Source organism: Nomia melanderi, chromosome 5, assembly GCF_051020985.1.
Source record: "Nomia melanderi isolate GNS246 chromosome 5, iyNomMela1, whole genome shotgun sequence".
NCBI lineage: Eukaryota > Metazoa > Arthropoda > Insecta > Hymenoptera > Halictidae > Nomia > Nomia melanderi.
The window spans coordinates 3,725,739-4,302,454 of NC_135003.1; the positions used below are offsets into that span (position 1 = coordinate 3,725,739).

At 33.9% G+C, this 576,716-nt stretch overlaps 31 protein-coding genes, 1 long non-coding RNA gene and 2 other non-coding genes across 88 annotated transcripts; 17 read left to right on the forward strand and 17 right to left on the reverse strand.

The window, feature by feature from the left end:
- Positions 1 to 37,343: 37,343 nt before the first annotated feature.
- On the forward strand, positions 37,344 to 63,016 carry LOC116424821 (insulin-like growth factor 2 mRNA-binding protein 3-A). The gene is made up of 2 exons (XM_031971741.2): positions 37,344 to 38,667; positions 62,949 to 63,016. The coding sequence occupies exons 1-2, from the start codon at positions 38,493 to 38,495 to the stop codon at positions 63,014 to 63,016; spliced, it is 243 nt and encodes an 80-aa protein (XP_031827601.1). The 5' UTR covers positions 37,344 to 38,492.
- A 20,820-nt stretch (positions 63,017 to 83,836) lies between these two features.
- On the forward strand, positions 83,837 to 160,679 carry LOC116424756 (IGF-II mRNA-binding protein). 8 transcript variants are annotated; one of them, XM_031971560.2, is made up of 8 exons: positions 83,837 to 83,930; positions 86,053 to 86,264; positions 148,952 to 149,125; positions 150,338 to 150,721; positions 151,119 to 151,374; positions 151,623 to 151,979; positions 152,585 to 152,836; positions 153,265 to 160,679. In XM_031971560.2, exons 2-8 carry the CDS (start codon positions 86,182 to 86,184, stop codon positions 153,481 to 153,483), a joined length of 1,725 nt encoding a protein of 574 aa, XP_031827420.1. In that variant the 5' UTR covers positions 83,837 to 83,930; positions 86,053 to 86,181; the 3' UTR covers positions 153,484 to 160,679. The 8 variants fall into 8 exon arrangements, with proteins under 8 accessions (XP_031827420.1, XP_031827423.1, XP_031827421.1 ...); XM_031971563.2 differs by having other exon boundaries at positions 83,882 to 83,930; positions 86,128 to 86,264; XM_031971561.2 differs by having other exon boundaries at positions 83,895 to 83,954.
- Positions 160,680 to 175,793: 15,114 nt separating this feature from the next.
- LOC116431000 (nuclear receptor subfamily 2 group E member 1) lies at positions 175,794 to 199,210 on the reverse strand. 8 transcript variants are annotated; one of them, XM_031985855.2, is made up of 10 exons: positions 198,997 to 199,210; positions 195,674 to 195,835; positions 184,159 to 184,290; positions 183,352 to 183,467; positions 180,573 to 180,764; positions 180,373 to 180,489; positions 180,054 to 180,122; positions 179,802 to 179,965; positions 179,252 to 179,498; positions 175,794 to 178,436 (listed from the first exon to the last, which is right to left on the reverse strand). In XM_031985855.2, exons 3-10 carry the CDS (start codon positions 184,275 to 184,277, stop codon positions 178,207 to 178,209), a joined length of 1,254 nt encoding a protein of 417 aa, XP_031841715.1. In that variant the 5' UTR covers positions 184,278 to 184,290; positions 195,674 to 195,835; positions 198,997 to 199,210; the 3' UTR covers positions 175,794 to 178,206. The 8 variants fall into 8 exon arrangements, with proteins under 8 accessions (XP_031841715.1, XP_031841713.1, XP_031841714.1 ...); XM_031985853.2 differs by having other exon boundaries at positions 183,334 to 183,467; XM_031985854.2 differs by having other exon boundaries at positions 184,150 to 184,290.
- Positions 199,211 to 204,859: 5,649 nt separating this feature from the next.
- On the reverse strand, positions 204,860 to 204,932 carry TRNAV-UAC (transfer RNA valine (anticodon UAC)). Its single transcript has one exon. It is a non-coding gene; the product is annotated as a tRNA-Val (tRNA).
- Positions 204,933 to 205,350: 418 nt separating this feature from the next.
- On the reverse strand, positions 205,351 to 214,575 carry LOC116430990 (uncharacterized). Of its 4 annotated transcripts, none has more exons than XM_031985820.2 (18): positions 214,157 to 214,575; positions 213,216 to 213,422; positions 212,402 to 212,718; positions 211,829 to 212,326; positions 211,215 to 211,722; positions 210,613 to 210,854; positions 210,335 to 210,532; positions 209,576 to 210,043; positions 209,468 to 209,512; positions 208,756 to 209,214; positions 208,483 to 208,644; positions 208,234 to 208,395; positions 207,784 to 208,161; positions 207,437 to 207,706; positions 206,735 to 207,348; positions 206,446 to 206,654; positions 206,178 to 206,362; positions 205,351 to 206,103 (listed from the first exon to the last, which is right to left on the reverse strand). In XM_031985820.2, exons 1-18 carry the CDS (start codon positions 214,293 to 214,295, stop codon positions 205,744 to 205,746), a joined length of 5,421 nt encoding a protein of 1,806 aa, XP_031841680.2. In that variant the 5' UTR covers positions 214,296 to 214,575; the 3' UTR covers positions 205,351 to 205,743. The 4 variants fall into 4 exon arrangements, with proteins under 4 accessions (XP_031841680.2, XP_031841679.2, XP_076223833.1 ...); XM_031985819.2 differs by having other exon boundaries at positions 206,446 to 206,657; XM_076367718.1 differs by having other exon boundaries at positions 206,446 to 206,666.
- A 1,868-nt stretch (positions 214,576 to 216,443) lies between these two features.
- LOC116431030 (putative ATP-dependent RNA helicase DDX10) lies at positions 216,444 to 220,206 on the forward strand. The gene is made up of 12 exons (XM_031985902.2): positions 216,444 to 216,645; positions 216,709 to 216,900; positions 216,987 to 217,259; positions 217,356 to 217,477; positions 217,564 to 217,765; positions 217,833 to 217,995; positions 218,289 to 218,472; positions 218,542 to 218,718; positions 218,820 to 219,040; positions 219,123 to 219,319; positions 219,404 to 219,801; positions 219,913 to 220,206. Exons 1-12 carry the CDS (start codon positions 216,550 to 216,552, stop codon positions 220,043 to 220,045), a joined length of 2,358 nt encoding a protein of 785 aa, XP_031841762.1. The 5' UTR covers positions 216,444 to 216,549; the 3' UTR covers positions 220,046 to 220,206.
- Positions 219,831 to 222,239, reverse strand: Idh3g (Isocitrate dehydrogenase (NAD(+)) 3 non-catalytic subunit gamma). Of its 2 annotated transcripts, none has more exons than XM_031985900.2 (3): positions 222,148 to 222,239; positions 221,802 to 222,030; positions 219,831 to 221,605 (listed from the first exon to the last, which is right to left on the reverse strand). In XM_031985900.2, exons 2-3 carry the CDS (start codon positions 222,015 to 222,017, stop codon positions 220,667 to 220,669), a joined length of 1,155 nt encoding a protein of 384 aa, XP_031841760.1. In that variant the 5' UTR covers positions 222,018 to 222,030; positions 222,148 to 222,239; the 3' UTR covers positions 219,831 to 220,666. The 2 variants fall into 2 exon arrangements, with proteins under 2 accessions (XP_031841760.1, XP_031841759.1); XM_031985899.2 differs by having other exon boundaries at positions 222,117 to 222,218.
- An 837-nt stretch (positions 222,240 to 223,076) lies between these two features.
- On the forward strand, positions 223,077 to 225,035 carry LOC116431036 (chromobox protein homolog 1). 3 transcript variants are annotated; one of them, XM_031985923.1, is made up of 4 exons: positions 223,077 to 223,240; positions 223,627 to 223,738; positions 223,837 to 224,065; positions 224,154 to 225,035. In XM_031985923.1, exons 2-4 carry the CDS (start codon positions 223,643 to 223,645, stop codon positions 224,378 to 224,380), a joined length of 552 nt encoding a protein of 183 aa, XP_031841783.1. In that variant the 5' UTR covers positions 223,077 to 223,240; positions 223,627 to 223,642; the 3' UTR covers positions 224,381 to 225,035. The 3 variants fall into 3 exon arrangements, with proteins under 3 accessions (XP_031841783.1, XP_031841784.1, XP_031841785.1); XM_031985924.2 differs by having other exon boundaries at positions 223,173 to 223,340; XM_031985925.1 differs by lacking the exon at positions 223,077 to 223,240 and adding an exon at positions 223,374 to 223,542.
- Positions 224,451 to 228,597, reverse strand: Noc1 (Nucleolar complex protein 1). Its single transcript, XM_031985897.2, has 5 exons — positions 228,345 to 228,597; positions 227,144 to 228,256; positions 226,459 to 227,071; positions 225,954 to 226,373; positions 224,451 to 225,873 (listed from the first exon to the last, which is right to left on the reverse strand). Exons 2-5 carry the CDS (start codon positions 228,251 to 228,253, stop codon positions 225,347 to 225,349), a joined length of 2,670 nt encoding a protein of 889 aa, XP_031841757.1. The 5' UTR covers positions 228,254 to 228,256; positions 228,345 to 228,597; the 3' UTR covers positions 224,451 to 225,346.
- Positions 228,598 to 228,608: 11 nt separating this feature from the next.
- On the forward strand, positions 228,609 to 230,445 carry LOC116431034 (NADH-cytochrome b5 reductase-like). Of its 2 annotated transcripts, XM_031985914.2 has the most exons (5): positions 228,609 to 228,929; positions 229,186 to 229,409; positions 229,478 to 229,712; positions 229,854 to 230,065; positions 230,236 to 230,445. In XM_031985914.2, coding segments are annotated over exons 1-5 (864 nt in total). In that variant the 5' UTR covers positions 228,609 to 228,927; the 3' UTR covers positions 230,427 to 230,445. The 2 variants fall into 2 exon arrangements, with proteins under 2 accessions (XP_031841774.1, XP_031841773.1); XM_031985913.2 differs by having other exon boundaries at positions 228,610 to 229,409.
- On the reverse strand, positions 229,303 to 233,619 carry Fancl (E3 ubiquitin-protein ligase Fancl). 4 transcript variants are annotated; one of them, XM_076367797.1, is made up of 7 exons: positions 233,537 to 233,619; positions 232,979 to 233,051; positions 231,964 to 232,071; positions 231,589 to 231,836; positions 231,302 to 231,491; positions 230,988 to 231,215; positions 229,303 to 230,542 (listed from the first exon to the last, which is right to left on the reverse strand). In XM_076367797.1, the coding sequence occupies exons 1-7, from the start codon at positions 233,608 to 233,610 to the stop codon at positions 230,447 to 230,449; spliced, it is 1,017 nt and encodes a 338-aa protein (XP_076223912.1). In that variant the 5' UTR covers positions 233,611 to 233,619; the 3' UTR covers positions 229,303 to 230,446. The 4 variants fall into 4 exon arrangements, with proteins under 4 accessions (XP_076223912.1, XP_031841772.1, XP_031841771.1 ...); XM_031985912.2 differs by lacking the exon at positions 233,537 to 233,619 and adding an exon at positions 233,202 to 233,526; XM_031985911.2 differs by lacking the exon at positions 233,537 to 233,619 and adding an exon at positions 233,362 to 233,523.
- Positions 233,620 to 233,822: 203 nt separating this feature from the next.
- LOC143174534 (uncharacterized) lies at positions 233,823 to 235,433 on the reverse strand. 2 transcript variants are annotated; one of them, XR_012998635.1, is made up of 4 exons: positions 235,279 to 235,433; positions 234,914 to 235,002; positions 233,956 to 234,004; positions 233,831 to 233,874 (listed from the first exon to the last, which is right to left on the reverse strand). It is a non-coding gene; the product is annotated as an uncharacterized LOC143174534 (long non-coding RNA). The 2 variants fall into 2 exon arrangements; XR_012998634.1 differs by having other exon boundaries at positions 233,823 to 234,004; positions 235,279 to 235,355.
- MFS16 (major facilitator superfamily transporter 16) lies at positions 235,044 to 239,925 on the forward strand. 3 transcript variants are annotated; one of them, XM_031985903.2, is made up of 11 exons: positions 235,044 to 235,525; positions 235,693 to 235,906; positions 235,980 to 236,955; positions 237,040 to 237,118; positions 237,198 to 237,333; positions 237,411 to 237,779; positions 238,362 to 238,406; positions 238,608 to 238,821; positions 239,166 to 239,314; positions 239,414 to 239,716; positions 239,791 to 239,925. In XM_031985903.2, the coding sequence occupies exons 3-11, from the start codon at positions 236,679 to 236,681 to the stop codon at positions 239,848 to 239,850; spliced, it is 1,632 nt and encodes a 543-aa protein (XP_031841763.1). In that variant the 5' UTR covers positions 235,044 to 235,525; positions 235,693 to 235,906; positions 235,980 to 236,678; the 3' UTR covers positions 239,851 to 239,925. The 3 variants fall into 3 exon arrangements, with proteins under 3 accessions (XP_031841763.1, XP_031841765.1, XP_031841766.1); XM_031985905.2 differs by having other exon boundaries at positions 235,045 to 235,525; positions 235,751 to 235,906; XM_031985906.2 differs by lacking the exon at positions 238,362 to 238,406 and having other exon boundaries at positions 235,046 to 235,525.
- Positions 239,926 to 240,087: 162 nt separating this feature from the next.
- Positions 240,088 to 241,025, reverse strand: pen-2 (presenilin enhancer, gamma-secretase subunit). Its single transcript, XM_031985926.2, has 3 exons — positions 240,724 to 241,025; positions 240,547 to 240,651; positions 240,088 to 240,318 (listed from the first exon to the last, which is right to left on the reverse strand). Exons 1-3 carry the CDS (start codon positions 240,782 to 240,784, stop codon positions 240,179 to 240,181), a joined length of 306 nt encoding a protein of 101 aa, XP_031841786.1. The 5' UTR covers positions 240,785 to 241,025; the 3' UTR covers positions 240,088 to 240,178.
- Positions 241,026 to 241,287: 262 nt separating this feature from the next.
- Positions 241,288 to 244,392, forward strand: LOC116431032 (transcription factor YY2). Of its 2 annotated transcripts, none has more exons than XM_031985907.2 (3): positions 241,288 to 241,822; positions 243,126 to 243,720; positions 243,820 to 244,392. In XM_031985907.2, the coding sequence occupies exons 1-3, from the start codon at positions 241,336 to 241,338 to the stop codon at positions 243,932 to 243,934; spliced, it is 1,197 nt and encodes a 398-aa protein (XP_031841767.1). In that variant the 5' UTR covers positions 241,288 to 241,335; the 3' UTR covers positions 243,935 to 244,392. The 2 variants fall into 2 exon arrangements, with proteins under 2 accessions (XP_031841767.1, XP_031841768.1); XM_031985908.2 differs by having other exon boundaries at positions 241,290 to 241,822; positions 243,165 to 243,720.
- U2af38 (U2 small nuclear riboprotein auxiliary factor 38) lies at positions 244,061 to 248,101 on the reverse strand. Its single transcript, XM_076367798.1, has 5 exons — positions 247,749 to 248,101; positions 247,577 to 247,664; positions 247,342 to 247,408; positions 246,802 to 247,090; positions 244,061 to 246,451 (listed from the first exon to the last, which is right to left on the reverse strand). Exons 1-5 carry the CDS (start codon positions 247,790 to 247,792, stop codon positions 246,214 to 246,216), a joined length of 726 nt encoding a protein of 241 aa, XP_076223913.1. The 5' UTR covers positions 247,793 to 248,101; the 3' UTR covers positions 244,061 to 246,213.
- A 37-nt stretch (positions 248,102 to 248,138) lies between these two features.
- pll (serine/threonine-protein kinase pelle) lies at positions 248,139 to 260,996 on the forward strand. Of its 2 annotated transcripts, XM_031985894.2 has the most exons (5): positions 248,139 to 248,432; positions 248,550 to 249,176; positions 249,250 to 249,689; positions 250,402 to 250,473; positions 260,835 to 260,996. In XM_031985894.2, the coding sequence occupies exons 1-5, from the start codon at positions 248,318 to 248,320 to the stop codon at positions 260,979 to 260,981; spliced, it is 1,401 nt and encodes a 466-aa protein (XP_031841754.1). In that variant the 5' UTR covers positions 248,139 to 248,317; the 3' UTR covers positions 260,982 to 260,996. The 2 variants fall into 2 exon arrangements, with proteins under 2 accessions (XP_031841754.1, XP_031841753.1); XM_031985893.2 differs by lacking the exon at positions 260,835 to 260,996 and having other exon boundaries at positions 250,402 to 251,132.
- Positions 251,479 to 314,220, reverse strand: LOC116431026 (scavenger receptor class B member 1). The gene is made up of 11 exons (XM_076367796.1): positions 313,846 to 314,220; positions 298,798 to 298,896; positions 277,933 to 278,024; positions 276,924 to 277,084; positions 276,405 to 276,549; positions 272,896 to 273,096; positions 265,233 to 265,393; positions 263,398 to 263,684; positions 261,852 to 261,970; positions 259,652 to 259,774; positions 251,479 to 253,472 (listed from the first exon to the last, which is right to left on the reverse strand). The coding sequence occupies exons 2-11, from the start codon at positions 298,829 to 298,831 to the stop codon at positions 253,182 to 253,184; spliced, it is 1,614 nt and encodes a 537-aa protein (XP_076223911.1). The 5' UTR covers positions 298,832 to 298,896; positions 313,846 to 314,220; the 3' UTR covers positions 251,479 to 253,181.
- Positions 269,115 to 272,926, forward strand: LOC143174533 (uncharacterized). Of its 7 annotated transcripts, XM_076367800.1 has the most exons (6): positions 269,115 to 269,647; positions 269,716 to 269,800; positions 270,263 to 270,292; positions 270,387 to 270,545; positions 271,831 to 271,908; positions 271,971 to 272,768. In XM_076367800.1, the coding sequence occupies exons 2-6, from the start codon at positions 269,781 to 269,783 to the stop codon at positions 272,059 to 272,061; spliced, it is 378 nt and encodes a 125-aa protein (XP_076223915.1). In that variant the 5' UTR covers positions 269,115 to 269,647; positions 269,716 to 269,780; the 3' UTR covers positions 272,062 to 272,768. The 7 variants fall into 7 exon arrangements, 3 of the variants coding, with proteins under 3 accessions (XP_076223915.1, XP_076223914.1, XP_076223916.1); XM_076367799.1 differs by having other exon boundaries at positions 269,382 to 269,800; XM_076367801.1 differs by lacking the exon at positions 270,263 to 270,292 and having other exon boundaries at positions 269,383 to 269,800.
- A 12,216-nt stretch (positions 314,221 to 326,436) lies between the features above and the next one.
- Positions 326,437 to 338,689, forward strand: LOC116431024 (HEAT repeat-containing protein 5B). Of its 3 annotated transcripts, XM_031985889.2 has the most exons (35): positions 326,437 to 326,785; positions 327,011 to 327,188; positions 327,507 to 327,718; positions 327,793 to 327,940; positions 328,007 to 328,117; positions 328,183 to 328,366; positions 328,442 to 328,602; positions 328,679 to 328,928; positions 329,007 to 329,150; positions 329,232 to 329,482; positions 329,576 to 329,687; positions 329,778 to 330,030; positions 330,114 to 330,223; positions 330,313 to 330,476; positions 330,688 to 330,720; positions 331,159 to 331,233; positions 331,316 to 331,591; positions 331,670 to 331,951; positions 332,073 to 332,262; positions 332,366 to 332,535; positions 332,620 to 332,941; positions 333,022 to 333,288; positions 333,371 to 333,552; positions 333,637 to 333,882; positions 333,971 to 334,190; positions 334,271 to 334,531; positions 334,621 to 334,783; positions 335,048 to 335,163; positions 335,240 to 335,524; positions 335,614 to 335,850; positions 335,920 to 336,071; positions 336,144 to 336,357; positions 336,486 to 336,500; positions 336,632 to 336,777; positions 336,866 to 338,689. In XM_031985889.2, the coding sequence occupies exons 2-35, from the start codon at positions 327,057 to 327,059 to the stop codon at positions 337,040 to 337,042; spliced, it is 6,261 nt and encodes a 2,086-aa protein (XP_031841749.1). In that variant the 5' UTR covers positions 326,437 to 326,785; positions 327,011 to 327,056; the 3' UTR covers positions 337,043 to 338,689. The 3 variants fall into 3 exon arrangements, with proteins under 3 accessions (XP_031841749.1, XP_031841752.1, XP_031841750.1); XM_031985892.2 differs by lacking the exon at positions 330,688 to 330,720; XM_031985890.2 differs by lacking the exon at positions 336,486 to 336,500 and having other exon boundaries at positions 326,438 to 326,785.
- Positions 338,690 to 341,522: 2,833 nt separating this feature from the next.
- LOC116430989 (prostaglandin reductase 1) lies at positions 341,523 to 345,113 on the forward strand. 3 transcript variants are annotated; one of them, XM_076367732.1, is made up of 4 exons: positions 341,523 to 341,759; positions 342,077 to 342,230; positions 342,640 to 342,934; positions 343,183 to 343,598. In XM_076367732.1, the coding sequence occupies exons 2-4, from the start codon at positions 342,125 to 342,127 to the stop codon at positions 343,478 to 343,480; spliced, it is 699 nt and encodes a 232-aa protein (XP_076223847.1). In that variant the 5' UTR covers positions 341,523 to 341,759; positions 342,077 to 342,124; the 3' UTR covers positions 343,481 to 343,598. The 3 variants fall into 3 exon arrangements, with proteins under 3 accessions (XP_076223847.1, XP_031841677.2, XP_031841678.2); XM_031985817.2 differs by having other exon boundaries at positions 341,523 to 341,749; XM_031985818.2 differs by lacking the exon at positions 341,523 to 341,759 and having other exon boundaries at positions 342,081 to 342,230; positions 343,183 to 343,459; positions 343,500 to 345,113.
- On the reverse strand, positions 344,942 to 392,949 carry Dbx (homeobox protein Dbx). Its single transcript, XM_031985860.2, has 4 exons — positions 391,485 to 392,949; positions 379,956 to 380,165; positions 376,998 to 377,278; positions 344,942 to 348,636 (listed from the first exon to the last, which is right to left on the reverse strand). The coding sequence occupies exons 1-4, from the start codon at positions 392,359 to 392,361 to the stop codon at positions 348,394 to 348,396; spliced, it is 1,611 nt and encodes a 536-aa protein (XP_031841720.1). The 5' UTR covers positions 392,362 to 392,949; the 3' UTR covers positions 344,942 to 348,393.
- A 55,306-nt stretch (positions 392,950 to 448,255) lies between these two features.
- LOC116431050 (U5 spliceosomal RNA) lies at positions 448,256 to 448,380 on the forward strand. The gene has a single exon (XR_004235851.1). It is a non-coding gene; the product is annotated as a U5 spliceosomal RNA (small nuclear RNA).
- A 2,470-nt stretch (positions 448,381 to 450,850) lies between these two features.
- On the reverse strand, positions 450,851 to 454,904 carry LOC116431006 (uncharacterized). 3 transcript variants are annotated; one of them, XM_076367598.1, is made up of 8 exons: positions 454,511 to 454,904; positions 453,997 to 454,417; positions 453,580 to 453,711; positions 452,633 to 452,910; positions 452,180 to 452,537; positions 451,409 to 451,571; positions 451,179 to 451,287; positions 450,851 to 451,074 (listed from the first exon to the last, which is right to left on the reverse strand). In XM_076367598.1, the coding sequence occupies exons 1-8, from the start codon at positions 454,605 to 454,607 to the stop codon at positions 450,998 to 451,000; spliced, it is 1,635 nt and encodes a 544-aa protein (XP_076223713.1). In that variant the 5' UTR covers positions 454,608 to 454,904; the 3' UTR covers positions 450,851 to 450,997. The 3 variants fall into 3 exon arrangements, with proteins under 3 accessions (XP_076223713.1, XP_076223712.1, XP_031841724.1); XM_076367597.1 differs by having other exon boundaries at positions 452,633 to 453,060; XM_031985864.2 differs by having other exon boundaries at positions 452,633 to 453,306.
- A 48-nt stretch (positions 454,905 to 454,952) lies between these two features.
- LOC116430999 (transmembrane protein 115) lies at positions 454,953 to 459,172 on the forward strand. Of its 2 annotated transcripts, XR_004235841.2 has the most exons (5): positions 454,953 to 455,800; positions 455,990 to 456,245; positions 456,320 to 456,496; positions 456,603 to 456,927; positions 457,393 to 459,171. XR_004235841.2 is itself a non-coding variant. In XM_031985850.2 (4 exons), the coding sequence occupies exons 1-4, from the start codon at positions 455,350 to 455,352 to the stop codon at positions 456,805 to 456,807; spliced, it is 1,089 nt and encodes a 362-aa protein (XP_031841710.1). In that variant the 5' UTR covers positions 454,953 to 455,349; the 3' UTR covers positions 456,808 to 459,172. The 2 variants fall into 2 exon arrangements, 1 of the variants encoding a protein (XP_031841710.1); XM_031985850.2 differs by having other exon boundaries at positions 456,603 to 459,172.
- Positions 459,173 to 459,275: 103 nt separating this feature from the next.
- On the reverse strand, positions 459,276 to 461,833 carry Hakai (E3 ubiquitin-protein ligase Hakai). Of its 2 annotated transcripts, none has more exons than XM_031985848.2 (5): positions 461,603 to 461,833; positions 460,979 to 461,082; positions 460,555 to 460,866; positions 460,280 to 460,468; positions 459,276 to 460,206 (listed from the first exon to the last, which is right to left on the reverse strand). In XM_031985848.2, exons 1-5 carry the CDS (start codon positions 461,619 to 461,621, stop codon positions 459,520 to 459,522), a joined length of 1,311 nt encoding a protein of 436 aa, XP_031841708.1. In that variant the 5' UTR covers positions 461,622 to 461,833; the 3' UTR covers positions 459,276 to 459,519. The 2 variants fall into 2 exon arrangements, with proteins under 2 accessions (XP_031841708.1, XP_031841709.1); XM_031985849.2 differs by lacking the exon at positions 461,603 to 461,833 and adding an exon at positions 461,449 to 461,596.
- Ctl1 (choline transporter-like protein 1) lies at positions 461,740 to 468,314 on the forward strand. Of its 2 annotated transcripts, XM_076367594.1 has the most exons (13): positions 461,740 to 461,755; positions 461,881 to 462,112; positions 462,375 to 462,520; positions 462,614 to 463,005; positions 463,077 to 463,166; positions 463,571 to 463,710; positions 463,801 to 463,987; positions 464,069 to 464,200; positions 464,262 to 464,406; positions 464,480 to 464,620; positions 464,689 to 464,848; positions 464,949 to 465,170; positions 465,243 to 468,314. In XM_076367594.1, the coding sequence occupies exons 2-13, from the start codon at positions 461,999 to 462,001 to the stop codon at positions 465,393 to 465,395; spliced, it is 2,022 nt and encodes a 673-aa protein (XP_076223709.1). In that variant the 5' UTR covers positions 461,740 to 461,755; positions 461,881 to 461,998; the 3' UTR covers positions 465,396 to 468,314. The 2 variants fall into 2 exon arrangements, with proteins under 2 accessions (XP_076223709.1, XP_031841707.1); XM_031985847.2 differs by lacking the exon at positions 461,740 to 461,755 and having other exon boundaries at positions 461,870 to 462,112.
- Positions 467,931 to 469,774, reverse strand: LOC116431018 (ribosome biogenesis protein BRX1 homolog). The gene is made up of 4 exons (XM_031985880.2): positions 469,342 to 469,774; positions 468,948 to 469,224; positions 468,386 to 468,738; positions 467,931 to 468,294 (listed from the first exon to the last, which is right to left on the reverse strand). Exons 1-4 carry the CDS (start codon positions 469,453 to 469,455, stop codon positions 468,004 to 468,006), a joined length of 1,035 nt encoding a protein of 344 aa, XP_031841740.2. The 5' UTR covers positions 469,456 to 469,774; the 3' UTR covers positions 467,931 to 468,003.
- A 2,349-nt stretch (positions 469,775 to 472,123) lies between these two features.
- Positions 472,124 to 486,312, forward strand: LOC116431009 (carboxylic ester hydrolase). 2 transcript variants are annotated; one of them, XM_031985866.2, is made up of 9 exons: positions 472,124 to 472,291; positions 473,290 to 473,513; positions 476,833 to 477,128; positions 478,066 to 478,265; positions 479,514 to 479,710; positions 483,145 to 483,310; positions 483,604 to 483,794; positions 484,374 to 484,660; positions 485,062 to 486,312. In XM_031985866.2, the coding sequence occupies exons 2-9, from the start codon at positions 473,307 to 473,309 to the stop codon at positions 485,267 to 485,269; spliced, it is 1,752 nt and encodes a 583-aa protein (XP_031841726.1). In that variant the 5' UTR covers positions 472,124 to 472,291; positions 473,290 to 473,306; the 3' UTR covers positions 485,270 to 486,312. The 2 variants fall into 2 exon arrangements, with proteins under 2 accessions (XP_031841726.1, XP_031841727.1); XM_031985867.2 differs by having other exon boundaries at positions 472,147 to 472,295.
- A 151-nt stretch (positions 486,313 to 486,463) lies between these two features.
- On the reverse strand, positions 486,464 to 488,760 carry LOC143174538 (uncharacterized). Its single transcript, XM_076367833.1, has 4 exons — positions 488,644 to 488,760; positions 487,792 to 487,995; positions 486,894 to 487,134; positions 486,464 to 486,798 (listed from the first exon to the last, which is right to left on the reverse strand). Exons 1-4 carry the CDS (start codon positions 488,686 to 488,688, stop codon positions 486,557 to 486,559), a joined length of 732 nt encoding a protein of 243 aa, XP_076223948.1. The 5' UTR covers positions 488,689 to 488,760; the 3' UTR covers positions 486,464 to 486,556.
- On the forward strand, positions 488,385 to 492,432 carry LOC116431017 (uncharacterized). Of its 4 annotated transcripts, XM_076367989.1 has the most exons (4): positions 488,553 to 488,606; positions 490,058 to 490,270; positions 490,850 to 491,395; positions 491,522 to 492,417. In XM_076367989.1, the coding sequence occupies exons 2-3, from the start codon at positions 490,082 to 490,084 to the stop codon at positions 491,366 to 491,368; spliced, it is 708 nt and encodes a 235-aa protein (XP_076224104.1). In that variant the 5' UTR covers positions 488,553 to 488,606; positions 490,058 to 490,081; the 3' UTR covers positions 491,369 to 491,395; positions 491,522 to 492,417. The 4 variants fall into 4 exon arrangements, with proteins under 4 accessions (XP_076224105.1, XP_076224104.1, XP_076224103.1 ...); XM_076367990.1 differs by lacking the exon at positions 488,553 to 488,606 and adding an exon at positions 488,385 to 488,473 and having other exon boundaries at positions 490,850 to 492,423; XM_076367988.1 differs by having other exon boundaries at positions 490,850 to 492,417.
- Positions 492,433 to 492,445: 13 nt separating this feature from the next.
- On the reverse strand, positions 492,446 to 496,036 carry LOC116430992 (venom acid phosphatase Acph-1). Of its 5 annotated transcripts, XM_031985825.2 has the most exons (9): positions 495,770 to 496,036; positions 495,484 to 495,629; positions 494,803 to 494,855; positions 494,441 to 494,545; positions 494,110 to 494,375; positions 493,796 to 493,952; positions 493,299 to 493,628; positions 492,919 to 493,117; positions 492,446 to 492,824 (listed from the first exon to the last, which is right to left on the reverse strand). In XM_031985825.2, exons 2-8 carry the CDS (start codon positions 495,572 to 495,574, stop codon positions 492,920 to 492,922), a joined length of 1,200 nt encoding a protein of 399 aa, XP_031841685.1. In that variant the 5' UTR covers positions 495,575 to 495,629; positions 495,770 to 496,036; the 3' UTR covers positions 492,446 to 492,824; position 492,919. The 5 variants fall into 5 exon arrangements, with proteins under 5 accessions (XP_031841685.1, XP_031841683.1, XP_031841684.1 ...); XM_031985823.2 differs by having other exon boundaries at positions 492,446 to 493,117; XM_031985824.2 differs by having other exon boundaries at positions 492,446 to 493,117; positions 495,702 to 496,036.
- Positions 496,037 to 497,756: 1,720 nt separating this feature from the next.
- On the forward strand, positions 497,757 to 500,441 carry Cpsf73 (cleavage and polyadenylation specificity factor 73). Its single transcript, XM_031985822.2, has one exon. The coding sequence runs from the start codon at positions 498,246 to 498,248 to the stop codon at positions 500,304 to 500,306; it is 2,061 nt and encodes a 686-aa protein (XP_031841682.1). The 5' UTR covers positions 497,757 to 498,245; the 3' UTR covers positions 500,307 to 500,441.
- A 109-nt stretch (positions 500,442 to 500,550) lies between these two features.
- On the reverse strand, positions 500,551 to 510,358 carry DNApol-theta (DNA polymerase theta). Of its 3 annotated transcripts, none has more exons than XM_076367986.1 (21): positions 508,826 to 510,358; positions 508,506 to 508,736; positions 508,174 to 508,427; positions 507,939 to 508,071; positions 507,664 to 507,865; positions 507,358 to 507,553; positions 507,123 to 507,292; positions 506,782 to 507,049; positions 506,367 to 506,697; positions 505,919 to 506,060; positions 505,597 to 505,840; positions 505,379 to 505,520; positions 503,282 to 505,298; positions 503,013 to 503,221; positions 502,716 to 502,917; positions 502,439 to 502,620; positions 502,241 to 502,360; positions 501,826 to 502,161; positions 501,489 to 501,753; positions 501,151 to 501,377; positions 500,551 to 501,019 (listed from the first exon to the last, which is right to left on the reverse strand). In XM_076367986.1, the coding sequence occupies exons 1-21, from the start codon at positions 509,498 to 509,500 to the stop codon at positions 500,882 to 500,884; spliced, it is 6,684 nt and encodes a 2,227-aa protein (XP_076224101.1). In that variant the 5' UTR covers positions 509,501 to 510,358; the 3' UTR covers positions 500,551 to 500,881. The 3 variants fall into 3 exon arrangements, with proteins under 3 accessions (XP_076224101.1, XP_076224099.1, XP_076224102.1); XM_076367984.1 differs by having other exon boundaries at positions 502,439 to 502,641; XM_076367987.1 differs by lacking the exons at positions 508,506 to 508,736; positions 508,826 to 510,358 and having other exon boundaries at positions 502,439 to 502,641; positions 507,939 to 508,094; positions 508,174 to 508,205.
- Between the last annotated feature and the right edge of the window lie 66,358 nt (positions 510,359 to 576,716).

Here is a 576,716-nt window from a genome sequence, read left to right on the forward strand (position 1 = left end):
AGTAATGGAAATAATACGACTTTTAAGAATTTTACAATTCTATGAATACGAATACTAACACTTGAATCTAACATATATAGAATCTATTTAAAATAAAGATTAGGCTAAATAATATTACAATAATCATGGATTAATATATATATTATGAACAAAATACAATGATATATCTCAAGAACTCTGTCAAAATTTTATAAAATCAGCCTCACGTTGTCTATAAACTGTTGAAAACAATCCCAGTTATCTTATAAAATATTATATTTCTTCCTGCTATTTACAAATTTTCTATGATTATGTAGATATCTACGATTTTAGTAACTGACAGCTTAAAAGCATTATTTTCAAATATGTTTAATTTACATTTTATAAATCGCACCTTTACTTTGCAATTATTATATATCACATATAAATATGTAACATTATATAGTAGGAAATATATACTACACTTTATATAAGAACATCGTAACTTTGAAATAATAAAATATACTTCACATATACTTTCCCATAAAGGTATCTCTATTTGGTAAATATTTTATCTTATTTTGTTTATTTCGATTTGAAAGAACAAAAACCACTTATTTATTTGCAAGATCTAAAATTTCTTTCCTGAAATGATGAATTTACCATCCAACAGAATATATATGAATACTTCGGCTCTTACGTCATCCAAATTCGAGTGATACAATTTTACATATACCTAATTTTGTTAAATTATGAGATATAAGAATGACAATAAAGCAATTGCAATGTAAATGTTCACTTCTCAGTTTCTGCTTCATTGAAAAAAACCATTTCCATTGCCCAATTCTATTTTTACATGATAGATACGTTCCGCTTACAAAATTCGTATAAAAAAAGTATATTATACCTATAGAAAAGTAAGGATTGGCTCCAAATCTAAGAAATAAGTAAAATAATACAATAAATGATAGGAAAGTTCAAATTAGAATTTGGGTGATAGTGTTATATCAAACCAAATTGTATAAAAAGAAAATTAATTGTTTTCTAATTTGTATTACATCAAAGAAATAATCTAAAAACAGTAAAATAATTCATGTTAAATCAATCAAATATTTAGTATAAAGGGAGAAAAATAATTCTTATTAAATTAGACAAATAGTACAAAAAGGGAAACATAATTTGTGTTAAATTAAAATTATTTCTTAACTACGATCGATACAATTACTTTATCATTAATAACTTATTAGCAAAAGACAAAATTTTTATGCTTATACTGTGCCTATGTTTACTCCCAAGGTTAACGATTGATAATAGAAAATTATTACTTAATTCATATTTGAAGAAATTACGTAACGCGTGGTTTTGTCAAATTCAATGTAAAATGTGCGTCACGAGTCTCACAAAATATTGTAGGTCAAGAGGTTAAGCAAAGTTCACTCAATGATATTTGAAAGAAACCACCGTACGAGTAACATTTAGTTTCAGAAAACATTTCTTATGCATCGACTTGATACTATTCCAAGGTCACGTGTATCTACGCCTTCTTCGATTTTTGCGTCATGTTACTTCATTTTTCTTTGTCAGCGTGCGGAGAAAGTATTGTATATACAGTGACTCACGAAAGTATTTGAACACTTACTAAGAAATACTTTATTAATTATAATAAGTATATTATACAACTCTTGCCGAAATATTATAAACATTGTAAGGAGGTATGATTCTCTAGATTATATAAGTAAAGTTTCAAGAAAATCGAAAGATATATACAATAGTTATGAATTATTTCTTATAAACATAAAGATTGCTAAAGCTACAAAAATATTTGAACACATAGAAATGACCTCCAAGAATCAATAAAAGCACAGTTTTCCGGTCACTGAATATAAACATTGAAACGTTAGTCGTTATCGTATATACATTTGTGAGTCACAGTCTAGCATTCATGGTGAAATATTACGATATTGATCAAGTGTCGTAAACATCTGAAATTCCTGAAAGTGAGAGAAAATTAATTGTCAAGTGGCGTAAAGAAGGAAAGATGTATGGTAAAATAAGTAAATTATTAAATATAAATAGATCTACAACACATTATATTATTAAAAAATGGAAATCTAAAGGAACTGTAAAAAATAAATACCTTTCAGGCCGACCAAAGACACTAACGGAAAGAGATGTCAGAGCTTTGATACGTGAAGTAAAATTAAAAAATTTCTACTACAAAACTTGCAACGATAGTTAAACAAAACTTCGAGAAAGGTGTGCATCCAGAATTATGCAGAAGACTGTTACGTGAAAATAATTATCATGTCAAGTTTTCCAGAAAGAAGCCGTACATTAATGATATTAATAAGAAGAAGAGATTAATGTATTCTGGAATAAAATAATATTTTCAGATGAATCGAAATTTAACGGTTTTTAAAAAACTTGTACGCTACTGTCAGACATGTGGGTGGCTTAGTTATGATCTGGGGGTGTATGGCGTCAGACAGCACCGGGAATTTGGTCTTTATGAGAGAATAATGGATAAATACAAATATTTGAACATTTCACAACAAAATTTAAAGGAAAGTGTAAAAAAATTAGATATATACGAAGACTTTGATCCTAAAAATACTACAGGATTCGTTAAGGAATGGATCATATATAATACCTTCCACATGTTGATCACACCACCACAAAACCCAGATATTAACCCAATTGAACGTCTATGGGCAATAATAGGGAAGGAATTACAAAAATTTAATATAACATCCAAGTCAAGTTTAAAAAAAAAAATACTAGAAGTGTGGAATTCTATATCACCAAGTGTTACAGAAAAGTTACTAAACAGTATGCATAATCGACTATAAGATGTTATTCGTGACAAAAGTGGACCTACTAAATATTAAAAATTAAAATAGTACCTGTTCAAATACTTTTATGACTACAGCAATCTTTATGTTTATAAGAAATAATTCGTAACTATTGTATATATCTTTCGATTTTGTTCAAACTTTACCTATATAGTCTAGAGAGTCATACCTCCTTACAATTTTTATAATATTTCGGTAAGAGTTATATAATATACATATTATAGCTAATAAAGCACTTCGTGGTAAGTGTTCAAATACTTTCGTGAGTCACTGTATACTTTCATCAACGGGAGAGGAGTCCTGGTTTTTCTTCGAACCTTTCTCACGAAACGCGCACGTTTCCATCGTAGTGACCCGATCGGTCCTTCTCTTTACCACTTTGAAGTAGGTAGGCGCGGGCGTTTGGGCGTAGGTCTAAATCTTGACGCGTTGCCACTGGCAACCGATAAAGTTGTAGAAGACCTTCTTGATCCCCTTTCGTGGAAACATTGGCCGGAATTTTTGCTGGTCCTCTCAAAACTATTCGTCGAGCTTATTAGGTGAAATCGTGATATTGAAACGGTCGCGAAACCATCTTAAAAGAGTAGAAAAGAAAGGGGAAACAAAATAAGAAAAGATGAAAAAGGAAGAGAAAACAACTGTGTATAACCACTTCTGCGGCTCGAAGTGCCGGCCATAAATCGTCCATGCTTTTCAACTAGAACCACCGACACGAGCGTTGTGGAAAGTTATCGGTTCCTTTATTGCCTGGGTCTGGATTTTCGAAATCCACGGTCGCGAAGAATGGAGAGATCCCTTTCGGTCATCCTAATGGAGTGAACTTGTTGATCTACCGTTGAATTACAGGTCATAATGTTAATGAAATATCTTTTATAGCGTAGTGTTCGCAAGTGATCAGTAGAACGCGAGTTCGAGTGAAATAAAGACCACATTGAACTTTGTTGACCTCTTTACGGACGAATTTTTGTGGTTAAAGAAAAGTGATTACAATTTACGATTAGTTGTAATTTATAGGTTCGAAGTAAGGTTTTTTTCTTTGAGACAGACAGAATAAATGAAAGAGAATAATTATTATAACGAAACTAAGGAATACATTTATTTGAAAAAGAGGCATGTAAACATTTATGAGTATTACTTTTAAAAATAAATTATTTTCAAATTATCTCTTTTTTAATGATGTGTGCGAAATATGCGATTTTAAATAACAATTTGACATAACAACGTGTCGATAACCTTGAACGTGTTACACCCATTATACCGAATTTTAAAAAATCATGGGTACTGTCAATGTATAAAATTCGCAGTGTAATAATGATGTTGGTATAATAACAGTAAAATTAATGACAAGTGACTTGACTTTTATTGAATGACTGCAGATTTTTGGAGCTTGTAGTTAAAATATGAAAACATGCCTGTGAACTGGCATTATTTTGGGTACTTCTTTTATTTCGTTTCATTCGAAATTTCATTATTAAAAATTTAACGGTATTCCAAACTTAAAATCATCTAAAAACAAAAAAATGATTGGAATTCAAGTCACTTTTTAAAGGTAATTAATATGATATTAATAATTTAATAACAGAAGTTTATGATACCAGTTTAAAAAACGCGATGTCCTTGAATTATCTAGAAATATAACGTCAAAAGATAATATTTTTTGTAACAGTATTTTAAAAATACTTTTATAATACAAATAATCCTAAAATTTCGCGAGCTGACATGGAAGTTATTATTCGAATAGTTAATTGTCGAATAGCATTTATCAAGGTGTTATAAAAAGTTTTGTTGTAAATGTATCGTATGATGGTACATAATTCAAAATGTTCTCTATATCAGAATAAAATCTTTAACACAAATTTTTAACTTGTTATTAACAAGTTACTTACTACAAGACTACAAAAATGGTTAAAATTAATTCTAATCGAGATCTCAACGTATTACATTAATTACGAATAAGATGAAATACAAACAAATCATCAACATTTAACCCTTTACACTCGAGAGACCTATCTCGACACTGTAAAGTCTAAAATTTAATATTTAATTTTGTACAAGGTATGAACGTATGACAAGTAGAAATAAAATAGTTCTGTCCTTTAATTTATGCAATTACTATAATTGCAATTAATACTATTATCAAAGATATCTCATTAGAAAATGACGAGTATTTAGAACAAAAAATATTGTTAACTACAAAGGGTTAAAATATAAGTAAACAGATTACTTTTCCATGGGTTATTTATTAAATTTCTTTCGAAGAGCGTTTGTTGTTTGCCTAGCGAAGGGTTGGCACACTTACGGAGGATAATTTATTAATTTATTACGGAATTACCCCATGTTTGTAATCAGAGTACGCATTGTATCGAATTAAAATAAAAATGCAAAAAATGTAAAAGGAATCGGCGATTGTGTACGTAGGAAAGCTTGCTGCAAAACGAGATAAAGAAGGTCACAAACTGCAATGGAAATAAAATCCATTGTTGGAAGCCGCTTTTGAGAGACATGAGCCACGATTTCCGGGAGCGAAAAGGAGGGGGGCCAACGACCCTTTGCATTGGGTCGAGAAAATATAAGCGAGGTCGATATTGAGAACACGAGGAACGAGAAAAGAGGGGAACGACCCCCGAAAAGCCTAATGCGCTCCATGAGTTTTCCAGGAGGCACGACGCCATGAAAATCGAGAACGTCGATACGTTAGACAACGAAAATGTAAGCGACGAGAAATTAAGTTTCTCTTTTCTAGCTTAATTTCCCTGAGCAATATTATCTATTAAATTAAATGTATGAAATCGTTCCCCACTTTCTTTGCTAAATTCATGAGTATCTATATTTCATGCAAAATAATTCTGAAACATTATCATAAAAATAGGTGAACCTTAACAACGTCTAATACTAATGCCTGTATGCTAGCATCGCTTTCAATCATTTTTTTATTTAAACTTACCCTTAGTCACGAGAATCAGAAGACCAAATAATTTAAACCCTTTAAATCCTAAATAAAAACGTTTAGGAAAAATACACTTATTTTCATAATATACGTTGTCTAATTTATCATTTTTAACAAAAATCAGTATTTTTATACAAAATTATATTCTAACTGCTAAAAAAATGTCACTAGGAACTAAAGGGTTAATGAGTATTTGATACTTTCAGTTGTACGTATGTAATAAATATAGACTGATTATATATATATATTTCCTTTTGTTCTTGTAGGGTATAAGGTTGCGCACTGATTAAATATTATAGGAATACTTTTTTCTACAAATAATGAAAAAAAATGTATTATACCTCTTTTCTCTTCCTTAATTTTTATGGATAAATGTATGTATTTCTTTTCCCAATTTAAGTCATTTCTTACAATTTAATTGTTACTATTGCATATTAATTATTTTCCATTATACCATAGAAACAAAAATTTTGTTGCAATATTCGAAAAGTCACACCTTTAAATATTCTTCCACTGTTGTCTTTTAAATATGTATCAGAGAAGTAGAATTGTTTTCAGGGCGATTATGGATGATCATAAATCAAGATAAAATGCATTTTAATGGTTAAAATCCTTTTCCTTTTATTCGTGGTTTAATAAAAGGAAGTTTTAAATGTATAATATTTTCTGTGGCATTTCAGTACTAAGGAATGACCGTAGAATCATTTGTTTTGAAGGTACGTAAATACGTTTTGTGTTATAAAACATGTTGTGGATCATTCTTAATTGCATTTTACTGTAAAACGTATTAATCACAATCTGAATTGTTATAAAACCTGACACACGCCTTACAACAGTGCAAATTATGTTAAAAGTAACTTTGAAATGGTCAATATTGGATTTTGATGATGAAATAATGTTTCACCGAATAATAAGAATAGGTTTATCCAACAGAAAATTACAACTTCTCTAATAGTATCATTTATAGCAAACTCTAAAACAATTTAATTAACCTAGGAATTTTAAGGGTAGTACTTTGAACGTGAAAATCTTTTTAAAATAAACTATCTCAAATATACATAATGCAAACAATTTTCATTAGAAAATCCAAGAGTGCATCTATTGACACCTTGATTGACTTGAAATTCAGTTTGCATATTGCTAAATTAATTTCTTTAATAATTAGTCAGCGAAACATCTGTTATCTTTTTAATAATTGTAAAAGGAAGAAAGCAGGAATGGTTCATTTTGACTCGTCTGATAGTTTTAGCGTTAATACATATTGGGCGCATCATGTTTTACGTTTTATGTGATGTTATTGAATTACGCACAACCCATCCTAATCTATTACCTTCTTTCATTTTGCCAAAATTTCTTCCGGAAATCACGAAAAAAACTTATAGAACAAGCAATATAATATAAATCATCGAAATTCAATAAACCAGATAACACACATCCAATATTTGCGCACATTTCTGGAAGAGCTGTGCGCGGAAAATTTGAAAATTCCGTAATTTCGGTTTCGTAACACACTCGGAGGCTCGTGAATAATTCATGATTCTTCTCCAATGTTCTCACGACGGGAATATCGGTTGACGATCGCCGGCATTCAATATCCTTTCTCACGAATGCGTATCCCAAGAAATTTCGTTGGAAGCCGAAACAAGCTAGTATTGGCGTAGTGAAATGAATTTTCTCATCGATGCCGAATCAAAGCTCCCTTCAAGTGGTGACCCAAATCCGAAAGGGGGTAACGACCCCAACGAGGGAATCGCCCCCTAGTCGAATCTGTTTGTTCACCATTCCGTTCTCTCTCTTTTTTTGTTTTCGATTGCAAATGGCGGGCCGCTCTTTGAATTTCAACTCTCTGTGCGTGTTTATGCGGCCAATGGCGACCAGGCCGTTGTCCTTGCGAACCGGTGTATACACGGACCTCTACCCGATCAACGGAGGCACATGCAACCTTCTCCATTCCATCTTCCTACGTACTTTTTACCTGCGATATGTGTCCCAAGGAGTATATCCAGGGGCGTAAGCTAATTAACCTCTTGCCCTATAATATCGTGTCACACTCATGATGAAAATTTGTTATTTACTTTTTATCACTGTGAGTTAAATGTTACTTTTCTATTATCAATCGTTAACTCCTTGCCCTATGATTTAATTGTCGCATTTGCAATTGTTATAACTATTTATTGTTAATAACGCGCTAGTAAAACAAGAAATTCCATGTCCTTTCTATGTCTAGATTTACTCTAAACCATACAAATTGCTAATAAGAAAAATAATGTTTCATTTGAACTCAGGAGAACTGAATGACATTTATATTTGTTAATTTATATTAGAAATTTTCATTGGAGCAAATGTAAACCTAAGATCAATGTCGAAATCTTTTATTTCCTTAAGAAGTATTAACGATAAAGTACTTTTATCGAGCACAGTTGTAAAAGAAATCGTAAGTTAAGGGATTAACCCCTTGTACTGAAAATTAATTCAGAGATTTAGTAAAGTCGAAACGTTGTTTTTACCTATTTTATACAGTATGTGCACTAATTTTGTTTATTAATAATTCCGTATATATACAATAATATATTTCAAAATAATCTAGTATGTGTAATGCAACAGGACTATCGATGTGTATAAGACATCATTAGCAAATTTGAAATAAAAATATCTCGACATGAGTGGTACGTCTTTCCAGCGAAAGAGATTAAATACAGGTGATCCTCTTCTTTTTCTTCTCGTTGAAATTTATCAACTGTAGAATAAAATTACGTAGAGACTTTTTAATATACAAGGAAATGTGGAAAAACAGATTTAAAATCATAATGCACCGTTACTGAACGTCTTAACCTTCATATTAACAATCCCAAACACGTCCAATGCGTTTGTTCAAGCTTTAGTGTTGTAATATTTTTGAGTAAATTCTTTGTTTTCCAAATACATATCGGCGCAAAAATGTTAAAAAAAATTAAGATCCGACGGGATTTTGTCAAATTTTCGCAAGAACGAAACGAATTGTGTAGGAGAATAATTTAAAAATGGATAGCCAAGTATTTGGTTACGGACGTTATAGTTGATTAATATTTCTGTTGTGTTTTATATATTTTATCAATTTTAATAATGACGTTTAGCTAAAACGGAAGATTTAAAGTATAAGAAAAAAGACTACGTCTTCCAAGTTTCTCTTTGTTTTATCTTTTGTTACATTTGTCTATTGGTGGTCAAAATGTGAAGGAACATGTTTAAAAGCGAAATAATAGGAATCGGCCTTTTATAGGCTACACATTATTCATGTTACGTTTTATGTCTATTATAAATTACGCTAATGCTGACTACTTAAATAGAGGGAAAGTCGGGGTATAAAAAAAAGCAAATGATCCTTGTTTAATGAAATAATATGTTTTATCAGTATACCGCAGGTATCATGAAAAAACATGTTAAATAAAAATTGCTATCCAGTAGAAATAGGCAAGATAATGGTCGGAATAAAGAGATAAAATAAAAAATCTAAATAACAAGCGACTTTATAGAAACTACATTGCTCCGAAAGATAGCACACACTACAAACATTAATTGTAATGAATATGTTATATTATAGAAAATGTTTTAACTGAAAATTGATTGTATTAAATGCGTCAAGGTTGCAACATTTTTCGATATTAACAATCATGTGTTAATTAACAAATTCATACCTGATTTAATATATTTTCGGTAATACGAATGATTACCGAAATACTCAAGTTTTCATACTTTCACGATGAATAAAATTATTTGTTTATTGACAACAGTTTTAGTCTACACGATTGTGAGTAGACTATGGATTTTAGACTCTAAAACATTGAATATAATAAAGTAAACAATTCGACTGAAAGCTAAAATTGTTTTTAAAATTATATATCTATTAAGTACACATCATAAAATAAACATATTCTTGTACATTTCAAATTGTTTTAAATTCGTCGAAAAGAATTCATAATATAATTACGAGGATAAAAAAACTACACAGTTTTGTAATATAATTTACCAAAAAATATTAGTATAGGCTAATCGCACAAAACGTAGACGTAATACAAAAATTAAGAAGTTCTGATAAAATTGAACTATTTCGTAAATTTCTTAATAATAACCTTCATTAATCTCGAAAGAAGATAAACCTGTTTTCATCTCTAAGATATACACTACTTAAAAATAAAGATGAAATCAAAGTAGGGATCTTCTCAGGCTAGAGAGATTGCTTTTCATCCTACAAAGTTTTTAAAAGAAAAATATTCGCGTCAATTATCGATACGCTCCTGGAAGGGCGAAAAAGATGCATGCATTAGAGCGTTTCTATCGTATGAATGGTGGCATACACGTGCAAGTACCTAATGCCTATGAAACGAGAGAAGATCTCGTTAACCATTCAGTTGTGCCACGCACGTACATTCAACCCCCTTACCAATACAACAGGAAAGAAATTCTTCATCGACTATAAAGACTACTTCCGGGTGGAAACTAACTTGTCGAACCATTTCGAGCGATGAATAACTCTTTAACTCTTTCTATGAGTGCGTAACTCGTAGCTGAATCACGGTTATAAATATCGAACGTGTTGGTTAAATTGTTCAGTTTTATTTGAATTTTAATTATTGTCTACTTCGTTGTCACTTCTCGTATATTTAAATCAGAATGTTCACTTATGAAATGAGCAGAAAAGAAATTCCGAATACCATAACGTAGTTATAAGAACACTGTATTAGGCATGATTTAATTATATATGGTTATAGTTTAATAATAAAGTTACTTATTTTACTGTAAACTCTTAAAGTATATAAAAAATAGCTGGAAGAAAAATTATTTCCCGACGAAGAATATAGAACGACACATAATACGAATTAACTTTTTTTTTAATTGATAATTAAAAACGAAAGTTACTGAAAATTGCAAGACACGTGTTACTAAAAGTTACATATGAATGAGGTAATTGTGTCATCCAAACAACGAACAAAGAACAGTGAAACGTATGTATTTTATAATAAATTATTTCATATGTTCTTCGACAACATGGCATACAATTCAAAATAAACTAATTCATATTACAATCGATTGCAATAGATTAATTTGCAAAAAATCAATAAATCTTATTCTTTTGTACGAAAGTTAGTTCCAGAAAACAGAACGACACCCAATGCACGCCATAAAGTAATTAGACACAGTTCATGCATATCAAAAAGTAACAAATAATTGCTTAAGTTAATTTAGATTCTAAATGTACGAACCCCTAAATGAATAAAAAATAAAAAGAACATAAAATATACTGGACTTATTAAAATTCCCAACGATAAGCCGGAAAAAACGTCTAAACCGAGTAGAATATAAATTACATTTGCGAGCCTATCGAACGACAAACAGCTCACTAAACCTCTGCTAAACGTTTCTAAGACCCACCCACGCTAAAAAATTATTTTCGAAGCGATTTTCAATGGTCCGTTCCGAGTGTCCGGACACGATTTACGAGGAAAAGGAGCCTTTCAAGCAGAAACTGCACGTTTCCTGATGGTAGTAGGTAGCGGCTGCAACTTGGAAAATTCTTTGATGGCCAGTCGAAGGTTTAAAAATTCTGTACCAGGCCAACGTATATCTACAACACTACCCTAGAGTGCTGTTAGGTCGGATACGCGTACAGACCCACGAGCGTCTATACACGCCCAACGAGCCCTGAGCATGCCGACTTCTAGGAACCCATGAGCGTAGGATTAGCTCGTCTAGCTCAGCGCTAGTCTATAAAACTCGAAGCGACTAGAAACGGTTAAACTCAAATTGTTGCGTTTTATACGCTGTCAACGACAAAAATATTCAACGAACACTTACAATCGAAGTTAATATCGATGACTGTTATTATATAGATATTATTCACTAGAGTTTTGTATAATTTCATAGAAAATTGTGGTATTTTAGAGTTAGTCACTGGTTGAAAGTAGTTTCCAAATAGAATATCTTTATTCTAAAGAATATTTTATTGTACCGTGTATTTGAATCATTAAATCATATTATCTATTAGATTTTTGTAGAACATACTTTTAGATTTCATAGAAATTGTGAAATACGAAAGCTTTATTCTATAAACTGAGAGTCTAGGAAGTTGAGGATACATTTAAAACTTCGAGAATAAAATGCTTTGAGAATTATAGAGAAGTATATAAATGTTTGTTTTGCGATAACTGTATCAAGGAAATAATAGTAATTGTATTAAAATTGCATCATTATATCTTGGTTTTTTGTTGTATCAGTGAATATGTTTAATTATATAGGTTAACGAACTATAATGGAAAATTCTTTTTGATGTTATTATTAAGGTAGAGATAATGGAACAAATTAATACTCACAGAAATTGATTTAATTTTCCGAAGGTACTATTATAATAATCGTATGATTAATATTTTATTAGGCAGTATTTCAATTTTTGTTTCATTGAGTTTTATTTGTGCACTCAAGTACTTTACGCGTGCATAAAATACACATCGTAATTGCTGCAATATACATTAGAAAAGATGCTTCATTTATGTAAATTATAGTAAAATACTCCTTTATGTCTCCTTTGTGTACTATGAAAGTACATACAGTAGACCCCCCTCTTCGCATTCGAACGTTCTACTGCCAAATAGAGTGTCTCTTAGCAACAGATAATTTGATCAAAAACATTTTATCATCAGAATTTCGTACAAAACTCCACATTATTCTATCAAAAATACTACAAAATATTTGCCAGATTGTTAAATTACAAATTTAGAAAATATATATTATTTATCAACCAAAAGATACACAAAATCCATAATAAAGTTGTCGATCAGCACGATCTTAAATAAATAAAATTTCGTATGAAAAAGGTAATTCCCCTTATGTCTAAAAATTTCAATATTTGAACACTTTTATATCTCCATTAATTCAAGTACCAAATATTCTACTGTACCAAAATTACACGAAAAACCTTTTCTCTTCCATTTACTCATGGATATCCAAAGAAGGCACATGAAAAAAGAAAACATTCGAATCATTAACTCAATTCTCCCATAGAAGATTGTTATCCACAAAGGAACAATTAGTTCACAATTATCCAAGAACGCCGCAAAAATAAACGAGACCCGCGAAACTCTATTTCCAGTGTCTCCAACTGTACAACCGTTCCGTGTTGCTGTCGCGTTTAAAATTCACGGGGCTGCCAATGAGATACGCGCTACAGGAATCGGGATCATCATTTTCCGCCTCGGATTTTCAGTCGCGCAAAAGGAAAGGGAGAAATTGTAAGGGCGCGTTAGGGAAAAATTTTTTTCGTGGCATCAGAATGAGCAAGGGAAGGGAAAAAGGAGATATAAATAAAAGCTTCTCCCCCCGGCGTCAGAACCCTTGCGACAGGGTGGTCAGAAGGGTCACGTTTGCCCGCGCTTTTTCGATACGGGCCAAATCGCGGAATCTAATTGGTCAATCGAGAAACAGCCATCTTTTAAATGGGCGTAGCCGCTCGTTAATACAGGGTGAGTCACCCCTGCCAGCCGAAAAGCCTATGCCTCCCGTCCGAGCGAATCCTCTCTCCCCTAACTTCCCCTTCTTCCTGCCAACCCTGTTTATTCTCTTCTTTCTCTTGATACGAAATGCTTTCCCTCGCCAGCCCCGGTCTATACGGGTTTTCCTTTTTCTTCCCCTTTATCCACTGTCACGTACTTTCTCTATATCTTTCTCCCCCTGTGTTCCGGCGCGCTCCTCTTCTCGCTCGTTGTCAATTTCCCTATCTAGCTTTCTCTTCCCGTCCCGTCTCTCTCTTCCCTGGAGATTCCACTCGAATTTTCCTTCTCCCTCGCGCCGTCCTCAAACCAGGCTTTTCCCACTCTTTCCATCGCCTACGCGTGTATCCACGTCCCTTTCTATTTTTACACCCGATATCTCTCCCCTTCGATGCTTTCCTGACTCACCCTCTTGAAACTCCATGCTGCTGCCATCCTTCCCTCGGCCGATCGGTCGCTAGGTCCTCGAAGGCAGATGATACCCGGAACAACTTTCCTTTTCCAGGTTTACGGCGTACACGGAGACAAAAGTTTTGGCGAAATATCGTCAATCCTCGCGAGCGAAGGAGAAAGAGAGAGACGGAGGGAATTGAGAAAGAAAGTGTGCGAGTAAGAAGAAGAGGGACGAAGAGAGACGCTGGGCAAAGCGACCTCAAAGAAAGGACAAGTAGAATTACTTTCACCATTTTCCTTACCTGCGTTTCTGAAATTGCAGCCGTCCGTTCTCTTCGCGCTTCCCTTCACTTGAATAGGACAAGCACCTTTTCGTGGACAGGCACCGTACATTTCTGAACAAGTATTTTACGCTCGAAATGCTGCCGCAAGTGTATTAACGCGTTCACAGTTTGTCTAGAATGCTGTGTCTTTGATAGTGCTTTACCCGAGAAATTGATCGATAAATACTACTGCGATGTTTGCTTTTAGAACAGTGAATGTGCTCTATTTTTAGAGGTTTTCCTTGTTTACTCCTCGTAGGTTATTTTAATGTTAACGTATATTCGGTAAGCATTTTTGTACTAATTGTGTGAAGGTTAAGTTCATAGAAAGGAAAATCGTATATTCACTGTAAGGCTCAAATGAATTTTCATCATTTGACCGTTGGTGATTGTGAAATGAAGAATTTTCCTTTTCCGGCTGAATGTATGTAAAATTAAAAAACAAAAATTCTAGTTAATTGAAGTATTACTTCTAATATTTATCATTAAAATATATTTTTACATATTTTTTGTTTTCTTGATTTATTTTGAATTGTTTATTAATTATTCATTCTTCGAATCTTTATATTTTACGTTGCTATTACGTTTCTTCTGTAACTATGTCTCTCTTACCTTATTATTAGGCTTCAATATAATCAATAAATACATTAGTATTATTATTACTCTTAATAATAACAGTTTTATTGCATGCACTGCGTCACAAAAAAATAAATTTGAATGAAAACACTATTCTTCTTTTTCTGCTGTTTTAAATCATTAATACACTCTAGTAAGTGTATTAAGAATGTTGTTATTATTAGTATTATTATTAATATAACATGCAACAAACAATACACGTTAATATCGTAGGTATTCCAGATTTACAGAAATACTCATAAATAAACTGCTGATTTCTATACATTTATAAGAAATTTGAATAAATAAAATATTCAAAGTGCAGTGGTTTTTATAATATTTGTTGAAAAATACGATTCTATAAATATGAAAATTTTGTTTCGTTAGAGAATCCATTTTTCCGAATAATAGATAGAATATTTGATCCCTTAGGTTGTATTTATTTCTTTCAATTTTTTAGTAATTAAAGAACGTAACACAATAAATCGTATGTACTAAATAAGAAGATGAAAAATCTGAAAGCATTGAACATTATTGTAAATATGATAAATTGCAAATGAATTTCACTATTCTGTAATTTTAAATTTCCGCAGAATTTTACTTTTGTCCTTGTCGAGTATAACTGAGTTGGTTTTCCCATAGTTATAAAAGTAAAGATGAGGTTCAGAACCTAAGCAAATTATGAATTTGATATATTTATTTATTACATACCATGAAAAGCACCGTGGAAATAAAACTTAATCAAAAAACTCCGACATTAAATTTTGTAAATACATTTACAAACAGTTTTAAGTATTTTTATATGGCTCATAATACTACCGCAAAATTAAATTACATGATGTGTAGAGTTTAGTCAATAAACGTGTCTTTAATAAAGTGTCTCTTACAAGTTGTGTTGTATACATATAATTATTGTAATTTTAACCACAAGATTTTAATCTTGACGTTTAACCATAAATTATATAATTAGAAAGCAAATCTATATTAAACAGCAATAGCAATTGGTAAACAGCTAAATTACAAAGATTAACTTCATTTTGTATAAAAGGAAACGATAGAAGTTTCAAATTAATTCAATCATCAAATCATAGATATTTGGTGACTCACATATTTCAGTTCACCGAAGAAAATTGTTTGCGAGATATATAAATTCTTATTCAATTTCCATTTAGGAAATTCCATTTTGGAAACAGAACAAAATACTCTATCTCTATAATTACGCATTTATTACCACCTAAGAAAAATGTATATTACAATACAGAGATCAACGTAATTTAAGAAAATAATTTTTCTACTGATCTAATCAATTTTACAAATTACCTTATGAAGGTGTGACTTTATATAAGTTAAATACGCATTGCGTCTCATAAAATATTTGTGTACAAGAAAAAAACAAAAAAGATCAGAAACAGTATTTCAGTGCATCACAACAATATTTGTAACATTATTGCAGCGAAAAAATATTTATTTTCGCATTTTTTAAATAGGTATACCAAGTATAATTATCTAAAAAAAGTGTTTCCTTTATTGATAAATTGACCAAATTTAATTAGATTAATCGTTACAAAAATATTTCTCGATTTCGTTTTTATAACAGAGTAACATGCAACATCATACAACTTTATAAACATTATATGTTCTTTAACCACTTGCCTTATATTAACGTATTAGACTGGCGATGAAAATTTCAAACCGAATTCGACAAACATAAGTGTTACTTATTAATTTGTAACATAAATTAAGTATAATGTGTCTATTATTAATCTCTAACCTTTAGAGTAAACGTAGACACAAAATAAGTATAAAATTCGTTTCATTTTCTACTAAATTGTTAACGATAAAGGTGTTTTATCAAGCACAATTGGGAAGTAAATAATAAGGCAAAGGGTTAACAGAATTTTGCTTGCGTGTTCCACAAAACTCCTATTTTCAATAAAGCATAAAACATTTTGTTCAAGCCTGAAAAGTAAAGAGAGCTCTTAGCGTTAACGCGAAAACGGGCAGCGTACCAATGTCCGCTGCAGTTCTCATGCACCGCTGGTAAAATGCATTACCCCTAGCTGAACGCGGCATGTGGTGCCCCACCACAGTGCAGTTCCTCTCCCACACGGCTTCAAGTATGCGATGCACGGTGCAAGACCTCGCGTGCGCCACGCGTAAATGTGCATTGCCATGCCCCACCATAAACCAGTCCACCAATAGAACTCTGCTACGGATCTGTAATGAAGTCCACGGTCAGAGCAGACATTAGCTTCCATGAAGATTTTAATATTTGTTAATACCACATTCGCATCGGGCAATTTTTGCTAAAACTTCCCTATAAAACGGGACATTTTAATGATATTCATTGTGGAACACGATTTTTGTTTTGTAATAGCCTCTGGGTGGTCCTTATAGAGTTTCTTACCCTAAAATATGAACCCGAAAACCAAATTGCTGGGTCACGTCCAGTTTTCGAAAAAAATGGGTTTTGTAAAAACGTTCGAATTTTTCAGAGAAACAAGAGTTACGTGAAAATTAAAAGCAATAGGCAGTTCAGATTTGCCGTAAAAAATAGAGGAGAGTTGCCCAAATATGTAACTATAAAAATTTTGAATATTGCGTATCATTAAATGTTTGTAAATGATGATCAAAGTTTAAGAAAGGGCGGATGCGCGTACTTCGTACGCACTTCTATTACATTTCTACGAAAAGGGGGTTGCCTAGTACGAATTTTCAATGCACCATTGAATTCTGTAGACATTTTTGAAGAGGAACCCTCCGCGGGAAGCGTGAGAACGGTTTTTCTTTCGGACAGGTTAAGAAAATCTCTGTCAAAAACGCGTGCACAAAGCTTTGGCGCCACACGGCCATCATTCGCCGACCACTGCTAGTCAGGGCTGTGATTATGCGCTGTATAGACCTGAACCACGGTCACTTCTTATATGTATATGTAATGTTTAATTGTTTTATAAGCTACATATTTGAGCATCTCTTCTCTATTCTTTACAACAAATTTGAACTGCCTATCGTTTTTTGTTTTCATGTAACACTTGTTTCTTTCAAAAATTCGTCCGTTTTTACAAAAAAACCCATATTTTCCGAAAACTGGACGTGACTCAACAATTTGGTTTTCGAATTCGCATTGAAGGCAAAGAACTTTATAAGGATTACCTAGTGGATATTACAAGACACAAAAAAAGTTCACATTCGTTGCATAGTGTTATTTTTGTAATTAATATATCTTATTGGAATTTTTAGGTGTTGTATATAAGTAGTATTAGTATGGTTTCTTTATTTACCACTGTTATATATAATCCCGTTATCTATACACAAAGAATTTATCAGCAATGTGTACAGTTGTCGCAAAACGAAAACTCTCGTTTCCCGATGCAAATGTGTTAATGTTTATTACTGCATTAGTTTGTTTAAAATTGAGATGATATTACGTTCGAATTTTAACGTACAACTGTAGGACTATCAAGCAGTCAAATTGACTGATATATACTACTCTTGTTTTAAATAGTTACTGAGGAAAGTATTCTTATTTTTCAATAGTCGTACAAGAAAAATATTCGTCTAGTGTTAATTAAGAGACGCACGACTTCAATGAATTATTTGTTATTATATTTCCATGAATCTAGGTTATTTGGAATATTTCAGTATTACTCATTGCATATTAAGTTAAACTGTATCTTCTTTTGTTTATAAGATATAGTATCTGTGAAGAAGTAAAATTGAATTATAATGAAAAGTACACGAGTTTCTGAATCTTTCTATTTATATTTATTCTTGGATGTTTAACAATTCAAGTGTAGCGTGTATAAACACTAACAAACTGCTGCTCAAAGTAAATGTGCCAAAAATTTGTTGAATCTCTACATGGAATAGTTTAATGTCTGAAAACTAAATTGAACAATATGGTATATTAAATGACTAAAGTATCAGTTAGTATGATCATGTGCCATTTAATATTACAAAGAGATAAGAAACTAATAGTTTCGCGCACTCGAAAGACACCTAAAAGACTTCGAATTTTACATGTGTTAAAAAGTTTTAAATACTAAAATTTGCATAAAATATTAGAATGTGCATCTTCATCAATCACTTACAGAACAATCATATGAATAAACGGTATTACCACATCACGAATATGTAAAGAAATATAGATCAGCTACATTTAGTGACGATGAAAATTAAAAAATGCCTGGTGAAAAGTTGTATCTCCTTTTCCCCTTTGTTTATTTCGTACAAAAAGTTATTAATTTAATAAATAACGAAATATTATACTTCAAATTTGATCTCCTTCAAAAAATTACCAATAGACTTATGTTCGTGCATGTTATATTTATTTTATACACTTATAACAAAGTTGTATATGAACGTACAGAAATAGATATAAAGTGGAAAAATATTTATTACTTACTTAATAAATTAAAAGAAACGAGTATACATTTTGTTCAAAAATTTTTCTGGTCATTCCGAAAGAACAATTTCCTTCCATCATTTTGAGAAATTTTTATTTTGCATAAAGATCCACTATGTATCTAAGTACCTATAAAAAATGAATTAGAAGAAACAAGAATATATAAATATATTTATATTCCTCCAAAAATTCCTCCAAATAATAAAATCCATAATAAAATTCCTCTAAAATTTTCTTAGTCACCGCAAGAAGAAAAATTGCAGTGATATTTGGTGCGAAAGATTCGTCGAATGGCGATCCTAGAGCGTGTACCAAAAACGCCGTACAAATGTCGGTCGTAAGCTGCAGTTCCCAAGCGTGCAAAGTGCATTACCCCCCTCTTGCATGCATCGCCCCTCCACGGATGTATCCCCTCCACGAAGGGGGAATCGGCGAAGAGTGGATGTCCCTTGTTGGCTGCGCTCGTGCCGGCACGGTGCGCTGCGAGTTGCATACAATACCGCCGATGCACCGACGCATGCAGCCTCGAATCACGGGGTAAAGAGGGAGATGGCGAACGATAGGGCCATCGCTCCCCGCTTCCGGGGAATCGTCGTGTCGAGAGGGGAACAGAATGGGACAGGGGGATTACGTCCATTTCTTCTGCGGTTTCGACCAATCCCGCGATACGCGACACGCAATAATTTGATAGGCGTTCGGTGTGTGTGAATGCATGCATTGCATGCGACAACATGAAGCCACGCAGTTCGAACTTTGCCGCCATTGATCGTCCTCCGGAAAAATCGTTGCCTTTCGACGAAGGGAACGAAGAACGGTCGACGGATCAACTGTTCTCAGGAAGTTTCCTTGAGCTGGCTCATCATGAAATTTCAAGGAACATTGATGTTTGAACTCGATAGATTTGGTAAATTATAAATGGTAAACGTTTATAATGCAGGATATTTTTGGAATAAAAGTGTACGTGGGACATGACAACGATGATTAACTTTAATTACATGGAGATACAGAGCTTCATTGCATTTTCTTAGGAAATAATTGTTTCGCAAATACATTTTACTGCAAATTCATTTAAATTGTGTCACTTTTTTGTGATAATATTCTTAGCAATTTGCCTTTGATGTTTTATGTGGAACAAAATGTTGAGATTTTAGTTTGTTTCGGGACAATATGAGGTAAAATAGCTTTGCTAGTTAAACTATTTGTGATAGATTTATACAGAGATCTTTTGAATCAGTTTAAATATTTCGAGTTAATTTATATACGACGATGTAATACACTAGAAATTATAGTACAGAATTTACTATATTTTGTAAATTCTTTTATAGTACTCGAAGCATTCGAATTCGTACGATTATGTCGTTTATAAAGTTTGCTGAAATGTTTAATCATAGAAGCGTATTTTCTTTATCTTGGTTCTTGTAAAATCCTTTGTAAAAATTAATCATTGCATAAACATCCAGGATCCCACAATTAATATAAATAATTTTATGTCCCTATTATTAATAATGTTATTATATTGTTAAAATATAAATGTGAACGAACGTAATGTTACTCTAACAACAAACAGTCTCAAAGTATACCTTTTTTCGCCATGAAATTATATTAATTAATCATAAAAATGAAGTTTTTGAATACTTTAACAAAATAACAGCATTTATCGTTAAAATATACAAGTAAGGCAGTACAGATCGAATTAGCTTGCAGCCCTCGAATATGCGGCCATTTGCTTTCCGGGAAATTCGTTGCCCCCAAATGAATGGGAAAGGGACGCCAGGTCAAATTTTCACTAAAAGTTTCGCCACAAAGGAACTCAGGTATCAAAGAACCTGGAATGTCTGCAGAAGCAGTCGAATGTGATTTTAAAAGCATCGATAATATTCTACCGAATAGAATTATTTCTTTTCGTCTTGAGAACAGCAAAAGATAAACGTAAAAGTGTACAATACAAATAAAAAAAAATAAAATTTTGAATACAATTTAAAACGTCAGATTTTCGATGAAACTCCAAAAATGTATTAAAAACAAATTTCTTCATGTTTCACTCGTATTTACTTAATTTATAGTCCAAATTAATAATATTTCATTCCTTATTTGTTATTTTGATATTGAATATAACAATATTTCTATAGATTCTGTAACATAAATCAGAATAAAAGTTATTCTTTCTGAAAATTTAAACTTCGTTTCATTATTTCTTAAATATTTACTGGTGCCAATTTTGTGAACTACGAGTAATAAAGATTAACACATTAAGAAAGTCTTCTAGTTGTTAATTCAATAAAAGCTTGAATAATATTACGACAAAATATCTAGTATACATTATTAAGCACAAAAAAGTAAGTCAAATATGACTAATAAAAATGAGAATTTCAATTACTATTAAAGGCAAAAATTCTCTTTAAAAAACGTAAATCATCCCCGTTGTTCCGCACCAAAAATATTTTAAGTATCACCAAAAAACAATGGAAACGAATCTTATATTACGGTAAACAATAATAAGTACAATAGTATTTACTTAAAATGACTAATAAAATTGTTACCAGAACTTGTTACACAAACTGGACATCTTAACTATACTATACATGTTTGTATCGTTGTTATAGATAGTTAAATAAAATTCCTCAAGTTTTTCCGTTCTAAATGTAACATAATGATAAAGAAATTTCTTATTCATGTTTTACATAAAGAATTCAGCTATTTAATTCACAATAATTAAAATAGTTTGAGATATCGTCAAGCAACGTTCATGGGTTTGCGAATTTTCATCCGCCATTTATACGCTGGGCCCTTTTGCCAAGGCTGGTGGTCGAACTTGCCCCTACAGCTACCATATGTGCATGTATGTATGTACGTGAGTACCTTCATATAGGTACGCGTATGCATGAGTCACACGGTTGGATCTGTATCTTCATGGTGTACGCCATTTTTATCTGGCTCCAATAAATCCGAAAACCAATTCACTACTGCGATATACTCTGTAATGCTAGATATTTAATGTGAATTCAAATATTATCATTATACAATTGTTATATACAATTACATATAGCTTATTTGTTGAAACATTAATGTGCTTTAAATATTCATATTTTTCGAGTTATTCATATAAAAAAATGAATTTGTAGAATCGATAATATTAATTAACTTCTGCTCCAGGTTTACATCCTATTACATCAATCTGGAATTTTAATGCGTCGTTCTTACAAAATGGTCGTTCTAAACGTACAAACTTGTCTTACAGAAATTCATAGTCTCTAAGTTACGCCATTTTTACGGCGGAGAAGAATACAACAGATGAAAGCTTCGTATGTTTAATACATAAATAACTGTTACATCTGCGCTCTACTAAGCTGCACCTGACACACATTGTATCAGAAATTGAAATCAAACTAAGGACGTGTCTTAGCCAACCACCACATTATGTAATATAACAAATTATTAGACATTAGCCTTCTATTTTGGGTGAAATTGAGCCGAAGAATGGCTTTAGGTCAAATAGTTCATAGTCACGAAGACGATCGCTACGACAAATGTTTAGAGCAGCATAATAGGAAAATAATAGAGGGATAGATGCGGTTTAGAACGTTGATCCATCTTCGTCCTTGACTCGTTAGACCGAGGCAAACGTCCTGCAAAAGGGGTAGTTGTCTTTCTATAACTGTCATGATTCTAATTTGGATTCGTCGTTCGAGTCTCCTATTTTGACGCGGTGCGACCGCAAAAGACACTCCTTAGATCATTTCCTATTCTCCATCTGGTGCAAGAAACGCATGCTTAAAAAAAAACAGAAAAAGTTCTGTATTATGACAATAATTACCGTGTTCCCTATCGTCAAAAAAGACCAACGCATTTTGAAGTAAAATCTTTTAGTACTTAAAATCGACAAAAAAGACAACTGGTGACAGTTAAAGCCTTGCGAAATCTTTTTAAGGGAACCAACGCAATATATATGAATTTACTTCTAATGAAATATTGATCTTTTTTATTTTACTTTTTACATGGATGCTCTATTGGTCAAAACTCATTTTTATAGAACGCACAATAATTTGTGTGTGATAGATGAGTTTTATTATTATATAGAACAACAATATGTGGTTTCCAGCTATATTAAAAATTATATTTTTTATTTTTCCATCGTTCTAATATGTTTCTAAATATTCTTTAATGTGCAACCGTAATTTATTTTTTTTTGTAAACTATTTTAAGGCAGACAGTATTAAATAGGTATTATTAGGTGTTAAACTACGTTTAACAAGAATTTATAAAGCGTCATAAGGTATCTTGTATATTATTAACCAGTTAACTGTTTTTGACGAGTATACACGTCATCTTAAAACTCTTAATGGTACTAACTTTTTCAACGATTATTATTTATTTTTTGAGACAAACATGTAATTCTTCTTCGTTTCGCTTTAGTTTTTGGTTAGGATATATTTTAAGTGCATTTGGCCTGCATTTAACAAGTATACACTTCATTATTTGATTTTATAGCGCGCACAAGGAGAGATTTTTCAAACTAAATTTCACACTTAACTGGTTAAATTAAGTTGATTCAGTATAATTTATGATAAGAATGGCTCTTCGCTTTAGTATCTGAGTAGACATAAGATCGTAATGGATTTCAATATCTTCATAATTATTCTTATTCTTTGATACTTTATTTAATTCCGATCTACGTACAAATTGTAGATTACAGTATAACTAACAATAAAGTAGAGTAATTTCCGACTATTTCTGAAACATTTGATCTTAAAGATCCTAAAACTGGCATTTACAAGTCTGTAAATGCGCCTCTCGTTTGTGCTTCAAAATTTAACATTCTTAAATTCCAGGTAACTAATGCTCTTATTTGACATAAATAAACAAACTGTTCGAATAACGTTGTCAAAATCTGACTGATAGAACAACATTTCGACACTAAGGAATATTTTAAGCTTATTGACCAATAGTAAAATCAAATAAGGAAATCTTTATCTCAATGAATGCTTTTCATTACATTTATTAAATTTAAGAAACGTTAAATTAATCACAAAATTGTCTACAATACATAATATAAAGATATACAAACATTAACCATTTTCCTTCGAGTTATTAACGCCTTGAACCATGATTTATTTCTTAACTATGATCAATAAAATTACATTATCGTTAATAATTTATTAGGAAAAGAACATATTTTGATGCTTATATTATGTTTATATTTATTACAAAGGTTAAAGATTGATAATAGAAAACTAATATTTAATTTATGTTTAAAAAAAATAAATAACATTTAGATTTGTCAAATTCAATATAAAATTTTTGTCACAATTCTGACACGATATTGTAAATCAAGGGGTTAATATCAGATACCTCAACAAATTTTTGTTGATTTTTGTTAAACGAAATTTGCAGTTTTGTTATAGTAACCATTCTGCGATTGTGAACGGCAAATAACTTGGCCTACGAAGTACAGTTCCCGAGTCTGTCAATCACTTTTTGAGCCGTGAAGTTAAGTTTATCTTTATGTTTATGTCTGCTTGCAATATGGCTACGCAGAAACAAATTAATGGTTCGTGTTCATTGTACAAGTTCAAATTTGGTTCTAATACGTCAGAGGCATGTCGAAAAATCTATAAGGCATTTGGAGAAGGCACAATAAAGGAACGAACTGCTCGGGCCTGATTTCAAAGATTTTCTTCAAGCAATGAAAATCTCGTGGATCATGCGCCCAGATCTGGAAGATTGTTATCATTAACCTGTTCACTGTGAAATTTGGTTTAAAAAATCTCTCGTTCCGTGCACAATAAAATCAAAAAATGAAATGTGTACTTGCTAAACGCAGCACGAATGCACCTAGAGAATATTTTAATGAAAAGCCAAAGATAAACAAAAAATAAATACACGTTTATCTGAAAAAATAAAGAATTCATCGTTGAAAGAATTAATATCATTTCAAACTTTCAAAGTCCAAAGTTTCACTGCAATTCATTATGTATACATAAAGTATATTGAAGATTATTGATATTGTTTCACTTTCGTATGTAATTACAGAATAATAACAGGTGACATGGCGTGGCTTCTACGCAAAATTGCCAGTTAACAATGTGTTAAGATGACGTGTATACTCGTCAAACGCAGTTAACTAATTAAATAATGCATATTTGAGGACTGCAATTGAAACCAATTCGCAGTTAACTTATGCAAAACTTTCCGTTATTTTTAATAGATCAGGTAGGTTACCGTTCATAGTCGCCGGATAGTTATTACAACAATACCGGAAATTCTGTTTAAGAAAAAACAGCATAAACTTTTCGGGGTACCTGATATTTCCGTGTCGAATAGCACACATCTAAGACGTCGATGGCAAAAGAAGGACAAAGCATTAGAAAAAGAAACTGGACGGATCGTGTCAAGAAAAAAATACTGAGGAAGACGTTCTTCAGAGGACTCATGGCAACCCCTATATATTGTCATCGCGGGATCCACCCGTGAGATCCTTTCCTTCCCTTTGTGAACCACCAACTTTTTTCTTTCGATTTCACGGCGGGATAATGGATTCCTCGATCCTTTGGATGCGCTCGTTACCACGGAATTCGTAACGGCTGCAGCTGCCGCGCTGGATGATACAGTAGGAAATCTTGCCTCCTAGCAGCCCGAGGAAATCGACAGGAAAATAGAAACTACGCAGGTGCTGCAAAGGCGGAAGTTCACCATTGTTCCAGTAGAACTACCATATTTCAATCACTGCCAGTTATAAAACATTGCTGTTTCTGAATGAATTCTATACGATAATTCCGAGGAAAATGGCGATATTTTCTTTGAAACGCATTTAACACTGGAACATCCAAGTATATAACATGATTAATATGTTTTATAAAAATTGTAACAACAGATTTTTTGTTGATTTACTCACACATTGATTATAGTATTAAAGTGAAACTATTTATTTTTCAAATCATCTCGGATGTTTAACGCTTTTAAAATACCAATAATGGCAAAATAAAAAAACTAAAACGAGTCTTTTTGGTGGATTCGGTAGTTCTAATGTTAAATGAAAATTAAAAGAAATAGAACATCTGATTTGATGTCTAAGTAAACTTTAATTACTTTCTGACAAAACAATGAACAAGGATTAAAATTACTAATGGGAAAACGGCAATTGTAATTGCAATTGTATCAATTATTTATGCAAGATAATTAAATAATCTCCTAAGGAATTATCTTATTTATTAACAGTGGAGATAGGTAAATGTTGTCCTACGTTATGTTAAATTCTTCAGGTGAATACCGGTAGTAACGCAGTTCTGCGTTGTTTGTACTTTTTGTAAAAGAATGGTGGTAATATGGTTCTACGATACTTTACATTTTTTAGAAAAATTCCGAACACTTAATCTTACGTTACTTAAAAACCTGTAGCTAAATATTTACAACATAGCTCTATCACATATTTTTTATATTCATACACATTTAAGTAGAAGATTCGTGCGTTATTCAGCTATAGACTTTGGGAAGATATATGCGGTCACAAATGTGTTAAAAAAAGAAATAATTGAAAATGAATGGCCATTAATAAGAGGGTGAGAAAATATTTGAAAGTGAAATTATATTGATTAATTGGTTAACTAAAGAAATGAGACGGTTCACAAAGAAAAAGAAAAAAGGAAAGCGAGAAGTAATCGAGAACCCGCAATAAGATAAAAATATCTTCACACCTGTCTTCTTTTGCTATATAGTCTTTATTGATCTCTAACTGATAAATGTTGTGACAACTACAAAATTTTTTGTACCTACGTGCAGTGTGGAATTTTTCCGCCAGTAATTTTAGTTTCATAGCCGCCCCAGCCTTCAATGCTTCGTCATTTGCAAAGTGCTCAGGTGAAAGGCAGTGTTTTAAGAGAAGAAACAAGTGGTAATCATTTTCAAGGTCAGGGCATAAGGCAGGTGATTGAAAACTTTTCAGTGAAACTTCTCGATTAGTTGGATTTTTTCCAGTTACGAAAGCACGATCTTCGATAACAGAATCCTTCATATTTCGTTTGTAATATGTAACGAGAAACTAAGAAAACAATGACTAAGCTTAATGAATATTTTAACAATCATGTACGAATGCAATTATGTTATAATTAATATTATAAATTATATTATTACATGTTATAATTAATATTAACGATACATAATAAATATATATCGTTTATTGAAATATGGAAATATTTTCGCCGAACGTTAATTATTGACGTCGTAAACGTATCTATTACTTTGGTCAACATAGTTAGATTTGAAATATAATATGAGCTTTCGCATCAAATTCTAACAGTCCTAAGTTAAATGAACGAAAAAGCCTATTCTTCTTTTAAATTAAATGTTAATAGAATCTTTTTTCTTGCTCAAGGTGAGGTTTTGCGACTTAACATTTGTTATAATATAAGTCACTTTAAAGCTATTAATTTCATAACTTGACTTGCACATAAATATTAATAGTGATCTTCTAGTAAGGTATTATAGTTAAACATTTTCATATTATAATCATGAACCAAAAATGAAGTCTTTATATTCCCTCATTTATAGATTTCAAAAACATATTACAACAGTATATCCACTGTAAATAATAATTGTCACAATAATATGTACCTGCAAGATGATCGATAATAATTATTTCTAACAAATCATTTTTCGTCTAATTTTTAACATTTCTTAATTGGATTTTATTTCTTAAATATCGCCAATTCTTTTTATTTAAAAAATATTCTTATATTCCTAATAAAGAAAACATGTAAGGAGAAAATAAAAATATAAACACTGTTGCTTGTCAAAAATGACAAATTCATGTTTGCGGATAATGTAAAAGAAATTTCATTCGAATCCTTTACAAGACGGAAATTTTCACATAGCGCACGCAGTTAATGACTACTGTCATTTTAACTAAGAAAATTTTAAAGACTGCTACATATTCCTATTTGTCTAAAAAATCAAACATAAACAGTACAGTTATAACAATTATATAAAGAATTACATATTCCAATTTTTCACAAGCTTCGGTTATAGGTTACTCATATATCTTACGAAGAAGTAAATACGCTTGGAATTCACAATTTTATAAATCAGCGTATAAAAAGCGAAATTAGATGGATAATACCAATAATTTTCTTCTATTAAAAAGGAAATAAACAATGCTACAAATTCTATTATGAATGTTGCTATCGACTAAGCTTCAAAAAGTCTATATTTCTAACATCAAACATTAAATATCTTTTTACAATAAAGTGTAAAATTATCATCACAAAAGTATCACAACCACTTATAATTACATAACTAAATTTATTACAAAACCTAAGCGAATGGCTTGTAGGAAGAAAAATAGAATCAAGTGAGAACTAGAACGACAAACACCGTAAACCATAAAAGTTTAGAAGAAGAAACAAAGCGGGTGAAACTTCTACGAACGTTTTCATTAGCAACGCCTTTTCAAATTTTCTCTCGACTCGACGGTGCCGATTCCACGAAAGAACACCGGAAAACTCGCGACATTGTTTAAGGTATCCCTACAATCTGCATTATATCATTTACGACGAATTGCGACAGGTCGAGCCTCACCGATTCGTCGCCGCAATAAATTGTCACGTTTCTCGGTGATCAGAGTAGAGAATAATTCGTTTTCTCCGTGGTCCAAAGAAATTTTCAAAAAACGTCGAGCAGAGAAGGGCATAAGGGAGGCCTCAGCGTATTCGTGGCACGAAACGCATATAATGACCGCGCAGAGCTCGTATTTCATTCGATTATTCGTACGCGCAGGGCGATTTATTGCTCGGGGAACAGTTTTCTAGGCCAACAAACTAGAGTCGCTAGAGAAATAGGCAGGGGCACGAGGATCGTTTCGAAAACCGAGGGGGGAAAAGGAAGCGGCAAAGAGGGGCGGGAGGGTGAGCCAGGCCATCCGGAGCAATGCCAGCTGCGCTACCGTAACATAACGAGGCCTAAACGCAGGCGCCTTCGACCAATAGGAGCCAACTGTTCATTAGTCTGTTGGTACAGGCTGTTCCAAATTGTCTACGAAGAAAACTGACAGCGAGGGTGTAGCGATCTACGAGAGATTAGATCTTCAACGGTGCAAAGAAACTTTCGGCGTTCTCTGCGACGTTGTTCCTCGAGTGCGTACGGTGCCACGTGAAAGACAAATAAAAAGAGAAGTTTGCTCAAACAAAAAAAGTAAGGGAAGGATCCTACGAATGAAATGACCGGGAAGATGGGGAGTTGATGAAATAGAATTTAATAGAAATTTTGATTTTTCAAAAATTAGTTAGATATTCTGATACTATAGTTCTCCATCTATATGAAAGCATGTTTCCGGACGCATTTAGTACGATCTTTTAGCTTCATCGATTCGATTGCAGTTTTATTACCTTGAAAACTATTTCAGATTTAAGAATGGTATAAATATGATATTAAATTATTTGTATTTTTTTGCTTTATAGACGATATTATGAAAAATTAGTCAGGATCATAACTGGTTCAGAATAATTGTATGAAATTACTGCATTACTTTCTTATTTTACGATCACACGAATGAATTCTATGAATTCTGTAGAAGTATTAATTGAAAGTGCTTAATAATTCCAACTTCGTTGATTGAAATTATTAGTACAAATAATCATATGTAGGATTTGTAAAACAATTAAAACGACACTGCGATCAAATAAATGTTTAATATAAAATTGAATTACAATTAACACATTGCGTACCGGTAACGAGAAATCTCGTTTTTATATAAAGACACACAGTATTGAAAAAATATAAAATTTAATTTGAATTGATTATCTATTTAAGATATATTACACTACAGTATGATATCTGAGTTTTTCTATGTATAGTGATATAAGTTGACCTCAGTGAAAATTGCCATCCGCACAATTCAGTTTTCTGAAAATTAGCCGGTACGCAATGTGTTAATATGGAACATACCTTTCTATTTTATGAAGTGAAATAGACATAATTGGTATTATTTCCACTTTTAAAGAAACATTTGATAAATATTCATATAAAGATTCGTCAGTGAAGCATATTAAGACGAAAAGTGCATATTTTATTTCATAATTTAAAAACGAATTAAGATTTCACATATTCAGGTAAAATACAAAAGGCAAGAGGACATTGTAAATTCATGATGTGCCAAAAACCCCTCTAGCGACAAGTGTAGGGTAAAATTTTGTTCACTGAAGGCTGCTGTGTTGGCAAGTCAGAGAACTCCTAAATTCTAACTTATCGACTGCTATGACGCGTTGGTAATGTATTTTAATTCAAAAAGAAAACAATATTTATAATAAAAATAGAAAAAATTTCAAATAATTAATTTCTGATACGATCATGTTACAATAGCATCAAATTATTGAATGGATAGAAATTTTAACATGTTTGTATAACGCTCTATTCTAGTTAAATTACTCATAAAACTTCTTACAATACCTTCGAAATGTATTTAATACAGCGATAATTTCGTTATCCATATTCTATTCGAGAGACCTAATTATATAACACCTTTCCGATATTTGTAGCGAATCGGTATTCCATCTAAAAACTGCATTCATTTATTTAAAAAAAAGTGAAAAACATTAAAGCGTCCACAATAATATGTATACATTTTCTATAAATCCTTTATCATCTTTGAAAAGATGTATAATAAACTACGAAAATGTTTAAATAATGTACATTTGTGGTTGTATTTAGATCTATTTTATAGTAATAAAATGTAAATTTAAAAGTAATGACGCAAACATTTAATCTATAAAATATATAAGGCACTCAGTTTAATTACGAGGCACAAAACATTGCTCAGCAATAATAAAAAATTGTGTGCTTTATTTTGTATGCATATACAATGGTTAAATATAATTTCTTTATTGTTAGAATAAGGTTGATTTTAATTTTGACACCCAAATACTTTAACCCGAAGAACCTTTCTTGTTAAACATTTAGCAAATCAAGAAAAACACTTAATACATCGCAAGAAAAAAATAAGTTCATGTATTTTAACTTATAAATACTAAGTTGATTTTGGGGAACCAAAAATTCTAGTATTTCCAAAATTTCATTTATAAAATCCATTCATTGATATCCCAGTGCATCGTGCAGAAAACAGCCGGCAGTTCACAGATGCAGATTGCACTTTCAACTCAGTCAAACCAAAATCACATAATATACTGCACAGCAGCTGCGAACCCTGGAGACTTCGCAGCTTTCCAATTTATTTTCCGCTTCTCGGATTTTCCTTATTTCCTTTTCCTTCATTCACAGAAGATCGATGATATGAAACCTATTGTTCGTTAAAGTAAGGCAAGGTAAACTGCAACTGCGATCAACTGTCGTGAAATAAGATAGCGACTTAATTAATTAATTAATTTTACTTAATTTAAAAGAAATAATAATAATAGCCTTATTGTAATCTGATTTATTATAATTATTATGAATTCAAATTTTCAACATATTCGAGGAGATTAATTAAGGAAATAATCGTTTTTTATACGAGGTTAACAGTAACATTTTTTTCACTTGCTTGTATAGGAGTTAATTTTACTTAATTTTTTTTAGTTTATTATTAATACTGAAAAACTTCGTACAAATTGATTCAATAATGGGCCAATGTCGCTAATAGAAATGGAGTTTGCTTGGAAATCTCTTTCTTTGTCATCATTTCTTAAAAGAAATATTTCTAAATTAATAAATTTGATAATGATCTTTCCTAGAAACTTAATTTATAGAATAAAATTGAACAGAATAAATATTTTCATGTCATATTCACGACAGTATTTAATAAATTGAAACGAAACATACAGTATTATAAGATTTTCCGAGACGTAACTATCGATCCTCGTATTAATACACAGCAAACAAACATTTTTTTTAAGCCGAAGCCGTCTAGTTTTCCGCAATATTAAACAACTTAATCCGTCCCAACATAATACAAGAAACAGTTGAAACAGATAGCCTTGTTAGAAAAGTAAAAAATTTTGAACCATTATCATCAGGATAGGAAAATCCCAGGTCCAGTATAAAAATAACACACATCTCGTCAATACTTCATTTCTCCGTCGCAGTTCTAAACGGCTTCGGACTAAAAAGATGTTTGCTTCCTGTGTATTAATAGGAATGTCAATAGTTACGTCTCGGAAAATCTAAAAATGCTATGTTTCGTTTCAACTCATTACATACTATTGTGAATATAAGTCGAAATAAACTGAAGAAGATATTTTACCTGTTACGTGTATAATAAGGTATAAAATAAAATAAGCAATACCTGCAAGCTGGTATAATTATTGTAAAACATAACCAATGTGTTTCACTGTTTCAAAACAGTAAAATTGATAACAGTAACGTAGCTGTGTTATGTATAGTGTACTTATGATCAGAGGAAGCGTTTTTCCACGTTTGAAAGGAATATTTAAGTCAAGTAGTTAACTGCGCGCCTCAATTTCTACTAACATTTTACTTTATAACCCTATAATAAATAATTTCCGCAAGATTTGACAAACACCAATCGAAAGCGCATGAATGTACTATTAATGCAGCGTTTTTGGTTAAAATTGGGCAATACTTTGTTTAGTAATTGCAATGTCTCTGAATTTTTTCCACCTTGACAAACACGAAAAACGTGAAAATATTATGTGAGCAATAAATAAATTACATACACTTATACACCGTCGGAAAGGTTGAATTTTTTTATGATTTTTTGGTATCAGTCTCGGGTCGATATCGTGCCTTTATTAAAAGTTACAACGCATAATAGATTTCGCAAAATACGTACTTTGACCCCGTCCCCTTAAAGTCCAGGAAAAAGTTTTTGCACGGAATCAATGATAGACCGAAAGGATTACATTTGTATTAAATATTTTAATTCTGTTTTTTATAGTTTTTTAATAGATTAAAAACTAGAATGAGTAAACAATGTTTAATTGTTTTTTTCATGAATAAATAATACAACACTTCCCACACTGTACCTCTCGTAATAATATTAATAAAAATACATTAAGTGACGTATAGCTTTAAATTATGGTTCACATTATAAAATTGTACCATGAAGTTATACAGGTGCCGTAATAGGTTCATTGTATAAGTCGGTAACAATGACATATATACAACAAATCAAATTATGTACAGGTACAAATAAAAACAGAATCTAACAAATTCATATATTCTTCATTAATATTCAAGTCTATTTAAGGTTTCAGTCAATGTTTATATAATGACAATCAAGTTTATGACAGATCTACTAGAAGAACGGAGAAATTTTTAAACAATTACCTAACATGACCGCAATATTAGGGATCCTAATAGTATCTCCTTCGTTTATAAAAAAGAAAATAATACTGTACCACCCATTTTTATTATAATATCGCTTATAAGTTCGAAAAAAAGCAATGCACCATTTGAAGTTAACAAAATAATTTTTGATGTACTAAAATTTGTTGCGACCTAATTTTTTTTAATTATTTCATTTAGTAAAATACCTTAGTGTTGCACTTAGTTAGATAACTTCACTATTAATCACTTATATCAATTAATACAATATATTACATCATGTATGACATAAATAAACAATATTTGTGGAGTTTGCATATTTTTCAAATAAAGTAGCTAAATACAATAACTATTTTATGTTTATGTGCTTACATAAATGGTTATATATAAAATAAAGTGTTAAGGAGATTGACTGTTTTTCTCGAGACAATCTTGTCACCGGAAGACGAGTATATAGTCGAAGCTTAACCCTCCTGGTGAAGAATCATTCTTATTATTGTCTCGGCATTGGTTCCAGCAAGTTATACAATTAGACAGAATATTTATGTATATTTTCATCGATTTCAACCGTCGAAGGTCGTATATGGTATTTTTATATAGAGGGTAAGGCACCTAAGTTGATCACCTCAAATAGTTACTTAACGGTACAGTTTATGAAAACGTTGAAACATGGGATTTAAATGGCATCAAAGCGCACATCTTATAAGGTGCGTGCTTCTTTTGTGGGTGGAGGCGTTTCAGAGATGCCAAAGTCACCTTGATTTTCTTAAATGGAATGACCTCGTAGATGAAAGCACAAAGTAAGAGTACATGACATATTGATAAACATTGTCAGATGAACACTGCCATCTTCGTGAATCACTCGGAGACATTCACTTTACGCGGATCAAACTATTGCTAATATCTCTTTAACTATCAAGTTTAGGACGTATGAAGGTCAACACTTTTATATTCAGAATTTGATACTCTATCGATCTATGAAGAAAGTAGGTCATTCTATTTAAAAAAATCAAAGCGACTTTGAAATCTCTGAAACGCCTCCACCCACAAAAAAAGCACGCACCTTATAAGATGTGCTCTGATGCCATTTAAATCCCATGTTTTAACGTTTTCATAAACTGTACCGTTAAGTACTTATTCGAGGTGATCAAGTTAGGTGTCTCATCCTGTATACCCACTAACAGAAGCAAAAATTTCCGTGATTAATCTTCTGGTAAATTTCACTGCATACTGTAATTAATTTTTTGTACATACTATGTATATTTCGAACATTAAAAAGAAACAAATCTTCCTTCTGTTCTTTAATCCAAATCATATTATTTATTTATACAATTGTTTATTTTCTTTTCATTTAATATTAATTGAAGAATAAACTAAAAAATTAAAGTTAATCAAATAGAATCTTAAAAAACGAGTAACAGCGTGTTAAGTATGATAATGTAATGTGGTAATTAAATAAATGTTCAGTAAATATCTCGTATACTATATTGCAAATAGACACGTTTGAAATGTCCTTTTGAATGTTTGTCTTTGTAAGCGTGTAATAAATAACGATAAAATTGTGCAAAACTGCGGCAAACACTTCGTATATATTTGCTTTTTCTGTGCAAGCTAGGAGACCGTGTATAATATCCTGTGGCTAAATTTCCTTTCCATACGTTTCTAAGGACGCCCCCATTAAACGGTGGACAGGGGTAATCGAATAGTTCTAAGCTACCGGAGGGTCGGAATAGGCGTTCTAAAATTGGGAGGGGTATGTAGGGGAACACGAAAACCGGATGGCACACCGAATTGTAGTCGACTATATTCCAAGTCGGTCCTCTATTTCCAAACGTAATTTTTATTTCACTAGATATTACTTTCCGATATAATTGTAATTAAATCGTTCAGAAAGAAAAAAAGTAGCAAAAATAATAACATACATTCTGCAAACCATAATACTAAACTGTGTCCCATTATACAGTCAACACTTTTGTTTAATTGAAAAGGAAGGAAGCTTGCATTATTAATAAAAAAGAACTGAATTTTCAGTTCAGAAAGCTTGTTTAACTCATGTGTACCATTTGGCACTTCGTAAATATTTCAGTTCATTTTTTTATGGATAAATAATGTTCAATGAAATGGATTTATTAGTATTTTATTCAAATATAAAGATGAGATTCAACGGAACTATTATTATCTTAATAACCACACATGAACGTCCCTGTTCTAAAACTAATCAAGCATCGACTGTAGTGGGGACCACACCTTCAGCTAATTAATCGTCATTTATTAGCCATGTCTTACGCTGCCGCTAAAGTAAGGCAGGTGAATAGAGGCAACATGGACGCAGTTTCTTCCTTTTTCAACCTCTTACCCTGAGCACCCTGACCCTGGGCACATAAGCAGCTGTCTCACTCCACCCCTTTGTGGCTGCAGCTCTGCTCTAACGTAAGGCCGAATTTGTCTATCCCTGCACGGCGCGTGCAGCACTGTCGTAAGCCCGAAAATTCGGCTGCATAAAAACAGCTTAATTTCCGCTAAATACGATCGCGGAATAGAAATTCGTTAATTAACAATTAATAATATATTCCATCATCGCTGTGCGCACATGGAATTCATTTTGGTATCTTTCAAAAAGTGGCAGGATTTATCCTTTAATCTTCTCGACGTGTTCACTCTGTGAAGCAAACGCTAAAACATAACAATGAAAATATTAAAAAGAACCGATCAATGAATCCCACGATAAGGGATTCCATGGAAAAACAGGGGTTTTCGAGTGACGCCAGTAAAAGGAAAAAGAAGCATAGAGATACTCGTGAGTCACCGATCCATTGTATACACAACAAAGTATTTATGCGAACGGTGCGGAACGCTGGCAACATAAATGTTACCACGACGAGCTCATCAATGTTCGGAAATTATGCTTAAGGAATTGCCTTGTCACTATATAAATGCAAATAACGGGGCGAAGATACGCATCTTCGATTCGTTCGTTTGTTGGACACGCACATTCCCAGAGAAAGAGAGCCAAGAACAGGGCTCGCTAAGAGCGAGGCAAAGAAAAGAAAAGGGAAGAAAAGAAGAGGAAAAAAAAGGAGAAGAGAAAAGCGCCCGATAGATTCCTGCAACAACCTCAATATGCATACGAGCGAGCATAGAAGCTAGGGAAGCTCGTTGACCGTGCTACCGTTCGCCGAAAACACCCGGTAGATTTTTGCAGGGACCGACCACGAGCGACGAAGAAGATGGGCCAGCGAACGGCGCATGGAATGGACTGGAGAGAGAAAGAACTATCGCGCTTGGGATCCTGGGCGTCGGTACACACGCGCAGCCTGGTGTCTCGTACGTTTCCTAATCGCGTGCGTACTTACACCTATACGCACACACACGCGTGTGTACACGCGCGCTAGGGCGCGTACATGCACGTAAAAATTGAGCGCGCACGCAGACAAGCGCGTGGCCGGCTGCGAAAACCGGCGTGCGAAAATCGTCCAATCGGGAGCAGAGGCGGGAGTCGGTGGGGCAGCACCACGTGGTACCGGACGGGCCAATCGGCGGGCGACCGCTCGCGAATTTCGAGTCGGTTTCCCGCTAAACGTTCCCCGAGCATCTAGCCCGCTAGAACAGGACGGACGACGCGGGGCTGGCGAAAAAAAGAGGAGCGAGAAGCGCGCACACGAGTGCGGCAAGGAGAGACTGAGAAGGTCGCGTACAACCCGGTGAAAAGGAGCGACGGAGAAGGAGGAGGGAAGAAGGACAGAGAGAGGGAGAGAAAAGCACGTGGAAGAAGAAGAAGAAGAAAGAGAAGAGTGACGAGTTTGCATCGCATTTTGCCGTCCTCCCTTCTCTCCGCTTGCCGCCGCGCAGGGACGGGACACGCGAAATAACGAAGGAGCGAGCGAGAAAGGGTGAACACCGCCCGGTTGGAAAAGAGGGAGAAAGAGATCGCCGAATGAGAGAGGCCCCTTCGGACCTCGCGTCTTTGGTCTAGCCAAAGAGAGAAGAGAGCTGGGCAGGAAGGTGCGTCGTCGTCGTTGTCGTCGCAAAGGACCGAGGTGAAGAAGGAGAGGAGAGGAAGGAAAAAGAAGAAGAAAGACAGAACAGAGTCACTTGAGTACACACGGTGAATCCGTCGAGAGAACGGTCGAACCGCTCGTCCCTTAACGTTAAAAAAGTTCAAGAGTCGTTTCTGGGAAGACACGCACACGGGTCTTCGTCGTGGGCTCTGTTCGATCGGGGCCAGTCACCATCCTTCATTCGGTTTTCGTGTGATCGTCGAGCTGGGCTCGAGGGTACTTGCAAACGTATCGTCGTCGTCATCCACTAACACCGGAAACACCGTTCCGAGAGCCTCCGTGCGATAACCACCCGGTGACGAGTCGACGTGACGGGACAGAGACGGAGGGACTACCGAGGAAGTTGGAGGGAGACAGAGACAGGAGTTCGTCGTCGCGTCTCGAAGCGAGCGGGAAATAGACAGCCGCTGCGAAAAAGGAAAGGAGGAAAGGAAGAAACAAAAGACAGCGGCAGACAGAAACGCTGAGAAGATCGTCCGAGAACGTCGCACAAATACCTCCTTGTGCCTCTTTATACGTTTTGGTGTAACGCGAAAATCACGCCGAGTATCAACGCGCAAAGGACGAATCGTGTTCTACCGAGCGTCATCGTGATCGACAACCGAGTACGTCTGAAGGGAACCAAACAGAAGAAGAGGGAACCCGACGAGAACCACGCACGCCGCGCCGCAGTCCCGTGTTTCGTTACCTCTCGTGCGATATCAAGAACACCGACATAGTTGTCGTCCGCGATACGTGCCACTGATCCACACGGGCGAACAGTTTTCGCGATCCTCGCGGTGTCGAAGCGTGCGAGTGCCACTGCTCTCGTGTCGAAAATTCCTATCGGTGAATCCCACCACCCCCTCCACCCACGCGCGCCTAATCCACGCGTTCGCGTCCCGTTTCGTTCCGGGTGTGGATTGTTCAATCGTTCAATCGTTTTTTTTTCTTATTTTCCCGCCATCCTTAGTTTTTTTTCCTTGTTTTTTCTCTGTTCCTCGCGATACATCGCATTTTCATCGGCGTTCCCACCACTGGGCATCGCCAGGGATCGTTCGAACGCGTGACACACTAAGGTTGCAAATTTCCGAAGCCACGTGACCGAGACGCGCATCTCGTGGAAGAATCACCGGTTACTCGTAGCGTCCAACGAACGCAACAAGACCAAATCAACATGTCCAAGTTGTACGTGGGCAATCTGCCGTCGAACTGCAACGAGAGGGCCCTCAGGCAACTCTTCCAGGATCACAATTTGTCGTGTACCACGATCATGGTGAAACGTGGCGGTTACGCATTCATCGATTGCACCGATCAGTCTGTGGCGGATCGCGCGATCGACAAACTTAACGGTGAGTTTTATTTTTCAATGGAAATAGACACGGTACAGTTTAGTACATGTATATACCGCATATATTGGCTCGATAGATCGTGCTGATCCACTTCGCTATCTGCCTCTTACATAGCTGATACACCCGGCACCATCGAACAATGCTGCTTTTTACTGTGTCCGCTCTGTTGTACATATTTGCCGCATTTACTGCTCGCTGATGTTGCTATTCACAGGGATCTGGTGTTGCTTCGCTGACCGAACCACGGGGAATCCTCAACCAGGGCTGCCGCCATGGATTCAGGAAGCTTGATAATTTAAAAACTGTCGAACGCTTTTGCCGCTTTACATACACACGTTGCTGCGCTGTGCGCGCGGCTTCTTGTCGTTTAGCGTCAGAGGAGACTCGTTTGCTGGTTCCTGTATGCAACGAGTTTCGTCTACGCGAACGGTCGTAATCGCTTCTCATTAGATGCTTTTGGACTACAGTTTATAAGATAATTTTACTTTTTTTCATTTTTTTTCTGCTAGAAAAATATACATATTGTTGCACGCTTGTACATATGCTTTACACATTCTTTTTGTATATAATTATTTATCAACCTGCCTCCTGTATATAAATCCTATCCTGCTCATGTGTTATTATGACTGAATTAAGAATGTACGATGTATGCATTTTATAACCTATACTTCGTTTGACAACGTTTTACTGACATTCGACGTATTAATCGTCAACTGTATTTTTCCATGAAAGGACAATCGCGTGTTATCGTTGGCTGTCCGATTTTCATGGTCGATTACCACGGAAATTTGTACGATACATTTTTTCAATGAAACATCCCGTATGGACGATTGCGTTTAGGAAGAACCGCTGCGCAGTGTCTATTGCTTTGAGAACCCCTGCGCGCGACCTCGAAAAATGCTTCCGCCGAAAAAGCGTCATATTTTCATTCAATACTCCGTGCGAACGCGTAACTGAACGCTGCGACATAAAATTATTTCTACGAACGTAAACTTTTTACAGACTTCTTTATTTATTGCAAGGGGAGCGTTTCTTTAACTAAATTTTGTTAAATTCGTTCCTCGTCCTGCCGAAATATATCGACTCTTCTCTACGAATGCTCGTGTCGTGTGAAAAACTTATCCACGTGGTGAGAGAGGCGCACGCATCGGCAAGATGGCGAAGCCGGTTATACCGGCAAGGTCACGCATGTGGGTTCGCCTTCGAGATAACTTTCTGATAATCGTTCAGTAGACGTGTGTTGTCGTCGATCGATACGATCGCCCGGGATTTTATTTTAGACGACAATAGTAATTCGTGTATTGAATCGTACATTACGATAGAATCTCGAGAACAATTTCATGGCTAAGATTGAGACAAATCTGCAATTATTCTCTTTTATTTAGAAACATGATTTAGACATTGCGATCTTATTTTTTTCTTTATTTTATTATAGTATTAAATGATTTTTTACGTTATAAATTATTAAAAATGAATTTTGTACAATACATATTATTTTCATAAGAAAGGTTGCTTTACACGGAATTACCGCCATTTTTTTCTACAGAATTTACCAGTCAAAATTTAATTATTTAACATATCCGAAAAGGAAATTCTAATGTCGTAACCAGGTTATGATTGTACTCATCAAACGTATAGTAGAGTGTTAGTCTGTGATCGATTAAAATTTCTAGTGACTGCACCAGTCAGTGCAAGTATAATTTTATCTTAATCAATGAATCGTTCGATCAATGCAAATTACGAAATCATCGTCAAGGTACTGAAATGAAAAAAATTCTCTGTGAAATAATGGTTTCACGAATCTTGACCCGGCATACTGAATTCCATCTTCGTCCTGGGAAATTAGATCGACGCTTGACTAGGAACGATTCACGCTCACGCGCGCCGCCGATCCTCTCGTCCAAAAAACGTGGTCAAGGTCGCGTCTGTACGCGTGACGTATAGTTCCCCACTGGCTCCGTGACGAGTTTAAAATTTACATCGTGAAATACCGCCAACCTCATCTCAACGTGCCCGTCGAAATCGGTTAGTCACACTCGTCGTACAGGACGGCCATGCTAATCGAGTAAATTCAGATCGTAAATTTCGTTGACGACTTTGTACGCGGTGCACAGGCGTATCTCGCTAGATTACGCTTCTAAGATTGAACGCTGTTTATTACGTGTTACGTATACTGGTTTCGTGGATGTTCTAAATTCGCTGATGACTTTAGAAATGATTTGCTAATCGTCAACTCTTTGTAGTCATATATTGAAAACTTGGACATTCAATTTTATTCTGATAGCTGCTTGTTTTAACAATTACTAATATTATTCGTAATAGTAGAATACAGTTTGATTGCTTTTAAATGTCGTTAAATAAATTAGTAAAATGAGATAGTAAACTACAGCTGAAAAAATATGAAATGAAATGATGTGAATGATTGCGTTGTATAAAGTGAATGAATGAAAAAACACATTACATTTTTATGTTTCTATGAAAAAGATCAAGTTTAACACTAAAAGTAGCAGACGATTAGTTACTAGAAAATAATTAAATAAACATGTCCACATAACAGTCATACGCAATCTCAATAAATAAATTTTTCTAACTTTTATAAGATATTACAAACAAGTCAATTTTAGAACTCGATATTTTTAGTATTAAGAAAATAATTTAATTAAGAATTGGGGTGCAAAATTACTCAGTAATGTTATTCATTGTTAGCAAGCGCTATTTGTCTTACGTAAATCTCCAATTAATTCAAGTAGTATGAGTTTTCGTATATATTTGAGAAAGTTGATGCGTATGGGCTTTCTGCGGTATTTCCCTGGACACCAAAAGTGTCTTGTCGACACCGGTTAACAAGACCATTTGAGCATGTAATTCCAAAGCAATTGGTTTCGTGCCAAAGTGCCGCAAGAGAAACCGCTGTCACGCTCGTGACAATCCCTGCCGTGCGAGATGCCAATCGCTGGGTAGCGATTACTGTCGTTGTGTTCGGTAACATTTTCCTTTGGTATTACCCTTTATATGAATAGTCTTTCTTCTTTTATTTAAATTTCTAGGTAAAAACAAACAAATCGAACTATTGAACGAAGTGGAATAAAACAGTTGATAGTCGCTAATAACGACTAGTTAGATGACGCGGCAGGCGACAAAATATTAAAAAAGGAAACATTAAGAAAATTCGATCCGCGTGATATTTGATTTCACCAAACAACACGTTGCACGATAAATAATTTGATTCAATTGTATTGTACTTTCGACAAAATATTCAAAATGGTTTCGGTAAGCCTAAGCTGCAGACTGGTATAGGACAGTTGCAAATCTCGCGCAAGTGGATGGCATGTAAAATGTAGCAAAAGAATGCGAGGCGGGAGAGAACGGTCAGTTTGCTTAGAAGCTGTGCTGCAAGAAAGGCACGGTACGGACATTGGAGCGATTCATAGGGAATAGTTTCTCTCCCTCTATTTCGTTAGCAATACAGAAGGCTCAGTCGTTGCTCCTGCAGCAGGGGTACATATGTATGCGGAGCCGATCCTTGGATACAATGCCGTGCGCGGAGAACGTTACCGCTGAGTACAGAACTAGTTTGGTGGGTTGTGTTACGTTTTAGATCTACTAAACTAAGGCTAGTCGCGGTTAGACGACATGAGAGCGGAGCCATCGGTATTAATTCACCGTGGAACGCGGCCTATTTAATGCTAGCTACCATTTTGTGCCCGTCGAGAGTACATCACGTCAACTGTAAAATTATTATCTAACAGATAATTACTCATTTGAAAAAATTCTTTGGACGCGAAACAGTTTTTCAATTCATCTATCGTTGAAATATTATGTTCGACTTTTAGATTTTCCATTAAAAAATAGATTCATTTTATTGAAATACTTTTAGTCCAGGAGACCATACAATATCTAGTCTTTATTAAATGTTTCAAACGTAATATAATTCTTAAATCGATCTATTGTCCAAATAATTACTCATAAACTATAATTACTTGCTGTAAACAGTAATAATTATTAGATTAATATTCTTGGTTGAAAAATAAACTTATTCATCGAAAAATTCTTAGTTCAGGGGACCGAGTAATTTCTAGTCCTTATTTCCGTGCCAGCTCACAGAAGCCATTGAATGTGGAACGGTTGAGGGAGCGTATATTTTTAATCGCGGTTTCGCAGTTGTCCACGGCTCGCTCGGCTTGATTTGTCGCGTGCCTGTTCGGGACCACCTGTCCTCGAAAAAAAGTTACCTGTTAACAGTGCACCGGTAACCGACGATACTGATGGAACTTTACGATTTCAGGCTCTCCTCGAGCAACGCGAGAGAGCCTTCTCACGGTGGCTTGATAAAAATATCGGTTCAAATTAAAGAAAAATAATCCTATGTTAACACGGTTGATCTCGTTACGATTATAAATCGTGTCAAACGTTATTACTACTACTATCTCCATTGAAATCTCGCCTTATCGATTCGCGTGCTGTACAGAAGGATACGTCGCGCACGTAAGAAGCACGCGTTTAATGTTAACGGAAATGGCCACTGGTTAATTATACCCTGTGTTCTCCGTATCCAATCGATAACCGCTCCGGACGAACGATGCAACGAACTTCGTATCACGCTTTATCGGTGTTTGCCTCCATCGAACGCGAGCTTCGAAAACTTTATCACGTCTGTTCCCAATGATGTTACTTCTCGTTCGTTTGTTGTTTTACGAAATAGGTACCTTTCGATTGGGAATCTTAGTTATATTTTACGATATATAAGTATTCCGTTCTCTATTATGTTCTTTTCATAAATATCAAAAGAACCATTCAGTGTGACATTTTTTGTTTAGTTTTCAATGATATGAAACAAAATGATTAAATTCAGCAAATGTATTGTTCGAATTCAGATATTCGAAAATATAAACCAGACTTTGGCTTTCATTCGCGTGAATCCTACAATATTCGTGTTCGGTAAATTCAGTTTCAAATTTTCAGTACCTGATTCAACACCATGAAACAAGGCGTTAAACGATTGGTAATCTTTTTATACAGTTTTTAACAACGAAGAAAAAGATTGTATATTAAGATGTTTTTTATCTTCTTTTTCTTCTGAACTTGAATTACAGTAAGTGAACGACTATTTTCAAGCAGTCAAGCAGGTTCTTTGTTCGACCAAGTGGTCGTTATCACAGCCGTGACGCCGTGTAGCAACAGTTCCTTTAGCTTTTGTTTATGTCCAAGACACGAATCAGCGAGACGAGATTCGGTTAGAGGCAAACGTTACGTTGCGAACAGCGCCGAGAAGAAGTTGGTTTCCCGCCGACATAAATGTACAATTTAAGCGCAAAAAGTGCTTGCGCGAAGGAAGGAAGTGCTATCTTTAGAGCGGCGAAAAGAGAGTGCGCGGTGTCTCTTTCGCCGTGTTCTTTTTCGTTTAGCCATCCGCTTTCATTAACTGAATGCACACTCTTGGGACCAGGAACGAGGAGGCTATTGTGAGCTCCGAACACACTCGATAAGCTACTAAACGAATAAAATGTAACGCTTTTTCGCATCCGTGCTCCCTTATACACGCCACGTGGTCACGTTCGCTTGGATTTGTTTGATTAAATGGTAGTAGTTCAAGGAACAGTGTATTCAACATTTGCTCCACAAATTTTTTACCATTAATTTTGTACTGTAGCATTCTAGTGACTTCATCTTCAAATTTAATATATCTTTTATATTAGCCCCTTAACCCCTTCCCTTATAACAACGCGTCAGACTCGTGGTGGAGATTTTCAGCATGATGTAAAAACATAAATATTATCCGATTCATTCGAATTCAAAGTAAAGATTATTCTTTTGTAATGAATTATTATACTTAAGAGCAAACATGAACATAGAATATGCTTACAATTTTTCTCTTTTTCCGATAAGTTATTAATGACAAAGTAGTTGTGTCGATTAGAGTTAAGAAAGAAACCATAGTACAAGGGGTTAATGCCAATATAAATTTTAGATAAAAGCATCAAAAGGAAACGCTTATTTAATCTTTTTATCTTACTGCATCAATTATTATAAACTTGCATCAAACGCTATTTTTACAATCTACAAAATAAAGTAGAACTTTAGGACTATAAGAAATGTAATATTGTGAACGTGGAGGGTTACTGTAAAGGTACCATTGCATCAATGGTGTGCAGGGAAATTGCATCGAATTGGAAGTATGTAAACGATCAAGCATCGCATTCGCAGGAAATTATCCAAAGAATCTATTTCAAGTGTTTCTATATTGGCTTCGTCGGCGATTCTCTATTTCCTCCCAGGCCTCCCACGCGGCGAGCTTTTTTCTCTGTCGAATCGACATTGTCTTCGTCTTCCGTGGCCTCTATTCACTCGAGGAACCTTTGAAGCCACGTGTTTGTTTTAGATATCCGGCCGTTGACTTGCAAGCAAATAACAGTTACCGCGGCTAAATTTCGATTCAGCCGGGGCTGCTTCGGGCTGCACGGTATCGGAGCGCTTCCTTATCCGCTATCAGCTTCCCAACTACACGGTGAACGCGTCCCTTGTCATGCTTTTTCAATATGGAAGTAGGTAACTCCGTGATCGTTTACAAACGCCGCGTTCTTCAATATGATCTCGGCTCTTCGGTTTTTTCACGAAATTTTTGTTCCTTAACCAGTTGACTGCGTTTTGACGACTATACATGTCATATTAAAACTCGAAATGGTGTTAACTTTCTTAACGATAGATTTATTTTTTTAGACATGTAATTCTTCTTCGTTTTTTTCAGTTTTTTGATAGGATATATTATAAGTGTACTTGGCCTCCATTTAAGTAATTCAAGTGAAATATGTGTTGAGTTTGTTGATAGTGTATCCGAAAGCATTACTTACTATACTTCCGTTAGAAATCGTTTCTTACATCTTTATGTTCACTGACAAGTTCAGCTAACTTAGATAAAAAGTCTTTACTCGACATATTTTCCTGTGTTGTTTCGTTACATAATATCTGGGAATTTATTGCGGCTAAATTTAAAAGGTTACAAAATACTTCTAAAGGCCATCTTCGAGATCCAGCTTTCACGGTATATTTTTTAGCCATTTGATCAGTCATATCTACAGCGAAATTTAATATTATCACAAAGTGCTAAAAACTTTCGTGTACAAAGTGTTACAAATAAACAGAAATTTTATAAGAAATTTTTGAAATTCCTACGAAATCAATATTTTTCCCCTATTTTGTAAGAATATTAAAAATAGCCCAGCTCAGCATATGCAACAGTACTACATGTAAATGTTAATCAGAAGAAAAAAGAGATAAAAAAGAAACACATTCATCAAAACAAATGAGCATCAATCAAAGAAATTAAAAAAAATATGGCAAATAATCATTACACAAAAATATCACTCAAATAATTTTTATCTTTTTTCTAAACCCGGAGTTAAAACCTCACATTGCTTCCACGAAATTTGTCGCTACAAAGTTTTCAACGACACTAATCTCTCAAAACGTCGAATTAAAACCTCTTGTTATTTTATTAATTCTCGACAGGAGCTACAATTATCAACCGCCTCTGATAGACACGTGTCCGTACATTACAAAGAAGCCAAGCTCGATCTCAAAAAAAATTTCGTCCGCGCCGCGAACCGCACCAAGAAACTTTCCGGGAAGCGTGTTGCGTTCAATAAATTACCAACGAAATGATTTTTATCCTTCCTCGTTTCCTCTGGTCTCATTCGAAATCTTTATGACGAGGCGACGTCGAAAAAGAACGAAAAAAAATGAAAAGATAGAACGAGCGCGCGCGCGAGAGAGAGAGAGAGAGAGAGAGAGAGAGAGAGGGAAGCAACACGTCCGCCAGTTGCGGCGGCAGCGAATCTGCCTGGCCGGCCCCACGTGCGCGTAATTGTCAGGTACGAAGAGAGAAACCCGAATCTTTCGACAGGTGTCAATGAACCGGACAACGACGTATCCATCGAAGGATAACCGAGAAAGACGAAACGAGAAGGATGATCACGGTAGATCGGCAGAGCAAAAAGGAGCCACGAAACAGCTCGTTCGCACCTGCCTCTGTCGTATACTAAACGGAGCTCAACGGTGATTTCGCTTTCCGTCAGCGCGATTTTCTCAAATTGACTTTTTTTTCACCGCCAATCTGGAGCAATTCTGCGAGCCGTCAGTAACGACGTTTGCGGGCTTCTGTCTTTAGCCTTATAACAAAGTGTCAGACTCATGGTGAAGATTTTCAACGTGATGTAACAAACATAAATATTACTCGATTCATTCGAATTCAAAGTAAATATTATTCTTCTGTAATGAATTATTATACTTAAGAGCAAACATGGACATTTTTTCTCTTTTTCCGATAAGTTCTTAATGTCAAAGTAGTTGTGTCGATCAGAGCTGAGAAAAAAATCATAACGCAAGGGGTTAAATCCGTACACGCGAAACCTCTTTCAGTTCTGTCTGAAGAGTATCATTGGAATTTTTATAAGAATTTTTGGATCTACGATTTGGTTGAAATGAATCGAATGCTTTGTAAAATATTTGATCGTTGAAAGTGGAAGTTCTAATTCTCTATATCTAAATGTCCGCAGAAAGTTTACGTAATGGGAGTGCTACTTGCACAATAAATATACATTATTGCTACCAAGATAGATTAACGGTTTTAATAAGCGAATGAACGAGAATTCGTACCACGATTATCACGTTGATTTTGATTCATCAAACACTCACAAGACAGAATTCTCAACAAAACGGAAACCGAAAGATGAATATTTTACAGCGATTGCTTTCTTAATTTTCTTGCATCTCGCAAATCGAATAAAATTCAAGTCGTCATTTATATCAGGAAGAAATTTAGTTTTTAAGCCTACACGAAACAATTGTATTATCTAAATTGAAGTGACACGGTAGTCAGAGTTTTCATTGCCAAGTCGAAACCTCCATAGTTGCCATGCTGCTTCAAGCTACCTGGTGATAGTTCCTCTGACGAAACGATATCGAGATTATCTTAGAGCTCGAAATATACGAGCACGATAGCTCGTGTAAACCGACGATAGGACATGATTTTTCGATAGGTATACTCGGCCGACTCGGAGGAGGAACATTGAGAAACGGCGGACGGCGAGGAGCGGGGCTAGCGGCAACTCATCGCAGAAAAATTGCATCGGCATGGCGCCATTAATCTCCGAACGAGCGGATATTATTTTAATTCTCGAGTCTTGGACCGAGTTTGTTCCGAGAAACGGCGTCCTTTGTCCCGGCCGGCTACCCGAAAGAAAAGTGACCGAGTGATTTAATCTACGAACGAACGAGGAGAGCCCCGGACTCTCCGCTGTTCCGCTTGCTGTTTCCTGCGCCTTTTCTTTTCTTCTTTCGATTGGTGCATTTCTTTTTTGCCCCGTCGAAACTGTAGCCGAGATTCTCTGTATCGCGATCATCGCTCATGGAAAATCTGGGACTGGATTCGAGGCCCCTAGATACTTGGGCTTCGATACTGTACGTTTCCCGCAACGATGACGTAACGTAGGAATCATCGTTTTTTTCAGAAATCGTGATAGAATATTTGAGAGTGGTATCAGTTTCTCGAGAATTATAGGTTGTCGGTTTATTCGAGTAACGTCGTTGCGAAATAATCGACGATTTCGGAGAAACGAGGTTGGATATTTCGAGTGGTTATAGTTTCTTTTAAGAACATTGTGCTGAACTGCAACGTTGGTATGATGGAATATTGAAATGGGACAAGAGTATTATAATATCGTCAGAGTTATGAATCTCTAAGGATTCTTCTTTCTATTATATACCAATAATTACACTGATAGATTCATAATATCATATGATTTTTATTATTTGGTTTAGCATAGGTAAATTCGATGAGACGTTAAAGCAGTATTTGAAGAAAGATCCCTTCGTAAAGATTCGTTTAACGAGTGTCCTTACACTTCAAAATACTTTGATCAACATAACATCAATCAATACAATGATCTTAATTTGTACGCGCAACAAAGCCATTTAGATCAACAAACAAATAAACAGTTGAAGAAGAGCTGAATTGTGTAACTGTTACAGCAAACAAGCAATGCAATTCATTTAAAAATCCTGTGTCACGTAACTCGTTTAGTTAAGTCCCCCTATCGAATTCCATGGCGCCTTATCGAAATCCACGTCTCCGCTTACAACATCGAATTTTTAGTACACCGATGCTTCGATCTTCTCATTAGATATCAGGTTATCGACATGCACGTCTAGAAAAAAAGGAGCCTGGTCCGTCTTCAACAGAAATCCCTGACATACCCCACCACTTTGGACAAACGTGAAACTGTGAACTTTGCCCGTGGCCCGATAAAAGAGCGTTATCAGAACTCCCGCGCCACACAATTTCATTCGGCGTACGTAACGTCGCTTCATTCAAAAATTAGAGCAGAAGGTTCGTCTCGGGTTCCCGGCGTACGCACAATTAACCGTCAAACAACTATATAAATCCGAGCGATAAATTTTCAACGGATTCGTTTGTTCAGTTAAAGTCGTTGATTAGCGGCGCGTGAAGCTTAATTTTCACATCAAGCTGTGGATATGTGCTTCACCTATCGCGAGCACCTACACAGTTCATGATTCTTGACTGTTCGTCGTATGCTGCAACCGAGTTTTTGTCTTCATTGACCACCGAAGTTTTAATTGATAACTTGACCTGCCAGCCAATCGTAATATTTCACGTCTCGATAAGATTAGCGGCGTACCGACGTAGTTGTTCATTAAAGCTCCCTACACACGTTGGAACATGTTGCGATGCTTTGACTCCTAGGTTTTATTAGGTGCCGGAAAATGTTCCTACGGGTTCTTAAATTGAAATTTAAACATAGAGAACATTTTTGTAAAATAATTTAATTTTATTTGATACCAATGGCATAAACATAACCTGCTGCTAATAGGAATTTTATTCATTAACATTAAAACTACCAAGCAGTTAAATTGATTTTTTGAAATTTCTCTATAAAAATTTCACTATAGAAATTCCAAGAGTTCATCTGTCGAGACTTTAATTGATTTACAATTCAGTTTGCGTATTGCTAAATTAATTTCTTTAATAATTTCGCAGAGGAACATCTGTTGTATACTTAATAATTGCAAAAGGAAGAAATCAGGAATGGTAGTTTTAGTGTTAAACTAGTGAAATATTGATTGAAATCAGATCTTAATTGATTGCTAACAAGAAAACCTCATGAAATTTGTCCGGTACCTAATATAAAATTTGTATCAACGTCAGTTTACCAAAGCATTACCGATTCATTTCACTTTTTTTTCTATACTGTGATACTGCTGCATACCATTAGGTTATATCAAAAGTTTCTTTCGTTTTATTAATACACATTGTATATCTAATATTTTATGATTTTTATTGTGTTATTGAATTATGGACCATCCATTCTCATCTATTATCCTCAAGTGTCTCTTCGGAAATCGCATAATGCTATATTTTCGAAACTTCCAAAGGAAATGATGAGGCAATGTAAAGGTCGAGATACACTGGCAAGTAATTTAGCTGCTTATACTTCGATGTTATTTTATCTTCTATCGCAAATAAATTGAACTTTTCAATTTCAGTGAAATCTGAAACTGTGAAGTTCCATAGAATGTGTACTTTTCATAGTACTTTTTGTACTACTTTTTGAGAAAAACTATTTTTAATCGTGATTATATTTTTATAATTATGACCTTCAAAATTTGAATTTGCATAGAGATCCGCAGTCTAGCCATGAAAGTTGCTATCAATAAATGAATGTAACAAGTTTCCTGCTAGTGAATCTGCACTTTAACCCTAGGACGACTCAGCCTTGAGCCGTTATGTGAACGACCGGCGGGGGGGGGGGGGGGGGGAGGCTCGCGAAGTCCACCTGAGTTTATTACAGTTGTGATCGAAACATATCGTTTAAATATATTTTTAGGTATATTATATATATCAAGTATGAAACTTCGCATATAGAAAGAGAAATTATGAAAAAAACATTCATATATATTAATTTTTTTTTTATTATAGTTTTATATTTTAGGTTCTTGTTATGTTAAAAATGAATGACATAAAAAAATATGCTTTACACATTTGATGCTATATATTCATTGCATATTACTGTAGTATTCGAATGCTTATTACAGACATGTCTTTTGCATCTAACACAGACTTCGGTTTAAATTTGGTTCCTTTTACATTTTCTATACTTTCGACAACGTGTTTTCGCAATCCTTCTAAATTCGTACATCTATCATCTATATGCATTTCAATTAATTAGCTTCAATTCGAAAAACAGCGGGTAGCACGATAAAATGCTGTATTATGTAATCACGTTCTTTTTCCATTTCTAAGCAAGGAATAAAAAAAAATAAAAATAAACAAATAAGCGAATAATACAAACGATACCGATATATACAAATGAAACGAACAACAATCTTGAAAACGTAATCGATGATAAATAATTTTATAACATTTTTTGATGTGAGAGAATTCATATTTTCCTCAAATTTTCGATGTGGTGGGTTCGAGAAGCCCTCCCCTTGGTTATCCTAGGGTTAATAAATACGTTGCAACGCGTATCATGAAACCTGAGATTCGGTACGTGCATCGCAACATGTTTCAACGTGTGTAGGGAGCTTAACGACCGACTCGCGAGTTTCCACAGCGTTGAAACTCTCTACGATCCTTTTTCTTCCGTTGGCTGTGATGTCCGTGGCCAGGAAGAGGCTTTCGCGATTCATTTATTATGCATTGCCCCACCGGGCAAAATTGTATTGCACGCCGGTTAATCAAGATTTACGAGCCGATTGTTTCACTTTGGACGCAGCCGACCGGCAAGGCGGATCGGCTGATTGATACGCGGTGATAGACATTTTTTTTGTTTTCTTGATTCTGCGCATTGATGAGACGAATTTTACATGAATGGTACGAATTATTAGAGAAATGTCATCAATGTTGATAAGATTTATCGATCTAAATTTTCACCGACTAACTGTATTGTTGCTTGTGCTATTAAATTATACACAGTAGAAAAGTTTTTTTTCTACCCCTCAAAGTAAATTTTAATATACCTTAGTCTTTTATCTTCGCATAGGAAAATTTTTACATTTTTTCTGTAACTAAACGTTTGAGTCGATTGATAATGAGTAAATTCAGATAAGTACTACCGAAATTTCATTTCTAAATATAGCCGGATTACGTAACAGAACACATAAACTGTGTATATATCGCCGTAAATAAATAAAACATTTACACGAATAAATGTATCAAATCTTTCGTTTTATTTCTATTATCGTTTCAAGCACAAAATCTTTGTCTGCAGTAAAGTCATAGCGTTTTCGAAAAATCTTAAGCAGTTAACCGTGGAATTTAGTTTGAAAAATCTCTCATTGTATGCACAATAATATCAAATAATAAAGTGTATAGTCGTCAAACGCAGGGCAAATCCATTTATAATATATTCTAACGAAAAACTACAGCGAAACGAAGAAGATTTACACGTTTATCTAGAAAATTAAAGAACTAATCGTTGAAAAAGTTAATACCATTTTGCGTTTTAAGAGGATGAGTATACTCTTGGAACGCAGTTAACTGGTTAAACGGCATAAAATTCTTTCCTCTCCCTACTAAATCACCAACGACAAAATAATTTTCTGAAACACAGTTGCCAAAAAGATCACAGGACGAGCAACGAAATTGTTTCACGAGTCGATTCCCGGTCAACGAGGATTGCCGGGGCCAGGATTTTGCGTTTCGCGCGCTTTCTACGGATTCTCAGTCAGGACCTATCTTAACGTGCGTGGGCCCATTCGCTTCATTCGCCAAACTAACCTACCCGTCTAAGTAATCCATTGTGCTTCTCGTGCTCTCTTTGTGTGGCCGCTCTCACGCTGAGAGCGCTGCACAAGGGTGTGCGAGAAGGAGCACGAGGAGAAGAGAGAACGGAAAAGAGAAAGAACAAGTGAGAGGGAAAAGGAGGTGGCAAGCAGGAGCGAGCGGGACGAGAACAGAGGGTGGAACGAAGGATGAAAGAGAGGGAGAAGTATGCCACAAGGCCAACCGAGAGTCTGAAGCAATTTTTGTTGTACTCTTTTTTTGCCAGGCCGAAAACGAGCGTGGCTCCAGCCGACTAAATGCTCCAATTTTATTTACCGACGCGTCGAACCCTATCGATACCACCCACCCCTGCGACGTTTCTGACCGGGCACGCGCGACGATTTTCGCTGAATTTAGGAAATTCTTTGTCCTTGCCGATATTCGATGCGCACTGAAGCAAATGGAACATTTTTAAGAAGCATTACCACTTTTTATGGAGCGACGTTTGGACGACGCGTCGTGATATAAAGGGAATTTTTTGAAGTAGATTTTCAGGTACTTTTTGGTATTGAAAACGCGTGGATGATACGAGTGTTGTTAAATGTGAACGTTTTTTTCTGAATATATATTAGCTAGAATATTTCTTGATGAACCCCTTGCTTTGGGGGTTTATTTGCGACTGAGCTAGGTTGAATTATTTTGTCGTTAATATTTCAATTACCATGGTGATTTTATTTGAATTACTGAAACGAGGTGAGTGTCTTCAAATGAAAATTGTTTAATAATGTTAATGGATGTTACGAATTTATTAATATTAATCGACGATTGAATGATAGTTGAACTAATGATGATACTTATAAGAAAGAGAAAAAATTCAAATTGCAATTGACGTGTTAATGCATTAATTATAAAGCTGGAAATTCAGTGATATTATCTCTGTAAACGTATATTTACTCTGAATATTAAATATTTATGAGAAAAATTTAACGTAACGAATATTTTAAACCGAATTTCAGAAATTACAAGTGTTATTTATTTTTTAAAATATAAATTAAATATTACTTTTCTATTATCAATTGTTAGCGTTTGGGATAAACATAGACATAGAATAAGCAGAAAAATTGTTTATTTTTCCAATAAATTATTAACGATAAAGTAGTCGTATCGATTATAGTTAAAAAATAAATTATACAGGCCAGGGGTTAAAATTCAATGCATCTACCTTATAGCAAAAAGCACATCTTAGTTTTACAATAAAATTGTTAAAGAATATATTTGAAAATTAGTTGCAGAATATTTAATTCTCCGTTCAAGGATTAATTTAAAATAAACAACCAACTCAACAATTTCACTAATATCATTTCGCTGATGTTCCAATGACATTTCTCCGCAATAGTATCTTTATCGCCGGCTCATTTACGGACGGTCGCAAATAAATTCCCTGGAATGTGAAATATACGTCTTCCCCGTTTTTTCTCCTCCGAACGGCAGAATCGAGATTTATATCGGCTGACGTACATCGCGCTTAATTACACCACGTTAGAAAGGAATACACGTTACCCGATCGAGCAACTAACGTCTGCCGTCAACGGAACGCGATATTTACTTGGCCGGCGAGTAACACGTGCCGTCCGTCCGTTTGCATTTTCCTGATTCGCATCTCTGGGCCCGGCTCATTGTCCGAGGTTTCGGGCGCACGGAAAGTTTCACCGATACCGTGTATACATACATCACCCGCTCGTTAATTATCAATATATACTGGCGCACACAGCGTTCTACCTTTACACGCGTAGATCGGCGCGTATACGAGCCCTGAAATGATGAATTACCTTTAATCACGCGATCGTGCGGTCGTGCAACCTTATCTCCAAAATAATCGCCGTTTCGGTGAACATTTCGCGGCGACGCGACGCGACGCGACGCGACTCTTCGAGGAGCCATCTCCGCGCTTCCTCGGTCCCGAAATTCCTCGCTGAAGAGGCAATAAAATAATTACAGCGTCGCTGGCCCGCGGAAACACGCGATCCTCTTTCGACGGAAGTTTACCCCGGCCCGCTGACAAAAAGGGTATATCGTTCTCCTCCTCCCTCTGTTTCTCGTTGGGAAACGGCTTGTTACGGAACGCGGACGGCCAGCGAATCCTCCAAGATAATTATTGATAGAAGGACGCGTCGCCTCCGGAACGAACGGATTGAAACGGAACGTTTGAATCGGCGATCGCCTGTTGAATTCGGTCAATTTTGATCCCTGATTCACCGATGCAAAGGATTTCCGTGGGACTGAACCTAGCGAGTTGTAACTCAATAATAATTTATGTACCTAGCCTTGCCAACCGCTGTGTCCGAGGCATCGGTATTCAGCATCGGCCTGGAATGCGCAACAGGAACCTGTTCTCATTCCCATTCCCATTCCCGCTCAGCGCTACCCAAATATTTTATTACTTCCCCGTGGAGCCGGTGCTCTCTCCTTCTCCCGCCTTCTGTCTCTTCCTCTCTGTCTTTCCCCCTTCGTCTATCTCTCCTTATCTCCGCCGTTGGTCCCTCCGTTCCGTTCTCCTTTCCTCTCATGCCGGCACAAGAAACTCTTCGGTGTTATGTCATCCTGTACAGGCCGCGTTATCGTTGTAACAGCGTTTCTAATATCGGCGTTACAACTCCGGCACGGAATCCGGTATTTCGAATCGGTAATGCGGCGAGCGTTCGTTAACGAAAATTTCATCCAGTCGGCGAACGAAGCCTGCCACCGGCTCTGCGTCAAATAACCGTCGCGTATCAGACGTCGCGATACGAAAACCGCTGCGTCGGCTAGCGAGACACGTAAACCGCGGCGCTATCAACCGCAGCGGTGGTTGCGTCAGGTATAACGAACGCGTTCTATTAATAACGCGCGTGGATGTAAATAAACGTCGATCGCCGATAGCTCCTCAGGAAACAGCTCGGTGATCTCCCTCGTTCGCCCAGCTGCCCCTCTTACGCTCGTGAATTTCGTTATCAAACTCGAGCATTGAATAATTAATTACCTCGATCGATGCTATCGGTGAAAATATGTATACTTTAATGGGGTTTATAAATCAGCTCTGGCCAAAGGAGGAGAGAGTCTGCTCGTAACTGCTGTTGAACGTTCGCGGGACTGCTCCGAATTTTCATTCATTCCTGCTTGTCTTCTTGCATAGCTTATGGTTTCCTTGTACCATGTGCCTTTCAGAGTTGCTTTATTATTATTAACTGTTATATTTTGTATTATCATTTATACGGTTTATTGATATCTTTAATCTCTTTATCGTTAATGTTCGAAATAAGAAAAGTCAGGTTTGGTTTTAACCCATTACATTGGGAATGCTAATTATACTGATACGCTCATTGCAATTATTTCAAGAGATACGCAATCATGAACCATTACAAAATGTAAAGATGAGCGACAAAGCTCATTAAAAAAAGTGAATTCCTATATTTCTTAGACAATATTGTCTAATAAATTTAGCAACCCTACATTTGACCTGATAGACAATATCTGTAATTACAGAACAGTTGCAAGCGAATGTAAAAATAGTTAGGGAGGTTAATCCGTCACGCACGTAATAACGTAACGGACATTGGCGGTTCGCGAGGTCTACGGTAGTTGCGCAAGCCAGCCTGAGCGTCTACGGTAGTCAAGGGTTAAGAGCAAGGACGCGGCGGAGCAACGTTGGTCTCGTTGCCTCGCGTTCCGGAGCAGTATTTGACGAGATTTAAGTTAGAAACCACTGGAAACGTTAGCGAAAGAGGGAAGAACGGAGAAGGAGAGCGGTCGTAGAATGAAAAGGTAGGATAAACGCGCGTAGGGCAAGAAAAAGATGGAGAGGGAAGAAAGAATGAATATATATTAGGTGGGTTGCGCGACGACCTCCGGATAGCTCTCCTAAGCTGCTGCCTCTCGCTCTCTCGCTCTGGCTGGTCCTCACCTACCTGGCAGTTTCTCGTTGTAGGCTAAAAGGAGGGAAGATGTGGTGGGACGGCCGGGGAGGGAGTAGTAGGTAGGAGCACTAAGGAGACCTTGAAGGCTTGCTAGCCGGGTGCCGGCTAGTACTGACCCACTATAAAGGCACTTGCCGTCCTGCTCGTTCACCAGGACAATCTAGTATTACCCTCTCCCTTGGGAGAGCCTGCTAACCTACTCTGTTGCCCACATACACTGACTCGATCCGAAAACTCGCTTCTCTAGACCCTGGACTGCGCGCTTAGCTCTCGCCCAGCTTCTTTCTCTTTCCCTCCCCCTATCCGCTCGCCGGTTCTTCTCCCTTTCGTGCGTGTTGCTCCATCCCTTTTGCTTTTCTCTCCCTCTCTTACTCTCCTCTACGTTTGCCCTCTCACTTCATCGCGCTCTCTCTTTCTTTCTCTCTCCCGATCGACTATCCTTCTTTCTTTTACTTCGTCGTCCCTCGTACTCTGCCTTCCCTATCTTGTTTCCACTCCCTCTTTTCCGTTCCGTACCCTTCTCGTTGCCGTTCTAATACCACACCACCACCACCATCAGCATCGCACACCGCTACACACACCCCTCGTGCCGCAGCTCGGTTTCGCTTCCTCTCGCTCACTCTCTTTCTCGTCTTTTTTCTAGTTCGTTCTTTCTACTCCCTCGGGTACCGGGACGGCTATCTGTGTGCGTGCTCGCTTGTGTACGCGTCCCGTTCAAATACACGCCACAAACCCCCCAAAATCCATGGGTATGTGTGACCGGGCTAAAGAAGAAGATTCAAGCGTCGCCTTGACGCGCGCGCGTACACGTTAATGGTAGTGGTGCCGAGTGGCCGGGCGCGGTGCGTGCGCCTCCTCTCTCTCTCTCTTTTTCTCCTGCTTTTCTCTTTCTCTTTCTCTCTTTCTCCTTATATGCATGAATTTCACCGGTGCTTAGAAAGATGGTGGTAGGGCCCCGTAGCGCGCGCAAACCTATGCGTTCCTCGCGTGTGTGTTCGTAGGGAGTACCACCTAGCATAGCAACTGCTGTTTCTGCATTTCTTAGCAGCGCGCCCCATACGAGATGCCGGTATATTTTAAGCGTATAACGGGTGTGCTCTTCTAAAACGGACGCGCACACGTTTTCCGGCAGCCATTCTTTCGCTCGTTGGGAACTCTTCGAAACGATGGAGCACGCAGAATCGAGCGAGTGAAAGTACACTGGTACCTTGATTAACGGGGTCTCTATTTTCCGTTCCAGTCGCCCAAAATCTTGGTTATCCCCGAACCCAATCATTCAGGTTCCTAAATCACTGATTTGAAGAATTTTTCTTCGGTCTGCTTTTATCCGCATTAAACGCCTAATTAAATGGGATAATCAAGATTCTATCGTTGAATGCAACGAGGTGCGAGGAGCAAATTAACCTCACCGAGACGACAGTAAAATCTCTTTTACAGCTTCACTGGAAAAATGAAATAAGAAAATTATTGTATAAGATATAGAAATATTAAAGTGATACACTGTTTATTCTAAAAATGAATCTTTGGTCGATATAAAAATAAACATTCTGCCTAGTAGCTTCGTACGCCGTACGGATGCTTGATTGGAAGGGTTAAGTCTGCAACTGATGCCCACCTACCCTCTTGTCATCCCTTATTCTCGCTCTTATTCTCATTTTCATTTCCCTTTTCTTCTTTTTTCCTCGTCGTTGCACACATTCTTTAGCACCTCGTCAAGATTTGGTTTTGGAACGAAACCTGTTGTACTCAGCCGAGCACTCGTGCATAGAAACACTTACGAATGTTACTAATGGGAGAAGAGATGGGAGTTTCCGAGGGGAGATCAGCATGGGATACACTAAGTAGCTATTTAGGTGCTACTTCACTCCTTTTTTATTTCTATAAGCCTCACAGTTCGCTTCTTTCGAATTTCGAGTGCACGATTACCTAACGGGTGACAACGTGCCATCTTTTTCCGCGCTCTTTCGGTTCGAGTTACGCATACGAATTTTTAATTCAGCTGAATTCCCAAGCCAACCCGCCTGGTAGGTTATACTATATACCTTCATTATATCAAGCACTCTGCTGCATTTAATAGACTCCTCGCAAACAATTCCGCCACTCGCCACACGCCATTATACCTCGCCAAGAGATCTACTTGGTTTTTATGGGCGGGGACTGGCACGTTCGACGAGGAAAAACGAATTTTAAGAAAATGTTGCTGTCGCGAATTTGGCAGAAGATAAGCAATGATTGCTATTGATCTCTTCATGCAAGATACGATCGTTGATAGCCTATATATACATATTTGCAACTTGTGAGAAAATAGTAACTGTATCGTGTGTATTGACTGCATATTTAGAAATTCATTCATGGATGATGGATAGCTGTTTTGATCGATGATAAAATGTTCAATGTATACAGATTTTCGGAAATGTATAAAATTTTAACAAATGAATAAATAACAAAGTATATAAATGTGTGGTAATTCGTGAGTTAAATAATTTTATCTGACTCTAAACTAAAATCTTCAGTCTCATGGAGTTGGTATGTACAGGGTGAAAAGAAATGTTTGGTTGTTATTGTTATAGCGTAATTCTACACCTTCGGTTTAATGGAGATTAAGGTAAAAAAGCTGTTACTAAATTTCCTTTGATTATAAAGAAAGGGTTAAAATTTTGTATTGCACGATCGTATTTTACTTATTGCGGAGACAAATAGTCTCAAAGGAACCATAGGTCAAAAGTGAATAGTTTTCTTGTAAATCTCTGTAGAATTTCGCGTGGGAGAGTAAAGGAACGCGGTATCGATTGTCTTTTCTGGTACACTCCATCCTTTGGGAAAATGCGATAGATATTTTTTATTGATCGGGCCGCTGCCGCGCGGTTGCCCAGCCGAGAACGATGATTCTACTTGCTACCTTGATATATATTCGTGTACCACAATTGGAGTACAATTGTAGTAGGCGTAAAATCTCAATTATATCTTAGTGTATTGGATACACAATTAAGTTTAAATTAAATGTAAGTTACATTTTCGTTTCACATGATTTGAAAGAATTTTTATCGTTAAAATTTTGATTTGATAAATCAATCAACACACTGCCTCTAAAATTAAATGTTAAACACGAAGGTAGCAACATAATTGCATTGTTAACCAAAAGTTTTAATAACAAGAACACTCTAATTAAACAGTGTACGTCACATATTCATTTTACATATTCAGATTCCTCTATATAACGCCACGTTTGTCTACTAATATCTAATATTTTATATAGTAACGGAAAAACACTGTTTAGAACAAAATAAAGATTGAAAGCGGAGAACTATAATCTCAGTCAATATCTAGATTTGATCGTAATAATAATTAATTCATTAATTACCTTAATGATAAATTGAAAACATTGAGGTGTGCGATGAATGTGGGGGAAAGTCTTATTTTCTGTTCCTCATTAGAGCCCAAATCTATTAATTTGTGCATCTCCGTGTATCTGATTCTCCGATATAAAAACTTTATCGCCACTATTTATCGTAATGCTCGTGTATACTTAATAATACTTTGCACTCACTCGTTTCACATCCCCTTGTACAAACTTGCAACAATGTTCATCGTATTCTTCTTCTGTATTCACTTTCCGACACTAATTAAGAGTCTTAAATTAACCAACCGAATTTGTTAAGGATAAATATTTAGATGCAACCCCGGATACGATTTTAAACCCTTGCTCTACGATCTCGAATCATTAATGTAGCGAAGAATTTCAATCTGCGATTAGTAAACACGAATGTTATTCCTCAAGTCGAAAACATTTACACATATTCCCGATTTTTCACCCTTTATGGAGATTTTTAGAACTGTTGGAAGTCTTTTTCATAGAAAACTAAATTCGATATCGATTCCTTCAACATTAGAAAATAACAGAACTACGCGTTGATCTTTTATTGTTTACATACTTGGATTGTTTTATTACAATTTCCGATTCTAGATACGTAAATCTGATGTCACCACTAGTACGACGCTCGTTCTCAAGTGTTAAATATCACAGTTCAAAGTTTCACGTGAGAACATCTAACGGCAGATCTCATAATTGTTAAAAAAAAACAGATTCCTTTGATCTATTCCTTCTCCCGTGAAACCACAACTTCTGTCTTATAGATCTCCAATACGGTTGAAACTCAAAATTTTAAAAAATTCAATTTGTATCGTTACGTTTTAATTACTTAACGTGACGTAAGGATCAACTTAACGTAAGATGAGAAATTAAAAATGGAAAGTAAAGTGAAATAACACTTTTCAGAGCGAAGGAGAAAAGCGAACTGCGCGTGTCTCGGATCAGAGTCGCGACACTGGACCGAATTTTGTTTACATCCTTTCGATGACCTTGGTTCAGCTGAGCACCGAAGGATACTCGTATCGAAGCAAATAAAATACTTGAAAGGGCGCTTGCATATGTCGTGCTAAGCAGTTCCGAGCGTTGAATCACGTTTCCCGGAACGAATTAATGTTTATAACGTGCACTTCTTTTTTTCCAATCGGGGCGCAGGATAGTGCCAGCACATCGCCGCGTGAATCATATTAACTAACCGTAATTTTAAAACGAGACCAAAGGAGGTCTGAAGGAAGTAATAGTGAAAAAATAATGCAAATTTACAGCGAAATAAAAAAATCTTTTACCGTCTTCGAAATTTACTTTGCGATACAAAAGTGTCCTCGGACGATGTTATTAATCTTGGTGGTTTTAATTTTTGAGTTGGTATTGGTACATTCACAGTAATCGTTGACATAGTATGGAATATTTTTTGTACGCATTTGTATTTTAACCCCTTGACCTATAATTTCTTTCCCAATTGTGTTCAATAGCGATATTTTATTGTCCATAATTCATTAGAAATAGAGCAAAATTCTACACTTATTCTATGTCTACGTTTGCTCAGAAGTATTACAATTAATAATAGAAAAATAATATTCATTTCAGACTTGGAAGAATTAAATGATACTTGTATTTGTTAAATGCTATTTGAAATTTTCACCGCGAGTCGCACGATATTGTAGGGAAAATTATAGAAATTACAACAATTACAACAATTATTGGACAATACAAAAAACATAAAAACAGAAAAAAATTTAATTTAGACACACTTGTGTTAATTACATGAAATTATTAATCTTCCCCTTATTACACTTTTTACATTTACGTTTCATAACTTTATGTTTTTAACATTTCAGATAACATTTGTAGAATCTCAAAAATTCCACAAAACTGAAATAACGTACTTCAAAAAACAAAAGCTACAGCTAATTAAATTGAGTTCTCCTGTCATACCACCAGAAAAATAAGTTTCTAATTGTGGACAAAGTAAAGAATATGTCAACTATCGCAGTTGCCACGTCATCCATAGTTTCCCTTTGTTACAAAATCTTTAATTAATCATCAACCGCACCGTCAGCGAAGCAATCAAAGGGTGTAAGAGCGCGACACCTGAAAAACAGAAAAAAATCAATAAACCCGAATTTTTCGTGCGTCCGAGTCCCAATCCCACGAACGGCCCGGGCAAAAAACGTTCGTTTCGTTACGCCGGTATTAATAGCTTTATAGATTTTTTTGCAAAATATATTCACCGGGGAACTGGTTAGGGAAAATTAGATGGGTCCTAACTGGCAGAAGACACCTGGCGCCTAGGAAAGGAAATACCAGTGTGTACGTATACATGCGTAGTAGGCCTCTCGGACCGTGACGAACAAATGCACCGGCATGATACTATGACCGTAAACACGTTCACATAACCTCTTGATCCTGATTAGAATGTGAGTGAAGAGTCGCGCGATAGCATTGGATCACCGCTGCGATCCTAGCGGCGCAGTCTTGCACGGTTGTTCACGTGCAAAACGGAACCCGGAAGCAACTGTCAATTTCTTCTTCTTGTTTCGGGTCTGAAACCGGTGCCAGGCGTATTTTTCCATGGGAAAATCTGCCATCGGGCGATCCGAGGACAGGGTCAGAGTTCAGGCGAACCGCGGATTCAAACAGGTTGTGTCCGTACTGACCCAATGAACTAATTCCTCTTACCCTCGTCGATGCTTGCGACAACGTACTACCGGCACAATTGCTTTTATGTTTATTTTTATACACTTTCTTCTATGGACTATGCTTATGCTACGACAACGAGCGAACTACACAATTCGATACGCTTTGTTACTTTAATAATTATTTCCGTTTCCTACCTTTTTAATGTGCTGTAAATTTAAATTAATTTGTTTGGATGCATTGCTTTAATCATTATTTTTCCACTATTTTTTAATTTATTGTTTTGCATGTAACTAGATTTATGCCATGACAATGCACGTGTGGTATAATTAGTTTATTTACATTGCGTTCATAATTGCTTTTGTATTTGTTTTGAATCTACTGTTTCATTTATTAGGGTCTCATTTATTAATGCTTGAGTTACATTGTTTTAACTATTATTTTTATTTTTTCTTTAATCTGCTGTGACGTTCATTTACGAAATTTATTATTAATCATTGATCGACGCAATTTAAAGTTATTTTTCTGTTCTTGTTTGTTGTAGGATATACATATCTCGGATCAGCCCTTGTCGTCGAGCCATCTGTAGCTAATGGACCGAAGAAATGGTGAGTTTTTCTTCTTCCAATCACACTTTTTTGCACGATAGGACTCCATTTATCTGAAAGTCCGTTATCCGAGCGAATTTTTTCATGTCAACGTTTTTACGCAAAGTTGCACAGAATTTATATAGAATCACTGAATCATGGACAAAACCATTTATAAACCGAGTCGAAATTAATAAAGATAATGCAATTTGAAATTTAATGATGTATAATTGTACAAGTATAATTATACTGATGTGTAATTCTACAAATATCATTATATTGATGTGTAATTATATCGATATAATTATACTGATGTATAATTCTACAGATATAATTATATTGATGTGTAATTATACACATATAATTATATTAATGTCTAATTATACAGATATAATTACACTGATATATTATATTGATATATAATTATACTGATGTATAATTTACCTATACTTGTATCATTCATTACTTTAATACTGCATTAGTTATCAATTGCAAGGGACACAAGCTATACTTAAATCGCGTCAGATTCAAAACATTTATGCTAATATTATGGAATTAAACAGTTTCTATAAACGAACGTTTTATAACATGATATTCATTTTGTGTAAATATTTTCACGTCGATCAGCTTAGTAGACACTCCGAAATGGAATTCAATTTAAATAATCATTCAGTTAAAATTTCCATCTTACTTCATAATTTACTGCATTACTCTATCTCCAATCGGTATCGAATAAGTAATAACGTATCCGAAAAATAAATTACATCGATACATATGTCCAACTGCGTAATATTTGCTAATTTGTTATTTCATTTAATCAATGCATATGCATCAACTCGTATGCATAATATCCCGGCAAACGTCAGCTCTCGTTATTCCAACGAATAAAGAACGGCGTAATAAAGAATTCTCGATCGCCCATTATCCGAAGTACACCCTTATCGGAATGCTCGTGTTCCCCAGTATGTTCAGATAAACTGAGTCCTAACGTACATAGCATGTCCCGTTTACTTCGCGCAATGATTTCGTAATAAATTACGCACCGGTATTATAATTATAACTCCTCGAGACGTTTGTTGTTCTCTTCATCGTCGGCCGATAAGAAGTCATACCTCATGCACGCAGTACATACATACACATTGTTGCGTTACACGGTGCAGGAACAGTTGCTCGTTAAATAAATTAACCGTGAAAGTGTCTTGCCGCGTTCATAATTAGAGCTTGTTTGCCCGGGGAATATTGTTAACCGACCGCTCTTTAAATGATCGTAAATAATCCTCGGAGCGTACAGGAAACGGTCGGCGGGATTACGCTTTCTTACGCGTACATTACAAATTAAATGTTTCAACGAGAACGAAAAGAGGAATGAGGAAAAGGAAGAACAGAGAGGGAAGAAAGTCCTCTGACTCGTGCCTGCTACCGTTTCGGCTTGCGTCGGAAACCGAACTCCTTCTTACGTGCTAACAGTCCATTTGTCTTCTAAAAATTTTATGTAGTCGCTTATACAAACTTCCGAGAGGGGTTATTAACCTGGGCCCGCAGTTTCTCGATCAAAAGAAGAGATCACGCGTAATGCCGGCATAACGAGGTGCATAATTGGCCGCACGCAAGTAAATTGCGCGCTCGCGCGAACGCTCGTGCGCCCGTCGCGTTGTGTGTAGGTACACGCGGCGAAGTTTCGAGCCGATGCCGAACGTGTCCAAGCAAAAATCCTTTGGGATTACCCGCAGTGGAACTCATTCTCGACTGTGGATTTTGAATAGAATGCCGATCCCCATCAAAGGGCCCGCGTTAGGGTCGATTTCCGCGAAGTAAAACTGGCCAATTACTTCGATTGTCGATAGGCTATGCCTACCCCCCGAAAACTCGATTCTCATGCAAATTCGCGGCGAAGTTATCGAGATTATCGAGAAATCTTCGACGACACGGAGAAGTCGTAGTTTCATCTGTAGACTTACATGTTGTTATTTATGTAATTTTCAACATCGTCTACAATTTGCTCACATTTCATTTTTGCGCATGCTATCCCTGGTTGGATTTCTGGTACGTATGCCTTTAAAATTCGTCTATTTTTGTAGCGCTTATCTGTTTCATTCGATTTGTTTTGTTAGGGGTTGCAATTATGTTTCACTGTGCTATTAGAACTGAGTACTAGTTGTTTTCTTTTTTTGCGTTTCGAATTAATTTTATTCGAAGGTTTTAAGTTGTATACTGTCAGTGGTTAAAGCCACTGACCTCTTGTTCGAAACATCTCCACGTTCTTTGCATGTACAGTGGTACAACAAATATATTTTCTTCTACGAAGTTTATATTCTTACAAAATTCCTTTGTATCTCAATATTTAAACACTTTTACAGCGAATAATTTGAAAGTAAAACACATGTGCGAACGTAATTACAGTTTGACCAAACGTTTCAGTAGCTAACATAAGGGTTACTCTTCCCCATGTTTTATGCACATCATTTCATGAAATTGTTCTTTTTGCGGGGTTATTAACTCGGACAAAACGAACGGCTCTAATGAAGAGGAAACGTCGCGCGTTTCGTCGCGTGCTTTTTCCTTCCTCGAGAACTTTCCATGTCCCAGTTCAATTACAGAAACGTTTGGGAGCCTCTGCACACCGAGGCAGCCTCCTCCTCGACAGTGAAGCAGGCGTTCGAAAGAAAAAGAAAAAAAAACGTGGCACCTGCCTTCTCCTTACGAGCGCTGTGCTGAGGCCCAGGCTGCTCGCTCGTGCCACAACTGCAATCTGTTATTTCACCATCCCCCGGACTCTCGCTCGCGTGCGATCCTCTCTCTGTTTCTCTTCGCGTTTACCCTTACCACTTGGCTGCTCTCCTCTTCGCCGCAAGAAGCCTTATCGCCGATACGAACGTACAATCGTATAAACCGAGGATTTGTTGCTGGCCGTAACGATACCCGGCTACAGATAAGAGCAATTAAAGACAACATGCGGAGAACGGACAGTTTAACGAGCTCTGCGGGCTCGGCACTTTTTCATTTCCCATCGGTCGGTCAACTAATAGTTGCAAAACGTTCCTCGCGAGAGAGCAAAATTAAAGTCGCCCGAACGGTGTCGTTAAAAAAAAGTAATGCGCCGTTACGCGGGATCGGTAACGGCGATCGATGTGAATTATGGGCCATCTAATCGTTTAGACCGCGATTGGGGCAGTTTTTACGGTGAAGCGGAGAAGCAGTCGGGATTTAATTTATGGAAATGCACGTATCTACATTTCATCGGTGTTTTAATTCTGTGTTTTGTGTTTTTGTACGTTCTGCGATGCTTCAAAATGCACCTTACCTTTTTCAGTGCGTTCCTATTGAAATCTCAGAAAGGGAAGACAATCTTGTAGTTGTTCTACAAACTCACTGTTTGACCGGTGAAGGCATATGTGCATCCATGAAATTTGCACGTTTAACGTTTTAAATCAATCATGTAAGTGATAAAGTAATGTTGATATAACGGACATTTTGCACTAAAAGTACCAGACGTGTCAACACGACTCATTTCTGATTTCTTCTTTTTACAATTATTAAAAACATAACAGATGTTTCTCTAAGAAATTATTAAGGAAACTGATTTAACAATACCCAAACTGAATGATAAATCAATTAAAGTCCCGATGGATGCACTCTCGGAATTTCTATAGAGAAATTTCGAAAAGTCAATTTAACTGCTCGGTAGTATTTGTCTTAAACTTTATTAGTTTGTAATGATACTGTTGTATTATGTAATTGTATTAACAGTATTATTGGGTTCATTCTAATTTAGTTCCCACATCCTTTACTAGGTTCCAATTTCAAATTTCCATGTAACATCCTTATCTCTCCGTTTATTTATGCATAACATTTCTAGCGTCGAATAAAATAGTAAAACGGGGCCACATTGATGTACTTGCATCGTAAAAATAGCTACTTTCCCACCGATCGAATAATGAAACTTTCAGCGATCGTCGTGCAGGTATTAATGAGCGCGGAGCGGTCTAGATTTGCAACTGTATCAAAATTCATTTTGCAAAACCTGCCGTTCCCCTGACAGCTCATTAAAATCGGTGTGACAAATGTAACCGTTGTCGAGAACTAAGACTCCATCCAGTGATTCCTAGTGAAAAGATTAGACCCGGTGAGATTGTTATTCGACAATAGACGAGCTCGCTGGGAGTTCATAGAGATGCGAGGCGAAGATCGCTTTCGAGAGTCCTCTTCGGGCAGCACAGACTCGCGTGTACTAGGCCTCCGAGCAGCCTATCGTTGTTGGTTCACCGTGTTGCTTCAATGTTTAAGACCAATGCATGGCTAAACATTCATTTCCATATAAGCCGATATGTTTCAAATGTAAAGCATTACTCGTACGGCGGCTATGAGTGACGTGAAAAAAGATGAAAGGGCGAGAGATGAGACGATGAAAGAAAAAGGAAGACAGCCTGGAGAAACGAACTGGTACCGGCCGGAAACTAGTTTCAGAGCTGGGGGATCTTACCCTTCGGAAATCTTCACAATGGTACCATGGGATCCGTCGTGTTTCTGATTCTATCTTCTTTAACTGGCTCTATCGGGCCTTCTTGTGTTAATTCCGTCGTTGTGTAAGGTTACTTCTGCACCCGTGAGTGTGAGAACCGAATGGAAAATTCGTGGCGAATAAACATAATTATAGTGGTGGGCTATGCCAGTTCAGCGACACCTTGTAACGCGTGGAGATCGTCGTTTATATTCATCTGCTACACGCGTGAGAATATTTATTACTTACTCTTACGACTGATCGAATTCATGAGGAAATTTCTTGTTAATTTCAATAGCTGAAAGATTAATTTTAAAAAGTACATCTAATCGAAAATTGGGTTGTGTTTTTAACTTTGAGAGGTCATTGGAGCTTAGAGTTCGTTGGTTTCCTGTTGGATGTTTCGTTGCACGGTTGCATCCTCGAAAATTTGAAAATTGCGCACACGTGAAACGGGATGACCGCAAAGCCTGTCTTGGGCCCGATGAAAAGCGGTTCACTCTGCGGTGCATACGGACAATGCAGGCACGTGCAATAATACGTTATTCTCGTCTTGCGTGCAAGCATGTGTTGCGGTAAACCGGCCCGTGAAGGATGCAATTGTAATCTAATTATCGGGTTAAATTGCGAACAACTTCCGCTTTTCCTTTTTTAATCTTGTTTCATTTTAACATGTTCTAGATTTAACGTTGATCTGCTTTACATTTCGGAACATTGACTTCATTCGTTGACAATTGTTTTTTGTTGTAGTTATCAATTAGTGTAAAGAATATATGCCAAATATATAAATTTAGTTATTATCATACGTTATAATTAATGTTTAATAAATCGTCTGCACTTGTGTCGATATTTTCAAAGAAAATAAATATTGCATAGTTAGTTAGTATAGTCACTTAGTTTTTATTTCCTGTGTAATGTTAACTTTGAAAATCGTAACACTAACATATAAACGTAATTATTTAATTACCAACATATTATTATTTAATTATTTAATTACCAATATATATCGTATTACCAATATAAACTGAATCAATTGTAATATTTCTAAGGAAAAACTACTACAATGATTTTTCTGTTTTTCTCTTTAACTTACATTTGTATCTAAGTTATTCACACTTGCCCACTTCTTAACATGTTTCTAAAACATCACCCATTACATTTTTAGAAATGTATAACAAAAATCCTGCACAATTCTTTCATCGACGTATTTATAACGAACAATCCATAATTAAATTTATCACATTAAAAATATGATACAAATTTGTATTGTCATCTCCAGCATGACAGGACTGCAAAGTGTTAATAGCAGTATGAATAAACAGATAAATCAAAATAATGATCAAGAAAAATTGGTGAAGGCAGTAACAGCCGGCTCCATCAACTTTACACCCCCAGTCGCAACGCTTCCTAGGAAGTGAATGAAACCAGTAATCCTCCTGATACCCGGTGCATCCTAACCCCCGTCGTAAAACTGCACGCGTGCAGTTAGCAGTATTTTCCACTTGCATTTACGAGAGGCTGCACTTTTCTCATTTGCATAACAAGGACGGTGCACCTAGCGGGCCGTATCAGGTCAGTCAGGTTGCATGCCGGGAAGGGCGGTAGGACACGGGGGTAAGACAGACCCCTGCAGTTGGTGGTTAGCCCGGCTGGCTCGATGCACTTTGTTTGCATTTCCTGCACTCGGGAGCATTCGTTTGTCTATATCACTTGTCCCCTTGAATTTATAAACCTCAAACAAGCATTCCTGTCACGGATGCGTGACAGCGGAGGAAGAGAAACAAAAACAAGAACAACAAGAATGAAAAAGGAAGAAAGGTGAAGAGGAAGAATAACAAAAACAAAAACAAAAGAAAGGAAAGCAGTTACAAGAGAAGTCACCGGAGATGCATCTCTTCCAATTCGTTGCGATGCACTCTTCCTTTCTCTTCTGTTCGCCCGTGCCTCCCCCTCTCCCTCTCCTCCTCCACCTCCTCCTCCACCTCCTCCTCCACCTCCTCCTCCACCTCCACCTCCACCTCCTCCTCCTCCTCCTCCTCCTCCTCCTCCTCCTCCTCCTCCTCCTCCTCCTCCTCCTCCACCTCCTCCTCCTCGTCCTCCTCCTCCACCTCCTCCTCCTCCTCCTCCTCCTCCACCTCCTCCTCCTCCTCCCCCCCCCCCCCTCCTCCTCCTCCTCCTCCTGGTCGCTCTTTCCTTTCTTCCTTTCTCTCTCTTTTCTTCGAGTGAATCGTTGCACTCGGCGCGTGCCAACCTCGTGCCCTTCACCGGTGGTGTGTGTCCCCTCCCTCGTCTCTTGCATTTAATTCCGCTTCTGCTCGTCCTCCACCCCTTTTGTCCTCCCCACTTTTGCCAGACTACCCCACCCAACCCCGTTCCCCTTCTTTCACCCCTCCTGTCCCCTGCCACACCCCCCACCCTTTACGATGCCACGGTGCATCCTGTATGCACTTGTTGCGTCAATGCACAGCCGGCTGCCCCGGCACGCAGGCGCGACTCGAATTTCTGAATGTTGTTGATACTTTCGTCTTTCCTTTTTCTTCCCGTTTCCTCATGTTCTTATTCTCGTTCTTGTTGTTCCTCTTCCTCTTCCTCCTACCCCTTTTATCGGAAGTGAGAAGGGAACGATGTGTGCGCTCGACGCGTTTTAAACGCGATAGGATTATTACGGGGGACGTCCACCCAGACTGGCCGGGTCGGGCCGAACAGACGGACGGACGGGTTGTATTCGATACCCCAAACGACGTGATTAACGGGTCATGTAGACTTGTCGCGTAACCGATTTCATACAGATAAATTTCGAATATACAAGGTTCCGCCTTTTTCTTCGGCAGTGACAGTAGACAATTGTTATCTGGAATCCGCATCGGCACGCTCTGGAATATTAAACTTTAAGAATTCTAATTGGCTACGATATTCCATCCGTCCAACCAGTTTTCGTTTAATTTACATCCTCGTGTTGCGGTGTAATATATTTATGAAGGGTTATGTAACGTCGATAAGGATCTTTGGTATTAATTAATAATACTCGATCATTAGGAGGCGCTGTTTTATGAGTGGCAGATTCCTTTACCTCTGTTTTGGGACGTTTGGATGTCGTTGTGTTATATGTCGCACTCTTCGGCGTAATACCTTCGTCTTAAATTTCAACTGACCTGGTTTTTGAAATCTTTTATTCATTTCAATTTAAACGCCTTGCCCATTAGAATTTGTTTTACTAGCAGTCTTTATAGTTACAATATTTGACTAAATGCAAGGGGTTGTCCTTATGAAATTGAAATAAAAGTTAAGGAAAGGTCTTAATGAATGTTAAGATTACTTTGGATTACGATTTCTAATAAAAGTGATTGTAAGTATAAAGTACCTATATTTAATATTTAGTGTTGTTTTTAGTATCTAGTATTTTAAAGTAAAAGTTTCGCTTTTTATTGATACACGTATACGAATATATATTAGATTATGAAAGAAAACAAAGAATTAAAATGGTCCATTTTCGAAGCTCTAATTTCCAATATTTATATGAATGTACAACTACCTCCCTAGGAACAATACAGTAAGCTGTAAAAATTAATTCCCCGTAAATCTAGTACTAATTTAGTCTTCTCCGCGTAAAGTATAAAATGTTGTGACGCCGCTAGCGAATACGAAAAGCTGGCTATTAAAGTGGCGGTGAGTTAATGGCACTCTAGCTTGCACTTGTTGCATCCGCAACGACTGCAACTGTGTGTGACTTCTGCGCAAGCGTACTTACAGAAACTTTCCGGCAGTTTGTCTTCCGTATGGATATGCGTCTCGTGGAAGAACTCCCCGTTTCAACTTATACATTTCGAACAAAGTTTATCGAACATCCCGAAATGAAACGATGTTTTAACCGGTTAACTGCGTTCGACGAGTGTACGCGTCATCTTAAAATCAAAATAATACTAATTATTTCAACGATCATTTATTTATTTTTTCAGTTAAACATGTAATTCTTCCTTGTTTTGTTTTAGTTTTTCGTTAGAACGTATTATAGGTGCATTTGGCCTACATTTGACGAGTATACAACTTCATTATTTCATTTCATTGCGAGCATTATCTGAGATTTCTGAAATTAAATTCCACTGTTAACAAGCTGATATTGGAACTACCACATCGATCAAAATGACACACCCCTGATTTTTTCTTTCACAATTATTGAAAAAATACAAATGCTACTCAAAGAAATTACTAAGTGACTTGATTTAGCAACATGCAAATTGAGATCTGAGTCAGTTGAAATCTCAATAAATAGGCTTATAGTTCTTATAAGCAAATAACAGATAGTCAGTTTGGCTCCCGATGGTTCTAGTGTTAAGAAAAACCGTCGACAGGCAGCTATCGTAGTATAGAGACACTTTTGGAAGCCACCCAAGGAATTTAAGCACATGGTCTCGTTGCAATGTCAATGGACACGCTGTTACACTTCTATTAAAAGTCTGTTTGCTATCTTCTTTCGTTTCTACGCTCCTATCTTCCTGTTAGTCTTTTTTAATTTTTCAAACCATTTGAATTTTTAAATACTGTTTCAAGTACGAGACTTTAACTCGTTTCTCATTGTACCTTGCATTAGTGATTTCTTTGAAATATTTTACATATAAATACTTCTATATATTAGAGGAAATGTAGCAGACTTACTTTTTGAGAATGTTATCAATAATAATTGCTGGTAATTTCACTGGGATTCTGAATTGCTTGCTGTTTTGTTTATTAACAAATTAGAACCATTGCTGTTGTATTGCTGTTGCTGTTGCTATTGTATAAAAAATTTGAATAATCGATAAATTTTTACAAATAACATTTCTAATTTAGTATGTCTACAAAATTTGTACATATGCTATGCATTACATTTAATGGAATTATTAAGTGCACCGATTAATAATACACTACACACTGTCAAATCTACTTTTTATTTTTTAATTCATCTAAAACCAATGCTGCCACAGTAATATTTGTTCAATTTTCCTAATAATTTTCTTTAATTTATTTCCTAATAAATATTGTCAGTTTGTTATAAAAATTGCATGTTACTTACTAGTACATTTAATATAATATTTCATTGTCCTTAATTAAAAGTCTGTAATAAACTTCAGCAAAAAACTTCCGTTTAGTCGTGATTCATAGAACTATTAATTAGGTATTATCAATCCACATCGATGATAGGGCTACCTGAAATTGCATACAATTTCTGAACATTTTTACGATCACACATTTCTTTTGTCTATTTATAATTATTATCGATATCCTTTACGCAGTCATTTTGACTGACACACCGATGAACCTGCGAACGATCGAAGGAAGAATTACTCATCGTGATCTCTAGCTCAACATTTTCCAGTAAATTGACACGTGCAGAGCTACCTAACCTGTTAACTGTGGAATTTAGTTTGAAAAATCTCTCGTTTTACGTGCAATAAAATGAAAAAATGAAATGTGTACATGTCAGATGCAGAATAAATGCACCTAGGGTATATTTGAATGAAAAAGTAAAGAATTCATGTTTGAAAGAATTAGTATAATTTCAAGCTTTAAATCAACGTGTATACTCGTCAATCGTATTTAACTGGTTAAAACCTATGTAGTAAACACAAAACTGGATCGCTGGTCATTACTTTTCACGACCCTTTCTTTTTATTAAGTTGACAGCTACTTAGTTTGAAGCGGAAGTAAAAATGGTTCAGCGGAACTCATCCGGCAAGATAAGTCCTTTCGGTGTTTGCTTAAAGCATTTTCCTGCGGGCCTCAGGGGACGATATCCTAATGAGGAAGAAGCTTGATACTCTGCCTCGTGCAGCTGCGTTCGCACACGAGGCTTGCGATTGTTCCGCGATGTTACTTCCAGTAGAAGGTCCTATTGATGAATAGACACCTGGTTCATCTTTGAGATAGACCACTATCGTCTCTTATTCATTGGTGTTACTCATTTTAATTTCTTTAGTGCATATTAAACGCTGAGGTGAGCTTTGACTCAACCCATTCCTTTTTCCTTGTACAGTTAACACTAACCGTACCGTAAATTGTCAAATAACCAGTTTTAAAATCTGATTAAATATTCTGCGTTTTCTTTCGTTCATTTGACTTTTTATCTATTCTTGTATTGTCCGAATAATCAGTTTTTCTATTTTTTCTTATTTTTTTTCGATTTCTATTTCTATTAAGGAAAATTGATCATGTAATTTGTTTAGCTTTCTTTTATACCGAACTATTTGATTACGATTAGTGTTAACACGTTGTGTGCGGGCCACTTTTTTCATTTCAACTTATTTAAATTATATTCAACTCATTTATTTATTATTGAATATATTTTCGGCAACTTTTATTGTAATCACAAATATTTCCAACCATATTTAAAATGAATTTAATTTTTACGGTTAACAAAAAGTGTTAGTGAAATAAATGTTCACGAAAAACGTGCCAGTACGTCTCTCACACGTAAAGTGTTAAGTTTTATTTTCTTGAGGAACAAAAAAGTAAACACGGTAAAACTGCCAATGTTTTGAAATGATGTAAAAATTATGTAAAGATATCAATCTGAATTTTACTATTTATTTTAATTATGTTTTATTGTCGGAATCTGACAACTATTATAAAAATTATTTCATCATCTTATTTCCTTCAGTCTCTCCTTTGATACAGTTTTACCTTTTATTCTAATTCGTTAAATTTGCAAATATTGTTCATTTGAATAACACTTAATACAACACAACAAAATTTCTGGTAAGTTTTTCTTCGTACTCAGATCAAAAAGCGTTGCATGGTGGTTCAATCGAAATTACCGATCAGATGCTTCAGGCTGCCAGACACGCGAAGTAATTTACACCCTTAAATAACGCGGCAGAAGCGAAAACGTGATTACCAAGCAAACCCCCAAGGAGCATCAACGAAATAAGTTTAAAGCCTCATGAAAGTCTCGGTGCGTAATGATTCTTGTCACGCGCATTTGACGAATCTCATGAACATATTAATTCCATTTCCGTCATTGCCAAATTCAAATTTGCAAATTGCATTTCACTTCATCGTACATCATACAAACTGTTCTTATAAAAATTCATTTTTAAATAACCTTATAAAGTCATTTCCACAACACATTCTGAAATATCTCCGTTAAAAAATTATTCCTTCCAAATTAACCCTTTGCACTTGATTTATTTTCAATATTGTCGGGGATATATTGCTAATTATTTTTCGGGAAATGAATTTACAGCAGTAGAATTCAACGTTTTATATTGATTTTATATATTATTATTATAATGAGATTTAATTTTTATATATTATATTGTCATCTCCAGAATGACATACGAGTGCAAGGGGTTAATTTACATCAAACAAGAAACAAATTCGATAACTTGATATCATACGTTCGAGTGTACATTGTATTATGTACTCCGCGTTGTTCACGAGAAGAGCCCCGGGACGGCACAGGGGTAAGAGTGATCTCTCGCTAGGGATTTTGTTTATAGTTTTGATTGGTTACGTGAAACCGTATTAACGAATAGCAAATTAGTATCGGAAATGAGATGAGTACGTAAAATTAATAAAAAAAATTGCCAAAGGTATTTCATTGTTCCCAGACAACATTTTCGCAGAACCTGCGTGAACCTCATAGCGCCACTCTCGGAACAGCTCGCTCACGAGTAAAACGATGATCCTCGGACTATTAAATCTTATACATTTTCGACTCGCGAGCGTAGTTGCCGGTCATTCCCCCTCGTTAATAGCTATTAATCATTGCGGCAGAAAAGGGGCACGTAAGAACATTAAGCGAGGATGCATGAAATTCCGTCATGACGATAGCTTTTTTCAGCAAAAACTCGAGGGACGGTTGGGGTTTTACCTGTTTTCTCCGTTGTTGTTTCTCTCTCTCTCTCCCGGTTTGTTCCTGCCTTTTTCTCCCCATATCCTTGGCGATCTGTTTTTATCGAGCCGATTCCTTATCACGCGCAGATCCCAGAGATGAGCAGAGATCGTCACGGTAAAAAAGAAAATTACACGGGTATGCGCGTGTACAGACTTCGCACAATCCGCAGGTGTAAAGGGCCTCGCTTAATTATCTCGAAATTGAGGCACGCTGACGTGCAATAATTGTTGTACGCCGCTCCTCCTCCTCTGCGTTCCCCCTCCCGCCCCGTTGTTTTCACTCGGTCTTGCGAGCCGCGTGCTCGGTACGCGTTTTCTTGCTGCCGCTGACGCCGATGGTTCCGCTTTAAACACGACACAACGGCCGATCGTAAAATCTTACACGGTGTTGCGGAAGATGCGATTTTCGTTGGCGAATGCAGCTGCTGTTTGCTGCTGCTGCTGCTGCTGCCGCCGCGAACCGGTCTGACCAAGTTACGCTTGACGCCTTAATATTGAATTGTTCCACTGGAACTGATTCGCTTTTTGCCAGGTCGCAGATCTCATCAGAGGCGTACCCCAAGAATGGAAATTGATTCTCTTAATTGACTTTGGGTCGTTTTTGATCACTCAATCCAGCTCGTGTCTATAAATTCCACTAATCGGAGACACCGGACGCCTTTTCGCTGTTTCCTGTAATGACAACTTTGAATTCTACGATTATAAATCGAACGACGAGAGAATGTTTAGATGACCCTTCTTAGAAAGTAGTGAATTAGTTGAAGATTCGAGTATTTTAGAAATTCAGGTGACAAATATTTCTGAGAAGAAACTGAAAGCAGTAAATAAACAAATAAATATAAATAAATAAAAATAAATATATACACGAATAAAAGTAAATGAACTCAGTTTGACTGTAGGAAATATTGATCTGGCGCTTTTAACCTTTTAGCTACGAAACGCCACTACAGTGGGGTTCCTGTCTATCATCTTTTTAGACGGTACGCCATCATGGTGGCTCAATTCTTTTTTTGTCATCGATAGCTGTGCACATTATGGTACAATCTAACGTAATTGCACAGTGGAAAATTATTCTATCAGTCTCAAATCGCAGTGCTACATTTATGATACGCATACTGTATCAAACCTTGCCGTACATGATATAGCTTTCAAGCTAGTCTCGCCATAGCTAAAAGGTTAACACTTTCGGTGCCACAGTAGTCCTATAGAACCGGAGCATCGAAAGGACTTGAAAACAATTATAATTCATAAGACAATCGACGTCGAATGAAAATGTCCAATAGGGTAAATAATTAGATAACAGTGCAGTGTGAGAATTGTGGTAACAAATAATTAATAAGTGTTCCTTTTCCTCTTTGCTACAAAGGTGATTAGCTAGTGTTCGATATAAATAAGTGATAAATAAAAGGCTGATGTTTTTCGTGACAGCCAGTGTGTTAAATACTAAAAAACAGAACTGCGATTGCACCGTGAGCTCGGACAGTTGACGCTGTATTTGTAACATTTTGTTGTCTCATGATTCATCGCACCGTGATCAAGAACAGAGCTTAACGGCGCGCGTAACACGCGTTTAATGATACACACAGTTTCCCCCCGATTTTATCATGCAGAGAGTGAAAGTGAAATTTCGAGAAAAACCGCGCCGACGCGTTCCGCTCGCTGACAAATTGAAACCTCGCACGGTAGCCCCGGTACGGAGGTAGGATAAAGGTGATTTTAACGGCGATGCTTCTTAATTGGCGTGACCGACGCAAAAGGACGCCGTGAAAAAGAAACCTCCAGAATATGCGCGGATCACGGAAGACGCTGCACCTGGCCGAGACCGACCGGCCGACCGGCCAGATCCGTATCTCAGCGACGCGGTTATTATTAATTCTTCGTTTTTTTTCGTCAGCCGCTACCAGATAAACCGCAATTAATATGCACACCGCGAAGTCGTCCAATTAACCGTGGTACCGAGAAACTTTTTTCTCGCGGCGCGCACGTCGACAGTCCAACTTTCGATCTTCATAGTCCCCGGCCACGGGCGAATCACGATCTTGACGTTCGAATCGCTTTCGCGGAAACCTCGAGGCCTGCGACCCTCGGCATGGATAAGAGAAATTTATTCAGTAATTACTGGGCTGACGTGACACGATCCATTCCGAGAAGAAACCGGAACCTTTTTTCTCGCGCTGCGTTGTATTCCAATGTCACTTGCAATCGAGAATGTTTCTGGGTAAAGGGGTTGTAGATCTAATTGGCTAGTTTTTAGTGAATCTTCGTTAACTTAGACACCGGTGACTTTTGTTTCAATATTGTTAAAAGGGGGAACTATTCTTTGGCTATTCCTCTGGACGGTTATGATGATGTTATGATAAGACATTATTGCAAATGCAATAATGATTGTATTAATGTAGTTTTTGCCGCGATAGCTTTTTAACGTTAACTGTCACACGTCTAAAAATATCAATCTAGAATTTCAGTTTTGTGAGCCACATAATCAACGATTCAAGCATATTAATACTTAAGAGAAACTAAAACTTCTGACGCGATTTACTCATTTAACCATTTGAAATTATAAGTCCTTTCTCAAAAACATCCTCAATTGTTTTCTGACGAGAAAGAAAACGTTTCTTTTTTTCTTGCGTCTTTTTCCAATTATAAACAAACATTGCATGCTTATCCTCAATCGAATTCATCATTTTGGCATCATTCCATCATTCCTTCACCCTCTAGTATCCTCAATTTTCCTTTTCCTTGTTCTAGGGGTAGCGGCGACGCCCTACCAGAATCTTCAGTTGGCCAAGTTGCCGGAGGTTGGAGGTGAGTCATTATTTCCAGCCTTCCTGGTTTCCGTTCACCTTTGACTAACATTCCTTAATCCTGTATATACTTCAAGATGCCGTCGAATCGAACGTACCGTGATTTTGCTACAGGCATTTATATTAGAATCGTTATCCGATATGATATTCGGTCGAGACTTTTTTTACTTGAGCAATCCAATAATTTTCGGATGTAATAAACATTTCCGTTTGCAAGCATCGCTACTATGTCAAGCGTTGTGTTCCCGGTTTGACACACATAAAAAAAACAACCGCTTGGAAGCTCGCCGGTAAGAAGCCTTGCGGCTAGACAATAGCATTACCGGATTACTCGTGTAGTCGTTCACGTATGAACATGGAAGACCGGTGATATCGTGTAACAAATTCACGATATTTGACGTTCCACGGCCGAACTAACGATAAATTCCTCGTCGCTTAATTTAAATAGTTACCTGCCTCTATATATCCACACGATGCTAACAACTTCTCCCGTACTACATTCGCAATTTCATTTCTATCCCTTTACGTCCGCTCCAACTTCTCCACCAATATTAACATTATTTTAATCAGCATTTTGGCACGACTGTTTGTTCACGCGCATAAAGAAAATCGTTCCAACGGGGTTTCCTTTGAAAATAACGCGTTTTTGATCCAATTTTCTTCGCTGTAGGCTAGTATTGGATAGAAACAGGGAAAGCTTCCCCAGCTTGTCCTGAGACATCCGGGCTCCTGGTGCGAAAATTCTTCAAGGGTACGTGGCCACTATTGATTCCAGGGCTCCGCCACCCTTACGCACCCTCGCATTTCTCTTTCCCCCTCCTTCCCCGTCGCCGTCTCGCTCGTTCTTGCTCCCACCCCTATTCCCTTTCACTCTCTAGCCCCCGTACCCTCTTTCCGTCCCCACCCAAAATTCTTCCCTGCGCACCCTGCGCGCCCTTCGTCCTTCGTGCTCCCCTTGGAGGACCCTTTCCTCCTGGCCCGAATTACATCGCTCCTCCTCGCTTTCCTTTCCATCGGTTGGTCCACCCTGGAGGGGTAAAAGCCTCTCTCGTTCGTTCCCTTCGGTCTCGGATCGTTCGTTTCCACGGCCGTCCCAGTTATTAAACTGCCCGTTCCACGATTCCACAGAATCACATGGACAGCATTCGTTATCGGAAATTACGTTTGATAAGAGATACGGCTGTCTAATTATGTTTAAGCGCGGCTACGAGAAGCTCTGTAGCTTTTCCTTTCTTCTTTCCGTTTCTTTCGTTGCGGTTTCGTGAGCATCGATTTTGGGGGTGTCGACACGTGGGATACGAAAATATATTCTGCTCCGTAAAGCACTGCGAACGGTCAACCTTGAGAAGTCCTGACTGAACGGGGATACCTCGGCTTGAAGGTCAACGCGAAATCCATTAATTTTTATGCGCCCGGAAACCATTTGCTGATCCCACGCCACCTTCTGGCCACGCTTCATTGATACCGATATTTACGAGACTCGCGCAACTATTAATTATCTTTAAACACTGAACACCGAACCTACCCCAACCACCGTTACCGGAAAAGAACAAAGAGCCGCGACGCGATTCGAGGTAAAAGTCTGCGTTTTCTGTCTGCCAGTCTGCATCGAAATTCGTCGCTCCTCGGAGGACGGTATTTATCGGGCTCAAGGATCTCGACTCCTCGAAAGTGTCCCGCGACAGTGTCCCATTTTTCTGCAACTTTTGTTCTGTATGATTCCACCCGCTGAATCGCGTTCGTGAAGAAATTTTCCTGGAGAAAATAACCGCAGTCTCAGGGGTGACGATTTTCTGAGCGGCCTAAAGCAAAAATAAGTCAACAACCGTGGAAGACGGTGGTCTAGGAAGCCGATGCGGTGGATTTACGCTTGATGAAGAGGATAATCGATTGATCATTTTAGGGAATTAGTTGATGGGGGCTAAGCTTGTAGAAAAACTGCACGGGCAGATTTCAAACGACACTGCCCTAGACATTGTTCACACGATCCAGGGAGGCCCGGATACATTGTGCCGCACCATGAATTCTTGAGAATCGTGTATCGTGTAGTCTGTTTTTCAGGCGTCTTAGATGCTTCAAGTGTCGAAAAATAGAGTACATTTTTTATCATTTTTGTTTGGTGTGTAACATATGTCGATAATAAGTTATTATTTTTTACATTGTACTAACGCGATATTGTTAATACAATATATTAATACATTAGTAAAACTTATTTTTTTTAAGTTATAAGTGCATTTGCAAAGCTCTTTCGATTTTAGGTAACCCATGGAAAGGATCCGAAATTAAATAATTAAATTTATTTTTATTGATCATGATAATAGCTATTTAATATTCGAGTTCCTTTCCAAAGTTTAAAAAATTTAAGAATGGAGTAGCATATTAAATGAGAGTTATATCCTCTTCGAGATAAAACTCACTTTCATTCATTACAACCAAACATGATGACTTGAATTAAATGAAAGGCTGTGTTGACACGTGCGGAATCTTATTAGGAACCCACGTGTAAAATTTTAAGTCAATTAGCTAAATATACCTCGCGTTCTTCCGCCCACCATAAGAAGAATAATAGTTTTAAACAAAACGGGATCGGAGTTTTGACTGAACCGATAACATACGTGAAACATTTTCTTTAAAATATTATAATTTCATCTTCACCTTCAAATTTCTACATTAGACTTGCTTTATAATATCCTCAGAATATCAATTTACAAAAATATGTAAGAAGAGATTAACTTTTTTCATTTTTAAACGGTTATGCCCACTTAACACTGCGATTTCATGTTTTACACATCAGTATTTAAAAATTAGCATGTAATAGGAGTTGAATGTGCAATATCCTTGCAACTTGTACAGACTGAAATTGAAAAATAATATATTTGGATCTTTATAGGACGTTTATTTTGTTTGTCGGGGGGAGGGAAAGAGTGCTTTATATCGCTCATTAAAATACCTTGCGTAATAAAAATTCACAATTCAACCATGTGGCTATGTACTACATTGAAAATTCACGTTCGGGCGGTCATTGCAACTGGACGACCACTTGTTTAGAGTGGATCAACGTCTTCCCCTCCCCTCGGACCGTGTGTTGCTCTTTTTTTATACTGCAACCCCTTTTGCGTAATTTGGTGATTTGTAATCATCATTTGTTTTCTTCCGGCAGATTATGACACACGCCACACAGGTGTGCCATTTAAGTTGAATCTCGCGGGAACCCAGCTTAACACCTTATCGACGAATCACTCTATACTGCATCGAGTCGACCACTGTCTTATGTTATAAATAACTCATTATCGCACGAAATGAATATCCGCTTAAAATTTTAAATGCACATTTTATTGAAATTTGGAGGAAATTGCATAATGAACCATAAATTATTTTGAACGTTACAATTGAATATAAATGAAACAACCGATTATTCAATAATTGATTTTTTATTATGACGATGCTAACGTTACAATGTTAAATCTCTAGAAATCTGTCGACGATCATCTAAAAACTAACTAAGAATGTTTTTACTTATTTGGTCAAAATGTGTTTCTATTTTGAAAAAGTTCAATGAAATTCAATTTTAGAAGGCGTTCGCACTCGTCACAAATTCACAGTATTGTTCGACCAGGATTTTGTGAATGATAAATCTAGTTCAAGGATAACAGCCTCGTCATTGCCGAAGATAATGACGATCAAACGTGAGCGTAGAAAAGCCACGAATACCCGTGGCCGATCTGCACCCATATACCTGCAGGCATGCACAAAAGAAAGGCGAATCCTTCCTTTCTACCTGGCCGAACAAAGAGTGCTCCGTAACGGAATCAACCCTTTAGCTCTACGGAGAACCAGAAATCCGTATTTTGTCGTTCAGAGATTTCGCTGTTCCTTTTCCTTTTCTTTCTCCTTTTCCGCTTCTTTTTCTTCTTCTTCTTCTTCACTACGTTTCATGAAACTCTACGCGTGGACTTGAAAACCCCTTACAGTTGTCGATTCGAGGACTAATGAATCGTGAATCGAATGTACGTGAACCACCGGCGGTGTCTTTTAGAAAGTACTGGTAGTTGGGCACTTAGAATCTCCCCCTTTCGGGTTACAAGTTGATCAGAGAAGTGCTCTTGATGTCGACGAACCAAGGGGTGAAGCGTTACATTTCTTAGCTATGGTTGACTAGTTCAATTCGTGAATGAGGTACGATCGATATCATAAAAAATATACATATATTTCTTTTTCGAAAATAAATGTTATTTTATTTTATGTACTTTACAATCGGCAATGAAGTATTGCTAATTCTATTTTTTCGCTATTATTTTCGCACAATCTTAGTGATTTTATTTGAAATTGGGATCTCATATAACAATAAAGTTAATTTGAAGATGACGTCTTTAATAAATCACAATACTTTGAAATGAAAAAATGATTTACTATTTCCAAATTAGGGGGCTAAACTAGAGGATTCGTTACCAGGTTTTATCTCACTGGTAGGATTCATAGTTACTTTATTTTGTTGAATGCAACGTATAATCTCTAAGAAGCAAATTTGAGTTAAAAAAAAATTTCGTGAACTACCTAAATTTTACACCATAGAAAGTAAAATTAATTAACTCCTTTTTGTACAAGAAAAAAACTGTTCATCAGTATAAATATGTCGCTAGTAGCAAACGCATTAATGTACAAAAGTTTACTTCAAATCTAAACCTTTACATCATCATATGCAACAGAACGTTGGATATTTCAGATTATCTATTTATTACAAGGTTGAATGTAAATTAGTTCATTTTGTAGTACGAAAATATTACGTTTTCATTGGTAGTTTTAATCTATGCCTCAACTTCAATTCGTAGTACAAAATCGAACCAACAGATTCTAGAAAGTACATAATCTCAACTAAACGCGTTTCTACTTACTGTACCACTTATTCTAAACTTCGAACTAAACAATTTTCGCTCTTACGATCTACTACTAAAAACATCAAGAATATCGACGTGAATCTTTGAAAAATGAAAGAACATACAAGCAAAACTCAAAAGGAAAATTCCTTGTGCGCCGCAACTCGATTTCACCAATTCGATTCACCAACGCTTTCATCATTTCGTATGAAAGTGCTCGGAAAAATAGCCGCGTTAGTGTTTGCCGGCTCCCATCAGATGGCGGCGCTGCTCGCGACCAATGACTCGCGCCTTCTCAGCATGGTATGCCCTAGAGATCCCAGCCCGACCGCGCACCGTGTTCCTTCGAATTCGCTGACGGCATAGAGCGAGAGAGTAACCGCGGGTTTCTCGTTCAATAAATACGAAAAACGAATCTATTCGTCGATGTGTGTGTGATTGAATGCCAGGGTTAGGGGCTACGATTCGCTCGCGCGTAACGATGGGGAACAGCTATCGGTAGGAACACGGGACGGGCCGGGATGGAACGACACATCCACAGGAAGAAAATGTCGTTCCGGTTTTGATATACCCACGCAGGATAGTCAAGAGAGAGCCTTTTCCTATTCACCCTTCTCCAGCATAGGCGCTTTCCGCGCCGGGAACGCCACTACGTCTTTTGCCTGGGCGGTGTGCGGCGCACCGGGAGGGGAGAGTGGAGAAACGGTGGGGCTTCCCGCGGTCGGGGAAGGAGGAACAGTTCTCAGGTGGAGGGGAGGGAACCTGACCGCTGGTGGGGGAAGATTGGGCGCGGCCTAGGACGGCCGCGCGCCGCGTTGTTATAAAAATAATATCAGTATAGCCAGCGCGCTTTCTCGTTAGATATCCGTGGCCAATATAGCCACTGAAAACGTAGGCACTGCTACTCTCTGAAACGTGTGTGTATGTTGTATGCTGTGTGCGTGTGCGTCGTGTGTGTATATGTGTGGTATGTGTATGTGTGTGTGTGGGATGCATGTTGTTTTCTTTTTTCGCTTGTCTCTCGACGCCCGTCTACGACGACAACGATGACGACGCCCGTGCCTAGCCTGTACCACGTTTTCTCAAGCGACTGACAGAGGTGTACATAAACCCCTTCGAGGAGTCCGAGAATATCGGATTTATCGGCGTCCCGTGTTCATGCCCCAATTGATCGTCGCGATCGTAACCGACACTGATCGAAAAACGAGAAAATCGGGAAAAAGGTACCGAGAAATATATTTGCAACGTATAGGTATATATAATATACAAGGTGCACAAGAAACGTAACTGTATAGAGGGGCGGAAAGGGGCGAACGTAGATGAACAGGATAGAATAGGAAGAGATAGGTACATAGGCAGAGAGAGGGAGACTAAGGAACGCGCGCGCGATCTATAAAGAGAGAGAGAAAGCCGAAGAGAGTAACCGGAGAACGAAGAGGGCGCACCCACGTTTACGGGCGGTAAGAGAGAAAAGCCAGTGTCGTTTACGAGCATGTACTCAAACGCCACGGGAACGGTAGGAAGAAGCCAGGTGTCGTAAAGGCGTTTCGCGTGTTCTCTCGTACGGGCTGAGTAAAAACGCGCACATATCGGTACGTTTGCGCCACACGGCCCGGATTGATCCACGTGATCTCGGCTGTTTCGGGAATAACGTGTGTTCCATGCGCGGAGGGGAGCAGACTGGAAACGTAATACAGGATCGGTAGAAAATCGGTATCCACGTTGTCGCCGATGTTTTCTGTACCCCGTTGTGTCATCGCGTAGAAACTGTGTTCCATTAATTCCTCGGAAGAGAGATACACGGAAAGGGCCAGAGTTTGCTAGGAGGGGCACAGGGGGTAGGGAAAAAGAAAAAGAGAGAGTGGGATCTGGCAGTAGCGGGAACCGGATAACGCACGGTCCCGGAATCGTCTCGGGCGACCAATCACGTACGAGTTCTCGGCTGTCTCCTCTATTCAGTTGGTAAAAGTGCTCGCGCGTCTTCGATACGTGGAGGGATTTCTTGGTCGGTCGGAGAAACAGGGACAGAGAATGTTAGCGTTTGGGGGGAAGGACGAGTGAAGTGTCCGGGCGGCTAAAGAGGGAAAGATAGGGGGAGCGCAAAGGGGTGGGGGAGAGGAGGCGCGGCGGTAGTGGAAAGCAGCCGAGGAGCAAGAGGCGAATAGGAAAGCACGATACTGCTCCACCCGCGCGAGAGTTTCCCTTTGACGGTCGCCGGAGAGAGAACGAGACGAACGCGCGGTTCTATAGCTGTCCTAACCTTAGCGACCAGTGCCCGTTTCTAGTAAATTGTTCTCGCCGATATTATTTTTTTCCTGTTCGTTTCTCTTGCACACGTTACAAACGCAAATGCAAACAATTCGTTCGTTCGTTCGTCGATCGTGTAATACCGCTCCAAAGGATCGTCATCGTTGTCGTCGTGGTCGAGTCGTGTGTTTCACACCGTGATCGTGCGTCCTTGTCCAACGCGAAAAGGTTGAAAACACGCAGCGTGTGCGCGTTCGACGAGAGGAGGAGGGGCATAGAGAAGGGACGGGGGTTAGAGAAGTAGAGGAAGGGGGAAAAAGCGATAGAGCTTGGACTTGGGTAAGAGATAGGGAAGGAGAGGGGGACGGAAGAGGGAGGAACACGCGCGAAGGAGTACAAAATTAAGGAAACGGGAGAGGACGCTACTGTACAGACAGTCGGGTGTGCTTGTAACGCCGGTTGTGTCGTGTCTTGGCTCGGTCGTATATATACGGGTCGTCGTCGTGTCCTATTTTCATCCTTTTTCCCTTGCTCGACTGTCGTCCATCCGTGGATCGTTCGACCCGACCGATCGGGGAACAAGCCAGTGTTTAGTGCCAGTGTTTGTCTACCTCAGTCCATTAGCGGCAGCTAACGGCGGAAACTGCATAAAATATTTAGAAGAAAAAGATTTTATATATATATATACATAGATATATATAGAGAGAGATTTATAATATATAGTACAGTATATATATGTATATATATATATACATACATTGAACAGTGGCATACCGCGTGGACAATTTTTTGTTTTAATTTTTAATTAAAACTCTCGTTCTGAAATCGGGGTTTGTGCAAGGATATTTTTCAACGAACTGGAACCAGAGGGATAACCGGTCATTGGCGGTATCCCATGGAGAAGTTCGCCGAGGGCGGCGTGCTCCAAAAGGAAATGGAGCGTTTGGAGATCGAGGAGAAAAATGGCTATGCCAGCAGGTAAATTGGTTATCTTCTATGTACGACGTTTTCCGGTATTCTACGGTGTTTTTCGTATCGTGTTTTTTTATCGGCGATGTTAGACATTTTCCTCGTCACGGTGGCCGTCTTCGATCGTGCTCGTGGTGATGAATCTTCACGGTTTTTTTCTTTACTTTCATCTATCACCAATACAGTTTTATACTTTTACCGACTTATACGATAATTTCCGGTCACATACACTTCCTTATATAGTTACGATATTCGAATTGCCCGAGGCGGTCGAAATTACTTCCGGTTTAAAAATAACCTCTTCGAACCGTGGTAAGATAACGAAATACGTAACATAAACGTATCGCCCGTGAGATTTTTCTCGCCCACGAAATACACGGTGCCGGGAAATAATATTTTCGCGAACGCGTCTCGAGGGCGGATCGGCGACGACAAGGCGTAATTGAATATTAGAGTGATCTTAACGGTTCTCCATGTCAACAGATCGTACACAACACACGATGCACACACAAGCGTTTTTTGAAAGACGGCACGATATTAACGGTTCCGTGTGACCCCGAACGGATTTCTGTCCAGCAACTTCTCGTCTATTCGGTTTAATTACGTAATGCCTGATCTTTTTCCGCGGGCCTTTGATCGTGCACTCTCTATCACGGACATACGAAGAAATTATTTAATCTCCGATTTAGTGATTTTTCCTGCTACTTCTTATTCTATTTCTTAAACGTTTATAATTTAATCAATCAGAGGAATACGAAGCATACATGCGCTCGAATGAAGAAATTATTCTATGGTTTATTCGTTGCCAATTTTTTTTATGTTTCATTTTATGCCTGGTAAACTCGTGATTCTACCGGTAGAACAAATATGGCGGTATACGAACGAGATATGGCGGTTTGTCCTCGTGTATGGCGCGGGACAGGTACGAAGCGATTTTTCCCTTCCGCGTTAACCTGTTGGTCGGCCGCGTAATAGAATTTTATTGTTCGGCTCGCGTCCCCCCGGACAACTGGATTTTTAAACGAAAGAATCCGTTTCAAGTGTGTCGCGCCGCGAGGCTTGTTATCAGCGCCCGTTCTTTCGTAAGAACTGATTCATTGGCTGATACCGCCGAATATTGTATAGTAGACCACGCCGTCAGAAGATGACCGTCCCGTTAAACGACTTGTTTTTCTTGAACGTTTTACGGACGATAAATAATTACTTCCGTAGTCGATTGCCGGGGATAAATTTCCGTCTTGAAAAACAAGATTTCCGGTATCGAGAAAGTCACGAAAAGCGATTTGCTCCACTCGCAATCGAGCTTCAATATTAATTTGAGAGATTAATTTTGTGATTCAATTGAAACGATGTATATGAAAGTGGAAAAGTAGACTTCGAACGTTTCTTGCTTGTTGAAATCGGCAATGGCGTCAAAGACATTCTTCGAGCGTAACGACTCTGGTAAATGATTCTTTTTTTTCCGTTACTTAACAGCTTGGTTGAATAAGTATCGCCGGTTTGTTTTTCTTTTCGCTAACCTGGCCGTGGCCTTGATACGTCGCACGTGGCACAACCTCACTGAGGTTCGCCTCGATTCGCGTCAACAACGACAAATGAAAATCTCACTGCTAAATGCGTATTTAAACTTCGCTGGGTATAACGGCTGTAGCCGTGTTCTAATTAATGCGGTCGACCGTGTACCACACGCGCAGCGTAACGCGGCGAAAAGTTTGGACAGCCGCGATAATGGTTAACGGTTTGCCGCCATGTTGATCGTTAGAAGCATATCGTTTGTGGATTGAACAACCCGAAGAATTTATTTTCTTTCGTATTAAATTGAAATACGAAGTGCTAAAGAAATGAATAAAATAAAATTAATTATAACGAAAAATATTATTTTACTAAAATTCTTATTTTACCAAATTGATAAAAATTCATGATCCAAGTAAAAATAGTTTCTTACTGCACGCAAGCAAAGGATAGATATATAGAGTCTTCAGATAAAGGCTATAATAACATACTTTATCCATTATGGAAGAAATGTTTGTTCATTCGTTTGTTGAATTCGAAATGTAAAATTCGTTACCAACTTTCTAATTATTTTTATTTTACATCTAAGGAAAACTATATATTATTGTCTACATACAAAAATTATTATTACGAGACAAGGGATCAAACGAGTAACCGAAAATAATCGATCAGATCGAAAATTCGAAATCGGAATAACCCGCGAAGGAGGATGATCGGACAGTCAGATAGGGATCTTGCTTATTCATAAATTCGGAGTAAAGAAGAGATTGAATTGCCTGTTTTGAAGGAGGAGGGGATTCGCTCCAACCCGGATCTTTGGCTGCCGGCTGACTGCTTTAGCCAATTAAGCTGTCCAGGCCGTCGACGAATTCTTTTTCCCTAGGCCTCTCGTATGCTATCGAATGAGCACACGCGGGTAAAAGGTCTCAGCTAAACCCGAGCCAGACGCGATAAAGGTCGCTCGAAGAAAATGTCCACGCGGTCGGTCATTCGTGTTGGATAAAACCGCGAGCTCTCATTTTAACTCTATTTCCTATTATTTTCATTTGTACCGCTGAATTCAATGGCTCATATGCATTGTGTTTGTACGCTAAGAAATTCGAAATAATTAATCGCAATCACATTCCAGTATTCGTATATTTCAATTTGAATATACACATAGACATGTATAAAAATAAAATTCAGTTACGTCACTAATGTGTACTTAAATGCTTCGTTAGATGTAATTAATATATTCAGTGAGTTTGTGTTAGCTGTAAAATTATACTTTCGCAATAACAGTAGAATCGAGTTTTCTTTATGGACCGTTTCTCTTGTTTACCCAGAAAAATATGTTTTCAATATATTATTTTATAATTTTGAAATATTAATTCTATGATATGACTTCAGAACAATAATAAAAATTACATTCAATATTTATTAATTAACTTAATGTTACACCGATGCAACAGTAAAATATTAGGTTTTGTCTCTCGAAAGAAAAGCTTTGAAATACTCCGACAGCCGCCATATCTGTTCTTCCCGCTCCAACCGTCCAAACCCATCATTGGTCTAGAATGATTGTGGTGGGGATAGACATTTATTACGTCCTCCACATACGTTTTATTTCAAAAAAACGTAGTATAGCTTCCACGCTTTCGTATTAACCGATAAAAATGACATAGTAAATAAAGAACTCTGAGCACCGAGAACCTCATCTCAATAGTTGACATTGGCAACAGTTGAAATTTGAAGCAATTTATCGTTGTCAACGGAATTTGTAGGGACACACGAGCTTCGTATCGGCGATGCGGAACACGTAAACAGGGATATTGAGTCTCAGTGCTGCCTGGATTCTTTTTTTTCCATTGGGCCGGTATACTACCAAAGACACGTGGAATTCGAATATTCGATTGTAAACTCGCCTAAAACTTTCCACACACGCGGGGAATGAGAGAAAGAGAGAGCGAGGCAGAGGCGGCCGATGATTCTTTGTCTTCGTCATGTTTCCGACACTTTTCGGCTTCGTAACGATTGAACCGATCATCGTGAATGATAGCTTCATAAAAGAGATCATGGTTTATCGTGTGCACCAATCAAAAATCCGCCATGTTTGTCGGTAAATTGAGTTGAACGAAGGAAGAAATAAACTCCGGTAACTTAAATTGAAAAAACACTGGTCAACTCGAGTTTCTTATAATATTTGATTCACTAAAATATTCTTCGTGATAAATAAGTTCAAATAATTCTTGTGGATTCAAGTTTCTTTGAATATTTGATTGAATCAAAGAAATTTTGTATCGCAAGCAAAATTGTCACGTTGTTGATTATCTGATACATAAACGTATGATCATTAGTCAGTCATGTTACACGTGTATATGATTAATTCATTTAATGAGCTGTAAATATAATCAGTTTGAAAATGTACTACTTGCTATATGAGGCAGTGAATATTTCTAGAAACAATTTGAAAGTCTCTAATACAAGGCTTTTAGTTATTAAAGAAGAATTTAGTATCAATTATATTTAATTTAATATTAGCCGTAAAATCTCATTAATTTTCCCACTTGTTCGAAAATAACAGACAAATCTATATTATGTATAACAGAATTGATGTCGACAGTATGGCAGAGGTTCTTTTGCAACTATTTTCAGATGCTGAAGGCGATTGAATGAAAGAATATTGTTTCGTTCAATAAGATTTTTATACATTTATGGTTTAAAAGTATCGTTTTACAAGAATTTTCTGGGATTTTTATTTGATTTACAAATTTTGTTGTCTCACATGATAATCAGTTGAAGCGTAATATAGAATTTTTTACTCGGTTATATTTTGTGAAAATAAAGAGCAGATTTAATTTTCATAAGTCGTTGATTCTGTTCACTCGATCGCCATTAATGCAACCAGTTTAAGCAATATTTAATACACTTTCTGAGAAGATTGAAATAGTAAAAGAAACTCCAAAATTCTGTAACAGATTTTTGGTCACTTATGAAATAACTATAGAAATAATCTAATCGGATAAGATAAAAGTCTGCCGATTGTTGAAACTTTATAGGGACGGTGTTACGGTGTATTATTTGTAATTAGTACTTATCAACATTTTATTTAATCCATATAATTCTACTGTTAAGATGAAAAATGTCTTGTAATTCAATTTCGATAGTCTAACTTTGCTTGTGTTCATACTTCATATTTTCGTTAAAAGCAAAGTATTATTGAGTCCTTCAGTTTACTTCTGTAAAATAATGTAATAGGAAAACATACAACAAAACTTATTTTAATTTCATAGGCGAATGGAAATAGTAAACTACTAATCACGAAATTTTTTATTTCCTATTTTATTATTTTTCTATTTGACTATATATTATAGCCGCCAAGTGATTAGTAAAGTTCCTAAAATTAAATATAAACTCTTGTGTTTTTGTCTCAATATTACTTACGTTTTGATCTCTGTCAAAATCTCACGTTAGAAGTTCACGAATTCGAATCGCACCAAGCCTGTGATTTCTTCAAGTGTCGGTAAAGTTGAGTGTGACACTTTGGGTGATAATATCGTTAGGCTGTCGTCGACGATAGATGGTGTAAGTTGGGATTTACAGTTTTAAAAGCTAACCCAGGATGAGCAGTGTGTCGTAGTCTAAACGCTTTGTCGTCTTTTGTACTAGGGATTTATATACATCGCTCTTCTTAAAGGCCGTAACGTGCCAGATGCGAAACATAAGAAAACACAATAAAATTACAAGGGAAAAGGAAATAAAAATTAAAAAAAAAAAATAAAAAGCAAGTAGAAACAAGAAATAGTCAGCTTGAAAATAGAAAAGAAGACGTTCAACACTGACACGAGTATTAACCAAAAATTAGTAGAACTCGCGTAATAATTGATTCGATATAAATGATGTGAAAGTTATCTTAAAAACTTGACACTAACAGTTGTAGTTTGTATAGAATTTAGACGAACAGAAAATAAACAAGTTTTGTTGTTAGGATGAACTTGAACCAATATAGATGAATAACTTGAGAATAATATTTATAACATTCCATTGAATCGAAAGATAGAATTTACCGAGTTGTCATTTTCAGTTCGACAAATGGTGCACTCTGAAGTGCCACCATGCGAATCGCGCATGTGGGGTTTTTCCAACACCATGACTGTCTTTTTTCAGTGATCGAAGTATGGGCGGCGGGGGTACATTGATTTTGGCCGATCGATGGAATAGTTTCACGCGAAAGAAACGTACCGCGGGAGAAAGGATCGAGAGTGAAACAGCGATGCGCGCGCGAACGCGATCTGTGGCTCTATCTTTTGGTGAAAACGCATGGTACGAGCTTTTTCCACATCGGTAACGTAGGTGTCTGTGCGTATCACGGTAATGGCGGAAAATTCGAATAGAGGAACTTTACCGATCACCGTTCTCGTATTTCCAATTCGTCCCTTGTGTTACAAAATGGAACAGATTATGGAAAAATAGTTTGACAATACAAAACGATGTATTTAAATTATTAATATATTATTTATTTATAATCTTCGTGTGAATATATTCTATAAAATGGTTTTTCCTGTTGATTTAACCCTTTGCAATTTATAGTGTTCTCGGTTTTCCTTCAGTAATGTGATTATGATGCTACGAATAATAAAAAGCTGAAAATTGTAAAATAATTTACTTGAAAACGATTTAACTTACAAATTTTCCGCTGTTCGCTTTGCGTTAGTTCACGGTTTCCATTTGGAGTATTTAAATTGTAGAACATTTTTCATTTTCAAGTGGAGTTTCTTCATTTAATTTATATTTATATCTACAATATACACAGGCACAGAATTTTGATGATTTGTATAAATCTTGGAATCGACCCCTAAGGATTAAGGGTGACAGGCGCATTCGGTCAGTTGGAAACTGCAGGCCTTTTCTGTTTAACGGTAAAATCTCTGTGCAGTTTTGAGGAACATGCTTTTCTATGTTCCGTGGGATTACTGTTTCCGATTCCCTGCGGGCACTAGTTGGTAAGCTAACAATGGTGAAACGTTTGTCGATTTATACGGTCATATTTCCAAGAAGTTTGCCTTTTATCTTGTGCGAGAAAATACCTACCCGGAAAATCTCGAGAAAAGGTTCGAAGTACAGTATCACATTATACCGTCACGGGATCGATGTTATTGTATTTCGAAAGACCCACGATGGTTTCTGAGAAGGCTGGAATTAATAGCTGAAAGACCTTTTTCTACCTGGTTTGTAAGTCCTTGAATATGGGCGAAAACGTCGCGGATATTTCACCTTTTGATCGGGCAGTTGCAACATCCCATCGTTGCGAAACCACGTTTTCCTAGCTTTCACGTCGAACCGACTGCCCGAAACATTCTTTCTTTTCTTTCCTTCTTCCCTCTTCTGGTTTATTGTGCTACAAAATTCACCGAATTCTCCAAGAAAACAAAAATGCGAAATGATTAGTAGGATTACAATAAACGACGCTGTGTTTGAAGTCGATTTTCAAGAGTATGGAAACTATAAATCAACCTGCGACGGTTACTTTTGGTTACCACAATATATTCTTAAATGTTCAACTCAAACATTTGTTCATTTCAAATCCAGTTACCAAAAATATATAAGAAATGTTGTAAGGTAGTTCGTATTAGTAACATTTAGTGGAATTCTAGCTTTATAAATACTTCGCATTTGGTTTGGTTCAGTATAAGAGAAGTTGTTCAAATTCTCATGTTTTATTATAAAATGATTCTTTTTCATTAACAATACATGCAGTAATAATATTCTCAAACTTTGTTGACTTTAATAGCGAATCAAACTCGCTGAGACTAAATTTTTCAAAATTTTGGAACACTAGCAACTTTAAATCAATTTGTAGAAGTATAATTCTACTGGATCTACTGGATGATTCAACATTTATAGAAATAATAATTAATAACATACAAATTCATTTTTAATCATAGTACTTATAAAATTTCTCTTCCATTATACTGGTTAACTTCGTTAGATATATAATGATGATATAATACTTCGTGGATTATTTATTTATTCTTCTTCCTCTGCGCTCAATGAATAATATAGTAGCTTTACATTTGTTAGAATTGAAATTGTATTGAAAATTTATCGTACATTAAACAGTGTTTTATATAAAACCTCGAGGTCGGGGTATCATAGCGTAGAAATGGCTGGCGCCTTCCGTAGAGTAGACGGCCGCCATTTGCAAATCAGCCTTCAGTGCCACGCACGTTCATTAGCATACAAGTTGATACCAGTCGAACCACCATTATATTACGACATCTCTCGTCAGTTAACGTTTATTTTTCCTATTAACGGACTTTAACATCATTTTTACGTCGCTATTCGTTTTCATAGTGCATTGAAATTCGACGCGAGCCACAAACTTATTAGAACTTACTTTACTATACTGAAAACAACTTTCTACTTGTTTTTCATATATTTGCAATAATTTTTCTAAGCTCAGTTGTACACTTTAAAGTGGACGTAACTGTATTTGCTTTATTTTTAAACACGATTTTTCTATTCAATGTACAGTCGGTCACACAAATATTGGAACACCTGTGTAATTTTGACTTCTAAGCATTGTATTTGGAACAAATAAGTAAAATATATTTGTGACAAAATATGACATTTTTAAACAATTTTCTCTATATTAAAATAACCACAAGTAATAAACTAGCCACTTTTTATAAATACATTCTTCATATTGTACTTTAACATAATTCAAGTCATTTTTATATATATAGTTATTTATTTGTCGCAAATACAATGCTTAGAAGTCAACATTATACTGGTGTTCCAGTATTTTTGTGACCGACTGTATATACATAAATTTTCTATTCAATATTTCTATAGAAATTCGTATCTCTAATGTTTTCAGCACTATCTCATGTAAGAGAATTATTTTGAACTATTTAAATTTTCATATTTGTTACACACTTTGTACGAAACAAGCGAAAAGAAAGCAAAAAAGTTATCAGATTGTGTTATATATGATCATACGTGCACTAACAGTGAATTTTTAGTAACAAAATATCAATACCTTTTATTAAACAAAAAACTAATAAAAAATTCTTAAAATTTTATCATTTTACTGTTAACACATTGAATCCTTTGATGAGAAGAAACATTCTCGCATAATAATCTCAGTCCTAATCAATCATTTTCTAAAAATGGTATTCCTAAAAAATCTATAACCTAGCATTTCACACCTTGCAGTTTAATCAGTTATATATGTTTTACGAGTGCATACTTCACATTTTGATTTTAGTGCGCGCAAAACAAGAGATTTCTCTTACTAAATTGCACAGTTAACAGGTTAAAAGTTTACAATTGAAACACGTTTGAAGCTTTTGGAGTAGAATACTCGAGGACTTGCGAAGCAACCCGATAAGAGAACACCAATTTTTTCGCATATTATCGCGAAGTGTCCGAAGTTGATTCCGTGTCTTCGTTCGCGAAACAGCGACCGCTGACTGCAAAGCGGAGCAGGGTGCATGAGCCCCGCGATAATTATGGAATTCTCTCGGATCAGCTCGTTTAGGAGTTCCTTACACCTCCTTTGTCTTCGTCAGGAGTCCGCGCCGTGTTCAACGAAGAAAAAAGAGGAAAAAAGGGACATTCGGTGCTTTCAGTCCCGCGTGGATGTCCGTTCTTCGGCTAGTCTTTCACCTTCCGTCATCGCAGCCGTTCTCGGAATGGCAAACGAATCCGCAAAGAAGTCTCGTGCCAGAGTCAGCGGTTTCTTCCGGTGTTAACGATCCTCTTATCACCACCCGACGAGAATAAATGACTGAAGTTGTGCCTTATTTCCAGTCTCGCGTCTCGCGCTGGAACAATGTCCCCGAGCCTCGCGATAACGGATCGCGTGATCCGTGATCCTGGTGCGATCTTCCGATTCGGATAATCAATCGTGTCTTCAGTTTAATCGTTTTGGTTTTAAAAAATATGAAAGAAGATATGGCTTCGCACTTTACTTTTTAATTTCTTCTCTTTTTGGTTTTAACTCCTTGCCCTACAATATCGTGCCAGACTCGTGGTGAAAACAGAATTTAACAAACATAAATATTATTCAATTTGTTTCAAAGCAAATTGCATATTATTCCTCTGTTATCAATGATTATACCTTAGAGCACACGTTGACATCGAATAAAACTGGAATTTTCTTTTAGTTTCAATAAATCATTAATAACAAAGTAGTTAGATCGATCACAATTCAGAAAGAAATCAGAGAGAAATCAAGGGGTTAACATAGTATGCTAATTGTATATAATTATAATTAATTAATGGAAACGATATAAGATATTAAGGTTTACTACAAAAGTTCCAATTTCCGAGCTCCAGTAATTTACATTTTATATAAAACAAATACCAGTTTTTTATTTTCCCAAGTTATTTCAGAAGTTCATGGATTAGAGGAGTTCCTCCGTTCTGAACCTTTACGAATTCGCGGGTCAAAAGAATTTCATCTTCTCAAAGTCTGTCTAAATTTAAGGATCAAAAGAGTTGCTTCTTTCCAAAATGTATACGAATTCACGGGGAAGAGGCGTTGAATAACTCCTCGTCCGAGCCGTGTTGTGAACGAAGCGGTCGGGGGTGGTAAAAAGAGAGAAAGCCGCGAGGAATGACGCGAACCGCACGAGAGAGAGCCAGGCCCGTACGAAATTTTAATTAAATTTCATAATCTGGAGACGACGCTGTCCCGCGCATTGTCAGCAACGGGACTTAAGCTTTTGTCGCGTGGACGAGCGTCGGGGCTCGTCCTCGCGGAATATGTTGATGCTGCACGCTCCCGCCCTTGCCTGTGTTCGCCGCTACCGGGTAGGCATCGCGAAATGACTGTACCCGCGGGCCGCGGTACATTTAATTAATTCTCGGCCGGTCTACCAACGGCACCGAGACGCCGCCGACGCCGACGCTTTTTTTCCGTCGCAGTAAATAGCTACGTTCCCTAAATTCGATTAAAACTATAATCAGCGTCGTGCCGTAGGATGAATGGTGGCGGTGGAACGGGAGACCAGCGGGGTAGAGGATCGTGAAATTGGAAACGGTTTTCATTTATTTTCCTTCTCGCTTTTTTTTCGACGCTTATTTTGTCATGGATTGCGCGTATTTGTTTCTTTGGTCCTTTTTTTGTGGTGCACGTACAGGGTGACCAAAAATGTTAAACTAGAAGCGGAATTTTTATGTGGCTTCGAGTTCGAGGCTTGGTCTCGAAAGTATTCTCGGTGTTCGTAAAATCGACTGATTTCAGGATTTATGCTTTAGTGATTTGTACGATGTTTTGCAAGACGCAAATAGTTTTGGAAGATATGCTCTTTAGGTACGGAACTTAAGCATTTGACTGTTTAATCGATAGTTGTGTACTTTCGTTTTTTTATAGTGGATGATAAGAAAAATAAGGAAAGTAAAGGAAATAGAGGAAACTTTAGAATATTAATAGTTACTTTTATTAAAACATCCATCCCGCATTTGTGAAATTTTCATACTTACGATTAGATATTAATGTCTTAGAATTTTTAGGGTGCATCATCCCCTTTGTGTAAGCCCAGTATCACTCATTTATCGCTTGTTCTTACCACTTTTAATGGCAATCTAACGTATTAGATTATATTATTTTTTATAACAAAGAAATTTTCCATCTTCTTATTTTGTTAAATAAAATCGATAAGTTAAATATCTCTGCATAATCGGCACTCACAAAGCTGCCTGTCTTTACATTGTCATCATCGAGAATACTAGGCGAGGGAAAAAATATTTATTCTACACGCATCCCCGAATCAGTTGTCAGTTAATTAAATTTTTTTCAAAGCATCTCGCGATTGACAGAACAGACGAGGGGTGGAGCACAGATTGCTCTGCCCAAGATAAATCCGTTTAAACGTCATGCTATTCGTGTGAACCTACCAGACTATAATTATAAACATCTTTAAAAAAAAGATTATTCTAAAATTAAACAAATATATTCAACACAATTACCTGTTATTATTATCACGAATTTATCTATCTTACTGTGTCAGAAAATTAAACAAACTTGATTGTATATGTTAAATGGCAATTATTCCGAATCACAGCTACACCCTCACATGGGCTATAAATTTGTTTAGCAAGCCTTAGAAGTCTTCCAACAATAAAGCAATTACTATTCAACTGGAGCAACTTTTAGAAAACATTTATAATTCTCTGGATTTTCTATCAATATAGACTCAAGTACACAAAAATGTTCCAAATTAGGCTCTGTTACATCGTCAACTTAAATAGGCTCAGAAAGCGTAACCACGGGACAAACACGAATGCTGTAAAACTTAAAACTCTAAAACTCTCGCAGTTTAATGTTTGCATTAGTATCATCAGACGTCTATAATTAACAACAGTCACCTATTAAACAAAAGGAGAAAAACTACGTTTAACCGCAACGCATCAAAGAAACCAAAATCCAGTGTCTGACGGATCATCGTCCTTTTCCCACCTCAAATTTTCCAAACTCACATTTCCCCGAGCACCGGTCCACAGCGCGCAACGGATGTCTGCCCTCCGAAAGGTCGCCGCAGGACTCTTCGTCGGCCAATCGTCCTTGGCCTTTGCAGTGCCTGGACGGATAGTTACGCGTAGAAATTCGCGTGAAACTACTATGACGCCACCGACTTACAGCCGGTGTGTGTGGCTCCGACCCCGCACCTTTCCAAAGTATTGATTACTTTCCGGCCGCGAGAAAGGAAGGGTTGGGACACACGGGGCCTGAGGGGGTGACAGAGAGGAGAAGGAAGAGGAAGCGCGGCGGAGGAGATGGAGAGGAGCCTCGGAGGGAGGTAGGATCCCCCGTGAGGAGAAGGGGTTGACCTTCTTTTTCTCTCTCGCTCACGCGCGGCTCTCTGCTAGCAGTTCACCCTCTGCCATCCCTCTCCGTCGCTCCGCGCGCGGCGTATCTCTCGTTCCCGCGCGGACGGTTTTGCGGATCTTCTCGCTTCTCCGCGCACCTCTCCCTCTCTGTTTCTCTTCTCTCTCCCTGGTCCGTCCTTCTATTTCGCCAGAAGCTACCACCGACACCGACGACGACCATCCACCTCGGACAGAAACGTGGCCCTCGTAACTCGTTAGGAAGGACCAGCCCGGATTCCGGCGATCGGCGCCCGCGAAATCGATCGTTTCGGCCCTCTCCGCGTCCCCGAAATATGTCTCGATCGGGGATGACGGTGTGCGGTCGGTTCCGTTTGAAGACGGAGCGTCGCTCGGAGCTCCGACTTTGTAGCGAATTCTTTTCTTTTTTCTTTTTATTATTTTTATCGGTATTCCTGCTCCTCGTTGGATAGCTTTTGGTGGGGAACCAGTGGGATTTCGGGAAGGGATTGGGGATTTTTTAGGCGTTGGATGCTGGGTTTTTGGAGTGTTATTTTGACACGTTTTTCGAAATAAATTTTTTGTTGTGCCGAGATAATTTTGTTTGGGATAATGTTTATTTTTATTGGAGTTTATAAATTAGTTTAGGATAACATTTATTTGGGTTTTGTAGAACTCTTTAATTGGTTCTATGAAAATTGTTAGAGGGTACGAAAAGTGACTATATAAGATTTTGATTTTAGAAAGAGGACTTAATTAGATTTTAATCTTAGCGACAAAAATAAAAATCTGTTAATAACTTATTTCTTATTAACTGTATTTCGGTTATACAATAAGGCAGTAACTCAAGTATATCCATTCAAATTTCTTTAGCGTTAATAGCAAGCGGGATACACGCAATTTTTATACAACCTAATTGACAGAAGTAGAATAATTGAGATCGTAGAACATCAATGCTGAATTCTTCGGGAATTACTGCATTAATGATTCGTACTTTCAGCACAAAACCTCTTAAGGCATTAAATTTTCATTTAATTTTTTACATGTCCAATGAACGGAATGATTTATCTATGTTACTACAGCAAATCGAGGTAAATGATTCCATTAGCAATCACTTGCTTTTGTTGCTTTATGAAATACGGTGGGTGGAGCTATATATTTTTGATAAAATGTTAAACACTAACTTTTGTATTAAATTCTAATTTATTTCACATATCATTCCGTTATTGAAATATCGATCAGCAAGCATAGCTAATATAAAAGTCTGAAATTATTAATTAACGCGAAGACAGTTAAATCCAAATAGGATGAAATTATCGAATATAAACGGCGTTAGTGAACATGAATCTGAACTAAAAACACATACATAATTCCTCACAGGAGCATTCCAAATATTCCAACAATTTCCTCCAATTCAATTCTTGAACACTGCTTCAGCAGAATTGTCTTCCTTTCAGTAAAAATATTCTTGGCATCTAAAATAAACTTTGATGCGAGGAAAGAAGTTAGCAGTCTTCCCAAGTGTTTCTAAGGTTACGGGATCGTAGCGAAGAAGCAGTATTTCTCGGTTCTACTTTCGGTTCATCTATTATAGCTGATGGGGATCCAATGTTCTCAGTTTCGAATGGGTCCCGGTCCAGGATGTAAGAAGAGTCGATTGGCCCGCCGACCGTCCGACCGACGGGCCAAGGACGTAAATCGGCGTCTCGGGGCCCCGGATCGGCGCTCCTTTTCAAACGGGGCGAAACTCTTTAATTTCGCATCGCCATAAATAATTTGACCGCAGACCCGTGGCTTTCCTGGAACCAGGCCTTGCCCTTCCCAGACGCTGACGCTCTCCGCCTCGACCGTGTAGCTTGACATGTATCATACGTTGTAGCCAGGCAACTGCGCGCTTTTCTTCGTCACGCGAATAGACGACAGATACAAAAGCATTCCTCTTTTTAACACGCCCAAAGTTCGTGTTCGTGAACCGCGGACAACCGTTAATCACAGGGATGAAGAATCTCTTTTGATAGATTCTTCGATGAAAACTTATTGGGAGCTAAACCTGTAGGAGTTTCAATAGACTACGAATATTTCCTTGTTTTAAAGTTTGCTAATTTCGTTTCAAAGATATTTTATTTAAGCTTATTGTTTTACGTTTGTAGCTTATCGTATTTATTTATTATATTTGCGATATGAATTTTTTAATTTCTGCGCGCTACTAAATTTATCTAAATTATGGAATGTACCTATGGGGATTAAAGTGAATATTTGTATGTCAGTGGTACACCGTCTGCTGTACTGATTTTTGAGGAATTAATATGTAGAGCGAAAAGAACTTTTGAACCTAAAAGAAGCACTGCCGAAGAAACACGTGTATCTAAAGCAACATGAAAGAATTGATGCCAAATTTACCACCAAAGTGCTTGATAAAAGTGACTGTCGCAGATGATGAATAATTTAATGGCGAATTATCGAATCAGGATATAAGAAAATTTGACATTTTCCCAGTTAAATGCCACTGAATATTTCACGATTCGAAGACCGTCACGAATCGATTATAGTAACCGTGTTGCGGGATGCTGTTCGTTTATGCAGCTCCTTCGAATTCGCGTGTAATTCCCACTTCAAAAATATCGATAGAAGTCGAATTTACTTGCGCTCTTGTTTTCGACGATCGGTTACTGTTCGGCGACGGTCAGTTCTAATGGGACAGGTCGATCGACGTTCACTTTTGACCTACATTTGGACGGACGAGTTTGCCGTACATGATTAAATTAGACATTCCGTCGTTAATATTCATATTAGACATTCGTGTAAGCGTTTCAGAAACTAATATACGGCCGACGGTCCTTTCTTGATTGTTAATCGCGTTTAATGGCATTTATTCTGCTGGTGTCGGTGCTGATGGTAATTCTTTGTTGGTTGAAACCGGATTATTCTTGTTCTCATGACCTCCTGATAACTGAACTGCGAATGTTTCAGACGAGTTTGTATTTTTGGAGATCGATTTTCAAACTAACAGTAAAACAGATATTGAGATTCGTTCTGTTGAGAATTCTTTTTGGTGCAGATGTAAATTAAGAGGCTGTTCACGTTAAAAACAACATTTTTAACACTAAAACTACCGAGCAATAAGAACAATAAAATTAGAATAATACGTTTCTTGGGATTCGAAAGGTCTCTTAATCTTGTATCTGTACAAATACGATAACTTAATTGAAAATCTTTCGCAAAAACGCCTTCATAATTTAAATACTTGCAAAATAAAAATTCTGAAGTGGGTCAATTTGACCTGTCCGGTAGTTCTAGTGGTAAGATGAAAAACTTTCAGTTAATAGGAATTCAAATACAAATTGTTCGTTTCAGTTACGAATTAATTTAAAACTTCATTAATGTGTCAAATTTGTAATCTGATTGTTATAATGTATATAGATGCGCACAATTTATAAGCAGTATTTCCAGTTCAATTTACGAATATTTAAGTTACTATAATGAAGAGCTTTTTGTGTGGTTATCAGTGGCGGTAGTTTGCGAAAATATAAAATTATTTATTCCAGCAAAGATTAGAAATAAAAAGCTATACATTAGAAATTTATTTCAATTGGTTATTAAAGACTTAAAGGATAGTTACCTATTCATGCGCTCCAGTTCTGATTAAATTCGTCACAGAAGTGGAACGTCTAAATTTTTCACATTTATTTTTTATAGTGGTCCAGATTCATGTTCGGAGGTTAATGTAGTCATTAGAATTGTAGACGAGAAACTCTCTTATTAAATCTGTTAAAACACTCGTACAAAGAATAATATTTTACATACACATTCCTGTTATAGAAAATAATAACTGCGAAATATCCAAAACATTTTCGAAAAGATTTAATTTCAATTAACATCACTTTCATGGCTCTATTATTTTCCCATTTTTCACTACTAAAATACTAGATAAATCTTATTTAATAACAAATAGCGAAACGTGTATTATATTTATGTTTGAAATAAATATCGAAAAAGAACGTTCTGCTTCGTTTTGTCATATTTCGTTTGAAAAATAATCTTTTTATCATATACCTTAAAGGATGCAAATAAAATAAAATAATGCTGATTAATTAAGTAAGTTTGAAGAATAAATTTTTCGTATATTTTCATTACTATAAAATGTATAGATATATAGGTATGTTGCATTCTCAGTTTACAATGAGGAGATATTGAAAGAATAATCTTTGAAAATAGATTTTCTCGAAAAATAAGTGTTACCAAGAACTGCGTAAAAAATATTTTCACCGGGAAAAAAGGAAGAAGCGAAAGCCAGACAGACAACGCGGACTGGCACGAAATGACGAACCCATCTTCGTTATCAGTGTACACGCCGTCAATTTTCGTAGGCGCGAATCGGGCAGCCGTGTAATCACTTTAGGTAGTACCAACTTTCGTAGTCTCGCCGAATCGATCCGCGTTCGCTCGGTTCCGACAAGAACCTGCCGGTAATCCGCATCGTGTGCGCTCTCTCGCGTTCCTTCGACCTTCGATTCCACGGATCTTAACGTATTCATGACAAGCTGTGATCCACTGATGAAATTTTGTCTCATTCGATCTCATCTCATTGCATTTTGTCATGCGTTTGACACCGTCGTAAATCATGAAATCTTTGATAAATTTGATACTCATATTTTAGAATTTTCTGTAGAGAAATATCTATCATTGATTTATTACTCGTTAAAAATAATTATTTATTTATAAACGTTAATGTTTATGTTAGTATTAGCGTTTAATATTTTGCCAAATGTTTAGAAGAATTTAGCGATTCATAACGTGACTTAATTAAAAGTTCATGGTTTCGAAAAATATATGATTGGGAATTTAAAATAATAATGTAATCATTTTATGCAATTATTTAAAATATATTAGATGAGCAGAATAGAACTCTCCAAATCTCGAATAAAGTAAACGGACTGTTATTCGTTACTAATAGAAAGTCAAACTTCCCCTGTGTGTAGAATAACTTCTTTCAATCGAATTCTTTAATTTTTCCTTTGAAACTACAAAATTCAGCAAAGCGAGTATTAAATTCAATTCGGTAGAGAAGAAAGGATATATTTCACTTCCCTGAATCAATTTTTCATTGCAACCAGTTTTGCCAGCGTACTTCATTATGATATACATCCGAAGTCCAATTAAAATGTTTTGGTTGAGTGATTTTTCTTTCCAACTTTTACATGTCTCGAATTTTTATTATTGTACGCAACTACCAGCTTGAAGAATGACTTCAAAACAGTTTTACCACTGGCAGTTAACCAAAATTAAACAATTTTTGTTTTCCAAAACTTACTCCCAAACTTTCATTAAATCAAAAGAAAATGAATAAAGCGTTCATTCAAGATTCCATTTCATTATTTTAACACTAACAAAAATCCAATCTTTCGTAGTCATTAAAACCAATGTGATCAACGAGCGTTTCAAAAGTACCGCGCCACCCTAGCCAAGCTAAATCTCATCGAAAGACCAAAGGGAAACGAATTAACACCGCTTCTTTTCTTTGTTTCAGGTAAGGAATGCCCGAGAGTTCTTTGCCCTTGAATTCTCGCCGAGGAGGCGTCGCGTGACTCGGGTCGATTAACCCATTGACAGATTCGTCGAGCAATTTCAAAATTTCCTCTTTTTTCGGATATGACCCCGCAAATTACACGTTTCCATAACTTTACCGGTTCTCTGCGATCACAGGCAGAATTATCTTCTGTCCTCCGAGAAAGTCGGCCAACTATCTTTTTCTATTTTTCTTATTTCTGCCCGGAACTTGATATCGTCGAACGGCGAGAATATAAAGCCTCGTCTAATATCGGAAATTGCGTTTCGTCGGTGGGTTAAAGGAACCGTGGTCCCGTGGATCCTCGGCATTACACAGAGAACGATACACGAACGTCGGTTTCTAAGCAATAATTTCGAAGGATACGACCCGGTGAGTGATGACCTCGCGTCTCTCTAATTTTTTTCCTCTCCCGGGCCGGCATTCGCTCGAGACCATCGCCGACCGATATTATGGCCGATCGAGGTAAGATTGCCAGCTGTAACGGGATTATTCCGGGAATAGGAACCGAAACGGGCTCGCGATTTTTATTAATCGATCGCGAGATACCGCCGGCGTTTTTCGAAACTGGGCCTATGCGCTATCATCCCCCTTTTCACCCTCGGCACACCGCTTCCCATCTGTCGTGCTTCATTTTTGATAGTTTCTTTCGACCCGGTTTCTCTTCGTCCTTTCGAAGTTTCAACTTCATTCGGTGGATCCTCGATGCCTGTTTATATAAAAGGAGTTGGTATGTAGGTTGCTGTAAAAGTTTCGGGAATTCGCCATTTCTAACGCTGTCAATCAGTTGTTTATTAGTTTCGTAAAGCTTCACATTTTTAACCCCTTGGTCTGCAATATCGTGTCAGACTGGTGGTGAAAATTTCGAATAGAATTTAACAAATATAAATGTCACTTAATTCTTCCAAGTCCGAATTGAATATTATTTTTCTATTATTAATTGTAATACTTCTGAGTAAACGTAGACATACAAGAAGCGTAGAATTTTTCTCTTTCTTTACTGAATTATGAACAATAAAACATTTCTGTTGAACGCAATTGGAAAAGAAATCATAGGGTAAGGGGTTAAACTTAGAAAGTGCTGACACAACATAATGAAAAATATATCAATGTTGAAGGAGAATATTTTAAAAAATAATCGAACCATTAGTTCACACTTATTTGTGACTTTTCTCATAGTTTCCTGAAGCTTCTGCAGCAACCTACGTAAAATTGGGAATGAATGGCTAGAAGAATCGTGAATGGTTGAATAATATTTCAACCGGTTTCATTGTAAATATAGATATAGGCGTGATTTTTGCCGAATGGTGGTTATCAGCAGGTGTCACGGGGACGTGATTTTACTGTTTCTGAACCAGCAATTCGGAATTACTTATTTTCTACCCTGAACCTATAATTTCGAGTTAACATATTCTTTTTTTTTTAATATTCTTGATTGAACATGTTTCCTAATAATGAGGGTTTTGCACTTGAAATAATGATGGTTTTATTAGCTTCTAAGCAACAGATGCATCTGATTTTGTGAATACAAATTTTAGCATGAGCTTGGACGATTTGTAGTATTTTTTTGTTAGCCATCGTTCATATTGAAGGGGTGAAAACAGCCCTCCAAACTGAGGATGAGGAACGTATTTTATCGAATATATGGAAGGTACTGCCGACTACTTGAATATTATCAGAATTTCTGTAACAGCACTTGTAAAAACGATATATTAGCAAGTACATACTAAGTTTTTTTTATATGAATTAGATTTGTTTTAATGTTTAGAATTAGAATTATATGAATGTTAATATATTTACTGAAAATTGAATATTATTACGTTTGATGAAGCTTAGTATAAGTACTTTTTAAATGAAATAAACTGAAATTAATTTACTTTTCTTGGCTATACTCTTCAAAATAACGATGGTGTTTGTTACAATACGTTACTTGTTCCAAATTAAAAACACACTCTGATTGCCAGAGCAATTTGATCTCACAAACGTAAATTTTCGAAACTTTATCTTAACTATGAACAATGATCAGCTTCAAGATTTCCCTGTGAATCCTTTTAATTCGTGCTTCCTGCAAATAAACATAGCTCGGTTGTGGAACGTCGATTGTAATCAGGTTGCTAAATTACAGAGCGGATCGTCTTGTTATTTCGATGTATTGTTGCTGGAGATACGCAAAATCGTTTGTCGGTTTAAGGGCCGCGTGGAAGATAGAATGCCGGTGTTTGCGTGACTGTGACAGAACAAAAATAAAAGCCGGGAGAATCTGAGGGGTGGGTTAGCATCAGCCGTGTCTTTCAAAATGAAGTCCTCTTTTATTATAGCAGAGAGCAAACAAATTCTTTCAATCGTGGCCTCTTCGCTATCGTCTCCCTTTGAGGTTAAATGTAGCCATCCAGTTGAACCCCTCTCGTTCGATTCAGTTTTTTCGAGTATTTAAGTACAGTCCCCGGCGAAACTTTCCGTGATTAATCTCCCTCCGAAATTTTCGGGTGTCCACGCCATAATCAGCATCGAGCACAAACATACATATTTAAATTGATCTTTCATCCTACATCGTTTCACAGTTTCCTTGCTCTGTACAGGCGAGCTTTTTATAAAATTCCAACACTGAGAGTGGTTGTATATTTATATTTATATTCATATTTCGATAACAATATTTAATATTTTTTAATAAATTTGTAGAATCAATCGAATCGATTAAAAATGCAAAAACATCACTGTATCAGTTAAAGAAATAGGAACATGATTTACTGTTGAGTTGAAAAATAAAATTCACGTCATGAAAATAAGTTGTTCCCTTAATGATTATATCGAGCAATAAATTGTTATTACGTTTTCCCGTAACTTTTACTAGACACCCATTCAATTCTTATTCCATAAAACATCTGAAGGAAAACATTTACACATTCAATAAAACCTTTGATCTAGAAACTTTAAAACAAGCTCGCGTGCGCAGGGTAAAAGAACCTTCAAATAATATAGGGTGGCTAAAAGATCGCGCGGGAGATTCGTAAGCAAAGTCAAAGCCCAGAAACTTCACCGCGTAAGCCCTAACGACGTAATATCCGGGAAATAACCGTAATTCCGAGAATCGTTTCTTTCCTTTTCCGAGAAGCGCCTATTGTCAGGCAATTTTCGAAGTTAACCGCTTCATCGTTCCCTTCGCGAACTCTCCGCAGACCTTGTTTATATAAGGACACACGTAAGTTCCTGCGCGTACCATCGAGCAGCGCGCGCGCTCGTGCACTTCCCCGCGGAATCGGGTCTCCGATAATCGCCGTTGCACCGAGCCAATCGATTGACACGCAAGCCCGAGCACAGGCGCTATCAAAGCTCGAACCTGTAAGATTTCCTCGGCCAGACGAAACCGCCTCCACTGCCCTTAAGCGTAATCGGCATTGGCGGCGAACAACCCGGCAAGAGAAAGTGTTGCTTTCCCAGGTTTTCCAGCCTGGCCTTGAAATTTCCCTCTCGATGCGCTGCCTACCCGCCCCTTGTCCCCTTGCCGGAAAATACGCTAGGATGGAGATGAAAAAAAACCAGACAGAGATAGTGAGAGGTGATAGACGAGGCGCGGCGGTGGGGTGGAACGAGAGAAAAAGAAGAAAAAAACGAGAGGAAAGAGTGGAAGAAGGGAGAGAGATTGAGCGAGCGAGAGCAGGGTTAGGGGATAGCAATGGCCAGCTCCCGCTGCCGCGTGCGCGCGCGACCCTGCTCGCGATAAGTTTGCACAGAGAGTGAGAGTGCGTAGAAAGAGAAAGCATCAGAAACGGTCGGTCTCGCCCCGCGAAAGCGAAAGAGAAACGAGCTTTCGATGGTAACGGTCGAAAGGTGAAGAAGAGGCGAGGCGGGAGGGACGGAGCTAGCGGGATGAGGAGGATGGTGTAAGATAGAGCGGAGAGGAAACGGGTGGAAGGGGTGAGCAGGGGTGAATCGCCCGGCGACGTCGACTCCGACGTCGCTTGGAAGGGGTCGGAGGATCCGGGTGGTGGTTGGTGTAGGGGGTGAGCGCTGGTGGTGGTAACGGACGAGAGTAAGAGGGCTGGAATGGAAGTCGCGGAAATCCAGAAATAGGGGATGGAGAAGCGACGAAAGGGGCGCCACGTGCTGTGGGAGAGAGGGTCGTTCATCCCCGGGTCAAGGTTACCTAACCAGACTCCTCGCAGACCTCACCCTCGCCACTGGCAGCCAGCACCGTACCCTCAGCATCCGCGCTCCCAGCTACCGTGGAATCCTTCCTTACATTGCTTTTCCTCCTTCCCGCCGCCTCTGCCGCTGCAGTCGCCATCGCCTTCGGGAAACGCTCTTTTGTGATTGTTTCTCGCGGGTTTCTTGCTCCATCGAAACTTTCCGCCGTTTCCTTCTGACCGCGGGTCCTGTCTAGCGGGGTCAAGGTTGTAATACTTCGGCAGGGGCGGCAACTCGGTGCTATAGAGTCGTGGTAGACTGTAACGTTTCGAAAATTGACGATATTGTCGTGTTTGTTGTTAACATTTAACTGCCGATGTGATCAATTTTAAACTACTCCGAATTTTCTTCTTTGTTTAATAATATATGGGCATCTGTTAAAATCAGGCATTAGAGTCAATTTTGTTGTATTTAATATAATAAGTTTGTTATTTAGCACAAAAAATGTGTTTTTGAGGCTCCAATTCGTCGGTTAAGGGTTAATTCCAAACATCAGAAGGCTTCAATACCAGGGTTATTGACTCGTTCGTTGCCAGAAAAAATTGTCGAATCGATTTAATGATTTGAGGCTGGTCATTATATGAACATATAAGTAGAATGCAGCACGCCAAATGTAAAAATCTACGAGCTGTTGTTCAAGTACTCGTTTCTACCCGCTTTCAATATTCCAGCGTTTCATTGGTTTTTCGATGGTTTTCGTGTACCTGCATCGTTTTCCTTCAATTACATAAGTTTTGAATAGGTTTATAAATTTAGTTTGGTCATTGTTGGACATTTTGTCGCGAGATTTCATTAGTTTTTTGTTGAAGAGTAGCTTGGGAATTTGGCTTAACGAGGCTTGTTGAATTCAGAGTGTCAGTGTGTCAGACTTTTTGCCAGGCAACATTATGACACGCGTGAATACGCTCTGCAATTCATTAATCTGATGGAAAACTACTCGTGATATTCTGTGTGTATTTCTACGGACGCTGGGTGTTTATACAGAGCTGGCCTCGGCTGCAACTCTTTTTATCGCGGCGCCTTTCATTGGACAATCGGGGCTGGGTTAGCTTTGGGTTGGGTCGATCATTAACACGCGTGAAATTTTTCGGTGGTGGTTCGGCGATAATCGATTTCTCCGGTGATTTTAAAATCGTCAATATTACTTTTGTATCTATAAGCGTAAATTATTGTTACTATATTGAGTATTAGTGATTGTAGAAAGATAGAGTATTAAAGTTTTGCAGCTACTCATTAAACAACGTAATGGAAAATTTTCGAATCAGCTGTATGAATTAGTTTCAGAACTTATTGTTAGTAATTACAGTGCTTACAAGAGGACGCATAGAATATATCTTTGTAACATTGAAATCCAATCAACAATTAGATTTACTCTGACCTGTTGCTGCTGATTGATCATTTTTGAGCTCTATAAATAAACAAGTACATCAAAATAAAACATTTCTTAATTTATATGAACTATCAGGCTTTGCAGTAAAATTTAGCAAATGAATTGCAAATATTTTCTACAGATACATATTTTGATAAATGAATTTTTGAAGTCAACAAGAATTTTTGTTCTTTATATTCCTTTTCACTTGAATGTAAACGAATGTTCATTACTCGTTGATAACATGTGCTACACGTTCTGCGTCCAAAATCCACGGTTAATTAACAAGTAAGAAAGAAAAGGAATTCTAAAATTGAAAATCACCAGTGTTCGAAGAGACAGCTTATCATTCGAATATAAAATATGATGAATGCCACTTCCGCCAATGGTCGTAAAGGGTAAAAGCTGGCCAAATAGAGATCAGAAATTAATTTAATCGGAATGGTGGGGTAAAGAGCAGTCGGCGAGGAGTTCCTGTCGCACGATTACTCGCTGGTTATTCGAGACCTCGTCATAACATTTGTACGAGAGACATAAATTCCGCGTCAGGTTGGCAAACCTCCCAGAAACAGCGGAGTAATGCCCGATAAGGCTGTAGCCAGGATGAAATTTCTTGACGGAAACCATAAAACGCCGTTACCCCAAAAATCGCATCACCGCCACCTCTGTTCCATTCCTGGGCAATAAAAGAGGGCATGTTCTGGCAGCGGTGCGTGCCCTCATAAAAAGTTCAGTTTTCCCTCGGTTTCTTGTTTGACGCTGCTCTGGCTTAACTCGTAATTTTCCGCGCTCGAGTTACGTGACTTTTGAAGAAAGAGAAAATTAAGCCGTAATAAAATCTCTGTACCAATTAAAAGATCCGGCCATGCTTTTTTGGGTTAAGGGAATTCTGCGTTGTATAATTATAAATAAACGATAAATTCAATTGATTACTCGATTTATTCGATATATTATATTTTTAATACATGCGGTAATATATTTGAACACTATGAATTTAGATTACTAATTGCATTAATTTAAATTCGAATAGTTACATTCCTAAAAGTGAAAATTATAAGAATTAACTAACCAAATTGATTGTTACTAACAAGCTAAACAATATTTCTGTCAATGAATTTCAAATTTAGTTAATGAATTTCAAATTTAGTTAATAAATTATTATTAAATTCTCGATGTTCATAAGTTCCTAATAAAAAAGTGTTATCAAATAAATTACACCATAACCAAATAGTATTGTAAAATATCTTCAGAAAATTACTTTTCGAAACTCAAATTCCCATAAAAATGATAATACAATACATCAACACCAACATTAATCCGTTAACAATGTTGCAAGAAATCTGAATAGAATCAACTTACAAATTCTCGTCTCATTTCGCTTAATCAGCTCGCACGAGTATTTGATAATCACCGCAGCATGTCGCGAAAAGAACGTGTACTGCGTGTCGCGCAGCGGCGCGTTTTCGTGAAATTCGTCTTGTCCTGTGACGTTTGGGATTCGGCATCGCGATTCTGTCTTCCTTCCGGTATCGTGTCAATTTGAATGCATTCACGTCGGCATGACGCATAATTCGCGGACGGAGGTGGAAGGAAGAACGTCTCCCTGCCGAGTTAGGGTAGCTCTGCCATAAACTTTCATTCTCTCTTATTTATCACCCTTCGCGTGTACCATTCCTTCGCCCATCCGCTCGGCGAACTTAACCATTGTACATACGGCCGGAGGGAAAGGAAGAAAGGGGTGGGCTCGAGTTAAGAATGCATTTCGCGTTCGTCTGGCCGCGCTGCGTTTCTCCTCGTATACACACCGATTAAATGCCAAAGCCAATAGAGACTTATTAAAAGAGCAGGACCACCTTTTCCCCGGCGCATTGAAATTCCGCGCGACGCGTGTCCCGAGTCAGCCTCCGGCCAGTATAATGTATTTTTATACGTTTCAAATGACCAGCGGAATTTAGATTTCGTTTCACCATCCTCCGCATTCTTCTTCCTTTTCTCCTTTTTATTTCTCCTGCCGACCGATTACTCGGAAACGCAAATTGCTGCTTGTTCACAAGAAATTGTTTTGTTTGTACCACACATGAATTTCTGAAATTTAATTGTACAACTCGACTGCGGTCTGATTTCTTCGTTTATTTTTAATTTTGTGTAACTCGATGTTATTCTTGTGTAAATCGAAATGTAGACAGATAAATTGAAAAAGTATCTTCTTTTTGAAAACCTAACTTTCAATTGACTTAAATGAATTATTCAAAGGTTTAATTATTTGATTATGAAAACTAATCATAATTTGAACTTTACTTTATTATAAATATAGAAATATTAACAAATCTACAAGCAAAAATACAGGGATATACTGACTCAAACTTTCCGATAACATCTTATACACACTTATAAATATGATTCCTTTTCCATTAAAATCGTTTCATTTATTACTATGAAAACATTAACAAAGAATACATGTTTCCACCCTCTGTTCGTGCCGTCCAATTCTTCTCCCTGATCAGTGGACGGATCCTCGGCTGCCCGGGACTCGAATAATCCCTCCTGCCCGGAGAGTCTCGCTCTCCGACGAGACCAGCGTTATCGCGCGGAATTTGTTCCGAAACGGCATCCAATTCCGGTCGCGGAGGGTTAGTTCAATATTTAAGAGAGCCTCGCGGGTGAATGTGGCATGAGCACTTCCGAAAAAGAACGAACGGTCCCGTTTCACCCCCCGGAATATATGCACTTCGCATTTGTCTACCCACGCTTGGTGCCCTCCGCGATGTTTATGTGATTCACCGATGTAAAGGTGGAGGAGGCGGCGGCCGGAGGAAGAAGTAACGCGAATAGGGGCTACGGGGTGGGGGGTTCCGAGGGGGAGTGAATCGTCTCCCTTCTGAAATAATGTCGAGTATACCGAATGCAAGAACGTAACCAAGGGAGTGCGCCCGCTTATTGCCTTAAATTGCTAATTGGGCTTAGGACCGACGCTGCCTTTGCACAGCGCGCGCGGTCTCTCTTTCTTTGTACCCCCGAATCCGTCCTCCTTCTCCCTCACACCCCCTTTCGGCGTGTTCGTCTGTCTCGCTTCTGGCTCGACCGTTTCCCCTGTCCTTCTTCCTTCTCTGCACGCGTAGGTTCCCCGACTTCGACTTCCTCGATGCCTATTGTCGGACGTCAGACCCTTCGCCGCCGCCTCCACCTCTCTTTCTCTTTCTCTTTCTGTCTTTCCTTCTTTCTCTCTTTCTTTCTTTCTCTCACTTTGTCTATCCTTCGGACGTGAGGGAAAGAGAAGCAAGGAGGAAAGTGGATGAAGGAAGGAGAGCGGGCGCCGGTTACGGGGAGAGAGATTACCGCACCCTGCTTCTTTTCTTCCCTGTCGAAACAGCATTTACCCCCATTGTTTTCTCATCTCGAAAAGTTTAACAGGATCGACTCGTGATGCCTTTTCAAATCTGCTCGCGGGACTCCTCCCCTGCTCCTTCTCTTCGTTCTCTCTTCTTTTTTCTTCGCCGGTTTCTCCCTTGCTCTCCGCATACCTCTCGCAAGGGTGGCTGGCGAACTTACGACACTTAGTCTCTCCTGAGTTTGCTTCCCTTTCGAACGTCTTTTCGAACGATTGAGGATCCATGGGACTGAACACCGAGCGAGTCTTGTGTTCTTTCTTTCGTATGCTTTTTCAAAGTTTAGTATAGATTGACGGAGATTGTATGTAGACATTGTGCATCAAATTTAAGAGAAATGCAGTCTGATTATATATTAAAACTAGATTAGAATGCTCGATGACAAGGTACTATATGTAATTGTTAATTAGCACTTACCGTAATCACGGTTTTAATTATGGATTAACGACAACTGTGGATCATTGAGGATAATGTATTAATATGTTTGTGAATATTATTTGTTAATATGTTTGTTAACATGGTTGTGAATTGTTAATATGTGTTTGATTATATTGTAATATGCTTGAGATCGACGTTTATAATGGAGTCGTTCACAGGTCAACGTTATTATCTCCTCTTCTTGGAGGTTTTTAGTGCTAGAACAATTAATTAGCTTTTTATGTACGTAATTCTATCAATATTTTTTAGTTTTCTTTATCCGGTGTTAATCACTTAGGTAAATGAATGGCTCAATCGTCTGTCAATCTAGATTATGTTTAAGAAGGAACGCGTGACGATGTTCTCTTACCTCCTTCAGCCAAGTTAGAAGCAGACCGTTGTGGCGTGTAAAGAAAGCAAGAAGAAAGAGAAAAAGAAAAAAGCATTAATCGTGGTTTCGCCAACCGATTCCCCTGACTCACCTGCCGGTCGGATAGCGCGACGGACATACGCACGAACAGTTTATTCTTCATCGTATTATCGTGCGCTCCCTTATATGACCACGAGTAGACTAATCTTGATACCGGTCTCGTGTTGCCAGAGATACCAGTTTATATCAGCCGTAATCGTATTCTCGAACGGAAATTAATATTAATCGTTTAAGAGAATGCTGACGGTCGACTGATTAATGAAACGTAATGCGCAATTTCGGATGAAAAGTTGAAGAATAATGTCAGTGATTTGGGACACACGTTTAATAAGATTAAAGCTGCTATTCTTAGAGTCCTCTTCGATTGAATCAAGTTTTCTGTCAACACTCAAAAACCGAAACATCGAGTGCACTGTAAAAAATAATATTATTAAAAAAGAATACGTATAATTATCTTTCTTCTTACTAAAAGAAGCTTAGTGTGCTACATGTTTCTAAATAGCACCTGGAAAAATTACAAAGTATCAATTAAAAGAAACGAGACAGAAGAAAATCGTTACCAGCGTACCCATTTCTCTTTTAACTTCTGGGGAACCAACCCCTTTCCGAAGCACTGTGAAAATCAACAAATTTCACGTAATATAGATGTTATGTATACACATAAATATTCGAAAAACTTCTGATTCGACTTGAAAAAAAGTCGATTAATAGATCTAAATATTAATAGCGTCCCAGGTGTCTAGATAAATTTAGTCCGCAGCAGAGTTAACCACTTGCGGTGGCAATTTTGCGGTCAATATGAAGGTATAATATGTTCTTGGCAATTTTTGAACAAAAACATCATGACGTGCGTAGCACATCTTTCCAGCTCAAGTAGTTAACCAATTAACTGTGCAATTTAGTTTGAAATATCTCTCGTTTTGCGCGGAATAAAATAAAAAAATGAAGTGTGTATTCGCCAAACACAGTACAAATGCACCTAGGGTGTATTTTAATGAAAAACCAAAGCAAAACGAATAACAATTACATGTTTATCTGAAAAAATAAAGAATTAATATTATTTCAAAATTTAAGATGACGTGTATACTCGTCGAACGTAGTTAACTGGTTAAACGAGTCACAGTCGCAGGTTGAATCGCGAGCCCTGCGCAACCTGCGCCCGATTTCGTTCTTACCGGACGGAATCGTACGCGCGCACACCGTTGCGAGGACGCGCGGGAAACGCGTATTCATTGTAAACAGTAGGAGAAAAAATTTCGAACACGATCCTCGGCAATCATAGGTGTCTGCCAGCCACGTGGCAGCTGCTTCAACAGCTGTTACCACCCCGATGCATCAGAAGATGCGCCAGTTTCTTCTTTTTTCACCTCCTCCCCCTCTGCCTCTTTCTTTCTATCTCTCGCTACCCTCCCTTCCCCGAGCACCGTTTTTTTTGCGCTTGTTTTGCCGTTGATTTTTAATGTCGCGATATCACGCGCGAGGAACGCGGCACGCTGCTGTTCGCCGCCGCCGCCTCGCGTGTGCATGCTCAGCACCCCGGCACAAAAAGGAAACACATCGCCGCCGCTGCTGTGGGCCCCGAGTCCTTCGGACGGGAATTATCTCCTGTTCATCTTCATTCACAGTTCTTGCGCGCCGATTGACAGCCACAAAAGCGTTCGCGCCGACGACGCGCGAGACTCTAACAAGAAACCTCCACGAAATTGTTAATTCCCCGTCTACGGAGACGTCCGTCGTGTTTAATTAATCGAGGCCCGTTGTTCGCCGTGTCTCGTTCGGACGTTTCGTTTCCTTCTTCTTGGATTGTGCGGGGTGCGCGAGACCATACACTGCCTGCGAATTGCTGATCACCTGTGATTGTTCTGCAGAGAATGGATATTGTGCAGCATGATTGTTTTGTTTTCTTGTGAGATAGCGGATCTATACTTTGATCACCTTTCGAGATTATTGCTGGAAGTTGAATAATGAATTTCGATGGACGGTATTCTTTCCGATGTTTTGACATGTTTGTGTTTGGCTCGAAATTTGAAAGATAACAACAGGTGTTGAAGTTTTACCGTTTACTTGACTGAACGCTTTCTTTTATTATGTGGCTTTTCTAATTTCAAATCATTGTAGAATAATGAAGTTTATAACTGAAATGCATTGTGAACTTTGCGTTCATAATACATTGTATTCTATGTAATTGAAGAATTGAATAGCTTTAAAAATTTAATGGCTTTTCCGGTATGAAATACATATAAAATGCTGCATTCATTATTCTGAAATACGAACTTCTGAATTATTAACAATTCCCTTTAAATTGTCAATGACTACCATCTGATACCTCAAGAAAGCTTTTCAATCCAATACTAATTTGTCTCTTATAAAGTCAATAAAATGGATCAAATGCCATAGAACACGTCAAAACTGATTTAACGCATTGATTACGTAAAATATTTATTACATTAAAGCGAACAATAGAGTGGTAAATTGAATGATATTGACCATGCAAAAATATGATGCGTAACATATTTATCTCTGCGTATATCCCATTAGCGGTCGTCGCAGTGTAAACGGTAACCAAATAAGACAAACAAAACAAACAAATAATAAGTAAATATTCATCGACGAAGTTCAAAACGATAAACCATACAGCCGATTACTAAGTCTTAAATTATGCTACTCCATCATCCCGTATTTTGTACAAGTCAGAAAGTTCGTGTCTCTAAAAATTGTTCAACTAAAACGCGTTACAATTCGCGGTGTAAACGATTCGCAGCCAGCGTTTGTCGAGCCGGAGCCCGTACACGCGCGTAACACACAAAGAATTCGATACAATGGGGAAATCACTTGCAGTAGAGGCATATACAAGCCAGGCGGCGGCGGCGGCGGCGACGGCGGCAGGCGCGGGGACCCGCGAGCGGTCGCCGGTTTTTACGCGCAAGCAAAATTACTCGTGCAACGCGTGTTTTCCTGTCCACGTTTTCTCCCCTTTCTTTGCCAGGCAAGCCGTACGCATGGTCGAGCCACCGAGTCCGGGATATTGATCAATTAGGAAAAATTCATGTTGAATGGTACGCCGACTTGCGAAATCAATTTGAACGAGAGGGACAGAGCCAAAGGAAGGGAAAGAGAGAAAAAGGGAACGGCAGGGAAAGGAAATACGTGAATAGAACGTATTCGGATGTTGCTTGTTTTCATCAAATATATTGAAACGACGACCATCTCCCTCGGCTATCTCTGAATTGGCGGTCCCCGCGTGTTCGGTTTGGACATTTTTTGGGCCTTTTTAAACGGTGCATGGGCTGCATACCGCCGCGCAAGTAAACGTAAATTGCTCGAAGCCTCTGTCCAAAGGCGGCGGATCGCGTGGAAAAGGATGGTATCGTGGAATCACGCGATTCCAGCTATTCGACTCATTGTTAATCTGTTAACGATGCTTATTAAAATCGGAAACACGCGACGCTTGTCATTGCCCAATTGGGATTTTCTGCTCCTAGTTTTTCTCGTGGAACCGGTTCGCTCTAATCACTTTGTTCGTAGCTTTTCGAAGCAACAAGTTTTTAAGCTATTCTTAGTCTGGAATTGCTTGATTATTGCGCAAATGATTGGTCATTTCCAGCGATCTTATAATTTATACTTTATTATTCAATTATTAAGTATGTCAATAATCGAATTCAAATACGCGTACGGTTTGTCGTATGAAATTTCATGAAGAATTACAAAATCAAGCTACTTTCGACACGTGTGTGTACCATAAGTACAAAACTATTCAAATGTGCTGTTTAAATTATTAAATGTTGTAGTTTAATATATTTTAATGTAGTTTTAATATTAATTTACGACCAACTCTAAGATCGATGACAATTGTTCTATAATAAATTGATGCGCTAATTATTTAATATTCAAATAATTTCTTCAAATATTGCACCTTTCGTTCATTTAATCAAATTGTTCGCTGACAAAATTTATTTTCCCTCGATTCTGATTTGGTATATTGATACTGCAGCAGTTTTGAGTGTCTTTCAATTGGCCAAAAATTCGTGACCACACGTACCCTTACAAGCGTTCGATAACAATGAACTATAATAGAAAGCAACGGTGAGACCCCTTCATGAGTGGTTCGTTCGCCTTCTTTCCTGCTTGGTTATGCTTGTTTTAAAATCACCATCATTATGTTCTCGAATTCCGCTCTCCCAGAAACACTCATTACACTCCCCTGAGACGAAAAAAAAGAAAGGGATCCTTGAATGACTCTGGGAGCTTTAAATTAACCGCGCGAAACCTCGACATATTTGAGTTTCGATCGAAACGTGACCAAGTCGCTTGTGGAATATAATTTTCAATAAATGGTATTGTTGAAATTGTTTTGCATATATAAAAGATAATTTTTTGTAAATAAGTTTAAAAGACGAATTAAACTGAAATTCGTATGAAACAATAGACAAAATTATTCGTATAGTATAAATGTAGAATCCAGAAGATTACTTTTTACATTATGCGTTACAATTAAATACGAATATGATATATGTTAAATATTCAACTAACCTTACGTTAATCAAATGCTTAACATATTCTCTCAGGGAATTTAACGGCACATTTCGTTTTATTAAATTAAATTTCATTAAATTATACATTGTTCATTTTATCCAACAATATCCCACTCTTTCCCAAAATATTTATACTAATATTTACTTGTATATCATCACAAATACTCATTTCGCATAGTTACAAAAAACGAGTAACGTGTACCGACGATTTCTCATCCCATCGCTTCAACCACAGAAATCATCTTCAAATAAAATATTCGAAGAAAGAACCTCCAATTCGTGATACACCGCCAAAAATATCTCCCAACAGTTTAGCAAACGCGGTCGCTAAAAAAGAAAATGCATCGCGATCGCAGACACGAAAGAAGAAAGACAAAATTCCGCGGACTCGGGCCGCGTTACGAATTCGCCGGCCGGATAATCTCCATCGGGTTTCGCGGGACTCGTGAGTCTCCGGATATCTTCGTGCAGCGTCGATTTCCGCGCTGATCGAGCGTGGCGCTCGAGTCGACCGGCCGCTCTCCTCGCGTTCGCAGTACGCGGCGGAACGTGAGCCAGCGTGTGGCGTGAGAGAAAGGATGATTTTTCCGGTGCATCGGTTCAGGGAAAAAGGGCAACGTAGCTAGGCCAGGCTGTGCTGGTCCTCGAAATAAATTCCATCGTTCGCGCGTGTAACTAACTCGGTGCGCGAAGATCAGCGTGCGCCCGCGAGCGCAAGCGTCGATCCGATTTTTGGTTCGCGGTGGTCGGTACGGACATTTTCAAATCCGAGTGGCGGGACCGGCACCGCGCGAAGTGGTTCCAGAAGCTGGGAACAGCGTTGCGTCGTCGCTCGTGAACGCGGAGACACGTGGTACCGGCTGAGATATCGGTTCCATGCACACGGGGTGAGTTCAGGCTAGAGCCTCCCGCACACATGTACGCATACACGCACAGATACACGAATACACAGGTCCACACATAGAGAACCGTTTACTTACCGACGATCACCGTTCGACGTCGAACGTCTTGGTCGCGTCGCGGTCACGTGACGCGTTGTTCGCCGCACGAAAGAAATTTCCACGCGTTCGTTCCACTTGCCGCGAGCCCTGCGTGGTGTGTCACCGGCGGCCGACAACACGCGAATCAAACGTTGTTTCGATGCATTTTCTTCTACGTCGCGTGGAATCAGCTCGTTCGGCGTGCACGCGCGGACGCCTTTTCGATCGACGTTCGCACGTCGTCACGCGATCGTCGTCGTGGTACGCTCAGCGGGGAAACATTTTCCACGATTGTCCGTTGATCGCGCAGATTCTTAGCGACGGTTGACACGCGTGCACCCGAGAACGGATCTTTGAACGGACTGTGTGTGCTGTTGGACTCTCGAAGGACCGAGAGCTGCTCCTGCACGGTCTCTAGCCGTTACGGGACCGTCGCGGGAACTATTTTGTCGACGTGGAAGAACGTCAACGGTGCTTCGATACCACCGAGTGATAATCCGTTTCCCGTGCTGCTCCTCCGCTGGCCGTCTCCGGCTCAAACAATTTTTCACCGACGCGCAGCTTAACCTTGCGCGTATGTGTATACACGCGCGTGCTATGTGCCGTTCCATTTTTTTTCCTCCTGTGACTGCTCGGTGTTGGCCGCGCGCGCGGTATCAAAGGTGAACAGAGTCAGGTTAAATATCGCCCGGTAAACAACAAGAGAGCGGTCAGACGGCAAGAGAGAGAGAGAGTGTGTGTGTGTGAGAGAGAGAGAGGACCTCTCCGGGACGCGCACAATAGAGGAGAAATCAGCGACGGTCGTTTTTCGGTATGCCGATGCCAATGGGCGCCGTTGTTGCGTCGCTAACAAACGGGGACAATGCTATTGGCTGACTACCAATAAGTCAACGACGAACCTCGCCGTATCTGCGAATTCACAGCGGCGTCGTCTCGTGCGTGTAAGTGTTCACCAACTTGTTTACATCCGTTTTTTCGTTACCCTTTATACACGGCTGCAGATATACCGCGACGCGTTATAAGACTGGAACCGTTCAGCGAAATGGTAGCATGCCGGACTTTCTTAGCCTCGTGGGAACGAGACGGAAGAAAATAGCGTCGTTTTTTCAGCTGTTGAAGATCTTTTCTTGTTTTTCAACGTTCTTATCAACACGGTCACCGTCAGCCGGAGTTTCCAAATTACTTGAAAACAGTTGTAAGAAAATAGGCATCGGATCAACATGTTTAGTTACATAGGTAGTAGCTATATGACAGTGTTACTTGAGAGCTACAATACGAAACTATAATAATGATACGATAATAATCAATTTTAACATATTTTGGCTTTGTTATGAAACAATAAGTAATATTATGCAAAACGCTCAAAATTCTTGTGGCAGTCAACTTGTTCAACGAGAAGTACATAATCGTGGATTGGTTATTCGTGGGACGTTATTTTGACTTGATTACGTTGACGTTTTGGCCATATTGTGGAAGGCTCCCTAATGTTTCAATAACTGTTAGTACTATAAATTTAATAATCATAATTGAAAGAATAATAATTTATCACAATTTGTATGTAAATATAAAACAAAAATTATGGTGTTAGAAACAATAATGTTGAACACTTATCGAAGAGTACAGGTTATGCGTAAACGTAATATCTTTTGCATACTTCGAATTATGTAGAACATTAAGCACTGGTATCAACTTACCTGAATGTGTTGATTATTTAACACGGAGATAGCCGATGCTTTTCACGTTACATTGTATTTACATTCACGAAATAAATATCCGCGGAGGAAATAACGGTTTCGTAAACGGTTTCGTAGGAAACCGAAGTGTACGAACGTTAGCCATTTTATCGGTTTGAATAAATCGTTTTGTATCGAAAGTCAGTTTGCTCGCGTGGTCCCTTCATAAAATACGAATAAACGCGCGTAATGTTTTCAAGTTAAACGTTGCGATACAATTTACGTTATATGCGATACTTTCGAGCGGGAAGTAAAACATTGTAACGAGGTGTTAGGTCGAACTTTCGAGGAACGTTGAAATTGCGCAAAGACTGACCGGTGCATTTTTTTAAATTGTAGCGTAATTTTCATATTGCACCACTTTTTGTCCCTGACCGAACCGGAAATCGCCTTTGACGGTTTCGGACCGCGTGTCGGCACGAAATAAAGTCCGCGGATCAATTGTCCTGCCGACGCCATTGAGCGTTCGCCGCTATCTTCAGACCATTCTAAACACGCCTCTAAGATATCGCTGCCCGTACACCCGGGATTTAGGTCACTTTTGCAAGTTTCGTAACCGTCGACGCCGTCGGATAACCGGGTACTTCGGACCACATGAACTATGCGGGTTCTGTTCGTTTTCTTTTTTCCCCCTTTTTTCATTTCTTCTTTTTGAACGCAAGATTTAGGCTGCGCTTATGAAAGATAATGAATCCAATAGCCACAGAAAAATATAGTTGTACGATATTACAAAGATTCGTAGGTCTTGAACTACGTTGGTATTAGTAGGAAGAATCTTGCTCTCTAATTTACAAAAGTAATTCCTGTTTTTATAGATTTTTAGAAGAATATAAAGAACAAGTTAATTAAATGTGTCATTAACATGTCTCAGTGTGTTTGTTTCCTTATAATTTACAGACTTGAGAGTTCTGTAAATCCATAAGTATTTAGAATTTTAGAATGAAATATACCGTTGAGTACACAAAGAATAATATTTCCGACTTTATAGTTCACTGTAACGGTATGTTCACATTTAACTTTCACTCCCATATCTTCCATCGCCATCGGACAATTTGAATTTCTTCCATTGTCAAGCCAAGGTGAATTCAAAGTAACAGAAAGTATTACTTCCATCATGATTTTTTCATCATACTATACAAATTCCGGGCCATTTGTATGCTGCTCATAGATCTTGATATACAAGTCACTTTGTAACATTATGTAAGTATTCACTTACGTTAAAAAGAAAAACGAATTGTTTCTAGCACTGTCACTGGGTATTTACATCTTAATAAACTTGTCTCTCCTACAGAGACAATTACTCGTTTAGAGACTATAGTTTCTCTTTGCATGCGTGTTCATTACTTTCTTATGCCTTCTAGAAGTGCTACCAATCACTAAATTCCGTTGAATAGGTACCGAACAAAATGAAACTGCAACTAATAATATAAAAATAAAAATAAATACAAATACATAAAAGATACATAACAAAATGTTAACATTTATTTGCAAATAGTGTAAAAGTGTTCATAACCTGGGATAGAGCGTGATCAAAGGTGTCAAAGGCATAACTGACAGAAAATTAAATTATAATAAATGATTTTAAAATGGAAGTATTTAAATTTAATTTTATACTTGGAATTGTAAATTTGTTGGATATTACGATTGAAAAGTGCATGCTTAAATATTATTAAACGTTGTTCCTTTTGCACAGAAAAATTATATCAGCTCTGAAAGTTTTCAGTTATTCCATAACTTCAAGTGTCCTCACACTTCCGTCGTAATTGGGGATCCTTGTTGCTGCAACGAACCCTGCAAGGTCGTAAACACACTGTGAGCTTATTATCGTTCCTCCGCCAACAAATTCCTTCTCATCGCATTCGCCGCATTCATCTCATTTCCCGCGCGCTATTGACAATTGATTTTAAGCGACACTTGTTGCTGATCAAAGGGCGCAGTCATGCAGTTTGTACCGTTGGAACGGGTTTCGGTAAGCGTCGAGCAAATTATGTTTAATTCATCTCAAAATTAGTCGGTGTAATATTTTCTTCTGGAAACGAATGTGGCAAGAATACTGTGCGTTAAAATGCATGAAGAATGTGGATTCTTGTTTCTTGGAAGCAACGATTTTTTATTTGTGAATTTTTACTTCTTTATTAATTGTTATTTATGGGACAACTAATTTTATAAAAACCACGTTTACTAAAAGAATTATTATTTTTTTGTATTTTATACTTAATGATGCATTTTATAGATGATATTTTATACTGTATCAACATTTTGAAAACACTGATTCAGTTCTTGCACATACATCTGATTTCTCATTTCACTTTTTTTCTGTATAAAGCAGAATTGTATTTCATTGAATAACTAGTCAAATAACTAAGTTACTCGAATAAGCATCTATTCATTATTCGAAGTGTTTGTGTTATCTATTGTGCATGCGTTTTGTTAGCTCCATCAAGCATTACAGCGATTACTCGTTCAAGCTTATTTATCTTGTTATTTGAATGAATATATAAAGAAGCCTACCACGAGAAAAGAATAATTACTATCCAAAAATGAAAAAAGCATTCAATCAATCAACATATACAAGTATCTAACAAAAGAAAGTGTGCGTAAAAATATTAATAAGAGTTTGCAGATTGAGTCATCTAGTATGAAATCATCGAACACGTTGACTGCCACGATTATCGTCGGAGCTTCCAAATTCCTTGAAAACAAAGATAATAAGAAAGTTGATATCGAATAAAAATATGTAGTAACGTGAGTAATTAGGTATTAGTATAAGAACTTCGATGCTAAATCGCTAATTATTCTAATAGCAGTTGGCTAATATAAAAATCATCGGTCTCTTGATGATTAATAAGCGTGATGAACGGAAGTTGAAACGGTTTGCGTCAAAGCAGCTGATCGTGAGATCCGGCTTCGCAAAAAAAACAATTTAGTTGCACGTGTTCGACGCGCGAACCGTTCGATAGTGAGTTCGTTAAAGATATTCCGCGGACGCACGGCCGCAATTGCCGGCAGAGGATGATTAAGCGAGACAAGGAAAACCTGTCGCTGGGTTGCCGAGCGCGAGTCGCTCGCAAAGGAAGTCGAGGACTGTCCTTCGCGTTCGTCGCTCTTGCTTTCAAGTGTGATTCAGCGTAATCCAAGGAAAGAGTGAAATCGATGCGATCTTGATGGACACGCGTCACTCCGCGAGCTGGGTAGATTGTACTAGTACCGATTCAGCTAGAACCGATATTAAGGTAAATGCGTCGACAACTAACCTTTTGAAGCTGTAAGGACAATATGTTTGTATTTAAAATTATAAATTACTCATTTAGTAATTCAAATATATTTATAGTATAGATTGTAAATTACTGACCTAATAATTAAAATATATTTATATTACAAATTATAAATATAATTATGTATAAATATCAAATGTTTATAGTTGCGCTTAGTTTATTGGTACGTTTATCTTACGAAAAGAAAATAATTAAGTTCTTCTCAGTTTAATGACGAATAAATCGTCTTATACATCTCTCTCATTCTCCTGTGGTTCCGTCTGTTTCCTCGTACATTTTTCTCTCTTTCTTTCCCGATAGCCTCATTATATCTTCGTTTTATTCGGTCCTCTCCCATGTTTGACCGTTTGTTTCATATTTTCACGCTCGCGACAAGCGTCTCCTTCCTTCAGCCTTCTTCGTTTTCCCCTCCCGCGCTGCCGACGACGGCGTCGGGCAACGACGACGAAACCGACACATGTATGTTGCAGCAGTGCAGCCTGCTAATTCGTCGTGCAGAAATATCTCGAGCTCTCGTCTGCGACCGCGGGCCGCGGCACTCGGATCGTTATTGTGAATTTCGTCCTCCTAGAAATAAACTTCTCGAACACGCTGCAACGCTGAACGACCGCGAGGCCGACGATCCTTCTCCGTCAGTCTTTCACTGTCCGTATTAAGGTCGTCGCGCGCGCGTCGGCCGACGAAGCATGGTGAATCGAATGGATCGTTTTGTACACCGTCGAACCTTAACCCTTTGCGCTTCGAGTTCCTCTTACGTTTTCCTTTTGTATTATTCTCATACTATTTCTTGTGTTTTACTTGAAACATATTTTGAAAGATGCAATGGGAAACAGTGAAAACAATTGTTTTTACTGACACTATTGAAAATATTATAAGACCAATTGAAAATGCCTCGACAGAGAAGCGCATTTTTTCATCAATCTGATGTCAAATCACATTCCACATGGGAGTGCAAAAGATTAAGGCATTTTTTATTCTATGCGTTTTGTACGTTGTGTACTTTTTACGAATTGCTTTACGTTATATTACACGCAATATGAATTTCAATGTGTGAATTATTTGTTGGGAGATGTCATTTTTAAACAGATAAACTAATTGTAAAAAACAAATGATAACAGATCAATTTGTAAATGACAATAACAAAAAAAACCATTGCAGTATGTTGTAACTTAAATTACAATAAATTTAAATATCCAAATATATATTTTCCGCACAGTCCATATATTTATTTTGCATTTGCATAAACATCTATAATTTAGTATCGACTTTCGTATTTTTGCAAAATTGAGTTGCATTTACGTAAGAAAACTTGAAACCTAAAAACAAAATCCGCATACTGATCGCAAGTGGAACTACATCGAGACCATTATCTGGGAACACAGAATTCTAACAATTACCGACTGTTCACTGAACTCTCAACATGTTAGGAGGTTGAATGGGAAATATAGCGCGCCGGTGAGGTGAAATCAGCAGTCGAGTGTCCCAACACCGAGGAAAGGTCTATCTTCAGTTCATTTATTTCACGACATGACACAGAGACTTACCCCATAAATTTAATTCTAAGAATTGGCGGAGATAAAACGCGACCACTATGCGGATAACACACGCGTTTGAAATCTAAAACTGATTCAGGTCAGTAACGGTTTTCTGACACGGCTTGCTTTCCTTTGGCGTTTAACCTTTTCACTTTGAGTAACGCGTATACTTGTCCTAGACTTCTGGACATTGACCGAAGTGATATTTACTTTTCGAAATTCTTCTGTACAGTCACCACTAAAAAGAATGTTCAAGTGTAAATATAAAATATCAAAAATGTTCATAAAATGGCCACGGAAATGGCTACAAAGTGGTCACGAAAGCACAAGCAAACTTATTATTGGACCGTATCCAAAACTTTGTTTTCAAGAGTACCATACTTTCCAAATTTTCTAAAGACACGTCGAGGCATGATTGAACTATTGCATACTATTTGTTAACACGTTGAATGCCGCACGATTTCATAGAGCAAAATGCACAAAATGGAACAAATATAATATTAAATCATTTGATTGAATTGCATTATTATTATTGCACGTTCAGCTAGCTGAATGTCAACGAATTAAATAGAATTATTTATAATATGGAAATGTTTTCGAGTAATAATCGTTTAATTGAGTGAACTCAATTTGGTTGGAGGTCACCGGTGACTCTCGTGGCATTCACCGTGTTAAATTTGAAAAATTTACTATTCCCTCCAAAAAGTCTGCAGTGAAAGGGTTATAGAAATAAAGAAGCTTAAGTAGAACCTGCGCAAACACGAAAGAGCTGTTTTCTCAGTGCGCAGTTCAGCGGTAAATGAGCCGTTTATGGTGATAAAGGCATCGTAGTAAGGCGCCCTTTTGCAACCACTCCACAGACGTTACGCCGAAATGCGTGGCGAAGAGAGGCGCCGCGACCGAAGCGAATTTATTCGAAGCTTTTCCTCTGTCGGATAAGCAACGGTGCTTAACGATTCAGTATATAAGTGTAATCGATATAAATGTGGCAGCTGTGTCAGCCACCTTGTATTCCATCGAGCACAAGTTTTTTATCTGACAAGAGAATTCCTGTAACTCGAAAATTCTTTTTTTGTTTTAACCTTTAAGATTTATAGAATCTTCAATTAACATAAGTTCTCTTTATCATTACCTTGTTGCTTTTCCATTTTCCTTTTAACTATTTTCAATTGTTCATTTTCCAGTGTTTGCGATGCTTTACCTCGTTGCAGTTTAATTTTCGCGCGACACAGTCGAATCCTCATTCATTTTCACGAATGTAATCTCTGAGTTACATAACCCGAGGAAATTTGAGCCACGATCAGTAGTCTAATTTCAATATTTAGAACAGAGGTACAGATACAATGAGTCACAGTTCCTTCCATTTAATCCTCGTATGACGAATGCAGGATCGTTCCGGTCCAGCAGCTGCAGTAGCCATATTTATACGCATATTTTCTTGCTTACTAATTTATATGATTACATACACTGTAATTTATTATATAATTTCCCCTTGAAACTTTTACACGTCGAACGTTCTGCCCGGTCCACTTTAACTCAGAGCTTTAAAAATTTCATCTAATTACTCAGCTTCTGGCAACTTTCTCAGCGTCTAATTTAAATCGTTCGCATTAGGCGTATAAGAATTAAACGCTTGCCAAATACTCTGAAATGATTAAACAAGAACATTACATCGTCGTTAACCAGTAAACTGTGGGATTTAGTTTCAAAAATCTCTCATTGTATGCGCAACAAAGTCAAGCAATGAAATATATACTCGTCAGATGCAGTGCAAATGTACCTATAACATATTCTAACGAAAAACTAAAACAAAACGAAGAAGACTTACACGTGTATCTGAGCAAATAAATAATTCATCATTCAAGAGATTAGTCTCATTTTGAGTTTTCAGATGATGCGTATACTCGTTAAACGTAGTTGTTAACTGGTTAATAAGTAAACCAACATCGATGCAAGCCGAAAAATGAAAAATACACCAAACTCACTTCGAACCACAAGAATCGAAAGAATCGACAATTAAAACACAGTGGACCTAATCATCGTTTTCATAGCCCTAAAAAACCACGTCCCCTTTCTAAGAGCCGAGGAACGAGAAGCCATTGACATAAACGCCGGCGGAGAATGTCGGCGGATATGCAAAGTGGAAATTATCAGTGGCTACCTGGAAGTGGCAGCGGCTGCTCGTTGTGTATGTGGGAAATCGGGCCGAGGATCATTATTCCTCTTCCCCTTCTTTTGCATTGCAGAAAAGCAGATCGTTCTTGTGGCAACGCTATAATAAAAGGGCGAATGGTGCCTTCGCGGTGCGATTACGTCACTGGTCGCCGGTCGGCATAGCTCCGCGGCGGTGAAATTGACGATGATTCGTCGCCGTTCCCGCGCGTTGACTCACCGCACCTACCTCTTCGCTCGTCTCTCGTTTCTCTTCTCTTTTGCTCTTCCTCCCTCCTTCACGCCGATCCTTCACCTTCTCCTTCTTATCCTCATTCTCATTCTGATTTCCCGTCTTCCTCTCTCGCGCGATGACTCCGTCTTGCTTTCTCGTGTTCGCTTCCCCAGCTGGTGTCTCCCTTCCCGGCCATTCTTTATCCTTTTTTATCGCCTTCTTCTTCCATGAACCGACCGGAAATCGTTGTCGCGTTCCCGGCTGCGGTTGTCGACGCCGTTAAAAGCGCCACGTGTGATACGTTCGTTTGCTCGAAGGAAGGTGGCGAACCTAATTGCGAACGATTTTAATTGACGTTCCACTGGTACCAGTTTCGGACTTTCCGATTACCGAGCGTTGCCTGTTACCAGTCGATTGGCAGTTCTGGGGAAATGTTTAATGTAGCGATTTCCAAAACAGGAGGCGCGAGAAGTTTAATAGAAATGTAACTTTCAAATATTTGGGCTATTATCATAAATGTTTTCGGTGTTTATACCGAAAATCATCAGTACCAAGACGTTCTAGGGTTGGAACATTCCATTATTGCAGTGGCTAACAAAATTCAGACTGAAATCCTACGAAAACTTATCGACAGTATGCCAAATCAGATTTTTCACTTAATATAGAACAAAGGGAGTCCCACTAATTATTAGTTTAAATTATAAAATCATTCCACTGTTTCATAATTATTCTAATTGACAGTTTTTATTACGATGCTATAATTATGCAATAATAAAAAATCACATTTCTTAGTATATCTCGTTTTATTTATTCGATACATTACTAAGATTTGCTTGAAATGTGTTATTCTCTTTAAACTCAGATAAATTAATTTTTATACATTCTTAATCAAAGATTTGAAACACTTAAAAATATAGGTGGTGCTGAAGTTATGCAACGCAGTATTAATACATTTTTTACCGTTTGAAAGTGTGTGTGTATTATTTTATGAAAAGGGGGGGGGGGCAAGATTAGACCTTTTTTAATAGGGAGCGTGGTAACATAAAATTTGGAAATCACTGGTTTAATGGACTTTGATGTGGTCGCGTATGGGTTGATCCAGGAGAGTTCCTTGAAAGCTGGGAAAAAGTTGGTCGTTAGTTCTGATAATGCTTTTGTAGGTTGGATTTGTATGTTTATGGAAAAAGAAATTTGTAACGAAAAATTAAAAATTTTGATTATAAAAATATATAGAATGGTATAGTTTTTTGTTGTCACATTTAATACTTTTTACTTCTTACGTATATAGTGGTAAGAGGAATATTTCTTATTACTTTAGAATATTCTTGTAAAACAGTGATTCTAAAAAATTTGTTACTTCGTGATTGTAACTGGCCGTTGAGAAATATGACATCTGTAATTTTTAATCGTTCATTTTTTAAAATTATTAAATAACCATGTACATTGAATTTTAAGAAATTCGTAAAGAAAATATGTATATTCGTAAAATTGTTTTCTTCTACTTCTCTTTTGCTACTACTTCTGTGACTGCTTCATATTAATGCATATGATAACTTTTTAATTAAAATTCCATGAAATATTTCTGTAATACCATTTGAAGAACGAGCTGTTGGCGTCATTGAAAAATACGCGTCTCGAGAGAGTGGCCAGTGGATCGTGTTAACGATTTTCTGGCTTTATCGGTGCACCGTTTCGAAAACAAAACCAGTCGCTGATTGTATTACGAGATTGCGCGTCGTATCTCATTTGCATCCCCCACGATGCTTTTATGTATGTTATTACCCGTAACTTTTTTCTTGTGAATGAATTCTGCTCGAGGAAGTTCGAGTAAAGAAGTACAATACACGTTGGGAAAGAAATCTATTCCTAAATTGTACGATCAACCGAGATTTTGTATTCAACAAGAAAATTGAAAATTGAAGTCATTTTGAGAATTTCTGTAAGAACGAAAATTAAATGTACATGCATTATTAAAATATTCTTAATTTTTCTGTGAATAAATTAATATTTGTATCTGTTTAATTGCGTATAAAGAGAAATCGCCTTTTCTCCTAATAAATATTAATGCTTGGACGGTAATGGAAACATTTATCATTAAATTTTATTCGCAACATTTCATTATAATTATTTAAAATAAAACATTCTCATTCCGCTAAAAAATTATGACTTGCCAATACCGCAATGTAATCTCATTTTTCTATATTTCAGATTTCATTCGTATTCAGTCTTATCAGACTTACAACAATGATATGACAATCCTTAAAATCAAATAGACAACATACGTGAAAGTGAAATTCAATTATTCCCTCGGTCCGTTAATATTAATCTCCAATCTCAACAGTATTCGCGTGTTGTACGTGGAAAGTACCAGGACAAATTTCGATTAGACTGTTGCGCGAATTCTGAACTATGACCAAAGATAAAAATAGTGCCATTTAATATTTAACGTTCACTTTCTGATTACAATACAGTACAATCAAATACAACAGGTCTACCCTATTATTATAGCAGTTCATATTTCCATAACCTAAGGTTCAATTCCCCCAATCTTTCGCGTCGAAAACGTCGAGCACTAAAAACCTCCGGTCACCCTATATTACAACAGCAACTGGCGCACACTTTTTCCCGCGGTATTTACGACGTAGATACGCGGTGAGGTAGCGAACGTTAATCTAGATAAGAGCGCGGACGAGGGGAGAAAAGAAATGACAACGCGAGCACGATACGCGAGAATCGTAATTGCACCTCGGGGTGTTTGAAATATTCAAAAACTGAGACTCTACGATAATCCATTAATTCCTCGAGACCGGAACTGCTACCTTTGACACGTTGACTCTCACGAGAATTTTGAGCGTTTAAATTTCTTCTATCCGTTCTGCTGCAAAAACTTGTACAATTGAAATTCAAAAACTCTCTAACTTCAGTTACTTGTGTTCCATTTAACCTATTAAATATAATAATAACCTATTTAATAAAATCAAAAAATGAAGCGTGTACTCGTAAATCGTAGGACAAATGCACTTAGGGTATATTCTAATGAAAAACCAAAGAAAAACAAAGAAGAATTACATGTTTATCTAAAAAACTAAAGAATTCATTGTTGAAAGAATTAGTACTCTACAACTAAAATTTAGAAGAAGGTCCTCTTCTACAAATTGAAAATCACATGTACATATAAGTAAAACTCTGTGAGACAAATTTTCGTTCCTTGAACTTCTTTTACTCAAAAACTCGATTCAACGCAACTTCTTTTATCTTTCCTTAGGGATCGACTGTATCCTATATTTTTTCGTAACAAAAAGAAAGTAAAATAACAACATTCTTAATTGCTTACAGTCATTTCTTTATTATACATTCTGCACTTGTGTACACTCGTATTTGTCATAAATGCATAAAATCCTCCGTTTACCAATGAGTAACAGGCATAGTCGGGGACCGAAACAGGTGTTCTCCAAGCGTTCTCCAAAGCTGCGTGGCTCTTCGCGACGACTGCTCGTGGATCCTGCGGCCTCGACGGCCAGTCGATATTATTGAGTTCAAATAAACGCCACCTTTTGTCTCAGTCGACGGCCGCGGACAATTGAATGTAGAGTTAAAAATAAAATGACCGTTTAAAAGCGGCGCATCCCATCGAGGCCGACTACCGTGATGCCGGGCTCCCGCGTGCCGGAACAGAGATTCCGGCGCTAACCGGGACAAAGTCAATTGAAATTCCGTGGCTGCATAATATGCTCGGACGGCCGATTGGTTTTTCTTTAATTCCCGTACTGTCCCAGTGGTTCCGCTCTGGCGTTGACGATTCTTTTCTGGGCTGGTTCTATAACCAGCGCTACGAATTTGTGGGGTTTATTCTTATTTGCTGACATTCTGCCTTGATTCATTTTTAAACCCCCTGCTATGGTTTGTTGCTTGGATTAACTTTGGATTAGTAACTTGTAGAATTTATTTTATTGTTAATTACTTTTAAGCTGGAACAAAATTGCATATTTATTTTGGGAGCAGATGTATTGTTAATGTTAATTATTTATCTTTTGAAAGTTTTCTTTTTTTTTCATTTGATGTTAGTTTAATACTAAACTAATAAACATCAAAATGACCAATTTCAAATTCTGTATCTTGTGATTATAGAAAGTGTAAAGGTACATCAGAAATTATCAAATAAATTCATTTATTTATCCAAGGACATATTATAATGAATATTTTTATTCGTGCGAGTAACATCGTACTGTCACTTGTTACTAGGCTAGATGAGACAAATCGTTTACATTCATATTTAATTATCCGCTTTACAGGTTGACCGGTTAACACGAACACTTATTATTTCAGAACATGTCAGCTTTTTTATTTTATTATAAACATCAATGTCTAGAACTCTACCTGTTTTTCCATTCGTTTAGTGTACTGATATAATCCAGGCATTTATTCTTCTCGTAGACTTTTTTCAAGCCATGTTTATTTCAGGGCCACAGCTTGGCCCAGTTAAATGGTCTGTAAAAGGACACATTATATCATCCTTTAATTCTCTATCTAATAGTTTACGTCATCCTTGTGTAACAGTGTAGTTGGTGAAACTACGCGAAACCAAAAATAAAAGTTAAATGTTAAAATCAGTGTGCTTCTCTGACTCTGGTTAAGGTGTTACATGGTCGTTCTATTTATTATTCGCGCTTCGATGAAACTCTGGTAATTATGAAACAGCTAGCTTGCCCAGTTGTAACATTCGTATACTGTTTATGTAATTATTATATAATTATTACTCAAATATTTCGAAAGTTAAATTGGGTGGAAGTTCAACATCACTTGATTTAGAGGATGTAACGGCACTTCGTTATAAATTTTAATATCAATAAATGTAAAATTAATTTGATTTTGCACCGGTAAAATACGAGATCGTTTATAATTAGTATTAACCCTTTGCGGACGAATGTCGACATTTCGGCGAGACGAAATCGCAAATAAATGATTTAATTACTCGAACAGCAAGAGATCAGCACTTATTTTCTTTCTTTTTCTATTAATTAAGCAATTGATATATAATTTAGCTTCATCTGTTGAAGGTTTTGTACGTTTCAAAGCATCTCCGACCGCAAAGGGTTAAATTTTTTACAATAAAAATATGTTTAACACTAAAACTGCTGAACAGTTAAATTGACTCTTTGAAATTTCTCTATAGAAATTCTAAGGGTGCATCTATTGAGAAATCAACAATGGATCATTTTGAAGATCCGTCTGGTAGTTTTAGTGTTAAAGATTTAACATTTGTGTTAAAATAAAAGGAAAGGAAATAATTTCTAACAGTATACGGGGGATACTTATGAAATTGTTTTAAGTCCTTCGTGTTAAATCTTATTCTAATAAGGTTGATGTTGTTACATTTTCAAGCATGTGTAATTTGTACATTTCAATTGTTGCTCCACTGGTGTCAGGTGTTTCGTCGCGTATAATGATGCTACTGACTTAAAGCGGAACTCGGATGACTTTTGAATAAACATGCCGCTGCTACGCTCAATCGGTTTAATCGAGTCAGGTCACACTTGGGTCATATTCATACAGAAAATATTCCTGCGCCGACTTAATCGTTTATGTTGCTTCAAACCAATACCGAAACTTTGTAAACAAATTTCGATTCTAAATCTAATTAACTCATGGTTGTTTTTGTCACATGGAATAATTAATTATATACATCCATTGAATCATAGAATCCAATCAATGTAAATAGAATAATATTCATACTTATTAGCATTAGAACTATCAAGCAATTAAATTGACTATTTTGGATTTTTTTTACACAAATTAAACAATAAACAACAAAATGAATCTGTGTATTTTTTTAATAATTACATAAAAAGAAACAAAAGAATGTTTTTCTTTTTTAGGTATAATCCAATAGACCTAACCCTTTCCCCTGTACTAGTTCTAGCGTTAAATTGAATTTCAAATCTGAGGTCTGAGGGGTTAGCCCTTTGTGTTTTGACGTACAGCATTTGCTTAGGCGATTAACTCATATGTGTATCAAGAAACTTTTTACCTTCAAGTATGAACACATACAAAATCTCACAGTAAAAAATACAAAAAGCGCAGTATATGTGTATATGTATGTATACATACACGGAAACCATAAGTATTTAATTTTGTTTACATTGAAAATCGAATCTCTAGTTTTCAGGAAGAAAGATACGATAGTATGCAAGTCAAATCAGTTGCTTGACTATTTCAATAACTGTCGCCTTACGGTCTAAATGTCTTCAATAGAACCGCGCAAATTGCAAGCCATATTGAGCACGGTTTCCTTGGAATGCTTGAAATGGAACACCATGAGCAACGAACGTGATTAACGAAATTGGATTGAGTTTGAAAACAGAATTAACATTAGAATTACCGAGTTTTTAATATGATTAATATACAGTCCTTATAGAAATTGTAACAAAATGAAACATTTGTAACAACTTAACAACATTGTAATATTTGTTTTGGTTTCTCCATATAGTTACTATACTATTCAAGTGGTTATTTATTTTACAACTCATTTCAGATATTTAACCCTTTAAGGGCGACTGCCAACATATTGAAGACATTAGGCTCCCATATTTAGAACCAAAAATTATAAACAAATAATTTAAATATTCGAACAACAAAATATCAGCACAGAGTTTTCTTCTTTTTTATTACTCCCCCTGTTCTATAATAATAATAGCAGTTGATGAATTTTATTTATCCCATAATGATAGTAGCAAACGAAAATGAATGCAGAACGCAACATTTATTATAAAAGAAAATTAGATTAAATTAAACTATAAATTAAAAATATTACTCCTAATTTTTATTTTGAGTGTTTAGATAGTTTCTGAATTTTTCAGTAATTTCGTTACTGCATTTTAAACTTGTAAGTAGGATCCCTTGGCTGCGAAGCTTTACTTTCGCTCCACGCGATCTTATTTTGTTCTGTAAGAAATAGTTTTATGGTGCTTGAAACTCATTTTATTATGTAATTACGGATTATTATGGGACAAAGGGAGTATTTAATATGTCAATATGTAATATAGCTTTCTATGAAAGCAACTTTTGATACTGTAGAAAACCGCCCGCAAAGGGTTAACGATTTTAAGATATCAATAATTACGAAATAATACATTTTTATATGTCAAATCTTAAATTTCTCAGTTTTATACGTATCAACCTTGTAAAATCCTGTTCTGTTAATTAAAACATTCATTTTAATTTTATCGAAATTTGTGGAATGTCGCAGATCTCATCGTTAATATCACAAACAGTTCATCGAGACGTACGCTTGCATACCGCACGTTGCGACAGAATTTGTTAGAGTATAAAGCTGAATTTTTACTGTCGTTACGCAAGCGATTATTGTTGGTCTCGATCACAGTTTTACTCGTTAGCAGTTGTATTATATGTGTTTTCCATTTGTTTAAAAACTTGTAGGAATTTAAATACAGTGCAAAAACTTTGTAGCGTAACGCTGCTAAATCACGCTTACAATGCTTATGCTTCATTATCCACCTCGTGAACAGGTTTTAGAAGCTGTTTAATCTCCAAAAAGAAAGTATCTCTACGATTTCACCATTAGTAGAAATTATGACTGGACTCAAATTTTTGTGGAATTTTTATCCTTACATGTAAAATATGCTCTTTGTCATCGTCGTTCTGCGAAGTGTCCTCAATATTTTATCCCTCGCAATCTGCCTTCCTCATGAAATATTAAAGAAATACAAGGTAGGATTCTTTTAGCCGTTCTCCGAATATCGCGACGCACATCTGTCAAAACAGAATGAAACTGAAAAGACGGGATAACGAATAAGCAGTTGTATTTGAAAGTTAATGTTATAGCATTTCTTATAAATAAATTCTTTATTATTTCTTTTATTATTCCATTGATTCTCTTTCAAAACGCAAAATGGTTCTAACTCTAATATATTCGGATAAATGCGTAATTCTTCTTCATTTTGCTTTAGTTTTTCGTTCGAGTATATTACAGGTGCATTTGCCCTGGGTTTGACGACTATACATTTTATTATTTGATTTTATTGTGCATACAATGAGAAATTTTTCAAACTAGATTCCACAATTACCTGGTTAATTGTCTCGAGACCAAAAATGTATGTCTTACGTCAGTTTAAAAATTAACGGCACATTCATTTCTTCGCATCGCGTGCATTCCGTGCAACCTTGTGCTTCCAAATTTGTCATGAATGCATAACAAGCCGGTAATCGCCATTGTCACACATCGGCGTGTCGGCAGCGTCGAGCGTAGTTCTGCTCGCGATCCTTAGGTGTGTCATCCACCTTTGTACCATTCCGGCGCCTTCAATGAACGTGCGTGCACCACGTGGCCGCGGGATTCTCTCGAGCCGTTAATAACTCGACGGCTGACTCACGATTTCCTTCGAATGCATGCACGCACACACGCACACACGCACGCACGCACGCATGCCCGCCCACCGTCGATCGTCGGGCGTTCCGAATCGTAGGATTTTTCCTGCTCGCGCGGTTCTCTCGGCGCGGTTCTTCCGACGGACCCATTGTTGGCTAGCACGTGCCGCAGCTGCTGCTCTGTCCAGCGACTCGTCGAACCCTGACGATTCCACCGAGACACACACGGTTCGTTCTTGGATTCCGCTCGTGAATTATTCGCGATGCGATCGAATGCAACTCGCGCACATTGTACTCTTGATATCGACTCGATACGCTGGTTCTGCTATGTTACCGGAACTAATGGAGTAGAAGGTTGCCCGCCTGAACGTTCTCGATCGCTGAAGAAAGTGAGCGTTTAGTAAATGGAGATAAATGAGCGGCGGAAGATTGATTAATAATCACCGCCTGTTTCGATGCGCGCGTGCGACGCAAGGAACGAAATTGTGTTTACAACCTTGCTGGCTGTTAATCAATGAACCCTGGGTAATAGGGATAAATTCATGGTATTCGTTGGACGTTCTTTGATCATTCATATGGGGTCGATCGATTTATGCTACGCAGTTGAATGTGGAATGGTAACTGCATACTTATACTGTGATTCAGATCTTTTCAGATCACTTGCTTGGACACTATGTGCAAGTGAGGGTTGGTGTTAAACTGTTCGCAGTGTAATAGCCAGTGAGATTTCTAGCTCGATTTAAGAAAAATCTGTGTTATTTGTGACATATTGATCGAAGTCGAAGTCCATTTTGGTGTTATCAGTGTTCTGTATTTACGATCGTTTTTGATAGTGTTATTTTAGATTTATAATAAACGCGAAATTCCTTGGGGTTCGAACAAATTGTTGATAGAACAATAAAATTGACGAGTATAATCGAAATGATATATTCAGTCTGTGGTCTTTGCGATAAATACTTTGAGTCGACAGTTTAAATTTTCGTGCATGATACAACTTGTAACGACGTATTAATCTTGCAAAATAAATTTTGATCGTAAAAGATAAATACCACTGAAACTAATGAAGAAATTTGAATTATCCTCTTTGTGATAAATATTTTTAAATTTTTGAGACATTTATAAATGACACAGAAAAATGGTAAGAGTACGAACAAGATTCATGCTTTGTTGTTAGAATTCAACAGCGCGAGAAACGTTATCTGACATGCAAGCGTTCTTTATCATTGAATTAATTTCTCTTTGCTATAAATAGTTTTGTTACAATAAACCATACAATGTCGGTTTAAATAGGTAACTGGTTCTGGCGCAGCTGATTGTTTATCCATATTCAAGGTCAGTGTTTAGATTGAAGGCCGATTTCCAGCATTATGAAATCGAAAATTTATTTATATGGTTAATTTTCCTGTAAATAACATCAGCGAATAAAGATAACTGGTTGTATATTTTAGAATATATAAATCGTTGATTTCCATCTCAACAGATTGAAAACAGACGATAAATTAATAGATTGCATATTCACTTTCCTATCATTTTTACATGTTACTACATTATGCAGCACAAATAGAAACACAATAAAACACACTTTCATCATCCATTAAAGGTTTACAACGCAAACCTTCATAATACCATAAACATTCCTACACACTGTACATCAAAACTATTAACTCATCAAAATCGTTCAACTTAAAATATATAAGCTATCAAACTCAAATATATGCTAAGCCAACACAAGTAGTGTTAGGCTATCACGTGATGGTTAGGCCCAGGAATTCGGTTAATCAATTACCTTTTTTTTTCAACTAATTTTCTGTCAGTTATATTTTTATTTCCTAATTCTGATATCTTCGATCACTACTTTGCTGATCGTCAATATAATTACACGTAACCAATCAAAACTATAATTAATATGAATATATTTTATTATATTATATTATTATATACTAACATAAAGAATAACTATACGTAAAAGATTCATTTCGCCCAAAATCCAGGTTCATCGAACGTGCTTCACACAATTGAACCCATGTATTTCAAAACAACACAAGTCAACCAATCAGTTGATCGTCATCTTCGTTCATTCATTCCATATCTATTCCATTGATGTTTGCTGCAAGCATTAGCTACATACACGTCGTCATTACGTGTACATGTTTAATATTATTAACCCCTTTCCAGTCTTATTCTATGTCAATGTGTGCTCTAAGGTATAATCACTCTTACAAAGGAATAATATATAAGTTGCATTCAAATAAATTGGATAAGTTTTGTTTGTTAAATTTTATCTGAAATTTTCATCATGAGTCTGACACGATATTGTAAGGCAATGGGTTAAATTGGCTCGGATAAGCCGGTTACATCAACAACTCCTGGATAACGCAAAAAAGTGGCTTTACGCTACTTCGGAATTCACGGCTTCAAACAATGCACATAAGCAAATTGTCGAGAATGCCACGGTTTACAGAACTCGGCAGCTCGATTACTGTTTCCGGCCGATACAGTGACCAGTTTTTATCGGTCAGTTTTTCCATCGTTAAGGAACACGGGGCATTATCGTGTGGCCTGTGCACGTAGGTGTGCTTGTGTGCGCGCTGACGCGCGTGCGTTGTCTTTCTCCACCTACTTCGGGAGCCAGAGCGATCGCCGATCACGGTAGCCGTGTGCACCGCCCCACGCGGGCCTCCGTAGGCGCCGGAACGGTGCGGCGCAGCTTTCTCGGGGATAAGTTGGCCTGGAATCGCACGCGGCGGCGTTGCAGCCTGCAATTTGCAGTCGATCCGCTGCACACGCACCTCGGACGTCACCACTGTGTCCCGTTACCACCACGCGCGGCGCCCAAGGGTGGCGGGGGTTGAAATGGGACATTAACACTAAAACTATCAGACGGATCAGAATGACCAATTCTTAATTTATTCTTTTTGCAATTATGAAAAAGAGAACAGATGTTTCTGTAAGAAATTATTAAAGAAATAGAGGCAGTGATGCGCAAACTGAATTGAAAATTAATTAAACTCTCGATAGATGCGCTCATGAAGTTTCTATAGAAGAATTCCAAAGAGTCAATTTAACTGCTCGGTGTTAACACTAATGGAATTAGAGTGACGTATTTCGAATTTTTTATAAAAATGATAACAATACGTTTCTTGGGGTTTGGAAAGTTTCCTAGTTTTGTATATGTACAAATATGGTAGACCGAGGCGAATCGGATCATTTTTTGTTTAACATCAGAGAACTATAAATGCTTGAACGGAAAAGAATTGTTTATAAGAATACGAACTTACACTGGATCTGAATAAATTGTAAAAATTATAGATTAGATATAGAATGTTGCTTTTGCAATTTCATCGTTGATACTAATAATACGGAGATATTGATAGAAAATAAGGGTGATTCATTGTGCATCATCGATTATTATATAGTTCTGAACGAAATATCGTAACTAGGAAATTGGTAAAATGGGACAAAAATGGAAATTATAGTGATGTTCGAATATTTGGGTTATTCCGCGGTCACTGAGATATAATTCTTTTAATTCTCCATTAGTAGGAACTTCTTAAAACGTGAAAATTAAGGTAGATTATAATTTGGCACTACATTTGAAATAACAGAACAGACTTTTAAGATATTTGTTTTGACATTTTTCTAAAACCTTTGTATTACGTTTGACTGTACCATATCAACACGGAGCTTAAATACTTTTTTTATAAAAAATAATCTCCTAAGGAATTATACATAATTGCAATTGAAAATGCTTATTGTGAAAATTGTTAAGAAATCCTTCATTCTTATATTTAACTTCTCATAAGGCTTATATTCACGCGAACAACATCGCTTTTAATGTATTACGCAGAAACATTTATTTGAATGATCTCCGTGGTCTGCAATTATGGTTCCAAAGGTTTTCACGATTGTATAATCGCTTGGTTAACGGGTTAACTTGTGTACATAATAATGACCTATATGCTTCAGTTGCCTTTACACATTGTACTTAGCATTTCTGAACAGAGCAGAAGGTGTTAATTATCAGATTGGCAACTGAGTCTGCAAGTTTCACATTTTTGCAATAAAATTGTTTATCTAAGTTACACGATTAATCATTTTCCTCCAATACGTTCTCAGCAACTTGTTTGTATTTACATTCTTATTGTCTTTTGCAATATCTTTAATACATCATTTCCTTTGCAACAATTCTACACATAACCATTTCATTTTCCTTCTATTTTACTATTCAGACTTATTCTTTCGATGATAATCGAATCGCACGGTTTCTATTCAACACGGTCTGGAGAACATGAAATATTTTTATTTTACACAATTCCGATACGCTTGAACGCGATTTAAAATTGGAAACTCTTTCGTAGTATTCTTTGCGAACGCTTCGGTGTGGTTTATACATTTTCGTTGCCTCCGTTTATTTATTTGTTTTCCCTTCGTGAGAGAGAATTCGTGAGTACGTTTTATCTCGGCGCTAATTAACATTCTCGGTGGAAGGCTTCAACGACTTGCTCAAAGGAACACATTCGCTAACTAGTGCATAAAGTATCCTTAATTTTATTATCATACGACCTTACGCTTCGACTACGAGTAATTCCTGAAACGCAGATACCTTGTGAAATATTAAGATATTATCAAGAAGTTGCTTTCAAGGATTACGGGTTTCAGCAACCCTATAATTAAGCTACGTTTGCATTACGCCGGCATTACTTTATATTAACTGTATCACGAATAATAAATATGGAATTCTGAATGCATTTCAGATAAGCCTGGTTAACTGATGAAGATTGATCGTTTAGTTTTCTGCATTCATTTAATTAAGTATCTCGCGATTTTGCTGGTTATAATATTTATATTGGTATCGTCGGTGTAAATTCATCGTCGTTAGCCCCGCAGATGATTATGCGAGTACGTATTTCCATACATTAATTTAATGAAGTAAGCATTACACGGAAACTTATATTCTTTGTTCAACATTTTACGAGCTCCAGAATGAATTATTGGATCCATTAAAACGTTCAATCATTGCGTTCGATCAGGCATTTTTTTAATTGCTGAGAATATTTTGACGTTATAAATGATGTATTGTTTCTTCTGTAATATATATATTTAGTGTTCCACTGCACCAAGTCACTAAAACGTAGTTTGTAAGAGTGTAACTATATTGTTAGATAACAATTCTATAATATCCTATTGTATAATATAATTCTGGTTTAACTGTTTTATATGCTAAAATTCATTCTACGTTTTCAAAAAACTTTATCACTCTATAAACACAATAAAGAAATTTCAACTGTAACTGGAACAACAGCTTATTCATTAATTATTTATATTACCCAATACAAAAAATGCTTAAACATGTAACTTCTCAGAAAACTTCAAATGTTTATTACATATTTACGTTTGTACAGACTAACCTATAAAGCCACAGATTAAATCGAAATCTTCAAAGAAGTAATTTACATTACTAATTAAGAAAAATCTGTTAAACTCGAGCAAAGTGTCATTAAGGTGATTTATTTGACTGTGTTTTGACGTTTTTACTACAAAAGTATCAAATGATATTTAACGTACGCTGTTCTACAATGGTACAAATAAGTGCGAGCACAAACAAGATTTGTAGTCCAGTTAAAGGGCAGTTGTCGATAAACACAATTGAAAATATCGGAACGACGTCATTCCAAACGATTGCATGGTATTTAAAAAATTGCAGAACCGTCGCTGAGATTTTCCGACTTCTTTCTCGATAAACAACGGAGAATTCTTATCAACAAGCAACGTTCAACAATGCTCACGTTTGTACAAACATTCCACGTTACCGGGCGACGGTGTTTTCGAAATTCATTTTCGGTTAACAGAATTAGAAATATCACTAACAGCATTTACCACTTCACGGTGTTAACGACGTCCCGCTGTCTTCGATTAAACTCACACGCTGCGAACCGCACGACGTTATCGAGGGAAGCAATTTGTTTCTCCTTGGTCTCGATGAAGAAATTCTTCTGCTTATCGCGAATTCCTGTGGTTAATCTAATAATTATCTGAACTCCTCCCTTGCGTTCGATGGTTTGCCATCATTTCTTTGAGCTAATTACCTTTCGACAATCTGGTTTTCGTTTATCACAAATAATATCAGTTAATATACAGATTCTGTGGTTCTTACAAGAATTTACGTTCCGTTCTAGATGTATTAAGGAGATAAATTTGTTTCATATTTTTCTCTTATGATCTCTTATAATTAAAACGTCTTATTTTATGAAAGTTTACTCAGCTTTTAATGATGCATATGAATAAGTAGTTGGATAAAATTTTAATATTGCGAAATACTTATTCGTATACTGAGATAAATCGTTTAGATCACATGCATAATTTATTCGTAATACAATAGTTACCAATACAGTTTATCGTTTTCATAATTTCTCATAAAATTAATTGTAAGAAATATTAAGTTACATCAATGAAGTATTTGAATATAAGTTATTGATGTTAACTCATTTTTTTCAATAAAAGAAATTTTACGTAATAATTCCTTTCAAAATATTGAGTCCAGTTTTTATTTTCAATTTTTTGTCGCAGAATAAGTGAACCCCATACGTTTATATGGATTTTGAATTTTATCGTTCAGTTTCAACACATGAAAGTGAAATAATGACCTTGTTGAATTTTGCTGAAGCTTTCGTCCCATTGTGGTTCACGCTGTTTGATACAGCAGAAATGGGTAACGTGTTCTCAGAACAGCGGCAGCATACAACGCCCGTGTTGTGTCAATATCAATAATCTTCTGCAGGCGTTTTATCATTTTCGCCGTCGACGAAACGTATTCTGTTGCATCGTATTTTTTCGACACGACACTTTACATGATCTTGGAACTTCGTATGACCTCCAAACTCCTAATTAACCAGTTCATTCTCAGTGATTTGTTTATCGCCTATATCTATGTAGACGAAATGAATAATAAATAAAGACAATCTCCGAAACATGAATAATATATAATTTATAACTGAATTGATTGTAAGTCAATTAGCTGTCAATCTTTTAACTACACAAATAATGAATAAAACATTGTACAATTGTATTGTAATTGTAAGTGCGAGGAAAAGACAGTTGAAAGTGTCCCGTGTTTTTCAGATTATCTTATCTCCGAATGTTTAAAAAATTCAACTAATCTACGCGCTCACTGTTAACGCATCAGATTCATAACACGTCGATTGTCAATTTGTCGTCAACCTGAAATATAGATGCATTACTTATCATACGATTAATATTATACACTTACAATTAGAATAAGTATTTGTCAGTGCTTCTTTTTACTTGTTCTCATGTTGCTGCTAACTAAATAAACAATAACAATCATAATAAATTTATATTTGTAGATTATCGCTTTTGCCATCAGCGTCGCATGTTCATATCGGTCGACGTGCTTCATTTCTTATAAAGAAAAAAAAGCTATCTACGTTTTTATCTGGAATAGTAACGCTTATCGTAACATACAAAATTTCTTCCTGTTTATTGTATTCGTTTCGAGCAAAGACGATAAGTTGCATACAATAAAATATGGTAACCATAAAACCCAAAACAAATGCGTAACGTACGCGTCACGCGATCATGCAATAAATCATTCCAATAGTAATAAACGCCATAAAAAATAAAACCGAAGCAACAAACCAATTCGTCCAAACTCGTCCAAACTCGTCCGTCGAAATGCAGCGAGAGAGAGCAGAGAATCACCGGGTAACTTAGTCCCGAGCGCAGCCCAAAAAATGACGGGTATCGATCCGCGTATAAAAACTCGCCCCCGTAGAAAAATGTTCGAGTTCCCCGGCGGTTGGTTACGATTAGCTCGCGAGCCGTGGGATCACCCGAAATTATCATTATCTAGCGCCATTCACCGGGAGGGAGATCCCCGTGCGCGGATACACACGCTGTGTCCTCGTGCGTGCGCGGCTGGCCGCAACACGCGCGGCCCGAGACGCAAACTTCCCTCCCGACGCTCACACGTGAATGGGAAAGAGCTTGCTCGCGAACAGGGAAAAAAGGTACCAACCACAGAGAGACAGGACGGCTGTATTGCATCGTCGGTGCGCGTGGAAGACCGTACGTGTAGGCGGGTGGCGGTGGTTGCTCTCGTCGTCGGTGTCCCTGTACGCGCGTACGTGGTACAACCTTTATTCGGCGTGGCTGCAGTTTTACCTCCTACACGTTTTTGTCGCGAATCGCGCGCATACTGTTATATGTATATATATGCGCGAAGCCACGCTGCTGGCACGTACATGCCACTTTCCCTTTTCAAAATCGATTTTGGCGCCGTGCGCCCCGCCGCCGCCGGCTCAGTCAACGATGTCGACGCTCCTACGTCGGGCCAGGGCCGTGTGCACTTGCCGCAACGCCATTCCTTCTTATTACAATTCTTTTTTTTCTTTTGAAATGTTATAACATAAATTTTATTTATTGGTTGATAGCGTTTGTTTTGAAGACTTTCTTGCATTTTGCGGCGTTATTGGGATTGAAGGGTGGATACTTTTGAAATGTTTATTGAGAATTGTTTTTTTAATGTATCAACGATGTGGACGTTGTAATTGTTATTAGTAAGCTGAGGGATAATTTGAAGAATTTTTTTCTAGAATTGTTGGAACGTTTCTAATCGACTTAAAATGGTGGTTCCCTTTAATTCTCAGTTGACGGGTGGTTAACCTAGTAGCATCGTTTAATGTGGAATTATGTAAATTGTGTACAATTTTGTAAATTGTTTTGAACGGAAAAGTGACTTGATTTTTCAGTTTCTAGTTAGCAAGGCCTAAAAAAAGTATTTCAAAATATATAACCGTTGACCGAAGATAAATGAATATCGTCTTCTCTTAAAAACGGAATACTACATCGCAACCCTCCAAACCATGATACCACGATACACAAACAAACGTCAGTAACAGGAGCATAGAACCGGAAACGAATGATAATGAACGCCGGCTTCTCTGTCGCGTCCCGAAAAAATCGGCGCCCACCCCGCCAGCTAATTACCCTCCCGCCCTACAAGTCGGCCGCCGTAGGCCGCGTAAATTTGTTCCATTTTTACACGGCAAGCGGCGCGCAACGAGTCCCAATTCCCTTCACAATTAACCGCACCGCATTACGACCCTCGAACTTTTCGTCAACTACTCACCCCACCCCACCTCTTATATTTCTACCCCTCCTCGGCCCCGTCGTCGCTGCTCGCGTCGTGTTCGTCCGAGTCCATTGGCTCGTTAAACGCAGAAAAAAGGAGTCGGAACAAGTCAGACGAAGAAAAAAGAGTCCGAAAAAAGGTGTCTTAAGCGAGATCAAAAGCTCTTCCACGGGGGTGACCCGTGGTCTGCGGTCGTCGCGCGTCCATCCCTGTCGGTATGCGCCTCGGGAAAGGTCTCTCGCTCTCTCTCTGTCTCTCGGACTGTCCTCCAGCCCCGTACCACACCTCGCTATGCCTCTCTTTCCATCCGACATTTTTTCCGTCTCTTCTGCTTTTCCGCCTGTTCCCGCGTGTGTCTGCCGGTGTCTCTGTCTCTCCTCACCCCGGTCTGTCTATCGCAGCGGACGGACGGACGGGGCGCGCTCCGCACGAAAACACCGCCTTTCGTTAAAGGTGAACGGACGAAATCGCGGGTTACACGTGCGTGCAAGATTCGACGAGGGTGATGCGTCGGCGGGTGTGCAGGGCAAAGGAAGAAGTGGAGAGAGACAGAAGGCCAGGCCGGAGCCGGAGCCAGACCAGGCCAGGCCAGGCCAGGCCAGGGCATGGCTGCTGGTCAGGAAGAGGGTAGCGAGGGAAAGAGGCACAGAAAGGGTTGAGGGTGGCGATGTTGCTGGTGATGGTGGTGGTGCTGGGCTAGCTCGTTCGTTCCTCCGCGCCACGGTAGGGGAGGGAAGAAGAGGAGTAGCAGGTGGAAAGGGACGAGGCGGCGGAACGGGGGGAGGGACTCGTGCCGGTGGAGAAGACGGACCGCGCGAGCCGAACGAAAGCAACGATATCAACCGGTCTCCCTCGCGCGCTTTCGCGTGTACACCTCACACCACCAAGGCTGGGTGCCGCCGAAAATCCCCAAAAGCACACGAAACAAAGGCCTGGCTCTCTGTCCCTCTTTTCGCCCTCCCTCCATCACCCTCTGCCTCCTCATCCTTTGGCTCTCTCGCAGGAACCACACGCGTGCACCACGAGCTCAGCCCTTCCACACAGACGACGGAGACGTGTCGACTTCCTCTCTTTCGCTCTTCATCATCCCTCCCTCTCCTCAACCCCTTCTTTCTAGCATTCTCTTTTTCTATCTATTCACTGGTCGATCGTGTGCTTTCTTTTTCTGCCTTTCTTTCTTCCCTTTTTTTTCGCTTCTTTCTTCCTTTCTCTGGCTTTCTCTCTTTTTCCGATGGCGCGCGCGCGCAGGGCATGTGTGTGGAAAGCGCGAGCACGTGCACGCCGAAGAGTTCGCTTCGACGAGCCCCGAAGCTCGATAGAGAGACCTGGCGCCGCGGGAACCCGTTGTTCCACGGTAATTGTTCGGTTAAGGCTTTTTCGGGGACTGGCATTAGTTCCGTCACGTGAGTCCACCGCAACCTTTTGTCCACCCTCGGCCGCTTGTCGACTCGATACCGAGGCGCGCGCTTTAAGATTTTACATCGATCGATCAATTTCTTTTTTGGCTTAACCACACCTGGACTTTTGTGTATGGATTACTTCTTCTTGTCAAGGGGATTCTTTGGTTCTTCTTAACGAGGTTGGGGATACGGTTGGGATACCTAGTGCAGGTAGGGGGTTGTATATTCGAGCTGACTTTCGAGGATTTTGTTTAAATATTTTGAAATGTTTTCATTTGGTATTGTTAGATGATTACTTTGTTGAATTATAGGTTTGTCAAGGATAAAGTTGATGATACAAATTATTAACACACAGTCCCGCCAATCAGTTCATTTTACATTCGCTAACAAATTTTTATTCATTAATTCTTCACTGACAATGGCTCCAAGTTTGTATGCAACATCAAAGGTAACACCCGTCACGCAATTTGTTAACGAGACACATAAAAATCAGACGGACGTAAACACCATGGATAACTTTAAACGCGATGCGATGTGGCACGTGTAATTATGCAATTACATACACGAATTGAGCACAGGATGCGCCAGTAATTGATACAAGGGAGAGGGAATCGTCGTTTACCAGTAAACGATGATATTAATGAATCAAGGACGAGTTAACGAGATGTCCTCGTTCGAAGGAATGGAGGGGTTGTTTAATTATCTCTTAGGAAACGTGTGTTCGGAATATCGCGATAAGAAACGTCGAGTATCGCTATTAATCACCGTGTCTTCAGCGAGCTGTAATAATTGGCCAGGCACGAGCTAGGTCGGTCGGTGCGTTTTCTTCAAGGTTAGTTGAAAGCCCCCGGCGCTGAGTGGGTCGGCGGGCTGAAAAATCGATATGTACGAAAGTGAGAGTCTCAGCCGTTTCACCCTCCTTTTCGTTCTCCATGCTCTCCTCGTCCTCTTCTTACTTGCCATTTGGTTCATTCATGTTGCGTTGCGGCTCAGGGCCGTGGCTCTTCGCTGGATCCCGCGATCTTCCGCACCCAGAACTATGATTTATTTATTTTTACTGATGGAGATTCTTCAACAAAGAAAATTTATGGAAATGTTGTGTCGTAGAATTATATATCGCGTTTTGTTTTTTATAATAAAGAAAATAAAATAAAATTCGTTTCCTTCGTTTATTGTATACCTTGATTGTGTGCCTTCATTGTATGGAAAGTGATTTGTGTTTTAAAATAACGTTTTGGGTGGTACGAAATAAAATTGTAATTTAAAATTACTTTGCAAGGATAGAATTTAAGTTTGATTTAAAAGGTAGAATATATTTTTAGAATTCATTTCTCGAAACACTGTTCATTCGGGTTACTCTGTATTGTGCGAAAGGAGATGATAAATTAGTGAAACGTTGTGATGAGTAAGGGCATATGTTTGAAAACATATGGAAAACGTCAACATTCGCATTCTATATGATAAATTATATTACGAATAATTATATCGAAAATTGGTAAAATACTTAGCAATTTGAATAGAATCGAATGTCAAGGTAAATTTGATGTAGGACGGTAAAATGTTAATACAACCTCTAAGACAATTTTTGAAAAATATCGTATCGTATCATACTGACGTTAAATTTGTATTATTTTTACAGTGTGGCCAGCTCGAAGGTCTTAGTCAGCAATCTTCCAGGCCATGCAAGGGTAGAGGACATCGAAGCCTTGTTCGGGAACATTGGTCAGTTGCAGTCCGTCGAGAAACTGTCTTCTCGCGACCCTAACACACAAACTGTTCTCGTTGTCTATGAGACACCAGAGCAAGCACAGCAGTGAGTACCTTCATCTTTTGTAGCAGAGAATAGTAAAGGCACTTCTAACACCTTACCTTCTCTGGGATCATGCTACTTCAATATTAGTTTGAACCATAGTGGCTTGTAGGCAAACTAAGCAAAAATCAAAAGTTTTAATAAGGTTAAGAAATTTTACTTAGTTTCGATTAAACATGGCTAATAGAGTTAATGTATTATTTTTAAGTACCTTTTAGTCTTAATACCATATTATTAAATTTTAGATTATGGTCGTTTGTCAAAATATTTAATTACTCTATAGATAATAATCTTGCATCTGAGGAAAAAGTTTTAGTTATTTTTTGTTTCTAGTTATCGCTATTTTTCTAGTTAAACTTTCTATTTATATCATTTTCATAAGCCCAACATAGCGTATCCCTTTGATTAATATGCACTAAAAAATATTTATATTTATTTTAGTGAATTTAGTCACATGATTTACTTGGTAATATAAGGGAAAGGATTAACAGTCTGAGGATAAAATCTCTAGCAATTCTCGATCAGTACCGATGCTCGGAGGCTTGTTTAAACGTACATAGCCGCGCTACACTTGTAATCTATATATAACCCACATGGTTCATGTAGCACCGTTTCCTATAATGCGGAATGTATCTGTCGTTGCGCGGAATCCATTTATTCCATCAATTTTTATACATTTAACGCAGGACCATATGATGATACGTTTAATTCAGCTGGATTGTCCCAATTATTTAATTCAATATTAACAATTGGAATAATACAAATTCAATTTTCGCTTAAAAAAAAAATCAAATATTTGAATTCTTCAGTGCACTATAGTCACGTAAGCGTCAACAAAATGATAACGAGATTCAAGCTTCAATTTCAATTAAATAAAAACTATATGATCTAAGATTTACGTAATACTTATACCTTCTTCCAAACCATCCTGAATCTGACATATTTAAACGAAATTACTTCTGTCCTACGTCATGTTCTAAAACTAAGCTTATCGAAACAATATTTAGTACTTCACCTGTTACATGGTTTTATCATAATATCATTTTTGAACGAAAGTATTAGTATATTGATTGCTCGACGCGTCAAAATTTCCGCGCAAGTTTCAACAACGGGACGTGTCGTGGTTCCGAACACCTCTCCGCAGTATCTGCAGTTTTATCCCTCGCGTCCCAGATTCGGGCATCCATAATTCACGGACGGTTTTCCCATTTATAGGGCTGTGAACCAGTTTAATGGCCACGAGTACGAGGGTAACCCACTAAAAGTAGAAATGTCTACGGCGGAGAGCCGACGAAGAGGCCGCAGCCAGCGCAGCGGCGTCGCTTACACCGGAGTTTCGGGTTCTGGGAGGCAAACGGATTTCCCACTTCGTATACTTGTACAATCGGACATGGTAGGCGCTATAATCGGTCGCCAGGGATCTACTATACGTCAGATCACACAAATGACGCGGGCACGTGTCGACGTTCACCGGAAGGATAACGTCGGCGCTGCGGAAAAAGCCATCACCATCTACGGCAATCCGGAGAATTGCACAAATGCTTGCAAAAAAATACTGGAGGTCATGCAGCAAGAGGCTAACAGCATAAATAACAAGAGGTAAGAAGATTCGACTCGTGAGTTCTGATTCGCTTCCTCGAAATGTTTGTTGAGCCGCTAGATCATTGAGTAGAGTGAATTTGGGGGATCAGGCAAATTTCATTTTAAGATGGATTAGTGGAAAAGTAAGATATCGTTTGTTGGAAAATATTTGGTTAATTTAATGATTGGAACGAAATGTTGCCAATCGAAAGTTATCATTGAAGAGTTCTTCTGTGAAATACTGTCAATGCTAAAATTTGAAAGTTCTTTTTATTAATTAACTCTTTACATTGTTCTTATATTCCTTTATTAGTCTAGCTTATGTAGTTTTACATAAAACTTACTTTCCATAACTTATCCATGTATACATTTGTAGTTAATATCTTGTGTAATATGATGATTTGTATTTTAACAGCACCGAGATTACTTTGAGGATTCTCGCACACAACAACTTGATCGGCCGAATAATCGGAAAAGGTGGTACTACGATCAAGAGAATTATGCAAGACACAGATACAAAGATTACTGTTAGCAGCATTAACGACATTAACAATTTCAATGTCGAACGTATCATCACAGTCAAGGGTAGTATCGATAATATGAGCAAAGCTGAGTCTATGATCTCCAGCAAATTGCGCCAGAGTTATGAGAATGACTTACAGGCGATGACGGTGAGTATTATAAGTATTTTTATTAACACTAAAACTACCGAGCAATTAAATTGACTTTTTGCAATTCCTCTATAGAAACTTCACGAGTGTATCTATTGAGACTTTCTTGTATTTTTTTTTTTTATAATTACAAAAAGAAGAAATCAGAATAGGTCAGTTTGATCCGCTTGGTAGTTCTAGTGTTAAAGAAAAAATGTCAAGATCTGAGGTTCAGGAAGCTAATAAGAATTTCAATGGTCCTATTACAGCCTCAGAGTATGATGTTCCCTGGTTTGCACCCAATGGCTATGATGTCCACCGCGGGTATGGGATACAGCTCACGTGGTCCCGCTTTATACGGCTCCGGATCCATTCCTTATCCGTACCAAGCCAGTTTGCCGACTCAGCAGGGTGTTCCTGCCGCTGACACCCAAGAGACTGTTTTTCTTTACATTCCTAACGGTAGCGTAGGCGCTATAATCGGCACCAGGGGGTCACACATCAGAAATATGATTAGATTTTCCGGGGCAAGCGTGAAAATCGCGCCGCTCGAACAAGAAAAGCCCGTGGAGCAACAGACTGAGAGGAAAGTGACCATCGTTGGATCGCCGGAGTCTCAGTGGAAGGTAAGCGAGCGTGACTTTAAGAAGTTACCGATAATTGTCATTCCAATCAGTATTTTAGTTGTAATCTTTTACTGAGAAAATTGAAGAAATATCTGTTCTTTTAGTCGTTTATATATAATTGCACATGTTTTTTTAATTTTTGCACGATAAAGTGTTTAAATGTTTTGTAACGAAAATAATAAGAAAAGAAAAATGCTATAGTATGTGAAGAGAATGTTAGTAAAACTCGCGCAAGATATAGTGCTTGAACGATACAGAACAGAACAGAATCCGGCGTGGCTCGGCGACTAGGAAATAGTCCCCTTTTATCAATGGGAAATATTCTAAATCGTCTCGGTTCTGTAACGTAGAATAGGAAGTTTTTTTTCTTCTACTATCCATTATCCCCCTGCCTCATTTGAACAGATGCTTCGTTATTTATATTAGCATCGGGTTAGATCGGGCAGGAAAATCAAATGAAGGTGTTTTCCCGTACTGATGGCACATTTACATATCTGTGCACGTTGGTCCCGTTACAACCTTCAACATTCTTCCTGATATTCGAGAATAAATTTTTGAATGCTCCGCAAGCAACTACATCGTGGAATCGCGCGTTTCATTTTCAGGCGCAATACTTGATTTTCGAAAAGATGCGAGAAGAAGGTTTTGCCTCCGGTACCGAGGATGTCAGGCTAACGATCGAGATAATGGTACCGAGTACTCAAGTTGGACGAATCATCGGCAAAGGCGGCCAGAACGTTAGGGAATTGCAACGCGTTACCGGAAGTGTCATCAAACTATCGGAGCAGCAGTCCACGTCGCCTTCTGCCGACGAAGAGGCCACCGTCCACATAATTGGCCCCTTCTTCTCTGTTCAGGTAATTCATTCGTTGCGTTTTCTTTCTCAAATCTTTAACACACATATTTGCAAGAAAATTTGTCAACACTTAAAAATATAAATAAGTTACTTCACTCATATTATAATTAAGAAAAGGTTTTGAAAAATAGAACACAAAAAATGCATCTTAATACAATGCAAAATTTTTTTTAATCTCTTGATAGAAAAATTACTCGTTTAATACATTAATATATTTACTAAATTATTCTTATTTATAACAATTATAATTTGTATAATGAAATAAGCTCTATATAATTGCAACTGAATAACATTCGAGAAAAATAAAATATTTCAACAACCTGACGCACACAGTAAATGTACAGTTTGTTTGCGAGTGTTTTATAAACATTTCATCGAATATTGTTCTTAAAAAAATCAATCTAACCAATGATTTCTACTATTTTACAGTCGGCCCAAAGAAGAATCCGCTCCATAGTTCTTCAGCCAGGTGCATCTGGAGCAGGTGCTGCGCGCGCTGGTCGTGGTAGCAGCCAGGAAGGTGGTCCTCGTACTCGAAGAGACGGTAGTGCCACGTCTCAGCAAGGTGGCACAGCAACGACACAGCAGCAGCAGCCACAGCAATCCAGCTCATCGCCATCGAGCCAGCAACAACCTCAGTCTCAGTAACGTCACTGAAACATAATCTGACGCCGACTTACGCCTCACAGAATCCGTTTTATTCGGCGGGGTGGCCTCGTCGCTTTGACATTCTCTCGTCTACAAGAGGCTACGTGCCGCTACCTCCTTCTCGCGGGGCACGTAACCTTCGAGATTGCTCACGGAGCGGCCGAGCGATGCGCGTATTACATCCATGGAATCTTTCCATTGATACACGTCAAACTGTCACGCAATAGTAGCCGATACTTTTCAAAACCTCATCCATTTGATTCATATACGAACGGGGAGTCAGACATGTGGCTACGATCGATGGCGTACTTCACAACCTTTTCTTCCTTTTCTTCCATTTAATTCGAATGAACGCATTGAAACCACAATATTTACAATAGCAACTGATCATTTCACGCAATACGTTTATCAGATAGAAACGACTAAAAAAATTTCATTGTTCATCAATCGCCATCAATTGTAATCACCCACTGTCTCGCGTCGCGTCATCAGTTTCTCGAGTTCCTCGCGGTTAGAAGAGTCCCACGCGACGCGAGCACCGTACGTGGAGGACCAAATGGAGGAAACGCATGTGTGTTCTCAAAGAAAAATGTGGCACGCGCGAGACGATGTGAGAGAGAGAGAGAGAGACTTTTTGTTTAGTTGTTTGAGCTGGTTAATGTTAACCATTCGATTCTGCCGATAGAGACAATGACACGAACACAGCCGAGAATAATATAGATAGATTCATAGACACCCAGGTCCTCTCACCTCTTCTACGCGCGACGTGTCGCGTTTCGTCGTGAGTCCGCTCGAATCGTGGCCGAAGCGACGGGTGACACTCGAACGAATCGATTTCGCAGCGTTAAAACGAAACCATTTCGTCGATGAAACCGGATCTATAGAATACGATGATAAGAGAAAGAAAATAACAAAGCATACACAACCTTATTACCTCATTCATTAACGGTTAAAGATTTAACTAATGATAATGAAAAGCGGAACGAGAGAAAGCATAAAGAAAAACCAACTAATCTTATGAGAAATGATGATGAAAGAAGTCTACCTAATATTAAAGTTATAATAATATACAGAGAGAAAGATAGAGACCGAGAGAAAGAGAACATAGAGCGCGCGCGCGAGAGAGAGAGAGAGAGAGAGGGGGGGGCAGAGAGGAAGAGTCGGTGAAAGAGGGTGGCAGAGGGGGAATGAATGAGGTGAGAGTAGGAGAGAGAGAGAGAGAGAGAGAGAGAGAGAGAGAGAGAGAAAAGAGTAGGATGGAGAGAGAAAAAGAGTGGGAGAGACAGTGAGAAAGAGTGGGATGAAGAGAGAGATAGAGAGAGGAGAGTGGGAGAGAAAGAGAGCGAAAATGAGAGAAAGAGAGAAAGGTGGGAAGAAAGGGTGGGAAAGAAAGGAATAAGTAACGATTACACAATTATGTTATACATGTTACTGCTACTGCTAATAAAACTACTTACTATTACTACGTACATTCTACTTGGTACAATGTGGCGGACGCCAGTCGCGTTGTTACCGGTACCGGTGGTCTCACGTGTCCACGTGGTTCCATTGGTCAATCTGAGCAACGTGATTCATCACAGGCAATGTTGTACCAAATCGAGGAAATAAACCGCATTTTCCCCTTTTTCTGTTAGAAAAAGGTGGAACCGAATACTATTCCGAGTGGCAGAATCGTTTTCCACACTATAGAATTCCGAAGACGATTTACAAGAACACGAGAGTTTAATTAACACAAACCTTGTACGTCGTTTTCGGAGCTCTGTTTTATGAAAAATCATCCTGCTACCTGGGCTGGTACATAAATATATATATATAAAACATATATATAGATACACACACACACATAATATGGAACGAACGCGAGAATGAAAACGGTCTACAGTTTGTCCGTACACGTAAGCCGACAAGAGTTTTCAAAGGCAGACGCTCTTCAACCCCCCCGATCACCGCGCTCGTCCACTAGCCGCTCTCGCGCCGTTATAATACCAAAGAAGCGATTATGAGTTCTTTTCGTATTAGTGAAAGTGAAAACGCGTCGACGGGGCGGCGTCGAGACTAGTCGCGCCGCAACGCGGTCGCCTCAAGTTCCTTGCAAGAGCCAACACTGCGAGAGGGGTGGTGGACGCGGTATCTGAAAGACGTTCGCGCGTTGACCACGGGGTATCGACGAGTGGATTAATTAACGTTGGACGTATGCGACAGTGTGGAAAGTGGGAAAGAAAGGATGCAGCGGAGAGCACCCACGACGGACGGAAGAGAGGAAAGAGGAAGAACGGAGGACGAAAACGTCATCAGAGTCGCTTTCGATCGAAGAAAATAGTGATTGATATATCGCATTCGGACGTTCAGTGAATGCTAATCGTCGAGGATACAAACATTTTTTCGTGCTACGGAAGGAAGGACGTTTGTGGGAGAATGAGAAAGCGACCGTGTGCGGGGCATATGAAATTTACGCTCGATGAAAGAGCTTAGTAGCGAGAACAGCGGGGGTCAGAAAAAACACGAGTTTCGTAGACGCGATAAAGAAATTTGAACGAATCAAGACGCGACTAAAACTTTTTCAGGGATTTTTACTTTACCATGGATGTAATAATGTGTGAGTGTGCGTGTGTTAAAAATAATAACTATTAATTGATAAGCGATTAATTTACTGATTTAGGCGTATGTAGACGGCAAAGGAAAGCGCGAAATTTAGGCTTATCGAGGAAACTTGAAGGAAAACACGGAGTGGGGTGGTGAGAGGTGAAGGTCGATTTGTTTTCGACTAGAGGACCAGGAACGATAGGGTTCGTCGCGTACAGAGTCAGTTGATGGTCGCACGATTATTAATTGTCACTCGACAAAACGAGACAAATTGTACCACGGGATTAAAAAATGTCATCGCTCTTCGCCTCGTAGCCGTTAACCGCGCATATATCGCAAGCGAGTTGCCCGGACGATTGGACGCGAATTTTTAGAAAACTCTATCTCTCGATGATCCTTTATTTTTTTTTGTTTTGTAAATTGTGTAATTTTTTCTGCCTTCTTTTCTACTTTCTTTTCCCCTATCTTACTTACGGTATATAAGATACATATAGTTGGTAAAGTGTTAGAATATAGATAAACACGCGCGCGTTCACCGCTCGTCCAATGGAACTCGCGCCGATATCGTCGCGACACTCCGGCGCTGCACGAACGGTTCGCTCGCTTTGTTCGTCCGTTATTCGCATAGAGCGGAATGTGGACTCGACAAATCATCGTATTAGACTGACTACTAATTTTCTATCAGCCGAAAATTGAAGTCCAGTTACTCGTTGTTCGCGCGTTTATGCGGTTAGAGGACGAATCGGCCGAGCTGAGCCATCGTCGATCTCGAAAATTCCGGTCGAGGACCATCGAGGAATTGAACTTTTTGAACGGAACTTCTTTGAAATTTAATAAAAATAGTAGAATATTCGCGTAAAGCTCGCAAGGAGCAAATTGTCGCCTCGACGGAGTGTCCGTGATCGATCGAGTGCAGCCATTAAATCTAAGTTCTGGTTTTAAAGAAAAAAGCGAAACCAATCAAAAATCGAAAAGGTCGATCGCGTATGAAACTGACATGAAAAAAATCTGACCGAGCGGGATCCGTGTGGTTCTCGTTCGCCGATCCACAGGAGTGACAAAAGAAAAACAGGAAAGAAACAATCGAAAAATTTACGGACTGACATGACGCGCGATCGCGTGCCGCGAGAATCCACGGGATCAATGATCGTTCGTCGTCGAACATTCTTTCGATACGACCTTCGCGCAACCCACTCGCGTTTGTAATTCTTTAATCTCGAATGGATCGATGGAAAATTCGTCGTACAAATATGCATTCCCGAGGGTTCCCGTGGCATGTCGTCGACGCTCGAAAAAGGAACGTTGAGCCTCGTTCCTCGAGGCTCCACGTTCGACGGCGGTGGCCGTTTCCGGTCGCCGCGTGAAAACGCAGGACCGGATACGAAGCCGACCGTCGTTGTAGAACTCACGGCATTCGGTATGCGTTTAGTACAAAGGTAGACGAGTTTAAGAAGTGGGTGGGAAGACAGGAGAAAGGGGAAAGAGGATAAATACAAGTTTTGTGAGTGAAACGGTGCAGGACAGGAGGGAAAGCAAAGAGTTATATGGCGTGTTACAATTTTCGTTGATCGAGGAGCAGGGAACGAGGCAAGTGAGATACGAACGAATGACTTTTCGCGTGGTGTGCGCAAGTTATTATCGGATGTTGGCCGTAATATCGGGGATAGAGGGTGACTCGCGGGTGAAGATGAAGAGGAGGGTGTCTTTGTTTTCGCCGGAAGTCACGATGGACGAGCGCCGAACGAAACGGGACGAGAAATCGAGAAATCGAATTTCGAACGAAGAAACGGGATGTAGAAGAGAAACGGATATGAGCTACGCACGCGAAAGAGTTAATGAGGAAAGGGATAAGGATTATAGAAAGAGAGAGAGAGAACGTTGACGAAAGAGACGGTACGTGGAAAGAAAATGAATCTAAGAGTATAAGTTTATTTTTGATACATTGTTGGGGAGATCCAAGTGAATCTTTCTTTTTCAATTTTTTTGTTAGATGTTTTATAATAACTTAATGAATTTTAACGATATTGAAAAAGCGAGGCGAGAAGTGTATGGAGGACGGATAATTAAGTGAGGGGAGGGGGAAGGAGAGAAGAGGGAAGAAAGGGAAAGGTAAACGATGTTTTTAAAATAGAGAATAAAACAGAGACGAAGGAAGAGGAGGAGGAGGAGGAGGAGAGAATGGAAAGAAACGAAGCGAAGTGTTTTTCGTATTTAAAAGAAAAAAAACGTGATGAATGAAAACGAAGAAAATGGAAAAAAATGTGTAGCGATGGGAGAGAGATCGAAGATTAAAAAAAAAGTGGACGGGACGGCGCGCAGCTTTTTGCGCTGTGCGCGTCTGTCGCCTGTCACTTGGGACTGGGGAGGGGGGAATAAAGGAGATTTTTAGTCGGATAAATTGTATAATATATTTAATATATTTGGAGAAAAACGGTGGCGCTGGGCCCGCTCGGCGAGGACCGCGTCACCTTTCGTCGGCGAGCGAGAACTGGACGGGATCGGGCTCGCAGTTTTATGCGACACGATTCATTTTTTTCTCTTTTTCTCTCGTCCGTTGTCGCCGCCCGGAAAGCAATCCTCGCCCGCAGCCCCCCACCACCGTGTTTATTTATCAAGCGTAAATATTTAAATGAAAGGGATGAAGAAGAAAAAAAATAGGAATGGTAAAAAGAAGAGAATTAAAAAAAAAAGATACGAAGATTAAAACAATTTTATATAGGACGGAAACAATCGAGAATACGATGAAAGTGCCAAGGAACAAATTGAAACAGTCTTTTTTAACGCACACAACAGTAAAAAACCAGTAGCCGTTCCACAGGAGACACACGCAGAAGAGAAAGTAACGGATTGAAGAGGAAACAGAACAAAGTGACAGCAAGCAATCATCGCGAAGAAAAAGCATGCAGCAAACAGATAATTCATGGTACGAAGAAGAAAACGTACAGCTATTTTATCGACCATCACCATCACCATTTTGTCTCACCGTTACCCAAAAAAAGAAGAAAACAATGATTCGCTTCGATATATACCACGAACAGAGGAAAAAATCATTTACGCTATTTCGAGATTATCAATTGACGCTCCTTTTTCCTGAAATGATACACGCGCACGTGAATGGATAGGTTCTTGAAATTAAATTCGTTTATTTCGGCGGAAACCAGTCAAAATTATTCAGTGAGTGAAATTTTTAGCGGACGGAGAGAGAGAGAGAGAGAGAGAGAGAGAGAGAGAGAGAGAGAGAGAGAGAGAGAGAGAGAGAGAGAGAGAGAGAGAGAAACCAAAAAACACGACGCGAGTACGAGACAACACAATCGCTCTCTTCAGCAAAATGCATCGTTGTCGCGATCGAAAACGGACTTCGTCCCGCGGCAACGACGGATCATCGCCCCACCCCTTTTTCGGAATATCTCTTTTTCGTGAAAAAAAAAGAAAAAAGGAACGAATGTACGAAGAAAAAGTGAGAAAAAAAGAACAAAAAAAAAGAGAAATCTGCCCCGCGGTGTGTGAACAGACACATCTCCAGTACCTTTCGCTGATTCATCGATCTTTGATTCATTTTTTTCGTTGCTCAACATTTTTGAACTAACATTTCGGACTAAAAAAAAAAACAAAAAATACCCCAAAAAAAATGTAAACATTTTGGAAGCCTGTTGCGTAGAGAACGAGAAAAGAAACTTAAAAAGAAACCCTCAAAGACTTCATTATTCGCTCACACTTCTTGCACCCCTATCACGAAAAGGAGGAGGACGAAGGAACAAGAAAAAGCAAAATTTCGGAGACGAATTTTTAGAACGAAGAAAACTAAACGCAGACAGCAACGACACCAGCAGAAACCCTGTCCATGCGGAAGAAGGAAGTACATCAGTCGCGACGAACACAAGAACGGGAAGAAGCTACTTTTTCGGACGATTCCTCAACACAGCACATCTAACGCCAAAAACAACAAATGAAGGAAGGATAGAAAAAGGAAGAAAGATTTAAAGAGAGGTTTTTTCGCAGATGAAAAAAAAATTTTGAGGGGACAAGCTCGCTCGAACTCTCGGAGAATGTACAAATCAAAGTAACAAAGAGAAGAAATGAAAAATTGAGAAAAAACAGAGATTGATGATCTAAGTAGAAATTATTAATATAATTAAAACGAATAACTTAATTGAAGAGAGGAAGAATGAGTAGAGAGAGAGAGAGAGAGAGAGAGAGAGAGAGAGAGAGAGAGAGAGAGAGAGAGAGAGTGAGAGAGATTTTTAAACGTTATAAATTATTAATGCGCGTGAATTAACGGACGTGGGGATGATTAACTTAATCTACTTGGGTAAGGAAACAAAATACCAACAAACAAATGTACAAAATCGATTTATCGCTAAATCTAAATGTTAGTATTCTAGAATATTTTACCGAGGAAAAAGAAGGAAAACGGAAATCGTGCTTATCGATTTAGAATTGAGGAAATTAAAAGTAAGCTCGGGGCTTAAGTTAAGAGATAAACACACACAAAACTAAGGTATATCCGGCGAATCAAGAAGAGGAATCTATAAAATGAAGAATTGAAAATGAGATGATGATCGTAACGAGCATTTTCTAAAATAAACCAAAAAGAGAAAAATTACAAAAAAAAATTACAAAACATTAGACTAAATCAGTAAGAAACCGGAGTATTATAATTCGTTGACGGGAAGGAGAGAAAAAGAAGAGAGAGAGACGTACACCGATTATCTTTCTTACCGGAGAGCACAAAACCCGCATTTCGTGCGCAACTTTAAGAAACCGATCGTATGCATGCCTCGACGAAAGCACACAAAAAACCAGTAACAATGAAACAAAAAGCTTCTTTCCTTTCGCAGGAAACGTCCAGAATATCGTCAACGTATCTCCGACTGACTGTTGTTAAAGCCTTTATCGACCTTTTTATCACGTTCTTACTACATAGAATAGCGAACACGATCTTTTGTACGGTTTTTTACGGAATCTATTTCTCGGAGAACAACTCCGGGAGTAACAGAAAGCTGAATAATAGTTTGCATGGCCGACGAAGCAGAGGAAAGAAAAAACGAAGAACAGGGAAAAAGAGGAAACAATCATTCACAAGGAGAAACCGGCCCGACGATGGACGAAGAATCGAGAGAGAAAGAGGATCGAAGAGATCAAGCAAGAGATAGAAACAGAGAGAGAGAGAGAGAGAGAGAGAGAGAGAGAGGGAGTGATAGAGAGAAATCATCGTATTCTCTCGATCAAGGAACGCCACACAAGCACAAAAGAAAAATTCGCCAAAACGAACGGAAGAAGAGAGGCGCGTCTAACGCGTAACGGCTACGCGATTCGCGATGAAGCAAACATGGCGCAACGAAAACAAAGTGGAAGACAGCTACGGAATTAGACGCGAGAAATAGATCTTTTATAGACCATTCGCCGCACCGAGGTAGCTAAAACGAGACGCAGGATCTTCCATTTCTGCGCACACGGTTTCAAATGATTCAGACAATACATCCTTCACAGTTCGACCAGCATATCCGTTCGACGCGTTCGAACGAAAGCTCTCGTGACACGCGTAAGTAACACGTTCTCGACAAAAAAAAAAAACGAGAGAAATGAAAACTGTACTCACTTTTCCGGCCCCCTGAAGAATCTTCAAAATCAAAGGGAAAAAAGGAAATTCGCGAAGCAAGGAGGAAGAAAATTTGATAGAACAAAGTTTACCGTTTCGTGATGTCTTTATCGGTCGAAGGGAGAGAGAGAGACCGCATCACCGTTGCTGAAGAATCTTTCCCAGCTTTGCTTTTACGAATGCTTTCACCGTCGTCGACGTCTACGCGAAACGGTTGTACCGTTCGATCCAGCAACAGTTAATCGTAGCAGCAACAACAGCAAGACACAACAACAAGAATAATAACAGTCATGATAATAATCCAGTCACTTTGTGGACACTGTTGGAAATTGTCTTCGTTGCACGCCATTTTGGGATCGGCCCAGAATGGTCCCGTTACACCGACATATACGCATTGAACAAGAAACAAACACATAAGCAGAAAGCGGTCGCGACGCGACGCGATCGTTTCGGTTCGTTATCGATCTAACACAATCCTGTATACTATAAGCATATAAATAGATATTATATAGATATATTATAAATATATATATAAATATATACGAACGTGAGAGCGATTCTCGGATCGTCTCCGCGCGCAACTTAACAATAGCAAGAATGATTATACGAAAACGGTCGTAGAGGGGCAATGACGGTAGATCCTTCGTCCCTTCGGCCGGAGACCATGCAGCAGGTTAGACGACACAGCACTATTTGTTTTCTTTTCTTTGTCGAGTATTTCGTAGGCGGTAAACGATTAGCGAATAGCGGTAAGGGATTAATTATCATTATCGGATCTACAATTCGAACAGAATTCATTGCACGGCGTCGGCCGCTAATTTCGCGCAAGCCATCTTGTTGCTAACAGCAGGACAGAAAAGAAAGAAGGGAAACACGCACCGGGAAAAAATGAAAAATCAACGGTGGTAGATTATTTTGGGCTTTAGTATTAGTATTTCGAGATAGGCGGAGTTCAGCGGCAGCTGGATTTCTTAGGATCGCGATTTAAACCGCCAACGGAATTTAGACACCGGGTTGGGTCCGGGTACTCTTCGTTTCCGTCGTTGTTCGCGTTGTTTTTTCACGAAGCGATTCAAGTATTCGTCGAAAGTTCAACGCCGAACATTACCAGAGACGAAGAAGCGAAACGAAATGTTACGTTCATTCTCGAAGACACTTTCTCCGTGTTTTTTCCCCGGGAAAATCGTCTTCGGGAGGAGACAAGGTTTCTAGACCGTTTCACGGTGGTCTCGAGCGAAGTTGACGATGGCGGTAAACGAGGGCCTTATTGTAAACAGTTGGGCATTGTTAATGTGACAGGTTTCAAGTGATATCGCTAAAAAAACAGATAAATATTATCGGATTAAGCTTAGGCGTGTTGTGTCAGTGGGGACGTTAAGGTTTGAAGAGGGTAGTCGAGGCGGGTGCGAAAAAAGGGATGAACGTGTACGAGTGTGTTGGTACGAATGCGTGGGATTAATGAGACGCATAATCTAATCGTAGGGTGATCAGTGTTAAGAACGAGAGAATGAACGAGTAAATGAATTTGAACGCGTGAGAGGAAGAAGGATAGAGACAACGATCGCATGTTTGCGTGCGTGCGTGCGTGAGAGCGAGAGAATGAATTTAAAACAGAGCAGACCGGAGTGATAGACGCGTTTCGACGGAGTCTTAATATATTATCTATTATTATTCTATTGTTGCCAATAATGGGCATTATGATGAAAACCGCGCGGGTATCTAACTTATTCTCTACACTGCATTTACATATACCTCCCCCTGTGCCCCCCTGATTTTCCCCCAGAGAGAAACCAATTTAACCCTGCACCCCCACCCCCTGAAGAACCCAGAAATGAAACCCTGTATGCATATATAGTAAACACATAATTATACATTATACACTTGTTGTACATAGATATATATTATATGTAAAGCTTAAACTAATTAACGGAAAAATACGGGATGACCACACAGAGCAGAAATCGTATTAGCGTTTTACAGCTCGGAATTATTACGGATTAATAACGATAATGATAACGGAATGAAAGAACAAAAATAGAGGATGCAAAAAAGGGACGACACCCGCGGTGAAGCTGGAAGAGGGAGACAGGAGATGCAGTTTGCGGCGTATGCGTGGAAGACAGAGCGAATGAGGGAAGGAGTATTTCTTGTTTAGATGTGTCGAGCGTCGTTCACACCAGCCGTGTGCTAATTTCTTCCTCCGTTCGCGTTGGTCCGCCATTGCCGGCCGAACGGGAAAATGGCGGGGCCGCGTACCGACGCACGTCGTCGTAACTCTCGTCTCGTACAACTTCGCCAACGGAACGATATCCTGTAATAAACAGAACAAAGATGAACACTTTCATCGATCGATCGGTTATAATGTAACGTAACAAGCAAACGTATAAAGAAGATAGAAATAAATAGGGGCAACAAATAGAAAAAGACGAACACACGCGAACAAGATAGGAAGAGATAGAAGATTTTAAAGGCAAAAACCAGCTGCGCGTTTCGCGAACGCCGAGGATCCGAGGAACAAAGGGGTTGACCGTTTGTGATGAGGGAGAAAGAGAGAGAAAGAGAGATACACCTATAGATCCGCGCTCGATCAGCAATAAGTACCATTTAAGGCTGTCCATACACTGCCAGCGAGACGAGAGTGCACGTGCAGAGAGGGAAAGCGATCGATGAGGAAGAAGTTTTAATGTATAGATTAAATATAGAAATAGAGAAGAATATTATATCATAGTTATCGAGAGCCTTTGGTGTGCTGTCATATCAGTGCTTTCCTGTAAGAATCGACCGACGATCGATGTTCTAAAGAGAGAAGCATGAAGATCGACCGGTCGCTGGTCGAGGCGAGATGAGTAATACTAAAACCCAAAATAGCCGTTCCCGGGAGTTTTCAGACGATCGAAGAAGAAAATCATTCATATGCACACCTTCATACATACGTACACACCCGTCGTACAGATCTATTGTGTATTATCATATATATATATATTTATATATGTATATGTATGCACATTTACATACATACGCTCACACAAACGCACGCATATGCAGATTAATAGACGGAGAGAAGAGGCACGTGATTTTTGTTTCGTTTCGTTTAGCGAGCAGGGAAAGTTCAAAGGGTAGATCGATATTTTCATTCATCTAGTTCGCTACCTCATGAGTTGACGCGCGTGTACCGTTGCTTCTTGCACGGGCAAAGACCACCCCAGCGGAGCAGAGGAAAAGGAGAATGATAGATACGAGAGAAAGTTTGATAAAGGAAAATTGAAAAAATGCGGTGCCACAGGGCACACCAAAAAAAGGAAAAAGGAAAAAAATATTTAACAAGGATAGAAGGGATAAGAGATTTCTGTATTACATTTCGCGGGTTTTCCTTTACAATCTTCGAACGAGCGGTTTCGAACCGCGATAGGACCGTTTCGATGCCACACACAGACGATGCGTGATTTTTGTTTCTTTTCTTTTAGGTGATAAGTATCCGTTTTAGCGATCGCGCAACAAACTTAGTTGTTCGATTCTCCTTTTCCCCATTATTTCTTTTTTTTTTTTGAACAATAAAAGAATCATTTTTGAATACCATTGTAGACTTTGTTTAATGACAATATAGTTCTTACAGCCATCGTTGAAGTTCGTTCGATTCGCTTACCTTCGTTAGCGCTATTCGGTTCTTATTTCGTTGACCGTACGGACAGTTTAGAATTTCGATTTGCGCGTTTCTTTGACGCGACCGTTCTGTTAATCTATGCCTAGTTTCATTTTTCTCGTGATAGATTTTTTCATGCGCTCGTCACCGCCACAGACGCGCGACACTCACGCACGCCGTTGTGCTCTTGTTGTTCACACAGACACGCGATACAACAGGGTTATAAATAGTCGGATCGAAAACGATCGGAGAACGAATTATATTACATGCGTACGCGAACGAAAATACTGGGAGAGAAGACACAGTGATCGATCATTCCGTTCGATTCCTTTTCGTGGGAAATCAGGCGGCAAACGTTTCGGGTCAGGTCAACACTCGCAACAGGAAGTCGATACCGATCAATGTGCATACATTACTCACATCGCATACAGCGCAAGCGAGTTCCCGAGTTCAACAACGAAAAGCTGTTCGTAGGGTTGGTAAAATTAGAAAACGGGAAGTTTCGGTATTATTAGTTCGATCCGAAGGAACCATGATCGCGGGACCATTTTATCTACCGAGGGGACTATGATTCTTACATCCTTAGATTACTCTGTCGTAGACACGCGTCGTAAAGCACAAACCATAGGAACACAGAATTAATGAAATTGTAGGATAATATCTTGTCAGTCAAGTGTAACGATAATGGGAGATTCTCAACGAGTATTCTTCATAGAAAAACGTAACAGTCCGTATGGAAACGACTTGGTAGCGAAGCGGGAGAATAATGATAGGAATGTAATCAAATGTCCAAGGACACAAGCGTAACCAGCCATTGAAACGAGGAAAATGGAATTACAAATAAAAGAAAAGAAATGGAAATATCTCGCGAGAAGCGGGAACGAAAGATCAACTCAATGTCTGTGTAGCAGAATGATATGGGACATCGAGACACTCCGAAAACGCGCGAAGAAATGCCTCCAAGTGCGTGTGTGTGATTTTCCTCCGTTCACGAAGGAGAAAGAAAAGAGACGAATGGTTTCGTCTTCGTTTAAGCTTCCTCGTTACTTCGGAAGCCGATCGCGAGCTGAAACAGCAGAAGGAAAGGAAGGATTCGTTCCCGGGAGAACGGCGCCGCAGCATACGACGACGAAACGCGAAAGGAAATGTGCCGCAACGGTTCGGAAGAAGAAAAACACATTAACGACGAATCGTCGGATTCGAGAATAAGAGAGCGGGCGAATTTCATTTTTTCAATGGATACGTATGCGGAAAGTTTGTTTCTTGACGAGGGAAAGCAACGGGGTTGGGAAAGAGGGCGGCGAACGACGAAAAGATGTACGAAGGATCTACGGAAGTCCAGTACGAGCCAGTGTACAGCGCCTGGCCGACTATATTTTCAGGCAAAATAGAACTTCATCGAACGCAGACATGCAATTTCGCAGGGAAATACGAGACGCAGGAGAGAGTGATGGGAAAAGCAACGGGAAAACGAACATGTAATCTTATCTACACGCATACCGCCGACACACACACGCATACTAATTACTATTCATACATTTATATTATAAATATAAAAATATAGCGATGTACGTAGGAAACGTTATTTTACGCACGCCGAGCGAGACGGTACGGGATTTTTGTGTGGAGAGAACGAGAAAATGGAATGTGAGGAAAGAAGATTTGGATAGCAAAGATGGCGGTTGACACATAAACGCGAGAGGACAGACGAGGAACAAGAAAGACCGGACAGAGAAATCTATCTTGATCTGTCATGTAATTGTGGGAGTGAAAGACGGGAAAAGAAGGGACGAAGAAACGGCAACTAACCGGGCACAAATGGAAAATAGAAACGGCACGGCGCCGTTTTCGCGCGCGAAACGAACGAAACTCGCAAATTTTTCGCTGTCAAAGCCGGAAGAAAGACAGAACCGTGACGATGGTGTACGGTACACACGACTGTCCGCAGCAACACGATTTATTCGCAGGTGATCGAGAGCGAGGTGCCGTCTACGGCCCTCCCCGGGACACACCAGAAATATGGGGACAAAACAAAAAGAGAACGCAATTTATGTCAACGATAATAAACAAACAAAAACAGACAAAGCAAAACGGAAACTAAACGCTGATATTTGAAAAGCAAAAGAAAAAAGAGGGAAAATACGAAAAGAGGTATGTGTATGTGTACGTATACGTATGTATACGTATACGTATATGTACGAGCGACAGAGTTGTTACCTGGATGATAACACACATGCTTGAATGGAAACAACACTCTATTTCTTGATTTAAAATAAATAAATATAGAGGTTGCGCATTGCCGACGGAGACAGCCTCCGCGCTTGCATTTGCTTCGCACTCGCTACGTTGGGTATAATGATTTTTTTTCGTTTTAATTTTTGCGCTAGCGCGGGGCACGCCGAACCTTCGTCACGACCGTTCCGATTCTCAACATACGTTACTAAACGTAAACGTATATGTACGTGCACGTATGTATCGTGTATACGTGTATCGATACGTTCCATCATTGATCAAATGGCAGAACGGCGAGAGACCACGGGTATAGGAATAGAAACTGGGCGTGAAAGGGGAACAAAATAAATGGGCGAAACAAAGAAAAAGAAGAAACGAATGGAGGTTGGAATTCCAGGGTCCGCCCCCGAAATTGCGCAAACGATTGCTGAACGGACCGCGAGCATCGTGACGAAGGCGAAACGCCCCACACCCCCGACGATTACGATAATTTCACCGTAATTAATTCATTTTTTTTGTCTACTTTAGTTTACTTTTAATTGCTACTATTCTACTATAAAGAAAAAAAACCTTCTAACTATATAATCACTTACCACTATCGAATACTTTACTATTTACTACTATACTATTACTACTACTACTACACTACTATTACTACTATCTATTACTACTATTACCCGCTATATATTCTTTTGTGTCTTCGATGATTTTGATGATGATGATTAATGATGATTAATGATGATTAATGATGATTAATGATGATGATGATGATGATGATGATGATGATGATGATGATGATGATTGTAATGATGATGATTGTAATGATGATTGTAACGATGATTGATGATTTATTTTTTTTCTTGCTATACACACAATTTCGTGAATTCCGTGAACAATGATGGCGTAAACGACCAAAAGAAAGGGATTCAGACATTAACATATACATGGAAAGAAGAATACATCGTTCTTTTTTCTTGGTCCGAGGAATTCGTAAATTTCCGGTGATGCATTTTCGCCTTATCAAGACCGTTCTACCGACCGTTTATTATTATTATTATTATTATTGTTATTATTATTATTATTATTTATTTCGCTTTTTTTTAATTCGATTTCTTCGAGTCTTTTCTTTGCAACAGTCCTGCGCGATACCGTCGAGGCCCAGTGTGTTTTTTTTCTTATTCTTTTTAATTTTTCTTTTTATTTTTGTTTTTTTTTTGAGTATTCGAAAAACGGGAAGGGATAACGATTCGACGCGTTGATGATCGTGACAGTAATTCGAAAACAAAATTGACAGAATCGTGGAAAAGTACTTGTTTTCATAACAGAAAACATTTTTGGACATTTTATGGGAAAAAAGAGAGGCGTGTGTATGCATTTCCGGCGGGTAACGTCCGCTTCCCGGTTTTCAAACTCGTGAACGATCGGAAAGAAAATTAGATCGCTAACTCACGGAAAAATTATTGTTATATGACGTCGCGTTTCAGTTCTTTTCCTCCACGATTTCGGTGTTATTCTACAATGTTTTTAATCGAATTTACTTGTATTATCGTCCTTGCCGTTATTTTAAACTCCTTTTTCACCCGAATTGTCTTAACTTCTTTTTTTTACTTTATTAATCGTCTTTGGTAGAATCTACATTTAAAAGAAGAACAAAATTCTTTAGCTTACTCTCCTTTTTTGTTTTTTCTGTTTTTTTTTTTAATAATTCGTTAATTCACGAACTTTTTCGGACTTCACTATCGCGTACACACGAAATATACACACACGTACACGTACATGCTAACATGAACTCACACGCGTAACACGATTGTATAGAGATATGCTACATAAAAAGATTTTTTCGATTGAAAACGGAATGAAGGAGAAAGGAAATTCTACGGTGTTTTTAGTGGATAATATTTAAAGTTTAAACTACATAACTATATGGATAATCATTAAGTACAGAAAAACATAGAGGTTAAAGTACATAGGCATGTAAGGCAGTGGAAAAAAATGAAAAAAAAAAATATACTACGTTTAACGGGCCGCTTCCCTCCAGACAAGCTAAATTTCTGCACCGAGAGTTCCTTTCGTCGTCGGGGAGCAGTGGGACGGGAAAGCGTTTTCTCTGCTCGCGACCGTGGGAAAGATCGTTCGTCCAGGAATATTTTTTCGGAATTCTTCAAAAATGAAATTAAAATTCGTTCGAATGTAATGTTTCGAATCGTTGTTTCGGCGTATGAAAAAATTGTCTAAAAGTGAAACGAAATCTTTTGTCGTTACTCCTTCTGGAGGGAGAGCACCCGGTAGACGGCATTCGGTTTAGAAATTTAGTAGATGAACGTGAGGAATTGCCCTGTATCATTTGAAATGAGACGAAAAGTGGGAGTAAAATTGAAAAGCAGCCGATTGAACACGAGAAAATAATTCCTGATCAAGCAGAGACTCCGAACAAAAAACAGAGAAAGAAAGAGAGGGAGAGGGAGCAAGAACGCGAAGGAAGAGGAAAGAAGTAGAGTTGCGGTGAAAAGAGGAAGGGAAAGTGAAGATCGAAGGATAATTAATGAAAGTGGCAGCGATCGATGATGATGGATTCAATCGGATAAAAGAGTAAGGAGATCAGAAGGAAGTGAGGAAGAGAAGAGAAGAGAAGCCGTGCGTGTAAAGGGAAATAGACCGAGGAAACAGAAGGTGAACGAGAGACATTGAAATCTTTTTTATTTCATGTGCACATCATCAACATCTTCTTCCGAGCAGAATAAATCAGTCAGCAAACAGGCAGAACAACGTGGTGTGATACACATACACAAGTAATAGGAAATATATAGATATTATATATATATATATATATATAATATATATTTTACACATTTTGCACACGCATTAAAGTAAAGCAGCAAAAAGTACCGTCGCGCATGCAGGAACAAAAGAAAGAAAAATGGAAGAAACGAGCAGACCGATAATTAGCGGGAAACGATGCATGATGTAAACCTGAATGAACAGAATAAAGAAAGAGTGAGGAGGGGAAGAAAGAGTGGGAGAGAAGGAAGATGGAAGAAGGACGAGGAAGGGAAGAGGAAAGAAACAGACCGATTCTCTCCGCCTGTAATAAGCGTTTTTAAGAATGTTATTGAAACGAAACCAGATTTACCATAGAAAGCTATATTATATATAGATATTATATATATCTACACCGATAACGTAACGATAACGTCATATATATTTTGTCAATCTTTTCATTTTGTTTTTTATTTTTTAAACCGACGAAATGATAAATATCGCAGTGGGGGGAAAGAAAAAAAAAGAAAGGAAGGGAAATGAAAAAAAGAGTACACACATGCAGAGAGAGGGAGAGAGAGAGATAAAGCGAGAAAAACGGAGAGGACTTAATTAAGGAGACTCCGGGAGAGAGACAGAACCTATGAAGCGAAGATGTTTAATAATAATTAATTAGTAATACCGATAGTTAAGAATAATAGACTACTACAAGACGCATATTAATAATAATATGGAAACCTGATGGCATTTAAACGTACCTATTAATTAAACGTAACATAACGCTATAAGGGATTTTCAACAGAAGAACAGAATTCCGCAAGGAATAAGGGTGTCCAGAAACAAGGAAACCAAGGAATATAATAACAAACGCGAGAAGAACAGTCTTTCTCCGATCTTTTTCTCCGCCTTTTTTTTCTTTTCTTTTCTTTCCTTTTTGTTTTCTTTGCCGTGAGAACATAATCGACACGTGTCGCCGCATCGGACGCGAAAGCGTTCACACATCGACGATAATATGCAAATCATATAAGTGCAATAGTTGTTACAATAGACCACGGGATCCTTTTTTTTTCTTTGTTTAAAAACTGAAAAGGGCGTCGCCGCGGCGCCGGGTCACAGGCGTCGACGCAGTTCCACGACCCCGTCGTCGCCGTCGTCCGATCAACCCCCGACACACACGTGCACAGCCCAAACCACCCTTTTTCTACGGCGGCGTTCAGTCGCGATCGGTCCCTCGCATCGAGTCGAAGTCGCGCGCGCGCGCGCGAATACGTTCGTCTCACCAACTGCGTTCCGCTTTTTTCCACTTTTCTAACCGAGAAACGCGAGGGACCGATCCGCGGCCGGACAGCGCGGCTCTCTTCATCGTCCACCCTGGTACGACGGCGACCGAGGATCGACGCCCCGGCGGCCGCGAGCGTCGCGACGCGCCCTACACACACAAGACTACCTCGCAAATTTCAAGAGTTTACAAACTGCTAAACAGATATACACACCGTACCTCAATTTTTACACGCATTATTAAGAGCGCAGATTTTCTATCCAGCGACTGGAAAACTGAAACGGATTCGTTTTAAAGAAAGAGAAAGTAAGAGAGAGGGAGAAGGATGAAGAGATTGATGGATGGATTTGAATGGAGGTAGAGAGGATCGACGGTAGGAGAGAGAAAGAGTGAGAGTAAGAGAGAGTGAGCGAGAGAGATGATGAGCCACGTTTCGATTGTCGGAATTCTATATTTTTTCTTTGTTTTCTGAGTTTTCTTTTCTTTTCATGAAGCTTTCTAATGTACGGGGTGTAATGTTAGTGGAGTCTTGAATAGCGTATTAATTTTGAAAGTTTATAGAACGGGTTTCTATAAATATATAAATATATAAATATATATATATACACATATATATATTGTTTTACACTAGCTTCGAGTTTTAAAGAGTTATCGTATATTATTATTGATCGGTAGATTTCAAAGTGTCGATTTGTATAAACAGCCGTGAGAAGATTGTTAACCCCTGGTGACAAGGCCCGGTCGTACATATACTTCCGCGAACCGAACGAACCACTTGTATCGATTATACCCTGTGTGCAAACGTTGCCTTGATATCTTGGAAAATTGTCATTTCTTCCAGTTCACCGGTTCACCAAAATTGCACGAAAGGGACCGGTTTGATTGGAACTGCGCGGCGTGGTCGACGTTTCGCCGGCGCTGTTCGATCGTCCGGTCGCCATTTTACTTTTCCCTTTCGAGTTTGAGACCGTTCGACGGTTTCCCTCGTTGATTTCGACGACGAGACGTGGATCTGCTCGGTGAGCAACTATCTTGGTGGGGTTAGTAGATCGATGGATATGGATAGAGGATACAGAGAAGTTAGCAAGAAAGCGAAGACAGAACATCTCGCAGATAGTGGGAAAGAGGGACAGTCGATCAAGCAGAGAGAGCCCCAAAAAGCAAACCCCGCCCGAAACAAAAAACAAAGAAACGCTCCCCTTTCATTATTACACAATAGGAAATAGTTAAACGTGAAATAGTGATGATAAAAACGATTATTGAAATAGAATTATTGTGTTCGCGAGCTCTGTCAGGGGCGGAGCCGCCGCGTCCCGTCGATCACCGACCGATCCTTTCCCCCGTTGGTCGGCCACCGACACGGCAGCTCTCCCTTTCGGATGTATATAGTGTGAAGTAGCTGGAATTCCTGATCACCCGCGCATCATTCGCATTCTCCGAAGCCGATACCCGAAAATCTCGTTGCGAATCAGCATTTACCATCATGCGTATCCTCACGATTAACAAAAATGAACATCAGTCGAGTTCACGGGAATCTAAATCCAACATGGCGTCCGATAGACCAGGTGACACCGGCCGCGCGCTAGGCGAACGAGAGAAATACTATCTCGATGTATGCATGAATCTCGACTGCGATCGTCCAGCCTTTTGTAAACGACCATCCGCCGGCCCGTGTCGAAATAGTATATGTCCTCGCCATTTAAAATTAAGTAAACCGAAACACGTATTTTTACTTCACAGTAAATAAGCTTTTATATGTGGCCGGTCGCTCGGTCCTGTCCTGCGGTCGCCTGGAGAGGAACGGCTAGAGGTGGCTTGGATAGGACGTTTCATGTATGTGCGTTACGTGCGTTGCACAGCGTGTGTACCTAAGATCAAGTGGAAAAATCGGTTGGACGCAACGAGAGAGGGGTTCGCGCTGCTGGGTAGACGACGACGAGGGCGAGTCGTTCCTCGTCTCTGGTTAAAAGCGCGTTTTAGAGTCCATCGTCGGAGAGAGCGGAATCGGTCCGCGAGAAATCAGGAACGATGGTCGCCAGAGCCGATAACCTGTTATATATTTCGTCGCGCCGGATTCGCTCGAGAGTGGCCCGAGATCGTCGCGGGAAGAGGACGGAGGAGCACGGGGAACGAAACAGTTCCGAATCAGTTTCCGATAACGCGACTCGTCGCGGAACTTTTCGCTCCGGAACTCACCGACGGGGGTCTCTCGAGCCAGCTTCTCGGGCTCGGCGTGCGACGATTTGTTATTATGCCGAAAATCTGTTAGTTTTTTGTCCTACATATTAGCGTTAAAATAGAAATGGGAATAGTAGAAATGCCGTTGTGTTGTTTTTTGTCTCAATTATTTTTTCTTCTCTTTTGTAAAGATAAAAGAAAAATCGAACGAGGAAGAAGAGGAAGAAGGAAACGACGAGAAAAGGTGGAAATGTGTTTAAAAGGAAAAAAGAAAGAAAGAAAAGTAATAAATAGATTAAACGCCAACGATTTTTCGCGTTAATCGTGTAATTTGGATGTATACGCGATACGCGCAGGTGCGAATTTTTATCGCGCACGCGGAGTCAGGGGAGAACAAGCGAAAAACGGTTAGGGAACACGGAGGAAATCTCGATTCGCGCGAGAATCGTTAGGCAGCCAGTGGCAGAACAAAACGGAAACAGTGGAAAAAACACGTACGAAAGAAAAATCTCGAGAAAAAGAAAATGCGAATAGAAAAAAAACGATACAGGTGAAAATCGGGCGAGACGCCGATCCACGAGCGTCTTCTTTCTGAACTTCTGTAACGCTCACGCGCCGACCCGTCGCGGCCCGTCCCCGTTTCCTTTTTCGGTAGTTCGGGCGCGGACCTCTACGGTCGGCGCCTTTCAAAATTCGTTCATGCGACCGCATTGATAAAAATTACGTGCGAAAAATCAACATTTCGGCCTGTTCAGTGAACAAAAAAAAAAGAATTTTTCGATGTATAAAACCGCTTCATTCCCTTCGTCCCTCAGCAAAATTTGTCGCTTTTTCATTATTACTACTACTAATATTAATTATTAACTCTACTATTATTACGATAATTCTTACTATTAAGGTGAACACACAAGGGGAACGAAGAGCGTGAAAAGAGAAAAGAAAAAGAACGAAAATTACAGGGCAGCCGCGTCGGGCGCGCGCGCGCGTGAGCGAGAGAGATGCACCGTGATCATCAAGCGAGCGACACTTGCTCGACGAGAACAATTCCTCACAAATTATTAAACTTTAAAATCTGGTAAAACGAGCAAAAAAAAAGGTGGAAAACGTAAAATGTAAATGTAAAGTAATTATAGAGAAAGGGAGAACATGGAGAAAGGGAGAGAAAGAGAGAGAGTGAGAGAGAGTGGAAGTATATCGGGTGAAAACGGGAAGAGGAAAAGGAAAACACGTAAGAAAAACGAGAGCGAGACGCAAGCGTGAGAAACCGAAGGAATTTTTATTGAAAAAGAAGAAAAAACTGTGTAACTTTAAAAAAAAATAAAGAAGTCTATTTCGATGTAAGCGCGTTGAAACAAAGAAAACAACGGAAAAGGAATTACGCTATTAAATGAGAACAGAAATTTTATTGTATCCGGGTAATATATCGATCACTCAAACGAGCGCTGGGAAAACCGGCGGAGATAGTCGAGGCAGAAATTTTTCACGGACCGAGCCAAGGGGACGAACGGAACTAGTGGTCCCCTTGGTACATTTGCTTTTTGTTCGTCCCTTTTCATTTTTGTTTTAGTTTGTTCGTTAGACTGTACTATTTTTTTTCTTGTTTTGCGTTTATATAGTTGGTAAAACTACGGATCCCAAATTCGAGAGATCAGATTCGAACGAGGCGATGGAATGAAAACGGCGAAGAGGATAGCCAAAGGCAAAGAACCGTGTTTTTTCGGTATGCAAGTTCGTTGGAGAAAAGCTGAGATATCTTTTTTAAGTTTTTTTCTTTGTTTCATATATATGTATGTATATACATGTATATATGTATAACGGATCTTGATTTTTTTCGAGGAAAAGGAAAAGACAGAAACGACGTTCGTCTGCATATTTAATCGATTAGAATTTCGTTTTTAAGTTTTCGTTTTTTGCTTGCATGCACAATTTCTTTTCGAAACGGTTCCTATGGTCCAAGAATAAGAATGTCCACGTATAGGAAAAAGAAAGAAAAGGAACGCGAGAAAACTGTACGAGAGGCCTGAGAACATTTTCCGATACACTTTCAGTTATGTTTTTTTTTCATTCCTATTTCCGTGTTTTAATTTTCACTCCCAGATATACATATATTTTTTTTGTTTATTTTCCTCCTGACTTTCATTCCGAACGACACTCTCGAAAAGGGGTATCGCTTCGGCGCCACGTCGAAACATTTTCCATCAGGCAGTTCCACGCTTTTTTCGCATTTTCCACGTTACCACCGATTCCTTTTTTGCCTTTCATCTCGAATTTCTTGTTTGTCTTCCCTCATTTCCATCCATTCACCTGCCGCCACCAGCAGCCAAGCAACCAGCAAACCGACACCATCACCAACTAGTTCCGCAATTTCCGATCCCGGTTACCTCTCTGTCTTTCCCTTGGTCCACGCATGGATAAAGCAGACCTCGTGAAAAACAAGTGTAATAGTGCATAATAACGAACCGCGATAAAAAAAAAGAGCACAAGCCACACATACATACATACGCACACACACACACACAAAACACACACACACACCACACACAAAAGTCGAAAGAAAAAGAAAAAAAAATGTAGAGAAACCGAGAAACGTTTTTCGCACTTATTGTCAGAGCTATTTTATTTTTCCTCCGCGCGAGAGAGAGAGAGAGAGAGAAGAGACACTGTACGCCACAGCGAGTGTGATCGAAAAAAAAGAAACACGGATTTTCTTTTCTTTTCTTTTTGTTTTCCTTCCTTGGAGTGACAACGGTTCCGAGAGCAGCGAGCGAACGAAAAGAGAGAGAAAAAAAAGGAAACGACATGCGTACAGTTTCGTAGTTTTTCAATTCGAACAATTCTTCTTTTTCTTTTTGTTTTGAACGTTTATTACATGCACACATTACACGATACCCGGAAAGAACCCGCAGGAACATAATATAGAAACGCAGAAGACAGAGGAAAGAATAAGAAAATCGATTTATAAATGAACTTTACGTGTAACATTCAATCGAGGATTGTATGTAATTGTATATATATGAGTACAATGCAGTCCATGAGTTAAGATATATTCTCCTTTTTCTACCATGAAAAAAAATAAATTATTCTAGTTAATAAAAAAAAAACATAATGGTGTGCGTTTTAGTGTCTTTCTTTTCATTTTTTGGTACACGCCAAATCTCTCCCTCCGGCGCCCGCGGTAAACGTGGTGGCGACGTGTTTTCCGTGTTTCGTCATCGCGGACGTGTAACTGTGTAAGTCAGTTTTACTGTTGATGTGAAGTAAACGTTTCTAAAATGCACCGGCAGTTTACTGAAGTAATAACAATCGACTGTTGACAAGGGATTGTCTTTTATAGCTTTACCTTAAATTTTTTTATATATTTTCTCCGATTAATTCAGAGATGTTTAAGCGAACTAGATGTTTTGAACGGTTTGTAAATATATTAGGGCAAATTTGAATATTAGTTTGAAAGTGATCTTTCGAAACTTTTAACACATCTGTTGTGACGAAGAAAAGATTACGAAGTACAAAATGGTCAGAAATTACAATAACTTTATAGTATAACGAATATAAGTAATTGTATTTAGTTTACAATTTTGTTACTGGATAATACAGTTAGGGTTCGACGTAAAACAATTGCATAACGTTTTAGAATATAATACTTGAGTATTTATTTTAAACTAATAGCTCTACTTTCTAGTAAGTACATACAATAAACAATTGACTAGATTTATTAAGTGGTAACATGAGGACGCGATTAATGCAAATATCTATGTCATTAACAGATTTTATGAAGTATCCTCCTTAGCAATATAAGCTAGTCGACCATTTATCGTTATTTCACTGTCCATAACAAATTCAAGATACATATAATCGTAGATACGTATCACAATTTACATAAATAATAAAAAACAAACCACAGCCATAACAGAAAAAGACAATTTTGTAAAAGGGTGTCATAATCTTGTTATGCCCTCTAAGAGGAAGAACTGTAAATTTTGCAACTCCATTCTTGACTGGAGCACTAAATTAATAGAAAATTTGTTTAAAATCATCACACACAGACACTTTTGTATTCTGAATATTTTAAACTATTATTTATCACAAAATGGATTCTCCACTGATTGAAGTTTGCTGAAGAAAACAATGCTTCATTATCAGCGCATTTTTAAAAAATGTGGAAGGTATGTAAAAATGTCTTTGGTATATTGTTCTTGTCCTTTCCCAAGATATTCGCATTCATATCTTGTCATTATGTTTCTGTTCATCTAAACAAGATTCTTGAGGTACACCAACAATCACATAATTGTCCACATAATAATTAATTAGATTTGGAAAACAAACTATAAGTTTTTGTATACGTTACGTTGTATTCGTCGTTCTATCGTGTGACACCAAATACGCTAAGTATTAGTCTATCACATCCGTTATTTTGGTAACACTTACCAATTAAGCAAGTTTTGTCGATCAGTTACGTTATGTCGGTCTAAGCGCGCTCACCATATCACCCAATAGCCGTTCGATGCTAACGTCACCTACCGTAGGTTTGAACAACAATTCTTGTAGAGTTGATCGACAGAGCGCTCGCGCTGAAGGTAACAACAGCAGCAATCGTCCAACCCTGCGCGAATCTCTTTCACAGAACACTGTAACCGTCTGTTCTTGTAAGGCTGTTATTCTTCCCCTTTCGCAAAGTCCTCGGGATTCTAAGGAATAAACAAGTTATTTTTCAACACAGACTACCCACGGGATAATATATCCCAGAGTATAATTAAAAATTCCAATTGGACAAATGAGCCGCTTAAATTGCACCGTTGCCCGTGTCAATAGTAGTTTCGGGTCTATTTTATAAGCTAAATCAGTTATTTCTTTTAAAAATAGGGATTATTCTGTCATTTGAGCGTTTTATTACGTTTTACAACGGTTATTCATTTTAACTCAGTTTTATCCCAAAGTGTAACCAAAAAGCGTTCGATGCTCTAAGGGTTTTTCAATGAAGTTGTATATGTGCGTGTACAGACTTAAGATACGCACAGATGTATTAAGTCTATATGCAAAAAATATTTATTACTTTAACTGTAGTTAAAAATTTAAAAAAAAATCTACAAAACTATATACGTACCCTTTTCTCTATAAATTATCTTTAACTAATCGTCAACTGGCCAAGAATGTTCCTCTGAAATTTCGTTCTTAAGAGCCACGTAATTAGCAATTCAAATATACCAATATGTTGGAAAAATGAAAACTAGAACATTCGACATTATTCGTCTACTCAATTTGTCATTTCGGTTTCTGGACTCTTTTTTTTAATGTCTACAGTTAATAACGCATGTATTGGTTGAGAAGTCATTATTGAGTAAAATTAACCTGTGACATTATATGTATCTTAAGTCCGTTTTTGTTGTATTCTTAGATTATTATACTGTCTAATATATTTTTTATATTTTATTTCTTGTAAAAAACGGCGCACTCGCGATCATCCATGAATCCATACATTTTTAATATGGGAAATTGTCCATACCTGCTTTAAAAAGGACGATTGCCTTAAGACAAGCGTATTCTGAGTGGTCGACTCTGAGAAGGGCGCATTTTCCCAACAATTCCCTCAATCTCCTCACTTCGTCAACGAGTACTTCTTTCCTTTCGGATGGTGTATCACTGGATACCAATGCGACCTCTTCAACGGGAAAATTCCATTGTGCAGCTGTTAGGACGAACAGTTCACTCCAAGATTCTTCCAGGAGAATGGTCTGATCTCTGTACGGCAACTAAAAGAATATCGAAAGAAATTAAAATAAAAATTCAACTATAAAAGTTAAAATTCAACAAAAGTTTAAACCGTTGAAGTCAAAATTTAACAAAAATTTAACATATAAAAGTTGAAATTCAACATAAGTGTGAAATGCAAAAGCTACACTTCAACAGAATAAAAAGTTGATTTAAAACATAAAAGTTCAACTTCTACAGAACAAAAACTTAAATTGCAACCCGTGACAAGTTCATGTAGCAAAATTCAATCTTACTTTCGATTAAACCTCCATATAAGTGAAAAACTAATTTTTTTAACGTACCTGTAAAAAAGAATGAATGCTCCTAGCCCATCTGACTGCAAAGAACAGCAATTTCGCCGCGAATTCGTAGATATTTTCCGTGGGCAAAATCGAAAAACTGGTTATGTATTCTGGAGACGTAGGATTGATGATCGGATGCGCTAATCGGGTGTTCACTAAATCTTCTACAACACGAAATACACCAAACATGATTAGTTAAATAGGATAATAGGATTTCTAGAACAAAAATTAATCTAAAAGTTAAGTTTATACCTTTTACAAACTTCGTAGTGTCCGAGAAAATTAAATTTGAATATTTCTTATCACAAACGTTAATAATATCTGAAAACATGTGAATCGGAAGATTTTGAAAAGTCGCTAAAATATAAATAAATAAATTAAATGAACATAATTGGAGAATGCATTTTGTATTCCTGTATATATTCTTTTTGTGATATAGGAGAATAAATTAAGAAATATGTTAACTTCATTGATTTGATTTCTTATAACATAAATCTGAGAAAATCACTGTTTATATGTTCATTGTTGATCGATCGTTATTGAAGAAAGTTTTATGTATAAAGATCCTTACCTTTCGGCTTTGTTCTAGTTTCTACCGACCCAGCCTCTTCGGAGCTGGTCACTTCGTCTTCTTTGGCAGTCGTCACTGTTAGTGGTTCTGACGATGATCGTTGCAAAAAATGTGTAGCTGCGAATTATAAAGTAGTCTCGACATTTCTGTATACGGCGAACTTGCAAAGGTGACCTATTTCTACAAATTCTTGTACTTACCGACCGATGGCGTGAACGCTTGCGTTATCGTTGGTTTGAAGGGAAACAACGCTGGATATAAAAGAGGATGATACGGATGGTTGCTTGTAGCGTGATACACGTGCGGAATTCCTGAATAAAGTCCTGTAGGACCTCTCCTTGCAGCCCCGACCAGCGAAGAAGTACTTCGTGGAGCTCTTTCGTGTTGAACCGCTATAAAAATTTCAGATTTGTTGTATTTCAAAATTAAGTATTTAAATGGGCCACAAACATTATTATCATTAAAACGGAAAATAATAAGAGCCAAGCTACTCGTATTTATACAAAATGAGTTTTTTATAAAATTGTTTATGAAAAGATTTGTTTATGGTAAAATTGTTATTCATTTATTTAAAATATTAAGAAAGAGTAAGAAAGATGTTCAAATTATCCATGTAATTGGTATTAATGTAATTAATAGCGTTTATACAATTATGGTTTAAACGATTGGAATTATTATAGAATGTTTGATAGTAATTAGCATGAAGGTGAGTATATACAATGAAGGAAATTTCTTTCTTGAATATCAGAGCAAGTAGTTGTCTATAATTGATTATAATTATCTATAACTTATACATCCTGGATATCTATAGTAATTGACTTACTTTTAATTCGTTGTAGAAAAATGTTACTACTATACTGTTGCATTTATACCATTTGTAATTCGCTTGTATTCTATTGGCAAAAGTGTGTTAATCATTTACGAATGTGCTATGTTATAGAAAAATACAAAACCATCCTTTCCTAATTACTACAACTTCCAAAATATTAGTCACCGTCGTTTAATATGCTCATTATAATGTCTCTTTAACCCCTTGCCCTACAATGAAAAGTGTGACTCATAGCGAAGATTTTCAAATTAATTTAACCAAAATCAATATTCTCCATTTCACATGAATCAAAGAGAAAGATTATTATGCTATTCTCAATATTTTACTTTCAAAGTATACATGAATATTATATTTATATTTGTATTATTAATATATTTTGTTATATATATTATTAATATAAGTTAATACATTACTACATATTACTTATGTTTATGATAAACATAAACTATGTATTTTCAATAAATGAAACATTTCTTCGCATTTTTTGCAAATTATTAATAAGACAATTAGTTAGCCGATCTTAGCCGCAAAGAAAATCATATGGCAAGGGGTTAATAACTCCCCCAATCATAAGATTGAGAAACTCTCCGGCATTTCAATCAAAATAAATCTAACCCCGTGAAATCTGACCAGCCTATTCACATAATTGATCCTTTATTTTCATTTTTTCACCCAGTTCAACGAGAAAAACTCAAGTTGCGCACTTTTAATGGGCACCTTTCGTCCCGTCCCTCGCTAATTGATATCTCTGTGCAATCAAGTGTTTGGATTATCGGGCTGTCCTAGCTGGGTTCGAAGTGTTTACAAAAGCTGTGAACGCCGGGCTGCTCGTGACACCGCTCCACCACTCGCGGGGTCGGTTAAATTTTCGGATTCTTGCGTGAGCAAGCACAAGTGTAGAGTTTCATGTGGGTGCGAGCACCCCTTTTTTGATAGCTCCTTCGTTTGTGCGGGGACGAACGTCTCTCCATGCATTGTAATATTGTCAATGTTAGCTATGCGTATATTTGTGGATACGAGAGTCATGAATCGTGCGGGCTCCTATCATACGCAACGTTTCTGTAGATGGAAAATTGAAGTTCTGAACTCCAAAACAGTACAAGTTCACTTTTTAACACTAGATTTACGGACATTTACTGTATAGTTTGTTCTATCGTTTTTGGAAAAATGTTCGTTCATTTAGATTTTAGGAAATAGAGGTTTAAAAGTGGACAATTAAGACACATATTTGCGTAACTGCCCGAATCAAAATCGACCCAAAATTTTACCAAATACTGTTTATACATATCAATATGAGTTAAATTGACTTGTTCCGTAAATCTAGTGTTAACGTTATTCATATGAGTTATTGATGTATCCATTTTCAGCTTATTCCGACCTATTTAATAATATTAAAAATGTACACGTAATGAAGATGTGTGTGTAGCCAATGCTTCTAGCAATCATAAACAAAATGGATAATGAATAAATGAATGAAGATATAAAGAAAGATCGATTTTCTCAAAATATTGATTGATTGACTTGTGTTGTTTCTGCATTCATGGCTTCAATTATCATCTTTTGCATAATCAATCAAAAGGTTTGCTTTCGATGTAAATCGATGTGAAAATGTTAAAACAAAATAGCGATCCGAAGCAATTCAATTTTTCACGAAAACATGACGAATTGTGTAGAAGAAAATGGACAACTAGATACGTGAGTAGTTGGTTGCTAACATAAGGGTTAATTGCTGGAGATTATGTTAGGAAAATTCTTGTATTAAGGAGCAATTATTCAGTTAATAATTTATTGATAGTTCAGTTAAGCTGCAGTATTGAGTAAACTTTTGTTCAGAGTAAACGAGTAAAAGTTCAGATTAACGAGTGAAATTGTATTCAAATAGAAATTTACCTAAATAATAAAGTATTTGTATTGATTTTTAACTAATTATGTTTTGTTAATTTCTCGAAATGTTACAGTGGATATTCGTTTAATTGAATTAATCGACAAATATGAATTCAACATAATTCAACTGGAATAATCTATTTAGAAAATACGCTTGGCAACCGTAGTACTAGTATTGCATGTTGAAGTGCAATTATTCGTTTATATTCCTTATATATATAGATAAAAGAAATTTAAGTTTTAATCACCGGTGAAACGAAGCGTACCATCTCGTTTCATGTTAACCTGAAGGCACTTGGTAAAACGACACGCTTGGCACTGATTGCGACGTGACACATCGACGATGCAGCGGCCACTGTCCTTGCAGATGTAATCCAAATTTCTATGAAAACGAACCAAATATTATATTATACAAATGAATTCTTTCATCTCTTCCAACGGAATACTTGTGTGCTTTGAATATTCTGTAATCTTTATAGTACATTCTTTTTTCTATGGAAATAGTCTGCTAAACACAGTAGTTAAAATTCTATGTAACTATAGTGTACAAATATAACGTAAAAACATTACATCATTATTTCACGATACTAATTGGATTTAAAACATTAAACAGTAAAACATTAAACTTATTTCAACCTTGAATCTAAATTTTGTTTACCTTATAGATACAGGAAAAATGATTTCAAAGAAAATTAAATGTTTCTTGTCGCAGTAACTCTTTCGAAATTTCAATCATTTACATACTAGTAAAAACATTTATAATTAATTAAAGTAGAATGATACTGGTGTCTCATAAAGTAAATTAATTAATCTTCCAGTATTTAACTACCTGTACTGTCCAGTCTATTAATATTAACTTTTTTGAATTTTTATTTGTTCTTATATATTATAAGTTATTATTTATATGAAAATTTAAATCACTTCTTTGTATAGACTTTCAAAAAAGTTTTTCAAACATTCGACAAAACTTCCTAGTGGTGACTATAATTTAGGGAAGACTTTCTAATTCGAGTTTTCCTGTTTTATGGGTAGATTTATCTCGAAGTCGGGACGGGATTAATTACCTTGCATACCTGCGGATTGACCGCTTAAAAAAACCACGACATCCGTCGCAGCTGGGCACTCCGTAGTGTTTTCCGGAAGCTTTGTCGCCGCAAACTTTGCACAAACTCTCAGCCCGGCTGTCCTCCATCTTGTCACCGGACCTATTCGTCATAATATTAGGGCATCCCATAAATAATACCGTTTCTTAACACCTCTCTTATTTTTAAAATATATCTTATTTGAAATAAATTTTAAATAAATATTGTTATTGTTTCATTCTACTTATTATTACTTTTAAAAATTAATTGCATTATCCATGGATAATGAAGAAGAATATATTTTAAATTAAAAATACTTTGTTTATATTCTTTTGAAAAAAATGAAAGTAAAAACAGAAAGAATATTAAAAAGAATTTTCCTTTATTGATTCTTTGTTAACGAGATATATGTTATTTGTAAGTTACATAAATTATAAGTGTGTATACATAAAATATATAATGCAGTAAAAAGTTTATTTAATGATCTTCAATCAATATTGTTTATAAGATATATTTATTAAGTAGGAATGAAACTATGCATACGCTCACCAAAAAAGGATATTGTTTTCACATTAAATAATAGTAGAAACAAACGACGAAAGAGACAGTTATTAACACTAGAACTATCACACCCGTCAAATATACGATTTTCAGTTTTCTTATCTCGCAATTATTAATATTTTTAAAGTGTTAAATATCTCAATTGATTATAAGAAATAAATAGTTTCTCTTAAATACTACAATGAATACATGAAGAAATCGATAAAAAATCTATTATTACAATTTTTATAAGGATTACACATTAATCATATTAAAAGTTCGGTAATTCTAATGTTAAAATTTAGTTTATGGCGATTTATCCAAATGTTAGTAAAAAAAGAACAGATAACAATGTACTATACTCTGTTAAGCTTAACCTTACTTCCTTTCTTACTTCCCTTTTCTCAAGAATTGTTCAGTATCCCTAGTGAAATGATGATGGCAGTTTTACCTTTCATCGAAGTATATAGACTTCTCATTACGTGCAATTTTCAGCAACGTGACTCTAGACACAATAATCGTGACAGTTCCTGTAATAGTTCGTTCAATGAAAGAACTTATAGACACCGAGCGACGAGTTGTTGCATATTGCACATTCCATAATAAGCGACTCGCGGATTGTTAAACATCGCTTACTGGCAAGTTTCGATTCCTCAATGCTTACGACTCACTGACTTTGAACTCATGAATTTTAGAATCTGTCACAGTAAATATAGCTGTAAAACCTCGCGAACATATTTCAATAAATCGAGCGAATACGGTATTTGTTGAATTTTCAGGATGAAAACACTTTATACGATTTTACCTTACTATTATCGCACGCATGCGAATTTTATGAATTTTAAACAGCCATTTAAATCAAGTTTTATTTTATTTTCTACTTCTTCCAACTTACATATTGTAATCTTTTTCTTAAATTTCTGGTGCCGTCTGAATTTAGAGACCTTTAACCCCTTGCCTACGGCAGAATTTTGTATCAGCGCGAATCTCTAATAAAAGTGTTCCAAAATTTAATTAATGAAATGAAATAAAGAAAAAATTAATGGGGTTAGTGAAATTTCTAAGGATTTATAATTAGTGTAAACAAATCAGATCTTTTTACTTGGTCCATTTTCCACAAGATAAGTCGTTAAAGACTAGAATCTAAAATGACTTCATTATCTTTAGTGACATGTCAAAATTTCCAAGAAAAGAACATTTCGTTAAAAAAGAACAGGGGAATCGCAATACAAAGAATTATTTCTTAAAGTTACATTTTTTTAACACCAAATCATATCTCATGTATGCATAAAAATTATTAATTTAAGTGTAGGTATTTTCAGGAAATTTTCAATGACATAAAAATATCTACAGAAATGGCATTTAGACATGAACAGCTAAATACATTTTCAGAGTGAGTGATAAAATCAGCGACAACCTAGAAATTTCTGAAAACGTTCAAAAGAAGTATTCCAATCATCCACCAAAACTAATAGGTATACTTTTCCTTCGAAATACCGTCGCATTTTTACAATCAATAAAATTAGTTTCCGTTCAAATTTCAAATGACAGGTGTTATAAATAAAAACCACTGTACTTCTCAAAATGCATCGTAGATTTTCATAGTAATCACAAGCAAGAATTGAAAATAGTTATGTTATGGGTTACGGTTCTTGAAACAGTTATGAAGATCCGAAATAAAGTCATAACTGTTATTCGGTGAATTGATGTCTGTTTCGATTTTTAATATCCATTGATATTGATTCTATATCGGTTCTATAACTGTTATTTTTTGGTTTCGAAAGAAATGCAGAATCGAAACATGGAATCCAAATACAGAAACGAAAAATAAGTTATAGAACCGATATAATACCGGTTCTGAAGAACTGGAAGTGAAACCGATATAGCTCAGAACAAATATACCAAACAATAACAATTATGACTTTATTTCGGTTTTCCATAACTGCTTCAGTCAGAATCGATATACAGGGTGGACAGCAAAGCGTGATCAGCTTAGATTATGCTTACCATTCCTGTTTAATAAGCTTTAAGGATCTTGCAAAACTCTTCAATTACGAGTTCTCTTCAGTTTTTTTAGATTTAGAAGAAAACATCTGTTATGATGCTTGTCGAATTCGTCTCAGGCGACTTTATCAAAACTGGAGGTGACCTTGATAACTCTAGGGAAAAAAGGGTTGACAAAAAGTTTGGTAGAATCATCTTAAAGCTCTCCTTGAACCATGTTATTTTAGCTAACAAAATTTTCGATCGAACCGCTAGCAACAGAATAATCTAAGCTGATCACGCTTCGTGGTTCACTCTGTGTAACAGTTTCAAACAGTTGTGTTCAGAACCATTTCAACCCCTGATCACAACAAACAGTGTAATGTCTCAAAATCCCCGGCGTGGCGGCCCGAAGGTCAAAGTTAAAGCATCCTTTACCCTCTCGATGACTTTTGCAACCCCTTTTCAAGTCGACTCATAGATTCTCTACTTCCCGGACCTCACCTTGTCCTTCCTCCCTGTCCCTCCCTCGGGATAATGGGGTTCCCTCTTTGTCGAAGGCTCTCGGGGCGACGCCGCCGCGGTCTTTCCCGTTCTAATAGGACGTCGTGCCACCTGTACGGTTCACAGACTCAATAATGCATCGGTGACGTGGAGCATCGCTCAGCCTCGTCGATGGTAAACCACCGACAGAGTCCCGGCCGGATGATGCCGCACTCCGCCGCACCCCTTCACCCAAAGACCAGTTTCACCCGACACCGTCATTACTGCCACCGCTGGGAGATCTCTGACTTCTTAATAGTCCACCCCCTAACCTGCCAGAAGGGCGGCCCTCGCGTGTGTGAGCGTTAACCTGACATAATATTTTCATTGCCCAATGACCACCTCTGTCCTCCGCGCGACGAGAATGTGCTACATATATCATTGAAGCATACGGCTACTATCACGGGAAATCATTTCTTTCATTTCGCGTTCTTGTTCTCGCTAGTGAACGAATGACGGTGGTTACTGTGGAATAATTTTGTTTTTACTTCGTGAACAGTTGGTAGTTTGTTGGGTGTATTTGAGCGTAACTGCTTTTGATTATGAGTTATTGTCGCAGAGTAATTTTTGTTGAACTTTTTCATTTCTTCATTTTAGTTGACAGATAAATGACGATGATAACTGTCGAATAATTTTGTTTTTATTTTGTGGGCTGTCGATAGGTACTTAGATTGTTGATAGTGTTCAAGCGTGAAGAAATTCTCGTGTGTTATTTGTTGTACTGTAGATAATTGTTGAATATTTTAGTAAAGAATTTTTTAAATATCTATTATATATAGTTGTTTTTATTAGAACAATATATATGAAGGTCAATGTTATCGGTACGATATCCCTTAAAATACGTAAATATCTACGGGTGATTATTTCAAGGTAATGAATTGTAAAGTAATTTTTAAATCTACGATGTTCGAAATATTATGGAAAATAGAATTGCAGAATGTTTTGTAAAGAATAGAATTATATTACTTTTAAAAATCACAATAGAAAAAATTCATTTTTCAATTAATGTATTCATTTTATTTATTTTATTTGATTTTAATTAAAATTCATTTATCTCTAATTGTTTAAAATTTGCATTCTAATAATTATCATGAGTCAGAGTGTTGTACGGAATAATATACAACGTTAAATCGTGTTGGTTCTCTCTTACGTAGTCAGAAGGGAGCAAATTACTTAACTCTGTTTACATGAACATCAACCATCTTTTCGCATGCACGTAACATATGCCACATTTTCGACGGATACAAATTACCTGGCACTCGATACAACTGTGAAAAGTCAAATCCAATCCTCTTTCTCCCAACAAAATAAAATAAACGAATAAGTACAATATACAAAATAAACTAATTTAAACGGTAATCATTTAACCACTTACCTTACAATACCGTAACAGACCCGTAGCAAAGATTTCAAACAGAATTTAACAAATATAAATATACGTGGGTTGCTACAAAAAGTAATGACTACCGTTCTTCTAAATATTCTCCTTCGATATTAATACATATTCTACTATGTTGTGTTAGCACTTCCTAAACTTAAAAATGTGAAGTTTTACGAAAATAAACAATTGAATGACAGTAGATTTCCGAAACTTTTGCTGCAACCGACGTAGTATTCAATCCTTTCAACTCCAAATAAAATATTATGTTTCCGTCATTATTCTATTAACATAGAATGATGGATTTTTTTCTTTTCTAGTGAACTATAAACAATAAAATAATTTATTGTAGGTGAGCAAGAAATCATAGCGCAAAGGGTTAAACAATTTGATGTATCGATCTTATCTTTCATTATGTGCAATGATAATTGCTGAAAATGAATTACGTTCCATCGAAATTCGAAAAGATTCGTCGTCAACTTAATTTCAAACAAAATCATTTTGAATAAAATGAAAGAGAAGACCGAATTATTTTCAAAGACAGTTTAATAAGCGACCATCTATCATAGGAACTTCGACAAGCTTGTCACAGTTGCACCGCAATTTTGGTTAATGCCAATCCGATGACTTTTCGATAGTCCTGTGTCGAGTGCAGCGTGTCGAAAGTTCTTTGTGGGACATAAGCTGTCAATTGGAAATTCAAGAGACCCATGCAAATTTTTTCCCCGTCACGTCACGTGCATCCTTTCGCATAAAAAATACAGATCGATTATCTGGGTGGAAAGCTGAGACATCATCTGCGCGTATATTCCTTGCGAAAATTTCGGTTCCATTCACTTTTTCTTCATTTGCCTTTTTCACAGTGGATATTCCATTGAATATAGGCCGTCATAGATTCGTTTACAGAAATTGTAATGGAATAAAAATTCAGTTACACTATTCAAGATTCCGTTCAGTTTTAACCCTCTAAAACCGTAATTTTTTTTCGATCTATAGAAAAACATATGTAACGTCCAATTAATAAATATTAACCTCTAAGTACAAATTAACAATGTATTCAATAATTTAAATAAATTTGTTATAATGAATGTATTTTATAATTTTAGAGTTATAACGCCAGAAAACCTTTACATTCGTGGTGCATAAATCTTGAGTTAATTAATCGTTTAATTTCATTCAGCACCTCGAGAAAAAAAATTAAGTAAATCAATGAGATGTCCATATATTAACTTTATTAATCTGTTTAGGATATAATACACGTTTTATACCCCACTAGTGCTAGCAATAAATTACGTACATATTTACAAGGATATATTAATCCATTCGCGACGCAAAACGTAGCCCTACATTAGTTTAAATTCTTTAGCTAAATACATTTTATTACAAAACATTGTTTTTATAGACATTTGTAATGTTTCATTTTTTATAACTTTGAGCAACATATGATTATAAGTGTCATACTGAGATTTAATATTTTTTATATTCGCATACCTACAAATAACAAAACCTTGACGTACTTAGCCACAGACTTTTGGAAATTATATTAAATTAAAATTATATATGGTTATACATATATATTGAAATTATATGTAATTATAATTGTATAATTATTCAGCTATGTAAACGTTTTGTCCGGCTATCGGCCGTCACAAAAGTGTTAACACTAAACTACCGAGCAGTTCAATTGTCTTTTTAAAATTCCTCTATAGAAACTCCAAGAGTGCATTTATGGAGACTTTAATTAATTTACAATTCAATTTGTGTATTGCTAACTCAATTTCTTTAATAAATTCTCAGAAATACATTTGTCCCATCTGATAGTTTTAGTGTTAACAAGCCTCTTAATAGAATACTCTAATAAATATCTGCAATAGAAAATCGAAAGTTTTCTTTTAGGTGAATGGCTCGAGTTTTACCCGTCACGAAAATTACTTTTAATTTTTTTATTGACTTTTTTTCTTTTAACCTTATGATATCGGTATCATTCATTGTTCGTGTATAATGGAAATTTCGGAAGAGGGTTCGTTGAAAAAAGGCACGTGGCGTTAAGCATCCCTTTCAAGCGATCGTGAGGAGGGTCGTGCTGAGTAATTATCACCTGGACCAGTCGTATACAAAAATTACCAATTAACCGTGGTCGAAATGTACTATATTATTACACATGTAATTACTAATGTTTAATAACATTTTGCATTATATCAACCCTTAACGGTGTAGAAATACATTAAGTTTGCTTACTGTTTTACATAAAATATACAAAAAACAACAATAATAATAATAACAACGATGAAAATAATAACATGTTTTTATATATTACAGGATTGATCCGTTAATGGTTAAAGGTTAAATAAAATTTATTATAGTGTACATTATCAAAGCCTTTAATATTCCAAATAATATAAATATCAAAGCTTTCAGTATGCATTTTCCAAGGACTATGTTAGAAATAAATCTAAGTAGTATTAGAAAATTTGTTTTAATTTAAATAAAAATAAAATAATTACATATCGTTACTTTATTTAATAATATATCTTAGATTTTGTTTAAGTAATAATTTTGTAGACCAATGTTATTTCAACCAACAGTAGAAATAATGTTACAATTCGCAATACCTACATTTTTCTTTTCGAATAGATAAATTTCCAGTGCGTAAAGTGCAGGAAATGCGTTCAGTATTTGAAAACAGCTTTGTCCTCAAAGGGTTAATAAATAATTCAACATCCGCTCCTTCGCGTGCAACAACCCCACAGGTTTGTCTATTATTTATTAAATTGCTATTGTTACTAATTATCATGTAGTCTATTAGATTTCATCAGATCCCATATTTTTAGTTAATTTACACAGATATCATATTTCTAGTTATTTTAGATAAATAACTTTTTTCCAGTTATCACAGACACATGAATATTAACTATTTTAACGGTCAAGCGTGTTAATCAATGTCAATATTTTATTAAATAAAGGGAGATCATTTGGAAGAGGAACAGGAAGTCGAATTTGACTCCTAAACCGATTTTAATTTAATGACGGCTGCGTGAAATTAGTTTCGGTCGCGCACGTGCGCGTTTCACACGAGTGGCAGTGATTGCGTGACTCGCTTGGATACACCGTGCACGACAGCCATGTACGTACACAACTGTTCCGAGATATCCATGACTTCGTGTATCAGATATTTTTCTGGTTTCTGCGGTACCAGCTGGACAACTGGTGCACGAATATTCCTTGTCGATTATTTTATTAATACTCTACTTTGTCCATTGAGAATGCTTCCATTAACTTTATGAACTGTAATAGAATTTAATCCCCTGTGCTACGATCTCTTTCATAACTGTGCTTGATAATACTATATTATTGTTGATGGTTTATTAGTAAAAGAAAAGAATTCGATGATTATTCCATGTTTACTCTATAGGTTAAAAATTAATGATGAGTAAGTGATATTTCATTTATGCGATAAATAAATAACATTTCGACTTGTTGAATTGGAAATTTTTATCGCGAGTCTTACGCAATATTTTAGGAAATGAGGTTAAATCAAAGTTTGAACACAGAAAATACTTTTGTGAAATTATTTTATATAAATTATGTAACTGCCAGAAAGGATCATTTTTTATTGCAATTCCAGTTTTTTACTTATATTCTTGAAAATTTGAATTTGCATAAGGGATTATCTTTTGTAACCTCAACGAAAATATTCAACGGTAATCCTTGAATTTTGAAATTTGATTCTTTTTTGTGTTCCTTTATCGGGGATTTTGTGAGAATATTATAAACTTTAAAATTTTTAATATTAATATTTTTAATATTATTAATATTAACTTTAAAATTATTTAAACATTAAAATTTTTAATATTTTATCTGGTGGTTACCTATTGTATGCAATAAATTATCTTGTCATAATAATGGAAGAAATTTTATGACTGTATGTGTACGCTAAAGGTTTCAAATTTATAATAGAGAAGTGATATTTAATATATATTCAAAGAAAACAAATAACATTTAGATTAATGCAATTCAGTGTAAAATTTTTTTCACGAGTCTGACACGATATTATAGGACAAGGGATTAAACGTGATGTAATTAAATAGACTTTACAGGATTATTAACTTTTATAGAAGAAATACCGCTTCCGATAAATCGTTGCAACTAATTTATTATGTACGCAATAGATATTTGCCAAATATTCGCTTCTTATGCGTCTGTCAGATAATCACCGAAGGTTCTCTATTGAATTTAAATGATATTTTGATAAATCATGGATCATCCCCTCAATGAATAGATACTACTTTCAAACAAGTTTGTTGTTGTAGTAGGTCTTTAACTTTTCTAATTTCGCTATGTAAAAGTAATTCTGCTATAAAAAATTATGGTAAGTAAGTATCTATCATAAATATTTGATTTTATTATTTTATTATTATTGTTATTATTATTATTAACGATTCTAAGTCTGTGTTAACATCGCTTACGGAATTTCAAACACGTTTTCTTTGAGACTTAGTCGTTCAATTTTATACCTATTTGCTTGTTTGACTTAGTCTTTTATATAAATAATGTAAACTTACGTCTAATGCTCTGATTAAATTCAAAATAGACGGTACTTACATATTATACGGACCTCCTTTGTTTCATAATTGAAGGTCGCACTGAACAGTCATTGGGGTTTGATCTAGTTTAATATTTATTTAATATTATAACACTTTATTAATCTTTTATTATTATTACTATTACTTATTATTTGAAGAAAAAAAACCACATGTCAATTTTTCTTTAGTTGAATAATTAAATTACTCACTTTAAAATGGGTGTCCCAGTAATACCCGGTTTAACATAAGGGTTAAACCGACAGAACTTTTCCAAAAGCTTTGCAACAATTAGGGCAACACGCGTGCGACACAAGTAATACGTGCAATTTCCACGTAAAATATAGAGTTTAAAGGAAATGGGAACGCCTAAGTTAATATTCGCCTTGTGTTTCGATTCAAGGCTGACGGTCGCAATCGAGCGTAATGTATCGCGTGCGCAAAAGTAAGAAATACATTATTATCCGACGAAAAATACCCTGAGTCGCCAACCTCGCAGCCAACATGTGCGAATAGCTTTCGAGGCATATGCTTGTATTTACCTGACACGTCAATTACACGCCTCGCCACCGAAAAACCAAGCTTACAGGTGGGTTTACTCACGGACAATTACCGAACCGGCCCGACTACGACACATGTCACACCTAATTGTTCAGCGCCACGATGTACAGTGCGCGTGCAGCAGATAGGGCGAGCCAATTCTTTGTTTTTCTCGAATTCTAGAAACTGATTCATTCTTTTCCGACGTGCTCTAGATTCATGAGCGAAAATATTTAACACTTTCGCTATCACTGAAAACAACTAACGTCGAGTAAAAGTGTTCCATGGGGTAAATATCTAGATAACAACGTAACGTAAGAATTATGGTAGCAAATAATTAATAATTGTTTCTTTTTATCTTTGCTACAAAGGAATAAGCGATACGTAAAGCGCTGATGTTTTTCGTGGCAGTCAATGTATTAACCCTTTGAGTGCTGAATACTCCCAGCCGAAACGTTCCATGTGGACGGAATATTCTTTTGCTCATCTGAAGATCGATGAATTATGTTCATTCATACGATTCGGTAAGTTATGTAGTATCTAGGATTTTTAGCTTCGGATATTTTTCATTCGGAAATCTTTCAACGCGCGAATCCACGTTATTTCGTAAAGTTTTACATTTTTAAGTTTAGAAAGTGTTGACACGACATAATAGAAACTATATTAATATCGAAGGAGAATATTTAAAAAAATAATAAAACTGTTAGTTCAAACATATTTTTGACTTTTCGCGTTCTTTCTTGAAACTTCTACAGCAACCCACGTGTTTATAGGGGAAATCCTCCAGTATCGGATACTTAAGATTTTCTAACGATATTTATAATTATACATGTCTTCCAAATTATTTATGTGCGTTAATCTGTATTGGAAACTTTAAACATTACAATGAGACAAATGAGGCAGTCGAAATCAATAGATTAATTAGCAAAAATGTACAATAAACTTGCATTTATAATCTTCACGAAAGAAAAAATGGTCCCTATTGTCAGACGATTTAAAATAGTTGAGATTTTTCATAAATACTGTTATCTAAATATTGAGGAATATTTACCCAAACTTTATCTACTCATTTTTAATGTTTGACAGATTACATCGAATCTTTATCATTACTTTCTAAACAAAACTATAATAATAGTTCCTTCAGTAGCAGATTGGCGGACAGTTTCTTTGTTTTATTGTATTTCTCTTTTTTCCTTTCTGCACTTCTTCAGTATCATTATCAGTAAATCTACAGACATTCATCCTACGATTCCTTCCATTTTTCCGACACAAATTGACCTTCGTTCATTTAGGTCTTGAAAATTAGGGATTTAAAAATAGACTATTAGGGTAGACCTACATGAAAAATATTTACAATAGTGATATTATATGCATGTTATAAAACTTCGTTTGAGATATCGATAAATATCAATAGGAAGATCATATTAACCAACAGACCTGTCATGTATCTTCTAAGTATTAACTTTGATAAGAATTCAAATTTGCATATAATAGCTTGTATGTATCAATCATAGATAATTTTATTTTAATTAATTAGTAAAATCTATATAAAAATTTATAGAATACCTACCTATTGTATGCCAATAAAATCGACTACGCTTTAAATGTATTCTTATCTTTACATCATTTAGGTGGTTCATTTATCAGTTTACAATTTATTATTATTTTTGAAATAAAAAAGAACAAAAAATTAATTTTATCAACCGTACGTGTTTCAATATCATTAAAAAATCTCGCATTGCAGACAATTTTATCAATGATAACCATTAAAGTTTAAAAATGGTTCCAGCAAGACAAATGATGAAAAAGCAGTTTAAGGAAAATCGTTGTGGCGTTTTTTACAATATAATAACAAACCCAATTTTTTGTATTTAATGAATGATTAAAGAGATGTCTCTCACAACGGGCATGCACAAGAAAATGAAACCGTAATGCTTTTTACCTGCACAACGTTCCGTTGAAGTCTCAATGGTAATCCGTAGTAAATATTCGATTTTTTAAATCAATCGTCACAGAAGTAAACCGCAAGTGTTCACACCTGTGTATTCATCAACGACCATCTTCGACTCGATCTTCTTAAACCAGCAGCAGCGGCCATCTTGATCTGTTAAAGAAATGAAACTCTTTAAAACCATAAACATCAATTAACAGTGGAAAAGCAAGAAAAACATTGACTCCAATACAAACATCCGCCTGTTTCATATGTTTGTAAAAACTGTCTATGAAAAGAACTCGAAAAAAGGTTGCCTTCTGAGTTCTGTCCTAAAAATGAACGAAACATAATATACAAAAACATTGTAGGTTAACGAGGATGAGTTCAGAAAGCAGTTACCCTCACAGAAAACCCATAACGCGTCACGCAATGATGTCTTTTGACGAAAAGTTGCCCAAAATTCATAATTTTATAGAATTTTCATAAAAATTGACATGTTTGTGTTTCTGAGGTTGCTAAATTCGAATATTGGAGTACTTACATATTGTACAAACCACCTTTACTACTTAACTCAAGGTATGGATTATTATGTATTTAATATTAAAACACATTATTAATAGCATATTATTATTATTATCATTGCTATTGCTATTATTATTATCAATATTTTATTTTTTTTAAACGAAGGTAGTCCGTATAATACGCAAGTACCTGAATATTTGATCAAAAATACAAAATTCAAAATGATGGATTTAACATCACTGATATAAACGTAATTTTTAAGTAAACTTGTGTAAAAACTGGTCTGTTTTCCAACATTTTACAGAAATGATGTTATAAAACATCGAATTCAATACGATGACGTTAATTTCAAAACGTTTTTATATACTTCGAAAATTGAATTTTGGCCAGTTTCTCGGCGAAAAGCATTATTGTGCTTCATGGCGTTTGGAAAGAACCGTTGTCTTCCAAACGTCATAAAACAGGATAACGGTATATTATCAATACGCAAGTAACGAGTTCACAAAGCCACGGTCAAAACGATATTAACGATAACATAATTGTCTTAACCTCGATTATGGCGGATAAGAGTGCGTGTGAGGGGGAGAGAGAGAGAGAGAGAATCAGAGCGCGAAAGGATTTAACCCCTTGCCCTACGATTTATTTCTCAACTATAATCGATATACATACTTTGTCATTAATAATTTATTGAGAAAAAGAAAAAATTTGGGCACATTCTATGTTCATGTCTCCTCTAAACTATTATAATTAATAATAGAAGATTAATATGTAATTTAAATTCAAGAAAATCGAGTAATATTTATACTTATTTAATTCTGTTTAAAATTTTCACTACTAGTCTAACACGTTATTACAAGGCAAAGGGTTAAGGTATGAAAATGAGAGCAACGAGATTAATTGTGATAGAACCAAAAGTAGCCAGAGACCGAAAAAATTAGAATTGTTAAACATCAGTTAACTTGTAGTAGTGCTAACGAATAATAAATAATAATTTTCTATAATACCTACTAACAAAAACCTTAACTTTTTTTCTAAATATATAGGGCGAGTCTTTTAACATAACGACTTAAAATAACTTGTAAGTTATTCGTTGTATGAAAAAATGTTTTAAAAAAACGTTGCTGAGTATCTAGGGGGACATACAGTGATCTAATCTGTTTTTTATTACCTTATCTTTTTAGCAAAATATTAGGGTCACCTTCAATTTTTGAAATGGAATGTTAAATGGAATATTTTTTCTCAAATTCGGATCAAACATCAACTTTTGCGTAAAAATGTATTATGCAAAGTGGAACTTAAAATGAATAATTACTAAGATATTTTTAAAACAAGTTTTATTTCAAGTGGTGTTCGAAGTGTTGTTCGTTACAGTCAATGCACTTACGTGATTGAATAATCAGCGAGCGAAGAACATTTTCCAGCGACTTTAACGTTTACTGAAATACTAAATAGGCATTTCATGCTGATGATTTCTAACATGTAACAGGGAACACGTTTACAAACATGACCTGCCGTCGTAAACAAAGTCGTGCTAAGAATCACGTTGATTGAGCGTATTTTCTCACAGAAGATTATTGATTTGAATATATCTCAGTAAGTATTCATTTTAAATTCCACTTTGTCCAATACTTTCTTACAACAAAAATTTGATGATTTATCCAAACGTAAGAAAAAATATTATACATTCTATTGAAAAAACTGAAGCTGACCTTAATATCTCGTTAAAAAAGTAAGGTAATATAATAACTTAGAAGTTATTTTAAGTCGTCATATTAAGAGACTCACCTTGTACATCAAACATAAATAAAATAATGACTTTAACTCTTTAGTTCCCACGTCCACTTTGAAGCAAATCGTGTATAAAATCTATTTAAATACTCTATATACGTTTCATCTGAGCAATTCCCACGTTTGCCTGTAGACAAAACTGTCGACGACGACATATAAACATCGTTTGAATTTGTTTTTGCTGAAGTGATCAGTTAATAGCTAGAGTTAGACTTTAAACGATCGTGTTACCAGTAGTGTATTTTCTAAAATTTTAAAAATAATATCATAGATTTTTAATGAAGTTCTAATAATTCAACTCATACGATAGACTCCACAAACATTAAAAAACAATATTCAATAAAAGATCATGTAAGAAAACTCATTAAAATCACCTATTTTATTAACAGAATCCTAAATGACTCTCCATGTAAATGTGTCTACATCTACACAAGGATACTACAAAATATAAACTCAAAACCATCACCAGTATCCCAAGTTCTAAACTAAATTCCGCAAATCTAAAACTCAATTACCATAACTATCTTACAAAAGAAAGAAAAACAAGAAAACAAATTTGCACTGCCATACAAGTTTACACTCTAATAAAACTTCAGAACAACCCTGAGTATCTCAAATCCAAAACCAAATTCCTCCAGTCTCATTACTAATTACCCTAAACACCCAACAAAAGGAAAAGGAATAATTAATCAATTGAAGTTATGAATTTCAAACTAGCACAAGGCCACTTTTTAAGTTATCCACATGAGTTATTGGTGTTGACCGTTTTCAGCTAGACCTGTTTAATATTAAAAATATTCACGTAATATAGATATACACGTAGCCAATCCTTTCAACAAGAATCAACAAAATAGGTAATGAATAAATAAAAGAAGATGAAAGGAAAGATTTTCTCCAAGTGTCGATTGATTAACTTGTGTTGTTTTAGAATTCGTAACTTCAATTTACACTCTGCTCCTCTCGAAACATCGAGTCAACAATAAAAACCGTTTCGAAAGCCACAAAATACAATCTTCTCGAACCTGGTCTTGTCCACGTCCCAATGGCTGATCCGTTCGCAGCTTCGGTATCCAGCACGGTTCCTGAAGCGTAGACCGCGTTGATCACGGGACAGATCCGAGCGGAGGCAGCGAAGAACGCGTGAAATCGGAACCGGAGGTCCTTTATCGCGAGGACTCCGGCGGCCTAGTTGGTACACAAGGGTGTGCGCGTGATCTATGGGCTCGTAATTTTTGGTCTTCGTATACTGCTAGGGGTGGCTGCCGGCGAACGCCACCGTTGACCGGCTCCGCGCCGGAGGGACACGCCCAGACAAGAAATCGCGCGCGCACAGGGGTAGCTAAAGCACGTAGGTGATTGGCTGGTGGGCGGAGTCCCCGCGACCCGCGGTAGTTGTGCGATAGCACATCGGGGTCGAACGAACGCAACCATCCCCGGTCGAGAGACCTCGAGCTTCGAAACCGGCGAAAGCGTGAAAGTCAACTCCTCGCCGTATTTCCCCTAATAATCGAAGAATGTGTTCTCTGACGCGGGGAATCCACACGTGACACCCGTGAAAGCTCCATCAGCCGCGACACGATGTCGACCGACACCCCTACTTGCCCGGGAACTTTGTGTCGCGGGTGAGGTGCCGGGGAAAGTTCTTCGGTTTTTGTCTGGAGTTACACTTACCGATGGAGCGTGGGCTTTTATGCGAGATAAAAGTATCTTGGAGTGATTTGGGAAGACGAGTTGGACAGTTTGTTTTGTTAACACTGGGTTTAAGGACATTTATAGTTTGTTCTATTGTTCTTGGAGTAGTTGATATTTTATTGATTTAAATTTCGGGAATTGGAGGTTTAATACTAAAAATACCACACGGGTCAAATTCAGCCATTTTAGAATGTTTAGTTTGCAAGTATTTAAAGTATGACAAGGCTTTTGCGAAAAATTGTAAAATAAATTTGTGTATTTGTATAGATATAACAATAAAGGACCCATCAAATCTCAAGAAATATATTGTTCTAATTTTTATAAAAACTTAGAAATAAATCACTCCAATTGTTCGGTAATTTTAGTGTTAAAAGTAGACAATAGTGGTACATATTTGTGTATCAGTATGAATTAAAATTGAAGCAAACGTTGACCAAATAATGTTTATAAAATTCAATACGAGTCAAATTAATTCGTTTCGTAAATCAAATGTTAACACTAGAACAACCGTACCCGGATGTATTCCACTACAGAAACTTCAAAAGTGCGTCTATAGAGACTTTATTTCTACTTTCTTTATGGAGATGTTTCTAAAACGATTATGAAATTTCTAGATAATATGAGTACTAAAGTAACATTAGTAGAATCTACTGCATGGGTAGAATTTAAAACAAAGAAACGTATCACGAAAAAGAAATGGATAATTACTATGTTCCTTCTGATAACTTATTTTACTGCAGTCTTGCAAAAAGGGCAATAGATATGACTTCAATTTCTCACAAACAAACTCCAAATATTTATACAAACATAGATTTTCGAGGATCAATTTATAGAGATTAAAATCAAGTAAAAATCTATTGGATTTATTTACAAATGAGATGTCAAATAAAATATAAATCCCATTATATCTGATTGAAATTCTACTCCACTGACAAGAAGACTTTGATCATTCGAAAATCAACATTATTTATCACAGAAGAAAGTTTAATTTCTAACATTATTTTACGTTGTTCTCTTTATTTTTTATCTGATTGTATTAATTATATTTTAATGTTAATGATTAATTGTATTCATAATAAAAATATTTACGTTCCACCTGATTCTATACTTATTCAATACATAATCTATTGGACATTTCACAAAATTTTAATGATTTCAATGATGCTCAATGATATGATTAAATTTCTTTGAAGGCACAGCTTTGAAGCGCGTACTTATGAGAAAAGCTACTGTAGTGAAACGTTAGTGAGTGACATCTGTTTGTTTCACACGGCGCGGGCACTGACATTACTGTTATGAGAAATTGTCGTAATAACCAGCACCGTCAATGAATATTTTATTCATTATTGCCTGAAAATCAATGATCGCTATCCCTGGTGCACACGTTATGTATCTAATAATCTCTGATACGGCTTATTTGTATGTTTCCAATTATTGTTTGTTGTTCCTCTTATACTTTATATTCTTTCTTAAATATTTATAACCAGGCATTAAATGAAATCATTTTCTGTTTTCTCAAAAATTCTTAGAGACATTGTAACGTAAATTAAAGAATGGTACTTTGAATGAAAAAAAAGGAGAGTCCAATTTTAAATTGTTTTACTTACAACCTAAGAAACAGTTTAGTAAATTAATAAATTAGTATTTGTACTGTTACACATTTCAAATATTGTAATACTGACGTTGAAAACATGAACTCAAAAGTTCATAAAGAAAATACTTTGCTGTAATCAATTTCTCGTCCGTGCACGCAACGTTACGCTATCAGACACCCGCGTGCTTTGAATTTGTATACATTGCATTATATTATTAAGTCACATTATTTATTCATTACCTTTATTCAGTTAACTTAGCAATGGTTTAATCATGTACATAGCATGTCGAAGTTGTAGAACACTTTTAAAGCTAAAACACAATTCCTTTCATTATTATGACAAGGTAATTTATTACCTAAAAAAAGTAACTACCAGACAAAATATAGAAAGTTCTATTGAAGTTTACAACATTCTTATAAAATCCTCGATAAAAAAAATATAAAAAAGAATGAAATTTGAAAATTCATTGATTATCGTTGAATATTTTCGTTGAGATTACAAAAGATAAACCTTTATGCAAATTCAAATTTTCAAGAATATAAGTAAAAAACTGGAATTGCAATAGAAAATGATCCTTTCTGGCAGTTATACAATTTATATAAAATAATTTTATAAACGTATTCTCTGTGATTAAACTTTAATTCCATTTTCTAAAATATCGAGTACGACTTGTGATGTAAATGTTCAACTCCACAAATCTAAATGTTATTTATTTTTTGTATAAATGAAATATTGCTTACCCATCATCAATATTTGACCTATAGAGCAAACGTAAACACGTAATAACCACCGAATTCTTTTTTTTTCTACTGACTTATCAACGATAAAGTAGTTTCACCAGGCCCAATTGTGAAGGAAATCATAGGACGGATTAAAACGGATTAAAACTAAACGTACCGACACTTTGTATATACTTATTCGTACAGTACTCGGTCAAATAACTGGTTACAAAATAAAAGTAAACAAATTAGAAGATAAATTTTTCTTAGTGAAGGCAGAAACAAAAAGAAACATAAAAATTGAGAAACTATTCAATCGGACAATATAGGAATTGTTATAAAGTTAAATGAACAGAAGAAACCGCAGAATTTTTTATTAAATTTGAAAACCGGTCGTTTGATCGCTCACAGTACGTATAGTGTTAAGAATCTACACGAACTTCTTTTCGGTATCCAATATATTTTTCGCATTGTGTGCATACTATGCAATTTTGTGCATTCAAATATCCCATAAATGCATGTGGATCCGCAGTCTGGTAATAAGATTACAAAAAAACAAATAAGAATATCGAAAGAGAGAAACAAAGCAGTAAACAGAAAAAATTAATTTTAACCGCGTCGGATCGACTCCGCTCGGGGAAAAGCAAGCAGTCTGCACTTGATAGGTCGAAGGATCCGGAGATCCTGAAGCATATCCTCGACGTGGCAGGAGCAGAAAATCGCGTTGAAGTGGCAACGGTCGGGCTAATGGCTCGGCGACGATATTTTGTTAAACAAGGAAACCTTTTATCCCCCACACCGTTTCTTGCGCGGGCGTTCGGCGACAGGAACGGCTCCGTTTCAAAAGAACTCGGCTTCTGTTCCCTCTCGACGTTGCGCGTATGTATTGTACGCTTTACCGAGGGAAATGGGTGTCGTCGAACGTGTTTGCGTATTTTACTTTCTTCGCAAATATCGATTAACGATATTCATAAGTTAACACTAGAGCTACCCGTCAAAATGACGGATTTCAGATTTCTTATTTTGAAATGTCCTAAAAGTGGTAAATATCCAAAATAATTTGAAAGAATAAATAATTTCGCTTGAATGCTATAATGAATATACGAGGAGATTATATATAATCTATTGTTACGATTTTTATATGGTTTGCGAGTTAATCATGTTTAACGCTAATTCTAGTCTTAATAAAAATAAATTTTAAGTAGTCTCTGTAGTTACGGTCTTAGAAAAATTATTTTATGTATGTTTGTGTGGCAGGATGGTTGAGAAATTATAAGTAATTCTATAGTAAAAATTATCAATAATTATCTAGTTAGTACCACTGATAAAATTGTATTTAAAAATTTCACTTACCTTACCTTACCTTATCCATTGAGCTTTTGTTTCATGAATAAAGATTATGAATGAACGTTAAAATTATTCGCATAAAATAGAATACAAAAATTAAAAAGTTAAATAAACTTATCATTGTACGTTGTAAAAATATATTTTTTATTACAGATTAATTACTAATATTCTATTGGCATCTTCAACTAAATACCATACTAATAAACTAAAAATACTTTACTCGACAAGTGCTTCGTTCACAGATTGAAATTGTCTAAATATAGTATTATTTTTTTGCCAATGATCTATAAGAACATGCAATTCAAATTTCAAAAGTGAAAAAGTAAAAGTGTTCCAAATTTAACTTTGAAATGCATGCATATTTAGACACGACATGGTTAGGCAATGAATATATCGTTTTTCCATGTTTTTAAGTGTTAAAATTATTTTCCTGTCTGTATGGTTAACTTAGTACCCAGTTGTGAAATAAGAAATAACGAAAAGAATAAATAATAGATTGGAGAAGTGTCGAAAAGTATCGTCAATCTACTCGTTGCATGTCGTAGTGTCTACTGGAGAAAAGAGAGTCACGATAAAAGCGGCCCTGTACCGTCACTTTAGTTTTCTTGTCACCAGAAGAGAATGAGTTGGAAGTGTGAACCGTCGACCACCACGACAAGATACCACCTGTCTCCTCTCACGGTTCGCCCACGCATATAACACCGTTTCTCGCGAATTCCTTCGATCCCTCTTGCCCCTTTCGAGATACGAATCGATGTAGCGCAACTGTCCAAAAATTGTCAACTATTATCCATGGTAAATCCCAAGCAGTAAATTAATCTATTTCAACATAAAATAAAGTAAAATAAAAAGGATTATTTTCGTTACTTTCAATGACGACAGGATTAGTCACTGAAGTATCTAGTTGTCTTGATATAAATATTTAAAATACAACATAATAAATTAATAATTAAATATTGAATATTAAAAATAAGACTTGAATTATATTCATTATTTATTGTTACATTATGGAAGAGGTAAACTTACAAATTCGGTTATCAAGATGTCAAGTATATATACTACTTATTTTGTATATTATTAATTAAATAATTCTATTTTAAAACTTATTTTTAGGTGATAATATAGATTGTTCTGAATTATTTAATTTTGTCTGAAAATGTTGAGTTTCAAATACAGTAAAAACCTTATCAAATATTGTTTTACTTTGAGCTGTATACTATTATTATTGGCACGCTATAATACAATATAATACTACTAACGTTAATGTTTTAATCATTTTTAATGTGAACATATTAACTAAGTTAATGTTTTAAGATTTTTTTACTTCTCTAATTCCAAGTGTTTCATTAACTCGTTCTCGCTTACATAGATACCTATAAGATAAACACAGTAAATATAGTATGTATATATTACTTAATTCAGAAGCACAGCTTGTTTTAATCACATACGTCAGTATGTTTCAAATTAATCGAATCAAATTAATCTGTAAATTATCTTTGACATAAAAAGCGGATAGTGAATTAGAAAAAAAATGGTTCCGGCCGGGATCGAACTGGCGACCTTCTGCGTGTAAAGCAGACGTGATAACCGCTACACCACGGAACCTCTTGGTAGAATTTTTCAATTTTAGATAAGAAATATTTAATCTATTATATTACTGTTTTTAATACACATTTTTCAATTGATTATAAGTAACTTAGAATATTATATGAAGTGTTTTAATTTCCGTATAAAATACGAAGCAAATTTGCAACATGGATACGTTTAAGTACATTGATAATTATTTGAAAATACATACTATGTAACTTCTTCAAAGAAGATTCTGATTTTTACGTATCTAAGAAAATAATAACAAATCAATTTTATGAATTTACATAATATTAATGTACAATAGTTATAAAAAGTATTTGTGCACTGTATACCTAGGAAAACTGTTTTATATCATTGTAATAAATACATTATAAATGTGTGTTAAAACAAGGTGGTTGTTATAAATTAATAGAGATTATTTGTATTAATGCATTTTATTTATAAACATATGAAATATTTGGCCTGTATAGAATATCATATACGCATCACATATTAATGGCAGTGAAACTGATTCAAACACTATATAACAAGGTATTCTACATAAATAACATTTTTTTTACCTTACATTCGACTTGAGTTCTGAATCGCACATTCCTTGTTTCTTCAATGATATAAACCGAAACGGATATAAGTAAGTACACGGAAAACTTTAATATTCTCACTAGTGTGCTCTTTACGGTCACACAGCACGCGCGTAATAATATACGTAAGTCGTTAATAATTTAAACGTTCATTATCTTGATACCATTGTCACAGTGAAAAATTAATGGAAGACATAATGTACAGTTACAATTCAGTCTTGCCAATGAGAATTCGATAATACAATTTACTTGAAGCAAATTGGACCGAATGTAAAACCGAATGCCTGATGGGGTGAACCGTAATCGATTGGATAAAAATCTACCAACGGTAATTGTTTCAATTTCTTCGTTTGAACTAAAAATACAGTTTCTCCTTTACTCTTGCGGGTCTTACAACCATCCGTTACGATTTCTGGCTTGTTGGCGGTGTATGAAAATTCATCTTCGTTCGAACCGAGCAATCGTAGCGCGGTGTCGTAATTCGAATTTGCAGCATCGTACCATGCGACGCTGTTAATGCAAGTATAAGTGAAATTTTGATAACCTCCTTGACTCAACAGACGAAGGAAATTCAATTGTACCACTCCGATAGTCTCGTACGTAATCTATAACATTAATAGCATAATACAAAAGATGTTTGACGTAATCCGTATACGTCTATTAAGAAATTTAAACTCACTTTAAATCCACCGCGCAAATTCGAGTACCAATCCGTTTTATTGTTTTCCTTTCTCCATGGAATATTCGGCATTTGGCTCGCATGAATATCAGGAAACACACAAGTTTCGCCCATATTCGTCATGTTACAATAAACGTAAACAGCATCGTCAGCCATTCCCAAGTTTGGATCGATCCAATACCAGCCTGTATTTTTGTAATGCTTGTAAACTTCCATGTTGTTCGTAATGTCACAAATTTATACACGTAACGATTAAAAGAACACCAACCATCATTAAAGTGGGGATGTCCATAAAACAAGTCCCTGCAAGTCCTTACAGGATTTTCTCTGCTCCCAATTGGTTTACGTATTCGGTCCAATTCTTGTCTCATAGAGTATATCGAACTATAGATGTCCAAAAACTTAGGTCCCAATTCCTCCTCGGTAAGATTATCTTCATTTAGATTCTCTGGAGTTTTACCTTTTTCGTTCTCGTCACTTCTAGAATAACTAAATATATTGTAGATCACACAAATATATCCTTGGATTTAATTGAATATTAAATCGGAGATTCTTACGAATTTTTCGAAACATCCCGCTTCTTCCTTATTAAGTGTTCTCTGGTGAACAGTAGTTCTGGTGGAATCATCGGTTGCTCCGCTGGTGGACCTGGTGGTCCAGGAGGACCTGGTAGACCCATGTCACCCTTTGCTCCATCATTTCCAGCATTACCTTTCGGCCCAAGTGGTCCTTCCATACCAGGAAGGCCGGCAGGTCCATCATTTCCTTTGGGTCCAGTCGATCCTGGCGCACCTTGGATACCTATGGCTCCCTCAGGTCCAGGAGCTCCTCGTGGTCCTTGCTCCCCCTTTTCGCCTTGTTCGCCTTTGATGCCTAAATGACCTAGGTCTCCGCGATGTCCTTTTAGTCCTCTTTTACCCCTTTCACCCTTTGGACCTTTGGGTCCAACTGGTCCAACTTTTCCAGGAGCTCCAATTGCCCCTGGCATGCCGGGTGGCCCATTCTCTCCTGCAAGTCCTGGAAGACCTCTTAAACCTGATAGACCTTCCGGTCCCGGTAAACCTTGTGATCCCGTGTGGCCTTGAATCCCTTTGGGTCCAGGCAAACCCATATCACCCTTCTCACCTGGTAGGCCTGGACTTCCTTGAAGTCCTGCTGGGCCTTCTGGCCCCTGAATAACACATCAACCATTTTAATTTTTATTTGCAAGTTTTCATGCATTTAACAGAAACATTTTAACAGTTATTGTAATTTTGTACCGGTTTCCCGGGAGGTCCAGGCAATCCTTCTTTTCCTGGAGGTCCAATTTCTCCTGACGGCCCAGGATCACCAGACTTACCATCTTCGCCATTTTTACCAGGCTCTCCCTTTGGACCGACTAACCCCGGCTCTCCAGGAGGCCCTGGGAAACCAATGGGACCTACGTGACCTTTTGGCCCCTCCGGACCATTTATTCCACGAACACCCGGAGGTCCGGGCGGCCCACTTTTTCCTTCTTCTCCTTTAGGACCCGAAGGACCTCTTTCACCCTGTAGTATGCATTTTAAAGTGTAATTTTTACTTCTTGTTAGGCAATTAATTAAAGAATTTAGGAGATTATTTTTACCAGCTTTCCTTCGGGACCAACACCACCTGGAATTCCGGGTAATCCACTGTCTCCTTTCTCTCCCTGGCGTCCTTCCGGTCCTAGAGGGCCTTGTATACCTTCAGCACCTTTAGGTCCTCGTAGACCTTGTTCACCGGGACTTCCAGCTGGTCCTATAAGACCCGGTGCACCAGTATCCCCAGCTTCTCCTTTCGATCCTGGTGGGCCAGGTAATCCTTGCAGTCCTACCGGTCCAGATGTACCTGGCGCACCAACAGGGCCATCTTCACCTTTTGGACCTTGTCTTCCAATTTCCCCTGGCGGTCCTTTTTCACCAGGCAAACCAATGGCACCGGGTTCTCCTCGGAGCCCTTGTATTCCAGGTGATCCTGGAGGACCCTGTAGGGCGTTACATAAGATAAGTATCAATTATATTGCATTAATAAATATTAGAAACTGAATTATCCGCACCATTTCCCCTTGAGACCCTTTGAAACCTTTTTCACCGGGTGGTCCGATATCCCCTTTATCACCATCTTCCCCTGGAACTCCAACAGGACCAGGAGGACCTGGTAACCCACGTTGCCCTGGTAAACCGTCACGTCCGGTAGATCCTGATGCACCTGGTTCACCCTAGTTAATCAAGTCATGTTACATCATTTTATCTGTCTTTCATTTATACTACCCATAAAGTTATTAATTATGTGGTATTATCAGTACCATTTCTCCTTTTAAACCAACTGATCCCGGTGGTCCCTTTGAGCCCTGAGTACCTTGAGGTCCAATTTCGCCATCTTTACCAGGTTCTCCTTGAGCACCTTTATCACCCGGTGGACCTTGCAGTCCCGGCACTCCCATTTCTCCTTTCGGACCCGGCATTCCCTTTGTTTAAAAACAGACAATTTAGTTCTTCAAAAGCTACAAGTTTGTTAGAACAGAATTCCCTGCGTATTCATATTTATAAAAATCATAATCATCAGAGAAAAGACACACCGGTAAACCATTCTGTCCTCGTTCACCAGGAAATCCTGGTAAGCCACCAGGACCAGGAGGGCCATCTTTACCCGGCAAACCTGAAGGTCCTGGTGGCCCATCCTTTCCTTGCTCACCAGGAGGACCTGTCTCTCCAGGAATACCAGGATTTCCAGGACTTCCAGACTCCCCTGGCTGACCAGGCTCACCGGCTGGACCTTGCGGTCCTATAACGCCGGGTGCTCCCGGAGGTCCTGGTGGCCCTGAATCACCAACTGGCCCACGTTCTCCCGGTGGACCAGGAATTCCATCTTTCCCGTCGAGACCAGCTTGTCCTTGAACTCCTATAAAACCGCGGGGACCTTCAACGCCAGGTTGGCCAACGTCTCCTTGCAATCCTGGAGGACCTGGTTGTCCAGTGTCACCTTTTGGACCTGGCAAACCTTCGGCACCTCGTCTTCCACGAACACCCCTAAAGCCCTTTAAAAGTGATATAAACATAATTTAATACCAAATTATATCAATGTAAATATTTTTTAATTCATTTATTTATTGATTAATATTAGTACGATATGTCACTACAGTAGTTAAACGAGGACATAAGAAAAGTAAAATAAAACTCGAAAATAAATTCAAACAAACAATTACAGTCAATAATAATTCTGTCATTCATGTAATTTATAGTAATATATTTAGCCAACTCAAAGACGGCAATACTTTGTTTTCTACCTACCCTGGGTCCTGCTTCACCGCGTTCTCCAGATGCGCCACTACTTCCCTAAAATTCAACAATGCTGTATTCAATTTTATCTATCTTAAAATAAAATTTCAAATGTTTTACCCTTTCTCCTTTATCCCCTTTGAGACCCAGCCTTCCTGGTTGACCCTTTTCACCTTTTTCACCAGCACCACCAGGATATCCAATGAAACCTGGGGATCCAGGTTTACCTTTTTCTCCAGAAACACCAACTGGTCCCGTTTCACCCCGTGGACCTTCGAAACCCTTTGGACCTTCTAAACCTTCCAAACCAGGAATTCCTTGCGGTCCCGGTGATCCAACTTCTCCTTTTGCTCCAGCATCACCTTTTTCTCCTTCCGTTCCTCTTTCTCCTTTTTCCCCGCGTTCACCTAGTGCTCCGCGTTTTCCTTCATCACCTTTAACACCACGAAGTCCTGGGAAGCCTATTGGACCTTGCGGTCCTTGAGGTCCTTGTTCACCTTTCATTCCAGGAACACCCGGATTACCTGCAGGACCGGGTGACCCGTCTGCTCCGGGAAGACCAGGAATACCTGGTTTCCCTTGCGGTCCCTTCAAAATTTTATTTCATTTACAAAACTATTAAAAATTACCTAACTGAACTATAGATTTCTATGCATTTGTGGAAAACTTGAGAATGCAAAATTATACAGAATACACACAATACGGAAACATATATAAAACATCCAAAGTGCAGTATTACTTTTTCTAACATCTCTGAGAAAAAGACCTTTTTCTATCGTAATTCTCTTTTCCTAATAATATTCTTAAAAACTTGAATTTCCATAAAGATCTGCAGTCCGTACATAACATTTCATTTACAAAATTTCTGATGAAACTTACGACTAATCCAGTTGGTCCCAGAAGACCTTGAGGCCCAGGTGGACCGACAGGTCCCAATGGTCCTAATGGTCCAGGCGCGCCTGGAGCGCCCTGTGGTCCAGTGTTACCTTTTGCTCCGAGTGGACCTTCACCCCCAGGAATCCCGGGATTACCCGGTAGTCCGGGAAAGCCTCGAGGTCCTATGAATCCTCTTGGTCCCTAAAATTATCTCGAAAGATATAAGGTTTCATTACTGTTTAAATATAGTATGCAATATATTTCCACAGTATTCTCATTACCATTTCACCAGGCAAACCCGGCAAACCCGGTGGACCATCGTCACCTTGCATCCCTTCGTGACCTGGTAAACCAGGTTCACCAGTAGCACCTGGAGGTCCTCTTTCACCTTTATCACCGGGTAATCCTGGCAGACCAATTGCGCCTTGTTCACCTTTTATCCCAGACGGGCCGCTTACACCTCTCTCACCATCTCTTCCAGGGCGACCTCTTCTACCCTCTCTACCAGGTGTTCCTGGTACTCCTGTTAAAATGCAGCGAATGTATCATAAATGCTAGTAGCACTTATCACTTCCGCAACAGACGATAGCCGGACAAAACGTTTAACTGAATGCAGGATATCATTTTCGAAAGTCTGTAGCTGAGGACAACAAGGTTCTGCTATGTATAGGGATGTAAATACAAGAAATATTAAATCTCCATTTGATACTTATAGTCATTTGTTGTTCAAAGTTTTCAAAGTTGAACATTACAAATGTGTATGGGAAAGATATATGTTTAATCAAATGTATTCAATTAAAGAATTTTAAATAACGTAGGATTATGTTTTCCGTCGCGAAAGTATTAGTTATCTTTGAAGAAATAAAATTTTCGTTAGATGTACCCCTTTCACCGCGTAATCCAGGTTCACCAACTTCGCCAGGTTCCCCTTTCTGGCCTTTAGAACCTGGTAGACCTTCAGGGCCAGGCAAACCCGTCAATCCTGTGGGCCCTTCTGCCCCTCTCATAGCCGTCAAGTGCTGCGAAAGCATTTGCCTCAAAACTTCCGCCTGGGAGTCTGGCCCTTTCTCGTTGCTCTGTTGGTTCAACGATGGTATTATGAAAACATTACCAGGCGGACCTGGTGCACCTTGCAACCCCGCTATCCCATCTCTTCCCGATTCTCCCTTCTTACCGGGTCCTCCAGGTACACCTGGAGGTCCCGGAAACCCACGTGGCCCCGGCAAACCCCGGGAATTGTAATATCCGGAGCCATAATACGAGTCTTCCGCGGATACTGAATATATCGGAGTTCCCGGAACTCTGTCAAGTGAATTTCCAGAATTCTCAGGTGTTTCTGAATCTGTTGGTTGGTATTCTTCGGTTACATGTACGTCGACACCATTGGCATTCTATAGAAATTAAGTTTATGCACAGTTTACGATACGTGTATTGGAAAGTCAACCTTTAAAATTTAATTCATAGAATTTTTGAATATCAAAATAGCAAATGACTCACGGTATTCTGATTCTCAGAAGGTGTCGCGACTGTTGGTCTTAGGACATACGTAGGAATCGTAGGTTTATAAAGCGAGTTATATTCGTCGTCGTCGACCGATGCTTCCTGGCTGTCCTTTTCGTTTACCTCGTCGTAAAAGTCGTCCGTTCGACTGCCAGTTGTTTCGTTTTGATTATAAAAGAAAGTATTTGAACCAGTTACTGGAGCAGACGTTCTGCCATTATTTCTAGAGAAATTGACGTTATTGTAGTTTGCTCCGTAGTATGATCTGGTTGGATACATGCCACCGAAAAAGCTAGGGTTCCGTGCTGTCTGAATCGCGCCAGCACTTGTCAATCTGTCATAATAACTAGACGATGATCCATAATTCTGGACGTTTGAGTAATTACTCTGCTCTGCCAAGTATTTCGTCTGATTGTTACAATCCGGTGCATAGATCGTACAAATCTCGTAAGCTGCGTCTGGAACTGGAGCAATCTTCAGTATCTCTAAACCACCCTGTCGACAGTGTCAATTTGGTAAGTTTATGTTTGTATGATTTCGATGTATTTTCTTGATTTCTTTCTCACGAACCAGATATACGTTGCCATCAACAAGCTGCTGGCCAATGATTATGATACCACTAATGCTGACCGTTTCCTCGAGGTTTCTGCGTAATTCTTTCGTAACTTGATGGCTACAATCGACGATCAGCGTAACAGCGTCCCCTTTGATACTGATTCCCAAACGATGCCATTTTCCGTCAGAAATATCAACCCCAAACGAAATGGATTTGTCCTCATTATCCGGGGTTGTGCTGTAGTAAAGGGTGACATCACTACCCAGTGACAGCACCAACTGTTCCTCCCCACTATCGCTGTAGATGGCAAACAGCGTGGCAGCCGGATACCCTAATTTTTTTTATCGTTACTTTTTGAAACATTCATTTCTATCCACGCATTTATTTGTATCACAACGAAATAAAATAAATGTCCCGTTAGTTTTGAAAGTGAAAAAAGTCATACGTTTTTAATTTTGAGACATTTAAATGTTTGTGTTTAAATAGACTGAAAGATATTTTTATACTATGTAACAAAATATTTCAGAAAATATATTGGTTTTATTAAGTTAAAGGCACAAATATGACTTGCAAAGTGACAAGTAAAATAGCAACACTGTAAAACTGCATGAAACCTAATGCTGTCTTCTTTATCAGTTGTTGAATCATACCTTAGAAGACAGTTTAAAAACTTACATCTTAATTTGTGATTGAGTTCAAATATAACGTATGATTTTTTAATGTTAAACTATTTAAAAAATATATTGAAACGAATGAAATTTATTTACTTTTCGCGTATAAGGATTTGGTTAGATTGAAGGAAATACATTAATTAAAATAATTACAAACCGATTTTTGGTTTAGCAACGACTAAGATGGAAAAATCACGAGATATGCCGGCGGGGAACAGTGTATTCGTAGTGATCGTCAGTACTGCACTGCTCGCGATCTCATACGCGATCGATTCGTTCCTGTGACAACGATTCTCTATTAGCGTTACTCCTTGGGGCTCCTGCTGCATTCCGGTACCTTCCACCAGGTCTACAGTACCCTTTTCTGAAATCGTTAAAGAAGAAAATTCAAATATGATAATCCACAAAAACGGACATAGACATAATCTTGCGCAAACAATATTAATACTTCAACAAATTATTCAATAAAACAGCACTAAATGCTCATTTACTTAATAAAAAAGGAATATTGTTTTATCTAAAAATTTCAACATTTAACCAATGAAAAATTAACAACTGATCTTTTATTTATGCTTAAAATCCTTTATCTAGACGTCCATCCCTAATTATAGTTATTTGTCTATATATTTATATGAAAATATTCTTTTTAATGAATGTTTATTAAACCACACCTATTTCAAAATCTAACATGAACTAATAAAACCCACAGAAAAAGGTCTAATGACATTAAAGCGATGACGGGAACGTAAAGAACTGGAAACCTAATAACCCCTGAACTCGATAGACGTAACTCGTCGCGTTACGCCGAACACTTAAACCAGTTCCCATTAAGAAGTCCTCTTTTCCAGAGTGGAACACGCAGTTTTGCATGCTACAGGCAGCGACTCAATTAACGTAATAGAGATCACTTAAAAAGACATTCGCTGGCAACGACTTTTATTGCATGACCCGCACAACGATTTCGATGCTGGTATCAATGCATGTCACCTACATAAGTTACAGTAATCGCGTTTAAATTTAAATACGCGTGTTCTAGTAAAGAATAAAGGAAACAAGGTAAGCCGTGAAGCTCGGTATGCATTTAGATGAACTACTTACCCATGTCTTGCAAGGTGATACCGGCTACCAACGAATACAACCCCAAACTCAGCAGAAAATACAGCACCGAAGAAACGGAGTTGATGGTGCGAAGCGGTCGCAGTGTTCTCCATTGCTTCTTCACGTAGTCCCGCCGCATGCTACCCTCTCCTCGTCATATCATGGTCCTTACAGCGAATTTCCCTGAATATGTTTCACCGCGAAAGCAACCGCGCGTTCGTTTGATAACAAACTCTATCGCGAACCCGTGAGACCCGATATAAATCGTCCTGCCCCTAGCCGCGTAACTATCCGAATGTAATAGTCGCCTCGTTACAGTTACCCATCCCGAGCATGTACTCTTTCTTCTGACTTGCGATCCCTCCTCTCTAATTCTAATGTCTCCCCGCTCTTCTTTTTCATAGGCGCCGATGCACCGTCTTGCGCGCATTCCACACATGTGTCTTTTAATGACAATTCCACGTCCCTTCTATTGACACTGATTCAGATAACACGTGGTGCAACGGGACACCGACGGGGTAGGGATCGTTCCGCCATCGAGATGGACACGTTTTTGTATGAACGAGAATTACTTTTTTAACATTTTTTTATTTTTTCTTCTCCTTAAACTTGGTCGTTCGAATCCCCTATTAGTTTTTAATAAACAACGGTGGGAATATTTATCGCTTCAAATATAAACAGAATTTTTGTAATGGTATTTTAAAGATACAAAATTTTTACTGACTAACATTGTAAGGTGGGCCCCTTTGGAGATAGTTGTGCTAACATTTTCCTTCATTAGGAAACCGAGTGATAGGATTATGGAGTTCGGGTATTGTTTCGTGATTCGTTTTTAATATCTACATCTGATACGAATCAATGATCGTCAACCAAAAATATTAACTGGTTAGGTGAATAAGTAAAGGATTGAGGAAAGAAAGACCTTAATTCAGTTTTAACCAAAAAAACTGTGAGAATAGAATTCATGAAATAATTTATACTTGCTTTGGCCAAGATGCATAGTGAGCTGAATATTTTTGCAATAAATGTTTATTTCAAATAACAAAGAAAAATAATAATATAAAATACAGTATTAATATAATAATAATATAAGAAACATCGTAACTCAGTTAAAGTTTTAGAAAATAAAATCATGTTTGTTTAATCCAGTTAGACATACCGTACCAAATACAGTACTTACGACTCGTTTAAGAAAAATGATTAACGTATCCACTAGAATTTATATTATTATCAATTGAAAACTGTATTATTAATTAAAAAACAACAATTCATAAAATTTTGACAAAACTAATTACAAATTTGAATAAATTAAGAGAATCACGGGAAAGAAATAATACGTGGAGGAAATGAGACTAGTTGAACATAACGTGGTAGATTTGGATTTATTAATTGTTCCGCGAGTGAATGCGATCATCGTTTAACTATGAAGGTTTTAATTAGTTACTTCCCGAGTTGATGTTCCTTATAAAGAACTTTTGTTCTACGAACGCCAGATAACAATTGTACTAACTGTATTATAGTACATAAGTGTACAAAATATAAAGATAAATCATGAGAAAATATTATTTTTAAATATGCAATACAATAATGGACTAATTTACAAATAAATGACAGAATATATTAAATTAGGTACAAGTACCTTTATATACTGGAAAACTATTTTTCCATTTGCATAGCAAGCATTATTCTTATTATTAAAAAATTAATAGTTATAAGTTCGATGTACATTACAGACATTCTGAGTCTGCAATATTGTTAAAGTCATAATAGTTGCAAAGGAAACTACAGCATTAATCAGATTGTTTACTTCTGATTAGTTACATAATTACAAATACTACAAATAAGTATGTTTATTCAAAAATAAACAAATATGTGGGATAATTCATTCCAAAGAATTAAAATTTGCCACAATAATAACAGAATTCTGCACCTTACAATTTTAGATGAAATTAGTAAATATCCTTCTATAAACAGGGGAATTATATAAATAATCGCAGAAATAATCAATTTCAGTAATCCAGTACACGTGACAAGTCCCATAAACTCGCAATGTTTATCCTATATCTTGTCTGTGGTTTAATATAAAAATTTACAAATCAAACCAATGGCATAAAAATATATAAATAAATTAAAAGAAGAGTGCCTTTTATTTTTTAAAAAATCACTTACTGTGAACCCTAAGAAATTATTTTTTTCTACTGAGAAAATTTGATTCATTCTTTACACTTTATTACCGACGGGTTAAACACGTTTAAAGTACGAGAAATATTATACTACGTCGCCACTGTATATAACTATTAATTGCCATGTGGTTTCGTGTACCTATCAGTTGTCAATATAACCTCTTAAATTTTTCGCATAGTATTACGTATTTGACATATAAGTAATACGCAATGGCTAAAAAAAACAAAGTTAAAGTTTACAATACAAAGAAAAAACATATTTCTGAAACAAAAATAATCACACAATTACAATCGAAGTATAATGACGTAAGTATTAATGTATGAATATGTAAAACTTAACTCGTCTTCACAATTGTTATATTTTTACAGATTGATGAAACGAGGATAATAAAGTTTAGTGACCTTCCTTTATCATCGAGAACTTTAAAAGGCTTAGCAGAAAATAATTATATTGAGATGACAGATATACAGAAGCAAAGTATTGGATTAGCATTACGTGGTAATGATATCTTAGGAGCAGCAAAAACTGGTAGTGGAAAAACTTTAGCATTTCTTATTCCGGTAAGAAACTGCTTGATCGTATGCTCTACTGAAAATCATAAGAAAATAAATTATAATGTAAACATAAATTTATATATTTATTTAAGGTATTGGAAATTTTATATTGTAAACAATGGAGCAGGTTAGATGGACTTGGTGCACTGGTTATCACACCAACCAGAGAACTTGCTTATCAAATATATGAAACCTTACGTAAAGTTGGATCACACCATGATATTTCTGCTGGTCTTATTATTGGTGGAAAAGATTTAAAATTTGAAAAAAAGCGCATGGACCAATGTAATATCGTCATATGTACTCCAGGACGTTTATTACAACATATGGATGAAAATCCTTTATTTGACTGTGTAAATATGCAGGTATATAATTACACAAGAATGTAAAAATTTTAAATATAAAATTTAATAACAATTAAATAATGTAATTATATATTCACAGTGTTTTTTAAATTGCAGATTTTAATATTAGATGAAGCTGACCGATGTTTGGATATGGGTTTTGAGCAAACTATGAATTCTATTATAGAAAATTTGCCTCCAAAAAGACAAACACTCTTATTCTCTGCAACTCAAACAAGGTAAATTTATTAATATTATTTTTATTAATATTTAATGCTACTGATATTCTAATATTTGCTATCACTATTATTGTAATTTTTATAAGGTCTGTCAAAGATTTAGCCAGATTAAGCTTGAAAGACCCTATGTATGTATCTGTTCATGAACATTCTACTCATACTACACCTGAAACTTTGCAACAGAGTTATGTTATATGTGCCTTGGAAGATAAAGTATCAATGCTATGGTCGTTTCTACGAAATCACTTGAAACAAAAAGTTATTGTATTTTTCTCTAGTTGTAAACAGGTATAATAATATTTAATATAGTCACATCAAGTACATAAACGAAAATAGTAATATTGTTTGTATTTAGGTAAAATATGCATATGAAATATTCTGCAGATTGAGACCTGGCATAAGTTTATTAGCTCTTTATGGTACTTTACATCAACTCAGAAGAATGGAAATTTATGAAACTTTTTGTAAGAAACAATTTGCAGTTTTATTTGCCACTGACATTGCAGCTCGTGGATTAGGTATACAAAAAATATTTCTATAGAGAATATTGTATAGTTTATGTAATAACTGTTAATTACACTTTATGAATAGACAAATTGTAGAAAACTATTTAGTACAAAAATTCATTACAAGAATATTATTATATTCTATGCTAATATTGAAACAAATATCTTAAAAGTGAATAAAAATTAGAACAACTTTTCTTAAATTTCATAAACAATAAATGAGTTTTAATTAAAATTAATATTTATCAGTAATACTTAGAATTATTAAATATTTTAGATCTTATTTTTAGTATAATGTATTTTAGATTTCCCTGCTGTAAATTGGGTTGTACAAATGGATTGCCCTGAAGATGCAAATGCATATATACATCGTGCTGGTAGAACTGCTAGGTTTAAAAGTGGTGGTGAATCTTTATTAGTTTTATTACCTTCTGAAGAAAGTATGATTGATAAGTTAAAGGAGCGCAAAATTCCAATATCTATGATTCAGTAAGTTACAAATGAGTGTGCTCTATGACATAATTGAATGATAGCCAACAATGAAATTTGTTTGTTTAGGATAAATCCAAACAAATTACAAAATCCTCAACGTAAAATGGAAGCATTATTAGCGAGGGATGTATCACTAAAGGAAAGTGCTCAAAGAGCATTTGTAGCATATGTGAAATCAGTCTTTTTAATGAAGGATAAAGAAGTTTTTAATGTTCGAGCATTAAATACTGATGCATTTGCGAGGTAAAAAAGTAGATAATATAAATTACTAAACAGAATTATTTACCTAACTTTTTAACAATATATGTATAAATATTTTATATTGCAATTGTTGGTGTAATTAGATCGTTAGGATTAGCTATACCTCCAAGAATACGGTTTCTACAAAGAATGGAACAAAAACGACTATCTTCTAAAAATGTTGACTTTAAAGAACAAATTACAAATAATGAATCAAATAATTATATACATCAAGAAAATAGTCCAAACTCTTTTAATGATGAGGACTCTGAGAAAGATGAAAATATCAAAAATCAAATGACGAAAACAAACAATTTTGCACTGGGTATAGAAACAACTGTTAATAATTTTATCATTATTTATGTATTCCATAAAGTAATGTATCATTATACTTTATTCTAATGTAGATGACAGTGATGATGATGACATATTAACTTTGAAAAGAAAAAATATAAACATTGATGATATACCTGAAGTTTTCGCTAATGATGATAATTTGGATTTAAATAAAAAGAAAGCTGTAACAAAAGCCGCAATAGCTAAAAAGATTCTCAGGAAGAAAATAGTACCAAATAAGAGAACGACTTTTGACGAGGAGGGAGAGGTTTGATTACATTTTTTAGATGAAATTTTGTATATGATATTTAAATTTTATTGAAATATGATTTCCAAATTTTTAATCTTTCAGAGAGTACTGGATCCTACTAAAGTAAAGGTATCAGATTTAGCACGACAATATGAAAATGAAGAAGAATCTGGTATTAATATAGAAATAGCGAAACAAGTATTACGCGAAGAAGACAGATTTGATAAACAACGCTTTAGGCAAAAAATTAAAGAGAAACACAAAGAAGAAAAACGAAAATTAAAAGCCAGTAAGAAAAAAGAAGATACAGATCAATTTAGTGATGAAGAAAATATGGAAAATATTGATGATAATAATGGTAGCGAAAGTGAACAAAGTGAACCGGATTTATCATGGTTACCAGATCCGGATAAAATTTATGGTAAAGAAAATGAAAATAATAAAGATACGTTAGAAGACTCTGAATCAGAGGAATATGAAGAGGAAAGCAAAATACATAGGTATGTGTTGCAATAATTAATACTAAACGTATCTATAAAAATATACCTGTTTTATTTATTATATTGTAATATTATTTTGATCTTTGGTATTCATACTGTTATTGTTTACAGACCTCCTAAAAGGAAACTTCTAACACAGGACAATTACAAAAGAATAAAGAAAAAACAAAAAACAGCAATTGATATAGAGAACACACATTTAAAAGCGGACGAGGAACTAGCATTACAACTTTTACAAAATTAAACCAAATTTGTATATTTTTGAGAAATTTGTTGAAGAAGTCTTTAATCTTTTTTCTTATACTGATACAACATTGTCAATACCATTATTGATTTTTATCTACATTACTAGTTGATTATGTAAACAAATTGATTGAAATTGATTAAAGAATTTATCAACGCAAATGAATTTATCTTTATTAAATATCTTCAATGATTTTAATTTCGTACTTCATTACTAATTCAGATTTAATGAGATGTAGTTAAGAAAATCGTTTACACGTTAAATATATCCTATGAAGATAATTACAAAATTTGAACAAGTGTATATGTTTATACTAATACTTACAATGAATATTTTACAAAGTTTATATCTTAATAATTCATTATATAATAATGTCATATTAGATAAAATATTAATGTAAAACACAATTCAGATTTGTCACTTTACTTAAAACTTATTGTGTAAAACTTTGTGCCACTTAAATGACTTTAGATTAATGAGTATAATGACTGTTGTCCATCACAATGACAATGTAATACTTTAACAAACAATGGAATATTCTTGCTAAAAAAGCAAAATTCAATAATATATAGGTATTTTTTCTACAAATATTAGTATCCAACAAAACATTTCTTATCAGTCTTAATTGGATGCTATTTTAATATGCTTCATAATAGCATCTACAACCTCCCTGCTTGTAGCTTGTCCACCAAGATCACGAGTATGTATACCTTGATTAATAGTTTTATTAATTGCATTCTGAATTAAAGTAGCATGATTCTTATGTCCAAGATGACGCAACATATCAACAGCAGCATTTAACATTGCGATAGGATTTGCAATATTTTTTCCAGCAATGCTAGTACCAGTATTACGAGTACCTGGTTCAAATATAGTGTAGTGATCACCGAAGTTCTTACCAGCTAATAATCCAGCCCCACCTAATAAACCGCAAACTACATTTGAAACAATTGCCCCATATAGATTAGTTGTTAAAACAATATCGAACTGATGTGGATTGGAAACCAATTGCATACAAGTATTATCAATAATCATATCATTGTGGGTAATATCTGGATAATCTTTCGCAACTTTTTTTGATATTTCTAAAAATAGTCCATCGGAGAGTTTCATTATATTTGCTTTATGAACCGTAGTGATCTTTTTCCTTCCATTTCGTTTAGCATATTCAAATGCATATCTTGCAAGACGTTCTGAATTCGAACTTGTAATAACCTTCATACTTTCGACAACACCTTTTACACTTTCATGCTCTAACATGGCATATTCTCCTTCTGTATTTTGTCTGACAATGACGATATCAATGTTTTTATGGCGTGAATTTACTCCTGGATAAGATACACAATGTAAAACATTGACATAAAGATCCAACTCATTTCGAAGAGCTACATTTCGAGAAAGTACTCCAGCTTCTGTACTACGAGTTTCAATATTTCCTTTCAATGCTACACCATTTCTACGAATTGATGTAATAGCATAATCTAAATCAACATTGTCATCCGCATTAGGATCAATATCTACATCTTCAAAATCTACTGGTACACCAGCATAACTGAAAACCTGTAATAAGCACATAAAAAAATTATGTAAGACTTTCATATAGATTATGGAAACTGTATTCCTGCCTCATTAAAATATATTACTACCATTTAAAAAAAACTATTCACAGTGATATTTTGAAAAAAATGTAATTAATAATACGATATACAGAGGTCATTCTGTGAGCTGAAAATATGAACACAGTGTTTATACATACCTCTTTTACATAGGTCATTAACTCTGGACCAATACCAGCACCAGGGAGAAGAGTTACCGTATGTCGTCCACCGTAATGTGCCTTTGGTATAGGCATTACTTTCTTAATAGTTGGAGTTTTGTGCTGTATTTCGAATGCAGATAAAGAAGCACATCGGTAAACTTGAGACATAACATTTTTCGGACGTAAATATTTAACAACAGATCGAGCAGCCATTATGAATATTATTCTACAAATAATATACAAATTATAATTAAACTTTAGTTTTAACACATTAAATAACATAAGCACATCAATTGATTTTTAAATACATACTACTACTTTGCAAATTCTATTTTAACGATACCTTGAAAGTCCTTGCCAACTCTGAATTTTCAGCGCCGTTTGAACTACTGTCTTTGAGAACGGCAAATTAACGTTCAAGTTTTAAACAATAGCGCCATCTGTTAGAATATTAATATAAGAAAATTACAAATCAAATATTTACATATTTCAATGTTTTTTTCTGTAATTTAAAAAAGTATTGATTATCATACAAATTTTCAGAAGAACTGAAGTTAACTTGTATTATTATACAATTTTAACAATATTGAACATTGAATAAAAACTTTTCTTTTTCAAATTGGTTTCTATTTTGATAATATTTATTCATTTTAAATTAATATGTGTACAATGCAAAGTTTAATGTTTAAGTTTTTAGATGTTACTGAATAAAAGATGATTTTTTATTTCTAAGGTAAATAAAGAAATAACATTTGTTTTTTTTAACGGATAGGTGAATATTCAAGCAGTGACAAAAATATTATTAATCAGAATTTTATAATCAACATTAATTAAATAATATATACATCCTAATAGAAATTTATCTACTTCATGAAAATACAATATTGAATTAAATTTCGCGCTATACCCAAGTAAATATAAGTATCCTTTATGTGGTATTTTGAATATATTAATTAAGTATTTTCTATTATTATTTTAAAACCTATTTAACATTTACTTCACGCAATAGGTTCTTTTTACGCTTAAAAAATAAGTAAACATATTGTAAAAAATTGTTTTATTATTGACTGATGTAAACAAATAAACGTTACAAATTTAAGAAATTTAACGTATTAATACTTCAAAATGATTGGATATTTCATTATAATAAGAAACATTGCCATGGTGTTATATTTTCATCGTATATTAAAATCATGGTTTTTTAATAACAAATAATTGTTGTAATTATGATAATATATGTATATAATAATTTTGATATGCCTCTAAGATAAATAATATTCAATTGTAAAATATAGAAAATTTGTTTTGTGAAATTTCTGAATTGTTGGTCAACCTGCTATTTTTCGCGGCAACACGGTAACAAGACGCTAAAGCAAAAGAAAGCCCGCCGTATCCTTCGTACGTTTGCAGTCGTCTGGAGTTTCATTGTTCATAAAGTACGTATCGTAATTACAATATAACTGCAGTAAGACGTTAACAAAAGTAGTTCCAAAAAAGATCCATATACATTAATGTTACTGTTCATCGAATTTATTTGTAAGTTTAATGAATAGTGTACAACTGCTTCCCGGCTGCCATGTCGCCATTTTGCACTGTGTTCATTTCAGTTCATTTTGCGTCTTTGAAACTTTATTTGCGTAGAGTTATTGGAACATATTTTTATTGCGAGTTCTAATAATTTTAACTTATACACGAAATTTTTATAAGTATATACTTAAATCAATTATTTTCATCAACAGTAAATTCTTCCTACATTCACTTAATTTTTTTAAATTTATAAACGATCCTGATATTTATTATTAAATTACAATATTCTTTTTAGTATTGCTTTAAGTAAAATGAGCAAGAACAAGGAATCATCTACTACAGAGACTGAGGGAGGAGAAGAATTCAGCGTTGAAAAAGTTTTGGATAGAAGAGTGGTAAAAGGAAAGGTGAATTAATCTATATGTTATTGTTTATTTTTCTTATAATGTATGATTAATGACGATATAATTTTTCTAACATGTACTCATTAATATATTAAATTCAGGTTGAATATTTCTTAAAATGGAAAGGGTATTCCAATGAAGAAAATACATGGGAACCAGAAGAAAATTTGGATTGTCCAGATTTAATTGCACAATTCGAAGAACAGCGTAAAAAGAAAGAAGCTGCAGCAGCTGGTAAGCGACATGACGATAAAGAACAAAAAAAACGAAAGAGCACACCTATACCTACGAACACTAAAAAGAGATTAACAGAAGAAAAAAAACCTGAAGGTAACTGCCACTCAAATTAATTTGTTCCAAAATTATATAGAATTAATGTATTTAATTCCTTGGAAGTAATATATTCTATTTTATTTAGGCTTTGACAGAAATTTAGAACCAGAAAGAATTATCGGTGCAACAGATTCAAGTGGAGAACTTATGTTTTTAATGAAATGGAAGGGAACGGATGATGCAGACTTAGTCCCTGCTAGAATTGCTAATGAAAAGTGTCCACAAATTGTAATAAAGTTTTATGAAGAGCGACTAACATGGCACAGTCCTACTCATGACGAAGAAAGTTCAACAAAAGCTGATCCAGAGTAGCGTCCAGCCTTCCGGTACACATACACAGCACGCTTTAGAATATGCCACATATAATAAAACAACTAGCGTGTACAAAATGAAAGTTCAAAAGTTTATTGCACAGTAACAATCTGGACTTCAATGTTTTTTACAATTAAAAAATAGACAAGTTTTGTCACATACCTGTGTCGCTGTTAGTAAAAAAAAATAGTTATTCTTACAATGTACTTTCTTTCAATTGTGCACTTGCAACTTCTTTAGCAACTGTTAATATTGTATATCATTGAATTAAATATGTTTTTAATAATTCTAATAACTGTCAATTGTAAAAAAAGAACTGAACTTCAATTTTGACTTAGATTCTAATACAACAGTTTTCTCTTCAGTTAATGACGGTTAATTCTTAATTTGTATACGTTTAATGGCAAAGCATTTAATCTATACTAATTCTTTCAGTTGCCAAAGAAATTGAAAACTTTGATTTTATTTAAATACAACATGACAATGTACAATACGTACAGGTATTTGAATGGAAATAGTTAATATTCCTTGAAAATTTAAAAGTCTTCAGTGATAAATGTAATTGTATAAGTATCAGCTTTTATGTAAGAAAAAATTGGTGTAATGACAACAGAATACAATAAGGTTGAAATAAAATTTTCATTTTATAAATTAGGTTCATGTGTCATAAAGAACTTAACAGTGTTAAAATTAAGGACAAAAGTATTTTTTTTTCTTTTTTAATGATACATCATTGATATAATAGTTTAATATGTACTATTCATGTTTTAACTACATTAGAATGATGCAAACAAATTTTTTAGTATGTAAGTAATCATAGATACATACGTATGTGATTTATTATCTTGTGTGAAATTTCAATTAAATTGTCGTTTTTTATGAAATATAAAATATGTTAATTTCTTACACATCTACATTGCATTAACGAAAAAATGAAGAATTTAGAAACCATATTTTATTTTATATTTAATGTTTGATTTTTTTAATATTTTTCTTAAAAGTTGTAGAACTTTTTCGTTTTGTTTTGTTGAATGAACTTTTAAGTTTTTGATGCCTCTTTATTTCCCAATCTATTTGCTTAGTACTTGCACCATCTGCGGTATTGAGCATATCTGTACCACCATATTTACCTCTTTGCTTACTGTGTTCTTCCAACATTTCTGCAAACTTCTCTGCTGACATAAATATATTACTATCTGTTCCTTTTTTATTCTGTTTTGTTTGTCCATAATTTTTCTTTGTTTGTTTATTTGTTATACTTGACTGAACGTCATCATCAAAGTCTATATCACTTGCATCATAATCTTCATCTAGATCCATATCACTTAAATCATGTAATTCATTATCTGTATCTTCACTATCATTTAAATCCAGATCCGAATCATTCTTGTCATCAAAGTCACCACTTGTTCCACCTTTAAAGCAATTATCCTCGAAATCTTCATCTTCATCTCCATTATACACTTTATTTGCATCTCCATCTTCTTCGGTATCTGTAAAAAATATTTAAAATGTTATAAATGTAAGTTAAAGTAATAATAATTTTCTACATGAACAACATTATATCACAAACCTTCCTTTTTCTTTTTTTTCCTAGTCTGAATGTCAGCTGCAATATCTAAATCTTCGAAATCTTTACCATCTGTTAACCTTCCTAACATGTCGTCAAATTCTTCACTATTAATACTTTCTATATCATCATCGTCTTCTTTTTTAAATTCGCGTTTAAATTCTTTTCTCTTTTTTAAATATCGGTATAAAAACAATTCATCAACTGGTATGCGTTCTTCTTTTTCATTAAGGTACATAACACTATCCACTGGTATGGATCTGATACCTCTTGGTGTATATCCTGCACGTTGAGCCAAAGGATCATTTTTCTTCTGTACCTTTCTATCTTCCAATTTCTTTGGATTTTTAAAAACGTAACGATCCAGAAAACGCATTAAAGATAAATCTTCTAATGGATCCCCTGTGTAATCGATGAATTTACCTGGGTACAAAGATAACATTTTACATTAAAGCATATTTAATATCAAGACAGATATTTATAAAAGTAATATGTAAAAATAAGATACCTTCAATAATAGTGCTTGCAAATAGTGAGACACTCGGATGATAATGTTTAGATAACGTTATTAGCTCAGTATTTAAACCTTCGGTTACTCCTGCATAAAGGGGATTACGGTAAAAAGGATCATAATCTTTTTGTTTACTTAACTCAATTTTTGTGTCATTTTCTACTTTTAAGTCAGGTTTGGTTTCCTCATTCATACCAAGTCCCATTGTAATGTTTGTTAATAAAATAGAATCTTCAGAGCTTGTGTTAGGTTTGTCGAATGTATTAATATCTTTAAATGAAGTATCTTCAATTTCAACATCTTCATGTTTAGCTTTAATATAAGTCTGGGATTTCAGTAATAAGGTTCTCAATTCTTTATGCGAGTGTATAATTTTAGATATTATATATAGAATTGCACATGTCATATTTGCAGGAAAATATAATGCAATTTGTAAACTTCTTCTAATTAATGCGTATAGACGTGGTATTTTATTATCTTTTTGGAGAACTCTATATAGTAAATTAAGGAACAATGCACGTTTATTTACAACTCCAATTTGTGGGTCCAGTAGCTTCCTATAAAATGTAGAATAAAATCTATTTGCCTGAGCCTCATCTTTTCCTGTAACCTATATATGAAACATGCAAATTAGATTTAAAAATGATTTGAAACAAATGTACTACAATGGATAAACACATACCTGATATAATAAATTAAGTGCATTTAATGAAACATTGAAAGATCCAATATGTACAACTTTGTACACAGAATCTATATGGTTATGCAGAATATTTGAATCCATTTTTGCAAATGGATAAGCTCTATTTACACCAGTTAATATTGCTGCCATCATTCTACTATCTGGTTCTCCTTTTTTTAAACAAGCTTTGAAGAATGCAAAATAAACTTCAATAAGGGTAGACGCAATTTGTTCATCATCTTTACTTAAAATAAATTGAGTTAACAAACAAATCGCATAATATTGAGCACGTTGCATCACATTTTTTCTAAACAGTAATTTTTCCACTTCTCGTAATACAACGAGTTTCATATTTGGATGTTCATGTAATAACTTATTTAAACAAAATATAACTTTAGATCCTACTTTATTACTTGGATCTCCTATTTTATTTATAATTAATTCAAGAAGTTTATGTTCTTGTTCTGAATTTCCAATCAACAAATCTGTCATCACTGATATAGCTGCTTCACGGTTGGCATCCACTGTATCAGAGGCGATAGCTGCTAAAGACATAATAAAACGTTCATATTGTTCATGTAATTGATCCTCGAAATACCAATGTACCATTAACTTTCTTCTTGATGCATTTGTCTTAACTATTGCCTCTTTAGTATTGTTTTGATCAATTTCATGTAAATTCTGTTCTTCAAATTTGAGTAATTTGAATTCCGGATGAAGTAAGTCAGATAAAAATAGATCCCTTAAGGATTTGATTACCATAATGCATTGATTATGTTTTATTGTTCGTACTTGATTTATAAGCATTGTAAGCCTAGTTAAATTACATTTTGGATTGTCTTGTATTAAGATAACAGCAGCTGCAACTTTATCCGAAGTTGTACCTTGTGTTAACGCTGTCTTTAACCATGCTGCTTCTGAATCACGAGATTTCGATTCTTTTAGTTGATAAGCAGAAGTTTCTGCGTCAAAGTACCGTTTAGCTTCATCTTTTAAATTTGATACTTCTGTTTCTGATTTAGAATGTTTACTTGGTTCTTCCTGTTTCGGATATTCTTCGTACCATTTTGGATTACCACCGCTGGTGGCTTCATCTTCGATTTCTTTCATTTTCTTAAAAATTGTAACATTCATATAAAAATGTATTCAGAAAATATTGTAAGAAACATACTATCTCTTATTAAAATTTAGAAACTCTTACCTCGTGGTTAACCTTAACAACATCGATATATTTAAAATTTTACTTTCTTAAAATAACATAAAGTAAAATTTAAAATAAACAATTCCTTTGGCAGTGCAAATATGTAATATACTTTCAAAATTTTTATTTAAAGTCAATAACTTTTGTTTAATTAATGATATATAATAGTATTAAGTAAATTACAAAAAAAACCATTCAAACAGATGTCGCATAAATAGCAAACGCCTGCCCTCTGTCGAATAATTTAAAAGTCTTAAAGAAATATTTTATCACAGATAAAAAGGTCTTAAATCACAGAGTTAAATTTCGTAGTCTGTGCTTAAATTAAAATCAGTATATACACAAAAAGGATATTTCATTTGTAATGTTACTAACATTAAAAAGTGACTCTATTTTTATTTTTATTCTGTCAAAAAATTGCAACAATAAATTTACTTTAACTTTCTTATTCACTGTAATAAGCGCTGTGATCTATTTCAATATTCTACGAAAATACATTGGATGTGAAGTCTATTCTTATATTTCGTTTGTGGTAATATTTACAACTGATTGCAAATAATCTATAACAGCGTAAAATGACATAATGCACGTATGGAATACATATGATAGTAAATAAATTTATTAAAGGAATTTATTACATTTTTAATTATACACTTTTAAAACGGTTTCAATACAATTATTATAATTAAGTAGACAATTTTATTATGTTTTAATTATGTTTTATTTTTATCGTTATTATTATTATGTTTCATAATAGAATGTATTATGTTAATAAAGATAAAATAATTTAACACAATATGAACATTGATAATACTAGTAACAATACTAATGACAATAGTAGGCCAGTAACACCATTAGAAGAAGATTGTTGTCATAATGGATGTAACCCTTGCATTTTCGATGTACATGCAAAATTATTGGAAGAGTGGAAAAAGAAGAAGAAAGGAAATATGAAGACTCAAATTAGAACAAATTTATTATGTCCATTTTCATATAAAAATTTTATAATTACTGATATAAAAGAAGCTGCAGAAAATTATATTTTACTTTCTGTGAAATATCAAGGTAGATTTCTTATATTACATTTTTATTTATTTAGATATACTTTTAATAAAGTTTAACATTATTTACAGAAAATGAAATAAAAAACAATGTAAAATTATTAATTAAACCAGGACATCATGTAATGTTACACTTACAAGAAGCAACTAGATCATTTACTCCAATCCATTTTACAGACGATAATATTCAATTTTTGATTAGGCTTTATGATAATGGAAAATTTAGTACATGTATAAGACATGCAAAAATAGGTGATGAAATTCGTATCAGAGGACCATATGGAAACTTCAAATATAAATGTAACAGGTTTGAAAATAGTGCTTTGTAAATATTTTTATTTCTACATTTTTATAAATATAAAGATTTAAGACTAATGTAGTAAAAAATATTTACATGCCATTAAAAAATAACATATAGTTATTTAAATGTTGTGATAATATTTTTTAGTTTTCAGAATATAATTATGTTTTGTATGGGATCTGGAATAACTGCAATGTATCCTGTAGCAAAATCAATTATAGACAATGAACTTGAAGAGACAAGGATTCATTTCATTGGGTGTTTTCAAAAGATGTCACAAGTTCCTTTGAAAAAAGAATTGCAAATTTTCTCTGATTATTGGAATTTCAAATGTACACTGTATATATCACAATTGCAAAGTATGTTACATGATGTAAATATTATTTAAGTTATCATCTAATTACTAATTAAATACAATTGCCAAAATTGTAACTATATTTTTTTAGTATAAATCTTTAGTTTCCAATTAATGATACTAAAAGTACGTTCCTACTTAAGTGATAAAAAATATCTATCATGTATGTTTCAGATGAAATTCATAATCTTCATGGTATAAATATAAAATGTGGTCATTTAAATGAAGCGTCAGTCCACCAAATTCTTAGAGACAATACAAGCGATACAACATTGGTTTTAATATGTGGTTCTCAAGAATTTGACAACTCTATTAAACAATGGACAAATGAAATGGATTACAAATGTATACATGTGTTTGAATAAATAAGCTGTCAAATAAAAAGTTATTTAATGTAACATGATATATTTTCCTCACAGTGTGGACAGGTACCATGAATATGACCAAATACACTATGATTACCAGGAACAGCTTGTAGCCACTGAAATATAAATGTTTATAAACATTATATTTATATTATTGTTTATAAATTACAACACAATCATCTCTTGATTTATATGGCTTTGTCTTTTTTTTCTACAGTAAATATTTCCTTTTGCATTTTCTTTTTGTACTTAATCAAAAAAATATAATTTTTTGTCTTGAAATTACAATACATCAATGCCAAACAATTTAAGTGCCAGTATTCCGAAAATTTAAGTTCGTTTTCCTGAACTTGTATTATTATTATAATTTTTGTGCAAATATGTATATTGAATGCCTTTGTAAAATATGCGAGTCTTTCCCATATGTGTTTTTTATTGTATTTAATAAGGTTTTATTAGAAAATTTTGAAGCAACTAAGAAGAAACCATATGAAATGAATATACCACATAAATGAAGGGACAAGTGTATTTCGTAGTGCAACTACTTAATGTTCAACATACTTGTAATAAACAAGGTGTATGAAAATGTCTTCTACATTTTTCATTATTGCAAATTTTATCAGGTAAAATTTCATTATCTAATACCATAGAATAACAAATACAACATTCCTTATCAGTGACAATAGCATTTTCATCTTTTATATATTCTTGTTTCACTTCTTTAGGAAATATATCTATATTTAATAACATCATTAAGTTCTCTACAATATTATAATTTGGATTCCAATTCTGAAAAGTATCAGAGTATATAACATTACCATATTATAAAATAAAATTATTATGTTATATTCTAAATTTGATATACATTTACATACATGAACATTTTTAGACATTAAATCCCTTTGTAATTCAACTTCTGTCTCACTACCCATAAATTTAATTTCAGGTAAATCCCTAGAATATAGAGGATCTATTTTTATAAACATAGATAGTGCTTGTGTTAAAAAAATTCGCCGATAAAGATGGCAAGGTTTTGGTTGTAATGGATCTAGTACCCAACAGTGCCTGTACATTACAAAATAACATTTTTATTTTGTTTCAAAACTTGTACATGAATATTTATATAGTTTAAATAGGTCTCATACGAGTAAGATTAACTCACTTATCAATTTGTTGTAGATTTAACCAAGTTGCTTCAAGCATTTCCACTTGTAATTTGAATTTATTTCGTGCTATCATCAATGTCGATAAATTCTTTTTAAAAGGTCCAAAGCTAGGAATTTCTGGCAAGTCGGAATAAATGACATCCCATGGACTTGCTGTGCACTTTGTTCTTTGTAATTTTATACACACATTGTTCAAAGATAATTTGATGATATTTAAATATGTGTCAGATAACAATTGAACTTTCTTTAAGAAAATAAATTTATACAATATTACAATTATAATATTATTACATTATTATTTTTTTTATTATTATTATTTGTACAAGCTGTTACATATTAAAGATTTTAATATTAAAAATTTACATACGTACAGATGGTATTTCAAGAACTTCTTTTAATTCTTGCAATATATCCTGTGCATTGTTATCTAATACTTCATACGTGTTCTCTTCAATGTAAGCAGCATCAATAAAATTGCTCTGCTCAAATTATTATTATTGTCAATTGACATAAAATGAAGTATAAAATTAATAAAATTAAGTAACAAATTACTATTAACTCCTTAACATTTTAAACTACTAAAGCATGTGTATATTTAACTATTTAATTGAAAGAAAATAATAAGATGATAAGAAATAAGAAATATTTGTTGCCCTTATCACTTAACTTTTTATAAAGCATATAAAAGGTCTACTTATATAACATTTGTTTCTATATATTATAATTATAAAAATCAACTAAGAAGTATAAAATGTTATTTAAGGAGTTAATAAAATGTACATAGAGTACTCTACTATACATATAAAATGAACATATAAATATATATATTTATATACACTATTTTTAAGAAAATATATTGAAAAGTATAAAAATTAAAAAACGTACAAAAAACGAAAGTTATAAAACATCAAAGGCGGATGGGGGGGGAGAAATGAAACATTGTCAAATTACTATTTCTACATTCGTCTTTTATGCAAGCTGTTTTTGAAATATTATTTATTATCGAATCGGCCCATTCTAAGATTATAAAAAAATGATTTTAAAAATAATTTCACCTTTATACATATATATTGCAAAATTCGTATGTCGATAGTATGTCAATTATAAAACCTGACATATTATTATTATTGATAATACATAGACAAGAAACATGTTTAAAATATTTCCATGTCAATTCGTAACAAATGGTTCTTCTTTAGAAATTAAAAATTGATTTTTTATAGAGTTTCTCAAGATTATCAGAAATCAAATGTAATATTATTAATTCGTTCCTCTTTATATCCTATAGCTTTCGGAAGAAACGTTTGTCTGCATTTTTTATACTTTTCAATACATTTTAATGAAAAAAATAAAATAAGATATTTTATTATATTTTCTATCACTTACTATAAGGGACTGCAAATGTCTTAAGAAAAACGAAATTTTTGTTTCATTTAACATTAAATTCCTCACTTGTTCACTGAAATGGATATCACGTATAAGTGTAATTTCTTTACCAAAAGTAATGTTTGCATTTTGTAAGGATGGATAATTTGGTACTATCAGCTTTAATTTAATTCGAATATTACGACCAAAATTAGATCGACAAAAAACTGTCAAAAATCCTTGCCAAGTGATTGGAGCCTCACAAACCAATATCATTTCAGGGTGCCATTGGATAATAGATTCAAAATCGTCAGGAACCATCGCGTTCAATTAATTAAACTTTTATTATCATTAAATACGTAGTAATTAACTACACTAATTACAAAATGCAAATATGACTCAACTCATACTTTATCATACAGATAAATCTACTTGTTCTTTTACTTGATAGATAGCTCTCATAGCGTTTCAATGTAAATAAATATTTTTGCATATGTAGATCACCGACGAAATATAGAATAGATTGCCATGCAATGTAAATTTTTGCCCCATTGTCAGGTGGTTATGTGACCCCCTTACCATTCCAGTGTCACGTACAATGTTACCAACAAAGTACAAGTAAATATAAATAAATAATTAAAAACCATGTTCATTTTTATTCTTTTATATCAATATTACATTTTTTTTATATACTTATAATTTCTTATAAGATAAATAAGGTAAACACTGTACAACATTGTCGAACATTGTCTAACACAATCCAATAATGTCCAATAAATCCCAGGAATCTCCAGAAACGTGCGACAATTTCGATGATTGTCTGGATGACGAGAAAAAAGAGAGAAAACTTTAAAACTTTTACCTCTAACATTCCCCATTTTTTGTTCCTTATTGGCGATTTTCGACGAACTTCAATTCTGCTCGTTAACGATCCCCACTATTATTACTTTCAGGTATTTAAAAGTTGTAACAATGTAATGAGTTTTATGGCGCTTTACCTGAAGCAACTTTCTTTTGTTGTCAAGATTAACAATGCTCAGGTACTGCCTAATATAAAACAAAAAATATTCCTTTTTCAAGGGATGTTGTAAAATACTGATTTATTTTTATATAAAAATTTTTCTTAAATATAATTAACGAAATAATAGAGGTGGAGCAACTTTTGAAAGACGAATATGCTACAATGAATTTTTACATTAAACACATTTTAGTTTATAGCATATAAAATATTTTGTAGGAAACAAAAATCAAGTTATAAAGTAATATTTATGGTAAACCTGTTTCGGAGAATTTTGTCATTACATTTCCATTTGGTTACAAGAATTGCCTTTTCCTACAGGTATTAAATACTTTGCCATATAGTATGTAGAAAGGTTTAATATTGAAGCAAAAAAAAAATATACTTTTTTAAATTTATTTACTTAGTATTATTTATGTTTTTGATCCTTAATTAGTGAATTATTATCTATCAAAATTTTTAAGCTTCTCAAATTGTATTGTATGAAAGGTAATATTTACAATGGCATTGTGATATTGTTTCCTCAGAAACATTGTTCATTCAAACCTTAATAGAATCAGGTTTGAACTTTGTATGTTCAGTAAGTACATTTTTTATATTTACTAATAATATTTGCATTGTATTAAATCGAAACTGTAAAAATGCAATCTTTCAATGAAAAAAATTTGAGTCTGTACATGTAATCAACTGTTTAATAGTGCATGCATGTGTATTTTTTGTACCAAAATAAACTTAATAAATAAACTTTGCGTTTATTGATTTTGCTAATTTCAATCATCGATCCATCGATTCAATCATCAATTATCGAATCATGAGATCTGGCACATACATTACACGAGCATGTATCTGTATATAATTGAAACTCGGAAAAAGAATTCTTTACATTTGCTGCTTTTATCAATTTCAATCGTTGATTCGAATAGAATTCATATACTTACCGCCTTAAGTCGTAGAGAACCTGTCTGTTTTTACACGATCGGTATTTCAGACCTTCAGGCACGAAGTCCCATAAGATGTCCAATCTATCCTATATTTCGTTGATGGTTAGATCTTAGTATTGAAAGCTGCTATCAATTGATAAACGCGAAAATATGGGAACTTAGTACCTAAGGAAATCAACAAATTTAAAGTTGAAATATCTCCTAAACTAAAAATTTTCCAACATAATAGGTTAATGTTTTTTGTACAGAATATAGAGCGACATCGACTATTACATAAAACAGTGATGTCAAACTTACTCCCCTAACACTAGTAGTTAGTATATAGTGTTCAAACAAACAGATAAAAGTATATACTTAAATACCTTAGGTACAGAGAGAGAGTAACTTTTCATGAGGGGAATGTCACTAGAGTGCTCCTAGATAGTCACTCTTGCTTTATATATATTTTAAATAATAAATAGCTATATTCACATAACTTTCCAAATTTCTTATTTAACTTGATTTTGTTCTACATTAATTACACTCAATCACTTATTCTTTAAGTACAATTACTATTTGTTATATTGTTTTAATTATTTTTATACAGCTTTAATGAATTATAATTAAAAGGTAATTATATATAAATTTGTATACAACTTAAAATAAAATCTACTATTAATTTACAATTTTTGTGTAGCAGAAAATAAAATTAAATAATAAAAAGTAATCAAATTTAATTTTGCATTGATGAATTTATTTGTTGTAAAAACAATTTTGTTTTAACTTTTTCTAATAAGGTTTAATCGAGGCATTGAAATTTAAACAACCTTGGGCGGAAATCTGCATTTGTTACAGATAAAATGCTTGTATATGAAGTTGAGTTTATGTGTACACGTCGTTATCGTATGTCATTTCCGATAGTAAACATTCCATTGAATTTAGCGTTGCATTTCTTATTGTTCTTTTAAGGGCAGTGAAAAAGCGACAATGCCGTACCATGCCATGTATAAAGTAAGTAATATTTAAATGTTTTTAAATACTTTCAACATAACATAATATTATAGACGTAATTTCTTTGTTATAGGTTATGAGTCATACTTTATTCTTTTATCAAATTTAACATTTGGTCTTTGTGCTATAGTCAATCTTCTGTTACTAATGTGAAACCTTGGATTTGATACAATCATCATAAAGAGAACGTGTAAGAGACATGTTACAGACGTGACATTAAAATCAAAAAGAGATATAAAGAAATATATATATATAATATATATATTTATATACATATATACATACATATACGTGTGTGAATATTACATTTTTACTATATACATAATAAAATATTCATAATTTATTATAATGGAACAGAATTCGTATAAAGTATATAAGTAAATTTACAAGTTATAAATAAAGATTTTATTTAGTCAAAAATGTATTTGTTATAAGGTTTGCATATCGTGATTAGTAAATGATACTGTACATAAAAGAGAATCAAAGTTGTTACTTCATTTACATGATTACAATAATAATTTACATGAATTATAATAATTTTTAATAAGAAAGTGTACAGTATTGTCTTCATTTTTATCAAAGTATTAATGCAAAGCTCAAAATATTTTCCATGTCATTTTAAATGTTATGTAGATGCAAACTGATATATCAACTTGCAAACAAATTAAACTTAAACTGAAAAGGTACAAAAAGATTTTTAAAACCTAAGTAACATAGGAAATTCTGAGGAAGCGGTATCATATAGAAAAAAGAAATATATTCTGTAATAAACATGAGTGGAATATTAAGAGACCAACCATGGGGTTACCGAGTGTTAGAATCCACAGTTTCTAAGTGCTGTCCTCATCATCGTGTCAATCGAATGGCATGGCATCAAGGTGGCATATTGGCTCTTACATATTTGGCATATACTTGTTACCATATGACACGAAAGCCCATATCTGTTGTGAAAAACGTATTAAGCCTTAATTGTAGCAGTTTGTCGCCACCTCCAAATTTTTTAATCAACAGTACAAATAAAGATACGTGGTGTGATTGGGCCCCATTTGGTAAGTGAAAATTCACTATTAAATGTAATAATTATATGAAAAATATCTATGTAATACTTTATTTATGTAATATTTCATTTTTAGATACAGAAGATGCTCCAGCATTACTTGGCATGTTAGATTCTGCATTTTTATTCGCGTATGCAGCATCCATGTTCTTCAGGTGACATTGAAGTGAGCTTACTTATGATAAAAAAAATAAATAGACTATTTTGATGATAACTTTGTATTTTTTTGTACAGCGGTTTTATAGCAGAAAGAGTTAATCTACGTTATTTTCTTACATTTGGTATGCTTGCATCGGGTATATCATGTTATCTTTTTGGTATTGCTAGGCCATACAATATACATAGTTTATGGTACTTCATTTTCGTTCAGGTACACATTATTGATTATGAAAAGTAAGTCAATGTGTATATAATAAAGAAAAATATTTTATTATTGATTTTCTATAGGCAATCGGTGGCGTCTTCCAAACTTCAGGTTGGCCAGGTGTAGTTACAGTTGTTGGAAATTGGTTTGGAAAAGGAAAACGGGGCTTAATTTTTGGAATATGGAACTCTCATACGTCATTAGGAAACATTTTGGGTAGCTTAATAGCTGCTGAGTTTGTAGAATCCGATTGGGGCTTAAGTTTCATGGTACCTGGAGCCACGATGGGCTTAGCAGGATTTATAATATTTCTGTTTCTTGTACCTAATCCTATAGATATAGGATGTGTTCCACCTGTTTCCCCTGGATATAGAAAATTCGACGCTACTCATAGTTCAGATGAGAGTAGTGATATAGATGATTGTGGAAATTGTAGTAATGATATTGAAGATGTAAGTGTAAAATGCTTTCTATTATTTAATGGAGTTCTTGTATGGTTTCCAGCATGCGGTGCCTTGATAGAAATATCTTATAACCATTATTTTGGTACTTTGTATCCAGCACTTGAATGTACAGTGAGTCAAAAATGTATTTCACATTTTAATTGTATCATGATCATTTTCTATAGAAGTATAGCTTATTGATACAAACCTACACTTTGTAGCACTTCATTATATGGTAATTGCATAGTAAGTGTTATTAATTTAACATTGAAAAGTAATCTATTATTTTCACATATAAATATATTTTAAAAAATCTGAGTATGGTAAATACTTTTTTAACTCATTGTAGATAAATTTTAAAGTCTCTTACGCATATGATATATAAAGTATATTCTACGTATCTCTTCTATAATTACGTTAATTGCTTTTCATTTTTTAATTCTGTTAGCTTTTTTAATTTCATATATAATTCTTTTGTATGCTATATAAACATTATGTATCAAGACACTTTCATAATTTTGTATTTATTATTTATATACATTTTTGCACATATCACAAGCTTACTAAAGATAACTCATTTGCTGTACTTAGCGTCTCATCTATCGCTGTGCCTACCGCGAACAGATCGGTGTTGATGTAAGTGCATGCTTTGTTTTTTATTTAATTAATATTGCACTTTATATAACTAAATTAACATAAAATATATTTTAGTTTTTGCACTATAATAAGTATTATTACTTATAATACATTCTTTTCTTAAAATAAATCTAAAATTATTGTGCAAGTTTCTTTTATTATTTACTGTTATAAATATTTACATACAAAATTTTATTGAAGGATGTTTTAGAGGATGTAGTAGGTGTAAGATCTGAAACTAGCCCAATATTATCAAGACACAGGCGTGTGCATAATCATCACAGAGGAGATGCAATTGGATTTTTAGGGGCTTTGAGTATTCCTGGAGTCATAGAATATTCTCTTTCTTTATTCTTTGCAAAGCTAGTAAGCTACACATTCCTATACTGGTTACCATTGTACATTGCGGCATCAAGTAAGTACCCATTGTACTATAATTCTACATGAGATGGATCATAAAAATATAAAGCTGATAGATTTGAAAAAATTGAAATACGAATTCTTTTTTGAATTCTTAAATGCTTTAAATAATATGTTTATACTTAGAATATTGATTATATAAAATGCTTTTGCACACTTTTCTCTCTTTCCAAATTTTCTTTAAGTATTCAATTTTTCCTTATATTATTACATTCAATAAATACTTTGATATTTTGTTTCTTGTCTCATATTGAAAAACATATATATTGTACTTTTAAATATTGTGTATATCAATATACACAATCAATATACATTAAAAATGCTTTATTTTTCTTTCAGCTACTTATAGCGCAACATTAAGTGCAGACATCTCAACTTTATTTGATGTTGGTGGTATTGCGGGTGCAATAGCAGCTGGTATTTTATCTGATTATAGCGGTATGAGTGCCGTAACATGTGCAGTTATGTTTGGATTTGCGGTTCCTGTAGTACGTATCATTTTATGTAGACAAAATCCAAAACATTAATAGGTTAACAATTCTGTCTACATGTAATTATTATTTATTGATATGCTTAATTTGTTATAGTTATTTATATATGACACCATTGGAAGCTCGGGTTTGGTCATGAATATAGTATTACTACTAGTAGCAGGACTACTAGTTAATGGACCTTATGCTTTAATAACAACTGCTGTATCAGCTGAATTAGGAACTCATCCCAGTCTGGGAGATAATTCTAAAGCTTTAGCTACAGTCACTGCTATTATCGATGGAACAGGCAGTATTGGTGCTGCTGTGGGCCCACTACTAGCAGGTTTGGTATCACGTTGGAGTGGTTGGCACAATGTATTTTACATGCTCATGTTTGCAGATATACTGGCATTATTGGTATGTGTTCTTAATAGTATATTCTTAAATAGAAACAAATATTTATAAATTTAATTTAATTTTTATTATTTCAGCTTTTATCGAGATTAGTTTACAAAGATCTACAAAAATATATCTATAGAAGAGCCGTTTAATTTTATTTCTTCGTGTTAGATAAAGAATAGAATGAATTTATGTATAAATAAATTATTTTAATCTGCATTTGAAAATTCAGTTTTTTTACAATTATTATGGGATGTATAAATTGTACGAATTTATACGCAAATTTAACACTTAAGTATTATTGAGTTTTAGAAGTATTTTATTCAAAAACAAAAATAAATACTATATTTTTTATATGATAGAGTATTATAATATAATTAAATACAAAATAAGAATGTAACACTCTGGCTTTTTAATTTATACATTAAAAATATAATAATTACTTATCGATAATTAAATAAATGAAATCGTATTACACAGTTATGGTATGCCTGTAGGAATTACGTAACTAATAGAATCTGCAAATTCACCCCATGCTGCTCTTTGTGTTTGAAATGTAATAATCCATGCTAAAAGAGCAGCTGACCATATAATTGCTCCTATTGCAGAGAATATCACATCTGAAATTTTTTTTTAACAAGATATATATTAAAAATTGCATTTACAGATACATAACAATAAATACATATAAATGTATTAAAGTGCATAATTTGCAACAATCAAATAATATTAATAACATTTTTGTTCAACGTACTTGATACAATACAGTAACAGAAATCTATATAATAATTTTAATTAATAACATTTTTTGAAAAAGTAAAATAATAATAGATAAATTTAAAACTTACATTTTTTAATTTGTTTTTGCTCTTCATAATGCGAAGCGATAAAAGCTTCCTTGGCAAACCAAATAGCATTCACAGCCCAAAGAAATGGCAGAAAGGCAAATCCAGCTATGAAAAAAGCAAAATATACATACCCTGTTTACATAAATAATCAGAATATTATAACTGAAAGTTACTCACCACGAAAATACCATTTGCAAAGATATAATTTCTTGTCATTCGAAATCTTCGATAAATCCATGTTAACAATAAAAATCTTGAATGTATAACCTATAACCTTGTTTTAAACACTTGAACATTCGTGCACAATATTATTCTATATATAACAAGCTACAGTTAGGTATAAATAAAGCAATTAATTAAGACATTAAAAAATACCCAATAATAATGTAACAAACTGTCAAACCAAAACCTAAGACTTTTCCGTTGGATTAAAAACATTACTCACGTTTTCCAGAAGATGGCGTAATAATATACTGAATAAGATGGTGGGATATATTTTAGTAGTTCTCATATAGAATGTACTGAACGAACAACTGATTTAAACATTATAAAAAAGTTAAGGGTATTCCAGCATTTGCTGCATATTTCAAGAAGTGATATAAAACATTTATATTTCATGTGGTACATAAAAACTAAATTTCTAATGAAGAAATTGTTAAATAAAGTATACGTGAAACTCTGAATGATCACCACTTCGCTGTTCGTAATGGTGGGAGCGATCACGTGACTGGTTACTTGCCGCCCCGCTTGTCGCACGAGTATTCGTGACCAGCCATTTTGATTAGTAACATGGCGTCAGCGGAGATTAATATGGCGTCCTCGGACATAATAACCGAAGTGGAGATTCAACCAGATATCCAAGAGGTTGAAATAGAAACAATACCGGTGGAAATACCTTGTGAGACTGTGGAAACAACTATCGAGGGAGAGGATGGGCAACCGATGATTGCTCTTCAACCACTTCCAGAGCCAGGACGCGAAGAAATCATTCTACAGACACAAGAGGAAATCGTCGGCAGTGATCCGCTAAGCGTATACGATCAGATCCCGGTTCCAGAGAACGATATTTATGTCGAGTCGAGTCCTGGTCCATCGAGAAAGGGTCCCAAGAAGGCCAGAAAAAGCGGCACGACGCGATTTAGAACAACCGACCATACGATTTTTGGGGAAATGGGCTCGGAAACGAAGGCTAGAAAGTGGGAGCAGAAGCAAGTGCAAATCAAGACCCTCGAAGGTGAATTTTCGGTGACGATGTGGGCCTCAGGTACCGATGACGGTAAGTCTTTGTCGTTTCTTTTCTAACCTTTTCCGCTAACTTAAAAATGAAACACATCGAGATAACACATCGTGAGGCTTTGCAATTGCTATCCTATCTCTATGCACACTGTTAGTACGCACTTCCGGTGGACTCGAATCAATACCGTGCTTTTCTTATGGGACCGTCACAGAAATCGACGAACTGTTCTTGGATTCTTTATTACCTACGATTTCATTGACAGTTTGCGTTGTTTGTTTTGATCGAGGGAACGCCATTATGCTGCCAGGGGGCAGCCATATTTTGAAAATGGCTTCTTTTACGTGGATCTATCTTCTCGAATGATAATGGCGGAGATGCACTTACAGTAGAACAAGCAGAGCTTCGCGCTCGCGTTATCTTTATTTTATCGAACGCGTTATGTTACTCGAACTTTTATCCTTATTCCTATATCTATGTTAACATTTGTATATTTCTATTACATGAAATCCTTAATTTCTTGTTTTATACAGGAAATTGCTTAGAAAAATTAAATTTATTCTTTCGTATATGAAAGTCGTGTCTCGACTTCTTACGTCACGCTATACACTCATAACTTTTGTACAAACATTTGCAGTATCTATATAAATTAATTTAAGTGTTAAAATAATTTGAATGTTCGCCGAAATAATGCAATTGTAAGATTTAAATATTAATGTACAAACAATATTGTAAAATTTCATAATGAGATTTTAGAAACATGTAACTTGGTTATTTTTATTGCTACGCTAATTACATAAATAAGAATGTATTCGGTGAATACATTTATATATCGTTGTAATATAATAAAAAAAATGTTTTAAAAATATTCTAACATTTAACTGTTTAAATTTTTATCAATACTTTATAATATTAAAATAAGTAATTACATATATTTTTAATTAATTTTATGTATGGAAATTGTTAGTTTATTACGAGCAATTTATATAGTAAATATTTTTTCTGTGTAGATTTTAAAAAATAAATTTAAAGGTAATAAGTAATGTGAGATAGTTTTCAAATTAAATAATATTATGTTATATATTACTTGGTTGTTTAAAAATTATACTAATAAAATAGAAATAAGAAAGTATATTAATTATGATATTATTAAGTTTGTATTTTTCCTGTTTTTATATTTAATATATTCTTTATCGTTTTTAATAATTTTTTTTAAACAAATATTCTCTTATTACACAATAAAAAAGTCTTTACAATCAAGTACAAGTAAAAAATATAAAATCTTTGTAACCAAAAATAAATACAGTAGCTTTTGTTTGGGACTGCTTGTTTGTTATTGTTAAAGGGAGTGTCCTATTAGCTCCTCACCTGGTGGATGTTCCAGATGAAGGCTCAAATCCAGAGCCTGATCCAGACTACACAGAATACATGACTGGTAAATCCAATGCCAAATTCAATCACTCCGGAAGCTCTATTTCTGATGGAATGCCAGGTCTTGACCTGTCGGATCCAAAACAGTTGGCTGAATTTGCTAGGCCTGGTCACAAATTGAAAGTACGTAAGCCACCTGTTTTAGATGGCGTTGAACGTACCATAGCCTGTCCACACAAAGGATGCACAAAAATGTTTAGAGACAACAGTGCGATGCGTAAACATTTACATACTCATGGACCAAGAGTACATGTATGTGCAGAATGTGGAAAAGCATTTGTTGAAAGTTCTAAGTTGAAAAGGCACCAACTGGTTCATACAGGAGAAAAACCTTTTCAATGTACATTCGAAGGATGCGGCAAAAGGTTTAGTCTTGACTTTAATCTTCGTACTCACGTTAGAATTCATACTGGAGACAGACCTTACGTTTGTCCATTTGATGGATGCAGCAAAAAGTTTGCACAGTCAACGAATTTAAAGTCACACATATTAACACATGCGAAAGCTAAGTAAGTATATATTTTATATTATAATTTTTAATTTTTATATTTCTCTTAGAATACCTAATAAACATGAAATATTTAACAAAATTAAATATTACTTTATAGGTCACGCAATGCTATCGGGAGACAAGTACAACAAATTCAACTTCAACAACCTCAATTTGTTCAAGTTGAAGTTGCAGATGTGGATAATCAACAGTTCATTGTTTATGCTGATTAGCCCCCCTAAACAATGATCTCATATCCTACTAAACTTACTATGAAATATCGTAATCATTAATTAGTAACCTAAACAGTGTAAATATTTTCATGATACAAGTGATGCGGACAGGACATTACTAAAAGCTGTTAGTTATCTTAAGAGATAAAATTAATTAATCAATTTATACCTCTGTGCTTGGACGCAAAAGTAAATGGATAACACGAGCACTATACTACCACAAAAAAAAAAGAAAAAGAAAAAATAAAGTAAAAACTATGCTAAAGAAGGTAGTGCATCTTCTGAAACATATAAATGGTAGAACGTTGCGCACTGCTCAATTTCATGTCCGAGTAACTAAATGATACCTAGTGCGCTTTCATAACAAAACTGTATATATTTATACTTAAAGTAAAATATTGTATACAGTATATTTTGGAGAAATTCTGATGAGAATAAATTACGAGATATGTCTTTTCCGTCGGACTTAATTGTACCATTTAATATACTTTTTACACTATATAATGGTAATTGTTAATAGTCATTGGAAAAAAAGGAAGGAGATGAAGCATAAATGCGTCTATTGTATATTATAGTTTAATGTCCGCAAAATATGATACCTTTATTCCTGTGAAATTATTAAAAGGTTTTTGAGCGTTGTCGATTAAAGTAGGCAGTGAAGAACATTGTAAGATCAGATGGATGCGTGTTTAATATTGTCGACCTTACAAAGAAGGAAACTGATTCATTCGTAATACGTACGTTGACATCATATATTTTATCCGTGATATTCACGAGAACATTGTGATGTATACATGTGCATCGATGCAATGACGTTAACAAAGTTGTTAAGAAATTCGTGTCATTTCGAAGTAAGAAGCAATAGTTTATAGATAGATTTATAATATCGACTGTATTAAATGGTGATTGCGTGCATCCCATTACATCGTTATTCATTAATATTCGCATATCACAATTTTATACATGCAGCTACAACGTTAGAGCATACCTACAATTCGATCTACATTCTATAATTCTAACATTATTTATAAAAAAAATTTGGATAACTTATTTAAATCTTGTAAAGTATAACTCTTTCATAAATGTTTCTTTACAGCTATACACTTCATCTTCTATGGCTGTATACGTTTACTGAAAAAGAAATGCATTAAGCATTTCTTGAGGATTCATTTCTTGTATGAGACTATAATCTTAAATTTCTTTCCTATTATATAAAATTTGATTTTTATTTGTTTGTATGTATATTCCAAATAATTTTTATAAATATAAGGTATTTTTATGAGTTGTAAACATATTAAATTGACAATTTTAGTTTGTAATAAAGTATGAAACATTTATATGAATTTTGCCAATGTGTAGCACGTAATGTAACTTGGCCTATATAATTAGTAATGTTTGCTTGTGGAAAGAAGTTTGAGAATTCTCTGTAGAATTTTTAATGCCTCATGAAAAAATAGAAGCTTGATCTGGTATTAGTCTGCCAATAAATATTTTTTATTAACACTAATATTGTGAGCATTCAACATAATTTATTACATATTATACAAACTGATTTTTGTTGAAAGTGATATTAAATATGATTTGAAATTCATAGAAGTAATTATCATGCGTTCGGATATAGGTGTGTATCATAGTATACACAAACTTTCTTTTATTTAGGTTTAAGAAAAATTAGAAAATATAATTTTTCAGCTGTTTTTATTTTTGTTATTACACATGCAAAATTTCTCTTATACTGTGATAACTTTATACAGACACAATGTTCATATATAACGCACTGAAAATTAATTAAAAAGTATAAGAATTTTACGTTTATTTATATCTACTTATAGTTGTATAGCAATTTATACAGTCGTATAGTTATTTATAAAGTTTAAATGAAAGTAAAGGAAAATTCTTTCCATTGATGTTAACGCGTAACATCCAGAAATAAGCGATATTCGTCATTTTTAATTCTAAAACAATCATACGGTAAATAATTTCACACTATTGACAGCTTAATCATAACATTTAAAACTCAATTGTGTGTGCAATCAAAATTTATTTTTTTGTTTTTTTTTTTTAGAAAAGTACACATTTGATGTTCTTTTTTATGCGTTTTGTACAACTTATTAATGTTAAAGTGAAGAAACTAATATTATTCATGTTTTTTTAACCAACAAGTGAATGAAAATTTTAAAATGTACAACGAAGTACACCTTCTTCAACAAGACATTCAAAAGGATAATAAGATCGATTTAGATCTTTCTATCAGGAATTATTACAATTAGAAATTATAATTAATACCTCCCAGACCGTCCATCTCTACCTTTGTCGTCTCTACCTTTTCGACGATCTTTGGATCTCGATCTTCTGTCACGAGAACGTGATCTTCTCTTGCGATCACGACCACGAGACCGCGAACGTGATCTCGATCGTCCCTTACCACCCTTTTTGCGGCTGTATAGATAACGTCGTAATTCTCGAGAAATAGGTTTCAAGTGCATGAAGTTGCAGAATCCAGAACGAGTACATTCACTGAAACAATTATCACCACAAGTATGTTATAATAAACAATGACTACAGGAACAATCAGTGTACGGATTGCATGTTTTACACTAAACATACTGATACTTTGTATATATCTAGTCCTACTGTAACCAGTCAAATAACTGGTTAGAAAATAAAGATAAACAAATTAGATGATACATTTTTCTTATTGGAAGCAGAAACAAAAGGAAAGCCAAAAATTGAAAAACTGTTTAACCGGACAATATAGAAATTCATAAAAAGTTAAATGAACCAAAGAAAATACAGAATTTTAAATCAAATTTAAAAACTAGTCATTTGACTGGTCGCAGTATGTTTAGTGTTAAATAAATACATACCCCATTTCATACTGACGACAACAAGCTTCTCTGAAGTCAGTAACTGGTGAAAGTTCAGCATAAACTGGTCTTCCACCGAACCATCTATTGTTTAAATCATTTACCGCTCGTTCTGCATCTTCTTCTCTTCGAAACTTAATATAAACATTTCCAACCAAATGATCTCCAAGATTGTCACAGACATTCATTTCTTCTATTTCACCATATTTATCTTCACACTCAACGAAAACATCTTCAAAAAAATTGTCATAATGTTCTTGCATTTCTTCATCGGATACATTGGCGACCACTACAAAATATTTGTGAATTTAAATATATGATGAGTTATATTAGCGTAATAATTTATTTAATGTGTCACACGTTTTAACTCAGTGACTACATTGAGTTTTGTCATAAATCTCTAATTCGACGTAAACATAATAATAAAAAAAAAAAAATGTAAAAATAATATGATCCAATGTACTTAATTTATGAATATAAATATGATATATTTAACATTAATACTTGATAAATTAATTAAAATATTTATAATATACTCACAATGTGACCCATCTGCACTTTTTGCTGAATTTTGAGGATTTACATAAAGATTCTGTAATAAACATGTCTGGAACGAACAAATTATTTTATTTTATTAATTAAAGATTAAGGAAGACATTAAGGTAAATATAAACATTTTGAACGTAAACTAAAGGAATTTAGTAATTGAAAACTATACCTTAACAGTAATTATAAAGCAGGCAAACAATGAAAAGGTTAAGAAAAATGTCTTTACCTGACTGAAAGTTGGCTTGTTATGAATTCGTGAGCATCTATCACCATGTCGACAGGCACCAATTTTGAAATAAAATGAACAGTTTACTCTGTAATAATACAAATACAAAATAATATGAAGCTTCAGTAAGAAAAATTCAAACTAATACTTTTAGTACGAAATGTTTACTTACTTATCTTTTTCTGTACCAAAAATTGATGCCAAGTATTCTGCCATTATTGGTGATTTCTTTATATCTTGAAATTAGAATGTTGTATTTTTTAAAGTGTGCAAAGGGCCGCTTTTCCACAACATATACAACGTTTTCTGTGCAACTCAGTTTTCAAAATGGCGTATGCGGTGTTATAAAATCCTCGCTTAATAAGTTGTGTGAGCGATTGCTTTAGATTCGGCATTTAATCCCTAGAGGGCACACATATTTGTCATATACAATCATTTTAATATGAATGAAAGAAAAACTTTTTGATATGTAGACATTTTTATTTACAACAATATTTTGATTTACTTTATTAATTCTAGTGTTTCTATTTTGTCACATTGTTAAATAATTGCTGCATCATACATATCGTACCAACCTTACTGGTAAATTTTGTAATCCTTTGCTTGGCAATTCTTGACGTGAATAGATGGTGCTGTACTTCGAAAGGAAAATTTGTTTTGTATAATATGAGTCATTATAATAATTCTTTTTATAATTACTACAACTGCAATTTTTATAGATAAACAATCCTGTTATGCAGTATGACTTCGTCAAGTTCTACAGATAAAATTAAGTATATTTATCAATTACCGTTTTTCGAACGGTCAGAACTTTGTAAAATACTTAATCAGAATGACAAATGGGAAGAGTTAGCTGGTAAAGTATAAAAATTATCATAAATTATCTACAATTCATTTCTAGTATAATTATTAAAAAATAAGATTTGTTAAAATACTTATCTTCGTTTATAAATATTATAAAAAATACTTTCAGGAATTTGGATGGAATATGATGTGTTGACAATACAAAGTTTGCGAAAAGAGAAAAATCCAACAGATGAATTATTAACGATGTGGGGTCATCATAATCATACAATATTGGAATTGTTTGTTTTATTATCCAGAATGCAGCATTATCAATCTATGATTCCATTAAAACCATTTGTTGAAGAAAAGTTTCATAAATTACTTTATTATGGAGAAGGTAATCTTCAAAGGATACTTGGAAGACGACTCAATAAAAATACTAAAGAGTTGAAAATAGATACCAAGAATTTTAATCAAGTTGAACCACCAGAGCCAAATGTACCTAAAATTCTTGTCGAAGAAAATACTAAGGAAGCATCTCATAAAATATTAAACCAACCAATGCAAGCTATACAGATTGGAATTACTCCAAGTAATTCTAATAATTTACTTGTTGCTTCCGTGGCAGCTCCTTATCCTTTACCAGGTACTTTACAGCGTAGCCCAATAAATGGAAGAAATAACAACGATGTGATACTTCCACGTGCAGAGGCAACTCTACCGCATGTGTCATATGATGAATTGTCTATAGCGACAAATGAATGGAATAAACATAATATATTAGGGAAAGGAGGTTTTGGAACCGTGTATAGAGGTAATATGAAAAATAAAATAAGCTTATTGTTTCATAAATTATTAATTTACAAAACTGGCCATTTATTATATAGGTTCTTGGAAAAATACAGATGTAGCTATTAAGAAAATCGAAAAAAGAGGAGTTGATTCAGATGAAAGTTATGTGCTTCAACTTCAGCAGTCGCTTCGAGAAATCAAAATTTTAAATTCTTGTCCACATGAAAATATTTTATCTCTGTATGCATATAGTTTGGATAGTAGAGCACCGTGCCTTGTATATCAGCTTATGAAAAATGGATCTTTAGAAGATAGATTGTTAGTGAAACATAAAAGTCAACCGTTAACTTGGATGCAGCGTCATGAAATTGCTAAAGGAACTGCTCGTGGTTTACAGTATTTGCATACAATTGGTGAGAAGCCTTTGATACATGGTGATATAAAAAGTGCTAATATTTTACTTGATAAAAATTTTGAACCAAGAATTGGTGACTTTGGTTTAGCAAGAGAAGGACCTGAGAAAGCTTCAATGAAAGTAAGTCTATATTTTGTTCTAAAACAGTAATATTATATAATAGAATTCTGTGAGTGGTATGCTTAGGCTAATAGCTTTATCTTATTTTTTCAATTTAATTAACTTGATAAGCTTGATTAGTTCAATTCAAGTTGCTGTAATAATTAGCAAAGTCTATACTGCTCAATTCACCTAATCCTTGTTCATCCCTTGCGTTAATTATAACATTTTTCTAGTAAAAGATGATATTATTATGTCATTTATCAAAAGATTGACCTGAGACTTTGTGATTTTTATTTTTTAAACATGAAATATACTTATTATTATTAATAGCAAAACTTGTGACAAAAGGTGAGACAATATTTGCTACAAAAAGGGCAATATAAAAAAACAGTATGCCGAACGCACTGTTTTATGTGCACTTCAAGAAAATAATTAGCAAAATTAATAATTATCTTCTCATTTTATTGATATTGTATTTTATCATTGTGTCAATTTGATACACAAAGAAGTTGCAAAAATGAGGAGTGGATGGGGGTTAAATTAAATTAAATTTATCTAGCATTGTATGAGTTATATTGTATGAATTTTAATAAATTTGAGGTAGTTTAAGCAAGAAATGTTAAACTGAGAGAAATTGAGAAGATATATTTTAACATGGTTACTTTTTATAAAGCTGAATTCTGAGAATAGATAGTTAGAACATTATACATTTTTTAAATATTTATTTTAGGTGAGTAAAATTCATGGAACAAGGCCATATCTTCCTGAAGAATTTTTACATGGACGAAAATTATCTACAAAGGTGGATACTTATAGTTATGGTATAGTTTTATTTGAATTATCTACCGGCTTGTTAGCATATGATGATTCCAGATTGGAAAATAAATTTTTAAAAGACTTTATTAGCAGTTGGAATGATAATGATCTTTACTTATTAATAGATAATAAAGCAGGTGAGAAAGATAAGCAGGTATATAATAATTTAATGGTTTTGGGGAAATGGTGTACTAATCATATGGCACAAAATAGGCCTGAAATGGATTATGTTTTTAAAAAATTGAATGATTTATAATTGTATAATGTTATGACCTTAATTACAAATTGCATAATAATATTATATTTTATGATAAGTGCATTTAAGAAATTGTATATAGCTAATATTTAGTTAATATGTAGAACTTTTATAATATTGTTTTTGGAATTGTAATGTGCATTTTGCAGTTATCTAGTTATATATATTTTTATGTAACAAATTATTGCTGATTCCTATGGAATTTTTCTTTCCATACTTGTGAATTTGCATGGCTCATGGTAGTTAACAATAGATTTTTTTTTAAAGCTAAGCATTATTTGCACTTCGTTAGTTTTTATTTTATATTTGATTCACTGTTTTCAGAGTTGTATATGTATCTTCACATATATTTTTTACATATATTGTATATAATAAAAGTATTCTTTAATAAATAAACATTGAAAGCATTGAATGAATGTACAGAATACCCTTTACACCATTTAATTTAAATTTAATTATAAATATAAAAAATGAAAAATAATAGTTTAAAAGTATATATTTTTTAAAAAATGAAATAAAAGTTGAATAAATGGAAGAAATATTTTTGTTATAATTAAGAAAAACTTATAATAAATTAATTGTTTTATATAGATTAATTTTTTCCAAACACTTTTAGTAAAAAAATTGCAGGAATAATTGTATTTAAAATTAGAAGTAAATGTAGAAGTAATTTGTAGAATTCAGAATAACATGATTAAAAATTCACGAATGATAACAGATTACACATAATGCATATTTGGATTTAAAACTTTTATTATAAAAATGAATCTATGAATATATTTTCTGAGATTTGTACAATTGTAATTCTAGAACTATATTTTATATATCTTTATTTTACTATAAATAAAATGATATTGATAGAAGTTATAATAATAACAACAATAAAATAAAAAAAAATTAATGACTTCATTTTTCGTTGAATATATTTAGAATGACATATGAAAACCATTGAAATATTTTATGTAGTTTTAGAATATAAATTATTTTAGAGGGAACGAATCAGTATACAACCTCTTATTGTTTTAATAATAAAATAGTTTTTCAAGAAACTTAAAATAGTAATTATATTATTATAGTATAATTATATATAGTATAATTATGTCATTATAGAATTAATTATACTATCATTATATTATTATATTGTTATTATATCATGGTTTTTTTAAAGAAATTATACAATTTTTAAACATAATTAATTAAAATTGTCAAATTAGGTTGAAATGTATAAATTCTTCTAAATTTTATTATCAATTTATCTGTAAATAGATATTCCAAATCGAAAGAGTACGAACAAATTTGAAAAATATTTTATATAGAGATTTTTCTACTATATTGCCAATGTACAAACGATATTTAAAAGTAACATAGTATATAAAATAGACATACATATATGTGTTTATGTTTTAAACACAACTACTTTTCAAGTGGAATACTTAAATGATTATTTCTACTCGCTAAATAATTAAAACTAGTATAATAATACCCTTGCTAAAAATTAAATAGAACACAAAATACAATTCGGTGTTGCAATACCTATAAAATCCAGTCGAAAAACTGGTTACTGGTTGGCTTACTTAGAAAATTATAAATGTACAATTTTCTTTTTATCAATAAATCATGTACTTCTCCATGAAAGATTGTGTAGATTACGCATTTCACATGTTTAGTTTTACATTGACAATATAGATTATAGGAATTCCCTATATTATTTACCGTAACAACATTAAACAGAATGCTTTAAAGTTTTTGATCGCATAAAATCCTTATCAAACAAAAGTTTAATCGCGTTTTAATCTTATATTCCGAAACCTGAGATTACAAAATGTTTGAATTCTTCAAGGACCCTCCACGCACGCGCACTGAATTGCGCCCTATACATCGTATGATTTATATTCTGATTAACCCTCGAGCGACCTGTTCCATCGGAAACTGGTCAACATTAACATTTTTTAAAGAAAGTCCTTAATTTGGCAATTAAGAATACCCTATCACCATTCCATGCCATGACAAAAAATTACATAGCCGATCATCAAAATAGATAATAGGAACCGAATATGTTTACAGTACTGTGTATAAGAAAAGAAAGAATGAGAGAGAAGCAAACAATTGTAATGTCTTTTCAGAGAATTAATTAGAATTGAATACGGTTGAGGTAAACGGTATGAACGTCCTGAGAGAATAATATCGATCCATAAAGGGTAATATTTTTAGCACGAAACCCTGAATGCGTACCGTTCCGTAGAATAACTTACACCTTCATATTCTGAGTCCGTTAGAAGTAGCCAAGAGAACCGGCACCTTTTCTTCCCGCGGGAACAAACGTGTTCGTATATTACAAATATTTGCTCTTGAGGCACATTGGAGGAGTATACAGAATATTTCTCTAATTGACGTTACAATCGTGTGCGCTTGTAGACAATTCGAATGTTTCCGATGTGCTAACTAAATAAATCGGTCTTTGACGTGATCTTCTTGATGGCTGGCAGTATACGTATCGTCGTGTATTGGCCGTAGTTCAGAGGTATCCTTAAGTCTGTGCTGTCCCTTCTTTCCACCGGAAGTGGTTCCTGTTGTTGATTAATGGTCCACACCAGGACTAGTATCGATAATGTGGCCAGTGTGACTCCCGTGATGATTAGCAACCAGATTATTACCGTCTCCACTAACGGGAGCACTTGAAGTATCAGTTTCAGAAGGAAGGCAAGTTCGCCGGACACCGAAGGTATGGTCTGTAAACAAATTTGTATATGTGTATAGAGTAATGTAGATCATTTGTGTATCAAAGTTTTAGAATTCGAAATCAGGGTTTATGGTTTATATTGGACTGTTTCATACGTCTTCGCTGGTTTTAGTACAGTGAATTCTTTTTTTTTTTTTTGAAGAATTGTCCAGTAAGTATGAGTATAAGAAATATATGATAGAGCTATGTTGTTAATGTTTAGCTACAAATTTTGAAATGATGTAGGATTAAGTGGTTGAGATTCTATTAAAAAATTCTAAAATGACGTAGGATTACATTGCAGGCATTGTTCTAAAAAAATTAGAAATGACGTAGGACTACGTTGCCGGTATTCAGCTACAGAATTTCAAATGACGTAGAACTATGTTACTGGTCTCGAATGTGTTAATATTGTTTCACTATTTTTTAACTACACATCAATTAAAATTAATCGAGAATGAGTTTCACAGGGGCATATCTCGAATGTTCGAACCAATGTTAATATAATATTAAGTTATGTTGATTTAAATCCCGATTAAATGTATAAGTATATCTTTTATTATCAAATTTATTAACGTTTTTATTTGTTTCTGTTTATAATAGTATTCTGTCAAAGAATGTTAAAGAGCTTTCTAAATTAATAGTGCATCTGGTTTAGTAATCGTTGTTTCTTAATGTCTTCCTCATGTTTCTCTCGCAAGAAATACTAGATATTTATAATTATAAATCCAAGCACTGAAAATCTAGTTTTCAAGAGACCTAAAATACATCACCGATAATTAATTATAGTTATTCACATGATACATATGTATCGATAATGTTCAAACAATTTGATAGTGAAGTATTTTTTGGAAATCTCAAATCAGTACCGAAAATTTCTCTTGTACGTGATAGCTATTTTAGATAAAAAATTGATTAAATATAGTTCATAATTTGATTTTTTTACTTTGATAACAGTTATATGCATTTATCGTTGTTATTATTAGTTGTTATTGCAATTTAAAATTATTTTACTTGTAACTAGACTATCTCATTGTCAATATACTGTCACATGAGAGGTATTATTAAATACTGAACGCCAGAGTTTGAAGATAATACATTTCGTAATATATAGTCGCAAAACAATAAACGTTTAACTTAAATAATATTGACGTATTGATGTTACAAAAAATATGCAGCATTTTTTCGGGATTGATTAAATACGTCAATATAACAATAGAAGTTCATGTTCATGGAAGACAATAATATGTTAACGTATCAAAATTGATATCAACATTTTCTTAGAATTGTCAAACAAATATTGATTTTTTGTTATTTTCATATTATTAACATACATATCGATTATTTTTTATTATTATATTATTGTTCTACGTATTGATTATTTTTTATTATTATATTATTGTTCTACGTATTGATTATTTTTTATTATTATATTATTGTTATACGTATTGATTATTTTTTATTTTTACATATATTTACTAAGTTAATAATATTGATTCGATGTTATTTTGATCACATAACATTGATTATATTATTCACATGGGATGGTTTAAATAGCGTGGAGAGCCATTGCAACCATCAGTATGGTTCACGTTTTTTGTCTTGAAAAACAAAGTATAAATAAAATTGTTTTATTAACCGATTTAGAAACTGTCTATTGTCAGATTGGTGAAAAATCAGTAATATTAATATATGATACCCTATGTTGTGATTAGGGAGAAATTTATTTTGTTCATCAAAAAATTTTATATGGTAAAAATAAAGTAATAACATTATTAATTTTTATTAGAGTAACCGTCTTTTTTGTGTTGTATAAATTTACGTATACAAACAATATAAAATAATAATACAAACTAATACAAAAACATAAATTTTTATTTTTAAGGGCTACATACTGACAAATATGGTACCATTGCAGTTTGCGATTAGTCCTGAATCATTTTCATGCGTGTACCCTAAAATAGGGCCCCTTATAAGGCTTCTCTTTTTACGCGGATATAGTTATCGTATAGATTAGTTTTGTGCAGGGGTGGAGCACCTTTAATGTTTTTGTCAAAACTCTACACTGACTCTTATGGAACACAGACATGTAATATATATAATGATAGAAGAAAATATAAGAGATATTAGGTAATTTCCATATAATACAACGTTTCTAGAAATTGTTAAATTAATAAAATACAATTTTAATAATTAATTATTAATGAGTTTAAAGTAATAGATTTAAATAAAAAGAAAATATATTTTCATTATAAGTATGTTCTGTATTATTATTTTTATTACTATTTTCGATGGAGAATAATTTCCTATATTTAGTCAACTTATTTCAGCATTATAAGATTAAATCAAGTTATTGGCGTGTCACAAAGTATGCGAGGAATAATTTTCTTCGACAGAAAATTGTAAAAAAATAATAAAATAATATAAAAGATAAAACAAAAATTTAATATAATGGACAAGAGATAGATACGATTATAATGTATCTACTAACTGAATTCTTAAAAATTTAATTTTGTCTGTGATAAGAAATTTTCGAGTAAGATATTGATTTATTCATACATTTCTTACCTCAATAATATACGTCTACTAAAATGTTGTTGTTTCTAATATTATTTCGTTTTGAATTAATTTTATTATGCAATTTATATTGACAAAATTTGTAGGTGTACTTCATAAAGTATAGTTTAATTTTCAGTTCTGTAAAAAGTTAATTCGACAAGGTTCCCAGGAAATAAAAAAAATAAGAATATCCTCGCGAAAATTGCAAATGAACATAATGAAAGAGATTTCAAGGTGCAAGACCAGTTTCCATGCGCTTCTACCTGTCATTATCCGGAGAGAAAGTAATTTATCTTTCTGTAATCGCTATACCGTTCGCGAGGACAACGTGTATTTACTTGAAACGTTTTCGTTGAAAAGTGTGAAAGAAAATACGAGGCCGACGCAATTTCTTTAAATGGAAAGTTGTATCATTCGTGAGGCGAGTTCAGTGACTCCGTGTGCAAGGTCATCGAAGATCACTGGTGCATAGGGAAACGGCCTTGGATGTACTCTCAGTGGCTACTATCGGTTTTTGTAACAAGCTCACGAAGCTCCTACGTTCTGCCATCGATGAGATCACTTCCACTTGTCTTTTTAAAAGTGGCTATTGCCTTCTAGGGTGGAAAATGTAACGCACTATATACCGGGTGTTTCAATAAGGATTGATACTTTATTATCTACGCTATTTCTGGAAATACGATGAAACTTTATTAACGAAAGTTGTTCTATGTAAAGGGGACAATAATGTGACAACAAACTTTTGAGGATGGATGGGTTTTGAATAATTCAAGGTTATTTTCATTTTTTTATGGAATTATGTGAAATGCTGCAACATTATGAAATCATATTAAAAAGAATTGTACTGATATGTATGTTGAAAAATTATTAGTTTAAAAAACATATCAATTTCTAAGGAATTCAAAATTGAAGATATAAGATTTTATTTAATTCCTCAAATCTTATGTCTTCAATTTGGAATATCTTAGAAGTTGATATATCTATCTTCTAAACTTATCGACAATAACTTGTCGGCATACACATTAAGACTTTTTAATATGATTTCATAATGTTGCAGCATTTTATATAATTACATTAAAAAAATGGCAGCTCTCATTACGAAGATCTAAAGAATTCAACGAAATTAAAAGTGTAATATCCCCTAAAATAGTAATCCTTCGGCAGTCATGGATTAATTATTTATTACACAGAATATAGAGCAGCATTAATTATTACATAAAAAACATGATTTTATTAAAGAAATTGAAGTTGTCCTTAAAATCTCCAAAATCGTCACTTACAAAAAAGTGAGTACTGTCACACTGTGGCCCTCATTATATTGAAAAACTTATCTCCTCGCCAACAGTCCCCGTTCGCTCAACAGTGGAGATAATGAAGTGTCAATCCTTACAAAAACACCCTGGATATGGAAACGCGTTTAGCCTTGCCGACACTCTGGTGAATGTGCTCAAAGAGTAACCGTTTTTACATCGCATCAATTAATACACCGTAAATAGAATGCTCGTATTTAATACACTTTTACAGTTATTTTTCTAAAGCTGTTATTTTTTGAGGTGGAAAATGTAACGTTCGGTACATGGAAACGTGTTTGGCCTTGATGAATAAAATTTTGTACACTGCTGATGATATTGGAGGGATAAGTAGTATGTTGAATTTACACTCTGTATTTCTTATATCGTATCCAGCAGTCTCCAGATACTTTTGAAATGTTACTGAAAGTTACGAGTATTACTTTATGGAGTAATACATGTAACGTACGATATATGCAAATGTAATTTGCGTTGGTGACACCTTAATGAATATTTCTGGACAGTAATCGTTTTAATGCCACATCCAGTAACTTCCGACAAACAGTAATATATTTATTTTATACTTTTGAAGATATTCGAGAGATAAGTACACATATTGAATTTAATTGCCTATACGTTTTTTCATTGTGTTCAGAAATTTACAACAACTTCTGCATAGCATTTTGAACAAAACCTTTGTATTTTATATACATTGTAAACACTAGAACTGTTGAATTTTTAATATGATTAATACGTAACCTGTATAAAAATTATAGCAATAGATTTTTTTCGGTTTCTTCATGTATTTATTATATATGTAATCGCATGAAAGTATCTATTTTTAGAATCATTTCGGATATTTAACACTTTCAAAATATCAATAATTGAGAAATAAGAAAACTGAAATCCGTCATTTAGAAGGGTGCGGTAGTTCTAATGTTAAAATATTCTTCAAAGGCAATTATTACACATATTTTCTGGAATGGAAAATATAACATAGATTATACATGGAAATATGTTTGACTTTAGCGATATGTTAATGAAGATTCCTGAAGAATAATGGTTTTTATATCGCATCTAATAACTCCCGACAATCAGTAGTTGTGTATTTTTTACACTCTTGAAAATATTCGAGAGATAAATATGTAGAATTGCCATATCGATTAAAATAACTGGTGTTAGAGTTCCCATTTTACAATTGTTGAAACAATATAGATTTTTGTATACATTATATTATTCTACTAATTATTTAAAAAATGAATATTTTTGTTTGTATAATATATCAAACATCGTAAAGAGACTTTACAAAGTGTGCTCTTATAATTTTTATAAGAAATTACATATAAATTATTTTAACATGTTTCGTATCGTGTGTCATAAGGAATTTTTGCAGCCTATGTTTTTTAATTGTGTTGTTATTTTTGTTTATTAATACATTTTAAACTCTTCATATTTTTAGTAATCATGCTTTTTGTTGTATTATATACATTATGAGGTGTTTTCAAAAGCAAAATGATTGATCATGATAACGTATCATAGTACTTAATAATCGTAGTATTAACCCCTTGCACTCGATCGCCATTTGATTTCATCTATCCAAATTATAAAATTTCAAATTCAATATTAAAATTTCATACAATTTATCAATACAAAGACATTGAAACAAAGTATTTTTATTTCTTAATCCTAGATAACTAAAAATTTGTCCAAATAGTCTACCAATCTCTGTCAGTTTGACGCATCCGAATTCAGCAGCACGCCTTTAATATCTACAAAGACTGAAAACGTTAATTTTAAACGCCTTTCTATTTTCTGATTAGAATCTAATAATATATCTCTTAAGTTGTGCTATTTTCGTTGAAGTAAACAGAAGAAATATAAAAATATGCGTGTCTTTAATTTGCAGTGTATGAGTCGGACGTTTAGTTATAGAGTAACACTAATTTAAGTTTAGTTATCTAGGGTTAATCCCTTGCCTTAGAACAGCGTGTCAGACTCGTGGTGAAGATTTTAAAGAGAAGTTAACAAACATAAATATTACCCAACTCTTTTGAATTTAAATGAAATATTATTTTTCTGATATTAATTATTACACTTCACAGTAAACATAAACACAGAATATGTACAGAATTTTTCTGATCTTTTAAATAAATTATTAATAACAAAGGTTTATCGATCGCCACTAAGAAATAAATTATAGTGCAGGGGGTTAATGGATGCAAGATATTTCTTTATGTTAGTCGCAAAAAGTATCGATGTTTCGTCAGAAAATAATAATTATTGTAATAGAGACTATTGTCAAGTGCAAAGGGTTAAAGTATTTACTTTAAATAATACTTACCAGATCAGTCCAGAACAGTGGTAACGTGAGACCATTGAAGATGCTAGTACGGGAATTGTAAGTGTTGTGCATCACGAGATTGATCTGTAGTCTTGAGTTGACCTTCAACGGAATGCCAATCGTCTGAAAAGGGAAAGGCAAAATGTGAGCGGTGAATCATCGATCCGGGGTAAGAACAATGTGCGAGTTCATATCGAATCACTCAACCAGTTATCTTTCGATTCGTAAGGTAAGCCGGGGAGAGATGGCCCACTAGGGATTAAATAGATTCCGAAAATAACTGTTTGAAACTGTTATATATCGGTTCCGACTAAAACAGTTATGAAGAATCGAAATAGAGTCATAACCGTTATTGAGTGCATTGATTTAGAGTTATATCGGCTTCGGTACCGGTTCTTTAGAACCGATATTATATAATAATAATAATTATTATTAACTGAAATTCTAAAGTACCGATTCTATAACTGTTATTTTTCGGTTCTGTATTACTTTCAGGAAACAATAATTTTTAAATTTATTATATGCTAATAGAAATTATGTTTCTTAAAGAATTAGACATTTTTGAAATTTGTTATCAATTTCCAGATTATTTCTAATAATATAAATCGTTGCTTCTACCACTCAAGAAAATGAAAAATTTTATCAATTTTAACAAGATTGAGTCATCTTATCCGAAATCATCCTATATTTTCAATAATTATTCGTAAGGTTAACTAAAGAAACTAAAAACTCATTCGAATCCTAGCGCCAACAAACTTTCGAGCCATAGTGTATGTAACTTGTGCGAAGACTCATATGACATAAAAAAATTCGTAGCATTCCATATAAAAAATCAATGGTCAGTCTTGTTTCTCAAGAAATATGGAAAATATAAGAAACTGATAAACATTATCATGTTGACCATAAGAAACTGTACAACTTTTTCCTTTCCATTTTTTTCTTATACCTACCATTTTCAAGGAAAATAATAACAAGTAACAGTTTGAACAACCTGTATACAGGTTCAAAATAGAAAAAAGACTATAAAACACTTGAAACTAAGTTTCCGATTGGGAATGGAATGCAATAGAGTATTAAAGTTAAAATTGGAGGCTCACAAAGCATGTTGCTCTCACCAAAACCTTTACAATTACATTTATGCGTAATCCAATCAAAATAGTGAATTGATTGTAAATTATTTCAGTTGTTAAAAAAAACCCGTAAGGTCGACAACACCACCGATCTATATCGACGACCGGTTTACGAATGCGTTCTTCTCGCATACCATGCCTTTTCTTGTGAAACAGCTCGTAATGTTGTAAGTTTCTCGTTACGCGGATCGTGCACTTGATACAAGCTTCTCAGGTCGGTGTCGTGCGTTGCAACGCTTACATAAATTTCAGAGCAAAAGACAAAGTTGAACAAGGACAAGCTGTAATACGCGTGGAATGATCGTTAGGTAATCGTGTTTTATCAATGCATCTCTTTTTTTCATCGATTTTTTCTTTCGTGTTTTAATCAGTTTGTTATTTTACGTAAAGTTAGATCCGCGACGATAGGCCAACATCTTGAAAATTTTTATATATATCGTTGGGGACATGATTTTGAACAATTTTTTCCTTTACATGTTGCTCATGGAAGGCTTTAGTATCCAAGAAAATTGCGAAAAACTTCTGGTACCACTATATTGAATTCTGTATACGTGAGTGCGGATATTTTTTTTCAATATAATGTAACAGAATTTAAAGGAATAATGGTAGTAATATAATGTAATAAGGTAAAATAAAAAATATTGTAATGTTTCACTCTATAATTCGAAAAATTATTTAATATTGAATATAAAAGATATGTAAGTTACGTAGTATTCTGTAAATAATTTTTTATTGTAAGTAACGTTAAAATAACGTGTACTACAATTAGTACAAATATGTAGTTGATGTATAGTTGCATTTTGTTAGCTTTTATTTAAGAATATTTCAGCGAATACTATTTTGTAAATATCTTTTAAGTACCTTGAAATAAAATATCAATTTTAAAATACTTTAATAGTTTCTTACTCAATCTTATTATATACATAACAAAGGGTTTACGAGTAATTTAAGGTGGTAGAATCGCATGATTCGTTCTGTGTATCTAATGCTATAAGAATTATTCAGAAGAAAGCACGGTACATTTGTTCCAATGACTTCAATGTCACACAATGGTTCTTAAAATCACTTACCGGTTGTAGAATGATTTTCGATGAATGCTTGTCGAAGTCTGGACTAAGGCCTTCGACATCATTCAGCAAACTCGGATCTGCGTTAAGAAAGTGTGGCAAAGACATAGCTGCTGGGATACCTGAAAGAACAGAATAATGGGGTCATTGAGTATAACATAATTAGTTCATTAAATAGATGTATCGACATAGATAAATATTCGCGTACAAATTTTTTATATGATTGGCATTAAAACAATTTTCTAGTCTCTTCAACGTTTTAATTGAACTAATTTCAATTACTTCAATTTGAAAAAATGTAAATAGAAATCCTATTTGTTAAATTAAGAATAGACACATGTTAAAAAGTTAATATTTTTAAATTGAATAATACGAAACTAAAGCAAATAATTAAAATTTTCTAAAATGTTCATTTTATCTTGATGCTTGATATTGCCATTGAACTGTTGTCATGTTTTCTTGTCGTGCTGGTATTAAAAGCAAACAAGCCTGAAAAATACATATTCAGGGATGAAGGGGTTAAAATCATGCGTCACTTCTTGTTAAGTTAGTTTAAAAGAATGTTTATATTTCATCATAAAATGTCGAATATTTCTAATAAAAAGCTTTCCAGTGTAAAGGGTTAACGTCGCGTTGATCTACATATATTCCTAAAGTTCAAACTTCGACATTTGATGTTACAGGACGGCAACTGTTGTGCATTTACTCGGTGAATCTGACAAGACCTGGACGGTGATTTCAAAGAAACCAACGAGCGGTGAGTCTTTTCCCCTTTCTAAAATTGTCGGACAGTAGAACGCGAATTATTCAAACGAGGCAGAGTATATATTACAAGCTCGCGATATTAATCAGTGGAGCAATGTAAGAATTGTAATAAGTATTTCCTTTCTCCTGGAGTGAAACTATCGAACAGGAAATAATGCAAATATTTTGATAAGATAAATTGCTTTTAACGCGTTTGCGGCCGGCAAATTTTTCGCTTTTCTAAGACTCATACTGATTAGAAAATTTGTTTTGAAACATTAATCTTGTAACAATCTGTAGGTGGAAATGAAAAACTTTTCATTAAATAAATTGCAAATGGAAACGAGTAGAGGAGTAAAATATTTTGAAAGTTATTATAATTGGAAAGACATGAATTCATGTCAATGGTCGCGAACGCGTTAACACGTTGCTTTTCTTGCAATTGTTTCACGTAGTATGTTATCCGTATAATTTTTATACGAATAAAACATAGTAAATAGTATATTTTACATAAATATCGTATATGTGTGATATTTTGATATAGCCAAAGCAACAATAGTGTATATGGTACCCCAAATATATGTTAATATCGTCATAGCAACGGTAATCAACAACATTGATTAATCATCAAAATCAATTGTAATATATGTGCTAATAATCATGAAAATGGTCTATAAGTCCAGAATTAAAAGAAAATATGTTTGCCAGTTATTTCGCGTCACATTCTTTTAAAACAAAATAATTTGATGTAATTTTTAAGAAGCTGTAAAAATAAAACCGTTAAATTGAGTAAATTATTACATACTGTAATAACACGGTGTCATATCGCTAAGTCCTTTCTTGAGACATTGAGACTTTTTCTTGCAGAAGCACTCGTTATCTGGATTCTCATCCGGTGTATCTAAGAAATTGTCAGCTACACTGTACAGATATCCTTCGAAACCGTTGTCCAGCCAAAGTTGTTCCTTAAATGTGATCGGAATTGCTTTGCAAAACGCTTTTCTGAACACTCTGAACACCGCGTGCGGGTCCAAATTCGATGGGAACAATTCTCCTTCGGTGGATCCTCGGACACGGTTGCAAATGGTGTTTCTATTATAGAAAAATTAGTGACGTGTATTTAGTAATAGCTGGAAATAATAAAGCTACAAAGTTCTTCATTGTTGTACTTTCTGATGCTAGGAAGTTTCATTATACTTGTTCTAATATCTTAATAGTTATTCTAACTTTTAATATGTAAGTCTTATTAAGAAACTCAGGTTAGATTTATATAGCCTTGATCTAGTTTAAATGTCTCTGCACTAAATCAACCTATTTCATCTTTAGAGCTTAGATTATATTGGTGTCTTACAGACAGAATACTATTCTGTTATTCTGTATTCTATACAGGGCAATACAGTGTTTAAGCGTTTCTTTTTAAATTATTACACTGTATGCATGATTACACCTGTCCCTCCATTTACGCGGATTATCCGTTCTATATGGATTTGTTTTACGCGAATGAAAATTGCGAAAAGATTTTAAGAAATGAAACAAAATATTAGAACGAAAAGCTGTTACAAGTCTTAGAAAGATATATTTATTTCCGATAGCATAACAAAAAAAGAATAATAATGACATTTTAAAAAATAAAAGTAAATTTTATTTTAATGGGTTTTATTTACACTAAATTCAGATTGCGTAAATTGATATCATAAATAATGTTAGAGTTTTTAGTACGCACTAGCCCACAAAAAACAAAGAAAACGCGCAGCGTCCAGGCGACGCTTTAAAATACACCTAACCTTCGATTTACACGGCAGATTGTTTCCCCGAAAATGCTGTGTAAATTGAAATCGTACAATTCGAAGTCTACAATTCACATTGAAAAAATACACATGTAAAAAATTTAACAGATCCATATGAAACAGTATTATTTATCTTTAATATAAAATATATTTTTGTCTTATGAGTATTTTTTTATATACTATATAAATACATCTTCTTTCAATTCTTTGTCTTTCTATCTGTTTTTTGTTTTTAGCTTTCTTTCTACTAAAGATTTTTCGAGAAGAGTCTGATCTTTTAATACCCATTTGGTGGTGGCAATAGCGCAAATAAAAATAATGTCATTTTTGCATTTGTCTAAATTGACCGTGTTAACCTGTTAACTGTGGAATTTAGTTTAAAAAGTTTCTCGGCGCTTGAAAGGCGCTTAAAAAATTTGGTTTCAATGTAAGGACAACAAGTGTAAATGGAAGTTCTTCCACTCTTCAACCGTGTTAAACCGAAACCGCGCAATTCGAATGCCGTGTGAATCGAGGGTTAAGTGGAGTATAAAGTTAATCATTGTCAATCTTGAATTAAAGACTCTGACACAACGCTCAGCGATCGTGACTTCTACCACTTCGTAAATCATACGGTAGCCTTTTCCGACATTCGTCATTGCACACTGGCCTCAGAAAAGAGTTTTATGTAGTAGTTTTTGTACGTTTATTCCGTGCCCAGCAATGTGTAACAGTTTTATAATTTACCGCGTAAAAAAAAGGCAGGTGTAAAAAAGGAGTGTCCATTTGGAGGGACGGGTGTACACAAATTAAGTATAAAAATTAAGAGTTTTCTCATGGGTGTTTCGACCATCATAATGAAAATAATACTCACTGTGGCAGCGTCTCGTTTCCTTCTGGTTCTTGATATCCCCATTGTGACATTCCTGGACTGTAATTGTAAGTTTCGATGCTCAGATACCGTCCGTCCTCCTCGGTCATGTTCTTGTTTTTTCCAATGTTCATGAACACGATATTATCTCCTTCGTCGTACATCTGCGAAAGACAGAACACTGCTTGAGACAACGGGATAAAACGATACGTGTGGACTTGAGAACAATGTAATCAAGAGAAATCATTGATTCGCATAAATACCAGATTGGACTGATAATTCATTCAGAATGCAAAAAATTGATGAGAATAATTTATGCGAACGCATGTCTGATGTGATCTTAAGTGCAATATTATGTGCCAATTATGTTAATTGGTTTCTTATCACGCCCAGAGACCTTATGAAATTTTACGAAAAGCAATTATCCTTCGCTGGATGGTTCCCTCAAGGCTCGAGATTCATTGAGAATTTTAGAAAGATCGTATAATCGAAAAGAACACGTGTACGATGATATAATGTAAATTATACCGTAAATATTAAATTTTATGGTATAAATCACAGGAACTGAAAATAAGTAGAAATTGATTCTGTTAAATTGATGCTGTTAAATAAATAAGGTACTAGATCCACAGCATAGTAATTGTAGTTCTACTATTTTTTAAAATCAATCAAAGAAAAGGTGCTACGTGCACTTATGTCAGTTCGTTCATGATAGTGACCATGCACATCAATGATTTCTCGTACCTTTGTGCAGTACATGAGTTTTATTACATCTTTTACAGCTTGTTCTGTTGGTAAATAATTTACGACATGGAATATTTGAATATTTATTCATTCCTTTTTTTATTAAAGTATTTAGTCTCACTTCTCCTTGAATAGTCGATGACTAGACTTTTGAACGATAAAATAGAATGATTCATAACATGCAATTATATATTCGCTGATAAATCTACGCGGTGTAATTGAAATTAAAATTGTTCATCCATTTCAGATAAATCGGTTTGAAAATGCAGAGAGAAAGAGGGGAGAGAGAGGGAGGGGGGTATTTTTACGTAGAAACTATAATTAATATTGTTTCAAAATGAGTTAGTTTCCAGCTGAAAAATTTATTTCTTACAAATTAGATATGTAACAGTAATTGAAATTGGAGAGCGTAAGTAATGTAATAGTTACTTAATATTACAACTAGTGAACAAGTGATTGGTTCGTAGTCTTGTACAGCAAGATTATGATACAATTATAAATGCAATTGTATAAATTTATAGCAATTATAAATATAATTTTTTAAAACTTCTATTACATTTGATAATTCTAATATTAAATTCCATTAAATATCAGATGTAGTACAAAGATCTTAAATTTTTTAATTTCCGACCACGTAGAAGTATCTGTTCAATGTAAAAGCTATAAAAAGCACTTGATGGTAAACAGCAATTACGCTTGATCTTGGTTTTAAATCAATGACATTTTTTTCAAATTTGCACTCGATTTCCATAGAGATTTTCAAAGAGAAACTGCCTACAAACGAATAGGTGGATCGTACTTGACATCATGATCATTGAGATTAAATATGTGAGTGAGTCAGTTGCACTCGTTCAGTTGACAATGAGTAGCAGAATGTTTTAGAGCACGCACATTGCATGTGAAACTAGCATAGATTGTTATATAATTTCTATTCTCACGATCGTTTACAATTATTAACGTAAAAGTAAACTGTAAATATACTTGCGTCGCGTATGAATTCGGTTTTGAGTCGATTGACTTCGAAAATTAATGTGATATAAACGGATGCATTAACACCAATGATAAGTAGAAATAGCAAATAATGATCAGACATGCTCGTCGAGTGATATTGAATTACACGTGCTCGGTAAACGTTCGAATATGATTTTCACGAAAATAAAAACTGTCTTCTCTTTTCTTTTATCATTCACTTTACTATCAATTTATATAAAAAAAGAAAGTGATTTTTCTAAGTTTGAATTTCCTATTTAGAAAGAAGAGTAAAATACTTTTAACATTTTTTAAAGTAAGTGTCGATCACTGAAGTTTTATTTTCAAGAATTTTTGTTAGACGTTATAGAGACAATAATAATTAAAAGTTATAAAATTCAATTTTTTAAGGAATTCTTTTCGTAATTCTTCTAACTTTCTATACATCTTTTAGTATATTTATATTTCTAATTTATGTAAATAAAATGACTGGAAAAGACAAGAAGAACAACAACAACGAATCAGCAATGGTTTGAGAATTTATTAGCCAATGAAATTGGTTTGCAACCTACCTATCTAAAAATACCTATATATTCTCAAACTTGCCTATACTACAAACCCAAATATTCGACAAATTCAACGTGTATTTCCAAACAAATGAAACGTACTATACAATTAATGTCTAAAAATCTACAAAATTTTTATCATTAGTGACTAATCAAAACGGGCAGCAAACTGTTAAAATATTCTCTTATAAATAATACGAAACCAAGTGTATCTCATTGATTAATGCTATAAATCATTGTCAGCGAACCAATACCGCAATCACTAAAAGTAGATCGTAAAAATGACACGCGATCGTTCGCAAAAAGAGCAACAAGCCGATAAAATATTTTTAAAGCAATATGAAACTAAATGTATCTTGCCGCCTAATGTTGAATTACTGGCAGTAATACCAAGCGTGCCAATACCGCAATCATTTGAACTAGAACACTAAACCGACAATCGTTCACCTTTGAGTATGACATAGAACGTTCATTAACAGTTCCTTTCGACTCATTATTTGTCGTAATAAGGCGAACGAAATCGCAAACGAAACTGAGTAACAGGCTCAGGAATCTCGTCGCCAGAAATCTTGGCGGCAGGAGTGGCCCGAGATTGGACTAAGGGTCAGTACACACGAGCAATGAGATCTCGCTGCAATCTCACGGCGCACAGTGGGGTATTTGCTTGATCTGGGCGGCCAAAATTAAAGACAGGTTTATATTAATTTTTTTACAAGAAAATATGGAAATGTAAGATAATAATATACAATAATATGCAATTATATGGGATATAACAATAAATTTATATTAATAAATTTATATTGATAAATTGTGTAAATTTCATATATTTATATAAAAAATTATGTAAAAATATATAAATATATAAAAAATTATACATTATATTACATCATGTAACATAGAATAATATAATATATAATACGTAATAATACACCATAAATACTATATAATTGTTTAATTTATTGATTTTCTGTGAATTTTCTACACTAGTGAGCAACATTAAAGGATCAGAAAATTCCTGCTGAAACATTGCTGAAGTTAAAAGTAATATAAATTTAAAAGAAAAAAATTTGTTTCAAAGTGTTGAAGTTAATGACTTTAGTAAGTGACTTTCCGAAACACTGCAGACCGCGATGCACGGCGAGTGCCCGCCAAATTTGTCATCCTTGTCGCGATCCGTTGTGATCATCCAGTAACCGTTGTGACGTTGACTCTGCGGTTTAGCAAATGACGTAAGCTCGTTGTCACACCGTTTTGTCAATCGCGCGGGATTGCCAGCGATTCTGAGATTGACAGAATTTTATGATAATGATCGTTCATCATTTTTCAAATATTAGAGATTACGTTAGGACCAGCGAAGCCAAAAAGCAATCAAACAGTTGCGTTTCTCCCACTCCGCCTTACCCCTTTATTTAAAATATGCTTAAAGTTAAGTTAAGCTGAAGTTAAATTTCTATTTAACTCCTTGCACTCGATTTATTTTCAATGTTGTTAGGTGTAAACTCGTATTTATTTTTAGGGAAACGAATTAAAGTAATTTACAGCGACAGAATTCAACGTTTTATATTTACTTTATTTATTATTATCGTAATAAGACTTAATTTTATAATCTTTCAAAATGTGGTATTTTTTAAAGTATCACAAATAAACTATAATAAATTTGTATTGTCATCTTCAGCATGTCATACGAGTGCAAAGGGCTAATGTTTAATATCACACATTACAAGGGAAGGAACGAAATGTTTTTAAGAATTTTCCGTAATTTTACATTAATGTAGAATATTTCAGTATTAACTTTATAATTAAAATATACCGATGAATTTATTTAAGTCATAAGTCATTTATTTTTAAAACGAGAATGATTGAATATCAACAGTGGCCTCGTGTGCATAGGCCCTAAACCGAACGTCGCGACGGCGAACAATTTTCCTCGAATTCACTTTGCCACGTGCTCCTTCAACATGTGGCGTGTCTACTTATGCCTTTCTGTCATAATCGCTTTTTGTGCGTTTAAGAGTTGTTGACACTAACCTCGTGAACCCTGAGACCGTATGCAAAACAGTGAAAGGATCAACGACTGGAAATAACTACGAAAACCGTCTAAAGTTCGGAAGACTTAGCTGTTCAAATCTGCACGCACACGTTCGTATATAGTTGCGTTCAACAAGCCGAGACACTAAATATAAACAAATGCACGAACTGGCTTTTAGGTGGAACAAAGGGGCAAAATAGTTTTAAGATAATTTTTATTGTTCGCACATTCACGACTGCTGACATGAATTCGCGTTTTTTAAGGTTAATATTTCAAAAGAAATTTTATAATTTGTGTCCTTGTTACAACGTCTGAAATGTGTGGCAATTAGATTAAGATTTTCTTCATTTTCACTAGTAATGAGTAGTAGAAATACGACAAATTTATTGGTCGCGAATGTGTTAAGATAATTTATGTTGTTAACACTTAGGTAACCGAGTGAGGAGATATTTGTCTTGTCACTGAAAAAAGCATTGCCTTTTACTTTGTTTTATTTGTTCCATCTTTGAGATAAAACCAAAAGATTCTAATGTAGCAAGAAAATATTTAACATTAGAACTACTGTACCAGTCAAAATAATTGATTTCGGTTTTTTTGTTCCGCAATTATTGATATTTTCAAAGCATTGAACATTCGAAATGGTTTTGAAAATAAATTGTTTCACTTGAATACTATAATGAATGTCTGAAGAACCTGAAAATAATCTATTGTTGCAATTTTTATAGGGATTATATATCAATCGTATTGAATGCTCGGTAATTCTAGTGTCAAATTTAAAATGAATTTTTACTCAGTTCAACAAGAAGGTACCGAATTAATTTCTATTTCTTTCACACGTGCGTGCACAAGGAGCCTGCTGCAAAACGTGTCGCATACGCAATACTCGAACTTAAAAACATCATTTCCTTACGAAGGTCGGTCAGTTAATAAAAATTTACCTACAATGGATCGTAGAGGAAGGGTCAGGCCACCTGACATTTCCGGAATTTTTATGGTAACTATATCCAGGTAAAAAGTTCGTCATGATGAACTATAAGAGTAGAACTAAGAACTTTTTATAATTTTCTTGTCTTCTGGAAATAAATTTGAAACGTTATATCAATCATACAAACATTTCTAATTGTCCTCTATTGGAAACGCTAATTTTGAATGGGTTAATCTCATTATGCGTTAATCTCACTAATAGATTAATTAATGGAAAACATATTTCCAAATTTTCTTCGCTACAATTTGTTACGTTTTCGCGAAAATACGACTGAATTACTTCAGATTTCTATTCCTTGAGCCTTTTACATCGATTTGCAGTAATAATTAGAGTTTAAAGAAACGCAAAAGTTTGGATTGCCCACATTAGGGTTGATGGAGGTATTTAAGAAAAAGATAGTTGTTTCTTTTCTCTCTTCACATCGAAAAATTGTTGTACAAGGCCATACATTTTATTTGCAAGATTAAATGAGATAAACTGTTACAATTATATTGATTTTAATCCTCAGTATCATTTTGTAACATTCATGTAACGTAAAAAGAAAGAGCCAGTGATGCTATTGGTTAATTTCATATGTGAAATATACGTAATTACATTGTTGTCATAATGTCCCACAAATTGTCTCCAAGTGAAAATATATAAATACAAAAACTCCTTCTGGTGCATTGTGTCTTATTCCTGAATGTTTTCGTTAGAACTACTAAAAGCAACGGATAAAGTGTTCCTCTTTTTCCTTACAAGGAAAGGTATTGAACCCGAAAATTCAAAAAATGATGAAACTTTGTGTGTAAGTGGATTAAGTCAAGCCTAATACATTGCAATTTCTTTTTCGTGGCGAATTTCACTTTGAAGGGGTGAAATCACTTAAAAATTTTCAAATCAATCATTTTCAAAATCAGAATTTGGAAAAATTCTATTAATGTTTGAAATTTCTGAAAACATTGTTCGAAATATAATGGCAACAATAATAAAATTGTATAAAAATCTGTAATAACTTAACATGTTTCTGCATGGCGTAACTTGGCGTAACTTGGTATATTTTTACGGTAACATATGGAAGAAAATACATAGATAAGAATTTTTGTAAGTGTAATAAAAAAATCATGATACTAAGGGCTAAATATTTTTGTACACCAAATTATACTTTCACTGCGACTTATTTAAATGTAATATGTGAATTTCAACCTGTGCCAATTTTGAATAACTCTTATAACTACCCGTACTTTATTTTGTGGACCAAATTATCACCAATATGCCGATATTGCGTTTCTCTTTGTAATTCGATACCGATTAACCTGCATGAATAAGATTTGTGTCACCACATGAACGGAGGAAGTTTAGCAACAGGAAACTTGAAATGATTGGGTCGATTCTTGCATGGACAAGGTTAGTCGGTTTGTGTCAATAACCGGTATACTTTTCTTTCAATTTTTCCCCTTATATTCCAGAAAGTCTAAGCAATGTATATGCAATACGTGCCGCTACGCTGTAACTCCCGTGCATTTGCGTCGAGTTAACGATCAACGCCAGTTTTCATGACTAATTGTAGCGAGTTTTTTTCTGATTGAACCAGTTAACTGTGGAATTTAGTTTGAAAAATCTCTCGTTTTGCGAGTAATAAAATGAAAAAATGAAGTGTGTACTTATCAAACGCAGGACGAATGCAGCTAGAGTATATTTTAATGAAATACTAAAGCGAGACAAAGAACAATCACATATTTATCTGAAAAAATAAAGAATTTATCGTTGAATGAATTAGTGTCACTGAAAGATGACGTGTATACTCGCCAAACGCAGTTAACTGGCTAATGAGTGTCTAAAACAGGGGTGGACCAAAGGTATTTGCTGTCAGGTGCAAATTTTGACTGGACTCCAATGTGTTCACTTTTCCTTTGTGTTTGATTTCTGACACCGCCAGCAATAATTAAGAGACGAAGCTTTGTAGAAACATATTTTACATCAGATTTTGTTCGTTTTTGTATAAAAAAGAATTTGTGAAAAAATTGTAATATAGGTCTTTTTTTTTAATACACATTCATTTATTCTTTTATTTGTCTCTAAACTGACCTCTGATCAATGGTTTCTGAAATGATGTCTTGATTATTTATTTTTCCCCCTTATAGTATAAAGATAGCATACTTATATTATATTTATACTGTAATACTTATATTATTAATATAAATATTAAATATTGTATTAAACATTAAATATTAAATATTATATCGATAAGTGAGTACATACATTTGTACATATTTACAGCATATGCATATGATGAAAATCATACGAGAGAAGTGCAATTTTCTATTCAAGATTAAATAAAAGAAAAACTAAGAGTTAATTGAGGAGTAAATTTTGAGCAATATGAGTACTCACCCTATCAAGCAGGCCAAATTTCCGGAAATTAATGAAGCTTGGCACAATACTGCTCGCCAAGTGCACTAGTCTGTCTTCGTAGCCCCAAAGATAATCGTGAGCGGTGATGTGCAGGATCGGTTTGCTGTCCAACATGTTGACCAGACTTGACCATGGAAAATTGACAAGGAAACTTGCGTCGTGCAACGTCGAAGAAATCCCCTGTGAACATAATTACCGGATATGAGACAACGCAACGATCGACACTACTTTAATTTATGAGTCAAATGTAAATGTTATTTATGAGTGTAACGTAAATTACACAGTAAAGGGATCGATTACCACGTTTAATTGCTTAATTTAATTATTCTTGACCAGTAAACATTGAAATTCAATCAGGATTCAATTAATTTATTAGAATTCGAATTCATGAAAATAATGACCTCATTAAGTTACATTTGCCACGTGCACAATTCGGTTAAATTGCCAGTCATGTTTACAACAATCTTTTTGCTAACAATTGAATGTAACATAGTTTTAATCGATCGGGAATCTGAAATTGTAAATACAACAATTTTCTTTTTAAGAAACCGTAGCAAGGGGATTCTATTTTCATTGCGGTTGTGTTCGTTCTCTGAATAGAAATGTATGTACATATCTACTCGTGATTCGATGCATTTACGTTGACTGTTATGCGTGAATCACGTTAATCACCGATTAATTTATCAGTTAATATTGAATCAATTTTTAATTATGTTAGTTTATTATTTCCCCATACATTATTCTGTAATTCTTTTCATATTGGCTTTTACAATTAATTTCTTCTTAGACGTGGAACTGAATTTGAAAGCTTATTTATTTTTTATAAATTAATCATTGGTACATGACTAATTTATTACGTTAATTTCAATTTATTCAATGATTTTCTTAGGTGTGTATCTAAGAATTAGAAATATGATAATAAGTATTTAAAAATTATCTATTTCAAAATTAATTTTACGAAGAAAATTTCTAACTTTAAAAATTAACTCGTAGAGTTACAAAAACACGTTTTGCAGGAAACGGTGCTTCAGGCTTTCCTAAAGAAATTATACACGTTTTTATAATATAATGGATTGTAATTCACAATCACGAAGACGTCATTAAATTACTGGGAATATGTTTTCCTAGTGAGAATAACTCCAAACACGCTATAAATCCGCTGATGGCGTGGATTAGGTCAATGTCGATGGATTTTATGCAGATTGTTTCTAAGAGTCAACGCGCGTGAAGAAGAAATAAAAATTGTAAAAACACGTGTATACGTGGAAAAGAATCGAAGCCGTGTTAGATTTTTACAAGAATTGAAAATGTTTCGAAAATAACTCGTTGAAACTGTTATATATTGTCACACGAAACAAGAAATAATATTTTTTTAACTTAAACTTTGTTACTTTGTTCGAAAGAACTGTAAATCTGCACAAGAACCTGTTGTTTATTCATAAGTACATATTGAACATGTTTCCATCAATACCTTCAGTCTTTAATGATTCACTGTTCGTGACTATTCGAGGTGTGCCCGGCAAATGTATCTTCTTTTTTGCGATAAAAAATCATCGCAATAATTATCCCTTCGGGAAAGGAGCGTTGACGATTGACCTATTAATAGCGTAAAAATTGCACTGTAATAATGAATTATAGGTAATATTATGACAGTCATTTCGACGGATAATCGTCGCCCCTTATTAATTACGGCTAGTAAATTGCAGCCTTCTCATTTACAATTCATATCTGAGTTTTACGTGTTAGTCAGCAAACGAGATAAGAAAATAAAAATGAAAACGTTTAGCGCCGTTTAACACATCACAAAAAGAGGTGACGCGAAACATCATCGAATTCATGAGTTTTATAGTTCTTCTAATCTATCGTTGACAAGACGAAGTAATTGAAGTGTATTCATCTTCTTGCGGATGATAGATTCCGTCAGGTGCGTCAACGACGATGAGCTTGATTTATTATTAGATATTTGCTTCGAATTTACACCGACGAAAGGAAATCACCTAACTCGCACTTACTTGACGATTCGAATGGAACGTGCTACACGCAATTTTTTTGTAACTACTCAATTCCGAGTTTAGTATTTAAGTAGTGAGAATTGAAAATAGATTGAAGATGAAAATTCTATTTTATGAAATATTTTGAAAATTAACGAAAATAAAAATACGATGAATACAAAATTGCTGGTGTGTTTATGAAATTTTAAAGGTTTTTCAGGATTCTTAGACCCAGCAATTAATCGAGAATTGATTATGAAAGTTTGTTAATGTGGAAAGATACTCTTTTGTAACTGTGATAAACGTTCGTAAGGAAATAGCGTTGTATAAATAAACCCGTGATTCTGAATATTTATAGATGTATGTCTTATATAAACAAAATTGTAAACTACCGGTGAGTTTCTCAATAATAGCCTCTGGTGATAGTTTTTCTCGTAAGGATGTAGATCGGAGGAAATTATGATATGTAGCAGTTTCACAATTTAAATAAGCAGTCGCTATTTATTCATTCAGTCCAATTTTAATAAGAATGTTTAAGTCGATTATGTGTGATTTAATAAATTATGTTTAAATCGATTTACATTTTTAAGCATTATAACAGGTTAACAGTTAATGTAATGTTTACTAAATGTTAGTGTAAAACGATATTGAATAACTGTTGTCATATGCTTAGAGTATTATAGTATACTTTATAATGTAACGGTATGATTATAATAGTACTATAGTACGAAGATAATTTTTAAAAAGCTCAAGATTCCATCGAAACTTTATTGGGGAAACCATATGTCTTTTTAAAAATAATATTAGAGGAGATTTCGCTAATAAAAGTATTCTTAAAATTTTTATCCTATTCTTATGTTATCTACTTAAAAGTGTTCTTAGTCTTATATTATAAAATTAATCATCTCTCACCGTATCGATTTTTTTTCAACGTTTTCTTGGTTTACGGATTATAATAACTCTATGATTGTTTTAATAAACAGTAAAAATCCATGATGTTTACTCAGTTTTACTTTTACGAAATACTTTTAGACAGATATAGTATAACATATAATATAATATAAGTACAAGTATTATATTATATAATATAATATAAGTACAAGTATTATATTATATAATATAATATAAGTACAAGTATTATATTATATATTATAATATGGTATAGTATAACATATTATAATAATAGATATAGATAAAAATGTACTGCATCTTTTTCAGATTCAACATTTTTAAACAATTTGTCAAAAGTAGTATTGATATACACAAATTTTGGTTAACCTATTTTTTTACGTCGTATTATTGCAAATAACTAAATATGAATCTAAAATGAATCGATAAAGTAAACAGCTACATATGTTATATGTTATATGTTCTCACAATTAATATAATTGCATTAAGATTCTCGGGAAGCTGAAATTAACTCGTTAACTGAGTAATTGGTCATTTACGTGTGCGCGGTGGCATTGCCGAATAAATTACGAATGTGCTTTCACTCACCAGCATTGGTATGTTCGGCACGTACAGCATATCAGCCTTTGGGTCACCACTGGACATTTCTGGAACGAATAGTATCGTTCGCCTCGGATGATATGAAATCGTATTGTTGTCGTACCACGTGACATTGTGATTCTCTAATATTTCCCTGAAATCAAATGGATTGACACCATCGGTATAGCAAATCATTAATTTTTTGTTGATATTCTTTAAATTAAAAAGAATTCTTTTGAATAAATTCTCACATATAAAAGAGAAATATAATATCTGTAAAATACAAATTTTATCAAAAGAAAATACTATATAAAATTGTCTTGAAAGTATTATAAATATTGATTCCGTTAAACGTTAACATAAATACAAAAATTTTAGTTATAATTAAATTTTAAAAAATAGTGGAACATATAATTCTATTCGCTATTTTTGTCCGATTATTGTATTTATTATTAATTAATTTATATTTAAAAGATAATTAGTGAGTTTTTAGTAAGAATGTTTCAATATAAATGATATTTTACTTACTGATATACGTATGGTCCAGTTTCTGCAACCTTCAATTTTTCTTCGCCTCTGAGAAATTCCTCCGAGTTCGTAATATTAAATACATATACCTTGATGAAAATATCGATAGGAGGCTTCTTCCATAAGTCGAAAACTAGTGAATTCGGTGTCATTTGCAATTTCTAAAGGAATATATTTGAACTATTAATATTTGCCAACTATTGTTATTACTAGTCAATTATCTAGTTCTTACATGTTTAACTTATTAGACGTCAAAGATTGACTCATTCGAGAATCAGAATTCAAAATTTTCATCAAAGAGTGATATACTAATTTTTATACTACTTTTGATACTTCGAATTCAAATATTTTTGTTTAAATTTTATCATTAAAGCATCATATGTATCTACAGAACTCAGGATTAGCAGTAATAAAAATCATTTACAATTTCCATTTAAATCTATACATTTTCATTGTTATCTTTCTATGAAAGAATATAACACAGACAGTGTTACAGACATTTATCATTTTATTTCTCTACTTTTTATCATTTCAATCACATTTCTCAAGTAATATGGAAGTTAACACGTTGTCCGTTACAAAAATTTCGAGTGTTTTGTGTAATATTACTCATTCTTTCATAAAGATAAATAATATTAGAAATAATTATTAATAATTTGATATCATAGTTTTTACGTTACACTATTGTTTAGTAGTTACGTCATTAAATATTTTTATTCGATATGAGTTTTCTTGTTTTAATCGTTTCCAAGTAATTCGAGAGCTCCACGGTCAACGTGTTAACCCTTTCAGAACAAAAGTCAGCATTTTGGAGACACCAAACTTCCATATTTGAGATATAAAATTAGCAACATATAATTTAATTATTCGAACAACAAAAGATCGATACATATCCTTTTTCTACTCTGTAAGAATTCTGTATATAATTTAGCTGTCTCTGTTGAAAATATTGAATATTTTTGAAAAGCCTCGTCGGTAAAGCGTTGATAAACGAATTTTAATTACTCACGTAATCTATTATTAGCTTCATCGGGTTTATTATGTAGGTAAAATAGGCACCTATGGTACAAATGACGGCCAGCAGGAATAGAATTATACATTCTGTAACAAAACAAGAAAAAAACATTTAAAAACAAGATAGTCAACAGTCTTTGAATTTACGCTACTCATCTTTGTTTGCATTTTCAATCTATCCTTCGCGTCCGCTTACCGGGAAACTATTTTCCGCTTGGATAATTATTCAAACAATGTTAAATTCAATGATACGACATTCAGAAAGGATTTATTTTCATTCTGTACTCAACGAAATGCGTTAGCATTAAAAGATTTCCGTCGGAAGTTTGCAGGCTATTTTCATTACGAACACGTAACGCCATTCATAGTTTTCCAGTAATCCGTTATCATGTGTTAATGACAGAACAATGTTTATCTAATAAATAATTATGCAATTTTCAACAAACACGAATCGAGACAATATAAGAATATTGAGTAGTTGAAGTGGAAACTGTTGTGTTAAGCAATAAGGAGGAAAGTGTGAACGTTGTTGCTTAAAAGTTTCCAATTATACACATCCTTAAACAAATTCTTGTAGTTCTATTTTATTAGTTTTTCAAAAAGTACATATACATTTTAATTATAATCTTTATTTTATTTCTAGTTAAGTGAATATTAAATTCAAAAGTTTTAAATCTGAAAATAAAAATTTTAAAGTTAAATAATATTTCGTTACTATGGTAGAATAGTGTTTTCAATGAACCGATTATTTATTTATGAAATATTTTCATTGTTTCGAGAAGGAAGTATCTGATCAGCGATGATCAGAAAATACTACAAATGTTATTTTATTAAATCATTCATAGCTTGATTCATGTGATTTCATATTAGAATTAAAATACGTTATTATAATTAAATTTATACTATATAATACATATACTGATACCAGTATTATGATCTTAACGAAAATGTTCTGTTTTTTGTTTACTTAACAGAATAATAAGAATATTAGTTAATAATATTATACACCTGGTGTTTATTTTTCGATTATCTTGCTTTAATGTGTTTTCCAAGGAAAATGAATTAACGTGTCATTGTTATGCATCTGTACTCTTAATCTATTACTCGTTTTTTCAGACGTTTATCAGAAGATAATTCATTGTAGTGTTATCATAGTATCTCATATATGTCATTTAGATCACGTATACGTGTATTATGAGATAAATTCCTTTATATCATTTTTATTCATACGCATTCCTGTTTGCGTAGACGTTCATAGGCAAAAAGTTATCTTACTGACAAGTTAATATCGTTTTTACGTGGAATAACAAGAGGAATTATTGTGCGTAAAAAAGATATGTTTTCATTAAAAAAAATGTTTCATTACGTATTGCACGTGCATTATATAACTATAAAAACGATATTATTTTTCCCCTTTATAGTTTTGTCCTTCTAATTGCGAATAGAATAAAATAGACTTATATTGTATTGCATGTATCGTTATCCTCAAATGGGGCCTACTTAAAAAATGACTAGAAAATATATTTTTAATATTTTTGTAAAGAAAGTAAAAACAAAATTTGCCAAGTAGCGAGTTAAATTTTAAATAATAAAATAACATATGTAATAATAAATATGTAATAATAAAAATAACAATGAAATAATATACACGGTGATTTTGGCTGAACTTAGAAAACATAGAGGACAAAAATTGAGTGGTGCAAGGTTCTGCATATATTCATGACTATAGGTATAGTCAAACCTGTTTTTGTGTGGTCCTTTCCTATACGACTTTTTTTGTACGATTTATTTTATGCGGTATATGAATTCCAACGGTGTTGTTGTTTTTCAAGCGACGAAAGTGACTTTGAACCAGTTCATCAAAAGAAGATGCGCGTTTTGGACTACGACAAGTAGCAGTAAATTATGTGCATTGTGAAAATTTCTCCATGTATGAGAAATTAAATTTTTTTTAGTGATTTCATGTATAATTTAATTATTTATTTTGTTTGAAAGCACTTTCTCACTATTTCGTAAATTTCTGAACATTTTTTTTTGTGCGGTTTCTTTTATGCGTTCCCTATCTACCGCACAAAAACAAGTTTGACTGTATTTTATACATGCAATTACGCACGTGTATTTCGCAGTTACAGTACTTTTTTCAATTGAAATCTATGTCTTTCTTTACACGAATCAAATGTCTTTTTCATTCCACGTAAACAAGTATTACGATAATATAGTTCATAATGAACTAAAAAATTCAAAATATAATATCTGAATCAAAAACTTCAATTAAAATCTATTAAATGTAAATCTAAAACTGTATTAACTATATATCAATATTAATATCAAAAACTGTATTACACTTTACCAAAACGTTCTTTACAAAACACAACATCAAAATCTATATTCTTAAAAAAAATTTTTTAAATATTATCCTATGTAAGATGCTCTATAAATAATCTATATTTCCATACATATGCACAGATGATTAAAAACAATAATTTAAAAAGTTTTTCACCCTAGTGCCGCACATAACACAAGCAATACGAATACTTTCATCTTTAACCCCTTACCCAACGATGTATCCCTCAACTATGATCGATATAACTACTTTTTCATTAATAATTATTATTAATTTTTAAGTATTAATTATACAATTATAATTTATTGAAAAAAAACAGAAGGATTGTAGGTGTATTCACTGTCTATGTTTGCTCTAAAATATAATTATTGATAACAGAAGAATAATATTTAATTTGAATTTAAAAGAGTTGAGTAATATCTATGCTTGTTAAATTCCCTATAAAATTTGCACCACGTGTCTGATACGTTGTTATAAGGCAGGGGGTTAATTATGACTATAAATTATGTCGATGGTAAAATTTCATATACAATTCGATAAAATAATATAAATGAACAGATGCATCGGAGATGGGAATAAAATTGCTATTCCGAACGTATTGTGGTACGTTACGTCAGAAAGTCATTTTGCATCGTGCATCGTAAAACGCGAGAGAAGTTACAAGTTCTTCTCGGATTGTTTAGACTGCGAAGGTTGCTGAATCGAATTATTATGATTTCCATCGGTGAAAAACGAGGGAAATACTGTGCATGACGCCGTTGAGGTCACGGCGATGCTAAAGTCCCATTTAATTTATAGCTGATTCAACGGAAAGCCGGGGTACCTTGGTGAAACCGTTACACTTGTCGTATTGCGAATAGTTATCGTCTGATTGTGGTTCGCTTAATAATCATCATTGTAACTGTGATTCCACTGAATTATCAGTGCACTGTAGGATTTTTTCAGACAAACGGTTTAATCTGGAGGAAATAGTCTGTAAAAATCAAGTTATTTGCATCACGTAGTTATGATTTTGAACGTTTTTTAGAAGTTTTGCAGCAATGTTATATCTTTCTAAACTTAGTAGTCATGGCAATGCGTTCCGAAGATTCTAACAGTTATACATAATCAACTTTTTATTCAATGAATTTTTATGAGGTGTAAACAAAAATGTATGCCTATTATTCTGTTTAAAGAGTGTTGTAATGAAATCAATAAGAAAATGTTAATAAACAATATTATTTATTACATTTTATGATTGTTCCCACGTGGGAATTTCATACATATACCAACATGTTCACAGTTTCCGATGTCGTTATTTAATTTTATAATTATATAAAAGTGTTCATTTAAAAAGTGCAGAATTGTTGGAAACAATAAAAGGGTTAATTTAAAAACTTCTAATAAGTCAACAAATAAAAAATTATTCCCAGTAAAGTTATTTCTTTTGTGTTGTAATTGTGTAAAAACTACTATTTTGTAAGGCAAGAAATAAATCGAGGATTTTATTTAGAAAAATGTAAGATGCGTTGAATCTGAATGCACAATAAAGACTGACTTAATCTTTTGAATGTTAATATTCAGGACGTTTCTATTAAATACGAATTAACATGAGTTCTAGACGTTTCTTTCATACATATATGTATAGGGTACATACAATGTAAGGATGCAGCAATTTCGTTATCATTCACGTCTGATCGTCACTGGAACTTTCTATCATATGCACATATACATATAGATAGATATTCATTTCATATAGAAATAATGTAAACGATTGAGAAAACATGTTCTTGGAAACGAGTATTACATAATTAAGAAGACTGTGATAACTTTTGGTAACATTAACATTTAAACTACTTTTATATTAGGTACTGGGAAAGTTTGTGCGATTTTTTATTAGCAATGAATCAAGATCCGATTTCAATAAATATTTCACTAATTTAATGTATGAAATTAGTATTAACAGCAGGTTATGTTTACGTCGTTGATATTAACTAAAATAAAATTATTTTACAAAAATATTCTCTATGTTTAAATGTTGATTTAAGAACACACACGAACTTTCTTCGGTACCTAATAATTATAAATATATCGTAATTAAAATAGTATTCGGAAAGTCGAATTAATTATAAAAAGAAATTTATTCTTATTTATTCATCTGGCTGATGTTGAATTTTCCAAGTGTAGAATATCTATTTCATTTGTTGCTTCAGCTTTGATTCGATATAAGCTGAATTTGACTCGTTAATTACAATCAAGTATTTAAACAAAGCAGTCTTTAATCAAAATTTATTGTTATAAAATTTTCAGTGATAGCATTGATGGTAGCAACTGATTTATCTCTGTATATAAACAAAAATTCATTCAGTACAAAAATATTTGTTATCTTTTTTACAAAGAGATTTATCTTAAAAAAATAATCTTTATATGATAAATCTGTGAAAGAATCATGGCCCCGAAGAATTTTCCTTTTCCCTCTGATTTCCATGTGTTTACACACAATCAGAAAGAAAAAGAGATTATATGCTCCTCACGTGTATTAAGTCTTTTTCTCTGCTTTCATAATCGATCATTTTTATGGTAATGATGTACGTAGATTTAAATTATGACGCAATGTTCAATAAGCAGTTACACATGTGCTTAATTAACTGTGCACGTGTTATAGCAAATGAAGCTGTAACATTACGTCATTGGGGCAATCTCTATATTTCTTTTGTTAGTCCCAATTGCTACCGTCTTTAATTGCTACATATTCATGACACATTTATTGCATTCTTAATCCATCCAAGTTATGGATTATTGAAGCCAAATTGCGCAGTAATGAGTTGGACTTGTTCCGCATTATATTGTAATACCTTAACGTATTACTGTTTAGAAATAGTACTCGAAAAGTATCCCTTTAACCTCTTGTCTTGTAATAATAAGTCAGGCTCATGGTGAAGATTTGAAACAAAATTTAACATGCATAAATGTTACTGTATTTTTTTGTATTCAAATTAAATATTATTCTTCTGTTATTAATTATTATAATTCAGAGCAAACATAGACATAGGATATACCGAGAATTTTCCTCTTTTTTTTCAATAAATTATTAATGACAAAGCAAGTGTATCGGCTACAGGAGAAAGTTAGGTATATTAAAATAATTAAAAATAAACAATTTAATGTGAAAAATACGATTTTACGCTGTTACGAAGACCTGAAGTCAGGAACAAATGTATTCGAACCTTATACATGCTTAGACACAATAATGTGTCTAATTTGCGAAACACTGAGCATTTCAACAAAAGAAAACTGTTCAACTGTGAAATATTTGTGCATCGGAAATTAATATTTAAATTACTGTCGCCGTCGCTCGTGATGAATGAAGTTCCTTGAGATATTCGTTCTATCTGATTTATATGTCTCGTTGATTTACATTCATGTTTAATGCTTTTAAATGATGATACATGTCTGACAAGTAGTATTAATTAAAGAAGTACATGTGTATGTTATTTTGTATCTTTTTCAAAATGACCATGTTTACACTGAACATTTTAATGTAAAACTTTTTCATCATTTCAATAATGCAAACTTCAAGATTTATTTTTACTACAGTTACAGTATTATTTTGAAATGTTGACACTAAATGAAAATGATTTAAGAATTATATATTTTTAACTATATCTTCATAATTGTTTTTATAAAAATGTTTTAAAAATCTATTAAGAACAAGAAAGTCATTGTGTGATAAAATGAACCATCGAAAGATTCTGTCAAATAAAACTGTGACAGCCCTTATTTTGTGAAATTCATTAGAATACTATCTATGGTTAGGTACGTAAAAATTTTAAAAATTACTTCACGGTTTTAATTTAATCATACTTAGATTGCTGCAAAAGTTTCGGGGATTCGAAATTCAATTGTTTATGTTAAGGTCAGATAATGTTGACACAACACAATGGAAAACCTATTAACACTAAAACTACCAGATGGATCAAAATGACCCATTCCTGATTTTTTCGTTTTGCAATTTTTAAAAAGATGACAGATGTTTCTCTGAGAAATTATTAAAGAAATTGATTTAGCAATACCTAAACTGAATTGTAAATCAATTTAACTGCTCGGTAGTTTTAGTGTTAATGTTGAAGAATATTTTGAAAAAGAATATAATTATTTGTTCAAACTTATTTGTAACTTTTGTCATACGTTCCCGAAACTTTTGTAGCACACCACGACCGAATTTAAATCTGATGACTGAGCTGGTTAGCTCAGAAGAACAACTTTTATATGTATAATAAGTACTAACTATACCTTTTAACACGTTATTATGCATAATTATAGCGCGCATAGATAATCATCTCGTCAGATATTGTAATCCGTATATAAGTCTTTATTTATATGTCTTCTCTAATTTATTTATGCTATATTGCACTTCATATGCCACACTTCGATACATAGTATGTAGAGTCTATAGCATTAAAATTGAAAGTGGGGAATTATGTGGGGAATTACCGTACAATGGCGACATTTCAAGGATCGATGAAAGCACGAGTAGTCAAAATACAAGAAACAGCGACATTCTACAAGGCTTTACATTCTATAATGTCCCTCGTTAATGATGCCAATGATTTGCAAATGTTGAAATGCCAATGAAGCGCAAGCATCGGAGGTTAAGGTTTTTAGTAGTTTTCCTTAGTTGAGTTTTCTAGGGAAAACCAATGATTTGGGGGGGGGGGGGATCGATCCTTTTAACTTTTTGTTGATAAGGTTTTTACAAGGTATAGGCTATCCCACTTAATTGGATGATTAATATATAGTTATGAATGTATTGTATATAAGACTGTAAACAATCTAGATTGCGAGAAACAGTAGTTCGGCTAATCAAGGTCCTACTGTATTCAAAACCTTATCAAAGAAAGCTAAATTTCATATCGAACTTTCTAGAAAAAAGGAAACTAAGTACTGATCTTTTATTATTTAAATAACTAAATTTTTTGTTTGCAATTTTATATTTTGGATATGAAAGTTTGATGTCGCCAATATGACGACCTTCAAAGGGTTGAAGTTAATCATAACACATCATAGGGTTTAAACGTATAACCACTGAGTGTATTAACATTATAGGAAATACACGTTAATGGAACAAATATATATAACGGTTCAAACTTAATATTCAATAAACTAAATTTGTCGAAAATTTTCTGCTATTCCTCTACGATCTAATTAATGTAATCTTTGATAGATTTTACTAAGAATTTCCATGACACTTCTAAAGAGATAAATATAGTCTAGAAGAACTTGAACAGTTATAATTTGTCTGTAACTCCCTATTTCTCTTATTTTACAAATAATTTTCATAAAATCTCATACAAAACAAAGTAACATTTAAGAACACTCGCATTTTCCGTGAATTAAAGCAAAACATTCTAAATAAATCGTCATTCAAAGGAATCTCACAATCAATTCGCTACAGTTCCATCCGACGCTACAGCTTTTTAGAATTTTAGGCCTTGACTGAAGGGGTTCGTGACTCAAACGATGTTTTAGAAATACCGGGACAAGCTGAATCACTGTAAACGCAGGGTCATTTAACGAATGTACACTTGAAAGCAATTTATTTAAATGCAGTTGAGTAATCCCGTTCTACGTAGACTGATGCCTCTGAATAAATATCCGTGCCCCTTCTATCAAAGTATCAAACACGAGACAGGTTGAATCTCTTTACATACGTTATTCGAAAAACTGCTATCGGTGGTTCCGGTAGTCAGACAGTAAGGTACTTTATAAATCCATATTCTTTTTTTCGACAAATGCTGACTGGCAGGTTCAGCAAAAGGAACCGCAAAAAATAATCCCATCGATTTTATCTTAACACCACTTTACAAAGATCCGATTAGCATATCGGCAGAAAATGCGAGCCGTCTTCGACCTTGTCGATCACTGGATATTCCGCGTGTCCGACGCTTGTACGTAGTATATTTGGAACAGGTGGTCTCCGTGAACGATGATTCCTGATCGTATTTCTGGAAGGGAAAATGTCTTAAGACGCGATCGTTATTGGCGGGCGTCAATCGTCCCCTACGATACGTAAAGTGATTCACCGAAACCTAGCTTGCCTTGACTCGAATACCACGGTTTCGTGAAGCTAGCAAATAAAGAAGACCTGTTCGCAATTCGATATCAATGATTTTAATGAACGCCGCAGCACCGGTCTGTGAAAAACTGTACCGTGGATCGTTAACGTACAGTGATTCACAATCTGCGACCTGGTTTCAAATTTTCGTGGCTCCAATCTTTTGCGGCCGTATCTGAATCTTTTTTTTTTTAAAGGAAATTGTTGTTGACGAAAATTTTAATCGACTTTTTGAAATTAATTTTTCGGCAGTAAATTAAATTAGAAAATTTAAATTAAAATTTTAAGAAAACTCTTTTATGAATTGTTTTCATGAGATACTGAATTATGCATTGAAGTCTTAACCAGTTAACTGCGTTCGGCGAGTATACACGTCATATTGAAATCAAACTGATACTAATTTTTTCAATGATGATTTATTTTTTAAATAAACATATCACTCTTCTTCGTTTTACTTTAGCTTCTCGTTAGAATATTTTTTTTAATTATTTATTAATTTCATTGCGGGCATTATCAGAGTTTTCTGAAATTAAATTCTACAGTTAAATACTAGGAGAAACTATATATTAACACTCGGACAATAGAGTAAAATTGTAACAATAGATTTTCTGTTTCTTTTTTAAAAGTTGCATTGTAAACAAATATAAATCGTTCAACCTCGGCAATTCAGGAGATACGAATACTCTTGTGACTCACTGTACAAACTGAACACAATATATTTATTTAAATAGTAAAAGTAATGAACACGTTTAACAGAATACCAGATTGTATCGCCATAATTACAACATAACACACTCAAAACCTAATTCATAAGTACATTAAACTCTGCGTTGAACAAGACATTCGTACATCGAATTTCATGTCTCCCCGATTTTCCCTATTCATGTCACTATTTGATAAATATTACATGACATTGTATGAAACGTCATCCGCAAATCGGTTGTACATCACTGGTGTATGGGGCGCCAGTTCGCTGATTCGTTGGTATTGACTTTTACTTTCGGTCGCCTTGCTGTTTATTACCTCTCAACAACGACACGTGTCCGACGTTCACCGTATAAGGACCATGTTAATGATGTCGAACCAAGTATGTCGGTTTTCCTTCATACTTTCGGTTGTCCTTTTTCTGTCGCTTCCGCTCTTCTTTTGTCAGCCTTTCGTTACTGTAATTTGTTTACCATCGTTCAACGATCAGAATTATTAGGTAATTATGTAATACAGATTGCGTTTAAGGCCTCCACCGTCAATGGTATGTAATTAATCGTAGCTGGTACGTTTGCGGTTTATTGACTAATCTCGAGGAAAGTAGTTCTTATCGCGACCGGTGGAATGCGTTTCATAATGTAGATTGTGGATTTCATGGTTGTACCGTATTTACGTAATTGAATTTAATTAGCAGTTTTTTTTATGGTACTATGAATTTTTGTGTTAAATGTTGTTGGATATGGCGCGATAAGAATTTCTGTATTGAATATAGATTTAATACGTGTATGTGTATCTAATATGTAAAATATAAGAAAAATTAGGATATATAATATAATATATAACATAATATAATAATATATTATATTACATTATATATATACATATATGTATATCCTCTTTTCACTAATTTATATAAAGTAACTTTCATCGTGAATAATTTTTTTAAATGAGTGAACAAATGACAATAAATAAACTTCCGCGGAAGAATAAATTTGTTCAGTAGTGTATTATTGAGCACCATTTTCATCGAGTTATTATTAGATTGTGGATTTCATGCGTTTGTAACGAATGTAAATATGCATGCGCCGATAAAACAGAAACCTTAATCTCTGTTTATTGTTCGTCTAATTGTACGCGTGCTATAGATAACAGTAAACTAAAATTAGTATTTAGTCGTGGAGTTATTTTTCATCTAAGCAGAATTATGCATTGATAATTTTGGGTCATTATATTTTTACACACTTAGTAAGGAAAAGATAAGAAGCGCTATATTTCACGTTACATTTGCATCAATCCTTGCGCTATCTTTTACATTGCAAGTCTTTCCTCTAAAATGGAAAGAATAATAATGGAGCAGTACAAAATTATACTTTCCATGTGTACAATATTTTGTGGGAAACGAAGATAAACTTTCTAATTATAAATTAATATAAAATTTCTTATTTCTTCGTATCGTACGAAAATACTTGCCAAAATAAATTCAGTCAAATGCAGTAGGATAGCTTGCAAGATTGAATTAGTTCAAATATTTCGTATTATTGTATTCATGCAGTAACATTTTTCACTGATTTTATTAATAAATTGTTTTAATTTTTATGAAGCTAGTTATTCATAAAGCTTGTTGTACAATATTCTTTCATTTTTTTCGAAAGTTCTCGTCAAAATGAACTCTTTTCAATTACTTTCTGAGAGCACCTATGACTGTATTTAACATTTTGCAGTGTAAAATTGTAACGAACCAACAGGAGTGTTGCAGAGGTATAATCGTTGTACGCGAAGTAACGCCATTTTCACGATAAACGTACATCAGATTTGAATTTATACGGAATAAACAAATCGACTGACTACAAAAAATATGACGATTTAGTCGACTTGAAAATACGAATAACATTGCTTCGTTGGGAATACGTTGCAATGATTGGACGTTTTTATTTATAAAATAAGACACGTGACACCAAAATCTTTTTCTTTGATTTTATCTTATTTTTTTCTGAATTTATTAATATTATTACTAATATTAATTAGAAACTGACAATAACAGCATGATAACTGTCATTACTTTGCTGGCAGTCCAACAATTCTCATTATGGTTAGATTTACTTTTTAATGAATTCTTGTTGCGGTTAGACTTACTCGTCGGTGGATCTAATAATCCTCATTGCGGTTAGATTTAATAACAGCAGATTATAAGTAGTCTTCCTTCCATTTTCTGTTTCCTTGTTCGATGTTAATAATTACGCATACAACAAAGATCAAGTATTATCTTCATCATCATTACTATCAGAATAGTTCAATTGATTGCAAAATAAACATTGCTGCAACATAGATATCTCAATCGAGAATAGTAAATATGTGCCATTGTAATAGATTAAATACTTATTTGACGGTTGACGCGATGTCTTACCTGCCCATCATCTAAAATGAATAATTTCAGTTAATAGCGTTAAAGAGTGTTTAACTTGTATTTGTAGTACTTTTAATGGACCTTTTAGTCGCAATTTTAAAAAGTTTGTGAGCTTATGATTATAAATGTAAATTTAAAAAATTTTTGAAAATATTGAAATTATCAATAAGTAAATTAATTTTCAACTACATGCTAATTTTTTCTATTTATCAAATCAGTTTAATAAACTACATATTTGACGGTACACACCGTTTGATGTGACATTAAAATGTGAGCCACCAATGGTACACGATGCCGTGTATGTGTTAACCTTGTCCTATGATTTGTTTCTGAACTATCATCGATACAACTATTATGGCATTAACAATTTACTGAAAAAACAGGAAAATTTTAGGCGTATTGTACGTCTATTCTACGTCTATATAATTTGAATTCCAAAGAATTGAGTAATTTTTGTTAGATTCTCTTTGAATTCTTCACTACGAGTCTGACACGTTGTTGTAAGCCAAGGGGTTGTGTGACTGAAACTATACGACTATCACAGCTGCATTATAAAAAGTACCAAAAAAAATACGATATCACCGTTTTGATAGACGCTATCTTGGCTTCCGCCACTGTTCTGATATAACGTACCCTTAGGTCAATTAGCAACGAGTACCCGTTACTACCGCCGCATGTTGATGTACGGTCTCATTATAATATGTCGGAACTCGCTTATGTTTCAAGCATAGTAATCCCATGACACGTGTTCGTTGATTGCTCCCGCTTGTTCGTCTACACATCGTGTGCGCAGATCGATCCATCAATAACGAAGGATCCAGCAAAAGGAAGGTATGCTAATGTCATTGTTCAAGTGACTGTAATTGGTAGCGGGGATAGGTCTCGTTTATTGTTTTAACTTCGACATATAGAGCAGGTAGGATGACCTTATAGCCCAGCCATAATTAATCCAAATTTGGACAGTGTTAGGAGTGAGTGAAAAATATAGAGTGTCCCATTTATGGAATATCGAACTGGATATATTCGTTTGATCTTGCGATCACCTTGGGGTCTTTTAAGAAAGATAGTTTTAAATATTTAAATATGAAAGGCATTTGAAATTTTTGGTATTTAAATATAAAAAGATTAACTATAATAAAATAAATATTTAAATATTTAAGTATGTAAGTTACTTATCCTTATTATTATTACTGTATTATAAATAAAATTATTTTTAATATATTATTTATAACAAATTCATTCAGAATGTTTTCTTACGTCGAAAATTTTATTTTTGATGATCAGATTCTTGATGGAAAAGAATGAAGTAAATAAGGATAGTTACGGCACTTATTAACTAATAGCTAGTGTTTCAGAACTGAAAAAAGAGTTATAATAAATATTAATAAATGAATAACCAACTGAATAACGAAAGATTTAATGATTGGATTAATCTTTTATATTATTAGAGAATTTTTATTTACAAATGTTACGATTATACACATTACGTTGTTTTATCTTGTGACATTGAAGGTGTTTCCGAAATTATATAATTAGCAATGCGATGATTGTACTTAAAAAATATAGGTATGAGCATTTATCAACAACTGATTTATTGTAACAAAGTGTTTAATGAAGCCAATTATTGCATTCTTAAAATACTGGACATGGATTGATCGCTTTCAATTTAGCTGTTGAATGCAAGATTAATTGTAAGAGAATTATTGATGCTGCGATAAAACAAGATAATAAACAAAAGACCGATAATCGAGACAGGAATTGTTGGAACGTTACTACACTTTTTGTATTAGAAAGTCCGTTTATGAAGAATAGTGTCTATGAACAATAGAAAAATATACCATATAGTGATTGAAGTAATAATCAATCATATTCAAAGTTTCAAATACATTTTTCTCAAAGCGATATTTCTTTAATTAGCTAACATGATATGTTAAAACCTGAGTATCCGATTCGTCTGAAATTCACCAAATATTTTATTTCTCGAAGTAAAACGAATTCGATATTTTTGAAATTCGAGATTTGCGACTTAAAGAATTTCCATTTTTTGTAAAAATGAAAAATTGTTTTTTGTTTATTGCAATTTTTTTATTTTTCAATTTGCTTTGATTTAATGCAGAGAATAACTATACTTATACAAATTAAATATTACGTACTTTTCTCTATAACAATTCCCCAAATTAACCTTAATTTTTTATTAACACTGTAGGAATACTCTTAAAATATTTGTAAATTATTTTTGAATGTCAAATCCGAAATCTGGTCATAATTGTCTTTTTCTTTTTTACTCATATTGATGTTTAATTTGGATTAACAGAAATCTTACATTGTATCATGAATTTTATTTTTTAATTCATTAGTATGAATTTTAGCTTCTTCAAGATAGTAAAAGTAATATTTTAAAATAATCTTCGAGATAGTGGAAGTAATGTTTTGCTGCAAATAGTTTTCATAATTATAATAGTGACGACTCGTAAAGTGATGTTTAATATAACTAAACTGAATTTCACAGCGTTGCACTGTGGGCACTTTTACTGTTTTAGTCGGCCAAAATCAAAAGCAATTGTATATTGAATTTTTTCAATACTTAATTATAAAGTATATTATAAATAATTAAATACTGTTCATTATCTAATAATTATGTTCGAACTGGAATCAGTCGAGTCGCAAAAAGCCGTTGCCTGTGTTTTTACATAGTAAAATTGATCGTAGTTTATCCCGTTTTAATAGGAAATGTATTACACATAGGAGAATTCTAATTAGATACGTCATTCGCAGAAATCTGTTGACGCAAATAACGAAGAAAATGTTGCGTTGCAGTTACTTTGTACAAAAAAAGTTACGGAAAAAAATAAACAGAGATAATTGCAATGTATCATAAGAAAAGAAGTGCAAATGAAATGCCATTAGTTCAGGTGTTGGCGCTAAAATAGAATTGCTTCTTTTTTCTTCGATAGCGATATAGGCGAATTAATTTATTGATTGAGCATAGAGAAAAACTGTTGGTACAAAAGAACGTATCACATAAAATGAACAATGTTAAAAATAATAGTGACACTTATTGCAAAAAGCTGATTGATGAACGCATATTTCACGTGGCCTTTAAGATACATAGTGAGAAACGAGTGTATCATCTCGGGATACTCAAAGTTCATGTTATTCCGTCACCAGAAACCTCTCTTTCAAAAATTCACAAACAAAAATATCAAACTGTCTGTTATGCTGATATTTAAGTTGTTCTAATAAATCAGAAAATTGAATACAAAGGATAATAGTGAAATGAAGATAAAAATTTTAGAATATTAGTATTCAATTTTCTGATCAATTTTAACATTTTGCTTCATTCTTCTAACACGTGATTTATAGATTGTATCATAATGTTTAAAGTGTAATGGGTGTAATGGTAGTATGTCCTACCTACCATACAAAAACATTGTATCGAATTTTTTCAACATTCTGTATATCCACTTATTTATAATGAATGCAACATACGCATTGTCGTTAATCATGCTTCAATTCAATGCCTTAAGTCGTCAAAGATTATACTTCATTTCTATGTTACAAGTTATCATTCAACCGAGAAAAAGAATTCATGTTAATCAAATCGATGTTTCAATGTGAAAATTTTAATTATAATTAATCAGCTGATAATTATAATTATTTAATTTTTAGTTTATCTTTACAAAGATTGCTACATGTCATATTTCAATGAATTTAAATTTGTTATTGTGCACACAGAAAGTAAAGACATTTGAGTTATTAATTGCAAATCCTGTTTCATTTTGCGTTTAATATCTATTACTAATTTCCTAATACAGTCTTTCATAGTTAAACTTCATACATTTATTGTACTTTCATTTGTTATCCAAACTAAATAAGAAACAATAATTAAGAAAGAATATGGTTTCGTGATGTAAATACAAATACGATACAAAAAACGATACAAAAATTTTGTTGTAGACTATCAATTTCAAAATTCTCTGCGAAATATTTTTTATTGTTTGAGGCCATTCTGAGGTTATTTCATATCATATGCTATCAAACTGGTCTTCGTGTCAGTTACAACGTGGTGTTATAGAAATATAATATACAATAAATGTAAAAAAATAAGTCGGCACCTTTTTTGTTACCTTCAAAGTCACAACCTTCGATGGCCTTTTACTTACTTTAAACAAGTACACGTTTTTAAAATTTAATTAAACTGCTTTGCAATTACTTTTGCTTATCTTCAATACGAACATAAATAACTTAAAAATAAATGGTTGTGATAAGTGAACCAACTTGTCGTATAAAGAACTGAATAATCTTGAACATAGTCTGGTTAAATTAATATAATGTCGCAACAATTAAATGTAAATTTATTTATATTAACGTTAAAAAAAATGAAAAAATATGGGTGAACGGAGTTAAATTAAAAGAGTAAATTGTTTTCACTAATTAAAGAAATCAACTTATTAATCAATTATACTGTTACTTAACAGGAAACACTTATCAACGAGTGAAATCGAGTCAGTAGACAACACTAGCACGTAATTTTATCTTCTACTATGTTTGTTTTCTCTTGTTTTATCTTTATAAATTTTTTTGTAATAGTATTTCTTCAGACTAAACATTTGTATTTTTAATTACGTTTATGTAAATTTACTTATGAAGATATTTGAACAAATTGGAAATAAACAGAAAAATTATTTTTTTAGCCAGATTCAACAGTTAAATTTTATCATACACATAATTAAATTCTAGTCCGCTACTCATTACACTAATACATACGGTGCTCAATAATATATATAATGTCATTTAATATTTTTGTATGACCAAATGGTCATATAATGTTTTCCGCAAAGTAAAAATTTCTTTATTATATTTTCAAATTTGATATTATAATTAAAGCACTAAGGATTGAGGATTTATCAAAATTATTTTTTATCATTTCTGCTTCTTATTCTTCGTATCATTTACCCATTTGTTTACAAACACCTTCGACTTCTTAAAGTACATATACTTCGAATTGGCTTCGATCATCATTTTTTTACCTTCCCACTTGCCAGCTCGACACGTTCAAAACCGTTACAATATCAACATTTACGAAAAAGTTCAAATTACATCCATTATATGCGCTACAAACATATGAAGTCATTATGTGTCGCGATGACTTTTATTTTTGTCTCTCTCCCGCAACGATTAGTATGAGTGATTTAACGTCGTTAAACTGTGGCGGGTATCATTGATAAACACGGTTGAGTGAAGTTTGAACCGAACAACTAAGCGTAAAATTATCACTACAGTGATGTGCAACTTTTGTATTGAATGGCACGAGTGAGAAGAGGAAATGCTTCGTGTGGCAATCGCGCTGCAAATGATAAACCGAAAAAGCGTGCGGTTCATAAATTCTCCCAGCAATAGCAGTTAATCGGTTACCGCGATACAGCGACGGAGGTCAAGATCAAGAGGCTGCATCCGCAACTTCGTTCTTCATCGGCGGTACGCAACAATTTCTTCGAACGTTTGAGGCAGTCTCGCACCCGTAATTATGGTATCCGCGGAACCGGCAATGTCCAACGACCGAGACCTATAAGCTGTCACAACTCACTATGGCGAGACTTGTTTACTTCGAAAATATGTAAATGTGTAGCGCCATCGGACAGACATACTAAGCCAGTGGTTCTTTGTCTTTTCGATGTCAAGGAACAGTTTTGGTTACGAGACAAATTTATGGAAGATTAACCCATTTGCGTCATAAGGAAGTGTGAAAAAGAAGACCCTAATCACCAATTTCGTTTTAATTTTATTTAACACTAGGTTTACGGAATGCATTAATTTAATGGATATCGAATTTTACAAACATTATTCGGTAAATGTTTACCGAAAAATCCTTAATTTCCAAGATCTAAATGAACGAATATCCATTTTGTTAGGAACAACAGAATACATTATACAATAAATGTCCGCAAAACTAGTGTTAAGTAGTAAAAATTACAACAAGTAAAAAGAACTTCATATTTCAGTGTTCTGTAATAAAAAATAGAAAAAATAATATAATATAATATACAAAATACAATAAAGCTTACGTAAGAAAGAAAGAATTGCAAAGATGTGATGTTGGTCTCTTGTTAATGACCAACAAAATTGGGCGTATATATACGTTCCGATGATAGTGACCAGGAAAATTCTGTATATATATTTACACTATTAAACCCCTGCAAACTTCAAATTGTATGAAATTATGTTCTTTTATCTAACAACAAAGGACTCTGTTATATATTAACTAAATATTTAATACACCACTGGACTTATTTCGAATAAAATGATGGTCGTATAGATATTATTTTCTAATAGAAATGGGCTTAACGCAGAAGGAGAACAAACAGGTTTATTTATTTTAATCTTTCACGGTAAAAGGAATATTTAAAAATTGTGTTATTTATTTGATAACACAGTATGTTTTTCGTCGTTTTCGAAGGAAATTATAATGTGGCAAAGTGAGGATGTTATAATTTCCAAATATTAAAGTTACTTTATATATATTATCAAGAAAATCAACGCACTTTATAAAGAACGTTGTTGTTTTGTTAAGAATCAGTGGCAGGAACTTCCTCATCGCGCCGGGGTCATTCATTCCGAAATGGAATTCGGAATTTCAATCTGCGAAAAATGTAACAGTTGCCTTCGGCAACATTCTTCGTCGGTTGCTAGACGTTTTGACTATTTTTAGATTTCTTGTCATCGAATTTTAAACAGGTATATATATTAAGAAATTTATTTGAGATCGAACTTCCTGGTTAACCTTGACAGATGACCTCGACGTCATTTTGAATTGACGTTTGCGACTATAAGTCATAGGATACTAATATTATTGACAAAAAATTTAGAATCAGGAAATTCCTCGATCCGTTTAATTAATTCCAATCGATTGGCTCTTTCGTGTCGCAACGTAGACTAGAATATCAATCTTGACTGTTTGTTTTTCTGATATGTGTTTGCTAACTTTGAATTAGTGACTATTTGTTACCAATGCTTTTTTACTTATTATCTTGTAGGATACTGAAACTACATATTAACAAAATATTTGTTATAAATGTAATTTGCTCTTATTGCAAATAAATAGATAAATAATGGGATTAAAATGAGAAAGTAATAAGATTGGCAATAAGAGAATTAGAATTCGGTAGTTAATCTACATTGTTCAATGTAAGCAAACTTTATTGTAGAATTCTAATTACTGGACACGAGCAAGTAGTAACATTTTTAAGTACTTTTTAATTCATAACATTTCTCTTGTTATGTTCTATAAAAGTTCTTTAATTTTCAATGTATAGTTCTAATTTGTTTTTAACGAAATACTGTTGCTTATTTATTAACTTACCATAATTCTCTAATTTTTTTAACGTTTAAAGAAAAGTGTTCAGTATATATGTAGAAACACTATATCACATTCAGCCAAAATTAGTCAGTGAGTTTGCTTTATATATTTATACCCACATCCGAATTTACATTTTGTCTAGTAATTTATAGACGAGAATATTGAAGAATGTATTATCAGCCGAAAGAGGTTTAAAAATAGCCTGGCCTAAAGGATTGGAAATGTGAATATTATTCCTGTTTAGAAGTTCTTTGACTTTGGGGGAATTCTAAGAGGCTCACCCATAAATTTCTGTAGCGCGTTGACCGTTAAATTACTTATACATAGGAAATACTAAATTCAAGGCTGAAAAACACTACGATGTCAGGTATTCTTTCAAATTAAAATTGAAGACACTAATATTAAGGCATTCAATTTCAGTCATATGAAGTTGAATTACTCAATTAATAAGTTATTATCATTTGAATATCATTTAACCCTTTGTGACACATAACTTTCTTCGAAAATGTTTAATGAAGATCGAAAATCCTTGTATAATCAAATTCAAATTCACATTGCAAGTTCGGGAAATAATAAAAAAAATTGTGTGTTTGCAAGCTGCAAATGAATTAGAATAAAATCAATTTTACGGTAAATCGTGTTCCACATAATGTATTTTTATTTAATCATCATAATTATTATTATTATTGTTATTATTATTATATATTATATTTAATTTGATATCTTTATGTTATAATTTCTATTTCCTCCAAAGCAAAGAAGCTATCGTCGTGTTAAAATAAAAGGCAAGAATACAACCTCATATTAATTTAATCGTTTCTCGTCTAGACATAGGTTCGCTTAAAGAAAAAGTGATGCATAAATGTGACCAGCGAAACATCTTTATGCAAAAGAATACACTTATAATGAATGACAAATTAATACTTTTTTTATAGATTAATTGGTTGATTTACTTCTAACGAATATTCGTTGAAAAACTGAAGTAAAACAGTGCGTTATAATAGACAGCGATCGTCTACTTGGCTACACTTCTAGACGTACTGCGTGTTTCTCCTTGCTTTTTCCACGTCCGCATCCGATATGAGTTTTTTTTTGGTTGCGATTTTCATGAATAATTTTGTAATTCAAATTTCCAAGTATGCCGATGAAAAAGAAACGATCAACTATAATTGTTTTGTATATATAATTTTTTGTGACTGTAGGTAGTTCGACATTCTAAACAACCTGTCAGACTGATTGATGTTACATTTTTGCATGTTAATGTGTTCAGCATCGGCTAAAACCAACAGAGGTTACATCTTGATTAATTAAGAATTTACATATTCATTATTGCAAACTTAATTATCGTTTCTTTATAAAAAAAATGCAGCTAGGAATGTATCGAATGTGTAGTATCGTCCGATGGAGGAAAGATTTCAGTTGTCCTAAAAGCTAAAATGTCAGGGAGACAAGGGGGCATTTCCACTCACGATGTTCGGGCCTAATCGATCTTCCACGCATGGTCGTTATTGGCTGCGCGACAATAACAAAGGATGGATATGAAACAGGATGCAATGAAGTGAGATGTCACGATAGAAAATAAAATTCTTAGTGCTACCAATTTCGTTCTCTAGAGTACGTTCAATAATATCGTAATATCGTAATATCATAATATTTAATATTTCTGATTTTTATACGAAATTGTAAAAGGGGCATAAACATTGGTACTCTTTTTCCAAATTAGTGATATAAGAAACCGTAAGTAAATGGAACCATATTACGAAACTACAAATTAAAGTACAATACATAAACAATAAATACGATTTTTATTTTATCGAAAGATTTGTAATCTAAGGTTAATATAAAGAACACCGTCACGTGTCAATGTCGCAAATCGTGAGCACTCACGACAGAATACTGTCAACCGACGATGAGTGCACGCTATGTTAACCATTCATACGTGCAGAAATTACTCACTCTTGAACTGTTGCAGCGGGATCGTGAATTTCATGGTTGTGACCTGATTTGTTTGACTTGACGGTGATTCTCTTTTTCTGTCTCCTTGGCCGTAAGGTCCTGTAACAAAAACAAGCACGGAACGTAAATTAACTTTGTCCAGTCCGGATGCTTTTAATCTATTATTTACTCAACACATTCGCTACCAGCGTCACATACTTGTCACGACCAATATTTCGTATTTGTGCGAAGAAGAGTAAAGTATATTTACTTGCGTTTTCATCTAATATTACAATGCATGGTATAATGCGCAGAAAGTCGCGGAGATTTTTGTTCCTTGAATATCATTTGTTTTTTGTAAAGACGATAGATTTTATTTAATAAAATATCGCAACCTCGGAGACTGGCATTGAAAGAAATAGCGAATGGATTAAAACTGTCACATTAATTTAATCGGGGAATATACGTGAACAGAATTTAATTAACACTAAAACTACAAAGCAGTTAAATTGATTTTTTGAAATTTCTCTATAGAAACTTTAAGAGTGCATTTATCGAGACTTCAATTGATTTATAATTCACTTTGCGCATTGCTAAATTAATTTTTTTAATAATTTCTCAGAGATACATCTGTTATCTTTTTAGTAATTGCGAAAAGAAAGCATCAGGAATTGGTCATTTTGACTTGTCTGATACTTTTAGTGTTAAAAACTACAAACAACAACGTTTAATATAATATCAGGACAAATCGCTATATTCCCTGATTAAATAATCCGACGTGTTATGGGTCAAGTCTCTTCTCCTGTTGTGCCCGAGTAATTAGTTAAAGTACGAAAATTTAAAAATAATGGAAAAATGTCATCGATCGGTATTGTGGGTAATATTGAAAAATTAAATAATCAAATCAAAACGTATCCAGTCGTATGACGAAAATTCGTTATTTGTATTTTGTACTGTTTCAATAAGCGATTATTGTAATGAACGAAAATTTGTCGTTTCACAGATATCCACCAGCGGCCAGATGACGAAAATTCGTGATCTGGGTTTTGCAATATCTAAGTAAATGGTTTTTGCTTTTTTTCAAACCTATACAAATATATTAAAATACAGTTCTTACCATCAGAGGTATGGTTTTATGGAAGAAAATACGTGAAGTATACAAAAGCACTTAAATGTTCTGCTGTCTTTAAATAAAGCATAGTGATCTCACAAATTGGGGCAAAAAACATTGGCTTTTGGCCGATGCCAGTACTAAATATACCTGTGTTTCGGAGAAATATGTCTCTCTATAATTGAGTCTTTTAGAGACTAAAGTGACTAACTCCATTTTTGTATGTATTTCAAACTTAAAGTGCGTAATTAATGCCTCATTATTACAATTTTATCAATTCCTTCGATTTTTGTTTCGTTAATCACCTTAGCAAATGAACAGCTCAATCGTAGATAATATTATGATTCTAAGCATAAATTAATTAACATTTCACTGATGTAATAATACATTTTTATTATGCAGAAAATAAACAATAAAATCAATGAGAAGGAACAGTAGTGATAATTGAAGATAGTGTAAAACGACGGTATGAAATTCAGTCTTGGCAATATTCATTGCGAGCAAAGGGAATCAGTAGTGTGTAGAGAGATTAGTCAGCCTTTTTCAAAAGCACACGATTCGGATTGTGTTTTCTCAGGAACGAAGTTTCACACGGAAAATATTTATCGGATATGTTTGTTTTGTTTCTACACATGAAATTATTACATATTTATTTTTACGACTAATGACGTTGCACTCTGTGTAACGAGCAAATACGCGTAATGATTGAGTTGATTCATAATATCATACCTAAATATTATACACTCTAATTTTACTAACTGTTTTTACTGCACCAACATTCTTTAAAAATTCACGAACCGTTCGTTTATTTATTTTTATAACTTTTAATAATTTCATTTTATATTTTTCTTTTACGTTACACTTTATAAGATTTATTTCATTTTTCTTTTACGTTTCTCTTTATAAGATTTATTTCATTTTTCTTTCTCTTAAAAGCTATTCTTCTCTCTTTTTCACTTTACTTTCTTTTTATTTTACTCTTCCACTTTATGTTCTTTCTATCTTAAGTAATTTAACTCTTGCATTTTTTTGCAACGGAGGTCACACGAGGATTCGTGAGGGTTTCAGAAATAATCTGGTATTTTACAAAATTAATAGCACTAATACTTTAACAATATCAATAATAGTGTTTTTAACGCCAATGTGTCAAATAAATCGTTATCACTAATAGATCTCGAAGATAGTTATAACAGACTATCAAACATTGAATAATATAATTTAATAAAATAATAAAATATGTTTCTTTAATATTTTCTCAGAGAAACATCTGTTATCTTTTTAATAATTGTAAAAAGGAGAAATTAGAAATGAGTCATTTTGATCCATGTGATAGTTTTAGTGTTAAAGCTCGAAATAATACTAATTTTTTCAATGATGAGTTACTTATTTTTTCAGATACACATGTTATTCATTTTCCTTTTGGTCTTGTTTTTCGTTAGAATATATTATAAGTGGATTCGCCCTGTGTTCGACGAATATACAGTTCATTATTTGATTTTATCGCGTGCATAATGAAAAATTCTCAAAGTTAAATTCCACAATTAACAGGATAATAAGTGGAAGATGTATCTGTTCAATAAGAATTTCTGTAAATCAGCCGACAAATGTTTGTATTTGGTATGACAGAACGCGCGGGAACTTCCTGTGGGGCCCGATAATATCCGAGAATTTCAGGAAAAACCTTACCTCGCTCTTTCGAAAAATCTGTCCTTTCGCGAACTCATTAGAATCCTCGACGGTTTTCGTTTGCGCACGGCTGTACACTGTGTGAATACACACGTTCCGGTAAAGAAAAATGTAGAATGTTTGTTCGCGGCGAGTGAATAGCGCCGGACGATCGAAGATAGATGTGCAAACACGCAGTGTCAAGAGCGATCCATAAAAAGTGAACTGAAATTCTTGTATTTTGAGATGCGAATATTAACCCCCAGAAGGTGGACGTTTTTAACGTTAATACTTGTCGAAAGACCAGTTTTGAAACTAGAACTACTGCAGTCGTTAAAATAATGGGTTTCAGGTTTTCTTATTTTGTAATTATTGGTATTTTAAAAGTGTTAAATATCTGAAATGATTTTGAAAATAAATATGTATAGTACTATGTACAATGTTATATAGAAACTATTATATAGAACTATATACAATATTATATAGAAACTATTATATAGTACTATATGAAGTACTGTATAGTACTATAGTATTATATAGTACTTTAATATTATATAGTAGTACTATATTTAGTACTATATATATATGCAATATCGGACAAAAAAGATAGCACATTGTGAAATGAACATTAATTTTTATTTATTTAACGTTACAATTACATTTGTTTATATATGTTGTTTCAGAATGTCTTTATTAACATTTATAAATAAAAAGAAATTGATTTTTCTTAGCCCATTTAGTCGTATTAACAAAAGTAGCTGTATGTACGAAATGTAGTTGGACAAAATGATGGTACATTTAAATATATATTCAGAATATAAACAAAATAATAAATAACATTTAATGTTTAGTATTTCGTCGGACTTCCTTTACTTTTAATAATAGGGATTATTTCACAAAGATTTATATAATTTTTTAATACGTTTCATTCATCTTGGATACATCGTTTTAAATCAGTAATGTTTTGAAATTTTTTACCATTTCTGTATTCTTGAATATATATTTTTTCCTCTGAATCAAAGAAAAGGCCAAAAATAGTTGCTTTCAAGTGATATTGAAGCTTTTCAATGAAACAAATAAGATAATCTTTTAATTTTTGATGAAATAAGATAATCCTTTACAAATGTGCACCAGTAAAGTTTTAATTTGGTACGTATATGTATAAAGAAAACCAATTAATTTCCAACAAATTTTGTAACATATGTATTTATCTGTTGATCAATCAATGCCGCGCATATTTGGCTATGTTTTCTTCCGCTAACAAATTTTCTTTCCATCGTTTCGTGGTACACAATACTGGTCCATATTATTACGCCTTCCCTTCTCATTTGACGATGAGTCAATTATTGTTGTTCTTGTCTTAGGTTGTGATAGTAATAAACTGCTAGGCCTGTTTGGGTTAATTTTTTTGTTCGTCTGTGAATATCACATTTCATCAGTTTTTCCTCATACGCCTATACTGCTCTGCGAATTGTAAACGTTATATTTTATGTTCCTCTTTTAACTGAAGTTTCTTCAATCATTTTCCCCGTATTATATATTTGCATTTTTATAGAACACGTGTCACGTTTTACATATTAGATTTTACTCCAACATTTCCAATAATTTGCCCCGCAGTCGTGTGAGAAATCGACGCTGCGCTTAAAATTGCTCCTTGATCATCAGAACTCCTTTTTTTCCCATAAGTTTTGAATTTTTTAATAAATTAATAATGATCTTCCGGCTTTTGTTCATAACATTCCCTATTTGTGCCATGGAGTACCGTTCTTTTTATAATTTTAATATAGTATTAATCTCACATTTACTCAGTTTTTTTTACGTTCCATTTTTAATAAATTAACGTTTACTTTTAATAGAATAGATTAACACTTTGACTGCCACCCGAATTTGGATGAAACCATTTTTTACATAAACTTAAAATCTATTTTCTTGATAACTTATCGAACGGATCGAATTTTGTAGGATATATGAGATACAAGAAAGACAGTAGAGCAGTCGTTAAGAAGAATTATGATTTTTCAGTTTCTGCTTTATTAAGAAAACTGTTTCGACTGCATGCGAGTTTTGATGAGCTTTTAGTTGGCAGTCAAAGTGTTAAAAGATGTTAGTACACACTTTATTAATTATGACTTACGTTGAATATTTAGTATTTGTTAGCTTATGCGTAACTGAGAAGGATAGATTTGAGTAGCATATCTATGAGTAGCATAGGCGCTATCATTTTGTCCCGCTTGTGAACCACAATATTTATATGTACCTTCACAGAATTTTATGGACACGAATATTACGTACGTTATGTTGTTATATTAATGTATATTATGTCACATATACATGCATATCTATAATTACTTACAAAATAAAATATACATTTTTTCAGTTTATAATATGAAACATAGAAATGTAAAAGATGTGCTACCATTTTGTCCTGAACTGTATATAGCATTATATATTAATAAATTAATTAAATAATAGTCGCTTGAATACTGTAACGAATATCCAAAGAAATCGAAAAAAATATATTGTTAAAATCTTTACGAAGATTTACGAACGCTATTAAATCCTCGGTAGTTATAGTGTTAAAATTTTCTTTGAAATTCTGCATTTTCTTTCATTCATTTTAATTTTTAACTTAACACGTTGACTGTCTTGAGAATTTCGAGCCTTTTGTATAGTAATACTTATACTTTTTTAACAAAGATAAATTATATTAGAAGTAATTATTAATGATTTAATATCACAGTATTTATATTATACTATCATGTAGCTATTTATGTTATTAAATATTTTTATCGACATCAATCTTGTTATTATACTTGTTTTCAATATATAGACTGTGGTGTGTGTAACCAAAATTAAAGTTAATTGAAGATCTACTATGTACAATCCTCGTATCACAGGAATATTATGTATCTAAACACTTTGGAATACTGCAATGGATAGATTCCATTCAAAGAAATTAAATATTCAAAGGAGGTTACGTCTATGAAATACCAGCAAAAAATATTAGCATATTACTTGACAGTTTAGTCAGTTTCTTGTTGCGAATGATTAATAACCGAGAACTCATTAATGAAGTTTTTACTCCCGGTAGTAAATCACAATCGTGAAACCCCAAAGGAACACCAATAACACGACAGAAAAATATTCATTTTAATTACTTCCTTCAAAGACGTTATATATATTTAATGTTTAATGAGGAAAATCATATTTACAGTCATACTTTTTTCAGTGCTATTATATCTAAGAAACAGTCCTTCGATATTTCCTTGAAAAATTTGTGAAAATGACAACGTTATAACTCGGAGAAGTTAAACACTCGAACAGAGGTGACGATTGTATGTCGTAAACGAACATTAAGAATCACTTCCGCAAGTTTGATTGATATTACATTGGCAAGTCCATTTCTCATTGACAGTGATTACAGTTAATACTGAATTTGATTGAATATGAATTTATTAAAAACGATGCAGATTATGTAAATCGATGAGTTATTACAGAATAAAGAGAACGTATGTATTTACTTACATACGTCAAAGAGAGAATTATCCTTTGTCTAGACATTGATGACATGAGTGCTTCAATTACACTTTGGATTATTGAAATGAAAATATTGTATTCGTACATATTTATTTAAAATAAAATTTCATTCTGCACTGTGTAAGTTAAATATAATTTTTAACAATGTAAATATTTAACGTATTTTTACTTTATATAAATATTTAACATATTTTTAATTGATATAAATCGTTAACGTATTTCTTTCTCCGAATTTTACCTAGCTCTAATCCTTTTTCGCGTACTCAAAACATCACGTAGCAGTGACGTTTCTACCACCACAACTTTATCCCACAATAATCATCGCGAATCATAATTTATACAAACAAAAGTATATTTTGGTAAACATCGTGTGTCCGAATAACATGTTAACTGCGTGGAAGGTGATTCTTCTTGAAGAAATAGATAAAAATATTGAATAAAATTAGTTTATCCGATACTTCATTTTCGAGAAAATCGAATTTGAAAATTTGAATTGAAAGATTGCAATTGAAAGATTTCAATTGAAGATTCCAATTGAAAGATCCCAATTGAAAGATGAAGCTATTTATTTTCAAAATCATTTCTATAATAATTGCGAAATAAGAAAACAGGAAGCAGTCATTTTCATTGATAGTGCAATTTTAGTGTTAAATACTAATATCTCACTTAAATACAATAACAGCCATATATTTTTCTGTAACTCATCATAAAAATTCATGCAATATGGGTCAATTATAAATATAGGGTGTCACGTAACTGGTGGTATAACCGAATAGGGGTTGATTCTGTGTAAAAAAATAAGTCAAAAGTATAAAATAAAATAATTCATATGAGACTTTATTTTAGAGAAAATTGACTTTGAACATTCGCCGGATATGCGTGCACTTAACCGTGTCTTGTTATTGGATTTCACTGTAGATCATTGTCTCGATTGAAGTTTATGTTGATAAAGACTATATATACCGTTAGTATATAGTGACGTTATCACGCAAATGTTTAATGTACTTGAGAGTTAGAAATACACAATGAAACAGGATGTTAAAGTAATCATAAACTTTATTATTACAGAAATTGTTAAAAATGTTGTCCACTCTGTCGAATACATAATTCTGCTCTTCTAATGAAATTTCTATGAATGTTTGCTAACGCAATTCTATTGTTTTAACGTATGAAACGCTATAATAAAGACTTGAAAGACTTATTGTAGAACGGTAAGTATATTAGGATAGTAAGTAAGATAAACATGTTCGTGATGCTGGAAGTCTTTATCAATATAAACTTCAACTGAGACAATGATCTACAGTCAGATTCAATAGCGAGAATATTCAAAATCGATTTTTTCAAAAGCAAAGCCTTGTGTGAACAAATTTTATTCTATATTTTGAATCTATTTTTTCATGTAGAAACACCTGTATATCGGTTTCGAATGAAACAGTTATGGAGAACCGAAATAAAAACATAACTATTACATATTCGGTATATCGGTTCTGAGCTATATTGGATTTGCTTCCAGTTCTTCAGAATCAATATTATGTCGGTTCTATACCGGTTCTATAACTGTCATTTCTCAGTTCAACATTTCGGTTCTGTACTTCCTTCAGACATAGAATCAGCTCCTACTTAATTGTTCCACTAGTTACATGATACTCTGTATACTATTCTATTTCCGAACGATAACCATTTTCAGGGAATATTTAGCCGTTTGTACTTGATTTATTTTCAATAATGTTGGGTGTAAACTTGTATTTATTTTAATGGAAATGAATTAAAGTAATTTACAGCGATAGAATTCAACGTTTTATATTTATTTTATCTATTATTATCATTATAAGATTTTATTCTTATAACTTTTTAAAGCGTGGTACTTTCTAAAGTACTTTTTGAAGTATCACAAATACAGTTTAACAAATTTGTATTATCATCTCCAACATGACATACGAGTGCAAGGTGTTAGAATGCCCCTTGCATTTGCACGGCAAATCAAAATGGTTTCTCATTTCCCTGGTCCGCGAACTTTTTTCCTTCCCCTGCATCACTGTTCACCTTCCCCCTCGTTTTAACCCCGCTGTATTTTCGTTTTCCTCGACACACTAGTTAAAGGTGACTCACGGGATGAAAATGCATTTACGTCTCGTGTTAATGTAGATCTTCTTCGTCGATGTGTAGCGTGCTTATTTGCAATGTTAATCGTGCAGCTCCGGTGTTGCGACAATAGCGTAACGAGACAGTGCTAGAGTTGTAGCTTCTGAACCTTTATCGTGCGCATGAATTATTTATCTACTTCGTATTGAAAATACGGGGCCGCTCTGTTAGACCAATTAAACGATCTAACGTGTGTGTAACTGATCACGATTGACGTGATGGGAATTCGGCGAATGGTCATCGAAATGGACCGCCCGGTCAGCGAAGAAAATGAGAAACAGGTTTTGACAGTTGTAGGACCAAAAGTAGACGGTATTCCCGATTGATTCACGCCGGGATTACGGGATATTTGAATTCATTGACATTTAATTTGTCACGGATTTTTAATGAATGAATAGACCTTACGTCCAATATATTCATTGTATTGTGAAATTGAGAATGTTTATTTGTAGAATTATTGTGAGTAAAGGAATATTAATTATTGTAAACGTTATTACGATGTTATGTGATAGTATTATTACAGATGGAAGTTATAAATGAATTCACGTTCGGAATTATTTAAGTGGAGTCAAATAATGTAAATAATTGTACGTTTCGGTAGTTGTATGATAAGGAAGCTGGAACCAATGATTTTGGCAGAATGTGATAGCTTAATGTTAAAAATGTGACAGAAACAAAAGGGCAAAGTATTGTTACGATTGATTCAGATTGTTGACAATTTATAGTATTTTCATTAATACGGGAAGTATGGTAAAAAGGATGCCATTGAGCATAGACTTCTTTGATCTTTAAGTGTCCTCTTGTATACATCAATTGGAAAGACGTTCGTTAATAGCTTTTATAAGCTCTTAGCGTGACTAATTATTTGCTACATTTGTCTTTCATTGAAAATTAACGATTATTTCTTTTTCTGTGTTTGAATACACACCTGTAATTTACTTGTAAAAATTAGAAAAACGATTTCGAAATTATTGTCAATTATTAGAGATCGAGTTAAGAATAACATAGATTTTTGCCTACTGTATTTTATTTATACATTTTAACTGACTGTAAGCGAGAGACCAGGCTTTCGTATGTTTAGTGACGCTGGAAGTATTTAATTTACATGTTTGTCTTATTTTGTATTTCCACATTTTAATTTAATTTGACTGTAATTTATAATTCTACATTTCAACTAATTCTGTGTTTTATTATTTTTTAATATCTATTACATTACACTTATTTCATATAATTTTTAAAACATTAGATTTTATTATAATTGCCAACCGAACTCTAGAACAATTACTGAAAAAAATAAATGCAATAGTTTCATCTTCAAACGCATTAGACTATTGTCAATTTAAATATTCAATAAGATTTATTATTTTACTTCTCATTAGCCATAATTAGCAAGGTATATTACTATATTTTGATTCGGTTGATAACACTGTGGTACAAACTTTAACCCATGTTGCTTTTTGCAATAACCACTAGGTGATTCTTATAGAGTTCCTCACCCTAAATACGAATCCGAAAACCAAATTGCTGGATCACGTCCAGTTTTCGAAAAAACTGGGCTTTTGTAAAAACGATCGAATTTTTCAGAGAACCAAGTGTTATGTGGAAACTACAAATGATAGGCAGTTAAAATTTGTCGTAGAAAATAGAGCAGACTTGTCCGAATGTATAGCTATAAAAATTTTGAATTTTGTGTAAGCTCCTCAAATTATTGTGTGTAGAAAAACTGTTCTGCTCGAGACTTTAACGCCTGGCTAACAATGAGCAGAGTTCACACTGTAAAGCGTTCACACGATCAATCCTCAAGAAAAGACTATCATGTTTGGTATATTTCTAATTACACAAATTTTACGAAGTATTTACTAATCTTAAATTTACTTGAATTTACTCATCTTTTGTTACTCTGATAAAAATAAAAAATTCTGTTTTAGCTAAAAATACATTCTTTAAAGAAACATTATTACCTATAATTATATTTAAGTATAAACAGAAAGGAACGTATTGAACTGTTGAAAAATTGGTTTCTATTTTAATATTTTATCTATTGGAAATTTGTTAATGAATTCCCTAATGTCTGTACTATATTCTGAAATGTTATAGTTGAATATCCCTAAATGAAATTGTTTTTATAATTAATAAACATATAACTTTAACGGGATCGTGTATATTTCATATAACTTTTTCCATAGAAATATCTCTGTTGAATACAAATTTATTTAAATTCATTTAGATATGAGAAAACAAGAAGTATTTATTCATAGTGTAATTTAAATGACAAACTATCGTCATCCGACTGAGCATATGTCAATACTTAACTTATCGCCTATTGTTTCTTATAGGTTTTTTTAACACTTACTTGTCGGTAGTGATTTCATACCTTTTTAAAACAAATAATTACTGCTGAGTATTCTGAGTAACTCAATAGGTTTTTCAATACTAGTGGCAATTATAATTAACAAGTCTTTTTTAAATAAGATTATGTAACAGTCTGTTTGAAAGTAACCACTTAAAAGAATATTATTAAGCTCTTTTCAAATAGTAAATGGGTATTGAAAAGTTTGTGAATAGGCATCCTGCGAGCAAAGTGTTACGATTGATGACATTTTTGTATAAAAAATAAATGTAGTAAATTAAATATTCATAATGTTCATAAATATTCATAATACTGAGTGTACTAATAATTATAATCAATAATTGTTGTAAACATGAATTTAGTGATTTCTATCCAGTACTTTTAAATACTTGATGAAATAAAATTTTAAAATCTCATAACCTATCTTTTAGGTATTAAAAGCAGTTATTGATTTATATTTACAATTACTATCTACTGCTATTACAAAATTCATTAAGAAATCTTTAATAGGTATAAAATTTAAATTCAATGTATAAAATTTAATTTAAAATAAAGACTAAATTGTTAATCGCAATTTCTTGAACGCTTTTTATAAAATTTATATTGCAGAAAATCATAGTCAAAATGAAGAAGATTGCATTTACCGAGGCAGAAACAAAAAAATAACAAACACTCCATCGTATTCTATCAATGACACAATTTTATATGTTTCATTTTTATTATAATTAATTAGCAAATGCATGAAGCAAGTTCGTTACATTAGTACGTTGGAAATCAAATCAGTACTCATCAGACAGTAAAAACTCAAGATTTTTTATAATGATTGTTCTCTTAATCTTCCTGCGTCTCATAGATTCATCAAACTTTTAATTGTTTAATACATTGCCGAGATAATTAATTCATAAATCGATTTAAAAGGCTACCTTACTCAAGTTTGAGTGACACGACAGTGAAAATGTTAATCCTTTCTCCTATAATATCGTGTCAGACTCGAAAAATTTTCAATCGAATTCGACGAATCTAAACGTCATTTATTTTTTACTGGTAAAACCTAATAACGCTAGAACTACTGAATGGGTCAAAATAAATTCTTAAATAAATTTTTAAATAAATAGTACTAATGAAGAAAAGCCATTACGTAGTAAATGTAACGCGGTTAATTCAATCGATCATATCATTACATCTTGCTTGACATACCAACGTGATAAAAGATTATTCAACATTCAGGTTATTAAGAAATTAATTTACCAAACGCAAACTGAATTGCAACTCAATGGATGACTCAGTAAATACACACTTCGGGTTTTTACACAGCTTATTTCAAAAAGTCAATGTTAATGCCCAGTTAAATTCTAGTGTGAATATTCCCGTTTGTTCGAATTGCAATGGAATGTTGCCTCTTTCTCTTAAACTAAGATATATTCCCGTTGCACGGAACCTGGCATTCTGGTTTGAGTAGTCAGATTCGAAGGCGAACGCCTTGCCCACACGGATTCTAAGTTCTGGCATACAATACGCTAAGGCACTGACGTACACTAATCGGGTCGCGCGACAAAGAGCACGAAGAGCCGTTTCTGCACGAAGCATTAGCGTATTCTCAATTTCTTTATTTCGTACGCTTCAGAAAACCACTGACATTGTTCTGTGTAATTCTGTACGTCACCAGTTGTACGTAAAAATAGAGAATAACATTTGTAATTCATGGTAAAGCAAAGGACTCGTAGCCTCCCTATAAACATGGTGATCCTAACATTTTACGAAATGTGATGTCAACAGCCTAAACGAGGAATTTCTTGGATCCGTAAAGGATGAAATAGGTGGACCCCTACTGAGCGACGCTCACGCCCTCATGATGTCACGAGTGCCAGGTTCCGTGCAACGAGTACTCCAGCCGAACAGGTTATCTGGTCATCTTTTGTTACGCGTGTTGCATTAATGTCGGATCATAAAAAGAAAAATAGTGTGTATGCAGATGCTGTGCGTGACACGCGTAGCTATCATCCATCGGTTCGACCAAACGGGATCTACCAGAAGAAAATGTATTCCAAGCATTTAACGGCGTCGATACGACACGAAGATAAAATTTTCCGCAGTCTTTCCTGTTCCTTGACATTCCGGGAACACGGGTAATCTTTCCCACTAGGATCACGGAAAACGGTGATTTTCGTCGTGATTCACCGTAATTATACGCTTAATTATCTGATAAATAGGATAAGTCGGGGAGAGATGGTCCATTTTTTAAAAAGAACTGTTACATTGTAAATATTATTAATAACTAATAAAAAATAAAAAATATTTATGAAAATGAATATAACTATGTAAGAAGAATAGTTTAACAGGTTTCTATGCAAGATTCAGTATAGCGAAATGAGGAAATTGAAATTATCTGCAAGGAAATTGAAAATATTCGATAATTTTAATGAGATCGGGTCATCTCACCCCGAATTATCTTAATGAAGAGGAATTAGTACGTAACACATGCAACATTGTTAATTAAATCGATCGCATCATTACATCTTGTTTGATCTACTAACATGATAGAAGATTGATCAAAATTCAACGAACTATCAAGGATGTCACCGACTCTGAAACTTTTTGCGAAGACGTTGTCAAATTTCTCAAACATACAAAAATATTTGATTTAATTGAAGACGTTTCTCTATGTAAATTGTATCAAGTAGTTGTTTATAACCCTGACGAGTTAATGTAACTTGAAAAATTAAATAAGACAAAGAAGACCTTCGCCAGTGCTGTAATCTATCTTCGAATGGTTCACTATATCTACCAGGTCAAGTTCGAAGTAACTATCAATAAATGACGTCGCTGGAAACAACACGAATTCGACTTCTTTTCTTAATTAACAGTGACGCTTAATAAACGAGCAATATTAATTATCAACTGTGAAAAAGAAATGCGAGCTGTTTGCGATTTTTCGGTCTCTTCGTATATTTATTATAGGATTTAAAAGAAACTATATATTTCTTAAATAATTTCAAATATTTAGCATTTTTAAGATATAATTATGAAATAAAGAAACTGTAACCTAACATTTTGACGGGTACGGTAGTTCTACTTTTAACCCCCTGTCGTATGATTTCCTTCGCAACTGATAAAACTTGATAAAATTTTTTTATCATTGATAATTTAGTAGCAAAAGTAAGAAATTTGATGCTTACACAAACACAGTTTTCTTTGTAGGAATTTTCGATGAAGTTTCTTAAACAATTACTTTAATACTAGCCGTATTGACATTTTGTATAGAATAGAATTCCGCATAACGTGATTAAAAAATTCCATGTTCGACATTTTTTCATCGCGTTATTGGTGGTTCTACTGTATATCTATTTCTACAGTAACCAGTCAAATAACTGGCTATAAAATAAAGGTAAAGCAGTTAACACTAGAACTATCAAGCATTTATTATGATTGATACGTACTCCTTATAAAAATTGTAACAATAGATTATTTTTAGTTTCTTCAGACATTCATTGTAGTATTCAAGTGAAACTATTTATTTTCAAAATCATGTCGAATATTCAGTATTTTGAAGATATTAATAATTGCGAAACAAAAAAGACCAAAACCAGTTATTTTTAGTGTTACAGTAGTTATAATATTAAAGGATACATTTTTCTTACTAAAAACAGAAATAAAACGAAAGACAGAAATTGAAAAACTGGTCATTCGAACAATATAGGAATCGATATAAACTGAAAAGACTAAAAGAAAACACAGAACTTTAAATCAAATTTTAAAATTGGTCATTTGACCGGTTCGCGGTACGGTTATTATTAATATTTCTTATAGTTGCTGTTTTTGATTGCTGGAAGGAAATTCAGGCGGAATTCTGACAAGAATCCAAAAAATTTGATTTTCTCCTAACTATTCCGTTGAAACCTTCGTTCATCAATTCACCTCATCTGATTCTTAACCTAGACCTACCAGAGGGTCAAAAAGACCCATCTTGAATTTCTGCTTTTAAAATTTTTGAAAAGTAAGTTATACAAGAGAACACGTATTGGGAGACCTGATTACTTGGTAGTTTTAGTGTTAAAAATAGTTTCGTTGATTTAGTCTAACTAGTTACACGATGAAAAAAAAACGAAAAATAAAAATGTTCAATTTCCTTGTCTAATCGCGAGGATATATTCAAAAACTTTGTAAGATGAAACCCGAGCGTCAATCCTCGTTCATAATGAGAACCTAGGTATGAGTATTTTCATCTTAAGAGAAAATTCTTGGGAGAAATTTCATTAATACTTACAGAGAATTAGGCAGCCGTTGCGCTGGTTCACCAAAACTGAAACACTGGAAAATGGCGAAAACAGTCTAACAACACTTTTTTACACTTCTATCGTTTTTCAGCGATCGGATAATAGTTAATTTCACGAGAAACAAGTCCTGTTTACGGTTTGCGAGCGCTTGATGCCGGCTATCGTCAGGCCGAGATACAAAAATTGGAAAGTCCTTGTTCGACGGTCGCGCGGTACTAAATATCGTTCGCTGGTTACGCACTCTCTCCCCTTTTATCTCGTTATTAGTGAGCCCGAGTCTTGTCTTCGCTCTGCTTTATACCGTCTCCTGACCACTAACCCCCATACTCAAGCCGGCGGAGAGACAACGTCCAACCACCGGGTGCCGATAGTGCATGACGCGATGCGAAACGGCGGCAACTAAGCGGGACCATCTCTGGTTTTCCATTTTTCACTGAACGGGAGACACAACTAATCGGATGCGTACTCGGACAAATTGGCATGGTGTCCTGAGGAATATACGTCGAACCAGGGATCGTGCTTTTCATACCCGAAATGAGAAAGGGTTATGGGATAATTACTGTTCTTTTTTCAATGAAATAGTTTTGGTTAGAAATAATAACTATAATCGTAGTTTCTTTTACATATGGAATTACAAGAAGTCATGAGATAATTATCATTTTTTTTCAATGAAACGTTTTTGATTAGAAATAATATTTAGAATCGTGAATTTTATATCTGGAATGAGATAGAGTTATCGGATAAATATTGCTTTTTTTAATGAAACGTTTTTGATTAGAAATAATAATTATAATCATAATTTTTATATATTAAAAAAAAAAATGACGGGATAATTATTATTTTCTTCAACGAAAATATTTTTGCTTACAAATGATAATTGTATACGATGAAATGAATGAAATATTTTTCATTGTTGATAACTATTATTGATTAGAGAAATTTAGTTTGGTTGTCCATATGTAAACTGCAGATTTATATTCAGTTATAAAAAATATGGAAGTGCAAGGTTGCATAGAATACACATCACACGAAAAATTGTATGAAGAATCTAAAGCGTAGTACTTTTTATAATGTTTGTTAGGGAAAACCATTGTTTATTGCAATTCTATTTTTCTAATTGTATTTTTAAAAATTTGCATGTGCATAAACATCCGTAGTTTGTTCATAAGAGTTACTGGCAAGGAAAGTTTATTTCGGTTACTCGTAAGAGTTATCGATTTCAGAAATATTGAAAAAAATGAGAAAAATATTCGATTACTTATAATTGTCATGTATTATTTGTATCAAGAACGTATAATTTTTTAATTTTATAATCTTTTGAAAAATTATTTTTACATTTCATAATTAATATCTTCTATTTCAATAATAGACGAGATTCATTATTATTTTTATTCATTATTTATTTTTTTCATAAAAATTGTTGCATTAACTGTTATTATGTTGTGTTAAAGTAATCGAATATGTATGCAGATTTCTAAAGATATACATAACGATCTTCAGACATTTATTCGTCGAAATGTCAGTTCATCCGAATACACCTAGTGGAATCGCAGCTTAAACATCGTGTGAGAGTGCAAACGGTAATAAGAGTGCTGAGATTGCGATGAATTGAAGCTTTATAGAAAATAGATAAGAGAAGTTTCATAGTTTTTATAGAATTTTTGTATAGAATTTTTAATTTCTATATTTTTTCTATATATTTTTACTAACTTTGTAAAATCATAAAAAATATATTATAAAATATAATTTAATCAAGTTGTATAATATAACAAAGAAAATCTGTTTTCTTGCACATTATTATCAAATTTTAATTTAATTTGTTTTATGTTGTTTTGTATATTTGTAGAATATTTATTTTATTTTGTTCTCAAAATGTCTTTCCAGGAACACGATAGTTTATACATAAGATCAACAAATTTGTACTGAAACATGAATGTATTTATGTAAGTTTTTCTGAAATGTAATTAGTCTGATACAAAGAAGCATCATAAATTTTCTTGTTATTATTGCTTGATTTATTACGATGCAGCTTAGAATGACTTCCGGGGTACCATTAGTTAATTTATTCTTAGTCAAGTTGACACATAGTATTTACGTACTTCATTTCTTTGTAAGGAAAAGTAAAACTCAAGATATTTTACACAAATCATTCATCAATTTTATTAAAGTGAAAATAATGAAAATAATTATTAAAATAATTTTTATTTGTAACTGTAAATTTGTGATTGTAAAGTGTGTTTAACCTTTAATGTTTATTGTATAAATACTATTTTTTGTAAAGCAATGATTTAGTCATTAAGTACATTAGTTAAAGGAGATTCTAGAATTTTTGTGCATTCATTAGACATTCCTTATGTAACGCTTAGTTCCAGACGTTCATTATTAACGATTATTTTTTATTACTCGATTTTATTAAATTATACCTATTTTTATTGCTTATTTTTAATAAAAAATGTTATGAAGCCACTGGAGAAAGTTATTTTCATTCTGTGGTTAGTTCGCTTAAATTTGAAATATTCACTTTTGTACACTGTCTTCTAACGCGTATCAAACTTTTACTATTTCGTTTTTATGAAAAACAGTAAGGAATTGTTTTCTGACATTTTAGTCAATCATCTGTTCAAACAGGTATATTAAATTTTAAAGATTTTCTTTTAAAAATACTACGCGGAAATTTATAAATTCACATCACAATTTAAAATACGATATATAACAAAAAGATGATTATAAATATGTTTTATGAGGCAATAAACTTGTTTGTGGTCTAATCGTTTCATTATACTGTCCAACACGATTTTTGTTTTGTAATAGCCACTAGGTGATCTTTATAGAGATTCTAGCTTTAAATACTAACCCGAAAACCAAATTGCAGGGTCACCCTCAGTTTTCGAAAAATATGTTTTTTTTTAAACAGTCGAATTTTCCAAAGAAACGAGTGTTATGTGAAAACTAAAAAGGATAAGCAGTTCAAATTAGGCCGGCCGGAAAAAGCTTTTAATAATCGTTCTGCTTTAAATAATTTGGTATTTAATATGTGAATAAACATATACATTGGCATCGTTAATCTGATTGTAAACAGTGGCAGTAAATCATTTCCTAAGTTTTTTTATGATCTACTCTTTTTATTAAGCTAGTGATTTTCCTCGTATGCTTATCTTCTTATTTTATTGACTTACTGAATATTGTACATATTGCAAACAGTTATAATGATTAAATTACAGATTTTGTTGTGTGCTGCGGAAGCTAATCAAATTTTGCAATATTCAAATCTTTTAGAGTTTTCGTCCCAATCACCCAATTAACCCTTTACTGTATAATAACGTGTGAGACTCGTGTTGAAGATTTTAAATAAAATTTAACAAGGATAAATATTACTCAGTTCTTACTTTTTTTAAATTATAACTCTCTTTAAGTTAAATCGTTTAATTAAGGTTCTACTGTAGTTTCATCCTGTATATTTTTAACTTTTAATTTGGTTTACCTCTATATTTTTCAAGTATGCAATTCTTTATTTTCCTTCACGAAAGATCGAAGAACGATGTTACTCACCGCAGAAGTCAGGGGTTGTTTTGTATTGTAAAACAACCTGACCTATCGTACAGGCTGGAAACTGGATGACATTCCACGCTTCAAAAACAGGTTCTTACCACAGCAAACGAATTTTAATCTGCCGGGTATAATCTTTGGGAATTACTCGGAAAAAAGGATCGTACACACTATTTACGTCAATTCCGGATATGTTATCCTGAATCTGATTATTCTGATTCTGTTTTTACGTGTTTTGATGTGATGAACACAAGCGATATGTTTTTATCGAAAACTTATTAAAACCCGAATATGTTAAAAAAAAATTTATATTCCACATTAAACAGGTTTAGTAGACATAGATCACAAGGAATTTTGATTTTACCATTGCTGACGCACAGACAAAGGAAAAGTATAAGATCTTGAAGAAAAAATATAAAATGTAATTAATTATCTAGATACATACAATTTACGTTCTGATTAGTGACGCAGAATCTAACGCAGGTAAATTGGCCAAGAAAAAGGTCGTCGATTACGTCGGTAATATCGAAGCCTTAATACGCTTACGATTGACGCTACGAACGTACCTTGACCAAGGCGTAAAAAGAAAACATTAAATGCTTTGTCACTGCTAATTCACTTGTAATAGAAAATAGAAATGACATATTACTCTTGTAAAAAATTAATTTTCTATCCATGTATCATCATAGTACATGTATTATTTTCTTCTGTATGCTTATTACAGATAGAAACCTTTAAGTAATTTCAAGCATCAAAAATCATATTCCCTTATAAGTTACACACAAAATTACACAGTTATAATGAATTCTCGTTTTTGAAGACTAAATATTTTTGGAAATATTTTGTTGGGTAGTATAAAAATATCTATAATTTATTAAAACACGAGCCTTTAAATATCTCGAAACTAAATATATATGACTTAGTCCACTTTATAAATTAATGGCACATTTATAGTGAACATCAGATAATTGCAACACAAATCGGGATTCAAATGTTGCAATCCTGAAGAGGTAGAAACAATTCGATTTCAGTAAACGAAGATGTCAAACATGTCGAGCAGCTATGGTGGACATAGAAAAATTCAACAAGAGTACAGAAAATTGCTTTATGATTTATTTATTAACTATAATCAATACAGCTACTTTATTCTTAATAATTTATTAGGGAAAGACAATGTTGATGTTTATTCTATGTTCACGAATACTCCAAAGGTTAATGAGTGACAATAGAAAAGTAATATTTAATTAACATTTAAAGTAAATAAATGATACTTACATTTCTTAAATTCATTTCTTTAAAGGTTCGCGATGAGCTTGAGACCTTTAACGCATTTGCACCATTCAGCAGGATAATCTGTACACAATAACTGTTTATTATCAAGAGCAGAATATTCCGCACATGTATCACTCGGTTATATCGATCGGAGCAGATTAATTTTGATCAAAAACTTGAAGAACTTTCAGTTTCGCATCTCTGATTTATAAAGCTTCACATATAGAACGAAGATGCAAATAGATTAATACTGAAACAACCAGACAGGTCAAAATGACCCACTCTTAATTTCTTCTTCTCGCAATAATTGAAAAGATAACATAATTCTCTGAGAGATTACCAAAGAAACTGGTTTAGCAATATGCGAATACAATTGTATATTAATAGACATCTTAATAGACACACTCTTACAGTTTCTATAGAAGAATTTCAAACGGTCAGTTTGACTCTTCGGTAGTTTTAGTGTTAACTCGAGAATCAAACTTGTTGGGTTTCTAATAAATTATACTTTTATCGAACACAAAACGCAATATTTAATTACTGAGATTACTGAAATTGTTTTTAAGGATCGGATGAGGTGCATTGATGAACGGAAGTTTAAACGAAACGGTTAGGTAAATAATCTTTTTTAAAGTTCCTGTTAGAGCTTTGCCTGAATTTTCTTCCAACAATCAGAAAGGAGAACTATAGGGAATATTAACAATACCCGCACCGTGAACTGGTCAAATGCCCAGATTTAAAATTTGATTGAAAATTCTGCGTACTCTTTCGTCTATTTAACTTTATATCAATTCCTGTGTTGTCTGATTAATTTTTCAATTTGTTGCCTTCCCTTTTGTTTCTATTTCTAGTAAGAAATATGTATCGTTTAACACTAGAACTACGGTACTAATCAAAATAACTGTTTAGGTTTTTTTTGTTCCGTTTTGTTTAGGTTTTGTTTTATTCCATAATTTTATTAATATCATCAAAACATTAAATATTCGAAATGATTTTTAAAATAAATAGTTATTTTTTTTAAATATAAATTATATATTACTTTTCTATTATCAATCGTGAACCTTAGGAGAAAACGCAAATATAGAATAAGCATCAACGTTTTTCTTCTTTTTCTACTGTATTAGTAACGATAAAGTAGTTGTATGGATCATAAGAAATAAATCATGGGGCAAGGGATTAATGTTAACCGAACTGATTTTAAAATTGTATTGAAAATTCTGTGTCTTCTTTCATTCATTTAACTTTATGTTAATTCCTATATTTCTCAATTAATTTTTCAATCTTTGCCTTCCCTTTTGTTTCTATTTCTACTAGAAAAAATCGGTCATCGGATTTATTTACCTTTATTTTGTAGCATTAAGTTAGTATTAAGCAACAACACATTAGAATTGCAAGACATGTAAAATATGAAAAGATGTAAAACAAAATACAAGGTATTAAATACGTCTATAATATGTATATCGATAATATCGATTCATACACTTTTTTGACAAAACTTTCTTATTTTCGACTTTTGATGAAACTTTCATCATTGTGTTTACGTTTTTCTGATTAAAACGACATCAAAGATGATAGAATTATGATCATAATTATTTATATAATAGAAGATGAAAATCTCTTATCGAGAAAGCAAGTGCGAGCAGAAAAGAAGGGGATGTTGAAATCGTCGATTTTAATAATGGTTAGACAATGCTGCGCAATTCGATCGCAAACCGTCGTCGAGCTTCATTGTGTATCGAGATGTGCTGCGGATGTATAGAAGAGATGACGACACGACATTTTTTTACATAATTTACATAATTTCATGTATCATATAGTATATTGATTTATATTAATCGAGAAATTTTTAAATTGTTTTTTTAATTCCCTTTGTCATTTACCACTTTTTTATATTCTTTTTTGAGGCAATACAAATCCAAATTTACTAAATGCAAATTTTTAACGGGGAAGCTAAAATTATTGAAAATAAATATGACGAAACGCACGGTTAAAAGTGATAATTCGTTATATCCTGAAACTAAATATTCTCAAACAATCATTTCGAGAAGGAACTTTCCCATCGAACCAATAAATCTGATGCAAATTTCGTATTACTTCAAAAGATGAATAATTAATAATCGGAATGACTGAACAGGCACCAACATATTTGGACTACATACCTGATAACGGCCGTTCCTTTTATTCTGGTTACGTTATTGAGTTTTTCATAACAGGCAGCGAAAAAACACCATGCAGGATAAACGCGGCATAGAAAAACATTCAAGAGTACATACATTAATAAAGCTGGTAACATGTTTTTTGAAATGGTCAGGATGATTAGTGTATTCCGCATTCATGGTTTTTTGCCCGGTGGATCGTTGTCGCGCAGTGCAACGGAAAAATAATTTTTCAAAAGTATGTGTGTGTCTAGTGAACAACATAAATAGGATAAATCAGTATAGGTACAGAAGAAACTTATACATACTTAATGTCAGTTGTCTGAGTCGCGCTTGGATTGTGTTTATTTAATTATGTGTGCATGCAATTAATGATGAAACATCACTTTAATATCATAATCATAGCTGAGCAGTTCCAACGTGTTGGTAAGACATGAACTGAAATGGACTGTTGGATGTAATTTGTTTAACACTAAGCGTACCGGGAACTGGTCAAGTGATCGGATTTAAAATTCTGCGTGTTCTTTCGTTAATTTAACTTTATATCAATTCTTAAATTGTCCGATTAATCAGTTTTTCGATTTTTGTCTTTCCTTTTGTTTCTGTTTCCGCTAAAAAAAGCTGTTTCATTTAACTTATTTACCTTTATTTTGTAGCCTGTTATTTAACTAGTTACTAGTTAGTGTTAAACACGAAAGAACACTTGACACTTTCGCGACGAGCGACAGCCAGGTAAATCGTCTAGCTGGATACGGCATATAATTTCTAAAGTATCTGTAACAAAGTACGGCAAGATTCTGTTATTTACAGAATAACAGAACACGTTGAATATAAGAAATATTACATTTGAGTATGATACTTATAGTCATTTGTTGTTCAAAGTCTAAAAAAATTAAACATTACAAATGCGTATAGAAAAATTTCTTTTTTTAATAAAATGTATTCAGCTAAAATATTTGAAATGGCATAGAACTACGTTGCCCGCAGTCTACTAAAGTAATTGAAAGAACGTAGGACTATGTTTCTCCTCACGAAAGTGAAAATTATATTAAGTAGGGGAACTGGGGTAAGTTATTGCAGTGAGATTTTCTGAATACTTATTGTACGCAGTTCAATCAGGATAACGTATTACTCGTCGAACGCAATTAATTGGTTAAGTTCTTTATTGATACTCGATGCCGATGAAAAATTTGCAATCTTGCCGTTGAACGATTTTGCGATATTTACATTAAAAATCGAGGAGTTCTGGATTAACCACTATTTTTTCATTGAATTCTGGTTTTTCCTTGTTCATCATACGCCAAAAAATTAAGGAAACACAATGTCGTAATATCGTATGTTGTTGTTCAGCACTTGGTTATTTTGAAGAGAATGTAAATTATGATGTAGATATAGCTAACAATTAATTAAAATCAATAAAAACGGATTTATACGTATATAGGCTAAGTTTTAGTTTAACGTTTTAACACTAACCGTACCGGCACTTTTCTTATTGTAACCAATCAAATAATTGCCTACAAAATAAAGGTAAACAAGTTAGATGATAAATTGTTTTTAATGGAAATAGAAACATAAGGAAAGACAAAAATTAAAAACACGATTAATTGGACAATATAGGAATTGATATAAACTTAAATGAACGACAGAAAACGCAGGAATTAAAATCCGGTCATTTGACCGATTCTCGCTATGATTAGTATTAATGTCCACTAATTTACAAGTAAAACGTGCTGTTATCAGTGAAGTGAATATAAAATCAGTTACAAACTTATGTACATTTGTCAGATTTCGAGTATTTAAAGAAAATAATTCTTCGTAAGGTTCAGTTTTAGGTTTACTTATACTTTCTTGTAAACAAATTCAGGGGACGTCATCATTCTTTCAGAGTCTACTTAATTTTAATTCAAAAGTGGTAAATGATAAATTCTTATTTTTGAAATTTTTTGGTGAAAAACTTTTTCAAAAAAAAAGTTAGCCCAATTTAAGTTCTTAAATTACAGTCTGTTTATTATTTTGTCCTATATTGTTTTGCATATTTCAAAATAAAGAAATAATGAAATTATCTTTTCCTTGAAATTGAAATTATTACAAATAGATTGATATTTTCGGTATTTTTAAGTCAGTTTACCATACTAAACTCACTTAACTTACTTAGATTTCTGTGTAAATATCTCTCTTTTCGCGACAAGAAACAATATCAACATTTTTTATGATTACAAACAGTACAATTGTCTGAAAAAGAATTTTGAGAAAAATACAAAAAAGTCACTATAATTTTGTTCACAGATTCTAACATACATATATATAGTCAGTAGCGAAAATATTTAAACAGCATAGTATGAAATAAATTATCATTAAAAATATTGTATACGGTATATTGCTGTCTATTGAAACATGGATATATTTATGAAATACAAACTTTTTAATATTTAGCAATACACAAACGAGATATGGAACGGTTATTGTGTCTAAGCATGTATAACGTTCCATATACCAGTAATGGTATGCATTCATTACAATTTGATGTATAACATTTGATTATATAATCAATGAAAAGCAAATTTAGGATTCTTAGGTTTTTATACATTTGAAGCTAAATAGTACAGCTGAAAAAATAATGTTGAAACAAGGATTATTAACGAGTCATATGTGTTGTCTTTTATTTCATCTTTTCGCGTAAACTGAGAGGACTGTAATTGTCCAAATATTTTGGAACGGCAGCGTATGACAATCGAATATCAAAAGGCCAAGGAGGAATATCTCACAGAATCAGTCAGATGAATTTTGTTGTCACATCATTGAAATTGAGGAAGCTATTAATATTTTTGCGACATGGTATTTACAATTTTGCAATCTTTGCTAGACATAACATGTAGCGTCGTGTGTAAACTTTCTGCCAATGCAATATAATAACTAAATATAGAAATTATATCAAATTTGAACGATAGTGAGATATTTGGTTTAGCTGAGTATGTTCCTACTCAGTTACAAAACTAAGATTATCATTGAATGTTTGAATAATTACTTACTGCTACGTAAATATATTAATAATCACCATCTAAGGTTAAATACGTTTTATTATTACAGTTCATGCACAAGACAACGAAAAAGATAAAATGAAATTTCTTTAATATAATACCGGATAGGACTAAGTATATTAAAACATATTTTATTAACATAAAAATTGGCGAATAAAGAGAGTTTTTGTTTTAAATTATTAATTGATTAATTCATACGTAATTTAATTAGGGGAAGATGAGGCAAGCTTGGATAATTATTTATTTCGAGTTATTATGCATCCATGCCATTAATAATAAAAAATACTTTAAATTAACTATTTCATTATAATGATTAATTATAAAGTAGACAATACGTTGCTACTGGTTAGAATTTATTTACTACGTTTTTGTGCGTTCACCGGTCATAATTTTAATTCTTACGATTGGGATCTTATTCTTTGACGTGTTTTAAACATTAACAGTTCAGTAACAATTCTCAATCATATGATTACGTCATTGCCATCAGATAGGCAATTTTTTAAGGTTTTTATTTATATGCTTATAAATATCAATTGTAAATATATAAATGGAGCAACCTTTAGGGTAAGAAGTCTTTATCAACAAAAACTTTTATCGAGATAATGATCTACAATGAGATTCAATAACGGCATATGCACAAGTGCACGTGTACCCGATTTTCTTGAAAACATAGCCTCACATCTAAAAATTTTATTGTATATTTTTGACTTATTTTTTCATGTAGACTCACTCCCTTTTTGATTGTACTACCAGATATCGAACTCCCTGTATATCGGTTCCCACTGAAACAGTTATGGAGAATTGAAATAAAGTCATAAATTTTACTTGGTAAATTGGTTCTAAACTATATTGATTTTGATTTCAGTTCTTCAGAATCGATATTATATCGGTTCTATACCAGTTCTATAATTGTCATTTTTCGGTTCTACATTTCGGTTCTGTATTTCGGTTTAATATTTTATTATTAATTATTCGCACATTGAATTAAATAAATATAATTACAAATACAAATTAATTGTGAGGCCGATTTTAAATAGCAATTTACAAATCAGAAAATTATAGAAAATTTCTGCGAGAATGATATTTGCACCGACCTAAATAAATGTATATGTTCAAAACAAGGTTAATTGAAATTCGTTAACAGTAAATTTACGGAATGCGTCAATTTGACGCATATTATATTTTATAAACATTATTTGGTAAATGTTTTCATCGATTTTGACTGATGCAATTACACAAGTATTTATGTTAATTGTGTATTCTTATACCTCTAATTTCTAAGATCTAAATGAACGAACATTAATTTTCATAGAAACAATGAAATAAATTGTAGAAAAAGTATCTCCAAATTTAATGTTAAAAATGCTAACGATGGCAAAAACATATTTTTACATTTATGACGTGATTAATGATAAGTTCGCAACTTATATATGTAAAGTTTGTTTTTTTATTGATCATTATCTATTATAAAATAGAAATGAGTATTCATATACATAAAATACAAAATTCCTCCTTTTAAATAAATTGTCATAAATAAAATTTTGAACATTTAAAAGAGTGAATAAATGTGGTACGTGGGAGTGTTTAGGTTATCTGGTTGTGGAACAATGGTAGCTTTTTGTCGCAGGTTCGCGCCCCGCATGGTATAACTTGTGTTTATAATATTTTTTTTTTACGATCATAATCTTCTTTCACTCTTCTATCCTTTAAAATATTTTAAGAACATTCATAGGTAAATATCATTTAATGTCATATAATTAATACTTGAAAAAGAAAAATTCTCTGCATAATCTTTTTTTATTATTATAATTGTCTCTTTATTATTATAATTTCTTTTTTATACTTTTAAAATGTTCTAAGAATATTTTAAAGTGATTATCACTTATCGTCTATTAATTAAAAAACTATATTATAAAGGACTTGTATCCTGAAGAGCGCGAACATGCGACAAAAAAATCTCCAACTGCGGAGCAGTTGGATAATCGAAACACTTCATCAAATAAATTCTTGTACCATGTAATGAAATTAATTACGGTATTAATTACGGTTCTACCTGAAATGCATCTAAAAGTTAGTTTTTCATTTTTTTAACAATGACGCAGCAAGCCAAAAATCTGAAAAAATTTGAGAATGTTTGTCAAACCAATATGTCCACTACTGTAAAAATTAAGAAGTTGTCGCTCGAATGCTTCATTGCGAAACTTGCATTTTTCTATTTTCTGGGGAGTTTTTCATTTTTCATGCTAAGAATTTGGAACGGAAAAATCTCAAAAAATTCTCAGCCATGCACTGCTTTGTCAAAAGTGTCTCTGAATCTTTTTACAATTTTTATTTACCATTAAATAGGGAAAAAGGGCAAAATTGATCATTCAAATTTATCCTATAAACTACCCTTCTGGTTGAGATAGAGGATTGAAAATCGATATACAATGTTTTCTATGGATAAGCTATCGAAGGAAACTTTTGTGACAAAAATCGGTCTAAGGACATTTTTGACCCCCTTATCCTGCTATAACCTTTCAGCCATAAAATATGTGTAACAGAGAAGTCATGGGTACAATGAAATGATTGTAAGCAGGTGGTCTTAGTTATTCATTGTCAATGCTTCTCATCTGAATCAGATGATTGCCGATGTACCCTAACCTATCTCAAATGATACGATTTGTCAATTATGTGAAAATAGCAGATCGTTATTCTAATTATTTGGAATCAGTGAAGGTTATTAGAAAAGAATGACAGACCGTGTATGAGTCATTCGTTTTATATTGTTTATCTTTGTAACGTGAATCGTAAATAAGTGCAGATATACAGATTTATGTTAGTGAAATGAAGTGATTTTGTATGGATCCTATAAAAAGAACAAAAAATTATGTTACTTGCTGCACATTCATAATACTGCAAATATTAATTGAAGTCTGGTACTTAATTCTATATTTTATTTAAATTTTGTTATTATTGTATGCCAATTTTAAATTTATAAATTTGAAAATTAGAATAATAAAGATATGTTATAGCTTGTCAATTTATTTTGCTTACTTAAATTTATGCTTAATCTTAAGTTACAAATTATATTATAAAATTGCAATGAATTAATGATATTAAATTCAAGTTTTAGGAAGTACATGACAATAATTTTGTTACAGAGAAACTCTGAAAAAGATAATATCATCAAGTATTTAATTTATAGAAATGATGATGGAGTTGAGTCATAGCTTGACCCTCAATGAGGATGCCCTTAATCAAATCCCAGAGGCCAAACGACCAGTTTTTATATTTGAATGGTTGCGTTTTTTAGACAAGGTTTTAATAGCTGCACAAAAGGTATTGTTTTTTTTTTTAGTACATATTAATTTTTTGTAATTATTTGTATTTAGATCAGTTGTTTTACTTTAAATTAATAATAAATTTATGCAAAACTAATTTAGTAAGTATATAATTATATGTACATTGTGAATTACTAAAGGAAATATTTTTTATTCGATTCGGTTATTGATACTCTTAGCATATGAATTCCTAAACTAATTTCTAAAAAATAATAATGTCTATAAAGAAATTAAAATATTAAACCATTGGACAATGTTAATAAGAGTTTTATTATTATGAATAAGTATATCTATTACAATAATTTTCCATTTTTAGAGCGATATTAAAGGATGCCAACAGAAACTGGTAGAGCAATTAACTAAGCATATGCAGGGTGCTCCTGGTCCTCCTACACGTAGACTCATTGCAAGATGTCTTGCTACATTATTCAGTGTTGGCGATACATTTTTGCTTTTTGATACTGTTAATAAATGCAATGATATACTCAGAAATAAGGATGACTCTCCAAGTTTTCTCCCAACAAAATTGTAAATAATTATTTATTTTTGTTTTAATACAATACATGAAGTATAAAATATATTAAACTTTAAACTGCTTTTAGAGCTGCTATATGCTGTGTAGGGTGTATGTATGAAAAGTTAGGACGAATGATGGGTAGATCGTATGAAGAGACTGTCCAAATTCTGATAAAATCTTTGCGCTCTGCAGAATCACAGACACGAATAGAAATTATGCACACCCTTGAAAAGGTAATAATTTCGATTACACAAAATATAAGATTACTTTGAACTTTTTATATAAATTTAATTTAATAGGTTTGTGCTGGCATGGGATCTGCAATTACTAATGTTCATAAAGAAATATATAAAGTTTCTAGACATTACCTTACAGACAGAGTAATGGCTGTAAGATGTGCTGCTGCAAAGGTATATCATGATTGTTATTTTTATTTCTGTATATACAATATTTAAAATGTAAAAAATATTTACAGTGTTTACTGGAAATGTTAAATCATGCTCCATTTTTATACACAACTGAAATAGAAAGTGTTGCCACACTCTGTTTCCGGGCATTTGAAGGCTCAAATTATGAAGTGAGATGCGCTGTTGCAAAACTATTGGGTAGTTTAGTAGCAGTGACTCAACTTTCAACTCCAAAAGGAAAAAATCCTTCAGGTATTTTGCACAGTCGTGCTCAATTACTTAAACTCTAAGCAAAAAATATTTTTAATAACCATTACTCTTGTTTAGTGACACAGAACAAAAATTATAAACAAATTTCCCTTGATGAGGTATTGAATATTTTAATGTCCGGTTTTCTAAGGGGTGGAGTAGGTTTTTTAAAAGGTACTGGTGAAATAATCAAAGGAAGTTCTAGCATTAATAGGGAAGTGCGAGTTGGTGTTACACACGTAAGAAAAGATACAAATATAAATAGTATATTAATATTCATATTGTGGATAATTTATTGATTTTTTAATACTTTAGGCATATGTGGTATTTGTGCAAATGTTAGGAGGTTCATGGCTCGAACGTAATGTTGGCGCATTAGTTGCACATGTACTCGATCTTGTGACTAATCCAAAAGCTGCTAGCTCACATGTCGATGCTGTATATTCTAGAAAATGTGTCAATTTTATACTACACGGTACTATTGGAAAATTATTAGGTGAAGGAGCTCAAGCTGCTGCTTGCAAGGAAATAGCGCACATTATTTTGAAACAAATGAATTCTATTGGTAAAATCAGTTATTCGTATTATTGAAGTTCCATGTTTTCTAAATCATACTTACTATATTTTGTATTTTGACTTTTAGATTTTAGTCCAGAAAATGCTAAAGATTGTAATCAGGAAACATTATTTAGTCAACATTTGTTAGTCTGTGCATTACAAGAAATGGGGAATCTAATCTTAGGACTGGGCACAACAGCTTGCAATTTGCTGTCTGATCAGTCATTAAGTCTGTACTTTATTTTATACACTTACTTATTTTAATTACTTACTTATTTTTTAATACTAATATTACTTTATATAATTTTAGATTTAATTGATACGATTATGGCTGTTCTAATCCATCCATGCCAAGCGGCGAGACTTGCAGCCTCTTGGTGTTTACGTTGTATTTGTGTAGCTGTTCCTAGTCAAATAACACCTTTGATCGATCGTTGTGTGGAAGGAATTGAAAATATGCGTAGTTCACCAGAGGCAATAGCTGGTTACAGTAGTGCCCTAGCTGCTGTTCTTGGTAGTGTCCGATTATCACCACTTGGAGTTCCTCATACAAAAGGAAAAGTAAGTTTTTAAACATTTTAAACTATAAAATAGTCGTTCACTAAAGAGTTTCATTATGTTACTATTATTAAATTTATCTGTTTCAATCTGCAGATCATTTTCAATACTGCAGAAGAGCTTTTGAGAAGTGCAAGTCAAAATAGTCGTTTATCGTTAAATAGAACTCATGCTGGATGGCTTCTAATTGGAGCTATAATGACTCTTGGTATGTAATGGTTTGAATTTATTAAATTGCATCTACATAATGAACACACAGCATTTTATTATTTATACAATTATAATCTTACCTACATAGGTACAGCGGTAGTAAAGGGGCTATTGCCTAGAATGCTATTATTGTGGAGAAATTCTTTTCCCCGTTCGAATAAAGAACTTGAAAGTGAAAAAGCTAGAGGTGATGCATTTACATGGCAAGTAACTTTAGAAGGCAGAGCTGGTGCTTTATCAGCGATGCATAGCTTCCTATTGCATTGTCCAGAACTTTTAAATGATGATATTACAAGACGTCTTTTGACACCCATTGAGTCTGCATTGGCAATGTTAACGAAGTATGTGAACTTAATATTTCTTATTTGTAGCAAATATTTTAAAAGTAGTACATATACATATATATCAAGAAATAAAATTTTAGCTTGTCACCTGTGTTAAAAAATTATGGACAACAGTTAAAAGCTCCAGCTGCTATGGTTCGTTTACGTTTATATGAAACATTATTGTTGTTGCCATCTCAAACTTTCGAAGGTAAGTATAAACATTTGTTGTTTCAAAAATGATTTACCTTAGTACATATATTTACGTATTAACCTACAAGTATGTAATGAATTAAATAGGTTCTTACACCCACCTTCTAAGAATGTTAGTATCGGAATTTACTTTGACTGAAAATCCCGGAAACACAACAACTTCACTGTTACGTGCTGTTTGTCATGCTAATGATTCTGTGATTCTTGGCACATGGTTGCAAGAAACGGATCATCGTACAATAGAAGATCAAGTAAGCATTAAAATGCATTCTACAATAGTATTCTCATTGATTAATTTAAATCATGCGGCACCAGTGTATTGTCTTTACATTACTGGTATTTACTAATATAAAAGTGTACATAAGTAGCATTTCATAACAGATGCATTTCAAAGAGGGTATGTCAGTATGACATTTTTTCAGTTTTTTAACATTAATACATAACATTTGTGATCATGTCTAGATGGAACCCAACAGAAGGGCGGATTTGGAACATGTGAGTAATGTTCTATGAAGCCTTTCACTAGTCTCTAATAACATTACCATTTATCTATACTCTCTTCTACATTTTTGAAAATGTTACTCTGATTTATAAGCATACTACAATATTGATTATTAATCTCAAAAAGATATTTCAGTTTCTTCTTGAATTTCTTAATGCATTCAGGACGATATCACATTTTCTATAAATCTTTATTACTTTCAGTATTTATTATGATTAAGCATTTTTACTTCAACATTTTCTACCCTTAATCTATGAATACAATGCAATTTTAATCATGTTATATGTTCATTAAATTATATTTTTCATTGATGTGTTATACGTTATTTAATTATTTTTTCTATATTTATTTTATGTATTATATATTCTTTTTTTTGTGCACAACTTATAGTAAAAAATAATACTTTTTCTTATGTTACGCATTTGTTTCAGCTTCAACCAAATAGTGCTGCAGGATCTGGAGCATTAGAGCACAATCCATGTTGTCTTTATAGACCAGTACCACAAGTAAATATTTCGAAATTTTGTCAAAACTTTGTCGTATTATAAGGTAAAATCATAAAGGTTTTACTTTTAATAATATTTACAGGATGAAATAATTCCTGGTCCTCTACCATTGGGAGTTGCTGTTATTGACCTATCTGTATCACTGTTTGGACAAATTTTCCCACGAGTAGCAAATAAGCATAGATTACAGATGCTGGATCACTTCAGCGAGTGCATAAAACATACAAAGTCTGGTAGACAAGAAGCGATCCAGATGAATGTTTTTACAGCTGTGTTAAGTGGATTGAAAGGTCTTAATGAAGCGAAAACCGGATTTGGCCAAGAAGATGTAAAAAAGTCTGCTACTAATTTAATTATTGTAAGACTTCATTTATTATTCATTGATTGAAAATTATTGATTATAACTATATACTACATACTTCGTACACATTTACAGAGTGCTTTAGTAAGCAGTAATTCAATATTAAGATGGGCAGCGGGTGAAGCTGTTGGAAGAATGGCACAAGTTATTTCCGATCCTAAATTTACAGCGGAATTGGCGCAAACAAGTTTTGATCGTCTGAAATCAGCTCGTGATGTTGCGAGTAGAACTGGCCATTCTTTAGCATTAGGATGTCTTCATAAATATGTTGGAGGGATGGGATCTAGTCAACATCTCAACACAAGTGTCAGTATTTTACTTGCACTTGCCCAAGATAACTCGTCACCTGTGGTGCAAGTAAGATATAAGATTGTGAATACATTTCTTTCATTTACATATGTAATGAGTTAAAATATTTCAATAACAATTCTTAATCATATCTAGAAAAAGACAAATTTAATGTAGTAATTCTATTTAGGTATGGGCGTTACATGCTCTTGCACTAATAGCTGACTCTGGTGGACCAATGTTTCGAGGCTATGTGGAACCTACGCTATCTTTAGCATTAACTCTTCTTCTCAATGTTCCTCATTCTTATATTGATGTACATCAATGTATAGGAAAAGTATTGTCAGCACTTATTACAACAATAGGACCAGAATTACAAGGTTAGTAAGCCATATTATTTTTAATACATTTGAAAAATATATTAAAATTCAACTAGAAGTGAACACTAAAAAGCTTTGAACTATTCGTTTTTATAATTCTCAGGTAATACATCAACAATTTGTATGGCTCGTTCGTCATTTTTGTGTGCTTGTGCTATTATGCAAGACCATCAAGATCCTCTTGTACAAGCAGAAGCTACCGGATGCCTTCAACAATTGCATTTATTTGCCCCGAGACATGTTAACTTGTCTTCTTTAGTTCCTACACTATGCGTAAGATTACATGACGTAACACGAATACCATAAATATTATTAACTGTTACTTCAATATTATATTCTATTTTTTTTCCTTCATAGCGAACTTTGTCAAGTAATCACTTATTGTTACGCAAAGCTGCCATATCTTGTCTTCGTCAGTTAGCTCAACGTGAAGCTAAAGAAGTATGCGAGCATGCGATGACGTTAGCTAACGAAAGTCGAGACACTAATATGGTAGAAGGTCTTGTAATAACAGAAACTGGTCTTCCGGGTGTTCTGTTTAGCATGTTGGACACAGAAACTGATAGTAAATTAATTAAAGACATCCACGATACGTTAACTAGTATGTTACAAATTCTGGCAGCAGATAACTTATCACAATGGTTATCTTTATGCAAAGACGTTCTTACCATAGCATCAGGTATATCTAAGGGCTAAAAAAATATATACGATTAATCTAAATAAATAAGAATAAAAATTTATATATTTTATTACATATAGAAACATGCGGCAATGAAGAAGGAAGTACTGTCAACGTTGAAGATAGTACTGCAGATAATGATAACGCAGATGCAGAAGGAGATGACGATCAAGCCGAATTTCATGCGGATGAATCTACGAAACAACGACCAACTGTTACTCCAAGATGGCCAACAAGAGTTTTCGCAGCTCAGTGTGTTAGAAGGATTGTAGCTGCTTGTGAGAATAATAAACAGGCACACTTTGACTTAGCATTAGCAAAGGAAATGCAACTATCTAAAGGAAAAAGTATGGCTTTCCGTTAATAATGTAACGGTGATTTTAATAATTGTAATTAACTTTTATTAATTTTTATTATTTTTAAAATAAGGCGACTTCTTAGTGTTACATCTTTCTGATTTGGTACGAATGGCGTTTATGGCAGCGACTAGTGATTGTGATCCTTTACGACTCGAAGGTTTAAAAACTCTTCAAGAGATTATAGATAAGTTTGCAAAAGTTCCTGAACCAGAATTTCCTGGACACTTGTTACTTGAACAGTTCCAAGCACAAGTAATTAATTATTTATAAATACTTAAATTATGAAATATGAACATCTGCATTTTTATATTTATTTTTGATAACTGATTCTTGTAGGTTGGAGCTGCATTAAGACCTGCATTTTCAGCAGAAACAGCATCGCATGTCACAGCTGCAGCTTGCCAAGCTTGCAGTGCCTGGATCGGAAGTGGAGTGGCTAGAGATTTGAATGACCTCCGTAGAGTGCATCAGCTACTTGTATCCTCTTTGGAAAAGTTAAGAGAAGGGCATACACGTCCACAACTTTATAATGAAAGTTTGTTAACGCTTGAAAGGTTAGCAATACTGAAAGCTTGGGCAGAGGTAAAATATAAACATTTTATAAAAACTATTTATTAATAAAAGCTGTAGTCTATATTTAATGATATCTGCTTCTCAACACCTTTCTTAGGTTTATGTTGTTGCTATGATAAGGGATGGTGCTGCACTAAACAGTAAAGATACATTCAATCAAAATGCAAACCACGTTAATGAAGGAAATGATGAAGACTTTGGAAAATTTGAATTTCAGACTGAAAGTTTATTGAGTTTAGTACAACCAGAATTATTAAGTTTGAGTCAGTATTGGTTAGCAGCTCTGAGAGACCACGCATTACTCTCTTTACCACCAGGTATGGTTATTTCCCAATGCTGTATATAGTAAAGTTCCTGTAAGTATTTATTGGTAATAACTAATTTCTTTTATTATTAGAGTTTTCTAGTCAGTTACCACACGATGGAGGTGCTTTTTATACAACAGACACAATGGACTCTGCTAGACCTCATTATGCAGAATCATGGGCACCGATACTTCACGCTGCGACACTCTGGCTGAACGCAAAAGGTTTTGGGTTGGAAGAAACAAACACTGATGTACAAACTTCAAATGCTGCAAATAATAACAACAACAACAACAACAATGATGTGTCGATTAAAGCTAATACCAATGTTGAACGTTTTCATTTATTATTTGGTAAATATTGTTAAAATAATAACTTGCAAAATACGGAATATACTATTTCGTAGTATTATTCTATATTATGTATTTATTTAACGTTTTAGGAATCTGCATAGAAGCTCTATGTAGTCCACGATCTTCAGAATCTTCACAGAATATAGAAACATGCTTAAATGCTTTATATACTTTATTAGACTCTGCATGGGCTCGTAAAGTATTGATTACAGATCGTTCTTTGCCACTTGAACTCTGTAATGTTCTTCATAGGTACGTTCTCGGTCAAGATAAATCTTAGGAAGTATCGTAAATAAGTTCATTTGCAAGTACGAACATGTCCTAATCTGCCGAAATTGATCTCGATTGGAAATGTGTATAACTGTAGTGAATACAAAACCACTTCTGGTCAATAAGCTATATTGTTATTTTACTGTTATATGAAACCAATAACACGAAATGTTGTGCAATGTATCTGAACGTATTTATATTACGAATATCAATTTATATGAAATTTATTTACATTTTTTATTGTAGGATGTTATTAACAAGAGAAAGTTATATAATCCAAATGATAGTAATGGAGGTTTTAAAACAAATAATGAAAGCTGCTCAAGAGGATTTAGTTGAAAAAAAGAAAAACAAATTAAAAGGTAGATAGTAATAAACTTAGTTCGTGTATATGTAAAAGTCATTTATACAGAAATCATATGTGTAATATTATTTTAGAAATTTCACCTGCACATGAAGAAAGTAATGAAACTCAAGACGTAGATTTATTAGGGGAAGGTGAAGAAAGTGGTGAACTTATTCCAGGAAAATCATTGGTATTTGCTATTCTCGAAGTGTGTTTGTGTCTCTTGGTACGTCAAATACCAGCATTAAATCCCAATCCCGGTGGTACGACTGCCATTTTATCTCAGAGAGGATACATGCCATCTGAAGAAAGTGGAAAACTGATCGCAGCTGCGCTTAGTATAATGGAATCTCTTCCTACACTCTGCTCTCCTCAAGGTAAGTACTTGTCTACAATGAGAGGCAGTAAAAAACTTTCAAATTGAAGGTAAAGAATAATGTATCCAGCATTGCACTCTTTCTTTTAGGAGCTATAGCAATTTTGCCAACATTATTATACCTAACAACTGGAGTAATAAGAGAAACTGCAGTACGCATGGATAATGAGTCCAATAAAACAGGATCTGACATACCAGTTCATGCAGCTTTGCATTGCATGAAAAATCTTATTACAAATAAATATGCGAAAGATCATAGAAGTCAAGATCAGTGGACAAGTCTTCTGCAGAGTGCTCTGGCTAAAATCATTGATCTCGCTAAAACTGGTAAATGAAATTAATAATCATAATTATTATAATTTATTACAAGTATATTATGAAGTCCTATATTTATAGGAACTGATGAAATAAAAATGGATGAAGTGGCAATGATATTGGGCATTGCAGTTTTTGTTCTTCATGCTTTGCCAGAAGTTGTAAGTGCACCGAATCTACAGTTTCCATGTATCAACCATTTTAGACACGCGTTTCAATCGGAAAATACAATGGTGAGTTGTACAATATTTTAATTACATCTGTAATAACATTTAGAATTTGCATTTATTATTTAATATTTCTAGGTTAAACTGAAATGCGTTCAAACATTAAGAACAATATTTTTACATCCAGAACGTACAATCAGTACGCCTTATATTCATGCATTAGCTCCTAGATTAGTGGAGTATCTGTGTAGCGACAAGAGCAAGCAAGTTACAAATGATATAGAATTATCGTTTACATTGGAATGTATTAGCACTGTTGAAGCTCTCATAGGACTCGCTGATCTTTCTCACCGTACGTAGTAAATTTGTATTACTTTTAAATAATTTATTCTATTGATAGAATTCTATCATTAATAGAATTAACAATAATATACTCGACTTAGATTAATTTTAACGAAAATTATTTTACACGCAATTCAGGAGATCTTTTACAAGGTGTGTAAAAAGTTGTAATATGTTTAGAAACTGATGCATTGTAATCTCCTTCATTCTTCTTATATATAATATAGTTACATCTTTTATATAATATTAAAATTTAATATATTCGTTTATTCATAACTAACTAGGTATACAAATGCTGACTTTACTTGTGCCAATCTTAATTAATTATTTATTGGAAGGAGATCAACTTCAACATGCTTCTAAATATCAGTTAAATCTTCATCAACAAAGTTTTCAATGGTTGAATAAGATAGGACCAAAATATCCTCAGGTATTGTATTTGCATAGACTAAATAATTATCCTTAGATATGATTAAATATGTAATAATCAACCTCGTAATGGTATATTCGAATTTCAGGAATTTAAGACATTAATGTCACAATCTACAGAACTGAAAACGAAATTAGAAAATGCTGTGAGATCTTCTCATCAACAAGCACAAAGGCATATTCGATCTGTAGATCTCGTGAAGCCGCAAATTAAGATCTCTGCACCATCTATTAAGCTCAAAACAGATTTTTCAAATTTTAATTGAAACTTTTTGTAATTCTTTTAACACATTGTGTACCTGTCTAGATATATAAACCTTTCTTGCTGTCAATGATAATTATTTAAGAAGGTTTTACATTTATAATTATCAAGTATAATCTGTCAACTATAATCATTTTTAACAACTGTTCATATTGTTTTTCTAATGGTTGTATAGAAACTATGAAAACACATATATTGCATTTCTATAATGAATAAGACGTAATAATGTATAATTTATCACACATTACCGACATATACAGTAACTGACAAAACTTTTATACTTGTTAATTTTTATTTAAAAAACTTTATTGTATTTATCTAAATACATTTTTTAAGAGACAAGCATAAGAACATTCTTATGTATGGTATACAATGTGTTAACTATAGTGCTAATAATATTAACAAGTACACAGTAATGTATAATCATTGTATTAATACATTAATTGAATTCCATCAATAGTTATTCTTAGAACAGATATGTAATTGATTACCACGTAAGGAGCTATAAAATTTTAACTGTCAAAATCTATACATCTGGAAAGTTTTATCAAATTTTTGTTGGTACTTATTTGTTAGTAAATACTAACATTGTATTCAACAAATCAGAATAATATTAAAATCACAAGGCCGAGTAATATTGGTAAAATTCATAATTATATTACAAAAGTCATTTTTTTATTGGTTGCATTTATATATTCTTAAATTAAGCAAATTTCTTAGTCTTTTAGTCGTTTTTTTAAAAATTGTATAGAGAAGTATTATATAAAATTAAAAAAGTTGTATATTAAAATTGTACAATTATATTTATATTTATTTAAAACTGTATTCTTATACAACCTTATAGAAACCATCAAATTATTTTGTTAATTTAACTTATATTTTTATTTATGAATCATTATCTCTATAATACTTATAGATTGAGTTAACGCTAGATTATTGCTGAACAAAAAGGCAATACAAACTATAAAAAGAAACATTGAAGTAGTGCAAATATTTCATACTCCAATTGATGCAATAAAGGTATATATATATTATTTTTCATACATGTTAGTGACATAGAACTATTATACCCTATTAGCAAACTGGAATTTATAATACTGATAATCAAAATTTATTTATTATATGTTCCTTATAATATTTAAGTATAATTTTAATGTATTTCAACAATTGAGTAAACATTAATTAATGTGAAGTATTTTAATTTGAAGCATTTTAATACTATGTAATAAAAAATAGAATATACAGCTTAAGTTCTTTAAATACACAACTTTAAGTATGATGGCTATAGGCATATTGGACAATGTTGTATACTGTAAGATAAATTATTAAAATGAAATTATTATGTCAGAAATGCAAAATCTACATTAATGATATTAAGAAACTATAGAATAATGTAGTAGAAATGAATTATACAATTACAATGATAAAATATATACTATTTCTTCCTCTTAATATAATATTAACTAATAAAATATGTGTCATTCTTGTTGTTAAACTTTATGCATGTGCAAATAAACAGAGAAATATAGAATTATTAAATTACACATTTGATTTGTATAAATTATAATTATATAATTGGAATTTTAAAAACAATTTTTAAAATATTTACTCCAATAAAAGATGCAGTATGTGAAAATTGAAATAATATTGTGCTGATCTATATTTTTCATGGTTTTACATTAAATGTATTAACAAACATTTTTATGATACATATTATAAGATTGTACAACATTAAAAAGGAAATATAATAAAGATATATTATTGGTAATACGTATAATTTTATCACTTGATAATGTGTCTGTAAGTGAAAAATTGTTCTACCTTAATTACACGAAAAGTTTATTCATTTTTACTTAAGAATGTTTCTAAAATGTTTTATAGGATAAAAGAGTGAAAGAAGATTATGATCGTAACAAAAAAATATTACAAACACAAGTTGTATCCTACCAGACACGATCCTGCGGGAATAAAATTTTCCACAAACGGACCCAACCTTAAAATCGGCGATGAAATTTTGTAGATAACTCATATTCGGCATCTGAAATGAGTCCAATAGTTAATTTTTCATTTTTTTCAACAATGATGCAGCAGGCCAAAAATTCTGAAAAAGTTGTCGCTCGAATGCTTCATTGCGAAACCTGTATTTTTCTATTACCTGGGGGGTTTTTCATTTTTCATGCTAAAAATTTGGAATGGAAAAATCTCAAAAAATTCTCAGCCATGCACTGCGTTGTCAAAAGTGTCTCTGAATTTTTTTACAATTTTTATTTACCATTAAATAGGGAAACTGGGACAAAAACTGATAATTCAGATTTACCCTATGACTACCCTTCCGGTTGAGATAGGAGGCTAAAAATTGGTGTATAATGTTTTTTATGGATAAGCTATCGAAGGAAACTTTCGCGAGAAAAATTGGTCTAAGGGCACTTTCGACCCCCTTATTCTGCTATACTCGTTTAACAAACTTAGTTTAAAGTAATAATCAAATTTTAACTTTTAGAACTATTTGTATGTGAATATAAAAGCTAAACGTATACTTTTTACGAGAAATAATTCTACACTATTTTCAAATAAAATAACAGATGAGTAAATCGTGTCACACATTAATTGCTTTGGATTACTACAGTACGTAATAGAGTAAATACTTTTCGTGTGAAACAATCAAATACTAATATACATAGATCTGAAAATAAAATATTTGCACGAATCACGAGATATGTATCGCTACTGATTCAATTTAATATTTTCTTCAACGTAATATGGTTATCTTATCTACGCAATAATTTATCTGTTATTATTATATAGTTTCATTAATCCTGTTTTAATGCTTCTAATGTTATAAAAATAGACATTACTTTTTAAAATCTATGAGCATTTCGAAAAATGCAGGTATAGCTTTAATTATTATTTGGCACATGAAAATATATAATGATCTATTATATATAGTCCTTTGAATGTTGAAAAAATACATTAAAAAAATAAAAATTTCTTAGTTGGCGTAGCATCTAATTTGATCATTTGTTCACCACGTTGGAAGTACTTTCTTATTCGTTCAACAACTTTAACAATTCTTCGATTACGATTACGACAAACGGCTAACAAACACGAAATACAAACGCGAATTACGGTATTAGTGTTGTATGTTTAGTCAGCGTGTAAAGTAGTTGTGTATTGTCTCTTTTTTTGTACTTTAATTGTAGTCGTGTGCTTTCTTTAATAAAGGAATAGTTATTTGAAACATTCTACTCTTACACTATTTGATGGACATTTGTTACGAATATAACATGCAGTCGAAATTGCATCTGTCCAAAACATTGATTGCATCCCTGATTGTAACAGCAAGCAACGCGCCACATTTTCTTTCTGACATTTTAAAGTTGAAAGTCATATTTTTAGCAATTTTTTTACCATTTTACACCATTTGAAAACTAGGAAACGTGGTAACTCTCAAGATATTAGAGATATTCAGTACCCACGGAAAAGTATATTTTTTAATTTAAAGAAAATATCATTCAAATTGATTCATTTAGTTTTTGTGATATTTGTTCACCAATTTGAACAACAGTGCTTCAGAAAAAATGCGTCTGCAGTTTTACTATACACGATGATAAGCTTAATTAGCGGTGACAATCATCAGAGTATTTATAACTATGTTAATTTCCAAGATTTTGAAATTTTCTTTTAAGTACGCGTTCTTCAAACAAAAGAAAAATTGCTTAAAAAAATTTTCAAGAGAAAATTTTAAGGTCGTTTGAGTCAGTGAAGAGATGAAACTTCTAAATAATTGTGGAAGTTTTTCTTTTTTAATTTGATCTTTAAATTGCCTTAATTCAATAGGGTCATGGGCAACTATATTGGATTACTTATGTAGTTAGATTATGTATGTATAATGTGTAGTTATATTATGTATTCATTGAGTGATAACTAATAAGTTATTATATTAAATATAGTATTTTAATATTTCTAAAAATTTTCGAAACATTCCAGTATGAGTGAACTGTTCGGATAACTTCTTGAAGATTTTCATTAAGATATAGTCTTCTTTTCCTTTGGTACTTACACTGCCTTAATAAAATTTTTCACAAACCAAATTTAGTATGTAGAGATGGTAAATGTTTTTCGGACCCACGAAGTCTAGTGTCTCTCAAAATTGATTTTCATAAAAACTGTAGGCGATGAAGAAAATTAAATTGCATATTCGAATTCAGTGTAAAGAGTACTATCAAGATTACCCATTAAACCTTTTGTGCTAAAATCGTGTTAACCAGTGTAATTAGCAGCACAATTTACGTATTAGTATGATAAGCGATATTATTTGCAGACTGAAATGTTTGTAACTGGTGAACATTGAAATCAATTTAAAATTCAAACAAGTATGATTGTTGGTGAGGATAAGACTTATCACATTACCTTGGAATACCTTGTATGAAATGTACTATTTTGAATTAATTTGTATATTTTACGCGACTTGAAATTTTGTTCAGTGTAACGGTTACGGTGGAAAAATTCCAACTGATAAAGTAGTACTTCAAATTCGGATCGTTTAATTAGTACACGCAAGTAATATTCAGAGTTGTGTGAAGCATTTTTGTCGAAGCGTTGTTTCGTATGGATATTGGGATTTTTAAAGAAATGCCGAAAGTTTGATAAAATAGAACAGAATTGACGGAAAGACGAATCATAGAGGATTCCGGTTTCATTTTCAAAAAAGGTAATGAAAGGTAATGTTAATTCTCCGTTTTAACTACTGGTTTTTTGCTGTTAAATCCGAACTGACCTGATTCACCTCGGTCTACCCCTAAAACAGTATCCTGTTAACAAACTGAAATTTATGATATTGTTTAATTTTGAGTTACTCTGTGTTTCCTTATAATATTTAATTGTAATCTTGATGCTTTTGAGAACTTGATGTGATATTAAGATTGTGAAGTGCCATTTAAAGTACATTACTATTCAAACGTCAACAATGTTACTTAACGGTCAACAATTTGTCGTGCTTTACGCTAAAGAATACGATATAAACTTGTAGTCATTCCAGATTTGTACGAAGACGTTACACGAAGTTTACCAGACACAGAACAATACAATGGTGAAGGCTAAAAAGTTTGTATTGGTGGAATACTTCCACGGCGAGCTAAAGCCCACTGATTTACAATTAGTAGAAGAAGAATTACCACCCCTTAAAAATGGAGGTAAATAAAAAAATTCGTATAGAATATTATGTACAACAATAGCAGAAATGTCAGTCTCATGAATTATTTGCGTTCTCCAAATGGCGGCCGTATAAGGATTGGAAAGAGGTGGTTAACAAAATGTTGTATTATCTGGTATTTTTAAGGTTTAATAATAATTAAAAACTTTTCTTAATAGTACAGTCAAATTCATGACACATATTTTGTATTTTAATAACAAATTGCTGATTTTTGTAAATTTTCGTAAAGAAGCTATTGCAATAACATTTTACGTGTATGTGGTCTTTGGAACTTGCATAAAGAATATTATAAGGAGTGCGAATAATTCCAATGCTTTTAATAATGAGTTTTTATGATGTTGTAACGTATTTACTACAGTTTGATAACACTCAGTTGGAATTATTTTCAGAGTACTTAGCTGAAGCGGAATTCCTATCTGTGGATCCTTATATGCGAGCAGGTTCTAATGAGTTGCCAAGAGGTATTACAATGGTCGGCCAACAAATAGCTAAAATTATAGAATCCAAGAATCCAGAATTTCCAGTTGGAAAGAGAGTTATTGGTTACATGGGATGGAGGACACACACGATTGTGAATCAGGAGGAATTTGCAAAACCAGAAACAATGAATCTGTTACCAATAATTTTACCAGATATCGAAGAATATTCACCATCTTTAGGTTTAGGAGCTTTAGGAATTATAGGGTAATAATGATTTAGAATCGACTGGTTAAAAATGTTATTGCATTTAACATTCGCCTTCATACTTGTTTTACCATTAATTTTATTTTCTACTTATTGGAGCTGCTAAATTCCATATTTTCTATTATAAGAATACGTAGATCACTGTTTGCATGTTTACTTGGAATCACGCCTATGTATTTTCCATTTATTATCATTGATTTTGTATTTTACTTATTAAATATCTAAAACTCAATGTTTTCTGTTTTTAGAAATACAGCATACTTTGGCTTGCTTGATATCTGTACACCAAAGAAAGGGGAGACACTTGTAGTAAGTGGAGCTGCGGGAGCTGTTGGTTCCCATGTTGGTCAGATAGGAAAACATGTTGTTGGGATGTATGTTATCGGTATCGCTGGTTCTGATGAGAAATGTAAATGGCTGGTGAATAAGCTTGGCTTTGATCATGCCATTAACTATAAAACCGAAGATGTTGGTGCTGCATTGATAAAAGCTGCGCCAAAAGGAGTCGATGTCTATTTTGACAATGTAAGATTAGGAATTATATAAAATGTTTTATGTTTGCTAGGTGGGAGGAGAGATTTCTAGTACAGTCATACGTCAAATGAAGCTTTTCGGTCGTATTTCTGTTTGCGGAAGCATTTGTGTGTATAACTCAGATTTTTCGGCTTTGCCGAAGGCTTCTGTAGTACAGTTTTTTGTTATGAAGAAGCAATTGAAAATGGAAGGTTTTTTTGTAACTCGATGGAACGATCATTGGATGGAGGGCATAAAAAAAAATCTTCAATGGATACGCGAAGGAAAAATTAAATCTCGCGAAACTATTACCAAAGGCTTTGAAAATATGTTTGAAGCATTTATTAATATGCTAAGAGGTAAAATTATTGGCGAAGCTATTGTACAAGTTTAAATCAGTTAAAAACTAATGTAATATGTACATTTAACAAGTTAAACTCTTAACAACTTAAAAACTAATGTAATATGTACATTTTTGTTTTATTAGAAGCGTTGTTGTTATAGTAAAAAATTAAGAACTTAAGCACCTTTATCCTATATAATAAGTACTGTCTATTTTTAGTACACATTTGAATATTTTCTGTACATAAACATGTGTGATTAGGAATAATATCTTTTTTGCGATATTTAAAAGATTGCTTATTATTGCGAATAAAGAATTGTGCAGGAATAAACAATGTCCCTTAATCAATTGTTTAACTTTGGACTACTATGATAGACAGAATATTAAAAATAATGATTTAATAATTAGCAATTTATTAATTCAGAATAAAGATACATTTAAGGGAACTACTTTTATGTATGCAAATTTCAACCATTTCTGATTTTTTCTTTTTAAATGAATATGGCGACGTGAGATGTGGCAGCCATTGAAGTTAACATATAGTGGAAAATATAGAATAATTTAACAAACAATAAAAATAATGGCATACAAATTACAGGCTGTTATTTTGGAACACGTATCCATACAAAACTGTGAAACCTTTGATCTGTAATAATCTAACAATTTGTTATTTTGCAGACACCCTTCTAACTGATCATACGCAATTAATGTATGAGTGATTTAGAATAGTAATGGTTGAACTCCTATTCCTAAATTCTCGAGAAAGCTTTTGCAAAATAAAATGGAAATACTAATATTGCAATGAAATGTAAATAATGATATTACAATTAATAATATTTAATATAATAATATTTACATATAGTAATAATATATAATATAATGATATAATAAAATTTATTAATAATCTTTAATATTTATAACATTGCAACATTACTATTTAACTAGTCCAAGAACATTTTAAAGGTTTTTTCCCCTGAGTACTCAGAAATAGGAATTAGACCACTACTATATCGAACCATTCACATCAATCTGATCACTATTAAATATATTCGTACACAATGAAAATATACCGACAAATTGGCATAGACAGTTTTATTGCAATATATTACACAGATTATAGTGCATCACAATGAATAATTACATTTGCTTTCCCGATGCCGAATGACGTTACAGCTAGAGTCCTTAGGTACATATCTTAGGAATCGTAATATTACGTCTAGTACAACCTATACGATACCTTACAGAAAAAAGTCGCGAACTTACATCCACTTCTAATTACAATATAATACATTTTTTTTCCTCAAGTTAGTCGTGAAATTCCATTGGGTGAAAGTGTTTCGTGGTAGACGAGTAAACATCGTTTCGCGATCGAAACATGGCGCGCGCGCGCGGTGTGTATATTAAATACATATAGAAATTCTGAATCTGTTCCGAAATGAAAATTTATTTCAATGTCGGTTTACTTATATAAATATTCGGGCGAACATCTCACCTCGCCGCACAGATTACCTTCTATGTTTATTATATTGTCGACGCTAACGTAGAAAATCACAACGACCGCCACTGATGTGAATAAAATAAAAGCTACGGTTTTTCTCCACTGTCCAAAGCAATTATTTTTCACACAATGAAGCTTTCCGGCGCCAGACCTTTGAGAACGGACCAAGCTTATTTCAACTCTTTTTTTTTAACGTTTTCTCCTCGTATATTTTAATTTACGTACCTATGAGATCCACCTTCGATATATACAAAAATCGAATGCTGTATGACGAAACGAATACATGTAAGCACGGTGTTCCTTAAAAATTTCTGACGTTTCTATATTTTTCATTTCGTATATTAGAAAAATCAAACAAATTTCTGATGTGAATCAATCTCTCTCCAATCAATTTCATATCAATTATTTTTATTACAGTAATATACAAAATTTAGCTGCGACAGTGAATCGTATTTTTAGGAACACCTTGTTTATGGCATGATGACAGGGCCGTGGGTTTTATGCACTCATAGAAGACACAAGTGTTTGAAACACGATTACAATTGTAGTTAGTAGTAATTGTAATTACCACGTCGACTGCCACGGTGCTCACCGATGACCGGAGCTTTCAAATTACTTGAAAACAATTATAATAAGAAAATTGATGTCGAATAAAAATATTTACGACATAAGCAGTTAGATAATAGCGTAATATGAATACAGTGATACCAAATCATTAATAATTATTTCTAATACCATTTTTCTTTGGTATAAGCGAATAAGCATTATTACACAAAACGCTCGAAATTTTTGCGGTAGTCAACGTATTCATAGCTATCAGAATTGGCAATAATATTTCTCAAATTTTTTTGTGATGTTAGTTATATAATTTAACCAAAAATGTACATGACCAGTTTTCAATGTAGCTTTTTACCTTGTTGTATACTTATTGTTAGTTGACTATGGATATTTATGCATGTTCACATCGGGAAACATATATTTATAACGATCTAGATAAAATAGAAATTATGTTTGTCTATTAAATATTTGATCCTATTCAAATAAAAATAAAATAAAAATACAAATGTAAAATTTTATTTCATGCAGTTTCTTTAAGTACAACTGTAAATGCATAAAATCCGCAGATTTCCACTTAATTCACAGTCTGAATTAATTTCTGTTTAAAACTGACGATAAAAATTTCAATTTGTACAAACATCCGCAATACAACAATGATTCAAACGACATTTTCACTGAAAATGTTGTAATTATATTACTAATTACATGTATCTCATATACTATGCGATTTTCGTAACAGAAACTGCTAACAAATTTTTGAACATAGGGTACAACGAAATTAAGTGACAAAAAGAAGCATGAATAAAAAGTTGACACAGTACTATTGTAAAAAAGTACAGTCACTATTTACTGGTTTATAAATTGCTTCTATTTGTTATTAATTAATTTTAGGAACAAGTTTCATTTACCAAATTTGTAAAAAGAACGTCGTCCCTTAAATTTTGCATTAAAAATGCGGATGTTTATTCAATTTCCTATTTTTAAAGAGTAATCTGAAGTGCCTGACATTGATCAGAAATTCGTTTCTTCCATTAATAGCTTTGTTTGTTAAAAATTAAATAAGAGGCTGAACAAGTTTTTTTAATGATTACATATTAATCAATCATAGTTCGATGGTATAATTCACAGTGGTGTGCCTCTTAAACGCATAAAATTCACAGTCTAATCATTGCAAAGGAATGAAATGTACAAAAAATTCCAGGATGCACATAAGTCAATCATGCTTTTACCTATTTATCAGGATCGAAATTAATCTTTAACTCCTTTCAGCAACTTCGAACTCACGATTACGATTAACTTAATCTCGCGTTACTCTATCGCGTTGGTGCACATGAAACTGTCGGTCGTACCCAGTTTTCTCATAAGCATTATATTTGTTCAAGTCATCGATGATCTTAGCATCTTCAATGAATTAATAAAATGTCATTTTAAATTCTCGACATGTGAACTGTTGATGGTACATGTTACTGTATTAATTATGTTTGTAAGACCTGTTTTTTCAGTTTTCTGAGCTTTTCCATTAAAAAATGATTATTAATAAGAAGAAAAGGAAATGTACACTATATGTTATAAAATATAGTATTTTTTCTTACTAAAAGTTAATAAATTTTACTGAAAGTCAAATTTAAAATAAACTTAATAAAAAAAATAAAATAACAATAACAACACCATAGATCTTTGTCTTTCCATAGATAAATTTCATTCAAATTATACCCGATGAAGAACAATGATTTTCAGAATCATATTTAGTATACAAAAGTGTACAAGAATTGTTTAGTAAATTTTGGAACATAAACAAAAATTTGTTGAACAATATTATTGAAATTAGTAGAATTATTATGCGAAAACAATAGCTAGTGAACCTCTGTTATCGGATACATTTGTTTTAGACCTGCCTTATTATTTGCTATGATAGCATAATCAAAATTTTACTGTTCCGTCATTCATACATAACATGTCACAACAAAGCGAATTTTGGAATACCATAAATAATATTATAATAATTCGCCGGTAGTATGAACCATTAAAACCTTATGAAAAATCTCGTTTATTCACGACATCAGTGCGATTATTAATTTTTATTGCAAAACAATATGAAAATTTAGTTACAGTATCATTTGTGTACTAAATTAGAGACCACAGTTATCTTAGAATTATTTCAGATTTTCACAGAACAACAATAAAAATCAAGGTTGACCATAACAGATCCATATTACTAGCCACGTTGATAAAAAAACTATAGTGCCAGCGGAAGTTTAACAAACGTTCGATTTGTCAAACCCTTTCATTTAAAACAACAGTATTCTGTGCACCAACCCCGGATTCGCCTCAATATATCACGGACGAACCTGGATTCTTCCACGATTTTTCCATCGAGTAAACACAATAGGATCTTCCAGTTAGGATCTAGGAAGGTGAAGCTTCGTTACATTGATTTTCTCCGGTGCATCTCGATCACCGTATCCGAATCCTTAAATCTTGAATTCTTTTGATCCTCGTTCGACGAACGAGCAACACGTTTCCGACCGGCCGTTACGTGAGATTCTATCACGTGACGTTGATCTCTTCGTCCTCCTCGTTCTCCGTTTGTTCCTCTGGCTGCTGAGGACTTGTCAGAGGGCTGACGTCGCTCAAGTCCATCCTCGGCCTGTCCCCGTCGGCGTCGCTCAAGTCTGGATTCGGATTGTTCTTGTTGGGCAGCGTTTGCTCCCGCGAGCCACCGGTTGCCAGTAATTCTCTTTCCTTGCTGTTCCTCCACTTCATTCGCCGATTTTGGAACCAGATTTTCACCTGAAAGATTTTATGAGAATTAGACTTTGAGTGTCGAATAATTTTTACATGAGATATTGCGAATAAAATTCATTTCTTATGTCTGCGATCATCATTTCAGTAGCTCAGGATAATAGCGGTCTGACTTCTATTTCTGAGTTCTTAAGAAAAAAGATCTTTGTGAAATGTTTTTGGATTCAATATTAAATTGCACTAAATTGTAATGACTAAATTTATATTAGTAATATTATTGTTTGATTATTAAATATTACATTGCAATAAATTTTAATTTTTAAATTAATATTGGTAATACTAGTATTTAATTATTAAATATTGCATTGAACTAAATTGTGCCTATTAAATTAATATTAGTAATATTAGTAGTATTAAATCGTTTACACAGTATAGAAATTGTTTGTTTCGTAATTTTCTTAAAACTTGATTATATCTACATGTTTTTATTAATTTATAAATAACATTTATTGAGAAATTTACAGTGTTAACCATTATTTTCTAGTGTAACGTGTACTGATGACAATTCATCGCAGTTTTAAGTTTTTTCTTATCGCGTTCAAAAGTCGAAATACATTTCTTTGCTAAATACTGTGTGCTCATTTGCTCTTCGAGAGTTTAATAACGGAGAATTTGTTTGCAAGAAATCTATAAATTGCGATCGCAACGGATTAACCGTATTCATATATCGGAAGCTAGAAAATTACATGAATCTGCCAGCGATTAATTCGACGAAATTGTTTTCGTCTTTTCATTTGGCGGGCCGTGTGCGTTTGACATGATGCGGAACCCTAACGATCTGACGCGTTATAATATGCTCTTTGGCAGTAGGGTAAACTCGGCACGGATTCTCAATATTGTGACTGGCTGCTGTATGTCGAAACATTATTACACGTCCTTGCGTAATCGCATCCATCAATGAGGATTGATTTCGTTTCTGGATTGATGATAAATTAAATAACATACATATAAATAAATATAAATAAAATAAAGGTATATTAAATTTTGATTTACATTTAAAATTGAATTGATTGTTTTTTGAGAAAAACGATAATAAAATTTTAGTTCACATGTCAATTTGTAATTTAGTTAATTGCTTTCTCAGAGAATATCAATAAAATCCTATGGATTCTATAAGCAACATTTTGTAACGTGTCTAATTAACATACGTGATAGTACTTAATCAAATATTAATTGTGTAAATACAAAGTTGATGAAGATAGATTTTGTATGATAATTAAAATAAAATAGTTTTCGTTACAGTTTTTTTACAATAGTTTTTCAAATAACTATTAATAGTTGTAATAATAAATTAATTTAGAAATAATGGAAATCAAATAATCATTTCTAATGATATTGCACAAATTATGAGTTCGTAACAAATTAAGAAGTTTTTTAAAAAATATTACTGAAAATGGTGTGATACGATAATTCGCAACAAATCCTTATAACAATTTACATGTTTATTGACAATTTAATAAAATTCAAGATTTATTTCACCTGTTCAAGAATTTGCCATTTTAAGTTTAAAAAAAAAATTGTCTGAATCTTTTGAAATTATACTTAAATTCATTTTGCTTCAAATATTCTGTTAATGTTTAAACGAATTGATTTTTTCCTTTTACAGAAAAAAATGTACAGAAACTCTGTACTAAAAAATGGAAATATTAAGTCTACCGGAAAGTTTTGTCCATTTTTGGATTAAAAGAAAATAATACGTTTTCAGTATATTCATTAATATTTACTGAACGATATTATTTTCATCGTTACTAATGTCCTCTTCTCAGCGTGTTGGTAATTTGTAGATTCCATTACTATAGAATTTTTGGAAACTTGAGATGCCACTATTGGACAGAACTTTCCAATAAATTCTCAAATATTTGTGCAAGTTGTCAACATAATTTCCTTGGAATTTATACTTTCTTCTCAAGGAAGAAGGTTAGAGGATAATATCAAGCCGAGGACATTGCTCGCTTGGGGTTGAACATTCCATCCAAGGACGCTTGAAAATCAAAACCAGAAGGGGAACGGTTTTACCCCGTGAATACATAAAAAAGGAGGTATGCTCATAGCGTCTTAAGCACTTTCGAATAGAGTTCCAGGAAACGAGAATTATTCTTCAATGACATGTGATTCCCTTCCCAAAATTTCTTAGAACACCAAATAAGCATCACAGTAGAAGTAAAAACTTAAAACAAATTCTAATTTAAATCTTAAAATAAGATTTTCAAACGTTAGAATTAATAACGTCTTAATTAACGTCTTCTCCTTCAGAGAAAATAATCCTTTACCATTAATCTCTCATCAATTCTTAATGAACTTATGTCGTGGGGTGAAGTTTCTCATAATTAAAAGTCCATTTCTGAAACTTTTAACTTCTTTTGACTCTCTTTTACAGGATATAATTAAGTTCCCGTTGATTTTATGTATTCATATCATATAAAAATGGAACACCTACGCTAATTCAAATACAAAACAGAAGGAAATATCATAAGAATTTAAAAATCCTGTTGTTTCATTTTCAACTTACCAAGATTCATAAGCAAAGGAAGTAGTCATTACTTAACCCTTGTTTCCTTAAATTACATACTTCCGTTAATAAATAAATACTTCTCGTGTTTAATAGTGTAAGCAGAAAAATTTGAAGATTAAATGCACACTAACAAGCTCGTTAGAAGCACAAAAACTGATTATTAATGAGGGTGTCGGTCGCGTGTTCGTTTGAAGACAGAAACAAAATACCAACAACAGCAGCAACAATAAGGCCGACAGCAGGGAATTGACATATGAAATTCGTTCACGTTGCGCCGTGACAGGTGCACGCAGTTCCGCGTGAATCAACGTGAACATGAAACGTTCCATAAAATGCTCCATATGATTTTAAAGAATAATAAACGTTTTTATTAATTTCCTGCCGGCAGGCTACCCACCCACGGAGTCGAGCAATATTAATAATGATGCGGTTGTCAAGCGCAGACACGCTTGTTAAGCGCGTTTCGAAAATTTTGTTGATATTCTGTAAAGTGTCTCGCTCGATAATGGGGGGTATTATAAATCGTATTTTCTGTTTTTGTTTCACTGCTGCTCTCCGATAGAAATGCACTGAATAGTCTGTGGAGCTTTCAAGTATGTATTTATATCCGACAGTAATTTAATTGCACACACAAATTATGCAAACATGGTATAAATGCGATTCATGCGAACAGAAATGATTGTCGTCCAATTTATGGGAATTGAAGTCCAACGGAAAGTTGTTTATCCCGTTTTACTTGGTTTCGAATGAAATTGGAATCCTGTTAAAGTTTTGTTTAATTCCTCATTGTACTGAGACTTTTTATTTCGATATAAAAATCTTGGTAATTTTTTACTATAACAGCATATATACTATATAATGTATAAATAAATTATACGTAGCATTATATTACACGTATTATATCTTTAAGATTATATGTACATGTGTAAATAAATAAAATATAAAATAAAGAGCCGATAAACCAAGGATCTGCTGCTAATCGCCTTTGCACCTATTAATGAGAATTTGGAGCAGATGTTACTGTTATCAATTACGGAGCACAGTCTCATGTAATATCTGCCGTGCAGTCATGTTTCCTCTCTTCCCATTTATTTTGATTTTCTGCAATATAATGTCCATAAATATGTTATTTCGGTACTGCTATTTTGGTTTATTTATTTACTTTGCATTCGATTTATTTTCAATGTTGTTGGGTGTAAACTTGTTTTACTTTTAGGGAAATGAATTAAAGTAATTTACAGCGATAGAATTCAACGTTTTATATTTATTTTATGTGTTACTATTATAAGATTCAATTTTTAAAATCTTTTAAAATGTAATACTTTTGAAAGTACTACAAATAAAGTATAACGAATTTGTATTGTCATCTCCAGCATGACATACGAATGTAAAGGGTTAACAATAAAGAAAACTATATACTAACGACGTGCAACTAAAACAACGTATTCTCTTCTCCACAATCATTCTTCTCACTCGCAGTCATCACAAACTCTCAAACACACCCCTTCGAAGCCTAACTGGAAACCTTGGGCCTGCGACGTTGTGGAGATTACTTTTCTTCGACCGTTTGGCTTCTCTCTTTTATTGCTCTTCGCTCACACCCATTCTCGCATTCACGCTTCTTAAAAATATCTTAAGCTATGCTAAATATTCTAGATACCATAATAGGGATTATATTTTAATGGTATTAAATGCTCGGTAGTCCTAATGTTAATATATTTTCAATTATTGTTGTGTCAGTACTATCTATCTTTAAGAATGTAAAGCTATACGAAAATAATATAAATTTCTGTGTTGAAAGATTCTCGAAACTTTTGCAACAGCCTACATACACTTCATTTCAGAATCTAGATAACGCGAAATTTGAAAAAGATTTGGCAAGTTGTTTGTTTAAACGGCAATTTGAATCGTTTAAAATGAAGTGGAATCAGCATCAGGCCTCCCATTTTTATAGCCCTTCACACAAATTTCCGTGTTCACGTTTCTTAAAAATATCGTAAAACTACGCTGAAAATTCTAGACGCTACATTATGGTGTCCAGTTGGGGAGGATTGCATCGTGATCCAGGGAAACGTGTCGACTGCACGAGTGCACGAGCACACGCGTGTACACGTCGTCGGGGGCCAATGAAAATCCGGAAAGCAGTTTAGGTAAATCAATCCGCGGCGGGGTAAAACGGTTCGACGTCGCTTAAGGCTATGCTGGTATAATAAAGTGGCGAACAGGGCGGAGGATTAGGGTGGCGCGAAGCGGAGGCGAGCCGGCGGAAAAGGGTGGGCCGAGGGTGGGCGGGGAAAGGAGAACATTTTCAGGAGAGTTCATGTGCGTTTGACGTTGGCCCGTTCAGCGGTTCGGTAATACATGGTCTTTAATATACGAAAATTACGCACCCTTTCAGCGTCGCCCTTCGTCACCGCGCGTGCATTCACCGGGGAACGAAAAGAAGAAACGCCGCGACCGGGAAGCTGTGCCGGTGAAAGCCGCGGCCCTGGTCGAAATTGAAAAACGCCGATTCCACTTTTTCACGAGAAAAACGAAAGAAACGTCTAACAGCGCGGCTTAATTAAATGCTTTAGTTCAACGCCGCGAATTGTGGAATATTCTGTGAACAGTATAAGTACCTTTTTTCTTCGTTTCTGTAACGTTAGGGTAGTTGTTGAGGAAGTACGGCGCGTTGATATTGAATTGGAATAATGAATTATTGGTTTTTGGAGTAAGAGTGCAAGATTGTCTTGTAATAGTAGATTTGAAAACGAGATGTGGGGTAGAGTGTGGTCATGGAAAAATAATCTATTGTTACAATTTTTACAGGGATTACATATCGATCATATTAAATGCTCGGTAGTTTTAGTGTTAGTTGGTTGAATGAAACAGTGATATCATAGTAGGATTGCTTAAGCATCTGTATGTGTGGAAGTATTTTCTTTTTGATTAAAGTTAAGCGAATGTCTTAAATTATGCAGGTGAAATGTATCTGTTGTAAAAGTATAATATAAGTTTCATGTAAAGTATTATATAAAAGCACGAAATAATTAGTAATATTAATTATACATTCAACAAAGTTTAATTAAGACTTTCAAGACGTAAGGTATTCAGTAACCAGTAACGGAAATTTAAATTTTAATTCCCAATTGGTAAGTAAATGTATAAATAATTTTATTTAGTGAAAGGATCGAAGATTAATAAATTATTCATTCGCAATATAATCGTGGCAATTTAAATTTCAATTCCCGATTGGTATATGAGTGGGTAAGTAATTTTATTTAGTGAAAGAATCGAAGTTCGATAAATTTTTCATTCGTATCTGAACTTTATCCCTGCATGCAAATTGTCAAGCTGTTTTTATAGGAAGCAGAAAATGCTGAAAAGGCAATTTGAGGGACGAAACGACAGCGGAGGAATCATTTTAAGACCAATAAGATTTAAATGACTCTGCCGAATGACCCGAGGGAAATATGGATGAATTGAAATCGTTGGTATATGCAGTGGGGGAAAAAAGGGTCGACCAGTCTTTCATCGTAATCTTTGTTTAATGCTCGATTAAAAGGCGAAGGGGCACGTGCGAGGAATCCCATTATTCGATAGGATTGAGATCATTTCTGGATATTCTGAGAATACTTTATACAGAATTGAGATGTACTACTCGAACCGTCTCGAATAAATATTTATTCAATATAACCTAATTTGATTTATTATTTATTAATGTTGAGTGAACTTTTATTCGTTGTTTTTTCATAAACTTTTTGGTAAATTAGTTTCTATACAGGTTGTAGATGTTTATGCGAATGAAATTAATAGTTTTATAATTTAATGGAATTATTTTGTTTCGTATAATGCTAATATGAATAAAATAGGTGTTCAGAATTATATAATATTTAAACATCGTCTGTGATGTCTAAGGACAGTAAATATCCAGGGGAATTACTAAACTGTGTTGAACACATTTAGAAAATAATTTGAAAACTTTTATCTTCTACAAATGTATGGTTACCATAAAGCGATTTAAATAATGTATGAAAAGATGGAAATAAAATATTTGTGTTTATTTAAGTAACTCAAAAGGAAATTAAAGTACTTTGAAGCCACTACTGCAATTCTAGACTATATTATTCTTTCTGTTTGTAACAAATGAATACCTAAAAATCCTCTTGCAAACTTTATTTAGTGTAGTCTTACGTTTACTTTTGTAGTTTTACCTCTACGTTTATTCAACACATTTTAAAAACAGCTAGGTCTCTCGAGTAAGATTAAAAGAGTGGTATCAGATTATTTAACAAATATTTTTTATTTTTTATTCTTATTTCGTAAATTAATTTGTAAAAACGTTGAAGTATTTCGTTGCGGATGTTCGTCTAATTAGGAGGTGTTAAAATTGCGACAGACTGAAATACGAAATTCTTATGTATGTAGATATTACAAGTAAATGTCATTTGATTTTATTAGAACTGTATACAATGTATATGTAAAAGATTGTGCATTCTTTTAAACAATAACGTAAACATTGTAAAATCTGTTTGAAATACTTCGCCGAAATAGAAAATTAAAGTAGTTAAAAAAAACAGTTAAGAAAATAAAATAGTTAGCTGAAATTGGAAAATAATGTGTGTGCGCGTATAAAATACTGGAACGTATAATATTGTTTCTGGATGAAGATGGAAATATTTTCTTAATCTTCTTATTATATTGATTGCAAAGACCATACGAATTGTTTTTCATTGTATGCGAACGGTTGATCATAGATTATGCAGAAACGTATAACCAATGATTATGACAATATGTTCTCCAGTATATTCTACGTAATTTTTCAGTTAGAAGATTAAATTTTCATTTGGAAAAACAACTGTTTATTCAAAAAGCATCTTTAACATATATTCATAAAACAAATATTCATTTAAGCAAACACTATATACACACTTTTGAAAAAATGTTATTTAATAAATAAAGTATCTTAAGTAGTGAACTTTTAAACAATATCGCAAAATTTTATTTAGTAATTAGATTTACTAATTTTAGTATTATATTTAGTAATTTAAATTAAATAAATTTTATAATTAAATTTAGCAAACTTCAAATGATTGAACACAATTTAAATGCCACATGTCGAGTGCTGCAGTCAGCCATAGTTACGGCGACCATGTGTTTTTTTTTATTGTAAAGTATAGTCCAGTATTTCAAGTACATGACTTATAGACCAATTTATTTCTTAAAAATTCAATTCAATTGCTTATTTTTATAACATTAAAGTAAATCCTCTTCTAACAAAGTGAAAAATGAACAAAGACAACAAGAATTTCAAAATATTACTGAACTAATCAATTAAGAAATATCTTTAAAAAATAAGTTTTATAATCTTCTTCCAAAATTTAAAAAAATTAGTTTGGTCAAAAACTCTTGTTTTACTTTCCAATATGGCGTTTGTGTCATAATAAATAAATATTGTAAATAGACAAAACTAAAAGACAATAGAAAGTTTTCGAGTAAAATACGCAACCAATGAAGTTTCACTGAAGTTTAATTTAACGTAGTGACATTTTTCTTTAAACTTCATTTAAAAATCCACCGAGACTTTTTATCCAATTCAATACTTAATAAATAATTATCAAACAAAGATGCAACAAGAAATCTCGTGTATAGTCTTCTAAGTGTTAAGATTGTTCATTGAAATATAGATTTTAAAGTCGCCGGAAATTACAGAAGGATGCATTCCAAGAAAATCAAGGAAAACTCATACTTCCGATCCACCCCTCTACACACCCTCTCCCGCTCCCTCCATATCTTTCTTCTTCTCCTTTTCGTTTTACGTTTTGTGAGTGGCGACGGTGATTGATTGTCCCGTCAGCGGCAGACAGGACAGGGAAACTATATAACAAAAGTAACAAAGCGGCTCGGTTCCAGTGCGAAAGACGCGATGCTTTTCGGGGGAGTTGAATTGTTCGTAGTTCACGGATCTCATTCGTTCCTACGCCGCGTTATGCTTTCAGCTTTCGATCATTTTTATGAATTGCAATCGTCGCACGCGACTGTACACTCGGAAACATAGTTACGTTTAAGTATTACCGAGATAGAAGATCATTTAATAATAATTTTTACTCGTAAATAAATTAATGATAACCTACAGAGATGATCAAAATTCAAATTCGTTTAAAATATTTTTAAAGGACAGAAATTAAGTAAAAAATTTGTTGCTGCTTTCGTGTACCATAAATACATAAATTTTAATATAAAATTGTGTTTATTCTTAGAAAAGTAGAATTTAGGATATAATTGACAGTGGAACATGTATTCTAAATTATGAAGAAATTCTCAGTAAATGTAAAAATCGATTTAAAACGTTTTACATCCAGATAGAAATTTAGAGTTTCCTGCATTTCTGTTAAACAAAACCTAAAGTAACTCTCATGAATAATTATTGATTCATTAATAAATTATTCTCTAATAAAGTGATTCCTCCAATAAACCCCATTACCAATTTCCTTCTATTTCATCAGTTTCAGAGCTACAACCTTTTATTTCCAAAATCGCAGAATTATCAACCGCGTCCTATTCACCAAAAACAAGACCGTACCAGTCACAAAACGACCTAATTGTCCATCAGCACACTAATTTTACTTCCGATCATAAACGATTAATTAATCCATCCATTAATAGCGCCAATCTATTTCATTCGTCTCCCCGCATCTAGCTCCCACGTCCGCTCAGCAGCCTCTCGAAATCGTTAACTTATTGGCCACACTCTCTCGCGTTCTTCCCGCCTCCTAAATCCTTAATGATCCGCGTCACAATTAAACCTGTCGATAACACGACGGGCGCTCGCTTCGAAAAGCGCAATATCAATCGTGTCGCCATAAAATCTCGCCTCGCGATCTTACCTCCCTTCTAAATCATCCCCTTTCGCTCGAGCAACGTATAAGGGAAACGAAGAAAGACAGAAAGAAAGAAAGGAAAGAAAACGGGAAAAAAGAGAAGAAATAGCTGGAATCCATAAGGCGAATAATTCCTCGTTGGGGATCGGGGAGGGTGATCGTATTAAAAAGAAGCGAAACGTTTTAGCGGCGCGGTGCGAGTCGCCTATAGATGAACGGTCGTCCTAAGGATCGCCTCGCGCGCCGCGCCGTGGAAACCGGGGCATTACGGGACGACATCCGAAATGCGTTATATAGAGTGGGTAATCGGTAAACGATTGGCTGCAGCCACCCTCCTCCCGCTCTCTCCTTCTGCTAACCATCCTCTAACCCTCTCCCGCACAGCGAATTTCTCCTCCGTTTAACTCCCTTCCCGGCGGCCCACGCGACCGCCCTTACTTCCGCCTGTGCCCACCCCCGGACTCACCCTCTTTGTCTCTCTTCACCCTCCACACCATTCTGGCACCCTCTTTGCTTCTCTCTTTCACTCCCACCCCCTAACACTCTCTCGCCGGGAGATCTGGGTACCTCGCGCGGCACTGGCGCCATCTGGTGCAGTTTAATAAAAGACGATCGATTATGACGTCGGCCTCAGAACTACCCCTCAGCCTCGCCGATTCTCTTCCTCGCCCCTTCCGCTTGCTGCCCCCTCTTTCTGAGCCCTCCTTCCCTATCCACTCGCGCTACCACCCTCTGTCATCTCTGTCCACGCCGCGCTCGCGTTGTTCTTTCTCCTTGTCCGCGTTCCACCCCGTCTGCGATCTCCCTCTTCCGATGTTCTTTTCCTTGCTTTTCCTTCGTGCGTTCGGTTGCTTTCTATCTTTCTTTCGCAAATGTCTGATGTATCTTCTTCGGTCTCAGTTTGTTTCTTTGTTGGTTCTCCATTGTTTCGGGGGTCTCTTGGTCTTCATTCTGTTTGCGTCTTTTAGGAGGATGATTTCTGTGCGATGTTTTTCTCTCGTTTTTTCTTTTTGCGTAATATGTTCTTCTTTCTCTTTCGTAGATAGAAGACAGAGGATCGAGAAAATTTCATCATGCTTTCCTTTCCTTTACGCGTAACTATGTCACTCCTTCGCTCTTTCTATCGTCCAATTTTCATTTCCCACGAGAAGGAAAAGAATCGGACAGATTCTATCTTCTTCTGTCTGTACCCGCGTTACTACATGCTTCCATCTCCATCGTGAAATTCGATTCAACGTACCCTTTCTCTCTTCGTTTTCATCCCTTCCTCTTCCCTTCCAGCGAGAGGAGAGAGGGCACCAAAGGTTCCGGTCCTTTTTGCTCTCTTTCGAAACACTACTCCCCTTCTCTATCATGAGGCTGCATCTATCGTTCCTCTATCCTCCTCTTTCTCTCCCTCACACAGTTCTCACCCCAGAGAAGAAAGAGAACCAAAAAGATTCCATCCTCCTTTTCTCTCTTTTCTCGCACTATTCCAATTTAACATACCTTCTTTCTCCCTTCGTTTTCATCCCTCCTCTTCTCTTCCAACGAAAGGAGGGAGAAGAAGGTTCCTCTGTTCCTTTTTCTCCCTTTCTGAGTACTATTTTCTCCCCTCCTTCTCTTTCGCGGGGATCTATCGTTCCTCTGTTCTTTCTTTCCCCCATTTTCATCCCTCTGGCAGATATGGGAGGGAGTAGGGAGAAGATCGAAGGGCGAGCAGCAGAGGCGGAGAAAAAGAGAGTGAGGGACCGGGCACCAAAGAGGGTGCGAGAGGAATATTTTTTTTTGGTCCGAGGGTGAGAAGGAGGGTTGGGACGCGGTCAGCGGCGCGGCGGGAGAGCGAGCAGGAAAACGTGAAAAAGTATGGTACGAAGTGCGATTCTGCGGGCGAAGGGTTGCCTGATGTATGGAAAGGAAACCGGCTCTTAATGGAGGGGGTAAGCGGAGAGGGAGGGAATCAGCCCTACAGATTTATCGGCGGGTCTGCGTTCTATCGGTGATGTTTTAATTGAGCTCGGCCGTTGATAAATGATAGTGTTAATCCGTTGGTCCTTGACTGTATGCCGCGCTTAATTAGCCCTTTTTAGTGGCGGCCAACCGTGTTCTGGCGTTGTTGATGCTTTTCACGTAATTACCGCTTACGCGAGCTGTTGCGTAGAGGTATAGTTGGGAGATGACTTAACCAATTAACTGCGTTCGACGAGTATACACGTTATCTTAAAATCAAAATGATACTAATTCTTTTATCGATAAACTATTTACTTTTTCAGATAAACATGTAATTCTTCTTCATTTTGCCTTAGCTTCTCGTTAGAATATGTTATAGATTGTTATATTGGCCTGTGTTAGACAAGTATACATTTCAATATTTGATTTCATTGCGAGCATTATCAGAGATTCGTTTATTTAGATTTTGGAAATTAGGAGTTTAAGAGTCAACAATTGGGATGTATGTTTACGTGTGTGCATCAATCCAAATTCACCCAAACATTTGACAAATAATGTTTGTAAAAGACAATGTGAATCAAATTGGTTGTTAGTGCATAGCAAAACAACACGTGGCAATAGCTGTCTTTCTAATTTACTGTTTTAAAGTTTTTATTCGTTAGGTGTAATTATATTAACGAACAGTAAATTAGTGATTGAAGACATCAGAAATTACGAGATAAAATCAATAGAAAATTAGGTGAGAAGAAACGAAAAGTGATCAATCAGCTGAATTCTTCAGCCTAGCCATCAAGTGATCTTCAATAGCAGTATTTTCGGGTTATAATTGACTTGTGTGGGGATAGATTACTCGAAACGTCAAAACGACGAAAGTATCGACTTTTGAAGATATGAAATTGTACAATTGCTTCTAGATTCGAAGCTTTCGACATTTACAATAGATAAGAAAAGGTGTAAGATTAATGAATACAGAATAATTTATAATCTGCCTTCGCTTGTGTTTTGTTATGGTACGAAGTATTGGTTGGTGCAAAAATGTTCTTCTGTTTTTGAAACAAAACACTTCTCTTGTGAAACAAAATCGACTCTTCAGGTTTCGATATTTTTCATAAGCCTATAACGTTTTAAACTCGAGTGTCGAGAGTTTAAACGTTGAACTCGAACTTTAGATTTATTCAATCAGGAATATTTTTGAAAGATTCCTTGGTACATTAATTTCAAAAACTTAATTGTTTTATATTTTCTTAGACCGTTGCTACCTTCAGAAATCGTACAGAAATAAAAGTAGACGTATAAAAGCTACGTATAACTAAAAATAGAAAAAAGGGTTTTATATAAAAATTCTTAAAAATCACGAAAACTAAAATTAGAGAAATGTTGATTCTTCAATTTCTGGTTCATTGGGAAAATTGCTTTGATTGTACGAGTAATTTGAAGCACGCGGTAAAAATGAGAACGATCGCCAGTCAGAGATCGAGTTATATTGAAACAGATTGACATTCGATCATGGTCTTGAAATGATTTTGGAACGTATCAAGGCGTTTGGCGGATTCAGCTTGTCACATATCTTTTAAATCCGCCTTCAGACATCTTCACGTGTCACGAACAAGTGCGTCGGCATTGCTGGTACGACATTTCGTCTGAAAATATCGTTTCCCATTCGTGCCAGGTCGTAGCCACTCACAGCTGTAGCCCGTTATACCATCGGCACGTAGACGGACTCGAAATACGCAACTCACAACCCCCAACTAAAACGTTCCGGCAACCGGGCGATGATATCGAGGTACCTTTCTTTTCATGCCCCCTATTCGCGAGATCGTGAACTCGTATCGATAAAATCTGATAGGCCTATAACGGATAAATACAACGTCTCCCCTTCTTCGTCTTTCTTTATTTTCCAACCGCGAAATCTTTCAATATTCTTATGAGCTTTTTATTCAACTATTGAAACAACGATCATCGGAATTTATCATTCTATACGTACAAAACCGTTTGTAGATGGCCAGGACATTTTATGCATGCTTATGCTTTTACGGTACAAAATGTTCTCGGTTTTTCACTTTGTAACTTGCAGTCATACCAGCTTCATTTAAATATAAATGTCACTTACATAATTTATTTGAGAACATCTGAGAACTAATATTGTACAGCTTATTTTTATAATTTTCTTATTGTCTTCCGAATAAATAATTACGTATTTAGGATTCCTTAACCCTTTGAGATCGAAGGTTTTTTACTAAAAACATTAATAAGATGTAGATGATGTTTTTTAGAACTGACTGAAAGATTTAGTAAAACCTGTTTTATTTCAGTATTTCATATATTAACAATTTGACTGTCACGACACCATGGTTACACCATTTTCACATATACTTAGACATTAACTTTCTTGCTAACGTATTGAACGAACCGAATTTTATTCCATGTATGAGATATAAGAAAGATAGTAGAGTAATCATGAAAAATCTTAATTTTTTAGTTTCTGCTGTAGTAATGGGTTTCAGGGATCCTGCTGTTCATTGAAATAAATGGAAATCCGACTAAAGACAGCGAATCATTAGTTGACATGTAATAAACGGGAGCACGAATCGTTTTGATTTAGCGCTTATCAGTCACGAGCGGACACTGCATCCGTCGAAAGTGATTAAAGTTGATTCACAAAAGCATGAATCTATATGCATACCGCGGTATTGTATATTCATGGTTTCTTAGTTCGTCTGGGTGTCGGTGGTGGGGGGGACAGCGGCGGTTTCTCAAAGTAAAATCCATAATGCATGAAGGTCCACGGTCTAAGCCGAACAGCTTAAGCCGTAAGATATTGCGCGACGTTATATTCATGTTATGCCCTGTAAGAGGCAGCCTTTGTTTTTAATATCCAGAGTAGACTGTACGCGACGCGGAGTTTAGAGGGGGTAACGTTATGACCAACTTCCGGGAGACTTGTTCAACTTTGATCCATTTTAAAGCCGTCTGTTCTTTGAAAGGAAAGATCAACGACGTTCTTTTAAATATCAGGGCAAGATGAATCAGGCCACTGAGTAGATAGCTTTATTCTTCAGTTTTATGTAAATAGTTTCTTGTAATGATGCATCTTATTGTTGGTGGGATTGGTTTTTTAATTATATAATTGTTTATGTAATTATATATGCAATGTACATATATATAAAATTGTATGTTTATATAAATTTATATCATATAAGTTCATATTATAAGATAATATAGTTTGTATGTATTTCGATGAATGGTTTTTCTAATTAAGAAATAAATGATTCGACTGTAAGAGTAGTCTAAAATGTATATGCAAATTTTTGTTACATAGACTTATATTTACTTGCGTCTTCTATAAATGCGTAAAAATGTATTAGGAATTAATTTTTATTACTGTTTTTGTCACTAATTATTTGCGGCTAATTTTTTGTAGGGCTATAACAATTTCTGTTCAAATTTGTTATGTAAGTGTATTAAAAATTACTTTCTAGTGCCTTGATAAATTCTTGCACATATAAAATACTGTATAATAGATAAAAAAAGATAAAATATTACAAAAGAGATTTCGAAGTTTTTAAAAGTTCTAACAATGACTTTGTAATTCTATTGCTTGTATAATTTTAAATGCAATAATATTTATGTCTTATAATTAGCATAAATATCGCATTTTAAAGTATTTTCGTTCACGTACTGCCTAGAAATATCAAAGCAATGAATATTCACGTGAGAAACGTTGAGAAAGTTAATCATACAGGAAAACGAATGGACTAGTCAACAAACGATTTGTAAATGACATTCGTTTCATAATCGATAGCTCTGTCGAGTATGCAGAGCTGTTTAAAAAGTGTATCTAAACACTCGACTAGATGTTCACGTAAAAGACAAGCAGCTTGTTCTTTCCCACGAAACTGACACTGACACGTTAGATAGATCGACCATTAGGCTTGCGTTTCAGGAGAATATAGAGTTTCCCGGATTCCGACGGTCGAATCAATTTGTAGCCATTAGGGGCTGTTCCTCGCTCGAGTTTACTTTGGATAACATTTTGCTAGAACAATCGGTCGGATGTTCGCTCGCTGAAAGACCATCCTCGGTATTTGCCCAACAGTCAATCTTCTACCCCGATCAGAGTTTAAGATGCTGAGCGATGTAGGTTGTTTGCTCCCAAATATTGTTACACTCTCTGCCTCATCATCGGTTATCTTATTTCGAATTATACCCCGAAGTTCGGTATTTATTCTTATTATATTTTAGCTTCAAAAAATTCGAAGTTTCCTGGAGTAATTTAATTTCTTCTTTCATTAGTCCTATTATTACTGTTTAATAATGTGTGCATGATACAGTTAATAATATAATACATTGTATTATTATCATTATATATTATATTACTAGTAATAGTAAATATAGTGTAAACAATACTGTTTTGATTCAACAAATTTCTGTTGATGAACAATAGAAAACTACACTTAACACTTTGCATGCAATAAGTTAATATATTTCCATGCATAACATGAAGCTTGGCTATTGCATATTCATAAATCGTAAAGCTTAGTTTAAGCTTCCTTCCGTGAATCTTTACGATCCACTGTCTTTATTATAAATAACAATGTCGATATAAATGTTCAATTCATTTACAAAATTAATAACTAACTGTCATATTTTTTTCTATTAATTTTGAAAAACTAATTATTGTTTAATTTGACGTACTTCAATATATACTGTATTTCTGTGCAATTTGAATATCGCGATTTCTGAGTTAACGTATGTTCTCTCTATGGACTCAATGCGAAAATAAAATAGTATCAAAGAAAGAAAAATATGATAACTGAAAAGAACCTATATAAGCAAAATACATTGAAATATAATAAACTACGAGAAATCTGAATTAAATCTGAAATTTAAAACCTATCTAAGTTTTTCTATTTTCCTCGAGATAATTTATAATTTTTTCATGAAAACATACGGTACTTTGATATAATTAGAAAAAATAATAGCTTATAGTTACATTCCCTGTAGTCAATACATTATAATTAATAGCTTTTTGTACAGATTTACGAGCAGTGTTAATTTTATGCATATGGAATGTTGTAAACATTATTTCGTAAATGTTTACATGGATTTTGATTGGTACAATTACACGAACATCTTTCTATTTTTAAATCTCTCATTTCCAAGATTTAAGTGAACCAACATTAATTTTTCTAACAACAATATATTAAACTGTACAATAAATATTCATAAAATTAGTATTAAACGAACGATATTAATATATGTGCCCCTAATTTTGCAAATTTCCAAATCATTTCAGACAAAAATCATATTTCCTTATAAGTTCCATGTAACATTGCACAGTCATAGATTGTCATTTTTCAGGGTTAAATATTTTCTAAAATGTTTTGTTACATAGTATAATAATGTTTTTTAAACTATTCAAACATAGATCTTTAAATATCTCGAAACTAAAAATGTATGATTTAGTCCACTTTCAAAGTAAACAGCACATATCGAAATGGCGACTTCGAGCTTCGATATCTAAACTCGAAAACTGCAAATGAATAATTTAATTATTCAACTAACGAGAGACTGACATGTGGTTTTTTTTCTTTTAGTATTTCAGATTTCGATATATAATTCAGTTTGTTATGAAAAAAAATGTTAGAGCTTAAGACAGTCTCGTCCGCAAAGAGATATTACTATTAAGTCGATCAGTATTAAGAAGGGGCTGTCGTTTTAATCAAATTCCCAATTGAAGATCCAGGATATACTAATCCTGATATCGAAAGGAGGTGCTCCCTTGTTTTCAACGAAGACTAAATAGGCTGTCAGTCGCATCGAACAATTCTTCGCGCGACCTTTATAATTCGTTAAATCTTCAACGCGTTTCGTTCGGAGGAGTATGACTCTCCTTTCGATGATAAAGAAATGAAAAGATCGCGCGAGGGGACCGGCACGTTTTAATTTAGCATTCTAGCTGATTTTGACGGGAGCCATTCCCCTTCGAATATTTTAAATTGGCACGGTATTCGCTCTAATTTCCTTTTATTATAGAATAATATTACCCAGATTTGAGAAGCAAGAAATGATTAAGACGATTCGCGTGGCTCTTCGATCGTCTTTAACGCGTTGACTGTCGAATCAGCGTTCATTATAATCCAATACAGTCGAAACAAGTATTTTAACTAGGTAACTGTGAAATGTAGTTTGAAAAATCTCTCATTGTGCGCGCAATAAAATCAAATAATAAAGTGTATACTCGTCAAACGAAGGCCAAATGCACCTATACTATATTTTAACGAAAAGCTAAAGCAAAACGAAGAAGAATTACACATTCATCTGAAAAATAGCTAATTTATCGTTGAAAAAATTAGTACCATTTTACGTTTTAAAATGACGAGTATATTCGTAGAACGCAATTAACTGGTTAATAAAACAGAAACTGAAAACTCAAGATTTTCCACAGTAATTATACTCTTGATTTTGTTCATCTTGCTTATATGTAGAACGAACAAAATCCGATTTATTCGACGTGTCAGTAAGAAACTCAATTTTTTAACAGTAGAACTACTGCATCCGTAAAAATAGCGGGTTTCAGTTTCCATATTTCGCAATTGTTGCTACCTTAATAGTATTAAATATCCAAAATGATTTTAAAAATGAATACCTCCACTCAAGTATTATAATGAGTATATGATGACACCAACAAAAAAATATATTGTCACAATTTTTATAAGGATTACGTATTAATCATATTAAACGTTCTGCTATTAATCAACGGTATTGTGGTTCGCGTAACAAGAGATTTGTCGCGTCTGAAAACGATATCGCTCTTTACATCGCGAATTAATGCCGGCGGCGTGATCCTGACAGGACTGCCAAGCTGTAAGAAGGAAAACCGTGGGGCGTGCGGCGTCAGTTTTGATTATTAAAAAGATAACAAGCCCTGGGGTCCTTCTTTACTTTTTCCTTCGCTTCCGTCAGTCCGTCCAGTCCGTTCGTTCGCCCGACGGCAGGGAAGCGTCTTGAGCACAAAAGTGCTGGGCTGCTCTTAATTCCGGCTAATTTAAGGTCGACGCGTTGATGTGTCCTGCCCATGAGCGTTACGGGCAGTTTTGACGAAAAGCCCTCATTCTAAAAGAACGTAACAGGTATCGAGGTGGCTACAGCGTCCGAAATTTTATTTTTCTGTCGTCAACTTTTTGATAGTCGGCGTATTCGAGTTGCATCAATATTAATATACACGTTCGCTACTAGCATTTGTTTTAGTAACAGTTTTCCTAGTGATAATGTCTTATTAACCCTTTGCCTTACAATAACGTGTGAGACTAATGGTGTAGAATATAAGGAAAATTTAACAAACGTAAATATTATTCTATTCTTTTGAATTCAAATAATATATTATTCTTTTGTTATTAGTTATTATATTTTAAAACGAACATGGGCATAGGTTTTGTCTAGAGTTTTTCTCTTTTTTCAATAAATTATTAATGACAAAGTGGTTGTAGCGATCACAGTTCAGAAATAAATCATGGGGCAAGGTGTTATGTGGAAAGATTAATTTTTATATAATACCAGTACTTCTCGATTCGTGTATTATTTTTATGTAACATATGATAAGGGTTAAACCCTTGTCCTATGGTTTCCCTGTGATACTGTATCCTTAACAGTTCACTAGAAATAAAAGAGAATTCCATTTCGTTTCTATATCTACATTTAATCTATACATTAAGAATATCTAATGTAAAAATAACATTTAGATACGTACGGACCACCTTTGTTTCTTAACTGAAGGTTGCGATGGTTAGTCATTTGGGTTATTTATTTGTCTTATAACATATTATTAACCCTTTGCAGTCGAATATTACCGTAATGGCGACTTCGATCTTGGACATTTTAAAATCGAAAACTCTAAATGAATTATTTAATTATTCAACTAACGACAGATTTGTATATGGTTTCCTTCTTTTCTTGTGTTTCATAGTTGGACGTATAATTCAGTGTTTGATCGAGTCACCTGCATTCGAATGACACAATCTTTTTGTATAAATTAACACTAAAATATTGACATGTGGTTTTTTCTCTTTTAGTAGTTAAAACTTCGACGCATATTTTATTGTTTTATGTAAAAAAAATGTTAGGAGCTTAAAACAGTCTTATCCGCAAAGAGTTAATAGAAAATTGCCGACTACTATGGGTTAATATTTTATTATTATTATCATTATTATTAATATTGTATCTGTTAAAAATAAAAGTAGTCCGTAAACACGTAAATATCAGTGTGACATCATTATTTCGTTGAAAATCCTGTAATGACCAAGATGGCGCACAACATACGCAGATAAATATGTAAAGAAAGCGTGGTCCTTAATCCAATATCCGTGTAAAAACGCGCTGCCACGGCGAGCCAGTGTTCTCGTGTCGTTAAAGGAACCGGAAAGAACAAAGACGCGGACATGGCTCGGGGAAGGGTGAGTTCACTCACCATCACTAATTACTTTAGTCATCCCCCTTTAACCCTCGACGTCCCTCTTAAACTCACCCTCGTCATAAACTGTAGTGAAGGCTCGAACCTGAGTGAAACGGTACCTTGCCTTCTCTTCAGCCCTCTCACCCACCCACCTCCAACCCGCCGCCACTTCTCAAAGTACGGACTACCCCCCAGAATAGCTTTATTATTATCATCCACCCGTACACCGCAAGTCTTTAATTAAATCTTGGCGAAGATTCATAAAACCGGTATGATTATAAATACGATAAAGAATAAGGCGGAACCGATTTAAAAATTCCTGCTGAATTGATATTGCATTTTTTTTTTTAATTCCCTGCAACAGAATTGTTTGGCTTTGTTGAATTTTTTACGACGATGTATGCTGCTGGCATTAAATTTAAAATCGATTTCAAAGTTTGAGAAAATGCAGGTTCGTTGAATTAGAAGGATTAAATGAATGTGAATGGTTGTATTTATTTGAGAGAGTTGAGAATTAAGAGTTTTAGCGATTGTTTTGGAAATTATTAAATTTGAAAATAAAAGGTGATTTTATTTTGGCTAATTGTGGGTGTGTGTAGTAAGTGGTTATGAAAACCAGAATCGGTTTATGCGTATTTTAATCTATTTACTTAACACGATTATTTAAAATAACTCTGAATTACAATAAGACTGCAATAAGTTTAATATTTATCCATAAACAATTAAATTAATACATTAATAATAACAAAGTCACAAAAATTATATAATCTGTACAGTAACATAAAAAACCTATTGAAAAATACGCGTTCTTTTATATCCAATTTTTACAAGTTGAATGTGAAACATTTATTATTCTATTACCTAAAACTATTTTTAAATTGGCTGGCTTGTTATTAAGAATAAAGTGCGCGAGGATATCATTATTATACAGAAATAAATTGCATGAGATTAGGTAATTTTGGCATCTGGCGGCAGCAGTACGGTATTATTAAGAGAAACAGAAAATAGGAACTCCGAAGAGAAGAGAAAGCCATCATCAGACAATAATCGCTTTTATGGGTGTTCGTGTGGTGAACCGTGATATTAGATAGCAGCCAAGTGCGCGGAACCACGCTCCTCAAATCGCACAACACTCAACGTGCCCTCCAACAACTTGGAAATTGTTCTTCTTTTTCCTCTCTCGGTTCTACGTGAGAACGGACAAAAAAAATCAATTGCCAAGTTAGCGGTATGTTAAGAAAAGTGACACAGTTACGAAACGTCTGACTTTTGCTGGGAATTTTAGTTAACTTGTACGAATAAGTTTTATAATTCCATACAGGCTTTTCTCACTGATTACATTTACATTATAATTATTGCTTTAACATATAAAATTCAATGTTTTTACTAATTTATATTGATGATTATTAGAATTCTTAAGAAACGGGTATTATAGATCTATTTTAAAAAGGAATATACATTAAAAATTGGTATTATTAAAGAATTTTGTCTGAAGAAACTATAAAGGCAATGGTAGATCAAAATTTTTTAATTGAATCTTTTCTTTCATTAAATTTTTTTAATTAAATCCTGATATATTGTAGTTATTATAGCTATTTTGTACTTATGTGTTAAAATGATTTAGGATGTTACTTTTATGTATGCAGGTTTTACATGAAAAATAAATTAGTTTCTTGGTGTATTCTTTCCATATTTCTGTGAATCTCGGTTCCAAACATTGAGAAAACATTAATTAACAGAAAATAAAAATATGTATAGAAAAAATCCGATTTTTGTTGTATCGAGGTGTATATTTTCCTTAATTGACTAGAATAAGTAAAGATAGCAGTCAGTGCCCAGACACATTCTCTAAATTGTAACTTTTTACCAAATGTATTGCAATTCTCGAAATTCTGCTGATTACTAAACAGTAGAACATTACACAAAATAATATTTTCCCAGGAGAACGTAAAGAATTAGAAATAGAGTGAAGGTTCAGTTTTTTTATCGCTAGTAATCTCAAGGAATGAAAAGTAAAATGAAATATTACATTTTAATAAACTTTGTATATTGTAAGTTTTTAAACCCTTGCCCTACAACATCGTGTCAGATTCGTGGTGAAGATTTCAAATAGAATTTAACAAATATAAATATCACTTGAGTTTTCCAAGTTCGAATTGAATATTATTTTTCTATTATTAATTATAATGCTTCTGAGTAGACATAGAATAAGTATAGAATTTTTCTCTCTTTCTAATGAATTACGAACAATAAAATATCTCTATTGAGCGCAGTTGGGAAAAAATCATAGAGCAAGGAGATAAACTTTACCATACGATACGATTACATACAAATTCACATTTTATTACTAACATACTCCAAATCTAAACAGAAACCACAAACAAACAGCTGTCCCGGACATACCAATAAATTTTGTAACCCCTTGGTTACTATTGGCGCCTAGAGGCACTTTAAAAATTTTGTTTCAGTGTACTTTCGGCCCTTATAAGCAACGGTAAAATGTTGTTGTCAACAATTACAGCAAAGGTTGCTTAGATCAGACGTAAATGAATTCTAATTCAACAATCACATCTTCCGTTAGTGATATATCATATAAATGAGATTACATTGGTTTAATTTAGTTAACCTGTTAACTATGGAATTCAGCTACAAAAATCTCTTGTTTTGTGCACAATAAAATCAGAAAATGAATTGAGTACTCATCAAACGCAGAGCGAATGCACCTAGGATATATTTTAATGAGAAACTAAAGTAAAGCAAAGAAGAATTATATGTTTATCTGAAAAAAATGAATAATTCATAGTTGAAAGAATTAGTATCACTTCAAGCTATAACCCCTTGCCTTATAATAACGTGTCAGACTTGCGATACAAATTTTAAATCGAATTCGACAAATCTAAATGTCATTTGTTCATTATTAACATAAATTAGACATCACTTATTATCAGTTTGTAATATTTATAATAAATGTAGACACGGAATAAGTATAAAATTCTTTTTGTTTCAATTAAATTGTTAACGATAAAGTTGTTTTATCAAACACAGTTGAAAAATAAGTCATAGGACAAGGGGTCAAGATGACGTATAGACTACTATACGTATATATTAACTAACTGGTTAATAAAGATCAATCTACTTTCTCAGAAATACGCGTTGATGCACAATTTTGCCATAGCCAAAGAGTTAACACTAAACGTACCGACATTTTGCATATATGTAGCTGTTCCTACCGCAACTAGTCAAATAATTGGTTACAATATAAAGTTAAATAAGTTAAACGGTAAATGTCTGTTATTAGGAACAGAAACATGACAAAAGACCAAAATTGAAAAACTGATTAAGTGGACGGCGGAAACACAGAATTTTCAATCAAGTTTTAAAACCGGACGTTTGACCGATCGCGGTACGTTTAGAGTTAAATAACCAGTACCCAACCGAGTCAATCCTCAACATTCTTCCCCCACCCCTGTCCCAATAAATAGAATCACCGAAAAATCCTGCTGACTGACGCCATACGCCTCCCAACCCCTTCCGTTAACCGTTTTATTACGTCAGCCCGTGATATCCGGACTTGATATGCTCGAGGCTTGACTCGTAAAAGAAGAAGAGCTCCTTGAACTCTCATGGCGGTATATACCTCACTACCGATTGTTCCACGAAGGAACCGGAAAGAGACGGCGGTAGTGGGCGGGGGTGGGATCGGGGGAGGGCGGGAAGAAGTAGCCGTGAAAGAGGGAGGAATCTTTTGTATGCGGATGGCGGATTCGCAAGGATCGTCAATTTACTCGCGAACTCAAAAGTACCCCGCGGTTGGTCCTAGGCGCACTCGTTGTGTACGTTCGTGTGCGGCGTCTCCTCTCTCTATGTACGCGGCGGTCCTTAGATTTTCTCGTAAAACCACCGGCCGGAGTGGGCCTCCGCCAATGGCGGCAGAGTCATGGCGCTCGAGGTGTGAATTATACATGAGAATATATCCTTCTATACCCTTACCCCCGTGCCCCGTCGTCACAGCCCAACCTCGACGTTTACCCGGCCTGATCTCCCTCTATTCGACCCTTTGCTAACCAATGGTTATCTCTTACCCTTATTTGCGCCTCATCTGCATACGACCATATGCTCGTGGGTATGCAAAATGTATCATCGTGTTCGTCCGCGCGACCGGAATACACAGAGGGAATATGCTTCCCGGGCGAAGGATACGAGGAAGGGAATGGGTTCCTATTATTTTTCTTTTTTGGGTGATAAGGTGGCCTTCGCGGGAGTGGTTTCAGTTAACGTTTAATCAGTTGCTCTGTCTTTTATTTTTTAACTGTGATAGATATAAGTATTTTGTTATTAATAATTTGTTGGAAAAACAGAAGTTATAGGTGCGATTATTTAATTTGGGTGATAAGGTGGCCATCGTGGGAATGGTTTTAGTTGACGTTTAACTCCTTGTTTTATGATTTATTTCTCAACTATGCTTGATACAACTACTTTGCCATTAATAAAAATTGGAAAAACAGAAAAATTCTAGAAATATTCCATGTCTATTTTCTCTGAAATATAATTATTGATAACAGAAGGATAATATTATCCTTGTTAAATTTTTGTTTAAATATCCACCATGAATCTGACACGTTGTTATGAAACAAGGGATTAATCGACCAGTGGTCAAGTGAAGAAGTTTTCGTTGATAACTGATAATGTTTTATAATTTTGCAGAAAGGGGAGGTGAACTATGACTTCTGCTTATAATACTTTCCAGAAAAAAATATTTTCTAAAGAAATTGATTCCCTATATTCATACGATTTTTCTTCGTCTCTGAAAAAAGCAGAATATCATCCCGAATTGAAACTGAACATCTACGAAACCTTCAAACGAGGGCATATTTTGCAACAAATACAGCCAATCTTGTGAAACAATAATCAAAGAAAAGAATAGCCACGTTGATGAAGCACTATTTAAACGAAAATTAAATAAATATCATTAGATTACACAGTCTGACTACAAACTCAGTTATATTCTAATTCTATAACACTTGAAATCGTTCCAATAACAATGAACGTATACCTGAAAAGGATCAAATTCACAAGGAACCAGTGAATTAGCCGTTGATACAGCTAATCCATTTTTCGGTGCAATTGGCGAAAACATTTCCGCGTGGAATTCGGCAGAATCGGCAAACTACGCTCATGAAATCAAATGAAACTAACTTACAGTGCCATTTTCTGGGCATCGTTTAGTTTCATTAACGTCGCCGCAGCGGAGCCGGTCTGCTAGCGACGGCGTCGGGACGTCCGTGTATACACGCGCGACCGTGTGAGTACACGTGTGCAGCTAATGAACTGGCATCGTCCGATTAACCTCAAACCGGGGGTATTATATGCTTCTAACTCCATGTACACCTACGCCACGGCTCTTTCTCTCCTATGTACCTACGTCGACGCGATACGATGATATCTCTTGTGGCCGAGCCCGTTCAGCCTTTTTGCCTGCAAACTGACAGCAGATTAGGAAGAATAAAAGGGAAATAACTATGAAAATAATGAGATGTGAAGTGATCTTTATCGCTGATAGTAAATTTTCAATTGTTGGTAGAATGAGATAGAGTTAGTTCAAAATGACGAAGGAAAATATTTCTTATCAAAATCAAAATCTGATCATAGTACTAACTTGAAATTTTGTTTTTGTTCTTCACATCTTTGTGGTTTTACGTAAATACTATAATATTTATTAGCTTGAATGTGTAATATAATAAACTAGGGGAAAATGAATGACTATTTGAATATGTTAAAGTTATAAATGAATATTTGTTCTTTGATCGAAGTTTTTAGCTATTTCTTACGTAGATTAATAAGTCATTCATTTCTTAATAAAATGGCACCTCATCTTAAGTAGAGTGCATATTTCTACTCTTTCAGTTGATAAAATGATGTTTCATTTGATTCAATTCATACAGAATATTATAAAATAATGACAAATATTATTAAAGACGTTTTTGAATGTACATGGAGATTTATACAAAATTCTATATTTAAAGGCAAAGTATTACAGGTGAGTATCAAATATACAGTATTTAACTGGTTGAACGTTTCATTGAACCTTAAAGAATTCAGAAATTTTATAAAACTTTATTACGATATATGTTGTATTGTGAATTATACTTATATTCCATAAATATATATTCATTTATATCATATTTTTATCATTTTGTTTAGGAATATCTTTCGATACTTTCGTAAAAAACAAAATAAGGAAATTTCATGGATTGTCCTAGTGGAAGCAATAATTACAAATAAAATGATTTCAAATAACGAAATAAGGGATCAATGGCGAGGGAACATCTTTTCAGAATGAACCAAGATCGCGCTCATTACTTAAGAGTTATTGTTTGAATGCTTGTAGAATACCGACGTTATAAACGCGTTACGGTTGTCGGAGAATCGTAACAACTTCGGGAACGACTTTTTAATTACTTCAGTTAAAGTAGATAATGACTTCGAAAAGTGCGAACTCATTTCGATAGAAACTTGAAGCAATGGCGAGGTTCGGATTAACGCAGACTTTTACTAGCAAACCCCCACCAGCCATCTTTTTGCTAATTCTCTTCAAACAATAGTAGCAATCATATACTGGTATGTTACGTTCTTTTTATTGGAGAATCAAATTTCCTGAAATAGGAAGAAAAGATCTCTGATCTAATATATGCATTCAACATACGAATTTACATAAAATGATTTACATTTTCCAAGAAAAGTGAACAAGAAAGTGTTATTTTTTAATATGTTATTCAAACAAATTAATTTTTCTGAAATTCACTCATACAATTGAGTTCCTGATAAATAACCAATTTTGCAATTTACGACATTCTTCTAAATCCAGCATTTTTCAAGAAATTCAACTAAATACACTTCTCATTCCCAAAGCTCTTTTACAAACTGTTTTCGCTGTTTTCGTTTGAATAACGACAGGAAAAAAATGTTTAAAATATTTTTGTAGGAATTACCTTCTATCAAAGTGTTATAAAAATCTGCGGACGTCACTTGAGTACACACACTAATCAGTTCGTATTGATCCGTTTGAGATAACCAAGCACTAAATCATTAATACAATTCACTCGCCCGATTAATCAATCGAACCCACTCGAATGAATAAAAACGATAGACTTGTCGGTTCAATGTTCCTCCATTTGATACGTTGCACTAATCCGGTCTTCGCTATATTCAGTTGCCGCCGGTTCATTCAAGTCCCGAGCATTAGTCTCTATCAATCCGTTGAATGGAATCATGAGAGAGCAGCAGCTCCGTTGGTTAATTAAATGCTCTCCGTTGGGAACAGAGGGTTTCATACTTCGTTAAAGCGACAATTAGTGCCCTAATAAGGTCATTAAGCACCATATATTCTGCGGCGACCTTCTCTCCCGCCTCTCACGAATTAATTCCCCGATTATGCAAGGCTATTATCGTGAATCAAGTGATATAATTCACGGTGTTAATTAAATAGAAATTAAGTCGAAAAAATCTCACAAGAAAGAAAAAGTTTGAATGTGTTTGTCATCAATAAGTGTTATCAGCGTTATTGTCTTTGAATTCGACAAAAATTGATAGTTTCATAAGACAGAATAGGAACGTTTTCGAAAAATGTACCATAAAAGACGAATTGAAAAAAAATTTTTAAATTAGAAATCTGAAAATCAGATTTTGTTCAGATCATTAATTTATTCTGTTAATGTTAAACAAACTCATCAATATGTAATAAAACAAACTCGATTTAAATATTTACGTTGATTTGTCGTATTGAAAAATGTTATAAATCATTTAAAATAATTCGAATTGTAAAGGGTTGACACCCTGAACGAACCTATGAATAAATTAGCGATACAATTTGCTGATAATTACTAAATCTGAAGTTTGATGGCAAAGAAGCATGCCGCTTGGCTAAATTAGAAGTTAATGTGCTGTTAAGATCATTTAACTCTTGACTGCTTGACCGTAACACGCTACAGGCATTGTAATACATGAAAGATTACTTGAATATGACGTGTTCGATACCATTATCTCGTATAACCGTTGTAACGAGTTGTTCTTTCTTCGAAATCACGTTCTTAATATTGATCAACATTTCCATGTAATCGTTGAAGACAAGTAAAATTATGATAAAAGTACCTTCCTGTTTGTTAACATTATTACTGGTTAACGAAACAAGTTAACAAATCAATCAATATTAAAGTATTTTCCGGCTAGTGTGTAAAAGCATTTAAATGAGTGATAAATTTCCAAATAGCATTTATTTGGAAACAACTACATATTAATCACACTACAATACTATCTTTTATTTTTAATATGCAAGCATATAATTTTTTCAACGATTACAGTCACGATTTTTGTCAGATGTATCGAGCACAAATTATGCAAATAAAATGATTATTTAAACGCACGTATGTTTTATTCAAAATACTACAAAACTGACTTTGTATGTGAAATAAATATTTCTAGCATATCTTACATGTTTCATCTTTCCTTTTATTATGAAAGATTCATCACTCTTATTGAAACATCATGAAGAAGAGAAATATCGTTGTTTATTTGAAGAAAAAATAGTATCTCTTACCTGAGAATCCTTGAGACCGAGTTTCTCGGCGAGTTTCTTACGGTCCGGCTTGCTAATGTACTTTTGTATCTGAAACCTCTTCTCAAGGCCACGCCTTTGAAGATCAGAGAAAACTGCCCTTCGCATCATCCCTCTGCGAGGTTTGCCTCGCGCGTTTGTCGCCCATGGAAACACCAGGCCTGTGCCGGCGAAGTCACCTAGACCACCTTGGATCGCACCTGGGAACGCTGTTCCGCCTCCCGGAGCACCTGGATGATGACCTCCGGTTCCGGAGCCAGCAACTGATGATTCCACACAAAAGTTATTGAGATCATGGACGTTATACGAGGTATAAAATTAATTATGTGTACTCATACAATTAAATTTATATAGTGATTTATATTATTTATAGTTATTGTTATACTATTAAAATTTATGTAATGAATTATATAGGAAATCACATAATAAATTATATAAGAATTTATATAATACATTAAGTATATAATTAAGGTAAATAATAAAGAAATTATAAAATTACTTTTCTGCGATAACAAAGTACAAGATGAAATTCTTCGTCTGACAGTGTTTGGAAGATTTACTTTCCATATTTGATATATACATAGGTATTTCTAATGTATTGTACATTTATTAAAGGACAATATACAATTACTTGAATTGTAGGTAGTTGTTATTTGAAATAACATTTTTGGGCTTAGGTTACTGTAGTTTCCAAGGGCTCATACACTCTTTATAAGTCAGCTTTTGAAATTTTAGACTGAACCTTGCCATTGTACATAGGAAGTTCCGAAGTACATATTTTCTCATAAATAAATATAAATTTATGTAAATAAGTTTTAAGAATCATAGACTTCGTAATAACAGTTAAGTTAAAAGTTAGGTTCTTATTAATAAATGGCAAATGTAACCAGAACAATCACCAACATTCAGTAAAACATGTTTCCCTGGCGATTAATGCTGTCATAGTACCATTAAACGCATCAAATAGCTATCAAAATTACCACATTCGACGACACTCAATTTGTAATAGAACTATTCAAGAGCAAAGTTAATGTGGACAATTCACAGATATTGCAGCACTCAAACGAAAATATTCATGTAACTATGACTGTCATATCGACCACAGTTTCGCTGAAATTAGCTTCCCAGCTGATAAGGTTTATTTGATGAACACTATATTCGAAGAACGTAGGAATTATTTTCTTAAAACTCAAAAAGAACGTACACAGTACTATTTAAAATCATCTCCATATTCTTCTTACACCATTATTAAAATAAAAAGTTACCCAATCACATTTACAAATCAATGCAATCAACTTCAAACAAATACATTCACCCGTTAATTTCTCAACCCGTTAATTAATTCCTTAAATTCGTTCAATTTTCCCCAACACCGAAGAACAATCTGCACAGTCATGTTTATAAATCAACACAATCAACACTCAACAAATACATTCATCCGCTCGTCTACCAATTCATCAATCCATTTCTCGAATTCGTTCGGTTTCTCCAAAAATTTCGCAAACATTTCCAGTTCAAAAAAAAAAATAATTTTATACCGTGAAGAATGCGTAGGTTCGAGGACACTCGAATTAATGGGAGCCACTCAGTGGGAAAAAAATGGGTCGTGCTCAATGCAAAAAAAACAAATGCAAACAGGCAAAATTTATTGGTCGTATATCAAAGAGTCGGCACGCGGTCGGTAATTGAATCAAAGTCATCTAATAACGAACGGGCAATTGAATCTGTAGATCGTATCTGCGCGATATTGCCAAGCTGAGCATGACGGTATTATCTGCGCCGATGATATTTGCACGCACTTGTTGCATGCGTGCATTTTGCTTGTGGCGGTGCATGTACATAATATGGTAGTGCTTTCACTGTACTTCATATGCACTCCATGTCCCGTACGAGCCTACCTATAACAAGATATTCGATAAACCGGTGCCCTCCGTGCACGTGCCCGCGTTTATACGGTTTGGCGCCATGTGCGGAAGTTTCGGTTTTAAATGTTCATCGAGACCGTGTTTCCGCCTACCGGCCCCGCTTGTTTATTAACTTTTCCCTCTGGTCCCGGGCTCGAAATATTAATGACGAACATTTTCACGAAAATCACCCGCCTCTCTACCCTGTCCTTCTCTCGCCGCCGCTCGTTTTATATTCACTTTAACGCGTGTTCACCATGAAATTCGTACGGACGATTAAACACAGATTATTTCTCCTCTATTGGGTATTTATGAATATTATATTTCTCATTATCGAATGAAATGGTAATCGTAACGGATCAGGTGAAACGATTTTATTTATGTTAGGTGCCGGGAAAGTTCGTGTGGATTTCTTGTTATTTATTAAGTGAGGTTCGATTTCAATCAGTATTTTACTAGTTTAATGAATGAAATTAGCAGCAAGTTATGTTTATGCCGTTAGTATGAAATGAAAAGAAATATTTGACAGAAACGTTTTTTTGTTTAAATTTTGATTTAAGAACCCCCACGAACTTTCTCGGTAGCTAATATATTATTCCATGAGAATTAGAATTGAAGAGAATATTTATTTATACATGGGGAAGTTTGATAAATTTGAAATGTAAGGTGAAGTTGATTAGTTAGTAACCTTTTCATACTTCTATAATATTGCTTTAACTCTTGATTGTGAGTTTTAGAAAGTATAGGATCAACTCTTTGTATACAAATTGTTAATCGTCGTTTAGCCTGTCAATAATAGAACACAAGTTAATTTATCTGTATTTTAGGATGAGATTTGACTTTTTTTGTTATGTAATTGTATTCTGAAGCAAATAAAGTCTACTTATGGGAGGTTGATTATATATAAGATGATTTGTGACGGAAATGTTATTCATGTTAGAGATTGAAATCTTATAATTGTTTGATTCAAAACCCTTAAATAACTATATAAATATATGCTATATAGAGTTATAATAAATAACTATTTAGGTCTTACCAGTTAGATAAGGTCCTCTATAGAACAATTGTTGAAGTGTATGATGTGCATTGGGAGGTAAATGACGCTGAGGTGGCTGATGACTCGGCCTGTGGTAAGGATGATAAGCTGCTGGTCTTGCGATAGGTTTTGCTATGTTATAGCTCGCTGAATTCTGTAAATTTTGGAGGAACGCCGGTATTGCCTCTGGTGGAAGACTTTGAAAATTCTCTGTAACAAAATAATACAATTTTATGGTGTTATTATAATTTTTTAATACTCATTAATATTTAAAACATTACAGTTACAGTTAAACAAAGTATATAATTTCTATTAGAGTATTTATGAATATTCAATTATTCTGTTTTTACATGATAGATATGGTGCCTGTAAAAATATTTGTGTGAAATATATACTGTGCATAAGAAAAATAGAAATCTGGGTTCAGATATAAAAAATCAGTAAAATAATTTGCTCCGAATAGAATTTGTAATGAAATTTTTATCTTAGAATTTGGGTAATTGTATTCAATCACAACTGTGTAAACAATTTACACGAGTGTCTTCTGTAAGAAAACGTAACTTCAATTCCTTTATATGGGGACTTGAACTTTTGTGAATGTTTTATCAATTTAAAAAATTGTATTAATAAAGTGGCTTTAAAAAGTAATCTCTATATTATTATTTATTACTATAAATAATATCTATATTATTATTTATTACTATAAATAATATCTATATTATTATTTATTACTATATTTTGCTGAATTATTTGATCAAGACAGTACCTACCTACAATTTCATATAAAATAAGACTCATAAAAGCTAATATAATTAACGATGTATGACTATCATAATAACAGCACGTACGATAACACTTAATCTGTTACATTATGAAACTATTTTGCAAACTTTGTGATGAGCAAGTGAATACATGAAGATTTACAATTAATCTGTATGATATATCTGTTATCATTATGTACATATATTTGTTATCATTATGTGACGTGAAACCACATTGATATCAGTATGATCTTGCAAATTGTCTCTTAAGATAATTAAAACAAAACTTAATCTATTCGGAACATGATCTCCGTTTCAAAATATCGATAATTAATGAAATATTGCAACCCCACTTATTTTTACACGTAAGATCTATTAATTATTTTACTCGTGAGAAAAAAAATTTCAAATATAGATAAGATAGAACCTTGACATATATTCCGTACGATCATTATCAAAATTGGTATTCCATTCAATCGGTATCTTTTAAAACACATAGATACACTATTAAATATTAATAATGTTAATTATTTCAACAAATAGACACCTTGTAGAGTTACAGATTGTTCTGAAAAAGTTTGCAGAACTATTTGACTCGAGAATAGAGGAAGTATCATTTCGTCCAATTAATATCTTCATGTAAACATCAAAATTATGTATAGATATTCATGATTGAACATTTCAGAGTTCAGTTTACACAGGTCCATCTACCGAATATTATTAATAGATAAAAGGAGCTCATATTTTCAATCACTTAAGAAGGAGGATGTATGATTCTGTTTTCTGATGTGTTTGAATTCCAAATTTGGAGAACTTTAATACGTATATTTTCGTATAACATATTGTTTCTATTGTGAAATAATTAATTAGCATTCATTAACTTGCAATCAGCTTTCATCATCCAGGTTTAAAATTTTTTTAAATACGTTTGAGTTAAAAACAGATATCCAAATTAGCGAATTTTAAAATATCGTAGTTTTCATTTAAATATGAAAGATATATAATTAAATTCAACATTTACAAGATACACTCTTTTAGGCAATATGTATATCGTAGCCAGTATTTTTATTTTAGACATTTCCACGAAGCACATCATTATTAAACTAATTGTGTAATTAAACACTGAAGCATGTGTGCTTTACGAAAATGTAGGTTAATGTATTTATTTTAAATACGTTATAATTAAATTTAATTGTAATAATTAATATTTTATCTACCTATAACCTGTCATACTTAGATAATTTAAATTCATATAAATAACAAATTTAAATATTAGTTCTTGAAAGCATTTTATAGGTGAAGTTTGTTAAGGTCTACAATTTATTAATAGAGGTTCCATTTATTTACGAAGTTCGAAGATTATTGTAAGTGTTGATGATGAAGATAAATTAAGAAAAACGGATTTTTTTAAAAGATCTTATACACAATTTTCTAAATATCAGTAACAGTGCAATTTTTAATAGTCAATCTTCCTTCAACATTTCTCAGCGAAATATTTCACAGAGAAATGTAATTTGGTAAACGGAATGCTAGTTTCTTAACGATTTGTAGAATTTATCTCTCAATTGTCTACTATCTTATAATTTCCTTTTTAAATTGGTACGTGCAGCAGAACGTACAGTTTCAAATTTACAAAAAATACTTTTTTTGATGTTATTCCAGTAGTTGAAACTATCAACTAGTATAACTAAAAACGCCAATATTTTTTACTAGAACGCTCACGCAAAGTAGTTCAAGGCATTTATTTTTCTATACTACATAATAGAACTATTTAAATAATAAATAATTTACACAAACAGGGACGCCCGGAATATGGTCTTTTCTTTTAGCTATTTCTTTTACCTTGATTCTTAGCCGTAATAAAAACGGTTCGTTCGAAATAAGATGAAAGATTGTACACCTTCTTCAAACTCAAAATCGAATGATCCCACAAAATGTTTTATCCAGTGTAAATTGGACGCGATTTGTAAGAACAAGTTGCTGTGTAACGCCCAAGGTCCCGGATTTTCGCACGACAGGACGCTCAGATCGTTGTATTCCTTGCGATGCATAATTCGAGCTGACACCCCCGACTGAACCCTCCTCAACAGCTTCAGGCGGAGCCCGACCTCTTGTTGACGCACGCTTCAACACCTCCAGAGTAAATACTCGGATATTCGGTGCGTGAGAACACCTTGGTTATATTTAATCTTCCGTGGATTCGAATCAGTCTACACATGTGACAAGATCTCTTCGAATTATTGTACGCGTAGGTCCCGGCGATGAATTATTATTTTTAAGGGGTGATTTAGAAGTAAATTTAATCCTTAAAGATTGATAATTTTTTAGTGATATTCACTCTATCTATAAGGTAACAGAATATTGGCTAAATGTAGAGGAAACATTCATAGGAATTTTAGTATAATAAAATACAGAATATGGGTTTCTCCAAATACAATAAGTATAACAAATAGACATGATAAAATTGTAAGGGTGAATGCAAAGTTAATAGAAATCTCATTGTGCTGAATCTTTTTAAGAACTTCATGAAAGTAATTATGTAATGAAGTTATTTGGTAATAGTAAATGTATTGTATTAACAACAACAACAACAACAACAACAACAACAACAACAACAACAACAACAACAACAACAACAACAACAACAATAATAATAATAATAACAACAACAATAACAACAATAATAATAATAATAATAGTGCACACTTTGCATTTATCAAACGCGTTGAATAAATAAAAATATATGATCAATCATGTTTTTGCTGATTTTTTCTTTTATTCTCTTTTTACATCAAAAATTCTAATTATTCATTAAACTATAGTGAAATATCAGAAACATTTCAGTCTATTTGAATCCAGAAATACAGAAGCTTAACTTAATATCTTATCTCTTGGTATACAAGCCAAGTTCTCAGTGATTTATGTAATAATTAAATGTCATAAGAAGATCTAAAGATCCTACGGTAGTAAGATCGAAAAGACTTCTAGAAGAATAACCGAGGTAACAGTTTAAATGAACCTAGAGACAAGTTTATTCCGAGACGCATATTAAAATTAATAACAACAGGAAAGAAAACCAATAATAATATCACCCAACAACCAACACTGGCACAATAACTTACTATCAAAGGAATACGTATAAAATTTATTTAACTATTCCCCCCAAAAAAGTCCTCCACCAGCCTACCCCCAAGGGTCTCCAATCCCAATCCCTTATCTACTTCGCCCTTACCCCACAATTCCCAAATCACTCAGTCGTTCAAGTGATAAACTCAAGTTAATAGGCCCAGGAGGCAACGAGAAACCAACCAGCCAATCGTTTACACTACCCACAAACACGAAGAAGAGGGGCGAGACAGTAGACACACTCCGATAATTTTTAACATACCGTTCTTTTTGCATCCCCTTCTAACGCGCCACGCCCATTCAACCACGGCGGGAAGTGACGTGTTTGGAAAACAGTGAAATAATGGAGGGTCGCGGGGACTCAACGGGGACCAAGAAGCCAGACTCGCGCGTTAGAGGAGCAGAAAGAACGAGGTTCGCCTCACGCACTGCCAGACAATGCTCGAACAATGGCCCATACACGAGATCCCATTGTGCCGGTGTACCCCATAAAATACTCATCGCCTTTTATCGTTGTTTTCGTAGCCAGCCAATAAGAGGAGCTACCCGACCGAGGATCGCAAGCCCTGGGCCAACTAATAACGGCTTAACCTCCAACGGAAACACTGAATGGGAATCGTTTTTTAAGCTGCTCCACCTCCTTCGACTCCCTTTTCCGCGATACCACCCCTCTTTTTCTTTCTCTCTTTTCATTTCTCCCTGTGTCTGTCTTTCTCGCCCCATCACACGAAAGATTAAACCCCCGGCCTGTCCAAAGTATCCAGAACAAGCTGCGTGTTGTTACAGTTGTTACATCGGTCCGCACATTCTTTTTTCTGTCTCTTTTAATGCCCTAGCTTAAAGACCCTATCCCTTATCCCGTGGACTGATCCAACGGGGCCACTGTACAACATATCGGTGGTTATTCTTTGGGATTAGGGTATTTGATGCATTATTAAGTAGACACCGCTGCAGGTTTCCCCGCGAACGCACGGGGGTAGGACGATTTATGCGCGGCAGGAAGCGACGAGTTCTACCTACGACAACGATTATTGAAGGCGATGCTGCCATGGAATTGGAGATTGACTTGCGAGTGAGGTGTGCTGGTTTTAGTTTTGGATCGTGGTAATTGGTGTTCTTTGTTGGTGTTAATTGGTGGTAAATTGTGAGAGTAGGGTAGGCCGAGCCCATGTTCACCCTGGAACTTCGGGTGAATCGGATATTTCTCACTTTTCAGTTTTTTGCTTATAAAACGAAGACTTTTAAATTTTTAAACATTTATTTGCGAGCATTGCAGCTAAATATCTATTAATAAGAAGCTTAAAGAAAGAGGTTGATTCTAAGTTCTGACTATTAGTTCTTTGCTGTTTTGAATCTGAACTGATCCGATTCGCGCCGGTTTACCCTATAGAGCCATTTAACGCGAGGATGTTAACATTTTGGACTTTTGATGATATCGCTGAATATTGGAAAGGAGTGTGTACATTATTTTGATATACGATTACTGAACCAATTTCTTATACAAAAATTTGTTATTGATGCATTTATAAGGCGTAATTGTTTAATTATTCGTTACTGATTGGTAGTCGATTGTAATCAATGTAATACTTCGTTTCAGTAACTTCGACATTTAATTGTATTTGATGTGAATATTCTATTGAAGGTAAATTATGAATGTATATGTAAAAATATACATGTTTATTAGTCAATTTATTCTTAACGTGCTTGATTAATGAATATTATCGAAAGGAATAAATATTCTAAGAATTGAATGTCGTTATTTCTCTACAGGTTACTCGTTTCTTTAGTGCAGTGGAGACAAGAAATTAATAACAGTGATTGTGAGTTGGAATGGAGAGAAGTTCAAGCAGTTTCAAGAAATTCTTGGGATGACTCCGTAAATATTATCATTAGGAGCTGCTATTTATTTAATAGTCTGTAACTTAATTTTTTACAGAATTGTCATTTGAAAAAAATGATTAAGCTTTGCATACAGCACAATCTTTGAGAAGTTACTCAAAATTTCTTCAAAACAATTCTAAGATAGGATTTAAAATTTTTGATACTATTTTATAAATGTCATGTATAATTTAAGTATTTTTCAAACAAACGAATATTCCTCGAACAACCAGGTGAATATCCTTTGCCATATTATTCACGATGTCATGTTTTATATTATCTTCACTAAACAATCCCAATAAAATTCTGAAAAAAGGTTAATTACCATTTACTATAATATTCATCAGCATATATTAGCTTAGCCAAAAAATCTCACTATTTTACGAATAGATATTACAAATAAATACACTAAAAGTCAATAAAGCTTCCAAATAAAGTACGTACTTCCCTAAGTTTAATTCAACATAGTGAAATTCTTCTTCAAACATCATTTAAAACTACCGCGAGACATTTGGCCTATCTAACACTTCATTAGAGTATAATTCGAACGTCACACTCTCTAAGAGTAAGTTTCGTCTCCCATCACAGCTGGTCCTCATTCGAAAAAAGTATCTTTCCAGCACAAGGGTTAAGAAACATGCGAAGAGTCGAACGACATCGCTCAGTTACATCGGGTCTATGCGCACACATGTTGTCGGTGCGCCTGGGTATCGAAAAATATCAATAATAACGACGAACAAGGGGGGAACAACGAGGCGTACGAATGCGAGCATAGCATTGAAGAGGAACGATCGCTACCGATCGCCGACAGACCGAAGCGGGACAGAGGGAGCGCGGGTCAGAAAGAGTGCGAGAACCTGGTAAATCGCACAACGATTGGCGAAAATGCTATTCGAAATTTAACGTCGCTCTCCCGTCAAACGCCCATCCACTCCAGGCTCCGCGCCGTAACCACCCCCTCGGCCCCTCCCAACCATCCTGCTCGCCCCCGGCCCCGCACGCCACGCTGCCCAGGCATTCGTTCTACCCGTCCGTCGATGAATTTCGAGTTTGTTGCCAATCACTTTTTCGCGCAATTATTTCACAACATTTCGACATGACGTACAAACCGACCAGAGCGAGCGATAGTATACTGAGGGGGGTGGACAGCTCATGGACGCTGGAGGGTCTATCGGAGGCGATGGATTCACACAAGAGCCTCGGGTGGGCAGAAGGGGGGGAGGGATGTAACACATGCACGTGGCACGGTCAATGCATCCGCTATCCGACAAATGCATGAAACCCCACCCCCCGTATTTCGAGCGCACCAAATTTCCCCCGACCGCTCGCTACCATCGTCACCCCTCCCCATCACCTACGCTCGTTTCTGTCTCCCTCTTTCTCTGCCCGTCTTTCTCACTCGTCACCGTGCAACGTTTCTCTTCTACCGATGCGTGCATGCAATCCGCCAATGTTAAATGCAACATTTGCCTTCTCTACCCGTCTACCTTCATCCTCTGACGGATCTCGTGTTTCTCTCTTTTTGACTCTGTTTCGTCTCTGTTGCTTTGGTACTCTATGCTTTTCTCTCTCCCTCTCTCTATATCGGTGTTTCTCTCTTTTCCGCTGACATTTGCTCTGTCTCTTTCCGTTCATTCCTCTCGGAGCTGTCTCTCTTTCTATCGCCATCGGTCCCCCGCGCGGTCTGCGTTACGTTTATGTATTTATCGTACGTGCATGAACTCTATCGACTCGTGTCAATCACTCGTTAGTGGCGCGGAAGGTGGGGCGGGAAAAAGGAACGATGGGGTTGGGAAGACGAGAGATCGCGCGGTTGTTTTACTGTGAAGTGGCTTTTCTGTATATATGCTGGGATGTTTCTTTGGGAATTGTTGAGGATCTATGTTGGTTCGTGTAGGGTAATTTAAGTTTGAAGGTTAAGAGGAGGTTTTTGCAGGAATTGTGAAGGTGAAGTTGAATAGAGGGAAGTATTTGTTAGACATCGTGAGATGAATGATAAAACTACCGGAGGCGTTTGAAAGCGTTTTAACGAAAGATTTTTTATTAAATTCATGTATCTGCACAGGTACAAGACTATGACACCCGTATTGCTCTAATTTTGATAAAAAATTGGAAATAGGTCACTCTAATTACTCGGTAGTTTTAGTGTTAACGTTAATGTCTTCTGAGTTAAAAATTATGTCGGTGAAGGAACAAATAAGAAAATTGAGCAAGAGTAGCAAGTGATATGTTAGTAGAGTTAAAATTTTTTCATTCTTTGAACAGTAAGTAATTCAGAATAATATTCTTGTTAGGAATTACATTTTGAAATCAGATTTTCACTTTGCAAATGATGACAGTAATACTATTATTGCTTAATAAAATAATAATAATTAAACCAGCAATTACAATAGGAATATGTCTTTAGGTTTGGTATTAGGTTTGGATTCATCAACAATTTTTTTCCTAAAGTCTTAATAAAAATGTACAGGTAATAGTATTTTTAATGATTTCTATCCCCTTCTTAATTAAAATAGAACGAAATCACTAAATTACTTTTGTCCTCTCGTTGCATACGTCAGTGTAGTCTGTAATGATGTTACACTAACATTGCAATCTGAATGCTACCTGAAAACATAATTAGATTCAATGTATAGTAAACGTTGAATCAAAGAAGTATTTATCTTTACATTGAACAATTTTAATGAGTTATACTTTCTTCAAACATAATATCTGAATGTATTTTAATATTAAATATATTTATAAAAAGTGCCAGTACCTTTTCTTTCCAGTAACAGCTCAAACTATTACTTCATACACAATTCAAATGCAAATATGATTTCTACCATTTCATCTTGCAAACATATAAATATTATTATTTAAAATACATGAATCTTCATTTTTCTGTAATGCATTTTTACACTTCCTAGATAGTTAGAAATTCTGCAAAATTTCGTACAGGAGTTTTCACTGTCCTTATGACTGCCACTACAGATAATAAGACAACGTGTCTACAATACGAGGTCTGTAATTCAGTCGTAGCTATAAAGTGAAACGTTCGGTAAATGGTTCGCCCAATTTCGTGTCGGCGCCGGCGGAATTACTGTGAATAAGGAAACGCGATAAGAGGCACGGTAATACATCATTGGATCCTGCCGCTTGTCTAATATTATGGGCACCAATCGTAAGGGCTTAATATTGGGGTGAAGGTAAGTGGCGGACCAGCTGACGTCCTGCTCCACCCCGCACGCACGCTGCGACTCGTCTTGAGGGTGTGCGGATGAGATTTAGGGACCGGCGACAGAAGTCTGCTAGCGACACTGATTTGTGGTGAGCTTTGTTTCAACACTCTAAATGCTGCGGCATGACTAAGATTCTTCTGACGCGGTCGTCAATTCAAAACCTATTCTCCTGTCGTAATCGTCCGAAATTAACGAGCACGATTCTAAGCACCATTAATACAACTTTTGTTTGTTTATGTTGACACGTGAAACGTGGAACTTTTATCTGCTAATTATTGATGCTCGTGTGGATTCTTGCTTTAGGAAATTAGTTTGTAAGAACTAAACTGATACCGATACTAAATCATCTATTTTTCTCCATCTTAAAATCTATTAGGGATTGTAGCTATAATTCTTATGTTTTATAATAATCAAACGTAAATTATAGGTTTTTGTATAAATTTTGAGTTCAGTTCGATAAATTATTCACAAGTAACTAACTTTTTTGAAAATTGGAATTTATTTAAAATTATGTTTTTAGTGGATTGATATTGCTGTTTTAGAGTATTTTATGTGTTTAAATGTGTCTTGAAACTTTTCAGAAGGTATAACAATATATCCCAACCTTTAAATGGCTTTGCAACTTAAAAAAAAGAAAGAATACTTTTATTATGCAAATATAGCAAAGTTGAAATATATTATTCATGGAAAATTCAGTATATCCTGCTCAAAGCGACAGTTACAATTCAGAAAAGCTGTTCGACTAAGTTCAAGTTTCTGGCTGACTATGCATGTCCTTCTACTACTGAAATACAACTGAATCTATAAATTAGAGATACACACAATTATCTTAACGAACATAATAAGACGTGATACGAAAGTAATCTAATAAAGATTTACCTTGACAATTCGAAGTACAGACAACAAATAAATTTTCATGTTTTATTATGCGTATTTTAAAGCAATATTGAAAATATGAAATATCAAATAGTCTTGTTTTGATTAGCAAATATAACATAACGAAACATTCAACTGTATGTAAAAATGACGAAAATTGATTCTGTATATATGAAAAAGTATTTATAATATTTTTTATGTTACGAACGAAAAAGATAACGACAGAATATTGAAAAATGTTTCGAACATTTGGCGCTAACTTAACCTGCTAGAATCACTGTATTATGTACATATTTCGTAATTCGTAAGCAAACGCGCATATCCGTTTTTCATCAATATTTCATTTATGCGTAGTAGCCGTCATTATTGTGCCTTCCTTATACTCATTTTCATATTAATATTTCATTTATGCATGACACTTACCATTGTCTTTGCCTTTACCATTCGTAAACCAACGTAAACATTTTCTAGCCCCAATGAATAAATAAATTATTCGGTCAAACGTTTAATTTTTTTAGTTGTTTTCATACATTAATGTTTTATTTATCTGTACCTAATGCAACAGTTGCCAGTCTGTGAACTTTTAAAGTTCAACAAAAACGTGTGCTACATTCGATAAGTGAATAATAAATACAACATATATTAAGATCTTTTGATCGAATATTTTACGTCAGGGATAGTACAGAAGGTGCTCGGAAAAAGGGTTTAGGACTTTAGGGACAGGCAACTCTTATCAAATAGAAGAAACGTTCTAATGATCATGAATCGAATAATTAATATTTTTAAAATTATAAAAAGGTCTGAATACAGCATCTATCGCATCACAAGATTGCTTGATGAGCTATAATATTATTACAACCGAGGAAAAAATAAATAGTGACGTAATCTAACGAATTGTTCGTAACTTCGAAAATGTTAATTTCTTTACTCAAGTTCATTAGAACTGTTTTCTTTTATTTAACAAATAAGACCTATTATCTACTCTCCAAGTCCTGAACCAGAGTAGGGCAAAATATAATCTGTTCAGATGTTACATTTGGTGATTCGAATATAATAGTTGATTTGATTAATTACTATTAATTATCCAAATATCTAATTATCTAACTATGTAATTATTACAATTAATAATTACAGGCAATAACCTACGATCGAATAAAAAATTGCATTTCAATCATTAGTCCCAATATGTACATGAGAACGCTTTTTATCGAACTCTGACCCAAACACTTTTCCTTTACTACCCTATACAAAGTGTTTCCTAAATCATAGCACAAGAAAGAGGAAAGTGAATCTACTTGAAAAAGTAAGTAAAAATCATTCAAGAAGATTTCCTTATACTGGACTTGAGAATAAGCATCGACATTTACAGGAAGTGAAGACCATAAGTTATTAGCATGATAATTTCAATAGCATACGCATTCGATAAATCTCCGAACATGATTGTCTCAAAGATACGGTGTCACATGAAAAACCGTTGCTCTATATTATCTATTCGGTGGTTTATATAAAATAATTCTCTTTCTGGTTTCACCGCGATTAAGCTTTTATATACAATAATTCATTTTCTGCTTATACCACGACTTTGGAAACACCCTATATATTGAAGCCTCGCGAGACCCGGACAGGGACAAGGACACGTGGGCTGCGAAGTGAACTGAACAATTTACCAGAATGCGGTCGCCTGTCATGATTCCCGCCCAGTATAGCGTTGACGCTAAACTTGAGCTGCGGCTTCTCCTTCTCCTGGATGGTCCTGCACGCGGGTCCTAAGCACTGCTCATCGCCGCAGGAGCAGGCGGTCGTTCTCTCGCCTATCCTGTCCGCGACACGCTCGACCGCCGCCACCTCTCTCTCCCCTTGAATCGTCATCTCGTCGGACGTGTGCATGACGTTTCTGCATCCAAGGTCGTACCGTCTCTCCGGCTGCAGTATCGTGACGTGTTCACCACCCAGGAACCCTTCGTCCTTATCCCTCTCCCCGTGAAGACCGCCCTCGATCTCGATACCATTCGGATCTTCATCAGCGTTGTTCGAGTTACACGAGTCCATGCCCGAGCTAGATCTGTTCTCGATCCTCTCGTTGCAGAGCCTCTCCATAGCGCATAGACGGTCCACGATCACGTGCCCGTCGATCCTGTCGTTCTCCACGTCCACATACGCGATCTGTCCTCTTTCCCCGACTTCTTTATCCCGCAAGATTTGCATACGATCACTCTGACGATCGATCCTGCCCGCGGCCCTTTGGTGGTCTCTGCAGTCGATGACCGGGTTCTGTCGATCATTGCCACGTGCGCCGGAGGATCGTTGATCAAGCTGCTCCTGACTAGAGTTCGAAGGAGACATTTTCTCCCTGCTGATCCTCAGCGACGCCTCGCACTCTCTTTCGCGTTGTCTGGCTACCAGGCTGGCCGCCCAGTTCAAGGTCAGGCTGGTCAAGTCGGCACCGGGCGACGCCTTGCTCTGGAGCAGGTTCTCCATCAAGAAGGGCGAGGTCATTGCACTCTGTTGCAGATTTTTCAGCATCGCCGCTGACGAAGGGAACATATCACGACCTCCTGCTTTAACCCCCCTCCCCACTACAGTTTCTCCTGTTCAGTAAATTCCTCTTTACCTTTCGTCAACACGATCTTTCACTCAGAGCAACCGATTAGAAGTCTTGCCCAAAGTATCGAACATCCAGCCATGAATCTTCATAAAACAATTCCATCCGACAGGTTTAGCTACCTTCACGCTAGATCCAGAGGTTCATCAGTGTCTTCTTCGAACACGTGTTGTACCGGCCACCGTCACCGCTTGAAATGCGAGTGACACAGTTTCGAGGAACCGCCTTCCAGGATATCCACCTTGATCCAATCTTTACGAGCTATGCGATCAAGACACGTCCAGCAAGACTCGAACGAAGCTCACACTGTGGTCCACGGTTGATCGTACGCGTGGCGCCGGTTGGTCCCGCCAGGACGGACAAGGACCGCGGTCGATCGATCGTACGCTCGATCACAGAGTCATCGCGTTCCGTAACTGAAAACACACAGGGCGGTCGGCTTGGTCACGCGGTTACATTTCGCGCAGCGCGCGCGACGAGAACTGCTAAACTGGCGCGGGAACGGTCGTCGGCACGCTGGAGAAGGAACGTGCGATTTCGGCAGCGGAATGTCAACTGGCCGTGCACGCTCGCGTGCGGATAGACAGAGAGGGTGCGAGCGAGAGACGGAGGGCGTCCGGGAAACCGAGATGAGTGAGCGAGATGGATCGAGAAGGGGTGCTCGTCGCGGCAGCGCAACGTGAGAGCGTGCAACCCTCGAATGAAAGCCGACAAAGGCATATACCTAGCGCACTTGCCCCTTCCCCCGGGGAACAGATTCTCGAAACAGCCCCCTTCAACGTATAGGCAGCGGCTTATGAGTGTACACAGAAGGGGCGAGCGAAGGAGAGGGTGGGGAGGTAGGTCGTCGGCTAGAAAAGGGGGTAGCAATGGGGGAAAGGAGAGAGCAGAAGAGAGACCGACGGAGCAAGGAGTGTGTTACTCTGTACCCATCCCCTCTCCCCGTGTCAGTTCCACCCCTTCGAAGCCCGGCGCGGCGGCGTCTACCCTGTCCCCTCTCTCCCCTCCATCGTCCTCTTAGGTGAGATAATACAGACTATAAGCCGAGCAATTCGGGGTTTGGCTCGCTCGGTAATGCCGTAATAAAATCATACTCCCATCAAACGGCGCTGCGCGCACCCTCCACCTTCCTGCCCCTCTACGCCGCGTTTAAAGGTGAAACTGGGCAGAGCCGGGGAAGGGAAAGCGAAGAAGGGGGGCAGGGTGGAAAAGCTCGAGGAGGGAGGAGGCGCGACGAGGGCAGCGGACCGAGGAATGAAAAAAGCCGGAAGACTCGCATTCCTTTGCTCATAACGATTGGATTTTATTTGACGGAGCAGACCAACGGACCGTCCAATCCGCTCGCTTCGAGGGTAGTCCACGGCCACGCCCACCCGCCCTCCACCCTCCACCCCGCTGCTGTACGAATCGTACGGTTTTCGCCCGTCGCGGCGATTCTCTTTCTTTCAGCGGTGCTGTCTCGCTCCTTCCACCCTCTTCTTCGTGCCAACCCCCTCGATCCCTTAGCCCCGTTTGCGAGACATTCTTGCTACGTCCTTTGCGCTCTTTTATTCGTTCCGTTGTCGCGAGTAGGGGATCGCCGGAGCGGCGGTTCCCTCTACACCCTTATCAACATTATTATCTCTCACTACCATCCAATGCCACCACTGGCCCGCGCGCGTGCATCGTCCCGCCGTCTCCGCGCGGCGCGGTCTGGTAACGCGCGCATGTACGTGTTGTACGAGATCGTTCCGCGCAATGCAATTTTCTTGGCCCCGGTATAATTACACCTCCGACGCTCGCCACTTCGGTACACCCAACCCCGTCGGCCGAGATTTTAATGATTCGAGCGATTACGACGCCCGAAACGATCGTAGCTGTTATAATAATAATAATGTTGATAATGATTGGATGGCTGGTGGACGACTTGGCGGGCGTCCACCGGCGGGCTGATCTTATAGACGGCAATAGTGGTCGTATTGATTTTATGGAAACGTTCGGTATTGCTGGAGCTGATGTTATTTAGGAAATTGTTCTTTGAAGAGATTTTTTGGGAGGTATGGGGACATTTGTATTTAGTTTTGTGGAATTTGCTTGAGACAGGATTAATATTAAAATTATAGTTGAACGTGAAGGTTTCGAAATTTTTTACTGGTGACCATTGTTTTGTTTATTAAAATGAAAAGAATTATGAATATGTTGGTTAAAATGTTTTATATATTAGTACAAACCATTATAGTTATATTTTTTATTTCATTTGTTTACGCACTTATTTCTTGTAGAGAAGGATCGTAGGCATTTCAATAGAAACGAAACTTTTTTATGTTATATCTTTTTAAAACCTGTTTTCTGAAAATGTAAAATCATGCAGAAATAGCTCGTCGTTTCCTTAATTCTATGCTAGGCGAGTCTCACACATTTCCAGTTAGTCATCCACAACAGTATACATCAGTTCTACATTGTATTCAAATCTAATTTATTGATTCCGTTGATCTTTAACCCAGTTGCCACATTAGACACAATTCATGTATATCATTGTCAAGGCCGCATATAAGTATACATTGTTGCAAATTAATGTAAGTTAATAGAGGCAGAAACGCGTTAATGCTGTGGTTATATTACCTTTATTATATTACTATTATTGCTGTTATTATTATTATTATTATTATTATATTATAATCTGTGTGGGACATATACTTTCGCTTCTATCATTCACAAATGCTTCAAACAATATGCTTCTTGAAATACTTGTAACTTTGACCTTTGATAAGACTATATTCTTTATACTTTTGTTCTATACAAATGGGTCGATTCATTTTTTAATCAATATTAAACCTACGTCAAGTGTTCACCCTTGAGGATGTTACATAATTTAAGGTTAGTTTCAACAGAACTATCCGCAAATGCTAGTTCTATCGAACAGTTTCATATCACGAATATATCAATGCTACAGTATTTATAATTTTATTAACGGCAAAATCTAGATTTGCCCATAATTTAATACTATCATTGTTAATTACACAGGCACAGACGATTACCATAAAAAAATCATTCAAATTGTGTAACAATACCTCACCAAGAATATTAAGTTATTATTAATCAAATTCAAATTATTCCACTAACATTTCACACTTAATTCATACAATTTTCCTTACTAAATATTAATACCTAATATCCTAATGTTACCGTTACATTGAAAAGAAAGCTAATAATTAATAAGTTTGGAATTGTCATTTAAGAATACCAGGTAGTTCATGATTATAACAAAATCATACAGAAAGTTTATTAAGAAATCCTTAATCGTTAATAATCGATCATAAAAAAGATACTAAATATTTACCGACATTAACGCTACATCCTTATAATAGCCACAGCCACATAAGACCCTCACTCCTCTCTCCCATCCCTAAACAGTTTGTCCCTTGAACTCCACCGTTCTCACGCGCAGACCCAGAGCCACGCGACCCGGCGACCTGAAATCGGCCGACCGCCGGAAATGTCGGCGGGGTTAATTAAATTCACGACCGTCGCTCGTGGTCTCCATACCAATTGCATCAATGTTCACGCATTTCCGCGTTCCATGCAGAAACTCGCGTGTATGTCAGTCTTAAACGATTGCGTCTCTAAGACGTCGTTCCTTATGCAGCAAAAGCTAGGGAACAGTAGAAATCGACGCGATAATAATCCAGCGGGCAGGCCAGCTTCCTAACGGGTCATCGAAACACGGTGGAAAATAACAATAGTCGGAGGGACGAGGAGGAGGAGGAGGAAAAACGAACAGCCGGGGATGAAGTAGTCGAGAGAAGCAATTCGGGGCTTAAGTAGAATCGTCTACTAGCGGCGGAAGGTCGCGAGAGCAGTAGGGGCAGGTGGGGGCGGTTAGCGGCGGCCGTGGTGGTGGTGGCGGCTCCATCGACGGTGGTTCCCCGGCCTTTTTCTTACACGGTTTTCCAGCCTCTGTAGCGGCGTCCGGTGAGCCGAGCGGCTGGTTGCCCGGCACCCCACGTGGTGGTGGAGGGTGGCGGAGGCGCAGCCAACGGGAGAGCGCACAGCGAGCCACCCTTTCCTCTCGATTCGACCCCTCCGCGCGTCCCCCCTCCTACGACCACCGCGGAGGACGGTGTGCCACGGCCACGCCTACCCTTCGGAATCACCTCTACCTCGTCGACGTCACGACTTATCACCCTCTCAGCGATGGTGGTGGCCGCCCGGCGCTCTCTCTAACCCCCGCGGTGCGGCAGAAACGCGGAGAGGCAGAACGCTCGAAGAAGAGGGACCTCGAAGGCAGCGAACGGAAAAGTGGTAGTAGTAGTTGAAGGAGGAGGAAGGGTAAGAGGAGGAGGAGGAAGAGGAGGAGGAGGAGGAGGAGGAGGAGGGGGAGGAGGAGGAGGAGGAGGAGGAGGAGGAGGAGAAGAAGGAGGTGGAGGAGGAAAAGGAGGAAGGAAAAAAAATAATGAAATGAACATCGCAGCTTTTCAAGAGTGGGGAATCGTGGAATTATTATAAGAGTCGAGGGGCAGGGAGGATTGGGGTGAGGACGAGGGCTGAAGCTGCCTCGGCTTATATAAATTGAAGCCGGATTCGCGCGGAGGCGCCACCCTCTCCCTCTCCACGTCCCGTGATCCCCTACTAGGGAAAAGATTCGTTTTGTACCAGAGGCGGATAATTATTCATTCATCTAACCGCCTCGGAATGGGATATCAAAGTTTCAAAATGGGCGAATAATAAGGTTTTCGAACGGAAACTGTTTTTACGGGCCACGCTCGGGGTGATTAATTGACCCCGCCTGGATTATTTCTTTCGCCGTCTTGAGCGTTCGTGTGACCGTTTATGAGACCGATTAGCGAACTACGGATTCCTCTGTGGATCTGAATTGTTGCCGGCTGATTTATGGATACTACAATTAAATGAATATGCGTTTACTGGGATAATTGTCTTGTTATTTGATAAAGGAAATTGAGTATGTTTGGAAGTGTGTTGATTAAGGTATAATGCTTGGGAGACTCTGGATTTTATGTGTTTATAAGATTTTTTCATTTATAAAACATGATAGTTAATATATTTAATATATTTAATATAGTTAATATATTTAATATATTTAATATATTTAATATATTTAATATATTTAATATAGTTAATATAGTTACTATAGTTAATATAGTTAATATAGTTAATATAGTTAATATAGTTAATATAGTTAATAGAGTTAATAGAGTTAATATTAATCTTAGGAAAATTGTATTGGTTTCGTATTATCATCGTGATAATGGAATAGTGATAAAAAAAACTTTAATCACCCAAAGCTTAATAATTGGTTCATGAGAATTTGTATTTGTATAAAAAAACACAGTTTAGGGATTAGCGATAACTAAAGGGTAATACAAATCTTCAATATTACTGTTATCGTAACATAACGTAACACAGTTATAATTGAACGTAATACACAACATTACAAAACTCATATATTCTAATTATTCCCTTTAGAATAAAATTCCCCAAGGACATCCCAATTTCTAATCTAAACTCTAGAACAAAGACATCTTCGATTCTTGCAAGCACCATAGTAGGAAGATTTCACTTTGTTTCTGTACTTCAGTTATCAACACTAAGACATCACCTACGGTCACTACAAAATAATCCTTTTTCTAGTTCACAATATGCACAAGGCAATAAGGAAAATATTACTATTACCATTAATAACCCCCCTCTCCTACTTCCAAAGAAAATTTCCTTAATCCGTAACCAACGAGTCTCAATTAACCTTTGCAATTAATATACTGGTAAGGGGGAGGGGCTAGTGTCAACGGGACGGAAGCTACGAGACCATCCCCGCGCCCCGGCGTCCCCGACGCGATATTACCCTAATTTGCATCTTTGAACTTTCGCGGAGTCGTGCCGAGAACTTCTTTGCGCTCCGTTGCCGGAATAATGCTAATAAGGGGGCCGGCTCTTACAAATTGATATTTAAGCGGTAAGTTCTACAACCGATGAGCCGGCCAGGAACCGGGATCAAATTGTCCCCGTCAACATGTAAAGTAGCAGCGATAATCCTGGCCGACTCGTACGGAAGTTCGATATTCACGGAGCACAAAGAGAGAGGGCTGATTTCAGCAAAATCTGTTTGACAGATTAAGACAGTAAGACTCCGTTTAAGGTTACCCCAATTAACGTTGATTCTGTTAACCTGTTAACTGTGTAATTTAGTTTCAAAATTCTATCGTTCTGCGCACAATAAAATAAAAAAATTAAGTGTGTTTTCGTCGAAAAATAAAGAATTCATCGTTGAAAAAATTAGTGTCAATTTCAGCTTTAAGATGACGTATACACTCGTCAAACGCAGTTAATTAATTAACATTAACCCTATCGGCACTTTTCCTACCCTGTCCAGTGTGTTACACCTTACTGACCGGCGAATTTGTTTACAGAAAACATCTTTCAACTTTAATATACATTATTTAAATTTAATATGTTATTAGATCATCCCATACATAATGCGGTTTTTTATATTCCTTCTATTTCTACAAATACAGATAAACAGAACCTTTTTAATGTAAAACATACTCTCCTTCATTATTTATGAATTGTCTATCTATACATTTTAATTACCTTAAAAAAAGTTTTCTTTACATGTATTTTTAAAAATAAGAGAGATATAAAAGCCGCAGTATTTATGGGATGACCCAATAAAATGATTTAATACGTTGACTGCCACAAGAGTTTTGAGCGTTTCGTATAGTAACAGGGATATTTCCAACTTTTCACTTGTTTGCTTATAAAACGAAGGTTTTTAAGTTTTAACAAATTTTTTTGCTGATACTGGAACTGAATGTCTATTAATGAGAAATTTATGAAAAAAATGTTGATTTTAAGTTTTAACTATTAGTTGTTCGCTATTAAATCTGAACTGATCTGATTTGCCTTGGTTTACCCTACTTATTCTTTCATACTAAAGACAAACTACATTAAATATAATTTTTAATTGTTCGTTACCATAGTACTCATATTAGGCTATTATCTAGCTTCTTATATTACTAAATATTTGTATTCCTCATGAATTTTCTTATTGCAATTGTTCGCCAGCAATTTGAAAGCTCAAGTCATCGGTGGCCACCGTGTCAGTCAACATGTTAAACGATTTAAACTACTGAATACAATCTACAATATTTTTGTATACATTTATATTGCAATTGGGCACAAATTAATGTATGTGTAAATACAACGAAACTCTTCGGCAATTCAGATCGTATAAGGCAATGTTTCTCAAGGGGTGTGCCGCACATTAGTATGCCGCGAAATCTTAATATCATTGTTCCAATATACGTACAATACCATTACTAATTGTTAATGTTATTTTTCATTTAATTTAGAAATTTCTTCTTCTATGACTATGTGTATGTAAGGTGTACCGTGATATTTTTCTTCTTTGGAAAATGTGCCACGAGAGTAAAAAGATGGCGAAATACTATAGTAACGTGTTAATATAACCTCATTAACCCCTTGATCTATGATTTCTTTCCTAATTGTGCTCAACAGAGATATTTCATTGTTCATAATTCATTACAAAAGGGGAAAATCCTCACTTATTTGGTCTACGTTTACTCAAAAGCATTACAATTAGTAACAGAAAAATTATATTCAATTCGAACGTGGAACAGTTAATTAATATTTATATTTATTAAATCCTATTTGAAATCTATTGTAAGGCAAAGGGTTAAGGCTACTTCGATTAACGATTTGCCTTCTAAGGACATATATTAAGCGTCAATTGGAGTGTTACTATAGATCTCGATTCGACACATTTTTCACGTAATGCAACAATTTTCCAGGATATTGTGGAAGGGACGAGCAACGATCAAGGGGGAGATGCTAGTAAACGGGCTCGCGTCACGAGGATAATCGTGGGGTGGCTAAGTAATAATATTATTCTGATAGGGGACAGTTATAAGCATATGACGCCACGAACTTACGTCTTCCATCCTATAAAAATCTGTGTGTGCGCCTGTACGTGTGTATCTCGTATTGCCCAATACGTCTGACGAGCAATCACACGCCTGCGTCGCGTTTATTGTCGTACACATCGGATACGAGGAATCGCGCGTGAAATCGGCTTTATTAGAGGCGTCCACCCTTCAATAACGCGGCATTAAATACACGTATCGAGTTCTATACGCCGTTCTAATAACTTGTTATTGCTACGCCCTCGTTGAATCGCGATTGAATTATTTCTGTGGACGTTGGAGATGCTGTGATTAATTTTTATGGAGATCTGTGCGGGAGATCTTTGAAAAGAACGCTATAATTATATTTTCGGATTGAGTATTTCTAGGAATAATTTAGATAATATTCATTCGACAAAAGAAATTTGTACCTGTTTAAAAATTATTAGAAAAATATAAATTTATTTATTGACAAGAATCGTTCATGAATGTATTCATTTTATTGTAGTCAATACGAGTTTGGAGTAAGTAAACAAAGTAATACGTATAGAAGTGTAGAACTTTGCCAAAATGCAAATCAGAGAATTATTAAGTATAGTATAGCGAATATCATTAATGACATGTAGAAAAATGCAAAATATGATAAAAGTACTGTGGATAATCTAGATACTGAAACAACTAATATCAATTAAAAATTAGTTAATATAAGTAGTTAATACTAAAAAATATAATTAATACTAGAAACATGTTACTAATAGTTTTAAAAAATTAACACTGGAAATACAACCTATTAATACAAAAAAAAATACCAAATAATACTAATCAACACTAAAAAAATGTTACTAACATATCTCTACAAACCCTTTGCTTTCAATTTCCCTATCCATATAAATGTTCACCGTTCTGTACAACTTGTCACAGCGTTATTAAGGGGCAAGTTTTAATTATCCTCATACATCCAGCCGAGAAACCGCGGCGGTACCACGGCGACTTCGATATATGTACAATATTTTCCCTCTTTTCCTGATAACGAACGATTGAAGACAGAGAAAACTGTGAAACCAGGCACAGCCTCGCGCGAGAAAGACGTATCGAGTGAGTAAGTTGTTATGGAGGTGGGTGGGTATATAAATTGTCACCTAGCAGTCGCACGTAGGGGCTGTCGCTACGGGCTCGAGATTGCTTTGTTTGGGATAAAGAACGGTAGGAGAGGAAGTCGGTATAGAAGGATAATAAAGAAGAAAGCAGAGGAGGGAGAGTGGGGGCAGGAGAGAGGCGAGGTGGGAGAAAAATCCGATATCTCGGTGAAATGAGAAGTTCGCTGCTATATCGATGTACATATACCCTCGTATACACATCCTCAAGAGAATTCACAACTTCTTTACCTCTGCGTTCCTCCGAGGCCGTACTTGCGGGCTCATCTTGGCACGTGACCAACAAGATAAAAACCAATGATCGAGAAAATAAATAACGATTGAAATTTAACCGTTTGAGTGCTGTATTGTTCTCTTTAGTATGCTTCAAAAATGAGGAACATGTAATTTTATAGATATATGTAGGTACACTGCTGGTCAAAAGTTTTGATCCACTTGATACATAACGTAATAAATTATAAGATATATCTTATAAATATGCAAGTAAAATAACGAAAATTATATAATAGGTGTGTGACTAATACACATATGTCTGTGTTCCTTTATCATACACATAAATTCTGCAAGAAAATTTGTACAAACAGTGATATATAAACAGTTTAACCGACAGTGTATATGTATATGTTTACGTATTGTATAACGAATTACAAATATAAATATTTTTTATTACTCAGTGTAAATGTGTTTTAGAAAAATTATACTGATAAATTACAGCACCATTGTGTTACTTGTACTTTTTGTGCCAAACGAGGTACAAACGTAAATGGAAGAAATACAGAATTGATAAATGTGAAAATATTATAATTGGAAAAGCTGTAGAAATTTATCGAATATAATTTTGTACGAACAATAAAATAATTTTGTACCAAAGCTAAATTCAACGACAATTTAAATGTATAAATTTATACGTAATGCCTAAAGTAAAATGTCAACGTAAAATAAAAAAAAAGGTACAATGAAATACAAAGAAGACTAATGAAAGTCCAATGATAGAAAGACTAATGATAAAATCCAAGCAAATATACCCTTTACATAATTCACTTTAATTAAAAAGCAAACAGCAATAGCTAGCTGACAGCTCTAAAATCCCATAAACCTACATCATCACCCAGCAACACATTAACCCCTTCATGCCTGACGCTCACTATAATGTACACTATTTTACTACTTCGATATCTGACAACGTATTATAACTGTGATAGGCAACAACATATATCCTTGTTTTGAGCTTATTTCTATCAGAAGAGCCATTTTATTCAAAATAATATCATTGATGGTGCATTAAACGGTGATCTTTTGTAGTTAGCTAAGGGAATACAATTTTGTACGAGAGGTTAACGAAAAGGTTAAACATTGTCGCCGGTAATTTAAATTTTCGCCCATCCGGCGGCGATGTTCTGAAAATTCTAAAAATTATTGAAATTACCAATAAGTAAATTAATTCTCAACTGTACATGACAATTCCTTTTATGTACCAAACCAATTGAACAAACTACATTTATTACGAACTACTACAATTTAGTAATACTATTGACTAATTTGGGGGCACACGTATCCTAATACACAGTCACACTCATACCCACAGGCATTCATAGGCACTCGTTCAAAACAGAAATTTAACCTTTAACGAGAAGAATGTTATCACAAACAATATAGCACTTATTTTACCCTCTCAAAATCACTTACAATTTCAATTAGTGCAGAGTATCTAAGGCAACTTATCAGTATTTTCGCAACTAAAACAATACATATTAATGACGCAGTTGATATTTGTCTCCATTTATTTTCATTGGCTCATTTAAATTGTAAACGTCGTCTAATGTGGCATTTAAGGACCAACCCTTAATGGCACCAATCGTACATACCAGCATACAATGTCGCAACTAGATGGGAATTAGGCATACAAAACTAATGTCGTAATTTTTAAAAAGTAAACACATATAGGTTAAGGTAATGTCTAGGCAATAAGACTACCGATATTATGAAACTAGGTCCGTTAGAAAAACGGTCATAAGCGCATATTAACAGTAAACCTACCGACTAGTAAAATTGACTTTTTGAAGTTCCTCTATAGAAACTTTAAGAGTGCATCTATCGAGACTTTATTGATTTATAATTCAGTTCACGTATTGCTAAATTAATTTCTTTAATAATTTCTCAGTGGAACATCTGTTATCTTTTTAATAATTGCAAAATGGAGAAATCAGGAATGGGTTATCTTGACCTGTCTGGTAGTTTTAGTATTCAAACATCCTCTCTCGAGAAATTATCCCCCACAGGAAAATTGAGTCCTGATGCTCTTTCTGGTCTCATTTCATTCAATACAGATTCAACTTTTCTAGCTAATTTAATACTGAGCGTTCGGCAACGCTTCACGCACTAAAATTAACGATAGTATGATTAAAAAATGTTCGTAATACACGTATCTTCTTATTGAAAAGTTCTTGCTTTATAAATATTGTATAAAAGTAATAACGTTCCTTTTTGATTATAATTTCCGTGCAAAAATAATTTTCTCTAGATTTCCATCCAAGCACACTACGACCTCTAGCTTTTGCAGCATTTTCCAAGCACTCCAATATTCTGAGAAAAAAATGTTCCGAATAGAAGATAACCAATATTTAAATCTCTACAAATTTTAATCTACAAAATTTCAAAAAGAATGTTTTTTACAAAACCGTCACGTTGATTTTTTAAACGTTAAAATACACGTTTAACTTTATATCGTTATAGCTGAGGTTAATAGGAATTCATCAACCTTATAGTCCTGAGCTTATAAGTAGCACTGAAATAGTTTTGTCCAGCTAACACCCCAATTCTGTGCGGCCTGAACGCGTTAATTACATTTTACATCCCATGCAACCAAGCACAACTCCATACCATCGATTCGATTCTCTAAACAAGATTCTCTACAAGCAATAATACAAAATTCATTTAAAAATCACAGACGCTTTCCGGCCGGCACGTTGGTTACATACGTTAAACGTTCACAGGAAAGGAGTGTCGTATTCGGCGGTCACGTATGTCGTTCGAGAGCGAATGTAACGGTGGTAGAAAGCAAAGAAAAAAAGGAAACGTGGCTGTTCTGCCGTGCTGTTCTGAAAGGATCGACGCGGGAAAAGGGTGAGAAAACAATTTCCAGCTAGCTCGTGCCCGGCGTTCGAAACGCGGCGCCCGGCGACGACGCTCATAGACACGTTCCGCGGCGTTTTTGCCGGGCTGCGCGGCCGAAAGCTGCTCGGGCTGCCTTTAAAAAAGCCTCGCGCGTCCGCGGGCATGATTCAAGCTGCGAATCGCCGCGACTGCGAATGCTTTTGCTGGACCCGTCCTGTTTTCCCCTCCCCCGATTCCCTCCTCACGGCCGCCATCGCGCGGAACGTGCGCCTTACCGACTCTTTTATGAAACGATCGCCGGACGGATTAAATTTTTTGAATTATTTACAACACACCGGTTCTGTGCGCCGCTTTTAAAATCGCTCGCCGGGACCATTCATCGGCGATGATTGAACCTTTCGAAACACTCGAACGGGGATGACGAGGGCCGGCATTGTTTTTCGAGCGGACCGGTTTATGAACTCGTACGCTGAGTTTGAATAAAGTTTCGCCTATAGGTTTGCTAATGATCAGATGGGTTTTTTTATTGGATTTTCAAAGAGGTTTTTTCACGAGTTTTCGATTAATATTGTTTCTGTCGTGATTGGGGTGGGATTTTGAGAGAGGCTCATTTTAATGTGTTTTTGGGTAATGTTGTTGGAAGTGTTTGAAGTTTGTGTCGGTTGTACGTGGTTTGAGAGAAAGTGTTGAACTGGGAATGTAATTAGTTCGAGTGGTGATACGGGAAATTTTATCGAGAGGAATTTTGGCAATGAGTGAATAAATCATTTTCAGTCACTTTTAATTTAAGCGATTAAAAAAAATTATACCCATGCGTTATATATAAAATAACAACGTAATAAGTTTTAACTTATTGTTTGTGAGTTCACTGAAAGTTTTCTTTTATGATTGATGATATTTTTACGTATTGTTGTCCTTTGCTTTACGACTCTTTTATTAAGAAATAAGTTTTATTATAAATGTATAATTTTGAAATCAAATTTAATTGTAATTTAATCATTATAAAACTTGAACATCCCTGAATATTATTCAATTCAGGTCTCACTATATCACTTTAGTAATTTATTTATAATAATCGAAAAGTACCAATACTGTTTCTACTAAACATTATAAATAGGTTTGACATAAGTCAGTAAAATATACAGTTAATAAAATTAAATATCAAATTTTCTTCAAAATACAAGTAAGGATTAAATTACAGAATTAATTTCATTTTCGACATTATACAGGTATTTTTAGAACTACGTGTATTTACTATTAACAAAGGGAACAGAATAAAACCATGAATACAATTTTGAAGTTTGCTTACAATGTATCACAATTAGCCAACAAACTGAGCTGAACAGTTCACCAAAATCAATGTCAAATAGAATAGCAAACCGTGCCTGGCCTCAGAAACTTTCATAATTAATCGCGGACGCATCATAAATTGCGCATTAGAAACAGGCATCGAGCGGTCCTGATTTCGTATTAATCTAACAGCCGGAGTCGCTGGTAGTTTATACTCGTCCGAGGAAAATGAACGGTGAAATTACAGGCTGTCCATCCTAGCCGGGTATATCAAGGCACGTTGCAAATTGTTTCGCCCGCCAGGAAGCTCTCCACTTTCCGTTGGTTGCGGGATGTGTGTGCGCCGCGTGGCTCTTGAACTCTCTACTATATACACTACCGTTTATAAGTATCAGGACACTTAGTACAATTCTACATTAAATAAGTACTTTAACACTAGAACTGCCGAGTTTCAGTTTTCCTATTTCGCAATTATTGATATTTTAAAAGTATTAAATGTCTGAAATGAGTTGAAAAATAAATAGTTTCACTTCAATATCATAATTAATATACGAAGAAACCAAAGAAAATCTATAAATTCTTCATAGAAAGAATATTTTCACCGACAAAGTTTCAAAAATCACCCCTTCAACACATTACCGAATCAATACACAATTATTTCAACCTTAAATCTTCCGCCACTATCCAAACAAGCATTTCAGCACTTCAATCACTCTAGCCTTCAAGAACATACCTAACATTCTATAAAAAACAATCAAGCATGTTTATACTTTTGAACAGCAATGTTCCTGGAAGGGTGAATACATGATAGAAAGATAGTGAGGGGGGGGGGGGGGGGAGAAAAAGACATAATAAAAGGAGATAAAAGGAGAGAACATAAGAAGGAGAGAAAAGCGAAGAGAAGGCGAGATCAGAGAGGATAGGTTGTAAAAGGGTAGAAAGAGAGAAAGACGGAGAGAGATAGAGACAGAGGAGAGAGGGTTCGTGTTAATTAATAGCACGTCACATGCGTTGCCCAGCTAAAATCTGTCTCCGCCTCTGGTTCAGCGAAATATTTCCCCTTTCTCTGTCGCTCCTCGGTCTTCTCAACCCTTCTGTCCTTCCTATCCCCGCGTTCCTTCGCCGTTTTCCGGCTCCATTCCTCTCCGGGGCGCGTTTCCACGAAGCGACGCGTTACACAGGGTTCACACGTACTCCTACGTAACGTGCACGTCGGTGCACAGTAGGAACAACCGGCGCTGTTCTTGCCATTTCGGCATCGTTTGACACACGCGAAGGATTATATGCGTGCCCGCTTTACGTGTTTCATTATGCAACTTTCAGCGCGCGAAATTAATTACGCTGTCACCGGCTCCAGAGCCGCGTTACCCCGTTACTTACGCCGTTACAAAGGGGAACACCTCGTAAACGAGTCGAGAGAGTTTAATCGATGATGTGTCCCCCTTTCCACAGGTTCCGGCGACCCGGTCAATCCGTGACTCGACTTTTACTCGGACCGTTCCTGTTACGGAGAACGCGACTCATTCCTTTTTGCCGGGAAGATGTGGGATGGAAAAGGAATTCGCGAAGTAAATGGGGAATATTAAATGTCTGAAGAAGTTCATTATTTGTTAAAGGATCATGTACAATGGTCTGTTATTGGGGATTTATAAATTAGGTATGAGGATGATTTAAAGTTTATTTTGTGGAATATTTTTCTCAAAGTTTACGTAACAATTGTGATGGAAATTTCAGATTTGATAATAAATTGCGGAACGGGTTAAGCAGAAAATTAATTATATTAGAGTTTCGTTGGTGAAGAATATAATTAAAAAGTATGATGGTTGTATCAATGATTAAAGGAACTAATATTTTCAATGCGTAATATTTTTTGGAATATTCAAAGTAAGTAAATGTTTTAATAATGAAAAAATGGAAGTGACAGAGTACTCATTATTATTTCAAATGAGTTAAACTTATGAAATTCTTATTTTATTTCTTTACTAGCGATATTAGAGCATTTCCTGATTTAAATAATTATAACTTTATCAAAACTTTGAAATTTAACACAATCTTTACAAAACCACTTCCGAGGCCTCAAATATAAAAAGAATATTAAAGAAAAAAATACAATTTTGCATACCGGACCAAGCAGAATACCCCGTTAAGTACGCTCTCGTCGTGTGAAAACATCTCTCGTCGGCCGGTGGATTAATAAAACTACGAGCAAGCGATATCGTGTTATACACCGCAATTTAATTAACATCCGCGGCTCACTCGTTCGCTTAATATTTTGCGTTTGAAAATTTCAAAGTGGTAGGAATTAATTAAACAACAACGAGGAGGAAAACGAGTGTAACCGTGAGCTCAGCCCAGCTGAACCCCGCGCCGGGTTAAACCTGATTCACACTAGCGGTCAACGGTACGGTTAAATCAGGTCAAGTCAAAACTAGTCATAATTATTGTCAATGTTGTGTAATTCAACGAAAGTATATACAGCTGACTTAACGTTTAAGTCAAACTAAAATCTATTAATCGTCAAGTTAATCTGACAATGATCGAAGATTGTGACATTCTTGATTGAATATGATCTGATGGCTAACTGTCAATGGCTGATGGTCAAAAACGATCATTAACAATGAGCAATTCATAGAATTTGTAGAGAGAATTTGAAAACAGCGATTTCAGTAACAAAACCTGCAGTGACTCATGATATAAAACAAAAATACAATAGAAAGTAAAAGATTCGCCCCAATGATGATCATAAAACATCTCATACAGACTTAAATCGTTGTTATTTAGATCCGAATACAATACACCCAAATTAATAAAATCTTATTAAACCACATTCAAAGTAGGGTAGACCAAGGCGAACCGGATCGACAAAAGAATCCAGTCCAAATTTGTTGTATCCCAAATTATATTACTCCTTTTTTGTTCCTTATTTCCTACAGGAAGATTAACAAATTCTTTTCGGTCTTTCATCATTAACGTTCAAGTATTTTTAATTCTCTGATGTTAAAAATGAAAATGATCCGATTCACCTCAGTCTACCATACATTATTGTTTCCTCAAACAAGGGAATAGAAACGAAAGAAACGTCGAAGAATTCGATTGTTTTCGAATATGAATGCCTCAGTAGTATCCTGTAACCTAACTCGACCGTTAGCCATTAGTGTGAAACGAGCCTTACAATTTGGCGCACGGTAGATTTAAAATGCGGTTTTTCTGCCAATTACACGCGATACACATATCGGGAAGCGGGATCCAACCGCGATGGATACAACGGTACGGGGCCAAGTGCTAGGATGATGCGGTCCGCGGGCCTTTATCGTGCAGGACACAAACGGGGATTCTGTGGTCCATTCACAGCATCCGCGTTGACGCTTTGATCATTTGTTTCATGGCGGGCGATGAAAGCGTCGGGATGAAGGCGATGACAGCTAATGCGCTGGGCGAGGGGCTCCCGCCGCGGTGTTTTCACGGCGGTCAAATTCGAGTTCTCTGTGTCCCACTCTCTCTCCCTCTTTCTCCCTCTGTCTCTCTGTCCCTCCCTTTCTTTCCCTGTCGCTCTCCTCTTCCTTCCTTCCGTTGCTTCGCCACCCCCGTGCTCCACGGTCCGCGACTTTAAATGACATTTCCCTACCCCGGAGCGACAAAAACGCGCCGCGTGTCCAGGATTGTCGTTGACACGACCATTAGAGAGAAAATAATATCGGACGGTGAGAATAAACCGCAGGTATACGAAGGAACGCAGGAATTGTTTTTAATTTTCCCTTTTCGCGCGTTTTTTTAGTACTGTTCTTCTTTATTGTGTTATTCAACATGTTTGAATTTGGAGTGGATGGGTTGAAGATGGAGGAAGATTGGGTTTGTTGGAACTGAAATTTTGTTTTTGGATGGTTCATGTAGTGACTGTTTGGGGGATGTTGAGTGTTTTGTATGTTAGTTGCTCTATCCTAGTAGATGGTATATGGTAGTAGAAACAATTGTGTATTGTTAAGTAATATAGTTTTGTTATTAGTTATTAGGGTAAACCGAGGCGAATAAGATTAGGGAGCGAATTGAATAAAAATAAGAATATTAGCCATATTTGTTATGTTGCTATAGAAATGAGCACGCTGACCGTCCACATTCCTTCATACACCTTCCCTACACTTAATCCAATACATCTTCAATCGCTTCAAACAGTTATTTGCCACAACACGTGTTAGAATCGAAGCGAACGTGACAAAGTCGAGGCTAGTCTAAAAAACGTGGTTGGAATTTCACATTCAAAATGGCAAGCTAAGTTCGGAAATTCAAATGTGCTGATTATTATTAGTCTTTAAGACGTCTAAATTCAGTATTTAATGTACTTACAATATTTTTTTAATACCTGCCGTTGGCCTAATTGTGTGATACAACGATTAGTCTATTAAGAAACAAATAATAATTTTCAATTCAGGGTTTCTCACCCACCAGACTTTTAACCCCACTCTATCCTGATATAGAACACAAAACACCAACGTCTCGGAAACAACGCGGAGTACTGTGCATTACTCGCGAGAAGAGCCCCGGGACAGCACAAGGATCAAGAGGGATCCCTCGCTAAGAATTTTGTTCATGGTTTCGATTGGTTAAGTATGAGATATTGACTAAGAGCATATTAGTATCGAAAATGAGATGAGAAAAGGTGAAAGCTGTCCAATGATACCCGTACTCCTTTCGGAGCTCTTCTCGCGAACAACGCGGAGTGTATACCATCGCGCGCGGAAACTAGAAAATCGCTTGAAGCCGCGAATCCTGCAGCAAAGCCGATCGAAGAATAGGGGTGTGGGTCCCGATGCCAGCCGAGAAAATCGTAGAATCAAATATCCGGCGTGCTTTCACGGTACGCTTCCCTAATTTGTATTGCGTATGGCAGCGGTGCCGGGATATTAGGGGCAGTTATCGCAACGTATTGCTCCTAATCGTTCCACCGTGGCGTGGAGCTACTGGAGGGCGCGCGGATAGAGAGAGACGAGCATGAAACAGAGACCCAGGGGGGGTGGGTGGGATGGAAAGAAGGAGAAAGGAAAGGGTGCGTCGGCGGGCAGAGGGGGCGAAACTCGCGAAAGAGAGAGGAAAAGTGAGCGTGTATGTGTGTGTGAGCGCTGTTCAATGTAAACGAAAGAGAAGGACGGGAAGAGGCGAGCAGGGGTTTGGGGCGGAGAGGGTGAAAAGTGGTGGCGAAAGGCAGAGCGGGACAGAGAAAGGGAACGATCGGGGAACAGAGCGTGCACTGGTGCTTTTGACAGGCCGATGAATTGAATAATCGCAAGTCGAGTCGAGGGGGTCCGCCGAATCTCAGTCCCCAATACGTCGACGGTATTATAGATATAGATACCCGTGGCCGCCCCCGTACCTCTGTGTGTGCATGTGCGTGACCCCGTGGGTGGAACGGTATATACCGTAATACCGTCGGAGAGAGCTGATCACGGATTATCAGGTTTGTGGAAACAAGCCTGCCCGAGTCGAGGGTTAACGATATTATCGCGTACCGCGTGCGTATAGACACTTTGACGTTTCTCGTCGATCGGCCCGCCGCCGATGCCGCTTGTCGGCGCCGAGCCGTTTCCACCGGCAACCTGTGGGGACCGCGATGCCGCGATAATAAGAACGCTGGAAACATGGCGGACGATGATACGGCGGATTGTATATACACGGAACGATGATTTGTTCCATGTGTTTCAGTTTCGTTGGAGACGCTTGTGGGCATTGAATTGAATAGTAGACAATGGAATTGGCTGAAATTGGAGAGGTTTTTAAGGATTTAATTGGATGCTTGATGAGGTTTTGGTGTTAAGATTTGTATCTGGTTTGTGGAATGTTGAATACCGAAATGAAATGGAATAGTTTGGTTTACGAAGCTTTGTTATTTTTGTTATAGTAAAATTCTTAAGGGTATATATATTTTTTTACGTTAGCAACGTAATTACTCAACGGTCTTTAATTTCCGAATGTTTCAATGTTATGTACATATTTCTAAGCTATCATAATATCTGTTATGTTTCAACTATTTTTAGACGAAAGATAAAGGTGTTAAATAAAAAAATATCAACAAATTTCACGTATTTTTTCGTTCATAATTTTATAACTAACTTCTTCGTTAATAGTAGTTTTATAGATCATATTTTCATTACAATAGTAACAAGTAGATTGCTAACATCATGTATTCAAAGTGTACATAAAATATCCCAAAACAATGAAACAAAAGATAAAAGAAATATAAGAAGAATTTATTTTCTTTTTCATTTAGTAAAATTCCTAACTGCAAAAATGAATTACTTTATCACTCTGGTTCCCCTAAATTGTCAAAAGTAATAAAATAAAATAGTAATAAAATAGTATTTTTCCATATTTAAGTTTAATACGATTTTCGTCGGTAATTCAATTAAAGATATTATTTCCCTAATTCACACTTATGAAATAAATCGACATAGATTAATCATATACGCTCGGCCAATCTAATAGTGTTGACAATACGCGCATTATACTCCGGAATGAAAATAAATTAGATTTACATAATGCATTAATTCGTTCGACACGAAGATTCATGAATTACGCGGTTCAACAGTTTCCGAGCTCTTAGCGGCGTCTGACTCGCACGTGGCCTCTTCACTTTTGCCGCTTCTGTTTTGAACATGTGCCCTGCGGGAGGTACCACGATCCTATAATGCGTGGGGCTCGATTTCTTATTGTAAGCATACGCGGCCGGCGAGAGGGTGATCGAGGAAGCGAATCTGCTTGCTTTGAAGTCTATCGCACGCAAACGAAAATACTATCGGATGAACTAAAGAGGGTCGGAAGCGTCAACCCCTAACGTCTTTCACTTAACCCAGTAAACGCTATTATCATTATTAATCCACCAATATTTACATATTCAAAGCATACGTGACTGACAATTGCAGCTGAATAAAAATCGTTGTTTGGTGAGCTTGCATCACTATTTAATTAAATACAAAATTAATAAACAAATATCATTTTCGATTAAATGTTATATTATGTTTTTATATTGTTTATAACTACATATATTCTTTCTCTGAGATTCTAGCAATATATTTTGGGAATATATTAGACTGCAGCTATGTTGCAACATATAAAATGTTGCTGTATAAAATTTGTGTGAGGATGTATAGAATTAAGGGATTTCTAAAATTTAAGAAATTAAACAAATTACATCTTATTGTGGAAGTATACTGTACAAAACTATTCGACAATATTTTTGGTTTCGTGTTTTCAAATTAATGAACTTGAACGTTTCAATAATTTTTAATAACGTGAGAGAAAGTTTGACTTAACATTGCTTCTGGACCTTGAAATATGGCCTCATAAGACCATCCGCTTAACGTCATTTGAAAGTCAAATATTATACGCGATCGAATTTGTTTTCTTTGTTGTCTTTAATATCGTAGCAGTGAAGGTACGTCGTACAATCTAAAATAATTTCGATTATTCATTTCAAAACTATTTCACTTGAAACGAAATTTGTTTTACCACAGTTGTACATGCTTTTTTAAAATACCTATTTTTTTCCAAAAATTTTCTTATATTACCATGAAGATGTCTTGGGCCCCAATCTTATGTGACTCGGTTCATATTCATGAAATTATTATCATTAACAATTGCATCATAAATATTCATAATCACATACACACAAATACTAATAATTATAAATATTATTCTACTACAACAATATCTCTAAACAGCGTCAACAAAGTTAGTGTCTCCAAGAAAATGACTAATTCACTTTACACTTTGATCGTCATATCATCCGAATCTAGGTAACCTAACTTTTCAAATGAACTCAAAAATATTCTCAGTGATGCATCCAACGATCCAAATTTTCATAGATCTACAAAACTCAAGAAAACTAACAGAGCAATCGCTCCGAAAATGTTAATCCTTCAATTTCTGTTTCATTAAGAAGATTGTTTTGATTCCAGTAGTAACTTGACGAGTGTCAATAGACCGATCAACGAGTCAAAGAGAAAATCGGGGAAGTTTACGTGGTAAGTTAATATCGATGGACAAAAAATGCCAAAAGATGAAATTCTGGGAAAAGCGTATCCGTCTACACCATCGGCAGCCGATTCGATCCCGGTCGAACAGTTTCGTGTGCGTGCGTGTACCGTGAAAGGCGATATGTTACAAGCAGTCAGACCACGGTTTAGGTTTAGGTACTGGCTCCTGGCTCGGCCTGGATACGTACGGAGAATGAGAATGGGTGGAAACCAGTCAGAGAGCGAGCCGAGCCTCGGCTGAGTCGAGTTGAGTCGAGTCGAGCGTCTGGTGCGTTTGACGTTGATACCACGATAAGATGAAAGAGCCTCGAAGCTTATATCCGACCTATATGACTGTATTGTTGCGCACGTCTAAGCATAACGTAATGCGGTGCCGATACACGCTGATATATATTTCAGACGTGGTATTTGCTCTTTATCGGAAGGGAGGAATAAACGGAACCCTCCGGGGGATGGCTGAAGATATTCCCGGAGCGGATCGGGAACAGATTCGGTTATGATCTATTTCGAGATGAATCTGGCAATTAAACCTTTGAACTCAAGTATTGTTTCATTGTATTAGGAGATCCCATAAATAATGTGGTTTTTTATTTTTCTTTTATTTTGAAAAATAAAGATAAATAGAACTGTTTTGTAACTAGACAATTGCGTTCGACGAGTACACATGTCATCTTAAAGCTTGAAATGATGTCAATTCTTTCAATGATAAAATCTTCTTCGTTTTGCTTTAGCTTTTCCTTAGAATATATTATAGGTGCATTTGGCCTGCGTTAGACGAGTATACACTACATTATTTGATTTCATTGCATGCATTACTAGAGATTTTTTAAATTAAATTACACAGTTAACAGATTAATCTAAAATATATTCTCATTCATTATCTATAAATTGCCTATCTATACATTATAGTTACTTTTAGCAAAGTTTTCTATATCTTTATTTTTAAAAGTAAAAGAAATATACAAAACCGCATTGTTTATGAGATAACCCACGACATATAGTGAACAGAATAAAAATCTTAACGCTGGAACTACTGTACCCGTCGAAGTAACGAGTTTCACTTTTTCTATTTTGTATAATTATTGATGTTTAAACAGTATTAAATATATAAAATAATTTTGAAAATAAATTGTTAAACAAGGAATATTTGAAGGAACCGAAGACAATTCATTGTTACTATATTTATAAGAGTTACACATCAATCGTATTAAATGCTGAGTAGTTCTAGTGTTAAAGATATTTTTTACGATTGACACGTTGGCCATTGGTGTTTGTTTCAGTTCGAATCTTAATATTGTGGATAGAATAGGGTAAGACGGGAAGAGATGGCCTATTTTTTTACAGGAACTATTATATTATAAATATCATTGACATCTAACAAAAAGAACTCTATTCGTAAAAGTAAATACAGGAAATTGTTTATAAATTAACTCTTGATGCGTACCTGAACATTTGATGTTCGTAATATTCTTGGAGAAATGAAGATAACCTTTAACCTCTTGTTTTATAATATCAAGCTAAATTCTCGATCAAAACTTTAAATTGTATTTAATATTAAAAAATGTTATTTGGTTAACAACGATCGAAGGTAAATGCCATATAACCGATATAATTATTTAATAATACTTCCTACCACTTCATTTTAAAAATAAAATATTTTGTGCAAATTTTCATATTGCAAACTAATCGACATCGGTAACAAAAAATAGAGATTGATGGTGGTTTTGTGATATTTACATTTTAAATGGAAATACTTTTAATGAAAAATATAAATTGTCCATGTAGATAGAATATACTGTATACCATGTAAATATTTAATGGAAATATACAAATGAGTACCAAAATACTAGATTGCCTAGACACAGTCAAATTGAATTACTAAACCACAAGTGAGATTCGATAGTGCAAAGTATTATAAAATTAGAGAAATCATCTTATATGTGTATCAGAAGTTTATCTTTTTCTTGTACGTATCACCTCAATTAGTTAAGTTACCATTTTCAGCTATCTAGATTATACAGAATCTTCTTTAAATTGAAATTCAATAACTTTTATTTTTAACTTGTAGCTCATAATATGTACGACCGAATTTTACAAACAAGTTTTAACATTTTAACTGGAGATGACGAGTTGACACGTCATCCAAGTTATTAGATGCATAATTGCATTTCTTGATAGCTCTTCATTTTCATGTTCATTCGATAAATAATCGTGCTCGATAAATAATATGAACCACGGAATATTGAAGTGTATAGTTATCCAGTGTTCATTATATTAATTGAACACGCTTGAATCGTTTGGAAAATACCCAGTTAACCCCTTGCCCTATGATATCGTGTCAGACTTGTAATGAAACTTCTAAACTGTCATTTATTTTTAAACATAAATTAAATATTTCCTTTCTACTATCAACTGTTAACGTCTGAAGTAAATGTAGGGAATAGAAGTACCAAATTCCTTTTTCCTAATAAATTATTAACATTAAAATAGTTTCGTCAAGCACAGCTGTAAAAGAAAGCATAAGACAAGAGATTAAAAGGTTAAAAAACTTCCTCTTAACTCTCCATTTATCTCAACAGTTTATCATCTAATTAAATCGAATAATCATTCTTCCATAATCGCCTGCTTACACAGATACATACAAACACCAAACAAATGAACATTACGAAAATATCTAATTTCAAACCCAGCAAACAAAACTCTGTTCCATCAATACCATCTTTAACAATGTACACAACAACAACGAGTAACCGAGAATAAAGGGTCTCGAGTAAGAAACATTCATCGTCGCTTCACATTTGACCGGCGTTTAATAGGACCACGGAATATTGGTTAAACAAGTAGAGACGAGTCGTCCGGACGTAACGCAGGTGGGCGAAACGATACCAACAAAAAAAAGAGAAAAAAAGGAAAGAAAAGTGGGGAGATAAAAGAAAAAAAAAAACAGGCGAACGATACGCAAGCGCGAGGTCGACGTGCATTGTAGAATTGCGCGTATACCTAACGTCCGATTCACCTGTTTTCCGGCGTTTCGCCGATTGGCTGCCAGTAGAGCCCGTGTCGTTTTCGTTCCTTCGTTTTTCATTCGACCGCGGCTCCGAAGTGAAAGAGAGAAAGAGCGTGGGCGGTTCGTTTATTTAAACTGCAGGTGCCGGTGGAAAAATGCAGTCTCCGCCACCGCGAGCCACCCCCACGCCGACCACCCCAGCGGCAACACACCGGCACGGGGGGCTTTGCAGGTACGCGCCACGGGGAAACGTAGAAAGAGAGACGTACACATCGACGCAGCCTGCGGCTGACGAGCGACCGAACAACAAACGCCACCAGGAAAACGTGGAACCGCGGCTGATTGCGGCTTGAAAATCAAGCCAAACCCATTGTCGGGACGTTCTATTAGTTTTCCATTTACCCGTAACTCGGCCCGGCTTCCGCTACGCTGTCAATCTATCCGGTATCTAGTCTCTTGTTTTCTGTATCATCTTAATCCCCTCATTTCAATTGTAAAAGATAACTCGCGTTGACCGAATGCGAACGGTGTTCGGCGATTGACGGTGTGCGAGGACTGAGGGTTGTTCCGGGTGTTTCGTAGTAATGGATGGATGTATCGTGACATTTATAAGAATGCTTGTGAGATTCTTCAGTATAAAATTGTGTCTCATGAGTGATTGTTAGGAGAGAGTAAGTAGATTTATTCTTTTTTATTTTATAATAAAGATGAATAATTATTGATGATGATTGTTGATGGATTTAGTAAGGTTGTGGATTTTAATTGTTTTTGTTTATTGTGGTTTTCATTTTCGAAGGAGGAGCTATTAGGTTTTGGTTTTAATTTGTATGTTTACAAATTTTGCGTTAGTTCTACTAAGTAATAATCTGTAATAATAATATAATGATAGCTGCAGATTCAATTACGAAGTTTGCCCATTCTATTTGTTAATAAAATGGACTAAAATATTGTTTCATATTGCTTTATAGTACAATAGATACAATGAATAATACGAGTTATTGAAATACTCCAATTTTAAGAATATACAGTACATATTTGTACGTGTACTTTTTGATCAGTCAACATTATCTTAAACTTACGTTCATATTCTATAAAAACCAACTTAGTAAGATAAACCTCAGTGACATCTGAATAAGATCAAATAATAAAAATAGCTACACTACTGACAAGGGAACCTGGTCCACCAACATACGTCAATTTTGATGCAACTTATGTATTATAAAACACAGTTCTCAAGGAAATATTTAACACGTATTTTTTGTTATCGGCTAACATCCATTTTGAGGTGGTGAAAATACCCCTCGAACTTCAAGGTTGAAAGTATATTTTTTACAATATCTCTAAAACTAGGGAGTGTAGAAAACAATTTTTTTTTAAATTGGTCACCCCGAAATGGACAATTTAAATTTCTTTTATACACCCCTTAACTTCAGAGATATTGTAAAAAAATATACATTCAATCCTCAACTTTCCGGAGTGTTTTCGGCCCTTTAAAGTGGATATTGGCCGAGAAGAAAAAATACGTGTCAAATATTTTCTTGAGAAAATATATCTCTCTTTCACATAAGTTTCATCGAAATCGGCGTGTGCTAGATGAAAATATCCCTTTATAAGTAAAATAATATTTCTTTAAAACGTACAGCTACAAAATAATATTACATATATTATAGTTATATAAGATCAATAAAATGATATTCAATAAAAATTTCACTTCACCAGAATGGTCTCTTTCCCATCGTCGTTCTCCCGACGAGGACTTCGGCTTTTTATCTAGTGGCCCTTTCGAGCCACGCGATCGGAAGAATCATCTGCGACGGATTACAAGTAACATGCGCTGATAATGGGCCGATCGGAGTGCCCCTTGGAGTATCTTGAAGGACCTACGGACGAGATGTTTCATGGGAAGGTCAAACGTACGGTATTATAGTTGCTATCTGTCTTCGCGTATGTATGTCGCTCGGCAGTCAGAAACACTCGTCCAGAAATGTCACCCGCACGCCAGGTCTATAAAGGATTTCTATGGATTGGTCGCGTGCCACCAAGTGTACGGTCCGACGAGATGTATGCAAGTAGGAACCGCTGTCTGCGTTTAATCTACCAACGATTACATTCCGGATTGATGTAAGTGGGCCCCTCTTCAATTCGCATGCAATACTTTCTACGAAATCGCTGACGCTGAGCAATACGCACGCATGACTGACACAAATCAATACATAACTGTAATTGTCTGAATAATTCGTATTGATATTTGATCTAGAGGCCGAGTGTAAATTTGTATAGTTTATCATTTTAATCGTTACATCGAGCTACACATAGATTGAAAGTTTGCAATCTATTTATTTTACAAGTTCTGTTTATTTATAGTATGTACAAAAAATGCAGTGTAATTAAATAGGGAAATTAATGGAGTTCAGTGACATGTACGTTACAGATAGGGAAAGAATTTTTAATAGAACGTATGAATGTTTACTAATTTTCTTCTTTCGTGCATTAATTCTTAAAGACTTGAGAAGAATTAACAAAAGAGATAATCTTTAAGTTGTTTCTTTAGGTAACTTGTTATTAGATTTTAATAACAAGGTATGTTACTAATTGTTATATCTTGAAGTTATTGTAAAAAAGAGAAAGAATTCCAGTAACATTAAATAATATAAATTTACTTCTTTATGAAAAATACACAATTTGCAAAATAAATTAAAATCAATAATTCATTGACTTACATTTTGATTCATACAAACGTAAGTAAGCTCCTCATTTACAATTAACACTTATCAATTTCCTTATTTACAGTTAATACTAGTATTACTAGTATTTCTTAAATTCACTAAATTAACCTGTAACAAAAGAAACACAACAAGCAAAAACATTCGCCAACGAATCGAATGCTACACGAATTCTGCTCAAACTGAATTTCAAAATGAGTTCCAGCTATGCTAAAGTTACGAGGTTTTCAAGAATCAGTGAGCAGAAAGTACGGCAACTTCTCTGCGAGCGGCGTAACGTTATGAGCATTATCCGGTTCTTTGCATCGGCAATAAAAAGTTTCTGCGACATTAGCTATCTTGTCTCTGTTTATTCACCGTTACCTGGCGCGCGGAAGCTGGTTATGCTAATTCGTGCGATCCGATGCAGGACCGGCCTCGGAGTCGTCCTCTTTTCCTTTTAATTACCGAATTATGCGGAAGGGGCCGAAACGGAATGGCGGACTGTTTATTGCGACTGGCGCGAAGAACACCGGGCAACCTTAATCGTTCAATCGAGCGAATCGCGGACAAAGAGGTGTCTATTCTTCCGGACGCGCGGCCGCCCTTTCATTGCGGATAATTAATGTAACGGGAACGATGTAATTGCTTGTTAATAGGCGTTGCACATCTGCGTCGGAACATTGTGATTCCGCTGCAACACCGACACCCTTGTAGATTTGTCAAAACTGGCAGAGCCGACGACAGTCAACGTCAATTTCGAACGCTTCAAGTAGTGCCTATTTGTTGCCTTTTTTAATCCCTTGGCCTGCAATATGGCGTCAGACTCACGATGAAAATTTTAAATTGACCTACGGAAACTTAAATGTTATTTATTTCTTTTAAATATAAATTAAATATTAGTTTTCATCAATTGTTAACCTTTGAAGAAAACTTAAATATGGAATAAGCTTCAATATGTTTCCTTTTCCTAATAAATCAGTAACGATAAGGTAGTTGTATCGATCATAGTTAAGAAATAAATCATAGGGTAAGGGGTTAACGTTAATTTCGAACATTTCAAATAGTTCTCCATTTCTTTTTCTTACCCCTTGGCCTGCAATATCGTGTCAGACTCGTAACGAACATTTTTAACTGAATTTGGGAGATCTAAGTGTCATTTATTTTTTTTTAATATAAATAAAATATTACTTTTCTATTGTTAATCGTTAATCTTTGAAGTAAACGTAGATATAGAATAAGCATGAACAATGTTTCTTTTTCTAATACATTAGTAACGACAAAATGGTTGTATCGATTATATTAAAGAAGTAAATCATAGGGCAAGGAGTTAACATTAACAGTACAACTAATCAAATGACCGATTTTAAAATTTGGTTGAAAATTCTGCGTTTTCTTGCGTTCATTTAACTTTATATCAATTCCTACATTGTTCTATTAATGTTTTTTAATTTATATTTATCCTCTTGTTTCTGTTTCCACTAAGAAAAATGTATCAACTAACTTGTTTGGTTTTCTTTTGTAGCCAGTTATTTGATTGGTTACAATAGCAATAAGAATTTAAAGTGCCTATACGGTTGGTGTTAACTTATTGTGGATCACCAGTAATTCATCGCTACAAATCTTTTTTTATACTTGAAGGATGAGTTCTTTATTAATAAGATAATTAATGTAAGTTTAATTCATATTTTTTGAAAATTTAATTAAATGAGAGGGAAAGAATAAACTGAAATTTGATTATTAACGAAGATTTAAATATTTCTTTCGATGTTTGTAGTATTGGAAAATTGAGAGTAAATTTTTATATTGTTTATAATTTAAATTAATCGAAATTATTAAGGAAGTCAAATATTCGCTTGCATTTAAATTAGTTGCTCTTTATGCCATAGATTAAAATTGAACAGAATTTTCAATACAACAAAAGTAATAATTTTAAAATAGAAATCTGGTAAATTCTCTTATAATTAATTAGTACTTAATTACTTTCTGAAGATTTCCATAACAAATAAGCATATTAAGATTATTATATAATACGTATCATCGTATAATGTCATCGTATGTCCAATCAAATTATCGAAGCACGTTTATCGACGCAATAAATCAATATATCACAAAATTTAACAATTTAATAACACTACTGCTTGACATATATTATGAGCTCACATAAATACACAGTAGTTTACCCCATAATAGAGGCGTCGCAAAATTAAAGTAAATGACATTGAGACACAAAGGGTAGATAGAACATATCAAATCTTTTTTATAACGGTAGAAAGATGATCACCTTAAGAGTTTGTTCAATTGCATCACACCGTTGTTACGTATACGCGTGCACACAAATAGCAACGCTATAAACACATTCCACGGAAAGGTTACGGACACAGAAGCAGTCTTGGACCTTATACAGCAAAGCTATGCCGTGCAACGCGAGTTGGTTGGTTCCATTTGAGTCAGGGTATCGAGGTGTCAATAGCAGCTGCTATGCTACACACAAGACCCCTGACTACGGCACCCCCTTGTTGTATTCACTTCACTCCTTCACCCTTATCTACAGCTCGGACCTGGATACTGGAGCCATATTCATGTCCAGACAGTAAACGAGCTTGAATAATGTCTAGAATTTTTGTTTTCTACTCATATTTTTCCTAGATCCTAAACGTGCTCACAGTGTCCCGTAAGTTAAAGGTTCTGGTTTATAACATATGTACGAGAATACGTTTAAAGCAGGTACGGAAAACTAGATGAAAAATGTTAACGTTTTAAATATTAGAAAGTAGGAACTCGGATTATGTCCTGATACCAATAGGTAATTAACCCTTTACACTCGAGGGGCGACCCTTAGTCGCCATTTGATTTGATATAGTAGAATTATAAAGTATAATATATAATGGCTAGCTTTGTGTAATGCTGTAATATGCAAAATATTGGAATGGTCCAGCTTTATTTCTTAATTTATGTGTGAATTATTCTTATGTTAATTTGAAAAAGTATTATTTGTATTTCGTGGGAGAATGTTAAATGTTTCTAACAAAAAACTTTCGAATGCAAAATGTATATTTATAACCGTTTCGATTTTCTTTTTAAGAAAAGAAACAATTAATTAATTTATATACAAGCCTGCTTTTGATACGCATAGGTCTAATTTTAACGTCACAATCGGAGAAATTAAATCTTGAAAACGAATATGAGATCCATAAATCTTGTATTTGCCAAAATAAAGTCGCTTGTTAAAAGGTTAAGAATGAATAAGTAATTTACTTTGGAATATAATTAAGTACGATGTAATTTAAATTTAATAACCTTTAATTAAATAATAGATTAGTGCGAAAGTATCATTGATATTTATTTCAGCTGATGTAAGATCACTCTTTATTAATAATTAATTAAAGAGTAAAAAAGTGCAATATAATCACAAAAAACAGTGAACAATATTTGATAATATGTGATTATATCAAACAGTCCTTATTTTAACGACATCGTGTTTTCACAGTTAGAACACAATTTTACAAAGAAACAATTTAATTATTTAAATAGCAAGAAACCATTACATTAGCTGCCTTTTTCTCTAACATATAAGACTTCAATATGCATTTCTACTTTCTCTACTGAAGAATTTGAACACTTCAGAAAGTCCTCCTTTACAAAGAGTTCAGTTAGCCAAAAAATCTCGTTGCATTTCTAAACAAAATTTTTATTGAACTATCCATCATGCATTATATTCGAAAGCTTCCTATAATCTCTTAATACTAGAACTATAGAACATTTAATAGGCTTGAAATGTAATCCTTATAAAAATTGTAACAATACCTACATGTTTGTCGATTTCTTTAAATATTCGTTACAGTATTTAAGTGAAACTATTTGTTTTTAATGTAATTTTGGATATTTAATCCCTTGCCCTATAACAACGTGTCAGACTCGTGGTGAACTTTAAGGAGAATTTAGAAATCAAATTAAATATTCTTCTATTATCAATAATTATACCTCAGAGCAAACATAGACATACAATGCGCCTAGAATTTGTATCTTTTTTCAATAAATTATTGATAGAAAAGTAGTTGTATCGATCATAGTTGAAAAATAAATCACAGGGAAAGTGGTTAATACTTTCAAAATATCAATAATTGCAAAATGAGAAAACTAAAACCTGTCGTTTTGACGGATACAGTAGTCCTAATCTCAATTAACTGAACTGTAAGCTTCATAGTAATTAATCTAGATTATTTAGACATTAACACTACTACTAGACGGGTGAAAATGACCCATTCCAGATTTTTTTTCTTTGCAATTATCAAAAAGATGACACACGTGTCTCTCAGAAATTATTCAAGAATTTGATTTGGTAATCCATAAACTGAATAATAAATCAATTAAAATCTCAATAGATGCTCTTGGAGATTTTGTAGCAGAATTTCAAAAAGTCAGTTTAATTGCGCGGTAGTTTTAGTGTTAATAGCAATATTATAATAATATAAACACCACATTGAAAACCAAAATGACAAGACCTTGCTAACACATTGCCGAAATAATTTGAAGGTCCCATCGAACACATACGACAAGATAATCCGTCTCCCCCGAGGGTTAACAGGTCCAGATGAAATCTCTCGATAATGTGATCCAATTAAGTGATATCTGCAGTCGTGTGCCACGGCTGATTAGGTAGCTGGATAAGGGGTGGTAATAAGGATGGCCGCGAGTGGGGTGCACCGGATCGCGTTGCATGCAAGTAAGTCACTCCATTTGGCCCGGGATAAAATGCGGTTCCTCGCGGATGCAGCCTCGTACGCTCTCGCGAGGTAGGTGGAGCGGCCCCGTTGTTTTTAAGCGTCGGTGACTAATTGGTGATGTCGCGGCCAGGCGTTGAGACACACCCCTCTCTCGCTCCTCGTCCTCTTTCGGTGCTCACCCTCTCAACCGCGCGCCGACGACCCTCTTTCTCGTCGCCTCTTCGCTGAACAGACTTCCCCGTCACCTTCCCTTTCTCTCCTGGCTTTCGGCGCGAGGCGCCTCCGCTCTGACAACGGGCCGCGTATTAACGCGTCCATGAGCACGGCACACGTACCGACAGAAAATTTCGAGTTTTCTTCTTTCATGCGCGATGTAGAACAACACGCATTAACCTTCTAGGTCCCAAATAAATAGTTTTAACCCTTTGAATGAATTTTCGACTTTTATCAATTCATTATATATCTAAGAATTTTGTTTCAGTTTTAATAAAGTTATAAGCAGGATTAAGTATAAAATAAGCTGAAAAACGATTAAAGACTTTTATCGATTGCCTTTAATATAAGTTTATTAATTGGTGTGCAGAAATAATTAAAATAATTATGATTCTTCAATTTAAAAACTATGTTGAGCCACACTCGTCGTTGGACATGCTGCAAGGAAATGTTATGTCGAGCCAGACTCGACGTTGGCCCGCAAAGGATTAAGAACAATACCTTTATTTTTACAATATGCCTTAATTAATCATTTTCAACAAAAATAAATATTTTCATGAAGACATCATAGTGATAATGAAAATGCGAAGGCGAGAGATTATGATGTTGTGATATTGAAGTGGGTCGTTTTAAGGTGATGCCACCAGGAACTAAACAATTGACGCTAGAACTACTGAGCATTTATTAGGGTTGATATGTAATCTTTATGAAAATTACAACAGTGCATTTGTCTCGATTTCTTTAAGTATTCAGTGTAGTATTTAAATGAAACTATTTATTTTCAAATCAGTTTGGATATTGAATACTTTTAAAATATGAGTAATGGTAAAGTAAGTGAACTAAAAACCGTTATTTTGGCGGATAGTTCTAGTGTTAAACAGGACTCTAAACGGATAGTTAGATTATAACGGATAGTTAGTAAAGTGAGAAAGGGGAAACGGTTTGGAATCGAGAGATTTTAATTCTGGTGATAGAAATTATCGTATACACACTCGTTATTCGGCACTTTTACACGGCACTTTTTTTATGCAATATTAGTTTACGGGATCTGAATTCAATGACACTGAATACAATTTAATTTTGATTCCTGAAATGTCGTTATTATTATCTTTAAACATGTGTTACTATTATCGCAACTTGCAGCTGTTTTTCCTTCATTTATTACATGCAATTTCTTCTACATATATATATAGTAATGCTAGTTTCTGAATGTCAAACCTAGAACTATATACAGTAAGTAATTTATTGAAAATTTATTACAAACAAAATAATTAAAATTAAACATTTTTTGACAAGTTCAGCCATAACGTGGTTTGAATCTTTTTTGAAACAAATTGTAGTATTAAAATATTTATTACCACATATCATTACATAGTTTACGCCTTAGTATTAATTTCTGCCTGTATTTGCTTCTAAATCAATATAAGAACACAATACATACTAATTTTACAATCAAATTCACACAAAAAGCAAGTGATATAATTAGTAATTTATAATAAAATCATAGAAACAATAAAAATATACAATACAATAAAAAGTAGTTCCTTATACTAAAACAATTAAGCTTTTTTACTTACAAAATGAAATATCATTATCAGAAATAATATATGAGAGATTGAAACATATGTACACTTATTTTTCAAATTAGAAATTCAGAAATTTATTTTGAAAATACGTCGAATTAATTTGTAGAATGTATTAAAATGAATAAAAACACTCAGTAAAAGCACTGGTACATCGCTTCATTCACAATGCCCATCAAACCAAAGAAACGATCAAACGCATATCAGAAATTCATTTACCAAACAAACCATCTCAATAACACATTAATTATACATACTCCATAGAATTCGATCGGATCGCGCATCGGAGCCGCTCTCAATACAACACCATTTGTAATAGAAGTCGGTTAGAGTCTGGCACATTTGCGGGATGCCGGACGCAAACGGATAGGCGAGCTAATAATGGCAGTCGCGTCAGGTCACCAACAATGAGCTCGGCTGGGTGTGAGCAGATTTTACCCCATTTTTCCCCGAAATAAAAAAGAGACGACGGTGAAAAGCAAACGAAAAAAAATCGCTTGGCTGTTCGCGCCCCTGTCGCTTCCAAGATACCCTGTGACCTTTTTTTTCAACATTTTTGGAAACGATCAAATTATGCCGCCCACTTCGTCGCCCTTTCCCTTTTTACAATTTTTCTTTCGAAACGATAACTTTTTTTCTGTATATTATTTCTTTCTTTTTTTTGAAGGAGGGGGTTCACTTCGATGATTTTCGAGCGAAAGATCGCACGGCTGGCAACGTCCATTCGGCATTGTTGCGAATGGCCCCGTGTCATCAGTCATTTTCTTCGGGGTGACCGACAATAATACGGCATAATAGAATCGGCATAATGCCATTGGCCTTACCGGCTGACACGAAGCCGAGGATTTTATTATGACACATCGCTCCGTTGTTACGTCCGCCACGTAATTCTCTGCTCGTACCCGCGCTTCATGATGGATAAATTAACGAGACGGTGAATACTTACGTTGTGCGTTTACGCGGGAAAGGAAAAAGGGCACGTGTTGTTGGTAGATTGATCTGCGGACCGGAGGTTTTGAATATATACACCCCTGTTGAGCTAGGAATATTATGTATTGTGTATTTATGTATGAAATAGTGTTATTAATAGAATTAATATTTAAATTTTCATGAAAATTGTCATTTTCAAAGATTATTTTATAAAAGATATAATACGAAGAAGATTGATTTCGGTAATTACAAAATTACATACAGTAAAATTAAGGAAGAATATTACCACTATTCACCTATTTACAGATTTTACAATTTTCCAAGCATTATGAACACAAAAAGATGAATGAAAGTATAATTACACATTTAACATTAAATCCTTGTTCGTGAGAACCTTTATTTCATAAATAACAAATGGTATCAGTGCCCCAAGCAGGAATGAATATTGTCATATTAATTGAAAAAGAAAGTAGCTTCTCAGTATATTTATCAATCTAATTTAGTACATAATATTATTTGATTTAATCGATACATCATACTAATACATTTGTACACAGAAGAATCGATTTATATAAAATCGTATATGAAAAAGAAAATCTGTTTTCTTACATGTATCATTATATTCGTGAATAAAATGAAGTCATTGAACAAATGAGTGTTTATCTTCATTTTTTACATGTCTGAATTGCCGATTCAAAACCATACAATTTAAAATGAATTATTTTCCCACCGCATCTAATATCCTTTATATTATAAGGAACATATGTACAACATATGTTGAAAATATTATTCAAAGACCCATTTTCTATGCATATTTCAAAATAACCAATACCGATGAATCAAGCGTGTTTCCTTGTTAAAATTCTTTATGACCTCTGTTATGACGTTTTAACAAAACAGTTAAAAAAATAATAAAGAAATTATTTATTCGTCTCCTTAGAATGTTTCGTATAGCTAAATGAATAACTATTATCCTTTTATCTTAACATATAATAAATAATTATTACGTACAAATAATGCGACAGTTTCTAATAGTTTTGCATTACGTTTACATTAGTATTACTATTTCTGATTCACAATAAAAAACGTTAATTAATTGATTAAACGTTTTTTGCCTTAAAATTATAGTTACGTCATCAGATAGTAAATCATTTCAAGTCTCTGCCGACCAGAAAACTGTCCGATCGCGATAAATCCCGTTCAAAGCACGCTGAATATAATCCCCATAACGTTGCGTCCTCTTTCTTTCTTGCCAGAGGCGTCAGGGTTACTAAAAGGCACACTCCAATGTTTGACCAAGCTGTGCAAATATAAACGTACATCGTGTAGATCGGCGTAAGAGGAGGCACAATTCGAATGAGCTCCCAGCCTCCCAGTTGGCAAACATTTTAACAGGATTAGAACACACTTACCAGGGCTAATCTGGGCAAATAGTCCTATGGGAAACCGCAAGGTTTAAGTAGCTGTCATAGAGTTGTCGGTCTACGGGTGATTTACCTTTTTCTACCTACGCGTGTTTTCAGAGGAGTAGGCGGATTTTTCCTGGAAAAACATGGAAAATTATCCTTCAGAAAAAATAACAAGAAATGAAATGTTATCTAAAATATTTTTGAAGTAAACGTATTCGAACGATTCCATTGAATCTGTGAAAAAGAGAAATTAATGTTTGTTGTACTACAAGGATTAATAGAATTTTTCTGTCACTTTAACTTTGTCACGATGAAAACGATAAAAGTAATATTAAGGTTAATTGTAATGAATATAGTTTTTATTAAGAAAATAAATGTTAAAAAGCTGAGTGTGTTACATTTATACTGTTCTTCCTTAAATATTTTGTAAATAAATGAAGTGCAAATTATAAAAATAAATTCTTATTCATTTCAAGACAAATCTCAAACATAGGATTTTTCTATGATTTATTTGTTAACGTACAAATTAATTCAGTTATTAGTTTCTATTAGTTAATAAAAAAATTAAAGATATTAATCACAATGAACAAGTGTATGTTAATATTAAATTTATGTCTTTTCATATTTTATACTATATGATACATGGAACATTCTTTATAGAACTATTCTATTAAAAAGATACAACTGTTAGTTAACAATCAATTTTCTTCCAAGCCAGCTATACAATATGGAAGATTAACTTCTTCTATGTGAGTCATAGATGGCTGTGAAAGTTCAATGTTTGAAAAGTTTTCCTATTAAGAAGAAGGTAAAGGTATTAGGAAATAAATGTCTTCCATAAATTCACCGTGCAGAGTTACAACGGTGTAACGCGTTACTGCGAATTACCTATTATTATATTTAATTTGTTTCGCAATATCTTTCGCCTCCTGCTGATTTTATGCTTCATTTTCACTGGCATAGGATTAATTGCTGCTCCACCACGGAACATGGAAACACATGCGTGATTTCCCGTTCATACTATTCGCGTTCAGAAATACTGGCCGTTAAAAATGTCACGAGCAAAGTGGTACAAGTTTTTTACTGTATTGGTATTCATTGATTTCATATTTCAAAATTCGTTAATTATTTCGATATTATTATTGCTTCACGTTAATCACATTTCTATTCCAAATATTTCAAGTGATAGTTGTTCTTCTTCAATACATTGTTTACTACACCATTATTTAATTCTTAAAGTAATAGAGTCTTCTTAAGGACATTCTCTCAATTTTGTTAAGTAATAGGAATTTTTGCATTAACACTTTTTTGTACCTCGGTTTATTACAAGGAGAAAGCAATAACCAAAACTAATTTGTATAAAATATGTTTAGACTCTAAATGAATTTTCCCAAGATAACAAGACAACATATCGAAAGTATAAATTTTAAAAATATTTAATATCTCTTCTAGTGTCATTTTTTTGTATACAATATTTCACTTATGAAGAACTAAATCTAGACACAGTATAATCAGTAAATCCTTTTCTTTTCCTAAGGAATTACCAACGATAAAGGTAGTTTTATTAAACGCAATCGTAAAAGAAACCATAGGTCAATGGGTTAATATACATTTTATTTCTTTACATAATATAGAATCGTAACGAAATAGAAAATATAAAAATACACTCATGGTATATCAACGAACCCGATCTTCTTGCGGATCGTACACACCCGACAGTTTTTGCAAAGTTTTCGTGGCGGGTCGCGATGCACCGTTCATTATACATACAAAATATTATCTTTACATGTATGTCTGTCGTGTAAATGCTTGTGCACAGGGAAAAGACTGCTGCTTACAACGTGTTTGCTTAGAATAGCAATAGTGTCAGCCGGTGACGTGCTCTTTGTGACGGTGACGTCCGGATGGCTGGCTGGCTTGTTGGCTTGGTCGGTTAGTTTAGTCGTCTCGTGCATATGCATGCAGACGTATTTGCCTTTCCGGCGATTTCAACTTGTCTCCGAACTTATACAGCAAATTACAAAAAAGAAAATGGGATACGACGAATGTAAATTCGTTATTGACCTTATTGTGTCCACATAATAAGTAATATTTGTACGAATTTCAATTGTGACATACACCCTTTCTTTTTATCGTTGTTTCTATTGTAGATATAGATCGGAACTGTTTACCTAAATAACATACACGCCAATGTCTAAGTAGATATAAATGTATTTTGTAATTGTTGAATTGCAAACGCGTGTAACTTGAATCAAATGAAATATATGGCTTGACATCGCTCGATACAGATAGATGGAGATAGATTTAATACTTTATACGTTGAATTATAGTGTTCTTGTTTATTGCTGCTGTTTCTGTTGTGGATACATTTTGTGACTGCTCATTAGTGGAGTTATCATATCTCAAAATGATTAGTTCTAGCTTTTTTATTTTATAATTGAGTCGCTCAGAAGCCAATGCGGTTAAGACTGGAAAACAAAAATTGAGAAAATCAATGTTTTGGCTTTTAAATTTGTTATACAACATATTTAGACCGTATAAAAAAAGAGCTTTCTGACCTAGAAAAAACGAAGACACGAGCAAATCCTTTAATAAGTAAAAAGAATATTATTTATTCCATTAAAATTTACGAACATCAGAAAACATTAAAAAATGGACTTAATTACCGTTGTACATTAACGTTAGTACGATTTAATTACGCGACTCAATTACCGAAACGTTAAAGAACTTGATATCAGTAATTATTTAAACAATTAATATTTTCATTTACGTGATAGAACAAATATCGTGCAAAATCTGCGGCTTATTATTTTTATAAGAAATTTCATGTTGATCACTTCAAATACTATTTTAATTATAAATATCTTTTTCAATAATGCAATTAATAATATTATATAATATCCGTTGATAATTTAATTAATAATACTATAAACGCTTTTTATAATCATTATATCATATATCGTTCCTACAAGTAAAATTAAATCAAATAAAAAGAATCCAATGATATTTGAAATTTTGAATGAAAATAACACTTCAAGGTACTCTTAGAATATAAAGACTTAATGAGCGTTTATAGGATCCGATAATTACTTCCTCAAAACAGTGGAACAGGAGCGGCGAGAAAATCGAAGGTAAAGGAATATAATCGAGGTAGGAAAATATGTACCCCTTCGCGCGCAAAAACCTCACGCATTGTCCCGCCGATGAATATAATAGCGTCTAATGGAATATTATCACCACTCGCAACTAACTCTCTCCACCATTTCTCTTTCTCCCTCTCCCTCTCTTCTCCATCGGCCGCTATTGGAACACGCCTGGTGCACTCGTAGATGTCCATTAATCACGGACATAAGCAGCCGACTAATTGTTGGGTTTCAGGGAGAGAGGAACGGACAGAGAGTGGAATGGATAGAGAGGCATAAAATAACGTCCCTTTATCGAAGGCACGCACGCACCCCTTACACACGACGGGCCCTTCGATTCACCGGGGAGATCGGAGGATCACGCTGTGAAAGTGATCGTGATCGCGCCACGGGACGTGACTTGTCGATTTCACAATCGTTTATTATTTCTTCCCGATCATCGGCTGCTACCCGTCTCCATCGTCGTGTCGTACGTCCACTTCCGTCTCAGAAGCTACCGCTGGAGTGCTTCATAGCGGATGTTTCGTGAAATGAATGCATTATTGTTATCGTTCACTAATAGTACACGTAGAAATATTAGGTCTACCACGAAGTTCTGAAAAGTTCTAAAGTTTTAAAGGTATTTGACGATTTAGAAAATATGAAGTTTAATATTTTTACAGTCACCATTATGATTTCAAAGTATGTTGATTTTAATTAATATTTTATATTACTTTATACAATTAAATTTAGAAAAATAAGAATTTCAACAGAACTGATTAGAAATTTAATATTTATCTTTACCTAAATGAAATATTCACATGTGTAATAAGCTTCAATCTAATTCCTGTTTTCACCATTTAATACCCTGAAGTGTGAGCTTTTAATAAATCATGCCCCCATTTAACCAAAACTTCTACTTGAAATATTTCCTATTAAAATCATTACTTGTGCAGCAATCGAAGTGGTTCCAGTCACATATCCCACCCTGTATAAAGATTTTCAATAATTTTCATAATTACAATAATTGGAGGAGTGTGTTACTAGGCGATGCAACGAAATGGAAGGAAGAAAACTTCCCATAAAATTGGGCAATGATTTGCGAAGCGTTTAAAGGCAGAGGCATGGAAAAAGCGGCCGTCCTGTTTGAAGGACAATCGCAGGAATGTCAGGAAAAGGTGCGATGTGTCCATAGACACGAATCAACGGCGTAGGTCGCCTCTATAATCCATCATCGCATGCCTATTCGCGGAACAGTGAGACGATCTGTCATCCACTTTCGTCTCGTTGCGTCAGTCCATTCTACCTGAAACATTTCGGTCTTCGCTTAAGCCATTTAACTAAGCTACCCCTACCACCCCTTCTCTAATACACTGTTTTTCTCTCATTTCTCATGATACACATCCATTTGTCGTTCTCATTCCGTTTGCGATTTAAAAATTGATACACGCTTTGCGTGACGTTATAAGAAATATTCTAATTATGCTAGAAAATTGTTTGTATTATTTTAGACAGTTAAATATTTATATTTTTATAATCTAATTTTGCAATATTGCATTAGAAATATAGTTAATGATTTAAATAATTCAATTCCTACGGAATAGAAAAATAAAAAAAGTCAGTGAGTAAAGGAAGTGATCTAAACATTAATGAAACTGTTTAATTTGTTAAAAAATAGAACTATTAACAGTAAATACATATTTCTATTTAATCTTTCCTTAATCATTCTATATATTTTCCTAAATAAATGTTTCTTCGCACAAATATCTATGTTAATAGTAATCTTAATCAAACTTTTTCGAAGTAGTTCAATAATCTTGTTTCCAATACCCAACCAACAAAAGTCATTAAAACTCGACGAACGCAGATGCGTGAATAAATAAAACAAACCGAAAGTTATCGATAATGAATAAAACAACTTCCATTTTTCATGCAAAGAGAATGGTTTTCAAAGTTATTGTGTACCAACGCTGTTCTATTTATTTTGATAAACGCGCGCAAAGTTCGGCGCCATGAATTCATGAACGACAGGCGGAGGTAAAATTGATACGGGAACGTGATCGCTGTGAATAGCAATCGTCAAGGTAAAGAGGCGTGCAAGGTTTCTTGCTCGCCCTTAAAAGGTAATACGAATTTAATGGCGACGCCTTTCTATGTATGCAAAACAAGCCTGCGAACGGCTGCGTGGAGGTTCGACGGCCTCTAAAAGCTGAGATCTATTTGTCATTAGATGAATAATGTGCAACCGGGCCGGATTGTTGCGCCTCGATGCACATCCGTCGCATTGAAATCGGCCGCCGCTAATGACGTTGATTCGTTCTACTTCGCCGCCGACCGGCCGCCTTGGTATTCTTCGAGACTCTTGCCCTGAAGACCGTTCGATCAATTGTTTCGCAAACGACTTTGTAGCCGACGCGCACCTGGTTCGCAGACGTTTAGTACTCGCTCGAGGAACCGCAAGGCCACCCAGATATTAACACTTTATCTACTGGCAACTTATTAAATCTTTGTCCTACGATTTCTTTCAGGATTGTGTTTAACACGTTAAATGCCACGAAAATCTTGACCGTTTTACGTAACACTTATTCTTTTTTGGCAAAGACAATTAAGGACAATTATTTATTATTTGTTATCACAACCCTTGCAATACAATATTATCAATCATATCAAAAGTGTCGGTCATCACTGTCTGACATGATGCCTAATGTGTTAATAAAGCTACTTTACCATTAATAATTTCGTAGAACAAGAAAAGAATTTGATGCTTATTCTGTGTCTATGTTTACTTCAGAAGTTAACCATAGATAACAGAAAAGGAATATATAATTCTTAATTGAAAGAAGTAAATAACATATAGATTTGTCAATTTTACTTGAAAATTTTCATCACGAGTATAAAATGATATAATAGTGCAAGGGGTTCATTTGATTTTAGTCCTATTTTGCTTTATTATTGATTGCACATTCATTACTGTTGCGCATTAAAATAACGTAGTGTTAGCATTCGGTATGCTAAATAAATTAAAAATGATATAAAACTATGTAACTGATATTTAGCTAAAGAGTTTTAAATGACGTAGGGTTACGTTGCCCATTTTGAACGACTCCTTGCCGGACTCTTAAAATGTCGCTGCTTTATAACAAAAGATATTTATGATTTTCTACTTATTGTGCTGGTAAAGTAATTCTACAAGTGACTATGACCCAGTACCTAACCATTAACATAAACATTAACAATTATTAGACTACACATGCAAAATAAAAACGAAATCGTGTTATAATATGTATTATCCATTAAACATACACTATTGCCTTGAATATTATGCTATTTCATTTTGTCTGATATTTATATACATATCACAGCTCACAGTAATATACAACGTTCTTCGTTTTTATATCTTCCCTTCATTCCAGAATTAGTTTAGAACTTACTACCGTTACAAAAATAATTCTCTATCAGCATAATAAAATTTGTAGTATTACTAATTAAACAACTTGCATTTACAACTAAAATATACAGAACACGAAACAGAGAATCACATATTACAGTCTCTTTGTCCAATCCTAAAATACCACAATTATTAAATTTATTGTCTGTTGCCGCTGAAATTTAGATCACCCGCTTCACGCCCCAAAAGATCACAGAAGATATATGGCGTAATGGTGGATAACAAAAAAATAATAGGAATAATGGTACGTGCGGTCTCGCCGCGTTACGAAGATCTCCGTGCAGGGTGAGAGGGTGTCCACGTTTCGCCCCGTCCCACGTTCTATTCCCCCTCCTGAACAGTTCGCGCTTAATATTATTAAATTAAAGGACAATGCCGGTGCCCGTGGCACGCGACGTTTAAACGATTTTAATAAGATTTCACGGCGGATTTTTTTAATAATATGATAATAAAGGGAAATGAAAGAAAACGGTGAAGGGATTATTATCATTCTGTCACGGGGACTCCATCCGCACTTCGTTGCCTCCATCTGCCCTCTAACTTTCCGTCCTTCTCCATCCATAGGGTAACCATCGACCCAACCTGTCGCTCCGCAATTCTCACCGCCTACCATGGCGGAAACTTCTGTTTCACTTTCATTTTAATATTCGCCGAGAGAAAGAAATTCAGTATCTTCGCGCTCATTGATCCGAACGAACGACGCCCGCTGCCTCTCGCCGTTTAATTTCTCGCGAGCTGGTCATTCTATTGATACCCAGAACTTAATAATTCGCTGCTTTCGGTGTCTTATTCGCGATGTGGAAGACCACTTCGCTTACAAGAGTTTCTATTCTTTTTATTGAGGGGTCCAAATGGTTGTAGCAATGAAAGTTCGTGATAATTGAATCAATTTTTAAATTAAGTTTTTGACTGTTTTACTGGTTGATAAATTGGCGGTGATTATATGAATACGTAAATATTGTTTTGTATTATTTTATCTTTAATTATTAAGTGTGGATGATCATACGCACATTTAATTTAATACGTCGCTTGATAGATACTTTTTTCACTTAGAACTTTTGTGGAAATTTATTGTCTCTCTGGAAAGTAATGATGAAAATATTCAAACCGATAAAGTAGAATAGCTTCTACTTTTCCCAATTTAAATTTCCATACATAAATGTTCAATAATTATTTTCATTCTAAAATTATTTCAAGTAATTAATTCCAATTCTTCATATCCAAAATAATGATTATATTTATACACTAATCATTAATTATTTATTATTATATTTATTATTAAGGAACAATAATTTTATTTTTTTGAATAAACATCATAAATGAAATATAAAATATTTTTGAACGCCACACTCAGTTTCAGATACAAAACACTGACTCCCCTGATTAGAACGAATTTTCTCGAGCGCGAAGGATCCTTCGTTTTCATCTTCGAACCAGCGTGCCTCTCGTTTCATGGTGCTGTTGTACTTTGTATAGGATAAAGGAGTGGTGCTCGGCGAAAGCGGCAAGTATTATGGGTTAAAGAATGGGGATATTTTACGCTCGGTAAAGCACAGTCCATTCGACGAACCCACCCCTATCCATTTACAATAGATAGGGTGGCTAGGTGACCTAGGTGTCAACCCGAACTCGTTTCGTACGGGTGGTCTTTTTCGATACTCTTCTTTCTACTTTTGTCAAATTGAACTTCACCGCCTAAAAAGGGGTTTACCTTCGAGAACACGTCGGCAGGAAAGTTTTATGTAACGTAGTACATCGGTACAGCGTATCACACTTTCTTTAACCCTTAGCAGTCCTATGTCGAGTCAGACTCGACATTCTATTTTGTTGCAACCTCTACCTGTTTTAACAATTTTTTCTATATTTATTTGTAGTATCACAATTGTATCATTTAAAGGTAACATTTCAATGACTCTCAAATATTCTCGAATAAATAAATAGAGTGTCATATCAAGCTGTAATTGAATGAACTAACGTCGACGTGAACCTCAAAGTGAAAAACCAAGAGCACCTCGGACCACAAAGGGTTAACCTTTAGCACAGTAACTTTACATCAATTTTACATTTTACCTTTAACATCGGTAATTTTCAGACTTCCATACTTACAGGTTAAATTCACATCCATACACAACACTAAGTTCACGGTCATTTATTGTACAGTTTGTTTCATTGTTCTTAGAAAAATTGATATTCAAAGTATTCATTTGTTTTCACCTATTAAAATATCTCTACATAACAGTAGTAATAACTATATAATGAAAAGTTCACTAGTTTCAACATTTAGGATATTTTATACAGAGGTCTGTGAGATCGCACGTCTATACTTAAAATTTAACCCTTTACCTTACAATTTATTTTATACTCAAGTATTCATGATTACGATTTAATTTTGTTGCAACTCTGTGGTTACAACTATTACAAAGAAAACTGAAGTATTGCAGGATCCATTAAATTTATTTATGAAAATAAGAAAATTATGTTGGCTACAATGTGGTGTGTTTATAAAAGAATTTATAAAATCAAATTTCCCACGGAAAGCACCTGCAGGCAAAACTCGTCATTTTTACTTAAGGGGTTAATATTTAATACCAAATTAAGTGAGAAGTACTTGTCAAATTTACAATTATTTGTGTTTGTCGTGTACGATTTATAATTTCGTTGAAGTGTTTGTATACAGTTAAGTTTTTCCATAAAAGATGATGAAATGTTTTGTGAATTAAATGTTGGAATGTAGAGTCATGTTTTCACATCCCAATTTACAAGAATGAAATTTAATCTTTTGCGTATCATTTCCAGACTCCAATTACCGTTCCATTTGTTCCTTCATTTTTGTATGTTCTTTACGTTCGATTAAAATATTTAGTTAAAACATTTAAAAATTACTAACGTCTACCAATATTTCTTATTCTACTCCAAATGCAAAATAATGAAGTATTAATACTATACAAATTTTACCTGAAATTATAGCTTGGATTAATATTTAAAAATTTATATAAAATAATAAAGCATTCTGATGGAACTAAAAATAATATATTTCTTTCTGATCTACTTAATATTTCATTTATTTATTCAAGAACACGATTTGATCTTTTAAGATTTCCATATTAATTCGACAATACTTCTAGTGCCTTATTTACTTAAATCTCGTTACATACGCAATAAAGTTACATATGAAACAAACCAATTCAATACCAATGAAGATAGACACCATGTAACACGAGAATGTATTACAACTGTCTAATGTTACATGTAACTCATAAAAAATTATGATTTTAGATGCTTGAAATCACTTGTACCATTTTCAAAATTAAGGGCACGTATCATAATTGTTTTCAAGCAATTCAAAAGCGTCGATCATGGGCGACAGACATGGCATTCAACGAGTTAATCCAAGCTTGTCTAATCCGCGGCTCAAGGCGGTTGTGAAAGTGGTTCAACAAAAAATTATAAATTTACAAACTTTACGAGATTACAACGAAAAGACCCATTAACTTTACTACAAGTACAGGGTAAACATGCTATTAACGCATTGTTGACCGGTCACAAGTTAACGTGTGTTCTCAGGCCCAAACGTTGTCGACCAATCACGATTTAATTCCTATTTGCATTTGCATTAACCATTTCAATCTTTGAAACACAGGGCAATATAGACTATTGCAAAAGCAAAATATTCAAATTTATATAACAGATAAGTCCAAAGATTCATATGTAAAAATAAAGTATATAGAAGTTTCTTTAGATTGTTTCGCTTCCATATTTAATTACGAAATAGTAACCAGTGACATGGGATAGTCTGTACATAAAATTTCCGGTTAACAATGTGTTAATTCATGTATGGCCCATAACAACTCGTCTGTTTCCAATGAGGCCCAAAGAAGCTATAAAGTTGGTCACCCTTGCGTTAATCGCTTACTATATTTTCCATTCGCCAGTGATAATTAGGTTGTTTTCCTCTCAGCGCGGGCAGATCTCCGCGAAAAATTCAGAGTACATACTCGGCATCGGAGAAAAACCGTTGGATGAATGCCTGCGGTCATTATCATTAACGGCGTAGCCGACACGAGCCGCGGCGGAGTTCCCGCGGCCCAGCCGAGCAGATAAAGCTACAAAATATTAATCTCATGTCGGGGCATGAAATGTATTTTTCAAAATTTCAACGTTGCCCCGGGTTCCTATAATGCTCCAATAGTTAATGCGGGACCATTAGTCAAACGTCGGGGCTCGTGCACACGAAAAGAGAAATTTCGATTTTAAATCGCTACATTTATCATGCAAGCAGGCGCATATGACACCGTTCTGATTTTATTTTGTTTCTCTTTCTTCGTCTCCCTTTCCGTTCCACGCGACCAAACCAGCCCCGCCGGCCGAGCCCCGCGCCCCGCCAACCCAACCCCCTCTTTTTCAGGGTACAACGTATGGGCTACTGGTTGCGAGTTGTTCCATGTTTTTTGAAAACCGATCCACGCTGATAACTTGTAGCTGGATTTTTCTTTCCGCTTGTGCGTGGATACGAAGAGATCGAGGCACGATGCGAGTGATTCACAGGATGGTTTAGTGAGGGGATAAATACCGATTGTTTGTAAGTTTGTCGTGAATATAAAAATATTTTGTTTGAAATGAATAGCGAATTGTAAAAATATATATGTAATAAGCGATTATAATATAAAACTAGTGTCTTAGCAAATGTTTTGTAATAAAATTAATTTTACCATGGATGATTGTTTCGCAATAAAATTTTGCAATGAAATTGGTTCATAACTTCAGTAACGACTATATTATCGTTCTAGTTTAATTAATACATGAGTTGTAAAGAGAAACGAGTTTCTCAAATTAATATCAATCTAAATATCGTTAGTTCTACTTTGTGTTAAATAATCATTATTATGTAATCTTTAATAATTCCATAATACTTCGAACCTCGCAAGACCGTCAAATGATCCATTTATTAATTATTACAAACTTCTTTTTCTTTTTCACAAAAGCAATGTCATTAAATAATAGAAACGTATTCCACGATACGCTCTCAATCGTTAAACGCCTGCAAACCGAATTAATTTATATTATTCAATTTATATTACGAACAATACGAAAACACGTGACAACGGCTGTTAACATAACCTTCCTGTCGGTGGCCGCGCGGGTGTTGATTGTTCATAAAATTACCATTAATTGCATAAATATGTTAAACCACGACGAGCCGTGGCAGGCTATGCACGACGATTCTAATACAATGAAAAATAACGATCATAATCGTAACAGCGAGCGCATAGATGAAAGATTTAATTCGCCGCCGCCATTGCGCTCATAATGGTCCGGGGAAAAGCCGATCGGCCGCCGCAGACAGGCAGTTAATGGGCACGAATGATCTGTTCGACCATAAACAGCGAACGTATACATTTTGCAAAAGCGTCACCTATACCTAATCTAAAACCCATACTTGTCCCATAAACTACGACCTCATTCATCCTTCCTCGTAAACATCCTATCAGAAAATAATAAAAACGCCAAGGGAAATCGGTCCGATTCCGCACCCGATCCCATAACATGCCGGGGCTGCTCGTAAATTTTCGACCACGTACCGCTCGCCTATTTATTTCTCCTTTACAGGAATCGATCGCAGCGTAACCCAGGTATCAAAATCGAATCGTCTTACCGGTGCCTCCGTCGCGTCCCATTCGTGAGAGAATTTTACTGCACGCGATAATATGCGAGGGAGTTCATATAGCGGTGTATTGTTTTATCGATCGTATGAAACGATCGGTTTTTATTCTGTCGATATTGTTCTTACCCTAATCACTTTGGAGTCTAAGTGATATCGAAAAATGTGTAAACGAAATATTTAGATGAATGTTTAAATTAATGTTTGAACAGTAGGAAGTTTAAATAAATATTTAAGAAATAGATACACATAATTTTTATAGATTTTATAGATTTAAGATTAAGTAATAAATAAACCTTTTTGTTCTATAGTTTTATAGATCTGTATTGTATGCTTTAGATTTAAAAGAGCTTTGTTTATCTTACTTTTCTAAGATAGAAGAAATATTTAAGAAACTGTATTATTTCATGGAATGACATAATATTTTGGATTTTTTCGATTTTCATAATCAATAATTGGTAAACGTACCTAAATTTTGTTATTCGAAAGTAAGACAGAGAATTACGATTTATGGAATATATTTTTTAATATAAGTTTTATTCGCAGCGGTACAGAATGTTTATAAAAGAATGGAATAAACTTTATAAGTACGTTGTTTTGCAGAGACATCGAAGAAAGATATAAAAATATCTCCGCGAATTCTTTGTACCTTATTACAACAATATTATACATATATATATTTAAACTCTGCATGACAAAATAATTTCTTGAGCGTTTTCCTTCCTCATTCCCTCTGAATATGATAAAAATAATTTAATTAAGGTTTTAATGTAATCCAAACTAACTAAGTAATGATTCATCCCATAAATAATGTAATTTCTCTATGCGTCATTTATTTTTGGAAATCTAAATGAGCAAAACTTTCTTTAACCCTAATATAATGAGGGATAATATATTTTAGGTTCCAAAAAAGTTTTGCTTATCTTAACTTTTAAAAAGGAAAGTAGTGAAGAAGTACCTAATTATTTATAAGATAACCCAACAATTTATAATTTCATTGTAACCTGGAGAAATCTATAAAATCAGTCATAAAATAAAATTTATTTTGAGTCAAATTGATCAGAACAGTGTACGAGAGTTGAGTACTGTCTTCTCATCGTGATATTAATTATCAATTACTTTGTATGATTACGCGAGCGTGTGCTTCTTTGTCAACTAATTTCTGAGCGGAGCGTAAACCGGATTTCCCTTAAATGAAGATTAAACGCTCACATGTGAGAGCGGGTTGCGAGATGCTCGCCTTTGATCGCTACTTCGCCACAATTGCCTGTCAGTGCAGGATACGCTCGATACTCCCTCGATCAATTAATTACGCTTACCGCGTTAGAAAACCCGGATCCACCCCCGGTGCTCGTCGATCATTTTCATTTTCAGCCAGTTTTGCTCGTTTTTCGCGGACGCGCGCAATACACCGTTTATGATTTCGGAATGAATTTGTTTTGTTACTATTTGCATACATCAGAGTGCACTGACACAGGCACCGATAAACAAATGTATAATGGTATGAATATTCATGATTGGCCAGCGATGGACAATCATGAAACGTAAGAGTGACTCGCTCGTGACGCGGACGAAGACGGGAATACATATTTTGAATGAAACTCATTTTGAATTTTGAACTGCTTGTTGCGTAAAAAATACATCGAATCAAAATTGTATGGTATCATAAAAGTGTAGTTACTTTGATTTTTTGAGTGAAATTTAAATGGCATCTTGTGTTTTTGAGTGAAATATGCTACATTTTAAATTCATAATTCGCAAGAGTATTGAACACTGAGAGAAAATTATTATATTTACACTATAAATTATATACAGTTATTATAGTTTACAATTGTAATTTTGTAATTTTGTAATTTTACATTCACAATTCAAAAAAGTATTGAGTACTGAGGAAAAATAATTATATATAAATTTTAAATTCACAATTCGAAAGAGTATTAAACATTGTGAAAAATGATTGAGGTTCTCTTAAATAAGTAATATTTAAAATTGTGTTCATTAAAAATCATGCGATTAGATGATGTATGCATCTTTTTACTTCTTCTTTCTACACCACTTAATTTTTGGATCTAAATAATATTTCAATTAACGATCAATAAACTTTCAAATTATAGCACCAAATATTACATATTAAGTTTAAAAAGCTTTAAATGACATTAATATTTCGTTAAAAAACAAATTAACAGAAAGGTAAATATTTATATCGTACACCCCTTTTACTTACAGATTTAAAAATTAATTTTGTACAATCTGTAAAACGTGAAAAAGTTAAAAGATCAATGTCTGCAAAAAATATTGACTTTTCATTTCCTATTTCATAAAAAAAATTCCTTTACTATTTCATTAAAAAATTATTTCATTAACTTCCCAAGCTAATTACACACATTGAAAACATCCAGTAATCAAGGTTTAACACTAGAACTACCGAGCATTTAACACGATTCATATGTAATTCCTATAAAAATTGTAAAAATAGATTATTCTTGGTTTCTTCAAAGATTCATTATAGTACTCAAGTGAAACTATTTATTTTCAAAATCATTTCGAATATTCAATGCGTTTAATACATGAATAATTATGAAACAAAAAAATCGAAACCAATCGTTTTAACTATTACGGTAGTTCTACTGTAAAATATCTCGCATGTTCAGCTCAACAAAAAAAAAACAATTACCACGAAACAATGAATACGAACAATTCGTGCGTTCCTGGTAACGGGATGATTTATCCTATACAGATCGAGCCCATCCACCCCTGTCGGTGAAACGATCGAAACAGACGACGAATCTGTAATGAAAACGTTCATAATAACGATGGATTCCCGAACGGGGGGTTTTTGCGCGCGGAGAACGTTGGCCCCGTGTGTACCGTACACATTTAATTTGCATCGTATAAATCGTGTTTCCGGTCGAGCACGCAACGCAAACACGCGTTACGTGTACGCCCTCGGTCCTTCGTCGCGTTTTCGATTCGCCCAGCACGGAGGTGGAGAGAAAGGAACGCGCGCGCGCGCAAGTGAGCGCAGTACGCTTTTGCATGCCGCGCGCCGTATTGTAACCCTGGTAATTTATGATTCGATAAATAAATCAGCCACGTTTTATCCTCTCGACCCCGGCGCGGTGCGATCCGTGCGCGCACACTTGTAAGATGATTTCGGGGGTTACGCCCAGTTACCGTCCGCGGATCACCGACAGGGGTAGCTCACCCCTTTCTTTTTTCTTCCCGTCTTCCGCTCTCCAAACACTTCACTGTTTGCACGTACCTGCGGAGAAATGTAGCTGGCTGAATTCTTTTTCTTTTCCTCTTTTATGTTTTCCTCGTATTTACAGAAGCTTTTGAAGAAATAACCGCGCGACCAGGACGCGGGAAAAAGTGAAGAGGGGCACTGGAAACGATGCAGAGCATGGGATCGCGGAATAATTTCTTGGACTTTTGGAATGGTTATTTTTAAATGAAACGGATTTACGAGCTCGGTGAATTGGAATTTTATTTGTTGGTATTATTTAGTTTTTGGTATTGTGCTGTGAGAATTTGTTTTCTGTAAGTTTAACGTATTTAAGGAATTTGTAAATAATTGAATTAGCTGTGATTGTACGCGATTTTAAATTAGACGTGCTTTGTGTAAGTATATATTTGATAAATAATTGAGAAAGACAATTTGGCAGAATTTATTTTGTAATAACCGAATGATTGGAGTAATTTATATTAATGTATTTCGAAATTGTTATCAACAATGATATATATTCTACATTCTATAAATTTATGGAGAATATTATTACATTCAATGATAATTAAGTTGTAATTCAAGAACAGCAACTCGTTCAATAATTTTGATATAACACGGGTAATACTCAAGGCCACAACGAATAGTAACCTTTAATAATTTTCTCTAAAGATTAAATTAATGTTTCATAACGGTTGAGCTGTAATGAATAAAGTGAAATGAATTAATAGTTTAATTTTTATTATTTATTAAAAACATTTTATTAAATATTATATTATTATACCGTTTCCATTAATTATTGTTTTATTTTACCAAATTGTGCTTGCCTAACAAGCAATTTACGAATATTCATGTAAATAAATTATCTATTTCATTTCATAGAAATGGAAGTGAAATAAAGTGTTATACTTTCTTTAAAGAAATTTGAAAAAATGAATAATTAAATAATAATATTGCTATGTCTTCGTTAACAGTTTAACACGTTGATTGCCACGATGGACATTAAGAACCAGAGCTTCCAAATTGCTTGAAAATAATTGCAATAAGAAAATTGATACAGAATAAAAATATTTAGTAATAAAAGTAGCTAGATAACAATGTAACATTACTACTGTGATACTAACGTAGCAGTAACCATTTGTCATTGTTACAGAAGTATAAGTATTAACCCTTTGCGGTTGAACCTTGTCATAATGGTAACTTCCAACTTCGATATCTAAAATCGAAAAGTGCAATTGAATAATTCAGTTATTCAACTAACGAGAAACCGACATATGGTTTTTTTGTTTTAGTATTTAAGAATTCGACGCCTAAGTCAGGTTTTTATGAAAAGAAATGTTAGAAGTTTAAGACAGTCTCGTCCGCAAAGAGTTAATAGAAAATTATCGACCGTTAAGGGGTAATGTATAAAACGCTTAAAATTCTCGTAGAAGTCAACGTGTTAATGTTATTGTCTTCAGTTATAATTAATTCTTTTTATTATTAGTGGTTCAGTAATGCGTTGGAAAAACATAATGACTAAAGTAGCTATATAAAATTATGGCTAGACGTAATGGACATTTCAGCGGACAGTCAAATGTTCATGGCCGATTAATACCGAGACTTTAAATATAGTTAGATGGAAGCACAGGCTCGAACCCCTTCTAGATCGGAATACTGAATAAACTGGGCTCCATTTAAAGCGCGTGCGGGGGATTCTCCACGGTCGCGTCCACATGTCCACCAATTAGACACGCTGGATAAAATCACTGTTACCCTACGTGGTCTGCACGCAATTATTCATTTTTCGCGTCAACAGACCGCTTTATTCTCTGACGCCTTTTAGATAATATTTTTTTAAATATAATCAAGCATGAGAAACCCTTTGTCCCTTATCACGTTAGATGGAACAAATGTTTCTTGAAACCGCTTCGTGATGTAACAACATCTTGCAATCTTAGAGTGTGTAACTGAGCTGTAGTTTCTTTGCAATTTCATCTTACAATGAACTGATTTTAATCGATGTAAATTAGACAGACGCTTGTTCAACAGTCTAAAGATTGAACTAAATTGAAATTGAGACAACGATTTTTATGTATTTCATAGAAGTTTCCATTTTCCTGTGTTATGTGCGATCGTGTATATGACAAGTTAAAAAATGTACAATGTTTTTTTATAACATTTTATTCAGACCTGGGTTTAGTAAAAGGAATCATTTTATTTTAAAACTTTGTTGTAATTTTGCTATTTTGTAAATTTCTAGTTTGTTCTAATTCCTTTATTTTTCTTTTAACCAATTAAAGTTTTCTTCTCTGCATTTTCTACTAAATTACATTTTTTAAAAATAAATTTATGAAACTAGAAATTAAATCAATATTTTTCCTACAGAGACTTAACAAATATGGAGGCAAGTAAGTTTATGTTCTAAGGTTTCTGAATTTATTCTATAAATATAAAAATATCCACCGATTACAAGGGACACGCTTTTATATTATACCCTTATTAACAAACGTTGGAATCATGTTTTCATTGATCAGAAGATTGCTCTACTTGCTCGCTCCGCAAAACTAGCCAATTTATAACGCGCTACAAGTAGAATCTTCTTTAATATGATCTCAATGAATGCCCCCGTTACCTAGCCATGTTGTGACAATGTTTAGGGAACGTTTTGGGGTCTAACATTTGTGTACAGCCCCCTTTTTAGGCAGTTTTCATTGTACGATGAAAACCCATCGGCAATTGACAAATGGTGGATATTAATTTTAACGTACGAAAATTCTATGTGACACCACCGTCAGGGGACACTAACTACCTTCGTTCCCCAGCTTCATGATATTCCCATAGCCATTCCGTAATCCGTTAGATATGTCCAAATAATAATCAATTATAATACGAAGTATAAAATTTCAAGTTTGAATAAATAAAATTTTTAATTCATAACAAATTGTTATTACTGTAAAAGTTATTACTTAAGCTGCAGTTGATTACTTAAATACAGATATTTTATTATGAAAATATATGTGAATGTTATCATAAATAATATCGAAACAATTTCATAATTAAATTTGTAGTGAAATAATTTATAATTTATAATTGTATAATTATATTTTCCCCGTCCTATTCCGTGAAATTTCTGCAAACTATTTTGATTATTATAGTATCCGCACTATCAATCGACAATAACAATAATAATAGAATTCATGACAAAATGGAAGTATTATCACATTAAGAAGATAATGTATATTATCATTTAAATTAAATTGCATTTGATATATTCAATACAATTTTTCAAGACGTATCGAAGAGCACAATTTTAAATTATTTAATTAAATAGAAATACAAAAGCTTCGAAAATAATTAAGTAAACGTGAACAAATGAATAAATAAGACAATAGGATAGAGTTTATTGGACAGAAATCCTAACGGGGTACAAAAGGTAAGTACTTCGAGGTCGGGGTAAAGATGCAAAATGGCGGCGGCGTATCAGACGGAAATACGTTCGAAAAGGTAGGCGACATTGGGAATTGAAAAATAGTGCCTTGGGCCGCTGTCGTTCACAGTGATGGCTTCGTGACAGCCAATGTAACGCACGAATTAACGAAATAATTGATTTTCATACCGTTCGAGTAAGCGGCGCGCACAAAAGACCGAGCGAACCGATCGCCGAACCGAGGAGATATTTTCTCGATTTCCTGACCACAGGTGCATCCACGTTACTGCGCCGTGTATAAAAAAATCCCGGCGCTCGCCTTGGGCAAATTTTGCTATATACTACGAAATCACCGATCTTTCTATCGTATGTAACTTTTCCTACAGCTGGATCTCGGCTTATAACAACGTACGTTTCAGCCCTCGAGTTTCACAGAATAATTTGTAAAGATACGTAAAACCATGAAAATAAACAATTTTTTGTAAACTACCTTAGACACGTTTTCTGTTTGTTCAATTTCGTTGAAGGTGCATAAAGAACGAAATAATATTTCCAATGAAGCATTTGTTAATTCAGGAAACATTTTAATTTATTGTATGAGCTATTCATTTGTTGATGCAACTAATTTCACAAGACGAAAGGTAAAAAAAATTAATGGAATTAGTTGTATAAAGAACCAATGAAATGTTTTGATAAAAGAATGTATACACGGTAGAAAATAGAATTATTTTATTACGTGAATAAAACTAATGTTACATAATTCTAGCCGATGTAATCGCAAATAAGACACAACGAGGGTTTAAAACCTAGAATTCAAGTACTTAACTGTTACGAAAAAATTGTGAATACTAATATATATAAGTAAATTTATGTAATCCGATAAATATTTACTGCAACTGTTCACCACACCTCTGGTTTTCCGTCAAATGACGCATAAATTTTTCGCCTTTCACTAAAGATTTCCATTGAGAGGAACAACTGATGGATCCATAAAATAATCTTTTACCAATTAAGTCAGCTCATATAAATTAACACGTTAACTTCCACGAAAATGTCGAGCGATTTACATAACACTTATTCTACCTTCGCAAAGATAAATGGGAACAATTGTTAATTATTTGGCATAACAATTCTCACATTACATTATTATCAACTTACTTATATCATTGAGCATTTTTATTTAACATCCATCCTCTTACACATTATAATTTTTTTCAAGCGATTCAAAATCATCGGTCAACCACACTAACATAATAGACTAACAAAATTCTGTTTTTCCTACAAATGTAGTGTTCTTTTGTCAATGTAGGAAGTTACGTGATTAATATATTATTTTACAATAATAAAATTCTTTTTCTTCTACAAATGTAATGTGTCTGTCAATCTAGAAACCTATGTAATTAAAATATTGTGTTACACCAATAAAATCCTTTTTCTCCCACAAATATAATATTTTTCTATGAATCTATCCACATGTTGTCCACGCCTTATTCCAAAATCCAGAGGATCCAGCACGTCAGTCGGCGATTCCTAAAACTAAAGGAAATCGGCGTGTCTCGTAACGTTAATAGGCAGACCGAAGGAGAGATTATTCGTAGCCGGGCGGATAATGTAAGCCGGCGAGCACGAGCCGCTATATGGATGGGGGTCGAGGGTGGAAACGAAGGCGGAAAAAGAACGGACAGGGAGAAAGAGAGAAAAGGGGAGAAAACAGATTTATATTTGAAATTAGATTAAGCTTCTGCGCTTGAAAGCTATATAAACGTTCCTCTACCCGCCGGTGCCGTGTACGTTCCGCGTTCCGCAATCCACTAAGAGGAGAGACTCAATAAACCAACCACTCACTCTTTCTTCCTCCATCTTTTACCACCCCCACACTCCACCCCCTGTTTTCCGTTCCCCGTCTATCCTTGTCCCTCTCCTTACGTTCTCTCTGTATTTCACGGGATCCCAGACTGTTCTTTCATTCCTCCCTATCTGTATTTCTACCAATAAAACAACCCACTCTTCTTATTTCATCCTCCACCTACGACTTCGCGAAGTACGATCGTAACCGCGCGTGTCTTTATTCCCCGCGGAGGAATATCACTTCGCGAATTCTCGGCATGCACGTTCTTTCGGAACGCTGAGATATTGGACGAGCGCGAAAGTTCTGTCAGTTCCTACGTTTTTGGTTTTACTGAAAGAAGTAAAATAGAAATTCTGCTTTAACGCGTTGACTGTCGAACAAATCCTCACCTAAACTTTGTTGTTTATAGATTAATGGTACACCTTGTATAAACATCACCTACTATTATGTTATAGTTTTATTATACTATAGTTATTCAACATGTCGAAATACCTAATATAAACAAAGTATTTACGTGTTAACACTTTGACTGCCAAGTAAGGACACATCAAAATTTCTATGCAGTCGAAATAGTTCTCTTAATGAAGCAGAAACTGAAAAATTGAGATTCTTAGTAGCGATTGCTCTACTGTCTTTCTTGTGGCATACCCTCGTTGAAGGGTTCGGTGCAGTTTTCCAAATAACTGATATTTGTATTTTAACTAGATCAAGTGTGAATGGTATCTGGAAAATACTACATTTTTTGCATGTATAGTAATGTATTAGGAACCAGACGTTTTGACATCATTTGCATTCACTGAAATTCAATCATAATCATACAAATCTAAGATTTCTCGCAATTCAATTTTTTACGGTACGTTGCTGCTCTGGTATTAATTCAACTATTCTATTTGTAATTAACTATTTTATGCACTTTCAGGAAAATGATAACAGGAAGCAATAAACAAATTGATGAAAACATTTTATTGTATTGACTTGGATTAATTTATAGATATATAGGTAATAAAAGCATTATTTATGTAATAAATATGTAGTTTCGCTTTAAAGTGACAGAACTTTTTCACTCCAGCAATACGTATATACCACTTTGTCACTGTATTTTATTTTTTCCCGACAGACATTGACTTAAAATTTCTTTCCGATTTAAGCCTGTTCACAATAGGGTAAATTTTATTATGTCTCCGATTCCCAATTCACTGTTGCCATTCAAACTTCCTTCGTTAAAAGCACCGTCCGCCATATCTATCAGCTAATAGAAACTCTCGTGGTCGCAAATCTTTCCTTTCCTTACTTTTTAAAATAACGCGAGAAGTTTCTTCGTGCGAAAAATTTCATAATTTTTTCTTGTTCTCAATAGCTTTTTGCGCTTTTTATTTTGCCAAACTCACAATTTGTATGTATTTCCAGAAAAAAATTATAATGGAAAATGGAGAATTTGAAAAGATAAAAGATAATGAAAGATATACATTATTTAAATTCGACTAAAAGAAAGTCGGAAACACAACGTTATAAAACAAATTTCGTCACTTGTATCGCTATTTTAATGACAAAATCTTGCTACATCGATTACTTTCGGTAGAAGTATAACTACTAGAAATTAAAATTGAAATGCACTGTTCAGTGAAGTATTCTTTAATGAATGAAATCACGATAAACATTGTGTACAAATTATTGAGCAAAAAGCATTAGGTATAAATGAAAACAAATAGTTTCATTAAAATGAAATCACAAGCAAAAGCAATATGTTTCACATATTACATTTTTGTAATTTAAATTTGTTCATGATCGTTCTAATTGTTTCACATTGGAGTTTGTAACGTTCCTGGTCCCACGCCGTACCCGTATCCTTGCGGTCCAAAATTTCGGACATAACATTCTAAGTATACAAAAAGAAACGAAACCAATGATAATCATTTATATATTATGAAGAAAAATTTTCAAAATCAAAAGAGTAACAAAATCATATATACGTAGACTAACGTTTACAGTATATCTCTCCGCAATTTTCTTGATATGTCAGTGGTTCCAATGGTTTTCTGCAGCAAAAACAACTGAAGCATATATTGTGATAAGGTGTGCCAGACACCACCTTAAACAAATGTCAATATCAACCATTATTATGGCCGCATTTTTAAAACAATTAATTCTCTATGACATAGAAAAATGTTAATTGATTAAAAATTAATAATTTCTTAATTATTTTAAATTACCTGCATTTCAGCTTGGTACACTTTCCTTCCACAGCGCTGGCAGTCAAGTCCTCCACCTAAGCACTCGCAAATGACTTTCGATCGGCAACATCCACTCTCATTAAAATCTGCTCTGTCGGTACTGCATCTTCTTCGACTCACTCGACATGCAGGACTTTTTGATCTGTATATGCAAAACATCACCATTCCAGCAACAATGATGTTAGCTTAAGTGAGATGCAGTATAAAATAAACAATATGATCAAAGTTTTTATTATGTATCTTGGAAAACTTGTCCCATAGAAAACGAAAGGAAACTCCTGAATATTCAATTTAGAAATGAAGGACTTTTTAAAGTTTCGCCAAATCTAAAGTATTCTTTCTCCTGTTCAGGTTTAAAATGCGATAGGTTAATAAAAACAATTCCTATTCAACATATGAACATACAACGCGTACCTTTCTAAGAATAACAAATGTATATCAAAGGTATTCAATATTCTAAATATCGCACTGGAAAAAAAAATATTTAAGCGATACTCAGATGACCTTTATTTACACTTTGTTTCAATTTTAAATCATTCATTATACAATGCAATTACGAAGTTTTATCGGTACACATGAAGAGTCGAATGCAAAATTATCTAGTGCCTATAAAAACAAGATTAACGAAAAAAGCCACTAAAACAATTTAATGATACGTTAAAGCGAAAGAAAGAGGATTGCTAGGATTTACAACCACCATAATGCAACTCTTTTGTAACATTTATCTCATCTACGTAAACATTCTCTTACCGACTACAGCAACTTGTGCTACCACCAGTATTTGGACAACAAGACGAACATTTTCTGCAAGAGCAAGATGGTTGCGGAGTGCAAGGTCGCGGTGGGGAACAAGGTGAACAGGGTCGGCATGGAGTCGGGCAAGATCTTGCCGGCAAATACGTTTGCCCAGGTTTTCCGCAACCACCGCGACATCCGCCTCCGCAACATCCTCCACCGCCACAGCCTGGAGAGTCCGTACACATTGGACGACATTTAATGATCGCTTTCTTGCAAATTGGTCGCTCGTTCGTTGGTGGACAGCAACTACGCCGATCGGTACACGGTGATAAACAAGTTGAACAAGAAGTACGACATGGTTCCGATTCTCCTAAGGATAAAAACCACGATTCATTGTTTCCTAATTTCTGTAGAAGTTTCTAGATTACGTGTTTAATTTGTTAGTTAGAAAATAATTATTATTACTTCTTCCGCAGTGGCAAGCAGTTTCTATCACTTTAACCACGCCGCATGAGACTTTGGGTCGAGGTCCACACGGTGAGTAAGGTCCACCGCAACCTCCCCTCATACGTTCGTTCTCATCGAGCCCTATCGACGAATTGAGAGCATTTTGGTACGTCGTCGAGTCTTCTCTAGAGGTCTCATCATCTTTTTCGTTCATTGTTCGGTTCTGACCAGAATTCTTCTCGATGTCATTGCACTTGTTTAGCGCCTCTTCTCCGTCGTTGCAACACTCCAAGGCGCTTTTTTCAAAATGTATTCTGCCATTGTCCTCGGTTTGACTTACATTTACATTTTCGTACCCGCCGTCATTTTTACCGACCGGATCGTCCGCTTGCCAAATGTCGTAAGAACTATGATATTCCTCGCTACTATCATTATTGCAACAGGCCCTACGACGAACATTTTGCATATTCGTCATACAATTCTGGTTGTTTTCGCGTATATCCCCGAAGACGACGTCGCTGAACGAGACTCGTCGTCGGGAAGGCAGCGGATTGCGAGGCGGCGGTACCGGCGGATACGTAAATTTTCGCCTTGACGGAATAATGACGCTATTAGCGCTAAATTTGCAAGCGGCATCACATTTGTTAATTTTATTACTCCAGTTGATAGCTGGCGCTTGAGTTTTATCTGCGCTGGAAATGTCTACGCTTAGAAAACTACATTACTGAACTGTGAGCCAAACTGGGAATTCTAACTCAAGAAAACAATACAGAAACTTTAAGAAAATAAATATATACTAAAAACTATAAGACCGATCGTTTTTCTCTGAAAATGTTGAATACAAGCCTATGCTGATCAATTCTGCATCTATATTTACATATTTTTCCGAAAATAATTCGTATTAACAAGTAGTCAGTATATTATATTCTAATATTGTTTACAGAAATTCAAGAAATGTAACATACCTTAGTTGGGTTTCTGTAATATCGATTTCATTGTTACTGAGTGGTGGGTTTAGCTCGGATAGGTCAGTATCTAGTTGCGCTTCGAATCGACAATCCTTCGTAATATTATTCTTCTGCGATTCCAGAGATGTGCTATTTAAATGAAAGTGTTATTGTTATAGCTGGATTTCAATAATCATAAAAAAAACTCATGATCTAAGGTAGAGCCACTCAGTTGATTCAAAGTACTTAGAAAATCTTCAAACAAAACTGATAATTTACTGCATAACGTCAGTGCTATTTGAGATAAGCTCTTTCTAAAAAAATATATATAAAAATATAATGCAGTATCTAAAGAAGGAAAAAGTTATGTAAAAATTTTCATCCGTTGGCAGTACTGTTGTAAACTACAGAATTATAGCGACAATAAATTTGAACCTGCGAATTTTAGAATGCTGTCGATTATACCACGTAGTGACTGCAGTAGGGCTAGGTGGAGGGTCACAAAGCGTTGACATTGAATTGGTAGTACTCAAATTAGCGTATTCGTTCTCTAAATGTTTTTTTTCCTTATCAAAAGAAATGTATGTCTCTCCAACTTCGCTGCCTCCACCACGAAGTCTACACTCATCGGATTGGTAATGTCGTTTTCTACTTAGCGACGTGTTACCGATGAAACTTTCAACGCCACAAGAACAATAATTCAATGAATTCTGAGCTAAACTTGCAGGCGAATGAGTTTTCGATATAATTTCATGATTATTGGCCGAATAAGACTGACGAACGTAACAATTCTTGCAAAATAATTCACCGAGATGGGTCACCACGTTGCAACTGTTAAGTAATTTTCGACAATTACCTAGGGAGTTTTAAAAATTCATCTTCTGTAGATATAAATAAGTACGAAAAAAAATGTAGATCGGTCATATTGTAAATTAACAATGTTACTAACGACAAGAAAAACAGAACGTGTGCCAAACTTTTCCAAGAGCCAATTTTTCTTCAGCGAAGTAAACCTCGCGATTACAGCGCGGACAAACTCCAGGCATTTATCAATCGACATAGATTTCTTCTTACAGTATTTAATGGGACATGCCACACAAATTTTGAATATAATTAATAAGCGTAACTCATTTAATAATCAATGTTCATTTATAAACAAAGTTTTCTCCATTAGCCGCTTTAAATGTGTTTTGAAGTTTGGAATTGTTTAAAAATTTTATGAGTCGAATAATAATCCAACATTTAATTGTTTCGATATTTTCACTTTAAGAAAGATATTACTTAATGCCTCTACCAATTTGATTGATTCGCCAAAAAAGTTATAGAACATTTAACGCTAATAACTGATCGAGGAAAAACAAAATACGGTTACTAGCATACATAAGAAGGTAACTTCAAGTATCCAAATGCCAACAGTGAAACTATTTTAAAATGAAAATGAACATATTTTAAAACGTTGATTATTTTAATTATGGCTTGCTATTTAAGTTTAGTTTACTAATTGAAAGTTAGAAACATGAATTAAAAACCCACTATGTGAATGTAATTCACGAATTATAGTGATAAATTTTTATCTAAGTTATTACTAATATCTAAACTTGAATATGTATAGTTGATACGTATAAAAGTGTACATAATTCATATTTTTGAACTGAGAAAACTATAATTTGCACCATATTGGCGAATCTATGAAGCAAAGAGTGAATTTGGATTTGAGAAACCTGTAGCAAACGTCAAGTTGCAACGCAAGTGGCTCTCCAAAGAGGTTAAGGGGGCTGCTCAATAGAAATGGCAGCAATAAAGGGCCTGGGTAGAAATATCCCCTATCTGAGGCAACAATTTGCTGCCCTTTTAGGAAATACCAGTACCAGTGTAAAATTTATATGTATTGTAGTCTTGTTTTCCTATTGCCTCTCTTTTTCGTCGGAAGCGATACGCGTTCTGAGTGTGACACCAGGTTACTTACTGCCTCCAGCATTTTGGATCTGGACGGCGTTTACATTTTGTTTCCTTGAAATACATTTTTGGGAAGTATGCGTGGACATTGTCACAGTGGGATTGTGCGGCAAATTAATCGAGCCGCTTTGGGGCGCGATGGAAATGATGACTTTCTTCGCTGTTGTTAATTTTGGCGTTGCTGTGCTGTCAGCTTTATTTTATTTGTTTTTATATATGTGCACCAGCGATCCAGATTTATTGTTTGGAATACACATTCATGGATTAACTGGATATATTGCAGGTACAGCCTTTACAAGTAGTAATTTCTGTTGAAAATTCTCTGTTGTTGTGGAATATATATATACTTCTTTATATTATTAATATATACCATGTGTATATCATTCATGTATATTTTCAAATATATAGATCTATATTGCACTTCAGTGTAGTTAAGTTATTGAAATTATTCTTAAGCTATTATTTATTTTAGGCGTTGCAGTTGCTGTAAAACAAATAATGCCAGATCATATTTTAGTTAAAACACCAATTGGAAAAATTACAAATAGGAACATACCACTAATGGTGTGGATTATGGGAGTGTTATTATGGTTGTTTGGATTATTGGAAGGAACTAATCCAACCATGTTTCTCAGTGGATTATTAATATCATGGATATACCTTAGATTTTATCAAAAGCATAATAATGGTACACGTGGTGATATGGCAGACAATTTTACATTTGCAAGGTAAATTATATTTTAAGATATTTTAGGTGAATTTAAATTTGTATTTACTCCTATAATAATACGTATTCTTACAGCTTTTTCCCTAATGTTTTACAACCACCAATAGCCCTTGTAAGTAACATGATACATGGATTCTTTGTACGGATTGGATTATGTAGAAAAGTAGTTAGAAGATTTGATATGTCCAATGCGCCTCCTGGGCTGGTTATAAACCTTCCTGGTATTGATCCACATGACAGTGATAGGAGAAGGTTTGTCATATATTTTCATATTTTATGAAATCTCAGTTTGTTGGTCAATTTAAAAATTTATTTAATAGCATTATTTTTATATTCTCTATTATGTTCATTGTTTCAGGCAAATAGCATTAAAAGCTTTAAGTGAAAGATTAAGTAAAGATCATGCGAAACCATGGCAACAAGATCGAGCTAAGAAACACTCTCCGGTTCCTCCTGCAGTTTCAATTCCAATTCCAGAATCTAATACACCTAAACCTCTTGCATCCCCTCTCATTCCACAAGTAAGCGTAAACATACATAATCACGCTTCTACTAATACGTGATTACTTCAAATAGACTGATTTCAATAATTGTATGGATAAATATGATAAGGAGCTTCTAAAGAAAATGTTTTCTGAACCATGTTGACAATATGGCTATATTCAATAAGAAGAAAAGAAGACGTAAGAAAGTATTTATAATAACATTTTTTATACTGCATGAATTTCAATTGCATTTTGGAATTATCAAGTTATATTAATGAAGCGCTTACTTGGTAATTGTCTCTTGATAAGTCCAAAGAACAAAATATAACACTCAAGCGGTGCCTTGGTATTCATAGATTTCAATTAGTTCATGTATCCATCCTTGAGAATCAGTCCTTAATAATATAAACATTGAGTTGATTTGTTCTTTGGTGTTATCAAAAAATGAATTAACAGAATGCTTCTATAATGTACACATTATTTGTAACCCCTGTTATTTATTTAGCAATCGTAACAAATTTCTTTTAGTTGTCAATTATTTATATTAACATAAACATACATTTGACAAGCTTTTCTTACATACTGTTACTTCATAAGATTTATTTAAATAAATCATCGAATTTTATTAAAATATTTTCTTAAGTCTATCTCTATTGATTATAGTGCTCGTATTAATAATGGTACAACAACGCAGTCTTTAGAAGATTCTTACACAAGGTAAATACAACAAAATCAGTCTTTCTATCTTGTGATTCTATTTTTCAACAAAATCGAATTCTTTGTTACTAAGAACTGTGAATTCTATTTATGTATTTCTGTACAATCCGTACGTGATAAATAATTTAAATGCTTTTAATGAATTGCTGTATAATGGCAGCTTTTTCCATTTATAACATTGTTTAATGATAATTGGAAAATAAAAAACATTATGAATAAAAATAATTGAAAACTATACTGGCTTCCAGTGCAATGCTACGCGATACGTTCACTAGAAACATTTAAATTTGGAAAAAAGACTAGTGTTTCTCTAATTTGTTATTTAAGCAGATGTTTCATGCCACCTGTTTTGCCATTAAATGCATTATGCGATGTAAGAACGTAAATATGTAATGCATGTACATAAATACGTTAAAATCACATGAATTTGAGTCAAAAACACGTACATCACATTTTGGAACTATAATTTATTACTAACGCTGTCCTTGAGATAAAACACTTATATTATCTTTCATATTGTTAGAGAACATTTTTAAAAAAGAGGATATAAGTTATTTCATTTTCAAAGTATCTATATTTTTATAATTTTTGTATTGTCATCAATTTTTTTCCAAAGTATGAAAGTTTTATATTGTACAATTAATTTTTTCTGTTTTGTGCTTTTAAGAATTACTTTGTTTATATTTTTTATCTAAGCATGTATATCATGCAAATGAAAATCTATTCCTCAGAAAATTGATTCAATTATTACTATTCATAATACACATGTGCATATTTTTAGATTTAAAGTTTAAATCACTCATACCTTCAATTTTTTAACTTTGCACAAAAACGATCAATATGTAGTTATTTACTAATTATAGTTATTTTAAGTAAGATTAATTTAATTATGACATTCATTCTTATAATGTCATGAATAACGATTCTGCTTACAATACAACAATCGGTTATCTTACAAGTACATATTGCAACATTTTTCCATTTATTAATATTTTTACTGAAATGTTAAACCTTCAGTGATGTACCTAGTTTCAATAGAATTGTTTAAAACATATATATAAAATGGTGAGTGGAAAGTAGTTCATATAAGTGTATAGCAATGTGGATAATATTTGATATACCAAATGAATTGTAAATACAAATGAGGAGCGATGTAAAATGTGAAGGGAACAAGACACTATAGAAATACAGTGATTATAGACATATTATGGATTAAGATTGAAAAACTATTTTTATGTATGACACAGATATGTCTCTTGAGAATGTATGTTGCGCATATTTTGGCCTTCCACTTAAACAAAACTTATATACAAATTCTTAAGTACTTTCATTATAAGATTTTTAGTCAATTAATATTTATTATTATAAGTATGACTAAGGTTGGAAGAAGCGAAAGGCCAAAATTAAGTGTGCGAATAAATGAATATTTGTTGATTTCATTAATTACAGTTTAAGGAACTAATGTAATAATTACACATTTATGTACATGTTATGTATAATGAGCTTTGTACATACGTTGAAATCGTTATTGTCTGTACAATATTAAATTCTACTGACAAAACATTTATCTGATATTTTCTTATACCGCATATGGAATAAAGTTATTAATACTAACATCACATATGCAGTATATAGTAGAAAAAACTTATTTTGAACTATTGATATTCTATTAACAGTTTAATTTATAAACATACAACTTATAATCTGTTACTTGTACATAAATAATAAGTGTAAAACATTTTCATACAAAGTAAATTATTTCTTTTTTCACAAATCCTTTTTCCAAGTCTATAGAAGCGCTAAGAATGGGAAGTAAATAAATGTATCCATAGAATTGAAACAACTTTATTACTATAGTATTATATAAGTTTAGTCATTTAATGCTGCATATATAATTCTTGAAAAGTATAAAATATTTTAAAGTTAATATTTCTTAATAGTAAGCAGCATCTATACAGAACTGGTATTTGTAACCATTAGTCATTGCTGCATATTGCTCACAACAGTTTTATCACAATGCATACAGTACGAGCACAGAACAGTACAAGTCTGTCATAGTAAAGGTAATTTCCTTTACCTATAAAACTGTTGTTGATGTTGTGACCATTGACTTTGAGGTGGAGGAGCTTGTTGTTGAGGTGGTGGTGGCCCATATGATGGATCTTGTATATACCCTGTTGGAGATGGCCTTATCGAAGTTGGCGTGGAAGAAACATATTGTTGTTGTTGTGGTGGAGGTGGTGGAACATAAGATACTTGAGCAGGATGCTGTGGCTGTGGATAGTATTGCTGTGTCTGTGAAACTGGAGGTGGCACGTTATATCCTCCATAATTAACTTGTGGCGGAGGAGGAGGATAATAATGATGACTTTGTTGCGAATGTATATCGTGTGTCGTTATAGATGTATCTTGAATAGGTACTGTTATCAGATTTGTTCTTAATGGAGCATTATTTGGTGGCGGTGGCGCAGAACTCTGAGAATAATTCTGCATTGATAGTAGTGACTGTGGCCTGTGCTGTTGTCTATGTTCTACTGGTGTTTGATTAACCATGGAATTTACTCTAGGATCGTTTCCCAGTATCGGTTGAACCATGTGTGATTGCACTGTCTTTATACGAGTATTCTGCATTGCAACAGATGGGACTTTTGTTAACTGAGACTCTATTTCTGACTTAGTATGCACATATTGGGGAGGATCAACTTGCATTCCTTGAACTTGTTGCGGTGGAGCTGAGATGTGGCGATGATTTATATGAGCCTGTATAAATCACATAATGCAATTCCAAACCAAAATCCTTTTTTAAAACATACATTATGTTTTATGAAATTACCTGTAGATCTCTTTGACTAAGATATGTTCTTCTGCAACCAGCGTTTCCATATCTAGTTCCTCCATGCGTACACATGAATACAGTACCCAAACCAGTTTGCTCTACTCTAGAAACTTTTTCCATACAACGTGGACAAACTTTGTCTTCTCTTTTAGCACAGGATAAGCAAAATACGTGTTTACAAGGTATCTGAAACAACAATTTCCAATGTTTATATATACAATATACACATTTGTTTATTTTATTTGAAAATTAAATGTACATATACTGCTTACCATACGTCCATAAATGAGAATTGGTTTTAAACACTTGTCACAACAGTGTATCATAGGATTTAATACTTTCTCTCCAATAAGATTAACTCTATGGTCCCATCTTAAACGGAGCATTGGTTCAGGAGGTCCTCTATTAATGGTTGTGAAAGTTGGAGCTTCCAATTGTGATATATCTGCCTCCAAATCAAACTGTTGCTCCAAAGGAGGTTGTTGCGTTGGTGGAGCTTCATGTTCTTCCAATTCTGCTCCAGCTGTTTCTGTCGGAGCTTCTTCAACTTGTTGAGCAGTATCTTCTTCATCACTCTCAATGACCTGATTCAGATAATTAAAATAACAATTACTTCTATGTTGCAGGTTATAAATATTGAATACACATATTAAAATAAAGTATAAAGTTTGTAACATGAAATAAAAAGAAGTTTACCTTCACTTGTTTTTTAGATCTACCCCTGGCACGACCTCGTGCTCTACCACGTGCTCTACCACGAGTCCTGCCTCTCATTCTTTTACCACCATCTTCCTCCATCACTAAAACAAATTTTCATTACTTATGAAATGATAAGTCAGTGGTACATATCTGTTAAGAATTGATTATTTTATTTTTAAGCATAAAACTTAAGAAACAGGAAAAAATATGAAAGGCAATTAAAAGATATGCAAAGAGAGAATGTCACACACTGCTTAAAATGTAATACAGAAAATATAAAAAATGATTAAGACTGTATATAAAAGTTCAACACTATCAAACTTACTAATTTAATACATTACATACATGGGTAAAATGTATAAAGTGATTTTTAGTTTCAATGTTTTATGCTCAAAGCATCATCTAACAATTATAGGTTATACTTCTATTTCTATATAGAGCAATTTCAACTTTGAGATTATACTTGCATTGAAAGTATTTATTGAAACGAGTTCCGTGGTAGGATCACATTACTTAAACAATAAATAAAAGAACAAATTTTTATTACTATGCTCCCCAATACATAGCACCAAATCTCAACATTTTACATAGGTGAATGAAGAAATAATCTGTTGCTACAACCTTCATTGTAGTAATCCATGTGACGTAGTATTGTTGTCTCCTTGGAAACGAGTCTATGCCGTACAATCGCAGGAGTGTATATATGAAAATATGTACCCAAACTGATAAACGTTCAAAAATTCCTACATTAATACAATTTTTAACAAGTTTCATGTAAATACTTTCATGTAAATATTTTCTTTTCTTTTTGAAATGTGAAAATATGTAACAGTAAATAGATAGAGGTCAAAAGGATTTGTATACATTTGTTACATTATATATATATAGCATATTTATAGAAACGAAGACAACTTCATGGTGATTCGACGGAGGGAGTAGCTCCAAAATCCAAGAGACTTCATCAAGAGCCTTTAGACTTAAGTGCCTTGTTCTAATTCCAATCAAATTTTGTAAAAAATGTCTTGTTGTTCAGGCGAGGATGATGAAGAACAACGACCAGATCCAACACGTGTACGAGAATGCACAGATGTTTTCTGGCTTTGTTGTTATATAGCATTTTGGTTTCTTATGGTATGTAAATTTTAATATAATAATTTTATAGTTTTAATAAGGCGATTATAAAGAGTGTTTAAGAATCAGTTCAGGTATACCTCTTTCTTTTCAATACTATTCTTATATTATAGAAGTTTTGTACATTCTTTCTGAATATATGTTATTAAAATTGCACTGTAAATACTATTGAAAATGATACAAAATACTTTTTGTCATCTTAATGAGACAAATAAATTTATCAAATGAAACAAGAGTTTTTAATAATCTGTTCTTTACATAGATATTAATAGCTGCCTTTGCCCTTGTTTATGGTAGTCCATTGAGACTTATAAATGGATATGACAGTTTTGGAAATACCTGTGGTATGAAAAATAACCCTAAGTTTGGCAGTATGGAGCTTTCTGGACAAGATACTAGCGAGAAACCGTTAGTGTTAACATTTAAATTTTGTCTTTACATATTGGTCATTAATTATGTTATAATTTAATCAGTGACATTCATGAAGTTTCATTATTTTAGGTATCTGTTCTTCTTAGACATAAATAATGTTACACAGTCTCTAAAAATTTGTGTAAAAAAGTGTCCAGATAGAAAAATGACAACGATGAATGATATATGTAAATTTTATGAGGAAACAGGATCACAACTTTGTCATGATAAACCAGGAAATGATTTTAGCGCCTGTAGTAATGGAAATAGACAAAATAAAACGGGATCTTGTCCTGAGTTACCAGTATATAACAGTATACCAGTTCTTAATCGTTGTATTCCAAAAGTTATTAAGGATGTGGGAGAAACTATAGTCGCAAACTTGTATGGTTTATTTAATTCATGGGATGTTATTGAACAGATTTTAGGAGATTTATATAAAACGTGGAAAGAAATTTTGGCTTTATCATTTCTAGCCTTTGGTATGATCTGTTATGACTATACGATTTTAAATTCGATAAATTCTTAATTATATGTAGTAATTCTGTTTTAGTGTTATCTCTTTTTATGATTGCCATATTTCATTTATTGGCAAGTATTGTAACACAGATTGTAATGATTCTTGTCAGTATTACAACTATAGGTAAGTTACTTGAATGAATATGTAGAAAAAAGGTAGTACATTATTTATGTGTATGTAATTCTTATACAAAGATTGGTACTACAAGTTATTTTACTTACTCAGGCAAAATTGAAAGAAGGAATTATACTGACTGCCCCAGAATTTTCGAAGAAATACAGTTCCTTTCAGAATAAAGTTTTCAACATTCATAACCAACATTGATATTCAATTAACAAATTACTGAAGTATAAAATAAAAGTACTTTCCCTTGTATATAATTTGATTTATGGAATTGATCGAAAAACTGGATTAGGTTAACAGTTTCAAATCATAACTTTATCATAATAAACATTTCATTTTATATTAAATTTTTAATCTTAACTAGGCATCAGTTTATTTATAATTTGGTTATTCTATTTTTACAGCTGGCACAGTGTTATTATGGTGGACATACATAGAAATTAAAAGAACTTTAGATAAAACTGATAGAAATCAACTTCTCGAAGAATCAGTCAGAAATGAAAGAGCATTCTTGGTTTTTTCTATTGTTGCAACAATAATAACCGTATGTCACTGCTAATAAGTTAAAAAAATATAACATAGTATTTTTATTTCTATTTATTCAAATTACTTAATAAATATATTTGCATTTTAGATAATTTTATTATTTCTACTGGGTATATTGCACAAACGTATTGGATTTATGACAGCATTATTTAAAGAAAGTGCAAAATGTTTAGCAGAATTGCCAGGTTTATTTTTTCAACCTTTACTTACATTTGTTGCTCTAATATTATTCTTTGCATTTTGGGTGACTGTAATTCTTTGTCTTGCAACAGCAAGTAAGTACATAATACTTCAATCATAGAATGAAACTATAAAATAGAAAATTGTCTATATATACATGTATACAATAACTACAGATTATCCTGGAACAAAATCTGTACAAATGTATAAGAATCATATATTTGATCCTTTAAATTTGAGTTCAGTTGGAGAGAAAAGTGCCATTATTGAAGAGAAGAAATTTAACTTTTCATTGGATTCCTTTAAAAGTAATGTATCTATCTTCCCTTTTTTTATGTAAGAATCATTACTATTTTTAAAGCATTTCAGCTTTTACTCTTGTTGAGTACGTTGATCCTACTTGGGTAAAATACATGTGGTGGGTGTACATCATAGGATTAATATGGACATCTGAATTCATTATTTCTTGTCAAAATATGGTAATATCAGGTGCTGTTGCTCATTGGTACTTTAGGTAATAATATTATAATTTTTAAATATATATACATAGTAAAATGCGTATATCTGATGTATATTTGTTATTTTAGAGGGAAAAATGCTAGTGCATCTCCAGTATGCTCTGCTATGGGAAATTTAGTTTATTATCATCTAGGCTCTGTAGCTTGTGGCTCATTCTTAATAACAATTTTTAAGTTACCTCGTTTAATCTTGACATGGCTACATACTAAGTATGTCTAATCAGTAATGCCCATTTAATCAGTTATGTTTTTATAGTGTAATTTACATTTTCTTGTAGATTTAAGGCAACTAAAGAAACTTCTCCATGTGCTGATTGTGGTTTCAAATGTTGCATATGTTGCTTCTACTGTTTAGAAAAGTTTATTCGATACATGAATCATAACGCATACACTGTTGTTGCTATAGAAGGAACACATTTTTGCGATGCAGCTAGAATTGTGCGTTGTAGTTTAAGAGATATGTTTTATCCACTTTAATTATTGAAGACAATATCAGTGAAAATATTAATTATTTTATTTGATTTTATTGAATTTTTAGGCATTTACAGCACTAGTTAGTAATGCATTACAAATAGCTGTAATTAATGGAGTAGGAGATTTTATCCTATTCTTAGGCAAATGTTTTGTCACAGCTGCCACTGGAAGTATTGGACTATTATTTATGAAGCAGGATCCCAGATTATATTTTTATGCTGCACCTATTTTTATAATATGCATTTTTTCATTTTTCATTGCTCACTGTATTATTTCTCTTTATGAGGTATGGTATACATATTTTTTATACGAACTTATTACACATACTTGATACTTAAAATTTCATATCTTCTTACAGATGGTGATAGATACACTGTTTCTGTGCATTTGTGAAGACAAAAATTTGAATGGTGATAATGGAAAATGGCGTCAATCAGGACTAGCACAGATTGGATCTAATAATAACGCAAATGGACAACAATCTCAAGAATTAACACCAATGAATACATAAGTACAATTGTTAAACAGTTTTCTTCAAGAATTTTTATATTTTTACACAAATTTTGTTTTAAGAAGAAAGACATTCAGAACTGGATAAAATTTAATTATATTCTATTAGTGACTAAATTATGGCACTGCCAATTTCAATTTTTTGGTGATCCTTTGGGAGGTTAATTCTGATATTTTCTCTATCAGTATCCTTATTTTCTTGATTAAAGTAACACTCCCATTTTTTTCTGAAGACTTTATCTTCTTTAGTACTCCCAAAATCACATTTTACAAATGTTATTATAAATTTATATTTCTTAACCTATCTCGTCTTCAGTCGAAAATTGTTCAATCTACGATTTTATGCATTTTTTTTCAATGTAATTTTATGGATCTTTTTAATCTCTTATGTTGCTAACTCCTTCAGGAATACAGTGATAGTCTAGATAAGTTATTACGGATGATAATTTGATATGAGAGACCAATATACAGATGGTGGGTCTTGACTCAGGAATGTTAGGTTCCTGTTCCTGATTAATCTATAAGAAGATTTTTACTAATATGTCTTTGAGTAACCACTGTAGATGTGCTCGCTTGAAGTGTTTTTTTTGAGGTTTGGGACCTCAATGGAGTTTTCAAAGAGACCCCTTGTTGTTTCTTTTTCTTTCTGCGTAGTATCTCTTGTAAAACCTCCACTTCTGATTTTTCGTAATTTCCATTCGTTGTTTCATGAATCGGTAATTTGAAAAGATGGAAACATTCAACACTTAGGATTTGATTTTATATAAAATAGATTTCCCATACTAGGAAGCAATATTTTTAAATAAGTCAATAATTTGATATCGGAATCAATTCTACAAGTTCTTTTATTCATTATCTTATCCTACTATTATTTAAAATTTTGGATCTTTATATAAACTAAAATATAAATTTATTGTTTTTTAATATTTCTATTATCCTTTAAAATCCCGGAGAAGAATGTCTGAAGGCACATATTATATTTTATAATCATACCATTTTTTGTCATTTTATGATCATATGCTTAATTTTTTTTTCACAATTATGCTTGTTTAAAAATTGTGGAATATGTGTACTTATCAATTTCACATAAAAATTACTGCCAATCATCAGCACAAAGAATGTTTTTAATTTTGAATAATATTATAATTATTTTAAAACTCAAATTATATAATTTGTTATCCTTAATGTAATAGGAAATTTGATTACGTATACATTTCTAATCAATTAAGTTTTCTTTTTTATGGATGTACAAAAATAATGGTATTATCATATAACTATTTTATTGGGTCATAACATAATTGTATAATATAAAATTTTTTTTTGACAGAATTTTCCAATGTAGAAAAGTATTAATTCAATAACATACATTCAAGTGTATGTTATATTCACTTTTTTCCTAGATTCAGTTGATATTACATAACATTCCAAATTTTTACATTAGTAAAAAATAGTTGTTACGACATTGCTTTATACACTCAATTATTGCTTAAGAAACTAATGGGCCTCATAAAAAAGTTACTTGTTGTGATCACAACATGCAATCAATGTACAAAGAACAAATTTTAATCATGTATTTATTCTTGTTCTGAAATGTATATTTTACATATATTTTTGTAATACAATGTTAACAGAAGAGATACTGTAGTGTATTGATCAAGAAAAAAGAATATATTTTACCTTTTAGAATTTTTATCAGTATTTATACTTGTAATGTAAAGGTACAATAACATAATTTTATATGCAAAGATATTGCAATATAGCTTCGTGTTATGCATGTAAAATGATTATGTATTATTTGCCTATACCATAAAATATGTTGCATATTTTAAAAAGGTGCATCAAATTTTAAGTCTGCTAAACAGTTTAAGGTATTATCAAACGTGGTCTCAATTTCTACAAATGTTCAGATTATATGCTTAACATTGTGTACTAACATTATAATGCACAATTTACAAACTCATGCATTATAATGTACAAAACAGATTGAAATACTTTCATAAGTATCTTTTTAAAATCAAGGTCAAGTATGTATTAAGATAACTAATGGTTGTAGGCAATTGATGTTCATGATTCGTATGTAACATAATATAGTGCATAAGACAATGAAATTATTTATTAGTTTTAAGTATCAATCACAATATATGTCACATCTTTATTATTTTACAAGTTATACATTCATTACATACTTAATCCGTTATCTAAAATTGTTAGTTTTGGTGTAATAACAGTTATATCACTACTATGCAATTTTATAAAAATAATTACAAAATAAAACACTTATATTTTTATATTTCTTATAAAAAATAAATAACACAGAAATTTTATATTGAAAATATATACCACTTGTAATTTATAAATATTGTATGCAATTAAAATTGCTAATAATGTTATGTGCTTTGCCTTAACTCGTTTACAACTTCACGCCGGCGGGTTACAAGATACGCGTTTCTCTGGTGCATAAGTGGGCGCCGGCGTGAACGTGTTAATATAATTAATTAATCTATACATGGTAGTGATAGTAAAAAATAGAAAGATATTGTTTAATACTTATTGAATAAAAACTTTATTAACATTATACCATAATATAAAATATAGATACAATTGTTTCATTATTTGCTGGTCTTTTTCTTTAAATTAGTTTTCTTTACCCTTTTTCCTAATTGTTTTTTAATATATTTTTTTCTTTTTATACTTTTATTTTCATTAGCTTTTGTTATTTTCGTTTCCTTAATTTCCTTTGTTTCTAATTCTTTTGCTTTTTCTAATGGGTCACCTTTGAATATCTCATCAATAGGATTTAATGAATATGATTCTTTGGGTTTATTAACTTCTTGGACTAATTTTTGTTCTACTTTGTTTATATATCTACCAGCAGCTTTTTTATTAATAGATTGACGAAACTATAAATTTAAAATTGTAATATATTTAAAATAATAAATTTGTTATCATACATGTATTCATCAGATTAAAATAAATGTAGATGCTTCATACCTTTGCAGGTGAAATATAAACTGGATTTTCCCAGAGTACCTCTCCTCCAAAGCTCCCACCAAATATTTTGACTGGATTCAATACAAATCTTGGACCAATTTCAGCTAATCCACCATCTTCAGTTAAAATTTGAAAATTCCTAAACCATATTCTGTTATCTAATATACTAAATGTATAAATGTGGTCAAAAAATGGTTGGCTTTTAGGGTGTTGATTTGGGACACCAAATATTTGAACGAATAATTCTTTCAGAAGACTATAATGTGGTTTATTGAAATTTTCATCAAATGATAGCAAGGGACGTGAACCTTTCAAACAATTTCCAGTCATTTTTAATTCTCCCATTGTGTAAACTATAAAAAAAATGTGTTACTTATGATCAAATTTGTAATTAATACAATTTTTTTATTCTAAAGAGAATTAAAAGAAACAATATTGCATTTCATTTTATCTTTAAAATCATTTTATAGATTTAACTTATTATTATTGTAGTCGATTTATAAACTTCTGGTTAATAATTATTGTCATTATAATAATGTATTGAATAGCTTATTATACATACTATTCTCAACTAAAAACTTAGCACTGGGTCCATCCGAAATATTAGAAAACCATAAGTAGAGATCCTTTTTCCTTCTGCCTTCAAATAATATTGTTTTATTACAATTTTTCATTTCACAGATCTCATTTACAACTTGCAACTTTTTAGTGCGTTCCATTTTTGATTCAGGACGATGATGAGGCATGAGTGTCTTTATATCATCCATAAGATGACGATGCCTATAACTAATTCCTCTAGTAGCAAAAACTAACACCCGCTGCTTGTTAATCCATTTCGTCTAAGCAATAAATATAGATGAAAACAATGATTTTGTTCACGTTTTAATTACATTAATAATTGTGTTTAAATAGACGTCTCGTAAACAGAATTTGGTTAAAATAAAACATTTTCAAACCTTTTTCAGAGGCGGTTCATTTGACATTCTCTTTGCTGGTAAAGTTTCTGCTACCGGTACATTTTCTTTATCTGCATCTATTTTCCTTTTACGTTTTAAATCTTTTTTTGTCATGGTTAAATCATTAGAAGTATATAAACAACTCTAGTAAGAATACTTTACAAAAGTAAGGTTAACAATACAGAAATGTAAAGCACCTCACGTGTTGAATATCATAAAGTAAGTAAATTACATAGACCCACAATTACATATAAAAATCAATATGTCCAAATCCTGCCATTTAGGCATAGATGCTAAATTGGTGTCCGCGGGCACTCTAGTGATACTCCCCTCACGAAAAGTTAGCTTCTCCATACCTAAGTACTTATTAAAGTATTTTTACCTATTGTATTAAATACTACATAGAGCTTTTCACATACTTAGTCTTGGGTAGCTCTTTGAGTAGAGGTAGTGGGGGAACGCTGTTTCCCAGTTCTGGCGTGAGGGGAATAAGTTACAGACACCTCTAGCATAGAGTAAGCACGAAGGATTTACATGTAGCATTTCTTTTCGGCAACCAATTTTTAATTTTTTATAAATACGGTTTATAATTTATAGAAAATGATGAAGGCGTCATCTATAAAGAAGTAGCAACCTGTACTATAATTATCACTGGCTTGAAAATTTGTGTAATTACGTTTTAATTAAAGATTATGAATATAAAGGATTCCTATAAAAGTTTTATCTTTTTAAGAGCATTTTCTATTTCAAAATTTATGGTACCTCGCTTTTGCACGTATACTTATCCACAATTTTAAAACTCTGTTTCTATTTTCATAGAACATAATTTTCGTATACATGTGTACCGGAAATTGACTTTCAAAAGACGAAGTTCCACTTTTTCCAGAGTCCTCTGTGATTTAAATTTTCAAGAAATAATCATACTAACTGCGTTATAATTTGCAGAATATATTTTATGTTTTGATCTGTTCTATTAAAGTAGTTGTAAAATTATTAACAAGATGTAAATTAAATCAAGTTGCTTTACAGAAATAGAAATGCAATACTGATTATAACTTCCTCTTCTCAAGGACAAACAGGATGTATAACTCCTTCGTCACTAACTTTCATGATCAAGGACAATGTTGTAGTAGATCACTATTAACAAATATTGTGGGATTCATTTTTTCATAAATTTCTTTTGTTAAATTAGGTAAAAAATTATTACAAAGTATTTAAAGAAAATACATAACATTTTTTATTACATAGAAACATTATTTTTTTTACTGTAACTAACAATTTGTAGTAAAATAGAATTTATTTTACCCACAAATTCTCTGAACAGTTCATGATTTGTATCTTGATATCTATTGATTAGATTTAATAATAATTTGCACAAAAAGTAGTTAGTAGAATGTTTAATAATTTAAAAGAAGTGTGCAATGTATTTTTCTTATGAAAAAAATATTTAGAGTCTGGCATTGAGTATTTGTAAATGCGTTGCATCTCTTTCTTTTTATTGAATCTTTTATGATTCATCCCTTTCTTTCTTTTTTTCAATAATTCGCAGATATATGCAAAACGCAAAAAACTATGGAATTGTGGTCGCCATCTATCTTTTTTGTTTCATAACTGTGTTTTTTATGTAATTTAATTTACAATTAGATTTAAGCATAAGAAAAAAGACATCAATAATTAGATGTGGGATATTTATATTCCATTTATACACAAGGAAGAAGGTGTTAATATTATTATCGTGGATTGTTTACTTATTTAGACCCAAAAGAAGAAATACTCGCCGAGAGAATTTAGCATTAAGTTGTTTAGATGTATGTTAGTTGTAAGATCATTGTATATCAAAACAGAAAGAAAAATAAATTATCCTTAGCACATTATTGTAAATTGTAAATTAAGAATAATACTGAATTAATGAGAGGGAAATTAGAATTCATTATATTAATTATAAATCAGTGTATAAGATCTAATATTTTGAAATATTATTCTATCTTACATGTTAGTCGAATCACTAATCTTAGTAAAATGTAATAATTGGTAAAGTATAATCAAAGTTTTGGAAATTTTTAATAAAGTATAACTATTTAAACCTATCTTCAAATATCTGTATACTTTATTCCCTTCTTTTGTTTCTTATGAATGAGATACAAAATTTATTTAACTGAAAAACAACTCGTCAAATGATTGTTGTCCATTATGTCCGATAAGCGAAAAATTATAGAATATTTGAAAATTTATAACGCAATTTTTGTTTTAATCTAGTATATATCAGCATAAAGCAAGTGTATTTTATATGTATTCGTCCGCAATTCGATTAAATGACAGTTTTGTAGCGTTTAAAATAAATATTCACTTATTTATACAATATTTTCATCTTACGAATGCGTACATTTACATTGTACTGAATTACAGAATGTTTTATAACGTTGTGTTTATTATCTACTTTCACATAATTTTATTTTCTCTTTGTATGGAGATCTATTGAGCGAGTCTTACGTGAACATGACAGAAGGTGGGTAAAAAAGGACCAAAGTCTTTTTGGAAACTGTATATAACCTTCTTTGAATTTTATTTTAGTCTGCGAGTACTTTGTATCTCCCTCGTATGTGTTTAAGTAATTATTTTTGAAAAGTTTTACGATAATTTCCCTGATGATGTTTCAAAATGATTGTTCAAAGTCAAGACACGCATTATTGATTCCACTTATATCGCCGGAAACTTCGATGATCTTGTAATCAGCAAGCTGTCTTTAGTCGTGTGTGCGTGTGTGTAGGTGTGTGTCGAAGAATAGTGTGTCCCAAGATTATCGGGACTAACGATCCATCGAGCGTCTCTCACCTGAAACAGTCGTGACTTCGCCGCCGTGGATCACACACGAGTTCCTCTCTCCTCCCACAAGGACCAAACGCGTTTTACTTCTCAGATTAAAAAGGACAATTACGAAACTCTTCTAATTGTAGGTAGACAGTTTCCATTCAATTAATTCACAATTGTCACCGATTTGTAGCTAATGACAAATGATAAAAGATGGTAAAAGTTAATGTTAAAAAATTCCAGGTTTTAAGCATTCATAAAATGTATAAATATTCCACAACGAAGGAAAGAATATATCGCAGACGAATTAAATTACTCTCAATTTTTTTAAATTCTGTCGTAGATTTCTAAATTTAGATCTACGTGTAGGTTTTTTGTGAAATAATATTTGTGTGAAAAGTGGAATTCGTATAAACTTCCACCGTTTGTTGATGATAAATAGGTAGCAAATGTTTCTATATTTATTTACGAGTATTATTCTTTTTTTCGTGTAACGAAACCTTTAATAAACGAAATTAATTTTTGTACAATGAACTTCAATTTTTTACATTGGTATAGTTAACACATATAAAAAAGAAACATTTAGAAATAAATTTTTGTATATTATCCTTAGAGTTTATAGTAAAAAAGAATAACTATAAAATTGAAAATTAAAATTTGAGTATTTTGTTCTATATTTAAGAATTGAATTCAGCTGTGTTAAGACGCAATAATGGAAACGTAATGTTATTCGTTTTAAATTTTCTGGTTTCAAATTTTATTATTACTTATTACCTTTGCTATTATCATATTTCCTTATTCAAACCATTATTTTAATATTTATTTAATGTGTCGGTACATTACATACTTTTTTACTTCTGACAAAGAAAAGTTTTAAATTCATGAACCTAATTTTTTTAAACGACTTCGTTAAAATAAAAAGATTTATTTCATACCTTGTACCGAAATAAAAATTGTTTCAAATACTTTTCGTGATTATAAGCGTTTAACGTTTCATATTAGAACAAAGTCATTCTTAATAAAAACACTTTTGAAATGAAAAATTTCATCACAGTATGATACAAAATTGTTTTTATTAAATCAGTTTCTACAGTAAACATAAAAAGTAACTATTTACCATTTCAAATAACTTCTTTTCAGGTCTGTCTATTAACAAAATGACAGAATATCGAAATCTGCTGTGGCTTTTATTGAGTTGCGCTTTCTTCAGCGCATTTGTTGCATCCGAGGACCATGCACTACTAGTGAAAACGAAAAATGGAACTTTGTCGGGACTGGTTATGAAAACCAGACGTGAAAGAGAGTTCGTTGGTTTCCGGGGAATTCCTTACGCACTGCCACCACTTGGAGAACTTAGATTCGAGGTAAGATCATCTGTATATCCATTTAAATTGAATATTCGACTCGTAACTCGATATAGATGGTATACACAAATTTAATGTAAAAATATAAAGGTCATTTCCAGGAAAAGTTATCAACTTTTTCTAAAGCGAATAAATAAACTTAATGATTCAATTACGATGGAAACGTGTATAAGTAGGTTAAAATATAACATTACATTAAACCTTAATCGGACCATATAAATTGTTTGTTTACGAGGATTTGTCATTTTACATAAGTGTAATTATATATGCGATAATCTTTAACTTAACACCATGTTTGCAAGCAAATCCAAAATCATGGAAATTGTTTCTATGAATTCTCTCTATATATTACAGTACGGTGCACCTTGAATAAAAATGCATCGTCAGTAATTAAAGAGAACATTCTCAGACATGAGAAACTTCAAGCAAGGTAAAAATATTCCAAGCGTGTATACCTATATATTCATATCCGTACACTGAATGACATAAAGAATTTCTAATTGACGTTCCTCAATATCTTTTTTCTCTGCATTGACAATACATAGTACACATAAACGACTCCGTAAAGTGATTTTAATTGAGATATTGGAATGTCTTTCCGCATTGTTGTTTAAAGTACATTTTTGGATAGATACCTGCGGATTTATTATAAATAGATTCAAGGTTCGAAGAATATTTGTAAACCGAGAAATAAATATTTGATCGACATGTATTGAAAGAAAATTCACGAAGTCAATATTTTATTTTGCATTCATAATTTATAAATGATAAACTTATGAATCATAAACTCGAAGGTATCTCTACTTGAGATTGAAATTGAAACCAGGATAATAACAGGTCTCACTATGGTCGTCTGTTATTAACTTTCGTATTAACTGAAATATTGATTATAATTCCTCGAAACATTTGCTAGCAATAATTCGTTTTGGTTTCAGTCTTTATAGTGACAATATTTTGTTAAATGAAACATATTCTTTTTAAAAAATTTCTGAAGTATGTAAAAAACAAGAATTGTTGATCTTTTGAGTATCATTTCATGCACTGTGACATTTAATACAAAATTAATTTAAAGTTAATGCAAAATACGAAATTGTCTCTGATAATGAACGTATTGATACTTCATTTGCTGTCATGTTCATCTAATTTCGCTGTCTAATGGTTATCAATAAACACATGACAGCGCTAGTATCTATTAAATATGCTGCCATCAAAATGTTAATTTATTAGTCTGTTGTAAAAGATAACATTTTCAAATCAAACAAATTGTTAATTAGTCTCTCACGATTTAATAAACGTGACTATATTATAATTCAGGTTGATAGGTATATGTAAATAGATACCTAATTAAAGATAGATATCTTTAGCAAAAATAAAATTAGGGAAAAACAAAATGAAATTAGAAAAATTATGAGTAGACGCAGTTGATTGCAAAAGACTAATTAACTCATTTAGTTTCTTGTTAGTAGATCGTTAGTAGATTGAGACAAGTTTTCAAATAACAGTTAAATTTGCACTGGATTGAACTATGTTCCACTGCCTTTCGTTTACTATCTTATTTATTATTATGTTTCACTACCAAATAAAAAACCTGTTTTCGTCAGTTCTATCTAATGATGTAATTTTACGATTCATTACGAAATTCTCAGAAATGTGTACGCCGAAGTGTCATGGCAACTTTTCATGCTCTCACTCCGAAGAATTCCTTTTTTTTCTACAAATAAACTCGCTCTCGATTCAACTATGTGTCCAGTTTTCACACACCTCGAGTTATTAATTGCTCGAAGCCTTCATTCACTGAATCGTATTACGCTAGTTGTATATATATGATATTTCCTAACATGTGAGAAATGTGTAGATATCTAAATATTCATTTGGTGTTCACATACTCGAATCTTTTTACTCATGTGTTACCTCAGCCGAGATCATTTTTATTCGTATTAACACGTATGAAAATAGCCAATAGAGTAATGTCATTAGTCAACTTCTAACTTTTCCGAATAAAATTCTTTCTAATCGCGCAGCATTGCAGAAACGTTCTTTCAGATACATCTGTCGCAAGTAACATTACTTACGATAACTTGACATAACACGTATGGTCACGTGACGAAACACGGATACGACAAATTTTTGCCGAGAAAATGTTTAACGATGGTGGTATTATTAGGCATAATTTATCATGCTTTCAAATCTCCTTTCCTATGCATGTTACCTACAATGTTTTTTCACCTGTAGGGTACGTCAGGGAGAAATGGCCCACTTTTCTTAAGTAAACTACACGGGTTGGAAACAGTTATTATATTAGTTTCGGTTCTTCATACAGTTGTGAACAACCGAAATAAAGTTATAACTGTTATTCAGTATATCTATATTCTATTCTATTGATATTATTTCTAATATATAAATAGGCATGACTATTATGAAAGAAACCAGTTATGGAACCGAGAACGTTTTTTTTCTAAAAGAAATGCAGAACTGAAAAATAACCGTTATAGTACCGACGTAGAACCGATACAATATTAATCCTAAATATCCGGAACCGAAACTGATGTAACTTGGAATTTTGATATCTCGAATAACAGTTATGATTTTATTTCGATTCGCCATAGCTGTTTCAATCAGAACCGATATATAATTTCATACAGTTATTTTCAGATACATCATAAATATCATTAATACCTAATAAAAGAAAATATATTTATGAAAGTAATGCAGATAAGTTAAAGAGTTAAATGGGCTTCCGTGTAAGATTCAATATACCACTAAAAACAATTGAAAATATAAGTGTTTGACAATCTATTAAATACTGGAAGAACTTCATGTGCTTTTCACTTGTGCAATCGGTATTTCACTAGTTTAATCAATGAAATTGGTATTAGCAGCAAGTTATGTTTATGTCGTTGGCACAAAATAAAATAAAATTATTTCAGAAAAATATCCTCTGTGTTTAAAGTTTGATTTTAAAACTCGCAAAGACATCTCACCCTGAGTTACCCTATCAGTTGCCCCAAAGAAGCAGCACGTTTCGAGGCATACATGCTCGACTTAAATTAAATTTGTTCATTTGAAACTTCCTGTTTGAGAGAATTAAGATTGATAGCTTGTAGAGTACGTGTACAGCTTTCACAGTATTAAAACGATGCAGTGATAAAGTTCTATTTTAAATTACATATATTTTTTGCGCATTTAATTTAATTCCATCCGGAGCTAAGCTCGATGCAAAAACTCGTACTCGTACTGTACATTTTCGATTTACTCGTTCAGGTATAATCACTTGATCAACAGGTTACGAAATTGAATCGTTGAACGTAATTGCTTCCAGCCGCCAAAGCCATCAGCAGCGTGGAATGGCGTACGACCAGCTAAGGAGGATGCCAAAATATGTACACAGAGAAACATCTACACTCATGACGATAAAATCATTGGCGAGGAGGATTGTTTGTACTTGAATGTGTATACGCCGAAATTACCAACTAACGAAGATAAACTGAAAGGAGGATATCCCGTTATGATCTGGCTACACGGCTGCGGATGGATTTGCGGCGCAGGCCATTCTGACTTTTACAGTCCGAAATTCTTGCTGGACCATGATGTGATTCTCGTCACTGTGAATTACAGGTAAGAATACTGCATGTCTTGTAACTTCCGGTACAATCTGGAAACAGGTGATTTTATATGGAAGAAGTTAAATTCATCCATATTTTACCATTTAAAATTGTGTCTGTATTATTTTATAATGTAATGGGTGGAGGCACCAGAATTAGATTTTTCTTAGAGAAAGGCTAGTCAGATTTTGGAAATCACGGTTTTACATGGGAAATTAAAAGCTTAGAGTTAAATTTGTTCATTTGAAATCCCCTTTTTGAGTAAATTAAGATCGATAGCTTGTAGAGTATACGTGTACAGATTTCACAGTATTGAAATGATGTAATTATAAAGTTCTATTTTAAATTGCATATATTTTTCACTGGAAATGCCATGAAATACTCGGGATTTCCCGGTTTTCTAATCGTGTTAGAGGAAACTGGGTTCTAGGAGTATCATGTTATACGAGAGTTTCCTGCTTGGGCTCCATGAAAACTATAAAAGAGTTTAATTAAAATGATCATTATCTGTATTCTTGTATGACTAATACTGCCAATATAATGATTGGCTTTTTATACATTTATGGGAAATTTAGAAATGTAAAATTACATGGAATGCACAAAATGCAAAAGATATATAAAATATCCAAGATGTAGTACTGTTTATGATGTTTCTTAAGGAAAACTACTTTCCACCGTAATAGACGGAATTCTGTGATCGTATCATTGATTGATGATGTAAGTACGATTACAGAGGAAATATTGTACCTGTAATTATTATTTCACTTTATAATAAAAATTCAATTATCGATATTTATGGATATAACAATTAAACTAAGAGTGAAACAACATTTTTTCTACAGTATTTATTTATTATTGCATAAGAAATTATCCCCTATACTCTTATATCATACGTTTCACCACATCCAGTGTATAATTGATAACATATATCAATGTTTAATGCTTTCTAGGCTTGGACCATTAGGATTTTTGAGCATGGAAGATACAGTGTTACCTGGAAACAATGGAATGAAGGACCAAGCACAGTCCATTCGATGGGTACACGAAAATATTGCTGCGTTTGGCGGTGATCCGAATCGCGTAACCATCTTCGGAGAAAGCGCCGGAGGCGCCAGTGTTCATTACCACATGATGAGCGATTTGACGAAAGGTCAGTAGTTCTTTCCATAAATATATATTAATTTCAATATTTTCGAAATTTTGTGCTACATTTTCAGAGATAGTAACTTTGATATAATTAAAACATTTAGGAATTATGATATTATTTACAAGAAATAATTGATACACAAGGAATGAATATTCATTTAATTATTTATGGGAGAATACAACTTAACAGAATTTTTACTTCGTATAAATAGACCTTTAGATATCAGTAGTGAAAATGATTAAGAAAACTTTTATTTTCTTAGAAAGATATATTGAAAATGTTGAAAAATACATTTTAATCTATATAATTAACACTAATGATGATTAAAGATTTATTTCACTGTTAATGAATTCAGTATTGCATGCAGAAAGAGAACTTTAGCATTTTGAATCTAATTATTTGCAGAAAGACAGTAATACTGTTTATTAACATAATAAATTGAATACTCAATTAAGTAAAGTAATTAATTATTCTTTGAAGTCAAATAATTGATCCAAGTGTTTGGATTAAAAATGTTACAGCTGGATTATAAATGAAGAATTTGATAATATTAAAATACAATTAATATCGGATGATGACAGGTGTAAATCTGAATGAAGTGAAAATTAATTTAAGCCGAAATAAACAACATTCATGGAGTAACATTAAAATAACATTTAAATAATAATTTTTGAAAAATAATCTTTGACATTCAGAAATTTGAACAATATTTTACATATCAAAGCAACAGGTTCTTTCGTATTAAACTTTTTTCCTTAAGGAAATTAAATCTCCATTACAATTGCCATGTATCCAAATACAAGAGTATCTGCCTGTTAAAAATAAGTAAGATGAACGTGATAACTGCGAATCAATTTGCAAAGCGATTCGTAACAAATTTTTATTGTTGATAACGCTGTTACAGTAATCAGGACACAATAATTCTTTTATTTTAACTAGCTCCACGAATTAAGTTTCGTAACAAGTACCAATTACTCAGGTGTACAGAACAAACAAATTATCACGGATTTATCAGGATTCCCACAAATACACGTACTGAATTCAAAATGAATTTTCTCAGGAAAACGCACGATCAGGAAAACTGCGCGACCGTGCCCAAGGCCACGAAATGAAACTTCTTGCAAAGAGAGAAAAAAAATCTCTGATTGCACGTTATTCATAGAATACTCATTACAACCACGCCTTCTGTCGAGTACCCGGCAATCAAATTTTCATAATGAATTCTTTCCCGGTTGAACTGTTCAAAAATAGGACTTTTCCATCGCGGTATCTCTCAGAGCGGAAACGGTTACTGCCCGTGGGCTGTGGCTAGACCAGGTTCAGCGAGGAAGAATGCCATCAAACTGGCTGACCTGTTGGACTGCCCTACGAAAAACACGAAAGACATGGTTGCCTGCCTGCAAAAGAAAAACGTTTTAGATATCATCTCTACTGATCGTGCTTTTCAGGTAATTATTTCAACAAAGTCGGTTGGTATTAGGTACCGGAAGAACTTCTATGAGTTTAAATTCTAATTTACGAATTTATTCTGCTACCTAATTGTTTTCTCAAATAAGACTTTAATCATCTGTAATTCCTTTTGAATATATTATTAGGTCACCCCATAAGTAACATCATTCTTTTATGCTGATTTTTAGTGTAAATTAATACTGACGATTTGTTTAATCGTCGATATATTATATTGATCGTCGCTGTCTATGATTTTTCCCCATTTTTCGATTAATTTTTTAGTACCATTTTCGAAATAGCATTAAAAAATATTCTACAAAGTGGGATAAGGGACGGTATTACTTATAGGATGACCTAATATATTTTCATTTTTTATTTTTGCAATTTATTATTTTTTCATTTTTTTATATAGACATTTAGATTTGAAAAAGTATAATAAAATCGTTACTAGTGTATGCGTTGCAAATTTTTAAATAATATTTCAAATGTTTAAATAAACTGAAGACCACGACAGGGAATCAAAATAATCCCCTTATGTTTGTGTATAATTTTCTTAACGGTTAACTAAGTTCATTATTTTAGGTTTATAAAAGTTATTAATCCTGGAGTTAAAGAAACTTTTCGAAAGTTCCTTTCACAAGTTTCTATATGTCAAATTTATTTTATTTATTGCTTCTAAAATGACCACATTGGTTTACATTTATTCAATAACATTGATGCTTTCTTAATTTTATTAATTTGCATGTATCTCGGATAATAAAATTAAATATTTATTAAGAAAAATATACAGAACCCTGTGAAAACTGTGGAATTACATAGTGACCTTTACTTCAGGGACATTTTCATTAATTTTGTAAATCATTCTTTGCAAGGTTCCTCAAAAGTCTTTGTCTTTTCTTATTTTGTGTTTTCTCAGTACTTAAATGTTCTCCTTGCAAGATATTTTTCATTTTTAAAAATAAGGAAACATTACAGTTGATGAGATCAGGTGAGAAGAGGTGGTGGGAGGGAAACGCGAAAGAAATGCGAAATATTTTATCGGATTTGAGATGATGACTGGCATATTTGCGTGTAATAAAAATATCAGTACATAGAAGTGATTCATCACCTGACTTTGAAATTTACATTAAGCATAGATGGAACTAACAACTTAATATTAATGCCATCCAAATTATTATAATAAATAGTGTGAGTAATCTGGGAAAATGTTCTATAATTTTTTTATTCATATGATACAATCTTTTGATCGTATACTGTATTTAAAATGAGAAAATAAAATTTCCAGGTTTTTTAATTTCGAATACAAGAAAACGTCAGTGTATTAATAGAAGGTTACACTTTTTTATTAATTCTCTCAAATTATTATAAATAACTTCATTACATCTTTGAACGTTTATATTAGGCTTATTTTATAAAGCTTTTCAAATATTAATCTAGAAAAATATGCGAAGAAATTAATTTTTAAAAGTTTTTGGTTAGTTATATTTTTTTAATCTTTATTCGCGAGTTGTGGATATCTAGGTAATGCTTTAAGTCATTCCAAATTATGTTAAATATTCTGTGGCTTTAATAAATTGTTTTCAATATTTCATGAAACTATCATTAATATTGATCGATGATTCAATGCTGGGAATCACCAGCATTGACGGTTTTTCTAAGATTTTCCTAAAGATAAATTTTTGATAATAAATTTTGAACTGCCATTAAATTAATTTTACCTAGTAAGTTTACAAAATAATAAATATTTATTCTTTTTTCTCTGCTGCTTAAAATTTATCCGGTTATTATTTATGAAACAAGTTTAGATTAGCAAGTCGCTTCTGTGTACATTCATAAATACATTCAAGTCAGGCCTTGGCATTGAACATTAACGTATTCGCAAGACGGCAACGTTCGTAAATTGATCTTTATTACATAAGTTTATCTTGAAATCTAGAACGAATGGAAAAAAATCATCGTGGCAATATACGGTTTCGTAACTTATAATTGCGCTTGCAAGTTTGTATAGTACATCATGTTCCAATGTTGTCAAACGTAAATTGTATATTTCTTATCTTAGAACCAATCTCGCATCAATCGAAACACATTGATCTTGAATATTCCCATCCACTAATAAGCCTCTGAAACCTTGAATAATCTTATTCTGGAATTTGCTTATCGATAGAACTATTTTAATCGAATATCAGAAAAAAAGAAGATGAATCTGGTCTTAGTCCTGTTCTTTGAAATTAACGAAGTTTTAATTTAACTTAATTAAATATTTTCAAAAATTGAATTCTTAGTTAATAAATTTATTCTAAAATCACGAGTTACATTATTAATAAAAATATTTAAATTTTTCATAGTCTTCAATGGTTTTATGGCAGCTGCATTTATTTATTCACAAATGCGTGTAATTTAGTATGCAAAACGATTCTCCACATGTCGAAATATTTTCTTACAATCTTCATTATAGATTTAATCAAGTGTCAAAGTACATAGTGCGTATTATTCAAGCAATAATGATTTCAACCTGTGGGGAAACCAGTTTCGTGCATTCGTGAATACATTATACACACTCTGTATAACGTAATATTTATTTCCTAGAGAGTTCAAATTGTTTAAATTATATCTTTCAAAATGTTGTATGTCATTCATTAACTAAAAAATAGTATTCATTGAAGATTTCAATCAAATTTTATTTTTAGATTGAATTTAGTATTCAGTTTGTGTCCACGTAAAAAGAATAGCCAATTAGTGTCTAGACCTAGAGAAACAAGATAATGCGTTGTAATGGAAGAATTACTAGCAATTGTTTTGAGCAAAAAATGTTACTGAACGTGCCGATTTACTGAAAAGTCAGAAGGAACGCTACAGTGGTAAATAATTGTGGTTCTCCGATAGCGAAGTATGTTAGCACGGTCGGAAGTGAAAGCGTCCACAAAACAAGTAATAACTCAACTGTATTGTCCTTCAAGATTTATCTTTGACTTTATTTTTTTACTGGTATTGAAACGTAACATTAACCATGTAGACGACCATTACGTTACCGAATGATTTATTATTTCCTCCTAAAGTAATGATAGTATTAAATGAATGAAATATCTGACTTATTTATTAAATAATAATTGTAGGCAGTGAAAAGTAAAGAATATTGAAGTTTATTCTTCATTATCTTTTCAAATTATCTTTTCAAAAGAATTACTTTTTCTACAAGAATTTGTTGAAAATGTGAATTTAAAATCTGACTGTATCCGATTCTAAATTTGCTGAAAATATCACAAATAGTGCAAGTATTTTTAAACTGTCTTAAGGTTTTTTAATTAGGAATGTCTTTTAACAAATTCTGTTAAAATTAACGATTTGATAAATTGTACTAAATTCTATTGATTATTATTGATGTACCATTTTATCGATTTATACTGGTATTAAGTTTTTTTTCAATATTTTCCAGGTATTTGGTTACTGTCCAATGATACCCTTCAGACCAGTAGTTGAACCCATTCATCCTGGCGCTTTCCTAACGGAAGATCCTGCAGTCTCATCAAAGAATGGTCGACTGATGGACATACCATGGATGACAGGAATTACTTCCGAAGAAGGAGCTCTTGTTGTACCAGGTATTTCTAATTTAATGCATAATCATATAATTTTTATATCAAATTATATTATATTTTCCTATTTCATTCTAATATTATTGTTTAGAACATTGATTCTTGAATAATATTTCAAAATTAAGATTCCAATATTTTGGTCATCTTTCAAGTTCTTTGTTACATCATTATTAATATATTTAAATTACATTTCTAATTGTTCATTTTTCATTAATAATTATCTTACATTAATTACTCTTTACATATTACCTTTTTAATAACTGCTTTGTCAAAAATTCATGTAAATTAAATTTCATTAGGACTATACACACGCAACAACGGAGCATTAGTGAAGAAACTAAACGATGATTTCTTAAATATTGCCCCTATAACATTCCTTTTCGGACAATCGTGTCCTACAGAGGATATAAAACGGGTCGCCTCCGAAATTCGAGAATTCTATTTTGGCAAATCGTCAATCGACAATGCTACACGATTCAATCTTATTGATGTGAGTATATCTATTTATAAAATTTTGCTCTAACGAGGTTCAATAAGTTCTAAAAATACTATGGTAATTATTACTTTATATATTTTCAAATAGCTATACTGAAAAACATATGTAGTTTCGCGAAACACAGTTCTGATTAAAAAAAATGAATTCTGATATCTCTTTAGCGCTAGAAAATCAGATAATTTTCAATTTTAATTGTTTTAGATAGTGAATATTCTTTTATGCATGTTTCTTCTACTTCAATATCAACAAAATATGAAATTTACGGTACAGAAAAGGAAAAATATCATACCTTACTAAAATTTATAGAAGAACGCGTCAGTTTCATAATTTTATAACTTATAAAATATAATTTATCGTTTTAAAGTGCCATAGTCGATAATGGACCACATAAAAATCAGACAAAACTTATATAGTGGTTTCTACTATTACTAGACAAATATCTGACTAATGTGTTTTAAGTCTAAATATCTTTTGCCGATAAAAAAGAGCAATAGATAACAATAAAAATTATTATATAATTACAGATTACTATATTGTTATATAAAGAACTTAATCAATTATATTGATTTATAGTTGTACAGCGATGCTTGGTTCACTTATGCTGCTCATAATTCAGTACACGACTACTTCGAGAAGCAGTCAGCTCCTGTTTACTATTATTACTTGGCTTATCGAGGAACTGCATCATTCAGTAGTATATTTGGTGATCCGGATAATGACTATGGAGTTTGTCATGCTGATGATTTACAGTATTTGTTCCCTGTTGGAGAGCAGTTGTTTAAAGACAAACCTCTCAGCGAGAAGGATCACAAAATGGTTGATATCATTACGAGTCTGTGGGTCAATTTTGCCACTACTGGGTAAGCGTTTTAATTTTATCTTGACTTTAATCATTAACAAACATTCTTTCTAAACAGAAATAACTGAATCCTAAACGAATAAAAAAACATATTTGAACACGAACAAATAAAAGCAATATTTTTATCTGATTTTAGAAGCTCTAAGCTGTTAATTGTTTAAAATTTTCGAATTTATGAATATTTAAAATTTTTATTCAGTTATATTAGAAATTCATTGAATTAATATTTTCTATTATATATTTACTTAGTTTTGAATATATTTCTTTTTATTTAAAAACTTATTTTGCGCTGTGATAAGTTGCATTTGATTACAAGCAATTTGCTGAGCTGCGAACATTGCAGTAATTTGTTCGTTTGTTAATATCGTCCTGTTAATTACTGAATAATAAATGGTTTTTCAGTAATCCTACGCCCGAAATAACCAAAGATATACCTGTAAAATGGAAACCAGTGAGAACAGAAGCTCTCGAATACCTTCGTATAGGGCAAGATCGAATTGAAATGTTGAAGAACCTTAAGGAAAAGAGGATGAACTTCTGGAAGCGTTTGCCGATCCGGCCTGACTTGATCGACAGCGGCAAACAGACACAGAAAAAAGACGAACTGTAAAAACTTCGTAGGAATTTTTTTTACGACTACGCGGGTCGTTGGGTATAGTAAAACTGAATAAATAATCGGCATAGAATGGTGTATATCACACCTTCGGCCTCGAATATTATGTTTTCTCGCTTAAATTTACAGAAATTATATAATTATGGTTCATATTATCACATTGGAATTATCTGACAAGGCTGTTTCTTGTGTTATGAACATACGATAAACGTGCTTTTTCGCGCTCCACTGTTCTTATGAATTATGCGCAAACATTGAGAAATATTGTATTCATACCACTAATTCAAACTATTACGTGTGCATCAGAAAATGTTCTTTTTGTAATATTATTCTACTGATCGTTATATCATTAAATGATATGTAACAAGTATTTTATTACAGAATGCTGCGATAGTAGCTTTTACAGAAATTTTATTTAAATAACGGATGAAAGAAAACAGTGCAATTTTGTTTCAATGAAATTTTATTCATAATAAATCAATTCATACTATAATCAATAAATAGATAATCTACAAATCATCTTGTCCAATTAAGTGGAACTTATCGTTAGCTATTGTACGAATTGAAGAAATATTCGTCAAATCGGCTAATGTTCTATAAAATTTCTTTTTACTGTTATTCGAATAGATTATTTGAATAAATAGATATAATATAAAAAAAAAGAAAAAGGAAAAGGAAAAGGAAAAGAAAAAGAAAAAGAAAAAGAAGAGGAAAAAGAAAAAAGTTATACTACTTTTGTCTGCACATGTAAATTTAAAATATTTAATACTCTGTATAATTCAGTTCCCGTATAATAACCGACATGCAAACATTTTCATAGCTATATTAATTGAATATTCTATTTTTAAAACGTAATTACACGGGAACCTTATAAGTTATAATTAATACATACGAAATTAAACAAAGTCGAACTTACCACTATAGTCCCTGTAATATTGAACACTAGGCAGTTATCATTTTATTAAGTGAAGAAAAGTGTTTATAGATTAATTATTCGAATTGTGTAAAATTTTATAATAAAATTTTTGTATTTTCATTTACTTAAGAGTTTCCCATTTAATCGAGTTATAATTCTTTCATAGTAAAGTTGTTGCTACTCATTAATTTTGGCTGTGTGGGAGTTTGTGATAAAAAATTAGACTAGTTAACATATTAATTTTCACTTAGTATTAGTATCAAACAAGTCTCAATCATAATGATGTAATAAGAAAACAAGCAATATGATTCCAACAGATTATAGTACAGTACTATAATCATAACTATGTTTCAAAAAAATAAACAAGGTTATCTTTTTTTCGCTTTCTTCTTATTATTAGTCTTCCTTCGTTTCTTCAATGGTTCTTTTGTAAGCATAGGCGGCGGGAACAGTTGCAAAGGTTCAATTTCCTCTGGCGGTTCTGCCAGCGCCATACACGTCAGAGAATAATTCTCTGACTGGCAAGTTTCGAATACTCTGAATCCGGGGTCTATCAAATCCAAAACTTCGTACGGGATCTCGAAATAAATTTCGAATCCCAGTCTCATCGCTGTAAGAGCACGACATTAATAATGACGAAGAGGAATTGGTTTAAGAAATCCACGAAACAGGTTGCCTTTCACTTTATTTACGATGAGGACGTACCGATCGTATAGGCAGCGCCAGAAGTGAACTCTGCAACACAAGCGAACCTGATTTTCGTCGCTCGACTAACACAAGAACGCACTAACGCAGTACCAAGGCCTTTTCTTTGATGTTCGGATTTCACGCAGAGAACATCGATACATATAAGTTTCTCTGCGTTCAATGTTTCATAAAAGTGTGCCTCCTTGACGGCATAACGTTTCAATTTGGCGATTGTATAAATCGCATTTCCTTGAGTCGGCTGTTTAAAACGTATTTCAATATTAAAATGAAAAAAAATGATGTTATTTTTGTAGTAAATTATTTTTAATACGTTAACTGTTAGTAGCACCTTTTTAAAGTGTAATTTAACTAAGTTGTAACGAAGGAAAATGGTAAGAGAGATAATTATTAATGATGTATCGTAGTTCTTACACTACACTATTATCTAGATACTACGGTATTGAATATTTTTATTCGACATCGATTTTCGTACTGTAATTGTTTCCAAGCAATTAGGAAGATTCTGTCATTGGTGGCCATCTTTTGGCTGTGTCAATCAACTTATTAAAGATCATTTTGATAACTTGTTTCTGAAGTTTTAACCCCTTATCATATGATTTCTTTTACACCTGTGATTAGCAGAACTATTTTATCGTTAATGATATAGTAGAAAAAGAAAAGAGTTTAATGCTTATTCTGTGTCTACGTTGATTATAAAGATTAAAAATTGATAATACACAAGTAATATTTTGTTTATACGAAAAATAAATAAATAACATTTAAGTTTGTCGAATTCGATTGAGAATTTTCATCACGAGTCTGACTCGATATTGTAGGAGAAAGCATTAAACTGAGGAATTTTATAAAACGTATGTTTCTGATTAAGAAGTAGTATAATCAATGGTTGCATTCTTACACTTATTTGAAGTTCCTTCTTATTCTTGTCAAAATATGATGCGATGAGAACGCCTACAATCTTTTCGCTTCCCTCTTGAAGAACACAGAAACTCAGCATCTCTTGGATTTTATCTAAAATAATATCCGTGCAAGTTCTGATCGATACAATATCATCGGACAAATGAATAGCTTTGCACAATGGTTCCGTTGAGCAGAAATGGTCCTAAAAAATTAAGTTAATATAAATGAAAATAGCATTATTGAATATACTAAAATAATCATTTTTATTTTTAAGTGATTACGAAAAATATTCTGTATCGCAATCCATGAAAATATTAAACATTAAATAGATAATAAACTATGGAAAAATATTTACTTACAAGAAATTGATACTACATATACTAAAAATAAATACTGTATCTTAAAATTTTGAAATTTCATTGCTACATCTTGAAAATTGTATTTATTACATTGATTATTTCACATGTCTTCTAAGACATTGCATTCATTTTATTTTAATTACTCTAAAATAATTGAAACCTTAACTAAAATGTCCAACTGTAATGATTCTCGATAGTAAATTATTTCTTTAGAGGACATTGTTTGAATAACCAAATTAAAGCCTAGCGTTAATTAAGTGTTTGTTTGAATTACATATATATAAATTGTACTTCGAGCAATGTACTAGGACAAAGCGGACGGTTTGCATAAATTTATCTAAATGAAGGTCCATGATTCTATAACCGCTCGATTTCCTTTCCCACATTATAGCTGCTTCCACTGACTTTGTATTTCTCTGTGGCAGTTTTTGCTTGCTTACTACGATGAGTTCATGTGCGTTAATAAGGTTGTTTTTCTTCATTATACTAACTTTACGAGACAAATACATCTTTTGTAAAGTGTAAAATATATACATAGAAAGAATTCTTTGATATTTTGTCGTACACTTGATATTTTGTATTATTGCAAATTAGGTTAATAATTTTGACGAGCTCGAATCTTATGAATTATCATTTCAGCGATATATTCACGCGCTTTCACACCTTTGTTTTTAGCTTAACGTTGCAACGACGGATATCGAATGAATCTTGAAAAATAATGAAATTGTTAAATATTTATTAAATTTACATTATGGCTGTTTTTATTTGTAGAAAGAATTAATTCAGTTTCATAGCCAGGCATATATTTAAAATCAATTTTTTTAAAATGACTATAATGTTTGTAATATCTTATACAGTTTACTTGGTTAATTAAAACTTAATTAGAGAATTAATTGCCTTATGAATTGAGTTCGTTTAATCATTAGGCTAGTTATAATTTAGAAAAAATATTACATCTTCTAGCAAATGTTCCACGTTTTCGTATTATTTTTAATTTTTATTTTAGAATGATTTACGTCATTTCAGGAATATTATCGAACCTCAAGTTTATATTTATATTTTTATGAATATATAATGTTTCATTAATTCAACGTTTCATAATGAATGATCGACCTAATAATCTGATATTTATGAAACTACCCATAAATAAATAATTTTATATAGAAGGTTTACATAAATAATTTTATCTAGAAGGAAAATAATCTAAATTTGAGTCGTGCATCTATTTTTCCTGAAAAGTTTAACGTAGATAAATAATTTTAGATAGAAGGAAGAAAGTAATCTAAAATTGAGTCATGTATTTATCTTTCCTGAAATGTTTGACATAGACAAATAGTTATAAATAGAAGAAAGAAACTAATCTAAAGTCAGATCATGTATTTATTTTTCCTCAAAAGTTTGAAAATAACCAGCAATCCATCGAGATCTTCAACTGTAAAGTCATTTCACATCAAATTAAACAATTGAGCTACAAACCAAAATATTTTAAAACCACATTCAGTGTCTGTTTTGAACATTATAAACCAAAATTCATTTAAAACACAATACGATATCTACATTATTCGTACCATTAAAAACAATATAATAGAATATTAATTTTGCACACCAGCGATAAAATGGATATCCTTGACGATAAAGAAGAGTACTCCTTGCAAATAGAAACACGGATGAAAGCTCCCTTAGTGTGGGACTCACCAGCTAATTGCACGATACAAGATTTAAAGGAGCCTCAATACGACGAGGCTTTGCGTCTGATCAAAGTTTAGCCATGAAAAAGAGCAGTGCATTAAACCGTACAATTCCTTGACGATTTTTTCACTGCGTTTGGCTTATCGGTTTTCATGGATCACAACACTTTTTCAACAACGGTTGAACATTGAGTGATCGGATCTATGGTTTTTGCAGCACCATTACTTTCGCGAGGAACCTATGTGCAAAGCATCCGCATTGCTACAAGAGCAATCATCCGTAAATGGGTACTTAGAACTTATAAGAACATGGACAAAGGATACAACGAGTGTTGTTGCTTGCAGCGTTAAATCTGGTCGCGTGATCGGTGTCGCCATTACAAGAATAGACAGCCTCCCTGAAAAAATGGACGTTTACAATCGTGTACAAGTACGTTCCCGATCAACATTGCAAAAGAACGGAATTATCATTTTATTGTTAATAAAAACTCAAGGAGGAAAGATCATTTAACATTCTCTTTGTGTCTGGTCTCTTAATTTGTAGTGTTCGTATAATTTTTAAAATCTATTTATTAACTCTGAGTAAATATGACTTTATAAGTTTCTTGGCCTCTTTAAACACAAATTTTATTTATAATTTTTCTCGCTTAAGGTGTTCGAGTTAAATTATATTTTCTGAGTTTTTCTGCAAAAAAGTTAATAATTAAAATTGGTATAAAATATATCAACACAAAATATCCAAATTATTTTATTTTTCATGCATAGGTTTTCGCGAAAGGTAATTTTATAAAAAGTATTTATAAAAAGCAAATAAAATTTAAGAAAAAAACATCGTTAAATATGTTTAAATAAAAACATATACGTTAGTAATTTAATTTTCTTTACTAAAGATCAAAAATGTTAAGCCTACAATTTACATAGAAACCACTCATAAAACTTACATAAACACTTATTATTGTCAACATTTTGTTCACTCGAAAAGAATAAATTATGATACGTATTTTTTCAGATTCTGGAAGGAGTTCAACTAAAAAGTATCATGCACTTGATGAACACACTGATCTTACAAACGAACCCCTACGACAGATTTAAGCTCCACGAGTACTTTCGTATCTATCTTACCTGCGTGCACCCATCTTATCAAGTAAAAGGCATCGAAATCGCACTTCTAGATGCCTGTGTGCAAGTAGCAAAATCATTGAAATTTTCGGCGATCGGTGGCATCTTTACTTGCGGCGCCAGCCAAACGAAAGCACGAAGCATCGGCTTTGAACTTTTTTCGGAGATACGATATAACCGATGGGTCGTTGACGACCGTGTAGTTTTCGACGATCCAGGCAGGGGAAACCATTCAGCAGCTTTTATGGGTATGCTAATGTCATCTGAGGAAGAGCTGGACAATAATGAAACGCCTTTCATCGACGTGACACCAAAAAGTCAATCCGAGATATCTACTGAAATAAGTATAGCTTCGAGTTCTAAATATGTGACGTTGAAATCGGAAGAAAGTAAACACGTATTTTTATGAGTTTAAAATACATAAATAAACAATATCGTTAAGTATATAGTGGAAATTTGTTATTGATAAATTATGTAGTTATAGAGAAAATGTTTAGTATACAAGCTTTTATGCTCAGGTTTAATTTAGATTAATTTAATAAATAAAAACTTTATTTTTCAGAGGTTGGAGGAAACTTGTTTGATGAATAAAGTAATCATTTTATTCGCTAATAGACTAGTTAAAACAAATGATTAAATATGTGAAATAAGCGATTTTATTGAATCTAGAGAAGGTCTGGCAAGAGATTAGCCCACAGTAATTGCCGAGTTTTAAAAAATACTTATTTTATTGAATATCTTCAGAAGTATTGTTAGATAAAATATTAAAATTCAAAAAGTGTATTCCTTCAAACCAGAAATTAATTTTTATTAATAATTCTTTTAAAAAATTCATTTTTAAAAAGATTTATTAAAAATGAATGCATTTGAATAATGTTCCCATAGATTCATGATACATTGTCATGAATTTTTATATTTATAATTTACTCGTATTTAGTACGTAGTAAAATTCCTAATACGTTTCCAAGGAAATATTATATTTTAAATATTTTATGGAATTAAAATACACCATTTGGCGTTTACACATCAAAGAATTAAAATAAAATCCACAAAATATTCATGAATTTTAAGATTGTTGTATTTCAATCACTATGTAATTGTAAGAGTTCTGTTACTGTCTGAATTATTTGCAACATTTTTTTGTTATTGTCTTTATCACGTTTCAGCCGTGACATATTAAGTATACATTGCGGACATGCATTTCACGGTCAGCGTAATAACAACTCCTTTCACAACTACCATTTAAGAATATTTCAAACTCTTCGACTTAAAGATATTGATTGTTCCGAGTAGTACAGAATGAATTATTTTACTTCGTAAATTTCTATTATTGTAAATTACGAGCTGGGTTACATGCTACTAGAACGGATTGAAACGAGTTTGAACAGACCGGAAGGTATTTGAACAGTTTGAATCTAGCTGGAGGGAATTAGAGCGGACTGAAATGAATTGGAAAGTAAAATATTCAATGAAGTATATATAGAAGTTCATTACGTAAGATTTTATTATATCAACTATCATTCTACATACTTACAACATGTACATATACATCTGCATATGCATATGCATGTGCATGTGCATATGCATGTGCATGTGCAGAATATTCCGGTTGAAAATAAAAGGTTTTTATACAATCCATGGAATTTTTCCATTACGTTCGTTACGCGATCATTTATCGAAAAATATACGGATACGAAGTATTAAAATGTTTAAACTTCCGTGTAACATAATTCACGAACAAAATTCATTTTATTTTTTAACACTTACGTATTCTTATTATTTATATATAGGTTTTCGTATTTCTTCTAATACTTTATAAATAGATTCCATTTCTATTTGTATTCAAAGTAAGTTTGGATATGTCCCTGTACAATATATTCCATTAAAAGTAAATTAAAGTGTTCAGATATTTTGTTCTTTAATTAATTTAATTAATGCATTGAATTCAATGAAATATACTTTAATTAAGATTTAATGTATCTTGATATAATTTTTGTAAATCTTCTTTCGACAGATGATCCCACATATGATTCATTTCATCCTCTGTTGGTAAAATATCTTCCACTAAGTTTTTATAATTCTCAAACGTACAAAGTTCATCACCGTCATTAAATTTGTAAGGTATCAATTCCTCTGTGACTCCGGTCCATAGGAACATCTGAAAATAAATTAGATGTATAAATAATTATTTTTATCACGAAAGTCCAATATTTATAGACCGTACTTGAATCAAATGTTCATGAATGCTGTAAAAACTGTTAGATAAATGAATTCGTCAAGTATAAGTTAATTATTACATTTAAATATTATGTTTTAGTTATTGAATCTAAGTAAATTACCTTAACAAAGTGTTCGCCAGTTTCATTGCGTAATTTTTCAAATATAATCGCACATCCGTAATTTGGTAATACTGGTTCCGTGAAATTGTGAGCTCTTACGAATCCCGCGATATTCGTTTCATGTCCACTGTACAAATAGATTTTTCTTGGTCTGTCACGTTCTTCGTTCACTTTTATATTCTCGATGAATCTTTTAATTAGTGTACCGCCATTTAAGCGTCTCATTTCCGGTGTGTAAGAACGAGTTTCATATTCGAGTTTTACAATGTTTTGAAATTCTTTATAAATTTCATCGGTCAACCAGCTCGGCAATACAAGATTCATGTTTTTCTGTAATACTATTTCTATTTATATGATTTTCTTAATTATTATGATAAATTTTACACATATAAATGAAAGCATGAAGGTTATAAACAGAAGTTGTTCTGAACATTCAGTTATTGTAACTTTCAATAAGTAGCACTCATCTATATTTACTATTTAACAAATGACTATACCTGTGCGGCAAAACAATTATAAATTTCATACACTTGATGCGTTCGCGTTATATTCACACCAGTTTTCTCGCTTAAATATTTAAACAGATCTTTGTACATCGAAACTTTTTTAAGCATCTCCTCCGAATTCCGTACCTTTTTCAGCATTTGTAAATATCTGTAAGAAACTTCATCAATTTAAATTTACTTTACGCGGACTGTACACGATTATCCATTATCATGCAACGTTTTTTGTGGATGCTTTTATCGTTATTGACTGCTTTCGTATTCTTTTCGAGATAAAGAAAAATGAAGATTATCCAATAGAAACTTACATTGGAGAGAAATCTGGTTTCATCAGATTGTCTACTTTCTCCGGCATATAATTCGTTGGTATGGGCAGCCATTGCAACTTTTCGTTCCATGTCTGCTTCGAATTTGGGGGATAAAGCGCGGACAAAACTAACTGAAGAGACACCTTTGTTCGATCTATATCAGTGCTTTGAGCATACACGTCACTAGGATGATAAACATCTCCTAAAAATTTGTCGTATCGCTCTCTTAACATTTTTCCAATAAGATATTCTCTCATTTTTCCTTGCTACAATGTCAATTAGTCAATTTTCCTATATACTAAAATTTAACTTTTAATTTATTACTAATTACATTTGTCAACTGCCCGAGGTTCCACGGTTCGTAGGTCGATGCATTGTACGAATCGTTCGGCCACATTTCCCTTTCACGGGGTGTTCGTTCTCCATGTCTGAATAACTGAAAAAAAAACAGATAATTCAATCGAAAAAAAATTATGATTCTTCTTGTTGATTGATTTGAAAATGCATTTTAATGAATTACATATGACGTGCGCAAAGAATGACAAAAGATTGAAGATTATTATATCTACTAAGAATAAAAGAGGCTCCACTAGTTATTGTACATTAACAGATAAAATACTGATCTTTTTCCTAATTTAAACAACACATTTCTAACTAAATTAATTTATTCAGAATGAAGTCTTATTTACTCACCACTTGTACTAATTCCAACTGAAGTCTCGCTTTCGCTGAATACTGAAGTGAACCTAATACACAAGCACACAACGTTAAAATTAAGTTAAAACGAGACATATTTCGGAAAGAAAGTTCGAAATCATAAATGAACAATGTATGAATTGCGCTAGACGTGTTCCGCTGCTCAATTGAGACTGTGCGTATATTATTTTTCAGAGACGGAACACGAGAATGACGGCTGTCGTGACCTATCAATAGCAGCTACCATTTGTACAGATTGTGAGATTAAAGTCAGGAATATTATACGAACGTTTTACAGGCGGCCCGTTATATGTTGCGTTTCCTCCGATAAAGCAAGAACTGTTGATTTCAACACAACTGGTTAGATAAGCGTGCACGCCGAAGATTTCGCTTCTCCCGCTTCTTTTAATATTAGCGAAGCATCTATTTTTACAATAAACTACGTAATTCCGATTTAATATGACGTGTAATACGCAACGTGAAACGCTCGTAAAATGTCCATCCAATCAAGATTTCAGTACAGCAAAAAACAGTGGTGCTTTGTTCTTAATTTATATATGGTCACAGATCGCAGCATTATCGATGAATCAAGTTACAATAATGATTAAAGATATTATTAATTATCGCATTTACAATTTAATCATTGTGAAATGATAGATACAATTTTAAAGTACCTACGAATCAACGTGTTCATTGAAAGTGCTCTCCTAGTCCCTATGATAATAGACAAATTCAAATAAATTCGCGGGTTAACTAAGCTGCGTCGCATATGTTGAATGAAACACGGTATGAATACGTGTATCGTGCAATGTCGGCAGCACCACCTAGAATTTATATTCGAACGACAGAAAGACAATTACATAATCAAATACAAATGCGTGATAACCAAATGTTACCGTGGAACTGAGGGAAACGTTTTCTCTGGATATTCCGCAGAACACACTTATATACATATACTACGTACTCATATCGTTTCTGAACTTTATTTTCAGATGTATTCTTTATTATTCCTTCATAGACGAGGCACAAGTCCGAATTGCTCAGAAATTAGTGAACCACGTTGACACAAGCAATAATCTGCAATTAGACTAATATCGCTCGACCCTTGTCAATATATGTAAAGTCACGTAATCGACACATGAACAAGGCAAGCATATAAACGTTCGCGCGAATAGTTGAAACCCATTATTTAAACAGAATTTGAGGGAATTCTGCACCTATCTAAATATATTACGAATACTGCGTGTAATTACGTAATATTGAACATTTAAGCATTGTGACCTATTTCGTAAGGAAAATGCATTTCATTGCATTTACTGTTCTGTTTTCTTTAGAACAGGAATTACTCACATTAGGTCATTGAATTGATATGTTTTTTTAACGTTCAAGTCAACCGATGTGTTGCTTAACATCGATTGAGTTTGTTATTGAAATAAGAATTTGTTTGAACTTTATTTTCATATGTATTGTATGTAATTGTTATAGTTAGAACAACGTTATTTGTTTAATACTATATTTTAAAATTACATTATACGTTTAGTTGTAAGCAAAGTTTACTTTTAATATATACGTAATCCTTTTTCTAGTATGTAATGTATTTCTTATATATACATAATTTATAAATACTTGTAATTTATAGATCTGTTATATCTAATGTCAAAGTAGTAACTATTCTTTATATTGGAGATATCAAAGTTTTATTTTTTTTCATAATATTTCACATTTGCATATTATTCTGTTTTCGCGCGATTTTTTAAACGTATAATAGTTACGTTTCGCTAGTATTGTCCTCTTCTGGCGATACCACGAATTGCTCCAGTTTAAACGCATTCTTAGATCAAGTCCTAGTTCAAATATCGTGTTGTAACGGTCCGCGGAGTTTTGCGCGTTGCAAATAAAGCTAAAAGCGAATAAAGTAATTTTGGAATTAATGAGGTTTAGAATCTATTAAATGTGGGTGTACGTATATCAGTACATGATATTAACTTCGCGATATTAGTGTAAATTCTTTTTTTTTCCTAAAAATGCAGAATAAAGGTAAGTCCCGTAAAAGTTCCGTTCATTTCACCATAATCATTTTGCACTCCATACACACAAATTTGAAATAGATGTAGATTTTAATTCTATCTTAAATGAAATTTTTAATTGAGATATGTAGTTATTTTGAACTAATAATTGTTTTACGTACTTTTATTTGAATTCCCAATTGGCAATGAAGTTGGAATGGGAAGTTTCAAAGGAAATACATTTATTTCCCATTGTTCTTAATCTTATGTTACTTCTATTATGAATGTATTTAACATGTTTATTGTTTATTTATCATTGGTACTATAAATGTATTTAACATATAATCAACGAAAAGTGATTTTGTAAGAATATTGGGCTTGTTAATTGAGATAGAGTATCTACGATGCCTAATACGATTTAGCGGGAAAATTTATATGGCGCGAACATTCAAATGAAGGAAATCGTGCATTATGGGATATAATATTAGAAAAACACAATTTCTATTAATTCGTTACTATAAACATGTTTACTCATTTATTTGTAATATAAATTATTCGAAGAAATAACAAACTACCGTATATATTACCCTATTTTTCCAATTATTTATGTTTTATATGTATAATTCTTTTTAATTTTTCTTATGATTTAAACGGATTATTACAAGTTTCTAAAATTTATAAATTTAGCTGTGCTTATATTCATTATGTGTATAGATAGTTAATATTTTATAAAATTATTACAATTGAAATTAATCTTGGATATAAAATATTTTATTTCAGTAATAATATTTAAATGAAACTATCTTAACTTTTAGACATTGATTTGTGTTCTGGTATATTGATAATTAAAAAATTCTTTTGAATTTGAAAATATATACCACGACACATCAATAATTTTAATATCAAAATATTTATAATTTATATAAATATAATAATATCCGTGAGCACATTTTCACACTATCGTACTTACGAACCATAAAACACACCATGGGAAAATGTTCAGAACTGTGTTGTTGACGTTTTCTGTGTGCATACAATAGTGGAGATTGCGTTAAGAAAATTGATTAATTGTTTTAAATTAAACCGTTAATGTAACACTTTTTTATTTTCATAACGTGGCAAGCAGAAAATTATATTTTTCATTTTATATGCTTTCAGTACAAATATCTCTTACACACATTAATAATAAAAGACAAAAGAAAATTTTCTAACCTTTATTTCGATTTTAAATACGAATCGACATGGTATATTCAAAATACAGTATTAAAGATATGATAAAAAAGCATGTTTAAACAAGAGAAAAGATATTCACTCCATTGTACATAACCTTGCAAACTTATAAATGAGATTCTAAATACCAAGAATATAAAATAATGAGATAATAGTCTCAATTTTATTTTAATACAATTTACAGTTAGTAATTCTGTAAAAAAAATGTCTGTGAAAAGAAAACCTGATACGCAAGTACCAGCAGAAGAAAGTGACTTATTGTCAATCCGACCACTAGGCGCAGGACAAGAAGTAGGAAGATCATGTATTATGTTAGAATTTAAGGGAAAAAAGATTATGTTAGACTGTGGTATTCATCCTGGATTGTCTGGAATGGATGCATTACCATTTGTAGATTTAGTAGAAGCAGATGAAATTGATTTGTTATTAATTTCTCATTTTCATTTGGACCATTGCGGAGCTCTACCATGGTTTTTACAAAAAACAAGTTTTAAAGGAAGATGCTTTATGACACATGCAACCAAAGCTATTTATCGTTGGCTATTATCTGATTATATTAAAGTTAGTAATATTGCTACAGAACAAATGTTATATACAGAATCAGATCTAGAAACTAGTATGGACAAAATAGAAACAATTAATTTTCATGAAGAAAAGGATGTGTTCGGAATTAAATTTTGGGCCTATAATGCTGGACATGTATTAGGCGCAGCTATGTTCATGATTGAAATAGCAGGTGTTAAAATTTTATATACTGGAGATTTTAGTCGGCAAGAAGACAGACATTTAATGGCTGCTGAAATTCCAAATATTCATCCAGATGTCTTAATTACCGAATCTACTTATGGCACCCATATACATGAGAAAAGAGAAGATCGTGAAGGAAGATTTACAAATCTAGTTCACGAAATTGTCAATAGGGGTGGAAGATGCTTAATACCTGTGTTTGCATTAGGTAGAGCACAAGAACTGTTGCTTATTTTAGATGAATATTGGAGTCAACATCCTGAACTTCATGAAATCCCCATTTATTACGCATCTTCTTTAGCAAAAAAATGTATGGCTGTCTATCAAACTTATGTAAATGCAATGAATGACAAAATTAGAAGGCAAATAGCTATCAATAATCCTTTCGTGTTCAAACATATTTCTAATTTGAAAGGCATTGATCACTTTGAAGATATTGGTCCATGCGTGGTAATGGCATCTCCTGGTATGATGCAGAGTGGTTTGTCAAGGGAATTATTTGAATCCTGGTGTACAGATGCCAAAAATGGAGTTATAATAGCTGGTTATTGCGTAGAAGGAACATTAGCCAAGACTATTTTATCAGAACCAGAAGAAATTACCACCATGTCTGGACAGAAGTTACCACTGAAAATGTCCGTTGATTACATATCATTTTCAGCGCATACAGATTATCAACAGACTTCAGAATTTATACGTATACTAAAACCACCACATGTTGTGTTGGTACATGGAGAACAAAATGAAATGGGGAGATTAAAAGCTGCTTTGCAAAGAGAATACGAAGATGATCCTAATACAACAATGGAGATACATAATCCCAGAAATACAGTGGCTGTAGAGTTATACTTTAGGGGAGAAAAAACTGCTAAAGTAATGGGTACATTAGCTATGGAGACTCCAAAAACAGGACAAACATTATCTGGAGTATTAGTAAAAAGAAACTTCAATTACCATATGTTAGCACCTTGTGATTTATCAAAATATACAGATATGAGTATGAGTCAAGTTATTCAAAGGCAAAGTGTATACTTCTCTGCATCATTGCCAGTATTAAAACATCTTCTAATACAAATTGCTGGAAATTTAGAAGTGGTTGATGATAAAAAGTTACGTGTCTTTAAAAATGTTGATGTTACAATAGATGGAAAGATTGTTACTATGGAGTGGATTGCAACACCTGTAAATGACATGTATGCAGATTCTGTTTTGACTGCAATACTTCAAGCTGAGATGATGGAACAGCCACCAAAAGTACTACCTGCACCTACAAAAATGGATCGAATGCATTTTAAAGAGTGTTTAATAGAGATGCTACAGGAAATGTTTGGTGAAGATTCTGTTCCTAAAATTTTTAAAGGAGAAAAACTTTATGTAACGGTTGATGGGAAAAAGGCACACATAGATTTACTAAACTTAGAAGTAACTAGTAAAGAAGATGAAACTTTTCAACAAATAGTGCAAACAGCAGTTACAAAATTACATCAATCACTGGCTCCACCTTGCGATACAATTTAAAACATAAAGTTTTTACAATTATTTACAAAGTAATATGTTTGGTTATAAAATTACTATCATTACATTATTATATTTTAAGTAACTGTTTTTTCATTTACTGTATAATTTAATCGCTCAATAGAAATTACATTATTTGTGTATTTTTACAAATACAATAGTAACATTGATGTATAAACATACAAAAAATAAATACATATTTAAATATTTTTCATACAAATACGTTTGAATATGTGTTGCATACAATGATTTTTACCTCCACTAATTTATATAAACTTTTGCATAATAATGATTAAAAACGAAGTAAAATTATTCTAATATAAAAAAATTTGTACATTGAGATTTTTGTACTTAAAATAATTTTTGTTCGATTTTATAAAATACAATCAATAAATATATATTATTTGTACAATTTAATTATACAATTCATTGTTTGAGACTATAATGTAGAGAATAATTTAAGTATATAAAATTCATTTAAATTGTGAATATACGCAAAAACGCATAACATTAGAAATAACATTGAAATATGATTGATTAAAAAAGCTATGATTAAAAATACATATATATGTAAAATATTAAAGATTATACTCCGAAAGATCTCCCCATGCTGGACCAACTCTGAGTTTTACTGGTAATGGTACAGCAAGCTGACATACTTGTTCCATCGATTCTTTCACTATTGTTGCAACTTGTCGTATATCATTAATATTCACCTAAAAAGAAGAGATTTGAAAAGGTTTAGACACATTTTAAAACGTGATAAGTTCTTTTATCTGTATAATTTATATTTCATATTCTACAATGGTATGAATGCAATTTGATTTAAATTTTAATTAATGTCTACCTCATATAGCAATTCATCATGAAGTTGTAATACCAGATAACAACCTCTTTGTTGTGCATCCCTACTGTTACTTCTTAATTTACGCGTAGAGTGAACAGCAGGCATAATGGCTGTTGAAGTTGGAAATTCAAATCGTATTCTTTCTTCGATATCAATCATTGCTTTCTTCGCTATGTCTGCTGCTGAACCTTGAATTTTAGTATTCACTGCTTGACGTTCCGCTTGTGCTGTGTATATAGAAATCATAGTAATTCATTAATAGGCAGCAAAATAACTATTATCAAGAACATTATAAATAGTAGGATAAAATTATCTTTAATCAATAGATGAAAATTTACATTTTTCTGATGAATTTGTGCTCGATAGGCTAGGAAGCATTCTTCGCCTTTCTAAAATAGTCGTTACATATCCATTTACACGTGCTTCTTCTACCACATTGTTTAACCATTTCAATATACCTGGATATGCATTCATGAAAGATTCTAAAAATTCTTTTGCTTTGACTTCATCTACAGATAAACTTTCTGCAAGTGTTTTCACTCCCATACCATAGATCATTCCATAACATAACTGCTTTGTATGTTGTCGCATTTTATCATCAACCTATGAAGAAATTTGTTAAAATAAATAAAAATTATATCAGATATACAATTTTAATTTTAATATTTCACGCACTTGATCTTCAGATACATGGTTCCAAGTTGCTGCAATATTTCTAAAAATATCACCAGGTTTCTTTATAATGTCACATAATGTTACATCTTTGGAAAAATGGGCCAATATTCTTAGTTCGAGTTGACAATAGTCTGCTGACAGCATAATATTTCCTATAGCAGGAACAAATGCCATACGAACACTTATGACAAAACTTTTGTCCTCAGAATTAAAATCCTTCGGTACGTTTTGCAAATTTGGTTCGTGCATTGATACTCTACCAGTCAACGTGCATGTAACACAATTACCGTGAACTCGGGAACTGCACTGAGCCAGATTCAAAATTGGAAAAATAATCTATAGTACAAAAATAATTTAATATTTAAAATTTTTGTGTAATACATTTACGTCGGTTTAAGATTTTATTCATACATACTTTAGACTGAGTTGCATTCAATTTACGCCATGATATAACAAGATTGGCTATAGGATGATCACACTGTTCTAATACAGCTTTATTAACACTAATTTTTTTTCCTTTATATAAACCTAAAACCTAAGTAATTAAAAATTCAATAAATAAATTCTGATAAATTAGGTAAATTGAATATATTTTAATAATATGTTCACAAACCTTGCTAACTTCTGTGGGGGAAGAGAAATTAAATTTCTTTCCAGACAACGCATATGCTCGTTCTTGCAAAGATATCATTTCTTGGTGAACAACAGAAGACAAATCTTGTAAAGACTTTAAAGATACACCTAAACCAGTTAATTCCATGGAAGCCAATAGAATTACTGCTTTCATTTCAATATCTAAAATAGCATGTAATAGTTCTATAATATAAGAAAAAGTAAAAATACTAAATTACGAATATATATCAATAATGATAAAATATAACGACAATTACCTTTAAATGTATATAATAATGTTGGACTCATTTTTTCTAATTTGTTTAAGAGAACATCTGTTATTTGCCACGTAAGTATAGTTTCCGCAGATGCTCTGAATTCTCCTGGTATTGAACTTTGGATGTCTAATCCAGGTCCTGTATCAAAACAAGTACCTATTCGTTTTGTTATGAAGCACCCTTGTGGAAAATATTCTTTTACCTATTTAAAGTATAAATACTTTTTAATATATATGACACATTTATTTAAAAAACTAATGTATAAATTTATTTCTATTGCAAATTTATATTGATTACCATTTCATTAAAATTTTGTTCACAAATTGTATTATCGTTTAACCAACTTGCTACTTTTGGGTCTAAAAATTTGCAGTTTGCAATAATACCACAACATTCATACAAAACTTTGTATGTGTCTTTGACTGCAAAACATTTTATATACAAATCTGTATTATTAAGCACATCTTTTAATAATTTCATTTGTTCCTTGCTTGGAACTTTTAAATCTGAAACATTATTTTAGTGATTTTTAGAGAACAAATTAATATAGATATAACTTTACATACCTTGCTCATTGCAAAAAGAAATATAGTATGCAATATTGCTTTCCCAAGAAATGGCGGCACCACACACTTTTCTATCATCGTGAACATAATTTTCTAATTTTTTAGATCTCTTTTTTCTATTAGTAGTAGTTGAACTAATAATTTTTGACCCAATAGTATTTATATCGTTTTTAAATAATTTACAATTTAAAGCTAAAGCAATATATCTTTTTTGCATTACTTCACGTTTAAATAAATTGAATGTTCCTCTATCACTTCCAATTTTTATAATGTTTAATGTTTTCCAATTGGTTTTTTCATTTGTATTACTTGTGGCTTTAGATTCTGAGCATGTTTCAATAACTTTCTGTGTTTTTTTCATAACAATCTTAGATTTTTGTAAGATTTTTGCAGATTTTATTGGAGTATCTTCATCTGAATTTGAAATTACACTATCAGTGCTATAATCTTTATGAACAAGTGCATTATATGCAAGTAGTTCTTTCAAAGTTGGTTTAATACTACACTTCTCGACTTGTATCGCATTTGAAACTGTATCAGAGTATTTTGTACCATTATCCAACACAGGACTAGATATTTTTTGTGTATTTGGTCTTTTCTTTTTTTCAGAGTCCAATTTACTTCTTATCTTAATGCTTGCAGCAGGTGAATGCATACTTTGAGAAGCAACTACAATATCGTCCGAATCTGATTTATTCGAATCTATTGATAATGCTCGCTTTTTACTAAACACAACTACATTTGCAATAGGTGATTTTTCTACAGATATATCCTTAAATATACGTTTTTGTAATATATTTTTCGAACTATCAAAAACGTCTGAAAATTTCGTATTACTCTTCTTCATTTCTGGCGTAGAATAACTTGTACCAGCACTTTCTTTAATATGTTGCATATCTGTATTGTTTATGTTCCTTATGCTACATTTAATTGATATATCTTTATTGCTTTTTTCATTCACGCGATTTAATTTGTCTGTTATTTTATTTGTTTCGTTCCAAGAATCATCTTCCCATGAAAGGGTACTTTGTTTTGTTCGTGAAATTAAAGGATTCATAGAATTTTTATTTATTGTTTTAACGTTTGTACCTTTATTAATTGGTGTCTCTGTGCAAAAGTTCTCAGTAGTTTGTAAATGTGGTTTTATTTTATTTTCCGTTAGTTGTTTGAATTCCAGCAGTCTAGTTTCTTCAAATTCTGAGAAATGTAAAGAGTCAATAATATTTTGCTCGAGAACATTACATATTTGCGTATCAAGATTTAAACTGTCGTCGAATAAACTAGGACTTCTTGAAACTCTTTGTTTAATGTTACCCTCAAAACTGGTTATTTGCATGTTTGTATTTATATCTATTTCATCTACAATTTTTGTTTTCTTTAATAACATATTATTTGAATTTTGTGGATTGTTTATATCGTTTATTGGATGTTTAATTGTACAGTTCTGTGTTCTATTTTTCTTATTTTCCTTAAAACTTAGTAAAGATTCACTATCTCTTTTCTTTTCAGAGTCACACGGCATTTTCGGGCTACTATCTTCAAAGAAATCAAAAGAAAGTTTTTCATTCGACAAATTTGAAACATTTGGAATATCTAGTTGCAGTAATTGATCGGTAAGTTTTATGTCATCATTTTTGTTTTCTTGAACTACATTATTCTCTAGATGACATTCAATATTTTTAATATTTTCTGTGCTACCTAAATTAGTTTCAAATTGTTCATGGTCACATAATTTATTATTTAATAAGTCTTGTTGCTGATTAATAGAGTTAGCATTTATTGTATCAAATGAATTAAAATTTTGCATATTTTTTTTTTCATGTTCAATATTCGTTTGAACTTTAATTTCTGAATTACTACATGCTGTAATTTCAATATTTGTTGCTTTTACATCTGTATGATTTTTACTTTGAAATGTACTATTTTGTGCTTGTGAATTAGTTACACTGTGAGATTCGTTTGTAATTACGGATTGTTCGTTTTGTTTCCATGACATATCTTGTAGTCTCAATTCATTCTGTAATTAAATAAGATGGTTATTATGTTCTTTAATTATTAAAAAATACTTAACTAATGATAATATTACTAATCGAATACCTTGACTAATAACCTAGCTTCCTGTACTAACATTAATGCTGCTTCATGTGGTGTTAAACCATCCTTCCCAGTTACAAAAACAGTCCTCATTTTATTTCGTTTCAGTGCTTCTGACTCATGTTCTCCGTCTTGTTCTTTTTCACTAATATGTAATTTTGACAAGTATAAAAAAGTAGGCATTATAATTATTAAAATATATATTATCATTTATATTGTACCTTTCAAATGGAAGAGCTTTATAAAGTGCACGTTCCACATCAAGTTCATTAGCGATTGCTAAATCTGCTACGCTTGTAATTCCTTGTTTATAAAGACTTCTAGCACGAAGTCCATTCAACATCGGAAGACGTAATAAGTCTAGTAATTCTCTACACACACCAAACTGTAAACGTGTCTGAAATTGGGAAACTAATAATTCCATACAATCCCAACCCAATTGTTTACAAAATTGTGTGACCATACCTATACAGAAATTTCAAATATAACATTAGTAATATATTCAAGTTTTTCTTGTAAGAAATTAAATACCAGAAATATTACCAGCAAATGTGGCAGCAGATTGTTGTAAACTTTGAAGAATTCCTCTGCAACAACCATATTTTTTACAGACTGTGTTGAGGGGCATTTCACGTACTAAATCATGTAAAGCTAATGCAGTATAGAATCTTTTGTGTACATTAAGCTGTAAATAAAATATAGCAATATTTTAATTTATATAGTTTACATAATTAAGTGATCGTAATATTAATTGACCAACTGTTGAATTCAGTTTTAAAAATCTTCGATGGAGCATGTAATCAAATCAATCAGTGTCACCGAATACAGGACAAATGCAGATAACTGTATTAAAATAAATAACTAAAGCAAAATGAAAAAAGATTACAAGCTTATTTGAAAATATAAATAATTAATTGTTAAAAAAATTAGTATTATTTGGATTTTAAGATATACTCGTCAAATATATTTAACTAATTAACAAATAATTTACCAATTTTCCTTGTCGTGTGATGCCTTTAATGGCTGATATTAAGAAACTTTCTTCCACGCCAACTAGATGGCCAACTCTACGTTCACTTTCTGAAAGCATTTTCCACAATTCCAAAAAAGTCATCCAGTCGATATTCCCAATTTGGTTTCCAGAAGTGAGGGGTGTCACTAAATATATCACATGCAATTCTGTATCTAAGACAAAGCATCGTCTTGCTTTTTGGAGTTCTTCAAGTAAAAACAAACCATCTCTAGGTGGAATAGAAGCTGCTAAACATGCTTTCCCAAAAGCAGTAGCAACCCATCTATGTTCTTCTTCAGTTTTCTGTAATCTAGACAATATTACAACTTTCATATAAAGTATAAACATTTTAATTACTATAAATAATTACAATAACGGATATTAAAATACATACAATAAAAATTCATTGTCTATTAAAAATTCAATAGCTTCATCTGAAGGATTCTTTGTGCTGTATTCATTGTTCAAATTTATTAAGGTACACTTAGTGTATAGTTCAAGATCTAAAGGAGTATACACAACTTCACTGGCTATGGCTTCCAAAAGAGCTCGAATTAAAGGTCCTGAGTCCTTAAGACAAGACACAATTGGTTTCAAAGTAGCTGATAATAATGATTCAGCTCCTTTTTGCTCGTTGGGTTTACACACAAGTATACTTTCTCCTACATTATGGATAAACTGCATTAGATTTGAATGTGTAGATGTATATTATTACATCTTACTATTATATTTTACCTGCTGTATCTTTTCCCATTCTACCTGCACGACCTATCATTTGCCTGTAGGTAAGACTATCCAATAATCTACCACCAAACATTGGTGATCTAATGATTACTCTTCTAGCTGGTAAATTTACTCCACTACTTAAAGTTGATGTTGCAACTAGGACTCTTAAAGATCCTGATCTGGAATGGTCAATAATGAGTTAATAACGTTAGACCAACTTATTTAAAATACATAAAATACTTACCTGAAAGATCCTTCTATAATATCACGTTCATCCATAGTAAGACCGGCATGATGAAAAGCAACTCCAAATGAAACTGTGTGATTTAAAACATTATCCAACCCCGCTGGACTACGTTTTAATTGTTCTAGTGTTTCAGAAATTAATATGGGATCTAATTGTTGTCTTAAAGTAATACCAAGTGGTGTATCTTCTCGACCTAAATAATAGGGTATTCATTAGTTTTTAAATAACCGTCTTCTTAAATCTATAGTGGTAACACCTTTTTCATGTTAAATTAAAATATAAACTATGAATTATTAAATCAACCTAATTTAAGAAATGCAGCTGCAATTTGCTCAGCTAACTTTTCACACCAATTTTTTGTTGAACAAAAGATCAGTACACTGTGTCCATCAGATATTGTTTCAAGACATAAGTGAAGTATGTCATCTGAATCCATAGTGAGTTCTGGCATTGGTTTCAAAGTTCTAATAAGGCACAATTTATTGTTGTAAATATTTTTATTAATCTAAAAATGAAAAAAAATACTTCTTTTATTTTTAATTCATATGCACCTTTTACTTTAATTTATTATAAAATACCTTGCACTGTTCATTTAAAGGTATGGGCCTAAAATCTGTCTTATATAGTTCTGCATCTAACCACTCTGCTAAGAGAGATAAATTTGGAAGTGTTGCAGACATACCAATTAGTTGTATATTAACATTTTCATTTCTGTAACAAAATAAAATAGGTGTCTATACTTTAATATTATCATATATTTATAATATATTTCATTCATCATATATAAGATAATAATAAATTGGTGTTAATTACCTAAGTGTCATATATTTTAATTTAGTTAGAAGTAATTCTAAAAGGTATCCTCGGTTTGGATCTCCAACAAGATGTAACTCATCTACTACTACAGCCCCTAAATTGGTTAATTCATTTTCTTCCATTAAACGATTTACTAAAGAATTTGCTTTTTCAATTGTTGCAATTGCAATCTGGGTAGCAGCAAATCCTCCAGGAGGAGCCACTCCACCCATAAATCCATCAACTCGAATACCACTATCAGATAATAAATCCTATCAAAGTAAATTGATATATTTAAAACATGTAAAACTAATTTAAATATGTATGTGAAAACTAAAACTAAATCTCACTTGAAAATAATACATTTTTTCTCGAACAACAGACACAAAGGGCAAAATAAAAATTGCTTTCTTCTTTCGTTCTAATACTGTCTTTATCATAAGGATCTCTGCAACTAATGTTTTGCCTGCAGATGTTGGAGCAGAATATATAAGATTACGTTTTTCTTCAATGACTTTATGGTTTGACAAGCATTCCACTTGCCATGCAAACATTTCTTTTACTCCTCGTGCTTCATATTTCTAAAAAATATAGTTATCTTCTTTAATACTACAAACAATAATTTAGATATATGTTTTGAGGTAAAAATAATTATAAATAAATACATTACCTGAAGAATATTTGGTGGTAATCCCCAAGATGCTAATTTACATCGATCTTGAGTACATATAGTAGTAATAGAAGGATTTATATCTGTTGATTTTTCAACAGTACTTTTTGTAATACTACTTTCTGATAATTTTAAGTTACTTGTATTATTTGTTCCATTGTGAGTAATATCACGTTTATTATTACTATCATTACATGTATCTGATAATTCAGACTTATTAGGTTGTTTTAACAATGTATTTGTTGTATTTGAATTTAATGGAAGATCACATTTTCTATAATTAATAATAACATTTTCTTTATTTATTCTACGTGAATCATTTTTTTTTTTTAATGCAATAGTGCTCCTAATCTTTTGCTTGTTGGATATATTAATTTTGCTATGGCTTTTTGATTTTGCTATTATATCTTCCTGAAGTTTTTTAAGCTTTAAATTATTTTGGTTTAAATTATGTGTCACATCAACTAAACTATTTAATGCATTACTTTGCTTTGATTCAATCATTACATTATTATCATTTGGTTTCTTTGTTTCTTTCAAAGAAAATACATTATCTTTAAAATATTTTTCCAAATTGCTTTCATTGCAAACAATATTAACATTTTTAATTTCAGCCTGAATACATGCATTTAAAGTATCATCTCCAAAAGATGGCATTTTAGTAATCGACTGCATTTTGTTTACAGTATTGTAATTTATTCATATAATAATATATTCGAAAAATATTTGAAACAAATAATAGATTTACATAATTCATTGATCATTTCATTAAGCTCCACTCTTTTACAATATTTACATTATATTTATACATAGTATTAAAACATATAAATATTTTGTACAATTCTTGATTTTGATTCATTTCATTTAAATAATTCTAGTAATACTATACGTATAAATAAAATAATGAAATTCATTTTTCAAATATAAAGTAAATCATTATATAAAAATCAGTTTATGTGTATACAATTATTGGAGTAGACATCACTAATGCTTCATTCTTTATTGGTTAATTTGATTTTCTGAATTAACCAATTTACATAATGTACAATTAAGAATTAGTAAACAAATAGGCGTTCATTTTCACTATACTTTCACATTCTCTTAAAATTAAAATTATTAATTACAACGAAAACATTGTGAACGAAAGTTTTAAACACATATGATCAACGACCATGCGACCATGCGAACATGCAACGGTGGATTGTAACGTTACAGACAGTGCTATCTGTTTATACCGACTTTAACTATTACTACTTGGACAGTCAATAGTTAAGAGTTATTAAAAATATCATTGAAAGTAACATTTGAAGTAACATTATGAATTATTTTGATTTAATTTTAAGAATGTGTTTCTATGTGTTTCTAATTTTTTTAGAAACGTTTTCATTCCACTATATTTGCCATTGGGTCAGTAATCGAAAGGAGAGCATTTCTTATACTAAGGCATTCTATGGCCATCCCTTATTTTAATATTCACTATTTTCTTCGAATACACAAACTAATGTTACAAGTGTAACGAAGGGAAACATACTATTAAAATTTTGTGTGGAATAAATATAGTCAGATTATACTTTATTTGAAAGGTTTCATGAAGCCTCAGAAACTTCACTTCATTAGTTAGAAGACTGTTATTGATTGCATTAAAATGTATTTGATTATAATGCAAGTGATATAGGTTTTTTAAATTATTTTTAAAAGATTAATAATTTTTTGTCTATGAATTGATTGTACCTAAAACTATAACTATACTTTTATTAATAATCAGTAACTTTTGAGTTACAAAATGCTCTGTAATTTGAAAATTATTTATAAAATGTCTAACACCCAAAATGTCCTGAAACTGAATTTTGTCAATATATGAATTTGAAAAGACTATGAACTTTACTAATACGTTAAAATGTTATGTATACTTTTTAAAAAATTAATACTTACAGCAAAATGTTATCAAAATCTACGATTCTTTATTATTATTACTGAAAATTTCAAATTTTTATTTGTTGCACTATACAATAACTTAATTCCAAAGTTTCTATTGACTTATTTAAATAATCATATAGAAATTTTAATTGTTCTTTTGTGTCAATTTTTGAAGTTCAATTTAATGAAAGTGACAGATTAGCACAGGTTTAATTTTAAAATTAAGGTACCATCGAAGCAAACCTTCCTGCATAATAAAGTGGAATTAATGACCTAGAATAGGTCTAAATTATGATATCCATGTACCGCGCAAGGAAAAATAATAATTATTCTGTTTGAAGGATCACCAAGATCTTCAGAACCTGGTAATATAGCAGTATTAAGAATTCAAAGTGCATCTTTTATAGATAATCTTCTATCGAAATTTCTAATAAAAAATTTGCTTGTCAAATCAAACAAAAGTTATGAGGAAGAAAGGAATCATTATTAGTTTTCTTCTTTCAAGGAAAAAAAAATATTCGTAGTAATTGATTACAAATCTTTTAATACACATACTTCAGCTATAGACAGAATTGTGTATTATCATAAGATACTTTGCAAAACAATATTTGAAGTTTACAATAATTCCTTATCACTTTAGATATCACAAATTGCGAGTATATCGTAATTCCATAGCAGGTTCGTAGAGTAGAAATAATTAATAAAACAATTTTTCGACGCGGTTTGGCGGACCAGTTTCGAAAAATAATAGAAACGAAGCAACGCCTAATAGGTCGGAAGCTTGAAAGCTTAGCAGCTACTGTAAATACAAAAATACATGTTACCGCGTCAGTTGGCGCTTTTAATTACGGAAGGTTGTTGTGACGTTTGTCCAACTCAAATGAGACGTTCCTCAGAACGAACCGAACGATAGAGAGAAAGAAAAGAAAAGGAAAATTTACAACATGATAGCTATTAATGAAAAAGTGCTCGGAGATGATCAATGATGGTGGAATCGTCTCCCAGCGACTTTAATTTCACAGTCGAGTAGAAATATGGAAATCAGGTGCACGTTCATCTTTCATACCCGACACATTCTTTATCGGAAAATGCGGGGCACTTGAATATTAAAATATTCTCGCGGCTGTGGGACGTGTTGATCAATCGCGTATTTATCACACTTATCGTTTACGATTCGGTCTTGTATATCTTAAACGATTTACGCCTTTCACGTCTTCCGCATAACTGAATCTGCTGCCGATTTCTCGACACATTGCGGTTCCACCGGAGGGTAACAGACAGGCAATAATGAAATAGACGCTCAATCAAGCTGTAACTGGCAGTCGTTTATATTTAATAAGCAGAAAGCTGGCACGGTAATGTGTATAATCACATGAAGCGTTATGTACCGAAACATTTTTCCGGCGTGACGAGAACGCGCACGCTCGCCCCCTTTTCTTTATCAGTTTATTAATCAGCGGGAAACGAAAATAAATTCAGACTGTACCTAGAAACATGTCATTTTGCCGGGTTATTTAACTTTTTGTCAACAGCGCAACTGTACACCGTATTTTATTAAATGTTGACAGATCACTACTGAGGGAACTGTAACACTTAACAGTTAGACAAGTTACTTCTGCGAATATTTATTACACTGAAAGCAGCGCTTTTTAATGACTCGTTTGAGATTGTTCATTTCTATGTAGAATATTTTTATGAAAATTGGTCGGCGAATGCTTTATGCAATGAAATTCTTTGTAAAATAGTTGAGAATGAAATAGTTTAGAACGTTATAGAGTTGAAATAGGATCTTCCTAAATGTGGTCGTAAGAGTTAGACTGATTAATGCTCATTCTGTTTAAAATTGAGTGGCAAGTGAAGATTGAGTGAGTTAACATTTTTAAAATTTAATCATTTACATTGAAATTAACATTATAAATAACGAAAGAGGTTTAATTTAGTTTCACTCTGAGTTACGATTTTATCTTTAGGTAGGTAGAGGTCTTCTTAAGAACCTGCGTTGTTTAGATATATTCATATATTTTTTTATCAATTTTTATAGATTGTCCAACTGTTCCTTTGACTTACATCGATTTTCTTAGTAGATTTAATGTTTTATAAATGAGTGATAACTTCATTCATTCATTTCATTTCTTAATCTTTATTTCCAATATCTTCTAGACTTATTCCAAACCTCATTTCTTCAATCCTTTTTCACTTACTTGTGTTCTAATTATTCCAAGAATTCTTTAATATTCAAAGAAATTACATTCAAACATCAATAATAATTCTACTCTCTCAACAATACTCCAATATAAGAACAGCAAGCGAAATTATTAAAGAAATTGATTTAGTAATACATGAACTGAATTGTAAATCAATTAAAGTCTCAATAGTTGGACTCTTGGAGTTTTTATAGAGGAATTTCAAAAAGTCGATTTAACTGCTCGGTAGTTTTAGTGTTAATCCTCCACAGAATAATTATATCAAAAACTAGGAAAAGACGTGTCCCCCAAAATAAACTCAAACACAGAGTCTACCTTACAGGATCTCAAAGGTTCAAGACGTCGAATCATATAACTTCAGATCGTTAATTCCTTCAAATTCGATTTACCGCCCACTAAAGTGCCCTCATCAAACGCAATTCGTCACATGCCGTCCGGTCTCAGCGCACCTCTTGTTACGTGTACGCAAACCCAATCATGAACGTCGACCTACGCGCTGGGACGGTACCGGAATCAATGTTCAAAGTTATCGTTCAAACGTCCGCTTGATATCGGCGCGAGAGTGTGAACGAAGCCTAAAGGCGTTGGGGCGACCGGGCGTCGGACAAGGCGAGAGGACATGCGGGCAGACAGGCAGACAGACAGAAGCTGGAGCACCTGTCTGTCCCTCCACTCTTCTGCACGGTAAAAGAGGGGCCGGCACCGGGTACCTCGTGCCGTGGTTCAGTATCTCGTGCACGCTCACGCTGATAAGACCTTATTCTAATCACCCGTCACTTGGCGTCGATAGTCGTGCGCGGACCTTTTACGCGATCTCACGCTCCGTCTGTCGCAATTCCTTCTTCCTTCCTTCGTCCGCGGGCCGTATCGCACGCATATCCTGTCTCATCTCCGTCATCTCGCCATCTCTGGATCTTCCTCTCTCCCTCTTTCTTTCTCTCTTTCTCTCTCTCTCTCTCTCTCTCTCTCTCTCTCTCTCTCTCTCTCTCTTGCGCTCCCTCCCTCCTCGTGTATTTTTCCTTTCTTTCCTTCCTCCGACCCTCATTCTCTCCCTTTCTCTCTCGCGTGTTGTTCCGAACCTAACGTCGCCCGGTTGGTGGCACTTTCATGCCGCTGATCCGGGGAATTTCTTCGATCCCCCCGATCTCCCAATCGAACACGCCACCTTTGCGTCTCGTTTCCTTGCTGCACGCCGTTACGCGCACGTAATTACTCGCGGACGATCATAGGTGAACGTGAAGTTCCTACGATCACGTTACTTACGTACGTACGCATTGATTACACTCGATACGCGATGATGGGACGCACGGCGTGAACGGGAAAACCGTGGCCGTCTCGCGCGTTTTTGCGCGCGACTCAAGAATGACGCCGAGGCTCCACGGCACCGGGTTCCGTTTAATCGATCCACCTCGTCGTTAACGGGGAACGATCGGTTTTATCGCCGGAAACTTGGAGTCATCGATCGGACGCTCCGTTTTTCATGTGGCTAGTGTTGCTCGCGCGGGAGACCGACCACGTGTTTGTTGCTCGCGCGGAATCCTCTTCTGTAGAACGGGAAACCGGGACCAGTCTCATTAATCGATCCCCAGGAATACCACGAGCTGCGACGTCGATGAACGTCACAGTGGAACGTGGCCGCTTTAGTAAAGGACAAATATTTGCACGAAGAAATTAGGCGTACTACTGTTGGCCAGAGAGTTTCTCTTCTTTTTCTTTCGCTTATTCGTCTTCTTCTTCTTCTTCTTCTTCTTCTTCTTCTTCTTCTTCATCATCTTCTCTGCCTCTTCTTCGTCTTCGTCTTTGTTTTCGTTTTTGTCTTTGTCTTCGTTTTCATTTTCGCCTTCTTCCGCACGGAGCAAACGGACTCGGGTCTGTGGCAAGAATTCAGGTGTTACGTAACGGTGGAAAAGAATGAACCGCGTTACGAGTTGGCCGACGGTTTTTCGTGAACTCGATAAAGACCACGTGGCGAACGTGGCTGACATTGAGCTCACGGTTCCCAGCGATCGGCGGGGCTAGAGAGCTTCTTTTTAGTCCCTTCCAGTACCATTTTGGTGAAAGAGAGATCTCCGAGTCGGCGAGTGTTTGTGAAACCGTGAAACTGCGAAGCCACGCGCGTGACATCTATCACCCGCGACAGGTGTATCGTAAAATTCGCTTGTTCATTTTGTTCTACGGGAAAACCGACACGATTTCTCGGGCCGCGAGTGCGGCTTTCATAGGAAACCTTGTGGTATCGGGCCGCAGCAATCCCGTTAAGTCTATCGTCGAGTGTGTTTGTTGGATTAAGGGGAGCCTACACATGACATTGGTAAGCGACCGAATTTTTGCAGGATTTGTCGTCTATTTGGGAATGTTATTTAACAAATGGTATTTTGAATGGTACCTTCGTTTATAAAGAAGGACTAGAATGTGGTTTTATGTATTTCATTTTGTTTGTAATAGTTGTAATAGCCTAGTATTCAACGCAGCCTAATGTTTAATGAAGTTTAAAGAGATTTTGGTTTTCTTTACAATATGATGCAATTTTTATGTTTGATCTTTATGTTTATTTTGTTTTTTTTGTTGCTTATATTTTTTAAAGATACTTTTGAATTAGAAAAAATCGTTATTAGTGTAGGTATTCTTATTTTTTGATAATTGAAATGTGCACATAAACCAAGGTTTGCAATGGAATTAATAAAATAAACAAATTCCTTTTTTGTTCTAATTTTTGTGAACTAGTGCTCGAAAATTTGAATTTATGTACATAAACATCCGTATTCTAGAAGTGGTTTTTTTTGCAGTAACATTCAATGTAAAATATTAACATTGATATTTAGTTTCATTATTTTTATAATGTATTGGTCATTGTTTGCGTGATCGTTTTCAGATAAAATGTATCGTTTAGATAAAAGACATTGTAGTGAGCAAAGTAAGTGATAGTTGAAAGGAAGAAAATCAGAGGAATATAATGAATTTAGAATGAGTTCTCAGTTATAATTATTAATGTTTTCTAATGGTGTCTTTGTTATACGTGATACTACTTTATTGCGGTAAAAATGAATTCCTTTGCCATTCGCTATGCAGCAATGATCATTCCGTTACTCATAATATCCAGCCTTATTTCCCTAACCTTGCACAAACAATTACCATTTTTTACGACAGTTACAATGATAATTCTGTAACATATGTAAAATTCGACGATAGTGAATATTTGTTAGTATTAAGTAATTTATTAGTTAATATTTAAAGTTGGGTATTTAATAGATAAAAATTAATGTAAATATTGATACGTTGCACTGAGAGCTACTGTTTGCATATAGCTTTAGTATCTGGGTATGGCCTTAGTATTTAGTATCTGAGAATAATGCGAACCAGCTTACTGTGAGTGGCTGATGTTTAATACTTCGTTTTTCTCGATAAAGTTAGAATTATAAAGGTTACTGTATTAAAATAGATTGCTAGAACAATTAATGGAATACAGCAGCAGCGAAACGTACGAGTACAAAAGTTTTCGGTACAATAAAATACAAACTAACGTTAATGAATTTGTACCATTATTAGGTAATATATAGACACGCCGCAGTAAATGAACATGTCGCAGAAAATATCAGCAAACATAATAACGTGTTTTAGATCAAAATAATTTATTTATTTCGCCTTGGCACACTTTCTTGTTTTTATCCGTAAGGTGTTGCGATGGTAAAGTAATATAAACGCGTCTCTATGTTTTGACTGATGTGTGCCTTCATGCTAATGTATATTTCCCTTTTAAATTTTCCGTAACCATCAGTGCACTGTATATCATAATTCTGAAAATAATGAATTAGTTACTAGTTAGAAAAAAGTATACAGTTTCATGTTTAACTTTATATATAATGTTTAGAAGAAAGTGCATACGTATGAGATATAAGAAAGATAGTAGAGCAATTATTATGAAAAGTCTTGACATTTTAGTTTCTATTCAATTAAAAAAATTGTTTCAACTGCATAGGAGTTTCGATGAATGTTTATTTGGCAGTCAAAGTGTTAAACAATCAAATATATTTATACTCAGAATCCATATAGTTCATATGAAAATACAAATTTATTCATTTACACAACTCCTGATAAGAGGAGTGCGTAAATTAAATGATCTAGTTTACATGCATTATCTAACACAAGACAATAAGTCGTTATTTGTTGCGACACATTTGTTACTGGAACAATTTGCTCACACAAGGAAGCTTTTTGCTTTAAGAGGAACGTCTTTGTACGTTCATTAATTCTGGGCTGACGGTGATTGAGTTCGCTTTGACCCAGCGGTTTTTGAGCTTCTTTAATTGCCAAGTTTCTGACATCTAATCTCAATTAGTAGATGCAACAAGTAGCTCCACGCGTTTTAAAGAAGCATCTTCAAAAGAGTGAAAAAGATTTGATGAATGACGGTTTGAATGAACCTAGACGTTATTGCCTACGTGCTCGTTAAATACCTTCATTTTTTAGCGGTAAAGACTCTCAATTTAAAGTTTTTTGCAAGGGGAAATTAGCAGTTCATTTATGCACTTTATGCAGGCGTTTTTGCGATAAATAATTTCTTAGTAATTAACTATTTAACGCTGAATTTTTTTGCGCTACATAAACTGTTGAGGGATTCCTAATTAATTTCCAGACTTGTTCTTATTGATTATGAAAAGAAGATTTTGATATATCGTTCGATCTTTCGTAGTAAAAACTTGTCACATATTTGTAAAAGACATGTTCTTCAATTGAAATAAATTTTTAGAAAGTTATCTTAGTTCAAAAGTGTTCTTTGCCAAATTGGAATACTTCTAAACGGCACTAAATTACAAGAAGAAAATCATTTGAAAACATGGAATACAATTTTTTATTTCAGATATTGTTTACGAGAAAATCGAGCCTAAATATTTGCGTGTTAGCTTACAAAATAAATGAGTGGATTTGATAAAATTTCATAAATAGTAAAGTTCGGAAACCGTAAAATAATAACTAAGAATTACTAGTAATTTTTGTAGAAACTCTTTTTTAGTTTTCCAAATGGGATTTATATTTTTAATTAATAGTATTATTTTTTGATTGTATTAAGTTGAGTTAAATGCTTTCAACTTACATAAAAATAAAATCTTTGAGGAGGCTGCTTTATTGCTACTTGCAATTATAACATAATGTATATTTCCTTTAAAATAATTAGACGTCCGGTGATTTATAGGCGGTAGTGTACCTTTTCCCACGACGATTGCAATCAAAAATTCTTGAGACACAATTGCCGTACTTAACTTTTTACAGTTATTTGCTAGAGGCGTTCACGTAAAGTCACACTGGCGTAGGTATTTTGTTTTTAAAGAAAAGTGAGCTAAAAGTCATAGTCATGAGTAACCGAAATTTTGCTTTTTATCATTACATATCAATATCAGTATAAAAGTTTTCAAGCATTTATATTGCAATAAAGTTTTATCTTATTTTTAATTCGTTGAAACTATTAATGAAAAGAATATAATCTCACTTCAATTCTTGTTTTTTAAAATTTATTTTAATAATAATAATAATAATAATAATGATGATGATGATGATGATGATGATGATGATGATGATGATGATGATGATGATGATGATGATGATAATAATAAATGTTTAAGAATAGCAAATTTAAACTAGCTTTAAAATAAAGAATAATAAATTTAAACGAATTGTTAGAAGAAATATAAATGCTATGTTTGTCGCGAGACAATATTTACTTTAAAGCTTATTCATAATAAAATTATTGTATTTCATTTTGATATAAGAAAACTGAATAATTCGTATTTATTAGATTCAATTTGAAATCAGTATATATGTTACGGACAATATGTTTCACGTTGGCATTTTGTAAAATAACCGGGCATTGTGTAGAATGCCCAATTTTTTGAGCAATGTATATAATGGGCAGGTATTTCATAAATGGCCCTAACATTTTGTATAATGCCCAGGTATTAGGTATTAGGTCTTGGTTAGGTATTGGTTAGGACTTGGTTACAGTGCAGAGCTACTGGTCAGTTATTATAATGACTGTATGTTGATTTTAATCAAGGGATATATTGTCTCAATAAGAAACACATTTCTTAATTTCCTTATCAGAGCGTTTCAATACATTGATCATCACTCTCTAGGCATTCTGTATAATGATCGGACATTTTATAAATTGACCGAAACTTGTTACGGGCATTTTGCATAATGTATTTTCGAACGGGCATTCTACACAATGCTCACGTTAAACGCATTGCCCGTAAAGTATACATATTTATAAAATAAAGGATTAATCAGTGTAACCTACATTGTGAAAACAAATTTATAATACAATAGTTCTGTACATATTATGTTTATTGAAGCGAAAATGAATAATAAATGATTTCTTAAACATTTGCCTCGAATTGCAGCAGAATGAAAGTTTCCTCTGAATAATGCGGCCTTGACATTCAAACAAGTTCGCGAGTTAATCTTGCTACTCCTTGCAACTCGCGAAAACTTTCGATTGTTTAATATGCTTCAGATAAGTAAGACCGGTTACAAAATTTGATGAGCCGGGAGATATTAACTGCCTTTAATATATCTACATTTTCAATTAGCTCTTGTATGCCTTTTATACAACGTGTAATCTTTCCGGTGATAATCAGATCAAACACAAGTATATTTGGATTACTCTCAGCGAACACTTTCGTCACGGATAATACTAACAATAAGCCATTTCTAAATCCAGAAGAATTATCCAACACTGAACTAAAATCTAAAATTATCTTTATAACTCTGCTGAATGTTTTTTAATTTAAAGGGACAATTAACCCATTGCGGTTTTATCAATGTTGTACAGTAGTGTGTTTGGTCGGAATTAATTTCCATGGTGTGGACAGTAGCAACATAATTCATGATTATAAAAAATAAATTAAATTTATTATTTTCTTAAAATGTTAAATAAATTCAGTAAAATAATAGAGTTTTATTTAACGTATATTATTAAGTTTTAAATGTATTGGGTCATCCCATAAATAATGCGGCTTTTTAAATTTCTTTTATTTTTAAAAATAAAGATCAACAAAACTGTTTTTAATCTAAAACATGTTCTTTTCCATTATCTATAAATTCTACCTATATATGATAATTACTTTAAAAAAAGTTCTGTTTATCTTTATTCTTAAAAATAGCAGAAGTATAAAAAACCGCATTATATATGGGATGACTCAATATTTGTTGTCTATTAACAACTTACATTTACCAAAACTACAAAGGTTTATGTCCATTTTAAAGAAATGGATTTCTTTAAAAAAAGAAATATTTCTTTAAAATGTGTATATAGATATTATATAATATATTATATTATATATAAATATATATATATATATTATATATAAAGTATAAGTTATATTCATTAAAATCATAAGACAATCAGTAGGTCATTTAAATTTCTTAATTGATATTGCCAGTCGATATTAGATGTTAGTATTGTATTTATTGTTGATTAATTTTCAATTCAATTATTGATGAAGAGTATACCTATAGGTTTCTGGCCCACATATTCTCCACTGTTTAATTTGGAAAAATTTGGAACATGTGTAATCAAAATGTGTATAAAATAAATACGAACAGTCATTCAAGTGAAGTTTTCTATAAATCACTTTTAGTAGGAGAAAAATTGAAAGAAGAATTGTTTTTAGACGAAAAGAAAGTTCATTCAAATGATTCTGTCGGATATAAATATTACTTTTATTATTTACGAAGGGGAGATAGTTTTACGATATTCGCAATATGGTCTCGGTATAGTAATGATACTGTATAGTACCAGAAACTCCGAGTATTAATACAAAATTGAAATAAAATTTATTCCGAACTAGCTAATTAGATGTAATTAAAAAGCTGATAGAAATTTATGATCACAGAATTGTCGGAAAAATATATGACTATATTCCGGCCAGCTAATTAAGTATAATTAAAGAGCTGATAGAAATTTATGATCGGAGAATTGTCCGAATAAATATACGAGTATGTTCCAGCAAAACAATGCAGCTATACAAACCAATGGCATAATTATAAATTATCTTGAAATATAAAATGCAGACGTTTTTATATTGACTAAAAATGTTTTTTGACCTTAGCACGATAGAAAATATTTAGGAAAGATTTAAATAGACGGTCTATGAAAATAGAAAGTTATGTAACATTATTCCTAAATTGAAAACACAGATTTTTCAATCGTGAGAAAACATGAATTAAAATTATTCGAAATGAGTACATAAATGCTAAAGGAATTATTCAGGTGTTGTAATTCAGATGAGGGACCACATATTATTAACAGTATCTACAAAAATATGTGTAATATCATTCAATTTTTGTACATTATATTTTGCAAACTAAATTTTTTATTTTATCAAATTAAATTTGTATATTTTTCATGTAAATAACTGACCGATTAAACATATATTCAGTTTCTTTAATATATGAATATTATTTCATGTTATGTATTTATACCTATTCGTAACAAAAAAGTTTCTGCAATGTCTTATCTTTGCACTATCTTTTTTATAATAATGAAGCATTGTTTCTTGTAGTGAGAGATAATTGTCATTGGATTCTGTTACCTATTGGTTACTTCGCACATTTATTATAAAATTTGCTAAATTAAAGTGTTTAGTTCCTGAACGTTAGATTTCAGTGAACACACATAGTAAATGTTTCTTTCCAAAAATTCTTGGACGATTTTTTAATGTACAATGCTGATGCACTTTCTTGCAGTAAGTACCTACATGTCCAAATGAACATATGAATTGCGTAATGGTGCATTTAATGTCACTACTAATTGCTTTTTGATAACATTAATTTACTAGTATCTGTAGTGCGAGGTAATATATGGTTGTTGTAGGACTATGAAATTACTAAACGCATTTGCTACATCGTTAGCCATCATCATTGTAATAGCGCTTACGCTTCACGGTTAATGATTTCCTTGTTTATAATGTAGCATAAAGCAATGAAAATGAACAGCTCGGGGTTATATTAAAGAACTATTATGCCTACGCATCAGAAGACCTGTTTTAGTAAGAAAATTCAACCTCGAGCATCATAAAGTGAAAATTGTCTTCCTTATGACTTATTTGTTTAATACTTGAAACTTTATGTATTTTTTCTCTTCATGATATCTTCGTTTAACCCGCTGTCCTATAGATTCTTTCACGAATCTATTGAATAAAGCTACTTCGTCACTAACATTTGAAAAAATAAAGATTTCTACGCTCATTTTATGTTTACATCAACTCTAAAGTACAATTGATAACGGAAATATAATATCTAACTTCTTGTCCTATGATTTTTATCAGAACTTTTTATCGTAAGTGCTCGATAGAACGACTCTGTCGTTAATAAAGTACTAGAAAAAAAGAACTTTTTTCTCATTGTATGTCTACGTTAAGTTCATTCCAAACCATGCCTTTAACTATAAGAATATTTAATTTAAAGTCAGAAGAACTGAATAAAATTTAAACTTGTTAAACTTTGTTTGCATAATTATAATTTGTTTAATTATAAAAAATTATACTTTGTATAATTATAATAAATATTATAAGAGATGCACTTTAGATGCACTGCGATTCAATTTTATTTATAAAAAAAATAATTCTCAGTTCCTCATCATCATATATGTAAATTGCTTTAAAAAATTTCAATCATTCAATAAGTAGGAAAAATATAATGGTAACTTCATAAAAGTCACATGAAACTGGTATGGATCAGCGTGCGAATAATTAGAAATCGAATAGTACAAATTACACGACTATAACACTTAACTCTACGAGGTAATCACATTTTATCAGGACTGCTTAGTTGCAAATATAGTTACAGGTGATATAATTTCACGATCCAAGGAGTATGGTCACACACGCGTGACAGCGGTCGTGGAAGTGTTAAGAAGCTCTGTGTACAGGGTGTCTCGATCCATTAGGGAGATCTTTTAGGAATGGATTTTGCATATGAAAATAATTAAGAAGAATTCATATAAACACACGTGCTAGAAGACCTTGTTTTTGAGTCATTAGTCTTTGTTACCTTCCCAAGAGGAGTTCAAAATGTCTTTCTTGTATCTGAATACACGCTGATGGTCAACTTCTTCATGCAGTTACACAGGAGGTTAATGCTCTACAAACTCACACAAAAGGTACTAATAAGAAAGTGTTTACAAAACAGAAATAATAGATTCTACGACAAATATTGGGATTTATTAGTGTATAGAAAGATAGAATTGGTTCAATTAGTATACGAACATAAGACTCGCTTATATATAAGGTCACCTCGCCGTTTTTAATACATATTTTAATAAAAAAATACAGAACTACTTCGAAAGTAGTATTAAAAAATCAATCGAAAAAACCTAAGTATTAATTTTTTACACTATAAGTTAGCATAAAAAACATTACTTATGGAATGACTTAACATTATAAATATTTATATCATATATATTTGTAAACTCAAAAACAAGATTGAAAAATAAGACAAACAGCGAGTCACAGGAGTATTCGTACCTTTTGAACTTCCGAATTTGTTTACAATGCAATTTTCAAAGTTCTTATCAACATGAATGTATGTTGGAATTACGAATCTTTCAAACTTGTATATATACATCTTATTCCAAAATAACATATCAGTATAACAAAAATGTAATTTTATGTAAACAGGAACAACATTAGTTTCGCAAGCCTGATGATTTAGATCGTCCTCATGCCTGGTCGTCTCAAAAGTATTAGAATACTTCAAAAGAGGCTCAACCAAATATTAGTTATTAGAACATCAATTGAATTTTCAGTATAACTTGTATAAGTACGAATACTCTTGTGACTAATTTTAAAACTTCGTAATTCGAACATATATTCCTGTTGATAAAAACTTTGAAACTTGCATTGTAAACAAATATCAATCGTTCAAAGTCGGCAGTTCAGGAGGTACGAATACTCTTGTAACTCAGTGTATGTTGATATGAACTTTTTTTTATTATCATCATGAGTAGAATTCGCTGCCAAGAGGTCTCCTCGATGGACAGGGACACCCTGTATTGAGCTTCGTCTAGCAAGATGGAAGATTTGCCTCAAGTCTGTTAGGCGCGTCAAAGTCCACTCGTTAGTGAGCACCCGCTAACGCATCGCGAATACGAAAGTAAAAAGAATTGCTATTGGCTGCGGGCCGTTGAGTTAGCGCTTCTTGTAATTCTTTTCTGCCAAGGATTGTTCGGGTGTAATTCATTCATTCTCGGCATTTTCGAGGAACAATGTATGCAAATGTGTAGAAAAGTAACGATAGAAAAGTAAAATTATATATTTTCCTAATTCTTTGTTCATTGTGGGAAAAAGATATTGAAAATTTTGAATATTCGCAATGGTTGAACGTTGCTAAAATTTTAACTAGTTAACTGCGTTTGATGAGAATACACGTCATCCTAAAGCTTAAAATGATACTAATTCTTTCAACGATGAATTCTTTATTTTTTTCAGATAAAAATGTAATTCTTCTTTGTTTTCCTTTGGTTTTTTAGTAAAATATACCCTAGGTGCATTCGTCCTCCGTTTAACGAGTACACACTTCGTTTTTTGATGTTATTGTGCACAAAACGAGGGATTTTTGAAATTGTAAACATTTTATTATATTATATAGCGACGGACGACAGTAGGTATACATAGTATCTGATTTCATATACAAACAATTATAATTATTTTTGTAATTAATATCTTATTTGGTTAGGTATCAGCAACAAAGGGTATTAGCGACTTATTTGATCGTTCAGTTAATGAATATAATTGTTCATTGATTGCCATTTAATAAATGGGTACTTTTAATAAGTCTTCTCACGTATCGCTTAATTTACCATAATTTAGAAACGCACAAACTTTATATTTTTATACTCTATATTATATTATGCGGGGAAAAATTACGCAAGAAAACTGATTAAAAAATCCTCGTATCAAAAAGCTCTAAAAAAATGTCGTAAAATTAAAAAGAATAATATATTTCCTCACGTACATTAAAACCGTAATGTTCAAGGCTTGGCACGTCCGTTCACACATAAAAATAACAAATTATGCTATAACATACTGAAATCTACATGGCTATAAAATACAGGTCACCCATTCTGTTACACAAGCGTTGGCTAAACACTTGACCTGTTATACCGGCATTTACTTTTTAATTAATTCCGTCACCCGACACCGACATCCATTAAACATTTAATCGTCCCATACATTTTTACCGTATCTAACAGTTCCACGACACGGTATACAAATTAATTCATGATCCACTGATCTATTATCGGATACTGATGAAGTAATATATCGGGCACATCGTCTAACTGTAAATAGAGGATGTCAAACTGAATCGGCTGTGAAGCTGGCGCGGCGGTGTCGCGTTATCACGGCGACGAGCGGTCGTGATACAGAACCATTTGGAACTGAAACTCCTGTCTGTTGCACAACCCGATCAATTATATTTGTCCTACAAAATCGGGGCTGGAAGTGAGAGTTCTTCCAGCGTAGTTTCTAGGTATCGCGGCAAACGGAGCCCGTGGTACACTTTTATTTCGCCTGTTACGCGTCACCCTGGAATGCGTATCACTCACGTGAAACGCGAAAACTCGACGGCCAATCATATCCGCGCGAATGTCAGTGACTCCTTTATTACGCGTGTTCGCCTTCCCGCTCGTTTGTCAGGCTGCCAACTATGCACACCCTGTATCCGGCAGGACGGTTTAATAATAATTGTATTGCGGAAAAGTGAATGCGCCGATTCTCTGTAGGTTACTACAGACTTGCTCGTAACTTCCCCCTAATTGTGAGCCAAATTCCGTCGATGCCAGTCAGCTGAAATAGGAGGTCGGTGTTCGGTCCGTTTCATCTTCTGTGAACCTACGTGGTCACTGAGTAGTTAATAATAACTGATTCGTTCGAGACGTAAGCAGTTCATGTTGGCTTGCTGAATATGAGCGCATGATTGGTGAATGGTGGGAATGGTGATTAACAAGTTAATTGCGTTTGACAAGTACACACTTCATTTTTTTATTTTATTGCGCGCAAAACGAGAGATTTTTCTAACTAAATTCCACAGTTAACCAACTAAAATAATGTTTGATGATTTTGGAAGTTTGGATGCATTTTAAAGTATAGAATAGTAATTTATAGTTTTCTTACTGGTAGTTTATGAAGATGAAGTTAATATTCTTTTTTTAACACGATACAGTTTTGTTGAAATAATTCTGTTACAATTATTAGTATATGAAAGACATTTAATCTTAATACATCAAAGTTTTGTCGATCTAAAAAATTTTTGATAATTTAAAATACAAAAAAGCATACAGCATCCAGTTCAGAATATTAACATCATCATCTCTCCTTCATAAATATTACAAACACAACAAACCCGCATATTACAATGGCCACAGTGAAGAAAAGTAAAACATTCCATTCCTTCTTTTCCACACACTTCTGATTTACACGAGAATTATTAGCCAGTAACTGTTCAAACACCCTACACGAAGATCGTCTTCACATCCAAAGACTGCGTGGGGTTAAAAATTTATCCTCGATGGTACAACAAATCACACAGCATCGTCCAATAAAACGTCCCAACAATTTCACGTATCGAATTCATCAATAATTCAAGTGCCGTCGTTATCTCTGTCATGCATCGCATTAATCCGCCAATTCACTGTCCAAGAAATTGCAACGTGAATCGTTGGAATCGTTTCGTAACTCTGGTTTATCTCGGCGTGCGCTGATAGACGTAGGATCGAAAGGCTCGTTAATCGATATTTGAGAGTGAGCGATTTGCAATTGAATGGACGGCATTCTCAGCGATAAACCCAGGCGCCGCCATTTTTGACGAGGGGTTGCGCACCGCAGAAATGGTCGGTATTCCGATTTTTCCAAGGCTCGAAAACCTGGAGACAGTTCCTGAAAGCAGTGAGAGACAGGGGTGGGGGGGAACTTTCATTCATAAAACGGCACCCGCGGACGCGACATTACTCTCGATCAGATTGGAAACCAGTTCCAGACACGCCCGTTCCGAAGCAATTCTTCATTAGTTTTACCGCGTTTCACGTGTGCAACTTCCTCGGCCTAGGGATATCTATTACGTCAAACTATATTTCAAGGCTCATTTCCATGTATTCAACCCTCGTTTTATGTCCACGCCCTAATACGGAACGGGAACCGGGGTTACATCGGGGGTCAGATTATTCGAATAACTTCGCGCCGAGGAATCGACGCGCTCTCTCCGTGGGACACCGATGGAGCCGATCTGTCACGATAAATGTACCTTTATTGTAAATCCTCTTAGACGTCGAATTAATTCATATTTGTCGGTTGCGCGGAGTACCGAATGGCCCTTGATTCACCGTGACGCAGCATTCAGGTCGAAGAAGCTACCTTGCAAATTGTGATTGATACTTCACGTACGTTTAGTAATAATTGCTGGCTTCTGGTTATAAAGGATTTGGTTTTGGCTTGAATAAGTTAGTGTTATTTTGGAAAATAGTATTGTATTGTAATGTTTATTTGAAAGTATTCTGTCGATTATACAAATTAAACCTTAGCGATTCTACTTTTAGGTAGATTCAACATTTAATTTTATTTCAATTGTTGCTTATTTTACTAGTTTGTACCATATTTATACGTAATATTATATCATGGATATGATGTTTCCAAATGAATTAAGGAAATGTCATATGAACTCCTTGCCCCACGATTTCTTTCTCAATTCTAATCGATACGACTATTTTGTCATTATACCTTAACATATCTTACCTTAACATATCTTACTCCAATTTCTTGTAAACATCATCCGGTTATGAATTATATAGTAAGTAATTATGTAACATTAAACACTCTTTCACGATCCCAATAATTGCAAAACAAAAACATTTAAATGAGTTTTTTTGATCGTATGGATAAGTTCCAGTGTTAAGTGATATTAATTGAAGAACTTGTTAAATGAATTATAATAATTCATTCCGTTCATAGTACAGTAAATCTAACAAGATGAAATACATATAATGTTTCCTAAAAATGTTTGTAAAAATTGGAATAATTACTACGTTAAAGCGTGGAATTACTAGCGAGGTGAGCGTAGCATATAGCCCGTGTACGATAACATAATGACCGTTTTATAAGAATAAATTCTTCGTATAAATCAATTTTCGTTTGCAGTGCCCTCGGTTTGTGTACCGCGACAGAGCAGCGCGTAAATGCAGCAATCATGTGGGAGGTATGCGGCGATTATCTCGATTGCACCCTTAGCGGATTGACCGGAGTGTGCACTTCGAATCTCGAAAAATACAATAATTCGGAAAACGAACAAAGGCATTTGATTTCGAAACGACGCGTAATGATATACTATATAATTCATTTAATCGTAAATAATTATAGAAGCACGGTAGATAAATTTGATCCTCGGAGCTACACCGGCAGCTAAGGTGTTGGACATACGGATAAACCGTATACTTAAACCTTGTTGTATGCGCAATTTGAAGTTCGATCATCGATATCTTTCGTTATTACATACTGTAACATCATCGGGCTTATCTATTCTTTTTATTTGCATTCGGTGTGTTCGGACGCATGGATAAAACGTTTTAATAACACGAAAGTGTCGCCCTGATTTCTACCTGATCCTATACTTAGAAGGTTGTTGAATTCTTTGTGGAGCATAATAGCGCTTTAACGCTCGAAGTATTATGTGGACCAAAATGACTCATTAATCTGTTAACTATGGAAATTAGTTTAAAAAATCTCTTGTTTTGCGCGTAATAAAATCAAAAAATGAAGTGTGTACTCGTCAAACACAGTTAACTGGTTAATGGTTTTCTGTTTTGAAGAATACCGGAAAGTTCTTATTTTTCTAAAAAAAAAAAAACTTCGTGTAAAGATAATAGAAGAAAAGAAGTGGTAACCTATATTTAATTAAACGATCGCCGTTTTTTCCAATAATATTTTGTTATTTTTTAATCAGTTTTTCTGTTCCTTTGCAAAAGTTTTATAGCTTGGGGTCCAGGTATTAAGAGCGACGAATTTAGAATGCGGTAATTGCTCAATAATGATTGAAATTATATACATTATATTGTAGAACATTATTAATAAATTTATTTCTTCATGTGCCTGTGGTGGTAAATTCAATGAACGAATTTTCTAAATTCTGACGAGACTTCACAATTCAGTTGTAGTTATAAGGTCGACTTTCAACCATTATATGTTTTTAGAAAAAATAAGTCAATATGCTTGCTTCAATTTATGTACTGTTATATCTATATTTTATTATGGTTCATTCATATTAATCTTTTGCAGCCGAAATATTACTCATAGACACTGTAAAGTTTAACGTTGAATTAGAAGCGTTCTGGCACACTAATAATATACTGCACTGAAGGTCAAACGGTTTGAATTTGTAATTAAACTTTAGTTGCATATGATTTCACATTTCATTGATTTCAATATTTAGTCGTTGATTTGATCGATAAAATATAAAGAATTCACTATTCACCATGGCGATAAAGTTCGAGAGCAAAAGATTAAATTCTTCTAATATCGTATTATACTCTTATGTACAATAGAAGGACCCCGGACTTACCTTGCTCATTCCAGAACCAATTAGGACGTAAGTCGAAAAGGATGTAAGTTGGGGTACACAGGATAGACATGTATGCATTTATGTGGACATACACCTCTGTACATGTATTTATCAGATTAGAAGGTAAATTTTCGATTAAATGTATAGTAATGATAGAAGAGACTACATTTATCGAATGTTTATGAAGAACCGAAAAGATCATGATGTTCACGCGTGATACTGGAACATACTGGATGGCCTTCTGTTATTGCCATTAAAATACGTTCTTTACATTTCAGAAACGTCCTCGCACTTGTTTTCGACAAATTTATTTTTTAATTAATCTTAAAACCTTGAATTCCACTAGCATTTCTTTTTTTAACAATATAATTTAAACATGAGGACATCAGATGTGATGGTGCCATTACACACACGTGAATAATAGTCTTAATTCTTGGTTAATTGCACTTGTGTACTGATGTTTACTGTAAATATAGTCCTATAATTCTAAAACTGTGTATAAATTACATAATCCGAAATTACTTACTGATAAAAGCGTTATAAAATGAATCTATTGCACAATGAATTCTTTACTCAAATAAGTTTCAAACTGATTCAGTTGATCCTTTGCACTGATATGTTATGCTGGAGATGACAATAAAAATTTGTTACAGAACGTTGGCAACTGTTTTAAAAAGTACTACACTTTAAAAGATTATAAAAATTAAATCTTATTATAATAGTAATAAATAAAATAAATATAAAACGTTGAATTTTACCATTGTAAATGACTTTATTTCCCCCAAAATAAATATAAATTTACACCCAACAACATTGGAAATAAATCGAGTGGAGAGGGTTAAAACTAAACACGTACAGCGAGAAATATTAATTAAAAATAATTGATTATCGCGTTACGTAGAGGCGATGTAACTGCGAAACGTCGTAAATCGGGAAGACGTAACTCCCCACTGTAATACCGTAACACTAGTAAATACCAATAGTTCCCTCATATCTCAAAAACATCGTAAATAAATTAAACCGAGTATCGTTTTCCTTCCATCCCGAAAAGTCCAATAATATTCATTAATTTTCACAGAACTTATTTTCGAGTATTCTCTTCAAACTGAAAATCACTCGCTGTACTGTCCGCCATCACTGGCAACCCGTAAGTATATACATCCCCATGATGGATGATTCATTTGTCCAAATAAATTAACGGTGATTTGTTCCGTAATGCAAACGATCTATCGGTTGCCATTTGATCTCGACATCATGATTCCCGCAACTGTATTAAACAATCCATCAAACGACGAGTAGAAAAGTCCAACGGTTACACGTCTTACTCATTAGGCGTTGGTTCGTTCCAGAAAAATCCTGGCCCGTTATCTCGCGGTTTTCCGCTTACCTTCGTTAAAGTATCGCTAATACACCGGCTCGTAGGCGTGTAAACACGCGGCACTGTATAAAGGCGCATGTAAATGATTTATCTTGATCCTCGCCCACGTTTTTGACTCCGACCCCCAGAATTATCCTGCGGTACGTTTCATTCGTTCCGTTCATCCTTTTTAGTCCCCTTGGCTGGCTCTTCTATTCTGACCCTTTTTCCCTTTGCTCCTTCTCGGTTTATCTTCATTCGTATGCATTATTCCTCAACCACGCCGACGGTACATTGTACCAAATGAGAATTACTCTGTCCTTGGTTAGGAAAACATTCTAGACATTAGATAAGCGATTTCTTTTTTTGCGTGCATCGACACGCGAAATTGAGCCAGGGATCGCTATCTCTCACATGCAGGCAGTCCTTGAGCGGTTTCGTTTGGTTTTATTGGTCTTTCAGCGATCGAGTTTGGGAACAGCCGGAAGGGCTGAAACGAAATTTTTTTTAAAGCTGAGTCGGATAGGATCTTTAATTTTCAATTGCAATCTGGCCTAGATATAACCTAGAAATATTCTAGTTTAATCCTTTGCACTTGTATGTTTTTATAATGGAATAATGAATCAGTTTTTTTAACTGAGACAATATGTAAACACGTCTGTTCAATACAATTGATTGGGACGTAATGAACAACTACATTAACTTGTTTTATAATATTGATGGCTGTCGTTGCTAATTCTACTTCTAATACAATACAAATTTGTTATAGAACGTTGGCAATTGTTTGAAAAAGTACCATACTTTAAAAGATTATAAAAATTAAATTTTATTGTAATAATAATAAAAAAAATGAATATAAAACGTTGAATTCTACCGCTGTAAATTATTTTAATTAATTTCACCACAAAATTCTTGAGTGTTTTATGTAACATTCATTTTTTCGTAGTAAAGATAAATAGGAGCAATTACTAATTGTTTGGCATCATAATTCTTGCATTACATTGTTGTCAACTTACTTACGTTATGAAACACTTTTATTTGACATCAGTTACGTTACATATTATAATTATTTTTTAGCAATTCGGAAGTGTCAGTCTTCGGTGACTCACATGGCATTTAACGTGTTAACATTGTGGACCATTGAAGACCTGTCGGAAATATCAGATGTACATTCTCTATTAACGTCAATACAATTGTGGCATAGACTTCTTTAGATACTAATTATACGAAATTAGAAACATGTTTGAAAAAACATTCTTTGATCGATTTATTTTACTCGATTAATATTCGAATATTTAGATAATGAATTATTGGATTTAATTTATTTTATTCTTTAGTCGATTTATTTATTGTTATGAGAATATGTTTATCAAACATCTTGTTTTTTGAATATATATTTGGAAATGTAAATTTATTTATTTAAACATACGCACTGGGTTAGGCATTAGGTATTACATATCTATTGAATTACATATTACTGTGAGGTAATATTCTTGAATTTAAATATAGTATAATATAGAAAAAGAATAAAAAATTTGAATAAAGTATTAAGAAACTTCCATACATATTTGATGTAAATAAAGAGATAGTAAAAACGAGAGACAGCAGGTTCGTTGCATCATGTGAATGAAGTATCGATTACATGATATCGCTGACATATTAGTCTAAAGATTAGGCATTGTTTTACACTTGATATATAATCTAGTTACTATAAAGATTGTCAATGAGCATGTCACTAATACATGTATATTGCGTAATAAGTAACTATATTTCCTTATATACACTTTTTCATGTATATCCATTTAGCATATCAGAATTCTTGAAAAATTTCGTGCAAAACAAAACTACGAAATTGTAATTTGTAGTGAAAAAATAAGTACGGGTTTTGTTATGAATCTTTTTTGTTCGAGCAGTTGTAATTTAGAATCAGTGTTTGTAAATATTCACAATGACATAGTTATACTAATGTAACAACATTTTGTAAAGCATTAATTTTTTATCTCATTATAAATACATTATTTGTTCGACGAATTGAACAAAGATTAATATATTCCTTAGCCCTTTAGAGCACTCAAAAAAGAAGTTGATTTTACTTTTACGAGATTATTTAAAAAATTGATGTAAATAATTACACATTTTTTTTATTGGAACGAGCAATTAAAAAGCAGTATCAACGGGTACTTTAATTCTAATGTGTTTCATAATATTTTTAAAAGTGCTCAGTACTTTAGCTTCGAAGATTATCACACATTACACCCCTTTCCGTTTATAAGAATATTATTGTAAAACATAAGGACAATACATATTAAGGCAGAAAATTCTGTAACAAAAATTCAGAAGCGGAAATATAAGAAAATTTGTAAATTTCTCGTTAATTAATAATGCATATTCCTTCAGCTATTGGAATTTTTCTAAATTGTTTGCACTCGAAGGAGCATAACAAGCATAACAAGCAAGGAAAGTGCTGTTGTGATATAGGTATATTTGCAAAATATGTATTTTGACCTCGTTCCTTTCTTAACCTTGATTCTCAGCATGAAATGATTACGTGATAACGATATCTGGTCGACGGGACTACTAATTTGTATAGTTTGAATTAAACCATGAGCAATTACATATGTATTCGGTAATAACGTAAATAAGTTGAATTACATTCCAGACTGTTTCTTATCATTACTTTCACGATGCAGTGAAATAGCAGTGCTAACTAACGATGAATGGTTTCTTGTTAGTTACTATTACGCACATTTGGAATTAGTTATAAATGCTTAGATTTAGAACTCGCTTATAGTTACAAGTTACATAATTTATTCAATTCTCAGTCTAAAACATTAAAATATGCAAATATTATATAAGATTCTATATTTGAAAGTTTGTGTGGAACAAACAAATGTAGAAACATATAAATATAATTATTTCTTGATTCAAATTAACTAAAACAGTGCACAAAGGTTAAAACTTTAATTTCAATTTTTCTATCTTTAACTTTTTCTAAGTAATTAATTTTTATTTCTACTTTTGTCTACGTAACCCTTCAGACCAAATATCAAATGGAAACACTTTATATTAATTACGGTAGCTTCTCTTCATAAAGTCTTCTTTTGCAATGAGTCATAACTAAGTTCTCGTAATTAAAACATATCTACGCTCGCAACTTAACCCTTTGCACTCGAAAGGCGACTCTCAATCATCACTTAAGTAGCGTGATACAATAAAATTATAAAGTTTAATATGTAATATTGAACTCTGAATAATGCATCAATCTGTTAAATATTGAAACAATACAGCCTTGTTCCTCAATTTACATGTAATTTTCTTCAAATTTCAAGAAATGTCGTCCATGTTTCCTAAAAAAATATCGAATATTTCTATTGAAAAACATTTGGCTGCAAAGGGTAAATTTATTTATATCGCAACAAGTGCTTTGAATAATGTCCCATCCCCGTAGCTGCCGGCTATGCGCCTCTATGCATCCGCCAGAGAATGCCGCTGATCAGGCCGCGTCGCGCCGCTCCGTCGGAGTTTTCGTGCTGTCTTTGACCTCAATACCAGAGAGGTACCAAGGCCAAAGACCTTGCCATTGAATTCGGCTGTAATCGAAGTTGACGTCACCGTGTACCCGGCCGGGTAAGGAGCAACGATGTAAATGACTTTCACGAATATCGCCCGCGACATTTCGCTAAGGCAAGAGCGGTCTACGCGACGCCGGCGCCGCGTTTTCTGCGTTCCGGCCCTGTGATCCCAGTGAACAAACGCGATTACGTTTGTGTCCTTCGCGCGGAGGAGATATCGGCATCGGCGGACCATGAACGAGTCTGTCCAGGTCCGCTTCAACGGAGCCCGACCAACGAACGCATTCTTCCGCCGAGAGATCCGTCATTGATTCGCTTCGACAAACGATCGCCTTGCGCCGAACTAGAACGAATTTGACTGGCTACGCCCTCGGATACGCGAGCCGATCCGACGTTAAAATGGAGAAAGTGCTCTCGATTTTCATCTCGATGATGCGTCGTGTTAGGATCGTGACGGTAATCTTCTAGAGCAGAGACTCTCAACCTTTTCACGACTCTTGCCCGTCTTTGTCTTCTTCCCGCTTGTTCCGCTTGGAGAATGGTGGCTATTTTAAACTAGATTTACGGAATCTGCGAATTTGATGGACATCAGATTTTATAAATATCATTCGGTAAAAGCTCACGTCAGTTTTGATTGATGGAATTGTAGGAACATGTGTTCTGATTCTTCAGGTTTGAAGCTTTTATTTCTAAGATCTGAATGGATTTCTATTTTTCTGGGAATAGTGGGATAGAGTGTTTGATAGGTCTTCATACATGTAGTGTTAAGTGGTTACTTTGTAAGTATACGGATAGTTGAGATATCTAGAGGAAGGGGATACATGGCGAAATGACATTTCAAGATAACTGATTTTGAAGTTTTGTTGGAAAATCTGTGAAGAAAATAGAATCTGACTGATAAAGCTTGAATGTTCTAGAGAAGATATGTTCTTGTCCTTGTTTCTGACAATCGTTTCAATTCTACATACTACTAATTTTAAATAGAACGTGTTTTATTTATCATTTTTATAATTTATATGAAATACAATTCTATGAAAATGTTTAAATACTTTAAACATTTATCGATTAACATGATTTTGTGCTAGATGATTAGCTACTTCATATTAGGTTAGATTGCTGTGAAGAATAATCGTACATCATCTCTCACCACTATGTTAACACTAGAACCACCGAGTATTTAATAAAATTCATATGTACTCCCTATAAAAATTGTAATAATAGATTATTTTCGATTTCTTCAGATATTAGTTATAATATTGAAGTGAAACTTTATTTTCAAAATCACTTCGAATATTCAATGCTTTGAAGATATCAATAATTGCGAAGCGAAAAGCCTAAAATTAGTGTTAAAGGCGATTTCGTTATACAAAATTTAATAACAAATATCAAACCTGACAAAGTTACTGTGTCAAATTAATTGGCGATCGAGGCATTTCTGGAGTGCGAAAGGTTAAATAAATACTAACCCAGAACTTAACCCAAATGACTGACTAGTGCGACCTTCAGTTAGGAAACAAAGGTGATCCGTATAATATGTACAAAGTATTGCAAAATCTATAGTTTCATGTTAAGAGTCAAGATTCTAGAACATCACGTGACTTCAAGATTTATATCTCAAGATAAATATATAGATACTCGACATTTCACGTCAATTGTTTATGTTATACTTTCAGGTATTTACGATACGCGTAAGAAAAATTGTGTACTGAATTACACGAGTACAGAATTCTAGCTGGTTGACTTTTAGCTGGCGGTCTTGATACGGGAGCCTTGGCTGAAGGTTATATAGATTTCTTAAAAATCTGCAGTTGAATACCGCGATTAACATCTCACGCTGGAAACTGATTACTAGACACGCGTGACAAACCTGTTTAAAGCAATTCACAACGAGTTAATGCTTGGAACTATATCTGTAAAACGTTTATATCCCTATTCGTTGCCAGTTTTTAATCAAGTGATTTTTTAACAGTAAAATTTGACGGCATACTATAAATATTGTGACTACGAAACATGGCCCATGGTGTTAATTTAACGTTTCCAGTTAATGTAATACTTTTCATAATAATTTCGAGCAATGTGCGGTAATGCATAGAAAATATAAAACTGAATAATAAATTAATAAATAATTTGTTCATTGCAATAGGACTAATTATAATAAGATCTATTTTCTAGAATAAATAGTATACAAAACGCTCAACATTCCCATGACAGTCGACACGTTAATCTCCTCCAGACCCTAATTAAGTATCGGAAACGCGAAATCTCGTTTTTATATTAATACCCACCTTCCTAACTTTGTTAACTACCACACCGTATAAAAAGGTATTAAATCTTATTAAGACTGATTTGTTTAAAATTTATGAAGTAACAATAAGATATTCGAATATTTTGCATACAATGATATAAGTTGGTCTCTGTTGGTCCTGTTGGAAAAGAAAATAAACATACCCCACGAAAAATTCGGAAAATCTTAAAAGTCTCAAGAAATACACCTGAGATTGCATCATTACATCATCAATCATTAGCAGAATTATTTATGAGGTTCAAATCACGGTTTCCTTAGTTCACACTAATAGCTCGGAGGATTGTTTATACGATACTTATATTACCCATCAGCGAGAAAGGGGTATGTTTCGAATGGTCGTAAAATGGTCTTGGGACGATTCGATATTGCCCATTACGCGGGAGATGAATCACAGTGTCTTGCGGATGTTAAAGACAAAGGGCCGCCACGAATGACATAGTTAGACGGGGTTGTACTTAGTTTACGACACGGCCGGCCGGTAACCGCGATGAACCATATTTTATTGCCACTGCAGCAATGTAGCCCGCGACGAGCCGTTTTCATTGTGATAGGGCAAACACGGCGGTGATATAATGCGCGAAGCAAGACTGTTAGGGATAACGGACGTTACGGACAATAGTGTTTATATTTTATACTCTTCTAGTATTTTGAGTTACGGTCAAATAGCGTGTAACAAGTACGGAATAACGTGTTTTGCCTCGCGGCGCCGAGGACAATCAAAATTTCACGTGCCCAAGCTCGCACACGTAGACGGCCGGTTATGAATTATACGGTACAATGAAAATTTACTACGCATCATTGCGAGATGGGCTACTAATTAGCATACACGGAGTTCTTTGAAGGACAATTTAAATGGTGAATTATTTTGATATAAGTAATTAGGTTTTTATCGTTTAGATAAATTTTTATTTATAAAAACAAGAGTTTCAATTTTCTTTTAAAATATTTTTGTATTAATATTGAAACTTAATGTGCATTAATAACGAAATTATAATAAAATATTTTTATTCTGAGTTTTAACTATCGTCTTTTCGCTGGTATATGCTGAATGAGCAGAGTCACCTCAGTCTATTGTACCTGTAAGTTTTTTCTATACGCGTGTGCTGTAAAATAATTTAAAAAAAAGTCGCATAGTTTATATTGGTTAGGTTGTATAGAAGTTTCTTTCTTAGAAGTTTAAGTATGAAGTTGAAGTACAATGTGCAAATATATTTTTATGATATGCAATTTTAATTTCAGAGAACTATGTAATTATAATTATTGAAGAATTATAAACGGTGATAGAATGGTAATTTAAAAATGTGACATTTGCGTCTAGCATTGTTTACAAATATTTAGTAATAGAAATATTTTTCAATATTTTACAAATTGAAATTTTACTTTACTGAGAATAATAATATTGTACTTTCTATGTAGTAATGTTTATAATTCTTAATATTCAAATTTCAGTACTCGTTATATTAATTTTTTCGACACTATGCATCTAATCTACCTTGGGTAGACCTTACTGATTATCATATCGTTCTTCTTGTCAAGGAAATAGGACAAAACAGCGATTGCGGTATACATAATTAGTAATTATTTTTACAGATAATTGTTTGACTCTCCTGACAAGAGAAAAATATGACTCTATAGTAACGAGAACGTTGAAATGTGCAAAAATATTATGATGTATATTTTTTTATAATTTTTTAAAAATATGCAAAAATATGAAATGTAGTATCTTTTAGATATCTTTTAGAAAGCATAAGACATTGCATTGTGAAATTATTATGTTATATACAAATTATTTATGGAAAAAAATGATTATATTCACAAATATTATAATTATAATATATATTTACGAATATTGACGTAGTAAAATAATAAAATGAGAAAAGTGCTCCTTCTTGACATATTTTTCTAAAATTCAATGAGTCCTGAAGGGATTAAGTTACAACACGAACGCAACGAGTGTCGCGTTGAACCCTTCAAGTCAACGCACTTAATCCTCAAAGAACCTTGCTGGGTCAGTTTAAACCCACGTTTTCAAGAACCCCATCCCGCATAAGTAAATTCAAATACAGCAATTGCCAAAAATTTATATGCAAAATACATTTTTTATTGAATACCGCTATATTATGCATACGGTGCGCAAAAAAATCCTTTCTATTTATATTTTATTTCATGTACTCATATTTCGATGTTTATATGTTTATACTTTCTCGCATAAAAATTTTTGGTCTTGAAGAATGTGTGTGGGTCAATTATGATTCTTCGTGGGGCATGGTAAAATTGTTGAACCGTCAGGATTACAGGGATTGTGCGGATTTCTACGGATTTATTTTGGGCATGGAAGAAATCCATTTCTTAAAAAATTTAAGAAACGAAAAATTTACATATACTTTAACTCCTTAACCTACAATATCGTGTCAGATTCGTGATGAAAATTTTAAACTGAATTTGAGAAATCTAAGTGTTATTTATTGTTTTCAAATATAAATTAAATATTACTTTCTTGCTATCAATCGTTGACCTTTGGAGTAAATGTAGCCGTAGATTAATTTGATGAATGAAATTTTCTTCTTTTCCTAATAAATTATTAACGATTGTATCGATCATAGTTGCGAAATGAATCATAAAGCAAGGGGTTAATATGACCTCTTTATTTATTTCGTTTCATCATAAAAATTGTTTAAATTCGGTTATTTTAGTTCATTGAAATTGCATTGGTAACTGGAAGTGCATAATCGTTTATCTTAAAAGTAATATAAGTTCGTTCACGAGCCTGAAAAAGACGGCGGTTTGGTTAATTCTTAAAAAACTACTTTCTGCAATAAATTACATCTATTTAACCAATTTACTGCACTTGACGAGTATACAACGTAATCTCAAAGCTCTTGTTTTACTGTTGTTTTTCATAAAAATATACCTTAGGTGAATTTGTCCTGCGATTGACGAGTACACACTTCATTTTTCAATTTTACTGCGCGCAAAATGAAAGATTTTTCTAACTAAATTCTACAATTAACAGGTTAAACGTATGAAAACTGGAATAAAATAAAAAACCCTGTTAGGATATTTCTACTGATAGAAAACGCAAATATTTTAATATCGCAAAAAAAAGAAGAAAAATAGGCATTGAAACAGGGACACTGAAACGTCTCATTCTGACTTATTGTTAGTTCCACTAAGAATTGCTTCAGATTTATTATCATGATATTTCGATCAATGGAAACCCAAACACTTCAATATCTCAAAGCAAAAGAAAATAGACATTCGAACAAAGAGATTCGAATGTCTCATTCCACGGCTAACGATAAGTTGCACCAAGAACTATTTCAGATTTATTATCAGGATAACCGAATGTAGCCTGTAGCCTTGAAATTAATTTTAATGAGAAACATTGGAACAATCTTGAAGGATCCTTTAGCAAAAGACACAGGCCCGTTTGCCTATTAAAAAATACCGGGCCTAACACGGAACGTGTCGAGTAGCTTTCAATTATATTTTATTAGTGGCGGGGATTAAAGCTGCTATATTTCGAGATTTAGGCGCGGCCAATCACATTTACCAAGCTCTTTTTGTAACTCCCCTCGCTGATCGGTAACCTATTCCTTGTACCGGGGCCTATTGTGTTCAGTTTTCGACTGTGCGACGGTTAAAGTAGTCATGTACGCTGATTGTAATCTTCTTACATCGTGATTTAAGTGCTATGAGACACGGATGAACGAGGACCGACGTCGTTAGTTATTCCCTTCCATTTTCGTCGCCTTTGTCGCCGGAGCAATGGCGGACCTAGGTTGTACGAGAGAAAGGTTCTCGTGTCGCCAATCTTTCCGAGCCGATTTTTATGGTAATACGCGCACTTAGTATGCGCCGTTGCAGTCGATTCCAGTATCAGATTCTCTAAATGGCAATTCGATATTTTGACGCGGGCTGAACTTGCTTTTTTCTGAACCGGGACTCGATGTTTCGTTAGCTTTAGATAGTGGTCGCAGGCTCGGGCTGCAGCTAGCGGCTTTATATCGGCTTAGGGCGACATTTTACTGTTAAGTTAGCGTAATTATTTTATTTTTGTACTTTTCACATACGGATAATAACCAATTTTGTTTTAAACGGAATTGTTTTAGCGCAGGTCACAAAAGGCCTTTTATGAGATGTATACGTTTAGTTGCGAATGTTAAGGTTACATGCGTACCATTTTGTGAATATGTATACAGGTAACCTCTGCATGACACGGCACTTATATAACATGATTTTACTTCAACACGGTTTAAGAATTAGAGAAATCCCCGTACAACGCTTAAAGTTTTTTAAAGCAAAAATTGAAAGTAGGGAAATCTCCGTGCAACACGGAACGAAATAAAAGCTTTTAACCTGTTAACTGTGGAATTTAGTTCCAAAAATCTCTTGAGTTGTCCGCAATAAAATCAAAGAATGAAGTGTATACTCGTGAAACGCAGAACGAATGGTCCTTGGTTGTATTTTAATGAAAAGCTAAAGTAAAACAAAGAAGAATTGCATGTTTAATTGAAGAAATAAATAATTCACCGTTCATAAAGAATTAATGTCATTTCAAGCTTTAAGATGATGTGTATACTCGGCAAACACAGTTAACTGGTTAAGTGTGTAAGATATCTCATTGGAAATTTTTCATTTGAGCGTGTATGTCGTATCAGATTTGCCTGCAGAGTTTTGAAATTTATTAGAATTTGAAATCTTATTTTGATTATGGAGAATTAAGTACATTTTAAAATTTTGTGTTTTCTTTTGTTTACATTATATATAGATTAACATTTTTCAGGTGCGTATTATTAAAACCCTTTTAAAAATGGTAATTATGTTTTTCTAAATTTTTTACTACATGGTGGTATAGAGAAAGCTAAAAAACGAAAATATAGTTTCTGCAAAAATCATTTATGAACTGACAAATCTGCAATTCAAAAGCTAGTAATTTTGAATGAAGAAAATAAAAAGAAAATAATATTGAGAGAAAATGTTCTTCGAAGGGAGAGTTGAGTTATATTGTATTAACTTTTGCAGTAATTCTGTAGAAAAATTCAGGAAATTACGAAAAAAATGCAATTGAGATTCATTTTTAGAGTTTATGAAGAACTTTGATGCCATTTTTCTTCACATTCCTAGCAACTTCCAAATGAATGACGATCATTTAATTCTTAAAGATGTTAACTTTCGGACGAAAAATAATAATTTTAGGTTTCAAGAACAAATTCTACATTAAATTTTATACATTTTGTTAATGGCATATATTATAATTACATAGATGTGTATATCATCAATTAAATTAACAAGAAATTACATAAATACGTCATGATTTACTGCCAAGTCAAAGTTTTCCTACACCAATCAAACAAGGATCAATGCAAGTTTCAACTATTAGTCCCTTAACCCTTTGCCCTATGATTCATATCATAACCATGATCAATACAATTACTTCGGCATCGATAATTTACTGGAAAGAGAGAAACATTCTAAGAATATTCTATAAGTATGTTTGCTTTTAAATATGATAAATGATAACAGAAGAATAATATTTATTTTGGATTAAAATAAATTGATTAATGTTTATGCTTGCTAAATTTTATCTAAAATCTTCACCACGTGTCTGACACGATATTGTAGGGTAAAGGGTTAAGGTTAATTTAACATCTGATGAACTTCTTTTGTGAATTATGTACCGACGTCATAGTTTTTCATTAATTTCCCTAGTTTGTCTGGAGTTTCATTGAAGAATATCTAAAAGTGTCGTGATTAATAAAGTAGAAGAATTCTTAGATGCACCCGAGTTAATTGGTTCATTAGTTATTTCTGGCTGCTTCCTCATTCCTTGGTATTTTAATGTGAGATGCTATCCAAGATAAAATTATAACTTCGTCATCTTTAATGACTTTATACTGGACTTCTTGACTATCCTGCTTTGCACGATTATACGACCATATATATAGGTTATTAAAATTGTTACAGCAATAGTAAAAACAACACGATCCTTGCATGCTTTCCATTAATTTACATTTCCGATCACGCAAGTCACCGTACGCTTATGGGGGTAATTGAGGTATAAGTATTAATTAATTGGTCCCATGAAATACCATAGGTAAATAGTGAAATTCATAAATGTTAATTAATTCTCCACGTTGCCGAGAAAATATGGACGTTTTTATGTTTTGTAAATGATTTTAAGTGGTTTCTTATTTTTATGTAGATTTTTTTAGTGATAACAGCTTAAATTAATTACAGATACCCACCTTTCCTTTCTAAATACTGAATTTTTAAAAATATTTTTTGATAGATTCTCCTGCAAACTTATTATAGTCTTCTCAAGAAATTTTATCTTGAGCTTTGATATATGTTTTTCATTTTATAATAATTACTTTTGATTCTATTAGGGTTACACTGTTTTTAGCTTCTAATTTTGAAAAATATATGCAACCTATATTTGGAATCGCTATCTTGTATAAAAATGTAACAATGTAGAAAGGTTGGTCTATAAATTCTTATCTTTATTACAATTTACATTTTCTTTCGAACAAGCATGGGTATGTGGTGACTCATGAATGGTCGTGGGTGTTTTATTATACATAAAGTGTAGCCTGAGTTTAATTTAATATTGTTTATTACTACAAATTGGTAGAAAAATCTTACCAATGGTTCAACCAAATCAAATCATTTCATTAGACATAATCGTGTTATTATAAGATAATATGTATATTAATTATCTCATATTTTGCAATACATTTTTTCGAATGATTTGCAACTTCATTAGATCTTTACAAGATATGAAAATGCAAAGCAATCGAAATCGCTGAGAAGTGCCCTCTAGACTTGAAATACAGAATTAATTTCATAAAGAAACAAATCTAAACATTCCGCATAATTGATGGTACAAATGTTTTATGAAAAATTAATTATTTGTAACACTCAATGTGAATGCTTGAGAGATAACTAGGTGAGCTGCTTATTTGGAAAATGACTTAAGTTTAAAAATGAAAAGATAATGCGGAATTGTAACTAGAATAACCATTAATTTGATTCTTTTTAAATGGACTTAACCCACTTTCAAAATAAACGACTCACGTAATTTGTAGATCTTTATGCAAAGCCGTTCTTACGGATTAAAAAATGAAAATAGTATGCAATACTCCTAATAAAATCCAATTACTGGATTCTATTTAGTAGTATTTACTGCAATTGCATAAAGACAATTTAAATTACAATTTAGTGATCAAGTTTTCTCGTTTATCGAGTACACTGAGGTTAAAGGTCTGACAGGAAATTTATGTATCTAAGTGGCAAACTGCCCGCAGGTTAATTTTGGCTTAGGTTGAATTTCTTCCGCGTATTATATGAGAAGTCCTATTTATTCAACCAATTTACGAAGTTGGGGTAATTCAAGACAATTCTAGCTTTTTGTTCGATAATCGATGACCTCTACACGGCTAATGATACTTTTCAATGTTTCGGTAATACAAGCTACAGCATGAGCTCTGCTCGCTAGAGTTTTAACACTAGGACTACCAAGTATTTAATATGATTAATATGTAATTTTTATAAAAATTGTAAGAGTACCTTTTTTAAACATGTGGCGATATTCATTACATTAGGCAAATGGAATTATTAATTTTCGAAATAATTTCAAATACTTAACTTATCCATAATATCAATAATTGCAAAATACCTAAATTTTTAAACTTGGCTGTAGGTGATAAGGATAATATAATTATCATTATATTATTAAGTATTTGAGAAATTATTTCTGGAAATTATTCAAGTACAAAATACAAAATAGGTAAGTCGTGAAGTAATTCGTAGAATAATCATTTATTTCATTAAATAAACTGATACATAATTATTCTAGATGACATATTATTGAAGTAAATATTTTAAAATATTTTATTGCTTGTGCTAGGATATAACAAAGGTTGATCTCTAATTACATCAACAGTACATCGTTCAGGTAAAGTTGATCAGTATAATATATAAAGAATAAAAAAGAAACTCACTTCACCTTTTATAAAATTATTTAAACATTCCCAGTGTAAATTATTTTGTAATATCAATAAATAAAGTAAATTAGTATCAAATTTGGTACCAATTACGATATCAGTATTTTTGTTTTGCCATTCTTATGTACTTTATGTAATTCACAACGAAAAATCTTTTAATTTACAACTCTCTGTTTATATTTGGATTAAATAACTCACTGATAAATTGTTTGTACAAATGAAATAGTGGATAGAATTCACATAGTAGCCTCATATTACATAAAACTCAAATTAATCTCTTGGAAACTTAAACTGTTGGGGAATTATTGTTAACGAAGCCAATCGAAGTTTCCTAGAATTGTTTGTACAAAAGTTCATAGATCGTAGATCAGAGATTTCATTATTAAATGTTACGTAATCAGTGGCTAGTGTCTAGACTGGTAATGGGGCCGACAATTGGACAGTGTTTAAAATACTTGAATGTTTGTCTATCGCGTATGCAATGGTATCCATGCATTGCCATTTCTATTTACCAGACGAGGTTATTAAACTTGATGTTGTTGGAAGTGGCGTGAATCGATCACCCTAACCTATTGAATCGTTTAGCAGTCATGAACGAAAGTTCAATCCTTGACATTCTTCTATGAAACTGTCTCTATTTTCTTATTTAATAAACGATCGTTTGTATACACATAATAATCGATACAAGTTTAAATACACTACACAGTCTTGTATACAATCCTTTAAAATTATTGAAATTGAAAGCCTTTTTATCACACTTTTTGTATAAAAATAATTAGATTAACAAAATAAATAATACAATCTATATATAGTATATATTCATGAAATTAATAAAATTGTTCCATTTAAATAAAAGCATTGAAACATTTTTAATAATGAAATGTTAATAAAAGTGTGTCATATTTTTTTCGTATAATATTATATGTATAGATATTATATAAAGTATTTATTATGAAAGTGATGTAAGTTCATCTTCTTTTGTTTCGAAACATTTAAGGATTTGTATTTCAATCAGTTCAAGAATACTAACAAAGTGTATTGTATTTGGTCGCATTTGTACAATTAAATCAAACTGTAATTATATAGATTATACAAATGACTTCTATGAGAATTAACTTTATCAATATCTTTCTTCTTTATCATATATTTACACCACTTCGATAATAAATGATAATGTAATTTCATTTACTAACAATCTTTAATTAATCAGAGCATATGAATATTTAAAAATTTAGACCATAATTTGTTTGTAAATAAAATTACTGTAGTGCAAAATTTGGATGCAGAGAATAATTTGGAAAAATCTTTTGCAAAAATAAATTTATACCACTTTAAGAATGCATTAAATAATCCAAAAAACATTCTTTCTGTTTCTGTATGATACAGTTAATTTTTAATTTCTATAATCATCTTTATGTAATACGGTTTCATATACAGTAATCATAAATACTATAAAAATATCACATAAATGACATAAGTTTTTCACAGTACCATATAAATTTTCCGAGCCAACCTAGGGGCTTCTTTCTAAATTAGATCTTATAAAATGAACACGTGTATGTAACAAGATTAGCAATCATAATTTTTCAACGAGTTTAATACAGAAAATAATAAGGCGAGGTCGAAGTTGTCTATCTAACTGATGCGTTACAAGTTTTTCTAGCTGTTTATATGATAAAATTGATAAAAAGCATAGAAAACATTGAAACGTCAAGTGTTGGAAGTGACTGAACGAGAAAAACCGCACGAACTTTCCGGGCCGCCTAGTAGAACCTGTTCGGTTTGATCCTACGTCCTAATCGAAGTTGTATTGCTATACATATACAGTATATAAAAATTATATGTATATATAAGGTGGGATGGAAATTATAATACAAATGGAATGAATATGAATTTGAATGAAATTAAATTTATTATGATAGATTTCGTTCGAAACTTCGTTTTTGAGAAAATTTTTTTGATAATTCTTGACTATTAACGACTTTTATTCGAATTAGTTGTAAATAAATAGAATGTATAATTATCGCCCGTGATATGATTGAAATAATGCTACAAATTTTTATGGAATATTTACGTTTATTCATCAACATTTTTGAAAATCTTGTCTTCATTATTTAATACATATATAAATATTCAATAAATTAAAGAAAAATTAATAGGTCCTAATGAATTTTCGTTTTTCAATTTTTCAAATTTTTGTACAATTTGTTGTCTTTAATTTTTCGTACACAAGATCATCAGATTATTTATCAATTTTTATTTATGGGGATATTCAAAGGGTATGTTTACAAAGACAGTATTGTAAGAATTCCACAACTAAAAATGCATCTAAATAATGAATTAAAGAAATGAGTGTACGTTATAATTCGTCAATTTTTCTGTATTTTATTAAGCGAAGTTACGGGTGCAGAACGAATATAAAGGATTAGAAATAGAATGGTAGGGGAGCCACGTTGTACTCAATATAATGTGTCTTATGTACAATATTTTCAAAATCTATATTCTCGAATAAAAAATTCTATGCCACAATTTTTGCTCATATTTTTCACATAGAATTTTTTCACAACATTCTGTTGTAAATAAAATTATTCTAGTTGTACACAAATTTCCGACTCACCCTATATATTACTTAAACGTCAGAAATGTTTAATATTCCAGTCGTGGATGGTTCATCGATTTATGTAACTTCTTGCGCCCATGTGCAAGTATTATAATAAACATTTTTTTCTTATTAACTGGTTATGGCAGATTGAAGTGCCTGCTGAAGCAGGTGATCAAATCATGATCTTCATTATTTATTGTAGACAGTGAATAGAAAAACTCTTTCCATAGAGTAAAGAAATATGTGGTGCCTTTATTATGAGTGTGTACGTCTATTTTCGAAAAAACTAAGAAAATACATAATTTACATATCATTTAGAATGAACTTTTTATTTACAGGTAACTTAAATTTAAATTTTAAGATATTACGTTTTAATCGATTGAATATTATGCTGCATTATGAATAATACTGCATTATTGTGTATTATGACAATTCATCACTCAAAAAAATACGTAATTACTTATTTGTATTTTAATTCACACAAACATGGATAAGCTTAATGGATGTCATAATATTTTAAAAATCAATTGAAATGGACACAGCCTTAAATATTAAATACAAGTGTCGACAAAGAAAAATAAATTTGCACCATATTAAATAGCCGATACAGGTAATACTTCTTTACACTGATATGCAGAAATGGTGAAATATTCATTAATGTACCTAATAGACAATTTTTCCATAAGATAAAAGACTATGAATGTGTAACGTTCACTGCTTTGTGTAATTTTTATTCCGAACTCAAAAAAGCTGTCCAGTTGTTCTGCATGAAATTGATATCGTACAGCGGTGACTCATTATTAGCGACAGGGGTATAAGTTTCACACTTTCACAATTGATAACCGATAACAGAAACTGGCGCAGCCGTTTTATTACCTTGGTGTTGTATACGTAAAAATGGAATACAATTGCCACTAAAAATGTATAATTTACATAGTCTTAAAGAAAAACTAAGCATAGGGCACACTTTCACCGTGACCTAACTCGGACATTAGTGTCAGCTTCACGCGATTGGTGTAAGAAGACGAGAGTAAAATTTTTATATCGGTGGTCTACGAATGTAATATAAATTCTAAGAATAGCTGACCGTTACTAAACAGGAAATCGAAAGTTTATAACTGTGTATCTCTGGTAGTTGTTAGTGTTAGAGAACATTTGTTTCTGATCTGACGTACGTAGTGTAGTGAATTGTAAGACCTTTGAAGAAAGATGATTTCTCACACCAACAATAAGCTGAGAATCTAAAATGTAATATTGTTACAGTTTTGTTCATCTCAATAGTTCTTGACACGTTCATTGCTACACACTTTGTACATAAAATTGTTCTGAAAACTGTTCTGAAAATTAGTACTATTAATTCGTAATTTATTATTCGCTATTTCTTATTCGCATTTGAAAATCCAGTTAATATCAACGCAATGTCATTGTTTCTTATGTTATTACATGTGGCGTTGGGCAAGAGTTATTCGAAATAACGAATAAAAAGTATTGAACAAATTCAATTTATTTATTGTTTGTAAAAATAGATAGTTTCACTTGAAACTGAAAAAATCTACTGTTACAATTTTCATAAGACATCACATATTAATGATATTAAACGTTCAGTAGTTCTAGTGATAATTATTTGTTACTGACGAGTAACAATCAAATTGAATTTATTCGTCATTCGTTATTCGTTATTTTGAATAACTTTTGTCCAACACTGTCGCCAGCTTGGCGTGAATTACACCTGAGCCTATGTCATCTTAGACAAGTTGACCGAAAAAAATCACCCACACAAGCCCGCCGCTTACCGCAGATAACACGGATACAAGTAATAGTAAATAGGTCAGTCACCTTCGTAGATACACCGGTTGTTATATAAATCTAAAAGCCCTAATGCAACATCATGAACAACTGTATCATTGTGGGTCTCCTTATCGTATTATCAAATTAAGATCCGTAGCATTTGCGCAAACTCGAAATAATTTATTTGAAGAAACAATAAACTTGTTATAACTTTGTTGCATCGTATACAATTGAATGACATTTGTGATTGTCGATGTATTCACGATAATGTTTTCAAGATTGCTATTAAGAAATAATTTTCAATCTAGGAAAAATATAATTTATTGGAAAGAAAACATTGAACATAAACCATTCAAAGAAAATTATTTATTATCATTATGCCTTTAATATTAGCGTCGAAGAATTATTTTTAATTTAATTTACAATTACATAAAAAATAACACTTAGAGAAAATTATGTATTGCCATTATGCTTTTAACATTAAAATTACCGAGTAATTTGAGTGACTTATTTCTAAGTTTCTATACAAATTAGAACAATATATTTCTTGAGATCTGAAGGGTCCCTTGTTTTCGTATCTGTAGAAATACACAAATTTATTTTACAACTGTTCGCAAAAGCGTGGTAGTAATTCAAATACTTGTAAAATAAAAATTTTTAAATGGCTCAATTTAACCACTCTGAGAGTTTTAGTGTTAAGATTAATATCGAAGAATGACTCTCACTTTAATGATAATTCTATTTTTTACATATAATATTATCAAAAAATGACATATTCAAAAAAACTTATGGATTGCTATTTGTATTTTCAAAATTACCGTCGAATAGTCATTTCTGGTTTAGTAAAGAACCCTCTCAACTAGGATACTAAAAAAATCGATTTATTGTTGCTTGCATCTTCCAAATTAGCATCAAAGGATCATTTCTATTTTAATAAAGATATTAACTCTCGAAAGCAGGAACACATTGAAAATAAGTGGCTACGCGGACGTAACACCTGCTTGATCTCGAATGAATTCTAAGCTTCTGGCTACTAAGAGTAAAAGTAACTGCGATAGTTGTTTGATTTTTCCCTCACGCAAATAAGTGTATTGGAGTTCGACACCACAGATCAGATTATGCAACCTTTTCTTTTTTCATATACCGACAATATCTGTCAGTTTTTCTAGATACGAAGACCGCGTTTTTATAGGTGACCAGTATTTCGCACAGACGGGGATTTCTTTCGCAACTAATATGACCACGGGACTTCTGTAGAAACCGGCCTCAACGTCTACACGCGTACGCAAGGTCAGATCTTTTACTTACCCGACTGGTTTGTTATCACTGGCGTGTCAAAAGACTGGTGATCTGAGACGGTTACTACGTACTTTTCAATTAATTGAATTCGAAAACTGCGGAATTCAATCACGACTATGTGTACACTCATGTAACATTAATTAAATAATGAAGCTTATTATTCTACTGGAACCATTGAAGACACCACATCATTTCGCATTCTCAATTTTAAACGGAGTCGAAGTAATTTTTATCAGTAGAGATGGGAAAGATTAAAACATCTTTTGCTAACTATAATTCATAGGTGTACATTTGGCGGCTTTTTTTTCGAAACTTTTAGTTATTTTTTCATTTTTGTAATATCATTACGCTTGTGCTATTTTTATTTGACCATGTTTTCGTTTTTCCAAGGAGGTTTATGTACTGGAGGAGGCTGTGAGGAAATCATTACTAGAGCATTTAGATATTTTTACTCCCTCAATAGTATTTCAAATATGTAAATTAACTAAGGATCACGGCAGAATTAATTAAAATAATTGCCATACGATTCTGCATAATTGTTTCGTTGATTAACTAACAATAAATTTATTATGCTACATTTATAAGACTCATTAATCCTAGGACTGAAAAACACATACGTGATTTCATTCACCTCGCAATAATTTTAGAGCGTAAATGATCATAAAATGGTATTAAAATTATTTATTATCTCTCCATTCAGCATTAACGTGGCTTCGATTATAAACTCAAGGCGGCTTTATTTTCGGCAACATATTTTTACTCTAATGAACTTTACAATTTCTTCGATAAGAGAATTCGGTAAATCGTTTTAATAATATTTATCAATGTGTGTAACTATTATGCAAATATTAATTTGAGCGGTTATAAGCATAACATATGTGTAGATTTTTCTTTTTTTATTAGAAGCATCTGTATATACAACAACTCTAAGTGTAATTGATTTGTAAATTAAAGTATTACTTTATTATTGCTGGAGAAAGGTATTTCGTAATTACTGATATCGTAAAAGTATTGAACATCCAACATATTTTAAAAATTAGTAATTAAATGTCAATCGTATTAAATACTGAATTGACTTTCAGATCAACTTGGAAAAATAGAATTGTAGAAAATGCTATAAATACACTCAATTCTATTTTTACACAAACATGTCAAATATATGAACTTCGTTTACATGATTTTTATATAACGCGAATTATTTTTCTCTTTTCACAAAATTTGTTTGATTCAACGTGAATTAGAAAAACAATTAATTTTCTTTTTACACGACGTGGCTTGATTTAACATAATCACTCAAATTTGAAAACGAATTTTCAAATGGAAAAACAGTATTGGGCATATTCGGTTTTTAAAGTTATTAAAAATCAATTTTTGTCAGTTAGTCGTGCAGAACGGATGAGATTAATTATACTGAATATTCTTCTTCTACCAGTTGATGTAACGATTCTATTTATCCAGGATGTGCTTGCGTTGATACAGATAATTCAGGAAGCTCGTGGTACAATCTCCAGTATTATGATCGTAATAATTACATATACCTTATGGCACATAAAACATAACGCGAATAAGTTGAGACTTGTGATACATGCTATTGCCCACGTGGAATTTAATAGATGTGCCATTATTACTTAAAGGATTATCGTACCCGTTTAAAGGAAATTACAAAACCTAAAGGATTTATAAAATACAAACATCCGACATGGATAAATGAGAGACTAAAGAGTTTTAGTGAAACTAAAGTACGGCTATAATGTCGTGGGATTTTTAAGAGCAGTTTTAAACGTAGAGCAGACCTGTCTAACAGACCTTTTCGCGGGCAAGAGCAGTCTCGATTGTCTACTGATAGAGCTTTGAGCAAAGCCACGGGCATACGTTCCCGAAGTGGGAGAAATACACTTGCATTAGTGTTCACGTGTTAGAGTCTTAACATTAAAACTACCGAGCAATTAGAGTGACTTATTTTTAATTTTTTATAAAAATTAGAACAATACGTTCCTTGAGGTTTGTAGGGTCTTCTAATGTCGTATTTATACAAATACACAAATTTAATTCAAAATCTTTCGCAAAAACGCCTTCAGAATGTAAATACTTACAAAATAGAAATTCTGAAGTGGGTCGCTTTGACCCGTCCGGTAGTTTTAGTGTTAATTACAAACGAAAATAGATACAAAATCTTTGAAAACCGTTTATGTTATCTTAAACAATGTAAAAGGTTATTGATACGATTGTTTTTTTGTATACCTTACAGTTCATGATGTTAATTCTTTGCTTAGAAATGACGAGCCTCGCTCGCACGTGTTCTCCGTGCGTGACTTAATTTTATAAGTTATTTTATCAATATACAGTATTGTTAGCAAAATAATTTTCTTATTTTCATAAATAAATTTACTTGAACTTGTAATACTTCAGTTTTTCTTATAGAGTCCTCAGAGTTGCGATAAAATTAAATTGCGTGGGCAGGAACGTTCGAGACGAAACAAACCGTAAGGCAAAAGGTTAACCCTGGAACTAGTGAGCGTTTTACAGGATTAATATGTAATCCTTATAAAAATTGTAACAATAGATTTTTTCAATTTCTTCATATATTTATTACAGTATTGAAGTGAAGCTGTTTATTTTCAAAATCATTTCAGATATTTAACACTTTCAACGTACCAAAAATTTCGTTATACATGTAAGAAACCTGAAATCCGCCATTTTATTGGTACAGTAGCTCTACTGTTAAATAAAGAATATGAAATTTTATGAAATATATGAAATTATGAAATTTTATTAAATTCGAAAAGTTATAAAATATATTAAATTTTTTAATATTCATTAAATTCGTTTATTAAATTCGTATAAATTCGATAGGTTCGTCACAATGAGTCCGTTCAACTTTCTGATTCTCACATGACACGGTGGTCATCCATTTCTATCGCGGTTTTTTTCGGCTGTAAGCGATGCCTGATTAGCATCCGGTTTTTATAAGCATCGAATTGTAAGGGATGACGTTATCACTAATAAAGGCCCATACGCTCGAGGTTAGACACGCGTGCATATATGTAAAGTTATAGAAGTGCGAGGTCAAGAGCCACTTAAGAACACTCCGATGCGTTCGTCCGCTGGGATAGATCTCGACAAGAATCTTGATCTCCAGCCTCTGTTCACACTGCGTGAAAGTTTCGAGTGGTTTCGTACACGAGGCCCGTAGGTACGATGATGGATGGGATATTCTTTTTCACGGATAGGATCAAGAAAAATGGGATTACACCGTTCGAAGTGTCTTATTGCCGGGCATAATTACATGCAACCGGCTTTGTCGCTTCTCGCGGGAATTTTCACCCCTTCACCTTTTTCCATCTCTTTTTATTATCGTGTAAACGATTGGACACCTTTATCGGCTAGTTTCGTGTCTTTTCACGAGGACGTCCCGTGAAGGATAATTAATTAGGTAAATAGTCGAGATTTATGGTTACCATGAGAAATGGGAATTTGAATATTTACTAAAATATGTTTGTTAGAAGTATTTATATTGGAATACTTGCACGAATATTTTTGGGATTCTTTCAGAGTGCAACGAATTGAGAAGGAATTTTTAGTTTTGTATAATATGAAATCTTCGAATTAGAAGTTACAGAAGGAATTTCTTTTTCAAAAGATATATATGTGAATACTTAATTATATAATTATTTTAAATCAGACGTTTGCATAGGAAGCCAATAAAAAGGTTAAATCATATTTAAAATTGAAAACCTAGTTTGCTATTAACCATGCTAATAAATATTCGTTATTCGAAATGTTTCTTGAATTGTGAAAATAAATAGCCGCATATTAAGTAAAATTTATTTTTGTAAAACGAGAATTAATTTTCTTTCTTTCTAATGTAAAGATACAGAATCAAATTGTAAGAAGTTATACGTGCATTTAACAGATGCAAATTTGATTAGAAACATTTATGTAAAGTTAGAAGTTAATTAATCAAACATAACGTGATTTCTGTATCTTAGAAGAAAAACTAACTTTTAGAAGAATACGATTAAAATATTTTTTTTAAATATTAAAATTTTTCGAATTGTTGGATTTCTATATATAATGTATTGTCCAATGCTTTCAAACTGTCTATCTATGGAAATATGCAAGAAACTGATATTTGTTAAATTTGTATACAGTTCCAACTTCTTATATTGAAATTCAGATAAGGCGACCATCTTCTGTAGAGAACGGTACAGGTAATGCATATTTCTTCTGATGCTTAGATTTACGTATGTTGGTATCGTAAGTACCTTTAGAAATGGGATCGAAGACACCTGTGTGATTTGTATAGAAAGCTGAATATCACAGTATTTGTTTCTTAATTCAGAGAAATTGTCAACTAAGTTGAACTGAGTGTTTCTCAGAATATTTGAAATTTAAATTTGAACCGTATTAATGCATTTATATACAGTTGATGCAAAAAAAGACATAACATCCTTAAACAATTTTGTGTAACATGTGAATGTTCAGTGAGATTTTTATTACACATTATTATTTTATTATACATTTCTAAGTGAATATAGGGTGTCCCATTTTAGTTTATAAATACAATTACAATTTTTTTTTTGATGGGATAATCATTGTTATATTTACGTAACAATATACATCTGTATCTAATTTATCTAATTAATTGATCGTGATCAATTAGTTAGATAGATTTTCTGGTTAAATAAGGAAGTCTTTTTTGAACAGAAGAAAAATCATAATAATACTAAAATAATATTAAGGTAATAGTAATAAAAAAAATAATAATAAAATTAAAGCTAAGTCTAGTATAAATTACAAACTGGAATACAGTGGTTTTTGCATCTTTTACGGGGACTTTTTTCATATTCAAGTACTTGAATTATGTGAAATCCATTTCATTGTTCGGAGAGTATCGTTTATCATGACTCAACCGGCAATTTAAACCACATGTATCGTTTTTCAGCATTTTTCGCGATACCGATCGCTACTTCTAATGTATCAGAAGTTCGTTCCACATTATTACCAACATTAACTTCATAACTTTTAGTAACCTTTCAAATAAGCACAGATCATATTTTAAACTTTAGACACTTAAATGAATATCCTTTTATTACTTTCTTAATTATAATTTGAATGTCTATTATAATATATATCTAATTAGAATCATAAAATTCTTTTAGTAATTTAATAACTTTTAAATGAAACGATGTTTTTCACAATGAAATTGTTGTTTCAATAAATCTCATTACAGAATATTGACTTAAATTATTCTAAAAAGAATTTCACGATTAAAACTACCTTATTTCATCTCTTTTAATTATCCTATTTTAATATTAATAATGGTTTCAGAACCCTTTAAAAACAATAAACTGTTATCATCTTCTAGCTACAATCATTGAAAATTAGGGAATAAAATTACCTTCTAAATTTTCAACCCCTAAAAAGCTAACTCAAAACTGACATGAAACAGAAGTATCTTAATAGAGATTGAATGGCTTTCATTACCCGATAAAAAAAGTATTTAAAACATGAAGATTTTCTATACGAACCGCATTTAGTAATTAATTCAATAGTTTTGAGATTTGATTGCAATACTGAAAATCAAAAAGGATGCTTCAGCAAACAACTTCTAAATGATTCTTTCTAAACAAAAAAATGACAGGTGGACGAGCTAAAAATTGCATTGCCTACAATCACAGCATTCACTCGATGAAAGGAGTATTCACTGGAATCCTCGCTAAGCAAAACGTTCTAGAAAGGTTTTATTAGCGCGATACTCGCGTACGAAACCAGAATGTGCTTACTTAGTGTCTCGTTTCAAAACCCCTTAACTTCCACGGCGCTCGAAAAACGAACAATCGCGTTTTTATAGTGCCCTTGATGAATCGGCGTGCATCGACGAAACTAATATCGAGCGTCTTGAAAATCCTGTTTGCTGGGCTTGCAAATCATCACCTACTGCAACTTCTGGCAGGCAATTTTGTATAGATACGCCGTGCTTGTACTTCATTTGTGAGGCAATTTCACCGTTTCCACATCACACACATGAATATTCAATTTAAACTTTTCTGATTAAACGGTCGATTGCCGTAATTAAATTCAAATTAAATGTCACCGTTAAAAGGCCTATTCGGGCATAATTAGTTAATAATCATGACCAACAAGTGGTCAATTTGTTAGGTACGTCAAATTATCACAAAGATGACGTTACGTTGTATTACTCATTTTCTCTCGTACTTCTTCGTACTTCAGAGTTATATTACAAAGCAATATTATTTTTGCAATGATTCTACATACGTGGTAAATACTAAATAAATAGTAAATTGGTTATTTGTTAATTAACATTATTAATTTGAAATTAACTAGGACAGTTCTTTACATTGTTAAGAATAATAAACGTATATAATTTAATTGAAATATATAGTGTAATTTTAGTTCGACCGGTAAAGAGTCGATGTATAACTATGCATGCTATAAAAGTTTCAAATCAATATCTCTAATCGTTTCTGAGAAATCACGTCCATCACTTATAAAAGAATGTAGTTTCGTGAAAAACGTCTATACGATCTACGGTTTACCTTACAAGGGAACATACCGAAGTACCAACCGTTGGTTTTTATGAAATTTTAGTAGAAAGTAACACTTACAAAAATATTTGTCATATGTACTTGTGAGAGTATAAAATAGGGCCGTGTGCATAACAAATAAGAGTTTTTCTAGAAACGTAACAAAGCAAGACGACCTTTATAATAAGACGTTCCTTTATAATATTCATATTTTTCCTATCTCTTTCTTTATATTATCAAATTCTTAAATAAATTTCTACATCCGTTCGCAGTTATCTTTTCATACTAGAATTACCGTACTCGTCAAACTGGCGGGTTTCAGTTTTCTTATTTCGAAATTATTACTGTATCAAACGTGTTAAATAAATAATTTAAAAACAAATAATTTCACTTGAATACTATAATGAATATGTGAAGAAATCGAAAAAAATCTATTATTACAATTTTTACAAGGATTACATATCAATCCTATGTCCTCGGTAGTTGTATGTACTGTTAACCTTTACGTATAGAAGTTTGAAAATTACCGAATGTTAACCCCTTGTCCTATGATTTGTTTCTCAGTTGTGATCGACAAAACAACGATATCATTAATAATTCATTGAAAAAAGAAATAAATTCTATGCATATTCTATGTCCACTTTTGCTCTAAAGTATAATCATTGATAACAGAAAAAGAATATTTCATTTGAATTAACAAGAATTAAGTAATATTTATGTTTAAATATTATAATTATTGTCGTTTGTAGGCATTAATAAACAATATATTGTATCTATTTGTTTTTATTTGTTTAAATATCTCTGCGTAGTAATAGTATCAACTATATAACGAAAATTTCTGGTTTCCTAAACATAGGTAAAATTTAGTAATTTTTTTATTAATAACTATTGAGTGAGAACTTCTGATTTCTTCTGAGACTGTCACTGCGATCTTCTGCGTTATAATTATACAATATAATTAACCCTTTAGTTTCGATTGGTACACATAGGTACCACGAACATTTGAAATTACCGGAAAGGTAAAAAGCACCTAGATAAAGAAAAAGTGTACCACACGAGGGTACCACTTCATTTTTTTCACAAAATTCATATTAAAAAAATAAACAATGAAAAATGAAATGGTTAAGGAATTCAGTTTGTGTCAAATTAACGCGTTCACTAAACCTAGCGTTCAGTATCGGTCCTGTATCGTTTCCCGCTATCGTATGCTCCATAAGGAACGATTAATGGTGCCCACTATTTATAATCTTTCCCACTTGTCAGTGACTTTTTGTCTCACTTGAAATCAGAGGTCTCGATACGACCTTGTTACAGTCTTGCCTGAAAGCGTACCGTTTCTCGTCACCCTCGACGCACGGAGCAAGTGTGCGCACACGACAGTCACGTTTTTTTCTCCTTTCTTTTCTTGCTTTTTACCATGGACACACGAGGAACACCCATGTCATCGCATGTACGTCACAGCTTATGTCTCTTTTTAATCATATTTCTGCGGCAACGATCGAAACCCGACAGGTGAAGCATTGAATTATTCCGATTATTCATTTATATGGCGCCCGTCCGAATGTTTCAACGATTTTCACTTCGGAACAAGTTCTCTAACGCAGACACGTATGTATGTATGTATGTATTACCAGTTGACTCCTTTTAATTCGCGTGAAATTATATGCGTGACTCCCGATCAGCCGTCTAACAAATTTATTAAGGCCTTTCGGGTTTGCTTATCGTTTCTGGATATCGAGTATGAATGGTAATTAGAACAGTTATGATTTGGGAAGTCAGGGCGAGATTACTGGCAGCGGCTTGCGCAATAAATACGAACAGGTCTTGGTTCTTTTTGTGATAGCGATCAACAACTACGGCGCATTAATTTACTGTCAGTTTACGGATTTGTAATCGATCCGCCATGACAAATTCTTAACGCATGATTTTGTATAATTTGCGCCTCATGAGAGATGTATAACGGTAATTCGTTCAGCATTCGTTGTAAGGTGTTCTCTTTGCAAGTTAATTATGCGTTTCCATAGTTTTTTACTGTGTCAATCTTATGAAGGAGTCTATATTTTGGAACTAAGGAAGGTAATTAATAATATATTTTAGTATCATTGGAGTATTTCCAGAAAAGGACGAGTTTTTTCTAACGAGAATAGGATAGTTTTCATTAACTTACTTAATTTTAGTTATGTTGCATGTACAGCAACGTTTAAAAACATTTGTTTGCTAATGGTAATTATGATCCGAATTCTTTCATAGTGTAATTGTTTTTGAAGAAAATATTATAGAAAACAATTGAGTCTATTGTTTTATATTTATTCATTTATTATTTTTACTTAGGTACGTGTATTTACTGACGTTAATCTGAAAGTTCGAGCTGCAATTTGTAAATTTTTCATTCCTCCTGAAACAATCATTTTCCTGCTATACACTCCATTCTGTTTTTGCACGATAATCCGTTTAAATAACTATACTGTACCTATAGAAAAATGGAGATTAACTTCAAGCTCAAGAAACCAATAAAGTAATGTAATAAAGCATATGAATATTCATATTAAAATTTGGGTGATTGTATTAAATGAAATTAAATTTTGTAAAAAAAAAATAATTTGTGTTAAACTGAAGTCGTGTAAAAACAGAATTAGGTGTAGTATTATATTTGTCTTGCTATCTGATTCGAGACTAAGGGACAAGATTAAAGAAATAATTATAATCGGCCTACATAAGTTAATTGTCGATGATAATACGATTCCCATTGAATCACGCCGAGTTATCGCAATGGGAGCACCGTGCTGATGAGCGCGCGTTCTTAATAAAATATCGGGCTTGAACTAGGTTCAGCTAATAAAGTACCTTTTCCCCAGACTCCGTCCACGTTCAAGCGACTTATCTGTTTGCTAATTATCGACAATTCGCAGGACAACATCGTCGACCTGTTCTCGGAACGAAAGTCGCTAATTCAAGAACGTATCGTAACACGAATAAATAATATTTCTTTTTCCTTTTTACATTCCCCCTGAACGAAAAGTATCGATGCATTAAATGTACATGGTACAGTGCAAGAATCTGTTTTAGAATAAATTCTGAATGTTATTGCTTGGGCAGTGTCGTTGCTTGTTTCCTGAATTGATTCTTTATAGCTGTGCACAGTAGTCTTGTTAACGTTTGGTGCGATATTTTATTTTTTATAAGAAACTATTACGTGTCTACCTAACTAAAAAATTAATCACTTGAATAACACTGAAAGATTTGTAGTGTATACAACTAGTTTATTGTTTAAAAGAAAATATTAAGTACTGAATTTAAAAATTGATTAGACTTACAACCTCGAATTTATAATATAAAAAGTTTATTTATTTAATGAACTATCCAATGAATTTGAATATAAAATGAAATATAAAAAAATACATAAATGGACTGTCATTACATTCCACACGTTTCTCCATTATTTTCTTAACAATTTCCAAAACATTATTCTGTAAGATTATTAGTAAACAAAAAATTAAATTAAAGGAAACAAAATTGTATTACTTTAGACATATCTGAAACAAAACGGTTTTTAATCTTTGTAATGGGAAAACTAAACTAAAAGTATTTTATAAAATAATCAATTTTCCACACAAGTTCTTTAATATTTTCTCGTGGAAAATATTTATTAAGTAGTGTATGAAAAGGTCCTATGGGTCAATACGTAATGAAAATAGTAATCTTAAAGTCTTACATATCCACCACAGGATACTCTACTTGAAAACACTAGATTATTCCTACTAAAATTTTATTTAATTCTTCATCATTCTCAGACTATTTGGTCCAATTTGTGTGGGGCATCATGTAATACGAGCAAAATCCCTTACTCGTATGTTACAACTTCATTTAAAAGAAATGATCTTATTGTACCTCTCCGTCAGCAAAAAAAGTGTTCCCAACACCTGGCATGTGAATAATGACCACTGTAATAGCGTTACTTCAATCGATAAAATATTTCTTAGCGGTAGCAACAGTCGCTTCTTATCCTGACTCGAAATAAAACCTTGGTACCTATTGACGGGATCTCGATCGCAAATAACGTTTCTCAGCTAATAAACAACATTATACCTGTGGATCTTCCGTTTCCAGACACTGCGGTGGAATGTTAACACGGTGTAAGAAGAAGAAAATGAGGGAAAAGAAGGCAGCATTCAGGAAAATTTATTTGAACGCGGAACTCGGGAACCAGTACTGCCTGAGTGAGTACAACTCGATAACTAGCAAAAAATAATTGATTAATGCCGGCCGCGTCGTTTGTTGCAATTTACGTTCAAAGAACTCGGGATCGTTTCATACCAAGAATTATATTAATTCGTTTTGCAACGTGCATACCAAGCAAATTTAATTGAACCATATCTATGTTGTTGATGGAAAAGAAGAAAAGAGAAAAACACGTTGAACCTATAATATGCAAATGTATTGCCAACAGTGCGATTAATAATCTGTATTGATGGCCCCCAGTAGCTATTGTTTAGCATAAATAAATTTGAGTACATTTACACGTGCTCGTTATGAAGCTACTTGTTATGTTATGACAGGACATAATACATATATACACCATCATTCATAAATCATCGGACTTGATTGTTCTAAAGGAAATATAAATTACGATGTAGTAAGCGTATAAAGCAATTTAGTTAGGTGTATGCTTGTAAAGCAATATGTTCATATTACACTTTATAAAAAAATTAGTCGTTACGTATGGTAGTATTCAATTTGAATGTTACATTTAATGTCATATCATATATGCGTACATTAGAAGTTGACATCATTAATGAAATTACGTTCTGCGTTCATTTGCTGTTGATCCTATTGTGTTTCATTCATTTATTCGTTCAATATAGCATATACAATACAATATGAAGTACAGTATAAAATAGAGTATAATATAGTTCATAATTTCACAGTTATTAGACTAATTGTTATAAAATAGTTGGATATAATGAAGCAATCGCATTTTATTAAGATCTGATTGTACATAAGATAGTGAGTCGTAACGTACGTCCAATATCCTTCGAAATTAATGTTCAAAACTGAGGGATTATAATACGTTTAATTAGAATTGAAAATAGTGATATTGATGGAATGAAGACTTACGGACGCACATGTCGATGATCGAAGAGGAGTTTCTCAGGAAGATTAGTAGAAGTTATAGTATTATAGTATACTGCCAAGAAATATTAAAAGGATTTACGATAAGACTACCACGATTACTTCGAATGGCATCTTTAAACGAAGCAAGCAGATTAAGGAAAAAAAGTTCGAGCTCCTTTGTGAAATATAAAAACGTTTACAGTTTCTCTTAAACATAAAACAGTAGTATTGTTAAAAGAAAGGATGAAATTAATTTGTGAATTTTGCTGTTTCTGAACTTTTCAAATGCGACACCTCTTGTTCAAGATTTAAATAAGAATTAAAACTAGGAAAATCATTACTATATTGCAGATGATCATACAATTTTCAGTTTTTAAAACAAAATCTTTGACAATCGGTATTCAATAACAACTTATTAACTTTAGATAAAGTTCTCAAAGTAATGTGAATGTTATAAGACATTCATTGCAACTTTTATTATGTTGCGTTTTACATAGTAATAAATATATATTGCAAATGCATAAATGCGGTTTACTCATTTTGTAAGAGATACTTTAATATGATGTTTTTACAATAACTTTGTAAAAGAATCATATTAATGTATTGTTTACGTAATAAGTAAACTTCGCTAATACGAATACACGAAATATTTCTTTATATACATTCATTTTTCAGAAATATTTTTGAAATTACTGAAACGAATTTTAGATACGAAATGAGTTAATGACGGTACGTAATATTTGATCTCCGTGTCACTGGTAATTTCACGTTTGAAACAGACGTAATTTTTCGAACAGTTTGTGGAAACGAAGAATTACTATTGCTTCGTTGTATTTATCTAATCTGGGCTAGTTCGCTGAGCCTGAAAATTATTATGTTAGATAACAGGCATCGTAACAGGCATCGTATGGTTCATTGTAATCGTTTGCGGACCGTTCGCGGACTGCTTTCTACTTCGGTGATGTTTAATCAATGGGGACGTTCCTCAATGATGTGTATGTTGCATGAAACGATCAATGAAGTAACTTGGCCTGATTTGAAATACGTGATTTCATGAAACTGCAGCAATCTTGTTACACATGAGCGATTTATTGCTCATGGAATCCAAGTAGCTCATTCATCATAAAAATTAAGAAAGAATACACTTTAAAATATTTAATTTCTAATACTGATAAACAGTTTTTTATTCTGGTAATTACATAAACAATTTTCTATTTTAATAATTACTTTAGTAGTTACTTACTAGTTTACCTGTTGTTATATTACTTTAAATTTTAGTCTTTTTAATGATTATTCAATAATTTTGAAATGAAAATATTCAATCACATTGTTTCGTATTTATTTGTGGCGATAACTTTTCATGCCCTATTTGATTTAATAATATTTTAAAAAAAGATAAATATAAAATAAATAATTTTAAATATTTGTTATTTATCCTTTTATAATTTAATATGTTTGGTATTAACAATAAAAGTAGCTTTTTGTTCCGAATACACCGACCGAAATTTTCAAGCTATGAGAAAAGATGATGAGATTATTTTACGAGGAACGAAATTACTCTCTCACGTTATAAGGGTTAAATAGGGCCGACACGCCGATGAATTTCTGATATGGGTCGCGGCTGATATGATTATGATAATGAGGAACTGCCAGTTTTGCAAACTGTTCGCTGGATTCTCACGATCCATCTGAAATGGATCTCAATGGAACAGTTTATTCAAAACAGTTATAACAATTTAGTATTTAAAAACATTTTAATTTATCATTTGCAATTATAATAAAATTTACAACTATGTAACAACTTAGTATATTTGAAAATATAGTAATTTCAAATGATTATAATATCGAGTTATTCTCGATGTAGACATTTCGAACTAAATTTAAGACACAAATATGAATATTATTAATTTCTTTGAAATAAAAAGAAATTACTGTTCCTCTCAATATTTTGATATTCTTTCTTCTTCTAGAAGAATTTTTCTTATTTTTTCTTCTAGCAAATTATTGAAAAATAATTTTTACGTAAAGCGAAGAGTTAATTGTATGTTATCAATGACTGGTTATTAGACTGATACAACAGTAAATTCTCATTGGAAAAGTAATTGATATAGAAAATGAATAATACTAGTATCATCTACGGTAATAGGAGTATCCTTACAAGGGAATTTCAATTTTATAAATTAATATTTTTAAACTCTCAAAACCCAAAAACTACATTTAATGATTGGTGGTTCTGATGAAACTTTCCTTCGAATAAATAATATAACATTTTAATTACCAATCCCTTAAATATCTTTATACATACTTTATTTTTATAATATCTTTATCTATACACTTTAACCTTTTATGACCCTACGTCAATACACACTCGACATTCAAGTTTTACTATAATTATTTATAACATCATAATCACATCATACATAAGTATAATTTCCGTACTTCTCAAATACTCTCAATAAATTTGTCCAATGTCACCCCAATGTGTAAATTTCAATTAAATTAACCCCTTGCTCCATGATGTCTTCCATGACCATCCTTACTAATAGTAAATTGTCATTAATAATTTACTACAAATTAAGAACAGCTTCACATTAATCTACATCTGCGTTTACTTCAAAGCATAACAGTCGATAACAGAAAAACAACACTCAATTCAAGCTCAAAAGAATTAAGTAACATTTACTTCCATTAACTTCCATTTGAGATTCTCTTCGCGAGTCTGACAGGACATTCTGGATACTTACGGCAAGGAGTTAAGTAACATCGATACAAATTCCAAAGCGAAAAACCAAGAGTACTTCATTCCTTGAAGAATTAAAAACTAAGCCAACCGTTGAGAATTAACTACCGGCGACCATCTCTCTTATCAGCGTCTAATCGCAGTCGCGTCGTCTCAACAGAAAACACCTCATATATAGAAGCGGTACAACAATCTCCTTCGTTTTTTTCTTTTCATGAACGCGCCGATCCACCGGTTTTACAGGGCCATCATAGGTAACAGCAATTTCAACTGCGTAGGGATCAAGCGTGGTCGTCCGGTAATGTTTTGCCGTGTGGCGAAGAAAATTTCCGCGTTCCGAGCGACGAGGAATCCGCGGTGGTTGGTGTTGTTGACGCGGGCTCAAATAATCTTGTTATAGTGGCCGGCGTGGTAGCCAGTGTCAACCCCTTTTTTCTCCGGACGCACGTGCATTGACATGTACCATCTGGTCGCTGGATGTCGTCGTATAGCAATTGAACGTAATGATATTCTGGTACCATGCGAGTTACGTCGCCCATTCTCCATCTCATTCCCCCACAAGCGCTCACTCACCTCGTCTTTCTCCCTCTAACCCCTTGTTCGATCTAGCTCTCTTCATCTCTCGCTTTCCTTCCCTCGATCGTTCTCTCCCACTCTCTCTCCTTGTCGCCTATAGCGGCTGTTAGCCAGCGTGTTGGCCATTGACCGACCTTCGCAGTTGAACTGTGCCGCGAGAAGATAGAAGTTGCTCCTTTCTCTCGATTCCCTCTTTCTCTCTGTCTCTCCTCTCGGTCACCATGTCTCTTTGTCTCTTTCGTCCCCGCGGCGGAACGCACGCACGCGTTAAAGAATGCCCCTGGTGGTACGCACAGAGGAACCAAAGAAGTTCTTCTTCCTGGCTCGTGGGACCTAGGGATCCCTAGGATTGACGATCCTCTATGGTAGCATACACCGCCTGCTACTTGGTCGCTAGCGCAACGACATAGAGACAAGAAAGGTTTTGCTACATGTTTTGTTCATAATCTTGATTGCTTACGTGTAAGTGTATTGACGAATAGAGAATTCTAATCGAAAATGAGAGAAAATGAAGACTGATCATTTAGGCCTGCATTCCATAGCCTAGTTATCTAGTGGTAGAAGCATTGACTCTATAAAATCGTTTAGAATTTATTGTTTCTATAGAAATTCTTTGGTTTTAACATAAATATAAAAAATTTGGATTTAAATAACGTACCTCCTTCATGATCCTACAGCTTTTATTAGATGGGTCCGTCCATCATTTGATCGTTGGACAGCAGAAAGACAAGGAGGGTTTCTGCCTATATGTTTTGTTTATAGTCTTGATTGGTCACGTGTAAGTGTATTGATGAATAGAGAATTCCCATCGAAAATGAGAGAAGAGGAAAACTGACCACGTAGATCTGTATTCCTCAGCCTAACGATTAAATGGTAGATTGATTACACAGTCTTCACGGTTCTGCGGTTTTCATTAGATGGGTACAAACCGTTGTCACCCGTATCGCTGATCGTTTTGTTGATTATCTTCCGATGTCGTCAAGGGTCTGACGGCCTGTATAGAGGGACTAATGGGATTTCTGGAGTTATCGGATCAACGAGATTAAACCCGATCTGTTTAATAACATATACTTTTATATGATTTAACGGGCTTCGGACGGAGGATTTTTGTAGTCGGTGATGGATAGTGATAGATGGGGCTTCGTGGATTTATCAGTGGTACTTGTTACCACCCTTGGATTAGGGGTAGGTAAATTTTGTTTCAAATGAATATAAAGAATTATGAGTTGAAATAATTTATGTTAATTTATTATTGTAAAAATATCTAGTGGTGGCAAAGTAAAATTTTTCGAATGTAATTTAGAGGGATTTAAGGTAAAAAGGAGTGTATTTTTTCTAATAATAATTTGAATATATTTTACATATAAAATTCCAATATAAACGACTGATGTTTCATTTAATAATGCATTATATTTTATTGTGTTTGCTACATATTTACCTGATAAAAATGCGTAAAGATTCACAGACTAGTTATTAGTTATCAGTTATAGTCATAAAAATACTGTATTTAGTCACTGTAAAGCATATATTTTTATTATTAGCCATTTTTATAGGTTAAAATCGCGAAAAATTGACATTTTCCTTATTCGAATTTTTTTATTCAAGTGATCTACTTTATGTCGAAGCTACTTGGCAGAATTCCTGACTCGAATGGATGATCCGTCAGAAAAGGAATGATTACTTAAGGACACTCTAGCATCTTGCACTACTTAAACAGTTTCTTCTGAAACAGATACGGGATTAACCTTGTGAACTGGAAACGTGTCTGCAGACTGTAAGCAATTTCTTACAATTTACCCTAACTTAAACTAAAGTTCCCGGCGTGCTGTTCATCCCTTTTTAAAGGCGTCTGATCTTTTATTCATAAAACAAGTTAACTGCGCGTTACAGTGTAAAATGTCCTGTTTTTTGAAGTCAAAGATCAAACAACAATTATTTACCGTTTATACAGTTATTTTAATCATTTCCAATACAATATAGTAGCATAATTTATTTATTGTTGAAGTAAATGTCATACAAGCAAATTATGTTTTAAAAAATCTTATATAATGCACTAAAATTTATAGCTCCTTTAGGATAGATATAATTTTACAAATAAACGAACTAAAATTTTTAAAAACTCTTCAAATAGCCATAAATGATGTATCCCCTCTACAGTCTCCATGATTTCTTATCGTGATAGAAAATAACTCATCTCAGAAAAACACAAATTCCCCTGCCCATTTTTCTTCAGTTAAATTCATCATAAAAGTAGTAAGATATCCGGTTGCCAGCTCTTGTTCATCCATCCTCAAAAATAAACTTAGCACCAAGAGTAAATACCATCGAGTAAAATCCATTGAAGAAGACACTTTGATATGGAACATAAACGGCTATAGGTAACCGATCGCTTAACGGATAGCGCCTAAAAATGCACTCTTCACTCGCGTGTCCTTTAGATTACGAGACCGATAGCTATCGTCACACCTTGTCCCCTACAGCTTTCCTCTTCATTAGATTAAATAGTTGTCAAACAAGTATTATGGCGTAGCTGATTAATGAGAAGAAAACCCCATTAAAAAAATCGTCTCCAGTTTATAGGATGTTACTTAGCAGTTTCCAGGTGACAGGTGATACACTAGTCTTATAATACAAGCTACCTATTCTCAACGGTTTCTATTGTATTCTTTATTGAATTATATATTTTTCAATTGCCTTTTTAAACATTTCTTAACAATAATCGCAAAATAATGTCAATTTTTCAAGGAATCCATAAAAGTAAGCTTTATTAACGTTCAAAAAGAAAAACATTATTCTCTATAAACTTTAACGACTGCAAGACGTTAATCATGAAGTTGCATTAGCTGCTTATAGGTATGTTATCAATATGCTATAGTAGCCTAGCTCAAAAACGAATGCCTTATCTTCTATATGTAGAATTTCTGAAAATAGTACACAAAGTTTTATACTGCTAAGACTGGAACCGAAACGACAATTTCACTAAAATTAAAATAAGCAGATGGAAATCTTTGCTGCAATGGAAACTGTCATCAACAGCCGCTTATCTCATTCTTAACCAGTTAACTGCGTCTGACGAGTATACACGTCATCTTAAAGCTTGAAACGATATTGATTCTTTCAACCATGAATTTTCTACTTTTTTCAGATAAACATATAATTCTTCTTTGTTTTGCTTTGGTTTCTCATTCAGATATACCCTGGGTGCATTCGTTCTGTGTTTGACGAGTAAACACTTTATTTTTTGATTTTATTGCCCGCAAAACGAGAAACTTTTGGAACTAAATTCCGCAGTTAACAAGTTCATTCTCCGTGTATTAAATACTTGTCAAACGAGAATTACGACGTGGAGGATTAACGAGAAGAAAAGTCCGTAAAAATAGAATCGTCCGCGTCGTATAGAAAGTTAATTTGCGGTTCACGCATAACAGCTGACATGTCCGCTGTCCGGAGCTCTAACAGCCCCATAATACGCGGCCCGTTATGGTAGTTTCGTCCCCACTGTCTCCGGTGTGTCCATCATTTATACAGGAGCAGTTCGAAGTCGAACAAAACCATTGATAGAGGGTTTACGCTGCGGTTCAAGGTGCCGCTAACTAAGTAGCTGCAAACTCTGAAGAATAAGCTAAACGTGACCGGTTTACCGTCGGATCCAACCGTAGCTCGTTAATCGTCGGCATCGGCTCGTATTTCTAGCGTAACTGCTCGCCTCCAGTAATGGTGTTTCTTTTCGGTGTTGGTTAGTGGATGCTACGCTCCTATGGATCAACTTATGACGCCGGGTCGTCTCCATTGGTGCCGGTTTTTATCAGGTGACCGGTACGCTGGCCTATTTGCAATAACGCGCGATCGCCCGTCGATTCTACCTCGTAAGTCGTCCGATATAATTGTTCCTTAATGGCCGTCGTGGATCGCACGTAGTTACGTCGTCGATTTATGATAATCCATTGACGGAACCGTGATTGGCTGGAGGATTCACTACTAGAGGATGTCCCTGTCTCTCTCCATCCCCCTCGTTCTCTTTCCCCTTTGTTTTTCTCTCAATCTTTCTTCACTGTTCCCTGGTCTCTGTGACCCCTTCCGTTAACCGGAAGCGACGACGCGATTACATTGTTTTCTCATCAACCGATTATTTCCATTGAACGCTGAACGAGGACTCATGAATATCGACCGATTCGATAAGATGTTGCGTGCTATTTTAACGATCTAGCCTTACTTTGTTTCATTGTTGAATTGTTTTGTTGAGCTATGTGCGAATAGAGTTGAATGCAATGGAAATTTGTTGGGAGTATATTATTGAGATAGATAGTTATTATTAGGCTGTGGATTTTTATGCACCCATGGGGAATTTAAAGGTGCGGAATTGTATACAATGCATGTATTATAAAGAAATATGCGGAATATCTGAAATTTGATCATTTTTGTAACACTTATTGGGAAGAACGATTTTCTATCGTGATTCTATTTTTTTACTTGTATTTTTAAATATTTGAATTTGTGCGAAGATATACAATTTAGTTATTATCTATGATAAGTTAAATATCAATAAGTTTGGATTATATTATGATACATTGTTTTCGAATATTTTTTATGGTTGTGTGAAAAATTCATTTAAGTGCTATCCTTGTAGATACTCCATTTTTATTTTTCAGACGCGTATAAGTATAATTTGAATTACTGTTTCTTTTAATGTGATCTTTTTATAGTGTTTTATAGTGTTTAAAATGATCGATCAATCGTTTACTTGCAATAACTGACTTTGAAGTTACAGATACAAAATTTTGTTTTTGAAACAATGAAACTTTAATACTATGTGATAGTAATAGGTTTCGATAGTGGTATCAGTCTCTGTAAATAAATTGTGATTCACTAATAGTGAGATAAGTTTATGATGCATAGTGGGAAAGAAAGAAAAAAAATCGAAATAAAATTGATATGGAACTAGATGCTAGAGCGTTTTCAGGATTCTAAGAATGTTAAATATACATACTTTTGAAGTGCTTTCGATGTAAAAATAAAAATATAAGACAATCAAAATGTATTTAGTTTGCTGGAACAAGGTGACACTGTTATAGTGCATGCTAGTACACAAACACTAACAAAAACCTATAAAGTACAAACGAAACTATAGGAATGTGAGCAGTCGAGTTAATCACGAAACAAATAATTTTAACTTGATTTGAATTTTTTAAATTTTGTTCACAAAAATGTTAACTTACATAAACTTCCACTGTGTGCTGATAAACAAGATCAATTAAACTCTTCGAGAATATCAAATTTCAATATTTTCATTTCCAATGAGTTCTTTTTATCTTTTAATTATCATATTCCTATTATTTTATTTATTATTTTCAATATTAACAATATCAATAATATTAACATTAGTGACTATGTAGTACATTTAATAATATTAAATAAATGAGTCTAGTACCATTTGTGTACATTATATTATAATTTTACAAAAATATCTCTTATTTTATTCCTCGTTACAAATTGAATTTTTCTTTGTCCATTTGAACGTCACGATAGTAAAAATGTATCTTCCTGTTAAAAATAAAATTGAAGACTGTAACCTTGAAAAAGTATCCTTTTTCATCTACATATAGAAGATTAATCAATTATTCCAAACCAATATCATTTGATAAAATTGTTAAATGGAAAAAGTGGCAGGATGGTATATTAGTTCGTTATCAACGCAATCGTGCTCGTATCCTATAAAATTACAATGTTATCTGGCGCAGGAAAAGGATCAGATATATATCGACTGTACCAACATAAGTCAGGACTTCGATGACTTTACAATGTAACAATATTCATTTAATATCTCTTCGTTTAGCGATTGAAACATTTGTCTTTACCGTTTGATGATTAGCGGCAAGGTGAAAATCGATTTCTTCATCAAATGGGTTTCTCGGAGCAACATTTTTTCGAGATATTTACCAGGGTTGATTACACGGTGCCACGGAAGAATAATATGCGCTGACGATACTGCAAATTTAGCCGGATATGCACACATATATCGACCGGAAACACGAGTAGCCCGAAGGCGGCCATTTGTTCTGTGAGACGCACCGTTTGCTCGATGACTCTGAACAGGTGTAAGCAACTTAAATGGATCTGAAGCTATTGCTCCTTATCTTGGTCGTTTAACTAACGTTTAACCCTTTAAATGTTTATATCGGTTATACACTCGTCATGAAAAATGGCAATTCTTTATTTTACTACGAGTATATTCATTACGAAAAAATAGCAATTTTTTATTTTACGACGAGTATACTCGTTACGAGAAGATGGCAATATTTTATTTTATAACGACGATGCTCGTCATAAAAAGATGGTAATTTTCTGTTTTATAACGAGTATGCTCATCATGGAGAAAAAAATTTACTTTTGCTATTGAAAGTAAAATTTAGGTAAAACAAGAAGGATATTCATAATTTTAACACATTTTGAAATTATAATGGATTAAATATTGATAAACAAAATGCAGCAATTCCCTTAATAAATAAAACCAATGATAAATTTCATTATTCAAATTGGTAATTTTTATCGACTAAAATATCCTTCCGCCATATAAAAATAAATTAAACTTTTAATTTTCAATTCCTCTGTTTCAGATATTCGATTATTTAATATAGAAACATTTTAGAAATATTTTTACTTTATTTTTAATATTATTAATTAATTACAGTTTTTATCTTACGAATAAAATATTTCTGAATCTTTAAACGATAAAACTATAATAAATGTAATAACATAAAATTTTCTTACAAATTCGATACAAAGGTTTATTATTTTGTTATAATTTATTATAGGTATAGGAAGTATAAAAAAATCTAAGTCATTAAGAAATTATATAACGAAATGGATAATAAATGAGAATAACAAATTATAGCAAATAAATCGACGTCGTTAACAGACTACAGTAACATTTGTAACGGAGAAAGAAAAATTTGAAAGATTACAAGAAACCAGGAATTAGACGTTTTACCCGAGGAATTAACGTTCAGAGGAAAAGGTTCATTACAGCAGCGTCAGTGTGTGTTCAGAAAAAAGTAGAAATTAGAAAATTCCTCTCGGGTTTAAAGAAGACTCGATGATTCCAGGAGATTTACGGAATATTAGTCGAGCGTTGGGGACGTTCGTTCAGAATCTGAACTATGCATCGAAAGTGTTGAAACTTATGATATATAGAAGGTTTCGTAACTGTACAGAGTACTGTAGAAGTCTAGTTCCTGCGTAGAAATATGTGAGAAAATACTTATGAATTTTTATTTTCGGATTCTTTAGGCACGCTTCTTCGATTGATGCATGATGCCTTTTTATTAGGATTAATTTGATAGCTTTTAATGGATGCTTCTATCCTTTTGTAGGTTTCACGGTAATATACTTAGCTCTTTGGAGCACAGTGGGATAGAAAGTGTCCCTTCAGTTTAGTAATTGTAGGTGCACAGTGGGGTGTTTTTCATTTCACCGTAAAATACGAAGATGGTTCGAACTACAAAGATTTATAAATAATACAGACATACAGGTTATTTTGAAACAAAATTTTGGTGTAACTAGACTTTTTGTACGTTTTAACATTCTGTATCTAGAGGAGCTAAATGGTAAAAATAAACGATAAAATGAAAATGAAAGACGATAAATTATATTACAATATTGTACTTCTTTTTTTAGTTTAAGAGAAGATGAATTTATTTAACAGGAGTTTTAAAACTTGTGTAATCTTTATCTAATATTGTTTCAAATGAATTGTTTCATATTAATTAAAATAACAAAAAATTAAACTTAAAAAAACAAAGAAATTAATTTTGGTACCAATAGAAATGAATAGAAATTTCCACATTACATCACAATTTTAATTGTGAGTATTAGAGCGTATAACGAAACATGCTAAAATAAATTGCTAATAAAATTTTATTCCATCTACTAAAAAAGAGGAGAAACCATATTATACGTTTTTATTGAAATTAATTGCTTTGCGTTAAATCAAGTGAACGGCAAATTAAAATAAAAAATTACAAAACATAAAATCCATTTTGGTACTAATAGAAATTATTATTAGTTTCTATATTGCATCACGGTCTACGAGCTTGGAGAACTGAAGCATTACAGCTGCCTCATGAATTAATTTCCAAAATTCAATTAAAAATATGATAACGTCTTTATTCATGGTTTTTCGTATTATCAAAAATATATTCACAAAAAAAGGTAAAATCAACTATAAAATGGAAGAACTAAAACCATCAGAAACACTCAAATCATTATTCCAAATTATCTCGGGTTAATCACTTTTAGTACAAAATAGAAAATTTCGAGTGTACTCAGGTTAACCCTAGATAACAAAACATTCGTCTAAATAGTCTACGACCTTCACCACATTTGCGAATTTGCATTTGGGAGCACACTTTTAACATATGCCAAGACTGCACGCTTGACTTTCGAATTTTTTTCTATTTTTTAATTAAAAACTAATGATACATATCTTAAGTAGCACTAGTTTGTTTGAAATAAATTTGACAAGTAGAGTACTTCTGGGTGAAATGGCTCTAAGGGTAAAATGTTCCGACTTCGTTTAGATTTCCAAATATCTATATTTTCAATCGTTTCCAGCGATATATGGCATCTTATACAAAGATCTATTTAAACGTCCTTATATATATTTAATTTCAGTAATATCTTTTCTTTTAGTTAAGTTCTAACATTTATAATGTAATAGTTCTTTTAAAAAGACTATGCCACCTCTCTCCGACTTACTCTATACAAATGTATATTTTCAATATTACAATTTTTAAATGTATACTAACACTAAACCTACCGAGCAGTTAAATAGACTTTTTGAAATTTCTGTATAAAAACTCCAAGGGAGCAATTTATTCAGACTTTAATTGAGGTTCAATTCAGTTTGCACATTGTTATATCAATTTCTTAAATAATTTCTCAGAGAAACGTCTGTTATCTTCTTAATAATTACAAACAGAAGAAATCAGGAATGGGCCATCTTGACCAGTCTGGTAATTTTACTTTAAAGACATATATCTTTAATTTTTAGTCTACAAGTCGAATGTTTAGTTACAGAGCAACACTGACTAAAGTTTAATTATCTAGGCTCAAAGAGTCAAGTGGTTCTGATAAAAAAACAAGAAAAAAGTAAAAACCAATCCGTCGGCACAAAATGGTATGAGAAGCACTGCCGCGGAGTATCGTACTTCGTTTGTCGCATGAAGTTCATTAAATTTCATTCAGAAGTCGCGTCTGACGAGTATTAATTGAATCGGAGCGCGTACGTCGGATCACGCGCCTCTCGACCAAGGAAGCTGAATGCCGACTGTGAGAAGATTGTCGGACCTCTCCTTGTGTTTTCCTTTCACCATCCCGGCCCCACCATACGTCGCGGTTACGTCTTTCTCCTTCGTCGTCGCGCCGTCGCGTTATCGTCGGCGAGCAACCGAGCGCCATCGTAATTTGTTCGAATTGCACGTACGCCAAGTTCCGCACACCAGACGACCCCGCGGTCGCTGGCCCGTTTCGTTAGATCCCCGAACATCGATTTAAAAATGGCAATACATACCGTGAAACATTCCCCCATTCTTTCCTCACCGTGAACCGAAAATTCCAGAATACCGGCGCGTGCCGTTGCTTCGGTCTATTCGAGGATACTCGGATTTCTTCCAATGCAGAAGAAACAGATTTTTATAAGAATTCTATCAATTTTGTTTTATATTAAGTTCTGCGTGCATGTTGTAATGCATAATGAATACACAATATTTTATGTTTCATGTTACGCTATTGAATTATGCATGTGCTATTTTGATCTATTGCAGTTTTCTTTCAGTTTTCTAGAAATCATTTTTCCAAATATTCGAGGATCCTCGGATTACTTCCGCTGTACAAGAAAAGGATTTTTATAAGAATTCTTTGAATTTTATTTTGTATTAAGTTGTTCCAAATGTCTCTTTCGTTTTGTCAATGTATATAGCATTATTGAATTATGCACGATTCATTAACATCTATTACTTCCTTTCATTTTTCTAAGATTCTAAGATTTTTTCTGTTGTGCAAGAATCAAATTTTGTAAGGATTCTTTCAATTTTATTTTGCAAAGTTGCAATAAAATAGAATTTGAATAAATGTTGACACTGTATATTCTGCAATAAGAAGACGTCTCCAATCAGTCGCTTAAGCATTAACTTAAATGGTTCTTGCCACGTGTACCGTTTTCGGCGCATGCTGAACTCTATCTCCATGCCATATATTTTTCTTACTGAAAGAGTGAGTTCAACAAAATATTTAATGTTTTCATCCATTTAAAATAATTTTATACTTTGAATACTCACCAATTTAATTAATAACTGTTCCGTTTACAAAACCTGTAAACTAAATAAATGTAACACATTAACCAAATTCTATAACATATAACGAATTTCAGTACCACGTGGTTTTTTTTAAGTATCTCTCGCACGTGATATCTTGAGCTAAAAATGAATTGTAGGTATTCACGTCCTTCACTTACGTTTTTGTTTCACTTCGAAGTAACATAATTTTATTCAGTTGCACTTGCAAAATTAACAGACAATTATTTCTTTATTTCGAAGTGTTTTCAAATAAGCATTGCAATATTAAATAAAAGCAGATGGCTTGTACAGTTAACGATAGAATTTCAATCCAAATGAAAACCAAATGAAAGACCAAAATGAAATGGTTTAGAGAAAGTTACATATATTCCAAGATTAGTATGAGTAAAACAATTTACATTAAGTATTTTGAAAGCAAGTAAATCTCTGTACACTACACCTAAAATATTAATAATTCAAAAGTGCAAATCTAAAAGGATTTGGCGACAGTTATATATGCAAATTTTCTATCGGCGCTTCTGAGAGTAGGAAATTTATTACTCTTTCTATATTCATTGCGACATTCTATTCAAAAATATTATTTTAGTTGTAATAAAAAGTTTACAACGTGAACATTTCTTAACCTACGGTAAATGGTTACTTGAAATCAATTTCCAGATTATTAACTCATTAATCAAAGTATAAAGTTTGAGGAAATGGAATTGTGATTTGACTGAAAAAATGTAGAATTGTAGGTAATGATATTAATCCTCCAATAGTCTCATTTATACTTTATAGTAACCTTCTGCTTCGTTAATTATCTCACAATTAACGCGAGAATTATTTTATCGTTCATTTCCAAACAAGAAAATAAATTCTGTATAATATTTATTTGAGGAATAAATTTATTGCAATGGTTAAATATTCATAAG

What these genes read in the sequence shown, in the direction of transcription:
- LOC116424821 (XM_031971741.2), top strand. Translation starts at nt 38,493, where the DNA reads ATGTCCAAGTTGTACGTGGGCAATCTGCCGTCGAACTGCAACGAGAGG. An exon ending in CGCGATCGACAAACTTAACG is followed by an intron (nt 38,668 to 62,948) that starts GTGAGTTTTATT and finishes TGTTTGTTGTAG; the next exon opens with GATATACATATCTCGGATCA.
- LOC116424756 (XM_031971560.2), top strand. Translation starts at nt 86,182, where the DNA reads ATGGAGAAGTTCGCCGAGGGCGGCGTGCTCCAAAAGGAAATGGAGCGT. An exon ending in ATGACTTACAGGCGATGACG is followed by an intron (nt 151,375 to 151,622) that starts GTGAGTATTATA and finishes GTCCTATTACAG; the next exon opens with CCTCAGAGTATGATGTTCCC. An exon ending in GCCCCTTCTTCTCTGTTCAG is followed by an intron (nt 152,837 to 153,264) that starts GTAATTCATTCG and finishes ACTATTTTACAG; the next exon opens with TCGGCCCAAAGAAGAATCCG.
- LOC116431000 (XM_031985851.2), bottom strand. Translation starts at nt 184,277, where the DNA reads ATGGAGGACAGCCGGGCTGAGAGTTTGTGCAAAGTTTGCGGCGACAAA. An exon ending in AACTAGAACAAAGCCGAAAG is followed by an intron (nt 180,123 to 180,372) that starts GTAAGGATCTTT and finishes ACATGTTTTCAG; the next exon opens with ATATTATTAACGTTTGTGAT. An exon ending in GCATTCATTCTTTTTTACAG is followed by an intron (nt 179,499 to 179,801) that starts GTACGTTAAAAA and finishes ATATTCTTTTAG; the next exon opens with TTGCCGTACAGAGATCAGAC.
- LOC116430990 (XM_076367718.1), bottom strand. Translation starts at nt 214,295, where the DNA reads ATGCGGCGGGACTACGTGAAGAAGCAATGGAGAACACTGCGACCGCTT. An exon ending in CGTTGCTAAACCAAAAATCG is followed by an intron (nt 212,719 to 213,215) that starts GTTTGTAATTAT and finishes AAAAAAAATTAG; the next exon opens with GGTATCCGGCTGCCACGCTG. An exon ending in AAGGGGATAAAGGAGAAAGG is followed by an intron (nt 209,513 to 209,575) that starts GTAAAACATTTG and finishes GTTGAATTTTAG; the next exon opens with GGAAGTAGTGGCGCATCTGG.
- LOC116431030 (XM_031985902.2), top strand. Translation starts at nt 216,550, where the DNA reads ATGGCTAAAAAAAACAAAGTTAAAGTTTACAATACAAAGAAAAAACAT. An exon ending in CTTTAGCATTTCTTATTCCG is followed by an intron (nt 216,901 to 216,986) that starts GTAAGAAACTGC and finishes TATTTATTTAAG; the next exon opens with GTATTGGAAATTTTATATTG. An exon ending in ATTCCAATATCTATGATTCA is followed by an intron (nt 218,473 to 218,541) that starts GTAAGTTACAAA and finishes TTGTTTGTTTAG; the next exon opens with GATAAATCCAAACAAATTAC.
- Idh3g (XM_031985900.2), bottom strand. Translation starts at nt 222,017, where the DNA reads ATGGCTGCTCGATCTGTTGTTAAATATTTACGTCCGAAAAATGTTATG. An exon ending in TAATGACCTATGTAAAAGAG is followed by an intron (nt 221,606 to 221,801) that starts GTATGTATAAAC and finishes TGCTTATTACAG; the next exon opens with GTTTTCAGTTATGCTGGTGT.
- LOC116431036 (XM_031985923.1), top strand. Translation starts at nt 223,643, where the DNA reads ATGAGCAAGAACAAGGAATCATCTACTACAGAGACTGAGGGAGGAGAA. An exon ending in GAAGAGTGGTAAAAGGAAAG is followed by an intron (nt 223,739 to 223,836) that starts GTGAATTAATCT and finishes TATTAAATTCAG; the next exon opens with GTTGAATATTTCTTAAAATG. An exon ending in AGAAGAAAAAAAACCTGAAG is followed by an intron (nt 224,066 to 224,153) that starts GTAACTGCCACT and finishes TATTTTATTTAG; the next exon opens with GCTTTGACAGAAATTTAGAA.
- Noc1 (XM_031985897.2), bottom strand. Translation starts at nt 228,253, where the DNA reads ATGAAAGAAATCGAAGATGAAGCCACCAGCGGTGGTAATCCAAAATGG. An exon ending in CACTTAATTTATTATATCAG is followed by an intron (nt 227,072 to 227,143) that starts GTATGTGTTTAT and finishes TTTCATATATAG; the next exon opens with GTTACAGGAAAAGATGAGGC. An exon ending in GAAAAAAAAGAAAAAGGAAG is followed by an intron (nt 225,874 to 225,953) that starts GTTTGTGATATA and finishes TATTTTTTACAG; the next exon opens with ATACCGAAGAAGATGGAGAT.
- LOC116431034 (XM_031985913.2), top strand. Translation starts at nt 229,142, where the DNA reads ATGAACATTGATAATACTAGTAACAATACTAATGACAATAGTAGGCCA. An exon ending in ACTTTCTGTGAAATATCAAG is followed by an intron (nt 229,410 to 229,477) that starts GTAGATTTCTTA and finishes CATTATTTACAG; the next exon opens with AAAATGAAATAAAAAACAAT. An exon ending in GTATATATCACAATTGCAAA is followed by an intron (nt 230,066 to 230,235) that starts GTATGTTACATG and finishes TGTATGTTTCAG; the next exon opens with ATGAAATTCATAATCTTCAT.
- Fancl (XM_031985910.2), bottom strand. Translation starts at nt 233,278, where the DNA reads ATGGTTCCTGACGATTTTGAATCTATTATCCAATGGCACCCTGAAATG. An exon ending in AATCTACAACAAATTGATAA is followed by an intron (nt 231,492 to 231,588) that starts GTGAGTTAATCT and finishes TGTAATGTACAG; the next exon opens with GCACTGTTGGGTACTAGATC. An exon ending in TAATGTCTAAAAATGTTCAT is followed by an intron (nt 231,216 to 231,301) that starts GTATGTAAATGT and finishes GATACTTTTCAG; the next exon opens with AATTGGAATCCAAATTATAA.
- MFS16 (XM_031985903.2), top strand. Translation starts at nt 236,679, where the DNA reads ATGAGTGGAATATTAAGAGACCAACCATGGGGTTACCGAGTGTTAGAA. An exon ending in GCGAACAGATCGGTGTTGAT is followed by an intron (nt 238,407 to 238,607) that starts GTAAGTGCATGC and finishes ATTTTATTGAAG; the next exon opens with GATGTTTTAGAGGATGTAGT. An exon ending in CAGATATACTGGCATTATTG is followed by an intron (nt 239,717 to 239,790) that starts GTATGTGTTCTT and finishes TTATTATTTCAG; the next exon opens with CTTTTATCGAGATTAGTTTA.
- pen-2 (XM_031985926.2), bottom strand. Translation starts at nt 240,784, where the DNA reads ATGGATTTATCGAAGATTTCGAATGACAAGAAATTATATCTTTGCAAA. An exon ending in TTGCAAATGGTATTTTCGTG is followed by an intron (nt 240,652 to 240,723) that starts GTGAGTAACTTT and finishes CTTTTTTCATAG; the next exon opens with CTGGATTTGCCTTTCTGCCA. An exon ending in GCAAAAACAAATTAAAAAAT is followed by an intron (nt 240,319 to 240,546) that starts GTAAGTTTTAAA and finishes AAAAAATTTCAG; the next exon opens with ATGTGATATTCTCTGCAATA.
- LOC116431032 (XM_031985907.2), top strand. Translation starts at nt 241,336, where the DNA reads ATGGCGTCAGCGGAGATTAATATGGCGTCCTCGGACATAATAACCGAA. An exon ending in GGCCTCAGGTACCGATGACG is followed by an intron (nt 241,823 to 243,125) that starts GTAAGTCTTTGT and finishes TTATTGTTAAAG; the next exon opens with GGAGTGTCCTATTAGCTCCT. An exon ending in TTAACACATGCGAAAGCTAA is followed by an intron (nt 243,721 to 243,819) that starts GTAAGTATATAT and finishes ATTACTTTATAG; the next exon opens with GTCACGCAATGCTATCGGGA.
- U2af38 (XM_076367798.1), bottom strand. Translation starts at nt 247,792, where the DNA reads ATGGCAGAATACTTGGCATCAATTTTTGGTACAGAAAAAGATAA. An exon ending in ACAAGCCAACTTTCAGTCAG is followed by an intron (nt 247,409 to 247,576) that starts GTAAAGACATTT and finishes TGTTCGTTCCAG; the next exon opens with ACATGTTTATTACAGAATCT. An exon ending in AAGTGCAGATGGGTCACATT is followed by an intron (nt 247,091 to 247,341) that starts GTGAGTATATTA and finishes AATATTTTGTAG; the next exon opens with TGGTCGCCAATGTATCCGAT.
- pll (XM_031985893.2), top strand. Translation starts at nt 248,318, where the DNA reads ATGACTTCGTCAAGTTCTACAGATAAAATTAAGTATATTTATCAATTA. An exon ending in TTTTGGAACCGTGTATAGAG is followed by an intron (nt 249,177 to 249,249) that starts GTAATATGAAAA and finishes TTTATTATATAG; the next exon opens with GTTCTTGGAAAAATACAGAT. An exon ending in CTGAGAAAGCTTCAATGAAA is followed by an intron (nt 249,690 to 250,401) that starts GTAAGTCTATAT and finishes TATTTATTTTAG; the next exon opens with GTGAGTAAAATTCATGGAAC.
- LOC143174533 (XM_076367800.1), top strand. Translation starts at nt 269,781, where the DNA reads ATGAATTCGCGTTTTTTAAG. An exon ending in TCAATCGTATTGAATGCTCG is followed by an intron (nt 270,293 to 270,386) that starts GTAATTCTAGTG and finishes TGCGTGCACAAG; the next exon opens with GAGCCTGCTGCAAAACGTGT. An exon ending in TTTATGGTAACTATATCCAG is followed by an intron (nt 270,546 to 271,830) that starts GTAAAAAGTTCG and finishes TGCATGAATAAG; the next exon opens with ATTTGTGTCACCACATGAAC.
- LOC116431026 (XM_076367796.1), bottom strand. Translation starts at nt 298,831, where the DNA reads ATGAAATTCACGATCCCGCTGCAACAGTTCAAGA. An exon ending in CCCGCTGCAACAGTTCAAGA is followed by an intron (nt 278,025 to 298,797) that starts GTGAGTAATTTC and finishes GTTTTGTTACAG; the next exon opens with AATGTATAATTCTATTCCTG. An exon ending in TGCCGAACATACCAATGCTG is followed by an intron (nt 273,097 to 276,404) that starts GTGAGTGAAAGC and finishes TTATGTTCACAG; the next exon opens with GGGATTTCTTCGACGTTGCA.
- LOC116431024 (XM_031985889.2), top strand. Translation starts at nt 327,057, where the DNA reads ATGATGATGGAGTTGAGTCATAGCTTGACCCTCAATGAGGATGCCCTT. An exon ending in CTGCTACTAATTTAATTATT is followed by an intron (nt 331,592 to 331,669) that starts GTAAGACTTCAT and finishes ACACATTTACAG; the next exon opens with AGTGCTTTAGTAAGCAGTAA. An exon ending in AATAGGACCAGAATTACAAG is followed by an intron (nt 332,263 to 332,365) that starts GTTAGTAAGCCA and finishes TATAATTCTCAG; the next exon opens with GTAATACATCAACAATTTGT.
- LOC116430989 (XM_031985818.2), top strand. Translation starts at nt 342,125, where the DNA reads ATGGTGAAGGCTAAAAAGTTTGTATTGGTGGAATACTTCCACGGCGAG. An exon ending in ACCACCCCTTAAAAATGGAG is followed by an intron (nt 342,231 to 342,639) that starts GTAAATAAAAAA and finishes AATTATTTTCAG; the next exon opens with AGTACTTAGCTGAAGCGGAA. An exon ending in GGAGCTTTAGGAATTATAGG is followed by an intron (nt 342,935 to 343,182) that starts GTAATAATGATT and finishes TTCTGTTTTTAG; the next exon opens with AAATACAGCATACTTTGGCT.
- Dbx (XM_031985860.2), bottom strand. Translation starts at nt 392,361, where the DNA reads ATGTTCCCTTCGTCAGCGGCGATGCTGAAAAATCTGCAACAGAGTGCA. An exon ending in TGACAGGCGACCGCATTCTG is followed by an intron (nt 380,166 to 391,484) that starts GTAAATTGTTCA and finishes ATTTTGTTACAG; the next exon opens with AGAATTTTCAAAGTCTTCCA. An exon ending in TAGAGGACCTTATCTAACTG is followed by an intron (nt 377,279 to 379,955) that starts GTAAGACCTAAA and finishes TGGAATCATCAG; the next exon opens with TTGCTGGCTCCGGAACCGGA.
- LOC116431006 (XM_031985864.2), bottom strand. Translation starts at nt 454,607, where the DNA reads ATGCCTGGAGTTTGTCCGCGCTGTAATCGCGAGGTTTACTTCGCTGAA. An exon ending in TGTACCAAGCTGAAATGCAG is followed by an intron (nt 451,288 to 451,408) that starts GTAATTTAAAAT and finishes CATTTGTTTAAG; the next exon opens with GTGGTGTCTGGCACACCTTA. An exon ending in CGGAGAGATATACTGTAAAC is followed by an intron (nt 451,075 to 451,178) that starts GTTAGTCTACGT and finishes TTGTATACTTAG; the next exon opens with AATGTTATGTCCGAAATTTT.
- LOC116430999 (XM_031985850.2), top strand. Translation starts at nt 455,350, where the DNA reads ATGGCAGCAATAAAGGGCCTGGGTAGAAATATCCCCTATCTGAGGCAA. An exon ending in ATTAACTGGATATATTGCAG is followed by an intron (nt 455,801 to 455,989) that starts GTACAGCCTTTA and finishes TATTTATTTTAG; the next exon opens with GCGTTGCAGTTGCTGTAAAA. An exon ending in GACAATTTTACATTTGCAAG is followed by an intron (nt 456,246 to 456,319) that starts GTAAATTATATT and finishes GTATTCTTACAG; the next exon opens with CTTTTTCCCTAATGTTTTAC.
- Hakai (XM_031985848.2), bottom strand. An exon ending in TTCTCATTTATGGACGTATG is followed by an intron (nt 460,469 to 460,554) that starts GTAAGCAGTATA and finishes TTGTTGTTTCAG; the next exon opens with ATACCTTGTAAACACGTATT. An exon ending in TTAGTCAAAGAGATCTACAG is followed by an intron (nt 460,207 to 460,279) that starts GTAATTTCATAA and finishes TGATTTATACAG; the next exon opens with GCTCATATAAATCATCGCCA.
- Ctl1 (XM_076367594.1), top strand. Translation starts at nt 461,999, where the DNA reads ATGTCTTGTTGTTCAGGCGAGGATGATGAAGAACAACGACCAGATCCA. An exon ending in CAAGATACTAGCGAGAAACC is followed by an intron (nt 462,521 to 462,613) that starts GTTAGTGTTAAC and finishes TCATTATTTTAG; the next exon opens with GTATCTGTTCTTCTTAGACA. An exon ending in TTCATTGGATTCCTTTAAAA is followed by an intron (nt 464,201 to 464,261) that starts GTAATGTATCTA and finishes AAAGCATTTCAG; the next exon opens with CTTTTACTCTTGTTGAGTAC.
- LOC116431018 (XM_031985880.2), bottom strand. Translation starts at nt 469,455, where the DNA reads ATGACAAAAAAAGATTTAAAACGTAAAAGGAAAATAGATGCAGATAAA. An exon ending in TAAGTTTTTAGTTGAGAATA is followed by an intron (nt 468,739 to 468,947) that starts GTATGTATAATA and finishes TTTTTTTTATAG; the next exon opens with TTTACACAATGGGAGAATTA. An exon ending in TTTATATTTCACCTGCAAAG is followed by an intron (nt 468,295 to 468,385) that starts GTATGAAGCATC and finishes TTAAATTTATAG; the next exon opens with TTTCGTCAATCTATTAATAA.
- LOC116431009 (XM_031985866.2), top strand. Translation starts at nt 473,307, where the DNA reads ATGACAGAATATCGAAATCTGCTGTGGCTTTTATTGAGTTGCGCTTTC. An exon ending in CTCGTCACTGTGAATTACAG is followed by an intron (nt 477,129 to 478,065) that starts GTAAGAATACTG and finishes AATGCTTTCTAG; the next exon opens with GCTTGGACCATTAGGATTTT. An exon ending in GTCAATTTTGCCACTACTGG is followed by an intron (nt 484,661 to 485,061) that starts GTAAGCGTTTTA and finishes ATGGTTTTTCAG; the next exon opens with TAATCCTACGCCCGAAATAA.
- LOC143174538 (XM_076367833.1), bottom strand. Translation starts at nt 488,688, where the DNA reads ATGTATATATTTTACACTTTACAAAAGATGTATTTGTCTCGTAAA. An exon ending in AGATGTATTTGTCTCGTAAA is followed by an intron (nt 487,996 to 488,643) that starts GTTAGTATAATG and finishes TTAATTTTTTAG; the next exon opens with GACCATTTCTGCTCAACGGA. An exon ending in AGAAGGAACTTCAAATAAGT is followed by an intron (nt 487,135 to 487,791) that starts GTAAGAATGCAA and finishes CGTTTTAAACAG; the next exon opens with CCGACTCAAGGAAATGCGAT.
- LOC116431017 (XM_076367991.1), top strand. Translation starts at nt 489,769, where the DNA reads ATGGATATCCTTGACGATAAAGAAGAGTACTCCTTGCAAATAGAAACA. An exon ending in AGGCTTTGCGTCTGATCAAA is followed by an intron (nt 489,913 to 490,057) that starts GTTTAGCCATGA and finishes TGGTTTTTGCAG; the next exon opens with CACCATTACTTTCGCGAGGA. An exon ending in ACGTTTACAATCGTGTACAA is followed by an intron (nt 490,271 to 490,849) that starts GTACGTTCCCGA and finishes GTATTTTTTCAG; the next exon opens with ATTCTGGAAGGAGTTCAACT.
- LOC116430992 (XM_031985825.2), bottom strand. Translation starts at nt 495,574, where the DNA reads ATGCGACGCAGCTTAGTTAACCCGCGAATTTATTTGAATTTGTCTATT. An exon ending in AGTTGGAATTAGTACAAGTG is followed by an intron (nt 494,546 to 494,802) that starts GTGAGTAAATAA and finishes TTTTTTTTTCAG; the next exon opens with TTATTCAGACATGGAGAACG. An exon ending in ACCTCGGGCAGTTGACAAAT is followed by an intron (nt 494,376 to 494,440) that starts GTAATTAGTAAT and finishes TTGACATTGTAG; the next exon opens with CAAGGAAAAATGAGAGAATA.
- Cpsf73 (XM_031985822.2), top strand. Translation starts at nt 498,246, where the DNA reads ATGTCTGTGAAAAGAAAACCTGATACGCAAGTACCAGCAGAAGAAAGT.
- DNApol-theta (XM_076367984.1), bottom strand. Translation starts at nt 509,500, where the DNA reads ATGCAGTCGATTACTAAAATGCCATCTTTTGGAGATGATACTTTAAAT. An exon ending in AGCTGCATTTCTTAAATTAG is followed by an intron (nt 507,554 to 507,663) that starts GTTGATTTAATA and finishes CCTATTATTTAG; the next exon opens with GTCGAGAAGATACACCACTT. An exon ending in TCACACGACAAGGAAAATTG is followed by an intron (nt 506,061 to 506,366) that starts GTAAATTATTTG and finishes TTTTATTTACAG; the next exon opens with CTTAATGTACACAAAAGATT.